Source organism: Schistocerca piceifrons, chromosome 1 (genome assembly GCF_021461385.2).
Source record: "Schistocerca piceifrons isolate TAMUIC-IGC-003096 chromosome 1, iqSchPice1.1, whole genome shotgun sequence".
NCBI classification, from domain to species: Eukaryota; Metazoa; Arthropoda; class Insecta; order Orthoptera; family Acrididae; genus Schistocerca; species Schistocerca piceifrons.
In genome coordinates, this window is record NC_060138.1 from 361063040 (window position 1) to 361639755 (window position 576716).

Sequence of the window (576716 nt, forward strand, 5' to 3'; positions counted from 1 at the left end):
CGGACGATTTACAACATCTGCTAGTGGCAATAGATGGATTATTGTTTGCACTGATTATCCGACACGCTATGCCATTACAAAAGCCGTGAAAACAGCTGAAGCATCCAGGGTTGACAAATTCATCGTGGAAGACATTGTATTAAAACATGGTGCCCCAAGGTCGTTAATTACTAATCGAGGGAAAGTTTTTCAATCGCATCTTGTGACAGAGATAAACCGTCGGTGCAACATTACTCATCACGTGACGACTGCCTACCATCTGCAAACTAATGGGCTTACTGAACGCCTTAAGATGACCTTGGACGACATGCTATGAATGTTCGTCAATGTTAAGCAGAGCAACTGGGATGAGGTGCTACCTCTCGTGACGTTTGCCTACAACACCGCCAAACAAGACACCACAGGATTTACGCCATTTTTCCTATTACATGGGCGTGAGGCGACTACGACGATGGACACTGTGTTTGTGTTACATCCTGATGACGTGGACGACGACTACATCAGCCAGGTGTTAACCAGAGCTGAGGAAGCTCAGCAGTTAGCTTGACTCCACTTTCTGCAGGCTCAAGAAAACGATCGCCGGAAGTATGACGCGAACCACCGCCCAGTTGTCTACCAGCCTGGTTCGGAAGGTTGGTCTCTCTGAGAAGCTACTCAGGCGCTACTTTGGATCTTATAAGGTTGTAAGACAGTTGTCTAAAGTTACTTATGAAGTTGAAGATTTCGACCCCCGACACAAGACGACGAAAGATCAGAGATACGGTTCATGTACTTTGAATGAAGCCCTACAGGTATCCTGCCACCCAGGGCAAATCCGAAGTTTCAGCGACAGGCAAGAAGCGGAAAGGTGACGAAGAGCATAGCGGCAAAAGAAGTTTTAAGAAGATTACCGCCAGGGCGAGCATCAGTCATCGTGAGTCGGAGTATGCAGGAGCGATGACTTGTTCCCGGACTAGGACGTTAACACCGAGACGCTGTTCTCTTAAGGAGGGAGCAGTGTCGCAGAAGAAGTTGAGTAGCTCCGTGGTGTAATGGTTATGATACTAAACAGTTGCATGGCGGGTCGTGAGTTCAAAACTCAGCTGGACTGTACAATTTTAATTTCTATATTTAGTTCGAGTACATTCTAGAAGTATCAACAAATGTCAAGAATCATAGGACTGGAATATTCTGTAGCTGTGTATGTACTGTATGTGTTCTGGCCGGAGGCAGTTTGCTCCGCACTCTTGCATGTGCAAGTGCTGAATAAAACTTCGTGAAGTGAAGTTAGTGTTCGTCATTCATCTAATTACACCTTCTTCTACGTGACAATATTAGTGCCACTTAAAATTCACCCAGAATGAGTACTTTCCAATGGGTTTCAATTATTCTTTCAAAATTTTCCTTTTAATTTTTGAAGAACAAATTTTTAATAGGATTTCCAATACATGTCACACTTCTAGACCCCCACCACTATTCAGTTCCAATCTGGGTTCCACTCCTTGAAAATTTCTAGAGCCCCTTTAACTGATGTACTGTTTTCTACTTGAATGAAGAGTATCCCAACTATTAAACAGGAAATATTAGCTTTCACTACTAAGAAGAATAACACAGGCCAACGAAAAGTTTTTTTTTAAAAACTTTTTTATTTTTATAGCTATTCTTTATAGATTTTTATGAGCTGAATCCATATCTAGCCTTAGTTTTTTTGCATCATCCATTGTTTTCGAGCAATATGCTTTTTATTATACAGTATAAAACTTCTACGCTATATGGTAAGTGGGGAAATTAATGAAAACTTTGTTACAACATAATCAATGTTTGTATTTACAGTAAGCTACTTAAAGCAATGATATGTGTTAATAGAAGTTTCACTTATCAGCTGGAATTGATTTGTTTTTTCTCTCTCTCTCTTTCGTCTTTGAAGCTTCTTGTGTAGCTTTTTCTATGATGAGTCACTTGCTGAACTTCTCAGTGAAGTGACCACCAGTAGTCCCCCATCATGTTGGTGTTCCACGGAATTGGTAGCGTTTTTCTATCAATTTAATGTCCTGGTGAAAACGCTCTCCTTGCTCCTCACTAACATCTCCCATATTGTGTAGAAAGTAATCAACGTGACTTCAAAAAATGAACTTTTAGGCTCATTAAACATCCTAAAGTTTTAAACTTCTCTAACATTGTAGCTGTAATAGAAACATATTCTGGGGCTTTTTCATGTCCTATGAACTGTGTAATGACTTGCTTGAATGATACCCATGCTTCTTTCTCATTTAAGATCATTGTGGATTCAAAGTTAACATCAAACATCAGTTTTCTAATGTCAGATCTGACAGACACCATCTTTCAGTTTACCTTCTGAAAGGTGTGGAAAGTTTTGGCAGAGATACTTGAATCGTGGTCCATCTTTAGGCAAAGCCTTTACAAACTCTTTCATTAGGTTGGTTGGTTTGGGGAAGGAGACCAGACAGCCTGGTCATCGGTCTCATCGGATTAGGGAAGGATTGGGAAAGAAGTCGGCCGTGCCCTTGCAGAGGAACCATCCCGGCATTTGCCTGGAGTGATTTAGGGAAATCACGGAAAACCTAAATCAGGATGGCCGGACGCGGGATTGAACCGTCGTCCTCCCGAATGCGAGTCCAGTGTTTAACCACTGCGCCACCACGCTCGGTGTTTCATTAGGCCTAACTTTATATGTGGAGGTGGTAGGAGTACGTTTTTTGGATCTATAAGGTTTTTGCATAGAATGTTCTTCTCACCAGGTTTTAAAGACTCCATTACAGGCCAGTTCTTTCTGCTCCAGTGTTGATCCCTAGGCCTACTATCCCACTCACACAAGAAACATGGAAATTTGGTAAATCCACCTTGCTGACCAAGGAGCATGCATGTTACTGTTAGATCGCCACATATCATCCAACCATAATCAGAATAGCCTATTTTATTTAGCACTGTTTCTAGGTTTCCATAGCTTTCATTCATATGTACAGAATTCCAATAGGTATAGTTGCATACATGTTACCATTTTGTAATAAAACAGCTTTTAAATTAGTTTTGGATGAACCAATAAATAGCCTCCAGTCTTCCTTTTTGTGTTCAACACCAAACTCATTCATCAGACCGTGAATGTGAGCAGTTCACTAAATCACCTTCTTGTTGAAAAAACTTGGAAAATTGCTGCTCTCTCTTTCTATACATGTACATACTGGTTCCAACTGCCAATAAGTTCTTCTCTTTTAATCTAGAGCCAAGCAATCCAGATTTTTCTTCCACTAAGCCCAGATCCCAAACCAAATTGTTAAACTCAGTCTGAGTAAACAATTTGGGCTCTAGACCTTCTGTATTACAATGGAATTCATCACCATCTGGTTCATCTAAATCACATTGTACATCAGAAAATACTTCCGCTGGACTAGAAATTTCAAGAACCAGCATATCTACACCATGCCCTACTGGTTGGATGGTGGATGGAAGGTTAGGGTAGCTTATTCCCTTCTTGTTTTTCGAATTATGACCAGTAATATCAATTCTGCAAAAGTAGCAATCATCAGGATGATTTCTTGGCTCCCTCCATATCACAGGAATGGCAACTCTAAAGGCTTTTTTCTCCTTTTGGACAATTTTCTCAGATCTTCAACACACACATAACATACCTTAAGCAACGCCCAACATTTATCTTTATCACTAAGTTTAGACCCAAAGTGTGATAGATAAACCTTTTTCACAAAGTTTTTAATGTTTCTTTGGTGTTTTTTAATCACAAATTCACCACAAATGTAACAAAAACTGTCATCAGGGTTTTTACTACCACGATTAGACATTGTACTGAGCACATGTACAGGAACACAAAAATAAAATCGACCTTTTTTGCCAGCAAATGCTTTTCAGCAGTGCTACCAATGTCAACATTCATTAGACCTTATTTTTAAATTATTTTAACTATATAAAAGCTGTTGAATTCTTTAAAAAAATCGCCTAATTTAAAGAATTTAACTGTAAAATGTGAAGAAATGGTGGGTGATACAGGTTTTTAAGTATCACATTTGAATTTCCCATCATAAAAAACACAAGAGTAAGGTATTTTCAGCAAAAACGTTTTTCCATTGTTGCCCTGTGTAATCGAATGTTGTATTTCATATATGCATCCATACTTCAAAAGTTCCATTTGCCACTTGTGCTGGTAAGAAAAGAGCATTGGCTGCACTTTTTCATGGTCATCTGAAAAAGTATGAAAAAATCTCTCATCCTTCAATTCCTTTTCCCACTCATTAATTTGATTCCTTAATGCAACTTGGCCAATAGATTAGATTAGATTAGATTTACTTTCATTCCAATTGATCCGTAGTGAGGAGGTCCTCCTGGATGTGGAACATGTCAGAAAAACAATAATACATGACAAATATTTACAACTAAAACAAATAAGCTAATGTACCATTCCACAGGTCCCAAGTGGAATGATCGTCATTTTTAATGAACACTAAGAGTCATTTTACAAATACTAATGCACTGAATTTAAAATAAAAAACGTTTTTTATTTATTTATAAGGTAATAAACATGTAATACAACTACTGTAATACTTATTTACAATGAACACATTACTGCACTGAAATGGTGCAGAAGTCAGATTATACTTACACACACACACAAATTTTCAATGAACACATCACTGCACTGAAATTGTACAGAAGTTATGTTGTACTTATATACAAATCAGTTGGTTTTACTAAGAAATTCATCAATGGAGTAGAAGGAGTTGGCCACCAATAAATCCTTTAGGCTTCTCTTAAACTGAATTTCATTGGTTGTTAAGCTTTTTATGGCTGCTGGCAAATTATTGAAAATGTGTGTTCCTGAATAATGCACACCTTTTTGTACAAGACTAAGTGACTTTAAATTCTTGTGAAGATTATTCTTATTTCTAGTATTGATTCCATGAATTGAGCTGTTGGTTTGAAAAAGTGATATATTTTTAATGACAAATTTCATTAAGGAATAAATATACTGGGAAGCTGTAGTTAGTATCCCTAGTTCCCTAAACAGGCTTCTGCAGGATGTTCTTGAGTTCACACCACATATAATTCTTACTGCACGTTTTTGTGCCCGGAAAACTTTAGCTTGGCTTGATGAATTACCCCAAAAAATAATCCCATATGACATTATGGAATGAAAGTAAGCATAGTATGCCAGCTTTTTCATTTTTATATCCCCTACGTCTGACAAAATTCGCATTGCAAACAGAGATTTGTTAAGACGCTTCAGCAGTTCTGTGGTGTGCTCCTCCCAATTGAATTTATTATCAAGCTGTAATCCCAAGAATTTAACACTGTCCACTTCTTCTATCTTCTTGTCATCATATGTTAGACATATACTCTTGGGACACCCCTTACAAGTTCTGAACTGCATGTAGTGTGTTTTTTCAAAGTTTAGTGACAAAGAATTGGCTAGGAACCAGTGATTAATGTCCACAAATATTTTATTGGCTGATCTTTCTAAGACTACACTTGATTTGCTATTTATTGCAATGTTTGTATCATCGGCAAACAAAACAAACTTGGCATCTGGTAATGTTACTGATGAAAGGTCATTGATATACACAAGAAAAAGTAAGGGCCCCAAAATGGAACCTTGTGGGACCCCACATGTAATTAGTTCCCAGTTGGATGATGCCTGATAGACATGTATCAAGCTCTTTCCTAATAACACCCTTTGTTTCCTGCCAGAGATATAAGATTTGAACCATTTTGCAGCATTTCCTGTTACACTATAATATTCTAGTTTACTTAAAAGGATATTGTGATTTACACAGTCAAATGCCTTTGATAGATCACAAAATATACCAGTTGCCTGCAATTTTTTGTCTAATGAATTAAGCACATTTTCACTGTAAGTGCAGATAGCCTTCTCAATATCAGAACCTTTTAGAAATCCAAACTGTGACTTTGACAGTATGTTATTTGAGATAAGATGGTTATAAAGACGACGGTACATTACTTTTTCGAAAATTTTTGAGAATGCTGGTAACAGTGAAATTGGACGGAAATTTGATGCTATTTCTTTATCTCCCTTCTTAAACAGTGGCTTAACTTCAGCATATTTCAGCCATTCAGGAAATATTCCACTGATAAACGACTGGTTACACAGATAGCTTAATATGTTACTTAGCTCAGAATCACATTCTTTAATTAACTTTGTTGATATTTCATCATACCCACTAGATGTTTTTGATTTTAAAGATTTTATGATGGACATTATTTCTGTTGGGGTAGTGAGGGTCAAATTCATATTATGGAAATTACTTGAAATGTCTGGTCTAAGGTAATCCATAGCAGCATCTACCGAACCTGACAACCCCATCTTTTCAGTAACAGTTATAAAATGTTTGTTAAAAAGTTCTTTAAATGGCTTTCTTTAACTCAAACAGTACAATTTATAATCATATGTATCAGGCTCTGTCAGTTGGGTAAAACATTTTCATCTGAGTTGGTCTGTTTTTCCAGCAACACTAAAGTGGACAAACCCTGAAAGTGTTAACCAACAAACTTTAGTTATGTTTTATTTGCAGCAAGTGTGTGTCTTTCTGTCTTGCATCCTGGTCAATCACGTACTTCCTTACAACAAATAAGCTCTGTACACATGGGTATAAGTTTTTAATCTGCATGCTAAAACAATATTTGAGAAAAGTTTTTTTCATTTAGAAAGCAGTATCAACTCAAAACACTTTAGTGCATTGCTCATTTAAGCTTTGCCATAACTTGTTGTGTACTCAGAATACACAAGCTGATTTTTATTATGCCCTATGGGAATGAATAAATTCAATTATGTAATTATCATTTCCTTTGGCGGTGAATCATATGAGCTAAATATGACATTAGAGGGATGAGCAATTTTGAAATTATCTTTGTCAACACACACTCTTATATGTGCATTTTTCCTTTAAGCTTAAACACAATCTATTGTTCAAAATGACTATAGTTACAGTGTTTTTAAAATGTTAATACTATTGTACATATCAGTGTATTTTAGATGTTTCGCATTTATATAAGCACACATGGACTATGCACGTGAATTGGATATGTAAATAAATTTCATTGTGTAATTCTTTTTTTTTTGAATGAAAACTAAACTTAATGTATTTCCTGTTATAGATAATAGCACATTGTTTTATCAATAATTAATTATGAATAATTTTCGTAATCTTTTGCAATTAACCACTGGAATCCACAGATATGAAAGTCGTTTGTTTGTGGCGCCTAAGTAATATAGGTAACCTAACAAATTTACAGCTTTTAGATTTGTTTACTTCCCAAGAGGATTAGAACTTTAAAAATGGCATATACACCTAGTAAGGAGTCTACTACAGGGGAATTTCTACAACTAGTATTTCTCTCCTGATTGTCATTTGCCCTTTCCTTCTGTATTTCTGGAGACTCTTGCCCACCTTACCATTCTTCCTTGGTACCACCATATGGGTACCAGGTAGACAGTAATCCAGTATGGAGTTTTCTGGGGAGAATAACTCAAGGCTTCTAATATTGAAGTTATTGGAAATGTTGGTAGCTCAGCAAACGTTGCTATTATTCAGTCAAATAATTTATGGTTGTTGTAAGTCTATAATAGGAGGTATGTTTCAAGTTGTAAATAATTTGTCCTGAGTATCACTGTAACAACAAAAAAATAATGGTTCTAAAATTTAGCTATTTTACTTTTGTAATTCACAATCTCTTGGATCCAATTTGCCAGTTTTTACAACAAATCACATGGTCTGTCTTGTTCAAGGATTGACTGAAAAGTAATGCCTCTACCTTCACAACTCTTCAACAGTTTTCAGCATTGGTATGCAGCCAGTAGTGGCTTGTTTTGTACCCTCTTCTCTACAGCTCCAGTTGGCAGGAAGCCTTAGTATTGAAAGGTTGTGTTGTGACGGGTTTCGGTATGAAACCCTGTGCAGATGGTTGGTCAATGCGATTTAAGCAACGTGCAGTCATTGACTCTTGACAGCAGAATGTGTCACCCCAAAGAAGATTCATTAGAGAATGAAAGCAGTTTATGGTAAGTTTAAAGATGTTGAGGCAGGAACTTCTGACCTGCATGACAGAGTTGGACGTCCTGTGACAGCAACCACAGATTTTCACAAGCAAAATGTTGACAGATTGATTCTTAGAGAGAAATTACAAGCACAATCAGCATTTCACAAGAATGTGTGAGTCACATTATTGCTTTGCTTGGCTATTGGAAGATCTGTGCATGATGGATACCCCGGATGCTGACTCCTGAACTGAAAGTGCACAGACTTGAAATTTGCCAGGAACTCCTCATGCATTATGAGAATGAAGATGACACCTTTCTCCATTCAACTGCGACGAGACGAAATGTGGGTACACCATTACAACGCGGAGACAAAACGTCAGTCTTTGGAATATTGACACAAAGACTCGCCCCAGAAAAATAAATTCGAGAAGCAGCCCTCAGCTGAAAAAATCATAGCCACAGTGCTCTGGGATGCAGATTGTGTTATCTATGGTGATTTCCTTGATTGTGGAGCAATGATAAACTCAGAGCGTTATATCACAATGCTGCAAACTCTGAAACGATGGCTAACAAGGGTCTGAACGGAAAAGGGAAATGTTTTCCTGCAGCATGACAATGTCAAACCACACACTTCACCTGCCACCTCAGCAGAACTTCAGAGACTGAATCTCACCACTGTACGGCATCCTCCGTACAGCCAAGATTTAGAATCGTCTGACTTCCATCGGTTCCTGATAATGAAGTGCCGACTTCTTCCGTGGTGGCTCCAGAAAACTTGTTCATTGTTGGCAGAAATGTATCCAATTGGCTGGTGATTACGTGGAAAAGTGAATATTAGTAATTACAGATCACATTTTAAGGATTATTTCTGCATTTTATTTACTAAAATACTCTCATCCAATCACAATTAACGACTGTGGAGGCTTTACTTCTAATTTAAAAAAATGGTTCAAATGGCTCTGAGCACTATGGGACTTAACTTCTGAGGTCATCAGTCCCCTAGAACTTAGAACTACTTCTCTCTGTACTGATAAGGTAATTACTGTACAGAATTTCTCAAGCTGTAGATATATTAAATTTTTTAAACGATGTAACACATTTGCAACTGTCTGGAAACTGAAGTTTGTTATGTTTTAGCTCACTGACTGGCATATTTGATTCCCAGGCACACAGTGCCTGATGCTAGGCCTCCAGTGGCTACACATTGTCAGGCATGTGGTTATGCTGTGGCTGCTGGGAGACAATGCATTCAAGAAATTAAAAAGTGTTTCTTATTGAAGTTGTTATAATGGAAAATCTCCTTTAAAATGTGTCCAGTATTTGATCTGGGCCATCCTCTTGCTGAAAAGCAGAACACAAACCTATTCATTGGGTGCTTGAGCTACACAATGGAGTGTGCAGACCACAATAATTTGCTGTGCTTCTTATAATACACCACAGGATGATACATGGACACAATCATGTAGCCCATTATTGTAGAACAAATGTGCAATTATTCTGTGCAAAGATGTATAGATGTACAAAAAATTAACAAATGACGGCACACTAACAATTTAAGGCCTCTACACAAGTTAAAATCGGTGATTACTGGTAAGAGCTGGCAGTTTATGAATCACCCATATATTTATACAGTACTTGCATGGTTAAAAAACGTACCTGCTTCACCTACTACTAAAAGAGAAGTAATCTTGTGGGAAGTTTTTAATGTACATTATTTAACTGAAAGAGCTAAGAAAGACCTTAGTTGTTCAGTGTTTTTGAAATTTAGAACCAGTTAGAGGTACAGTGAAAAAATCTGCAACCATAAATCCTAGCTTATGGCAGTCTCCTGTACATAGTACTGACAGCTTTAATATAAAACATGCATAAATGAATTTTCATCACAATTTCAAGAGGTATTTCCACACTCACCAAAAGTTTTCCATTGCCCATAAATGATGGATTAAGAAGGACTATTCTAGTATCTAAGATGACAAAATTATTTCGTACAAATTATATTGCAAGGATTAGTTTTTGAAAGGAAACTGATGTATGAAAAATTATGAAAACTTCTTTGGGAACAGAGCAGACAAGCCCAGCCCCATGAAATTCTGTCCTCTCCTACCCTGGCCCTTACTGTCTTGATCTGCACTCCTTCCTCCCTACCCTTCCGAAAAGTGTAGCTAGGAGCTTTGTCCATACTGGTTATTGGTTCCCTCGTCTCCTCCATGAATAAGCAAATATGGTCAAAGGATGAAGATAGAGTATTCTGTGCGCCCTGTGACGGTACAAACCTCCGTTACTAGATGGATGTTTCTAGTATGCAAAGATTGCTTTGTGGAGAGCGAGCGCGCTACACAGCGCGCGATTCGCGAAAGCGCGTGCCGCGCCCGCGCGTGATTGGCAACGGTCGTTCTCCCCGGTCAGGCAACCATGTCGCCTACAGCTTGGGGCGTTGTTTGGTTTTTCGCGCATTACGCGAAAACTATGTAGCTTACGGTCAAGAGCGATGCGGCAGTGGATTGTGGTCAGTAATATGCACCTTCTGAAAGATCGATCTTTATTTCAAGTCACGAGACGCAAAAGTTACAGTAACCTAAAAATCGGTTAATATCACGAATACTGAAAGATTAATGAAAATAGTAAATACCGACTTACAAGGATGAGCGGGCACTCATTAAAAACGTTTTGTCATAGCGGATCGAGTGCCGTAGTCATATGTTAAGATTCATTAATAATTAAGCCCGTAAAGAGCAATATACAAAGTTTGAGGGGAAATTGTTTATAATATTCAACAGAAAATTCATGACGTAAAGAACGGCACCATATAATATCTTGGGTGGCATTACACGTATTTTAAACTGTAAAAGTGTAGCTAGGCCACTATTAGAAATATTATCCTCGCAGCTGCAGCAGAAAGTACACGGAACTTTGCCACTGTTAAAATTAAGTGTTAACAACGTGCGTTATTAAGTATGAAGTAATACGTAATCTGAATACTGTAGGTTAAATTCGAAGCTTAATTTCTTGTGCTGTTCACTTAATAGAATAAGTCTACAGCCTTGTAATACAACAGAAAAAATATACGTAATGTGACAGATTCGTTTACTCCTATCCTGTATAAGATAGTCCTATTGGGGGAAGTGTGAGTACGCTAATCCAAGTTTTATATGAGATGTGAAAAACTGCTCGATTTCTACAGCTACAGCATGTGTATAGCATATGAAGACATGCAGATCGAAGAGGTTGACAGTGTGACATTTTTGGGACTAAACTCGATGATAAATTCAGTTGGGAAGGGCATACCAAAAATGGAGCAAAAGTTTTTAGCATGTAAAAGTGTGTAATAAAAATCGTTTTTGGTGTAAATTCAAGAACATCATGTAGGAACCTGTTTGAGGAACGTCGTATTCAAACCACTGCTTCCTAGTATATTTATTCCTTAATGAAATTTGTTGCAAGTATAGCTCAATACATAATATCAGTATTAGAAATATGAACAGCAATCTGCATAAAGACTAAAAATCACTTACCTTGGGCCAAAAAGGGATCCAATATTCAGGAACACGCATTTTCAATAAACTGCCAGCAAGTCAGCAACCATTAAAAACTTGGTTTTAGATATAGCACGGTTTACAGAGAGTTTGAAAGACTTTTTGATACAGAAGTGTGCGATTCCACCTATCTGCTGTGACCCATGAAGTCATCAATATGGCGGAAATGGCTATTCTAAGTGTCTCCTATGACGTCCCTACATACACACAGCAACAAACACGAAGATAGATATAAATGAGGCAATAACATCTCCCTCCAAAAACAAAAACTAACGGGACAACGGCGGGAAGTTTGGGGTTTCAGGGTGAGGATGAGCTAAATATAATAGTAAAAAAAACCAACACGATCCCAAAACACAAAATGATGAACAAAAAAAAAATTACAACATTCCGCTACACCAACAAAATCTGCAGGAATCTGACACTTCCCTTGAACTATACAGGTCAACCTTAGGTGATGATACCATAACACCAATACTTACAACTAAAACTACGAAAATTGGAAACAGACATTTCCCTTGACCTATATAGGACAACCACAGATGACAATACCAAAACACCAAAACCTAAAACTACGAAAATGGGAATCAGTCATTTCCGGTGACCAATATAGGTCCACCACAACTATTGATGCCAAAAAACCAACACCTACAACTGCAAAAAATAAAACCACAACCTCAAAAACCCACAAATCAAAAATCTCTACATAAATTAAAACACATTCAATACTCCATAAATACATAAAACATCCCAACTAGAAAAAAAAGGTTACTTACCACCAAGAAATTCCGGCGCTGCAAACTAGGTCAGCCAACCCAAACCCCCTCCCCCCTTCCCCATATACACACACACATTAAACGTCTTACCACACTACAAACAACAAATCAATAAGACCTAACGAAAATGTCAAACATATGAACAAAAAAACTTGATAATTCATTGAAAAAACTTCCAAATCTTACGTTTCGAATTACAAAAATTGCCGCCAACTACTTCACACATCCAACACCAAGGCTCAAGTAAACCCAATATAACACACAGACACACGGGTGGAATCGGACACTTCCATTGATCCCTCCTCCTACTCTGTAGATGAAGATCTTAACAGAGACTATTAGACCAGCTTAAGTAAAAATTCTGCTATATTTCAGTTTTGACATTACTTCACCTCAACAGTCAAGATCAGGTACTGTGTGTATGATGAATTTATTAAAAGTGCATAACTATGTTTCATTCTGACAGTGTATCAATTCTGTAAGTATTAGCAGTTACTGTAATATGTTCACATATTTTGACAATCTACTGACAAATGATGAGGATAATAATTATTATATTAAAATGTTTTATTTTATACTTTCTGACATGTTATTTGTGATTCGCGATGGCCAGCGGCTATTGCCGAATCAGTATGAAAATATTTGTTCAGGGTCTACTACCATTAACTGGAGTCGCTGAGTCAGGAACACAAACACACAGTTATTCCATTACCAACTTTCAGGTTACCTGATAACCACCAGAGAGCTACAACTGTGAGCCAATAACGATAACTGCCAGAGAAAAATACGGATCTCTGGCAGTTATTTCCATAGTCACTATAATTCCTTATGGTAACTCTCTTTGTGCTACCCGTCCAACCTAAACTGACATATAAGGCGGTGGCACAAAGGAACGACCGTACTTGTTAATGCCTGTATTGCAGCTCCTATCATCCACCACTCTGACATTAACTTTTTTAAATTGTTTGTGCTAAAAGTAACGAAGGCGCACGAAATAATACACAGTTCTTATCAACAGATGGCGTGCAGTCTCACAGTTATTCCCTTGACCTGTAGAATGACTTCCAAATGGTCTATCCCTCTCTCGTTCGTAGCCAGATCTCTGAGGAGTTGACGCAAAAGCGTAGTGTGATATTTGGTCAACAGATGGCGCGAGTCACTGTTGGCAGTATCAGATGAGCGATTATCACAGTAACTCTTACTTCCCAGTAACTGGTTATTTCTGTCAGTTACGTTATTTTTTGCCAACTCTTACGCTAAATAGTACACCCGAATGGCCGTGGCTGACTTAAGCTTTCATATCAACTCAATTTGTACTCTCCGAAGTATTATTATACGCAGTTACTTACCATCCATTGTCTGGAATATAAACTTTCCTTTCTCCTCTGTAACCATGTGCTTTTACAGCATGTGTTCTCAAATTTACCAAGACTATGAACGAAAGAAAAATAAAGTGTCTGGTAAATCTACAGAATTTTGTTCTTTGTCCCTACACTAAAGCCTAGTTTACAAGACAACACTAGGTTGCAGGCAACTGCGCATTCGTGCCACGTGTTTGCGCAACTCGTTGGTGAAATTAAACGCTTTCGGCGAGTTCCAACTTTGGCGACACTAGTTGCATGAGTTTTTGAGGTTATGTGTGTTCGTAGAGTGTAGACAAACTGAAATATGAAGTGGGGAACTGAGAATAATGTTCGCTTTTTGGATATCTAGGCTTTGCATAGGTGTTTGTGGGATTTGAGTGATGCTGATTACAAAAATAAGTAATATATTGCTGCTGCTGAGACCGCCATGTGCTATCATAACATAGATGGTTTGACAATATCTGAGTGCAGGACAAAATTCGTTGAGTTAGGAGCTCATATACAACTGAATTAAGAAAAATACAGGCAGTGTAATTGTAGCTGTGTCAATGCTTTCATCTACAAGACTGAAACCCCATCGTTCGATTTGCCCAACTCTTTATTAAGCAATATTATTGACAGGAGGGAAGGCTATACAAATTCAAGAATCTGCATTCTTTATTCAATATTCATCTATTTAAAACTTCGCTGCAGTGCTCCCCATTCACATATGTTAGATTTTTGAAATGTTGCCACTGTTCAGATCTAGCGTCAAGAGAGTACATTGCAAACCATTCTCTTCCTAATGCGGCCTGCTTCGAACAATTATTGCTGTTAATGTTAATAATTATTACTGTTAATGTTAATAAATTGTTGGTTTTAATGAAAAAGTATCATCACCAACTTAAACCGCACCTTATAGCATGCCAAGTGTTCTCGACTGTAAAGCCTAGTTTACTCGACGACATTGGGTTGAGCCACTCGTTGCGTGGAATCAGTTGCACACAAATGGTTTCATATTTGACTGTAGACACGGTGAAACCAGTATACACTTCAGTTTCGTTGTTTTGTGGGTTAGTGAGACGTGTCTGAAATGAAAGTTTTGGCAGCTGCACGTCGCATGAGTTGCGATGGAATTAAAGCTTGTTGCATTGAATCTCTGCATAAGAAAAAAATAAGAAACGTGTTTCGATTTGTGACTGGATGAAGAAAAGACGTCAGCTCGGATGCTCGGCATCCTTGCTGAAATAATTTATAATGGAAGGCCCAAGAAGTTCTTTTAATTATCTTCGAATGTCACCAGAACTGTTCACATTTCTTCTAAATAGAGTTAATTATGCAATAAGGAATAAAGAAACTCTAATGCATGAACCACTGCCACCAGAACTGAAATTACATATCACATTGCATGCATTACAATCGAGAACAATCGCATGCTATAAGATGTGAGTTTAGTTGCTGACGACGTTTTTTCATTAACACCAATAAGTATTAACATCAACAGTAATAATTATTAACATTGACAGCAATAACTATTCGTAGCAGGCCACAATAAGAAGAGAATGGCTTGCAAACTACTCTCTTGAAGATAGATCTGCTCAGTGGCAATATTTCAAAATTCAAACATATGTGAATGGGGAGCACTGCTGCAACGTTTTAAATAGATGAATATTAATAAAGAATGCAGCTTCTTGATTTCTGTAGCCTTCCCTCCTGTCAACAATATCCCTTAAAAAAATAAAGAGAGTCGGCCAACTCGAACGATGGGATTTTAGTCTTATAGACAAGCTAGAATTACATTTGCTTGTATTTTTCTTAATCAGTTGTATATGTGTGCTCCTAATTCAATAAATTTTGCCCTGCAGCTCAGATATTGTCAAACTATCTGTGTTCTGATCGCACGTGATGGTCTCAGGAGCAGCAGTATGTTGTCTATTTTTGTAATCAGCATCAGTGAAATCCCACAAACACCTACGCAAAGGATAGACCTCCAAAAAGCGAACATTATTCTCCGTTCTCCACTTCATATTTCAGTTTGTCTTCACTCTGTGATCACACATAACCTCAAAACTCATGCAACTAGTGTCACCACAGTCTGAACACGCCAAATGTGTTTAGTTTCACCGACGAGTTGCGCTAATGCGCGGCGCGCATGTGCAGTGACCGTTAGCGCAGTTGCCTGCAACCTAGTGTCGTCGTGTAAAATGGGCTTAATGCACGCAATATGATACGGAATTTCAGCTTTGACGACAGTGCTTCATGCATTACAGTACCTTTATTCCTTATTGCACAATTAACTCTATTTAGAAGAAACGTGAGCAGTTCTGGTGACATTCTAAGATAATTAAAAGAACTTCTTGGATCTTCCGTTATAAATTATTTCAGAAAGGATGCTGAGCAACCGAGCTGACGTCTTTTCTTCATCCAGCCACGAATCGAAATACGTTTCCTATTTTTTTCTTATGCAGCGATTCCATGCAACAAGCTTTAACTCCATCAAATCTCGTGCGACGTGCAGCTGCCAAAACTTTCATTTCAGACACGACTCAGGGACCCACAAAACGACGAAACTGAAGTGTATAGTGGTGTTGCCGTATCATATATGAAACCACTTGCGTGAAACACATTCCACGTAACAAGTGGCGCACCCCAATGTCGTCGTGGAAACCAGACTTAAGTTACGTTGCTAACCCTACACTGCATGAATTTTTTTTAGTGCCAAAATATATATATGGTAGAAAATGTTCACCAATGAAGGGGCAAAATATTGAAAAAATTATATAACTCATTTAACAATGTGAAAGTGATTATTTATTACTTGTTGCCATTTGGCAACACCATGCATTTAGACATAACACACTCTCCAGTTACCAAAACTTTTACAACAGCAAATCAAACAGGTAAATTCAGTAAGAAATACATTTTATGGAACAAACATTTTATGAGATATTTGATTTTGAATTTAAATTTCATATTATTGCAGTGGCATTTAAAGCAGGGTAGTTCTGTGAAATAAATGTGAAAACATTAAAATCACAGTACATGATATTTAGTGAAACAGTTACCTTTCTTCCCTTAAGACACAGCTCCACATTACATTTTTCGCATTTAATAATGGTATAACCTTTGCAATTTTCATTTTTCAACCTGTATTTTTTATCTAAATAAACAGGCCAGTGTCCCACCTGATAGAATCTGACATTTTTAGTGGGATGGTGTGAAGTTGTCTTCTTCTTCTTCTTTGCTTGTGGTTTTTCTACAAAACTTGGCCTCCCTCTCTTTGGTGTAGAACTGAAAGCAATTTTGAGCAAAGTTTCAGCCAGTTCAATCCTGAAATTTGCTAATTGGAGCTCCTTAGCTTCAGACACTGGGCTGGTGATGCTGTTAACTCTGCAGTACAAAATCCAGCTGTTGACTGTGGCTACATCAACAAGATGGTAAAATATTCGAAAGTACCACTTCTTACTCCGGATTATGATTCTATATCTGCCAATGAGACTTTTTAGAAGATCCACTTCTCCCATATGCTTGTTATAAATTTGAACAATTTTTAGACAAGATACAAAAGTATGTTCCTTCCTACGTCTGTCATATCTCTTTACATTGCTTACAGGGTCACTTCCTACAGATGTGGATAACAACATGACTGTCTTGTTGTCCTGCCAGACTACATTTGAGATCTCCGTTCCTTCATAATTTCCAATAAATTCAAGTATTTTACCCCTTTCCTCTTTACTCAGGGACTTGTCGTCTGGGAATTTCTTATTGTGAACTCTATTTGTGCTAACAGTTCCTAGAGATAAAATGCCTCTTCCCTTCAAATAATGCATTAGCGGTATTGATATGTAATAATTATCAAAGTAAATTTTGTCATTTACATTCTCTGATACATTCCAGCATAATCTAGCAACCACATTGCTGCTGGCACCAAGATCCAGCTCTGCATCATTCTTGTCCCATTCATGTTCATGTCCTGTACACATCTCCATTTTGTAAGCATACCCAGATACACCAAAAAGTAAAAACAGTTTATAGTCACATTTATGGGGTTTATCTGGCATGTACATTTTGAGATGGTGCCTGGCTTTGGTAGCACACATCTACAGTTAATCACTCCTCCATTGGAACTGAATCAAGTTTTTCATTCAGGTGCATAAAAATAGGTCTTATCTTTTGGAGCTTGTCTACTCCATTAGTATTTGCTAAATTGTCTTGAAAGTGTAAGAAGCACCTCACTTGCTCAAATTTATTGACAGTAATATTATCCTGTACAACTGATGGGCCTGCCCACAATGTTATTCCAATATATCCTCACATTCTTCAGTGGTACAACAGAAGAGTGGATACAAACACCTAAAAACTTTAGAATATCTTCTACAGTAACATTGCTGGGCTTCGACAAATTCATCTGGGTACTATAAAGCGTAGATTCACGTGAAATCAACTCCTAAATATTTTCATTGAAAAAAATACGAAAAGAATTCATATGGAGTTTCCTTTGCTAATAGCTCATATAGTAAAGCTTCTTTTCCAAGAAAAGGTTGCTCTACATACTTCATCTCTCCTTCCTTCAACAACACATCTCGCATTTCTTCATCTGTGATGTATTTTTCTTACCTTGCGCAGATATTGCAGCAGAACTGTCTCTCGTAATTGAAGGTGTAGTTCCAGCTGCAACTACCGAGGTGTCTGCATTGGTTGACTGCCCAGCTCAATCAGAATCATTTGAAGTCACATTAGATTCAATAAGGTTAACAGTTTCACTGTATGATTTCACGAATTTATCGCTGGTGTCACATATTTCATCTTCATCACCACTGTCATCTTCACTTTCACTCAGAACTGGTATTGAAAACCAACTTTCTCCTGTCAACTCCTTTAATCGTCCATGGTCATCCACAAAATAAACTTTTTCAGGATTCATGATACTCAATCTGATAAAAGAAAGAACATCAATTCACTGAAATTGCAGAAACTTCATGAGTGCTGCTGGCAAGCTTTCTAAGCAAGTACTCGACAAGGCTATGACTGAATGCATAGTGTTGCCAAGCGGCAACACGTAATTTCCTTTACACAGAAACTTACTTTTAAGGAAAAATTAGTGTTTAACATGTTCTCTCCTACTATCAGATCTCTGTAACATGATAAAATTTTTTTACTTGACAGAAGTTATGTCAGTTTATAATTACATTAGGCAATTTAATGAGTAACAGTGAGTAAAATTCACTGGAGCGCTGTTTGTTGCATTTCTCCTCAATTCAAGACCGTGCTGCCATGTGTGGAGGAAACGATCAACTAAATCCTTAGAAGTTGAGCATCCCTCATTTCACTAGCTTTAGACGCCTGTTAGAATAGACTCCCATGTATACAATATGCTTGGTGTTGCCATCTCGCAACAAGAAGTATGACCGAAAAACGAAACGAAAATTAGCATTGCCAAACAGCAATACCACACAGTGTAAGATGAAGTTTCTTTCAGTGCGTCTATGTGGGTTATTTGTGTTTACGGTGTATTCTCTTAAGAAATGGCTTCAGTATTTAAGTTGCAATCATCGGAACCTTTTGTTGGTCAGAAATTGTGTAGTAACTGTATTTTAACTTCAGTACCGCTCAAATATTAGGTTTCAGTAACATGTTCCTGCCCGTCATCTCCATACTAATAGTATAGAGATCACTGGTTCCTGCACACTTGAAAACGTTTGAATGTTCAAAATTACATCTGTGACCATAGTCAGTATTGTTTACATTATAGTTATGAATAGCAGTGAGAGAATCCGGATTTGTGAGTGGTGTATTCTGTTGTTGTAATTAATGTTTCAGTGTTTCTGAAGTGGAAGTCCAAAGAAGAGACGACTCTGTGAAGCAGCTTTTTGTGTGGTTTATGGTTTATAAGCCTACTGGAAAACTCGCCATGTAAGACAAACGAGTAATTTCTCAAGCATGGTACCTCTATGGTGATGTGGTAATCCGAGCATTGTTAATAAAGAAATTAAATTCAGAGTTTGTTTCTTTTGATTCGTTTATCATATTACCTATAGTTGACAAAATTTTAATTGAAATGTTGAGTTGATAATTTCAAAATAAATTGGACTTTGTGCATAGCTGTCTCTAATGGCTTTGCCGCTTTTCACAGGTAAAGTAAGAATATTCACCAGTCCTTCAGCACGCATGTTTACGAGTCAGTTGTGGCAACAGAAATTACTGACTCAAAGCATAATTTGCTTGGTACACATAATTGGAAATTGCCTGTTTAGTTATAATTTTACGATTTTAGATTATAGTATTGCCTCAGAGTTTATCTTGCTGCCTTTCTTGGCTGTAGTTTAGTCTATATTTAACAGTTGTTTACTGATATGGTTAGTGATGGAAGTTTCACCACCAGCTCAGGCATAGAGCATTAAGCGTGCTGTTTTGATGTCGCTGGTGGCAGCAGCATGGTAGTCAAAGAGGCAGGCATTTAGGGACTTCGAGCATGAAGTATATGCATCTATAAAAGTCTTGGCTAAAAAGATACAGCTAGAATGCTAATTACTGTTCGAGTGATTATCCTTTACACAGTTAAATTTATTATCTTAAATATGTATCTATAACAAAATTCATGAACAACTTCCTAGTCATTTAATTGTTTGGTTTTGTAAGACATTGAAATAAAAATACAGAAGACACAGAAATCGTCTGGAAGTGGTAAGGAACATCAGATATAAGTAAATATTTTTGCTGAGTAAGATTAAAGTGTAAAAAATGCTGATGTCTGGTTGTTAAGAGACCTCTACCGTGACCACCAGCACCTTCATGCCAGACAATGGTTAATACACAACAGGGCAGTGCAAGACTTGGTCCCTAGTTCTCCTTGATTGAAGGAAGTAAAATTAAATATCTGAGGTATGCTGGAACTGTGTTATCAGTATATTGCTCAGTATGATTTAAAATGTTTGCATTGAAATGGCACTGACAGAGTATAATATATTTTGCAAACTGAGAATGGATACTTAACAGTTAATGTGGGAATATATTTCAGGAACCTGATGATTGTATTGACACACAAATAAACCCATCTGAATGGCACACTGGATTACACAAGCATTAGCTGTAAGTATAGAATAGGTAATTTACTCAGAAAACTTTCCATACGAATTACATTGTAAAAGTTAAGGGAAAGATGCAGTGCATAAATGAGGTCAACTTGGGCAGACAAGAACTGGTTTTGCTCAGATACATGGAAAACGAACTGTAGTATTATATTGCATATTTGGTGCAGTTTCCTGTGATCCCAACATATCTGAGGTGCAAATTTGTGGAGAGGAGAGATTGCATTGAACATATCTTGTATGGTGCACTTTTTGTTGCACTGCTGGCATGATGTCATCCATATTTCAAAATTAGGGGCCTAGAAATGAAACTCTCATCAGTTTTAATATTTCAAAATAAACACACCTGAAAAAGGAATCTAAATTATCATTTTCAGATAAATTGCAAAAGTTTTCTTGTTTTGCACATTTACAGCGGCTGACACTTAAAAGCACAGGGTTAGTCGCTCATGTCGACATTTATAAGTGTCGGCCACAGCGAACATGTTGAAGGTTTTAAATAATGAAGTAATTGTTACCATTCTGATATTAATGGATAACAGTGGGAACTATAGCAACGAAATAATGTAAATTACTTAAACCAGGAATTAAACAAATGAACATACCGAGTGATCAAAAAGTCAGTATAAATTTGAAAACTTAATAAACCACGGAATAATGTAGATAGAGAGGTAAAATTTGACACACGTCTGGAATGACATGGGGTTTTATTAGAACCAAAAAAAACAAAGTTCAAAAAATGTCCGACAGATGGCGCTGGGCAGCAAAACGTCAGTGACTGCGCATGACAATCGTGTACAAAAGGAGCTGTAATGAGAGACAGAATCAGATGCGCCAGCCGTCGCAGCATGTTGACATTATCTGAAAAGGCGCTTTTAGTGAAGCTGTATTATCAGAATGGCTATCGCCATAGAAAGGGGATTCGACCGGGTAAAGGTCTGTTGACAAATGCAGCTGTGGCGAGAATGATTTCGAAGTTCGAAGACACGGGTTGTTTAGATGATAGACCCCGTAGTGGCCGACCGAACACGAGGCGCAATGCTACTGAGATAGTTCAAGAAGAAATGGAGACTGTAGCGGATTCGTCTATGCACGGGGAAGTCAGCGCTCGTGCAGTCACACGTCGCACCGACATTCCATACACTACTGTTTGGTTGGCGCTTAGGTGTACCCACCGATGCTATCCGTGCAATATCCATCAGCATCATGAACTATTACCTGGCGATTTAGTGAAGCGGAGGGCATTTGCAGTGTGGGCGTTTCAAAAGATGGCTGACAATGACGATCGGTTGAGTAACGTGTTGTGGACCGACGAAGCTCATTTCACGCTCCGAGGGTCTGTCAATGCCCACAACTTTAGAATTTGGGCTACCGAAAATCCTAGAACTGTCGTGGAAACTCCATTGCACGACGAGAAAGTCACGGTATGGGTTGGATTTACCACACTGCCATTATCGGGCCTTTTTTCTTAGAGGAAATGCATGATTCTGGTTTTGGAACTGCTACCACGACGGGTGCGAGTTACGCCGATATGTTACAGAATCGCATCTTCCCCAGGGTGGCTGATAAACACCTGCTGGAACGTACTATGTTTATGTAGGATGGCGCTCCACCCCATATTGCTACATGCGTGAAAGATCAACTGTGCGCGTGGTTTGGTGATGATCGTGTGCTCAGCTGTCACTTTCGTCATGGCTGGCCTCCCAGGTTCCCAGACCTCAGTCCGTGCAATTATTGGCTTTGGGGTTACCTGAAGTCGCAAGTGTATCATGATCGACCGACATCTCTAGAGATGTTGGAAGACAACATCCAACGCCAATGCCTCACCATAACTCCGGACATGCTTTACAGTGCTGTTCACAACATTATTCCTCGACTACAGCTATTGTTGAGGAATGATGGTGGACATATTGAGCATTTCCTGTAAGGAACATCATCTTTGCTTTGTCTTACTTTGTTATGCTAATTATTGCTATTCTGATCAGATGAAGCGCCATCTGTCGGACATTTTTTGAACTTTTATATTTTTTTGGTTCTAATAAAACCATATGTCATTCCAAGCATGTGTGTCAATTTGTACCTCTCTATCTACATTATACCGTGATTTATTCAGTTTTCAAATTTATACTGACTTTTTGATCACACGGTAGCTTTGAACACAGTCATTACACACACTTCTTAGTCACTGCATATTTGTGTGCTATAACTAATACAGTACAATTTTTGTTTCCTCACCTTTGATCTGGGACACATGTTACATCTTCCTTGTTTTGCTAGATCAACTCTAGGCTTACAGAAGCCACATTTCAGAATTCTGGTAATTGGCAATCCTACTTCCTGTGCGGAAAGTGTGGGTTGATAGCTGTCTCTTCAGATATGGTCTCATCAACTGCCATTTTACGAACTTGAAGCAAAAATGTGGTTCTTCAGTTTTCGGTCAGTGACGAATATATTGCTAATGTATTTACCACAGAAAAACTCATGACGTTATACAACAGGTCGAGGCCATCTTCTGGAACACCTGCTGGTGCACTTCACAGCCAGTGCATAAATTTCTTCTTATGTTGTATCACAGTACTCTACTGTGTCAGGCTTGTTTGTTGCATTGCTCAATGAAGTAGCATTATGCCTTGAAGACAGTAAACCTACAGCCTTCTTAAGTTTGGATGAAACATATAAGTAAGTAATATATCAAAAAAACAAATAAGCTTTATATTTAGCTGTCAGGAACTCCTTTGGAAATCTGTCTTTTTATTATTTTTTACATGTGTGGCCTTTTTGTGTCCTCTTCCCAGTTTGACAAGTACATATACAGTTTCAAGATTATCCTCCAAAACTTTACAATCCTAGGAAATAAGCACAATGATTTGGACTTCACAGCATATGTCAAGAAATCAGAAGTTTCGGTTATTACTGAGCACCGGTATACAAAAAAAGAATCTGCTCATCTTTCAGCAGGGAGTTCAAGCCTTATGGTGATGTTGCAAAAAGTGGCAATAACTAGTCCCCCAAAGATGTAAGTTCTTTAAGTGTTGAAGGTGTCACTGAACTTTCTGTGACAAGCTGTAGATGGGAAAGGAAACATATAACATTAGATATCGAAAGATCTCTATCTGCAAGTACAGATATTTTTTTAGCTAATCTCTATCAGTTGCTTGTAGAGACAGATAGTAAATCTCTGGGAAAATGGCTGGGTAATTATGTTGATAATTGTTCACTGTCTAATACTATCTTATCTAACAAAAATCAGTCTTTACTGTTAAGGATTGTGAGTGACACACACACATCTGTGTGCACTGATTTGTAATATTGGGTACCCAGTGCTTTGTACTGGACTGCCTTCTTCTGTTGATTTATGTAAATGACTAAATACTGCTCCCCAAATTCAAGAGTAGTTTTGTACACTGTTGCTACATCGACTGTGTGCAAACGCAAAGGTCATGAGCAACTACAAATACTATGAAACTATATTACAAATGAAATAATTCAGAATTACAATGAAAGTCATTTCATTGTCAGCACAAGATAACAGAAGTAATGGATTTTAATCGCACAAGACAGATTTTGAAATACAGTTGTCTCTGGAACTGATATTACCACCAAAGCAAAATACATAAAAACCCTGGGAATAACAATACTGGGATATATTCGTTCACTCTGGCGTAAATATATATTTGCTACAAAAATGTAGAGCAAATAATGAAACAATCCACCCATGTACTGCGGTTTGCTTATCATATGTCAATGTATTCTAGTATAAAGTACAGAAGAAAAGTATGGGACGCCAAACACGAGCAGATCTTCATAAGCTTTTAAAGTTACAGAAGAGGGCTGTAAGAATAATTTGTGGTGCAGAACGAAGAGACTCATGCTGAGTTCTATTCCCTAAAGTTGGGATATTAACTATTATAAATTTGAACACTGATCAGCCAGAACATTATGGTCACCTACCTAATACCCGGTATGTTCACCTTTGGCATGGTTAACAGCAGTGATAATATTTGATAAATATTTTATAAATAAAATTCACTAAAACATCTGATAACAAGCCACAATTAAACAAAGCATATACTGTAACAATAATATGATTGGGTGGTCTAGCATCACTTCATAATAATTACACATCAGAGGGCACTATAATGCATTGAAAAAGTGCAACCCATTGCGCTTATGGAAGTTAAATAAAGTCTCCCTGGTTATACGTTACTGCGTAACTATGAATGAATTGGATGAATTCTCTCTCTTTTTTTTTTTTCAATCGTTCCTTTTCACTATCTCATATTGAGGGGCTCTATTTCCCGAATGTTATCACATTGAGGAGTTAAACTGTACTTTCAAATAACTTACCAGACAGAATGGCTGCTTATGTAAGAAACACAAAATCAAAACAAAAAAGTCTTTCCGATATATAAAGTGTACAGACACACAAAAACTTAACACACAGCCTGTGTTGCTTGTGAGTGTTGCTACTAGACCGAATTTTTCATTGTTGTTTCATGTATTGTTGATTAGCTATTTGAAGCAATTAATTATTACAGTATTATTGAAAAAAGTATGGTCTAACAATGGAGGACAAACACCCTTCTGATTTTTTATGTTGAAAAGTATGGCATAGGAAACAAAAATTCAGATAGTGAAACTTGTGCTTCCACTGAAAAAAATCCTGAAATTTGTAAAAAAAATTTGGAGGGATATTACATTAACTACAAATTTTCAAAAGTTTGTTGCTAAGACACAGCACTTAAATAATTTTTATATCATAGTTCTATTCTTTTACTTTCCAATGACACCAAATTGAATAAAATTGATTCATAAATAAAAAAAGTTATAGTGGTTAAAAACTTACAAGGCACTTCATTTCTCAAAGCCAGTTGGTAGAAGAGTGCACAGTTCAAAATGGTCTCCTAATTACAATTTTGGTCAAAAAATTCCAGAAAAAATATTTTAACCCTAACTCATTATGATCATTCTTACACCAAATTTTCAGAAAAATCTGCGAATTAAGGGCAACGGCCACTGGGTGATTTCACATGAAATTACCCGCAGAGCTCTGTTTTATTTTGAGGCACCCCTTTTATAAAATCTGATAAAGAACTGACCTAATCTGGGTATTTTCTGCCATTCCCTAATTCATGCTTTAGAGCAGAATAAAACTTCCTGCTCCAATGTTTATGTATTAATAGTTTGGCAGTAGCTGTCCTTTTAGCAACCACATTAAGATGAGGGGCTTTAATTTTCTGGTTAAGTTCTTCACAGGTACAACATACACCTGCTTGGGGCCAACCAAATCTGTAGCCAAAACTCTTGTTAAAACCATTAAAGTATGTGTAGTATGAGACAGTTCTGAATTCAGGATATTTCGTTCTGAACAGTTTCCACATTGTTTTTATTGATAGCTGAGGGCTCAGGTGGCATATTTTTTCGTGAGAATAATTTGATTCATACAATGGGAAAGATGTAATATGATTGTGAATCGCCTCATGCATTTCAGGTGCAAGCCATCTGGTAATACCTCTATCTCTTTTATCTTCTGCATTTTTAAATCTCTGACTCTTCTGACTCGCTTTTCACTCACAGAAAAACTGAAAGAACAGCTTTCATGCACACCTTCATTCGATCACTTCCTAGAAAAATGTGGTAAGAGAAAGTAGCACTTTTCACTACCTTGGGATTAGTTCTACCCTCTGGTCTTCTATGTTTAACTTCAACTACATCAATTATGCTTTGTATATACAAATTCTGGGCATTCTTACTAAGAATATTGAAAAATATTGAAAACAAGTCCCACAGATTGTCCAAACACTTTCTTGTACATCTAACAAAAGAAGTAAAAAGAAATAAACAAATGAGTAATTGTAGCAGTAAACAAAACATGGTCATCCTGAAGAAGATGGAGTACTGTTTAAAACAACTTTGTTTACCTATCACTAATATTGTTATTGTTTCAATTACAAACATTAAGTATAGCTTTGAAACAATAAATGTACAGCTGAATCATTAACACAAAAACGGAACAAGTAATGGAAGCAAAGTGCTTTACCTGCAGGAAAATTCAGGTTTTTTAGCCTCAACAATGTTGCTTCAGTGGTTAACATAACCTTCACCCTTGAGTCGGGCTGCTTTTACTTTGTTTACCTTGTATAATGACGGATTTGAACCACGTTTTCTTTTGCGTGATTTGTCAGCCTAATAACCACTACACACGCTATCAATGTCACTCATTTTATCGTTTGATGTGAACTAATTGTCAACTGAACAGCAATGGAACAAAGGCTGTATATCACAGGTTAGAAAAAAGCGGCAAACTGAAACAGCTGTTTACAATGCTGCCAACACATTTTTTTTTAAAGAGGCGGAAGTCAGTGATATACGCCCATTTACAGAAAACTGCGATATTTGGTCTGGGATTCTCGGTCAATGTGAGACATTAGAAACGCCCTTTTAGAACTAATCGATAGGCATATCTATCGGGTTTCTGAAACAACAAAAAACTGAAAATTGGCGAAATGTTGAGTTGCGTCCCTTTAAAAAAACTCGATTCAATTGTGGGGATGTATCAGTGGCGAAGTACAGGATGCAACTAAAGTTTGTACAGAAAAAGCCAAAATTATACTCTTCGTCTATCCGTCAATATACAGGGTGGCGGACGAAATGTTTTACTAATTGTTTCTTTCACAATTTACGACGCACATTAAATAACCCGCTGGGATCTCTACAGCAGTACCAGCAGAGCTTGGAAAATCAAATGAGTTACGAAATGACATGAAATTCACGATACCGCCACTAGGAGACTACTAAGCAGCAATGGCTGACAATGGAAGGCTGACGACACAGCAACGATCGGCAGTTGCGTTACTTTTTCATGAAACGAAAAGCCTTGTTGTGATTCAGAGGCGTTTTCAACAACAGTTTAACACACGATGGGTCCCTTGAAAGAAGACCATCCACAGATTGTACGACAAATTTGTACAGGAAGGAACAGTATTGGAAGCGAAGCGACCTCGGCATAAGCCTGTTTGTTCGCCGGGAATACTGAAGCGGTACGAGTTGCCATACAGAGAAGTCCCGGGAAATCGTGTAGAAAGGCAGCAGTGCAACTGGGAATATCCAGACGCTCCGTTCAACGCATTCTTAAAAGTGACCTCCATATGTACCCATACAAGATGACCTGTGCACAGAAGCTCACTGAAGAACGCAAGCAGTAGAGACTACTATTTGCTTAGTGGGCGGAGTATAGGGAAGAAACTCTCAACAATGTTTGATTTTCAGATGAGGCGCATTTTCATTTAGACGGTGTGGTGAACAAACAAAATGTACGCTTTTGGGCCACTGAAAACCCACAAGTGCTCCATGAACGATAACATTATCCTCCGAGGATTATAGAGTGGGCAGCAATTTCCAGTCACGGACTTATTGGACCCTTTTTCTTTGAAGAAACTGTGAACAGCGAGCGTTATTTGAGCATGCTTCGCAATAGCTTCATTCCACAGCTTCTTGCTACTGTCTTGCCCTTCAACACACAGTGGTTCATGCAAGATGGAGCAAGGCCAAATACTGCAAACACTGTGTTGGAGTTTTTACACGAGAATTTCGACATGCGGATCATTTCACTCAGGTTTCCAGGTCGCTTCAATGACGGACAAAATTGGCCCCCCAATAGTTCAGACCTCAATGCATGTGGCTTTTTTCTTTGGGGGCACCCAAAGGAAAAAATTTTCCCGAAGCATCCACGTGATTTAATGGAGCTCAGAAGACTTATTCTTCAAGCTTGCAGTGAAATTACGGAAGACATGTGCCGTAGGGTAATCACTAACTTCAGTGTTCGTTTGAAGGAAGTTAGGAAACGAAATGGTGGACTTATTGAGCATGTGCTGAGTTAGAACAAGTTTCCATGGACGGCTCTTCATTGTAGTATATGTTCCTTTCAGATTGTATTGTCAATAGAGTTTATATCCAAAAACAAAATGGTAACACATTTCGTGCGCCACCCTGTATGTTCACTTGCAAAATATATCTACAGCAAAGCAGCGTGGGACAAACTAAAGCAAGTCTACGAAGATTCTGGTCTCTTCAGAAGTACAGGGTTATTAAAAACGTTACTGTCAACCAAGCTGGAGAATTGTTCGTCAGTAGAGGAATGCGTCAAAGATAATTTCCACATCACAGAAATTAAATGGATTGAATTTTGAAGACAAAGAAGAATGGATTGGGTGTATTCTGCTTGCAGGATTACCAGGCGAATATAAGCCTATGGTTGTGAGCTTAGAAAATTCAAACTTGCCGATCACAGAAGACTCCATAAAAAATAAATTACTGCAAGAAATAAACGATGAAGTTTGTAATATGCAATCAATTAGCGATGCTGCTCTGAGAGTCAACAAGAAAGAGAGCGATGTAATATTCAAAAAGGGTCCCAGATGCTGTAACTGCAAGTACGGGCATCTGGCTGAAAACTATCGCAACAAGAAGAAAAACGATGGAAAAACTTCGGCTAAGACAGGCAGCTACCACGTTTCTCACAACAGCAGCTGCAGGTAAAGATCACGGACAGAATGATATGTAGACTCAGGGGCATCAGCGCACATGTCCAAATAACCTTGTAATGAAAGTAGTGTTGAAGCATTGGCAGGCTCGCAACTTTTAATAGCAAAAAATGGAAACTTACCCGTAAAAGGTATAGGAACTTAATTTATAGATGGTCACACTGGCAACAAGAAAGCAAGAATCAAAGTACAGGGTATTCTGTATGTGCCTCAGCTAAGCACAAATCTTACTGTCTGTTGGTAAAATAGTAGAAAAAGGTCATTCAGTTTACTTTGACAAACAAGGTTGTAGTATTTACGACGCATGCAAAAATATGGTTGCTAGTGCGTAATTAGCAAACGGAATGTACCGACTAGACCAAACATATGATCGAAACTTTGAAGCGAATTTGCCAAATAAATTCTGGGCAGAAGCCGTCTCCACTGCAGTTTATTTAAGTAACAGGTCCCTGACTAATGCAATAAAGAACAAGACCACGGAGGAAGCTTGGCACAACGAGAAGCTGAATCTTAGAATATTTGGAAGTAAGGCATATGCTCACATTGCAAGAGCGAACAGACGCAAATGGAACAAAAAAAGTGTTGAGTGTATTTTGGTAGGATACTGCGAAGATTCAAAAGCGTACAGACATTTTGAATCTAACTGTTACAGAATCATAAAAACGAGAGATGTGATTTTTCATGAAACTTCGAAACAGTGTAAAGAGGGAACTGAGTCAAAGGAACCAAATAGACTATTTCTCCCACAGGCAGAGAAGAAGCAAGATGAAGTAACAACTGAATGAGAAGAAATTGAACTTGAACCTGAGAATGCAACATCAAGTAGTAGTTCAATGAATACTAGCAGCAATGACGAAACAAATCCAGACGATCCAGTTAATGATAATGAGCAACCACAGCAAATACGAAGGTCATTGAGAATTCCAATGCCAAAGAAACTGCATGGCTTTGTAACTTATCAGTCTAAACAGTCAACTGACTGATCCTTTGACATTAGAAGAAACGATGATGTCAGACAACGCTGAAAACTGGCTGAAGGCAATACAAGATGAGTTACAATCTCACAAAAAGAACCACACGTGGGAGTCTGCTGATTTACCTTCAGATAAAAGGCCATTAAAAGCAAAATGGGTATTTAAAACAAAGAAAGATATGAAAGGTCACAGTGTACACTATAAAGCACAGCGAATGATAAAAGGTTGTGCTCAGAAGCAAGGCTTGGACTATGATGAAACATATGCACCAGTCATAACTCATTAAGGTATTTATTTGCTATGGCTGCTAAATATGATCTTGATATTGATCACTTAGATGTTGTCACAGCTTTCTTACAAGGTGACTTACATGAAGAAATTTGTGTGAGAGTTCCAGAAGTAGGCCCAGTTACAAAGACAGTGAAAGATACTGGTGTAAAAAGACTGAAAAAGGCAGTATATGGATTGAAGCAAGGTGGTCGCTGCTGGAACTTGAAATTAGATGATACACTATTAAATCTCAACTTCAAAAGGTCAACAGCTGATCCTTGTGTCTATTATAAAAATCAAGTTTCAGACATTTTAATAGTTGCTGTTTATGTGGATGATATGATCATTTTTAGTTACAATTCACAAGACAGAGATGCTTATAAAAACAAACTCAAAGAAAGATTTAAGCTGAAAGGTCTTGGTGAAGTTACAAACTGTTTAGTCATCTGAATTACTAGGAACTGCAAAGAAGGTTATTTGTGGATGGAGCAGACATATTATGTGGAACTAAGTCTCAACAGATTTAATATGAAAGAGTGTAACCCAATATGTACACCACTGGACAATAATCAGATGCTTACTCATGATGTGTGTCCAAAAACAGAACAAGAGCAAGAAGCTATGAAGAACATACCCTATCATGAAGGAATAGGTAGTTTAATGTACGTTCAATTAGGAACAAGGCCGTACCTAGTCTTTCCGATAGGAATTGTTAGCCGTTTGTGTAATAATCCCGGCATACCGCACTGGAAAGCAGTCAAAAGAATCTTCAGATACCTAAAAGGTACTAAGGATATGAAACTTTTGTTTTCTAAATCAGAGGACTGCCAAGTAGTAGGCTACTGTGATGCAGATTGGGCCGGATATTCTGAAAACAGAAAGTCAACAACTGGATATCTCTTTAAGTCTCAAGGAGCAGTGATATCTTGGCAGAGTAAGAAACAGCCAACAGTGGCGTTATCTACAACTGAGACAGAATATATGGCTCTGACCTCAGCATGTCAGGAGGCTCCATAGCTTCAAAGGCTACGCAATGAAATACCAACAAACCCCAAAAAAGCCCCTATTAAATATTACGTAACAACAAGGCAGCAATTGACCTGTCTCAGACTAGCGGCTATAAGGGTCATACCAAACATATAGATACAAGACACCACTTGATAACGGAAAAAATAGAGTCAGCTCAAATTACTGTGGAGCACATACCTTCAGACCAAATGCTGGCAGATATGATGACAAAATCTCTGACGAAGGCGTGCCATCATCTGCTGCTGCAAGATTTTGGACTGGGAAAGCAGTTTTTTGTTGTGTATGTGTATCTTTTCTGCAGGCATAATTCTAGTGGCGGTGTGGGATTTTAGAATCTATGCCTCCCTGGTGTGTGAATATCTTTTGTGTTGCTATGGGCAACTACAAACGCTATGATTTGTTTTATTCCGTGTATTGAGCTCTTTATGTGTGTAATTTATGTAGCTTGTTTGATATATTAATAAATTCTTCCAATCAGAAACTGCCCGTAAATTACTTTGCTGACAAAACTTAACCACAAATGGCAACTGTTATTTCATTTCATTTATAATCATCCTTTTCATCATTTAATCATTTACATGATATAGGAATTGTCATAATACTGTCCAGAATATGCACAACAGAATATTACAAATTTCTATCAAACACACAAAATTAACATTATGTTGAAAATTAAAACATTGAATTAAAACACATAAAATTAACATTATATAATATGTAGAAAATTAAAACATTGAATTTATGTGTTCTTTTAACATGTACTATATGTGATAGATTTATTTATATTTAGTACATTTTGGAAAAAAAACATATTACACATAATTTTAGAGTTAAAGGAGCACAAATGAGACACAGAACTGACAATGACAACAACATGATATTGAGAATACAACTATCAGATAGTGATTTAAGGATTCAAATTATTCCTCTATGCTATAAAAAAATTTATTTATCATAACCTTTTTTAATTCTGGCTTAAATTTTCCTTCATCTTCTGTCCCCCTGATGTAGAGTGGCAGAGCATTATAAAGCTTTATTCCATAGTGGCTCACATGTTTTTGAGTTTTTGTTTTTCTTGTTCTTGTTCTTTCTACATGCAGATTCTTACAGATACATGTATTGTAGTCATGAAGATCTGAATTTACATGTAAACTACACAAGTGTGTTCTTGTATGCAGTATGCTTTTTAATATGTACAAAGATGGCACTGCAAGTATGTTTAGCTGCATGAACAAGGGCTTGCAGTGTGTTTGTGGGGAGCTGTGTGTTATAATTCTAATGGCCCTTTTATGTAATTTAAAAACCTCTCTCAGACGACATTTAGTTGCACCCCAGAATGTTATTCCATAGGATATAATAGAATCGAAACAAACCATATACACTAATCTTGTACACTCTTCACTGCAAGCACTAGAAATTATTCTCAGTGCAAAACATGCTGAATTGATTTTTTTTTGGATATGTGTGCTGATCAATGTACATGCCCGAAAATTTTGTAGACCAGACTTTCTCTATTTCATGGTCACTCAATGATAAATGGTGATCGTCCTTCTCGTTTACTTTACCATATTGTATGGCATTGGTTTTATTTAAATTGAGTGTTAACTTATTAAGGTAAAACCACTGTTGCACACTCTTCAGAAACTTTTCAGCTGTCGTGAATAAGGGTTTACTGTCATCACTTATAATTATGCTTGTATCATCTGTAAATAACACAATTTTTGATGATCTGTTGGGCCTTTCAATGTCATTTATATAGATTAGGAATAATAGGGGGGCCAAGAACACTACCATGAGGGACACCTACTGCCACTTTCTTAACATCAGAAACCCACTTTATTTTTTGCTTATTCTGAGATGAGGTGAGTTCCACAACCTGAGTTCTATCTTGGAGATAGGATTCAAACCATTTCCTCCCAATTCCTCTGATGGCTATTGCCTCCAGTTTGTAAAGGAGAATTTGATGATCTACTGTATGGAAGGCCTTGGAAAGATCTAGATTGATTCCTACCACACATTTGTTATTGTCTAAATTTTTAATAATTTCTTCCGTATAGGCCGGTATAGCTGTTTCTGTGCTGTAACCTGTACGAAAACCATGTTGATTACAATTTAGAAGACTGAAGGTGTCAAGGTAGCTTATGAGTCTAATTTTCATCAGTTTTTCAAACATTTTTGATAAAGATGGAAGGAGGGATATAAGTCTATAGTTTTCTACCTCATGTGCATCCCCATTTTTGAATAATGGTTTAACCTTAGAAATTTTCAGCCTTTGGGGGAACACACCTTCACTGAATGTTAATTTGGCAATATTTACCAGTGGTTCCACGATTTGTGTGGAGACTTTTTTTATTATTGTCACTGGCACTTCGTCCAGTCCTGGAGACATTTTGGGTTTCATACTGTTAATTACTTTCAGTATTTCATATTTATTAGTGGAACTTATTATCATGCTATTGATTACTTTTGGAGCTGTTGCTTTCTCTTCTTTGGTAAAGCTCTTGCTTAATTTATCAGGTACACTTAGAAAGTAGTTGTTAACGTAATTGGGCAAGACTTCCTTCTTTATTTCAATGTTATCACTAGATTTAAGTACAATATCCTGGTATTTAGAGCTTTTTCCTATTTCTCTTTTAAGAATTTCCCACGTGGTCTTTGATTTATTGTCTGACTTCCTTATTAGTCTATCATTACTTTATACTTTTGCTAGATTAACTACCTTTCCATATACTTATTTGTAGTTACTAACATTTTTTTTTTTAAATTAGGGTAAGTATTAGTTTTCATTTCAGAGTTTAGTCTTTTCATAGTCTTGGAAGAGTTTTTAACGCCAGATGTGATCCAAGAATTTGTGTGTCTATGGCTATGTGAGTTGATTTTAACTAATCTTTTTGGAAAGCACATTTCAAAATTTGTCATGAAAAGAGAGGAGAAAACATTGTATGCAGCATCTGTATCAGTTTGTGACAATACTTCTGTCCAAGATAGGTTAGTCAGTGCGATATCAAATTGGTTGCAGTTTTTGGGAGAGAAAATTCTCTTATACATATAATGTACTGTTTTTGTATGTATTAGAACTGTGAGCACCTTCATAAGTGCGTTATGATCAGATATTCCTAGGTCAATATTCAAAACTTCTGTATCTGGGCTGTTTGTTACCCTTGTAGGACTGTTCATATTAGAACGTAGGTTGAAACTGTGTGGAATATTGATGAATTTAATTTTAATGGACTATCTACCAACATATTGACATTAGAGTCCCTACATACAATTATTGATGACTTCTCATCATGTAAGATGCTCAGTAGTTCTTCCATCTTATTTTAAAAAATTGTCTGGGTCTCCACATGGTGATCTATACAATGACATGACTGTTATTTTCCTATTTTTTACATTAATTTGCACTGCTGTTGCCTCAAAATGTTTTTCTATGCTCAGGAGTTCAGATTCAGGCCTGTTTTTCACTTTTATATCTGATTTCACATAAATGCAGACACCCCCTTTCTTGGCTTCCTTCCTAGAAAAATGACAAACATATTAATGTTTTCTAATTCATAATTTTTGCACCAATGCTCTTGAATACAAATACAATTAACACTATATTCACTGGCCTCAATCTCGAGATCTAGAATTTTATTTTTGAGACACTGTATATTAAGGTTAAGTAATTTTAAGCAGTTGCAACTCGGTTGAGAGGAACTTTTTCTTGTATTGTCTGGTGCCAACGGTTTCTTCATGTTGAGGCTGGGTACCAAAAATCCTTTAGGGACACAGGTTTCCTACATCTTGTCTTTCCTTCTTCTGGATGTGCCTGTTGTACCTGATGGCTCGCTGTCCATAAGCACATTTCTTGCTAATGATGCCGCTGCATAGTCTGTAGCTGCTGCTGATACTGTTGAGGAGGCTTCATTTGCTTCAGCTACTTTTGTGGCAAGTGAAGATTCTACTGCTGGATCTGTTTCTGGTGAATCAGTTTCATTTTCATGTTGGAGAATTTCAATTGCTGTGATAGGTGGTGGTAGTGGTATGGTAGGGCAATTCTTGTCTTCAACCGCTAACACTCCATTAAGTATTTCTCAACTAATGAATGCTTTTCTAGGTTTATTTCTGTGTAGCCCATGCCCGGTAAAATGACATCATTCTGAAGATGGTGCATTCACGTATGTGGCATTCGGTAAGCTTCGGCATATTTTTTCAAATTTTCTATTAGTAACAGAGATTTCTTTGTTGACACAAGATTTTTCCATCAGATCATGTCTTTGTGGTATACTTGCAACATAGAAGTTCACATTTGTAATTTTCTGTAGTGTGCTTCTTAGCGCCCTTGTGGCGAGTTTACCCTCAATCCTATAAATGTCATTTGCACCCCCCGATTATTAAACAGTTTCTTCCAGGCTCCAAAAAAATGTTCACAGTTTTTTAGAATTTCACGCAAGGGTGGGCCTGGTTTCATTATTCCACTAAACTTAAATATAGTTTGCATGTTACACATGATACCAGCTAAGCCCTTTTCATGACTGCAAATATCTTCTTTGTTCTTCTTACTTGAGGTTGGCATATTCTCATGACATGTACGTTCCCTGCTAATTATAGTACCGGTATTTCCTTGCTTGTTATTACGAGACTTTGTACTTAGTGATTTTTAATTTCTGCATTTGGTGAAAGTACTTTGTTTCTTTCGCTATTTTTACATCTTTTAGGCTCATCACAGGTTAAAAGTTTTAAATTATTTGCTACTGGGAACCTGAAGTTGCTCTTGTTGTGGTTAACACGATTGAACTTTTATACCCTGTCCCATTTGTAATTACACAAATTCCTCATCCAGGATTATGTAGACTAGCGTACCCTATAAGTGGTAAGGACAAGGGCCTTTATCCACACAAGGATCTAAAGGAATTTGTACCCTGAATGGGTTTGACAAAAGGTTAAACCAACTCATGAACTTGTAACACTTAAGTACAGTGAAAATACGTCACTATAAATTATGAAAGATGTGCACTTAGTTTTAGGATAAATTTCTCTCCTATTATTATATGTTTGTAAATAGACATAATGTAAGTCATTAGGTTTTTTTTATCCACTGACAAAAGGATATTGTGAAACAAGTAACAAGCTGAATTTAATCGCCATGATGCGAATTCACTATTAAAGTATGTACATACACCTTCCAACTGCAAGTTGATACATGAGGTGGGGGAAAAAAATGATGTAGCATTACAACGAGAGGCAATGCGCAAGCGCGTTGCAGAACAGTGACCACAGTACATGCACGAAGACAGAGTCCAACACGCCAGGCGCTCAGCTAACGTTAGTATCTGTACACTGAGTATCAAGAATCAAGAATTTTGTTCACCGTAGATCATTTCACAATGATATTGGCTTCGTCATACAAGATGTACTAGTACATACAGAATAATAAAATTAACTTTTGTCAATACATTATAGAATACATTTGAAGCATGGCAGTGTACCAAATTACAAAGGATAGCGTTTAAAAGTTAACGCAACAAGCTATCTTATAATCTAATATAATATGGTATTTTATTGTTTATAGTATAAACTTTGTAAGTACACACGATTAACCACAGCACAAAATAATATGTTTAACTACAGACAACTTTTAAATGCTTATATTCTCCTCAGGCATCTCAAAGAATTCTTTAATGTCACAGAATGGATGATCTGACAGCCAGCTGTACCACTTAATTTTAAAAGAATTTGTATCCATAGACTGAACATGAACTGGCAGTTTATTGAACATTTTGAGTGGGTTAACTTTGTGGGAATTCCCTGTTTTCGCTAATCTGTGGTGCGGTATGTCTAAATTACCGTTAGCCCTGGTGCTGTGTTCGTGTATTTCCCTTCTGGCAATAAATTCTGAAATATTATTTTTAACATAGAGTACAGACATATAGATGTATAGATTTATAATTGTAAGTATTCTGAGTCTGGAAAAAAGGGGATGACAGTGCTCCCTATGACCTCTTTTACATATTACACATATGACTTTTTTTGTAATTTCAATACGTTTTTGATGTGAGGGGAGTGCCCCCATATAATCAGACCATATGAAATGTGTGACTGGAATAGCCCAAAGTATGTCACCCTGAGGTACTCCAAGCTCACTACCTCCCTTAGTTTCAAGAGAAGGTATGCCACCCCGAGATATTTTTTCACATACATGATTGACATGTTCCTCCCAATATAGTTTTGAGTCAATGTGAATACCTAAGAGTTTTACCGACTTACTGCCTACTTCATTTGATGTTCCCGTTAAAAGTAGTTGTGTTTTGTCAGGGTTGCATAGGAGCTTATTGGCTGCAAACCAGTCCAGGGCCTTATCCAGTGGTTCTTTTGTTAGGTTATTCAGATCTGAAGTGTTCTGATGTGTGGTAAGTAGTGTTGTATCGTCAGCATAACACACAACAGGGTGAGCTATATTTTTAGGTAAATCATTAATAGCGACAATGAAGAAAAAGGGTCCAAGGATAGACCCTTGTGGTACACCTGTGCTGATTTCCATGATGGAAGAATTTAAATTTCTGACTGAAACGAATTGTTTTTGGTTACTTAAATATGAATTTATCACAGATAAAGTGCTCCCTCTCACCCCATAAAACTCTAGTTTCCACAGTAGTATGTCAACAGGAATGCAATCGAAAGCTTTCCTTAGGTCACATAATACCAGTGATTCCATGCTATTATTTTCAAAAGCTACTAAGGTTTGGTCAATGATTTCCTAGATGGCCCCTGTTGTTTTCTTCCCCTTTTGAAAGCCAAACTGATTGTTACATAGGATATTGTGTTTTTCAAAGAAGTTGCTTATTTGTGTGTGTATCAGCACCTCAAATACCTTTGAGAATATTGGAACAATGGAGATTGGTCTGTAGCTTTGGGGGAGATGTTTGTCTCCTTTTTTAAAAACTGGGACAACTTTTGATACCTTGAGTGCATCCGGAAAAACTCCAAATTCTAAACATTTATTAAAAATATAAGCTAATGGTTTAGCGATTGAATGTATTGTCTTTTTAATTATGTTATTTGATAACCAATAACAGTCCATACTTTTAGAACTTGAAAATTTGGATACAGCTTTTATAACATCAGCAGGTGTGACAGCCCTCCATTGAAATGCCAGGTTAACAGGCAGTGGTGTTCCAACAAGGTTCATTGCAGATGAATTTGTTGGTTTGATACTGTTACTTATTTCTTTAACCGAGTTTAAAAAGTACTCATTTAATTCTTCAGGATCAAGCACAGCTGTTTCTGTGCGTTTCGGTGTATTCTCTTGTTTTATTATTTGCCAGGCTGCCTTGCATTTATTGGGAGCTCTTTCTATATAGTTCTCCACTGCTTGCTTTTTTGCCAGAAGTAGTTTAGCTTTATAGTATTTTTTGCATTTCAGATATGACCTATGAATGTTCACACTCTGTTCTGCCCCTTGGTCAGAGGCTTGTTTAGGCATCTGGTACAGAATATGCAAGTTTCCTCTAATTTCTACTAGCTCTCGTGTGAACCAGTTCAGACTTTTCTTTTTCATTTCATTTGGAATACACCGAATACTCTTTGCCTTTGAATATGTCTGCTTGTGTCTGTGTATGCGTGGATGGACATGTGTGTGTGTGCGCGCGGGGGTGTATACCCGTCCTTTTTTCCCCCTAAGGTGAGTCTTTCCGCTCCCGGGATTGGAAAGACTCCTTACCCTCTCCCTTAAAACCCACAGCCTTTCGTCTTTCCCTCTCCTTCCCTCTTTCCTGATGAAGCAACCGTTTGTTGCGAAAACTTGAATTTTTTGCGTATGTTTGTGTGTCTATCGACCTGCTAGCACTTTCGTTTGGTAAGTCACATCACCTAACGGGAAGAGAGGATATATTGAAGAGCAAGTTCCCATCTCCGGAGTTCGGATAGGTTGGTGTTAGTGGGAAGTATCCAGATAACCCGGACGGTGTAACACTGTGCCAAGATGTGCTGGCCGTGCACCAAGGCATGTTTAGCCACAGGGTGATCCTCATTACCAACAAACACTGTCTGCCTGTGTCCACTCATGCGAATGGACAGTTTGTTGCTGGTCATTCCCACATAGAATGCGTCACAGTGTAGGCAGGTCAGTTGGTAGATCACGTGGGTGCTTTCACACGTGGCTCTGCCTTTGATCGTGTACACCTTCCGGGTTACAGGACTGGAGTAGGTGGTGGTGGGAGGGTGCATGGGACAGGTTTTACACCGGGGGGGCGGTTACAAGGGTAGGAGCCAGAGGGTAGGGAAGGTGGTTTGGGGATTTCATAGGGATGAACTAAGAGGTTACGAAGGTTAGGTGGACGGCGGAAAGACACTCTTGGTGGAGTGGGGAGGATTTCATGAAGGATGGATCTCATTTCTGGGCAGGATTTGAGGAAGTCGTATCCCTGCTGGAGAGCCACATTCAGAATCTGATCCAGTCCCAGAAAGTATCCTGTCACAAGTGGGGCACTTTTGTGGTTCTTCTGTGGGAGGTTCTGGGTTTGAGAGGATGAGGAAGTGGCTCTGGTTATTTGCTTCTGTACCAGGTCGGGAGGGTAGTTGCGGGATGCGAAAGCTGTTGTCAGGGTGTTGGTGTAATGGTTCAGGGATTCCGGACTGGAGCAGATTCGTTTGCCACGAAGACCTATGCTGTAGGGAAGGGACCGTTTGATGTGGAATGGGTGGCAGCTGTCGTAATGGAGGTACTGTTGCTTGTTGGTGGGTTTGATGTAGACGGACGTCAGTTGGTAGATCACGTGGGTGCTTTCACACGTGGCTCTGCCTTTGATCGTGTACACCTTCCGGGTTACAGGACTGGAGTAGGTGGTGGTGGGAGGGTGCATGGGACAGTCTCCCACTTCCAGCTCGACTCCCTCCAAAACCTCAAAATTCCAAGCAACACAATCTGGCACCACAACACCCTAATTCAGTAGTTAACCTTTCCTCCAAACCTCTCTCCCAATCTGAAACCTCGGTCCTATCCAAAGGCCTCACCTTCAGCCCCACTCCCAGATTCAACCAAACAGCCCTCGTCAAAGATTTACTGTCCTACACTCGTACTCTCTGCTGGAAGTATCACTTTGCCATGAAGAAAAATGATCCTAATCCTACCCCTAATGATCCAACTCCCCAAAACACTATCCAAATTGAACCCTGCCTGGAACAGTTCCGTCCTCCGTCACAGCGGGACCCACCTCCTCTTCCTCAAAATCACCCTCTCCGAACCTTCCAGGAATTTCTGACTTCCAGCCTTGCCTCCCAATCCTTCTTAAAAAACCTTAATCCTACTCCCAACATCACCACTGCTGAAGCCCAGGCTATCCGTGATCTGAAGGCTGACCGGTCCATCATCATTCTTCCGGCGGACAAGGGTTCCACGACCGTGATACTTGATCGTCGGGAGTATGTGGCTGAGGGACTGCGTCAGCTTTCAGACAACACCACATACAAAGTTTGCCAAGGTAATCCCATTCCTGATGTCCAGTCGGAGCTTCAGGGAATCCTCAGAACCTTAGGCCCCCTACAAAACCTTTCACCTGACTCCATCAACCTCCTGACCCCACCGACACCCCGCACCCCTACCTTCTACCTTCTTCCTAAAATTCACGAACCCAATCATCCTGGCCGTCCCATTGTAGCTGGTTACCAAGCCCCCACAGAACGTATCTCTGCCTACGTAGATCAACACCTTCAACCCATTACGTGCAGTCTCCCATCCTTCATCAAAGACACCAACCACTTTCTCGAACGCCTGGAATCCTTACCCAATCCGTTACCCCCAGAAACCATCCTTGTAACCATTGCTGCCACTTCCTTATACACAAATATCCCACACGTCCAGGGCCTTGCTGCGATGGAGCACTTCCTTTCACGCCGATCACCTGCCACCCTACCAAAAACCTCTTTCCTCTTTACCTTAGCCAGCTTCATCCTGACCCACAACTTCTTCACTTTTGAAGGCCAGACATACCAACAATTAAAGGGAACAGCCATGGGTACCAGGATGGCCCCTTCGTACACCAACCTACTCATGGGTCGCTTAGAGGAAGCCTTTCTGGTTACCCAGGCCTGCCAACCCAAAGTTTGGTACAGATTTATTGATGACATCTTCATGATCTGGACTCACAGTGAAGAAGAACTCCAGAATTTCCTCTCCAACCTCAACTCCTTTGGTTCCATCAGATTCACCTGGTCCTACTCCAAATCCCATGCCACTTTCCTTGATGTTGACCTCCACCTGTCCAATGGCCAGCTTCACACGTCCGTCCACATCAAACCCACCAACAAGCAACAGTACCTCCATTACGACAGCTGCCACCCATTCCACATCAAACGGTCCCTTCCCTACAGCCTAGGTCTTCGTGGCAAACGAATCTGCTCCAGTCCGGAATCCCTGAAGCATTACACCAACAACCTGACAACAGCTTTCGCATCCCGCAACTACCCTCCCGACTTGGTACAGAAGCAAATAACCAGAGCCACTTCCTCATCCTCTCAAACCCAGAACCTCCCACAGAAGAACCACAAAAGTGCCCCACTTGTGACAGGATACTTTCCGGGACTGGATCAGATTCTGAATGTGGCTCTCCAGCAGGGATACGACTTCCTCAAATCCTGCCCAGAAATGGGATCCATCCTTCATGAAATCCTCCCCACTCCACCAAGAGTGTCTTTCCGCCGTCCACCTAACCTTCGTAACCTCTTAGTTCATCCCTATGAAATCCCCAAACCACCTTCCCTACCCTCTGGCTCCTACCCTTGTAACCGCCCCCGGTGTAAAACCTGTCCCATGCACCCTCCCACCACCACCTACTCCAGTCCTGTAACCCGGAAGGTGTACACGATCAAAGGCAGAGCCACGTGTGAAAGCACCCACGTGATCTACCAACTGACCTGCCTACACTGTGACGCATTCTATGTGGGAAAGACCAGCAACAAACTGTCCATTCGCATGAATGGACACAGGCAGACAGTGTTTGTTGGTAATGAGAATCACCCTGTGGCTAAACATGCCTTGGTGCACAGCCAGCACATCTTGGCACAGTGTTACACCGTCCGGGTTATCTGGATACTTCTCACCAACACCAACCTATCCAAACTCCGGAGATGGGAACTTGCCCTTCAGTATATCCTCTCTTCTCGTCATCTGCCAGGCCTCAATCTCCGCTAATTTCAAGTTGCCGCCACTCATACCTCACCTGTCTTTCAACAACTTCTTTGCCTCTACACTTCTGCCTCGACTGACATCTCTGCCCAAAGTCTTTGTCTTTAAATATGTCTGCTTGTGTCTGTATGTGTTGATGGATATGGGTGTGTTTGCGCGGATGTATACCTGTCCTTTTTCCCCCTAAGGTAAGTCTTTCCGCTCCCGGGATTGGAATGACTCCTTACCCTCTCCCTTAAAACCCACATCCTTTCATCTTTCCCCCTTTCCTGATGAGGCAACAGTTTGTTGCGAAAGCTTGAATTTTGTGTGTATGTTTGTGTTTGATTGTGTGTCTATCGACCTGCCAGCGCTTTCGTTCGGTAAGGAGTCATTCCAATTCCGGGAGCAGAAAGAATTACCTTAGGCGGAAAAAAGTCGTATACACTCGCGCGCACACACACACACACACACGCGCGCACACACACACACACACACACACACACACACACACACACACACACACACACACACACATATCCATCTGCACATACACAGACACAAGCAGACATTTGTAAAGGCAAAGAGTTTGGGCAGAGATGTCAGTCGAGGCGGAAGTACAGAGGCAAAGATGTTGTTGAAAGACAGGTGAGGTATGAGCGGTGGCAAATTGAAGTTAGCGGAGATTGAGGCCTGGCGGGTAACGAGAAGAGAGGATATACTGAAGGGCAAGTTCCCATCTCCGGAGTTCTGACAGGTTGGTGTTAGTGGGAAGTATCCAGATAACCCGGACGGTGTAACACTGTGCCAAGATGTGCTGGCCGTGCACCAAGGCATGTTTAGCCACAGGGTGATCCTCATTACCAACAAACACTGTCTGCCTGTGTCCATTCATGCGAATGGACAGTTTGTTGCTGGTCATTCCCACATAGAAAGCTTCACAGTGTAGGCAGGTCAGTTGGTAAATCACGTGGGTGCTTTCACACGTGGCTCTGCCTTTGATCATGTACACCTTCCGGGTTACAGAACTGGAGTAGGTGGTGGTGGGAGGGTGCGTGGGACAGGTTTTACAACGGGGGCGGTTACAAGGGTAGGAGCCAGAGGGTAGGGAAGGTGGTTTGGGGATTTCATAGGGATGAACTAAGAGGTTACGAAGGTTAGGTGGACGGCGGAAAGACACTCTTGATGAAGTGGGGAGGATTTCATGAAGGATGGATCTCATTTCAGGACAGGATTTGAGGAAGTCGTATCCCCGCTGGAGAGCCACATTCACAGTCCAGGAAAGTATCCTGTCACAAGTGGGGCACTTTTGGGGTTCTTCTGTGGGAGGTTCTGGGTTTGAGACCAGGTCGGGAGGGTAGTTGCGGGATGCGAAAGCTGTTGTCAGGTGGTTGGTGTAATGGTTCAGGGATTCCGGACTGGAGCAGATTCGTTTGCCACGAAGACCTAGGCTGTAGGGAAGGGACCGTTTGATGTGGAATGGGTGGCAGCTGTCATAATGGAGGTACTGTTGCTTGTTAGTGGGTTTGATGTGGACGGACGTGCGAAGCTGGCCATTGGACAGGTGGAGGTCAACGTCAAGGAAAGTGGCATGGGATTTGGAGTAGGACCAGGTAAATCTGATGGAACCAAAGGAGTTGAGGTTGGAGAGGAAATTCTGGAGTTCGTCACTGTGAGTCCAGATCATGAAGATGTCATCAATAAATCTGTACCAAACTTTGGGTTGGCAGGCCTGGGTGACCAAGAAGGCTTCCTCTAAGCGACCCATGAATAGGTTGGCGTACGAGGGGCCCATCCTGGTGCCCATGGCTGTTCCCTTTAATTGTTGGTATGTCTGGCCTTCAAAAGTGAAGAAGTTGTGGGTCAGGATGAAGCTGGCTAAGGTAAAGAGGAAAGAGGTTTTTGGTAGGGTGGCAGGTGATCGGCGTGAAAGGAAGTGCTCCATCGCAGCAAGGCCCTGGACGTGCGAATATTTGTGTATAAGGAAGTGGCATCAATGGTTACAAGGATGGTTTCTGGGGGTAACAGACTGGGTAGGGATTCCAGGCGTTCGAGAAAGTGGTTGGTGTCTTTGATGAACGATGGGAGACTGTATGTAATCGGTTGAAGGTGTTGATCTACGTAGGCAGAGATACTTTCTGTGGGGGCTTGGTAGCCAGCTACAATGAGACGGCCGGGATGATTGGGTTTGTGAATTCTAGGAAGAAGGTAGAAGGTAGGGGTGCGGGGTGTTGGTGGGGTCAGGAGGTTGATGGAGTCAGGTGAAAGGTTTTGTAGTGGGCCTAAGGTTCTGAGGATTCCTTGAAGCGTTGCCTGGACATCAGGAATGGGATTACCTTGGCAAACTTTGTATGTAGTGTTGTCTGAAAGCTGACGCAGTCCCTCAGCCACATACTCTCGACGATCAAGTACCACGGTTGTGGAACCCTTGTCCGCCGGTAAATGACAGTGGATCGGTCAGCCTTCAGATCATGGATAGCCTGGGCTTCAGCAGTGGTGATGTTGGGAGTAGGATTAAGGTTTTTTAAGAAGGATTGAGAGGCAAGGCTGGAAGTCAGAAATTCCTGGAAAGTTTGGAGAGGGTGATTTTGAGGAAGAGGAGGTGGGTCCCACTGTGACGGAGGACGGAACTGTTCCAGGCAGGGTTCAATTTGGATAGTGTCTTGGGGAGTTGGACCATCAGGAGTAATCCCATTCCTGATGTCCAGGCGGAGCTTCAAGGAATCCTCAGAACCTTAGGCCCGCTACAAAACCTTTCACCTGACTCCATCAACCGCCTGACCCCACCGACACCCCGCACCCCTGCCTTGTACCTTCTTCCTAAAATTCACAAACCCAATCATCCTGGCCGTCCCATTGTAGCTGGCTACCAAGCCCCCACAGAACGTATCTCTGCCTACGTAGATCAACACCTTCAACCCATTACATGCAGTCTCCCATCCTTCATCAAAGACACAACCCTTTCTCGGATGCCTGGAATCCCTACCCAGTGTGTTACTCCCGGAAACCATCCTTGTAACCATTGATGCCACTTCCTTATACACAAATATTCGCACGTCCAGGGCCTTGCTGCGATGGAGCACATCCTTTCACGCCGATCACCTGCCACCCTACCAAAAACCTCTTTCCTCTTTACCTTAGCCAGCTTCATCCTGACCCACAACTTCTTCACTTTTGAAGGCCAGACATACCAACAATTAAAGGGAACAGCCATGGGCACCAGGATGGCCCCCTCGTACGCCAACCTATTCATGGGTCGCTTAGGGGAAGCCTTCTTGGTTACCCAGGCCTGCCAACCCAAAGTTTGGTACAGATTTATTGATGACATCTTCATGATCTGGACTCACAGTGAAGAACTCCAGAATTTCCTCTCCAACCTCAACTCCTTTGGTTCCATCAGATTCACCTGGTCCTACTCCAAATCCCATGCCACTTTCCTTGACGTTGACCTCCACCTGTCCAATGGCCAGCTTCACACGTCCGTCCACATCAAACCCACTACCAAGCAACAGTACCTCCGTGACAGCTGCCACCCATTCCACATCAAACGGTCCCTTCCCTACAGCCTAGGTCTTCGTGGCAAACGAATCTGCTCCAGTCCGGAATCCCTGAACCATTACACCAACAACCTGACAACAGCTTTCGCATCCCGCAACTACCCTCCCGACCTGGTACAGAAGCAAATAACCAGAGCCACTTCCTGATCTCCTCAAACCCAGAACCTCCCACAGAAGAACCCCAAAAGTGCCCCACTTGTGACAGGATACTTTCCTGGACTGGATCAGACTCTGAATGTGGCTCTCCAGCAGGGATACAACTTTCTCAAATCCTGCCCTGAAATGAGATCCATCATTCAGGAAATCCTCCCCACCCCACCAAGAGTGTCTTTCCGCCGTCCACCTAACCTTCGTAACCTCTTAGTTCATCCCTATGAAATCCCCAAACCACCTTCCCTACCCTCTGGCTCCAACCCTTGTAACTGCCCCCATTGTAAAACCTGTCCCATGCACCCTCCCACCACCACCTACTCCAGTTCTGTAGCCCGGAAGGTGTACACGATCAAAGGCAGAGCCACGTGTGAAAGCACCCACGTGATTTACCAACTGACCTGCCTATGCTGTGAAGCTTTCTATGTGGGAATGACCAGCAACAAACTGTCCATTCACATGAATGGACACAGGCAGACAGTGTTTGTTGGTAATGAGGATCACCCTGTGGCTAAACACGCTTTGGTGCACGGCCAGCACATCTTGGCACAGTGTTACACCGTCCGGGTTATCTGGATACTTCCCACTAACACCAACCTGTCAGAACTCCGGAGATTGGAACTTGCCCTTCAGTATGTCCTCTCTTCTCGTTATCCGCCAGGCCTCAATCTCCGCTAATTTCAATTTGCCGCCGCTCATACCTCACCTGTCTTTCAACAACATCTTTGCCTCTGTACTTCCGCCTCGACTGACATCTCTGCCCAAACTCTTTGCCTTTACAAATGTGTGCTTGTGTCTGTATATGTGTGGATGGATATGTGTGTGTGTGCGATTGTGTACCCATTTTTCCCCCTAAGGTAAGTCTTTCCGCTCCCGGGATTGGAATGACTCCTTACCCTCTCCCTTAAAACCCACATCCTTTCATCTTTCCCTCTTTCCTGATGAGGCAACAGTTTGTTGCGAAAGCATGAATTTCATGTGTATGTTTGTGTTTGTTTGTGTGTCTATCGACCTGCCAGCACTTTCGTTCGGAAAGTCACATCATCTGTGTTTTTAGATATATCTTTCCCACGTGGATTGTTTCCCTCTATTGTATTCACATCTTTAGAGGGAAACGTTCCATGTGGGAAAAATATATCTAAAAATAAAGATGCTGTTACTTACCAAACAAGAGCGTTGGTATGTTGATAAGAGACAGTAAAAAACACACAAACAAATTTCAAGCTTTCGCAACCCAAGGTTGCTTTGTCAGGAAAGAGGGAAGGAGAGGGAAAGACAAAAGGATGTGGGTTTTAAGGGAGAGGGTAAGGAGTCATCCCAATCCCGGGAGCGGAAAGACTTATCTCAGGGGGGAAAAGGGACAGGTATACACTCGCGCGCACGCGCACACACACACACACACACACACACACACACACACACACACACACACACACACACACGCACGCGCACACACAGATACAAGCACAAGCAGACATTGTGTAAATGTCTGCTTGTGTATATATATATATATATATATATATATATATATATATATATGTGTGTGTGTGTGTGTGTGTGTGTGTGTGTGTGTGTGTGTGTGTGTGTGTATACGTGTCCCTTTTGGGTTGCAAAAGCTTGAAATTTGTGTGTGTGTTTGTGTGTTTTTTATTGTCTCCTATCAACACACCAACGCTTTCGTTTGGTAAGTAACAGCATCTTTATATACAGGACCTGTATCATGCAGTGAAAAGTATAAATTAAAAACACTGAAGTACAGTCATTACAAGTACTGTTAAGGAAATGACATTAATAAACATTTATGACATAATAATATTAGAATTTTATGTATGGTGCTGCAAAACACAAAGAAGCGTTCACAGAGAATTTGCTCAATTATTGTGTGATGTGTAGATGATTTATTTCAGCAGGAGGTGATAAATGCTTCTTTCCATTCCTTATCTTAGCTCCATGTAGATTTGTAGCTCACTTCCTGATAGAATTGATAGAGGTGTGGCTAAGTGTAGTTATGCTTGCTTGTGTTGGAAACATGAGGATGAAGATCTCTATTCCTTTCATTAGCAGTTTGGAATTACAAATGCTTGAGTTAAAAGTGATGATGGTAGTAGTTCATGCATATCATCAGACTACATATATGTCTATTGTCTTTTTTTTCAGACCTGACATGTAACATGTTTTGCTACTTATTAATGATGAGAATTAATACGAAATCACTTGTCACAGAAATGTTGTCTTATGAATTTTGAAGGTGGAAACGACTCCTTCAAATTATGAATTTAAATATTGGTTTGAAAAAATTGGAAATGATGTGAAAAATTCATGATAAACTTCTATGTAAGTAAAATGCATTAGACCTCATGTGTCAGCTAATATAAAAATGACATTTATGTGAAGTTATAAGGAGTAAATTTACGACATGTCTTAATTTCTTTGCGTAAGTTACGTAAAACTTTATGCACTTGTACAAAGACACATAAGGAAAAGCGCAAATGAAGGGATGTTTAATGAATGTGAAATGAAAAGACACTTCACGAAAAACTATCCACATATATATGTGTTGAATGAGGAATACACACTTGTGTGAAGAAGTGATCAAGCTTGGATGTTCCTACAATGACAAAAACATTTTAAGTGCCTTTTGTAGTGACACTGGATGCCAAACTTTACTATGGAGGAGGAATTAAAGCAATTAATTTATGAACTTACCTGAAATATGGTGAGCTCTCACCGTGATGTGGATGATACGGGATGACCTTTCGGACACTGAAATATGTGATGGATGATGTGGTCTGTATAATAATGGTCAGAACTTTATGGCTTCTATGTCGTGGCATCAAACTTTTCAACCAAACACACGTCAATGTTCACTTATCCTACAGAGCTAACCTCTGGACACTAAGACTTCTCGTCTACAAAGTTATAGACCTGAGGCTGAATTGTTCTCGGTAGTTGCATCGATGGTACCACAAGACATGCAAACAATGAACACCGCTTAACCTGTGGAGATGGGGCCACACAAACTATTGGTTGTGGTTATGCCTGCCTCAATCATGGAGCAAAAGACTCTTAATTCAAAATTGCCCTTTGTCAAGTCATGATCTCACATAAACTGAACTTCTGAAGCTTTGTAAATTTCTTAAGATATAAACTTGGCCACACGTAAAGGTATTTGATCCCCAGTCCAGCCAGAAAGTAGTTTAACTGGTACTTTCATACGAAATTTGATTATTTATTTAAGTATGTTTGTAAAATGCACTGCTACTGTATACTGTTGTCCAGTAATCATGGACAATGCTAGTATACAGTAGAAGGCAGTTGTCAGAGATCATATTTTGGTCAGTCATTAAGTGTGTTATTTTATAAGTATCAAAACACTGTGCGGGGCAAAGATACAATATAAACATGCTCGTGCCATAAAGAGATACATACGAAAGGAAAGAACAACATATATCTATGTTCTAATGTTTTCTTAAGCCAATATCAAATTTTTCATTCTTCAGATACCTGTCTCTTCCCATCTGTGGTTCTGGGTGGACGGGTTGCATGTGTGTTGGACAGCTGCATACATTTGTGTAAAAGTTTTTTTACAATATATCTTCTGCAAATGGAGGCAGTTTCTTTTGTTTCTAAATTACTCATCCTGAAAATGATACCTGGCAACATCGTAGTCTGCAATCTTCGGCTACAACAGTGACATTAGTTATGATTGTATTGTACTGCATTGTTTATCAAGGCAATGGACAGCGCTTCATTTTCTTCAAGAAGAGGTAAATATTAATCTGTCCAAAGGATAGTTAATATATCGATCAATTTAGACTGTTTCAGTGGTAATCATAGAGAGAGACTTAGGATGTGTGAACTTAGATGGGTGAATTGCTGCTGGTGAAGTATCCACCAGCCACACATCTTGAAATAAGCCTCATTACAAACATCTCCTTATGGCACCAGTACTTAAATACTAGTATATACAGCATCTTGAGTTGTTCCACTGCAGCATTAATCTGCCATGTGCACTGCAGCATTTATTAGTATTACAACCATGTCCTACAGTTTCAAAGGGTGCGTGATAAGAGCAAAGCCTTTCTTTACTGATGTTTGTGTGTGAACAGAAAGGTGAGGATTTTTGTAGTTTGCATACTCTTGTACAAACACACTTTTCCGTTGCAGAGATGGAGGTGGTAAGCAAGTCTAATTTGTACAGTTTTCTGTAGATGAACTGCTAAAGAGGCCCTTTCCCAGTAGATCTTTGGGGGAGAAAATGAGATTTAAAGAGTTAGATTTACATTTGGAGTTCATCTATCTAACAACAGGAGGGCATGGGTGAGGCTCACTGATGTAGCTCTAAGTTAATGTGAGTGGAAGCAGGTAGATGCCCCTTTCAAGTTCCTACAATATTTCAATTGTGTGGGCTTCAGGAAAAAGAAAACCACTTAAAAATGTATATATAGTGTATGCAGGATTTTTGAGCAGCAGTTCACGTATAGATGCAGTAGTCAGTGGTCAAGTGCACCAACTGGCACCTTAATGGCTCAGTTTCGATTCCCACTGATACCGTCACTTTTTAAAAAATATCTTTGATTATGTAAATCAGAATATCATTTAAAGTAAATTGGAATATTACACTGTAGCAGGAAGTGTTGCAAAATGGTTCAGATCATATGTCTCTGAAAGGAAGTTAAAGCAAATGAGTAGAAAAGTAATCCTGTAATGTTTGAACACAGTATAAGTGGTGTGGTTCTTGATGCAGATACAGCAATTAATTATCTAGGCATGACATGAAACGGAAGGAGCATGTAAGGTTGGTTGTAGGCGAGGCAAATGGTCGACTTCAATTTATTAGGAGAAGTCTAGGAAAGTGTAGCTCATTTATTAAGGAGACCCTGTACAGAACATTTGTAAGACCAATTGCTGAATATTGGTCAATGGCCTTGCCGCAGTGGTAACCCGGTTCCCATCAGATCGCTGAAGTTAAGCACTGTCTGGCTTGGCTTGCACTTAGATGGGTGACCATCCGGACTTGCCAAGCACTGTCAGCTAGCAGGGTGCACTCAGCCCTTGTGAGGAAAACTGAGAAGCTATTTGACAGAATTAGTGGCTTCGGTCACGAAAACTGACAACAGTAATATGCCTGAGGGTGATACGGTAGGCGATCAGTTCCAACGTTCTTCCAAGGCCTGTTCGAACCCAATTTATTGTTGAGTACTGTGCGGGTGTTTGGGACTCCCACCAGGTGGCATTAAAGAAAGACATTGAAGCAATAGAGATGTGGTGCTAGATTTGTTACCAGTAAGTCTGAACAACACAAGTGTTACACAAATACTCTGTGTACTCAAATGGGAATCCCTGGAGAGAAGAACACATTCTTTTTGGAAAACACTGTTGAGAAAGTATATAGAACCAGCGTTTGTGACAGACTGCAGAATGATTCTACTGCCACCAACATCATCTCACATAATAATCAAGAAGATAAGAGATATCAGGCTCATATGGAAGCATACGGGTTTTCCCCTTGTTCCATTTGAGAGAGTAACAGAAAATGGAATGACGAACAGTGGTGTAACATACCTTCCCTGAAGGCAGTTTGATGGCATGTGGAGTACGTATGTAGCTGTCGATGAAATAAAGGGTGCCTATAGGAATGTATTAGGCAGTTGGTCATCATCCAGTTGGGGCTAATTAGATGTGGTGTCCCACAAGATTCCGTCTAAGGGCACATACTTTTCTTCTGTATATTAATGACCTCCTGTCAGTAATGCAACCAGAGGCTGTGTTTGTTTTCTTTGTAGCTGATACAGATATTGCAATAAACAGCAAATCAAGTATACTATTCAAAATATCAGGCATTAAGAAGTGGATCCTACCCAATTCTTTGTCACCAAACTTTGACAAAGCATGCTATATGCAATTCAGAAGACGTTTCATCAGAGTATATGTCTAAAACACGAAGAGAAGCTGATAGAAGAGGCTGAACAGTATCAAGTTCTTGGGATTACAACTTTGGGATAAGCATACAACAGAATTGCTGGAAAAACCTAAACAAAATTTGCAATGTGAATGTTGTCTGATATACACAATACAAAAATTAATAAAAAGCTAGAATACTTCCCTTACATACCATACTGTCATACAGAGTCATTTTTCAAAATAACTCATCGAGCTGTGGTTTTCAGAGTAAAAAAAGTGTGTAATATGAATTATTTATGATGTGAACTCGAAGTCTTACAGAGGCCTGTACTAGAAAATGGAGATGCTAACTACTGCTTTTCTATGTATGAGGCATCTTCAGAAAGTAGGTGGTGGTAGTTAGTGTTTAACGTCCCGTCGACAACGAGGTCATTAGAGACGGAGCGCAAGCTCGGGTTAGGGAAGGATTGGGAAGGAAATCAGCCGTGCCCTTTCAAAGGAACCATCCCGGCATTTGCCTGAAACGATTTAGGGAAATCACGGAAAACCCAAATCAGGATGGCCGGAGACGGGATTGAACCATCGTCCTCCTGAATGCGAGTCCAGTGTGCTAACCACTGCGCCACCTCGCTCGGTTTCAGAAAGTAAATGTATTGTGGTCATAACAGGCTGTGGTTTCTTGGGAGTTCACAACACTGTGAGTGGTAGAGAGGGATCCCCTCACCAGAGCAAGCATTGCAGGAACACAGTAAGAGATAACATAATTATAATGTCCAATTGTGTGAAAGAACTCAGTAAGAAATCCCACCAAGTGCAAGCCATGTGCTGTGATCTACTTCTTACTCGAGGAAGGAATAACACCTACTGAAATTCTTTTGCGAATGAAAACAGTTTACAGTGAAGGTGTTATGAACAGAAAAAGTGTGTTTAAGTGGTGCAGGGAGTTTATTAAAAGCAGAAGGAATGTTCTCACCAGAATTCTCTTACAAGAGAGACTCACAGAATCACTGGTATACCAAAAACTGTGTCCACAGTGGGTCCCAAAATAGCTGACAGAGCAGCACAAAAAAACTGGGTCAGTAGCACCCACTAGTTTCTTTAGCAACTGGAATTGGAAGATGAGATTTTCTGAGCTCTGCTGTGACTGGAGATGAAACATGGATGGCCCATTACATGCCTGAGACAAAAAGGCAGTCATCACAATGGCATCACATCAATTCCCCACCTGCCAAATAATTCAAAGCTGCAATTTTGGGCACAAAAATGTTGGTCTCGGTGTTTTGGAACTGAAAATAAATCATTTTGGTCGAATTTCTGCCTCAGGTGTAGTGCACAACACTGCACATCCTCACACAGTGTTAGCCATTAATGTGTTCTTGGACTCTTCTATTTGGGATGCTTTGATACACCTCCCCCCAGTATCCCTTGACTTGGTGTCTTCAGATTATCACCATTTCACCACCATGAAGGCACATGACTGGAATTAAATTTGCAACTGACTAGCACTTGCAGAAAGATTCTGAAATGGGGAAGAAGCCAGCAGGAGAGTTCTTCGAGGAGGGCATAAAGGAGCTTGTGCGTCAGCTCACCACATGCATTGAATGCGATGTTAATTATGGGATGTGACTTACCGAACGAAAGTGCTGGCAGGTCGATAGACACACAAACAAACACACACACACACAAAATTCAAGCTTTCGCAACAAACTGTTGCCTCATCAGGAAAGAGGGAAGGAGAGGGAAAGACAAAAGGATGTGGGTTTTAAGGGAGAGGGTAAGGAGTCATTCCAATCCCGGGAGCGGAAAGACTTACCTTAGGGGGAAAAAAAGGACGGCTATATACACACACACACACACACACACACACACACACACACACACAGACACAAGCAGACATATTTAAAGACCTGGGGAGGGTGTAGGGTTGAGGGTAAGGACAGATTGAGGCCAGGAGAATTACACATAATTCAGAGAAGCTGGGGCGGGTCGGACGATCCAGATCTGTCATCCCAAATACGCCCAGTGTCTTTCTTACCATTGTGAAACCTTGCTTGGTGGGAAAGTAGGAGAGAGAGGTATTTGGCTCGCCAACACTTCCCTTCGAGAGGTAAAATTCTGAGTAAAGCCAAAAGAAATACCACAAAGTAGGAAAAGAACAATTTCTGCTTCTCAGATTTTTTACATTCCTTCCTGAGTGAGGAGAGACTGGATGCGGAAAATTGGAAAGGAAGGTCAGGCCACTCTGACCCAAGCTTAAAGGGAACCTGTCTATTGCAAAGACAAGGAGAATCGGTAAGTTATCTTTACAGTCTGTAATATCTTGTATGTTATTTCAACTGTCATCATATATGTCCCTTAAATTATTGCTAGCAGCAAAAATCTCAGAACAGTGATTCTACTTTTTCTAAGAAGCACAGCTGATTGGCAACTAAAGTATATTTCTCTTACATAGCTTGTGCCCCCTCAAACCAAAAAGAAAGGAAAGGATGAAGGTTTAGAGTTCAGTGTGCCGTGCTGCTTGACCGCACACAAAAATTCACTAATTCAGAACTTTTACAGTCACTGGTAGAATAGCAAGTGCGCAGTAATATCTCTCATAAACTGATTACTACAAACATCCCAGCCAAGATCTGCAATGCTGGAGAAACTGGATCTTCTGGAGAATGTTACTTGGGAAAAGTGAGGTAAAATTACTTTTCTGAATTATTTAAATGCAGTGGAATGTAAAGACTTGACTTCATACACCTTGGACAGAGTAGTTGTACTGCAGATTTTAATACACATTTCAGAAATCTTAGTAAAGAGAATGCAATAAAACTAAGTTTAATGTGGATTGTTCCCACTTGGTCCATATGAACAATAGGTGAGTATTACAACATATTTCCACGGTAAACACATTATGTGTTAGTGTAAAGAAAGGTGCCATGAGCACAGAAGACAGGGCCAAAAGCTACCCCTAAATCATAATACAACAGACACACGTCATACTAACACAAGTAAATCTACCTGATGGTGGAGGTGTAAATCCTTGAAACACACTGTAATTATAAATAAACAGTGGCTGGTAACTGTAAACTTGTTGTTTCATTCTTTTTACCCGAGTCAAGTTTTCATCCCAAAAGCTAAACTTGTACTGTTTGCACATAATTTGCTTATTGTGTTATGTGTTAAAGACAAAGACATACAAACATTAGCATCACAGTCAAGACACCACCAAGAGCTTTATTTTTGGAATACCCTTCCACAGACAGGTGTGCAGAATTTCTATCTGAGTAAATAGTAAATTTTCTACAAAAGTTTGCCACTAAGTCGTCTCTGGCTAGTACCTGGAGAGACAACAGCTGTTTCCTTGTACAGCATTGGAATTATGTACTCATCACAAAATTGGGCAAGGGTACACATTCTTTTTTACACATTTACATATGTAACACACAAGCCAATATATGGTGCATGGCAGAGGGTACTTTGTACCACTGCTAGTCATTACCTTTTGTGTTCCACTCATAAATGAAGCAAGGAAAAAATGACTGTCTGTATACTTCCATATGTGCCCAATTTCTTTTGGCTTGTCTTTGCTGTCTCTACATCAGACATGTATCATGAGACATGAATCATTCTGCAATAAGCTGCAAATGCCAATTCTCTAAACTTCCACAACAGTATTTTGCCAAAATAATCTCTCTTCCCTACAGAGATCCCCATTTGAGTGCACAGTGCATTTCCATACTGTTCACATATTGCTCAAACCTACCAGTGAGAAATCTAGCAACCTGCCTCTGAATTGCCCAAGCACTCAAGCAGCACTTAAGAATGGGTCATACAAGTTTTCTGTACACCCTCTCCTATATAGATTATCTACTTTTCTAGAATTCTTCCTATAAACTGAACATGACCACTTGCTTACCCTACAACTAACCTTATGTGCTCCTCCATTTCATGTCACTTTGCAATGTTGAGCCTGGATATATAATTGATATGACGGTCAACCAGCACATCAGTAATACTGTATCTGAACATTACAGGATTATTTGGCAGACTCAACTGCATTTTTCCAGATTTAGAGCAAACTGCCATTCATCACACCAAATAGAAATTTGGTCCAAGTTATCCTTTATTCTCCTACAGTTATTCCACAAATACACTTCCCCATATACAACAGTTCCAGATTGCTGCTCACCCCTTCCATTAGATCGTTTAGGTATATACATGGTGTTCTAGGATGAATGGTCAGTATTCAGGGTTATAACAGAAACGATCAGCTCTAAGAGATATGAGTACTACTTCATCTTCGGTGCTGAGAAACACATGTCTTCTACTGAACATGTGCTCACAACTCTTAAGGCATGCAATTTAGAACCCAAGTTTACTAGACTTCTTTGCTCTGAATGATCGTTCCTGTTGTATCAAATATTCCTCATCGGACACCCAGTAGAGAACAAGACTGGTTTTATCACATTTCTTTTACTCTCTTCTGTGCCATTGTCACATCAGACTATTTCATAAGTGACTTAATGGAAGGCTTCAACCTGCCTAGTGATTTTATGTAGGACCGGAATTTTCTTTGATTCGCAGCAATATCTTTCAATGTCATACGACAGTGGATGATGATGTACACTTCATGCATTAATCTCTTTACTTCTACTAACTCCCAAGTGTTAAAATTTATGCATTCTTTGCTGAATCAAGAGTGTAACAATATCTGTTCGCTCAGCATTTCTGAACTTTATTATTAAATCACGGTGGGTACTTTCAGCCCCTAATCCAGATGATGAAGAGATTGAAGAAATCTATGATGCAAAAAGAACTTATTCAGATAGTGAAGGGAAAACTTGAATAGTCATGGGGGACTGGAATTCAACAGTAGGAAAGGGAAGAGAAGTAAAAGAAGTAGGTGAATATGGAATGAGAGTAAGGAATGACAGAGGAAGCTGCCTGGTAGAATTTTGCACAGAGCATAACTTAATCATAGCTAACACTTGGTTTAAGAATCATGACAGAGGGTTGTATACATGGAAGAGTCCTGGAGACAGTGTAAGATTTCACATAGATTACACAATGGTTAGACAGAGATTTAGGAACCAGGTTTTAAATTGTAAGACATATCCAGGGGCAGATGTGGACTCTGACCACAATCTATTGGTTATGACCTGTAGATTAAAACTTAAGAAACTGCAAAAAGGTGGCATTTTAAAGAGATGGGATGTGAATAAACTGAAAGAACCAGAAGTTGTAGAGAATTTTAGAGAAAGCGTTAGGGAACGATTGACAAGAACAGAGGAAAGAAATACAGTAGAGGAAGAATGGTTAGCTTTGAGAGGTGAAATAGTGAAGGCAGGAGAGGATCAAGTAGGTAAAAAGATGAGAGCTGGTAGAAATTATTGTGTAACTGATGAGATATTGAATTTAACTGATTAAAGGAGAAAGTATAAAAATGCAGTAAATGAAGCAGGCACAAAGGAATACAAATGTCTCAAAAATGAGATCAACAGGAAGTGCAAAATGGCTAAGCAGGTATGGCTAAGAGGACAAATGTAAGGATGCGGAGGCATATATCACTTAGGGTAAGATAGATAAGCCTACAGGAAAATTAAAGAGACCTCTGGAGAAAAGAGCTCTTTTGGAAAACTGGTTCTGAGCAAAGAAGGGAAAGCAGAAAGGTGGAAGGAGTATATAGAGGGTCTATACAAGGGCGATGTACTTGAGGGTAATATTATGGAAATGGAAGAGGACATAGATGAAGATGAAATGGAAGATACGATACTGCGTGAAGAGTTTGACAGAGCACTGAAAGATCTAAGTCCAAACAAGGCCCCGGGAGTACACAACATTCCATTAGTACTGATAGCCTTGGAAGAGCCAACCATTCAAAAACTCTACCATCTGCTGAGCAGGATGTATGAGACAGACAAAATACCCTCAGACTTAAAGAAGAATATAATAATTCCAATCCCAAAGAAAGCTGGTGTTGACAGGTGTGAAAATAACTGAACTACCAGTTTAATAAGTCATGGCTGCAAAATACTGACACCAATTCTGTACAGACGAATGGAAAAACTGGTAGACGCCAACCTTGGGGAAGATCACTTTGTATTCCGTCAAAATGTTGGAACACGCGAGGCTATACTGACCCTATGACTTATCGTAGAAGATGGATTAAGGAAAGGCAAACCTACTTTTCTAGCAGTTTTAGACTTAGAGAAAGCTTTTGACAATGTTGACTGGAATACTCTCTCTCAAATTCTGAAGAGGGGTCAAATACAGGGAGCGAAAGGCTATTTACAATTTGTACAGAAACCAGATGGCAGTTATAAGAGTCGAGGGGCATGAAAGGGCAGCAGTGGTTGGGAAGGGAGTGAGACAGGGTTGTACCCTCTCCCCGATGTTATTCAATCTGTATATTGAGCAAGCAGTAAAGGAAACAAAAGAAAAATTCAGAGTAGGAATTAAAATCCATGGAGAAGAAATAAAAACTTTGAGGCTTGCTGATGACATTGTAATTCAATCAGAGACAGCAAAGGACCTGGAAGAGCAGTTGAACAGAATGGACAGTGTCATGAAAGGAGGATATAAGATGAACATAAACAAAATAAAAATCAGGATAATGTAATGTAGTCGAATTAAATGGGGTGATGCTGCGGGAATTAGATTAGGAAATGAGACGCTTAAAGTAGTAAAGGAGGTTTGCTATTTGGGGAGCAAAATATCTGATGGTGGTCGAAGTAGAGAGGATATAAAATGTAGACTGGCAATAGCAAGGAAAGCGTTTCTAAAGAAGAGAAATTTGTTAACATCGAGCATAGATTTAAGTGTCATGAAGTCATTTCTGAAAGTATTTATATGGAGTGTAGCCATGTATGGAAGTGAACCATGGATGATAAATAGACAAGAAGAGAATAGAAGCTTTCAAAATGTGGTGCTACAGAAGAATGCTGAAGATTAGATGGGTAGATGACATAACTAATGAGGAGGTACTGAACAGAATTGGGGAGAAGAGGACTTTGTGGCATAACTTGACTAGAAGAAGGGATCAGTTGGTAGGACATGTTCTGAGGCATTAAGGGATCACCAATTTAGTACTGAAGGGAAGCGTGGAGGGTAAAAATTGCAGAGGAAGACCAAGGTATGAATACACTAAACAGATTCAGAAGGATGTAGGTTGCAGTAGCTACTCAGAGATGAAGAACCTTGCACATGATAGGGTAGCATGGAGAGCTGCATCAAACCAGTCTCTGGACTGAAGACCATAACAACAACAACAACAACCCACTTACTCAACACTTTCTTCTCCAGAGTCCGATTTACAAAATATTTCCAGTATGCCTGGGTTACCAAACTATTCTCTCCCATCAGTTTTCAGAGAAAGCATCCAGAACTACTTCACGAGACTATCTCATCATACCATATGTAATGAATTCATAGACGTCCCAGTCTCTTTTCAGTAGGTTAAAGTCTCCTCCAAACTAATATTTCATGACAGGGGAACTTCCACGCTGCTGGTCATAGACTTTCTTTGGATGATTCTACAACTATTACAGATGAATTAAGTGACTAGTACAAACATACGGCGATTATTTGGAGTTCAGATAACTTCACGGTCAAGCTCGGTACCAACCTCAATATACAATACAGAGCTACCGTAAATGATTCATTCATTTTCGAAATTCTATAGTTTCCAAAGTACTACATGTACAATTATGATTGATGCATGAACAGAACTTTTAACTAAGCAAGTTTGGATTTTGCACTCTACAACAGCCTGTCAATGGTCATCACAGCAGCATTGATCTGTTCTCTAAACTGTCCTAGTGTTATTGGCAATGGGGGTACATAAACATGGTCCTTGATGCACTCCAAAAGCAAAATAGTTACAACGCATTAGGTCAGGTGACCTGGAGGCCCAATGGATTTTCACCACTACGCCCAGTCCAGTGACTCAGAAGTTCATTGTATAGATAGTGATGAACATTGATGCTCCAATTAGGGGGTACCCTGCCTTGTCGGAATGTAAAATTCTCGGAATAAGCAGTCAGTTATGGGAACAACCACAACTACATCATGTCAGGATAAGAGGTGCTGGTTATGGTCTACTCACAGAAGGAAAACGGCCCATACAATTTTGTCTGTGATACCACACAGAAAACACTAACCTTTGGTGTATCTTGTTCATGCTTCACACTTTCACATTGTGGCAATTAATCTTTCCAGATAAATGGAAGATCAATTTATCCCTGTATATCGTACCAAATACTCTTCTTCAAATGCTTCCTGCATTGTGATGCAAAACTGAAGGTGCCAGCCATAATCTTCTGGTTTTAATTATTGCACTAGCTGCAGATGGTATGGTCTGAAAGGGAACCGCCATCGCAAAATCTTCCCCACAGTTTGCTGCAGTAGTCCAAGTTCATAGCTTGAGCAGATCAATGATATTTTTGGAATTTGTACAAAGCTTTCCCTCACTCTTTCCACAGTTGCATTTGACACACTTCGTCGACTAGTACTTTTTTGTTTACAGAAACACCCAGTGTCCCTAAATTGTTAATACCAATGCACAGGGCTCTGTTTACATGGTAGTTCTTTTCCATATTTCTTTCTGAATGCACACTGCACTGTCATAACAGATAAAACATCTCACATATTCCAAAAAGCACAAACTATTTATTGCTTTGTCACCATTTTTTTCAAGGCACTGTACTCATAATGCTCACTTGTGGGCACAAATGCAAACTTCATGAGTCTAGGGTTCTATTCATGCAGTAATAATATTTGTACATGTAAAACTTCGGACAATAATAACTTTGAAAATAATGAATCCATTACAGTAGCCATGTATTTTTATCGACTGCAAGGAACATGGCTCTCCTATGTCGTCAAACCTGTCTTTTCGATATTGTAACTTCATGATTGCGGTGCAGCAGGCATCGTTAGACTACAGTACAACAGCTATGAGCTACAAAGATTGAAAACAAATATAAAATGAGACCTGTTGTCTGCAAAGGCATAGGTTTGCACTACCAAACTTCTTAAAGTCACAAACACAAATATGAACTACTACACTGTACGCTGACAGACATGGATTTCTTGTCAACTAATAAAACATGAACTTGTTAATACCCACTGTGGGGCGGCGAATAAGTTTGTAAAATAATAATTTGCTGCATATCCTTGTTTGAATGTTGTAACATTTCCCGGCCGATGCACCATATGTGGGGCGGCGAATAAGTTTGTAAAAATAATTTAATTAATTGCTGGATAAATGCTTGCATGTAGAATCAGTTTCTGGCTTTTAGAATGTTGTTAATGCTGTCTTTCGCCGTTCTCAACACTGGCTCTCTATTTACTTTTTTGGCACCCAGAAAGTGATTTAAGAAAACATGAAGCCAGTAATTAGAGATCCTAGTGCCCACTTCAATTGAGATACCATTATAGCTGCAGCTTATAGCTCTGAGGAATTAGGAGATTGTCCGGGATTTCTAATAAAAAACGGTTTTCCAAAATAGTTGAGTATATTCTGAAATTCACTGATAAAAAACACAAGTATCCCTACAACCTAACTAACAGAGCAGTTCAGAGTCTAATGCGCTGATGCAACTATAAATGTCCGAAATAAATGTTAAAAAGAATGCTCGCCATAATTTGATGAGAGTATTTCATCAAACGCCACGCTAAATATTTGGTAGAATGTCTGTCCCGCGACGGCACGTGAAAATACGACAATACGCAAACTGAAGCTAGATAATGAAAATCATTCCAGAATTAACACTTCACATGAAATGTTTTCATGGTTCCGCATATCTCTAGTAACTTAATACGGCACCCGAGGCTGTTTGCAGCAGTGACGCTGATGCGACGCGGCTCCCGACACAGATGGCGTGTCATTCAGCGTCTGGAGAGAACTGGGGCCTTTCTTCCTCGCGTAGCGTCCTTATATATAAAGCCGCGGTGCGGACGGCGAAGGGAACGCCTGATCTTTTCGGCTCTCTCGACTAGCCGCTGGGCTAGTAACGCACCACTTCAAGTTACATAATAATTTATAGCTTCTTTTGCTGATGGCCGAAGAAGCTCTAAATTTAAACGTGCATTCAGCACGCAGGTAAGTATTGATAATAAAATTTTGACGTGGCTAAGTTAAATACTTTGGGCGAGAGAATTAATTAAATTACACTGCACGCAGTAGATGAGCTCTGAACTGGCCCTTTCGAGATCCGCTATCGCTATAATTTTATAGGTATTCAAAAGAAACTTTTCACATCTTCATAGTCATAGCGGACCTCCAACCTATTTAAATCTAAACATCCTAGCCTTATTTATTAGCCTACTTAATCTATCTTGCTTCCTTCAGTTTTGAGACGAAAACCAGAAAATCATGAATTTCCACTAAAATCTTAATTTGTGAAATCCAAAGTACTGTTTTTATTAAATCATTATGAAAGATCAATCTAAATATAAATTTTGAAGTCTCTAGCTCTTTTCTGTTGCGCCAATGATTTTTTTTAGAAAAACGTCCAAATTTCGAAAATGGCTGAAGTTATCGAACTGATATTTAACACACATTAATTTAGTATTATTTCTGACATGCTAGAAAAGTTTTAGGTTCTTTGCTTGATTTTTAAAGTATTGCGCAACATTTATGACGTCAGAGCTAGTTACAGCAGACTGGCTGGCACACAATGGAAACTGATGTGAATTTACTACAGCGTGAGTAGGCTGCTTCCCTACACCACCACAATTAAATGAAAGGACAATTTTTTCCAAATTTGAATTGTGTCTCTTGAAAGGGTAATAAGTAGGATAATAAATAATCATCTGACATGATTTAGCCAATTCTACTTCACTATCATTGAAGTCCACCATTTAAAGATCTGCAATCATGTGAACAATTGGTTACCAAAGACAATAATAGCTGGCAACAGCACAAGAAGGGGCAGTACACTAATTACAATTGTGAACAACAGGTAGTGAAGAACACAGGAACTACATGGTATCACATTGCTGAATCACTATCGTGCACTCATGCAATGTACAAAAGCATGTAGGGTACTTACACAGCACAAGCCAGACTCGGGTGCCATCCTCCCTGAACAACTGACATGGCTTGAGTCTTTTCAGGCATTATTCAGAGTATGGTAATGGCATGTAAGCTAAAAATTTCCAGTGCATTTAAAAATATGTTACACCTTCCTATCAAAAAGAACAACTGAAGACAGTAAATGTTTACTGACTGTTTTGAAAACAGGTTTTTCCATCATTTAAGGTCTTCAGCATTGGGTAGGTCTACCCGTTCGTTCCAAAGGTCACACCGCCTCAGTTGTCTGTTGCCTGCTGATCTTTGTGTTTCAAGCATTCTTACTGTGTAGGATTCAGTTATTGAGCAGCTGTTCCACTCCTACCTGTAGTCTTTGCATTTACTGGTTGAGTCTTAATGCAGACACTCTGCAATAAATTCATTACTTATTTTCTCAGTCATCAATAAGATGAATTGAGGTCAAAAACGTGACTTCTTGAAAGTGATCTTTATTTCCAACCAATGTATTTTTTCACAAAAAATAGATCAAAATGTGATACTGACTGTTAAAATAATATACACTTTCAGACAAAAAGAAAGGGGCACACCACAATGGAATTGTCCAAATGAGATGGAAATCAAAGTATGTATTGTGCATGTTTACACAAACAGATGATTACAACTTCAGAATAATTAGCTAATGTATTCACGAGTAAGAGCTTCATAAATTGAGCAAGTCAGTTATGCCTTAGTCCACCTCTTGCTCTTACGGAAGCAGTTATTCAGGTTGGCATTAACTTAGAGTTGTCGGATGTCCTCTTGAGGGATACTCTGGCAAATGCTGTCCAATTGGTGAATTAGAGCATCAAAATCTTGAGATGGCTGGAGAGGCCTGGCAATAATGCTCCAAACATTCTCAGTTGGGGGTGGGATCTGGCAACCTTGACGGCCAAGGTACGATTTGGCGTTTGTAAAGACAAGCAGTAGAAACTCTCACAGTGTACAGGCAGGCAGTATCTTGGTGAAATGTAAGCAGCTCTAAGGGCAACAAAACAGAAAATAGAGTATTGTCAGCATACCACTGTGCTGTAAGGATGCTGTGGGTGGGAGCCAAAGGGGTCCTGCTATGAAAAGAAATGGTATCCCAGACCATCACTCTTGGTTGTCAGGCTGTACAGCAGGCAGTAGTCCGGTTAGTATCCCACCACTGTCAGGGGTGTCTCCAGACATGTCTTCGCTGATCATTGTGACTCAATTCAAAGTGGTTCTCATCACTGACAACAATGCTACTACAGTTAATGAGACCCCGGTTGAAGATGTGTCAGGTGACTGCCCAGACAGTACTGAGATACCAATGTAAATGTTGCCTGCTATATGGCATGATAACCAGGAGTGGTGGTCTTGGGTGCCATTTCATTTCATAGCAGGATCCCTTTGGTTGTCATCTGCAGCACCCTTACAACACAGTGGTACATAACGATATTCTGCACAATGTCTTGGGCTCACATTTCAGCAAGATAATGCCTCCCCATACACAGCAAGAGTTTCTACTCCTTGCCTTCACACTTGCCAAACCCTACCTTTTCCAGCAAGGTTGCCAGATCTCTCCCCAACTGAAAACATTTGGAGCATTATGGACAGGGCCCTCCCACCGTCTCAGGATATTGACCATGTAACGCATCAATTTGACAAAGTTTAGCATGATATCTCTCAGGAGGACGTCCAACAACTCTATCAATCAATGCAAAGCCAAACAATTGCTTGCATACAGGCCAAAGGTGAACCAACGCATTATTGATTTACTCAATTTGTGAAGTTCTTTCTGTTTGATAAATCATTCAATTTTCTGAAACTGTACATCACATCTGTTGATTTCCATACCATTCAGATAAATTATTTGTGATGCATTGTTTTTTTGTCTTGGAATGTATATAAAATATGTACTTAATAAAGGTGTCAGCAAACAAGACAAATTACTGTCTTTGAATAAACTTTACATCGCAGATATTGAGCACAGCTCAGCTCATAAAATGGGAAAAAGTATTCATTAAATGCTTGGTAACACCACTGCCACCAATATGGCCATGCAGATTTGCAACATGAGTCACAAGAGTGCCGCACACTTATTCTTTCACATACAGAAAGACGTCCACTGGGTCTGTGCAGTCATACTATGAGTCCATCTCTGTCAATCCCGTAGTCCAGAATTATGTAATCTAGGAAAGAGTACAGTATTTTGGTACAGTGAGAATGGGTACCATCTTGTTAAAAATGTTCTCCAAGCACAATTGTGGAAGAGTGTAATTCTCCAGCATCTGTAGCTACATGGTCCAAGTTATTGCAGGTACATGAAAGGAGAATCATTCAACAATGCCGATCTTCAGCAGACTGAACCACACATTCACCTTTGGGCTGTCACGCTTGCACGCAACCAAAAGTATGCAGTTTATCAGTCCCACACACCCAGAAACTGTACCTGCTCACTTTTCCACAAATGTGAAATGTGGCCTCACACAAAAAGTCAATAACTGGCTAATTGGTGTCATCCTTGGTAATTCCAGCATCAACTCTGCAAACTGATTCCAACAAGATTATCTGGCCAAAGAGCATGCAGAAAGTTTTAGTTTGTAACACAGTAGAGGCAAGCATTTATCTACATCATCGTGAACTGTCGATTTTGAAATGTTCAGTTTTTTATGTTTTTCCCGATTGTAATTTGACACTTTCTATCTGTCAAAATTACTGGTACCAGTGCAGGATACAGTTGCAAGAAAGAAGTTCTCAAAACTCTGTTACACACATATGACTTGTAACCTCCCCCTCACTTATCGACCTTAATGACAGTGAAAAATTAAACCTCGTGTACCTAATGGAAATTTGGGAAAAGCAATCGTCACCGAAGTTAATCTGTCGGTAAAGAGGGAGGAAAGGGTTACATGTAAATGAAAGGAAAAATGCAAATGAAACTGGTGGAAATTAATTTTGAAAAGGGGTAAAGTTAATAAAGAAAGTAAATGTGTGGCTGTTACGTTAACAATTAACTAGCGGTAATTAGATATTTGAGATTTGGGGGAAATTACGGTCACCAGTCCTATGGACAATTACAACAGTAACTGAAAAAGAAAGGTTATTACACATATAATTAGCACTAGAAGCGTGGCAACTGAAGGTTGACACGTGTAGTGTGAAAACTGAAAGTTTGTCAGAAGTAATAAATTTCGCTACACTCTGACTTAATTTAGCAAAAGAATTAATAAAACCAGAAAATTGAAAGTTAATTTAGTGACTGAAATTAACAGTGAGCTTTGTTTCTGAAGCACTACGAAATTCAGTAAAGTAATGTTAGTCTTGGGCTACCTCAACAATCATTTCAAAAGCTACTTGAATCTACGCAATTTAGAAATATGAGATTTAACTTTGAACTTGAATTAAATGATTCTGAACAATTAACAATAGTAAAATTTAGTACGTACCAAGCTGAGCTGCAGTCACAGGTAAGCTAAAATACGGTAACAAAACTCGCACTCTTAATTTGTGCTTGTGTAATCTAAATATTGTAGCCAGCTATGAATACCTTAACTGAACTTTGAAATTAAAGCAGTGGAATCGAATGATATTACTTTAATGCTGACGTTTGAATTTCAACAACACTCGGGTTCATTCCGGAAAAGGAAGGGACCCTGCTTGGTAATGCAATTGGGACAATGAGCAACAAAGGTTCATGCTACGTTGCTGTAATTTAGTGAGAAAAATTTAACAGTTTGAAAAACTGAGGTCTGCCATACAGTTCTAAAACTTTACGTGCTACCAGTCTTCCTTGTTGGTTGATTAAAGGTTTGAAGTCGTCGATCGAGGAGGTGGCGACAGTCACTCATTGTCGGCCGTCGCTGTTGCAGAAGCTGGATGTTGGCGTGTCTTCTTCTCGACACTGTCACCATACGAAACGGGCTCTTGGTGTGGGCCAGCTAATGCTTCCTGTCCGCGACACTGTGTCAGAAACTATCATAGCAAGTCGAGAGCAATTACATGCTGCCAAACCCCGAAAGCGCGGCAACTCGCGAGAGCGTCACACAACACACCTGCTCAACCGCACTACTCCAGCCAGACTCTCCTCTGCCCGCACTCCCCGCGACAGAGTTAACACCACCAAAGATCTTAAACACTTTGGTTCTCCATACGACCTATCGATGTAATCGTTTGATAGCTTAGTTTTCCCTAGGCCAGACCCAGCGTAAAAATACAAATAATATTCACAAAACAAACCAATTATACATTGACATAAATGCATATATATACAAATAGTAAAGCAATTACAATATACAAAGATACAGAAATGTTATATCTTCAGGTAACAAAATAAGGAAAAAAATTTGCAGTGCAATAGATGGAAATAGGAGGATATGCATTTCCGGCGTTACAGACTGACTACATTCCAACCAGCCATAAGATACACTAGGTTTCCGTTGCATGTGAAACATCCTCACACCCAATCGGATGCAACTCAATTGCCATAAAAAACTGCAGTCCAGTTTCCTTTGAAATTGCACAGCAGATATACTTCCTCAATCAAGATTCTGCACTATCTCTAATAACCTCATCACCAATACAACATTTAACCTTAATCTTCCTTCCTTCCTGCTTTCCCACTTTTGTAGAGGTTCTCGTGCAGATGTTGCGTAACTAGCATCCCTTCAAGAAGTGGTAAGACTGAGAATGCCTTGGCCACAGCCCAAGTGTTGTTTTCACTATAAATAGTGCCAGGTTGCTGATGAACCAGACGAATTTGGCCTGCATTTATACAGCCCCTATTGACAAATATTATTGCCCACAGCATGAACTGTAGGAGGATAACGACTCAAAACGTAAAATAGCACAATATTGCGCCTATGTTAAACTGCTTCGGTAGATTACATTGACTCTTACCATTAATGGTATGTGGTGGGTACTTCTTATGCAGGCCATCTGCTGTACTCTGTCTACAGATAAAACTGTCAAATCTATCATCTTTACTGATCAGCAAAGAAACGTTATTTTTGAAAAAAAAAAGAAAAAAGAAAAGAATAAAAAAGTGCTGCTTTTAGAATTATACTATTTAGGTAAAGCGCTTGATTTATTGCACACGTAAGTTATGTTTGCTTATTATTACAGTAGTTCAAGTGATTTATTTATGACAACTGTTTTCCAAAGACAACAGATTCTAAATATTCACATAATATATTGGCATGGTCAATAATGTAATTTAGTTTTATTGTTTAAAAAAATGCAACAGATAAATAACTTTTCATACCCTACATATAACTGATGAGTCCTGAAAATTTCTTTTAAATGTTACCTTGTGATTGTGTGTGTATTACAAACCATTTGAAATAGTGTCAGATTAACACACTGCATTCTATATGGCTGCAGATAATTATGGATGACTTGTCTTCTTGCTCTGATTTCTGAACACTTTGCATTCTTGGGAAGCAAGTTGTCACACATCTACACTTAAGACCACTCTAATCATGTTAGGTTCCTCGTGCTGTGACACACTAACTTCCATGCATTCTTTTTAGCTGCTGCTGGTACAGCTTCTGACAAATCACATTGCTGAGATAGTGTCTAATATTACCCATGCTGAAGTAAACACAAACACTAAACAGCACTGACTCCTGGAGGTCCAGTGCCCCTTATTATGTTTAAGTTCTTAATATATGTATTATTTACAATATGATGGTTCTTTTTTCAACTAATTTTTTTATTGCCAAAATGAAATATTCAGAGAAGCACAATAATGACAGTAACAATGAAATTATTTTTTAGTTGCTTAACAGTGGAAATTTTCATGTCTAAATAGCCCCTTTTAGTGCTCCGATGCACAGAATTACTGTAATTTTAAGAAGGAAAAACAGGTTAAGCCTATCACGAGTATACTCGTGATTTTAAACCAGGGGCTATTTAGACATGAAAATGTCCACTGTTCATCATCATTAAATAATGATGATGAACAGTGGACATTTTCATGTCTAAATGAAAATGTCCACTGTTCATCATTATTAAATGATGATGATGAACAGTGGACATTTTCATGTCTAAATAGCCCCTGGTTTAAAATCACGAGTATACTCGTGATAGGCTTAACCTGTTTTTCCTTCTTAAAATTACAGTAATTCTGTGCATCGAAGCACTAAAAGTGAACAGCAACACTAACCATTAAAATTTAGAGCCATTGTTTATATGTTTGTGACTGTGTGAAATACCCTGAAGCAAGGATCAATACACAAAGCTACACCACAGTCTTTACACATGTATCTTGATTCCCTCCGTGCCTTCTTCCCTCTGGCATCACGCACACTACTGCACATCCTACATGTTCTTGTTGGATTCTGCTTCTTCTCGGTCGGAGGAATCGTAGATGGAAAATGACGTCCAACAAGTTGCGTTGGGGTCGATTTTGCTGATGGATGGCCCGCTGCTTTGGGTGAACATTCCTCCACCTGATGTTTGGCAATGAGCTGTTCAGCAACAGCCATGTGAAAGTCAAGGGCAGTGAGCTTTCCTCCATGTTTTTTATATAGGACAAAGGCATTCAATTCTGCTAATTCCAATAGATGAAAAAAATATCTTCCTGTAATACTTTTTAGCCCTCTTGCATGGCAATGGATTGTTTGCAATGTGCTGATCAACTTTATCCACACCCCCCATTGTGTCATTATAAGCAAATACAGCCACTGGTTTGGCAATATATTTGTTTCTTACTTTCCTGTTTGTATTTCTGCATTGTGGATGGTGGACAGCATGCAGACATCTCTCTTATCTTTCCATTTCAGTGCAGTCAGTTTACCTCGCTGGAATGCAACCTCCCCTTTCTTCATTTTCTTGGTCCGGAAAGAAGGTGGCATTTCTTTTCTTGTAGGACGCACGGTGCCATACATATCTGTTCTTTTTGTTAGTAGAAGGTCAAGCAGTATCCCATATTTAGCAAGGGTTGCATTAGTGCCATTACAATTTGTGACGACATTGGCAGATCCTTGTATTCTTCCTCAAACGTAGTGCCCTTGCCAACGTAAATAATTAGGGACAAAACATATCCAGTCTGTGACTCGCACAACATGAATGTTTTTGTGCCAAACCTAGCTCTCTTGAGTGGCAAATACTGGATCCATCCCAGTCGCCCTTTATATAACAGCAGGCTTTCATCTATGGTGACATCTCTTTCTGGAACACAGTTGTTTTTAAATTTAGTCGACAGGTAGCTCACAGTAGGCCATACTTTATTCAGTTTGGGTTGTGGATGGCTTTCTGCGTTATAGGTTGCATTGTCCAAAAAATGTAAGTTGTTCTTCAAATTGACAAACCTCTTGAATGGCAGAACCTCTCTAAAAATTGGTGTGGCTAATGTAGCTCTTTTTGTCCAGTACATCTGATATGTGGGTTTTTTCACAATGCTTTGTAACAATATTACAGCAACAAATATGTACACCTCGTCAATTGTTGTTGGCTTCCATGCCGAGACGTTTGTTTGTGTTGCATATTTGTTGGTCTCGGTAACCAAAATTTGCATGTATCCGTCATCAATGAACTGTCTAAAATAATGCAAGACATTTTCAATAAGGGTTCACAATTAATCTGAGGTTTACCTGTAAAAGGAAAACGTGGTGGAGCAGGTGGTAGTGGCTTAGATGGATCTATCTCGTACCACACTCTGGTGCTCACAATGTTACACTCAGAAGAAACTGATTCATCACTTACTTCTTCCAAACTCTCTTCATAGCTATCTTCAGAACTCTCAGACCAACTAAATTCAATACCAAACTCATATTCACTCTCCATTTTCATAAAGTGCAAGAACAGATTGTAGAGTGACCACTATTACAATTGCCTGATTCAGAGACATCTCTTGCTAGAAATACACACTTCAGAGTAACACACCACAGAGTCATCTACCAAAAATATCAAGGAACTGCCAAAACACAAGAGAGAACGAGTAACTTCGGCCTTTTAAAACATGTGCCAGTCGGAAATGATGAGCCCGAGTATACTCAACGTTTTATGATTTCGTCAGAATTAAAAAAACGAGAATACTCGGGATTTTATGTTAAGCGGTTAACATACACATTTGTTAGTTAAACAGTTTTTGCTTCTTTCCATTTTACTACCACGCTGTTTTACTCAAAGCTCATATGCAAAAAATATGTGTAATGCCCTAATTACCACATCCATCTGCAGATTTTGGAAGGTGGTACTGTGGTTTGTTAATTTTTTCTTTTTTTCCAGTTTCTCAATTACATCTGATATCTTGAAGGAATACATTTTGCCATGATTGTTAGAAATTTTATTTTCCACAACTGGCCAATTTTGACAGAAATGCCATTATCAAGTGGCTACTGCAATGCAGTCAGTTTCATTAAAAGTACTGTTATCAATTGGCAACAGTTATGACAAAATGTATTCCTTCAAGAGGTTTGTGTGGCTGTTGCAACATGCAAAAGTAAATTATCTTTCGATACCTTTCACTTGATAGGAGCAGATCAGTGCATATTCTTGGTGACCTAAGAAATGCTGTCAAAACTAATCATCTTTATCTAATTACCATTTCTGTTTGCATTTAGCTTGTCTTGCTGAATACTCAATTGTGCAACTTCTCTTTTTTCATCAATGTTAAATATGAAGAGTTAAAGTCAAATGAGAGATAAATTATGCTATATTTTGGTACCTTTTACATCAAACCATTCACAAATGAATCTTTAACAGTTCTTAAATTTTGTTCGAGACCTCTTTACTCTTGAGTTTCCTCAAAGCCAGCCCCTCTTAAATTCAGGGTTACATCATAGACAAATACAATTTTACGCTCATTAAATTCCTTGTTTCCCTTAAAAGTGAAAAACTTTGATACTTGTGAAGTTTCTGTTCATTTTATACTTGTGGTACAAATGCAACTTATCCTAACCTCATTCTCTAGTAGTGCCATTTGCTAAATTACATCATAGATATCTTTTATGAAAATATGGTTATCAAGCAGATATTTAGCTAAATAAAATTCATAAGTATATGCATGGCACAAGCCAGTAAACAGTTGCATAATCATAATTTTAATTGAACAATATACCGTATTTACTCGAATCTAAGCCGCACCTGAAAAATGAGACTCGAAATCAAGGAGAAAATTTTTTCCCGAATCTAAGCTGCACCTGAAATTTGAGACTCGAAAATCAAGGGGAGAGAAAAGTTTTAGGTCGCACCTCCAAATCGAAACAAAGTTCGCCTAGTTGTAATATGAGACACAATTTAGGTCGAATGAATGACGATACAGCTGCAGTAGTTTGGTTCGAGTCGTAAGCTTAGCAGTTACGGTTTACCAGGTAGCCATTGCTACGCGTCATGCGCTCCGTCCGTATTTATACGGATATCCTTCCTTTTTCACGTGCTTCGTCTGGTTTGAATTGATTGCTTATTTTTCTTTGATCTGATAAGTGCCGTTCTCTTTGTTATAGGTGTTTACGTCACTCTAAGGTGAAAACGCATTACTGTACTGTGTCATGTATTGTTTGTCGCATTCTGATAGTGCGTGTTTACGGCCTGTCGCCGCTCGCGGCGTGGCTTGCTTTTGTGCGCGTTACCGCTGCTTACAAATAAAAAATAGAGAGGAGTCGTCTCATTAGCGAAACATTTGTTGTTACTTACACTACTTCTTTCTTTGATAATGATCAACAAGAACCAAATAATAGACTGCGTATGATAGACGATGTTCTGAACGAAATTTTAGCGAAAATTTTTCTCCGTGTGAAAATCTTTGCAGGCGCCTCTTTAGTTCATTACATTCTGCACAGAAATTAGTCATCTTAGATTTAAAAATCTAGTCAGCTGCCGTGCCTCATTTCTGACTATCACTATCAGGCATAAGAATAATACGAATATAAACATGACATGATTTGTATATTCTTCCGCGTTTGCTATTGTCTCACTCTAGTTTCGTAGTTTATTAGGCAGACAGGATTTAAATGAGATAGTAGTAAACACGAAACAATACATTGCAAAATGTTTATATTTGTATTAATCTTATGGCGAAGAGAATACTACATGGATTCACAATTCATAAAAGCTCCTATTAGCAACCATCTCTTCTCACAGGTAGGAAAAAATTCAGAACGTAGAGTTGGCCATATTGACAAACATCCCAAACAGTCTTGCCAGTTGGATTTTCGTAGTACATTGAAATGCTGCTACATTCAAAGATCAACAATACAGAATTTGTATTTACTTCGTTGGATAATGTACCAAAACACAGTGGTCAAAACTCTGAGCGGAGGAAAAAGGCTCGTCTTCCACTTTTTTTTTTTTTTTTTTTTAATTTATTTACTGATGCAGAGATTTTGGTACCAGTATTTATCTTTGTGCCTACAAAGCATGCCTGTGTGGCACTACATATATTCGACGGCAGAAGTTAGTTGTGGCGGCACCCACCAACATTTTTCAGAACTCCCGCTTGCTTTGCACTCGATTCTAAGCCGCAGGCGGTTTTTTGGATTACAAAAACTGGAAAAAAAGTGCAGCTTAGATTCAAGTAAATATGGTACCTTAAATCAGGGATGACCAAGATTTCAGCTAGTAGGCCATCCCCAGGCTCGAGTGACAAATCGCTCAGCCTCACTTCACATTTCCTCCACAGCCACGCCGTGCAGTCTGAGCGTAAAGGGGGGGAGACAGTGAAATCACAGCTGTACTGCATATGACTTGGTTTTGTATTTCTCATTTCTCAACAATTGTATAAAATGTAATAGTCAGCCAACCAGTTGCACACAACTTTTTTCAAAACACATTACCCACGTTTCGATAGCCCTAAGACTATCTTCTTCAGTATGGTAAAAGTTACATGAACTCACATGACAAGTTTTAAATTATGAGCAACAGTGCTATCATCAAATGACATGGTTTTGTTCGATGAGTCAAGAATATAAGTCATAATAAAAAAGATAGACAGTAATCGTAGAGCAATACAATCATAGTTGCAAGCGGTGGCACAAGTTAACTGCCAGCTGGCCTAGATTGCCACATACACCACACAAGAGGCATCCAACTATGCAACCTTAACTGTTCCAATGAATATAGTCTTAGAGCTATTGAAACCTGGTTAAGGTGTTTTTAAAAAAAGTTGTCTGAAACCGGTTGGCTGACTGTTACATTTTATATATTTGCACACATGGTTACTGAGTGCACAGCCAAAAAATGTTTAAAATTTCTCACAACATAGATCACAAATAAAACAAGTTTTTAGCATTAATTAATTACCTTTGGTGCCCTGAAGGAGATGAACTGTCAGCATACAGACAGATGCAGACAATTTCATAGAGTTTTGCACTCAAACTGTCTTGTAATTGTGACTTATATAGTTTCATAATGGAAAAACAGTCCTTCGCACAAATATGTCAATCGAAATATTGTAGCACTTTTGCAACCACATTATGGAGACTTGGAAAATCCACCTGAGAAAAGCAAGATGTCCTGAACAATTTTAACATAAAGAGATTTGTAATCAAAACTGGAATTATCTTTCAGGTCAATTAATTATATGTGCGCATGCACAGGAGTGCTCTCAACTGAAATGGCGACAGGTCTCGAAAATAGATGTAAGATTGAAAGTGTCCTCAAAACCTTTATAAAATTATTGCTGCAATTCTTGCAAGACTACAACAAATTATTCAGAACCCAGGTGCTTTCTTTAACACCGGTGAGCTTAGGCGACTGGATTATCGTTTTTACAATGTGCCCCTTCCACAACACGATTTTCGTTTTAGATACATCCCCATCAAATCAGACAGAAGTTACCTTGTGACGTCTTACTGTGGGCAGTGTGCAGTGAAATCCACTTACCATGTGAAGTCTGCAATCCATTACAGATGTTCTAATTTTTGTTCCTGCACTCTCTTTTTCTTTCATAAACTGAACAATAGTAAGATTTAAATTGAAAAATCATTTCAGGCATGCCCCTTGACTTAACCAGCTCACTTTACAGTAATATATTAAGCCACCACACTCTTCATCCACTTCCCTTGAAAACAGTTGCCACTAAATGGAATAATGGTTGTGACTTCAGAAATTCAGATCACCAATTTCTTCTTGATGTACAGACGTGTGACCCTGCCTGCCGATTGTTACAATTTTTTGCTCTTTCATTGTCATCTAAAAGTTTAAATTCTTTCTGCATGGTACTATAGTGTTGTTTCATAGAAAATAAACGATACACATCACTTATGCCAATTGAGAAGTCTCATTGTTATCTTCCGTCATTCTCATTCATTTTAAAAGATTGTGAAGACAGGTTGCCAGACTTCTCTTTCTATGCAAATAGCCACTGAACCTGTAAATGTCCTTCAAACCTCGAACAAATGGTGAAGAGTAAACAGCACTTATAGCACAATTCTGCCAAACTCAGAGTGTTGTGTCAACTGCAAAATGCCACATCACACTGCTGAATGAAATGTCATGCTGTTATGGGTACTTCCGAGTAGGACTAAGTGAAGCCAAGTGACAGGCCAAGCCTTGGCCCACCCACACAAGCTGCACACGTGAAGTTTAGCATGCTGTGGATGGCCCTACCTTAAATAATCTGTCTAGGCCAAATAAATATTGTCACAATGGACAATAACTGCAACTGTTACAGAGCAGTAACAAATGATCCACTGATTGAAACCAGTCTTAACTTTTTTCATTTAGGATGCTGTGAAAGAACCCATTTCAAAGGAGGTGAAGCTGGCCTTTGATGCTACAGTAGCTTTGCTTCTCACTCCAAAATTTTGGAGCAGCTGATTGTAAAACCAAAGTTGATCTGGCACTAGCACAAGCAGCTGACAGCTTCACTTGGCATCAGTAAGGTTAGGAATAGCGTTGATGACTGGACTGTAGCCAATCTTGCATAATGAGGAAAGAGGGGCAAGAGATTCTACAAGTGTGTTAGCTTTAGTCTACACTTATCTAACAAGATTCAGTGCTCTGGATTATGTTGATAAAAGTGAGCTGACACCCAAAGGAGTTTAAGAACAGTTGGATAAGACAGTGAAGAATGTGCAAGTCATGGCAAATAGTAATCAGAGGATTAAAAAGACTCACAAGGCCCTTCTTTTAGTAGTCTTCGGATAATAATGTCCAAATTAGTACACATCTCGCTGGGTAGCAAACACCAAGTAACCAGTATTTTTTAAGCAAAGTGCAGGACTTAGTGATGTCATCTGTGAATTAGGTTCTCTGGAGAAAGATCTTGGTAAAGAAGTCCGCCTGCTTAGCTGACTGGTAATGTGCTTGCCTCCCATGCAGCAGGCCTGGGTTCAATTGCCAGCCAGGTTGGAGATTTTCTCTGCTCATGGACTGGGTGTTGTATTGTTCTCATCATCATTTCATCCTCATCAAAGGCACACGAGTCGCGCAATGTGGCATTGACTGAAATAAGGCTTGCACTCAGTGGCCAAACTTACTCAGATGGGGCCTCCCAGCCAACAATGCCACATGATCATTTTGGTGAAGAAGCTGAAGTTGTGAGTACTGGGGATCTGATAACATTCTGGACCATAAACTCAACTACACAGTTCAATATGAAACCAGGTATATCACAGAGAAGTCTCCTCATATTTAATTGAAGACTGTCACATTTCTACCTCTACAGCTCCATCTACATGGAGACTCTGCAAATCACACTTATGAGCCTGGGAGAGGGTTCATTGAACCACCTTCACAATAATTCTCTATTATTCCACTTTTTAACAGTGTGTGGAAAAAGGGAACACCTACATCTTTCCGTGCAAGCCCTGATTTCCCTTATTTTATTATGATGATCATTTCTCCCTATGTAGGTTGGCACCAACAAAATATTTTTGCATTCAGAGGAGAAAGTTGTTGATTGAAATTTCGTGAGAAGATCAGCCGAAACGAAAAATGCCTTTGATTTAATGCTGTCCATCCCAAATCCTGTACCACGTCCGTGACACTTGCTCCTACTTCGCGATAATCCTATCTGGAAGCAATCCCAGTACAGCAGTACTTGAAAAGAGAACAGACAAGCCTAGAGTAGGCAGTCTCTTTAGTAGATCTGATACATTTTCTTTGTGTTCTGCCAATAAAACGCAGTCTTTGGTTTGCCTTCCCCACAACATTTTCTACATGTTCTTTCCAGTTTAAATAGTTCATAATTGCAATTCCCAGGTATTTAGTTGATTTTACAGCCTTTAGATTAGATTAATTTATTGTGTAAGCGAAGTTTAACGGATTCCTTTCAGCACTCATGGATGACCTCACACTTTTCATTATTTAGAGCCAACTGTCAATTTTTGCACCACACGCATATTTCTCACACTTTTCATTATTTAGTGCCAACTGCCAATTTTTGCACCACACACATATTTTATCTAAATCGATTTGCAATTTGTTTTGACCTCCTGATGACTTAACTATATGATAATTGACAGCATCATCTGCAAACAACCTACGATGGCTGCTCAGATTGTCTCCTAAATTGTTTACACAGATAAGGAACAGCAAAGGGCTTATAACACTACCTTGGGGGACACCAGAAATCACTCCTGTTTCACTTTACCTCAGTTACTATGCACTGTGAACTCTCTTACAGGAAATCATGAATTCAGTTACATAACTGAGATGATATTTCATAAGTACGCAATTTCACTATGAGTGTCTTGTGTGATACAGTGTCAAAAGCCTTTTAGAAATCTAGAAATACAGAATCAATTTGAAATCCCTTGTCAATAGCACGTCAGGTGGCTTGCGGAGTATGGATTTAGATGTAGATGTAACACTCTGAGTGTGTAAAGATCTAGTTGTGTTTCACAAGAATGATGTTTTATAAATCCATGTTGACTGTGTGTCGATGGAGCATTCTCTTCAAGGTAATTCATGCCTGTAATTGAGTGGATTACTCGTACTAGCTTTCTTAAACATTGGTGTGACCTGTGCAACTTTCCTATCTTTGGGTAAGGATCTTTTGTCAAGCGGGGCCACCTGACAAAAAAAAAGTGAAGCCCCTGGAAGGGAAGGAGGAAACAAAATGAAACTTCACAAGTGAGAAGGAATGTCATGTTGTTTCAGTGATTACAAAATCGAGTCAAATTTACAAAGACTTTGGCAGTATAAACTGACTTAGTATAACATTGCTCCCCCTCTGGTCTTTCTGCATGCACTGATTCAGTTTGGAAGGATGTCATAAAGCCATTGCATCCTCTCCCGAGGCAAACTGGTCCAAAACTGTCAAAATGGGTCTTTGGTACAATGGTACTGGGATTGTATTGGAATCTGAACTAGTGGCATATATTTCTATTGTGGACAGATCTGGGGACCTCACTGGCTATGGGAATACCGCAGCAGAATGCAGACAGTTAATGTACACACATGCCATGTGCGCACAATCATCATCCTGTTCAAAAATGGCATTACGATAGTGTCACATGTGAGACAACACATGAGGACATAGAATTTCTGTTATATACCATTGTGCCATTAGAGTTCTCTCAATCACTACCAGCTGTGACCTGAAATGATATTTGATGGCTCCTCACACCATTAACGCCAAGAGTAACACTGCTGCACCTTTCCAAAGCTTTAGAATAATGACATCTCTCCCTAGGCTGCCACCGTACTCACTAACGATAGGCATCCAGGGAAGCGCACAACTGTGATTCATCACTGTATGTAATGTGATACCATCCATCAGTAGTCCACGCTTCCCAGTCATGGCACCACACTAAACACAGCCATTTGTATTTTGTTAACAGCAGCCTGCACATGGGATGGTGCGTTACTTGTTCTCGGATGGTGGGCAGAGATGTGGAGGGGTTACAAAGTGCTTGATGCATAATATAGTGATCCTCCTGTGTGGTGGTTGAAGAGTATGGCTGCCCTCACATTCCATGCTGTCCACCGTTTGCGCCACTCACATCTGAACACCCCAAAAATCTGACTACAGCATGAAGCACGATCCGTCCAGCAAGCCAAACGAAGACTCACAATGAGACCCCTTCCAAACTCTTGTCAGGTGCTGATAATGCTGTCTCATACAAGTAAATGGCATCTTTGTGTTCTTCACAGTGATCATTCAACATCGAATGCTGTTCACACTCTTATACACACTACCAGAGCCTCTGTAACAACACTAAACACAAGTAAGCACTAATGAACTCTGGTGGACGTTCCACCTGTCACTGAGAATTGCAACTCTTATTAGTTATGTACACACCATCTTATTATAAATAGGAAATAGGTTAGCATAGAAAGATGCTGTGTGTGTGTGTGTGTGTGTGTGTGTGTGTGTGTGTGTGTGTGTTTCCACTGCTGCACCATGGCTTTGCTTGCAGAAGATGCAAGTAAGTTGTAGTGCAGATTTGGAGTCAGTCAGGTGTTGGTAAAGGAGGTAGTGCCCAACAGTGGTAAGACCTATGAGTATTGGGGATGGAAATTCTAGAAAATTAACAAGACATGATGTGTATATGTGTATGGAGTTACATTACATCTGACCACGTTTTCTGGGTGCTCCACCTTTTTCTCATGTAGTGTATATGCACAGCTTCAGGATTCACTCAATAGTATGATGTAGCTGATGCATCACATCTCATACAGTAGCATGACATACAATAAGGTGCACATCTGAGTGTTTCGAATAAGAGATTATTATTTGCACAGCAAATTCCCAAAAGCATTCAGGGTAACTAGAGTGCAGTGACCAACCCCTGTTATTTCCAGTATTTTTACTAGGCCCTTTTTGGGACAAACGTTTCCAAAAGACAAGAGCTGCCAAATAATGATACACACAGTAGCAGCAATTAATGGGAAATCAAAAACTTATATCTTGGATAGCATAAAAGGTAATAAACTTAATACCTTTGTACTTTTCTGTCAAAATATACGCAGCCTGTAAATTAATAAAGATGTGCTTCTCGGAAAATTGAAACTCCGCACGTGTTTGTACAGTTGTGCTATTTAATTAGTTATAATGTGCCCATTACTGTGGACATAATACATATATGCCTAGACAGACCCGCAACACAAACATGACCCTGTCCTCCAAAACCTCAGTCCCAGAATTATTAGGCCTTATCTTTTGGCACATATCCAAATTCAATCATGCTGGACTTGCTAAAGCCCTTGTCTCTTTCTCCTGGTCCTTACAGTGGAAACACATATTCACCACAATTCTACCAATCAGACTCAGTCCAAAACCAACACTGAACTCTGCCTGAATCAGTTTATTCCTCCATCTAGATGTGATTCACCCTCCACTGTCCCCAATGCCTATGGCCTTAAAGTTGTTGGGCATTGCTTCCTTTACTAACACCTGACTGACTTCAAATCTGCAGTGCAACCTAGTTCCTGGTCACTATGACCAATTATATATTCAAACACCATCACTTTGAAGGCATCATCTACAAACTAATCTATGGTGCAGAAGTGGGCATCCATGGCACCATCCTAAACTAGCCTCTTTAAGAGCCATCTAGAGAGATCCTTCCTAACCACCCAGAATCCCAAACTGCTCAACCAGTTCAGATTTATTGATGAACATCTTCACAAGGTGGACTGAGGATGAGGACGGTCTGTGTCCATTCCCAGAGAACCTCAGCACCTTCTCCCCATTCAATTCACCTGGTCAGACCAACAAGCCACCTTCCATGATAACGACCTCCACCTCAAGAATGGTTACCTCACTTCCTCCATCCACATCATACTTACTGTGGTCGTACCTTCTGTAGTAACAAGCAGTCTCTCTCCAAACTTGCCAAGTGTCTTACTGAGGCATTTGCAGACCAAAATTATCTTCTCCACAACATCTAGAAACAGATTTCCTGTGCCTTGTCTCCTCACTCACCTACCACTCCCCATATACCCATTGTACAGCTGCAAAGGAACACCTCTTTTATGACTCAGTGCCATACACGAGTGGAAAAAGTGAATCACATTCTCTGATAATGTTTCAATTACTACTCATATTGCCCTTAAATAAAAGATTTCCTCCCTCACACCTCCTATAACGATATTCGACCACCCACTGAACCTACACAATACCTTGTCCTTCTGTAGCCCACTGCTGCTCCAAACTCCTTTCCTCATAGCTCACATCCCTGTGATAGACCTAGATGCAAAATCAGCCCAATGGATCCTCCCACTACCACCTACTTCAGTCCTCTCACAGGCATCTCCCATCCCTTCAAAGGCCATCTGCAAAAGCAGTCATGGGATCTACCAACTTATGAGCAACCACAAAAGTGTAGCCAAAGAGACAGCTGAACCATCCAGTTGCTGAGCACGCCATCCAACACAATGTGCTTGATTTTAATGACTGTTTCTCAGACTGTACCATCTGGATTCTTCCCACCAACTCCAGATTTTCTAAATTGCACAGGTGGGAACCCGCCCCATAATATCTCCTTTTTTCTGCAACCCTCTGGTCCCAACTTGTTCCGGTCCCTGTTCTATCCCATTCCCTGCTCTCAGTCCAATACTACGCACACCTTCTATCCATCCAAATGCACCCTCATAATCCTTTTCGCTTTTCTATTTCTCTCTTTTTCCCCCCACCCCCACCCCCACCCCCTCGGCATACATCTACATCTACATGACTACTCTGCAATTCACATTTAACTGCTTGGCAGAGGGTTCATCGAACCACAATCATACTATCTCTTTACCATTCCACTTCCGAAAAGCGCGCGGGAAAAACGAACACCTAACCCTTTCTGTTCGAGCTCTGATTTCTCTTACTTTATTTTGATGATCATTCCTACCTATGTAGGTTGGGCTCAACAAAATATTTTCACATTCAGAAGAGAAAGTTGGTGACTGAAATTTCGTAAATAGATCTCGCCGCGACGAAAAAGGTCTTTGCTTTAATGACTTCCATCCCAACTCGCGTATCATATCTGCCACACTCTCTCCCCTATTACGTGATAATACAAAACGAGCTGCCCTTTTTTTGCACCCTTTCAATGTCCTCCGTCAATCCCACCTGGTAAGGATCCCACACCGCGCAGCAATATTCTAACAGAGGACGAACGAGTGTAGTGTAAGCTGTCTCTTTAGTGGATGCTGCCTGTAGCAGCCCTAGCTTGTCCTCATCACGTTTCTGCACGCTCCCAAAGCTCCCACAGGCTGCATTGGCAGCCTTTTATCCTTCCACCTCCACACTCAACACCTCATCTGCACCCCAAATACTTGCTCCAGCCAAGATTGCTGCTTGCCTCTGACAAAGTCACAGTTGCGTCTTAGTGCCCATGTGTGTGTGAATGTGTGTGTTTTCTATGTCTGACAGACTTAGTCTGCTGAATATTCTAGCATTCTTTTCATTTTGCCATCTGTGATTCAACATCTCCTCAACATGGTGAGCAACAACCTATTCCTTCCATACAGTTGTAATTCCATCCTGGGTTTTCCATTGTTATATTGTACGAGGTTGGATGGACAACATAAGCTTCTTCTGCAAGTACATTAAATAAGATAGAATACTCCAAATTTTTGGGTGTAAATACTGATGAAAAATAGAACCAGAAGAAGCATATTATTGAGCTTCTCAAACAATTACAGTCAGCTTCTTTTGCTCTTTGTGTAACTACCAGTCTGGGAAACAAATGAATCAACCTCTTACATATTTTTCATATTTCCACTCTGTAATGTCTTATGGAATAACTTTCCGGGGGTAAGTCATCAATTTGAAAGAATTTACTGAATAAAAGCAAGCAGTAAGAACAATATGTAGCATTCATCCGCAGCCTTCATGCAGCTCCACGCAGGTATCTCTTCAGGGAGTTGAGCATCTTAGCTGTACCATCACAATACATATATTTGCTAATGAGATTTATCATACATAATCCATCACATTTTGAGAAGAATACTTAAAAAGCTGCAACCAAAAATTTTTGACAGTTTTAAAAAAAGGCAAAGGGTTAGCTGCATTAATAGGACAAAAAAGTGTATACTAATGTCAACATGAAACATGTATACAAGTCCTATAAACTGACTTATTCCATGTCATTTCAATAAAAGACTCATTCAAATGATCTATGAAAAATGTAACTAACTGCTGACTGACATGTCGAGGACTTGGGTTCGATTCCCAGTACTGCCAGGGATTTTCCTATGTGGAAGGTCTGGTACAGAGTGCACTCGGCTAACTGAGGAGCAACTTGACTGATTAGTAGCATTCCCAAGGTCAAGAAACCTGACAAAGAGCGAGAAAGTGGTGTGATTACCACATGTCCCTCCATACTGCATTCAGTGTTGCTATTGACAGAGGATGACGCAACAGTCAGTGAGGCCCGACTGGCCCGTCTATGGAACTTTACCTACCTCACCTTAGATGTAACTAAGTGACAGGTTTCTGGTTGAGACTATCTCATTTCACAGTATGCTCTATCCAAGTCACACTCTTGATACAGCAACTGATGTGCAGTTGTGCATAACAAAGAAAGTACTTTGTTTCCGGATCATATATGCGCTACAAGTTTAGAACAAAAATAGCACAACTCAAATGAACATCACTGTGTAGTTACTAATTTATACATTATGTCCTGAATAACGTCCTTGATGTTCAAATTAGACTTTCTGTTAACGATTAAGATTATTCATGAATAAAGTGAAGCTGTGATTACTGTGGCATGAACAGACTATCACTACCGAATTTACTCGAATCTAAGCCGCACTTTTTTTCCGGTTTTTGTAATGCAAAAAACCGCTTGCGGCTTAGAATCGAGTGCAAAGTAATTGGAAGTTCTGAAAAATGCTGGTAGGTGCCGCCACAACTAACTTCTGCCGTCGAATATATGTAGCACTACACAGGCATGCTTTGCAGGCACAAAGATAAATACTGGCGCCAAAACCTCTGTGTCAGTATAAAAAAAAGGGGTGGAAGATGAGCTTTTTTTCTCCGCCTCAATTTTTGACCACTGCATTTTCATACATTATCCAACGAAGTAAATACAAATTCCGTATTGTTAATCTACGAATGTATCAGCATTTCAATGTACTACAAAAATCCGACTGGCAAGACTGTTTGGGACGTTTGTCAATGTGGCCAACTCTACTTTCTGAATTTTTTCCTACCTATGAGAAGATATGGTTGCTAATAGGAACTTTTATGAATTGTGAATCACGTACAGTATTCTCTTCACTATAAGTATAATGCGAATATAAACATTTTGCCATGTATTCTTTCGTATTTACTGCTATCTCATTTAAATCCTGTCTGCCTAATAAACTACGAGACAACAGTAAAGGCGGAAAAATATATATATCATGTCATGTTTATATTCCTATTATTCTTATGCCTGATAGTGATACAGTCAGAAATGTAGCACGACAATTGGCTAGATTTTTAAATCTAAGATGACTTATTTCTGTGCAGAATGTAATGTACTAAATAGACGTCTGCAAAGATTTTCAAACGGAGAAACATTTTTGCTAAACTCTCATTCAGAACATCATCTATCATACACAGTCTATTATTTGGTTCTTGTTCATCATTATCAAAGAAAGGAGCAGTGTAAGTAACAACAAATCTCTTGCCATTGTTTCGCTAATGAGACAATTCCTCTCTTTTTTTCAATTGTAAGCGGCGGTAGTGTGCACAAAAGCAAGCCATGCCGCGAGCGGCGACAGGCTGTAAACACTCATTATCAGAATGCGACAAACAATGCATGACACAGTACAGTAATGCATTTTCAGCTTAGAGTGATGTAAACACCTATAACAAAGAGGACGGCACTTATCAGATCAATGAAAAATAAGCAATCAATTCAAACCAGACAAAGCACGTGAAAAAGGAAGGATAGCCGTATAAATATGGACGGAGCGCCTGACGCATAGCAATGGCCACCTGGTAAAGCTTAACTGCTAAGCTTACGACTCAAACCAAACTACTGTAGCTGTATAGTCATTCATTCGACCTAAATTGTGTCTCATATTACAATGGACCAATTTTGTTTCGATTTGGAGGTGCGGCCTAAAACATTTCTCTCCCCTTGAATTTCGAGTCTCAAATTTCAGGTGCGGCTTAGATTCGGGAAATTTTTTTTTCCTTGATTTCGAGTCTCATTTTTCAGGTGCGGCTTAGATTCGAGGGCGACTTGGATTCGAGTAAATACGGTAATTGCTGGTTTGAAGTTGCTTATATTTGCTAGGTCCAAGTACTAATTTATTAATGTATTCATTTTAAGGTTAGAGCTACAAAATAAACGGTATGTTTCAGACAAGAGTCAGTCTGTCAAAGCTCTGTAGGATTCCACAGTGGTTAACTTAAAAATGAATTTTGTACAGTGAAAAAAATCACCTGTTTCTGAGCAGTACACTACTGGCTATTGTTTAACACACAATGAAGTAACAAAAGTCATGGGAAAGTGATATGCACATATACAGATAGTGCTAGTATTGTGTACAGAATGTATAAAAAGGCAGTGCATTGGCAAAGCTGCCATCTGTGCTCAGGTGATTCGTGTGAAAAGGCTTGGACTAGACACATGGGATATTCCATTTCAGAAATCATTAGGGATTCAATGTTCCACTACCCACAGTGTCAAGAGGGTGTTGAGAAAACCAAATTTCAGGCATTACCTCTCACCACGGACAACACAGTGACTGAATGCCTTCACTTGATGACAGAACCCAGTGGCATTTGCATAGTTGTTAGTGCTAGCAGACAAGCAACACTGCATGAAATCACTGTGGGACACTTTATGAACATACCTGTTGGGACAGTGCAGCAAAATTTTGTGTTAATGGGATATGGCAGCAAACTACCACTGCAAGTACCTTAGCTAATAGCACAACATTGCCTGCAGTGTCTGTTCTGGGTTTCTGACCATATCCGTTGGACACTAGGCAACTGGGAAATTGTGGTCTTGTCAGATGAGTTCTGATTTCAGTTGGTAAGAGCTGGTGGTAGGATTCGAGTGTGATGCAGATCCCACAAAGCCATGGACCCAGGATGTCAATAAGGCACTGTGTGAGATGGTGGTTGCTCCATAATGGTGGAGATTGTGTTTACATGGAGTGGACAGAATCCTTTGGTCCAGCTGAACCAATCACTGACAAAATGGTTGTGTTCAGCTAGTTGGAGACCACCTGCAACCATTCATGGACTTCATGTCTCCAAACAACTATGGAATTTTTATGAATGACAACGTGCCACAATTGTTTGTGATTGGTTTGGAGAACATTCTGGACAATTCAAGTGAATGATTTGGTCACCCAAATCATCCGACATGAATCCCATCAAACATTTATGGGACATAATCGAGAGGTCAGTTCGTGCACAAAATCTTGCACCAGCAACACTTTCACAATTATGGACGGCTTGGCTCAATATTTCTTCAGAGAATTCTAACAACTTGTTGAGTCGATACCATGTTGAGTTGTTGTATTACACGAGACAAAAGGAGGTCCAACATGATATTAGGAGGTATCCCATAACTTTTGTCTCTGTATGTTACAAAGTACCGAGACACTTGTTTCCATCAACTTAAATGATGTTAACATTTAGTAGCACAAACACTACTGATTGAACATTCATGATGAAGTAAAATAGTGTACTACACTAGTAAACAATCCTATTTCTTTGGTATTCGTCAATAAGTATCTACAAATACACCGTAAGATACAAAGCTTATCTTCCAGTACAGTCCCCTTACTTTTTTCAGATTACACTGAAATCCCTTGCATGCCTTCATTGGTATCTCATAATAAAGATAATGAGGAGAATATCTCCATTTTAGCCAAGGAATTCGAAGAAGAATCACACACTTTTCAGCAGCATATATACTTCCTAGCAAATTAGAACTGGTGCTGGACTAGGATTCACAATATCATTGAGGCACTGTCAGAATGAAGGTCTTAGTCTGTCAATGCGGTTTCCCGACATACTTCAGCAGCTTCTACGAGAGAAAAATATCTGTCTCTAGTCTTAGTCTGGCTCAAAATGTGATCCCAAAGGTTTACTGCAGTACACACTTCAAGAATGTGTGAGGTTTCTTAGTAGTTCTTGGATTAAAAATGTTTGATTAGTCCCATTAGTTTCACTGCCTTGGAGCAATTCAATCAACTCCAATGAAAGTGCTGAACATTCACTGTTTGGTCCCTTAGGGATTCACACACATTTGAACATCCACTGTGCATGCAACATCAGCACCTGGTGAGAAAATTTATTTGCTGCAAGAGTCAGCAGCCCAACAGTACATTAATCACCCTCTTAAGAGAAATAGACGATCTTCCGCATACAAGGTCTACATCAGAAATAAGGAACCATTATCATTGGATTCAGATTGCTACATAATCACATATATGGAATGCCATTCACTATTGCTATTTTATGAGAAATTACTTTGCCACAATTAATTCAAACTTATGTTAATCTTTATTGGCTGCACTCTGTTGATGTTATATTGATGGATCTTGATATCACGAAACTTCAATAGAAGGATGTGCTTTTCTTGTCCCCAAATTGAAACATTCCAAGTAATTTCATCTGTCCCCATACTGTACAATTTTCACTGCAGAAGAAATACTGATTTGAGAGGCTTTCAAATTTGGCCATCATGTAGTGCTCCCGACCTGCTGATGATGTCAAGACTCAAAAAGTGTATTGCAAGCTACTGAAATTCTGAATTGGAATTGTAAAATTATAAATAGGTATGAGAATCTCTTTTCCTTGGGTTCCAACTCATGCACGATTGGTCTACAGTAACAAGGTCAACCAGCTAGTGAAGTAGGCCATGTTTCTGGTACTGTAATGAACATCAGTCTACCATCTTCTCCGTTCAAGTTATGGATGTGGCAACTGGCTGAGGATTGACACCTTTCAGTCAGCCAAAAAGGTCAAAACTAGGCTCTGATCCAACCAGTAAGTAGAAGCACCCCCCACTTTCCAAAGTTTCAGGAGAGCAGGAAGCTAATAACTAGTTTGATATGAGTTCATTACCAATGATTGTTTAACACTTTCCCATGTATATTGCATAGGTATCAAGGATAATGCATTCAGCAATTGCCAAAAGAAAGATGATGTCAATCACTTGCTGTTTTCCTAGAATTTCTTCAAGCCACAGCAAAACTGCTTACTGCAAAATCTTGTGAAACTGAAAGTGACCCTTTCAAAAGTGCTCCTGTTTTATTATGTCATGAAGTTCTTCAAATATACACACCCCTTTTTTGTTTTCTATGAGACTACAATGTATGTATGTATGTATGTATGTATGTATGTAAAATTTTTGATTGCATAAACACTCTACTGAGTTCTCTTTTTTATATTCTATTTTGTTCATAATTGATACGTCAAGCTCTCTTAGTTATCAGTGTTTGAACTTACGTGGAAATTGTAATATAGTTTAAAATAATTTTTCAAACTATTTATATTGTGATACCTCTGTATACATAATTTTATATTTGTTTCAAGCTGTTCGCAGTATGGTTCAAAAAACCTATGTCAGTGATACGACAAAAGAAATGCATCTTTAAAAGAATAATATGAATATGCTAGTGAGAACAAGTGTAGTTACCACAGGCACATTTCACAATTTCTATTCTGGTGAATGTATTACTGCTTCACACATTATAAACTTACAAACATTATAAAATTTTTTAGTTTGTACAGAGATCAACAGTGTTAACATACAGATTAATTTTCATTCTTACTTTGCTTCTTCTTTAACTTCTGATCTTTGTTTCCCCTCTGACTGAGCACCTTTTCTTTCTTGCTCATTTGTTCCTGTACTGCCATTTTTGCTGTTCTCCTCATCTATTCTTTTATGTTCTTTGGCAACTAATTCTCTCAATTCATCCTGAAATATTAAGGAAAGAATTTGATATACATAATACACTTATATAAGATGGTAAAGAATGGAAGATAAATTATTTCGACAACTCAGTAACTGCATGCAGAATAAGTACTAATTACAGTTCTTGGTAATTTCAAATTATGAATGGTAATTACTTTATTTACATTTTAGTTACATCAAGTTTAAGTTATCTGACCTCCTACAATCAGACAAAAACATACTGTAGGACTTACACCCCATCCAAGCTTGTCTGCTAGCAACTGACATCCATAATCACAGTCACCTAGTAGAGCAACATCACGAGAATACTCGGATTTGAAATCAAGACCACCAAGTCCCATCATCACCATTAGAGAACTTCGTTCACCAGCCTTTTCTCTGTTCACAAGTAACCTAGGACAATTGCTTGGAACTCTGCAACAGAAAACACAATTTAAATACATAATTTCACCAATTTCAGGCCTGACTGTGATGATCAGCTATCGTGGTTGGGGTGTGCAGTACAGACAGCTTGCTATGGTCTCACACAGAATGCCACACAGTGTTTGCAGCTAAGTTGGTAGACCACAGGGTTGCTTCCACTGGTGGCCCAACTTTTAATGTGGTAAGAAATGCCACTACTTTTCCCTAAGCACAACAACTGACTCCAAACCTAAAATCACGATCCTGGCCACCATGACCAACTAGATCCTCAATCACAATTAGTTCATCTTTGACGTCATCACATATAAACAAATCTGTGGTTCAGCTGTGGGTATCCACGTCACCATCCCATGCCAACCTATTCATGGGCCCATCTAGTCACCCACAATCCTAAACCCTCACTGGGTTCAGATTATTTAATGAAATCTTGATCAATGGACTGAGGGTAAGAACACCCTAGCCCTACTCCTCCAGAGCCTCAACACCTTCTCCCTCATTCATTTCACCTGGTCATCCTGAGACCAACAAGCCACTTTCCTCAATGTATACTTCCACCTCAGGATGACCCCGTCAGTAGTTCCATCCACATCAGTCCTTGCAAACACCAACCTAATACTTCCATTTTGACAGAAACCACTAGTTCCACACCAAGAAATCCCTTTCATACAGCCTATCCACCTGTGGCCATTGCTTGCATCTTTAGTGATAAGCAGTATCTCTACATACACTATGTGATCAAAAGTATCTGGACACTTGGCTGAAAATGACTTACAAGATTGGGATGCTCTCTATCGGTAATGCTGGAATTAAATATGGTTTTGGTCCACCCTTAGTCTTGATGACAGCTTCCACTCTCACAGGCATATGTTCAATCAGGTGCTGGAAGGTTTCTTGAGGAATGGCAGCCCATTCTTCATGGAGTGCTGCATTGAGGAGAGGTATCAATGTCAGTCAGTGAGGCCTGGCACAAAGTCTGCGTTCCAAAACATCCCAAAGGTGTTTTATAGGATTCAGGTCAGGACTCTGTGCAGACCAGTCCATTACAGGGATGTTATTGTCGTGTAACCAGTCCACCACAGGCTGTGCATTATGAATGGATGCTCGATCGTGTTGAAAGATGCAACTGGTATCCCCGAATTGCTCTTCAACAGTGGGAAGCAAGAACATGCTTAAAACATCAATGTAGGTCTGCACTGTGATAGTGCCATGCACAACAAGGGATGCAAGCCACATCCATGAAAAACACGATCACACCATTACAACAGCCTCTGAATTTTACTGTTGGCACTACATACGCTGGTAAATGACATTCACCAGGCATTCACCATACCCCCACCCTGCTATTGGACCACCACATTGTGTACCATGATTCGTCATTTCCCACAACGTTTTTTTTACTACTCAATAGTCCAATGTTTACGCTCCTTACACCAAGTGAGGCGTAGTTTGGCATTTACTGGTGCGATGTGTGGCTTATGAGCAGCCGCTCAACCATGAAATCCAAGTTTTCTCACCTCCCGCCTAATTGTCATAATACTTGCTGTGGATCCTGATGCAGTTTGGAATTCCTGCGTGATGGTCTGGATAGATGTCTCCTATTACACATTATGATGCTCTTCAACTGTCGGTGGTCTCTGTCAGTCAACAGATGAGGTCGGCCTGTACACCTTTGTGCTGTATGTGTCCCTTCGTGTTTCCACTTCACTATCACATCGGAAACAGTGGACCTAGGGATGTTTAGGAGTGTGAAAATCTTGTGTACAGACGTCTGACACAAGTGACATCCAAGCACCTGACCACGTTCGAAGTCCGTGAGTTCCGCGGAGTGCCCCATTCTGCTCTTGCATGATGTCTAATAACTACTGAGGTTGCTGATATGGAGTACCTGGCAGTAGGTGGAAGCACAACGCACCTAATATGAAAAATTTATGTTTTTGGGGGTGTCCGATACTTTTGATCACATAGTGGTTATGTTGGGGATCTTGCTGAGAGCCTCACAGACCAAAATTACCCTACCCACGTTGTCCAGAAACAGATGTCCTATGCCTCGTCTTCCCGGTCATTTACCATTCCCCACATAACCACTGCTCAGTCACAAAGGAGAACTCTTCTCGTGACTCAGTAAGCTCCAGGACTGGAGAAACTGAATCTCATTCACACAGGGTTTTGACTACCTCTCATCTTGCACTGAAATGATAAATATTTTCCCCACCTCTCCCACAGTCATACTCTGCCACTCATCCAACCTGTTCTTGTCCATGTGTAATCCATGCCTGCTCCCAACCTCTTGCCTGATATCTCTTCAACAGAACAAGGTACAAAAAAACCGTCCCATAATCTTCCAACTACCACCTACTCCAATACTGTCACAGGCATCTCCCACCGCAACAAAGGCAGGGTCATGTGCAAAAGCAGCACTATGTCATACCAACTTAGCTGCAACCACTATTTGGTATTGTATGTGGGCAAGACAATTAACAAGCTGTTGTCCACATGAATGGTCACTGCCAAACTTTGGTCATGCGACAGCTAGACCATCCAATTGCACAAGTGTGCTGTGCAGTATAGTATACTTGACTTCAGTGACTGCTGCACAGCCTTTGCCATCTTGATACTTCCAACCACCACATAATTACTGTGCCTTTACTATTCATCCCAGCTGAGATCATTGCTCACCACAGTCATGCCTTAGGATCTGGAGATGACAGCATCCTTGTGTGTGTGGGGGGGGGGGGGGGGGGGAGGGGGAGGGGGGGCAAAAGTCATTCTCAGACAAAATGTTCTGCATATTGGCAGATAATCAATTTCTCCTCAAGAACGTGTGCAACAAAAATATGGGTAAGCATCAGCCACACTCAGATTGTGTGATGAAGCCTACTTACTATGTGAGGCAAGCTTTAAATGCAGTATTTCACACAATTTCAACACCACCTCTTTATTCATTGCCTTTATAGCAACAGTAAAGAAAATCCAATTAAAACGAGAAACAAATCTGCAAGTTTACCAAGGAATTATCACTACACTCAGGAAACATTTATTAAATATGACAGAAAAAAATCAAACAAAAACATTGACTACTCTTCAGAAATATTAAGAATTTCCATTACAGTAAAAACTGTTTGCTGGTGATGTGTACTGGTAGCTGAACAGTAGCTCAAACAGAATCAAGCAATGTTTTGATAATTTCTGCATTCACATGTTGTGTCAGGATGCTGCCCTGTCCTTCACACTTTGAAAATCTGTTCTTCCTCATGACTAGTTTTTTTCCCCATCAGTTGCTTCCCACTTTTGTACAAAATGACTTTTTTATTTTTTTTTATGAGGTCTCCTTCATGTGCCTCTTGGATGCTCCATGGCAGACTTAGTCTCGTATCATTCTTTTCTGTATCCTAGTCCCATTTTGCTCCAATTATTAGTTATATAAGTGATGCAAACTAAGAAGTGCCATGTCAGTTACATGGAAGAATAGTTTTTTTTTCCAGCAGATGGTCACCCATTTAAACAAATAAAATGATAACATCTGGTCCTGCCTATCACTCACAGCCCTACACAGACAGATTATATTTTACAACTGGCAATCATTTTGAGAGTATCTGCTGGTGTGCAGCTGGTACCTCTACAATTGTATTTAAAATATTACAGGGAAATTTAAGAAACATCTCATTAAATCTTCTATTTTCCAATCAACACATCTTGGGAATTCTGAGAAATAGTATTTACTTTTCTCAGTTTCTGGATGTAACTTATTTAGACATTCTCGTGTGATATGTTTTCAGATTTGAAACTACTTTGGCTAATCAAAAGATACTGTAATAATTATTCATGTGATTATAATGATCACTACACAACTTTTTTAACATGATTTCTGCTTCCTGCCTCCCTACCAAGATCTTGCCCTAACTGCCCATATTGAAGCAGGTTTTCAACGCCATCTGAAATCAACAGCTGTCTTCATCAACCTGACAGCCATGTATGACACTGTCTGGCGACAGGGACTGATCTACAAGCTACTGCAAGTTTTACCAAGTCGAGAAATTGTGGATCTAATATCCAGCATGCTTAGTGAAAGGCAATTTTAAGTGTTTCTAGGCAGCCCTAAAAGCCGCAAACGGAAACTAAATAATGGCCTACCACAGGGATCTGTTTTAGTCCCATCACTATTCAATTTATACATTAATGATTTACCAACCACAATATCAACTAAATTCATCTATGCTGATGACATCGCACTGGTAGCACAGAGCAGTAATTTTGAAGATGGTAAATGAATTCTTACGAAGGATCTGACGAAGATGTCAACTTTCTTTAAGACCTGGAGATTGATCCCAACCACATCAAAAACTGAAGTCTCTTGTTTCCATCTAACGAATCATGCTGTGAACTACAAACCAAGAGTTCTGCTCAATGGACAAATGTTGAGGTACAATCCTTTCCCAAAATATCTCAGAATCACTCTAGATAGAACCCTCAGCTACAAAGAGCACATCACCAAGTTCTCTCATAAAGTTGCTGCAAGGAACAACATACTACATAAGCTCAGTGGTACCACCTGGGGAACCTCTGCTGACTGTCTGTGTTTAACTGGCACCAGTCTTGTGTACTCTGCTGCCGAGTACTGTGCACCTGTCATGTTGGAAAGTGTACATGTGAAGAAAGTAGACACGAAACTTAACAACACAATGCGCTGCATTACCGGTTCCATCAAATCAACCCCATGCCACTGGTTACCTGTACTGAGTCACATCCCACCACCTCACTTAAAGTGGAAACAAGCTCTACTGAGGGAGGCTAAGAAACTCTCACCTTCTCTACCACTGCACCAGGAATTCTGTCATCCGCCACAGCAACAATTGCGATCAAGAAGACCAGCAAGTGTTACTGCAGGACAACTCATCGCAAATGGGTTTGATCTAAATGAAAGCTGGAAGCATGAATGGTCAACAAAAATATTGGGAACAAGAGCCCACCACCTTGATCCCACAAAGAAGCCAAAAGGTTTTGACCTACCGAGGAAACTTTGGTGCCGCCTCAACAGGTTAAGGACTGGACATGGTTGTTGTAGCGACTTCAGGTACAAATGGGGATGGATCAGTTCACCAATGTGTGAATGTAATCAAGAAGAGCAGACAATTGAACATTTAGTCCAACGCTGTCCACTTCATTCATACCCTGGAATTCCCGATGACTTGTTCACTCGCATACCCAGCTTAATTAACTGGTTGAAAAACACGGACTTTAAGGTTTAATCTTGTCTTATGTCATATGTATATTGTATAAAATCATTTGCCTTATATCAACTGTATATTGTATAAAATCACCATATGATTAAATAAATAAACCTCCATATCGTCAATCATTGACCAGTATTCACACTTATTTATAGGTACCATCCGTATTGTTCTCAGGGTTGCCACACGTTTCCCCAAGTAAAATGCCCTGATATTTCCATGATTTCCAGACAAGTTTTAGCATTTTTCCCTGACAAATTTTGAGATCTCAAGGGCAAGTAAAGACGTAAGTTGACAAAAAAATGTAAGGACTTACGTATTTCTAAATGTCTGAGCAAAAATGTCAAGCATTAACAGTAAAATCTTTTGTAATGAACTGTTTTTGGAAGGAGAAAGCAAGCCAACTGGTATTTACGTTTCATTAAGACCACAGATGTTATTTTATTTCAATAAAGTGAACCACATTTGATGACAAAAAATTGGGTTTTGTTGGAGTCACAATACAGGTTTAAAATATCTTCACTGCTTTCAGAAATAACAGAAAAAAGTGAGCCTCTTTAAAGAAACGTATAAGACGGGGAAGGGTTGTGCAAACCAACACTATAGGTGACCGCCAATAAAATGTTGCTTCTACTACGTTCATTATTGTCAGTTATTACCCAATGTGTTAGCTCTATTATTCTACAGGTATTGTGTGATTTTTCCTTCGAGAAATACATTAGTACATAGCATACAAACTGCCAGCAATGCCCCCATCTTCTTCTTCTTCTTCTTCTTCTTCTTCTCGTCCATACTTTATGATATATAAACTACTTTCCAAGTGCCAAAATGTACTAGAATAAATAAAATGTCTATAAAACACTGCACTGTACAATGTACTTGTGGTGAGACAGTTGCAATTCCTGAAATCCATCACCCATGGCCTCTGGCCTACTGAGGAGCACCACAGTTCTGTGTCCATGAATAAACCATGGAAATCCGCCACATTATGCCACACACACAGACAGACCTGGCCTGTGGGCAGATCGGTTAGACTAGATCCGACAGGCAGACCCCGCACATTGGTGGGAAACTCTGTGTTCACAGACACCATATTGATGAAATGAGACCACAGTGATCATCCACACAACAGATAACTTGCGCAAATACTTTGAAAATCAATACTAATGAGGATAGGAAGCAACTCACCATAAAGATGATCGCTGAGCTGCCGACAGGCACACAGAAAAGACAATCACACTCTCACAACTAAATTTTTGGCCACAGCCTTTGTCAGAAAAAGAGAGTGCACACACACACACACACACATTCACACAATCACACAGACACTACTCATGCAGAGTGGAAAAAAATCTGATAAGGTCAGAGCAGGGCGGATGAAGTACAATCCTGCAAAATTTTCCATGTGACAACAGGTTGAAAATGCACTGTTGTGGAGCTACAGCAATTAAACAACAACCAACTGGCAATGTGCATGCAGAACCAGGTGCATTTACACAAACATCCCCCCGTTAATACCTGGTACCCTAAAGAGTGGAGTTATTAATTTAACTACCTGAAGTTACAGCTGAACATTCAAAGCAAGGCAAACTTAAAAATTCCTATCTGTTGCTCGTTATGTTAGATGAAATTTTTCTGACACTTAACTATCAAATCAACAATGCTAAAAGTACTATAAGACCATTAATTTATTAAATTAATGAGCTTCATTGCTGTAAGATGGTCCACATCTGGTACTTTAAGGTGTAACATTGTTTATAATGAACTCTAAGGGCCATGTGTTTTAATTTTTGCTAATGTACAGGCAGCATGAATGAATTTTTTTCTCTAACATGCACAGTACATCAGTCAGTGTGAACTAAGACAATGGTGGAATCAAATTTTAAATATTCTTTTTCCCTTAAGTCACATATTTTGCAGGAAGTGCTTCAAATGCCTGCCTCCAACTTTGAAAAAATAATTGGTGCCCTTTCTTGAAAATTCCTGGCATGCTAAAAATTACAGTAATGGCCTCTAAAATTCTTGTGACCAACTCTTCATAGATGTTGACAAATGCCTGGTAAGAGCTATCTTTCATAAAATCTCAAACAAACAAAAAAAAGGTCATTAGTGTTAAATGGGGTGATCTGAGAAGCCACTCTCGCAGACCATCATGCCAAACTCACCTGCACCTACTTGGTCTGGCTGCCGAGGCCAGCCAGAGACAGTAGTGTGTGTGTGTGTGTGTGTGTGTGTGTGTGTGTGTGTGTGTTGTCTAATTCAGAAAAAGGCCTTTTGGCTAAAAGTTTACTTGTTAAGTCTTTTTGTTGTACCAAGCTGTAGCTCAACATCTCCGCTGTATGGTGATTTGCAATCTATCCTTTTCATAATAAAGGGAGGAATAACACTTTAAGAGGATAAATGTGAACATAATTCGGCTTTTATTAGACAAGTGCTAGCACAGCTACTCACATGAAATTTGGTAATCTCAGTCAAAAAAACTCTTTGCTGCATAAGTATAATTTCCCCCTTAGTGAATCTGCCAATGTTGATTCCAATAGGCTTCAAAGAATTTCTCCTTGGACTTGGGTAGCATACAGAGCTTTTATGGAGAAACTTTTCTAATTCCTTGAATCTTCCCTTCTATTTAGTACCTCTCACATGCAGGCAAACACAAAGCCACTACATTTAGATTGTCTCAACCAATAAAATTCGGTTTCATTAAAGCCTTTCATTCACAGCTGCATACTCAAATAATTTTGTTAGGGATCAACAAGTTATGGTATATGATTTTTGTTAAATAAAAACACTATTTAGTTAAGTCACTTACCTATCAATAAGAGAAGCAAACGGCTGTACAGCAAGGGATGATCCCATTATGATGAGAAGGTCACATTTTGGAAAATCTTTCTGCATCAAAGTAAAAAATCTTGTCGGCAAATTTTCTCCAAAAAAGACTATATCTGGTTTGACAATGCCGTTACAATCTTCACATGTTGGGACGGAATCAGCAAATATTTTCTCTAAATAAGGAGAAAAACATAGCATCAACAAGATAGTAAAAAAGTGTTCCAAATCTCAAAACACACAGTTGCACTCACCAACAGCACTTAATCAGCGACCCATGAAGATGTAAAAACAAAACTTGAATTAAAGATCCCCCTGACAGAGGGTTAGAAAGTAACAGCACATGAGAGTTGGGAATGATCATTACAGGACAGGGGAAAAAGTTGCACATAAACAGGCAAAGAGAGGCACAGCCCTCAAGTGGGCGTGCCTTTATTTAAAGAGTGCCACCCAACAAATAACCTTGACCTGTACCATTCCATTGTTGTTTTACAGTTGTGAGCCTGTATCTATTCCTTCATTATCGCTTGAGCTAACACTGTGATTATTTGTATAGTCATACGTCCAAGAGAGCAGCAATAATATAAAATAAACAGTCAGTTAGGTAAGAAAAAATTTACAATCAATGCAAGAAAACAACCCAGATTCTGAGCTTGCAGCACAATCTCAAGATTAGGCAGTTGTCTGCAATATAATTAGCAACTGAAGAAACAGCTGACTTGTATCTGAAGCAACTGCATTGTTTAATGTTTTGAGTGGGTCATTACTATGGGGAAACACTTGTGTATAGCAACAAAACGATAAAATGAAACTTTTGTTTATTATTGTTCAACTAAACAGTAATCTGGCTCATATAATGTAAGTATATTTTATCATTGTTGAATTATAATAAATTGAAACTGTGGTATTGCTCATACATGTTTACCTTGGTAACATAAAGATGGCTACTCTTGACATGTGTACAAAGCATGCCGGATGCCTGATCATGTTATAAAAAATGGCACACCCGCTTGAAGGTTAACTAAAATAACTACGGGAATCTGAGAGATATTTTTAGAAATGTAAATGGCTATTTGTGATGTTCTACATCTTTTGTAATCGACAGGGCTTACAGAAGTTACCTTCAGTGCTTAAGGGAAAAATAACCACTGGGTAGCTACTGAATGTGTTTATTTTGCATCCAATTTTGGGGCATCGTAGCTGTTTTCAATGAGGCAAAAGAAAGGTGTCAGTTATTGCATTCAGATGTGAGAAAGTTAAAAGATATAAAAAGTGACAGAGGTTAATATCTATTTACACAAGTTACATAATTCATTTGGGAAAAGTGGAGAACATACACCACATCAGGGCAATGTCCCATGGGCAATCATCATCAATTACAAGCAGGGACCACCACCTAAATTCCTTGGTCAAAGATTGCTTTTAATTTTATTGGGGATAATACGGTGCAGACAAAAGACTGGACCCTAGTGGTGGATGTGTAAGTGTATTTCCTTATGTGTATATGAAGTTGTGTTGATGACTTGCTGACCATACTTCATGTACTATGTTCTAGTGTAAAAAAAAACTATACTTACATACAAATGAAGTGTAATGCTAAAAATGAGGGTACCGTTTAAAACATGATGTTACAAACAAGTGCAAAGGTGACTTAATGAGGCAGTATAATAGATAATCAACTTAATGTAGAAACGCGCACACGCGTGTACACGCACACACACACACGCGCACGTGCGCGCGCGCACACACACACACACACACACACACACACACACACACACACACACACACACACAGGAAGTCATGTAGCTGCACGGTCAATTTTTTTCCTTATACAAAGAGAATTACTACTCAGTGAAGGTATTTGTTATTTATCAGGTGAAATATGATACTTGTACATCACCATACAATTGAAATAAGAAAATATGGAGTACCAAATTGTTGAAAAAATGAGATTATTCAAGGGAATATTGTAAAATGCTGCAGCGATATTGTATATTAAATTAGGAGCTGCAAACTTCCAGGAAACCCAAGAAATATATACAGCAAAGACATAATTTTTAGGAGAGATCTCCTATGTTCTTTACACCATAGCACTACAATCTGGCACAAAAGTCTTTCAGATTGTTCATGTCAGATTTAACTGTTGCTCAGGTACCCTACGAGTTGGATTTAAATGGATGCTCAATTGGTAAAATCTGCAGACATACAATTTAAAAAAATCAAACAATGGAAAATCCAGGATGGAATGTAACAATATTATGAGAAGGAAAGTTGCTACTTACCATATAGCAGAGATGCTGAGTCACAGATAGGCACATTAAAAAGACTCTCACAATTACAGCAGTCATGTGTGTGAGTTGCATTTGCGTGAGTGTGTGCATATGTCTGTCTATTGTTGACTAAGGCCTTAATGGCCAAAAGCCATAATTGTGAGAGTCTTTTGTTGTGCCTATCTGCAACTCAGTACCTCTGATATATGTTCAGTAGCAACTTTCCTTCTTATAAATTTAAAAAATCAGATTTTAAGTATTGTTGTTGTTGTGGTCTTCAGTCCTGAGACTGGTTTGATGCAGCTCTCCATGCTACTCTATCCTGTGCAAGCTTCTTCATCTCCCAGTACCTACTGCAACCTACATCCTTCTGAATCTGCTTAGTGTATTCATCTCTTGGTCTCCCTCTACGATTTTTACCCTCCATGCTGCCCTCCAATGCTAAATTTGTGATCCCTTGATGCCTCAAAACATGTCCTACCAACCGATCCCTTCTTCTAGTCAAGTTGTGCCACAAACTTCTCTTCTCCCCAATCCTATTCAATACCTCCTCATTAGTTACGTGATCTACCCACCTTATCTTCAGCATTCTTCTGTAGCACCACATTTCGAAAGCTTCTATTCTCTTCTTGTCCAAACTAGTTATCGTCCATCTTTCACTTCCATACATGGCTACACTCCATACAAATACTTTCAGAAACGACTTCCTGACACTTAAATCTATACTCGATGTTAACAAATTTCTCTTCTTCAGAAACGATTTCCTTGCCATTGCCAGTCTACATTTTATATCCTCTCTACTTCGATCATCATCAGTTATTTTACTCCCTACATAGCAAAACTCCTTTACTACTTTAAGTGTCTCATTTCCTAATCTAATTTCCTCAGCATCACCCAATTTAATTTGACTACATTCCATTATCCTCGTTTTGCTTTTGTTGATGTTCATCTTATATCCTCCTTTCAAGACGCTATCCATTCCGTTCAACTGCTCTTCCAAGTCCTTTGCTGTCTCTGACAGAATTACGATGTCATCAGCGAACCTCAAAGTTTTTACTTCTTCTCCATGAATTTTAATACCTACTCCGAATTTTTCTTTTGTTTCCTTTACTGCTTGCTCAATATACAGATTGAATAACATCGGGGACAGGCTACAACCCTGTCTCACTCCTTTCCCAACCACTGCTTCCCTTTCATGCCCCTCAACTCTTATAACTGCCATCTGATATCTGTACAAATTGTAAATAGCCTTTCGCTCCCTGTATTTTATACCTGCCACCTTCAGAATTTGAAAGAGAGTATTCCAGTTAACATTGTCAAAAGCTTTCTCTAAGTCTACAAATGCTAGAAACGTAGGTTTGCCTTTTCTTAATCTTTCTTCTAAGATAAGTCGTAAGGTTAGTATTGCCTCACGTGTTCCAACATTTCTACGGAATCCAAACTGATCTTCCCCGAGGTCCGCTTCTACCGGTTTTTCCATTCGTCTGTAAAGAATTCACGTTAGTATTTTGCAGCTGTGACTTATTAAACTGATAGTTCGGTAATTTTCACATCTGTCAACACCTGATTTCTTTGGGATTGGAATTATTATATTCTTCTTGAAGTCTGAGGGTATTTCGCCTGTCTCATACATCTTGCTCACCACATGGTACAGTTTTGTCATGACTGGCTCTCCCAAGGCCATCAGTAGTTCTAATGGAATGTTGTCTACTCCCGGGGACTTGTTTCGACTCAGATCTTTCAGTGCTCTGTCAAACTCTTCACGCAGTATCTTAACTCCCATTTCGTCTTCATCTACATCCTCTTTCATTTCCATAATATTGTCCTCAAGTACATCGCCCTTGTATAAACCCTCTATATACTCCTTCCACCTTTCTTCCTTCCCTTCTTTGCTTAGAACTGGGTTGCCATCTGAGCTCTTGATATTCATACAAGTGGTTCTCTTTTCTCCAAAGGTCTCTTTAATTTTGCTGTAGGCAGTATCTATCTTACCCCTAGTGAGACAAGCCTCTACATCCTTACATTTGTCCTCTAGCCATCCCTGCTTAGCCATTTTGCACTTCCTGTCGATCTCATTTTTGAGACGTTTGTATTCCTTTTTGCCTGCTTCATTTACTGCATTTTTATGTTTTCTCCTTTCATCAATTAAATTCAATATTTCTTCTGTTACCCAAGGATTTCTATTAGCCCTCGCCTTTTTACCTACTTGATCGTCTGCTGCCTTCACTACTTCATCTCTCAGAGCTACCCATTCTTCTTCTACTGTATTTCTTTCCCCCATTCCTGTCAATTGTTCCCTTATGCTCTCCCTGAAACTCTCTACAACCTCTGGTTCTTTCAGTTTATCCAGGTCCCATCTCCTTAGATTCCCACCTTTTTGCAGTTTCTTCAGTTTCAATCTGCAGTTCATAACCAATAGATTGTGGTCAGAATCCACATCTGCCCCTGGAAATGTCTTACAATTTAAAACCTGGTTCCTAAATCTCTGTCTTACTATTATATAATCTATCTGATACCTTTTAGTATCTCCAGGATTCTTTTAGGTATACAACCTTCTTTTATGATTCTTGAACCAAGTGTTAGCTATGATTAAGTTATGCTCTGTGCAAAATTCTACAAGGCGGCTTCCTCTTTCATTTCTTCCCCCCAATCCATATTCACCTACTATGTTCCCTTCTCTCCCTTTTCCTACTGACGAATTCCAGTCACCCATGACTATTAAATTTTCGTCTCCCTTCACTACCTGAATAATTTCTTTTATCTCGTCATACATTTCATCTATTTCTTCATCATCTGCAGAGCTAGTTGGCATATAAACTTGTACTACTGTAGTAGGCATGGGCTTTGTGTCTATCTTGGCCACAATAATGCGTTCACTATGCTGTTTGTAGTAGCTAACCCGCACTCCTATTTTTTTATTCATTATTAAACCTACTCCTGCATTACCCCTGTTTGATTTTGTATTTATAACCCTGTAATCACCTGACCAAAAGTCTTGTTCCTCCTGCCACCGAACTTCACTAATTCCCACTATATCTAACTTTAACATATCCATTCCCCTTTTTAAATTTTCTAACCTACCTGCCCGATTAAGGGATCTGACATTCCACGCTCCGATCCGTAGACCGCCAGTTTTCTTTCTTCTGATAACAACGTCCTCCTGAGTAGTCCCCGCCTGGAGATCCGAGTGGGGGACTATTTTACCTCCGGAATATTTTACCCAAGAGGACGCCATCATCATTTAATCATACAGTAAAACTGCATGTCCTCGGGAAAAATTACAGCTGTAGTTTCCCCTTGCTTTCAGCCGTTCGCAGTACCAGCACAGCGAGGCCGTTTTGGTTAATGTTACAAACCCAGATCAGTCAATCATCCAGACTGTTGCCCCTGCAACTACTGAAAAGGCTGCTGCCCCTCTTCAGGAACCACATGTTTGTCTGGCCTCTCAACAGATACCCCTCCGTTGTGGTTGCACCTATGGTACGGCCATCTGTATTGCTGAGGCACGCAAGCCTCCCCACCAACGGCAAGGTCCATGGTTCATGGGGGGGTTTTTAAGTATTATGAACAGAAATTTCAGAAATTCTGCACATGCCGTCTATGTGGATTCAGAATGGTGTTTTGGTGTGATAGGCTTCAAAACAGCCTAGTAAATGCAAAGAGAGAAAATTTTCTGCATTGCCAACCAGTTTTACTCAATTTTCCTCTGCTTCAGCCCAATGCATAACATTCTGTTTTGTGGGATTCTCCTTATTTTCAGATGATTTGTCAGAAAATGAGCCTAGTGCTTTGATCATAAACGCACAACATATTTCATCACCTTACAGTTGTAGACCGAGCCTGGAACATACCTTTAATCCATTCCATTGAGTAACCTGAGTGACAGTCTATGCAATGAGATGTGTGAAATGTTCCATGGGCTTCTACAATCTTCTCTCCAGGAATTCCAGCTACTCTTTCTAATGTGTCAATATTCTGTAAAAAATTGTGAATCAGCAAATGAGTAACGACTGCAACACGTTCCAAAACAGTCTTAGACAATGGGAAAAATAATCATAAAAGAAGCAGATAATAAATACTGGTACACTATACAGGGCGTTTCAAAAAGAAAGAGCAGATTTCAAACATTTATTTCTCAAAAACTACAAATGATAGAAACACAATTCCAACGGTCCTTCACTCAATATGAGTACCAAATGTTACACAACAAATATCAAAACTGTACCTCAATATGAGCACCATTTGTTACACGACAAATATCAAACCGGTATCTCATTTCTTGCCACACACGACGCAACTGGTCTTTAGTTACCGAATTCACGGCCGCAACAATTCGATGTCGTACCTCTTGAAGAGTAGCGGGCATAGGTGGGACATAAACACAGTCCTTTATGTACCCCCACAAATAAAAATCGCAGGGAGTAAGGTCTGGTGACCTGGGAGGCCACAGACGATGACATTGATCTTGTGCTCCTGCTCTTCCAATCCACCGTCCTGGAATGGTGTTATTTAGGTACCGTCGTACAGGTTCAGAGAAGTGTGGTGGGGCGCCATCTTGCATGAAGATGAAGTGATTTGAATCTTCCTGAAGTTGAGGAAATAGCCAGTTTTCTAACATGTCCAGGTAAATGGTTCCTGTGATAGTTTTCTCCATGAAAAAGAAAGGTCCATAAACTTTGTTTACCGAAATTGCACAAAAGACGTTAACCTTTGGTGAGTCTCTTTCATGTTGAATAACGTCCCTCGGAGTTTCACTCGCCCAAATTCGTACGTTATGCCGATTAACTTTACCAGAAATGTGAAACGTTGATTCATCTGAAAAAATTAATCGTTCGGCAAAATTGTCCTCTTCCATGTCCTGTAGAATTGCAGTTGAAAATTCGAACCTTTTGTTGTGGTCGTCAGGACGCAATGCTTGCAATAACTGCAGTTTGTACGGCTTCATGTGCAGACGGTTACTCAGAACGCGCCATACCGTTGTTTTAGACATGTTTAGTTCGTGACTTGCCCGTGCCGTGGATTTTCTAGGGCTCCTTTCGTAAGCTGCACGGACACGCTCGACATTTTCATCCGATGTGCGTGGACGACCCGTGCTTTTTCGCTTGCAGATGCAACCATCTTCTACGAATCTGTGATGCCACTCATAAATTTGCTTATGACGAGGCGGCTGTTTGTTGAATTGACGGCGGAATGCACGTTGCACACCAACAATGGACTCTAACTTTGCAAATTGCAGCACACAAAATGATCGTTCCTGTGGTGTCGTCGCCATTTTCCTACAAACAAACGCCAGCGCCACTGCGGATTTGCATGGAACTTCTGCGCGGACCATTGAAAAACTTTGAACCTTTCTCTGACAAGAAACGTTTGAATTGTGTTTCTATCATTTGTAGTTTTTGAGAAATAAATGTTTGAAATCTGCTCTTTCTTTTTGAAACGCCCTGTATTTAAGCTAACTGCACAAGACTGTCCACCTTTGGTATGACAACAGTTCAGATCCCTTTCAAACTATCTGCAGTTAAATTTTCGATTGTTTCTTTACAATACGTAAGGTAAATGCTGGGATGGTTCCTTTGGAAAGGACACTGCCAATTTCTTTCATTAATCTGAGCTTGCACTCACACACACGGACCGAAAGAGAGAGAAAAAGTAACAAATTCATATTCAGTGTCAAACTCTCTCCAGAACAAATGAATTCCGACAGATTTAGGAAACACAGCAACACAGTGCATACAATGTTTTGTGAAGCAAAAAGGCATTTCTAAAAAACGAAATTACACAAAGTATTTTAATATGTGTGTGCAGTGCCCTCAGAATCCTGTATACCACATTTAAAATCATCATACCTACAATGACAAAAATAATCAATTTGGCAATATAATGTAATGGGATAGATAAAAAAACTTACAAACTGGCAGCAGGCGAACATAAAAAAAAACGGTTTTACATATGAAAGCTTTAGAAGTTTAGCAGCCAGTGCCTCCTTCTTCCGACAGAGGAGCTGAAGGGGAAGGAAGAGGGTTGAAGGGGAAGGAACTGAACAGATTTAGGAAAAGCGGAAGAGTTTGGAAAGATCATCCAGAACCCTGGGTCATGTGAGATTTTTTGGATGAGATGAGAAGGAAAGACTGATTGTTAGTCCTTGTTCTTCTTATGCAATCCTCTTGTCAGTCTTTGTAGTCATCGATCTTCTTTAAACTGTTATCTGTTTTCTACCTTATGTGCTAGTCCATTTGTTTCCGGCCAGTAAGCACAGTGCCACCCCACAAGGGGCTATGGGCCCTAAAATCTCCCAACATTGGGAAAAGTTTAGGGAGTTGATGAATCAGTGCAGCCAACGCGTCCAGTGGTACTGCACCATCTGAAGGAAGATACATATTCCAGACAGTTATTTCCTTTGTCATCCTTATCCTGACAGCCACAGCTTCAAGAGCAGTTTGAAGGGGCACAGGTTCTCTACATACTGAGTTCAGGACATAGACGCAAACTGCACCTGACACACTATTATAGTCGCTACGGTTCTTGTAATATCCCCTATAGCCGTGAAGGGCAGGGGTCCGCATTGCCGGGAACCAGGTTTCCTGGAAGGCAATGCAGAAAGCATATGTAAAGCTTAACAGTAGCTGTAGCTCAGCCAGGTGGTGGAAAAACCACAGCAATTCCACTGGAGGATGACTTTATCGTGAGGCTGGGAATGCATGAAGCATGCAAGGAGGCAGGTTACCTGCTGCCACCGATTGAGTACTTGTATCTATTCCTATTGTGTATGATGCATCAGTGAGATCCAGGTCCTCAGGGGATGCTGTGATCTCCACCTCATCTGCAGGTGCAGAATTGGTAGGGAGTGGTGGTGTTGGGGCCACCGGAGGGTCCTTTTCCTTAGCAGACTTCCTTGTTTGCATGCCCTCTCACTTCTCTTTAGGGGCTTGCTGGGAGGACTTATCCAAAGTAGCTTCAGGCATAGAGTAAGACCATGAAGCTCTTTGTCCAGTAGCTTTTGGCTCCTTTAGCCACTGGAGAGTGTCCACTGTGGCATCAGTGGAGACCTTGGGAAAGAGCATCCCAACGGACCCCTTCCGCAGGAAAGGAGCCAGAGGAGGCTGTTGCTCCTCTGGCTGGGAGGAGGGGACTGTTGTCCCCTGCATTTGCAGGGCCTTGCTTCCGAAGTACGTACTTTGGGAGCAGCAAAAGGAGATTTTCCCCCTACCACCAAGGGGACGGAAGTCTTCTGGAGGCCCAGATGGCCCACTGTTTGTAGCACAGAGAGTGGTACAACTGGTACTTGTGGTGGCGATGGTAATGTAGCTGCAGCATGTGTGGACATCAACCCGACGAGGTGTAACCGTTCAAATTTATATTTACCTTCTTGGTAAGTCAGCCGGTCCAGGGTCTTGTACTCCATGATTTTCCGCTCCTTTTGGAGTACTGTGCAGCCTGGCGAGCAGGAGGAGTGCTGCTCTCCGTAGTTGATACAAGTGAGAGGAGGCACACAGGGAGTATCTGGATGTATTGGACATCCAGTCACATGTGGTGTTGGAAGTGAAGTGGGGAGACATGTGCCTGAACTTCCAGCACTTAAAGCACCACATACGGAGGGACTTACGGTTTAATGTCACAGCAATAAACCATCACCTTGACCTTTTCAGGCAATGAATCACCCTCAAAGGCCAAGATGAACGCACCGGTAGCAACCCTGTTTTCTTTGGGCAGAAAATATCTAGAGATATAATTGAGAAAGTGACCAAATACTCCTAATGTACATCACATATCTGCTAATTATTCTCTTTGGTAAGTGCTCTATTTATTAACTTAATTACCACTGATCATACTATATGTCTAGCATTATATTACTGATTTATGGAGGTCTAAGATCTACTTCAGTTTTACATTCAGACTTATTTCAAATGAAAGATGATGTGTCTGTTTCACATTTTGTTCCTGTGTAATGTGACACAATGTCGATCGCTTCATGCTGCAGTTTTTTTAATTGTGTCTTTCTTTCTCTGGCCCTATATTCTGGGACACAGTGTAGTCAATTAATTATACCATGAAAGCAATAAGTTTTGTTATGACGATTCATTAACCACTGTAAATTACATCTGGAATAATTCAAGGACCCTTGAAATACAATACACAATTCTGACCTGAGTATAGTGTCTTAGCAGTAGCCCCTTTTCCTGCAACAGCCGAATGAAGTAGTGGCACACAGTTGGCTTGAAAGAACCAGGATATAGCTCCTTTGCCAGTGTGAAAAAAGGTTTTGGATTCTCTCTAAAAAAACCTATTTCAAATATTGCCTGTGGATCGGGCAAGTTGTATTTCTCAAGATTGTGGTAAAGACCTGATCCTGGTGATCGAAAATCAGGAATTCCAGCAGCTGCAAAACAGGAAAGACATCACAACTAATGAACAATCATTTATGTTGCACATAAGACTTACAACATAAACACTTAGATTTTTGTGATGCAAAAAACTGCAAATGGAATTTACTGATAATAAGAAAATGTGTAATAGTGGAATTCAAACATACACATTGTGTTTCAGAGTGATGTTCATTCATTCATTCGTCCATCCATCCACAATGTATTCTGCAAATCTTGTCATGGAAGGATTAGTGAAACGAATCAAATTATATATTAATAGGCAGAAGCAGCTGTTGCTGATGGCTTCTGTAACATATACTAATAGTAAATTACAACTAGTGATATTCTGATGACTTTTAAAAGGAGCGGCCAACAAGATACTTTTTAACCGAGATAAAAATATTGACAGATTTACATGTACCAGCAGTTTTGGAAAAACACACCACAATAAGAATATTTTTAATTCTCTAATAATATTAAATGCACCAAATTTCTGGAATATTTCTCATTGTGGAACAGAAAAGATAGAACTAAGATGTATTTTTGTAAGGTGTCCAAGTTATAGGTAGAGTTAAGCACTTTTGAACACCAAGCAATCAAAACAAGAAATTCTGCAATTACTATGGTACGATAATCATTCAATTCTTGGACTTCATAAATGCCATAAGATCAAATCCATTAACTCAACAATTGAGTGAAGCTACTGGAAACACTAAAGATTTAGGGGACAAAATGTTGGCACCAAGGTTAACATGATGACCCAGTACCCAATTGTTCACAACAATGTGTGTACCGGAAACTGATTTCAACTGAAATGACTGTGTAATATTGCTTTGACGAGACAACTGCACTTCTCTAAACACATTGGAATATGGGAATTTTTAATAATTAAAATGCCAACTATTTCAGTTTTCTTCTTTTCTTTCTTGTCCCTCCAATCCTATTAGAAAACAACAAATATGAAACCACAAATGACATTCTTCGTTTGTCCATTACAACACAACAACATGGAACTTTACACAACAAGCTTTAATTTCATTAATGAATAACTCCACTAAAATTCAGTAGGTATATATACATTCAGTATGGTTAACTGTTCCCATATAAATCTGAGAACTGCTGATCCTATTTTGGTGGTACATAAAACTGGGCGTTAATGCCAATTTGGATAGGAGAAGTATGAACTATGCCATACAAAACTTAAATGCAGTACTGCAGCATGTTTACGTCTTTTATCACACTTGTGAACCAATCCCCCCCCCCCCCCCCCAAATCTAAAAGTAAATTCACTCAGACAAGAAAATAACAGATACCTGAATACAACAGAGTCCTCAACATCAACAGTAAATTAGAGGGGGACACATTCTGATAGTGGATGAAGCATGACACAAAAAATTATGTAAAATAGATTATAAAATAAAGCACGCATGGAAACATGTTCAGAAATATCTCTACTATAAGATATGTGGCACTCCTGGTGGTCTCTGATTCAGAGAATCCATTAGTGTTCAATGATAAAAGGAGAAGTTGCCCTCTCAACAACACACTACAAAGCACTTCATACTGATCTCCACCATGTCACCAGAAAAAATAAAGACCCAAACATTTGAGTGAAGGTGTCACTTTCTTGTAAGTCAATGTTAAGCAACACTTGAATTTGTATACCGCAGGAACTACTTCGTGAGTCTTAGCACTGGAAACCACTTGACTATCACATACATGGCCGTAACTTATCATCATGCGACTTACAACTTTATTGGCAAAGTGAAATTTGATACTGGAGGAAGGCAGATAGAGGTGTGAGGGAATGACTAATGTTATCAGTAATCAGTAGTCTTTTACAGATAAGTTACAAAAACTGGTGAGGAGTTGAACAAATGCCCGACTCTTTTCAAAATTAAAATTCCTCTAACTGGTATTAGAGAACACATTCTGTTTCTTTAAATAGCTCTCATAAAAGAACAAAAATTGTAGGAGCCTTTTGTAGGGAAGGAGATAGAGTTTGCTGTTTATGACAAGTGCACAGGTTAAGATTTACAATGAGGCCACATAGCTGGGTGTATTTTTAAGAATAAAGTAAGCTTGCATGAGTTAGCTACATAATAAAAAATTAATTTTGGCACCCTAATGAAAATTTTGAACTTGTAGGTTTCATGATGCAACTTAAGAATATCATGACTGCGGATTAGAAACAGAATGAGTCCTTCACACACCAAATACTAACATGTCGCAACACACAAATTCCTCCCACAGTTCTGAGAGATGTCACTGATGTTGGAACAAGCCAAGATTGTCCAAGAGATTTGTTGCACATGTTACTAATTTGACAAGGATTTACAACTGAGTAATGAGGGGAGTCGTGTTCAATGGCAAGGAAATAGCACAACTGTTGTGAGTGAGGTGCATTTCAGGTACATTTTGAAACTTCCTGGCAGATTAAAACTGTGTGCTGGACCGAGACTTGAGCTCGGGACCTTTGCCTTTCACGGACAAGTGCTCTACCAACTGAGCTACCCAAGCACGACTCACGCCCCGTCCCCACAACTTTACTTCTGGCAGTACCTTGTCTCCTACCTTCCAAACTTTACAGAAGCTCTCCTGCGAACCTTGCAGAACTAGCACTCCCGAAAGAAAAGATATTGTGGAGACATGCAAATTTCTCAACCAGAGGCTATGTCGATTCTGTGACAGGGATTAGTGATCATGACATCACAGCAACAATAATTACCAAAGTTAATAAATCCATCAAGAAAGTTAGGAGAATTTTCTGCAGCAAAGAGCAGATAAGCAGTTGTCAGCCTACTCCTTAAACAATGAATGGACATCATTTAGATTCAATACAACGAACATAGAGGAAGTATGGGCAAAGTTTAAACTGGCAGTCTTGTGAAGTACTTCTGAACTCTGGAGAATTATGTGGAAGTATGAGCATTAAGGATGGAAAATACACACAATAGTTTAACAACAAAATTTAAAAAATGCTGAGGAAGCACAGGCTCTTGCACTCTGTTCAAAAAAGACCACAGAAATGTCGATAAGCAAGAATCAGTAGAAATTTATGCATCTACTAAAAGATCAATTAGCAAAGCGTACGACGACTTCCACCATAATACCTTAGCAAAACATCTTGTTGAGAACCTGAGAAGATTCTGGTCATACATAAAATCATTAAGTGGTCTGAAGGTTTCTATCCAGTCAATTGCCAACTGTTCAGGTGTGGAAATAGAAGACAGCAAAAGTTTTAAATTTCACATTTAAAAAATCATTCTTACCTGAGGATCGTACATACATACCATCATTGGAATATCAAATAGAATCACATATGGAGGACACAGAAATAGGGATCCCTGGCACTGCCAAACAACTGACAGAGTTGAAAACAAATGCCATCAGTCCTGGCTGAAATCCCAGTTTGGTACACAGAGTACTCTTTGGCATTGGCCTCTTATACTTGGTTTGCAATAATCATGAATCTCTCGCCTTGTGCGAAGTACAAAGCAACTGGAAAAAAAGTGCAGCTGACTCCTATATATAAGAAGATAAAAAGAAAAGCCTCTGCAAAATTACAGACCACTTTGGATCACTGTAGAATTACTGAGCATATTCTGAATTCAAATACAATAAATTTCCTTGAGACATAAAAGCTTCTGTTTGCAAATCGGCATGAAATTTGAAAGCATTGCTCAAGAAAAACTCAGCTCTTGCCCTTCCTTATACAGTACCCTGTGAACCACAGATGAAGGGCAAGGGCAGATTCCATATTCCTAGATTTCCAGAAAATGTTTTATACAGTGCCCCACTGCAAACTTTGAACGAAGGTCCCAGCATAAGGAATACGTTCCCAAATACATGAGTGGCTCTACGGCGTCTTATGTAACAGAAGTGCATTGTTCTGGATGACAAGCGTTTATCAGAGATGAGGATACCTTCAGGAATGTCCCATGGAAGTGATAGGGCCATTCTTGTTCTCTATGTACATAAATAATCTGACAGGTAGGGTGAGCTGAAATCCGCGACTGCTTACTGATGATGCTGTAGTCTATGAGAAAGTGTTGTCAGCGACACCCAAACCTCCAAATGTCAGAACTCAGAACAGTACCGTAGTTGTGTGTCGATAGAGTATCAACCAAAGCTCCGATTTAGTTCTGTACTACGTGCTGTTGTCCAGCAGAATGGGCGTTCACGTTAATTAAAAGTAACACCAGAACTGTGGAGCACAGGAAAAGCGGAACTGTGTGTAACAAACACAATAGCTTCCATGGGGAATTGGTAGAGTGTTGGATTGACATACAAAGGATCATGGAGACATACCCCAATGACAACAATTTTTTTTTTTTATGCATGAAAGCGTTATATGGGACTATTAATACTTCCACATGTGTGATGCAATTGTTTCTTTATTCTACTGTTCCAGTTGTTTATGTTTATTTTGAGAATCCGCAAATGCACTAGCTGCTTCATCACGAGTGGTGTCTGTTCTGTCGCACATGTACGCAGAACACCAAATCTATCTATACAAATCTATTCTATAGGTTTGCTACTTTCACCTAATGAAGCAAAAGCAGAATGCCAAAAGAACACTGCTACAGACTTCGAAAAGATTGCTCCTTAAAAATATTTTCGTTCGAACATATCATGACTGAAGCGACCGGAGTTACAAACATTTTAATGAAAGTTTGGTGTTTCTAAATTAAATAGTTTGAGAGATACGAGCGTGTGAACTTTCTGGTCGCAGTAATAATTCCGTGTGGCATGTTTCGTGCTCTGTATGGAATATTTTAGCGAGCTCCTCTTACAAAGAAGACCACTGAAACAACCGAATGTTTAACTCATGAATAGAACGTGAAAATTAGTTGGATCTGACTTACTAAAATTCTGGCTGCTTTTCGAGTGAATATTTGTTATACAGACAGTGAACTTTGAATGATAATGTTTTACCATATTAAATACGGACTTGATAGCCATTTCATGTGTTTCAATATGAATAAAAAGCAGAGTTAATCTAATTTTAAACACTTTTCTGCAAGTATGCTGAAGATCCCAAACACCCGATTTTTTAACCATGAACTTTCAGGAGCTGACTTTCAACTAGAGTTACGCGGCCTCTGTGTGGTAGATATTAGATGGTGGTTTCATCAACGCTGCTTTACACTGCCTGGCACGTATCTGCTACCATAGAGTGAAGGGACAGCGGCAAGAATCCTATCGAGGTAGGTGGACTGAACAACAGCGTTAACAAAAAAGCAGACAACCAACCTACACCTCCAGGAAGTGACGGACAATGGTCCTTCCAGCACAAAATAATGCGACTGTCCATGTTGAACCCGAAAATTCAAACAAATGAAAATCAAATAAACATGGACTACTGCCCTTTTCATATTCCCCAATTCAGTTACACAACATACTGCAGTTTATGGAAAAATGATTAAAAATAAAAAGTATTTCTTTATTTAGCTCAGTTTTCCCAAATCATGCATAGTAATGAGATGCAGGAAACTGTAACTCACTTTTAGGGTGCCAAGTCAACACTCATTCTTGTACTCATTTAGTAGTGTGAAAATTTGTGTACATTTGTAGAAGTGAGCAGTACATTTCTTACAAAAATCTTTGTCAGCATCTACTGACCTATATGCCAATACCACACGGAAAAATTTACATTTTTTGTAGCCAGTTTTTTGAGGTAACACAGGAAAGATAATAAATGACAATCACAAAGTCTGAAAGGGTAAGATACATTTTAACCAATTTTTTGACCAACTGCCATCTCACTAGTGCTACCATTAGACACAGTGTGGGCATTTACTGTGCACAATGAGCGACAAATTACTGCAAACAATAATGCATCAAAAGTAACTCAAAACAGTATAATGATTGGAAGCGCATGACACGATTGTGCACAGATCCTGTCACCCTCGACAACTTGATGACTGGGCAAAAGCCAAAAGAAGCAAGTCATAAGTGTGACTAAAGTCTGTCTAAAATTACTTGTTAGTTAACATGTCATGCATCGGAAAACTGAATTGTTCCGACCAAAGCTCTCAATGTCACACGTCAATAGTCCACTGCCGCCAATGTGTCGCAACAGTGTCAGTCAAGTTGCAGTATTCAAGTTGTGTAGTGCATTCTCATTTACAGCCTCATTGCTGATTGCTGGTTACAACCTGTAATAATTTATTATTTGTTTATTGGCAGCTTGCTCCCTGTTTGACTGTACCTTGGCCAGAAGGCAGCTGACAACCAATGTGGCAATGTTTGACAGTATAATGTAACTGGATACATAAAAAATTCACTCACCAACCAGCGGCAGAACATGCACATAAAATAAGGTTGTAATTATGCAATGTTTTGGAGAGTGGAGAGGCTCTCCAGTCCTTTCCCTTCACCCCTGCTCCTTTCCTTTCAACCCTTCTGCCAGAAGAAGGGGCCACTGGCTCCAAAACATTGCATAATTACAATCTTCTTTTATAAGCTTTTCTGCCGCTGGCTTGGCGAGTAGATTTTATAATGTATCCAGTTACATTACATTGTCAAAAATGTGGCAGACATCAGCTAACAAGTAATTTCAGTTAGATTTTGGAACTCTAAATGGACAGAACTTATATTTGTATGTTTTCTTGGAGGAATGTTGGCAGCATTCAGCATAGTGGCAATCAAGTATAGACAACAACTCGTTTTGTTAGCTGAAAGAGAATATAAGTAAGATGATGTGTTTTGTAGCATTTAAATCTCTCATGGCCCAATCATAATTACTCTCTGAATGTGCAATTTATTAAAAAAAAATACAACCAGAATATATTGGCAAATAATTTAAACTAATCTTTTATTTTTCACTGTAACCATAACATCAAGATTGCAATGTGTAACACCACTGAGCCACTAGCTTTTGCATTAACATAAAACACAATCATTGTCGTAGCTGAAATTTAAAGAAATTTCACATTTTCTAACTTTACCACAAATGCAAGCTGTGCTATGTATTCGAACAAAATAGCACAACACTTGAAACAAACTTTTCACAATACCGGAAACTTCAATTTTAGTGCTAGAAATGTTTCATCACTTTTCTCTTTTCTTATTAGTTACCTAAAACTGTCCTCCACTGGGATGCAAAACTGTTGATGATAATTGTCGTTTTATATGGATTGGACTACTAGGTCATCAGTGTCTCTGTCCTAGGCGAAACCACTATTCATGATGGTGAGAGGAAGGATAAACACTGACTTCATTCAACATAAAATTTGTTTATGATGTGTTGCTGTCATCCTTTACTTGACTAAAGTAATACGAGCAGGAGAGGAATAACCAGATATCCACAAGGAAAACCTCTTCTGGAAGATACAAGATAAGTCATCGATTTACGAAAACTGAGACAGTGCCACGGTTTTGTGATGCAAGGGCGTACCCTGATGGAGGCCTCCTGGGGCTCCTACTCCGGCAAAAAACTCTCTCCCTGCATTCATCCCACCCATCAACTTCAAACTGGCAAGACTGTAGGAAAAGTTCTAACAACAATTACATCTAAAATTGAGAAATAAGGCACACTAGCATTGCTGGATCTAAAATGATTGAATGATTAAAAGACTAAAACAATTTATTGGTTGCATAGATCACAGCTAGTGGTCTCTCAGGACTCTTATTGCAGTGAAAGATTCTCTCTCCCTGTCCGCCCCAAACACTTGCATAAACCTAAGAAAAGGATAAAATTTTTTGGGGTTATGAATTTAGGACTTATAAACAGTTGTTCCACCACCTGAAAGTATGAGAGGTGGAGGGAGACTCGGCATGAAATCTCTCCTCAGGTTGACGCAGGTGGCACACACTCTCAATACATGGGCTGTTGAGTGGGGAGCCCCACACACAAAATGACCTGGGTTTTTCTTTTCACCACAAGATAAAATCTTTAGTGAGCCTAATGTACAAAATTTCTGCCTGCATAAAGTGATAGATCCTTTTAACGATGTTCAACAGAAAATCCTATATGCAGTAGTTGTTTCCGTAATCATTGTTAATTTGTTGGGAGTTGTGATAGTTTGCCACTAAATATCCTAAATCTTCAAGATTAGGTGCTTTTTGGCATCATCAGTTGATACCAAGTACTTCAGAAACTAGTAATTCACTTCTAGTTAATCTTAAGACAGTTGGTTAGTGAGCTTGTTTTCTGGCATACAAACACAGTTTAGTGGCTGGGTCGGGGATTTTCTCCGCTCAGGGACTGGGTATTGTGTTGTCTTCATCATCATTTCATCCCCATCCAGCACGCAGGTTTCCCAATGTGGTGTCAAATGTAATAAGACCTGCTACAAGGCGGCCGGACCTGCCTCGTAAGGGGCCTCCCAGCCAATGACGCCAAACGCTCATTTCCATTGATAAGATATTTCTGACATTTGATTCGTAGTGGTGGCGTGTCTGCTTCAGTCACAAGTGTCAAAGGGAATTGAGCAAAAAGCTTCAGTTGCCAGCATCATGCCAGTATGGTGGACAGGTTCTAGTAAACTTGATGTCAATGGTGCTGCAGATCCATAAGCCATACAGCTGTAACCTAAACTAGATTTCAGTTTGTTGGGAGAATTAGAGTCACAAAAGAAAGCCCACCAGGAAGTTCCATTCAGGGACTAAAGAGTGTTGAGTTTATTCATACAGTTAACGTTTAATAGGCATGAATGAGGTAACCTGTTAGCTTCTAGTCAAAATCAAGACCTAGGAACCAAAATTGTTCTACCACAACTAACATACTACATGATCAGAAGTATCCAGATGTCTATTAGTGGCTATTAATATGGGGTACATCCACCCTTCATCTTTATGTCAGCTCGAACTCTGCTGGGAACATTTTCAGTGAAGTGTGTGGATGTCTGTGGAGGAATGGCAGACCTTTCTTCCTCAAGAGCCAAAACCAGAGAAGATAGCGATGCTGGTCACAGGGGTGTGGAGTGAAGTCCATGTTCCAATTCCTTCCAAAAGATCTTAATGGGATAGTTTACTTATGATTATCTTGTAACCTACATAAGGTGTCATCGCTGGGTGACTGTAGCAGGATAAGAGATGACTTAGACAAAATTTCTATTTGTATGATGAATGGCAGCCAGCTTTAAATGTGCAAAAATGTAAGTTAATGCAGATGAGTACGAAAAACAAACTCATAATGTTCAAGTGCAGCATTAGTAGTGTGAAGTTTGATACAGTCACGTCAATTAAATATCTAGACGTAATGTTGCAAAGCAATATGAAATAGAATGAGCATGTAAGGATTGTAGTAGAGAAGGTGAATGGTTGACTTTGATTTGTTGGGAGAATTGTAGGAAAATGTCGTTCAGCTGTAAAGGAGACCACATATAGCACACTAGTGTGACTCATTGTTGAGTACAGTTCAAGAGTTTGGGATCCACACCAGGTTGGACATTAAAGCGATTCGGTGGCATACTGCTAGATTTATTACCAGTAGGTTCAAACAACATGTAAATCTTATGGAGATGCTTTGGAAACTCAAATGGGAATCACTAAAGGGAAGGCATTGTTCTTTTAGAGGAGCACTATTGAAAAAATTTAGATAACAGGCATTTGAGGCTGACTGCAGAACAATTCTACTGCTGCCAATGTACATTTTGCATAAGGACCACAGAGATAAGACTAGAGAGATTAGGACTTGCAGGGAGACAGACAGACAGTTGTTTTTTCCAACAGGAAAAGAAATGACTAGCAACAGTAGAGAGTACTCTCCACTACACACCATATGGTGTCTTGCAAAATATGTGTGCAACATCACCCACTGTTGACTTGGCCAGATTTGGAAGGGTTGAGATATCCGTAATGGAATTGTTACCTAAGTGTCATATAATGAATAGTCCACGTTTGAAGTCACTGAGATCTCCTGACTGACACATTCTGCTGTTACCACTTCTCTAATGATGATGCAATACTCCCCACTTTCTTTTATGCTGGTTGGTCCACCTCTTGTGACTTCGAGTGACCAACTCCCCATAACATCAGGATGCTCACACACATTTGATCAGATAGTGTACTTGATTACCTAGGTGAAGTCAGAAAAGTTCAAAATGCTGGGCCAGAGTTCCGAGTATACAGAAGTGCATGAAGTGCTTTTTTACAGAGGAGACCAGGATCTGTGTCACTTGGCTGCACCAACTGAAGAAAACAGAAGGTATCTAAATACAGCTTGGAGAAACTATATGGCTCATTGCAGACAATGATATTGGAGCAAAAAGGGTGATACTCATGTCTGATCCCTTCAAGACTCTTGTTCTCTTATGTTTATCAGTTGCTGATGGATACTCCAATTTAAACATGAAACAATCAGGGATATCAATAGTTTCACATGAATTATGGTAAACAACCTTGGAATCTCCGCATACGGAATTTACAAAGGAGGCGGTAACATCAAGTAATGTCATACGCTTTCTTCAAATTGAAGAATAGCTCATGAAAGGGTCAGAAACTGATACAATGACAACATAACACAGAAAGGAACAAGTGTCCCGGTGGTATTATCCCTAAATATAACTCTGGAAATACAATGGAATAAAACATAAAGTAGAAAGTTTTCAAAACTTATAAAATTTCATGATACACAGAGATATCTTGATACAGTACACAGTAGTACCTCAAAGTTATTGCTTTTCCCTTGGTCCAAAAACAAACACCATGCATATGAACTTGAACATCAACACAGTGTGATCAAAACTATTAGATTCATTTACAGTTTCTAATATCAGAAAAAGGAACACTAACTGAAACTTACATGTGGATATTCCAGCTCCAGCCATTGTAATTATATTCTTGCATTTGCTATCTTTAATGTATTTTATTATTCCATCTACAGAAGACTCTTCCAAAATCTGTAAAAGTTTATTTTGTTGTTATTAATTGATAACATCTGGAATAATTGAGAGAGAGAGAGGGGGGGGGGGGGGGGAGGACGGGTGCTGTGATAAGATGGGGCAGGAGGAGACAAGGGAGTGAGGGAGACAGGGGAGATAGAGAGAGACAGAGAGGGCCCAAGTCAAGGGAGATGGCGGGAGTTCAGGCAGAGGGGGATGGCGAGAGATCAGGCAGAGGGGGACGGCGAGAGGCCAGGCAGAGGGGGAGAGACGAGGAGACGGCGAGAGAGGAGGGAGATGGATACGGAACATACGGTTGCTGCAATGAGGGGGAGAGACGAGGAGCGGCATTACTTTATTTAGGTCACTCCATCTAGTTCTGTCCCTGATGAGTTACTTTTATTTGTGACTACTGCAACCACTTAACACATTGCAGTAATTCATAGAAAGTGTCTCGGAGGCATATAAACAAAAATATTCCCTGTAGTAGGTTGTTCCATATGCATACTGAACTCATTCCTGTATCACAGAAGCAATTTTATTAGTAGGTTTTCTTTTTCCCTGTTTGTGTTGAAGCAGGGATCCTGCAAAGGAGTGGCAGGGAGATGATAGGATGAGATGGGGAAGGAAAGTGAGAGAGTTGTTGAGGGACCTGTTTCTCAAGCAGGTTTAATATTCTACAGCATCTGCAATAGGATCATGAGGGTCAACAGAAACCTCCGATCTTACTCGTCGGCTTTGACCCGTGACGTAAGCGCGTTGTGGTGTGTGACGTCATTACGGCGCGGAGTTTGGTTTGTGATTGTGGCGTGTTTGTAGATGTCGTGGGGGTGTTTGTCGTGCCCTCTGGTGGTGTGTTCATGGTTTACGTTTTTTTGGTTTGTTAGGGTCAGTTTGCTGTTGCTCAGTGGTGAGTGCTGTGTTCGTGGTTTTGAAGCGGAATTTGTATTAGTGAGTTAACGGTTTTGTGTGATGGTTAATGTAATGGTAATTGCTGTACGTCGGGTGAGTTTGTTATTGAGTGTATTCGGTTGTGGTTTTTTGTTCAGGAATGGTTTGTGGTTTTTTTTTTATTTTTGTATTGGTGGATGGGATCGGGAGATTCTGTTGAGCTATATAGGTCAAGGGAAGTGTTCGATCCTAATTTATGGGATCGGGAGCTGTTGTAGATGTATGTAGGTTTAAGGGAAGTGTTTTTTGAGTTTTGTATCGGGGGATGTGATCGGGAGGTTCTGTTGAGCTATATAGGTCAAGGGAAGTGTTCGATCCTAATTTATGGGATCGGGAGTTACTGTAGATCTATGTAGGTCAAGGGAAGTGTCTGATTCTGGATAAGAATGTGTTTTTTGGTATTTGGTCAGTTTCGTGATGTTGATTTTTTTCGTCGTTTTGCGTGGTTTTGTATGGCGGTCGGTGGCTACATTTGTGTATATTTAGTTTCTCCCCACCCAAAAACCCCCAATTTCCCACGCTTGTCCCGTTAGAGTCATTAGGCTTTTTGTGAAACCTGTGTATTTCAGTGTTTATGATACGTATGCGATGTTTTTATATCCGCCATATTGGAATTGTCGTTTTTGGTCGTTTCCGCCATATTTGTGACGTCATGGGTCAAAGCCGACGGGTAAGATCGGACGCTTCTGTATTTCCGATCATGAGACGCGACAGACAAAATAAGTGTTACATAACATGAATCTTTTGTCCCATTTTTCCAAGCTTTTTTTAATTTTATATATCTTCACTGGTGTTGGTGAAATTTTGTATTTTGGGCATTTGCTATTTATTTTTGTTTGCCCACTAGGAAGATATGGCTACCTGTGTAGAAATGGCAGCTGCCATCCTTTTTAGCTTTTCTACCAGACCTAGGAGTATTTGAAGTAAGTGTACAATCATGCTGTCAGTTGCAAGGACAGGTGTTGCTCTTCTCATTATTCCCCTCGATCTGTGCAAAAATACCAGACCTCACTGTAGGTTTCCAAACAACAGCAGCAAATGAGGTAACATACAAAAGTGTATCACCTTATAGACCTTTTTTGCTGCAACATGTGAAGTATGTATATGAAGTATTCCCGGGCAGTTCATCTAGTGAAAGCGCTGCCCACAGAAGGCTAAGATCAGCATACTTGCATACTTATGTCATTCTCCACTACTTCCTGTCCAGGTTCCTCTCAGGCTCACAGAGTCAAATGAGAAGCAGTTTGATTAAATAAGCAGATACCAACATGCAAGGTTCTGCGGTAGAATACACCAAAGGAGCACTACACTGTTTAAAAAGTGACCATGCCGTGGACTATGGAAAAGGAAAGTTACCTTGACCATCCTCTTCACCTGGGACTCTGTTATTAAAAAATGACAAATGTGAGTTGAGCAGAACCTTGTAAACAGAATTGGTGGATTCCAGCTTAGCCATGGGAACCTACGTTTGGAAAACTGGTGGTACAAGTGAAGCAGAAGTGACCCCAGTGGCATCACAGCAGTAACAGTCTCCAGAGTACATCCCAATTTGGGTTAACTGAAGCCTTCAATATCGTTTCATCAACTTATAACCAAACTGATAGTTTCCAACTTGGCGTAGGCTTCAGGCTACACTAAAGATCAGTATGCCACCATAAAACACCTGTATTATTCAGTCAGCACAGAATTCTTCTGTACATTTTCCATTAATTTGCAGAATGGCAACAGTAATGTCAGCAGCCATAGTAGTTGTATGCAGAGTGATATGACAATGCTGAACAAAACAGAAGGTGTAGCCAAGTTCATTTCTGGTTGTTTGTTGCTCTGGTAGCTCTTTTGTAAACAACTAGCTGTCAATCACTTGGTTATACTGATCTGAGTATAAGTTTTCATATTCAGATTAACAGGCTTTGCCGACTCTCAGGCAAATTGCCATCTTTTAACCTAGACCTCAGACTGTTACAGATCTGTCTGTGACTACAACCAATATCTCAAAAAATTATACAAACACAAAAAAATTTGTTGGTGTTCCATTCTCTTCCTGTTTACTAATGTATGATCTCTCATGCCAAATCATCATTATGGTATGTGACAATGTGACGTCCAGTACCAGTAGCTTCAGCTGAACCTCACTAAACTGTCACCACAACATTTTGGGAAAAGAGGATCACATGAGAATACCAAAAATACTCTGTTGGACCCACACATCATAGCTCCCCAGTCATCTGAAGATGGCATCAAGTCTTGCTGCTGAAAATTTGGGGTCTAGTGCAGCAGGGGATACAACCCGTTGGCTTTGGACAATGACGTCACAAGTCGCCAGAGAGCAGTTTACCATTTTCGCTTTTGCTGTTATGTTTCAGTTTCGTTTTTTTACTGATTGCTTAATAAAGTGGATCTGTTTATTCTATCTCGTGAGATTTTTTTTTTTTAAGCCAAAAAACACTTATCAGCCACTGAAGGGAGCTACAACACTAAGAAGAATCGCTTCTCGATTGGCCACTTGTGACGTCATTGTCCAAAGCCGACGGGTTGTATCCCCTGCTACACTAGTCCCAAAATTTGTGCACCAATGATTCACCAGCAGATCACCCTTGAAAATTATGCAGACATCCACCCACTCAGGCAGGGATTTGATTCCCAATCACCTTGAAATACAAGTTTAATGTTTTAACCATTACATCAGCTCACTTGGTAATTTTAAACACCTTGAAACTGCTTCCTGGTAGCAAATGTTTGACCGGAATTTCAAACAGAAAAATCATGGACATTGTTTCACATGTGTGCACAAAGCTGCATAGCAAGTGAAATAGGCATTTCTTACAATTTTACAGACATCATTCAGTAATGAACCTAAATGCTAATAAATTGAAAGTACCACCATACTAGACCAAGAGAATTAACTGAAGACTATGGTTAATAATCCTATTAACATATATACTTTTAATATTGAAGCACAAGCATTTATTTAGGAAGGAAGACCAGACTTTAACACTGACAATGGAGTTAACAGAGATGAAACACAAGCTCAGATTGGGAAGAATATCAGTTGTATTTTCCTTAAACAAAACATCCCCAAATTTGGCTTAAACAATTCAGGAAAATCAAGGAAAACCTACATCTGGAAGGCAGGACATGGACTTGAAATGCCAAGTATAAGTACGCAGTCTTATACATCACTTGTTAAACGTTTTGTATTACTGAAGATGCTTAGGTTCAACAGATTGTAATAGATCTCTTATTGTTATAGCCTAATCTATTGCATCGAATAAGGCCTTGGTAAGGTAACAATTAGTGTATGATGTGGCAAAGCCAATGAATGTGGATGAGAGAGGAATACTGATTGATTTGTAGAATAGCCTGGTGTCTATGTTCGCACCACATTATAAATTTCGAAAATGAAAGGGGGGAAGGGAGCTCAGTAACTCTTATTGATGCAAATTAAATAAAGTTAAAGTCTGTAGTACTGAGTAGACCACTAAAAACACAGTAAAATAAATCAAATATTATCACCCACAGGAAACAATATCTAGATGATCCAGATTCTATACACGAAAATGACAGACTATGATAGAATATTAGTAGTGGATTAGATGATGGTTCAGATTGTACACCTGTCATAACTAATACCATAGTTTACCTTTTCTGTGGGTTCTTCTAGCTCATCCTCGTCCCTGCGGAAACCAAATTTTCTTGCAAAGTACTGTGTAATTCGTTCTATGTCCCATCTATCAGAAATATCAGTAGCTGATGCAGATGCTGTATTATCTTCTCCATCACTGCTTACTTTACCTGAATTAATTAGGATTTAATAGCACTCACGCGAATTTCACAACAGTGCGTCTACAAGGTAACGTAAATACACATTGTAAAATGTCACTACACAGAAGTATCATACTTGCCAGTAGGTTCTTCCTTCGATGCCATTTATTTTAAATTTTTCTGTCTTTATTTACCTGCGGTTACTCTAAGCCCAGTCTTACAAAACCAGTGTTCGACGTAAACTCACAAGAACTCCCTCAAATCTGGAGCAATTTCTGACAGAATATTTACAGCCGCAGCAGAAGATTAGCTGGTGGAATCGAATATGTATTACTTTCCAAAAACTGAACTGATATTTTCAACGTATTACATAGTTTTCCTCTGTTTTGTTTTGTTTTATTGTCTTGATGCGCAACTGCACCGATCAGCTGCGCACGATGACTATAGTCAACATATTACATCTCTGACAAATAGTGAAGTAGCGCTTTGTCAAGCGTGGAACAGCTTTGAAAACGTGCACATGTGAAAGGGCCATCCTCACGCAACGATCTGTCTGCGCAAATATTTGTGCCTGCTACAAATCTCTGTAAATGTGGTGTGTTCACACAACACATGTTCCAATCTGCTGTTTGGCTGCTATCTGTCGCTCTAGAAAGAAACTACAGCGGCTAGCGACTACACTCCCACAACCTCAATCTTTATTTCATTTATTCGGAAATTCATGATGCAGAAAATTCTATTGTGCTTTGTGTCCGCAATAGTGTTGAAAAAAAAAATATGCAAGAGGCAAAAAGACCGATTAAAAGGGTCTACACAGTGACCACTTAAGTGAAGACAGCTTCTGCAAACAAATACCGAAAATATGGCACATTAGTTAGCACACTGGACTCACATTCGGGAGGACGACTGTTCAAATCCGTGTCCGCGATATCTGATTTAGGTTGCCACTGATTTGCCTAAATCGCTCCAGCAAATGTTGGAGTGGTCCCTTTGTCCGAATTGCTTCCCCATCCTTGAAAATATTCCTACCTTGTGTTCAAGGCGAGTTCGAGAACATTTATTTAACACTCACTCCTATTTCTTTCGCTCATAGATTTTCACGCGTGTCAGTCTTCGCTGCTAGTTGTGATACGTGAATTATACAAATCTTGCACTTGGGTACTCCTCTCAGCTTTGCGCCTCAAATGGCACCTAGTGTTGCTTGGACTTCAAACTGGCGTTGCATGTGGTTAGGTTAGTGTTTTTTTAACGTCCCGTCGACAACGAGGTCATTAGAGACGGAGCACAAGCTCGGGTTAGGGAAGGATGGGGAAGGAAATCGGCCGTGCCCTTTCAAAGGAACCATCCCGGCATTTGCCTGAAACGATTTAGGGAAATCACGGAAAACTTAAATCAGGATGGCTGGAGACGGGATTGAACCGTCGTCCTCCCGAATGCGAGTCCAGTGTGCTAACCACTGCGCCACCTCGCTCAGTGCCGTTGCATGTGTTCCGTCTCTAATGACCTCGGTGTCGACGGGACGTTAAACCCTAATCTGCCTTTCTTTCACACTTAATTTTACTTCGCGAAATGCAGGTAGAACCGGACGACTGACGTAATAATTTCCAAATGGATGTGGAAATATATAATTACTTTTTTAAAGCTCATAACTCTTCGTATAATACATAGTTGAGGAGAGCAGTTTCTCCACGCGAGCAACTGGCGGTGACGCTAGCTTTCCTGGCAACTGGAAGAAGCTACAAGGACCTAGAATTTTCAGCTGTAATTTTGAAACAAGTATTGAGTGAAATCATACACAAAACATGTGATATTTCTGTATTTAACCTGTCCTGAAGGAGTATTGAGTGCAAGTAAAGTACCTGTATTCTGTAATATATCAACTGTGAAAGGGTACAGGTCATATTTTTAAAGTTTTTGGCATGATTGAAATCACAGTCTACCATAAAAATCGCAACACTCTATCTCATTTTTGTTACCCACTGCGCTTACAGTGCACCAAGTGCCAAGAAGTTATTCTGCTGAGTTTGGCGAGATCTTGTGGAATCGAAAGCGAATCGTAATTGTTTATATTGATCTACAGAGCAACACAAGAACAAGACACCATATTTGTCTTTTTTTAGGTTTCCAAACGATCCTAGAAGGTATGAACCGCTACATTACAGAATATTTTATTTACGATTTTCTTGTAATCTACACAAGTGGTGAAGTACCAGTGGTTACAAATGACAGAACAGCTATTTTTTGGGATAGGGAGGGCAGGAGCAAAAAATGTTCAGAGACAGGCTCAAAATGTCTTTCACATTGATAAAACAGGAAGCCAGAAAGCAAATTTGATGTACATAATTCATGCAAACAGTTGTAAATAAGCCAGTGCATAAAATCAGTTATCTTTCTTGTATCAGAATATCCGAGGACTAATGGTTAAGCTTAACAAGTTGCTTGTTTGCATTGTAGAATTAAAGTTGAGCAAACCAGTTAATACAATCTGCCTCTCTGGACATCAAGTGTTCATTGGTATTAAATATTACAGGATTCAGGTTAGCTTCTTACTTCCGTAGAGAAAATACAGAGAAAGGAGGAGTTGTCGCATTTATCAGAAACTATTTTGATTTCAAGAATACTGATACTAATAAATTTTGCTCAGATCAGCACCTAGAAGCTTGTGTAACAGAAGTCGTATTTGATAATGAGTCCTTTATAATAGGAAGTATGTACAGAGCATCATCAGGAAACTTTAAACTTCATAAAAAATTTGGAAGCTTTGTTGTTCCATCTCACAGTAAAAAATGAGGAAGTAGTGGTTCTGGTGATTATAATGTGGATTTATTGAGAAGCTCTGTCAGTGAACAATTATCACAATCAGTAATACCGTCATTCAGTTTAGTTCCTACTGTGAACTTTGGCAACTAGCATATGTAAATGCCCTGAGACTGCTACTGATAATATCTTTGTAGACAAATCTAGGAAAAATGACATATCACAAAATCAGTAGTAAATGGGCTATCTGATTATGACATGCAGCATCTTGCATTAAACATTGAAACTTGTTAGGATAAAAAAAATCTATTAAAAATGAGTACAGGAGGGTAATGAATCAGTCAAAAATAGAGAATTTCAGGAGATTGCTCAAAAAAATAAACTACACTCCTGGAAATTGAAATAAGAACACCGTGAATTCATTGTCCCAGGAAGGGGAAACTTTATTGACACATTCCTGGGGTCAGATACATCACATGATCACACTGGCAGAACCACAGGCACATAGACACAGGCAACAGAGCATGCACAATGTCGGCACTAGTACAGTGTATATCCACCTTTCGCAGCAATGCAGGCTGCTATTCTCCCATGGAGACGATCGTAGAGATGCTGGATGTAGTCCTGTGGAACGGCTTGTCATGCCAATTCCACCTAGCGCCTCAGTTGGACCAGCGTTCGTGCTGGACGTGCAGACCGCGTGAGACGACGCTTCATCCAGTCCCAAACATGCTCAATGGGGGACAGATCCGGAGATCTTGCTGGCCAGGGTAGTTGACTTACACCTTCTAGAGCACGTTGGGTGGCACGGGATACATGCGGACATGCATTGTCCTGCTGGAGCAGCAAGTTCCCTTGCCGGTCTAGGAATGGTAGAACGATGGGTTCGATGACGGTTTGGATGTACCGTGCACTATTCAGTGTCCCCTCGACGATCACCAGTGGTGTACGGCCAGTGTAGGAGATCGCTCCCCACACCATGATGCCGGGTGTTGGCCCTGTGTGCTTCGGTCGTATGCAGTCCTGATTGTGGCGCTCACCTGCACGGCGCCAAACACGCATACGACCATCATTGGCACCAAGGCAGAAGCGACTCTCATCGCTGAAGACGACACGTCTCCATTCGTCCCTCCATTCACGGCTGTCGCGACACCACTGGAGGCGGGCTGCACGATGTTGGGGTGTGAGCGGAAGACGGCCTAACGGTGTGCGGGACCGTAGCCCAGCTTCATGGAGACGGTTGCGAATGGTCCTCGCCGATACCCCAGGAGCAACAGTGTCCCTAATTTGCTGGGAAGTGGCGGTGCGGTCCCCTACGGCACTGCGTAGGATCCTACGGTCTTGGCGTGCATCCGTGCGTCGCTGCGGTCCGGTCCCAGGTCGACGGGCACGTGCACCTCCCGCCGACCACTGGCGACAACATCGATGTACTGTGGAGACCTCACGCCCCACGTGTTGAGCAATTCGGCGGTACGTCCACCCGGCCTCCCGCATGCCCACTATACGCCCTCGCTCAAAGTCCGTCAACTGCACATACGGTTCACGTCCACGCTGTCGCGGCATGCTACCAGTTTTAAAGACTGCGATGGAGCTCCGTATGCCACGGCAAACTGGCTGACACTGACGGCGGCGGTGCACAAATGCTGCGCAGCTAGCGCCATTCGACGGCGAACACCGCAGTTCCTGGTGTGTCCGCTGTGCCGTGCGTGTGATCATTGCTTGTACAGCCCTCTCGCAGTGTCCGGAGCAAGTATGGTGGGTCTGACACACCGGTGTCAATGTGTTCTTTTTTCCATTTCCAGGAGTGTAGATGTTTACAATACTTCTGACTGAAATGGAAAATACAAAGCCTTCATTAATAAAGTTAATTTCACTGTTGAAATTATTTTCCCCTAAACGAAACTCAAATCAAACAGAAGTCAAAAATAAACCATAGATTGCACAAGGAACAAAGATATCATGTGGGATGAAAAGGAACACTCTGATGTTAGCATTGCAATGTACTGCAAAGAATACTGCAAAATATTGAAGCAAGTAACCCAGGAATGGAAGCAGCTTTGCTATGGGAAATAGATAATTACAATATGTAACAAAATAAAAACTGTATGGGATATAGTGAATACAGAGACAGGTGGGGCCAGAAAGGAAGAGGGACAGATATCTGTAAGAAGAAATGAGACATTGGTGACAAGTGCATGTAGGTTGCAAACTTCTTAAACTTGTACTTTGGTTTTGTTACTGAAAACTTGGGGTTATCAGGTACAATGAACCGTGTAATGGAGTAACTGAGACCAGACTTTACAAATAACTTCAGTAAAATGGAAATGACAGGCATGTCTACCAGCGAAGTAGTATCCATCATAAACTGCGTAAAATCTAAGTATTCTAGAGGATATATTGACATATCAATGAAGTTAATCTATGAGTGTTCATGCAAGTTGAGTTCTCTCTTAAGTTATTTGTGTAACCAATCTCTTACCAGTTGTACAGGTACACGATGAAAGACACCCCCAGGATATCGTAAAGTTAATATTTATTAAAAAAACAAAAAATGAAACACTGACTGAACAGAGGAGTAGGAAAAGACATTAATTATGAATGCGCAGCAAGGTGCAGACAAACGAAATTCATTCAATTATTTGTACATGATTTTGTTTTTTATACACACTCACTCGTATGGAGGACGATGAAGGTGTGCGATTTTATATAACAAGTACTACGAGTTTTATGTATTATATATGTACATGGATAATAGTATATTGAACAACAGTATCAAGTATTTTTTTATTTATTAAAAGTGAAGTGCTGGTGTTCTTGGAGTCCGCTGCCTATAACTACAATTGAAATGTTAGTGAAGTCTGAGTAGCCAAGAAAAATTCAAATGAGGACAGAGCATTTGTAATAATGCAATCGTATTTTATCCTACAGAAATGTGTTTTCATATGCATATTCAATAATATTTAGTAATAATAATTTATTTTTTTTATTGTAACACAAATTACTACCTGTGTGCCAGGACTTCAGGGCACCAGTTGTGAGTATTGTTTGTTAAATATTGTTAGAGTAAGAAATTCCTATAACAATGTTATGAGTCATAAAAACTAATTGTCTGTACTTTCTGTCTGTATGAATGACCATGGAGAGCAAGTACTGCAAAAAGGCAAAAATTGAGGGGAAATTTTGGAAAGAAATGAGAATTGGACGCAGGTTATGTAAAAATTTTCAATTGTAAACTGTTTTGTTCAGGGCAGCAAAGGCAGGATGGCTATGCAAGTTTCTTGCATGGCTACACTTAGTAGCGCCTCTTTTGAAGTAGATTATTCCCTTCCTTGCATTTTATTTGGGAAAAATTTACAGAAATTTTTAGTGCATTGTAAGTAAACATAAAGAACTGTGACACTATAGTTTGCACGTCATAACTGACATAAAACCGGCTTTGACGTCTCGTTATTATAATAACAATTGATAAGAATTAAATAAATAATCAATCAATTAATAGGAAATATACTAAATGAAAAGCAAAATGAACATAAACATTTCACATGCACACACACATCACTTTCTTAGTCTCTATAATGAAAATTATTTTTTGTTCAAAAATGCACTCGATATTATCAAAAAATCACTTCACTCCTTAGTTAATACTGTTCCTTTTTTATCTTTTGTACTGTTTGAAGTGAAGGTCGGTAGACTCATTGCATGGCGAAAAACATTTAATTTGGGTTTCTATAATCTCAGCGAAATTACTGTCTTCTCGCCTCACGAGAAAATTCAGAATTGTTTAATTTAATTTCGTGGGTATCACATTGGTAGAGTAAGAAAAATGTAGTAAGGCAAAATGTGTAACATTTATAAATTGGGGATTGATGATCGTTACTACGAAATGAAATCAGAAATGGCAAATTAAACAATTATTATTTAACGAAAGAACATTTTTATACAAACATCTGACATCTTGTGCATTAATCTCACAGTTTTGAACATAACAAAGATTATAGTCCGGCGAAATACGTAAAACTTACGATAATCTTAACCCAACCCTGCAGCTAAAGAAAAATTATTCATAATAAAGTCATATCAATAATTGCGATTGGCAATAATAATGGCACAATTAAACAAATTGCTAATAGGAATACAATTTCAGTTCATTTTAACAAAATGGAAGAAAGTAAGAGTCTGATAGAGTGAGGTGCTGTCGGAATGGCGCCCGACTAAAGAAGAAGAGAGAAAAAATGACGAGTATGCATTGTTATGGAACAAAATACAGATGATAATGTTACACCGCTCTTGTTGTCCTGAGTAAATGTGAGAGTGTATGAGAAGCATACGTTAAATTTCAATATTTTATGTAATGCATTACGCAATCATAGCATGGGAAATATATTTGTACTCACATTGCTGATGACGTATGTCTAAGTGTACTTACTTTTGTAAGGAAGCAGCCAGAATATCGGTAGAAGGTAAAATCATGTTCTAAATTTATTTCAAGATTAATTTTCTTTTCTATTTGTTTTATTAAATCTTATATTAGTATTTGCATGTTGGAATGACGTAAATGCATCTGATAATGATTGGAGCAGGCCAGTTTTGGCACGAGAATGTTATCGAACAATTCTTGTGACTGGCCAGCCAAAATGATCGGCCAATCAGAGTTAAGCAGTTTCCGCACACTGCTAGATAGATATGCTGTGGTAGAAGCAGCATCTAGAGAGTCGCTAATCAGCTATTGGATGTGCAGGTCATGCTGAAAGTTTCAGCCTTCATTAGGTGTAAAATGAAGTAGTAACTGGTTTTTCAAATCCAGATTGTGTTGCCATGAAAGTAATTGCATTTACGGACAGATTGGTGATAGTTGGAAATTTTGGAACTGTTTTGTTGGAAATGTAATCACGTGTGAACTTTCGGCTTGTATGTAAACTCCGCGTGACATGTTTTGTATTTATATGTGGAATATTTGGCGAGCAGTTTCTGTTAAAGAAATCCACTCAGAAGGATCGAGAGTGAAACTCACTATTAGTAGCGGAACTGTAACTGTGAAATCGCGTAATTATCGGGTCACACTTATGTATATTTCTGGCTGCTTTGCATGTGATCTGGATTGCATGAACTGTTAACTGAGAACAGTGGTCTTGTTAGTTAAGTAGATTTGGACTTGATGGTAGGCTCTTTTTCATTTGACCTATAGGAAATAAAAAGACTTGTATTAGAATTTTGATATTTTACTAAAGGAATGAAACAACCACCTTCCACCCAAAAATTATTATAAGATATTTACAGGTTAGCTGGCTACTAGAGTTACACAGGCTCTGCAACGTAAGTATAGCCGTCGTTTTAACAACACTGCTTTTTCGATGTACTAATAGTACCTACATTTGCCTAGAAACGGGATAGTGAACTGACACCGTACTGAAGTAGGTGGAACTTTTGCAGTGAACAGTACGACGAAGAGGAAACATTTTAAACCCGCCCCGCCGCACACTGTCGTTAACAATGGAAATAAAGACTATGAAAATGCACCTCTAGCTGCAGAAGAGCTTACTTCAAGGGTAGTAACATTAGAAGTTGCCTGAGCATGTGCTAAGAAGGAGAGAGACAGGATCAATAAAAATCTATGTGATACCATTAGTTAAGATGAAACAGGTACGTTGGATAAGGGTAAAACCATTGCAGAGAAGTTAGTAACAAATTGTAAGTCATACACAGATGTAGTAGAAAAGCCTGTTCAGAAAAAAGAAAATGAAATCATGAACAAGGTAAACATTAACCTACAAGTGGCGGAAGATAGAATCCGCATCTTCTAGAAGAAAATATTACCAGATCTCGAAATAGGCATGTAAATAATACATAGGCTACAGTGAACAAACCATAACCTGTCGGTATTTGTCTACAATTGTCACGAGTCCCACAGCAGGTACCAGTGACAGTGTAGAGTCCCAAATGTAAACATACCCATAACTCCAATACCTGAACAATTACCAGCTGGAATTGCCCGTCAGCCGCGGTGGCCGTGCGGTTCTAGGCGCTCCAGTCCGGAGCCGCGCTGCTGCTACGGTCGCAGATTCGTATCCTGCCTCAGGCATGGGTGTGTGTGATGTCCTTAGGTTAGTTAGGTTTAAGTAGTTCTAAGTTCTAGGGGACTGATGACCACAGCAGTTGAGTCCCATAGTGCTCAGAGCCATTTGAACCATTTTTGGAATTGCTGGTAACTACAATACGACTGGAAATACCACGTGTCTATCAACTATTTTTTCAGACTAAGGCTTGTGGAGACATTGACAGTTTCCTACATTCACCACCACAGGTAAAAGTATGAATCCCGTAGTATTTATCAGTGCTTTTCGTCATGTATTTCCACGCAAATGGACGGAAGCACAGGAAATCAGATTTGTCATGAGATATACGCAAGGTGAATTTCTTTTATGGGCAACTGAAGTGGCTGAACATTGCAGCACTTACATCCAATTTGAACGAGTTTTCCTCGACAAACACTGGCCTGTAGCGGTGCAAGAAAGACGCAGACGGATGTTTTCAACCCCACACCGTTCAACAGCCAATACGGTAGCCTAGGTGGGTACTTTGAAAAATACCTGAACAAGACATGCTACTGTACGAACTCAATATCACAGGTAGACGTGTTAAGCATTTTGAAAAGCCGTTTACCATCGCACATTAGAGAAACATTAGCCACAATGCCAGAGCACGACACTGAATATTTTTTGTCAGTGCTTGATTCTATCGACTTAATCTATGAGGAAAGACCTGTACCCAAGAGAGCAACAGAAAATCAGGCACAACAACAACAACATAGTTATGTAAATCAGTCAGTAAAACGTGATCTAAACACACAGCAAGGATGGTACACAACAGCAAAGTAATATACCCAGAGGTAACGAGTACTGTAACGGGAATGAAAAAAAAAAACGATTTAAAAGAAATTTTCATAAAAAAGGGGTAATTTCAACACACGAACGAATTCAGCATCACAAGGCCCTATGCCGAACATGAATAGAAACAGTCAGCCACAGCATTGGCTGACATGTGGCAACAATTCCATGCCTTATGCTGTGCCGCAGCCGACCTTTGGACAGCAGAATAACTGCACAACAGCTAACGACACAAATTGGCGAAGTACACACACAGTGCAACTCACTGAAATTACTCCAAGTAATGAAATAAGTCACACTACGCCGTCAGAAAACACCAACCCATCGTAGTTAGGCCCCAGGCTATTGAACTCTCTGAGAATGGGCGCAAAGAAAAACTAAAAACATATTTCATAAGGTCTGACAACCAAGGTGACATCAAGGATGATTTGTATCAGCATGAGTTAGGTGCAATAGGTAATATCCTGGAAAAACGGGTACAAGCAATCATTAAGGTGAAAATATTTTAACATTGACACACAGTTAATTTTAGATACAGGTTCAACTACCAACCTAATGTCAAATGCATTTTTTTTGTGAATTGAAAAAGAGAGGCAAATTCCCAACATTTCCTTTATAAAATTGCAAGGTGTAAACTGCTACAGGCAGTAAGACTAAATAAGAATCAGGCTCTTATTTTATCACAAATTGAACATTTTACAGTAAAGTCCAACTTTCTTATAATTGACAAACTTATAGTTAATTGTCTTATTGGTACAGAGACATTTAGAATATACAAAACACACACTGACCCAGATAACTGGTAATGCCACTTTTTTGTAAAGAATCAGATCTTTTCTATTGATTTATTCTAAAATACCTGATGAAAGTAACAAAAACAAACCTGAGTCAAATGTAGTGGTACAGTATTCCTTTCAAGCTATATATTTCACAAACAAATTTGATACTGAACGAGAAGCAAACACTGAGGATAGTTACGAAACGGTAGAGCAGAAACTAAATGAATCACAGATACTAAATGAGATACAATGACAAGAACTTTCTAACTTATTATTTACATAAGCCAATGTTTTCAGTAAGGAGCCAAGTGTAAGAAAAGACTATGAATATAAATTTGAAGTCTATCCACACAAGATATGTTGTGTAATGTCATATCCTATTTCATGGGCAAAGCAAGAGGCATTAAGGTGAGAGATTAGTCATATGTTTAAACCAGATGGTTCTGTAAGATTAGTTTCCAATGCTAGATTTATCAATAACATTATAACACTAATACACATAAGACCAGACTACTTGGATGAACAGCTTCTGAAGTTTTAAAATACAAAATATTTCAGTATACTCGATCTCAAGATATCCTACAGGAAAATAAACCTCCACGATGAAAGTCGAAAATATACGGAATTTATTTGTGGTGGTAGAAGTTAAGAAATCCGTGTTCTACCTTTTGGACTGAACATTAGCACAGGAGTGTTTATATCTGCATTGGACAAGGTTTTAGAACCATAATTTCTTAGCAAAGTCACTGTTTATGTAGACGAAATGCTAATAGCTACACACACTTGATTACAACATATCAGGCTCATTGAACAGGTACTTCAATGATTTGCAGATTATGGAGTAACAGCCAATTTAAAAAAAGTCTAGTTTTGCTAAGGAGCAAGTCAAATTTTTAGGATATTTTGTGTCAGAATAAGGTACATTACCTGATCCAAAAAAACCTGATGCCATACACAATTGTCCAGCTCCAAGGAATAAAAAACATTTAAAAGGCTTTTTACGACTAGCTTCGTTTTTTCGTAAGTTCGTACCACAACCACTGATGAACAGTGCTGCATTCCTCAACTTATTACGAAAAAGTAAGCTTTGATTATGGGATGATAAGTGTCAAGAGGACTTTAATATCATTAAGCAGGCATTAATTAATTCAAACATTGTTAGCCACCCTGATATTTCCAAGGATTTTTGTCTATACACAGACACCTCAGCTCAAGGGCTGTGGGCATACATGTTCCAGATGCGAGAGGAAGAAGGTAAGGTCATCAGTTTTGTTAGATGTTACTCTGTGTCAGAATTGGAAAGTTTAGCTGTAGTATGGGCATTTAAAAAGTTTGAATATTGTTTTTGGAGCAAGTATACCAAAGTATACTGTGACCACCAGACAATGTCATTTATTTTAAAACTATTAAACCATCGATTACCTAGATGGTGTCTATATGTACAAGATTTCAATTTCGAGATCGTTTATATTTAAGGAAATCAGAATATTATTGTGGACGCCTCATCTAGATTACCACAAGGTTTACAAGAATTTGGTGAATTAACAGAGCAAGATGGAGAAATCAAAATGTTATTAATGCAAGGTACAACACAACAGTCTGATTACTATAAGTTTCTTAAGCAAACGAAAATTATACAACAGCAAGATCGTAAATGGAGGAAAGTCATGCAAAACCTTAAGCAGTATGAAGGTGGAAAGATAAGTAAATGGTGTAAGGAGTACAGCCGTGCTTTGTTTCATAGGAAAAATGAAAAATCTTATCAATGGTGTGTGTGTGTATTCCTGAAGATTATATCAATGAATTTATAACACACACACATGAAATATGGGGACATTATGTAGTAGGCAAATGTACTGAAGAAATAGCAAAACTTCCTTATTTTCCGAAGTTGAGAAGGTGTGTGCTACAGGTATTAAGAAAGCGTGCGATATGCCAAAAATCAAAACACTCCAATGTGTCAAAAAATACTGAGCTGTACCGAATACTCACACAAAACCCTCTAGATATAGTATCCCTGTCAATCTTTTATATGCTACAAAAATGTGTTTTCATATGCATATTGAACAATATTTAGTAAAAATAATATTTTTTTTAATTTTTCATTTTTATTATTACAACACAGAGAAGAACATTCCCACTCTGGCTAAAATATGCTGAAGTCAAGTCTCCTTACAAGAAGCTGGAAAAGGGATACCATCAAACTATCGACCAATTTCTCTTTTGGCAGCTTTTTCACAAATATTTGAGAAGGCTGTGCTCAAGCATCTCCTTTCCATCTGACTGCAAATAATACATTTTCCAAGCCACAGTTTGTTTTTCTTAAGGGTTCTGATTTACAGGACACAGCTTACACTTCCAGTAGCAATGTACTTAATTCATTAGATAATAAATTAGAAGCTACTGGGATTTTTTGATGATATGCCTTAGACTGTGTGAACCACAGCATTCTCTTATGTAAATCAGCATATTATGGCATCACTGGAAATGCTGCCAAATGCTTTGAGTCTCATCTAACTAACAGGAAACAAATAGCGTCATTGCAAAATACTTTTGCAGTAAGCTGTCAGTCTTCATCCGATTGGGAATTAATTACATGTGGTGTTCCTCAAGGTTCCATCTTGGGCCCCTTGCTTTTTCCTGTGTACATTAATGGTCTCTGGTCTGTTACATAGACTGGTGCTAAGTTTGTTTTGTTTGTAGATGACAAAACATTTCAATAAGTAACAGTCAAGTACAGATTTAGAAATAGCTGCTAATCAAATTTTCACTGACATTAATAAATGGTTTAAAGCTAACAATCATTAAACTTAGAAAAGACCCACTATACGCATTTCAGAACCTGTAAGATATTTCCTTCCAGCATGTGTATAACATATGAAGACATGCAGATCGAAGAGGTTGACAGTGTTAAATTTCTGGCATTACAACTCAATAATAAATTCAGTTGGGAAGTGCATTCCATAGAGTTGCTGAAGCGCCTAAACAGGGATGAATTTTCAGTGAGAATTATGTCAGATGTAGGAGATATAAATAAAAAAAAACTGCATACTTTTCTTACTTTAGTTCTATTATGTCATACAGGATCATAATCTGGAGGAACTCATCAAACCGAGCAAAAGTTTTTTGCATAGAAAAGTTGGTAACAAGAATCATTTGTGGTGTAAATTCAGGAACATCATGTTGAAACCTGTTCAACGAACTTTGTATTCTAACCACTGCTTCTCAATATATTTAGTCACTAATGAAGTTTGTTGCAAGTACTATATCTCCATTTCCAACCAATAGCTCAATACATAGTATCAGTACTAGGAATAAGAACAATCTATATAAATATCTAAAATCATTTATCTTGGCCCAAAAAGGGGTCTATACGCAGGAACACACATTTTCAATAAATTGCCAGCAACCATTGAAAACTTTTTCAGATAAAGCACTGTTTAAACAGAGTTTTTGATAGGCAGCTCCTTCTGCTCTATAAATGAATATCTTAACAGAGACTGTTAGACCAGCTTAATAATAAATGCCTGTCAGATCAGTTTTGATGGCGCTTTTGTCACAATAGTCAAGATTAGGTACACTCCTGGAAATGGAAAAAAGAACACATTGACACCGGTGTGTCAGACCCACCATACTTGCTCCGGACACTGCGAGAGGGCTGTACAAGCAATGATCACACGCACGGCACAGCGGACACACCAGGAACTGCGGTGTTGGCCGTCGAATGGCGCTAGCTGCTGAAAGGTGGCTACACTGAGCCACTGCGCCAGAGATTGCGCCAAAGAGTACTATTAAGCCGCCTCCACAGTGCTTGTTGAGAACTCGTAGAAGAGTGCTTGTTGAGAGCTCGTAGTAGTCAGTGCGTGGGCAGAGCTCGTAGAAGACAGTTCGTGTTGAGATGTGCTAGTGGGCAAGGCTTGTCGAGATGTTGTAGTAAGGAGTGTTTGTTCCATGTTTTATCCAGTTATTTGATGTGAGAGATAGCAGATGTTATTGTAATGATCAGAGTGCATTTCGTCAATATATATGAAGGTAAAAACCACAATGTTCTTTTATTATTTGTGTGTCTGAAATAATGCGTCATTACAGGTTCAGTCAACAAAGCATCTGGCTTGTGTTCTTGTATTAGAGTGAATTCTGGTTTTCTTGCGTAATTATAGTTTTTCTAATTTTCTTTTATCATGTCAGTATAATTGGTATTTAAATTTCTTGTCTTGTTGGAGAAGAACCGTGCCAGATGTGTACGTTGAGTCACACTCCCACATACAGAACAGTTACTCTTGTGCTTATTGGTTTTGTAGGTTTTATAGTTGCTGGGGACTTAATTAATTAACTGTGTTTACGAAAATTTTCTTTCATTGTTTGTTGCAGTCAGATTGCGTAATAATTCTAGTCAGGGCCAACCGTTTACGAGAATAGCGTAATCGGACATACAGCTACCAAAAACATAAAAAATATTTTCAATCATATTTAATTAAGCCCCATGCACGTGGCGACCGCTGCTTCGGATCGTCCCTTGGAATCTTCTGATGTAAAAATAGTATATGGTAGTATTGTTGTAGTAATTTGTAGTTAGTAATTGTAGTCTATTTTGCATGTGTAGATTTGGTAATTGGCATTCTTCTAATGGTATTTTTCAAAATTTAATTTTTATTGCCTTGTATACGCGTTTGACAATTTAGTGCAATTATTTCAATTGTTCGATTGATCGTGTTTGAAGGAAACATTTCATGTGAATGGTATTGTTGGAGATAAAGAGTCATTGTGTGTAATTTTCATATAGTGACGAGTTTTGTATATTTTGTAAATGGTTACGCGATCGATGAAAAAGGCAAAAATGATGAATAGTGAAAATGACGAAATTGTTAACATGGCGAACTCGCCAACACAGGAGAACAGTGTGATGAATAATGAAGTGGAAGACAATTTAATAAGTTGGGAAAATAGTCCGGAAACAGTTAAAAATTTTTCACAATCGAAAAATTCTCAGATTGCGTGGTTAACGACAGAAGAAATGGAGCAGTTGATGGGTGCAGTATTAAATTTGGGATCACAAATAGGAACAATTAAAACACAAATAGGAACAATTGAAACTGAGATGGGAACTTTGCGATCTGAATTTAAAACAGAGATAGGAACAATTAGATCTGAGATGAAAGCAATGACAACACGGTTATGCTTAAAAATAGGAACAATTGAAACAGAAATAGGAACAATTGAAACCGAGATGAAAGCAGTGGGATCACAGTTACGATCTGAATTAGAAACTGATATGGGAACAATGGAAAGACAGTTAGGCTCACGAACAGGGACATGTTTCAAATACATGAAAGACGAATCAAATAAAGAAATTAGAGAAGAAGTACAACCGATTTTGAAGGCTCACAATAATAGCTTAATTTCAACAGAAATCAGACAAGAGGAACAGGGCAGGGAACAGGAAGAAAAAGATCGCGTGATAGTACAGAAATTTTCAGAGTTAAATTTACAATGTGCACACGATAAGGAAGAAATACTTGAGAGAATCGAGGAGTCCATATCAAATGACAGAATAAATAACTTAACGCAACAGTACGAACAGTTCACTACTAAATGTGACAATACCGAAACCCGAGTTGCGACATTTACAGAAAACGTAAATAAACAGAAGGAACAATTAAGTGACTCATCGGAAAGAGTTGAGGAGATCTCAGATAAATTGACAAGTGTTAGTTTAGCAGAAGGGTTTGAGGAAAATAATTTGTTTCATTTACGTGATGCAACAAGAGAGCGCCAGGCGCGTGAATTTAACAATAAGCGTTATTGTGACTGGGACAGACGCGGTAGGTCTTTGTCGCCACGAGGCGCAAACATTGACTATAAACACTTCTTAACTGTACGGAAGATTGAGATCTTTCATAATTCTAAGAATGAGATACATCCATGTTCTTGGTTAGATCAATTTATGTACGCACTTCCGCCAAAGTTGCCACTAAGTCACAAACTGGAAATTATGTGCAGCTATTAATGTCCTCAGGGGATTCACTACTCTAAGTGAATATGTGCCGTAGCGAGCATAGGGCCCCGAGCTGTAGTGGTGCTATTTCCCTTTTAGTTTTCTGTACCGCTGCCTACTCTTTTACTATTCTTTGCATCTGTCAAAACAACTCTTCGACTATCAATCTATCTAGTGAGTAAGTAAACAATAACCGGATTTGACTAATTTACCCAAAAGAGATTTCGAAAATTACTGTTTGAACTTATTAATGTCCTCAGGGGATTCACTACTCTAAGTGAATATGTGCCGTAGCGAGCATAGGGCCCCGAGCTGTAGTGGTGCTATTTCTCTTTTAGTTTTCTGTACCGCTGCCTACTCTTTTACTATTCTTTGCATCTGTCAAACCAACTCTTCGACTATCAATCTATCCAGAGAGTAAGTAAACAATAACCGGATTTGACTAATTTACCCAAAAGTGATTTCAGAAATTACCATGTGGAGTTATTTACTGTACCTTCAGCAGCATTCATTCGTGGCTTAAACGAAATTTCACCTGTTTATCTTCGTGACAATATTATTTCATATGTTGAATATTCTTATTGCTAAACGTTCTTGGAGTGAGCACAACAAAATTTTGTATTCATTATTACGTATTTTTGCACGAGTTGGCATTACAGTGAACTTGGAAAAATCTGAATTTGGTCGTTCTCAGGTGAAATTTCTCGGTCACATTATTTCTACAGAAGGTATTCTTCCTGATCCAGAAAAATTAGACGCTGTTCGTAATTATGCTGTTCCTACCACAAAACGTGAGGTTCGTAGTTTCCAAAATTTTTGTGGAATGATATACTTTTGAAAAATTTTTGTGGAATGACATACTTTAGAGAAACCAACAGCTACATGTAAACATGCAGAGAATACAAGGATACCGCGCTGTGTTTTGGCGGCGGCACATACTCAAAGCAACAGTCAAATCTGCGCGCCGCACAAGGCAGTCGTTGACCGCGAACAATTGCTTCCTACGTCACGCGCCTACAGCTGATCGAGTGCTCAGTGCGAATGCACTGACAGCCATAAACAAATACACAGTCTAATTTCTCCGACTAAATTCAGTATAAAGCTATAGTGACTTGATGAATTATGTTATTAACATTCAGTATTTTTCAGGATACGGTTCTATAAAATATTTTAAAACTTCAGGTAAATTCTGTGTGTCTCCGACGTTAAGAGGACTTGCTATCGAGAAATTTTCAGAAAGAATGTAATTTCGAAGAAGAAACTAATAAACTAAAAAAAGGTAACTATTAATTGAGTTCATTTTTCAGGTAACATATTTCCACTTAGGTACGTACTTTAGACGTAATTTGCTGCTCGCGATTACGTGATTCATACTTTGTGCTAATCTCATGTTCTATGAATTTACTTGTGAAGCGACGTGCTTGCGTACGCTAACCGAATTTGACAATGATTATTAATGAACTGGATTGTTATTTGTATATATTATGCATCGCTTGGCTGCTATGCTTTTTCACTGATGTCATATTTTTTTAATTATGTGCCTGCTGTGCTTATTTATTTAAATTATAATTGTCACCTGATTTATTGTGCTGATGTGGTTAGGTATGTAAGTTATACTTTGTGATTCATCTGCTTGCGCCTTCATGCTTACTTATTAGGATGACATATGAACATTTATTTGCTTATGCTGATATGATGCTAATGACCTGTTTGCTGCTATGCGTATGGATTGCATATTTATACATATCTGTTGTTGTCATAACTACTCTTTAATTTGGTATATAGCAATGCTGATGTACAGTGTACAAACATAGAGTTTAGGTCACACTATTGGATTAATTATAGATTGTTTGCTTGGCAGAGCCTCGTTGTAAGGATTGTGCTGCATCCACTTTTTGACATTCTGTTCTCTACTGGTATATTTACTCGCTATTGCTTGTTTTGCTTACGCTCAGTGCCTTATATTTTTAAGATAAGAAAATGAACTGCTATAATTCGACGAACGACATTAGTACAAGAAACTTCATAGAAGTCACATGAGCTGAGGTTTTATGGAAGCTGTATAAATTTATGCTAATAGGAAGGAAGCTAACGACATGACATACCATTACTAGGTTTAGACCATTAACAGTTATTACACTGCATTTTTCGTGAGCAATTGAAATAGGAAGTGACACTTGATGCAAGAAATACTCCACATGTTTGCTTCTGCCATAATTCTTGAAGTGGTGTACACACTGTGAAATATTGTGATCATTCACATTCCGTAATCGTACTTAATTACTGAGAGTTATTCGAACTAAGTCTGTTAGAGGTCATGTATGCATTTCTTTTGTTTATAATTCATAATGAGTAGAAGATTTGGCTCAGATGGATTACACAGAGGTTGTGTGTTGACAATGTGTCTTCGGATTGTATGGGATGATGAGGTTTGCATTAGGATTTTATCTGTACTTGTTCGAGGAGACTGACTAGAGGAAAGAGTTGTGTTGGAAGTGAGATGATATTGGCAATAAGGTTCATATGTATCGATGTATTGAAGAGGTATTATTGAGGTATAGAGATTATATGAAGTTGATGATTATTGGAGTTTTTGTGGACAAGAGGTAAAGTAAATGATATTGATGATAAGGTTTATATGTATCGACGTATTGAAGAGGTATTATTGAGATTATGTGATGCTGATGATTATTGGAGTTTTGGTGTATAAGAAGTTAAGTAAGTGAGATGCATATTTTTTTTGTTGGTCTTATGGAACAAGGAGGATGAAGATAGCAGACTAGAACACTAAAGTAGAAGGAAGATAGTCTATACACACACTTTGTTAAATCACTAAGCAGTATATACTTTTTTTTGAAGAGAGGAAGTATTTGCATATCTTGGCTCACTGACAGTTGTTCAACAACAGTACATTTGATCTGGCTTGGCAAACATTGATCTTGACATGATGACTATGACGTTGACCTAACTATTATTGACTGTTATACATTGCTGCCACTACTACTTGATACACATGATGAACATCAGATTTTGACAGAATTACATTTACACAGTTAACACTATTCAATTACACAGTAGTACTTAATGCGGACGAAAGATGAATGAGTGTGTTTTGTGTGTTTTCCTTTCCTAATCCTACCCACCTATCTCGTAAATATTATTTTATTTGTTTGTAGTGGCTTGCACTGACACCCATAAATATTATAGGTTTACTGATATTTGAGTATTTGTAATAGTTAATATGAAAATTATCTGACATCATTTGTGTGTTTGTTATGATTTGTATGTTTAGTGTAAGAGCATTGTAAAAGCATTTGTATGTGTATTCAAACTATTGTTCATGCCTGAACTGTCTGATTAGTGATGGTAAATATTATGAACTGTTACCTGCACTTTTTCAACGTAATGTGTGACACTTAGGAATGATTAATTTCTGCTGATGAACTGTGTGATCAGTGATAGTGAATATCATGGACTGCTCTCTGGACCTGCTCATCATTGCTAGGTGCAACTGATGGACTACTTGTATGGAAATGAAGTCACTTGTTGCTGTCTGCACCTACTCAACATTGCTGGGTGCAACTGATGGACTGCTTCTACTGAAATGATGTCACTTCTTGGTGTCTGCACCTGCTCAACATTGCTAGGTGCAACTGATGGACTACTTGTATGGAAATGAAGTCAATTCTTGCTGTCTGCACCTGCTCAACTTTACTGGGTGCCACAGATGGAACTGCTTCTACTGAAATAATGTCACTTGTTGCTGTCTGCACCTACTCAACATTGCGGGGTGCCATTGATGGACTGCTTCTGCTGAGAAATGTGACTTGTTGCTGTGTGTACCTCTTCAACATTGCTAGGTGCCACTGATGAACTGCTTCTACTGAAATGATGTCACTTGTTGGTGTCTGCACCTACTCAACATTGCTGGGTGCAACTGATGGACTGCTTCTACTGAACTAATGTGACTTGTTGCTGTGTGTACCTCTTCAACATTGCTAGGTGCCACAGATGGAACTGCTTCTACTGAAATGAAGTCACTTGTCGGTGTCTGCACCTGCTCAACATTGCTGGGTGCAATTGATGGACTGCTTCTACTGAAATGATGTCACTTGTTGGTGTCTGCACCTGCTCAACATTGCTGGGTGCAACTGATGGACTGCTTCTACTGAAATCATGTCACTTGTTGGTGTCTGCACCTGCTCAACATTGCTGGGTGCAACTGATGGACTGCTTCTACTGAAATGATGTCACTTGCCGGTGTCTGCACCTACTCAACATTGCTGGGTGCAACTGATGAACTGCTTCTACTGAAATGATGTCACTTGTTGGTGTCTGCACCTGCTCAACATTGCTGGGTGCAACTGATGGAACTGCTTCTACTGAAATGATGTCACTTGTTGGTGTCTGCACCTGCTCAACATTGCTGGGTGCAACTGATGAACTGTTTCTACTGAAATGAAGTCACTTGTTGCTGTCTGCACCTACTCAACATTGCTGGGTGCCTCTGATGGATTGCTTCTACTGAACTAATGTGACTTGTTGCTGGGTGTACCTGCTAAACTTTACTGGGTGCCACTGATGGACTGCTTCTACTGAAAAGATGTCACATGTTGGTGTCTTTTTTTTTGTATAAACTAATCATTGAAAGCATTTTATGTGAACATTTGTATAAACTGATTTTTTGTGTATTGTGTGAACTATTATGTAAAGCCACATGTATGAAAAGAATTTGTATTGCCTACTGTATTTCATATATTAGGTTATTGAAAGGTCAGTGCAAAGCCAAAATTTTAACTAATTATGTGATATTTAGGTATTAATATTATCTTTTATTTTTGTCTGTATTTTTTCTGGACGAATTTGGTGGTATTTTCACCACCAATGCTGGCAAAAATACCATCAAATTCTGGCCTGTGGAGGAGGAGCATATGAAAGGTGGCTACACTGAGCCACTGCGCCAGAGATTGCGCCAAAGAGTACTATTAAGCCGCCTCCACAGTGCTTGTTGAGAGCTCGTAGAGTCAGTGCTTGTTAAGAACTCGTAGAAGTCAGTGCGTGGGCAGAGCTCGTAGAAGACAGTTCGTGTTGAGATGTGCTAGTGGGCAAGGCTTGTCGAGATGTTGTAGTAAGGAGTGTTTGTTCCATGTTTTATCCAGTTATTTGATGTGAGAGATAGCAGATGTTATTGTAATGATCAGAGTGCATTTCGTCAATATATATGAAGGTAAAAACCACAATGTTCTTTTATTATTTGTGTGTCTGAAATAATGCGTCATTACAGGTTCAGTCAACAAAGCATCTGGCTTGTGTTCTTGTATTAGAGTGAATTCTGGTTTTCTTGCGTAATTATAGTTTTTCTAATTTTCTTTTATCACGTCAGTATAATTGATATTTAAATTTCTTGTCTTGTTGGAGAAGAACCGTGCCAGATGTGTACGTTGAGTCACACTCCCACATACAGAACAGTTACTCTTGTGCTTATTGGTTTTGTAGGTTTTGTAGTTGCTGGGGACTTAATTAATTAACTGTGTTTACGAAAATTTTCTTTCATTGTTTGTTGCAGTCAGATTGCGTAATAATTCTAGTCAGGGCCAACCGTTTACGAGAATAGCGTAATCGGACATACAGCTACCAAAAACATAAAAAATATTTTCAATCATATTTAATTAAGCCCCCATGCACTGCACAGCATTTGTGCACCGCCGCCGTCAGTGTCAGCCAGTTTGCCGTGGCATACGGAGCTCCATCGCAGTCTTTAACACTGGTAGCATGCCGCGACAGCGTGGACGTGAACCGTATGTGCAGTTGACGGACTTTGAGCGAGGGTGTATAGTGGGCATGCGGGAGGCCGGGTGGACGTACCGCCGAATTGCTCAACACGTGGGGCGTGAGGTCTCCACAGTACATCGATGTTGTCGCCAGTGGTCGGCGGAAGGTGCACGTGCCCGTCGACCTGGGACCGGACCGCAGCGACGCACGGATGCACGCCAAGACCGTAGGGTCCTACGCAGTGCCGTAGGGGACCGCACCGCCACTTCCCAGCAAATTAGGGACACTGTTGCTCCTGGGGTATCGGCGAGGACCATTCGCAACCGTCTCCATGACGCTGGGCTACGGTCCCGCACACCGTTAGGCCGTCTTCCGCTCACGCCCCAGCATCGTGCAGCCCGCCTCCAGTGGTGTCGCGACAGGCGTGAATGGAGGGACGAATGGAGACGTGTCGTCTTCAGCGATGAGAGTCGCTTCTGCCTTGGTGCCAATGATGGTCGTATGCATGTCTGGCGCCGTGCAGGTGAGCGCCACAATCAGGACTGCATACGACTGAGGCACACAGGGCCAACACCCGGCATCATGGTGAGGGGAGCGATCTCCTACACTGGCCGTACACCACTGGTGATCGTCGAGGGGACACTGAATAGTGCACGGTACATTCAAACCGTCATCGAACCCATCGTTCTACCATTCCTAGACCGGCAAAGGAACTTGCTGTTCCAACAGGACAATGCACGTCCGCATGTATCCCGTGCCACCCAACGTGCTCTAGAAGGTGTAAGTCAACTACCCTGGCCAGCAAGATCTCCGGATCTGTCCCCCATTGAGCATGTTTGGGACTGGATGAAGCGTCGTCTCACGCGGTCTGCACGTCCAGCATGAACGCTGGTCCAACTGAGGCGCCAGGTGGAAATGGCATGGCAAGCCATTCCACAGGACTACATGCAGCATCTCTACAATCGTCTCCATGGGAGAATAGCAGCCTGCATTGCTGCGAAAGGTGGATATACACTGTACTAGTGCCGACATTGTGCATGCTCTGTTGCCTGTGTCTATGTGTCTGTGGTTCTGTCAGTGTGATCATGTGATGTATCTGACCCCAGGAATGTGTCAATAAAGTTTCCCCTTCCTGGGACAATGAATTCACGGTGTTCTTATTTCAATTTCCAGGAGTGTATTTTGTATATGATAAGTTTATTAAAAGTGCATAACAATGTTTAATGACAAATGATCAGGTAGTAAGTCTTATAGTCAAATGTTTTACGTTTTTTATCTTATGCTTTCTGACATGTACCACACCCATGAGAATCATGTCACTTTTTTGATCTATGGATCTAAAACTGAGTCCAATCTAATTTAATCTACAGATATTCCATAAAGAATGTCATGAACTTTAAGAACAAAAAAATTTATAGTAAACAGCAGAAAACCTAATCTTTTTCAGAAAAGTATCTTCTTCACTACACTTCCAGTCAAATCAGTGAATTTGGAACATAGGAAACGTGTGTGGAAAATAGCTACATAATTTAGTGCAATAGATGAGGTACCACAACTGTAGAAGAAGAAAAACCAAACCAACATGGTAAAATAAGAATGAAAGCAATAAAGCTGCTTTCTAACACCGAAGAAATCAATTCCACAAATGTTGTTGCATCTGAGCCACAAATGGCAAGAATCTTCAACATATTCACATTTGAAGCACAAGTCATTACATTACACCTCTCAGGGGGACACCACCTTGACGAAGCACTGTCAATGCGGGTGGAGAGACATGTATATCTGCGGGAAACTGAGAGCTATGCCAAAGGTAGAGGACCTACTGCCAGAAAGGCCTCAGCCGATGGATAAGACTAATGGCCAAGTGCACTAATCTCGATTAAGAGTTAACCGTAGTTAAATCGATATATAATCCCTTCAACGCAAAATTCTGGTGCACCAACATCGATCTAAGTTAAACGAGCGAATCGACCACAGTTATATTTAACTGGGGCTCTTTCCCGGTTTTTTCGACATAACAGCAGTTTTAGAAGCATACGCTATTAAGATGGCGGCGGTTATTGATGTTACGGATGGCACTGAGGAAGAATTGTTATACCTTGACCATTTAAATCGTGACCGAAACCGTGTTGCAGTTATTGTGGAAAGAGGAAACCCTTTTGAAGATTATGGTGACAGGAAGTTTGAAGGAGAGATTTCGTCTGTCAAAAGAAACAGTGTGGTGGTTATTAAACCAAATTAATGATAGGTTAGAATTTCCTACTGATCGGAATAACCCTATTTCGCCGATAAACAGATTTTTGATTACTTTAAGAGCATATGCGACAGGTGAATTCAACATTCTTACTGCTGACAACAGTAATGTACATCGTACAAGAGCACAACGAATCATCAATGATGTATCAGACATCATAGAATCAATGTCTCCTCACTTCATAAAATTTCCTACAAGAGAAGAAGTGCGCTCTGTGATGTATGGTTTTAGTCAGTTGTACCGATTTCCTGGCGTTCTTGGTACCTTGGATTGCACGCATATAAGAATTCAGTCTCCTGGAGGACATAATGCAGAACTTTCCTGCAATAGGAAATCATATTTATCCTTTAACTATCAAACCATTAGTGATCACAATTTGTTAATAAGAGATATTGTCGCTTGATGACCAGGCTCTGTGCACGACAGTACCATATTTCTCAACTGCGCTCACAGAGCTCAATTTGAAAACGGAGAAATACCACAAAGTCACTTATTGGGACACAGTGGTTATGCATGTAGCTCGTACTTGTTAACTGCTCTTTTAAATCCGCAAAATGAATCAGAGCATCGATATAACAGGTCTCATATTAAAACTAGAAACACTGTTGTGAGAAAATATGGTATGTGGAAGAGAAGATTTCCCATATTATCTGTAGGAATATGATGTAATCCACAGGAAGCAATGTCAGTAATTGCGGGTACGGCTGTCTTGCATAATACTGCGAGGAGTACAAGCAGTGAAGAACCACCACAGGATCCAGAAAACTCTCAACTTTTAAATCAGTTATGTGATGAGAGAGGCCCCGACATTGAAGATAACGAACCTGTGCTACCTGGACAGCAGATGTATCGCGATGATACATTACCTGGCAGAGCAGTTCGCTGTGCTATAATTAATGAACATTTCCGATAAGGTAAGATAAATTCAGACATTGTTCAGAATGAAAAATTACGATTATAGTTACAGGATTTCGCCGTATTTTTAATTGTCCCGATTATTTCGGCAGTAATCTATTTTTCTGCTATCTAGGGAACATAAAAGTACTCACTGAACTGGGTGTGTGATGAGAAATTTGAGGTTGTGGCGTGCCAGGGCAGGATGTGCTGCCTACAGACAGTTACCTAGCTGCTGCTTTTCTGAGATATTTTTTTGGTGTGGAACTGTTGATAATTCATTATTAAAGATATATTTCTCGTATCACATTGGTTGTGAAAGCAATGCAGTACTCTGTTATTTAATACAGGGTCAGTTTCTGGGTATGTACTTAAATTTGAGAACAAATGTCTCCATTACATTTAGAGAGTGTGAGAGTAAAAGTGAGTGGAATAAAATATAATGGATAGTTCTGTATTATGTTCACTATAGATCCTAAACATCTCTTAAATTTTCTACTGTAACAACAAATATGTGGATGTCCAACAGTTTTGCAATATTAAAAGAGCACATTGTTTATTGTAACTCTTCAGGCTTTTCCGGCAAGATCTTGACGTGTGGAATAATCAGGTCTACTGCCAGATGTTTGTGTCGTTCTGGCACAATATTTCGGTCACATAACTCGTTGCCTTCTTCAGGTGCTACATGAGACTGCCGTATTGGAGGATCTTGTCCAGTATCTATGCTCAGAGGGCGCTGGGCGCTCTGTTTGCTGTCCGCGCCCGCCTGGCGCTGCTTGTAAGATGTTGTCTCTTCCCCGGTGCTCCCTCGGACGTCCGCGCCCGGCTTGGTCGCCATCTGTGGCAGGTCTCTGAGGCCCGTCTTGTGTCGGGCGTTCCATTCGCGGTCCGCGCCCGCCTGGTGCTGCTCCTGAGGTTTTGGCCGTTCCCTGGTGCTCCCACGGACGTCCGCGCCCGGCTCGTCCACCATCTGTAGTCCGGGCAGCTGTCTGAGGCCGGACCCGCGTTGGGCGCTCCGTTCGCGGTCCGCGCCCGCCTGGCGCTGCTCCTGAGGTGTTGGCAGTTACCTGGTGCTCCGACAGTCGTCCGCGCCCGGCTCGTCCATCATCTGCGATCGTGGCGGCTGTCAGAGGCCCGTCCCGCGTCGGGAGTTGCGTACCCGGTCCGCGTACGCCTGGTGTTGCTCCTACGGTGTCACAACTTTTTGAGGAGTTTCTTGGTTCCTTTTGTTGGGCCCTGACAAGTTCCAGAGCTGGACTCCACACCGAGATCAGCTGGTAACTCCTGTCTGTGACCTTGATCTCGATGGCCTCCTTTATGACACTGTCCCAAAATCTTGGTGTCTGTGACACAATTTTGGTGTTGTTGTAGTCTATTGAGTGACCGAGCTCCAGACAGTGCCCCGCTATGGCAGATTTGGTTGCCTGTTCGAGTCTGGTGTGCCTCTGGTGTTCTTTGCACCTGACGTCCAACATCCTGGTTGTCTGGCCAATGTATGACTTTCTACACTGGCACAGGATGTTGTAAATGCCTAGTTTATGTAGCCGCAGGTCGTCCTCCAGACTCCCTAGCATTGTCCCAATTTTGGAGGGTAGACAGAAGATACTCTTTACATCATATTTTGAAATAATTCTGCCGATCTTTGCAAAAATAGGTCCAGCATATGGCAGGTATGCCACCTTCTTCGCATCCTCTGGCTCCTCTTCTGTACCCTGTAGTTGGCTGGTAGCACGAAATGCCCTTTGGATGTCTGTGGAGGAGTATCCATTTCTGCTGAACATCAGCTGTAGATGTTCTATCTCTGTGGCCAGACTTTCCGTATTCAACAGAGCCCGAGCCATGTGACTAGTGTTTTCAAGACTCCATTCTTCTGCACAGAGTCGTGATAGCTACTGGCTTGAAGGTATAAGCCAGTGTGGATGGGCTTCAATACACACTGGGCCCCGAGTGCCATCCGCCTTCCACTTGACCAGGACATCCAAGAATGGGAGCTGTCCATCCTTCTCTATCTCCATAGTAAATTTTATACTTGGATGGCAAGAATTTAGATGTTCCAAAAAGTCATCTAGCTTCTCCCTGCCATGGGGCCAAATGACAAATGTGTCATCGACATACCTAAGAAAGCACTTGTGTTGGTAAGAGACTGATGCATGTGCCTCCTCTTCGTACCATCCCATGAAAAAGGTTGGCTGCCACTGGTGATAAAGGGCTGCCCATTGCCACTCCTTCCGTTTGCTCATAAAATTGACCTCTGTAAAGAAAATATGTTGAGGTCAGTACATGCTTGATTAGGTATAGCAGGTCACCATCGGACTTCTCTCGAATGATATTGACTGAATCGGTGAGTGGCACTCGTGTGAAGTGCGACACCACATCGAAACTGAACATGATGTCAGAGTCCACAGTGCGTATCTGCCTTAGCCGTTGTAGGAAGTCCTCCCAGTCCTGAATGTGGTATGCATTTTTGCCCACATATGGTTCCGGTATCTTCTTCAGGTATTGTGGAATGAGGTATGTCGCTGCGCCGATGTTACTGAGAATAGGTCGAAGAGGGATCCCCTCCTTGTGGATCTTGGGGAGTCCATAGAGTCTGGGGGGTACAGGTGCTTTGGGATGAAGCTTCTTGATGACCTGTGGCACCCTCTCCTCGCTCGAGATGTAGGATTTGGGGGACTTTGTCCTGGCGAGTGCCCTGCAGGTCTCCCTGCAGATCTCTTCAGACATGCTGGAAGGTAGTGTGTTGACGACTTGCTCAACTGAACTGATGAAGGCTGCAACAGGTACGTTTCTGGGAGTCACTGCAAAATAGAGGCCCTTGTTGAGTGCTTTTGAGGTGGCCTTATCGATCTGCTTGTCACTCAGGTGGACCACTGTCTGTGTGTCCCCATCCTGTTATACCTTCTTGTTGAGGCCCTCAAACTTGGCTGGTTGACATGCTGTTGATTTCCTAATGGTGCATTCGGGCGCGGACGTCCGAGGGAGCACCAGGGAAGGGACAACACCTTACAAGCAGCGCCAGGTGGGCGCGGACCGCGAATGGACTGCCCGACGCGAGACGCTCCTCAGACAGCTGTCACAACTTCAGATGGTGGACGAGGCGGGTGCGGACGTCTGTCGGAGCACCAGGGAAGTACCAACACCTCAGGAGCAGCGCCAAGCGGGTGCTGACTGCGGACCGCTAAGGGGGGGTCCCTCTTCGAACTATTGTCAGTAACATCGGCGCAGCGACATACCTCACTCCACAGTACCTGAAGAAGATACTGGCACCGCGAAACGCTGGTCCGGCCCCAGACAGCTGCCAAGACCACAGATGCTGGACGAGCCGGGCGCGGACGTCCGTGGGAGCACCGGGGAAGGGCTTTGCTTCACTTGTACCTTACGAGCTTCCTTTGCTCGCATAGGGGCAGGGTAAACAATATTTTGTTGTTCGTGCTATACCTATGGCTTTTTGGTTGTAGTGCCTTACTTATTGATTTGGTCTATGGGGATGCAATTGCATCCTGCCTGCTGAGGGTTGTTAATCCCTCAGTAGGTCTGGCCAACGTGTGGTTGGCCTGCAGTGTATGTTTTGGCCCAGATCCTGTATAAGCCGGTTTTCTGAACCCTTGGCCTTGCTGTAGAATAGTCTTGCAGACTCTCTGAAACGGTCCCTCAGTTGCAGGATGCCGGTCTGTTCGTGTAGTAGAGCGGAGGAATATCGTCTTGGAAGGCGCAGGGCGAGCTTCAGAGCTCTGTCCTGTACCCTCTGCAGTGCGCCTATATGAGTGTTGGCTGCGATGCCCCACACCACAGATGCGTACTCTAGTACTGGTCGGACCAGCACTAGGTACAGGGTTATGCCAGCGTCGATGTGGGGTTAAGCAGGGGTTACAAGGTGTGAAGTCACCCTATAGCCCTGCTCCTTATGTCCTGGACGTGTGGTCTCCAGGTAAGCCTCTGGTCGAGTGTGACTCCGAGGTATTTTCCAGTTTTACTCCATGGCATGGGGCTTCCCGTGATAGTAACCGGCGGCAAATCGGGAGGCAGCAGTCTTCTAGTGAAGACTACTGCCTGGCTCTTTGCAGCGTTCTGCTTGAGCCACCACTTGGTTGACCACGCACCCAGGGTGTCGCAACCAATCTGGAGGAGGCGTCGCATTTCCCTCACGTTCATGCTCCACACGAATAGCGTGGAGTCGTCAGCGTAGAGTGCTAACTTCACCGGCGCCACTCGTGGGGCATCTGCCGTGAAAATGGAGTACAGCAGGGGGCCAAGGACGGACCCCTGTGGCATTCCTGCTCGTATCGGCCTGTGGGTCGAGGTTCCATCATCTAGTCAGACGTGTAAGGTCTGGTCGGTCAGGTAGGAGTGGATTAGGACCCCGTGTGATGTCGGTACCCCGAGCACAAAGAGTTTGTACACGAGGCCGTCGTGCCACACGGAGTCGAAGGCCCTGGAGACGTCAAGGAACACCGCCCCTGGTCTCCAGGGCGTGCATGGCCTCTTCCACCAGCCACAGAAGCTGGTGGATGGTGGAATGTCCGCTCCTGAAACCGAACTGTTCGTCTGGGATGATGTCCTCGACCGTCACATGTCGGAGCAGCCTCTTGGCGTACAGACGCTCGAACGCCTTGGAGAGGGATGGGAGAAGGCTGACTGGCCTGTAATTTTCGGCCTGCCAGGTGACCTTATTCACTTTGGGTATGGCTACCACCTCCGCGTGTTTCCACTCAGAGGGGTAGATCCCAGAGTGGAGTACCTGGCTGAAGATGCCTGTAAGGAGCTGGTAGGCCCATTCTGGCAGGTTCTTCAGCAGGTGATTGTTGACGTCGTCGGCACCTCCCGCCCTTTTGGTGTTGAGCGTTTGTATCCTGCCACTTCCTCCTCGGAGATGGGGTCAATCCTGTCCCCTTCTTCTCTCGCTGCTAGGAAGATGGGGAGCTCTTCCTCCACTCTACCAATGTGGGCCACATCGAGATTGTCATCCACCGGGGTGAACGACGACTCGAAGTGGTTGGCCAACAATCTTGCTTTCCCATCTGGACTGCAGACTACCATCTGCCCGGCCTGCAGCGGTGGGACTCGCTGCCACCGGCGCAGGAAGGACATGACGACTCGCCAAGCACTGCCGTCCTGTGGATTGAGGATGGCGACTAGGTCAGCCCAGTCATGGTTTTTGTGTTCCTCAACCGCCGCCTTGATCTCCCTCCTCATCCTGTTTAGGAGGCGTTTGGTGGCAGGTTGTCGCGTGAGTTGCCACTCACGGAACACTCTGTTCTTCTCCCGTATGGTCTCTCGTATATGCAACGGGAGGCTACGGGCGAAATCCTTTGGCTGGCGTCGGGGAGGAGGTTATGCTTCTTCAGCTGCGAGGAGCAGCTGGCTGTTGAAATACCGTAGTACATTGTCTGCCCCCACTTGCGTGGGGTCTGGTGCATCCTAGAGAAGTTCCAGAACGTTCTCCTGAAACCTCTCACTGTCCATTCGGTGGTAGTTCCTATGGCGGGGTGGGAGAGTGGCCCCCCTTACGTCGATGTCGTAGACCACTGGTAGGTGATCTGATGACAGTGCACACCGGGTGGTGGCAGTCATGTGGTTCCCGATGCCCTTAATAAGGGCGATATCAAGAACATCTGACTGCCCTCGGTGTGGATAGATGGTGTGGTCGTGGGGTCCGAGCGCGATGGCGCCGTTGTGGAGGGCGGCAGGGAGGAGTCGACGACCGCTGACGTTGGGAAGACGGGAGTTCCACAAGGAAGACCCGTCCCCCGATCGTCAGCAGCGTGTCTAAGTCTTCCTCCAGGAGATGACCGCGTGGCGCCCTGTAGGCGGCCACGAAGGTGATCTGTCCCACCATGGAGGAGACGTTGACCCCTGTGGCTTCAAGGGTAGCCAGGGCTGGGAGGTGGACCTGGTGGTGTCGTAGGGAGGACCTGATATAGATGGCAGTTCCTCCTCCGGCGGTTGGTCTGTCATGGCGGTAGCAGGCATAGTTGGTTACCTTAATGTGGGCTCCTGGTTTGAGGTGAGTCTCACACACTAGGCACAGGTCGACTGCCTCGTCTTGTATAAATTGGTGAAACTCACCTTGTTGTTTAACCAGTCCGTTTGCATTAAATACGCAGACTGAGAGGCCATGTATCTGCTGTCTATCCATGGTGGACTGGTGAGGGAATGGTGAGAGCCTGGAGGGCCTCTGTTACTGCCGTGACGAATACTGGCATTTGGGTTAGTAGTGCGTTGAGTGAGCGCAGTAGCTCACCCAAGCTGGTTGCATCTGTACCTAGAGGGGTGGCTTCAGTGTGGGCGGGTGCCGCGGTGGCGGCAGCGGTTTGTGGTTGCGACGCCGCTACCGGTCGCCGCATGGGGCGTTCCGCACTTTGCAGTGGGTTGTTGGTGGTGGGGGGCACTTGGGGGTGCCCATGCACTGTGCCAAAACCTCAGGAGCAGCACCAGGCGGGCGCGGGCCGCAAACGGAACGCCCGACACAGGACGGGCCTCAGAGACCAGCCACAGATGGCGACCAAGTCGGGCGCGGACGTCCGAGGGAGCACCGGGGAAGAGACAACACCTTACAAGCAGCGCCAGGCGGGCGCGGACGGCAAACAGAGCGCCTAGCGCCTTCTGGGCATAAATACTGGACAAGATCCTCCAATACGACAGTATCAGGTAGCACCTGAAGAAGGCAACGAGTTACATGGCCGAAATATTGTGCCAGAACGACACAAACATCCAGCAGTAGACCCGATGATTCCACATGTCAAGATGTCGCCCGGAAAGCCTGAAGAGCTACGTCAGAAGACTTTACAGGGAGGAGATGTACCTTAACATCAAGAAGCTGGATAAGCTTCGACAGAGCAAGGGGAGGATAGTGAGTTCTCTCAGTTTCCTTCTGAGATACCGAGAGGGGGATGTAGTTCCTGTCTTCACCAGGTTAAAGCATCATGTTAACACCAGAACGGTGAACAGAATCTAACACCGATCCAGCGTCGCGTTAGTAAGAGAAAGAGTGCATGACTTGCGCCACCGCCTAGATGTCACGTACAGGGATTTGCTGTATCTCCACCTTTCCATAGCAGCTACCCTGACTGGAGAAGACTGGGACCAGGTTGATGGTGCCTCCTGGTCCTTGGCTGATTGCACCATGAGGAAATCAACAGCATGTCAACAAACCAAGTTTGATCACCTTAACAAGAAGGTACAACAGGATGGGGACACACAGACAGTTGTCAACCTGAGTGACAAGCAGCTCGATGAGGCCACCTCAAAATCACTCAGCAAGGGCCTCTATTTTGCAGTGACTCCCAGAAGCGTACCTGTTGCAGCCTTCATCAGTTCAGTTGAGCAAGTCGTCAACATGCTACCTTCCAGCTTGTCTGAAGAGATCCGCAGGGAGACCTGCAGGGCACTCACCAGGACGAAACCCCCCAAATACAACATTTCGAGTGAGGAGAGGGTGGCACTCAGGCAGCTACGGGAGGATGACAGCATTGTAGTTCTGCCAGCTGATAAGGGTAACTCCACGGTAATCTTAAACAAGTTGGAGTATGATACGAAGGTGCAACAACTTCTGGAAGACACTGCTTACAAACCACTAGATGGCGACCCCACTGACAAGGTGGACAAGAAGACCCAAAAGTTGCTGAAAGAGACAGGTCTACCTGAACAGGTCATCAAGAAACTTCATCCCAAAGCACCTGTACCACCCAGACTCTATGAACTCCCCAAGGTCCACAATGAGGGGGCCCTCTTCGACCTATCGTTAGTAACATTGGCGCAGTGACATACCTCACTCTACAATACCTGAAGAAGATACTGGCACCATATGTGGGAAAATGTGCACACCACATTCGGAACTCGGAGGACTTCCTACTGTAGAGGACAAGGGGTTATTTTTAGGAAATACGGTGCGAAATTGTGATTTAGTGTGTTTCAGTGCATGATGCGCCAGCCTCACGACAAACGGCGGACGAAGGCCGGTCGGCGCGTTATGCAGGAGACACAGCTTTGCGACGAGCGTCGGTATGTGTGTACGTGCGCGGCAGCCGTCAGAACGCAGCATTAGCAGAATTACAGGGGCGCTGGCCACGTGTGGCGCGGTCTCTTTAGCCAACTCACCGAGAACCATCTAATAAACATGCATCCACGTAACCAGCGGATTCATCAGCGGCCTGCACTATTTAAGGGCATCAGAGGTGGGCGTCGGCATTCAGTTCGACCAACTGGGCGTTCGGTCGCTATCACTTCGTCGTCATCAGTTACGCTGTTCCCAAGGACCGGCCGGCAGGGGGCGTTGCCCGCTGTTACACCGGCGACTCACGGCGTCGTCATGAGCCGCCGCATCTGCGAGCTGGGCTGCGGCTCATGCTGCTAACCTCCTACCACCTGCTGACCGAGCACGGCGTTGCATTCCCCGGACTGCATGCATCAGCACGTCTCCACCACGACACGAGCGGTGGGGCTGAGCTACCGGAAAATGTATTGGAAGAACCAAAAATAAAGAGGAAGATTGCTAAAATCAGCCACCTTCTTCTACCGAGCCACGCCCTACAACCCCGACCATGTCACCCACTCCGGTCGTCCTATTATACTACAATGGCTAAGGCAGCTAAACACTGTGGATTCTGACATCATGCTCAGCTTCAATGTGGTGTCGCTTTTCACACAAGTGTCACTCACCGATTAACTCAATATCATTCGAGAGAAGTTCGATGGTGACCTGCTATACATAATCAAGCATGTACTGACCTCAACATATTTTCTTTACGGGGTCAATTTAATGAGCAAACAGAAGGAGTGGCAATGGGCAGCCCTTTGTCACCAGTGGTAGCCAACCTTTTCATGGGAAGGCACGAAGAGGAGGCACATGCATCAGTCTCTTACCAACCCAAGTGCTTTCTTAGATATGTCGATGACACATTTGTCATTTGGCCCCATGGCAGGGAGAAGCTAGATGACTTTTTGGAACATATAAATTCACGCCAGCCAAGTATAGAATTTACTATGGAGATAGAGAAGGATGGACAGCTCCCATTCTTGGATGTCCTGGTCAAGAGGAAAGCAGATGGCACTTGGGGCACAGTGTGTATCGTAAGCCCACCCACACTGACTTATACCTTCAAACCAGTAGCTACCACCACCCTGCACAGAAGAATGGAGTATTCAAACACTAGTTCACAGGGCTCGGGCTCTGTTGTATACGGAAAGTCTGGCCACAGAGATAGAACATCTACAGCTGGTGTTCAGCAGAAATGGATATTCCTCCAAAGACATCCAAAGGGCATTTCGTGCTACCAGCCAACCATAGGATACAGAAGAGGAGCCAGAGGATGCGAAGAAGGTGGCATACCTGCCATATGCTGGACCTATTTTTGCAAAGATCGGCAGAATTATTTCAAAATATGATATAAAGAGTATCTTCTGTCTACCCTTCAAAATTGGGACAATGCTAGGGAGTGTGGAGGACGACCTGCGGCTACGTAAACCAGGCATTTACAACATCCTGTGCCAGTGTGAAAAGTCATACATTGGCCAGACAACCAGGACGGTGGACGTCAGGTGCAAAGAACACCAGAGGCACACCAGACTCGGACAGGCAACCAAACCTGCCATAGCGGGGCACTGTCTGGAGTTCGGTCATTCAATAGACTACAACAACACCAAAATTGTGACACAGACGCCAAGATTTTGGGACAGTGTCATAAAGGAGGCCATCGAGATTAAGGTCACAGACAACCTAATAAACCGAGACAGCAGTTACCAGCTCAGCTCGGTGTGGAGTCCGGCTCTGCAGCTTATCAGGGCCCAACGAAAGGAACCAAGAAACTCCTGAAGAAGTTGTGACACCACAGGAGCAACGCCAGGCATACGCGGACTGGGTACGCAACTCCCGACGCGGGACAGGCCTCTGACAGCCGCCACGATCGCAGATGATGGACGAGCCTGGCGTAGACGACTGTCGGAGCACCAGAGAAGTGCCAAAACCTCAGGAGCAGCGCCAGGCGGGCGCGGACCGCGAACGGAGCGCCCAACGCGGGACGGGCCTCAGAGGGCTGCCACAGATGGCGACCAAGTCGGGTGCGGACGTCCGAGGGAGCACCAGGGAAATGCCAACGCCTTAGGGGCACAGCCAAGCGGGCGCAGACCGCGAACGGAACGCCAAACACGGGTCCGGCCTCAGACAGCTGCCACGACTACAGATGGTGGACGAGCCGGGCGCGGACGTCCGTGGGAGCACCAGGGAACGGCCAAAACCTCAGGAGCAGCACCAGGCGGGCGCGGACCGCGAATGGAACGCCCGACACAAGACGGGCCTCAGAGACCTGCCACAGATGGTGACCAAGTCGGGCGCGGACGTCCGAGGGAGCACCGGGGAAGAGACAACACCTTACAAGCAGCACCAATCGGGCGCGGACGGCAAACAGAGCGCCCAGCGCCCTCTGGACATAAATACTGGACAAGATCCTCCAATACGGCAGTCTCAGGTAGGACCTGAAGCAGGCAATGAGTTATGTAGCCGGAATATTGTGCCAGAACGACACAAACATCCGGTAGTAGACCCAATTATTCCACATGTCACATTGTTTATTATTAGAACCCTTCAGATTAGAGATCATTTTACTGTACTTCTACTCACTATTAATGCAGTCTTATCACCTAGATTAGCTTAAACTTGTGAATATGTAGTAAAAACATAGGCACAAAATAAATTATCATTTGTGTAATAACATAAAATATCAGGTTGGGATAGTTTATTTGTTAAATTGTTTCCATATTAATCACTACTCTTTGTTTACAATATGATTTGCTTTAAACATAAGTGTGTGCGGCTATAAGGTTGTCAAAGAATTGAATTACATTGTTAATTATAGCCAGTCATGCCTGTAGCAGCACTTTACACAATATTATATACAACTGTAAACTGTCAAAAGAAAGACATGAAATTGATGACAAATTTGTGGCTAGAAATTGCCACCAAAAATAAGTACTCATTGCTACAAAAGGCAATGGAATTTTTTCAGCAATGTCTAATACTTTGGGGGTCAGTGCAAGAGCAATAATTAGTTAAGGAGTGTGCTACTTAGGAAGATATGAAAACGCAACTGTAATGCTGTGGGTTGTCGGTAAGAAGTCTCATACTTTAAATTATTACTGATAAAATCTCCCTCCCTCACTATGTCACTGATATTGATGCAGTTTTTTCACGTATTTAATGGTCACCTTTACAGAAGGGAATTCCTTGTCATTGCATAGCGCCGCCGAAAACTGCCTCACTACAAATACAGTTGTGGCAGAAGTTATGGGTTGCCATCATGAACATTAGCAGGTGCAGAGTACTGCTAAGAAAGCCACACATGCTATGATTACTATAACAGAAAACAGTGCCCCACTGTAGGAATGCATTACTGAAAATATCTTGCTACAAATTCTGTTGTAATAAAAGTTATGGACTGACATTATAAACATTAACAGGTGCAGAGTATTGCTAGAAAAGCCACACAATGCTAATCTCGCTACTGCAGAAATTAGTGCTCATATTAGCAATGCATTACTCAATAATGCCTCTCTACAAATTCTGTTGTGATAAATGTTACATGTTTCCACCACACACATTACCAAGTGGTGTGGCTAGGAAAGCCACATATACTGTGCTTACTTTTGCAGAAAATGCAGCCCATCACAGCAATGTATTTCTGAGAATGCCTCACTTCAAATTGTATTGTCATAAAAGTTATAGGTTCCCATTATAAACATTACCATGTGCAGAGTATTGCTAGGAAAATGGCACACACAAAGTAATGATTTGGAGCACTTTCCATCATAATTTAATATGTTAGGATATTTCTGGTATAAATAATGCAAAACATGATTACACTGGGCCTCATGTATATAACTGTTACAGCACATGTATTCATTTCAAAGTTAGAGTAAAAAGGATGCTTTATTACTATTATTTTGTTTTATTAACAGTCATTTAAGTAGAAATTGGCACCTGACGTTACAGCTGCAGGCCTTCAACTGATATGTAGCTTACTTGTGTAAACTGCAGTGTTGCTAACCTGTTTTAATATATGAAGTAATTCTAAGTGATTGGATGAAACTTAGTCCAGACCAAATAAGCTGTAAGCAGATATTAGACCAACAACAACTAGAATAGTAGCAGTCGTCACTAACAGGACAAACACAGAGAAACAATTCTAACTGTGAGACAACTTTAATACATTAGATAGAATAGAACACAGCACAAAAAAATTACAAAAATTCACTGTCACAGGGAAAAAAATCACATGTTAGTGGCATTTTTCTTCTTCCAGTATTTTAGTTTTTCTTTCAGGGCCAGAATCTTTAAATTTTTAATCTTCAGCTCCTTCTTATGTTCTGCCTTCATCATGTGTAATTGGGCCTCCAGTGTCTCCACTCTCTTCTTGCACACATTTTCGATTACTGTTCCCGAACCTGATGGTTTTTCAGTCATCCTGCGACGATGCCATGTATTTTTCAGCGTGCAAATGTTTTCATTGGGTGGATCAGGAGACTGCGAAACAGACTGCAGCTGGGTGACATCTACCAGAACATTCTTTGATGTCTCTTTACTTTGTATTACGTCAGGTGTGTGGGAAGTGCTAGGTTCTGTGCACTCTGCTAACTCGACAACTGAAGCAGGTGGCATGTTCTCACTGCACTGCACTCCATGTTGACAACATCCACAATAATACTAAACTGTGCTTCGGAATTGTATGCATTTGTTAATGGTTTCATTGAGGAACCAACAATTTCTAACAGTTTAGCCCGATCATGGATCTTGGTTTTTTGGGTAGGCTTCCCCCCACCTGTTTTATACACTTCCATCTTTTCTTCAGCAAGGTCTTTACGAATTCTTCTTTTCATGTTTTCATAACAGGTTTTCAGCCTGTCACAGGATCTTTTTGTCAAACCTGAAATTACATAAATGTTGTAGTTTGTAGTACCATAAATTAATTCTTATATTATTTACATTCATAAGTCCATTTTGCATTCTGAGGCTCTTAACTTATAACTGCAATAAAAATCTAAGATCTATATATGGCTGTTGTTTACATACCAGTTCATTAAAAAGAAAGTGGTATAGGCATATATGAAGAATACAGCACAGGGTGAAGTGAGAAACGTATGTTCACAATTTTCAACAAGAAAGCTTTCATTAGTCACATAATATTAACTAGTTAACAGTACCACGGAATTGGATGTTAAATTTGTTGTTGTTGTTGTTTTCAGACCTGAGACTGGTTTGATGCAGCTCTCATGCTACTCTATCCTGTGCAAGCTTCTTCATCTCCCAGTACTTACTGCAACCTACATCCTTCTGAATATGCTTAGTGTATTCAAAAACTAACAAAATAATTCCAACTGCACATGCACATAGTCCTATCGCGTATTTCAGTGGTACACCAATAACACTTTAAAATTTCAAACTAAAAGCCAGAGTGTGCAGTATCATACACTTACGATGAACTTAGAAAAGTTTTTAATACCAGGAATAGAATTAAATTGCGCCTCCACATGGGACCACATTGCCTGTTTTTCTTTTAAGCAGCAGCCGTCGGTTTCTTATTTTCAAGAACAGATGCATTTGCACCCACCAGTTCAAGAAGTACAGTAGAGCGACGATTATCCGAAGTAATAGGGGGACATGGGTGTTCGGAAAACTGGTTTGTTCGGATAATCGAACTGTACATGTTTATTTGCCAAAAAGAAATACTGTACAGTAAATTTATTCATAAAAACAGGCATCTCTTTTAGTATTACAAAGTAACATACAAAGGCAACTTCAGTTGGAATATATAGTATGTGGCACAGTTTATTAAACAGAAATATATACATATTACATACGCATTTTGCATGAACAATACACACAGTATACAAAAATTAACGTTTAAAAAAATCCTTTATTTTGATCTGTCTAAGTAAGCCTACACGCTTAGGAGCAGCTAAGTCACGTACTTTTTTCATTACAGGTATCTGAAACTGGTCACTTTCATCTTGGGCTTCAAACCATCGCAAGGCAGTATCTAAAGAAGTGAACGCCTCAGAAGATTTTGGTATACTTTCATCTTCACTTTCTGGAGCACTGATTGATGAGATGCTGGCGGCGTCATCTTTATCAGTGACGACGTTTGCAATCTCGCTGTCCTGCATGATTTGGTGTCCTGGATCTGCATCATCGATATTCATCCATTCATGATCGTCTTCTTCATCACATTCGTGGCAATCTATTTCTTTTAGTATACCGAGAATTTCGGACATATCATTCTGTTCGTCGTTTTCAATCATACCTTGTGAATTTTCTTCTGTGTCCAAAATTTTATTCCAGGCTTTCTTCAAATTCTCTTCCTTTATACTATTCCATGTTCCGCTGATCATGTAGGACGCGTCTTTCAAGTCAATATTCTTATGATTTCTTAAGAGACTTTCTTCTCCATCCTCTTCTCTTTCTAACAATAACTTACGCAACAATTCTTACCTGTAATATCGTTTGAAAGTCTCAATAACGCCTTAATCCATGGGCTGTAATAAGGAGGTTACGTTAGGTGGAAGAAATATTACCTTTATGAACTCATCTTTTTCGTTTAAAATATCACATGACGGATGAATTGGTGCATTGTCAAGGAGAAGTAGTGTTTTCTCCCTCTTCCCTTTCTTTAGCTGATGGGCTTTTATAGAGGGTACGAAAACGTACAGAAACCACTTCATAAAAATCGTACTATCCATCAGGGCACTCTTGTGTGAGGTGTACACAACAGGAAAGGCTGACATATCAACGTGCTTGAAACAAGGCGGTTTTTTACTTTTACCAATGACGAACATAGGCAGTCGGTGACTTCCAGTAGCGTTAGTACAAGCCAAAGCTGTAATACGGTCCTCGCTTGTTTTAGGACCAGGTGCTGCTAATTCATGATGTGAAACAAGAGTTTTCTCGGTAAAGCTTTCCAGTTAAGTCCAGTTTCATCAGCATTGTAAACTTTGACTTTGAAAGAATCAGCTGCTGAAGAATCAGCCGGCAGTTTTTCTCCCTGTATTGTAAGCTCACGAATGCCGTGTCTTGACTTGAAGCGTTTTAACCAGCCCGTGCTCGCTTTAAAGTTCGAAGGCCCTCCAAGTTTTTCATTGAACTGCATTGCCTTCTCACACAGAATGGGACCTGAGATAGGTTCTCCTTATGATCTCTTTTGCGTAAACCACTTGTAAACAGCATCATCTAGATTTGTGTTAGTGGCGAGCTTCATAGTTTTTCGGCTTGTTGATCCATCAGTAGAATCAAGCATAGCTATAAAATTTGCTATGCTCGTCTTTTGTTTTTTCATATCTGTAATTGTGGACTTCCCCACCTTGTACCATACTCATTGGATAAAGTGGTTGTAGATTCACCTTCTTCTAACCTTTTAATAATCTCTTATTTGTCCCTCATAGAAAGGACAACAGGTTTACGTTTAAGCATTTTGTATCGTCAAGTTCATTTCTTCACGCAGCAGCACACAAGTGGTCGTAACAGAGAACAGAAGGTGACTGCACCGTGAGAAGCACTTCTTGGGGGCGCGCAATCCCTCAAACGTAGCAATCCCTCAACTCTAAGCTGGCGCAACTGTTGCTGTGAACAGCTTTGATACTGCCGCTACTTCTACTGCCAGTGCCAAGACGACAGAAGTGTGCTGATTGTTGAAACACAGCGACTGGCGGCTTGGTCTGTCAGCAGCGCCTTGTGAAGGTCCCATTAGAAGCAATGTTCCGCCAGCGGTGGCCCAGTGCGGCGACTACTGTGGGAAACTTCGTTTGGAAGTGAGGGGGATGATGGACGGTAGGGTGGGAGAGTAACAGGTGCGTGTGAGTACACAGTTCGGTTAAGCGGTCGTTCGGCTGACCGACGTTCGGATAATCGACGCTCTACTGTACATCTATTTCGTACTTCGAGAAATTCGGTGTTCTTCTTTTATTCTCCATAATTCTCCAAAGAAACGAATGGATCAGAAATAGGTACTGGGGTATGTATACACACGTCTGCTTGTCGACGGAAAAAACAGCAAAAAGAGAATGTGGCACCAGCAATTATCTGTGCAATTTCATATTTACTAACATAGTTGCGTCGCCAGGGCACGTTCCATTGCAATGTAGAGAGTTTGCCGCGGTCAAAATGCACGGTTGGCTGACGACGGTTTGCTGACCAACGATTAACGTTGGTGAACTGCAGAAACTTTTTAAACGCGATTTACTTTTAACCATGATCGCGGGACCTTGGTTATCATGCTTTTTGACCGGGTTGGTGCACTCGGCCATAAGAGTGTCTCACAATGTCCCATCTTCCCTATCCACTGCTTGTCCTACCCTATTCCCTGACCCAACCCAAGGTGTGATGCGATCCGTGCTGAGGGGTGCGTGGCGCATGGGAAGATGTGTCGCAAACAGAGCCTCAGGGATACCGGGCGACCTCCCTGAGTAATTAGCCTTGCACTGTGTGGGGTATTTGTGGTGTCGGCCTTCTAGATCCCCAAATCTCGTGGGACCAACATGGAGACGACTACAGAAAAAAACTGGTGGCCGAGCGGTTCTAGGCGCCACTAGCCTGGAACAGCGCGACCGCTATGATCACAAGTTCGAATCCTGCCTCGGGCATGGATGTGTGTGATGTCCTTAGGTTAGTTAGGTTTAAGTAGTTCTAAGCTCTAGGGGACTGATGACCTCAGCAGTTAAGTCCCATAGCGCTCAGAGCCATTTGAAGCGTTTTGAACAGAAAAAGAAATAGAAACTGAGGGGCAAATTGAGACCTCAGATACCCAAACATCAGGGACTGAACCGAGGAAAGCATTTCCACTACTGAATCAGGGTCTAGACCTGAGCCAGAAGTGGGAACTGTAACAGAGAAGCTAGACCAGATTAAGATCAACGGCTTGACTGGGGCCAAAGGAGGAAGCTACTCAGGGAACAGAGGAAAAAGGAAGAAAAAGAATGGCTTCCTAAACACCAGTGGAGGGAAGTAAAAGGACTACAACCCAAGACCCCCAGGAAAAAACTGTCTCAGGTTGAAGGGGACACGCAGACCCCAACAACGTCAAAGACAGGTAGTAAGCGGATAAGGGAGGAATCAAAGACTCCCTCATCCCTGGATAAGCGAGTCCAGAAAAGTGGAAGACACGACCGCACAAGCCAGGCAAGAAATAGGGAAACAGACCTATAGTACTGCAGTCTCGGTTTTTAGGATGGCAGTTATCCAGGTGGGTTATCCACTGGTGGCCAACACCTCGCAGCGGGAGGAACTAGTACAGATGGCCCTCTTTGAAAAGATTGGGGAGGGGGGGACGCTGCCCCAGGTCCCAACTTCAGGAGGATCTATCTAGATCGTGGTGCACTCATTTTTGTGTGTCAGGGGGTGCACACAGTAGAATGGCTCAAGGACAAGGTGCCCATGGTATCCCCATGGGAAGATGCGAAGCTGCTGGTCAAGACGGCAGCAGGGCTTCTTAAGACCGCAAAGATATCATTATGGGTACCCAAGATGCTTAAGGAAGTCTCTCCCAAGCCTCTGTTCGGGTAAATAGGGGCCCAGAACCCAAAAGTTCCGACAGAAGACTGGAGAGCGATTAACCAGAAGATTGCTCTGGAAGGACGAACCCTGGTGGTGGAGGTTGGTAAGAAGTCCCTGAAGGTGATGCGGGAGCAGGACCTGAAACTGTTTTTAGGATTCTTACAGGTCATCGTCAGGGTTCTCAAAGACCTCAAAGATGGCGGTAAGGCGCAGCCTGGAGATGCTGCAGATTAATCTGCAACACAGTAAAGGGGTCTCTGCTGCCCTGAGCCGCTGCTTGGGGAGACAGGAAGTGGATGTGGCCTGATACAAGAACCCTATTTATACAAAGGGGGTGTATCGGGCCTCGGAGGTACTGGAGGTAAGCTGATCTATGCTAGGAATCTAAGAAACTCCAGAACATGCATCTATGTTAGAAATGGCATTTCTTTCATGCCAATGATGGGATTTCTGCTCTAGGGACTTAGTGACCATCAGAATGCAGTAATGTGAGGAAGCTATCACGAGGGAAATTATTTTGGCCTCATCATACCTTCCTTACAAAGACAGTTCTCCCCCTCCCTTGGAGGTGAGGAGACTGGTAGAGACTTGCCATCGGCAAGGTGACCAACTGCTGGTGAGGTGCGACGCCAATGCCCACAATCTAGTGTGGGGCAGTGAGGACACCAACAGTAGAGGTGAGTACCTTGTTGAATTCCTCTTAGCTAACAACTTAGAGGTCCTGAATAGGGGCAATGAACTTACATTCAGGAATAGCAGAAGGGAAGAAGTAATTGACATAACATTTGGTTCCATGACGATGGGTAGCTATGTCAAGAAATGGCATGTGGTGCTGGAGCCATCCTCATTGGACCACATGTACATTAAATTCAAGGTTGAAATGGGTATCAGACAGACCATGGCTTATAGAAATCCCAGGAAAACGGACTGGGAGACATTTAGGATGGACCTTGACTTAGGCTTATCGGAAATTAAAACCACGATAAGGAAGCCAGTAGAATTTGAGGAAGTAGCAGAGGCTGTTACCTCTGCCATAGTGACCTCATATCAGGACAACTACGCAATCACCAGGAAATGCACAAATAGGAGTGTTCCTTGGTGGAATAACAAATTGGAAACGCAAAGAAAACAGGTACGGAGACTGTTTAATATTGCGAGACGTAAAGGATAATGAGCTAAATATCATGAGGTCCTTGTCAGTTACAATCTTGCAATAAGACAAGCAAAGGAGGCATCCGGGAAGGCGTTCTGTGAGGAAGTGGAAGGCATGACTGCACAAGCCAAACTTCACAAGATTCTCACTAGAGTACCAACTAATCCATGAGGTACGTTGAGGAAGGAGGATGGCGCATATACAAAGACAGCACATGAGACGTTGGAATTGCTCCTCAAAACTCACTTTCCTCAATATGCTCTGCCGGATAACACAGACCAGTATGTAATCCCAGAGAGACAACAGTTCTCAGGCACTCGAAGAGAGGACTGGGAATCTGCCAAGGAGTGTGTGAACTTCAACAAAATCCAGTGGGTGATGGAAGCATTCCAACTGTTCAAGTCACTTGGTCCAGATGGAATTTTTCCAGCTCTCCTGCAACAGACAGGAGGAAAGCTTATAAGAGTCCTATGCAGGCTATTCAGGGTTAGCTTAGCAGTAGGAATCATTCCCAATGTTTGGAGGGCAGTGAAGGTTGTCTTCATTCCAAAGCCAGGGAGAATTGATCATATCAAGGCCAAGGATATGAGACCAATCAGTCTGTCCTTCTTCATTCTAAAAACATTGGAAAAACTGGTTAATGTATATGTTGGGGAGAGGAGGCTAAGTAGGGTCCCTCTACACCTGAACCAACATGCATACCAACCAGGTAAATCATGTGAGACAGCTCTCCACCAACTCGTTGGGAAGGTGGAAAAAGCACTTCACTTCCACGAAATAGTCCTAACCATCTTCCTGGATATCGAGGGGGCCTTTAGTAACACGACCTTCGATTCCATGGTAAGGGCAGCAGAGGTGCATGACCTGGGGACCACTATATGTAGGTGGACCAGAGCCATGCTTAGTGGAAGGAAGGTAGAGGTTACCATGATGAATGAAAAGATGGTAATTAAGACCACTAGAGGCTGCCCACAAGGAGGAGTTTTGTCTCCTCTATTGTGGAATCAAGTGGTGAACGACCTCATTGAGGAACTAAATTACAGACAATGCTTCTGCCAAGGATACACAGATGACCTTGTCATAGTAATACTTGGCAAATTCACTGACACAGGACACAGTCAGGAAGATGGCACAAGGAGGGTTGGACATTGTGCAAAAATGGTGCATTAAACAGGATCCGAGAGTTAATCCTAAGAAAGAAGACTGTTGTGTTGAATCTAAAGCTCTTCGATGAAACTCTACCTGTGAAGAGGACAGTGAAATATCTAGCGGTAACCTTGGATGAGAAGCTAACTTGGACCCCTCATATTAAGATTATCTGCTCCAAGGCAAAAAGTACTTAGTGAGTACTAGGAGGGCTTGTGGCAAAAACTGGGGCCTAAGCCCCAGGGTATGCACTGGATATACACCGCAGTGGTTAGACCTAGGATTTCCTATGGGGCTGTAGGGTGGTGGGTTGCTGCTAAAGAGCTTGCTAAGGTGCAGAGATTGGCCTGCTTAGACATAACGGGCGGAATTAGCAGCACACCAAGTGCTGGAATGGAAGCCATGTTGGATATGGCTCCACTTCACCTTTGGGTTAAGATGGAGGAAGCAGCTGGGACATACAGACTTAAAACTGGCGAAAACTGGGTCTCATTTGGATATCCAGAATCACACACTGACATGGTGAGTGAGGTAAATATAGGTATGGCTGGGGAAGTGCCCGCTGACTATATAATAACTCCCAACTGCTTCGACAAGCCTTACAACATAATAATTGGAAGTAGGGAGCAGTGGGAGAAAACAGTTCGACACCGTAAGGGGGACATTGTTTAGTTCACCAACGGGTCGAAAACAGATCAAGGCTTTGGGGCAGGGTTGTACGGGGTTCAGCCAAGACTTGAGAGCAGCATCTCTCTAGGGAAACTGCCAAGCCGAAATTACTGCAATCAGGGCATGTGTGGAGGAGAATATGAATAGGTGCTACAATGACCATAGCATCTATATCTATTCAGACAGCCAGGCAGCCCTGAAATCATTGGCAGCTCCTGCAACAAGATCTAAGATTGTTGCAGATTGCCACAGGGCTCTGGTGGAGCTAGGGGGAAGCAATAGGGCGTACCTAGTGTGGCTCCCTGGCCACTCAGGGATTTGTGGTAATGAACAAGCCGATAGATTGGCTAGGATGGGGGCAACAACTCCATTTATTGGACTGGAACTTGTCTTGACATCACCAAGGCTATGATTAAATTAGAACTACGAACTGGCTTGGGAAACAGCACGTAGGATGTTGGACCAAGGTCCATAAACAAAAACATGGTAAGGTAATGATGCACAAGCCATGTTTTAAAAGAAGCTCTGTAATCCTGGAATTGAACAGGAAAGAGTTCAAACTCATGACTAGACTAACGACTGGCCATGGGAACTTCAAAAGACACCTACACACAATTGATATAATGAAAGGGGACCCTAAATGTAGGATCTGTGAAGAAGGTGAAAAAAGCTGCATCACACCTAATCCTTGAATGCCTGGCATTGGAGAGTAAAAGATACAGAATCTTCAGGACAACTAGACCTGAAGAAATTGTGTCTAACAAAAAACTGGTAGAGGGACTCCTTGCACTATTTAAGGGCACTGGTTGGCTTTACTAGATGTACAGAGAGCGATACCGCACAATAAACCTAGTTTCGGTGCGGGCAGTGGCGGGTCAGACCTAAGCTCTTTAAGCTCTTCTGTTAAAATCAATCAATCAATTACATTTATAAAAATATTTACGTATTTGAAAGTCGAGTGAAGTGTAAGACTCTGTGAAACATTAGGTTGCCTATAAAGTTGTTATATGCCAAGAAAAGTGCCTGTCATAATAAAAATAGACAACAATAAAAACATATTCTTCTCATTAATGAAATATATGTTTATATTCTCTTACTTTCAGAGGAGTACTCTGCAATTATACACACATTCAGAAGTATTTCTACATCATGAAGTTTTGGCTTATGTCACTGAATCAGGGGTATTCAGCTGTTTTTATATGTATTTCTCTTGATAGTTTACTACTGCTTGGAATGCGAAAGTCTAACAGCTATTTCGCTAATTAACTAGAAAAGTAATTAAAAACAAACTTTAATTTTACAGCTGCTTTCTCGTCACTTGGAATGCTAGTATCGCATCAGCTGTGAGTTGGTAACAACTTTCACAGCAATGAGTGTCACGACTTATGTGTTAGACTGTGATTGAAACCATGGAGGTAAAAAAAAAATAAAAAAAATAGCAAGGGAGGCGTCATTACGTCACAAACTTGAAGCCAGTGTCCATCATCTTAACTAGCCCAAAACATTAGGTTCACCACATTCAGACCTCCATGGTACACCACAGTGATATTTCTTCGTGATTTCGCACTGACACCCCTATGTCCAGTTTCGACGGTTTCACGTAGTTGTTTCATCAAAAACTCCAGATTGCGTTGTTTACGGGTGTACTAATCGATCTGATTCCAATCTAAAGTTTAAAGGAATCACATGTCATTCGTAAGTGGAGCAATTGAAGCATATTTTCTGTTGTACGAGTATACATGAATTATTGTTGGAGATTCCTTCTTATCTCGATCGCTGTATTCCTTGCCCTTTATTTTCCGAAAACAGGTGTGACTTCTATACATTTCAACAAATTTAGCAACGAACACTCTAAGGCATGGACGTGTATCTGCCATTACCAAATTCACTGTGAACCAAAAGGTAAGAAACACGAGAGAGAACAAACAGCCAATTCAAACACTCTTCGCACGCCAGATCTGCGGCGATCTCCTGCCCACAAGTTACGATTTGTCTCATTTTGTTTATACACATAGATAGAACGATTTTGCCCAACCTTCCAACTTCCAGGTTTGAGCACAACCCATATCTGTGTAAATTTCCTGTCCACATGGAGCGATTTGTCTGCACAAATAAGATCGTTGCATGTGGACAGGCCTTTTATGGTCTGGTTTACACCGAAGCGAATGGAAGGAAACACAAGCGAATGAGCATTCGCAGACAATTTTCATTACCATAGAGGAGGACATTTAGAGATTCAACATTTGTGGGAACAATGATCCACAATGATATAAGATCTGTGCTGACACCGTATTAATGTCTGGTGTCGGTTATCCTGCTTAATAGGCAATTGCATTAAGTAGTTGTGTTAACCGATGTGCTACCTGGACACAGTGTTTATCGCAAATGCACAGAGATTCCGATTTGGGCCCTGGCCCAGCATCCACTTTCATTCATCACCGCTGATTCCACATTAAGTCTCGATGCAGCTGACGTTATTGGTGAGTTCCTTTCCTTTACTCCTCTTTCTCACCCCTCCACCTTGAATTTACATAAGAAGTATCACAGCTGTGGTTTCTGAATGGTGTCTGTTCTTTTGGACATCTCCAGAAGGACAGACAGCACACGCCCATATATAACTGATTTGCCTTGATGAGCAATGAATTTACGTTCGACCTCCAGTGGGAATCTAAAATTAGCGAGCATGGAGGACATTGACAGGGACTGTGGACAGGTGGTGCTAAGTGGGAGTTGGAGTCCACTTGGGTGCATGCAAGGATAGTCCACACATTTGTCATAAACACTGTGTCTGGGTGGCAGCTGCCCAGTAAGCGGGAAATCTGGCGTTCGGATACCAACCCAGCATGCATTTTCACATGTCACCATTGATTCCACATGAAGTCCCAATACAACTGACATCATTCTCTCCTTCCCTTTCCTTTCCTTTCTCCCCCTCCTCCATTAATTTACATAACTTTATTATACTGATTGAAGACACGCACGTAACAGTCGAAAGCATACAACTTATACAAGGGAAAATACCCGAAGACAAGCCAGGAAACGAAATACTCCAAAATAAGTAAATCGGTCAAAGCAAAGACCTCCCACATTTTTGTCTTATTGGTCGACTTTTTGTGTCGCCACACAGTCCCGTCCTCTTTCCCCCACACCCGTGTAGTGCAGAGCTCCCGGGATGAATGGATGTTCGTGCAGGACGATTCTGGCAGCCCTGGTGTGTACTGAATGGAATGCTGGATGAGTAGAGTGAACGTCCTGTGAGTTTCTCTGTGTGGCGACGTTAAAGACTTATTATCTGTATCTGATGTTGAAGCCTGGAGACATAGGGATTCGCCTGGCAATTGTGAAGGTTGGTTGGATGGAGCATGCTGCATCGTAGGCGTCAGGCGACAATAGAGGAGGCCACACGAAACACTCTACCCCTGGAGCAGATAAACCAGCTTGACGTATTCAGCAGGAGCCTTGGTGGGTTTAGGGTTGGTTAAAATCGTCATTGTGTCAGAACTATAGGCTTGTATAAGGCGGATGCAAAGGAGTCATGGCAGAGTCTGTGCATAGCTTCACATGAGAGCATGTAGACAAGTCTTTGTAGATAAAAATGGGAGGGTCCGTGTGGCAGGACACAGTGGTTGGATGGAAATGGAAAACTCAGTTTTTGATATGTTGAATTTATAAGGGTGGATCTTGAGAAGAGTCGCTCCTTTGTTCACTGACAAATTTCGACGGTAGGCCGATGGTCTTGTTGCACACAAATTCTACCATTGACACACTGAGGTCAGGTTTGAACGCAGCACGTAAGCCAAGCAATATGAGGGGCAAGGCCCCAACCAAGAAGAACTATGACAAATTAGGACCGACCTGAAAGCCCAGTGTCAACATTCTACCAAGCTAATGATGGTTGTATGATGATGTGTAAAACCACGTAAATTCGCCTGTGCATGGAACGAGGTTGACTCAAACTGGAGGTCCTGTTCCATCAATACGATCATAGGGCAGCCAGTTCGCAAGACCCAAGGGTTTAGAAATGTTTGTGCGACTGTTTCTTCCTAGATGTCCATGATGGGTACAGCGTCGATCCATGGGGTGGATCTATCAATTACAGTGAAAATATATTTGAAGCGTTGTACGAGGGTGAGCGGTCCTATGAGGTCAAAAGGGACATGAGAAAAACGCTGCATAGGGTCCTTGAGTACACCAATTCGTTGGTAGACATGGCGTCCCACTTAAGCTCATTAACAAGCCAAACAAGATTCAACCAATAACTGACAATAATGCTGCATTCCTGGCCACACAAATCTGTGCATCACAATGCATATAGTGGCATCGGCTCCCATATGAGTGAGTCCATAATGCCACTAGAAACCTGTTTCGAATACTCCATGGAATGAAAGTGCTTGGTCGGATTTGAGAAATGTCACACAACACTGAGAAGTTGGCCATTGGTAACTTGTACAAATATATAGTCCTGTATTTGATTTCTTGATAAGTACCTGTAGCTGTGTGTTGGTGTCTTCAGTGATAGCCAGTTGTTTGAAGTCGACACACACGAAAATTGCATTTATTCGAAAGAAATAATTGGCCATAACATAATCAGCACTCTGCAAGTGATGAATGTCAGTGGTAAACAGACCGATGAATTGTATTTGATGGAACTGTCGTGGTAAGAAGGGCTCATGAGAGCAGGAGAAAGCCGAGAATACTGCTTTGCGATCATTAAAAATTGTGGAACAGCGTGACTCTACATCCTGTATGAAATACTTAATGGCTTCACAGACTGCCGACAGTTCCATCTTAGGCACTCCATTTTGTCTGGGCTCTGTCAATCACAGGAAAAGAACCTGAGTGGAAGCAAAAGTGTGTGCTAGGAGGAAGCGTAGTATCTCTGGATTTGACCTCTTCAAATGCAGACAACGTTGCTGGGCTCCATGTTATGGAGCATTGTCCTCATGAAATTTGGCTGGACAGTGCATCAGTGGATGGTGCTTGTATAGCAGCGATATGCAGAAGGTGGCACGTGTAGAAGTTCGCAATACCAAAAAAACTTTTGGAAATTCTCTGGGAGGGGAACTGACTGAATCAAGTCTAACTTAATTTGTAGAGGCTAAATGCCTGCGGACTCACAAAGGGCACTTCATGTTATTGAAGGTCACATTTACCCTTGTTGATGTTTAATCAGTAACAGCAAAATAATTTTCAGATATGTGTCATGCTCGGCGTCAGAGGCTGAGGAAAGCAACACATCATCAAGATACGTGAAGCAGAAAGCCAGACCACGAAGGACTTCATTAATGAATCACTGCCATGTTTGAGCCACGTTCTTTAGGCCAAATGAAATTCTGATATACTCAAAGACGCCGAAGGCATGATGCCATTAGAATCTGATGATATGCTATTTGAAAATCAATCACACCGAACAGTTAAGTGCCCTCTAATGCAATCGTAAAATCCTGGAGATAGGGAATAGGGCAGCAATGAGACGTAGTTCACATGTTTAAGGCGCGATAATCCCCACAAGCGCTCCAGGAACCATTTCTATGTTTTACTAAAAGGAGAGGAGAGACCTGAAAGCTGTCTGGACATCGAATAATCCCTGCACCTAGTAATTCTTCAAATTCCTTCTTTTCTATGGCGTATTTTTCAGACGCCAACTGCGGGCTTTGGAAGCAACTGGCTGTCCTGGTATAGCACCTGTGTGGTGTGTAGCATTATGCCATATTCCTGATAGTGACTCAGACTCTTATTCCACATCGTCCAAGATCGCTGTAGTTACGACGTCATCCCGCGGCCTCTTTATTTGGATCTGGGCTGTCGCTGGGCAGTGGTGTGGTCAGTAATTTTAGCATACAACACATTGTTGTCCCTAATTAAGCATACGTTTTATTTTTCCGTGGTTGTCACTTTCCCTAAGAGTTCACTATCAGTTTTCGTCATGATTAATAATGGTGACTATCACATGAACACATAGAACTTTCGTAAATTGTCTCTTCGTTCTTGTATGCACATGTCAGTATGGAAATAGAAAATCTGTCCCAAGAACAGGCTTGGTGACATCCACAGTCAGGAAGGTCCTTCGGAACTTTCTCATGAAACCCAAATTCACTATCTCACTACACTGTCCGAAAACAGGTATTTGAGAGTTGTTTGTTGCCATGAGCCGGAATATAACAGAAAATTGGTCTTTAAACTTCGCCAGGAGGACTCTAACGTCTAATACTGAGTCGATTGAATATTTTCGTGCACTGCACATATCCAATTCGAGGAAGAGATCAGCCTATTTGCGACTGAGAACTTGTTGCTGACATCGGGGTGTCTAAGGAGGAACGTTTTCTAGTGGTGTGTAGGTATTTTACTTTGGAGTGGTATGTCATGTCTAATTCCGATTGCTGTCCTCATTTGTGTAGCTACAAGGAGTAGATCAATTTCTAGCCAGCCATCCAGATTGGGGATGATATCTACACTGTTTGGGGTGCCGAGCGATGTCATGGTGAGCTCTAGAGCCTCCATGTTCCCCAACTCTGAGGATTCAGCAGTAGTATCTCGTGGGTGGTTAACCTAGTCATGCATCTTTTTACAGTACTTCTTGTAAAATGTTTTATATTGCATGTATAAAGTGTACCAAACAGTAGGTAAATTGTATAGAGGTATTTAGAATGCTCTTTTCATATGACAGAAAAATCGAAATGTGATATTATACGCCTATAGAAATGTAGGTTGGGAACTTGTGTGGTAGCCTGTAAATATTAAATGTCCAGTAAAACGGGGAAGAATGAGTATATGCGAGAGGGGAGCTCAAGCTCTTATGTCACAAGAGTATCTACAAGAGTATCTGAAGGGCAACATCACCATTTGTACAGCCAGAGAAGTACAGACCGACGTGCAGACATGTGAAGTGCAACTGGAAAACCAGAGGCAATGGTATGCCAAAACGAAGTATTGGCACCACAGCATCATTTTTAAGGTAGGAGCACATTGAATATACTCAATATTTGCGTTGGAAGCTGTAATCACGAACTGCTGTGAGAAAGAAAAGCCTCAGGGCATGGTAAAGTTCAAGTTGTAGCCTTTGGGTGTTGGTGTCTGTAGCTGTAGCAGATTAACAAAGAAGCAACACTATCATTGTTCCTTAGCAGATCATTCACCTGCAGATCTTCTATCTCTGGCGTCAGACTTCGCTCCTTAACAGCAGGTGTTTCATTACCTAGCAAAGAATTGATTTACAAAATGGTGGTAGGGTAAGTACAGACAATGCAAGTAGGGATAGTTTGGAGAACCATATATACAAAAATGAGCATATAAATGAGAGATAGCCCTGTTACAAGTTTCCATAAATTATCATTCTCAGAATGTAGGCGCTGGCGAGCAATAGACTTGTTGCGGGGCAAGTTGAAACTACAACCCGTCTTCGGAATAAAGGCCTGTCCGCAGAGAGAGCACGGAAATGAAATGATGGGAATCACTATAACAGAACAAACTAACCCGTGGGTCATACTTACGATAACAGTAACAGGAGTTGGCCTAAACAATTTAGCACGATACATGTCGATCTGTAGCGCCAGTATCTTGCGGCGCAGATGTAGCGGAAGTGCAGCCACAACCATTGTATCTGCGATATGCTTAATAACTCCAAGCATCACGAGTGGTTCGCGGATGACTAACCTAGTCTGTTCCAAAGATAATGGGAAGCACTAGCGATTAAATGGCGGTAACTGCCTACACTGATCCTCTCTATATTGAGACCTCTAGAAACTGCAAAGGAATGGGCTGGAGAGCTGCTCCCCCAGGTTATTTAAAGATTAAGTCAATGAACTACGGTGCTCCCCCACAGTACACGAAAAGTCTCTAGCCAACATAATGGAGGTGAGAGGTAGAACTGTTCCTGCTGTCCTGGCTGCCTGGAGTGGCTGACTCAGAAAGTGGAGAAGCTGTGTATGCTTCTGCCACCATGTGGCTTCAACGACGATTCGAAATAACGGCCAGAAAAACAAGCTATATTTCGCTAACTTGGACCTTTCCTATATTAATTAAATGGGGAATGTAAAACTTGTCCTGCCCACTCCAACCGATGGTGCTCTAGGTAGACAATACCCCGACAGCGTCTCTGGACTTATTTATTAATTTAGTAGTATCAGTTCTGTAATTAAGTTTGATGAATTGTTAATTAATTAATCGACCAGTCTAAGTTAGGTATCACTTTAATCGGATATTTATTTGGAGTTCGAATCTGTGCTCAGTTTTAAAGGATTAATTTTATTACACTCTCTTCTTTTGTGATGAGGTCTGATCTGGATAAATGTGGACTTGCCACATGCGTTTTGTGCTTGATAAAGACATTGCATTACAGCTATCCCCTCAAGGGTCCGATTTGGGAAACAGCTGTCCTGGAAGGAAACAGAGTCCTCCTCGACTCCAGTACATAAAAACAACAATAGACACATAAACAAAACGATTAAGATAATTAGTATATAGAGCCAAATTTTTTAATGAATGTAATCTAGATGGTTCCTGTGAAAGGTGATGACCAACTTCCTTCCCTATCCTTCCCTAATCTGTTGCGACCAATGACCTAGCTGTTTAATCCCCTCACCCGAATCAGCCTACCAACTTTATTAGCAGAGTAGACAGTACACGTCACACTCAAGTCAGAGGTACAGAGCGAACTGAAATCAGAGTCAAAGAAGTTATTGTTGTTTGCTACTTAGCACAGCGATATCGATATTGACAGTGATGGACGATAAATAGTCGCCAAGTCGCCGCAAAATCACTATCCCTGGACGAGGTTGCTAGATAAATTGTAGTCTCAATACAAGGCAGCTGCTTCCTTCACAGATCAATGTTTTCCATGGTTTTTTTTCTAGAATCGCTGACTGAACTGTTCATCGAGACCAACACAATCATATTGGCATCCTGCTTGTTCATCTCTGTTTATTCCTTTCTCTTAACTAATTTTGTTTGCAACATTAATCATTAGTCCTCTTACTATATGTTTGGTAAAATTAATGTAGTAGCATCAATTCAGTAATTAAGTTTGTTGAATTGATAATTAATTAACCAACATGTCTGAGTTACGTGTCATTTTACTCGGAATTTTATTTGGATTTCGAATTTGAATCAGAATTAAAGAATTATTTTTATTACTTTCTCTTCATCTGGAGTAAGGAGTGTTCTGGACAAATGCTATGGCCTTGCCACATGCGTTTTGCGCTTGAAAAAGTCGCTGCATTGCAGAATTATGTAATATTAGAATTTGGGGTGGAGGGGGGGGGGGGGGCTTATGGGCACTCCACGTCGAGGTTATCAGCTAGTAGTTTAGTGAGCAGCACCAGGGGTGATTGAAACTCCAGCTAATCCACTCTGCACTTTATTGGCCAAAGAAACCGTTGGAAATACTGCCAACGCGAAATATAGGCTAGCTTAACAACACCCGGAATCCTGATCTCGTACACTCTTTAGGTACAGTAATAGCATCTCAGATAGATGAAATTTCCATGGGACTAATGTTTCAGCATAGTCCGCACATCACCACAACTGACGCCAAAATGCAGCAACTGTAAGCATTATGACCAGCAGTCTTGCCATGTTTCTGGTAGCAATTTGCCTACTTTAATTTTGTCTCAGACAAGGAAGTATCCATTCGTCAAATCTATCAGCACATCATATCCTATTGTCCAATAGTTAGTTACTACTTGCAAAGATAAAAATATGAATAATATAGCATATAGGTGTAGAGAGAATTGCACTTTGCATCAAATGTGTTATGTGTGAAAATTCGGCACATATCTGTGAGGTAATTATAATAAGAAATTTGTCATGTCACTGTTTTGGGCATTTTGTGTAGCTATGTAGTTTTGTCATTAGAGACATGAAATGGGAAACCTGAAAGAAAAAACCTGTTGCACAGAGGTAAAGTTTTTGAGAAGCATAATTTGCCAGCAGCATTGCTTTTGTAAACACAGCAGAATAATTGCAAAATTTTTCTTGCAGGGAAGGATTAGGCAACAGCTAAAAGTGAATTATAAACTAAGTACACACGGCGTCATAGAGTGTATATAATTGGTAATTGCATTTTTTCTATGTAGCGGAACAATTTGACTCTTTGCAGCGGTTTAACATGGCGACTGTGACATCATGCGCCATGGCTTTGCTTTGTGTAGTAGTCTCTCGAGTTTAGTACTGTGCTCACAGTCCTTATGTTACCATACTCTATTGCACTCTGGCGAGACTTTTGCAAACTTACTCCAACATTGGCTAGAAAAGTCAATGGATAAACAAAAAACCTGTCTAAACACTGTCTAAAACAATAAGAGTAATTGTCGATGAAGAACTACCAAAGCATAATACAGGTATACTGAGACAGGGACTCGATAGCAAAGTTTCAGTAACTCTGTTCATTCCACTTAGACGTAAGCAGTAAAAGGTAAAAATTGTTTGCGGGTTGGTAGGACACACTTAGGCTAAAACACCCAGTGAGCTTAATTTAGTATTGAGCTCATTCGAAATACCAGAGCCTTCGAGGCGCCCGTAAGAGCTGCAAACCGAGGAAACCATGCACCAAACCATTGATACATGGAGCTAAGTAGTATCCCAAGGCCTTAATACTAGCTACTACCAGTTCGGAAAACACCGCTTGATTTCACATATCCACAATTCCAAAAACATTAACTGGCGTTATTTAAATCCATGTGTGAAATAGACGAAATGCATTCTGATAATAATTCTGCAGTTTTTTAGTGAGAAATTAATTTTAATATACATTTTGGGGTGGCTCCGCCTCAGAGACTTTAATTGCGCGCTGCGCCTCTCTGATTTTATCTTTATGAGAAAACACCACTGTCCTGCACTTTGACCTTTTTAACTACAGACACACCACTATGCAGTGGCATAGTTATTGACAACTGTCTGTTTACAGTACTATATATTAGGTTATACTGTTGTATTAATGTATTATATTTCAATGATTTACTCTACTTTGTCATGTGCTTACATTATTTATGTTATTGGATCAATGTTACTGTTATATAATAAATATTTAAAATTGTGTACTAAGTAAGCTATATCCCATATCAAATATTTGATGAGTGGATGCTTAGCAAATAGCTAAATAAATTGACAAATAAGATTCCTGTTGGCAATCCAGCAGCCTTTACTACGAAGGTTGACTGAAATGGTTTGCTTCACACATCTGTAGCGTTGATTAAAATAGTGCAGCATACAGAAAAATGCTTGTGTTCTATTCTAGTGACATTTACTTTAAACTAAAGCCATTTTTATGACAGGCTTGTTAATTCTGTATGTTGTTTCTTTGGTGAACAAGCCAATGTATTTGGAAAAGTGCATATACTAGTCTCTGCTACTGACCGTGAAGACATGCTTGAATCACAGTGAGTACAATGTTTGTTACTGTGTACTTTCAGATTAGATTAAAGTCATACACAAAAAAGCGTGAGGAAGTTAATGACATGTGTATATATATATATATATAGAATGAAGCAAAACAATAAAAAAATAAAATTTGATGTTTATATGTTAATAATTTACAATCGCCTTCCTATCCCAAAATTCTAGCCTATTAACTGTTAACATAACAACCTGTAAAGCCATTCTTATTAACATCAAAGATTTTTCCCCTGTTAGAAACTGAAGTTACCAACAAAACAATGGTTTAGGAGTTTTGTTGCCTAATGATGTGCCCACAATTTTTTTCATTAGGTGTAGATAGAAATGCACTTTCAGACATATCTGATAGGTAATTGTAATAAGAAATTGGTCATGTCAATGTTTTGTCATTTTGTATCGCTATACAGTTTCGTCATCAGGCAAATACAATGTGAAATGTGAGAGAAAAAACCTTTCACACAGAGGTACGTTTTTTGAGAAATATAATTTCTCAGCAGCCTTAGCGGCAGTGCGGAAATTACTTTTGTAAACGCAGCAGAATAATTGCAAAATTATATCTGTCTAAACACTGCCTAAAACAATAATATTAAATGTCGATTAATGACCTACCAAAGCATAATAGAGATATACTAAGACTGGGATTCGATAGTGCCGTAAGAGCCATAAACCGAGGAAGCCATGCAGCAAACCTCAAACCTCTGCTACATAGAGCTAAGTAGTATTCCAAGGCGCAGCCCTAAGACTAGCTACTACCAGTTCGCAAAACATCACTTTATATTGCATATCAACAATTTGGATAACATTGACTGGCGTTTTTTAAATCCATCTGGGAAATAGATGAAATGTATTCTGATAGTAATTCTGTAATTATTCATTGTGAAATTTATTTTAATAAACATTTTGGAGTTGCTCTGTCTCAGAGCCTTTAATTACGGGCTGCACCTCGCTTATTTCATCTTTAAGACATACCACCACTCTATTGCACTTTCACATTTTTAATGACAGACACAAAAATATCCAGTGGCATAGCTATTGACAATTGTCTAGTTCAAACAATAATGAAACACCCACTGTCTAAATTCAACATAATGAAGTGCTCGAGGAGTAGAGACAGCTCGGTGAACAGGTGGATAGTCCCAGTGCGACATAACTGTATATGGACAAACTAGGTGCCAAACATATTTCCTCATGCTTGACAATCTGCAGAATAGTGAATCTATATAACTGAGATCTAGGTAATCGAGTCTCCTCTGTACTGTGTTTTATGCCAGATTTACGTTGCGTGTGTAGATAATCTGCAGTTTCCCACATCTATTGCGTTTGCTAGTTATATTTCCTTGTTTCTTTTTTAGTACAGCATACTTTTGACTCAGTTGTTCCCCTGATTTGCGTGCATTTTTAATGAGATCGACAGAATGACAGATTTTTTTGTTTTATTTTGAACTTCTTAAGCAATTTGGCAGTATAAGCCCACCTATCAGAATGATGTTGCAACACTTCTGTCGTGGATGCATGCGCTGATTCAGTTGCAAGGTGTTTCATAAAGTCTCTGTATCCTCTCCAGAAGCAAGCTGGTCCTCTACTGTTGTATTTGGTTCTTAATATGCTGGATATTGGCACTGGAACGGAGTTCATGTCGAAGCTGGCTCCACACGTTTTATTGTGGAGAAATGTAGGGATCCTGCTGGCCATGGGAGTCTGTCAACATCATGCAGATAGTTAACAGAGACATGTGCATGTGCAGATGAGCATTGTCCTGTTGAAAAATGGCACCACTGTTCTGTCACATGCGAACTAGCACATGAGGATGTAGCGTGCCTATGATGTACCATTGTGCCATCAGCTACCTGTTGTGTCCTGGATTCATACCTGACAGTTCTCCTCACCATTTGCACTATTTTAGATATCAAACACAGCGGAAAAATAGGACTTCTTCCCAGGTTACTGCCATACTCGCTGACAGTGGTCGTCCTGTGTAGTCCAGAACCATGCTCCATCAGTGAACACAATGCAGTGCCATTCATCAGCAGTCCATGCTTCCCAGTTGTGGCACGACTCCCGATACAGCCGTTTGTTTTTTGAAGTTAACGGCAACTCACGTATGAGACGGTGAGTCCCTAAAATGGCTGCTGCTGTTGTCTGAGTAATGACATGGGATGATACAGAATGTTCCAGGGAGGTCATTACTTGTTTTTGGATGACAGGTGCAGACATGAATGGGCTATATTGTGTTTGATGCGCAATACAGTGAGCCTCTCTTGTGGAGATCAGATGTGTTCGACCAGAACCTTGACAGTGAGTATGTCTGCCCCTACATTCCCATGCAGTCCCACATCAATACAGTGTGACATCCAAATGCCCCACAGATCTGGATAGTGCACAATTCGATCACCTGACCAAACAGAAACCTACAATGAGGTATCTTTCAAATACAGTCAGATACTGATAGCGCTGCCACACATGAATACAGGGTGTTTCCTTGGCTTTACAATAGTGCTTCATTTGTAAAAATTGCTAATTCTGCCTTCTGTTTCAAATAATATGGTAGCAAGCCTCCAGAATGCCCTATGTGATTCTGTAATGTTTAAACATCCTTATATGATTTCTGCTCCTTAAATGTTAAATAGAATGTTATAACTGACAGAATCAAATGATAAGTCGCAGATGGCTACGTTTCATAACTCAAAAATTTTGTTATGTGTTCAGTGAAAGTATAAATGGCCACCTTAGTAAACGAGCCTTTTTGAAATGGAACCTTTGATTGCCTAAGTATCCCTTTACAGGACACATAACTGACAACTCTTGAATATATTACCTCCTCAAAACGTTTAAATATAATATACAGAAAGTGATTCACTGGCAATTGAGTATTACATTTACAAGGAGACTTGCACCCTTGATGTCCAACTATGGCTGCAAGCATACAAAGTAAGCCCAGCTTGGTTGAGAAATATGATTTCCACTTACTTTTGTGTGGCATGTAACATACTGTCAGCTTGATCTTTACAGCCACCAAAAACATAATATTATCATAGGAAGAATTTATAAACACATTTAAATTAAACACATTTGCAAAAGGAAGGTGTTTTATTATGCATATTTCATTACATTCTCTTTCTCTTCTGTTGACAGGACCTGATTCCAAAATTTTTCAATATGAAATGCTTATTCATACATATCACGGGTGATAAATCCACATTCGATCATTTTCACTATTTTATTTATAAGAAAAAGAGAAGATATAGTTTTAAGAAACAGAAAAAAACACAGTACTATGCTACAGAAAGCAAAACACACATTCCAGTTGTTGAAAAGAAACAGTTGTCTCTCTTGCATCACATTTCTCACTAAATTATATACTCAGCTTCTCTTCGTTCCAATTTAATTTTTATTTGTATACTTTTTCTATGTCTGGTGACTGATGATGAACAATACAATTTTCTCATGGGCTCTCCTATCTGTGAATGCCAACACTGTAAATCGATTCAGCCAAATCTGATATATCTATCTTAGGCCATATTTTACCTACTTCAATCTTTATTTCGCTAAACAACAATGGCTTTGCCTCTAGATCTGTTCTGCTCAGAATAAGAACAATAAAAGATCTTTTTCTCATTTTGCCAAGCAAAAAGATAAAAATTCATTCAAAACCATAACTGTTGGTTCCATCGATGAGAATACAGTCATTGTTATACTTTTTCAACATTTCATCTTGAATACCATCCATAATAAGGAGAACAAAGCCTTCTTTTCTCCATAGTGAATGTACTGGGCTACTTGCATCTTGTACTCTACAGGATTTATTGATACAAGAAATCACAATATTGTACAATTCATACAGATGATATTGGATAATGAAATGTACATTTTTACAAATAAATTTTTGCAATTTGGTTTGTTCCTTGAAAGCCTGTGGAACACTACAGGTATGTAACACACACCAAATTGCACTTTCAGCAATTCAATTGGTTATTACGTGTTTTTACAATAAATTCAAATACTATGTGACTCAATGGAACATGATGAAAGCAAACAGGACTACATACAGACCAATATATTATGTACATTAAGAAAACATCACTCCACATCATTTATCAGGTATAAGTGAACATTTATTAAGGGACTGGTTAAAATGTATAGACTTCTACAACAAAATAATTTACTGTGTAAAAGCTTTGATACAACAGAAATTAATTTATATGAGAAAATGTTCGGCATTTCTGTTCCTTTAGCTTCATCTGGTAATTATTATGTGTCCATACCCCAACATGTAGAACAGTTTCCTGGTAACAGTTTGTTCTGGACTGCATCATTGTCGGTCAGAGTGCTTCTAGGTTTCATAACAATGAATGAGTCCTGTTATTACCAATGTGATCTATGTTTATATTTATAGTTTCATTTTATGTTTTGCCCATATATCATACTTCATAAGCTGTCAGTTTTATATAGCATTAACACGTTTCTTACAAGTAACTTCGTATGCTTTCCCAGCATAATAAGTCTTGGAATTTTCTTCGGGTTTGCTGCCAGATCCTAAAATCAAGTCGATTCAATATTTCAGTGACCCAACTATTAGCCATCTTCAGCAGAATGCTGCTTCTCCTGCTGAGTACCACTGATAACTTCTTTTGAAATTTTGAATTTCCTCCCCACACTGGTATTCAGTACAACATGTGTGGGAAGGAAGAACCATAATACATTTTAGCAAGATTTCTGTGTCCACATTATAGCGCATTTTTTTCATTAAACATATTTGTACTTGTTATTGAACAGATCTTATATGTGTCGTTTCCCCCATGTCAGAAATCTGTCCACCTCTATTCCCAGAAGCCTATTACAGTCCACTTCTTCTAAGTCTACGTAACCAATTCTCAGAATAATGTTCAATGTGCTGCAGTTGTGGATTATGTTTGTATTAATGAATACACATGGTCTACAGCAAAATGCTGAACACGGCTGGTGAATTGAGTAGTATTGCGTATTTATGAAAGAGCTGTTTGTCACAATATGAAAATCTTGTTCCCATTTGTGTTAAAATATTATCCAATACCTCAATGAGCACCTGTTCATTTTTTTCATATCTGTGCATTGCCAATGTAATCGTCCATAATTTCAACTACATTAATGGAAGCTCCAGCTTGTGAATTAATCAACTGTTTCATGGAATTTAAAAAGCTGATCGACTTATCTTCATTTTTAAGGTTGTTCATGTAGGCTATGCATTCTGAGACAGCATTGCTGCCAAACTGTGCATCCTTAGGTTTTTTTCCTGAAGAATGTTGAAAAGCATTTCAATCTTTAAAAATATGTTTTGAAAAACTGAAAGAACAAAAAGAAAGTCAAATTGTAGAAGGCCATTCTTGAAAGTCCAGACTTCTCTTGTAGTTGTTCACTAGATTCTGGACTGTTAATTATTTCACCTAAAACTTCAATTAGCCCCAGATGGTTTTTGTGAATAGCAGATCTTATTCTGGCATTATAGTTACATCTCGTTTCACTATTAAAAGGAGTATGGTTGAGAACTGCTGTGTGTTTGGAAAACTGCTGGAAGAAAGCATGAATACTCTCAAACATGGAGAAAAAAACTCTTATTAATGTTGTAAAGTGAGAGCTCTGTTGCAAATTAAAATTTAAACGATGTGTGAAACAGTGAGTAACAAGAATTTTTGGGGACAATTTCACATACATTAGCTCACAGGCTATTAGAATAGAATAGAATAGAATAGAATCTTTATTTGCCTTTCAGTATGTTTTCCATACAATTGTCCTGCCAGAACAGAAGCACCATCATATGTTCGGGCCACCGGTTTGTTCTTCATCTCATAATTCTGAAACACGCCACTCACCATAGTGAATGTAGCAACAGTAGGTCTAGCTTGGCTAACATCATGAAAACCAAGCAAACGTTCTTGAGTGTACTGTTGGAGTCAATGAGTCTCACAAAAACAGAGCAAAGCGACTTGTCTGCAATGTCTTTTGCTTCATCCACAACGCACGCATAAAATGAGGTTCTATCCAAACATGAATGTGTATATTCACAAATCTCCTCATTTACACATTCAATCAATCCGTTCTGTTCAGTTTTTGAAAATCCCCAGAAACAGCCCATTTTCTGCCAGTGTGTTTTCAGATCTTCATTTCTGTTTAGCACAAGTTTAAAAATACCTCTAAAACTTCCAGGATTCAGGGAATATTCAGTCTTATTGTGACCTATGAAAGCTAGCTCCTGCTTACACAAAAGACTTGTAATATCAATTACAATTTTCATGTTGTCTCTGTTAGCTTTCCCTTCATTGTTGTGTCTGATTTCCATCAGTTTATGATGTTCATTAAGAAGCTCTGAAATACTAAACGCTTCTTTGGATAGGTCTTTATATGAAATAAAATTACTTAGGTGATCTCTAAAAGAAGCCTGCGATGCTAAACCTCTAGACACATTCTTCAGATTGTCAAAGCCCTCAGTGGATGATACAGCTTCTCTTGTGCTTAAGAGCAAACTTGGCCAGCAGAATAATTTTTCTTCCTTAAGGCTAGAACATACCCACTTGCACTGCTCAGACCATGAACTTTGGAATGTACATGATGCGCCGTTGTTGGACGTTCTTTCTTCAAACTTTCATGTCGTTCAGTGATATTACACCTCCTTGAAAGTGATAGGTCGTACAAGAAAGTAAAGATTTCCTCACCAGCAAGCATTACATCAGCAAAGTGTTTTACCTATTTGCTGATATTCACCCACACCACCTGTGTTACTGTTTTTTAGTGATCCAGTTATGTTTGAAACTACCAATTCATTTGTAGGGAGTAGGTATAATGAAACTTCCAATTCATTTATAGTGAGTAGATGTAAACTCTCAGCCATCCTTTTGGGACTTTCCATGCTCTTTCATACTTTGATGTGTGGAGTTTCTCCGCTATAGCTACATCTTACACACTTGTTGTGGATCTGTCACTTTCTCCCCTCACTTGCTAGCATCAATTTTTATCTTTTAAGACACGTGACTCTTTTCTGTGCTTATTCATATAATTCACGACTGTTTTAGAGATATTAGAAGAAGTTTATATTTCAAGTTTTTTGCTGGGTAGCCGCTGCTGCTCTTGTCGTCCTAATGTGTAATTTCTTTTAGTACCTGTAATTCTCAAGACTGTCCTGTCCTACATCTTTCTCGTAATTTTTTTTTAGATCCCAATGAGTTCATGTCCTGCTTTTTTCATATCTATTGTGTACCACTTTTTGTTTGGTTTACCCTTGATAGTTATGCATATTATACGACATGATGCATCTATATAATATCTGAATACATCACAAGAAGACTGCCTGTTCTTTACACTGGCCTGCAGGTAAACATCATGCCAGTTTCCAGCTTTTATCAAAATTTACAGCCTACTCAGATTTCCAAGTTTGTTGTTGTTGTGGTCTTCAGTCCAGAGACTGGTTTGATGCAGCTCTCCATGCTACTCTATCCTGTGCAAGCTTCTTCATCTCCCAGTACCTACTGTAACCTACATCCTTCTGAATCTGCTTAGTGTATTCAACTCTTGGCCTCCCTCTACGATTTTTACCACACTGCCCTCCAATACTAAATTGGTGATCCCTTCATCCCTCAGAACATGTCCTACCAACCGATCCCTTCTTCTAGTTAAGTTATGCCACAAATTTCTCTTCTCCTCAATTCTATTCAATACCTCCTTATTAGTTATGTGATCTACCAATCAAATCTTCAGCATTCTTCTGTAGCACCACATTTCGAATGCTTCTATTCTTTTCCTGTTCAAACTGTTTATCATCCATGTTTCACTTCCATACATGGCTACACTCCATGCAAATACTTTCAGAAACAACTTCCTGACACTTAAATCTATACCTGATGTTGACAAATTTCCCTTCTTCATAAATACTTTCCTTGCCAGTCTACATTTTGTATCCTCTCTACTTCGACCATCATCAGTTATTTTGCTCTCCAAATAACAAAACTCATTTACTGCTTTAAGTGTCTTATTTCCTAATCTAATTTCCTCAGTGTCACCCGACTTAATTCGACTACATTCCATTATCCTAGATTTGCTTTTGTTGATGTTCATCTTATATCCTCCTTTCAAGATACTGTCCATTCTGTTCGACTACTCTTCCAACATCTTTGCTGTCTCTGACAGAATTACAATGTCACTGGCGAACCTCAAAGTTTTTATTTCTTCTCCATGGATTTTAATACCTACTCCAAACTTTTCTTTTGTTTCCTTTACTGCTTGCTCAATATACAGATTGAATAATGTCGGGGATAGTCTACAACCCTGTCTCACTCCCTTCCCAAGCACTGATTCCCTTTCATGCCCCACAACTCTTATAACTGCCATCTGGTTTCTGTACAAATTGTAAACAGCCTTTCGCTCCCTGTATTTTACCGCTGCCACCTTCAGAATTTGAAAGAAAGTATTCCAGTCAACATTGTCAAAAGCTTTCTCTAAGTCTACAAATGCTAGAGACGTAGGTTTGTCTTTCCTTAATCTATCTTCTAAGATAAGTCGTAGGGTCGGTGTGCCTCACATGTTCCAATATTTCTATGGAATTCAAACTGATCTACCCTGAGGTCGGCTTCCATCAGTTTCTGCATTCATCTGTCAAGAATTCGCGTTAGTATTTTGTAGCCATGATTTATTAAACTGATTGTTCGGTAATTTTCACATCTGTCAACACCTGATATCTTTGGGATTGGAATTATTATATTCTTCTTGTAGTCTGAGGGTATTTCGTCTGTCTCATACATCTTGCTCACCAGATGGTAGAATTTTGTCAGGGCTGGCTCTCCCAAAGCTGTAGTAGTTCTAATGGAGTGTTGTCTACGCTTGGGTCCTTGTTTCGACTTAGTTCTTTCAGTGTTCTGTCAAATACTTCACACAGTATCATATCTCCCATTTCATCTCCATCTACATCCTCTTCCATTTCCATAGTATTGTCCTCAAGTACAACGCTCTTGTACAGACCCTCTATACACTCATTCCACCTTCCTGCTTTCCCTTCTTTGCTTAGAACTGGATTTCCATCTGAGCTCTTGATATTCATGCACATGGTTCTCTTTTCTCCAAAGGTCTCTTTAATTCTCCTGTACACAATATCTGTCTCACCCGTAGTGAGATATGCCTCTATATCCCCACATTTGTTCTATAGCCATCCCTGCTTAGCCATTTTGCGCTTCCTGTCGACCTAATTTTTAAGACTTTTTTATTCGTTTTAGCCTACTTCATTTACTGCTTTTTTGTATTTTCTCCTTTCATCAGTTAAATTCAATATTTCTTCTGTTACCCAAGGATTTCTACTAGCCCCCCAGACTGTTGCCTCTGTAACTACTGAAAAGCCTGCTGCCCCTCTTCAGGTACCACATGTTTGTCTGGCTTCTCAGCAGATACTCCTCTGTTGTCGTTGCACCTATGGTACGGCTATTTGTATCGCTGAGCCACGCAAGCCTCCCTGCAAACGGCAAGGTCCATGGCTCATAGGAGTTTACTTTGTCTAAATTCAGCCATCATGTTGTCCTTACTTTTCATGTCGCCTCACAGTTCTATTGCTTGTGCAAAATGCTCTGCAATAACAATATTTGCTATTGTCTGTATGCATGTATATCTGAGGGGACATGGCGTATTAATGTGCTTGATATTTGTGTACTTTGATGGATTATTTACATGAAACTGGTGATTGTAAGTGCTCATAATGTCATGAAAACTTTTTGTGTTGCCATTGTATTTCAGTATGTCTATATTTAAGTCACCTGATATTACTAAAAAAAATGTTTTTATTCATGACTTTGCACAGTAGCATATAAATTTCCAATAAAAAGTTTTCGATGCTTCAGAAATGTGATTAATATATTCCTGTTACAATTCATTTTCCCCATCAACTTTATTTATACTGTTGCTGGTTCAAAGGAAAAATCTGTGCAATTTTAGATCTTTTGTGGAGAACAGTTCCCTACTTTGCTGTCTACATATCTTGCTACTCCTCCACTTTTTTGATCAGTTTGCAGTATTATGATCTTATCAGACTGAAAAGCTTTAATTCGCTCTCCTTTAAACCACTCCCTGTCGTTATGGAAGTAATGGGTACATCAGCAGCTAATGACAGTTCTAATTCTTCTGATTTGTTAGCTGCATTTGCATATTTTGATGCACTATTTAAAACTTAACGTTTGTGAATCTACTGCTCTATTTATTATCTTGCTTTCTTCCCCACATAATAGGTGTCTCTTAATAAATAATATGATACTGTAAATGTGGACAGATAATAGAGTCAAAACGCCAAGTCTCCTGAAATGTTTCCTGCATGATTCATGTTGACTGAGACAGTAAATTATACAAATTACCTTTTTTGCATACTGTAGATATCTGGGGTAGGTTTCTGCAAAAAGGGAGAAAATCCCAATTGTAGCTGTAAGTAAATACTTCGAAAGATTTGAGCTACTTTTAAGAAAGATGTTAAAATCTGAAACAAACATGATCATCTGTGGTCATTTCAAGATCAAAATGGGTAACACTAGAGAAAATGTTACAAAAAAATTTTAACGTCTTAAAATCTCTGAATTTACATTTTACAAACTACAGCCCACATGGAATAATGCCTCCTTGGATAATAACATATTTAATTTTTCAAGAGTTGTGTATGATGTCAGACTTTCTGCCAAAGCTGTAGTCGATAGTGAACCAGTATTTCTAGCAGTCTGCTGTAAACAACTGTATACATAAGACACACAAATCAACAGCAATTCTAGCGTTACACGGATAAGAGGGTTGCAAGGTGAATGTATTTATATATTGTCAGGTTATCTGATGTTATCTGGTACTTTGTGAAAGGTTCTAATGAAACAATTATCAATGATTTTTTAAAAAAAACTAATTGAATCATGGTACTCCACCATTAATCAAAAGTAGACCTAAGCTTAACAAGAAAAAGACAGTGTTAAGCTTATATACAGATGATATGGCTCTCATTAGAGAGGAGATGCTTAGGCTGTACAATATACATACATTTTTTATGAACAAGGGCCTGAGCTAGATGAGACTATTAAAGTGCTTACCTAAAATGTAAGAAAAGCTGCAAAAACAAACTGACTCTGGCCAAAAAACTTAGTTATGAACGTTAGGCAGGACATGCTCCAGACAAAGGCAGAGCAGCATAGGGCATTATCAATCAAGACAACACCCAAATCCACATACGGGACACAGTGGTAGACCAGAAGAAGTAAACAATTACTTCCTAATCTCAGTTAGTGGGCTGAAAACCCAAATCAAGCAAAATGGTACATGTCCATTTCATCTTCTTGATGTTCGTTCTTGAACCATGTAAATGAGAAAACAATACATTATATCTATCTACCTCTTTCTTGCATTTTTAATAAATGTTTAGAATATGGAGTTTTCCCTGATGCACTCAGAATTGCTAAAATGATACCAATTTTTTTAAAAGGGGGTAAGCATTTGCCCAAAATTACCGAGCATTATCTATTGTCTCAGTTTTATACCGAGCGAAGTGGTGTAGTGGTTAGCACACTGGACTTGTATTCAGGAGGATGACAGTTGGTTGGTTGGTTGGTTGGTTTGGGGAAGGAGACCAGACAGCGTGGTCATCGGTCTCATCGGATTAGGGAAGGACGGGGAAGGAAGTCGGCCGTGCCCTTTCAGAGGAACCATCCCGGCATTTGCCTGGAGTGATTTAGGGAAATCACGGAAAACCTAAATCAGGATGGCCGGACGCGGGATTGAACCGTCGTCCTTCTGAATCGGATGACAGTTCAAACATACATCTGGTCACCCTGATTTAGGCTTTCCATGATTTCCTTAAATCACTTCAGGTAAATGTCAGGATGGTTCCTTTGAAAGGGCATGGCCAATTTTCTTACTCATACTTCCATAATACAACAGGGCTGATGACCTCACTGTTTGGTACCCTCCCAAACAACCCAGTTTTAACCGAAACCAACCAACGAAACAATTTTAAGCAAAGTTTTTAATGGTGTAATGTATAATCAGCTGAGTAATTATTTCGAAAGCATGATCTCATCTCCAACAGACAGTTTAGGTTCCAACGTGGCAAAAATACAACTACTGGTGTCACTGAAGTTGTTAACCAGATGTTAACTGCATTTGAAAATAAGGATTTGATATCAATTGTACTTTGTGATAATATTAAAACATAACTGCAAAACTGGCAAACATAATCTATCTTAACAGTAATCATGTCATATTTAAGCAAGAGGAGTCATTTTGTCTTAAGTAAAAATAGGTGGTCTTCGTTAAGGGAACTTCAGATCAGAGTTCTGCAGCGCTGGTACTTGTTCCATTTCTGTTCACCACTGCAATTACTCATTTACATTGCCATATAGGAGCAAATCCAATAGCGCATCATGCAGATGGTATGTCACTGCACAGTACACAGTTTGACACCATAGAATTGCATCAGGCAACACAAGAAAAATTATAGTTAGCAACGAACAGGTTTTCTTCTAATGAACTCCTTTTTAATCCTGATAAAACGCCAGAATTAATACTGTGATTAACTAAAGCTCTAGAACGTAAATCAATAAAATTTTTGGGCTTTCACAATGATTCCAGATAAAAAAGAGTGCACTACCTTAGGTGGAAACTGGCAGATGCAGTCACTGATGAGTATAGGAAGGTGGCCTCTTTCAGCCAGCATGAATCAACTGAGGAAACAGCAAATAATGTTTTTCAGAAAAGTATTAAGTGGTTCTCTACAAATGGACTCTCACTAAATGTTGAAAAAATACAGTTTATGCAATTCTGTACAGTAAATGGCATAAAACCATTGATAAATATAGACTATGAACGTATGTCTGTTGCTAAGGCAGAAAACTCAAAATTTCTGTGCTTGTGCATTGATGAGAAAGTGAATTGGAAGAAACAACATCGATAATCTGCTGAAACAGTTAGGTTCAGCTACTTATGCTATTAGGGTTATTGCATATTTTGGTGATGAGCATATCAGCAAATTAGCCTACTTTGCCTATTTTCATTCACTGCTTTCATATGGCATAATATTTTGGGGCAATTCGTCATCAAGAGAGAAAGTATTCATTTCACAAAAGCGTGTAATCAGAATAATAGCTAGAGCCTACACAAGATCACCCTCAAGACATTTATTTAAGCAACTCGGGATATTCACAGTACCTTCGCAATACATATATTCACTTATGAAATTTGGCATTAATAACCCATTCCAATACAAAAATAACAGCAAAGTGCATAGCTACAACACCAGAAGAAAGAATGATATTCACTATTCTGGATTGAATCTCACTTTGGCACAGAAAGGGGTGAATTATGCTGCCACAAAAATCTTTGGTCATTTGACAAATAGTATTAAAAGTCTGACAGATAGCCAACCAAAATTGAAAAGCAAATTAAAAGAATTTCTGAATGACAACTCGTTCTATGCAATAGGTGAATTCTTAGATATGAAATAGTAACTGTAAAAAAAAGAATTAATTAATTAGTTTATGTTAAGAAAACTTATGTTAAAGTGACACATTCCACATCATTACAAAATGTCATATTCATTCATGATCTGTGGAACAAGATGTATGTATGTGTGCATGTACTTGTATTTCCAATGACATACTATTATAAGTAAATTCTAGTTATGTTAGTGAAATTCTGAAAATTCCAAAAAGTAATCAAAACAGTGAGAAAGATGAAATATAAGGAACACTGCTGAACCCTTTTCATCAACTCAAGATGTTAACTGTTGTAAACCTATACATCTACGCAACATTGTTTTGTGTCAAACCATTTTAAATGAGTTCTACATCAGAGTGAATATACACCTTCATGACAAAGTGGACTTTGATATATCTAGACACGGACTGGAAAAGACTGCAGGCTTGCACATTTGTAAAATAACATGTTTAAAACTTTTGAATAAGCTTCTGTTATCTGTTCAGTTCTTGTCCTATGGTGTTTCCTAAGGTATCATTTATGAGGGGTTACTGAAATAGTCGTTTTACAAGACAGAAGAACCATTTGAAATAAAAATTATTTCAATTAATTTTTAACAGTATTTCTATAAGAAGTGGATTAAATTGCGAGAAATTCTCTGCAAAATTTGTTAAAATTATATATTTTTGTCTAAATCTATTCTACTATAGATGGGCAATCATGAACAAAGGATTAAATTAAATTTTGGGAGTCACACTGAGATTTCTTTTTATTCCAAATGGGAGATGTGTAAGAAATTTTCATTTCATTACATGCCTCTGGATTGTTTCTTCATTGTACTGTTTTGCTTTCTCTTCTGAGTTACTTGGAACAATTTTCTCTTGAGCTTTTAACAATTACTTTTTAAAAAAATATCTTCCTTTTCATTCCATCATCTTCTAAGGTGTCTTCACCATCTCTATTTTAGGAATATTCTACATTGATTATTTTTTAGTGGGTAATAAGTCAGTTACTGATACAATTAATTCCTAATAAAATCATTTGAATATTTTTAACAATTTTATCTTTCATAGTCAGACTTCCTGCATTGGCCCAATTTTTATTGGTTTACATTGATGCTATTATTTCAAGAGTCACATTTTTTTAAATAGTGCAAATTTATAATAAAATATATATAATATAATTAATTAAACAAATTGATTTTTTCGCACTTTTATCATTTTATTCCTTATAGATTTTTAAGTAATGCAATTTCACTTTTACCTTACGAAAATTCCTGTATTCGCTTTGCTGTTGAGATTTACACAAGTTGGGAAAATGGTTCTCCTTCTGCCATAATTAGTTCACATTCTTGACCATGTGTACAATATTGATTCCTAATTGGACTTCCTCTTCTGATGCAGGCAGCTACAGTGACATAACATTGGGATAATGCGCTGAAGAAAAGAAAACTTTCGTGGTTTTGGACAAAAACCAACTCTCAGACTTCATATTTTCATAAAATTATTATTCAGACAACATACTGTATCACAAAAAAATAATAATGGTTCAAATGGCTCTGAGCACTATGGGACTTAACATCTGGGGTCATCAGTCCCCTAGAACTTAGAACTACTTAAACCTTACTAACCTAAGGACATCACACACATCCATGCCCAAGGTAGGATTCGAACATGCAACTGTAGTGGTCCCACGGTTCCAGACTGAAGCGCCTAGGAACGCTCGGCCACACCAGCCGGCCTGTATCACAAAAAATACGTTTTCTCGCCACGAGAACTAACGACAGAGTCTCTAATAATTGTCAAAAAGACTGAAAAAAGTTTCCATCATTTGTATTTCGCCTTGTGGCGTAGCAAAATATCTCTTTGTCAATGCTTACAGTGGCCGCACTAGTGTTTATTGTCATTGGTAATAACTTTTATCTTAGCATGTTGGGGCATTTCCTTATGTACCTATACACTGCACTCAAAAGGGTTTTATGTATGAATCACACTTAGACAGTTCTTCAAAGGTTAATTATATAAGAGACTAAGTTCTGTAACAATGGTTTTAATTGTCTTTGAGATGATGTTAACATCCACTCTGTCAAAGGTAAAAAAATGTGATTGTAGTGTGATTTTTATTGCTCCTATAAATTAACTCTGGCTGTCTCTCTGTCTCTGTTCTTTCAGACATATCCGAAACAACAGACACCATATCCATATAAGTATACAGGGAGGTCCATTGATCGTGACTGGGCCAAATATCTCACGAAATAAGAGTCAAACGAAAAAACTACAAAGAACGAAACTTGTCTAGCTTGAAAGGGGAAACCAGATGGCGCTATGGTTGGTCCACTAGATGGTGCTTCCATTGGTCAAACGGATATCAACTGAATTTTTTTAAAAATAGGAACCCCCATTTTTATTACATATTCATGTAGTACGTAAAGAAATATGAATGTTTTAGTTGGACCACTTTTTTCGCTTTGTGATAGATGGTGCTGTAATAGTCACAAACATATGGCTCACAATTTCAGACAAAGAGTTGGTAACAGGTAGGTTTTTGAAATTAAAATACAGAACGTAGGTACATTTGAACATTTTATTTCGATTGTTCCAATGTGATACATGTACCTTTGTGAACTTATCATTTCTGAGAACCTGTGCGGCTGATCCTGGCGGAGGTTCAAGTCCTCCCTGGGGCATGGGTGTGTGTGTGTTTGTCCTTAGGATAATTTAGGTTAAGTAGTGTGTAAGCTTCGGGACTGATGACCTTAGCAGTTAAGTCTCATAAGATTTCACACACATTTGAACATTTCTGAGAACACATGCTGTTACAGCGCGTGATTACCTGCAAATACCACATTAATGCAATAAATGCTGAAAATGATGTCGTCAACCTCAATGCATTTGGCAATATGTGTAACGACATTCCTCTCAACAGCAAGTAGTTCGCCTTCTGTAATGTTCGCACATGCATTCAATGCATGTTGTCAGGCATTGTCGGTAGATCACGATAGCAAATATCCTTCAACTTTCCCCACAGAAAGAAATCCGGGGACGTCAGATCCGGTGAACGTGCTTCGATGACCAATCCTCCTGTCATGAAATATGCTATTCAATATCGCTTCAACCGCACGCGAGCTATGTGCCGGACTTCCATCATGTTCGAAGTACATCGCCATTCTGTCATGCAGTGAAACATCTTGTAGTAACATCGGTAGAACATTACATAGGAAATCAGGATACATTGCACCATTTAGATTGCCATCGATAAAATGGGGGCCAATTATCCTTCCTCCCATAATGCCGCACCATACATTAACCCGCCAAGGTCGCTGATGTTCCACTTGTCGCAGCCATCGTGGATTTTCCGTTGCCCAATTGTGCATTTTATGCCGGTTTACGTTACCGCTATTGGTGAATGACGCTTCGTCGCTAAATAGAATGCGTGAAAAAAATCTGTCATCATCCCGTAATTTCTCTTGTGCCCAATAGCAGAACTGTACACGATGTTCAAAGTCGTCGCCATGCAATTCCTGGTGCATTGAAATATGGGACGGGTGTAATCGATGTTAATGTAACATTCTCAACACCGACGTTTTTGAGATTCCCGATTCTCGCGCAATTTGTCTGCTACTGATGTGCGGATTAGTCGCGACAGCAGCTAAAACACCTACTTGAGCATCTTCATTTGTTGCAGATCGTGGTTGACGTTTCACATGTGGCTGAAAACTTCCTGCTTCCTTAAATAACGTAACTATCCGGCGAATGGTCCGGACACTTTGATGATGTCGTCCAGGATACCGAGCAGCATACATAGCACACGCCCGTTGGGCATTTTGACCACAATAGCCATACATCAACACGATATCGACCTTTTCCGCAATTGGTAAATGGTCCATTTTAATACGGGTAATGTATCACGAAGAAAAATACCGTCGCACTGGCGGAATGTTACGTGATACCATGTACTTACACGTCTGTGACTATTACAGCGCCATCTATTACAAAGCGAAAAAAGTGGTCCAACTAAAAGGTTCATATTTCTTTACATACTACACAAATATGTAATAAAAATGAGGGTTCATATTTAAAGAAAACGCAGTTTATATCCGTTTGACCTATGGCAGCGCCATCTAGCGGGCCAACCATACCGCCATCTGGTTTCCCCCTTCAAGCTAGACGAGTTTCGTTCTTTGTAGTTTTTTCGTTTGATGCTTATTTCGTGAGATATTTGGCCCGGTCACTATCAATGGACCTTCCTGTATAGTTCTGGCAACACCGGCCTTGACCTTCTTCTGTGCGGATGCACACATATTCCCCAAACTTTTACAGAACTTGGTAAGAATGTCTTCCACGAGTAATGAGTGTGTTGGGGTGGGACACTACGAATGTAGTGTGTGGACGTCCCTGCAGTCGTGTTATCCTCTGTGCCCTCGGTGGCTCAGATGAGTGGCGGCACAGTAACTCAGCATGTTCGGTCAGAGGGTTAGCAGCCCTGTGTAATAAAAAAACTGAGTTAATGGATCAACGACGAACTGAAACAGGTGTCTTGTGACGTCTGCCCCGAGCAGATATAATGAACGAAAATGAACAAAATGAGATTAAAAGAAAAAGAAAAGATGGATAGTGTCTGCCATGTAAGCAGGATGTCCTGGGTTCAAGTCCCAGTCAGGGCACAAATTTTCACCTGTCCCCGTTGATATATATCAACGCCCGTTAGCAGCTGAATGTATTAATGTAATTCTAATTTCGTTTATTTTTCGTGCTTGTTGTGAAAAGCGTTATGTTCTTAGCATTTCTTTACAGATTATCATTGATGTATACATTTTGTTTTATAATAATGAATAATTTACAATTTTCAATTAAAAAAATAGACGTATCTCAAACAGTACCCTAAAAAACAAAAAGCATGAATGTAAAATGCAAAATTACAATTTTAATCGTAAAACAAATATAAGTGAAATAAATATCTAAATCTTTTAATTAGGTATGTTGAAAATAATCCAACGACACACTGTGTACAGCTTATTTTCAAAAAATGGTATTTTAGGAACGGTCGTTATTACACATGGATGTGTGTATCTTGAAAGCTCCTTTAATTCATCTTCTAACAAAAGTTTTCATTTTTCAAAATTAATTAATGATGGTGGAGTATTCTGCAAAATTTCAGATTATTTCAAAGGTTCATCATACAGTTTTCAGGAACGTTAATTACGTATCAACTTTTATATGAAAAACATTTTTTGATGTAACATCAGTTATAAAGCTAGTATGCCTAATTTCCTTTCGCGGTGTGGTTAGTGAAACAAACAAAAAAATGTATTGCATTGCTTTTTGCCCTCTACACATCCGTCAAGTGTCATCAATATTATTTACTTACACTCAGAATATTCCCTTGTGAGATGCCTATATCTTTAATTAGTGACCTGCACCATAGCTGCATGTACGATTGCTAGATGTAAGGTGGAAAGTAGGTTATCTTACTTTCTAGTTATTGTAATCAAAATGTAAAACTACTAAATGCTTATATCCAGAAATGTACTGCGATTCCTACATGCTTATTAAACGGAGACAGAAAAATCACTTCTTACCACTATACCACAGTCTAACATAACAGCCGCGACACTTACTGCCTTAAAAGTTGTTGGCGTTTGACAGATGGAGCGACACTAGTGCTCCAAGCGGCAGGTAAGGTGAACGTCAGACGCGTCGTAAGCATAATGTTTGTTTGCATCCATTTCCTACGTAATTTCCGAATTATTCGAGTTATTTTCTTGCCTCCAAGAGTTTGTTTAGCATCAGAAGGCATATATGTTTCTATTAATGATTCTAAAATAAGCGCAAGTATGGACAAAAACCATCAATAGAGTGGCAAGCTACAACACATTCGTGAGGAAACACTTGTGACATCGGACAGAATTGCAGCTTACCACGTTGATATCAAAAGAATATAAACACACAGATTCACATGTAAGAAGCACAGACATGTACCTCTACATGCAAAAGCGATCGACAGCTCGTTTATCGTTCTGTAGCCCTACTGTGTGTGTCATTGTCGCCTGTTGCCACAAGTACGACCTTAATCTTTATATTATTCTAAGTGGGTCAAGCAACTGCCAAATAGTGGCAGAAATATGCTGAAAACATTATAATGAGCTGATTACATTACATTTCACGAAAAACCAAATATTTGAATAATTTTCAAACAATGTGTCTGTAGGCACTTTCCTTGTCCCGTAATAGTTCCGCTCGATCTGCACAATCTGACACTTCACACGCTTTTGTAAGACACGAACAGCTGCACTTAACCTAACCACTTTATCGTCAAAGCACGTCTGTGGTGACGATTCGCACCAATCTGGCACTGATACATGGAGAGCTGAACTGGCTGCTTCGGGTCTATTGCTTAATAAAGTAGGATCAGTTTATTCTATCTCGTGAAATTTTTGTTTAAAAAAGCCAAAAAACACTTATCAGCTACTGAAGGCAGCTACAACACTATGAAGAATCGCTTCTCGGCTTTTGACAAGATATTGCTTAATAAAGTAGGATCAGTTTATTCTATCTCGTGAGATTTTTTTTTAAAAAAAGACAAAAAAACACTATTGCTTAATAAAGTAGGATCAGTTTATTCTATCTCGTGAGATTTTTTTTTAAAAAGCCAAAAAACACTTATCAGCTACTGAAGGCAGCTACAACACTACGAAGAATCGCTTCTCGGCTTTTGACAAGATATTGCTTAATAAAGTAGGATCAGTTTATTCTATCTCGTGAGATTTTTTTTAAAAAAAGCCAAAAAACACTTATTAGCTACTGAAGGGAGCTACAACACTAAGAAGAATCGCTTCTCGGTTTTTGACAAGATATTGCTTAATAAAGTACGATCAGTTTATTCTATCTCGTGAGATTTTTTTTAAAAAAGCCAAAAAACACTTATTAGGTACTGAAGGGAGCTGCTTAATAAAGTAGGATCAGTTTATTCTATCTCGTGAGATTTTTTTTTTAAAGTCAAAAAACACTTATTACGTACTGAAGGGAGCTAGAACATTAAGAACAATCGCTTCTCGGCTTTTGACAAGATATTGCTTAATAAGTAGGACCAGTTTATTCTATCTCGTGAGATTTTTTTTTAAGTCAAAAAACACTTATGCTTTTGACAAGATCAATGTTTATCTCTCTCGCATTCCTTTGTTTCTCAACATTCTCCTCAGCTCTTTCATCTCTGTAATACATGCTCTCTGGCGACTTGTGACGTCATTGTTCAAAGCCGACGGGTTGTATCCCCTGCTGCACTAGTCCCGGCTGCTTCTGTGTCATACGATTGTTCTACAGCTTTAGATTGACTGTCGAATCTTTGTGGCAGTTTCCTCTTCATCGTCAGTAGAAGTGGCTTATTTGGGATGTCAAACAGTGTGGGTACTGCATTCCACACGAGTTTGTTATTGTCTGCGCTCATGAACTGGTTTACTTCGAAATGTAGCGGACAAAACCTAATATTATTATACAGGTAAACTGGGTCTTTCTTCATAAGGTCTTCTCGTCTGCTATTAACTAGCCATTTTCTGCTCCTAAAACGAAACATTTGTCATTTATACACACACAGTTTGCAAGTGAATCCTGACGATACAATTTAGTAACATGATGGTATATACCTCTCAGGATCCTTAGGAAACCTAAAAAGAGACAGCTGTGGTGTCTTTTTCCTGTTGTTGCTGCAATTTATTGCGGTACAAACGCTCTCGATGGTAAAAATCATTGTATAAATCAAAATAAACAATCACTATTTGCTTTCACGATCGCGCCGAACTCACAGTTCAACCTACCAGCCTCTTGGGGCGCTGCTCGCGCTGTAGGCAACAAAATCGAGGCGAAGTGTCGCGACTAGTGATGGGCTAAACTGGGATTTTCCGATATCAGTGATTTCTGTGAATGCTACTTTTCAGTATCTGTTATTCTTAACTGTGATTTGTCGCAGTTAAGAGTCGCAGTTAAGGAACATAGGTCGTGTATCCCTCCGCCACTGCGATTTCTGCTACTTCCGCGATTTCTGCTACTTCCGCGATTTCTGTGATTCCTGCGATTTCTGCGACTTACCACCGTATGAAAAAGTTACATCTGTCAACACAGAAAATGCATCTCAACAAAACTGCCATTGGCAAGTATATTTTACGTTTTTTCTTCCGTTAGCTGTAATTTTGTATTAAAGAAACAACTGTGAAAATATTAATAGTGTAATTAATATGTAAGTAGCCGTACAGTACCGGGGTCTAGTGCAGCAGGGGATACAACCCGTCGGCTTTGAACAATGACGTCATTCCTTAGTCATAGATCGTAATGTCTTCACTTCGAAGCATAGATAATAAAGCAGTTCTGTGTTCTAATAAGCTTTTGCTGTTAAGTTTCAATTTCGTTTTTTTACTGATTGCTTAATAAAGTAGGATCAGTTTATTCTATCTCGTGAGATTTTTTTTTTTTAAAGCCAAAAAAACACTATTGCTTAATAAAGTAGGATCAGTTTATTCTATCTCGTGAATTTTTTTTTTAAAAGCCAAAAAACACTTATCAGCTACTGAAGGCAGCTACAACACTACGAAGAATCGCTTCTCGGCTTTTGACAAGATATTGCTTAATAAAGTAGGATCAGTTTATTCTATCTCGTGAGATTTTTTTTTAAAAAAGCCAAAAAAACACTATTGCTTAATAAAGTAGGATCAGTTTATTCTATCTCGTGAGATTTTTGTTTTAAAAAGCCAAAAAACACTTATCAGCTACTGAAGGCAGCTACAACACTACGAAGAGTCGCTTCTCGGCTTTTGACAAGATATTGCTTAATAAAGTAGGATCAGTTTATTCTATCTCGTGAGATTTTTTTTAAAAAAAGCCAAAAAACACTATTGCTTAATAAAGTAGGATCAGTTTATTCTATCTCGTGAGTTTTTTTTAAAGCCAAAAAACACTTATTAGCTACTGAAGGGAGCTACAACACTAAGAAGAATCGCTTCTCGGTTTTTGACAAGATATTGCTTAATAAAGTAGGATCAGTTTATTCTATCTCGTGAGATTTTTTTTAAAAAAAGCCAAAAAACACTTATTAGGTACTGAAGGGAGCTGCTTAATAAAGTAGGATCAGTTTATTCTATCTCGTGAGATTTTTTTTTAAGTCAAAAAACACTTATTACGTACTGAAGGGAGCTAGAACATTAAGAACAATCGCTTCTCGGCTTTTGACAAGATATTGCTTAATAAAGTAGGATCAGTTTATTCTATCTCGTGAGATTTATTTTTTTAAAAAGTCAAAAAACACTTATGCTTTTGACAAGATCAATGTTTATCTCTCTCGCATTCCTTTGTTTCTCAACATTCTCCTCAGCTCTTTCATCTCTGTAATACATGCTCTCTGGCGACTTGTGACGTCATTGTTCAAAGCCGACGGGTTGTATCCCCTGCTGCACTAGTCCCCAGTACCGTAATAGTTCGTATTTAGAAAATGAATTCTAACATATTGTTATGTTCACAGGTACCTGAACTACATTTCAGTCACTCAGTAAAGTGATAACTCAAAATATCATTGTCAACAGATCTGAAGAAATTGCCACTGCGTCTTTAGACCGTTTTCGTCAGACGAGAGGTTAGTTTCTAAGCGTTTCGATGGACTTAATTACTTCAGTGAGATCGTTCTTGCAAATGTGATATTCATTATAGCTAATATTAGCAATCTACTCTGTCAATTATATTGCTAGTAATTAATGACAGCAAAAATTGTTTAATAATCCTTGTGTTTTTGCAGACACAGTTCTGACTCTGATTACTGGTTGCTGCACGTATCTATCCACATCAAGGCTGTTGAGAGAGACTCGTGATGATTCAAGACAGCTCTTAGAGGATTTGCAGTTTAAAAGTGAAATAATTGTGAAATAAGTGTGTGAATGATTAAACTATGTTTTATTGAAGTTGTGCGATTTTAAAGGAATAATAAATGTCAAATACAGTGAGTGAATAATAAAAATCTCATTTTCCACATGTTTAAACCGTCCTATACCCATAATTTTCCGCCACTTACTTATTGGTAAACACTTGTTGGAGAGTGACATGCCTCCCCCCCCCCCCCCCCCCCCTCCACTTTCTCCACAATCTTGGTGTGACACTGACCTGTAACATATCCCGAAGTCTACAATATGCATTTTGAGGCTGTTGATATGAAAGTGGGAAGTACAGATCTTCCAGTTAAATCAGGAATAGCTTAAATGCTTTACTTGAAAGTAACACAGGAAAAGCTTACTTATGTAGGTGGTAGTAGTGTCGGCAAAAAGTTCTTGTGTGTGAAGTTGCCATGTAGAACACCAGGTGTAAAACTTTTCTCCCGAGTCTTGAACTGTGTCGGAACAAAAGTGAGGCATTCATATGACTGTTTTCATTCTCTACACTTATACAGATGTCTGAGTTCTGCTGTGTTAACATTGCAAAGTCCTGTAGGCATGTGGAGTATTAACCAAAACTGTCATATTGGAAGCAGAATCAAACACATTTGTTACGTTACTTGATATTTTCAGGAGAAAAAGGCAATGCCGGCCGGTGTGGCCGTGCGGTTAAAGGCGCTTCAGTCTGGAACCGCGTGACCGCTACGGTCGCAGGTTCCAATCCTGCCTCGGGCATGGATGTGTGTGATGTCCTTAGGTTAGTTAGGTTTAATTAGTTCTAAGTTCTAGGCGACTGATGACCTCTGCAGTTAAGTCACATAGTGCTCAGAGCCATTTGATTTGGAAAAGGCAATGTTGCTTCTTATTAATATAATACATTCAGAGTCACAGCTGTGTTTGACCAACCATAACTGATGCTGAATGTGCATGTCGTCATATAATACGAAGGGCTTATTTCAATAGTGGTACAAGTCCATTACCTTCACTTTTCTGTCTATAATGCTTCTGAAATTAATGATCCAAACAAACATAAATAAAGGTTCATCTCTAGCAAGAAGCCATATGCTTGAATATTTCTGGTATCTCAACTGCAGATTTTTCAGCGCTCATTTAACTTTACGACTCTGTATCTCAAAATGAACAAAAATGGACTTGTACCACTATTGAAATAAGCCCTTCATATGCACACACGGCACATCGATCTCGTGAGGCACAAGGCTCTCATAACGAAGTACGTACGTGGGTCAACAGATGGCACTAGGAAAAGTATGTTAACTGCGCTTTTTAGTTGCTACTTGCGACTCTTAGTTGCGACTTGTCACGGAAATCGCAGTTGGACTCAATAGTGTATCGCAGAGATGGGCGTAGTACGAACTTTGACCCACAGATGGCACTGTTAACCGCGCTTTCTAGTTACTACTTGCGACTGTTAGTTGCGACTTGTCACGGAAATCGCAGTTAGACTCGATACCGTATCGCAGAGATGGACGTAGTACAAACTTTGGCCAACAGATGGCACTGTTAACCGCGCTTTCTAGTTGCTACTTGCGACTCTTAGTTGCGACTTGTCACTGAAATCGCAGAAAGCAGTGCTAAATTGGACCAATAGATGGCTCACGTCTTTGAATGTGAAACACTACTTGCGACTGCTAACTGTGACTAAAATCGCAGTTAGATTCTGTAAAGTTGCTACTGTGATATCTGTGACTTCTCAGTCACTGTGATTTCTAACAGATACGCGATTTCCTGCCCACCACTAGTCGCGACTGTTATGTCAGACTGTGACTATACTGAAGTGGGGGAGCCAAAGATATGCACCTTAGCAACGAAAGATTGTGTCTTGTTTATAAACACCTGTGTTATTGTTTGATAACAAATCGTTCTCAATATCCGAATGGCAGTGTGGCAGTTGTGGAGGGCGGTATGATCTCAGAAGTTTGACGTAATTGTCGGTAAGCCCTATCTCTGGTTAAAATTCTCAGTCTGGTTCACTGCATGGTAATACTCTCGGCGTGAGATCGTTAATATGTTGTTTAATAAATGTCATTCCTCAGTACCGTTTCGTCCCATAGCAATATGTATTATGTAATTAAAAATGTTTTTTAGCCGTGTCCAGTTCTGCTTTCCGTCTATTTCAACCATTTTTTCGTCTTACATTTATTTTCGTGTTTTGAATATGTAATATGTTGAACGTGCAATAGTATGGTGATGTTCACTTTAAAAATCACAATTTCGGTAGCAAACAAGTAAATGTTAAATTGATACATTTTTATTTACATTTTCTTCTGCTACTAGTATAATATGCAAGTACGCAGAAGTACAGTACTTCCGGAGGACGACGATTCAAACTCCGGTCTGGCCATCCAGATTTTGATTTTTCGGGAGTTCCAAAATTGCTCCACGCAGTTGTCGGGATGAATTTTTTGAAAAGGCACGGCTGATTTCCTTCTCCATCCTTGACACAATCCGAGCTTGTGCTCCGTCTCTAATCACCTATGTGTCGACGTGCCGTTAAACCTAATTTTCCTTCCTTTCCTGTTCTAGCATTAATCGAAACAGTGAATTTAAACAGAGCAGCAGATAACTAGTGATAATTTAAAAGTTAGAATTATGAAAAAGCTCATATAAGTAGGCCGTTAGGTATTTCTCAACAGAATGAAAATAGTGTTTCATGGATATCCTCAATTAAGTTATTTCTGTCGTGCACTAGCAGTCAGAATGGATTTCCATATTCTGGAGTTCGGTTAAGAGTTTTCTGTGATATTTAAGCCAGATGATTTATTCAGCAAGCCAGTGCCCAGTTGCTTTTGTTGTCCCATAGAAAAGTAAGCTAATGCCCAGGTATTTCCAACTAGAATGAACACAGTGTGTAAAGCACTAGTTTCATATGTACATTTATGTGTTTAGTTATCATGCTTCCTAACACTGAGGTTTATGTTGTAGCCACACATAATGCTCATTTCATGTGCTTAATAATTTCTCTCAGTAATTAACAATTGTTTGTGTTCTGTAACATGGCTGCAAATGCCTTTACATGTTGCAAATTTCAGCAGATTGATACATACAAACTCCACTGTTCTTCCAATCAGATGTTTGGTGTTACATTCCACAGCATCACCATTTGTCATGAAAGTTATATATGAAACTAACTTGGAACATAAATCAAGTAAACACATGTTATTTGCCAAGTAAAAATTAAGAATAATTCTCTGTAAACTAATCTCCAATCGATATTGACAAACTGTAATGTATGGCCCAGGCTTGTCACAATTTAAAATAAGTGGACCTTAGAACTTAAGTCGTCCAAGCCCAGACCAGAACCCACTCTCCATGACCAGTGCAGGTTCTAGGAGGTACATTTAATATGTATGTTTTTCTGTACACTTTCCTTAGTTGAATGAACCAAGGAACTCTCACAATGAAACATACAGTACTACAACGGCATAATACTTTTAGCAAAGACAAAGTAATATTAAGTATGTAGGAATAGCATTTGCCATTGTGCAATACCCAAAACACACACACACATGCACACGCACACAAAGTAATTTAGGCTACCTAACAAGAATTACAAAATTTTCAAATATATATTTGGATAGTGTTCTGATAATCCCTTAAGTTAATATCCACTAATTGGTAAAAAGAAGAAAAAAATTTAGAAAATCACACAGAGATGTGCTGAACGGAAAGCTTGTGGATTTTAAACCATAATGTGCACTGTGAAAGATAAATGTTTGGGTATAATGAAGTTGGAAATATAGATTAAAAAGTGGACCACTGTAATTGTGTGGACGTATTTCCTACAAGTGATTCATTTCTGTTAGTCTGCAAATTGAATCACTTACTCATGCTACCAAATGTTGTTTGTGGTATCAGTTTCATTGACTCCCGTAACTTCCTTATTGTTGTGCAGTTTTTTTTGCCCAGCAACATGAATTGGGTTACCATAGTCATTTGCAACATGCATCGATTTGACACTAGTTATTTTTTCCTGGTAAGCGCTCTAGGAAGATTCTGCAGTACAGCTTTAATTATCAGTTTTTTTCCAAGTACTTTCCATGACAGTCTGTGGACTTACACAGCCTTTGAAGCAACACAAAAGAGTTTCCAATGTCCCCTATCAAACAGGTTTGTGTAAGTCTTGAAATATTCATCTGTCTATGAGAATTGCCTCCTTTGTAACCTCTACATTACAATGTAGAGAAGCAATGTTAAATCACTTGGTGTAAATTATAAATGATAGCATACAGCAAAGCCTACTGTCTAGTCACATTTTATTAGTTTCTCGTGACAGTGGAGATTGTAATCTCAACAGAGGTATTATTTTTCTCAACAGAGGTATTATTTTTTGTCTTCATGGACTCTTTCTGGGCCTCATTGTGCATGTCAGTTGGAATTTTTCAATTCTTTTGGTTAGGAGTGTGTTCCATTTTAAAACTTCCTGGGAATTTGTCGCACAATGGAATACTTCGTGCCATCTGCTCAGCAGTTTATATGTTACATAGCTAAAAGGACCCCAGCTTTTTAAGCTGAAATTACCAACTGGGCTAGAACGAATATTCACATACTCTTCAATTTAGCTCCAGGGTAGCCTTGATTGTTCACTTGCATTAGTGCTCTACTATGTGATACACAAGGCTAACATAGACACTTTTCCTGTGCTGAATTTTATGATAATTTAAGACTGATGAATTTGATTGAAATGTGTACTTCAAGTGAATTAATTCATCAAAAACTTGTGACAGATTGCATGCAGAGGTAATTCATAATCAAGCAGAAAAAATTGTAAATGTTTCTCTCCTCCATAGCACAAAAATAAATGTCAGCTGAAGTTATTGCATCATCAACAGTCATTCAGATTACAGATGAATGTATTGAGCTTCTATATAAGATGCCTAAATGCTACGAAAAGGCCTGTTTCGTTTTATAGTCTTCTGGATTTAACCAGATACTTAATGATAATTCATGCAATGAACACATGGAGTGGCATGGTGTAGCAACTGCAGGAATCACATTTCTCATTTTCAAAAAGTAAAATGTTTTGATTTGCCACTGTAACTGATAATTCATATTTATGTTGGGCTAGCAATACAAATATTCATTCTTTGACCGTTTAACACAACAGTATTGGACATGTCAGATACATTGCCGATATTTATATCTAAAACATGTACAGACGTGGATTGGCTTATGCAAAGAAGATGGTCATAGCCTTTGCAGTGGAATCATCCAAGTATTCTCCTTAGCAACTATGGAAGATCCAAGTCAGGATAACTGGATGGAGGTTCAAACCTTGCTCCTCCCAAATGTGAGTCCACTGCTTTCAATCTGCATATCTGCAGGGTCCCAAAACTGTGCCACTACAATCAATGTCATAGTTGGACAGGATAGTGTCAATAAAATCTTAAGTATCTAGAGTGTGCAGTTAACCTTCCTCACTGAAATGCTGTACAAAGTGTGCATCATATTTTATGTAGAGAAGTGTAACAGGAGTTGAACAAAATAATGTGAACTTGCCCTCCAGCATAAAAACCAAGTGTAGGCATATCTTATATACTGATTTATTTGTGAAGCTACATTTCTGGGAGATGACCCCATTTTCTTTTCACTTGGGTGCCAGTGTGCAAATGACCCTTGTTTTGTTGTGTTGCGATAATTTAAGGGAAATTAGTGTACTTTGCACACTTCCAGCCATTAATTTCATATGGAATAATTTTCTGGGACAATCCCAGACATTGACACAAAGTATTCATTCGACAGAAACTTGCTGTAAGAACAATATCTGTTGTTCGTCCTTGATCTTCATGTAAGTATGAGTTGAAAAGATTTGGTATACTAACAGCAGCCTCTCACTTCATTTATTCTTAATACACAACACGATCAAAAAATTAAAAGAAATAAAAAAAGTTTGATCACCTCCCTAGCGACTGAGTTCTGCCATATAAGGCATTTTTTTTAAAAAAGTAAATCATTTCTGCTTGACAACTCTTTCTACTTCAAGCTGGAGAAGTAACAGCCTCCTCTGGCTCCTCTCGTGTGGTCCCTTGGGCCCCTCTCTTCCGAGATCTCCACTAATGCCATGGTGGACACTCGCCAGTGGCTCAAGGAGCCAAGAGCTGCTGGACGAAGAGCTTCACAGTCTTCCTCTGTGCCAGAAGCTGCTTCGGAGAAATCGTCCCAGCATGCCCCTAAAGAGAAGGGAAAGAGCAGGCAAACTAAGAAGTCTGCTGAAACAGGACCCTCTGGTGACTCTAACACCACCACTCCCTATCAATTCTGCATCTGAGGATGCGGTGGAAATCTTAGCGTCCCCTGCAGACCTAGATCTCACTGATGCCTCATCCACCATAGAAATGGCTACAAATACTCAGTTGGTGGCAGCAGGTGACCCTGAGGGATAACCTGCCTCTTTGAGCACTTAATGCCTTCCCAGCCTCACGATAACATCATCCTCCAGTGGAATTGCGGTGGTTTTTTCCACCACCTGGCTGAGCTACGGCTACTGTTATGCTTTACACCTGCTTTCTGCATTGCCCTCCAGGAAACCTGGTTCCCTGAAATGCAGACTCCTGCCCTTCGCAGCTATAAGGGATATTACGAGAAACATAGCGACCATAATAGAGTGTCAGGTGGAGTTTGCGTCTGTTCTGAACTCAGTATGTAGTGAACATGTGGCCTTTCAAACCCTTCTTGAAGCTGTGGCTGTCAGGATAAGGAGGACACAGGAAATAACTGTCTGGAACGTATATCTTCCTTTAGATGGTGCAGTACCCCAGAATGCATTGGCTGCACTGATTCATCAACTCCCTAAACCTTTCCTACTTTTGGGAGATTTTAATGCTCATAACCCCTTGTGGGGTAGCACCGAGCTTACTGGGCGAGGCAGAGATGTTGGAACCGTACTTTCTCAGTTCGACCTCTGCCTCTTAAATACAGGTGCCCCCACAAATTTCAGTGTGGCCCATGGCACAAATTCGGCCATTGATTTCTCAGTTTGCAGTCCTGGCCTTCTCCCATCTATCCACTGGAGAGCACATGATGACCTGTGAGGTAGTGACCACTTTCCCATCTTCCTGTCACTGCCCCGGCGTCAGGCCCATGTACGCCTGCCCAGATGGGTTTTAAACAAGGCAGACTGGGTTGCTTTCACCTCTGCTGTCACCGTTGAATCTCCACCACATGGTAACGTTGATGTGGTGGTTGAGCAGGTAACTACAACGATCGTTTCTGTGGCGGAAAACATGACCTCATGTTCTTTAGGGTGCCCCCACCGAAGGACAGTCCCTTGGTGGTCGCCGGAAGTCGCTGAGGCAATTAAGGACCATTGACGAGCTCTACAGCGGCATAAGCACCCTGGAACATCTCATAGCCTTTAAACGGCTCCGTGCCCGCGTTTACCAGATTATCAAAAGACAGAAACAGTAGTGTTGGGAGAGATATGTCTCTACCATTGGGTGCCATACGTCACCTTCCAAAGTCTGGGCAAACTTCAAACGAGTTTTAGGGTACCAGGTCCCAACAGGTGTTCCCGGTTTTAACATAAATGGCGTGTTATCTACCGACGCAAGCGCAATTGCTGAGCACTGTGCTCGAACCTCTGCATCAGAGAATTACCCCCCAGCCTTTCACACTCTCAAATGGTGGATGGAAGGGAAAGTCCCCTCGTTCACTACATGCCACAGTGAACCCTATAACACCCCATTTACAGAGTGGGAGCTCCTCAGTGCCCTTGCACATTGTCCCAACACAGCTCCTGGGCCAGACCGGATCCACAGTCAAATGATTAAACATCTCCCATGTGACTACAAGTGACATCTCCTCGTGATCTTCAACCGAATGTGATGCTATGGCGTCTTTCCAATCACACTGGCAGGAGAGCACCATCGTACCAGTGCTCAAACCTGACAAAAGCCCACTTCATGTGGATAGCTATCGGCCCATCAGCCTCACCAACGTTCTTTGTAAGGTGCTGGAACTTATGGTGTGTCAGCGGTTGGGTTTGGTCCTGGAGTGACGTGGCCTACTGGCTCCATTCCAGGACAGAATTACGCCTGGGTTGCTCTACAACTGATAATCTTGTGACCCTTGAGTCTGACATCCGAACAGCCTTTTCCAGACACCAACACCTTGTTGCCGTCTTTTTTGATTTTCGAAAAGCGTATGACACCACCTGATGTTATCATATCCTTGCCACATTACACACCTGGTGTCATCATATCGTTGCCACATTATACGAATAGGTTCTCTGACGCCCGCTCCCGATTTTTATCCACAATTTCCTGTCACTTCGTACTTTCCGTGTCCAAGTTGGTGCCTCCCATAGTTTCCCCCACATACAGGAGAATGGGATCCCACAGGGCTGTGTATTGAGTGTATCTCTATTTTTTTGTGGCCATTAGTGGTCTAGCAGCAGCTGCAGGGCCACCCGTCTCACCCTTTCTGTATGCAGACGACTTCTGTATTTCGTGCTGCTCCACCAGTACTGGTGTTTCTGAGCGGTACCTACAGGGAGTCATCCACAAGGCACAGTCATGGGCTCTAGCCCACAGATTCCAGTTTTCATCCGCGAGGTCATGTGTCGTGCACTTCTGTTGGTGTCGTACCATTCATGCGGAATCAGAACTTTACTTTAATGACGATCCACTCACAGTAGTGGAGACATATTGATTCTTAGGACTGGTTTTCGATTCCTGATTGATGTGGCTTCCTCATCTTCTTCAGCTGAAGCGGGAGTGCTGGCAGCACCTCAATGACCTTCGCTGTCTGAGCGACACTAACTGGGGTACAGATTGCTCTACACTGCTGCAGCTCTACAGAGCCCTTGTTCAATCCTGCCTTGACTATGGGAGTGTGGTTTATGGTTCGGCGGTGCCCTCAGCATTGTGTTTACTTGACCCAGTGCACCACTGTGGCGTTCAACCAACGACGGGAGCTTTTAGGATGAGTCCGGGGTGACCAGCATCTTGGCGGAGGCTGGAGTCCCTTCGTTGCAGGTCAGGCGTGCGCAACTGCTCACCAGTTAGATCGCACAGGTTTGTAGTCCTGCACATCTGAATTACTGTCTCCATTTCTCACCCATGGCGGTTCATCTCCCGCATCGGCGGCTCAGGTGAGGGCTTACAATTGCAGTTCGCTTCCGATCCCTTCTATCGGAACTGGAGTCTTTGCCTTTACCACCTAAACTTGAGGTCCATTTGCGTATACCTCCATGGTGTACACCTAGGCCGAGGCTTCACCTGGACCTTTCATGTGGCCCAAAGGACTCAGTTCACCCCGTGGCTCTCCGCTGTCACTTCCTCTTGATTCTTGACATGTACCGAGGCCATGAAGTGGTTCAACTGATGGCTCGATGGCTGATGGTCATGTCGGCTTCGCGTATGTCCATGGAGGACATATTGAATTGCTCGATGGCTTGTAGTGTTTTCACTGCAGAGCTGGTGGCTATATCTCATGCTCTTGAGCAGATCAGTTCATGCCCTAGGGACCGTTTCTTCTGTGTACTGACTACTTGAGCACCCTACAAGCTATCGACCAGTGCTACCCTCATCATCCTTTGCTACTGACCATCCAGAAGTCCATCTATGCCCTGGAATAGTCTGGTCATTCAGTGGTGTTTGTGTGGACCCCAGGACCCATCGGAATCCCAGGCAACGAACTTGCTGACAGGCTGGCGAAACAGGCTACACGAAAACTGCTCGTGGAGATTAGCTTACCAATAACTGACCTGCATTCGTTTTTACGCCGCTAGGCGCTAGGTTCTTCAGCTTTGGGAGACGGAATCGCACAACAAACCGTGTGCCATTAATGAGACTACGAGTGTATGACAGTCCTCCATGAGGACCTCTTGCAGGGACTCTGTGGTTCTCTGCCAGCTCCGCATTAGCCACTCTTGAACAACCCACAGCTACCTCCTGCACCGTGAAGACCCGCCTCAGTGTCAGTGCGGTGCCTGGTTGACAGTGGCCCATATTCTGGTGCACTGTCCCACTTTGACTGCCCTGCGACAAAATCTTGGTTTACCGCACTAATTGCCACAATTTTATCTGACAACACCTCATTTGCTGATTTAGTTTTACATTTTATTCATGTGGGTGGGTTTTATAATTTGATCTAAGTTTTAGCGCATGTCCTTTGTCCCTCTGTGTCTTCCACCTTAGTGATTTTAGGGTGGACGTTTTAATGTGTTGCAGAGTGGCTGGCTTCTCCTTTTTATTTTCAAGGTCAGCCAGTATGGTAATCTGTTTTGTCATTTTAATCTCTTCTACCTGTTTCTTGCGTTTCTGTGGTTTTCTTCTCCCCTTTTGCCCATTTAAGTGTTTGTTGTCCTTCTGTCGTTCTTGTGGTTTTTCCTTTCTCTCCGTTTTGTGTTGTCAGTCTCACTTGTTTTATTCCTACCCTTGTGGCATTGTTTTATTCAGAACAAGAGACCGATGACCTAGCAGTTTGGTCCCTTCCCCCCTGTTTTAAACCAACCAACTACCTCTTTGAAATTCTGAAGGTAGCAATGATAAACTACAGGGAACAGAATCAAACTGTAGTTATAATACAGGCCTATTCAAAAAGAAGGAACAAATTTCAAACTTTTATTGTTTCCAAACTACAAAAGATAGAAACACAGTTCTAACGTTCCTGGAAAGAGAAGTTCAAATTTTTATGTGTTCAATGTAAGCACCATGTATGACACGACAAATATCAAAATGGTGGCTCATTTCCTGCCATACATGAAGCAGCTGTTCTCTAGTTATCGGATTCACAGCTTCAACAACACGATGTTGCAGACTTTCAAGAGTGCCAGGCATAGGGTGATAAAAATGCAGACATTTATATAACCCCACATATAAGACACAAGATGAGGTCTGGAGATCTGGGAGGCCACCAGCAAAGAAAATCATCTTCTATTCCTCCTCTTCCAATCCAATATCCCAGACCTCACGCCTTGTGACTTTTATCTGTGTGGTTACTCAGTTATAGATTAAGCACAATAAAGCAAAATAAGGAGTAATTTGAAAAGTAAATTAAAGTTCAGGGATAAGAATATAGCAACTTTGAAGTTTGCCAATGATTTTGTAATTCTCTCAAAGATGGCAGAGGACTTGGAAGAGCAGTTGAGTGGATGGGTAGTGGATATTATAAGATGAACATCAACAAATCTAAAACAAGGGTAATGAAATACACTTGAATCACACATTTTTGTTCTCCCTATGCCTGACACTCTTGAAAGTCTGCAACATCACATTTTTGAAGCTGCAAATTTGAGAATGAGAGGCCAGCTGCTTCATGTGTGGCAGGAAATGAGCTTCCGTTTTGATATTTGTCATGTAACACATGGTGGTCACATTGAATGCGTAATTATTTCAGCTTTTCTCTTTCCAGGAACATTGCAATTGTGTTTCTGTCTTTTGTAGTTTGGAAACAATAGAAGTTTGAAAACTGGCCCTTCTTTTTGAATAGCCATGTAGTTGAACATCGTGGAAGGGAAATGGTAGCTGAGAAGGTAGTGAAAGAGGATTGTCTATCCCCAAAGATACTCATTTTTAGATTAAGCACTCTGTAAAGCAAAATAAGTAGTAATTTGGAAAAAAATTAAAATTCAGGGATAAAAATGTAACAACTTTGACGTCTGACAGTGACTTTGTAACTCATTCAGACATGGCAGAGGACTTGGAAGAGGAGTTGAGTGAATGGATAGTGGGTATTATAAGTGTAACATCAACAAATCTAAAGTAAGGGTAATGAAATGCACTTTAATTAAATCAGGTGATGCTGAGGGGATTAGATTAGGAAATAACAACTAAAAATTATTGATGGGTTTTACTATTCGGGCAGCAAAATAACTGATGATGGCCAAAGTAGAGTGGATATAAATTCAGACTGGAATAGCAGTAACATCACTTCTTTAAAAGAGAAGTTTGTTTGCTTTGAATTCAAATATTAACAAGTATATTCTGAAGGTATTTGTTTGGAACATAGTGTTGCACGAAAATGAAACGTGGATGATAAACAGTTTTACAAAAGAGAATAGAAGCTTTTGAAAGAAAGCTAAAGTTTAGATAAATATACCGGATGATCAAAAAGTCAGTATAAATTTGAAAACTTAATAAACCGCAGAATAATGTAGATAGAGAGGTAAAAATTGACACACATGCTTGGAATGACATGAGGTTTTATTAGGAGAAAAGAGAGAGAGAAAAAAAAAAGTTCACAAACTGTCTGACAGATGGCGCTGGACAGCAAAATGTCAGTGACTGCGCATGACAATCGTGTATAAAAGGAGCTGTAATGAGAGAGAGAATCAGATGCGCGAGCAGTCGCAGCATGTTGACGTTACCTGAAAAGGCGCTTTTAGTGAAGCTGTATTATTGCACGCGACGGTTGGTGTTGATCCTGTGCTCAGCCGCCACTTTCGTCATGCTTGGCCTCCCAGGTCCCCAGACCTCTGTCCGTGCGATTATTGTCTTTGGGACTACCTGAAGTCGCAAGTGTATCGTGATCAACTGACATCTCTAGGGATGCTGAAAGACAACATCCGACGCCAGTGCCTCACCATAACTCCGAACATGCTTTACAGTGCTGTTCACAACATTATTCCTCGACTACAGCTATTGTTGAGGAATGATGGTGGACATATTGAGCATTTCCTGTAAAGAACATCAACTTTGTTTTGTCTTACTTTGTTATGCTAATTATTGCTATTCTGATCAGATGAAGTGCCATCTGTTGGACATTTTTTGAACTTTTGTATGTTTTTTTGGTTCTAGTAAAACCCCGTGTCATTCCAAGCATGTGTGTCAATTTGTACCTCTCTATCTACATTATTCCATGATTTATTCAGTTTTCAAATTTATACTGACGTTTTGATCACCCGGTACATTATACAATGAGAAGATATTGAACTGAATTGGGAAAAGAATTATTGCACAACCTGATTAAAAGAAGAGATTAGATGATAGGATGCATACTGAAACATCAAAGAATTGTGTTTGGTAATGGAGGGAAATGTGGAGAATAGAAGTTGTTGGCTTGAATACTGTCAGCATGTTAAAACAGATGTAGGTTGCAGCAGTTACACAAGGATGAAGATAAACTATGTGATCAAAAGTATCCAGACACCCCCAAAAACATACATTTTTCATATTAGGTGCATTGTGCTGCTACCTACTGCCAGGTACTCCATATCAGTGACCTCAGTAATCATTAGACATCGTGAGAGAGCAGAATGGACCACTCTGCGGAACTCACGGATTTTGAACGTGGTCATGTGATTGGGTGTCATTTGTCTCATACGAGACTTGTGTCATGCGAGATTTCCAGATTCCTAAACATCCCTAGATGTATTGTTTCTGATGTGAAGTGGAAATGTGAAGGGACATGTACAGCACAAAAGCGTACTGGCCGGCCTCATGTGTTGACTGATAGACCACCGACAGTTGAAGAGGGTCGTAATGTGTAATAGGCAGACATCTATCCAGCCCATCACACTGGAATTCCAAATTGCATTAGGATCCAATACAGGTACTATGACAGTTAAGCGGGAGATGAGAAAGTTTGGATTTCATGGTTGAGCAGCTGCTCATAAGCCCTAAGTCACGTCGGTAAATGTCAAACGGCACCTCTCTTGGTGTAAGGAGCATAAACATTGGACGATTGAACAGTGGAAAAACATTGTGTGGGGTGACAAATCACAGTACACAATGTGGTGATCCCATGGCAGGGTGTGGGTCTAGCGAATGCCAGGTGAACATCATCTGCCAGTGTGTGTAGTGCCAACAGTAAAATTCAGAGGCAGTGGTGTTATGTATGGTGTGGTCGTGTTTTTCATGAAGGGGGCTTGCAACTCTTGTTGTTTTGTGTGGCACTATCACAGCAGAACCCTACATTGATGTTTTAGGCACTGTTGTGCTTCCCACTGTGGAAGAGCAGTTCGGGGATGGCGATTGCGTCTTTCAACACGATCAAGCACCTGTTCATAAAATCACAACGTATGGCGGACTGGTTACATGACAATAACATCCCTGTAATGGACTGGCCTGCACCGAGTCCTCAGGTGAATCCTATAGAACACCATTTTCGAATGCTGACTTTGTGCCGGGCCTCACCGACCGACATCGATACCTCACCTCAGTGCAGCACTCCATGAAGAATGGGCTGCCATACTGCAAGGTACCTTCCAGCACCTGGTTGAACATATTGCTGCAAGAGTGGAAGTTGTCATCAAGGCTAAGGATGGGCCAACACCATATTGAATTCCAGCATTACCGATGGAGGGAACCACGAACATGTAAGTCATTTTCAGCCAGGTGTCCGGATACTGTTGATCACATAGTGTGCTTGCAAAGGGTTGAACAACCTGGAGAGCTGCATCATACTTCTCTTCCATTGAAGACCACAGCAGGGACTGAAAGTATCTGCTCTCATCAGGAGCAGGTTTTCCAGTATCTTTCTCTAGACATCATTTGATAATGAGATTATTGAGCTTTGAAATTAAAGCATGGTCTTTCAGTAAATGGATGAATGAGCAGCAGTTGTGAAGCAGGAAATGTTGTTCCCTGGAAGAATGCTTTTCTTGCCATAGTGGATGACTGAATCAGTTTCCCACCTAGCAGTGAACAGCAGTGTGTGGTGATTTAAGCAGATTATGTTGATGTGTGTTTTTGATGTCAGTTATATTAGTTACTAATTTTACTAATTTCTGTATTCCGTTACCACATTTAGTAGAAATTAAACACTCCCAAGTGTGTCTGGGCACTTTGTTGCCATTCATTTGGAAGGTGCACTGTAGATCTGATATAATTCTGCCAAACACACTGTTGTTGCGTTTTGTGGCATTGTTGGGCAGACGGAATGGGGACTTGCCTGGTAGTAGTCTGCCTGGTTGGAAATTTTTAAATTTTATTCATGTAAATAATACATTTGGAGATACTTTTTTCTTTCTTTTGTTATTGATTTACTTGCATCTTTTATTAATGTTTTATTAATTTTCTGTGGCATACCTGACTCTGTGTATCTATTAATTATTTATTTTGGTTTGTTATTCACTATACATCAAGTGTCAAAGTATTTCTTCCAAACGCATTATAGTAGTTTTGCTAGTTCAGTTGTATAAAAAGGTTGTGTGTAAACTCTGTTTTCCAACAGAAGTAAGTCACTAGAAAGATAAGACTATTCCCAAATACCTTTTCTCTCTATCTGAAAATCTGTGATAAGAGGAGGCGGTTAATGAAGAGACTGCAGATGAGCTTTCAGCCTTACAAGTGCCAAACAGAGTATTCAATGATATACTGAGCCTCAAACTGCTTCTGCTAGTATGGACTGGTGATGAGAGATGCACCACTGGAAAGCAACTTGGGGTCAGGGAGATAAGTTGCTAATTGAAATATAAAACAAAACATGAAAGTATTTCAATGCAGTGTTATTATTTTCACTTGGGTAACACAAATTTTCAGACATAACTCTTCTGCACAGAAGTGCACTTGTGGTGCATTGGGACCTAACTGTTTTTATTTTTACAATTTTTCAACAGCGAAAGTACCGGACAAACTTTTGAATATAAGCCTTTTATGAGAAACTCTTTGAAACGAAATTCCAAACATTCAGTGGTGAATCTCAAGGACAGTTAACAAAATCTGTCATAAATGAGATAAAGATACAGAAAAAGGAAAAGATGAAACAAAAGGTGATGACAGTGAGAAGATGTGCAACACATTCATGGGTAGAAATGTTTATTTAATGTTTTTGTTGCATGATAAATCATTCACAGTCATTCAGATAGAAAAAAGAAATGTGCGGCACTTAAAAATCTTAGATTTACACATAAACGATACTATTCACCTTGAAACACGTAGTTTAGACCAACAATACTGTTTTACACTATTCTATAATGCAGTTTGTTTAGGAATGGTGAACCACTGAGAGAAGTGTACAATACGGACTGTCTTATTCCAGCTATGAGGTTTGGCAGCGGTTCTGTAATAGTTGTTAGGTAATAAAATCATAGTTTTTGCTTCCTATGCTCACACCGAAAGGAAAGTACATTGGTAACATCTATGAAATCATTTTAAGTGTTATGTTTCATTTGTTGCTGTAGACAGGGGCTTATATCTTAAAAAATATCTTCTCTCCCATGGACACAGCTGGTATTTTACAAGATCGGCTTCATGAACATGGGTGGGTAACATACCTTGTCTTCACAACAAGCATGCTTGAATATTATCAAGGCATTGTGGCATGTATTATAAAACCAACTAGGGGATTAGTGTTCTCCACAAGCATTTCTCAAAGAATTGGACATTTACTTTTTTCTTTTTTTGTGAGGAGTGACATAAAGTCCTATAAATCACCATCACTTTTTGCGTACGTCAATCCTGCGGAGAATTCGAGTTGTTTTAGATGCCATAGTTGACACTATACCATTTTAAGTTATTTTATTCATCAATAATATGACAAGTTCTGTTGTTAGTAGGTCTGTTATGAAGAACCTCATTTTCATGTAAATAATGAAGGCTATACGATGTCTGTCTAGAGTAGCTATTCTGACTTATTGCTTGCGAAGATAAGAAAAAAGGTAACTAAATTTGTTACAGTGTTTCACATAGGGCATGCCTATCATCAAAAACAACATCTCAATACAGCCATTCCAAAGCTCTAGAGGTATAATTTATTCAAGCACACTAGAAAGAAAATGGTTTAGGTAAAAGAAAGGTTGGAGCGATGCTCCATTATTGATAAAAATAAGGGGAAGCAGAGCTGAACAAATTCGCTAAAATTCTCCTATTTGAGTTGAGCATACATGATTTGAAAACTATTAATTTATAACATTCCAGTTATAGACAATCACTGATCAGTATTCCAAATATGAAGAATGCTGTATTTCACAGGAGGAGACATAAAAGCATACTCTGCAGAATATAAAATCCAGAGTGAATCTCTTAGTCTGCAGAGTAGAGTAATGTGTACCACTATAGAACTTCTACATCTACATCTACATCTACATTGATACTCCGCAAGCCACCCAACGGTGTGTGGCGGAGGGCACTTTACGTGCCACTGTCATTACCTCCCTTTCCTGTTCCAGTCGCGTATGGTTCGCGGGAAGAACGACTGTCTGAAGCCTCCGTGCGCGCTCTAATCTCTCTAATTTTACATTCGTGATCTCCTCGGGAAGTATAAGTAGGGGGAAGCAATATATTCGATACCTCATCCAGAAACGCACCCTCTCGAAACCTGGCGAGCAAGCTACACCGCGATGCAGAGCGCCTCTCTTGCAGAGTCTGCCACTTGAGTTTATTAAACATCTCCGTAACGCTATCACGGTTACCAAATAACCCAGTGACGAAACGCGCCGCTCTTCTTTGGATCTTCTCTATCTCCTCCGTCAACCCGACCTGGTACGGATCCCACACTGATGAGCAACACTCAAGTATAGGTCGAACGAGTGTTTTGTAAGCCACCTCCTTTGTTGATGGACTACATTTTCTAAGCACTCTCCCAATGAATCTCAACCTGGTACCCGCCTTACCAACAATTAGTTTTATATGATCATTCCACTTCAAATCGTTCCGTACGCATACTCCCAGATATTTTACAGAAGTAACTGCTACCAGTGTTTGTTCCGCTATCATATAATCATACAATAAAGGATCCTTCTTTCTATGTATTCGCAATATATTACATTTGTCTATGTTAAGGGTCAGTTGCCACTCCCTGCACCAAGTGCCTATCCGCTGCAGATCTTCCTGTATTTCGCTACAATTTTCTAATGCAGCAACTTCTCTGTATACTACAGCATCATCCGCGAAAAGCCGCATGGAACTTCCGACACTATCTACTAAGTCATTTATATATATTGTGAAAAGCAATGGTCCCATAACACTCCCCTGTGGCACGCCAGAGGTTACTTTAACGTCTGTAGACGTCTCTCCATTGATAACAACATGCTGTGTTCTGTTTGCTAAAAACTCTTCAATCCAGCCACACAGCTGGTCTGATATTCCGTAGGCTCTTACTTTGTTTATCAGGCGACAGTGCGGAACTGTATCGAACACCTTCCGGAAGTCAAGAAAAATAGCATCTACCTGGGAGCCTGTATCTAATATTTTCTGGGTCTCATGAACAAATAAAGCGAGTTGGGTCTCACACGATCGCTGTTTCCGGAATCCATGTTGATTCCTACATAGTAGATTCTGGGTTTCCAGAAATGACATGATACGCGAGCAAAAAACATGTTCTAAAATTCTACAAGAGATCGACGTAAGAGATATAGGTCTATAGTTTTGCGCATCTGCTCGACGACCCTTCTTGAAGACTGGGACTATCTGTGCTCTTTTCCAATCATTTGGAACCCTCCGTTCCTCTAGAGACTTGCGGTACACGGCTGTTAGAAGGGGGGCAAGTTCTTTCGCGTACTCTGTGTAGAATCGAATTGGTATCCCGTCAGGTCCAGTGGACTTTCCTCTATTGAGTGATTCCAGTTGCTTTTCTATTCCTTGGACACTTATTTCGATGTCAGCCATTTTTTCGTTTGTGCGAGGATTTAGAGAAGGAACTGCAGTGCGGTCTTCCTCTGTGAAACAGCTTTGGAAAAAGGTGTTTAGTATTTCAGCTTTACGCGTGTCATCCTCTGTTTCAATGCCATCATCATCCCGTAGTGTCTGGATATGCTGTTTCGAGCCACTTACTGATTTAACGTAAGACCAGAACTTCCTAGGATTTTCTGTCAAGTCGGTACATAGAATTTTACTTTCGAATTCAATGAACGCTTCACGCATAGCCCTCCTTACGCTAACTTTGACATCGTTTAGCTTCAGTTTGTCTGAGAGGTTTTGGCTGCGTTTAAACTTGGAGTGGAGCTCTCTTTGCTTTCGCAGTAGTTTCCTAACTTTGTTGTTGTACCACGGTGGGTTTTTCCCGTCCCTCACAGTTTTACTCGGCACGTACCTGTCTAAAACGCATTTTACGATTGCCTTGAACTTTTTCCATAAACACTCAACATTGTCAGTGTCGGAACAGAAATTTTCGTTTTGATCTGTTAGGTAGTCTGAAATCTGCCTTCTATTACTCTTGCTAAACAGATAAACCTTCCTCCCTTTTTTTATATTCCTATTAACTTCCATATTCAGGGATGCTGCAACGGCCTTATGATCACTGATTCCCTGTTCTGTACATACAGATTCGAAAAGTTCGGGTCTGTTTGTTATCAGTAGGTCCAAGATGTTATCTCCACGAGTCGGTTCTCTGTTTAATTGCTCGAGGTAATTTTCGGATAGTGCACTCAGTATAATGTCACTCGATGCTCTGTCCCTACCACCCGTCCTAAACATCTGAGTGTCCCAGTCTATATCTGGTAAATTGAAATCTCCACCTAAGACTATAACATGCTGAGAAAATTTATGTGAAATGTATTCCAAATTTTCTCTCAGTTGTTCTACCACTAATGCTGCTGAGTCGGGAGGTCGGTAAAAGGAGCCAATTATTAACCTAGTTCGGTTGTTTAGTGTAACCTCCACCCATAATAATTCACAGGAACTATCCACTTCTACTTCACTACAGGATAAACTACTACTAACTGCGGTGAACACTCCACCACCGGTTGCATGCAATCTATCCTTTCTAAACACCGTGTGTACCTTTGTAAAAATTTCGGCAGAATTTATCTCTGGCTTAAGCCAGCTTTCTGTACCTATAACGATTTCAGCTTCGGTGCTTTCTATCAGCGCTTGAAGTTCCGGTACTTTACCAACGCAGCTTCGACAGTTGACAATTACAATACCGATTGCTGCTTGGTCCCCGCATGTCCTGACTTTGCCCCGCACCCGTTGAGGCTGTTGCCCTTTCTGTACTTGCCCAAGGCCATCTAACCTAAAAAACCGCCCAGCCCACGCCACACAACCCCTGCTACCCGTGTAGCCGCTTGTTGTGTGTAGTGGACTCCTGACCTATCCAGCGGAACCCGAAACCCCACCACCCTATGGCGCAAGTCGAGGAATCTGCAGCCCACACGGTCACAGAACCGTCTCAGCCTCTGATTCAGACCCTCCACTCGGCTCTGTACCAAAGGTCCGCAGTCAGTCCTGTCGACGATGCTGCAGATGGTGAGCTCTGCTTTCATCCCGCTAGCGAGACTGGCAGTCTTCACCAAATCAGATAGCCGCCGGAAGCCAGAGAGGATTTCCTCCGATCCATAGCGACACACATCATTGGTGCCGACATGAGCGACCACCTGCAGATGGGTGCACCCTGTACTCTTCATGGCATCCGGAAGGACCCTTTCCACATCTGGAATGACTCCCCCCGGTATGCACACGGAGTGCACATTGGTTTTCTTCCCCTCTCTTGCTGCCATTTCCCTAAGGGGCCCCATTACGCGCCTGACGTTGGAGCTCCCAACTACCAGTAAGCCCACCCTCTGCGACTGCCCGGATCTTGCAGACTGAGGGGCAACCTCTGGAACAGGACAAGCAGCCATGTCAGGCCGAAGATCAGTATCAGCCTGAGACAGAGCCTGAAACCGGTTCGTCAGACAAACTGGAGAGGCTTTCCGTTCAGCCCTCCGGAATGTCTTTCGCCCCCTGCCACACCTTGAAACGACCTCCCACTCTACCACAGGTGAGGGATCAGCCTCAATGCGGGCAGTATCCCGAGCAACCACAGTCGTAGTCCGATCAGGGGATGCGTGGGACGAGCTGGCCGTCCCCGACAAACCCCCATCCCGACCCCACAGTGATGCCCATTGGCAACAGCCTCAAGCTGTGTGACCGAAGCCAACACTGCCTGAAGCTGGGAGCGAAGTGATGCCAACTCAGCCTGCATCCGAACACAGCAGTTGCAGTCCCTATCCATGCTAAAACTTACTGATAATCTAACTTTTTTCAAAATCAAGGCTCAAACCTGAACCTCACCTTTCTCTGGCAATACTCTTACCAACTGAGTTGTACAGCTACAACTTCAGATCAGATTTCAGTTTGCAATGTATTCGGTAATGAAACTGTCTCATTAGTCATGCCAAAATAGTTTAGTTGATTAGTGCATTCTCTGTAGAAGAGGCTTTGATCTTCTGTCAGGCATGCAGTTTTAATCTGCAAAAAGTTTGAAAATATAAAATAATTATAGTACAGGGTTATTACAAATGATTGAAGCGATTTCACAGCTCTACAATAACTTTATTACTTGAGATATTTTCACAATGCTTTGCACACACATACAAAAACTCAAAAAGTTTTTTTAGGCATTCACAAATGTTCGATATGTGCCCCTTTAGTGATTTGGCAGACATCAAGCTGATAATCAAGTTCCTCCCACACTCGGCGCAGCATGTCCCCATCAATGAGTTCGAAAGCATCGTTGATGCGAGCTCGCAGTTCTGGCACACTTCTTGGTAGAGGAGGTTTAAACACTGAATCTTTCACATAACCCCACAGAAAGAAATTGCATGGGGTTAAGTCGGGAGAGTGTGGAGGCCATGACATGAATTGCTGATCATGATCTCCACCACGACCGATCCATCGGTTTTCCAATCTCCTGTTTAAGAAATGCTGAACATCATGATGGAAGTGCGGTGGAGCACCATCCTGTTGAAAGATGAAGTCGGCGCTGTCGGTCTCCAGCTGTGGCATGAGCCAATTTTCCAGCATGTCCAGATACACTGTCCTGTAACGTTTTTTTCGCAGAAGAAAAAGGGGCCGTAAACTTTAAACTGTGAGATTGCACAAAACACGTTAACTTTTGGTGAATTGCAAATTTGCTGCACGAATGCGTGAGGATTCTCTACCGCCCAGATTCGCATTGTGTCTGTTCACTTCACCATTAAGAAAAAATGTTGCTTCATCACTGAAAACAAGTTTCGCACTAAACGCATCCTCTTCCATGAGCTGTTGCAACCGCGCCGAAAATTCAAAGCGTTTGACTTTGTCACCGGGTGTCAGGGCTTGTAGCAATTGTAAACAGTAAGGCTTCTGCTTTAGCCTTTTCCGTGAGATTTTCCAAACAGTTGGCTGTGGTACGCTTAGCTACCTGCTTGCTTTATTCGTCGACTTCTGCAGGCTACGCGTGAAACTTGCCTGCACGCGTTCAACCGTTTCTTCGCTCACTGCAGGCCAACCCGTTGATTTCCCCTTACAGAGGCATCCAGAAGCTTTAAACTGCGCATACCATCCCCGAATGGAGTTAGCAGTTGGCGGATCTTTGTTGAACTTCGTCCTGAAGTGTCGTTGCACTGTTATGACTGACTGATGTGACTGCATTTCAAGCACGACATACGCTTTCTCGGCTCCTGTCGCCATTTTGTCTCACTGCACTCTCGAGCGCTCTGGCGGCAGAAACCTGAAGTGTGGCTTCAGTCGAACAAAACTTTATGAGTTTTTCTACGTATCTGTAGTGTGTCGTGACCATATGTCAATGAATGGAGCTACAGTGAATTTATGAAATCGCTTCAATCATTTGTAATAGCCCTGTATTGATCCTAAAGCTTACAATTTAGGAATTGTTAATTTATGGTACTTATGATTTTAAGACACCATTAAATGTGTAGGGATTGGCCCAAAATGGAAAATACAGAAAAGTAAATTAAAAAACGATTATCTACAGAAAATACCAAACAGTGGGAAAATGCAGGAATGAATGTAATAATATTATTAAAAGGAAAGTTATTACTCACCATATTGCAGAGATGCTGAGTCACAGATGGCCACAACAAAAAGACTATCGCAAATAAACTTTCAGCCAGCAAGACCTTTGACAAAAATGGATGACACACACACACACACACACACACACACACGCGCACGCGCGCGCGCGCGCGCCGCACACATACACCTGACTTCAATCTCTGGCAACTGTAGCCCCACTTCAGTTGCCAGAGACTGCAGTCGTGTGTGTGTGTGTGTGTGTGTGTGTGTGTGTGTGTGTGTGTGTGTGTGTCGGACATCTATTTTTGACGAAGGCCTTGCTGGCCAAAAGCTTATTATTTGTGACAGTCTTTTTGTTGTGCCTATCTGCAACTCAGCATTTCCGCTATATTGAGTAGCAACTTTCCTTTTCATAGCAAAAATATCAGAACATAAAATATGAGATAGTCTCCATATAATCATAATGGATTCACTTACAAAATTGAAATCACACGCAAGGACTGTCAAGCATTAAATAAATACTCAGAAATCTAAAACAACTTTTTTGCTGAAAGACGTGGAAGAAATTTTTAATAATGTTAGTCTAAGTATTACCCAAGAATTTAACTTTTACCTTTGGAAGCCATGGGGAAGAACACACAAAATATAAAAACACATTCATTACACTAAATTAATACATGTGGTTTATTTTTCAGTTAGCTTGTTGTTGTTTGAATCTAGCAACAACATCTAATGAAAAATGTAATATTTTGTTTATCCTCTTTTTTTTCAGTCATGTGTTACACAGTGAAACAGTGAAGAAGACAATGAATGGAAATTTTTTGCCACATTCTGCAGGCAAGCGAAAGAAGCGTCATGACCATAAGCAATGTGTTTATCTGGAAGAATGGTTAGAGAAGTCTAGTCAACAAGTTCATACAGCGAGGCCACATTACGGGGGCAGAGATGATGCCAGTCCTTCAGGTTACTGGCCACCACCACCATCTTCTCGACGCCTATTTGCTGCTCTCTCAGATCCTGCCGTGTGTCGCTACTCTGCTGTCCCAATGGGCTATTCTCTGGAGCCTGTACTCTGTCAGGTTTACCAGCCACCACCTCCATACCACCCAATACAAGTGCAACACTGCAGCTACCCTGCCAGGTTAGTGTCTACTTTATGCCCAAAATTAAGGTTTCAAGTAAGTTAACTAAGTGGAATGTGTTCTTTGTCATTTGTTCTTCCTCCCTTTACTCAAAACACATTTCTTTTATTCTCACAAGATTTGGTGATATGATAACATACAGCAGTCCTTGTCATAAGTGGAAATGCATGTGCCGCCTCCTTTTTACGTAATTCATTTTCCTTTTATGGCCCTTTACTTCATCATATGGTAACAGTTGCACTACTCCAGTCGTTCATGGTTCCAAGTAAAATTCTGATTAAATTACCATATGTGACAACCAGTTATTATATTCTCATCTACTGATTGTTCTTATATTTATGGTGCAAACTTGAGGTTTGTGTTATGTTCATAAGGCAGTGGTTCTTATTGTGGTCTTTGTATGAAGACTTGTTTGATGGTGCTTTCCACATTAGTCTGTCCTGTGTAAGCTTCTTCATTTCTGCATAAATACTACAACGTATCAAATGGACCTGCTTGCTATAGTCAATTCTTGGTTTCCATTTACAGCTTTTGCCTCCACACACCTGCAGTTTCCAAATTAATGATTTCTTGATGCTTCAGGATGTTGTATCAGCAAGTCTCTTCTTTTAGTCTAATTGTACCAGACGTTTATTTTTCACCAATTCAGTACCTCCTCATTAGTTATCCACTCTACCCCCATAATCTTCCTCATTCTTCTGTAATGCTATGTTTCAAAAGCTTCTGTTGTCTTCTCATCTGAACTGTTTACCGTTCACTTTTTGCTTCCATACAAGGCAGCACTCCAGACAGATATCTTCAGAAAAAAACTTCCTAACACTTAAATTTTTATTCAATGTTAACAAATTTGCCATTTGCAAAAATGCTTTCCTTGGTATTTGCAAAGCTGCATTTTATATCCAGTCTACTTCAGCCATTGTCAGCTACTGTGCTGCTCCAATAGCAAAACTCATCTACTATTTTTAGTGGCACATTGCCTAATTTAATTCACTCAGCATCATCTGATTTAATTCGACTACATTCCATTACCCTTGTTTTATTTTTGTTTATATTCACCTTATAATTTCTTTTCAAGAAACGATCCATTCTGTTCAATTGATGTTTCCAGTCTTTTTCTATGTCTGACAAAATTATGATGTTTCTGCTAATCTCGAAGTTTCTATTGGAACTCCCCAAACTGTCCTCTGTTGCTTGCTCAGTATACAGATCAAAGAACGTTGAGTATTCACTCCTCTCTCAACTGCTGCGTCTCTTTCATGTCCTTTGACTATTACAATTGCAGTCTGGTTTTTGCACAAGTTGCGGATAACATTTTGCTTCTTGTATTTTATCACTGCTACCTTCAAAATTTTGAAGACTAGATTTCAGCCAGGATTGTCAAAAGGTTTCTGTAAATCTACAAATGCTATATACATATGTCCCCATAGGTTTCCATTGATATTTTGATTATTTTGTCAATAATTCATCTCAGTGTTTTGAAAGCATGACTTGCTGAACTGATTGTTTCATAATACTCACACCATTCAGCACCTGATTTCTTTAGAATCAAAGTTTTTACATCCTTCTTGAAGTCTAACGACGTTTTACCTGTCTCATATAATTTGCAAGTGAGATGGAATAGTTTTGTTGTTGCTTGCTCTCCCATGAATCTCAATAACTGTGAGGGGATGTTGTCTACTGCAGGTGAGCTGTTTCATCTAAAGTTTCTCAGTGCTGTGTCAAATTCTTCTCACAGAATCATATCCCCCATCTCAGCTTCACCTGCTTCCTCTTCCCTTTCCATAATATTGTCATAAAGTCCATTTCCTTTGTTTAGCCCTTCTGTATATTCCTTCCACCCTTCAGCCTTTCCTTCTTCACTTAGTAATGTGTTGGCAGCTGAGAGCTCTTAGTGTTTGTACAAATGCTTCTCTTTTCCCCGAAGGTCTCTTTAATGTTTCTGCTGGTGGCATCTGTATTTCCCTTATGCATGCTTCTGTAGCTTCCTATTTCTCCTCTAGTCATTCCTGTTTTGTGAATTAGCACTTTCTTTCAATTTAATTTTTTTATGTCTCTATTCCCCTTCTGCATGTTTCATTTTCTACATTTTTATATTTTCTCCTTGTGTTAAATTCTGTATGCATTATGTTATCCAATGATTTCTATTGGGCCTTGATTCTTGCTAGCATGATCATTTGCTGCCTTCTTTATTTCATCTCTCAAAACTATCCATTTGTATTCATTTCCTCCGTTTCAGGCAGTGCATCCTGTGAAACTCTTTACAATCTCTGTTTCTTTTAACTGACCCAGGAGCCATCTTCCTAACTCAAATCGGAAGAAATTTATTTATTTGTATATACACAATAGTCAGTGTTTGCGAGTCATTGTCAGTCTGCATACACATCTTGAAATTGTGTGTGGGACACTTAACTGATAGAAGAAAATGACTTATGACTTCTTTAATTATTAACTTAGGTATATAAGTTACAATATGAAGACCATTTACAATTTATTTTGGAAATTTGTGGTAAGTTCCTATGGGACCAAACTGCTGAGCTCATCAGTCTCTAAAACAATTCAATCAAATACAAATTACATCAGGCACTGCTGGCATGAGCTTTTCACAAAAAATTATGTTAATTGCCATTAATGCTACTATTTAGAAAATTATTTAAGTTGAACTGTGCATTGTTTTAGCCTTGATTCAACTTATGTATCTGGCCTTGCAGTTGTTCTGTGTTCTGGTAGGCTTTATTGAAAAAGGTTTTGCTGGTATATACAAAAATTATTTTTGATTTTGTGTAATCTAGACTGAGAAATCTATCTCAATTTTTCATTTCTAATTTTAAGTATGGACATAAGGCCTAATTTAATGCATGTATGCAATATGTGTGGAATTTTTTAATTCTTGAAGTGTATGTAGACTAGGGAAAATAAATGTGTGTTCAGTACAGCATATTTGACAAAAAATGTAGGTATTCAAAACAAAAGTACTTTTTGTGATGTTTTTTCGTTATATGACTCTTCATTTGATGCCAGAAAGATACCTCTAATGGGGAGAACATGGCAAGTGCCATAATCCAGTTTCGTGGAAGCTTTTCCCAGTGGAACAGGGTCAAAATAAGTGAACACCCATCTTATCCACAGATAATCTATTATTTCTGAGAAAATGATGGCCACAGATTTTGAGATAGTCTTATGTGCCTTTTAGCTCTTAACACATTCAACCAAAGTGATGGCGCAGTGAATAGTGTCAAAGGTTAACACTTCTGCACCCCCTGGTCGAAATCTCATTATTGTTTTTATTTTATTTATTTATTTATCTATCAGAGTGTTCCTTCACTATATGACTGGAATTTCATGGATAAAGATGGAATACCAACCTGTTCATTGAAAGTAATTCCTCCAAAGTGTACACTGCTTTGTCAGACCTGTGATGTATACTTTTACAGGCAAATAAAACGTTTCACCCAAAAACTGCAGAAATGCACAATAGAGCAAAGGGATATTGCAAGTAGACATGACAATAGAAATCCATGCATTGATTCGTTATCAATTGCAAGCACCAATTTTTGAAAAAATCATCGGTTATGTGTCATTTGCTGAGAAATTATTGCCAAAGCCTGAAATCTTCAGCAGTGTTAATGAAGTTTCGTTTCCGAGTGAGATGCATACAAAGAAGTGTGACTTTGACAAAACTGTCTTTTGCACGATGCACATGGCATTCAGGATTTCCATGTTTTGAATGTTTGTTTGATCTGTATCATCCAAGGGAAAGCACCAAATGTTCCTGAAGAATAAATACAGGGTCAGGCATTTAAAACTTTTTGTCAGAATATTTGGCAAAATACACATCTGATTAAAAAAAGTGGTAATAAGCATTGTTCAGCTTGAAGTGAAGACCTCCATTAACATAATGCATGACCTCCCTGCACCACCCCTGGGGGTGGGAGGGTGTGACTGAAATCTTAAACTGGAGCCTCTATTTTTAATGCAGATTTGGATTCTCCATGAAAAAATTGCAACTTCTGTATGAAACATTTCTTTCGTTTTGTGATAGATGGCACTGTAATCGGCTAACATGGAAATGAGGTGACAGTTATTGCAAAATGGTACTATCTCAAACAAATGCACATCCGATTAAGGCAATCGAAGTACTTTTTTGCTGTTATTGATAATTCTATCATGTGACGCCTCCCACAATCGAATGTAGCACAGATCGTGATCGTGTGCTTAGTCTGCAGTCAGATTGTGCATGTTACTTCAATAATTCAGACTGTACACATCTTGTTGCAATTGTACCATGATGTTAACAGTTGCAGAGAGAGCCAATATCATTGTCATGTACTTTGAGGCTTATAGAAATGTTTACAAAGTTTGTCAAAGGTATGCTACTCTGTTGCCTGGTAGGAATGTTCCGTCTGCAACAATGTTTTGCAATATTTGACCACCTGTTTACTGAAATGGGAAGTATTAAACCTAGAGAAAGAATCTGACCACTATTTGTGACAAACAAAATTAAGGCAGTGAATGTTTTAGCTGCATTGCTGCAAATCCTCATATTATTTCTCGACAAATTGTGAGCGGCACAGGAATTTTGCAAAAAAGTACTGTTGTTGTTGTTGTTGTGGTCTTCAGTCCCAAGACTGGTTTGATGCAGCTCTCCATGCTACTCTATCCTGTGCAAGCTCCTTCATCTCCCAGTACCTACTGCAACCTACATCCTTCTGAATCTGCTTAGTGTATTCATCTCTTGGTCTCCCTCTACGATTTTTACCCTCCACGCTGCCCTCCAATACTAAATTGGTGATCCCTTGATGCCTCAGAACATGTCCTACCAACCGATCCCTTCTTCTGGTCAAGTTGTGCCACAAACTTCTCTTCTCCCCAATCCTATTCAATACTTCCTCATTAGTTATGTGATCTACCCATCTAATCTTCAGCATTCTTCTGTAGCACCACATTTCGAAAGCTTCTATTCTCTTCTTGTCCAAACTATTTATCGTCCATGTTTCACTTCCATACATGGCTACACTCCATACAGATACTTTCAGAAATGACTTCCTGACACTTAAGTCTATACTCGATGTTAACAAATTTCTCTTCTTCAGAAACGCTTTCCTTGCCATTCCCAGTCTACATTTTATACCCTCTCTACTTCGACTATCATCAGTTATTTTGCTCCCCAAATAGCAAAACTCCTTTACTACTTTAAGTGTCTCATTTCCTAATCTAATTCCCTCACCATCACCCGACTTAATTCGACTACATTCCATTATCCTCGTTTTGCTTTTGTTGATGTTCATCTTATATCCTCCTTTCAAGACGCTATCCATTCCATTCAACTGCTCTTCCAAGTCCTTTGCTGTCTCTGACAGAATTACAATGTCATCAGCGAACCTCAAAGTTTTTATTTCTTCTCCATGGATTTTAATACCTACTCCGAATTTTTCATTTGTTTCCTTTACTGCTTGCTCAATATACAGATTGAATAACATCGGGGAGAGGCTACAACCCTGTCTACATGCACGCAAGTGGCATCCATTTCATTTATCCTGCATCAAGAACTGCAGGGTGATTATTTTCACAATTACCTGAATTTCAGCAACTGGAGACAGGAACAACTGGCAGTCAATGATAATTTCATTTCACACATACTTTTCTCTGATGAATCAAATTTTACAAACCGTGGTCAAGTGAATTGACATAATATGCATTAGGATTGGTCAGTGGTTAATCTCCTTTGGACAAGGCAAGTTGAACTTCAACGCCTATGGAGTGTCAACTTTTTGTGCGGTGTTTTAGGTATGCAGGTAATTGGCCCATACTTCAGAGGCCCACACATTCACCCGATTTGACTTCTGCTGTTTTTTTCTGTGGGGGTGGCTAAAAGAGAGAGTTTACATTGATGTATCAACAACCCCCAAAGATAAGCAGCAGCAAATTCACAATGAAAGTGCAAACATGAGCACAGAGACACTGATACATGGCAGATTATATTCAGACACACAGCTGCAATGTGCATTAGAAACAATGGACAACATTTCGAACATTTGGTGCACGAAACACTTGTGAGAGGCAAGGGACTCTCAGTAATCAAGATAGTGAGAGGCAAGGGGTCTCACGAACATAAAGCACCCTGAAGGGAACATGTTACTACTATGTGGACATCATCATCCAGGGTAATACAAAATATAATCTAAGAATGCATTGCGGGAGGTTATAAGAGTAGAAGGTGACACATGATAGCATTTTTCCCAAATATCAAATAATGTACGTTGATTTTCCCAATTGGATGTGTATTTTTGTGAGATATTACCATTTTGCAACAATTGTCACCCTCATATTCATGCATTCCGATTACAGTGCCATCCGTCATGAAATGAAAGAAATGTTTCATACAAAAGTTACATATTTTTTCACGGAGAGTAAAAATCTGCAATAAAAAATAGGAGTTCCTATTTAAGATTTCAAAGTCACCCTCCCCCTCCACCCCCCCCCCCCCCCTCCTCCCCCCTTCTCTCGTCCCCGGGGTGGTGCATGGGGTCGAGCGTTGTTTTAATGGATATCCCTCTTCGAGGTGAACAACGTTTATTACCACTTCTTTTTAATCTGATGTGTATTTCACCAAATATTCCGGCAAACTGTTTTAAATGCCTCACCCTGTATAAGAATAAAATATAAGCATTGATATAAGAATGAAATATAAGGCTGTGGGATTTTAAACCCTTGCTAATATCTTACGGACATATATTACATAGTAAATGTGTGACACTTATTGTGAAACCCAGTTGTAATCACACAATTAATATAATGCCCTGTATCCCCTAACTAGATAAGAAACATTTGGGTAGTAACCTTCTGCGGGTATACGTAGATTTTTTTATTTTTTTTTATTTTTTATTTATTTATTTATTTATTTTTTTTTAAAGGGGGGGCAGTTCAAACAAGGGCCACAAAAGTGTGAAAGTGCAAAGCTACTCACTGCACCACCACTTCGGTCAGCCTTATTGCATGCTAAAAGGTATCTAAATTGCATCAAAACATTGACCATCATTTTCTCAGAAACAGTGGAGTACCTACAGATAAGCAGAGACTTGTGTATGCTTATTTTGATCCCTCTTACACTGAGCAAAGTTTTTGGGAAACTGGGTTAGGGCACTTGCTATGTTCCCATTGTAAGCATGAAAACCCACATACAGTGCCATGAATTGGTGCTCTTCAGTGGTATTAATTTTTTTTAGTTTTCTTATGATGTATATTATCTGTGAAAATTTATGACTTATTTTCTCTCTCTGAATATACATTATAATTTGTGTTGTAATATTTGGCTAATAATTTCTCAGGGTTCTTCTTGAAACTTGTAAGTTCCTATTTAATATATCTTCATTTCTGCAGTCGGCTGATGTTAATACATCTTGTTAGAATTATTGAGCTGCCTTTTCATTATAATCATTCCTTTTACATGGCCACCTCCGTAGTGTTGCGGTAGCGTTTCCGCCTACCACGCAGTGGGCCCAGGTTTGATTCCCAGCAGGGGACTGGGTGTGGTGTGTCCTTCATCATCGTTTTCATCATCATTGACCCGCAAGTTGCTGAAGTGGCATCAACTAAAAAGGACTTGCAATATGGCAGCCGAACTCCCCCACATGGGGCTTCCCAGCCAACAATGCCATATGATGATTTCATTTCGTTTCATTTCATTCCTTTATCATAAAAGCTTTCTGCATATGGTATTGCATCATATTGCAAAGAAACCATCACTAAATGAAACTGATGTTTTTGAGACAGTTACAGTGGAGTTCCTTAATCCAGAAAACTTCTATGAGATTTGAATGATATTCACTTATGTCACCACTCTCTATGGTACACAGTTTTGCATATCACTCACACACACACAATCAAAAAACAATTTTTTTGTCTATTTGTCAGTTAAAATATCATTTATGATAAGAAATTTGTAGTATTGTATTGTTTTGAAATATTTATGGCTCCTGTTAAAATGAATATTTGTTGTAAATATTGCTAGTTAATTTCTCCAACTCAAAAAAAAATTGAAACAAACTAATAAAAAATTTCATTATGATGGTAGTTAATACAGGTAGACGTGATACTTGTTGAATTAACCAACACAGTATTAGCACATGGTCTGGTGACATTAATGTGACCTTTGCCTATGTTTGATGTCAACATGCAACCATTCACAGATGGCAGGTGGCAGCACTAGTAGTGGAGGATATATAAAGCATGTCTGGGGATGCAGAAAACAGTGCAGCCATTGTCGTAATGCCAAAACAGAGCGATTTATCCGATGTCCAAAAGGGCAGGAGCATATGCTTTTGGGCTATGATTGGAAGCATTTCCAAAATGGCCAAGTTTTTACACTGTTCATGTGCCACCGTGATTAAAGTACAGGGTGGAGAAAAATTATGTCATGAAATTTTAACCCTGGATAGCTGATGCCAGTGGGAACCAAAATTAGTAATGTTGTGTAGGTTGACAACGCACAATTTTTAAAATACAGAAAACTTGGTACCACACACTCTGATTGGCCATGGGATTGACCTGTTGCCGGATGCTCTGGACAATGCATGACCACGAATGCTTTGCCTGCCAGAGATCGCGATGTATCCATGGCGACCCGCCTGCTCGGTGGTAGCATGCCAGCCTTCCACTCTGGGGCCTGGGGGCAAATCCGCGGGGTCCCGACACATCCATTGTAGTTTTATGATAATGCATACTAGGAACAAACCTGTCAACAGATGTTAGTTCGCGTACAGAAAGTAATTGTGTTGGCTCTGAAAAGGGCCTTTTTTGTAGCTAGGGCATTGTTTACTGAAAGCAGGTGCTCAAAGTGGCGACCCTCTGATGCGGCACAAGCTTGGTAATGTCGACTGGTGTTTTGCTGAACTCTTTCAAAGATTCCCGGCTTTACCATGATGTGTTTGGTACCATTTTGAATGCGATCCATTAATTCCTCTTTGTTTCTAGGTGGTTGGCATCTGGATGGGTGAACTAGAACCTTGAAGAGTCCCCGTAGGAAAAAGTCCGGTGGCGTGAGGTCTGGTGATTGCAGGGGCCATGTCCTATGAGCCCTCTGCCAATTACCCAGCTGCCAAAGAGTTAATTTAAATATCTGCCCACAGTACAGCCGTTATGTGGGGGCACCCCATCATGATGCAACCACGTGCATAGCCATATGGCCTAGGGAACATCTTCCAGCAGGTCGGGTAGAGTTTCTTACAAAAAGTGAAGGTAATTTGCCCTGGTAAATTGGGGACTGGCCCAATCAGATGGTCACACACAATGCCTGCCCAGATGTTGAGCAAAAATTGTTCCTGGTATCCATGGACATACATGATGTGAGGATTTCCCCTTGCCCAATAATGAACGTTCTGAGTGTTGTAAAGGGAATCCCATGGCATGTGCACTCTTCGGTAAACAACACAATGGTGGGGAAGTCAGGATCTCGTGCAACACTTTGCAGAAAATACTGGCAAAACCCTAGCCTACTTGCATAGTCTGCCACATGATTTAGTTCTTGAACAGGGTGGATACTGAATGGATGCTGGCTGTCATCCCTCAAAGCCTCCCAGACTAACCGATGAGTGACCCCCATGTCATGTCCAACTGCTCGAGTAATTGTCGTAGGTGCTTCCTCGAAGCACTCGAAAACAATCTCTTCAAATGCAGCATCCCGCCGTGTTCGAGGTCTTCCAGCATCACCATGATATCCCACTAACGAGCCTATTTCACCAGGTCGCCAGTGAATTGCTGTAAACATTTGCTGGTGTGGATGGCGTCTTGCTGGGCACTATTCCTCATACAACCATGGAGCTTCGTGTGCATTACCATTTGCTAGTCCACAAACAAAAACCATATCTTGTTGTTCTTTAAACGAATACTGTGCTGCCATGCTTTCTGTAGGACTAAATCGCAGATGACCTGTTTGTGCTCTGAAGCAAAACTTACGTGTGAATACCTCTGACATGAGGTGGAGACAAACAGCAAGACCTATTCAACACGTGTGCGTACCACATTGGGGCAGTGACGGGGCCAGGGACGTTTGTATTTATGAACCAACAACCATAGTGCTGCCCATCAACTGACGAATGGCAAAAGGAGAGTCCCACACCCAATTGGAGCGCATGGTGCCAAGTTTCTGTTGTTTAAAAATGGTGCATTGTCGACCTAAACAATATTAGTAATTTTGGTTTCTACTAGCATCAGCTATCCAGGGTTAAAATTACACAATTTTTCTCCACCCTGTATACTGAGGATGAAAAAGTGGCATTATCCGAAACAAGCTCCAAGAAAGACAACTGTGGTACACCTTTGGCCATGAACCAAGGGGCTACCAACAGTGGCTGCTCAACAATCATTCAGCAAATATTGCTGTGTACGGGCCTCCACAGTACATGCCTGGTTCATGCGCTGCGCTGATTGCTGTTCATTGACAATGAAGGATGGAATTTGCACACCAATACCACAATTGGATGTTGTAATGGTACTTGAATTACGTAACCATTATGGTACCTCACCTGAACCTCTCGATACCAGTAATATTTTACTGTGTTTCTGTAAAGTGGTTAACATATTTCTGAGACAATATTCAGATTTGATTTCATTTGTGATACATCGATATGTTTATATTGCAATGATATTATTCTTATGTGTATTCTTTCTTTTGTCACTATGATCTTTGACTTACTTGTAACTCTGATTTTTGGGCGCGTAAGTGATAGTTAGTTAGTTGTTAAGTTGTTAGAGAGTCGGACCTTGAGAAAGTCAAGTCTTGGACATCATGTTGGAAAGATGCATATTATACTTGGCTTATAAAATCTGAGGAAGATGTTTTCAAGTATGTTTTGTATTGTGAAGTGATGTTTTGTGTGATACGTGATATTGCAATAAAAGCAGTTTAAAAGGAAGTGTAACTTAAATTCATCACCACTGTGCTAACTTTGAAAAGTTTAATCTCCAAGATTGGTTTGAGAAGCGCATCTACAAAACTTCTGAATATAGCAGAATAAAACCTAGGCCTCTTTGCATCCGAGCTTGGAATCATAACCACCTAGATTTTCAACGATTGAGCCATGATAATACGAGACCAGAGTGAGAAACACAAAAAGATGAGTGCCTAGTTTTTTCATTATTACATGAAATGACTATTAACTGTGCTCTAATGACACCTGCCACATAATATGACCGATGTTGCCCGAAAATGCAGTATTTAGCAGCGTGAGCAACACCACAATCGTTATTAAAATTTTGACGTTTGTTGTGGTAGGGTTGTTAGAATGTCCACTGAGTGGTAACTTGGTGGCCTTTTCAGATGAATCACATTTTATGCTCCATTGGGCGTGAAATGCCTGAAAGTAGACTCTCTCTAACAAATGGTTGGAAGGATCCAGTCTGGAGGGGGAGCATTATGGTTTGGGGATTTTTTTTTTTTTCCCCAGCACGAAGGCATCTGCTAGCATGACGTATGCAATATATCACAGAGCTTGCAGTGTGTGTACTTGATTCGAAGAACATGAGGATGAGTTTACTTTACTCCCCTGGTCACGAAAGTCCTTGGGTTTAAACTCAATCAAGATTTTGTGGGACTACGTTGATCGGGCTGTTCATTTCATTTATCTTCAACCAAGAAACCTAGTGCAGCTGGCCATGACACTGGAGTCAGCATGGCTCCACATCCCTGTGGGTATCTTGCAGAATTTCATTGATACTCTTGCTGTACTTCTTGCCACGGTCTGCAGCGCGAAAGATGACTATTCAGGCTTTTGGCAGGTGGTCACTTTAATGTAACTTGAGAGTATTAGCTTAACAAAACTCTATTATAAATGTGTATACATATTGAATTTTATGTTATAAGTCATCCATTTCTTTTCTTTAAGTCAATTGCATTATACTAGTAAACAGTCCAACAGCTATATACTCATAATAGTGAAGCATCCTTAAAAGAAGTGTGAACTACCCACATCATACATCATCACAGATTTTTTATTATTTTAAAAAAAAAAGGACTTTACTGAGTAGATTTCACAGCAATGGCAAAGTTTTCAAGAACAATTGTACATTAAATATATCACGGGAGAGCAGATAACTGAAAAGATTTATGATCATTTGCTTTTTAATCTCTAATGTAAGCCATGTTTGCTGACTAAGTTATGCTAACACAGATCTGATTATTATCAAAACAACCTTTTTTTTAAATGCCCAAACATGTTTTGACATATTTTTAGAATCATCTGCAGGTACATTTAGGGTCATTGCACGTTGCACTCAGTGCAGGCAGAGTGAAGAGGACCCTGCATTTGCAAAACAAATGGGCACCACATTAGGACCCATCAGAAGTTTATGGCAGGTAGCCAAGAAGGTTTTCGGTGTGAGCAACACAGTTTTCTCTTGCCTTTATCACACCTGTTGATTGCATTCATGGTTTGTGTCAGATGTTTTTGTCAGTCTGTTCTCTGCCAGTACTCTGATGTTTCACCAGCAGTGTGCATTTCAGCAGCTACAGTTCACTTTTGGTGTACAAACAAAAACATTTAATGATGGGCTAGATGATTATTCTAGTTCAGGGTAAACTAGCACTTTGTTATGCCAGCCATCCAGTCAATATGAGGAATAAGTTAAGGGAGGAAATATGGAAGATAGCTTAGGAAATGTTATGTAAATTAATTGTATTGGATCAATCATTCATAATTATCATTTTCATCTTCTTCGTCTTCTTCTTCTTACTAGTCATTCAGGGAAAATTTGACAATGCATATGTGAATAGCCCATCTGCATCTACTTTGTCCAGTCCATTAATTATGTGAGCTCAAACTGAGGAGGGAGGGGGGGGGGGGGGGATGGTGGTGTTGTTATAGTAGGCAGTGTAAGAGTGCTCACTAATCCTTATGGCCTCTGTGAATGGAACTGACTGTCTTACATGTGTTTCTGCCTGGGTTTCCCCAATTTGAAACAAGTGCTGCATGGGTGTCAGATTTCATTCAGGGAGTTCTCTGCCGCACTGGTCGAAATCACTGCATGTCATTCAGTGAGTCCATCGTGACACTCTGCAATGCATATAAGGCCAGTGCTGTTATGCTCAACGTGAATTTACAGCACATATAAAGTCAAAGCTGTTGTGTTGAACATGAATTTGTATAAAAACTTTACATTGTGTATGTTAAGCTGTGTGTCCACAAGTCAAAACACATGTGCGAGCAAGAAGCTAATCCTTTGTGGAAGAATGCTAAGCTGAAGTTCGCTGATAATTCCCTCAGTCAAGAGACGGAAAAACTTCGTATAGTATGGCTCAAAGGAAGGTACAAACAATGTTGTCTCTCATCTGCAAAATAAGAAAAGATTCAGTGCCATTTAATGTGTGTAATAATATACCAATAAAAGTTCAATTTTTTAGGGATTTGTCAAAATGGTTAACACTGTTTTCTTGGAGAATTTTTTGACTTCCTTCCCCACCCTTACCTAATCCATGTGTTTTAATCAGTGTTTACAACAAATAAAAAAATTTCATTTTTATGTATTTTTACTTGACTATGGGGTGAACTTCACTTGAGGGACGGGGTGGTGGGTCCTACCACATCTCACCAAGGGGGGAGGTGGGAGTTTTGGAGAAAACCCTTCACCCAATTAATGGATGACCCCTTTGGAATGTTATTGTACAGATATGCATTTGCACAAACTGCACCTCATTCGTGATTAAATATTGCAGATGTATACAGTTTCTTTGAATTCTTGAATTTACTTATGAAACTGCTTTAACTTATCTATACTAAAAATAAATCTGTAAAACCTTTGTGTCTGTCTGTTTGTCTTTAACACTCTAATCTCCAAAACTACTATATGAATTTTCATGAGGTTTTTGGAAGTAACTTGAATATAGCTTTGGGAACTGCATAGACTTTATTTCATCAAAATTGGATCACAGATAAAAAGAGATCCTGACATATAATAAAAATGTATGTATGTTCCACATCTCTGAAACCAATGGACGATTTCAACCTAACTTGGTACCCATATCACCTACTCTCTGGAAAGAATTGCTGTGAGGGCAAAAACCACCTACTTATCAAATGGGAAGGGGAATGGGGTGGGGGTGTTTGATGGGTAGAAGTGAAAAAGATGTATAGGCTATGAGGTACAAATACTCAGAATTTATTCTACCGGTATTTGAGAACGAGAGTACTTGGTGACCTGCAACGAACCTTACGTATAATTTCCAATCTTTACAACAAAACCTTTTCTCGCTGCTCCCCCCCCCTCCCACACACACACACAAAATTATTAAACCAATAAAGTTTACTGCTTACCACATTCTCGCATCAGGCATGATGTTTTAATTTAGTACTTCTTTATATATATATTAAGATGGTATCTGTTATTTCGGACATGTCTGAAAGAACAGATACCATCGGTGACCATGCAGCTCGTTAGAATGAAATTACAATGAAATGAACACCCTTAGCTGCTTACAGGCGTTGACATACATCAACGGGGACAGATGAAAATGTGTGCCCCGACCGGGACTCGAACCCGGGATCGCACAGAAGAAGAAGATGGTCAAGTGGCCGGTGAGCCTTAACTATATATATAAACTAAGATGGTATCTGTCCCCGTTGACGTATGTCAACGGCTGTAAGCAGCTAAGGGTGTTCATTTAATTGTAATTTCATTCTAACAAGCTGCATGGTCACCGATGGTATCTGTTCTTTCGAACATGTCCGAAAGAACAGATACCATCTTAGTGTGTGTATATAAGGTTCACCGGCCACTTGACCATCTTCTTCTTCTGTACGAATGCACAAACAGTGCCCGAACTCTTACGGGAATCGGCAACGCGCCGTGAGTAATGAGTAAAATGGGTGGGGCACTACGAATGTAGTGTGGGACAATACGTTGAGAATGTGGGTTTCGCGGGAGGCGTGCCAGAGATAAATCCCTGCAGTCGCGCTATCCTCTGTGTCCTCTGTGGCTCAATGGATAGAGCGTCTGCCATGTGAGCAGGAGATCCCGGGTTCGAGTCCCGGTCGGGGCACACATTTTCATCTGTCCCCGTTGATGTATGTCAATGCCTGCAAGCAGCTAAGGGTGTTCATTTCATTGTAATTTTATTCCTTCTTTACTACTAACTGGATTCGTGACACATTTTGCAGACAGTGTTCACATATTTCAATGAATGTACCTGGAAAATTATGTCATTTCACAACACATATTTCAGGGTATATGACATCACAAACACGCATGTGCAAAAGCCGACACATCATGCATGACATTTAAATTTACTATTACTAACCTGTTGAATAGATTGTGATGAAATGTAGTAAGGAGATAGCTTGATCCCTGAGGAAAAACATAGGCTACTCTAGAAATTCTATCATACAAGATACTTGCTGAGTGGCATATTATTACATGAATTAGTGTAAAATATATAGTCTCTGACTTTTGAACTTCATCATATTTGTGAAAATGCTTTTATTGGTTGAGATATGCTATGCGATATGTGTCACAATAATGAATACAATGCTTATGTAGTCTTCAGTGTGTATAATCCCTGCTTCCACACTATTTGTTGCATGATACACACCTTGTGTAATGTGTAGCTGCTATGTGTACTATTCAGTATTTGAGAATGAGAGCACTTAGTTATTTGCAACAAAATTTACGCATAATTTCAAACCTTTATGAAGCTTTTTCACACTTACATTTCTGCAAAATGAGTAAAAACAAAATGAAAATTATCACTTACTGCATTTTCGGTATTCATGCAGTATAATTACCTGACATTTTAATTGCTCACTTCTTTACTACTAACTGTGTTTCAGACGGATTTTGCAGATAGTATTCACGTATATCACTGAATATACCTGCAGAATTATATCATTTTACGCAGATAGCTCAGGATATATGATGATATGAACACTGACTTGCATGAAAAACTGCCAAATCATGCATCATGTTTGACCCGCTGAACTGCTTTTGTTGAAATTTAGTAAGAAGATCGTGGGTACCCCGAGGAAGGATATAAGAATTTATAGATTTACTAATTTTGCTTTGTGTATTAGAAACTTACGATCTTGCTTCATCTTCGGATAGCTCTCTTTTATATTCTTTTCTAGAAAAAAAATGAATTTATTCAGTTATGGTTTGTGATTTGGGTGCCTACTCATTACATTCTGATTTCACATTGTTTACAAATAAAAGTCCAAAGATAACAGTTGAGGTTTCTGAATACATCAGAACAGCTAAAAGACTGAGGACTATGCAGTCTCAAGAATCCATTGAAGATCTTGAAGTGAGACCTGCTGCAGTTAGGGAAGATCAGGCTTTAATTTGTGTTTTTGGTGAGCGATAACTCTGATTGAGAGCGTCATGCATTATCTTGCTCCTTGGAACTCTTCACTTGCAGAAAAAACTACTCATGTCCTTGGCATTTTCATAAAGCTGCTTCATGGTCTCTCAACCAACAGATATTATGACTGCGTACTGATCGTGAGCTTGTAATGGATCTGGGAGATGTGTTATTTTCTACCGGATTTGTCAATAACAAATTGTAAATGTTTTCTTATATTTTTGTCAGAATTTTTTTTATTGTAATTTGCCTTATTATATGCTAATTTACTTACATTTTTTAGAGTGAAAGCATATTGATTACTATTAGTAAATGTGACAAAGAATATCAAAGAGACTGGTTACAAGTGGAAGCTTGTGTGTTGTGTAAAATGTCTTTGACGCTGGAGTCGTCTTTGACTGTAGTCAGTCGGCAGTGAACTCTTGGTGTGTGTTGATGGTAGAACAATGTGCAGGTCGCCGTCATAAGTAATTTGTTAGTGAACATGAAAAAATGAATTATGTTACTACTTTTTTATATAAACTTTAAGAAGAAACCACATTCGAAGAAATGGTATTTGAAGCACCAAAAATGAGGCAAACGCATTGAACCAGGTCATTTCTGCAGGCGACGATACTGCATTGTGGAATCGTACTTCCATTAGACAACTGAAGCCAAGACAAATATTGCCTTGTAAACATTTTACGGAAAAGGTACTGTCGCGAAATATGCCAAATTTAAGTAAATAAAAGATAGTGAGCATATTTCAAGCTCCATTCATTATCTCACACCTCAGAAACATTTACTTAGCATAACAAGCACTTAAGCAATGAACAGGGTCATCACAATATTTAGAATTAGCAAGAGAGGACACACGTCGAGATCATGAGAATTTTACAATGAGTGAAAGGGAAAGAATAGATGGAATATGACAACCAGAAGAACAGCGCCAAGCTTGCCTAGATCTTGACTGACTTTGACATTAACTCATTTCATATGAAGATTCAGAAGAAACAAGAAATAGTTGCAGAGCCTGCTCAACTTCCTTGGGTGATAAAGAGAAAATTACAGTTACGTATAATCCTGTAATTGATTGTACCATATATGCTTCCGTGGTGGAATGGTCATAAATTGTGTATTTTGTGAGATTATGGAATAATGGAAAGAAGTGGCTGGGATGGGTTGTTTAAGTGGAGAAATGCATATTTAAATTTTTCAGAACCTCCCTCAGATTTTAAAATCTCTGTTGAATGGTGACTGTCCACAATCAAAATACTTTATGGATAGGGTCCATGCATACAATAATGCATTTCGAATTACATCCTTTGGCACAAAACAAATAATGGATGGACCATTCATGCCTACCTTTAAGGTTCAAGGCCAAGTTTACCACCTTCTCAGTACTTTGCTGCCTGAAATGTACCCAAGTTTCTTCAGGTATAGTTTGTTTCTAATTATGAAGAACAGGCAACTAGTAGATATGGAAACTTTCCACAACTTGACAGTGATCTGATTGCTCTGCTTCAAAACATGATTCATCAAGTGAATCTATATATTCATATTTTAAAGCTAGATTAGAATCAATTCTGCAGGTGCAAAATAATAAGTATAAATCTGTCATTAGCACAGACAAATGACCTGCTGCTGGATATGGTGGAGGTATAATGTCCCTAACACAAATGAAATTGCAGCTGTTTTGGTTCATCAGGAATGTGAACCATGTGTATAGTACTGCGCACTTGACTCAGTTGCCTTAAACACATTTAAGAGGCACATTGATCATACGACACCATACAGTACCCCTTAATTTACTGCCATGGAGAAGATGGGTACAATTTTGGGTTGTATCAAGTCAACTCCAACACAAAATTGTTCAACATAAACTAAAAGCTATCATCCCGACAATTTTATGCTCACCAGCTGCAAATAAGACAATATTGTCTTGTCTACTTGCAGAGATTTTATGAACTCTTCTGTCAGTTTGTTGTTGATATGTACACAAAAATGAGACAAAGCCCTTAGTGTATATGTGCCCCAACTAGATAACGTTATGTGCTGAAGACTATGTGCACTTAGGAGTCGCTGTGCAGCAGGATGATAGCACAGAAAACTTTAGGCCGAGTAGTGATTCTTCTGTCCAGTTTTACTGATGGCCCATGCAATAAGCATTTGTGTACTCAGGACACTTTCTGTTATGTACAAAACTATGGAAGACCTGATCTATTTATTACATTCACAACAAATCCAAAGTGAAATGAATTCATTCAAGAACTTCTTTCTTGACATGTCACATGATTGACATGATCTAAGAGCCAGGGTTTTCTAGTTGAAATTGAAGTTGCTGATCCACCTGATCACAAAAGAAAGCTTTTTCGGGTCATCTTTGTGCTTCATGTATAGTGTTGAGTGACAAAAGCATGGCCTACCTCATGCACACGTCCTCCTGTGGCTGGAAGACAAAATATGTCCCAACGATGTTGATAAGTTGTTAGAGTGCTGCATTTCTGGACCATGACACAGTTCCAACACTGTTTGACATTGTAGAGACACCCATGGTTCACAATCCTTGCAGGGCATAAACAGAAACATTCCTTGTATGCAGGATGGCAGGTGTTCTTGGAGAGATCCAAGAGCACTGGTAGAGCAAATGATAAGGGGAGAAGATGGATATCTATAGTTGATGTTCATCTGAGCAAGGTGGGTTTACAGCTACAATAAAGTCACATGACCAAGAAATTGTTTTCGACACTAGACATGCCCTATTATCCAATATTATCTAAAACATTTCAAGTTACATTAATGTTGAAATGTGCAATAATGTTGAATGTATGTAGCATATTTGCAAGTACGTGAACAAGGGCAGTGACTAGAGCCACACTTGCATTGAGAAATGAACACTATAAAGTCATGAGGTTTCAGTCGAGCTGATACATAAGCTTTTCAGAGGCAGTGTGGCAAATTTTGAGCTTCCTTATTCACAAGAGACACCTACCTGTGATTCATCTTGATGTACACCTTGCAGGAGAACAGCAAATATATTGTAACCCTGAAGATATTACAGGTTGGTTTGATAACTAAAGACAAACAATTTTTCTGGCATATTTTAGGCTTTCTGAAGCCAATGATTTTGCAAAAACATTGTTGTATGATGAAGTTTCGTTATACTATACTTACAACAAACAGATAGGTATTTTCAGTTGTAGAATGCGTGGCAGAGCTGTAGAAGGGGAGCCTGACGTATTTAAAGAACATGTTATTGGAAGAGCGTAACGGTTAATCCAAACAGTGCCACATATTTCTGCTTGAGCCTGCTTTTACATACACTGTAGGGACCTCCTTTCAGCACTCTGCAAATTGTTAGTGCTTGGTGGCTATACAAAACTTGGTTACATATATGGGAGGAAGTTCTGTCCATCAGTATAGCTTGTCAGTGGCATTATTAGAAGATGCATTCATCAACAGAGTGTACACAGTGGAAATAAACCATAATCCAACAGAACTTGCAGAAAAATTGTAGAACGGCATCCAAAATCTAGCAGAACAACAGTGCACAATATTCAGATGCATTTGTCAGAGTGTCAACAATAATATGGGAGAAATTCTGTTTTTTGAGGCACGTGATGGGATAGAAAAGCATTCCTCGCTAAAATCATGAGCCCAAGGAAAAATAGCTATTGCTGTGGCTTTACCACGAACAACAGCTACTTTTTACCCACTGATGAAGCTGCTCATACAGTATTTAAATTCCTGATAGATTTCGATATCAGTGAACACACAGTATATGGCACCTTGAAGATCAGTGACAAAGCCAAGATTCTACGCAATTGCTGTTTAATAACCAGTAGAGGTGGTTTATAAAACCCTTAAAGATGTTCGACAAAATGACCAACCCATGGGTGGCATTATTATTATTATTATTATTATTATTTTTTTTTTTTTTTTGGCTATTTTAGGCAGACATTACCTCTTGTACGACAGGAAACAAAAGTGGATGATACTGATGTGTCCACAAACAGAATGAGGTCACAAACAGAATGCAACACAAATGCACAGAAGCTTTCAGATTTGCTGTTAAAAATTAGTATGGGCACATATCTGGAAGAAGATAGTAAATTGTTTTGCCTGCTAATTTGTGTCCTACAGTACTTTCACTTCAAGACCTATAACTCATGAAAACTCTTGGTTTTGTGAAAGAGCTGTATTGACACCTTGAACCAATCAAGCTGCGAGAATTAATGTGAGCATACTTACTCTTGGTGAGGGAGAATTTGTAGAGTATACCTCCGTATGTTGTGGAGCGAGATGATTCTGCCACTGATCGAATTTTTAAATTCTTTTAGTGCCCTTGGCCATCCATCATGCAAAATTAATTGAAAAATGGCATCCTAATTATTGTGGTGCGAAATTTGAGCCCACCAAAGTAGTTTTATGGTATGAGGCTTAAAATTACTTCTCTTCTGCATAACATAATAAAAGTGATAATTTTGATGGCTAGTGGTGCATGTGAGAGAGTTTTTATACCCTGAATACCACTTATTCCTAATGATTTACTAGTTTGTTTTAAAAGTGTACAATTATAGGTGAGGTTATGTTATGCCATGACCATAAAAAATGCATAAGGTCAGATGCTATGAGTTGCAGACATGGACCTTCGTGCCAGTTGCTTTAGGCATGGCCAGCTCTACATGGCTCTCTCCCATGTTAGTGAAGCAAACAAGCTCTTCATTCATGTCCCCAATCATACTGCTTCAGATTTTGTATACCAATAAGCTTTATAATCTATATCTTCTGTATCTGTACTAATAATAAAAATGTAAAACTGTTATGTGTTTGTTTGAACATGCTTCTTCAAAACTACTAGACATATTTTCATGGGTTTTCACAGGTAACTAGAGGTTAGCATAAGTCATTGTATGGGCTTTATTTCTTCAGAATCAGATCACAGAAAAAATATTTGAATTGAAAGTTTCATCCATACTAATATCATAGACAAGAGTAACTCAGTCTGTTGCATTTCCATGACTAACCCACTGAACCAGTTTCGATGAAATTTGGCAATGATATAGCTCGAGCCCTGAGGAATAACATAGGCTATTGTAAAATGTGTGTGTTGTATGATACTTATTGATTTGAAGAATATTAAGTGAGTTGGGAAAAATATTTACTCTTTGGAAAAGCTATTAGCTCTTTGACTTTTGAATTTTATCATATTTGTGAAATTATTTTTTTGGCTGATATGTGCTTGATACAATTCAGAGTGATAAATAGAATGCATATACAATCTTCAGTGTGTTTAATTTATGCTTCCACACTATTTGTTGCATAATGTACGTGTTGTTAAATGTATAGCTGCTTCAAACAATGGAAATTTCAGGTTGGAATATTAACAATATAAGAAAAAGATAGATTGCTATACAACATAAATGTGGCACATTGAGATGGAGATAGGCATAACAAATAGACACTTGTACATTATCTTTTGGACAAAGCCTTCTTCAGAAAAGGGAGCAAGAACACATTCATTTACACAAGCAAGCTCGTGCCACGCACACATGATTCTCATTTCTGGCAGCTGGGTCTGAAATGTCACACTATTTAAGGTGCTGGATTCATATTCAGGAGAACCAGAGCTTTGTTTCTTATCTAGCCATTTAGAGTCGTGTTTTCCAAAATCAGTTGCAATAAATTGTGGGATGGTAGCTTTGTAAAGGAATTTGAGTAATTATTTCCCCATGCTTATCCAATCCCAGCTTGTGCTCCCTTTCTATTGCCTTCAGTTTCGTTCTGTTGGTACATTTTACCCAACAAGTCAAGTGTCAATTTGATTTGTGTGTCTATTCTTTGATTTGCATGGTTTAGTACCGTTAGAACTTCATTGAAAGTTGGTGAAAGTTTATAAAGTGTCTGTCCATTTCCAATGCTAAGAAAGGAGTGAACTTATACTACGTGATCAAAAAATTCGCATACCCGCATAAGTTTTTCATATTAAGTGCATTGTGCTGCCACCTACTGCAGGTACATCACATCAGCAACTTCAGTAGTCATTAGACATCGTGAGAGAGCAGAATGGGGCACTCTGCGGAACTCATGGGCTTCGAACGCGGTCAGGTGATTGGGTGTCACTTGCATCATACGTCTTCACGCGAGATTTCTACACTCCTAAACATCCCTATGTCCACTGTTCTGATGTAACAGTGAAGTGGAAACATGAAGGGACATGTACAGCACAAAATTGTACTGGCCGATCTCGTCTGTTGATTGATAGAGACCACTGACAGTTGAAGAGGGTTGTAATGTGTAATAGACAGACATGTATTCAAACCATCACACAGGAATTCCAAACTGCATCAAGATCCATTGCAGGTGCTGTGACAGTTAATAATAAAATACATATCAATGGGAAAAAATTTAAAGGATAATACAATTGCATTATTAGAAATGTTCCGGTTGTATGAATTCAGGCTATTCGGACTTCCTCTCTTACATTTCAATTGTAGATGCAAGGACACCAGTGTGTGTCAAAAAATGAAGAAAATCCTCCTTACTTGGCTCCACTTCACTTCAATAAAAATACTTAATACTGTTATTAAGTCTTCTCTTATTCATACACACGTGTAATACATAACACTCGTAATACTTCATACTTTAAGCAGTACATCTTAACCATCCTTCCACATACGAGAGAGAGAAAACAAAATCATGTACAAAGAAAAATGAGTGTTTTTTTTTTTTCATTTGTCTGCGCCTTACCATGCATTCATAATTAATGTCCTTGCCGACACTTATGGTTGAACGGTTTCATTTTTTTAAAATAAATTTTAATTTTACCACGTAAGTGAGGGGTCTTGAACCATGTACCTACACAGCGGAAGATGAGGAAACTTGGATTTCATAGGATGATTGAACAGTGGAAAAAAATTGTATGGGGTGACGAATCACGGTACACAATGTGGCAATCTGCCGACAGGGTGTGGGTATGGTGAATGCCCGGTGAACATTGTCTGCCAGCATGTGTAGTGCCAACACTAAAATTCGGATGTGGTGGTTTTATGATGTGGTCATGTTTTTCATGGAGGGGGCTTGCACCCCTTGTTGTTTTGTGTGACACTATCACAGCACAGACCTACATTGATGTTTGAAGCACCATTATTCCTCCCACTGTTGAAGAGCGATTCGGGGATGGCGATTGCATCTTTCAACATGATCGAGCACCTGTTTGTAATGCACGGTCTGTGGTGGAGTGGCTGCATGACAATAACATCCCTGTAATGGATTGGCCTGCACAGAGTCCTGACCTGAATCCTATAGAACACCTTTGGGATGTTTTGGAATGCCGACTTTGTGCCGGGCCTCACCGACTGACATTGATACTTCTTCTCAGTGCAGCACTCCAAGAAGAATGGGCTGCCATTCCCCAACAAACCTTCTAGCACCTGATTGAACATACTTCTGCGAGAGTGGAAGCTGTCATCAAGACTAATGGTGGGCCAACACCATATTGAATTCTAGTGTTACCAATGGAGGGTGTCACGAACTTGTTAGTCATTTTCAGCCAGGTGTCCGGATACTTTTGATCACATAGGGTGCATGTATTTTAGATGGTGTTAAGGATGACCCAAAACAACAGTTACCAAAGGAACCATTAGCAAAATGCACCATATGGTTTCGGGCAATAGGCAATGCAGGTTTACCAATTAGCTGACAACTTATTCACACACTGTGATACATTTTCTATGAAAAATTAATATATGAGGAAGTTTGTATGATATAGTGCACTGCATTTGTTGGAATCTGATTCAAAGCAAAAATAAAAATAAATTCCTTGGCACATTTAGATAGCATTACAAAAACTCCAACTAATTTCGTGAACTAATTTGTTACCGTGGGAGACTCATGGATACATCATACCTCATCAGAAACAGAAGAAAATCAAAGTAGTTTTATTTGTTTTTAAAAATAATGTCATAATAGAGAGACACATTCCACGTAGGAAAAATATATCTAAAAACAAAGATGATGTGACTTACCAAATGAAAGTGCTGGCAGGTCGACAGACACACAAACAAACACAAACATACACACAAAATTCAAGCTTTCGCAACAAACTGTTGCCTCATCAGGAAAGAGGGAAGGAGAGGGAAAGACGAAAGGATGTGGGCTTTAAGGGAGAGGGTAAGGAGTCATTCCAATCCCGGGAGCGGAAAGACTTACCTTAGGGGGAAAAAAGGACGGGTATACACTCGCGCGCACACACACACACCCATCCACACATATACAGACACAAGCAGACATATTTAAAGACAGTTTGGGCAGAGATGTCAGTCGAGGCAGAAGTGCAGAGGCAAAGATGTTGTTGAATGACAGGTGAGGTATGAGTGGCGGCAACTTGAAATTAGCGGAGATTGAGGCCTGGTGGACAACGGGAAGAGAGGATATATTGAAGAGCAAGTTCCCATCTCCGGAGTTCGGATAGGTTGGTGTTAGTGGGAAGTATCCAGATAACCCGGACGGTGTAACACTGTGCCAAGATGTGCTGGCCGTGCACCAAGGCATGTTTAGCCACAGGGTGATCCTCATTACCAACAAACACTGTCTGCCTGTGTCCATTCATGCGAATGGACAGTGTGTTGCTGGTCATTCCCACATAGAATGCGTCACAGTGTAGGCAGGTCAGTTGGTAGATCACGTGGGTGCTTTCACACGTGGCTCTGCCTTTGATCGTGTACACCTTCCGGGTTACAGGACTGGAGTAGGTGGTGGTGGGAGGGTGAATGGGACAGGTTTTACACTGGGGGCGGTTACAAGGGTAGGAGCCAGAGGGTAGGGAAGGTGGTTTGGGGATTTCATAGGGATGAACTAAGAGGTTACGAAGGTTAGGTGGACGGCGGAAAGACACTCTTGGTGGAGTGGGGAGGATTTCATGAAGGATGGATCTCATTTCAGGACAGGATTTGAGGAAGTCGTATCCCTGCTGGAGAGCCACATTCAGAATCTGATCCAGTCCCGGAAAGTATCCTGTCACAAGTGGGGCACTTTTGTGGTTCTTCTGTGGGAGGTTCTGGGTTTGAGAGGATGAGGAAGTGGCTCTGGTTATTTGATTCTGTACCAGGTCGGGAGGGTAGTTGCAGGATGCGAAAGCTGTTGTCAGGTTGTTGGTGTAATGCTTCGGGGGTTCCGGACTGGAGCAGATTCGTTTGCCACGAAGACCTAGGCTGTAGGGAAGGGACCGTTTGATGTGGAATGGGTGGCAGCTGTCGTAATGGAGGTACTGTTGCTTGTTGGTGGGTTTGATGTGGACGGACGTGTGAAGCTGGCCATTGGACAGGTGGAGGTCAACATCAAGGAAAGTGGCATGGGATTTGGAGTAGGACCAGGTGAATCTGATGGAACCAAAGGAGTTGAGGTTGGAGAGGAAATTCTGGAGTTCTTCTTCACTGTGAGTCCAGATCATGAAGATGTCATCAATAAATCTGTACCAAACTTTGGGTTGGCAGGCCTGGGTAACCAAGAAGCCTTCCTCTAAGCGACCCATGAATAGGTTGGCGTACGAAGGGGCCATCCTGGTACCCATGGCTGTTCCCTTTAATTGTTGGTATGTCTGGTCTTCAAAAGTGAAGAAGTTGTGGGCCAGGATGAAGCTGGCTAAGGTAATGAGGAAAGAGGTTTTAGGTAGGGTGGCAGGTGATCGGCGTGAAAGGAAGTGCTCCATCGCAGCAAGGCCCTGGACGTGCGGGATATTTGTGTATAAGGAAGTGGTATCAATGGTTACAAGGATGGTTTGTGGGGGTAACGGATTGGGTAAGGATTCCAGGCGTTCGAGAAAGTGGTTGGTGTCTTTGATGAAGGATGGGAGACTGCACATAATGGGTTGAAGGCGTTGATCTACGTAGGCAAAGATACGTTCTGTGGGGGCTTGGTAACCAGCTACAATGGGGCGGCTGGGATGATTGGGTTTGTGAATTTTAGGAAGAAGGTAGAAGGTAGGGGTGCGGGGTGTCGGTGGGGTCAGGAGGTTGATGGAGTCAGGTGAAAGGTTTTGTGGGGGGCCTAAGGTTCTGAGGATTCCTTGAAGCTCCGCCTGGACATCAGGAATGGGATTACCTTGGCAAACTTTGTATGTGGTGTTGTCTGAAAGCTGACGTAGTCCCTCAGCCACATACCCCCGACGATCAAGTACCACGGTCGTGGAACCCTTGTCCGCCGGAAGAATGATGATGGACTGGTCAGCCTTCAGATCACGGATAGCCTGGGCTTCAGGAGTGGTGATGTTGGGAGTAGGATTAAGGTTTTTTAAGAAGGATTGAGAGGCAAGGCTGGAAGTCACAAATTCCTGGAAGGTTTGGAGAGGGTGATTTTGAGGAAGAGGAGGTGGGTCCCGCTGTGACGGAGGACGGAACTGTTCCAGGCAGGGTTCAATTTGGATAGTGTCTTGGGGAGTTGGATCATTAGGGGTAGGATTAGGATCATTTTTCTTCGTGGCAAAGTGATACTTCCAGCAGAGAGTACGAGTGTAGGACAGTAAATCTTTGACGAGGGCTGTTTGGTTGAATCTGGGAGTGGGGCTGAAGGTGAGGCCTTTGGATAGGACAGAGGTTTCGGATTGGGAGAGAGGCTTGGAGGAAAGGTTAACTACTGAATTAGGGTGTTGTGGTGCCAGATTGTGTTGATTGGAATTTTGAGGTTTTGGAGGGAGTGGAGCTGGAAGTGGGAGACTGAGTAGATGGGAGAGACTGGGTTTGTGTGCAATGAGAGGTGGTTGAGGTTTGCTGGAAAGGTTGTGAAGGGTGAGTGAGTTGCCTTTCCGGAGGTGGGAAACCAGGAGATTGGATAGTTTTTTGAGGTGAAGGGTGGCATGCTGTTCTAATTTGCGGTTGGTCTGTAGGAGGATGCTCTGAATAGCCGGTGTGGATGTGGGAGAGGAAAGATTGAGGACTTTTATTAAGGATAGGAGTTGACGGGTGTGTTCGTTGGCTGAGTGGATGTGTAGGTGAAGGATTAGGTGGGTGAGGGCAATGGATTGTTCAGTTTGGAACTGGTATAGGGACTGATGGAAAGAAGGGTTGCAGCCAGAGATGGGAACTTTAAGTGTGAGGCCTTTGGGGGTTATGCTAAATGTCAGACAAGCCTGAGAAAATAAAATATGCGAGCGTAATCTGGCTAGGGTGAAGGCATGTTTGCGGAGGGAATGTAAATAAAACTTAATGGGGTCGTTGTGGGGGTGTTGTGAGGGTGACATGGTATTAGAAGGTGGAACATGAGGTTGAAATGAAAATGAAAGATAAAAATATATGGGGAGAGATAAGGGTGAACTAGAAAGTAACTGGAGATCTGGTATGAAAAAAGGCGAAAAAGTGTTGGTTAAGTTGATCCCGTGGTGAACTTGGGTTGGTAGACAGCGATGTGCATGAAGGTTAGGTGGTTGTGTTGCCGCTAAAACACGTTAACGGACGGAGAAATTCGGGAAAATTTCGAAAAAACGTGTAAATGTATTAAAAGGAGTGGTGTTGTGGTGAAAGATTACGAAAATGGGGCTAACAATTGTTAAGAAATAATGACGTTAAAACCTGTGGGAAGCGGCTAAAAATGATCAGTGATGTGCGAAAAACGGAAGTGGTAATAAAGTGAAAGTTATTAGAACTAGCCGAAATGGTTGTTTAATACGTGAAAGCAGCTGTTATTGAACTAGAAACGGTGGATTTTATAGCAGCGGTAATGTTGAAAGCGGAAAATAAAAAATTTTTTTGGTTATGGTTTGGACGTGGGTTACGTATTATTGAGTATATATAGGTGGGATAAAATTGTATTACGGTAAAAAGGGGAAGGTGAATACAAAGTGAGACTACTGGTAAAAACAGAAAGAGAAAATAAGATGACAGGAAAGATTTCGAAATGCAACAGCGACAATAACAAACGTAATTGTTGGGTTCAAATTAATGATATGGTTATAATAGAGAGAAACATTCCATGTAGGAAAAATATATCTAAAAACAAAGATGATGTGACTTACCAAATGAAAGTGCTGGCAGGTCGACAGACACACAAACAAACACAAACATACACACAAAATTCAAGCTTTCGCAACAAACTGTTGCCTCATCAGGAAAGAGGGAAGGAGAGAGAAAGGCGAAAGGATATGGGTTTTAAGGGAGAGGGTAAGGAGTCATTCCAATCCCGGGAGCGGAAAGACTTACCTTAGGGGGAAAAAAGGACGGGTATACACTCGCGCACACACACACATATCCATCCACACATATACAGACAAAAGCAGACATATTTAAAGACAGTTTGGGCAGAGATGTCAGTCGAGGCAGAAGTGCAGAGGCAAAGATGTTGTTGAATGACAGGTGAGGTATGAGTGGCGGTAACTTGAAATTAGCGGAGATTGAGACCTGGTGGACAACGGGAAGAGAGGATATATTGAAGAGCAAGTTCCCATCTCCGGAGTTCGGATAGGTTGGTGTTAGTGGGAAGTATCCAGATAACCCGGACGGTGTAACACTGTGCCAAGATGTGCTGGCCGTGCACCAAGGCATGTTTAGCCACAGGGTGATCCTCATTACCAACAAACACTGTCTGCCTGTGTCCATTCATGCGAATGGACAGTTTGTTGCTGGTCATTCCCACATAGAATGCGTCACAGTGTAGGCAGGTCAGTTGGTAGATCACGTGGGTGCTTTCACACGTGGCTCTGCCTTTGATCGTGTACACCTTCCGGGTTACAGGACTGGAGTAGGTGGTGGTGGGAGGGTGCATGGGACAGGTTTTACACTGGGGGCGGTTACAAGGGTAGGAGCCAGAGGGTAGGGAAGGTGGTTTGGGGATTTCATAGGGATGAACTAAGAGGTTACGAAGGTTAGGTGGACGGCGGAAAGACACTCTTGGTGGAGTGGGGAGGGTTTCATGAAGGATGGATCTCATTTCAGGACAGGATTTGAGGAAGTCGTATCCCTGCTGGAGAGCCACATTCAGAATCTGATCCAGTCCCGGAAAGTATCCTGTCACAAGTGGGGCACTTTTGTGGTTCTTCTGTGGGAGGTTCTGGGTTTGAGAGGATGAGGAAGTGGCTCTGGTTATTTGCTTCTGTACCAGGTCGGGAGGGTAGTTGCGGGATGCGATAGCTGTTGTCAGGTTGTTAGTGCAATGCTTCAGGGATTCCGGACTGGAGCAGATTCGTTTGCCACGAAGACCTAGGCTGTAGGGAAGGGACCGTTTGATGTGGAATGGGTGGCAGCTGTCGTAATGGAGGTACTGTTGCTTGTTGGTGGGTTTGATGTGGACGGACGTGTGAAGCTGGCCATTGGACAGGTGGAGGTCAACATCAAGGAAAGTGACATGGGATTTGGAGTAGGACCAGGTGAATCTGATGGAACCAAAGGAGTTGAGGTTGGAGAGGAAATTCTGGAGTTCTTCTTCACTGTGAGTCCAGATCATGAAGATGTCATCAATAAATCTGTACCAAACTTTGGGTTGGCAGGCCTGGGTAACCAAGAAGCCTTCCTCTAAGCGACCCACGAATAGGTTGGCGTACGAAGGGGCCATCCTGGTACCCATGGCTGTTCCCTTTAATTGTTGGTATGTCTGGCCTTCAAAAGTGAAGAAGTTGTGGGCCAGGATGAAGCTGGCTAAGGTAATGAGGAAAGAGGTTTTAGGTAGGGTGGCAGGTGATCGGCGTGAAAGGAAGTGCTCCATCGCAGCAAGGCCCTGGACGTGCGGGATATTTGTGTATAAGGCAGTGGCATCAATGGTTACAAGGATGGTTTCTGGGGGTAACGGATTGGGTAAGAATTCCAGGCGTTCGAGAAAGTGGTTGGTGTCTTTGATGAAGGATGGGAGACTGCACATAACGGGTTGAAGGCGTTGATCTACGTAGGCAAAGATACGTTCTGTGGGGGCTTGGTAACCAGCTACAATGGGGCGGCCGGGATGATTGGGTTTGTGAATTTTAGGAAGAAGGTAGAAGGAAGGGGTGTGGGGTGTCGGTGGGGTCAGGAGGTTGATGGAGTCAGGTAAAAGGTTTTGTAGAGGGCCTAAGGTTCTGAGGATTCCTTGAAGCTCCGCCTGGATATCAGGAATGGGATTACCTTGGCAAACTTTGTATGTGGTGTTGTCTGAAAGCTGACGTAGTCCCTCAGCCACATACTCCTGACGATCAAGTACCACGGTCGTGGAACCCTTGTCCGCCGGAAGAATGACGATGGACCGGTCAGCCTTCAGATCACGGATAGCTAGGGCTTCAGGAGTGGTGATGTTGGGAGTAGGATTAAGGTTTTTTAAGAAGGATTGAGAGGCAAGGCTGGAAGTCAGAAATTCCTGGAAGGTTTGGAGAGGGTGATTCTGAGGAAGAGGAGGTGGGTCCCGCTGTGACGGAGGACGGAACTGTTCCAGGCAGGGTTCAATTTGGATAGTGTCTTGGGTAGTGTCTTGGATAGTGTCTCTCCCAATCCGAAACCTCTGTCCTATCCAAAGGCCTCGCCTTCAGCCCCACTCCCAGATTCAACCAAACAGCCCTCGTCAAAGATTTACTGTCCTACACTCGTACTCTCTGCTGGAAGTATCACTTTGCCACGAAGAAAAATGATCCTAATCCTACCCCTAATGATCCAACCGCCCCCGGTGTAAAAGCTGTCCCATGCACCCTCCCACCACCACCTACTCCAGTCCTGTAACCCGGAAGGTGTACACGATCAAAGGCAGAGCCACGTGTGAAAGCACCCACGTGATCTACCAACTGACCTGCCTACACTGTGACGCATTCTATGTGGGAATGACCAGCAACACACTGTCCATTCGCATGAATGGACACAGGCAGACAGTGTTTGTTGGTAATGAGGATCACCCTGTGGCTAAACATGCCTTGGTGCACGGCCAGCACATCTTGGCACAGTGTTACACCGTCCGGGTTATCTGGATACTTCCCACTAACACCAACCTATCCGAACTCCGGAGATGGGAACTTGCTCTTCAATATATCCTCTCTTCCCGTTGTCCACCAGGCCTCAATCTCCGCTAATTTCAAGTTGCCGCCACTCATACCTCACCTGTCATTCAACAACATCTTTGCCTCTGCACTTCTGCCTCGACTGACATCTCTGCCCAAACTGTCTTTAAATATGTCTGCTTGTGTCTGTATATGTGTGGATATATGTGTGTGTGTGTGCGAGTGTATACCCGTCCTTTTTTCCCCCTAAGGTAAGTCTTTCCGCTCCCGGGATTGGAATGACTCCTTACCCTCTCCCTTAAAACCCACATCCTTTCGTCTTTCCCTCTCCTTCCCTCTTTCCTGATGAGGCAACAGTTTGTTGCGAAAGCTTGAATTTTGTGTGTATGTTTGTGTTTGTTTGTGTGTCTGTCGACCTGCCAGCACTTTCATTTGGTAAGTCACATCATCTTTGTTTTTAGATATAAAAATAATGTCATACCGAACAAAAACGCTGGCAGGTCGATAGACCACAAACAAACACAAACATACACACAAAATTCAAGCTTTCGCAACAAATTGTTGCCTCATCAGGAAAGAGGGAAGGAGAGGGGAAGACGAAAGGAAGTGGGTTTTAAAGGAGAGGGTAAGGAGTCATTCCAATCCCGGGAGCGGAAAGACTTACCTTAGGGGGAAAAAAGGACAGGTATACACTCGCACACACGCACATATCCATCCACACATACAGACACAAGCTTTTCCCACGTGGAATGTTTCCTTCCATTATATAAAAATAATGTCAATTAGATCTGCCTATATGATTATGAATAGTGTTTTCTGATTTGCAAATTGGGATGTTCATATTGATTACCTTGTGAAGGGTAAATCTGTAGTGATTAGTCGTGTAAAACTCTTCTATACAACTTGAATGAAAAAATATGTGGGAAGTGATATAGACTGTAAAAGAAAGTAAAAAGAAAAGCTCTTCAGGATAGTGCACATGCCCATAAAGGTTTGTAGGCCATTGGAACTTGGAGGTATTTGTAGTATTATTTTTTGGAACATCTGTGTCTGTTTGCCTTAGTTAACACACTCTGACTTCCACCTGTGCCCACATGTAAACAAATTTCTGATTGGAAACATTTTGAGTCAAATGAAAAAGTTATGGCAGCTATATATGGCTATTTTGTAGACCATCCAGAATCTCTCAACATGGACAGAATTTATTTAAGGAAAAAATGCTTAAAGGGTCCATTGATCTAAAAAGAGTCATTGTTAATTGATAACATCAGTTCTCCTCCAAAAATCATTCCTTATATGCTGTATTGATAAATGTTCTCCTTGGTGTTTTCACAGCATGATAATTCATTCATTAAATTTTGGGAGGCAACCACAAATTTTATTTCTTCTTTTTGTAATAATGTGGCTGTATATCTTCCAGCAGTATCAGAGTCACCCACATGAAGCTAGAGTACATTACAGTACTTGTTCCATTGTTTTAAACCACAAAAAGTGCGAGTGCTAGAGACATTGATGATGCTGATGTGTCATGATTAGCTACAGTGTAATGACACCTTTGTGAGTTTATTAAAGCAAGCAATGGGGTTCATTGTTTGTCTGGGTTTAAACTGCTGTCTCTGTTCGTTAAATTATTCATCAAAGAGACTTCAACGGCGTCTTTCACCACCGAGTCCAAAAAAATGAAGTTGTAACTAGAATTTTGAACTTCTCATACCATGAGTAGAATGACCTCTATCAATGCAGTGCCCTGTCACAGCTGCTTCCTTGGGCTGTAAGAGTCACATGTGCCTGCGGTGTTCAACACACCTTAACAGAAAGTGTAGTTTCATTGTAGACAAATCATGGAATCTGGTGCTTTCTTTAATAAATTCACAAAGACACTGCAGCTAATAACTACATGTTGATATCCCATCGTGGATTGACCACATAGCCAAAGATTCAATTTATGCATATTCTTTGTTGCCAATCAGTGTCTCTGGTGCTTGTGTTTTCTGTGGTTTAGAATGGAAGAACAAGTACTGTATTGTACTGCAATGTCAATTGGCTCTCTCTGAAGATGGCTGGAAGATATACTGCCAAAATATTAGAAAAAAAAAGAAATAACTTCTGAAAGATAAAATTTTTATCTTGCTTGCTTGCTCTTGTATGACATTAGGAACTGAGAGAGAGAGAGAGAGAGAGAGAGAGAGAGAGAGAGAATGAATAGAAGATTCACTATCAGATTTTTTCATACCACATAGTGGCAAGCACACCAATAAAAAGATGATGACAAACAATGTAACATCTAGAACAAGTTTCTTTTTATTGTTACTGTTAACAACTAAAACACACTAAGTTAAAATATTGTATATCAATATCCATGTTCCACATATTTCAAACACTAGTGGGTCTTCCAGCAATAGGTGAAAACCATGTGTTCACTGATAAAGGTCCCACACTCTTAGACTTGTAAGGGCAACTTCTACTAATTGTGATTGGAAGGATGTAAGATATAACCACACTGCATATTTAGAGAGAGCAGGATAAGATTTGGAGGGAAATTGCCAATGAAAATCCTGTAAGACGTGATATTTGGAACACTGAGGTGAGGCAGAGAGGGGATTGAGCAAGTTATGGAGAAAAGGATGACTAATTGGAACCACACGTATATTGAAAGAAAGGTGAGCAAGTTTGGAAGAACAAGAAACAAATGGCTGAAAATATGTTGTATGAAAGAAATGAGATCAGAAGTATGAACAAGAATAGAAGTTATCATAAGTCAAGAATAGTTGGATGTTGTTGAGCAAATTCTCTCTCATGTCATTGGGTGATATGATATGATGCAGTGGGTAAGACACTGTACTTGTATTCAGGAGACATGGGATTCAGATCCTCATCTGGCCGTTTTGGTACATGTCTCTTCTTGTTTGTCTAAATAACTTTCGGTGAAAGCTGTGATGTCCCATCAACTGGGAAACAGGCAGTTCTCAGGTACTCTGTCTCTTATGATGTCAAAATTGATAAACAAATGAGGCGGCACAATAGTTAAATCTCTGAACTTGCATTGGGAAGGAATGAAGTTCAAATCCACATTTGGTTGTTGCATCCTACTCCTATCTAAACTTATGGTCCATCTCTAATCTTCCTTCCTGTTCCTGCTATACATCAATAAGCCTTAAACTGTGCCTTTGCTTGCTCAAATTATACTCCCAAAGGGAAAGGCCTTAGACACAGCCAGCTGATATGGCTCATGTTTGGCAGATAGTTTATGTACCACCTGTCACCTATTTTGATTCTCTAAGCCCCTTTTTCGAGAAAACCACATGAAATGTTCATGACATGCAACTGACACAAAATTGAAGTTAGAGATCAATAGATATTGAAAACTGAGCTTTTTATCATGAAATGTGGGATCCGCAAACACACTCCCCAGCTAATGGGCTTGGTCATTGCAGCTTTTGTTGGAGGATGTTAACCTTTCAGATACATAACTGGCAGTTGTAAAAGTTTCTTTTCTTGATTTCTTGGAAAATATGAATTTGCAGGTCCCACAGATGATGAAAAATACTCAGTTTTCAATTATTTATCGAGCCCTTTGATTGAGTTGATTGCATGTCATGGGTTGCCGGGGTGATTTCCTCAAATTTGGGAGGGGGTGGGGATTGAGACAAAGTATCTTAGATTCCTCCATTTTAGAGGGTATGAAAGCACTTTGTCAAACATGAGCTGAATCAGTTGGCCATCTTGAATCCTTCATCATGTCAGTGAGGGATTCCTTTTTTATCATTATGTTGCCTTTCAGTAACTTAATTCTTCAGCGTGTTATTATGTGACAAAACCTTTTCTCACATAAGGTAGCATTTTTGTCAGTATTTAGTCAAGACTATTGGGCAAGGAGAGTTTTCTATTTGTTTTACTGTAGTTTCATTTTGGAGGTCTATTTTCTACAACTGAAATAGTTAGTCATTGCCATGATAGAAAAATTTATAATGGGGATGGTCTAGGTGAGGACTGTAGCATATGTTGTGGAGCAAATTCTCTCTCTTGCCATTTCTTCTGGGTCATGTATGGGAAGTAGGAAGGGGCATCTACTACTAGTGGCTATATTGCTGCCGTGGGCAGTGTGGCATAATCAGTGTGTATCCCCTACTGAGGATGCTCTGGTGTAGGTCAGAGGGAACACTGTTCTGGGGCTATCTGGCTCTGAAAGCAAGTATTAAGGCCTGGACTGTTCCCTTGATGTCTGCAATAGTGCCTGGCCAATATACATCGTGCCATGCCAATGCCTTCATCCTAGACGGCCTCATGGCCAGGGATGCTTCAGTAATGTCAATCAGAAAATATAGTGATGTTTGATGTGTGCTTCCTTTGATCTGGAAACACAGGGGCTCTTGTGCATAAAACTTGGTATCAGGAAGACAGGCAGGACAGCATGTTGTTATTGGCCTGCTGTGATGTAGGACCACAACTTACAAAGGGTATTTCTAAGTGAGGTCCATTAAAAAAAAGTAGAAGGAGCAAACAAAAATATTTTTTTTACTTCACTCTTTATACTTGAAGCTATTTTTCCACAAAGCTTCCTCCATTGTTTAAACATTTATTATAGCATTCTTCTAATTTATCTATACATGGTGATGTGAGCATCGGACATTAGCCTGGGATTATAACTTCTTCAAGTAGTAGAACAGATGGTAATTACTTGGTGGAAGGTCTAGGATGTGTGGTATAGTCTGTTTGCTCAAATGACTGATTAACTATTGAGTTCGAGAAGTGTAATGAGGCTGTGCATTGTCATTCAGCAAGAAAACTCTGGATGGCAGTAGGCCAAATCAGTTATTCTGTGTGGTGCACTGAAGCTTCCTCAAGGTCGAACAGTATGCAGGGAATTTATTGTTGTTCCCTACAGCAGAAAATTGACTAACAGAACAGTAAACCTCTCCCAAAACAGATTTGCCATAATCTCAATCTTGAGATTGTGTGTTTGGCTTTCACTTTGGTTGCAACAGCCATGTGTGATCATTCCATACTGACTTACACTTTGTTTATGAAGTCATACAAGACATCATTGTCTCGTTTCCTGTGGAAATATTCTCAAGAAACTCATCACCTTCCTCATCATATTGGTTTAGAAATTTCGAAGTCCACACCCACCCACCCACCCACCACCCACCCACACACACACACACACACACACACACACACACACACACACACACACACACACACACACACCTATATCTACACCAACATACTTTGAAATTAATTATACATTTTTGTTTACTTTAAGGTGCCAAAGAGAACGTCCACGGAAGCAGAATATTGCAAGTCAAGCTAAAATGCCAGCCACAGCTTCGCCAGCCGATCCAGGACAAGAATTTGCCAGTCTTCCACCGGCTGCACAATCCATGAATGTTCCAGAGGCAACACAGCGGAGGTATTGTGGAGTTTTTTTTTTCTTTCTATGATTTTTTATGCTTTTTTATGTCATGACTTATGAAGTTAATTCAATAGATTGGTGAAATTAAATGCTGAATGGGTGAAATTCCATTTCTGTAGGAAGATGTTGCATTTTAAATTCAGTATTGCATTCCGTATTTTGGAAAGATGCAATTGTTAAGTTCGAAAACTGTTCAAAAACTGAGGGTTACTCAGTAAACAGTAAAGAGATGCATGTTAAGAATTAATAGAAGAGACAGAAAAACAAATAAGTGAATCAAGGATAATGTAATTGAAATGAAACTGGGGGTGGGGGTGGGGGGTTGGGACATCTAGAGGAACAGATGTTAGATGAGCCAGTCGAGTTCGTGCTTGATTCAGAGAGATGAGAAAAGATGGAGAGAATAAGCTAATGTACTGTGTGTAGATGACATTAGAAATCATGCAATAGCAACAAGGAAAAGTCTAGGGGGAGGGGGGGAGGTGTCTTTATCTAGCAGTAGGTGTCAGATGGATGTTGTTGTTGTTGTTGATGACGGTGATGATGACAACAACAAAGCATCAGTTTTGTCTGTTGTGGCTACCTTGCTTCAACAAGGTATGTCTGAGAGGACAGTAATTTTCTGTGGAAAAAGAGCTTTCACATGCTGGGATGATTAATGTCTCTAGCTGCCAGATGAGTTTTTAAAGATGATCATTTTTTAAGGACAAACAGCTGCATTGAGTGTAGAGCGAAGTATTATGGGAAAGTAAAATAAATAGCACAGTGTTACAAAGTTTCTTTAGTGGTATTCGCACTGTGGCTTTTGCTATACAGAATATTATTATGTGTTGCTAGTGGTTTTTGCGAAAAACGTACCAGACAAAAGTAAGTAAGAAATAATTTGTTAAGTGCATGGAAGGGAGTGAATAATGAAACTTCTTATCTCATGAGAGAAACAGCTCTTTCGTAATAAATGGTTAGTGTTATACTGATTGAGCAGTTCTTACCAGCATGGCAGTTCATAAAACATGCGTGCTACATTGACAACTCACATCTTATAAAAATAATTAAGTACAGTATATGTTTTGTATTAAAGATATGTGAAAATTTAAAAATCTGCAGGTGAATGTAACTTCGGCATTGAGCCAGTTGTCTGTGGTCAGTGTTTTTGTGGTGTGTGTGTGTGTGTGTGTGTGTGTGTGTGTGTGTGTGTGTGTGTGTGTGTTTGTGTGTGTGTGTGTGTGTTTTGCACGTGGAAAGATTTTAAAATTGAGGGTAAATTCCGAGTGACAAACATTATCAGAGGGAACAGTGAGCATTTCAGCTGAGGTAATGAGCTGTGATTGCTACACATAGTCAAAACACTGCAAATAATGCAAAGAATAAAGGAACTTCTACATCTGCTCTGCAAGCCACCATATGATGATGCATGGTGAAGAGTACCTTGTATAACTGCAAGTCATTCCTTTCCTGTTCCATTGGCAAATGAAGAAAGGGAAAAACTACTGTCTGAATGCCTCTGTATGACCCCTGATATCTCTTGACTTGTCTTCAAAGTCCTCACATGAAATGTACGTTGGTGGCTGTAGAATCAGTCTGCAGTCGGCAACAAATGCTGGTTCTCTAAATTTTCTTATTAGTGTTTCTCAGTAGTTTTTGTAATTTGAGTTGACAGAACATTTCCATAATACTCATGTTGAGCAGACCTACTAGTAATGAATTTAGCGGCAGGTCTCCAAATTGTTTTGATGTCTTCCTCTAACCTCAACTGGTGGGGATCCCAAACACTTCAGCAATACTCAAGAATGAGTTGCCTTACTGTTCTGTTTACAGTCTCCTTTATGAATGAGCTACTCTTTTATAAATGTCTCCCAATGAACAAAAATTGACCATTCGCCTTCCCTCTTACTGTTCTTACATGCTCGTTTCATTTCATACCACTTTATAATATTACACCTAGATATTTCATTAATGTGACTATGTCCAACTGCATGCCACTAATACTGTATTCAAACATCACAGGATTGCTTTTACTGCACATCTGCATTAACTTAAATTTTTATACATTTAGAGCCATTTACCACACCAAATTTAAATTCTTGACAGTATAATGAAACTGGATAGATGAGAAATCTACTCATCATATGGCAGTAGGAGAACACATGCACAGAAAGGTTTTAACTTTTACAAGCTTTCAGAGCTAGTGGCTCCTTCTTCTGGCAGAAGAGTTGAAGGGGAAGGAAGAGGGATGAAGGGAAAGGAAACCTCTCCAGTGACAGTGGGTGCTGTGGGAAGAACATCAGGGTCTAATTTCAATGCTTTACATAAGAAAGTTATAACTGTGACATTTAAGGCCTTGGTGGTAGGGAGGATCATTCTGACTATTTTGGAAGTGGGAGCTGTATTTTCAGACTGGAGAAGAGATACTCCCACGGGGATTTATTTTTGGAGAAGATCTTTGTGCAGTGTCAGGGAAGAAATCTTGGGAGAGGTTGCTGGTATAAGTATTGAGGAATTTAATGTTAGGAGTACATACATTTGAAAGAGATGCCTGGGCTGTAGAAGAGTAGTGTTTGAGGTGGAGGAGGTTGCAGCTGTCAAAGTGGAGATAATGCTGCTTAGTGATTGATTTTATGTGGAGTGAAGTTCGGATGTGAGCTTTGATAAGGTGGAGGTCAACACCAACAAAAGTGGTTTTGGATTTGGAAAAAAGTGAATTGGAGCTGGAAAAAGGTGTTAAGCTGTTTTGGGAAATGGAAGTTTTTCTTGATTGTTTTTTGGGTCAGGATGGTTGACTAGGTTGTGGGCTTGTAGAACCAGTTCCTTGGCCACCATGGAATCATAAATGCATTGGTAACAGCAGCATATTTATTCAGCAGAATTCATACAGCTGAAGCAGAAAGTGTCCCATTGGCTTGTGCTGATCCTAGGTGGCATTGTTGGTGGAGATCAGCAAGCGGCAGCAGGAGGAAACCACTGGCGCAAGGACACCCGACTGAAAGGCGGCCACAGTGAAGAACCAGTGTCAGCACCTCAACCGGTGCATGACTATGTATGGCCTGCAAACATAAGGTTTGCAGGTAGACTGGCAACACTCTTACACTTGAGTGCAGTGGCCAGCCAACAGCTTACTGGGGGTCAGGCCCAGTCAGCACCCCACTGTGGTCTGTGTACCAAAGATGCCAGTTTAGACGTAGTGGCATCAGTTCTTTGTGTGAATCAAGGCCAGTGGCTAGCAAAGTCAACGATTAGTTGTAGATGAGACTTGATTATTTGCATGGGCATGGCCTATCGTTATTAGGAAAAGATGCTAGTTCGTCATGTATGGAGCCGACGCAGCAAGCATCAGGGCCTGGCATTTGGTAACCACTCTTGCTATAGTACCAGAATGCAGGCTTTTGCCATGCCAGCTCAGTGCTTTTCTGCCGCCCCCCCCCCCCCCCCCCCCACACACACACACACACACACACACACACACACACACACACACACACACACATCAGAATTTTTCATTTGCCCATGGTTTATAAAGTTCGCTAGGAAGGTGTTGGTACAATGGTACAACACTCCTCCTCCTCCTCCTCCTTTCAGAAGATCTGGTCCACCAGTTTGCAGACTGTTATTAACTTTGCAAATTACTTAAACATTACGTTGTAAATTTTTCTCTTTTTACATGTATGTACACTTTTTGTGCCAATAGATCAGATACTAATCCAATTCAATCACTATGTCTGATGCCTCATATGCTTAAAGATTAATTACTTTCTAAGGGTGACACACTTGCTCAGTAGTATATGGTGGACAGAGAGTTCAGGACAGTGGGCAGCTTTCTGCTGTAAATAGAGGTAGGCTGCATAAACCAAAATCAGAAACAAGATGATACGTGAAGTGGAACTGCCTGCACTGTGATTTTGTGCTGGTACTTGGTGTCATACTGCTGTGTGTGTAGAAATGTTTGTGCCGTACTAATGCTCCCCTCTTGCACTGCTGTAGACTTGTTCAGAAAACTGAGAAGGCTGGGATCCACGGTATTGTTTAGAAAGTTCAGATTTTTAGCGGGTAGTATCCCCAGACATTTGTCAGGAAACTACAGTAGAGGCCATGCCAGTTCAGAATTGCAGCCCCATTAGGGTAGGTATTAGCCAAAAACTGGGCCCTGAAATGTCGCACGCTGACCTCATTATTACTTTTTAGCTCTAACTATTCTGCTCCTGTACGCCGCCCTTGCTTGTAACAATTTGTGATAACCATCACTAGGTCATATATGGAATATTCAGAGTGTGAACCTAACTCCTGGAAGTAGGGTTGTGGTGCAGGGATTTTCCGGAAGCTCCTTCCCACCTCTCTCTGTGCACGTACTAATGTTTGTTGAGCCTCTGGACGTCATCAGTGCCTGGTGTGCCAAGTACCGTTTTTGACAGTCTACCTCCTGCATCTATTCATTTCTGCTTCTGTCTCTTTAATGTGCACGGTACCAAGTCCACAGCTTTCTGCAGTTGGTCCTAGAGGTGTTTGTATGACAAACACAGTACCTGGTACTCCTCTTGTATGTCGCTTAACGCTCTGTTCTTCCCAGCTTCCAGGTAGTAAATCCAAGAAAGCTTCATTCAGCCTTCACACCTAGTTTCTTACTCTCCAACAAGCATTATAAGTTAATCTCAATGTCCACTGGTGATCATTTAAAACAATGTCCTGCTAGCTGGTGAAAAGCACCTCATCTTTCAGTGGCCGTTTCTGCAAGGTGCTTACCCCCTTACAGGTGTAGAGGTTAGCACTGCTAGTAGTGTGGTGCACCATGTGTTCACTCTTGCTGGTGGTGTCACCCTGCTCATATGCTTAAAGATTAATTACTTTCTAAGGGTGACACACTTGCTCAGTAGTATATGGTGGACAGAGAGTTCAGGACAGTGGGCAGCTTTCTGCTGTAAATAGAGGTAGGCTGCATAAACCAAAATCAGAAACAAGATGATACGTGAAGTGGAACTGCCTGCACTGTGATTTTGTGCTGGTACTTGGTGTCATACTGCTGTGTGTGTAGAAATGTTTGTGCCGTACTAATGCTCCCCTCTTGCACTGCTGTAGACTTGTTCAGAAAACTGAGAAGGCTGGGATCCACGGTATTGTTTAGAAAGTTCAGATTTTTAGCGGGTAGTATCCCCAGACATTTGTCAGGAAACTACAGTAGAGGCCATGCCAGTTCAGAACTGCAGCCCCATTAGGGTAGGTATTAGCCAAAAACTGGGCCCTGAAATGTCGCACGCTGACCTCATTATTACTTTTTAGCTCTAACTATTCTGCTCCTGTACGCCGCCCTTGCTTGTAACAATTTGTGATAACCATCACTAGGTCATATATGGAATATTCAGAGTGTGAACCTAACTCCTGGAAGTAGGGTTGTGGTGCAGGGAGTTTCCGGAAGCTCCTTCCCACCTCTCTCTGTGCACGTACTAATGTTTGTTGAGCCTCTGGACGTCATCAGTGCCTGGTGTGCCAAGTACCGTTTTTGACAGTCTACCTCCTGCATCTATTCATTTCTGCTTCTGTCTCTTTAATGTGCACGGTACCAAGTCCACAGCTTTCTGCAGTTGGTCCTAGAGGTGTTTGTATGACAAACACAGTACCTGGTACTCCTCTTGTATGTCGCTTAACGCTCTGTTCTTCCCAGCTTCCAGGTAGTAAATCCAAGAAAGCTTCATTCAGCCTTCACACCTAGTTTCTTACTCTCCAACAAGCATTATAAGTTAATCTCAATGTCCACTGGTGATCATTTAAAACAATGTCCTGCTAGCTGGTGAAAAGCACCTCATCCTTCAGTGGCCGTTTCTGCAAGGTGCTTACCCCCTTACAGGTGTAGAGGTTAGCACTGCTAGTAGTGTGGTGCACCATGTGTTCACTCTTGCTGGTGGTGTCACCCTGCTGTACTGATGACATGGCATGCAAACCCACGATGTTGTTCTATGTCACTGGTCACTTATGACACCAGTTATCACAGGTTGTGATAGGTGACTAGACAGCAGGCATGAAGACCCAGTCCTACAGCTGTTGTGGAATCATGAATGCAGTGGTAACAACACAAATTTATTCAGCAGAATTCATACAGCTGAAGCAGACAGTGTTCCAGTGTGTGTGTGTGTGTGTTGACCCTGGGTGGCAGTATATGTCCAGCTCAGCACGTCACAGTGTGAGACATCTGTCAGTGCCAGGTCGCTGAGCCAGAAAGGTGGCTGCAGCAAAGGAGAGGTGTCAGCACCTTGGCAGGCGTGCAGCCTTGTCAGGCCAGCAGACTTCAGGCACACGGGGCAGCAGTCTTGCAAGCAGATTGGCCACGTCGGTAGGTGTTAAGGCAGCAACAAGCCTGCAGCCTGCAGTGGGCTAGGCACAGAGGGCACCTCAGCACCGCCTGCATACCAGAGACCCCTTGAAGATGCCCAGGAGTTGGTTGATGTCAGACAGTAACAGATCCCAACTGGAATGTGCCAATTCAGATGCCAGTAGCATCAGTTTTAGGTGCAGCCCATAGACCAGTGGATAGTGTAGATGAGACTGGGTGACCTGCAGTGGGTTGATGGCTGGTGTGGAGGGATTCTCGGTGTAAGCTGCAGTTGACAACAGCCACTGCAAGGCCAGTGTGGCCTTTATTTATATGGGCTCTACCCTGTGTTTCTCATCATGTATGGAGCCTCGACAGCAAGTGTTAGGGCCCTGTGTATGGTAACCACGGTTGCTATAGAGCCATAGCGGAGGCTTTTGCTGTGCTAACTCAGCACTTTTGTGCTCTCATGTACCTGAATTACACAGGCAGCAAGCTGGCCCGTCAGCCCACGGTTTGTGAGGTCTGCTAGGAAGGTGTTGATGTACCAGTTGAGTATCTAGAGGATCCATAACAGAGAATGGAACATCCGGGATGGAATGCAACAATATTATGAAAAGGAAAGTAGCTACTCACCATACAGCGGAGATGCTGAATCACCGATAGGCACGACAAAAAGACTGTCATAAATGACACAACTCAGACATATGGCTGCAGTCTCAGGCAACTGAAACCACACTGCAAGCAGCAGCACCAGTGCATTATGGAAGTGGCAACTGGGTGGGGGTAAGGAGGAGGCTGGGGGGGGGGGGGGGGGCGGAGGAGGGAGGGGGAGATAGTAGGGTAGGGGTGGCAGACAGTGAAGTGCTGCAGGTTAGACGGAGGGGAGGGAGGGGGTAGTGGGAAATTAGAGAAGAAAAAAGACTGGGTGTGATGTTGGAATGAGGGTCATGTAGTGCTGGAATGGGAACAGGCAAGGGGCTGGTTGGATGAGGACAGTGACTAATGAAGGTTGAGGGCAGGTGGGTTATGGGAATGTAGGAGGTATTGCAGGGAAAGTTCCCACTTGTGTGGTTCAGAAAAGCTGCTGTTGATGGGAAGGAGCCATATGGCACAGACTGTGAAGCAGTCATTGAAATGAAGGCTTTCATGTTTGGCAGCGTGCTCAGCAACAGGGTGGTCCACTTGTTTCTTGACCACAGTTTGTTGGTGGTCATTCATGCGGACAGACAGCTTGTTGGCTCCATAACAGAGTAATATATGGGTGATAGAATGAAAGGATTTTCAACACGCAAAGTATTATGAAATAGTTCAGCAACAAAGCAGTTTCTGTGTTATTACTTTTTGTATGTGGATTAACAAAAAAATCTTCCAGTTTTTGCGCAGCTCTGTTTTCTCAGTTCAGTGAACTATTGCAAATGTTAGATATGTGATGAACATTGGCATATGAAGGATAAATGACTTGAGGGAAAACCAGAATGGCCAGTCAAACATAAATGCTGTATGTTGCCTTTGTTATTGTTAATATAACAGACAGCCAAAGAAGATCATGATTTACTATCCATTGCGAAGAAGGCAAAGAGGAAGACCAAAGGTAGCCTGATTAGATGGAATAAAGGGAGCAATGAGAAAAAGAGAATTAGAAGAAGACTAGGAAGCATGGAAAGATAGAAACCGATGGCAACAGGTATGTGGGATGCGGCAACAGCTGTAGAACTCCACAGGAGGGGGAGAGAGAGAGAGAGAGAGAGAGAGAGAGAGAGAGAGAGAGAGAGAGAGAGAGGTGCTTCCTTGTCTCCTTCTAATTCTCTTTTCCTCATGGTCTCCTTTATTCCACCTAACCAGGCTACCTTTGGTTTTCCTCTCCTCCTTCTTCCATGAGGATGGTACATTGAGATCTTCTTTGGGTGTCTGTCATTTGTCATTTGCATTGTATGTCAGTACCAGGTGAGCTGCCGTTCTTCTATTCTATATGTGATGTTTTTTTGAGTCTGGGTTATATCCCTAATCATTGTATTTCTTATGTGATCTTGTCAAAATATTCTACATGATCTTCTGAGATAGTCCATTTCTACAATTCTCAATGCGTTTTTATTTTCTTCCAGTAAACTCCCAGTGTTCCCATCATGCATAGTATGTTATAGGCTCTACAATACTCCTGCAGAGCACCTTCTTTCTTTTCCAACTTAGAAGACCACAACAGAGGGTTTAGCTTCTGGATTGCTGCTATCCCATGGGCTACATGTTGCTGTATTTCCCAATTACTTACTCCATCTTCCCATTTGATGTTACCCAAATATTTAAATTTTTTGTTTGCCTTCATGCACTGGCTCTCTACCAATACGAATCCAAAATTTTTCCACTGCGTAGATATAGTCTTTTGAAAATTTACTATCACATTGTATTTCATATTCTTCTAATAATTTTCTTAGCATAAAGCAGATACAATCTTCTTCCTCTACCTGATCATTTGCAAAGAACAATGTGCACAAACATTGATTCCTTGTTTTCTGAATACCTGTTCCTGCTCATTTCCTGCTCCACAGGTCTGTGGTTTTTTGGGAGTATATTTGGTGAGATAGATTATAGTTAGTGTTCATAGATCTTGATAAGGTGTTTGGCACAGTGCCCATGAAGAAACTGCTTGAAGTGCTAAGGAGGAGTGAACATGATGAGACATATGTTATAGAAGTTGCAGAGTATGTAGTCAAAGTGGGGAAAATTTCATGACAACCCTTCAGAATTAAAAAGGATTTAAACAGGGATGCTGCTTGCCTCCTACATTGTTTAGAATACGTATGTCTGTCTGCCTTAGGTTTTGCATCACTCTGTCAGAGTTGATCGGTTTCGGTACTTTAGCGCTTGTGACTTATTATGCTTAGATAGGTTTTATGTGATATGGAACTATTGACAAAATTGGTCATTGCGTATTACGTATTACTGAGGTATTCAATGGTCGTTGATCTTTCTCATCATACTGTGCAGTTTTACTCTTCATACAAAGTCAGTGCAATACTTTATTTCAGCTATGAAAAATTTATATTTTAACATGCAGTGACTTGCACTTTAGCTATTTTTCAATGCTATTTCCTACTTATGTATATTAAAAATCTATGTACTTCTTGTTCAGTTATATTTACTGTCAGTTACTGGACACAACTGTAATGGAAGTATTTCTTTTCTTAATATGTGAATTTGATGCTGTCTATACGGGTTGTTAAAAAAAAGCATTGAATACTTTGAGAAGTGATAGTACCCATCGAAACAAGAAAAATAAGTCCAATGTCGTGGGCCTGGAAACACATACTTTCCGAGATAAACATATGTTTATAGGGAGGACTGCACGACACCTAGTTGTGGATATTAGCACAGGTGTTGCATTGATGCTCTATCAAATATGTTGGCAGGATATTATGGTGTCATACTCAGAGTGGCCTGCCTACCATTAGGCGGTCAGTAGGTACGAGGATGGTTTGAAAAGTTCTTGGAACGGAAAAAAGTACTTACAGCACTGAAACTTCTTTTATTTTTAGTGTAGTCTCCTTGTAGGTTAATGCACTTGGTGCAATGATGTTCCAGTGTCTTGATCCCATCACGAAAATGAGTTTCCTCCAGTCCTGCAAAATAATTGTCAACTCCGGCTATCAATTCTTTGTTTGAAGTGAATCTTCGTACACCAAGAAAAAATTTCAGTTTTGGGAAGAGATGGAAGTCTGACGGAGCCATATCAGGTGAATAAGGTGGGTATGGCAACAATTCATGTCTTAGTTTGTGTAATTTTGCACTGGTGACAGCACATGTGTGCGGGTGTGCATTGTCTTGATGGTAGATGACTTTCTTCCCTGCTAAACCTAGCCTTTTTTCGCATATCTTTTGTTGCAATTTGTCCAGGAGGTTAGCATAGTATTCTCCAGTAGTTATTTGCCTATTGGGTAGATAATCTACAAATAGAATTCCCTTGGCATCCCAGAACACTGATGCCATGACCTTTCCCACTGAAGGAATTATCTGTGCTTTCTTTGGTGGCAGAGAATCAGCATGTTTCCACTGCTTTGACTTTTGTTTTGTCTCTGGGGTATAGTAGTGCACCCAAGTTTCATCTGTGTTCATTTCTCCTAAAGTGGGCCAAGCATTGTTCCGATATGTCCATTCTCATGCATTTTTGATCCGGCGTCAAGAGTTGTGGCACCCATCTTGCAGATAGTTTTTTCATTTCTAATTCTTCAGTTAAACTGTGATATACACTTTCAGATGACATCTGACAAGCGTGAGCAATTTCAGGCACTTTCAATCAGCGATCCTCCGTGACCATTTTGTGCACTTTTGCAACAATTTCTGGAGTAGTGACACATCGTGGCTGACCACTGCACGGATTATCATCTAAACTCTCCCGGCCAAATTTAAATTCATTTGTCCACTTGGCAACAGTTGAATATGAAGGAGCAGAGTCCCCCAGTGTATTCTGGGAATCAGCATGAATGTCTTCTGCTTTCATACCTTTCTTTATGAAGTACTTAATCGCTCCTTGAATCTCGATTTTTTTTTTTTTTTTTTTTTTTCCATCTTTGGAAATCACTACACGGGAACAACAACAGAGCCACTTCACCACCACAGTTTTCTTCCAAGAGCGCTGACATGGCACATATTCACAGGCAACAGTCCAGTGAGTATCATGTGAACAACTCATTGTGCTAGCACAGACCTCTCGTGGTGACTCCGAGAACTTTTCAAATCATCCTCATAGTTGTGTGGTTAGAGTTGTGTTGTAGGCTACATTAGTTTTTTTCATGTTTGTGTGTCTTATGGGACAGTACTATCAACCCTGGGTACATATCATGGTGTTTTACCTTCTTCCAAATGCGGATTCATGTTTGTGTTTACTGTCTGGATGTACGGATGGTGTAGTATGTTTACATGTTTTCTTTTTGACCACTTCTTAGCAATGTAAGCCTACTATTTGACAAGTGAAATGGTGGATATAATATTCTGCTATGGTTTAGCAAATAGATGTAGCCTGAGAGCCTGTGCCCTCTACGCTGAAAAATATCCACAGCACAGAGTGCCCTCTGATGAGCTCTTTGGCAGACTTTTCCAGCGTCTGGGGGGCACAGGTACCCTTGAACCATGCAGAAGGTGTGCCTCACTCTTTTGTCAGGAGGGGGGGGGGGCATGATGACACTTCATGAACAATTGCTGCAAAAGAAGAAAAGAAGAATCATGATGGCAGACGGTGGTTCTGTCAATGGCTGTTGCAGAAGTGTGCCCCAGATGCACAGTTCACATCCAAGATTTTATTTACCAATGAGGCAGGGTTCACAAGAGATGGTGTTGTGAATTTCCATAACCAGAACACGTGGGCAGATGTAAATTCCCAAGCAGCGCAGGAAAGAGGGCATTAATACCATTTTTCAATCTACGTATGGGTAGGTATACTTGGTGATAGATTAATTGGGCCATACTTGCTACCACAAAGGTTAACTGGGGCATATTATCTAGACTTTCTCATTAATGTATTGCCTACCTTTATTAAGGCTGTGCCATTGCAGCAATGAATATAAATTGGTTCATGCATGATGGCGCACCATCACAATTTTGCCACAATGTGCGCGAACATTTGATGCAGACACACTGACACCACTGAATTGGTTGGGGGGAGGGGCACACCTACCATGCCTATCAATGATGTGCAGACACTACAGGGTCATAGCTTTAATGTGTGCCAGCATGTACAACAACAACAGGGTATACTTCAAAGTGTGTGTCATTCCTTATGCCAGAGGACAGAGGGGTGCATTGTCACGAATGGATGTCATGTTGAAGATCTCCTGTATATGCTTTTTTATCGCAGAAAGTATGCATTTCCAGACCAATGTTTATTCGACTTGTCTCAAAAGTCTGCATTTTCGGACTCATGTTTATTGCACTTATTTTTCTTGTTTCAGTGGGTACTACCACCTCTCAAAATATTCAACACTTTTTTTCAGTGCCCTGTGGGACTGTAAAGTTCTCTGTATTAATATTAACTTTGCATTAGTTGGATGATAACGCTTGTCGCTGTGGAGGTGAAATATGTTATGTCTTTTCTACAGAACAGAGTAAATTTCGGGAAGACTGAAACACTTGACAAAGGAAACACATGTGATCTATACTTAGAATCTTACTAGCTCTTCAAATGCAATCTCAAAAACATCTTACTTTTGCAGAATTAAATTAATTGCAAGCTGCTTGGAATGTCTTTCTCGTCTCAGACAGGAACAGTTATTCACAGAGATGATTAGTGTTCCATTTTTCTTTTGTTTTTCTTACTCACTCCTATTACTACTTATATCATTGGAAATAAAGAGCAATCATTCAGGAGATGAAGCTAACTGGCTTTTGGTTTGATCTAATGAAATCATTCCCCTTGTAGGTATCTAGCAGATGTCACATTTCACCTAAAGAACTCTTCTTTTATGTGTAGAACAACAAGATAAAAAACTACTATCATATACACTATTACATCCCACTGATTACTTCACATAATGTGTGTCTGACAATCACACACAGTCAGGTGCATGCTGGCTGCTAGAAAGTGTGGTCTTCCTGGCATTGGCCATTCATGATGTTGCCAAAGGATAGATATGGAGTGAATTGCGAGTTGAAGCCACACCGCCACAAGGAGAATAAAAGAATTTTTTAACACTAAGTTGAGCTGTAAGATGTCTGCTGGATTCAAACAGAATTTCACTTTTCATCTGTCTGATAGTGTTGGGTTGTGACCGCTGCACCTAGGTGTTTGATTTCCAGGCAGGAGTCACTGTTCTGCATGATGTTGTGGTGCTGGCAGCTGCGGCCTGGTAGGAGTTCTGTGTCCAATAGTGGCTTGCATTTTGGTGGTGTCTTCTGCCCTTACGTAGGCTGACTTGCACCGGTTAATGACCGCTACTGTATCCGCCCCGTTGATGTGAAGAATTCGTTCCATAAGTGTGTTTGGGCCTTGGTAGCACTGCTCCAGTGATTTGTGTAGTGGGACACATCAGAGGAAAATGTGTTTATCATTGCCATGTTTTTGAAAATAGAAATAGTCAGTTTTCCATGCTGTTTATTTACACCCAGATGCATAGTCTCCATTTTCCTCTTGAGCTCCGCAAGGAAATCTTGAGTTTATTGGAAGAGGGTGGGATATGGTTTGAAAAACTTTCCTGGTAGATGCAGAGGTTTGCCTTACAGCAACTCAGCTGCAGGCATTTTTTTAATACATGGTGCAATCCTAACAGCACTCCTGGGAGGGTATCAATCCACCAATCTGTCATACGGCACGTTATAGTGGCTTTCAAGGAATTGTATAGGTGCTCCACATTGTTGTCATCTGACTGCATGATGTGGTGAAGTCTTTGTCATGTGTATCCCTTACAGGCAATCCATTGCACAAAATATTTCTGTCTTTGACCGCTGACCCTGATTGGAAGTTGTTTACTGGGGACAGCCAAATGGAAAATCCAACTGCAGGTGAACACTGGTGCCACATTTTTGGTTTTTCCAGTGGAAATACCTCCAGCCATGTTGTATATGTATTGATAACTGTGAGGCAATACCAGTAGTTAGGAGCGACCAAGAGTGGACCTACCAAGTCCAGATGGATGTATGAGAATCATGCCTATTGGTTATCAAAACTTCTGAGCAGAGCTTGTGCGTACCGAGTTACTTTGCACTTCTGGTAGAGAATGCAGATTTGAGATCATATACAGCAGTCATTCTGTATATCAGTTCACATGAAACTCTGCATTACTAGCACTGTCATAGTGCAGGTTCTCGGTAGCTGACTTTGTGTATAGTTGAAAACCCACTATTGTTGAAGGACATGGACATATGGCTTCTGTCAGCGTATTGACTAGTCGTAGTATAGGTATCAGTATCTCAGTGCCTGGCACTGGCATGTGACACAAATGCAGGGCTCTCTTGCCTTTCAGCAGATCCTTTAATTTGTCATCCTTATTTTGTACTTTCATCAGCTTGGTGAACGTGTATGACAACCACACACTCTCCGGTGTTTGCATTGTAGTAGGGATGATCTACTGGCTGCTGGAGAGCACTCTGGCATTGGTTGTTTTCAGTGTTACCTATGGGTAGATGTTGATTCACTTGTTGAGGTTCGCATTTGGGAGGATGACGGTTCAATCCCGCGTCCGGCCATCCTGATTTAGGTTTTCTGTGATTTCCCTAAATCGCTCCAGGCAAATGCCGGGATGGTTCCTTTCAAAGGGCATGGCCGACTTCCTTCCCCATCCTTCCCTAATCCGATGAGACCGATGACCTCGCTGTCTGGTCTCCTTCCCCAAACAACCCCCCCCCCCCCCCCCCCCCCAACTTGTTGAGGTCGATACAGCCCTTACTATTATTGTTTACTTAATGCCCCATAGTTCCTTTACTGTTATCATCATTTACTACAGGCTGGTTATTGCAGTGACATATTACCCCAAAACAACTCAGGATTTTCAGTTTCTTCATTTCATGTGTTTCACACGTGTTTGTCGGTCACACTTAGTTTGTGTACATATTGCATATAAATCAATTTAATACCTTAGGCCTGCACTGAAAATATATGCAGAAAAATGGGCATTATTATTAAAATAAAAATGTATTTATTAGACTCGTAGCACTTCAGTGGTGTTATCACTCCCCTCTTTATTACTGTAGATTCATGTTCATGTTGGCATCAAAACTGTCACTTGAAAAGCTTGTGTAGCTGGTGGCATTAAGGAAGTGTTTATTATAGAAGAACAGGTGAAGAAATGTAGTGCATGCCTCTCAGGTGTAATGAGCTGCAATATCTGTTTCTTTAGGTTCAGTGACCCTGGCCTTGGCCCTGCAGTTGCAAGCAGTGAAGATGAGAGTGGCAGTGAAGATGCTGGTGCTTATGCTGTTATTGGCCCCAGTGTTCCTGAGCAGATTGCTTCTCTTCATAACATGATGAAGACTATGTCACGAGAGTTGCAGGAGCTACGCACAGAACTTGAAACTTTAAAGTTGCAGACTGCTACGTGGAGGAATGTATCTCGAAGTTATGAACCAGGGATGCTTTCAGGTAACATTATTTGCAGAAGTGGAATTTTGAGTGTACAAACAGGAAATGAGAAATGATTTCTGTGAATAGGACCAACCAGAGCAGATCCCCAAGTTACCTGCAGGTGTTCATACCATGCAGCTTTATGTACCTTATCGGTACCCAGATGTATGGGTCACTTCCTAGGGAACCAATTTGATGGGCTGCCCATTAAATTGCTCTGCAGACAACGAAATTAACCAGTGTCTGCAGTACTCTATATTTAAGTGCACCTTCAATCTACAAAGCAGACAGGCTGACAGCTAACAGCACTGACAGTACTTCACATTATCAATAAATGAACTGGTTGTGTTGATCCCAGACTCCAAGATTAGAAACATTCAGGCCTGTGCTGAGACTGCTTTGCTCACACCTGTGCTTACATTCCGCATGTTTCACATGTCTTGCCATACTATTCAGGCTCAAGGAGGTCAGCATAACACGGATAAGGTTGTCAGATCCCCCTACTTCTATGAGTGAATTTGTAGAAAATCGGTGTTCTGATCGACATGGTAGTAGACTGAGGAAATTTGGGCAAAGACTTCTGCATTCAAACATTGTTTCACAAGCGTACATAAACATCTACATTGTACATCTAATTTTGATTAAGATGGTAGAATAAGTTTCCTAATTTCTGAACTAAAAATAGCTATTCACAGACTAGGCATACTGCCTAAAGTGAATACAGTGACTTTTTTGTAATGAAGTTAGAAGAGTTGGAACAGGAGTTCAGTCACATCCAATGATGTTATCAATGGTATCACTTATTTGACATCCATTCCTGGATAAAGGCTTCCTCTAGATTTCTCTGTGCATTACAGTCCTCAACAGTACACGTCCTTCACGTCCTTGCTGCTTCTGCATCATTTCTAATGTCATCTACCTGTCAACCATTAGGTTGTCATTTTGGTCTTTTATTGTCTCTTGTAATCCAGGAAAGAACTTCTTGATCTCTTTATTTCATGCTTTCCATTTCATTTTTTAAAATTATAATTACACCTTCCACTCCAATCTTTTTCCTGTGAACCATTTGTTTTCTTGCCTCCTTTAGTTAATCAACACTGAGTATCTTTCCATTTGTCCTGAGCAACATTTGGTTTTTGAAAGCTTTCACATTAAAAGTTGATATCTTTCTGCCATAAGTCAAAACTGATAATATGCACTACCAGTGGTTGTAAACTTCTTTCTTTTCAGATCTCTTGGAAGCTTAGGTTTGAAGACTTATTTAGGTCTACCCAAAGCATACCAATCCAGTTTGTACTATTCTGTGTATTTCTTTCACTGTCCATCAAGTAGTCTTCAGCTAACATGTACACAACATCCCAAACATCCCATCAGCGGACGTTAAACACTAATCATCACCATCATCATCATCATCCCATCAGCAGTTTTATGATTTCATTATTAATTTTATGTATTTACTTTCTAATGTGTTAATTATATACTATGTAATCTTACCTATATTAATTTTTCACACTTATTTCCCAACTTGCTCTGTTAAGTTCTTCCATTAGTTTTTGAAATCTGTTGAAATGATCCTGCAGCATTATTGGCCAAGGTTGTTCAGCTGCCTGGTGCAAATCATTCTGTTGGGTGCCACATCAGCAACTTGCATGTTGATGAGTGTGAAATGTAGTTATTAGGACAACACAAGGAAGCTGCAATGTCTCTGTGTATTTGTGTCTCTCTCTCTCTCTCTCTCTCTCTCTCTCTCTCTCTCTCTCTCTCTCTCTGTGTGTGCATGTGTGTGTGTGTGTGTGTGTGTGTGTGTGTGTTAGGGCTATAGTTTTTCAAGTCTTGTCTTTTCTATTTCTTGTGAAGTAGAAAAGTTCATAGGAATTTTACAGTTGTGTGGAATTGTCTTTCTCTGCAGACATTCTGTATCATGAATAATTTTGCAAGTTCCTTTTGTTTTAATTTTCTTCAGCTTTAATCATCTTCTGGCACCTTTCCTTTCTCCATACCTGAATTACACCCTCTCTAACATTACTTACAGATTATCATTATTTCTGTTATCATCCATCTGTGTTTCTGATTCAGGTCCTGAACTGTATAAACTTTTATACAAATTTTAAATGCTTGTACAGTTTTCTGTCTGTTGCTAGTTGCTGTGACATTTTCAATCTCAATTATTGAAATATGGTGTGTCTAGCAAACATAGCTTGTTTTCTTTATAGTCTCTTCATTTTCAGACATTTCTCTTATCTTTTCTTTGTATTGTTTGACATTCTCTTGTAGACATTTTTGTACACTGAGCAAGGTGGCGCAGTAGTTAGCACACTGGACTTACATTTGGGAGGACGACGGTTCAATCGCGTGTCCGGCCATCCTGATTTATGTTTTCTGTGATTTCCCTAAATCACTTCAGGCAAATACTGGGATGATTCCTTTGAAAGGGCACGGCCAACTTCCTTCCCCATCCCTCCCTAATCTGATGAGACCGATAACATCACTGTTTGGTCTCTTCCACCAAATTAACCCCCAACATTTTTGTACAATATTGTGCATTTGAGGATATTTTATCATATTTCTCATATTATATGTTTGAAACTCTCACCTTCTTTCTGATAGCTGTCCGTTCATTTTTGGATTTCCCATTCCTTCGCTTTCTTTGTACCTGTAGTATTTTGTGCTGTTTGCTTATGAACTTTTGTTAAAGAATAGTCCCATTCATCTGTGTATGAATAGCATTAATTTTTTAAGACCCTGGACATGTTTAATTTAATCAATCAAACCTTCATATTAAATTCCACGTTTTGTGTGTGATGAGTTCTTTTTTTAGTCTTGTATCTATTTTTTACTAAGCATATGTCTCGTATCATACATTTAGCATTTGATAACAGCACAGGAGACATGTCAGAAATTTGTAGTATAACTTCACTGAAATAAAACAGCATTTAATTAATGAGAGACACATTGTTGTAACATGAATAGAGAATTTTACTGTGTATAAATTGCAGTAAGATTAATGATAGATGACATCCTTTTTAAAAAATTAACTTGTCCTTCATGAACCCTTCCACTGGGTAGTAATGTGTTTGTAGTGGAGTATTGTTACCCTTTTTTCTCCATTGACCATGGCTTTGGGTTCAGAATGTCTTTCAGTTTTAATTGCATATTTTCATTCCCAGGTAATCGGGAGTCTTAAGTGTATAATTTAAATAGATAAATAAGAGGCGTGAAGTTATCTTTATTTCTTGTATTATATGAGTGGACAAAATAATTTTCCTTGATTATTTCTTTTTTGATGTTTTAAAATATAATTTCACACTTACAGAATGGGAGAGGTACATTAAAAGTACAAAGGCACTTAAATAGTTGAAGATTTAATTCCCTCGGATGCACAGAATTTTTTTTTCCTGGAATTTGTTGCTTGGAGCTCCCTTAAAATAGAATACCCTACTTGTTAACAAATTGAAAATAACTGTAATGTGTTATTTCCCATGTGTCCCTGCCAGTGGCACTGGATAATGCTTGCATTTCAAAGTTAAAACTACATAATTTATGTTCACTGTGTTTTTCTTCTTCTTCTTTTTTCTGGAATTATTTTAATTTCTCTTCCTTTTGTCTGGGTCTGACAGCACCAAAGTTAGCTAATTTACCAGGAACAATGTAGACTACCAAGTGTACTAGTGTCTAAGTCAGGGATTTCATTATGGTTTACAATTTTTGATTAATGCAGCCAACAGAAACAATATTATATTTATGTTAAGGTAGAGACTGGGTATGTCCTAGAGGGGAGAGTGAAGGATGCCATGTGTTATTTTCCACATGGAAGAATGATTTACAGTGTTAGGTGAGACATTTACTTTTTGTTTTCTGTTGTGTAAAAATGCAGTCAGCAATTTATGTCCACTGATGTCTGAGAATGTATCTTCAACTTCATTGGTTTTTGCTTGTGATGTGCTAGTCTTGGTAAGAAGAAATCTATAGGCCATTCCATAAGCCATTTTTCCCTCATTGTAAATCAAATTAGTTTGACAAAAAAATTACATATTTTACAGTATAATTCTCTGATAAGATAACAACTGCTTTTTATGGTTCATTAATACAGTTCAGTTATATAGTGATTATACAAAGGATTGTTATAATTCATTTCATCATTGTTTTTATTCCATCCTGGATTTTTTGTTTTACGTTATAGCGCATGATAGATATAATTTTAAGTATGATTTTGGTTGGAAAGTATGTAGATATAGTTTTTTTATAATCTGATATGAATGTCACCACTGGTTTTTGTTAGTTTCTCTTATATGTGATGTTTAGACAAGTATCACTGAACATATTACTAATCATTTTGGAGCCTAAACCGTTTGAAGACAAATCATCCTTCCCAGACGTTTATTAATTATAACCTTTTTATAATCTGTGTGTGCTGCTCCAAATTTATTACAGTGATCACTAGTTTTTGAATTAATTCGCTATATATATTTTTCTCTTACTGATCTTCTGCATTATGTCATTGATTATAACCCAGAAATTGTGTAGAGGTCTCTAACACTTCAAATTATATTTCTTGTTTCATTGACAAGTTATTCCTCACTGTTGCTTTGGAGAGAATTTATTCCATAAACACAAAAACAACTTAACAATCCTTGCTGGATTCATGTTATGCCCCTTCTTTGTGCATGATATGTTGTTGAGTTGTTTATTCATTTGACGATTGCTAAACTAATATCGATTTTTGAAGTTGGTTTTAACTTAGAGTCACTTATAGTGAGAAATTAGTCTTTTCCATTATCAGTTTCAGTACTGCCTCACCTTTATTTTCGATTTTATTGATATTTTACCCTTGATCATTAATATTTATTCACTGATTTAGAGTCTGACAATTATTCTACCTTGGCAGATTCTACAGATTCATTTGGGAAGAAATAAAAACCTGAACGTATTACTTAACAGATTTTTTCACTTAAGTTTTTCTGTATATGATTCATGATTTTGTTGTTATATTTTGGAGTTTTGTGCAAACAGCATTTTTATCACTGTTACTGTCACTTTGTAGGCACTTTTAATAACTATGTCTCGTGACTTCATTACCGGTGCTAAAGTAATGTTTTCTTCATGTAGACAGACAATTCTTGGCCACTGATAAATTTCACACAACTTTTCACACACCTCTCATGCAAATTTAACACATGGAATACTTTACCACACTTTTTAAAACTCTTCCTCATTGGATCTGTTGTTTATTCTACTTAAATTTTAGAGCATTATGTCATTACACTGTTCTATAAGTGCCACATTAGACAAACGTGGCTAGGGATGAGGTGTTAAAGGAAACCATGATATAGATTGAGAGATGTTAGCCTACACAATTGTAGGAAGACTAACAGCAGAATCAAGAAATTAATACCCATTGTTGCATACAGTTTAAACCTTTCAAATGTAGGTAGTACACAGGACTTTGTGTAATACTGTCTTGACTTTATATTTTGATACTGACAATGTTTTACTTCATTTTTAATTTGGTAATAACACAGGTTGTTTTTCACCTTCTGCAGAACTGGTTCGTGAGGTGCGTGATGCTGCTAGAATGCGAGAAGATGCACTGATGGCTAGAGTTTGTAACATGCTGAGTGCCTCTGACAAACTGAAATGGAGCAACTCTACTCCACAGCTCTCTGATCCAGTGGTAATGTTCAATTATTATTCATCTTATGTAAAACATGAGAATGAAGCAATTATGATTGTGATAGCATTAATTTTTTTTTTCTGAGACGTACTAGAACCTGACTTCATGAGAAAGCTATAGGAAATGTGATATGTAGTGGGGCAAACTACGAGGGTAATCCCAAAAGCAAGGTCTCCTATTTTTTTGTAAGTACAGACCTCTTTTTGTGTGGCACTGTTATGAAGAATGATTCACGCGCTGTGTGTAAACATGCGCACGCCGTGCTGAGGCACTGTCTTGGCTTGGCAGCCATTGAGAATGGAGCTTCTGTTGGATGTTACCGCCAAGTGCGAATTGCACGCAGTTATTCAGGTTTTGGATGCAAAGGGCACTGCGCCGATTGAAATCTGCTTGACGGAAGTGTATGGTGAGTCATGCATGGATGTCAAAAATGTTTGTAAGTGGTGTAGAGAGTTTGCAGCTGGTCGGACCGAAATTCATGACGAACAAGGGAGCGGGAGATCATCAATTTCTGAGGAGACAGTGTTGAAGGTTGAGCAAAGCATGCGTGAAGATCGGTGGATCACCCTGGATGATCTCTGCATGTTGGGTCCTGAGGTTTCCCAAAGCACACCGCTCACAGAATTTTAATGGAAACATTGAACTACCAGAAGGTGTGTGCAAGATGGGTGCCACGCATGCTGACTGACAACCACGTGCGGCAATGAGTTGATGCTTCCCGCGCATTTCTTCACCACCTTGCAGCCGAGCAGGCCAACTTTCTGGACTCAGTTGTCATGGGTGACGAAACCTGGTCATACCACTTTACACCTGAGGCCAAGAAACGATCACGCAAGTTTCTGAACAGCATGGCGGCGAGCTGGTATGACATCGGCATACAAAAAGTGCCACAGAATCTACAAAAATGCATCAACAGAAATGGTGATTATGTTGAAAAATAGTAAATGTTCAAGCTTTAAACTGATGTAAACCATTGTAGAAATAAACAGGTCTATGTACTTACAAAAAAAAAATAGGAGACCTTACTTTTGGGATTGCCCTTGTAAATGAAAGAGGTGAGATATAAAATGATTTTTTCATGTAATCATAATTGGATTAGTAATTCAGAGTTTGTGCTGCTTTTGAGTGTAACCACCTTCCCTATAAAACCAATTTGGTTTTCAGAGGCACATTTAGTTCCCCTACTGCTCTCAGTAAAGGATAATGAATAATCAATCTCACCGCAGGTATGTGCATTTGTGTGTCTGTGTAGTTGTTTGTCTGAAAATGTGTACTCGTGTGCTAGAGAAAAGTCAAGAGCTAGAAAGCTAGAGTGAATACTGTTTTCCATTGCGCGTTTCTCTCAGTCAGCTATAGGTGAGTGGTTGTCTTTCCTGTATTTAGTGTATTATTCCATTCATAACTTTCCTTTGTTGCCAAATTCTGCAGTAAGACAGGCCATGAAAAATTGTTTCCAGTAATACCTTACCCAGTAACCAAGATGTGATGGTGGCCTGTGCTCCTACTTCAATTGATACTACTGATCCTGTGAAAATGTTTCAAAAGCACATTTACAGAAGGGGAGGACAAGAACATAGAAAAACTGCACCCCATGGCTTAAAATCACCAGTCACGCATTATATTGCTAGTATTTGCAATGTTGGCAGAATCAAATCAGCTGTAAGAGCTCATCAGAAAGCTCTCTAAATATCAGTAAAAACTTAACTGTTGATAAAATCAAAATCAGAAATGTTTTTTGTCATCATCAAATGATTCTCCAAGTATGAGAGGTAACCAAACCATCGTTATTAAACTACTATTTGCCTCTACTTTGGACATATCAACAAACAATGCAAGAACTAGACAAGGTGTTCTAAATATGGTGGTTGCCATGTAGTTAAGCCTTTTGCATTAAATGTTTTAACTGCAATTATAAGCATTTGTCACAAAGAGATGTTGCCTATACTATCATTGAATGAGGCTAACTGAGGAATTAAGTGTTATTCAGAAACTCTCTTTTCATGAAGATCTCACTATGGCAGATTCTTGTTCACACACTAATGCAATTAGAAGCAGTGGCGTTACTCACTTTGACTATCATGAGAATTAACAAAATGTCAATGATGCTATACATGCAATGCCCACAATTCTTCAGCAAAGTTTGGAGTGTGTTAGGGACAATACTGTGGCTCAAAATAACACTGAAGGTCTGATTCATGACTTATGCTAGTTTGTTTTAGAATTAATACATCAAACTGGCTAAGACAGACTGTATCTGGACATCATGCCACTGAGTGAAGGAAGAATCAAAATATTTTAAGGTTATGAATGGGACTTAAAATCTTTCACTGGAACACAAGATCAGTGATCTGTAACAGCGAAATCCTGCTCCCTGAAATGGATACCTTTCATCCTCCAATTATAGCAATCACAGAGACATGGTTTTAATCTACTCACAGATTAGATTCTAAAACATAATTCAAGAAAAGCATATATACAATTAACAGTATGTCGTACACTTCAGTCAGCACTTCAGTTCTTGGCAGCATATATAGAACTACCAGTTGGCTCATTTACAATCATGCCACTTTACTGCTCACTGAGATTGATCATATTAAATGATGTATTGCAGTAAATTTTTGCCCAGCTGTGTGTGACTTCCATTCTCACAGTAAGGCAAGGAACTGTGAGATAACATTCCAAATTGTGTGGCTATTTGTTCACTAATAGAAGACCAAATGTATTGTTATATAACTTCTCTCCTACAATTATGAAACTATAACTCAGCTGTTGATACCTCTGCATGTCCTACCGAGCGAGGTGGCGTAGTGGTTAGCAGACTGGACTCGCATTCGGGAGGATGACGGTTCAAAGCCGCATTCGACCATCCTGATTTAGGTTTTCCGTGATTTCCCTACATCACTTCAGACAAATGCAGGATGATTCCTTTGAAAGGGCACGGCCGATTTCCTTCCCCCATCCTTCCCTAATCCGATGGACCGATGACCTTGCTGTTTGGTCTCCTCCCCAAAATCAACCAACCAACGTGCATGTCCTCCATCTGATACTCTGATATGTGTTTGGAAAATCTTGAATGGCCAAATGGAATTGGATAATTACCACATTCTGATCACTTTACAGCAATCGCTCCTCATCTGCTCCATATATCTAGGAGAGGCAAGTGGAACAGTGACAAATTTGACTTGTATTCTTGGATGAGTTGGAGGAAGCAGCTTCTAGAATGATACCAAAGAAAATTGTTCAAACACCCCCCCCCCCCCCCCCCCCAATAAGCAGCCTGCTATAGAGTTGAATCCATAATGCTCTCAAACTATTGCTTTAATATTAGCATTATAAAAATTTAGACAGCAACCAACAGAGGAAATGTACCCAAATTACAAATGTGTTGATGCCATAGTGAACCTATTCCTTAAACATTGCAAAATAAGACTTGAAAATTGTTCTATGAATTTCTGATGTGCTGTACTAATATGGTGGAACATATTGTGGGAAGTTAAGGTGTGTATTCACAGATTTGCTAGAAGACTTTTGCAGACACAATTACCTCACTTTCTATGTTGTCTTTAATCAGTTTCATTTTATGTTATGGTAAATGCAACCTCATTACTGTTGTAGAGTGTTGGTGGGTTACTTCAAGTGCCAACCAAGCAAACTTATAATGCTGGTATGGTGTTGTCAACGTCTGTTACCCAATGATCACACATTTGCCATCACAGGCATTACATCTACTTCCCATCATAAAAAAAATATGACCAACATAATCATTCCCCATGAGAGCACAAACCATTTTGCATGTACTGAAGTAAGAAAAAGAACTCAGTCATGTCAGTTCTTATAGACCAATTGCGCCAAGCTCTGACATCAGCAAAATTCTGTAACAAATTGTTGAAACATGAGTGGAATTTTAGCTGGAACATAAATACTTACTATGAAGCACTGAATATGCCTTCAGATAAGAAAGGGGGACATAGGAAAATCAAGTACTATTAGTTACTTATTGCTTGGTATCTTGGTGCAGCTTCCTCGTCGCTGTCTTCTTCCATATCTCAGCTGCTTATGCAGGGTGTATACGACCCGGGACAACCGTGAAATCTGGGAAAAACCTGGGAACTTTTTCATCTGGGAGAAACCCGGGAAAAACCTGGGAATTTTTCAAAATCCCTGGAATTTTTCTTCGTTTTAGCTTTCAGTTAAATTTTTGTAATTTTGACTTTTAAGAATTGATTCTCTAGCAAAGAATGTTACTGTGTCCTGCTACTGGAGAATGACACTGCAACAATAAAATGTGAACGAGAGGAAAAAAAAATAAAACTTTAGTGGCAAAGGAAATGCGCAATTTCCAACAACAAAACACCGTGCAATTTGCAAATAGCAAAAATATGTCAAAGGCCGTAGGGCGAAGACTATGTAATTCTTCCTAACAATAAACTGCTTGCTATGAGCATGACGTCACAACTGTTCACATTAGGTTCGTTTGACCAGTTCCCAGCGGGCTGTTGGCCATGCGCAGTTGACTCGCATATAAGCAGTACCTTCTCCCGCTTCCCGCTACTTGAAGTTTGGCTGTTAGCTGTATCGGCAGTAGCAGTAAGCAGCCAGATGTAAACGGGAAAAATTTTTCTCGTGCGCCCTAGCTGCCAGATTCGCGCATGCACAGAGTTGGCTGGTTTGTAGTGGGGAGGGGGTTAGTCTCCACGTGACGCGAGTTTACGTTAAGTGACTTCGCTGCTTCTCTTTGTGTACAGCTCCCACGTCAAATGAAAACAAAACGGATTTCTGTGACCGGGAGCTATCAAGTAAATTAAAATACATTCACATAATTGCGGAGGGCAAAAATATATTATTAGTTTCAGTTTTCTGATTTTATTTTATTTCCAAGTTAGTAGCAGTCAAGCATTAATTGCTTTGCAGAACAATGAAGCTATTTTTGCAAGTTTGCTAATGAAATTTGGCTTTATTAATCTTTCCACTGAGGCAATCATTTTATTTGAAACGAAGTGTTTCACTCTACAGTATTGGCTAGTTCCAACTCTTCACTGAATTTCAAGTGCACGTTATCATCTTCTGCCATGTATGGCATTATGCCATAATAAAGAACCAAAAATGAGTTCATAGAGTACTGGTACTCCAAGAAAATTTACATCCCAAAAACCATACTGAAAAGCTTAATATCAGATGGGAGTTACTTCATAGTGAATCTGGAAAAAGCCAATTTGCACTTCAAGCCGAATTATGCATTTTAGTATGGTTAATGAAATTCCGATGGTCTTTGGAGTAACCTCTTATGCCCTGTTTCTTTTATGGTGTAATGTAAGGTCTCTTAGTGCTTTATACACATGAACATGCGGGCTTCCTACACCACTGCAGTTGCACACGCACAATAATGCCTGTTTTCTGGTGCTCTCTGGCAACTGGTAAATGGAACCTATTTCTAACAGTCTCCAGGTAGTATTGCGAACAGTGGTTCGAAAAGCGTTACTTTCAAAGTAAATTTCTTTTTAGGCAAGATGAATTATGTTACGTGTGAGAAAGTGGGATGGATTTCTAAATAACAGAGTGTTCAAAATTGAATAGTTTGAGGACCAGCCACTTACAAAAATTCCGAGCGGAGACATTTATGTCATAATTTTAAATTTACTGGCACATTTGTGTGATGTATCTCAAAGTATAACAAACGCAAAAAAAGATCAATATTACACGTGAAAGCTTAGCTTCTATTGTAGCGTGTTAATCTTAGAGACCAATATTATATGTGAAAGCTTAGCTTTTCTTGTAGATATACGGTACTGTGTACATTAATGTAAACCGTTAACTTTTTCTCTTGTGTGTTCACGCTACGTAACCATTAATCTTGCTATTGGCTGACTATAACACGTGTCCTATGCTCTGAATAGCTGCTGTAATTGGCTGGCGAGATCACGTGGCTTGAGATATGACTGGCTTACAAAATGACATCACAACCTCGGTTTCAACGCTCTGGAAACTAACGTGCTGTGTTTGGTGCAATTCGAATTTATACTTTCGTAATACGAAAATATGCAGCGTATATGTTGCTGCAAATGAAAAGTCTTTCCAAAACTTCTCTTATTTTTTTTATTAAAAGTCTCTCCAAAACTCCCCCCCCCCCCCTTCCCGTCTTTGATAAGTTTTACAGTTCCGACGAAAAATCTACAGAAAACCTACTGTCACTTAGCACAGAAAAAGTGTATTTTCGCCCGGGAAAAAGCATATTTTTTAAATGGGATATCCGAGAGAAATCCGGAAATGATCCGGGAATTTTTTTTCCTTGGCCCCGTATACACCCTGTTATGGTAATTTACAGATTGCATCTTACAGGCATACATTCAGATTATAAGTAAGATGACAAACTCATGCAGAACATAGCAGGATCTCCCTCGAGAGAGAGTCCTCAGCGAAATATTATTCATGGTACATACTGTTGATACTGAAAAATCTCTGCCCCAAACTGCTAGACAATTACAACATGCAGACGTTACGTGCCTGTACTTAGTAGTCAAATCTCAACAGGATACTTGCTGTAAACTTGATCTTACTGTCATATTACTTGTCAGTTGACTGATAAAAAATGAAAATAGGCTTGTAGCTTGAGCTTGCAAACCATAGGTAGTGTTGTGTACTCTCAAATTTTTGGAGCATCTTGCCCTAGAGATGAAGTTAGCAGACCATGTGGCATTGGTAACCTTGACTGCTTGATTCCTGGGACTCATCTGTGGCTCCTGTCTTACATGACATGCCTACATCAGACATCTGTCAAGGCTAGGACAAATTATAAATGTTCTTTGTGCATGCTGCCATTGTAGTTACTGTGCTGATGCCACTTATGTGCAAGAATAAAATCAGTTTCCAAACTTTTTGGATGGAGGTGTATGTAACAAATGGGATCAAGACATTCATGAATAAAATGAGATATTTGTGTAAATACAAACTTAACAAGGTTAGATAAAACTTCCTGTATCGCTCCTACTCATCTAATAAACTGAGATTCATTTCCCTTCAATAAATCGACACTAATCTGATAAGTCTTTTATGTAAATCGAACGTGTGCAACGAACTTATGCAATAAACCAAAATTTTATCAGAAATACAGACAACTTAAAACAAAACTTAATGTGTAATATAGTTGAAGCACACTATTTCACTCATTTGTATCTGATAGAGAATAAAATTAATAGAGATCAGATGATTAAAAAAGAAGAGCATCAAGATAGTCCAAGTGTAAAAATGACTGCCTTTCATTTGCCTCCCTAAGCTCCACAAGGAAGGGGTTCCTCTTCATCTGATTCTGAGTAACATTGGTGCTCTGACATGTGTAGTAAAACACCTTGTCACTCTATTGAGCCCTATAGTAGGTCAGTGTGAACACCATATTAAGAGCTCGGTGGATTTTTAAAGTGGATTAGAGGGAATACATTTGAATGATTCTGATATTCTAGAAAGTTTTGATGTGGTCTGTCTCATCACTCATATTCCTCTGCCTGTTTCATTACGGTTGATTCAGGTTAGGTTTGGTGCTGAGTTAACAAACCTATTTCAATGTGTGTTGAGTTCCACTTACTTTTTCTTCAATGACCAGTAATATGAGCAGACAGATGGAGTTGTGATGAGATGCTGTTTAGATGATACTTTTGTTGTTTGGTCTCAAGGCAGTGAGAATATGGACGTCTTTTTAGAACTCCTTACGTCAGTCCACCTACGTGTTTGTTTCACAATGGAGATGGAGAAGGATGACGGTCTTTGCCTCCTCAGTATGTTGGTGAGGAGGAGGGTGGATGGTACATTGGGGCAAGCCTTTATAGGAAACCTATTCACACTGACTTATTTCTGCAGACTGGTAATTGCCACCATTTAGCTCAACCTGAAGGGATACTTCGCACCGTGGTTCTCAGGGCCATGTCATCTTGGACCCTGAGAGTTTGTCAGCTGGGTTTGCCCACCTCAAAGTCACCTTTTGTCAGAATGGTTATAATGAAAGACAGATTAGATGTGCGTTGCGTGCTGTTGGCCAACTGTGCACTGGGTGAGTGATGATAATACCGAGGTGGCACCAAAGTCTATGGCCTTTCTGCCATATGCAGAGAGCATTTTGAATGTGATTGCTCATATTTTGTGGAAGTATAATGTGAAATGTGTTTTTTGACCACTGTCTGAGATAAAGGTCCTTGAGGTTCCATGAAGGATGATCTTGGTTTGTGTAAGGTGGATGCCTTCTTTGTCCATGCAGTGCATATATTGGTCATAATATCGGGACTGTGGAGGACCAGTGTATGGAACATAAGTGGCACACATGTTAACAAGAGATGAGCAAATCAGCCATTGGTGAACATTGTCTTGACACTGGTCATCCTGTGGAATACAACATAGAGATTTTGCCATACACTTCCAGCTATTGGATAGTGTTATTATGGAAGCTGTTGAAATTAAATTAGCACATAACTTTGTACGTAGAAATGCTGGTTGTTGTTTCAGTTTTGCATGGAATCTTCTCTCTCCCTTGTCAACAAACTAGAGGGACAGAGTTTACGCTACTCACCAATTGATTATTAATTTCACTATCGATAACTCCTGATGTCAGTCATCTTTGATAGCACTAGTGTTCACAATGTGTGTGTGTGTGTGTGTGTGTGTGTGTGTGTGTGTGTGTGTGTGTTATATCTTTCCAGAGTTCATCTGAAAACCAAGTTTTTAAATTCCTTGTACAGTGCTTATTTGCTGCAGTTCTGCCTTGAAAATGGCAGGGTGTGCTCCTCTTCAAAATATCGGAAGTTGTCGATAACATCACCCAGCTGCATTCCCATAAGTTATTTGAACATTATATACACCTGGAGCAACTCAGGTCTCACATTGTAATCTAGAGTGCTGTACTCAGTCTTGTAAACACAGGGTATTGTTGGATAATAAGGGCAATGTGGATTGTTTAACAAACATTCTTTAAAAGAATCAAAGAGTATATAAATATTAGTAACAAAAGAACATTAAATTGCTGAAAACAAATGTAAAACTGTGGGAAATTATGCCATTATTTCAGAACTGGTCATGTTACTAAAAATAGAAAGTCATTGATTCCAGGTAATTGTGCACACATTTGCAAAAGAGGAAGGATCCGGGGGTAACAGAGACATCAGCTTGGATACAGCGCAGTTTAAAAGTAAATTTGGAAAGGAGAGCCTGTGATGGAAAGTGAATCACATAAGTCATTGATGATTAACAGCAAATTGGATTGCAGACAACTTAAATAAAGATAGAATACAAGAAAATAGTTTATTGATAAATGAACTTGTGAAGGTGCAGGTATGAAATTCTCATTGGCTAAGTAAACACATGTGAGTTGATTCTGTAGGTGACATAAGGATGTACTAAAGACTCAAATTATTAAATCTAAAGGAGAAATTATAGTTATGATGACAGAAAAATCGTGTTGGACATACAGTAAAAATACAGTTATAATCTTCACATTAGCAAAGGAATAGAAAGAAACTGATACAGGTGGAAAAAATTAGATAGCATCTTCTGGAGGATGATTTTGACAGACGCTGACTAGTTTTTATTCTGACAAGGCAGAAGATTATGTTGAAATATCTTCAGGATTACAGATACATTTGCATTACACAATATACTCTTGAAAATTTGTGTATTATTATGATTCTAGGTAAATATTACCTTTATACTTCTATTAATTTGACATCTCATCCATCTGTGTAATTGACAAATATTTTTTTGAAGGTAGATGCTAATGATAAAATTTATAAATACTTTGTACAGTAAACATTCTTACTAATTTTGAATTTATAAAGGACTCTTATCTGAACAGGATATATTTGCCTTTATTGAAAACATACTAAAGCCAGTGTATCAGAAATTGTTACCGGTAATATTTTGTGACTTAGATAGGCTTCTGAATCTGTGAAACATGATATGCTTATGCAAAAGTTAAAATATATAGAGTAGTAGACACTGTAGGTTTATGGTTGTTATCTTATCTGCATGGCAGAAAGCAGTTAGATGGATCAGTCAGATGTTGTGTATCACAGAATTCTGTTTTGGGTTCCTGTTGTTTGTGATATAAGTGAATGATCTTCTACTTGCATTATCAGGAGATGCAAATTTTAGTTTTTCTAATGTTACCATCTGCACCAGACTCAGATCAGTTCAGTGGAAGATAAATGGCCAAGGCTGGTACACCGGCCAGCCTGAGTGTGGTTTTTGGGCAGTTTCCCATGCTCATTTAGGCAAATGCTGGGCTGTCCCCTGCTGTTTGCCTTAGAAGATACAATACACTAACAGTTAAAATATGATCACACTCAGAAAAAGTTTACACCATTTACAGTCAGATGGTGCACATGGCTTCCCTCCCTTATATAACCGATGACTGCACTGACTGGAAGGACATCCAAGTAGAAAGTTAAGTAAAATAACTTGGTTAAAAACTTGAGTGCAGTGGAGCCCATCCTACGCTGGGTAAATGTTAATGAGGAGGAGGAGGAGGAGGAGGAGACGAAGACCGTTATTGAAGTGGATTATGGTTAAATTTTGACGAGGCCGCCAGCAAATATGGGCTAAACATAAACAAAGCCAAGACAGAGTACCTCATTACGACGCGTGGTCATTGTCAGACTGCTGATCATCTACAATCACTGCAGGTTGGGGACCAGTCCTACAAGAGAGTGCAAGAATTCAAATACCTAGGGGCACTTTTCACTGAGAACTCGTCATGTGAAGCAGATATCAATGCCAGAATACAAGCAGGAAACCGATCTTACCACAGCCTTGCACAACTGCTTCGGTCCAGATATCTCTCCAGGCAGTTCAAGATTCGACTGTGCAAAACCCTGATCCAGCCTGTCGTTCTATATGGCTGTGAGACATGGAGTATCCAGAAACAGGACTCCCATAAGCTCCTTGTTTTTGAGAGAAAAGTGCTTCAGAAGATCTTCGATCCGGTTCTGGATGCAGATACAGAGGAATGGAGGATCAGATACAACCAAGAGCTTGAGGAACTATACCAGCAGCCCAACATAGCAGGAACTGTCAAAGCCAAACGAATGCAGTGGGCCGGCCATGTGGCCCGGATGGAGGATCACAGATGGCCTCAGAAGCTCCTGGATTTCACACCTACAGGAAAGAGACCACCAGGGAGACCCAAGAAGCGTTGGAGCGATGGACTCCATGAAGAGTTAAACCAAGTGTCAATAGATGTGAATGGATGGCGGATAGCAGCAATGGACAGAATACTGTGGAGGAGGAAACTTGTAGATGCATGTGGTCTACTGGGTCTGATCATCTGATCATGTAGTAGTAGTAGTAGTAGTAGTAGTAGTAGTAGTCGCAGTAGTTGCAGTTGCAGTTGTAGTTGTAGTTAGTCTATATGATTCAGTTCTTCTGAAAACTCCACAAGCTATAAAACTAGTCTGTTCAAGCAAGAGATACAATAAGTGTAGCGAGTGTTCAGTTGTGTGACTGTAAATAGATTACGATCTTGATTGGAAAACCCATACCATAAATTAACAAAGTACCTTCACTCCGTTACATTTGCTGTATGTATGGTTACAGCTACTGGTAATGTAAAAACGAAGAGAAATATTCAGGAGACCAATGAATTGCAAAACGACAGTCAGTCTGCTACACATAAGGCATCATCAGTGTTTCCCATAGATGTTGGTCGGCTTCCAATGAAATGGCTGAGAGGGTGAGATGACGTGATGTGTTTAGCAGATGTATACTTTTGCTTGGATTTCACAGTCCAGCAGTGGTTTAAGAAAAATGAAGAGGAGCTAAAAGCTGAGGCAAATTACAGACAGAACTGTGGAAAATGTTTGATGATAACCAGCAGCAAGTGCGGATGGCGGAAGAACAATTGAAGAACAGGGCCCAGTGCAGGGGAAACATCACAGTTCATATACAGAATTCCCACATTGTGAATTATAAAATGATAAAAGCCGTCAAAATGTGACTGTTGATGAAAGGAGTCACAGAAGAAATGTACAAGGCTCTTTAGGTAAGGAGATAACAGTGACAAAGGAATTTGTCAGGTGTTGCCAACAAATCAAGGAGACACAACAAAAAAACAGTCTGATGAAAGAGCTTTGAATGACTGTTGAATGTGATCCCTATAGCAGCTGTGAAAAAGCACCTGCGTCATATGGCATATACTAAGAGAAGAGATACAGCAGTATACAGCAGCCAGAAATTTCAGACCAAGTACACAAGAAATAGCAGCCTTTGCAGCTTATGGTGGCCAGAAATTTTGGACAGGGTACACCAGATATAGCAGTCTTGAATGTTGACACAGGCCAGGAGGTAATGGAGAATGTTGAAGAAGAGGCATATTGAGCTTTAGCGCTAATCTCAGCCACCAGACAAACATGCTAGGGAAAATGGACTTGACCGACTTGGACTTATGCCAGAGCTGTTGAAAGGCAACCTAGCATCCAACCAATGCAGGTACAACCCACTCCCACACCAAGCAGAATGCCCCACAGAAGAACAGACATATGGAGGACAGAGGAGAACATGCTAGTGTGTTTTCACTGTGGACATCCTGGACACACGGTACGCTACTGCAGTGAAAGAAGGCAAGTTTCAGACATCATCCATCACAGCAGCTCTCTTCATGCCAGTCAGTTGCAGACAATTATAGTCGAAGCCCATCACTGTACCCTGGACGAGATCACTTCCCAACATGCTGTAGCCATTCACCGCCACTCTACCAACTGCTTGCTTAGTCACCAACTTTAGGAAAATTGAGCTAGGCGACCATCTGTGGAGGTGAGGCTGCCATGGTTGAAAATACTACTTGGACGCCAGTCACCAAGAGGCCAGGAAATCTCACTGACATTGTCACTGACGGCCAACCTGTCCAAGCTCTAGCTGACTTAGGGGGCTTTCTCTGATATATTATGAGATGGTTAATGTCGCCAGCTATAGAAGACTACATTCTGTAATACAAAAGCAATTAACTGAAATGTAGCTAATGGGCTACATGTATTGCCAGAATAACTGTTCATGGCTGAAAACAGCCCACTGAATTTGTTGTTTTAATAGAATGTTATTTATAAATTTATTCTTCGATGAGATTTCATGCAGACTTCACAAGTAGTCATAGACTGTGTGGAAGATCAGAGCTCTAGATTGACGAAGCTTTTCCAACAAGCGCACACAATAGTGGTTGTTCTGGACAGTTGTTTGACGTTGAAGACATTGTTATCTCACTGTTATCAAATAAATGAGTTAAAGTCACTGATCGAGATGTTCATTTGAACTCTGAAGCTTCTGTTGATTGCAAATAGCTACTCAGGTTCACAAGCAAAAATGTAGTGACCTGTGATGATTATAAGCATTACCAGTAGTCAAGGAGAACTATGGATCACTGTCACGAGCAGCTGCAAATCGTCCCTAAAAATATATGCTTATGAACACCCGAACCAATCCAAGATGGACAGCTCAGTTCCTACAACAAAGAATTGTGCTCCACTGCCACTGCACAATGGAGGAAGCTCCTATTAAACTGCCAATAGGATCTGGCCTGACTGATGAACACCTTTGGTGAGTGTAAGCTGTTATGTGACAGTTTTCGATTTCTATCAAATCTGGAGTGGAGAAAAGACAGACAAAGTGGCCTTTAGTAAAACACCGTATTAACACTAGGGATCTGCTGCAGATCAACCAGCGCTCACTTATAGGGTATCACTGACCGGACAATGCGTAATTCAGGAGAAGATGATGCAGGATGACATCACTGAACTTTCAGAGAGTCTTTGATCCCTGCCTGAGGTTCTTGCGAACAAGTAGGATAGCACATGGCATTTCTGTGTCAACTTCTGATGACTAAACAAAATCATGAAAGTCCATTGCTGTACATTGGTGACACTAGACTGTTTGCGAGGACCAAAATATTTCTCAACTATTGACATAAAGACAGGCTACTGACAAAATGAAGTTGACCAGTTGACTGGAAAAAGACTGCCTTTGGAACTTCTGACTGCATCTGTGGATTTAAAATTATGCCATTTTGACTGTGTAATGCTCCAGCTATCTTCAGACATATGGTGAACAACCTGCTTACACTTTAATCACGGTTGTGTAACTGGTGGCCTGTGGGCCAGATTTGGCCTGCGATTGATTTCATTCTGGCCCATGGAAAAAATGTGACAGAGAGAGTCAGGCACTTGCATTGAACTCTGCCCAGGGTGCATTTTCGGATATTTATACTGGTGCTGGGTTCGCTACATGAGTACTGCTTTCGTATTTGCCGTACAGTCTGTAAAAACCGACATAAGATGAATGCTTATCATCTACAGCGGTAGAAATGTCACACAGAAGTTAATGGGCCTTCACACGTCCAATATTATTGTCAATACATCAATACAATAACTGTCTGAGGGTGAGTATTGTCATATTGTTGATACTACTAGAACTATTGATAAACATATTGATGCTGACCAGAATATTCTCAGTATTACCAACATGTAGTGTGCATGTGAAGGTGAGTGTTATTGGTTTGACAATTCGTCATTCTGTTGTTCACTTTTTCCAGTTTGGCCTCTGTATAATACAGTAAATATATGCTAAGTTAAAGCAGTTGAGACTTTTAAACCTTTCAAAATGAACAAATAAATGATGGCTTCATTTATTTAGTGTTAAAGAAACAGCCCATGTTTATGTGATCAGTCATCAAAATATTTTTGGACAAATATTTAAGAAATGCTTGCTAATAGTGTTTTTGGATATTAATAAACTAAATTTCAAACACTTGAATGACCTGCCTGTGGCCAAAAATCACAAAGTTGCTCCTAATTGCTTATTGACTGGGATTGCCTGTCTCATTTCCATATTCTGTTTTTCTGTTTTCTCTTGTATGAATATTAGTAAATGATTCTTGCCCATTCTGAATGTATTAGAGCACTGTAACTGTTGAAACTGAAGATAATTTATAACACATTAGCTGCAACCATTTGCTTTTATAAGCATTTATTTTTCCATGATGATGTTTCAGGATAAGTGGCATTCCACCTTCAGTTTTTCACATTTATTTGCATGTCATGAACATTGTTTCTTTGTTAACAGCATAGCAGAAATCTGCAATGAAAGTTTTTAAGACAGCTACTGTAAAACATCATAAGTAAAAAGACAATGTGCACAACATGTAAATAAATATGAAATATCTGAAGTTGGGGCAAATATAAAATGGGCATACTCTAAAAAGCTTGTGTTTTGAGGCCTAATTTATTGGCATGGCATGTCTAAACAAGGGGTGCCATTCATACAGGTGCATTACCCCATAAACATTGATGTTACAGGTGCTATAGTTTTGTTTTTATGCACTAGGAGTGCTGCTGTCATGTGATGAAGCGGTTCATAACCTTCAGTAAGTACATGAATCAGGCCTGCAGGTCACCAAACATTGCCTGTGCCTGCCTTAAATGGATGACTTGTCTTTGCTATCTGACAGTCAGGTTTTCATAGACATTTGAGGAACATCTACGCCGCCGAATGACTGTGTTGTGTTCAGGCTGCAAGCCTCTGCCTGAATCTGAAAAAGTGCCTCTTCATCACCCTGTGTGGTGCATGTAGTCAATCACATTGGAGTCTGTCCTGATCCAGAGAAAATAACAGCAGCCATGGATTTTCCTACTCCTCGATTCATCTGTGATGTGAGAAGCTTCCTTGGAATATGCTCTTCCCCTACAACAAATGCTACAGGAAGACACCAAATTTTCCTTGAATCAGGTGTAAGAAAGATCGTTCTTTGTCCTTCAGGAGATGGTAACATCTTCTCCAGTCCTAGCATTGAATGAGAAAAAAAGTGAGATAGAACTTCAAACCCAAGCCAGCAGTTTCGGGCAGGGGAAGTTCTAGTGCAGGATCGGGAAGGTGCTGAAGAAGTGGTAGCTGTGCTTTCAGAATGCCACCCGCTTTCAGAATGCCACCCAAGTCTGAGAAGAGCTACTGTACAACTGAGAAAGAGCCATCAAGATGATCCAGCCATATTTATTTGGCAAATCATTCACCATTGTGATAGATCACAGATCTCTATGCTGGCTGACTAGTCTGAGGGATCCATCAGATCGACCGGCAAGACGGGCACTGTGGCTTAAGGAGTATGTCATCACAATGGTACACAAAAGTGCACTCCAACACGAGGATGCTGACTGCCTTTCAAGGAATCCTTTGGCGGAACACAGCAATGTGGATTAAATCTTAGTCACTGTTGCATTAAATGACATTGCAGCAGGATGGGGGGAAGCTCCAGCACTGCTGAAAACCATAGAAGCCTTCAAGAAGGGGGCGGGGGGGGGGGGGGGGGGGGGGAGGGGGTTGATGAAATGTGAATTCCAGAACTTAAATAAATGGAGCACTATATAAGAAGAACTATGATCTGATTGGGCGGAAATGATTGCTTGTCATCCTAGCTCATACCAACTATCCTGAAGTATTTACATGATGTATTGATATCTGCTCAGCTGGGATTTGTGAAGACTCTAGGCAGAATCAGACATAATGTGTCACTGGCCAAGTCTTTACTGATCTATTAGAAACTGTGAGCCACCACAAGGAATGCCAAAGATGGAAGTGTGTGTCGCAGTTACCATTGAGGGATCTGGTACCAATTCCCGCCTGCAACAGTGCCCTTTTATTGAATTGGAATCACCCTTCTGGGTAGGATCATGAAACCAATAAATGGTAATTAATGGATAATAGTTTGTGCTAATTATCTCGCCTGCTACACTCTCACCAAAGCTGTGTCAATTGCTGAAGCTCTGGAAATTATAAAGTTGCTCCTAGAAGGAGCACCCCATGTGTTGATCTCTGATTGTGGAAAAGTTTTCCAGTAAAGACCAAAGTCAGAGGTAATTTCACATTGCAACATCATCCACAGGAGGATAACTACCTACCATCCACAGGTGAATAGCCTCACAGAATTCTTTAATAAAGAATGCTCTCCACATTAATTGATATCAAACAAAAAGATTGGGATACAAGGCTGCCCATGACATTCTCTTACAAAAGTGTAGTGAGGTACTACAGGCTTCACACAATTCTCTGCACTCCACAGTCACAAAGCCAAAACAACAATGGATACACTGTTCTCATTTTAACCAAAAGATACACAAGATGACTACATGAAACACGTCATCACCAGGACTGAAGAAACAAGGCAGCTCGCTCTCATGTGGGTGGTAAACACCCAGGAGAAAGACTGAGAATGCTATAATGTAAAGTGTTCGCCAGTGAGATACAGTCCAGGAGACTTCGAATGGATTTTTATGACTGTGCAGAAAGTGGGACTACTGGAAAAGTTTCTGAAGCATATTTTGGGTGGTATTGTACCCTTTGCTGTATTTTGGGCTGTATTGTATCCTTCAGCAATTGTTGGGCATCACATATGGAGTTGAGGATCATTACCCTTCATCAAGAAGACAAAAGCTCGGAGACATTGTCCATGTCCTCCATATGAAGCAGACAGATGATTCCTTCTTTTTGGGCTGTACGTTGGTATTAGTAATAAATGTGCTTTCCATACAGTGTTTAACTTCATTGACAACCCTGCCTAGGCTGGATTGTGGTGTAGATATGACAATATAATACCAGGACCATGTTCACAGGCAATGTGTTAGATGCCTTGTGGCTAATGTAATGAAGGCTAAGATAGAGTTAAAGAGCTATTTGTTGGATGATTCCTATGCTATTGAAGATTATCTTCAAAGAAACTCATGAATTTAATTTATTTTATTCTAATGTAAGTAATATTAAGACAAATTAGTTGTCAGTTGCCCAGCCTTTTCAGATGACCTCAAACTATTAGCATCTGGTGTAGAAGAAGCTACACTCCTGGAAATTGAAATAAGAACACCGTGAATTCATTGTCCCAGGAAGGGGAAACTTTATTGACACATTCCTGGGGTCAGATACATCACATGATCACACTGACAGAACCACAGGCACATAGACACAGGCAACAGAGCATGCAAAATGTCGGCACTAGTTCAGTGTATATCCACCTTTCGCAGCAATGCAGGCTGCTATTCTCCCATGGAGACGATCGTAGAGATGCTGGATGTAGTCCTGTGGAACGGCTTGCCATGCCATTTCCACCTGGCGCCTCAGTTGGACCAGCGTTCGTGCTGGACGTGCAGACCGCGTGAGACGACGCTTCATCCAGTCCCAAACATGCTCAATGGGGGACAGATCCAGAGATCTTGCTGGCCAGGGTAGTTGACTTACACCTTCTAGAGCACGTTGGGTGGCACGGGATACATGCGGACGTGCATTGTCCTGTTGGAACAGCAAGTTCCCTTGCCGGTCTACGAATGGTAGAACGATGGGTTCGATGACGGTTTGGATGTACCGTGCACTATTCAGTGTCCCCTCGACGATCACCAGTGGTGTACGGCCAGTGTAGGAGATCGCTCCCCACACCATGATGCCGGGTGTTGGCCCTGTGTGCCTCAGTCGTATGCAGTCCTGATTGTGGCGCTCACCTGCACGGCGCCAAACACGCATACGACCATCATTGGCACCAAGGCAGAAGCGACTCTCATCGCAGAAGACGACACGTCTCCATTCGTCCCTCCATTCACGCCTGTCGCGACACCACTGGAGGCGGGCTGCACGATGTTGGGGCGTGAGCGGAAGACGGCCTAACGGTGTGCGGGACCGTAGCCCAGCTTCATGGAGACGGTTGCGAATGGTCCTCGCCGATACCCCAGGAGCAACAGTGTCCCTAATTTGCTGGGAAGTGGCGGTGCGGTCCCCTACGGCACTGCGTAGGATCCTACGGTCTTGGCGTGCATCCGTGCGTCGCTGCGGTCCGGTCCCAGGTCGACGGGCACGTGCACCTTCCGCCGACCACTGGCGACAACATCGATGTACTGTGGAGACCTCACGCCCCATGTGTTGAGCAATTCCGCGGTACGTCCACCCGGCCTCCCGCATGCCCACTATACGCCCTCGCTCAAAGTCCGTCAACTGCACATACGGTTCACGTCCACGCTGTCGCGGCATGCTACCAGTGTTAAAGACTGCGATGGAGCTCCGTATGCCACGGCAAACTGGCTGACACTGACGGCGGCGGTGCACAAATGCTGCGCAGCTAGCGCCATTCGACGGCCAACACCGCGGTTCCTGGTGTGTCCGCTGTGCCGTGCGTGTGATCATTGCTTGTACAGCCCTCTCGCAGTGTCCAGAGCAAGTATGGTGGGTCTGACACACCGGTGTCAATGTGTTCTTATTTCCATTTCCAGGAGTGTATTTACCAACTCTCTTCCTTGAACCTAAGTAATTAGTTAAGGCATAATCTTCTGGAACAAATGAGATTTTAATAAAATGAGAAAATTAAAATCAAGTGTAGTAATGTCCTGCAAATATGTGAATGTAAAGTATTGTGAAAACTGTTTGCTATTTGAGAAGAAAAATTATTCAAGAGGAAGAATTATTTCTTGATTTATATAAGTCGTGGCTCTATATTTCCACTGATGTAATAATCAAAACAGCTGCCTCTGTTAAATATTTGCTTAAGAAAGGACACTGAATCTTTAGTGTGTGATAAGCTGTAAATAATTTCTTCATCAGAAGAGGAGATGAGGAATATGAAATTTGTGATGTTTTAAAGAGAGAATAAATTAAAAGTTCCAAAAGTCCAATTCAGCATCCATTATTCCATTTGTGTATCTATGATGCTTATAGTAATTTTTGTAGTTTTAGCAACCTGTAAGTAGGCAGTTGTCTAGTTTTGATATTGATTGCTAGCTCTGTGTCTCATTCAAACCAAGGCTGTAAGTAATCATCTTTCTTCCAAAAATCCTTTTTCCAACTGGGGCTGTACCGTATTTACTTGAATCTAAGCCGCACTCGAATTTAAGCCGCACCTGAAAAATGAGACTCGAAATCAAGGAAAAAAATTTTTTTTGAATCTAAGCCGCACCTGAAATTTGAGAATTGAAATTCAATGGGAGAGAAAAGTTTTAGGCCGCACCTCCAAATCTAAAGAAAATTGGCCCATTGTAATATGAGAAACAATTTAGCTCGAATGAATGACAATAAAGCTACAGTAGTTTGGTTCGAGTCGTAAGCTTAGCAGTTAAGCTTTTCCAGGTAGCCATTGCTATGCGTCAGGCGCTCCATCCATATTTATTCGGGTACCCTTCCTTTTTCACGTGCTTCGTCTGGTTTGAATTGATTGCTTATTTTTCTTTGATCTGATAAGCGCCGTTCTCTTCCTTATAGGTGTTTACGTCACTCTAAGCTGAAAGTGCATTACTGTACTGTGTCATGCATTGTTTGTCGCATTCTGGTAATGAGTGTCTACGGCCTGTCGTCGCTCATGGCATGGCTTGCTTTTGTGCACGCTACCGCTGCTTATAATTAAAAAGAGAGAGACAGAGAGAGAGAGAGAGAGAGAGAGAGAGAGAGAGAGAGAGGAATTGTCTCATTAGCGAGACAATGGCAAGAGACTGCTATTTGTTGTTACTTACACTGCTGCTTTCTTTGATAATGATCAACAAGAACCAAATAATAGACTGCGTATGATAGATGATTTCTGAACGAGAGTTTAGCGAAAATTTTTCTCCGTTTGAAAATCTTTGTAGATGCCTCTTTAGTACATTACATTCTGCACAGAAATTAGAGTCATCTTAGATTTAAAAATCTAGTCAATTGCCGTGCTTCATTTCTGACTGTATCACTATTAGGCATAAGAATAATACAAATATAAACATGACATAATTCCGCATTTGCTGTTGTCTCACTCTAGTTTCGTAGTTTATTAAGCAGACAGGATTTAAACGAGATAGCAGCAAACACGAAATAATACATGGAAAAATGTTTATATTTGTATTATTCTTATGGTGAAGAGAATACTGCATGTGATTCACACTTCATAAAAGTTCCTATTAGCAACCATCTCTTCTCACAGGTAGGAAAAAATTCAGAACGTAGAGTTGGCCATATTGACAAACACCCCAAATAGTCTTGCCAGTCGTAGTACATTGAAATGCTGCTACATTCGAAGATGAACAATACGGCATTTGTATTTATTTCATTGGATAATGTATGAAAATGCAGTGGTCGAAACTCAGGGCGGAGAAAAAAAGCTCGTCTTCCACCTTTTTTTTTTTTTTTATTTACTGACGCAGAGATTTTGGCGCCAGTATTTATCTTTGTGCCTGCAAAGCATGCCTGTGTAGCGCTACATATATTCGACGGCAGAAGTTAGTTGTGGCGGCACCTACCAACATTTTTCAGAACTTCTGCTTACTTTGCACTTGATTCTAAGCCGCAGGCGGTTTTTTGGATTACAAAAGCCGGAAAAAAAGTGCGGCTTAGATTCGAGTAAATGCGGTAATTCGTAAATACTAAAGGAAGACATTACAGATGGAAAGAAGGGAACTAGTGAAAGTGAGAGAATACATCCATAATCCTTTTGCTTTGTGTATTTGGTTCTTATCTTGATCTTTTTCATTGCTTATGTGCACTCAGATTTAAATTTTTACACACACAAGAAAATAATCAATTATTGGTAATATACTGTATTGATAGAAAATCTGCTCATCAGGTTTAGGGATAGTGGTACAATTCAGAAAAGTCACCCAGAACTCCAGATCAGGGGAGACTTACCGGATGGTATGAGAAGGAAAGACTGATTGTTGGGGAATGCACTGTACAAGATTTGAAAACCTGAGAGCTTAAAGGTGGAATACAGGGTATTGTGCAAGACAGAGATTACTGCTAAAACATCATGTTCAAGTTAATAAGAATAAAAACTAAGAGCATTGTATGTAACAGAGGTGGGAGGGGGATGGCAAAAAATAGAAAAATAGACAAGTCAAAAAAGGAACAATGTAGAAAACTAAAATGGAGTGAAGAAAGGAGTAGTTATCGTGAAGAAATGCTGAAGCATAAAGAATTAACATGAATTAAGGCCAGGTGGGTAGCGAGAACCAAGGACATGTTGTAGTGCTAGTCCCCACCTGTGGAGTTCTGAGAAACTGGTGTCTGTGGGAAGAATCCAGATGCTACGTGTGGTAAAACATGCTCTGAAACAGGATATTGTGTGTTACCTGTATATACCCTCTGCCTATGCCCATTCATCATAACTGATTACTGGGTGATAGTCATGCCAATGTAAAAGGTCAAAGAGTATTTACATAATAGCTGGTATGTGACATGCGTCGTTTCACATTTGGCTCTCCCTTTGATAGTATATGTTTTGCCAGTTACGGGGCAGGTGGTAGGAGGGTGCATAGGGCAAGTCTTGCATTGGGTATGGCCACAGGTGTATGAGCCATAGGGTAGGGAGATGGGTGCACTAGGAGCATAAGGTCTGGAGATGGTTGCAGAAGGAGCATAGGGTCTGACAAGGATATTGCGAAGATTGGGAGGATGATGAAAAACTATTCTAGGTGTGGTGAGCAAAATCTCAGACAGGACGGAACTCAGTTCAGGACAGATTTTAGGAAGTCATGGCTGTGTTGAAGAAGCTGGTTAATACATTCAAGGGCAGCATGATACTGGGTGACAAGTGGTGTGTTCATTCCAAAGTTGTTTTTTTGAAGGGTTAGCTGTACCAGGATTGGATGTGATGGCACAGGAAATCTACTTTTGAACTGGGCTGTTGGGATATTTTGTCCAGTGAAGGCTGAAGTGGGAGTGGTGATGTATTGCTGTAAAGAGTCTGCATCCGAACAAATATGTTTGCCTCAATACCAAGGCTGTATGGGAGGGAACGTTAGACATGGTAAGGATGTAAGTTCTGTTGTTTGTTGGTTTGATGTGGACGGAAGTGTGTAGCTGGCCTTCGGTGAGGATGTGATCAACATTGAAACATTGAAAGTACCTATTTCTGGATGTAATCCTACTCTACACCAGCTTCTTGTACAGTTTCAAATACAACAATCTCTTGCACTTACCTGACTAATCTGTGACGTATATGCCTCATCTGCCAGTTTCCACTCTACCAGATTTCTCTCTTCCTGCAGTTAACTGCTCCTCGTGTGTCCTTCGTTGGTATCATCCGAGAAACGAACTACAGACTGCAACAAAATGCCAGACTTCACCTAAAAAAACTATCCTACCTTCTCCTAAACTGCCTTAGCAGTGGTATTTCCCTTCCTGTCCCTCTGGAGCTCCCCAAACAGCCATACCGTCAACCCCACTCCTCTCCTACAAACCAAGGTTGGCCAACCTTCCTAATAACCCATAGCTTCCCAGACCAGTCACAACAGTAAAGTGTTCTCAACCTCTCGTCCAAAGCAGCCCTGGTGAAGGACCCACTTTCATTCACACATAATGTCAAATGGAAATACTGCTTTGCAGCCCAATCCCAAAACCTTTACAACAGCAAACCTGACATTGAACCCTGCCTTGAACAGTTCCGGCCATTATCCCAACTTGATTCACCACCAATACCTCAGAATCATCCCTTACAAGCCTTCTAAGAATTCCTGACATCCAGCATTGCTTCACAACCTTTGCTCAGGTCCCTACAACATGACCCTAACTGGTCCTCTGCAGAACTCCAGGCTCTTCGTTCCTTAAAATGATCATTGTCCTTCCAGCAGACAAAGGATCTACCATTATGGTACTTGACTGACAGGAGTATGTTATTGAAGGTCTACACCAGCTTTCTGACAGCTCTACATACAGCATATGCCATCAAGATCCCATCCCTGTGATTCAAAATGACCTACAGTCCTTCGTAAAAACCTCAGTCCCCTCACAAGGACTTACAGCTGAATCCATAGTACTTCTTGCTTCACCCAAACCACTCACCCCTACCTTTTACCTTCCTCCTGAAATCCACAAACTCAATCATCCTGGATGTCCTACAGTTGAAAGCACCCACCAAACGTGTATCTGTGTTAGTTGATCAACACCTGCAACCCATAAAACAAAGACTTCCCTCCTATATTAAAGATACCAACCATTTCCTAGATCATCTGAAATCTGTGCCCTTCCCACTCCTACCACACACCTCGCTTGTCACCATTGATGCCATCTCCCTCTATAGCAATGTTCCCCACATACATGGTCTGTCTGCTGCTGAACATTTTCTTGGTCATTTTCCACCTAATTCCAAACTCATGACATCCTTCTTACTCACCTAAATCAACTTCATATTTACCAACAATTACTTTCACTTTGAGAGGCAGAAATACAAACAGATCAGCAGTATGACCATGGGAATCGGGATGGCTCCTTCCTATGCCAACCTTTTCATGAGTCACTTGGAGGGGTTTTCCTGGGATCCATAAGCCTTCAGCCCCTGATTTGGTTTAGATACATTGATGACATCTTTGCCATATGGACCGGTGGTTAGTCCGACTTGTTAAAATTGTTGGAATCTCTAAATAACGTCTCCCAATTAAATTTTGCAAGGTCCTGTTCCAAATCCCAAGTCACTTTCCTTGAGATTGATCTCATCCTCACTGAAGGCCAGGTACACACTTCAGTCCACGTCAGACCTACTAACAAACAACAATACTTACATTTTGACAGTTGCCATTCTTTCCATGTCAAACGTTCCCTCCGATACAGCCTTGGCATTCGAGGCAAACATATTTGCTCGGATGCAGCCTCTTTAGAGCAGTACACCGCCACTCTCACTTCAGCCTTCACTGGACTGATTATCCCAGCAGCGTAGTTCAAAAGCAGATTTCCCGGGCCATCACATCTAATCCTGGTACTGCTGATCCCTCCAAAAAACAACTTTGGAGCACACCATTTGTCACCCAGTATTATGCTGGCCTTGACTGTATTAATCAGCTTCTTCGACACGGCCATGACTTCCTAAAATCGTACCCTGAAATGAGATCCATCCTGTCTGAGATTTTGGCCACCACACCTAGACTAGCTTTTCATTGTCCTTCCAATCTCTGCAATATCCTTGTCAGACCCTACGCTCCTTCTGCACCCATCTCCCTACCCTATGGCTCCTACCCCTTGTGACAACCCCCACTGTAGACTTGCCCTATGCACCCTCCTACCTCCACTGATTCCAGCCCTGTAACTGGCAAAACATATACTATCAAAGGGAGAGCCACCTGTGAAATGACACATCGTATACCAGCTGTTATCTAAACACTTTCAGCCTTTTACATTGGCATGACTATCACCCAGTAATCAGTCAGGATGATTGGGCATAAGCAGAAGGTATATACAGGCAACACATAATATCCTGTTGCAGAGCAAGCTGTACAGCGTGATAGTCATGATTTTGGTGCGTGTTTCACCACACACGCCATCTGGAGTCTTCTTCCAGACAACAGTTTCTCAGAACTCCACAGGTGGGGGACTAACACTACAACATGTCCTTGGTTCTCACCACCCACCTGGCCTTAATTTACTTTAATTCCTTCCGTCTCAGCATTTCTTCACAGTAGCGACTCCTTTCTTAACTCTATTTTACTTTTATGCATATTTCATTTTATGACTAGCCTATTTTTCTGTTTTTCGCTGTGCCCCTCCAACCTCTGTTACAATGCATTTAGCTTTTTGCTTTTATTAACTCATGCACAATGTTTTAGTAGTAATCTATGTCTTGCATATTACCCATCCACCTTTTAGCTCTCATATTTTCAAATCTTGTTCAGTGCGGTCCCCAACAATCAGTCTTTCCTTCTTATCCTTTTTGGAAAGTCTCCCCTGTCCCAGGGCTCTGGGCAACTTTTCTGAACTGTACCCCTTTCCCTAAACCTCTGGAGTCATTTTCCTTCACCCCTCTTCCTTCCCCTTCAACTCTTCTGCCAGAAGAAGGAGCCACTGGCTCTGAAAGCTTGTAAAAGTTAAAACTTTTTGTGTGTGTGTGTTTCCCTGCTGCTGTGTGATGTAGACTTGAAGTCCTAAAGTCATTCAAGGACTTGAGTTTTTCAGTGACCGCCACGTAACTAGAAGACTTTAATGTTATTATTTTAAGTAAAGTTGAAGTGTGCTGAAAGTTTTTAATTTTATTCTCTGTAAGTTTTGTGGTTTTCTTCCATTGCACTTTCCTTGTATTGTTTTAAGCGAATGATGAAAACTACCACAAAAAATTCGGGATATAAAACACTCTTAATTTCTGTTATATGTGTGCCATATACACTGAGAAGACAAAAGTTATGGGATACCTCCTAATATTGTGCCGGACCTCTTTTTGCTCAGGTGCAGCAACACAACTTGGCATGGCCTCAAGTCATTGGAAGCCCCCTGCAGAAATTTTGAGCCACACTGCCTCTGTAGCTGTCCATAATTGTGAAAGTGTTGCCGATGCAGAATTTTGTGTATGAACTGACCTCTCAATTATGTCCCTTAAATGTTTGATGGGTGGCTAAATCATTCGATGGAATTGTTCAGAATATTCTCCAAGCCAATCGCAAAAACTTGCAGCCCACTGACATGGTACATTGTCACCCATAAAAATTGCATTGTTGTCTGGGAGCACAAAGTCCATGAATAGCTCCAAATTGTATCCAAGTACCTGAACATAACCATTTCCAGTCAGTGATCGGTTTAATGGGACTAGAGGACCCAGTCCATTCCATATAAACATAGCCTGTATAATTATAGAGCCACACACCTTGCACAGTGCCTTATTGACAACTTGGGTCCGTGGAGTTGCGTGGTCTGCACTACACTTGAACCCTACCATCAGCTTTTACCAGCTGAAATTGGAACTCATCCTACCAGGCCACAGTTTTCCAGTCATCTAGGCTCCAAAAATGTGCCCATGAGCCCAGGAGAGGCACTGCAGGTAATGTTGTGCTGTTAGCAGAGGCACTTCCATCAGTTATCTCCTGCCATATCTTATCAACACCAAATTTTGCCACACCATCCTAACAGAGACATACGTCATACATTCCACAGACATCACCACTCTCGGTCATTAACTGATGGCTGCCAGCCTCTGCATTGTCTGTGTGAGAGGTGATGATGAAATTTGAACTTCTCGAACTCATGACATGGTGAATCTTAGAATATTGAATTCCCTAATGATTTCCAAAATGGAATGTCCCAAATGTGTAGCTCTAACTACCATTCTGCATTCAAAGCCTGTTAATTCCCATCATGCACCCATAATCATGTTGAAATCTTTTCACATGTATCACCTGAGTACAAATGACAGCTCCACCATCTCACTGCCCTTTTATAGCTTGTGTATGTGCATATTGATAAACCCATAATGTAACATTAACCAGTTGTAGGCATCCAGAAACCAGATTCTTTAATCTCATGACATCAGTAAATATTTTTAAAATGTTTCTTGAACTTATTTCCTTCTCATTTATGAGACTAGTTTCCTCCTCAAGTTGGTCATGGTACACTACTGGCCATTAAAATTGCTACACCACGAAGATGACGTGCAACAGATGCAAAATTTAACCGACAGGAAGAACATGCTGTGATATACAAGTGATTAGCTTTTCAGAGCATTCACGCAAAGTTGGCGCCGGTGGCGACACCTACAACGTGCTGACATGAGGAAAGTTTCCAACCGATTTCTCATACACAAACAGCAGTTGACCGGCGTTGCCTGGTGAAACGTTGTTGTGATGCCTCGTGTAAGGAGGAGAAATGCGTAACATCACATTTCCGACATTGATAAAGATCGGATTGTAACCTATCGTGATTGCGGTTTATCGTATCGCGACATTGCTGCTCGCGTTGTTTGTGATCCAATGACTGTTAGCAGAACGGCCTTGTATCACTAGCAGTCGAGATGACAGGCATCTTATCCGCATGGCTGTAACGGATCGTGCAGCCACGCCTCAATCCCTGAGTCAACAGATGGGGACGTTTGCAAGACAACAACCATCTGCATGAACAGTTCGATGATGTTTGCAGCAGCATGGACTATCAGCTCGGAGACCATGGCTGTGGTTACCCTTGACCCTGTATCACAGACAGGAGCGCCTGTGATGGTGTACTCAATGACGAACCTGGGTGCACGAATGGTAAAACGTCATTTTTTCAGATGAGTCCAGGTTCTGTTTACAGCATCATGATGGTCGCATCCGTGTTTGGCGACATCGCGGTGAACGCACATTGGAAGCATGTATCCGTCATCGCCATACTGACGTATCAACCGGCGTGATGGTATGGGATGCTATTGGTTACACGTCTCGGTCACCTCTTGTTCACATTGACGGCACTTTGAACAATGGACATTACATTTCAGATGTGTTACGACCCGTGGCTCTACCCTTCATTCAATCCCTGCGAAACCCTACATTTCAGCAGGATAATGCACGACCGCACGTTGCAGGTCCTGTATGGGCCTTTCTGGATACAGTAAATGTTCGACTGCTGTCCTGGCCAGCACATTCTCCAGATCTCTCACCAATTGAAAATGTCTGGTCAATAGTGGACGAGCAACTGGCTCGTCACAATACGCCAGTCACTACTCTTGATGAACTGTGGTATCGTGTTGAAGCTGCTTGGGCAGCTGTACCTGTACACGCCATCCATGCTCTGTTTGACTCAATGCCCAGGTGTATCAAGGCCCTTATTACGGCCAGAGGTGGTTGTTCTGGGTACTGATTTCTCAGGTTCAATGCACCCAAATTGCATGAAAATGTAATCACATGTCAGTTCTAGTATAATATATTTGTCCAATGAATACCTGTTTATCTTCTGCATTTCTTCTTGGTGTAGCAATTTTAACGGCCAGTGGCATGGAATTGTGGACTCGTCAGATGTGTATTGTGAGATTGATGTCTTATGCGTATATTGTGATATATTATTGTCAATCGCTTATTGAAATGATTACATAACTGATTACTAAAACTTCTTTCTGTTGGAATTTAGAATGGCCCATCTGCACCTTCATCAATGTCAGCTTGTTTAGGAATTTCACAAGGTTCAAGGGAAATTGAGGAACTGAAGGTATGTTGAGCTTTAAATCATTGTAGTAACATTTATGTAATCTCATGTTTTCTAAATTCTTCCCACATTTATTTGTACTAAATAATTCTCCTAGTTCTTTTGCGTGCATAGTTACCCTATGTATGTTCTGAATCATATTAAATGTAAATAAAATTGTGAGAAAAACAGAAAACCAATCGTCTTAAAGATGGTATTGAATAAAGAATACAAAACCCAGAAGGTGGTGAGGAAACTTCCTTACTTTCTGCTGCTGCAGAGGAGTCAGCATACACATCTTGCTTCTCTCATTATCTAAGTAGCATTTTTTATTTGAAATTTAAGGAACTATGGGCTCTTAAATATATTATTTATCATAACATTAAATGTATTTTTGGACTGTAATGCTGCCAGCATTCTACACTGTGCCTACATCAGCAAAAGGCTTAAACAGTTCTATTGCGCTGTGAAATCATTATGTGCGTCATTATATATTTTTCAAGTAATGAATTTATTGGTTCTTTTGAATTCTATTACACAAAGGATTACAGGAAAATATAATAGGAAATTAAAAGGTTAGTGTGATGTTTATTTTGGATAGACAGTGACTTGACTTGCACAGAATGTGCCCTGTGGTTTAAAGAGAATGTGAACAGTTGCACTTCTTGACTGAAGTAGTGGGCACACCTTAGTTTCAGGATTTATCATCAACAACATTAATGAAATACTTTGATTTATTCGTCTTTGCCACCTGTCTCGTTTTGGTTTTCCCCATCTCTTTTTTCTCCTAGTTCTTAATCATTTTTTCCTCTCAACACATCTTTGCTTCTCACCCTGTCTTTCCATCATTCTGGCCTGAAGTTGGGACACTGCTCAACCGACCTATTCTTTGACACCACCCCTTCATTTTTGTCTCCCCTCATCCTCACACCAACTGGTCCCTTTCACCATGGGATCTGAGTGACCTACATGCTCTTTCATTTTAACTTTCACTGACACAACCCTTTTTCCTAATACAGTAGTTATGGAATCTAGGAGGGTTTCTTTACTTTTACTGCGTTTATGGACATCACTAAAAATGTTGTCTCCTGAAGGTAAGTACTGGACAGCCACACTGTCTTGTAATTTTATAAAAATAATTTCCTGTTTAATGACTAACCCAGCAGCAATATGTGGGAACAAGACATGTAACTTGCCTACCAATAATCAATCAAGTATAAATAACCAGTCGACAGTTGATGGTTAGAGTGCTGACACATGAGTTTTAGATTATCTGTGAATCCAGTAAGGCTGGCAACTGATGGGTTATGCATGAGGATCGTATCCACCTGTACCGCGTCAAAATAGCCTGAAGATGATGCAGTGAAGCGTCGAAACTGGTAGCGACAAAATAAAATGAAATCATAAGGACGGCTGTAGGTGTTTTTATTTTTTGTCAAAATTACTTGTAAGTTTTTGTCCTACTATTTTTGCACTGAAAAGCCCTGTTGTGATCTTGCTGTGGGATCTGCTGTCATCTTTCCATTTCTGTAACTCTGTGTAGAAGTCTTCTAGCCGGCCGGAGTGGCCGAGCGGTTCTAGCTGCTACAGTCTGGAACCACACGACCGCTACGGTTGCAGGTTCGAATCCTGCCGTGGGCATGGATGTGTGTGATGTCCTTAGGTTAGTTAGGTTTAAGTAGTTCTAAGTCCTAGGGGGGCTGAATTATGCTCATGACATTATCAGAGCAGTCAGCCTGACCAGTTGATATGTCAATGATGTGCATGAAGAGTCTTCAAGTCTTCATTCATTATTGTCATTCAGGATTTAGTCAGTTGTTGTATGACTCATTATGCAGTCTAGGCCAGTCTGTAGGTTTGCAGCTATGCTGTCTGCACCTTGATGAGCAGCTGACTCAACTTGTTTTCAACAAGATGGTTGTCTTGTATGTTCTAACAGTGTTCTTGGTAGTCACTTTTTGTAGCATAGAAACAATGGTCTAATACACAAATTGGGGAAAAGGGATTTTTTTGCATTATTATAACATCTTCCTACCTGTCACAACTATCAGGTGACAGAGCTATAAGTCTGCACAGCAGGGCAGCATGTGGCAGCTGCAAGTGTTTTCCTTGGTGACAAGACAGTAGAATTGGTGTTTACATCTAAAGTGGCGGCCCCTGTGAGACAGTCTATCAGAACAATTGAGCAGAGATATCAGGAACACACCCGATTAAAACAACGAAGTAAATCAGCTGTTGCCGAGCACTGCCTTGAGTATGATCATGAAATGAAATATGTGAGACAAGTGTCTTGGTGCAAATGCGAAGTTTTTGGGAATGCATAATTAAGGAGTTTATTGAAATAAGGATGTCAGAAAATCTAATAAACAGTGACAGAGGTTTCAATTTCAATAATGCTTGGAGTCTGACATTCAGTTAATTAAAATCTCGTTGACCATCTCATCCATCAGAGCTTGAAAACACTAAGAGAATTTGCATTTCAAGGAATATCTGTTCGAGCTCTGAAAAACAATAGAGCATCAAAGTGCATGATGAATGTTGGGACTTGAACTTGGCTGTAAATAATGGCGTGAGACCAACAATAGTTCACAGTGTGGGTGCCACCCAGGTGGCGAGTACATGAAATGACAAAGTTCGTAGCACCTGAAGAAGATGACTGGGTCAGTTGTGAAATATTGTGCAACTTACCAGAACATCCAAAAGCTGACCATTGATCACTCACGTTGAGTAAACATGAGAGATCACAAGTATGATGTCAACTGATTGTGACTGGATGCTATGCTTGCTACAAGCTGTCACGGAGGGCATCTCCATCGCAACCCTGCTGCTGCCACTAATTTTTCTGTGTGAAACGTGCTAGTGAAAACCAGTGTTATGAACTAGAGCAGAAAGGAAGCATTCTCACAACTGCATCGTAACCCTCAACTACCTTCAGAGTTACCACTTATACCTGAATTTTTATTATGAGTTTCGTCACATAGAATGAATTAAAAGATATTTGGCAATTGCACATGTTTGCAATAGCTGGATTTATATTTTGATCTGAGAGCAACAAGAGAAGATGTGGAAATAAGTGAGTGGCTGAAAGCCCAGTGATTGGTGTTTGATTTCAACAGAATGTAAGTATGCTAGACTCATCACATTGTATGTTGGAATATAGACTTACCTGGCATATGTTGCTGATGGAGAAACTCATAAGTTTCCAGCTGAGTGGCAGTGTTGCAAAAGAATGTGGTTTGCAACAATGTCACTCTGCTGGAAACTCACAAGCTTTTTATCAAAATACTGTATGTTTCTGAAAGAATTTTAAGTTCCAGTGAACAGAGAAAATCCCGTATTTTTGCTAGGGAACTGAATGAGTAAAAAAAGGTAATCTTGTGTAACTATCACAGTACATCCTGCTCATTCACCATAGACTACCGAATTCTGTGAACTGTTGAAAATATCCCTCACCCACTTTCCTTTTTTCAATAATGATGATGTCACATTGGTATGCAATGCGAAGAAAGAAGCGAAGTTTCCATTTCTTTAAAGTGTTCAAATTGTAAATCATATTGTAACTACCATTTCATGCCATCACCTGTAACTACACATTTTCATTAAATATCAGACTCCACATTTAAACAATAGAAAACACTACAAGAACATGTCATGCTGTAAGTCTCACAATATGGCATCTTCACATAATAGACTACGTGATCTGTACATATTTCTCACATGATCAGTAATGCTGTGACCAAAAAGGGTGTTTACTTCTTAAGAATTGTTGTAATAAAGTATTTGTGTTTTGATGCTTCTTAAGGTATATGTTCAGTTACATATTCTATGAAAAAGACATATTTCTTCTTGTTTGGCAGCAAGGTAGGGAACCAGTGTGCTTATTGTGTGTTTTTCCAACATAAATGTGTGAGTGAATCGAGTAACAAGATTATTTTGAGTGCTGGTGTTTTTTAAGGAGCCCACCAACCTCACTAATGACTATTATTTCTGTGTGGTTTTCCTCATAAACAAAACATTTTCCATAAAGGAAAATAAATCACGAGCTGTATTCCATGATATGTTGTTGTTGTTGTGGTCTTCAGTCCTGAGACTGGTTTGATGCAGCTCTCCATGCTACTCTATCCTGTGCAAGCTTTTTCATCTCCCAGTACCTACTGCAACCTACATCCTTCTGAATCTGCTTAGTGTATTCCTCTCTTGGTCTCCCTCTACGATTTTTACCCTCCACGCTGCCCTCCAATACTAAATTGGTGATCCCTTGATGCCTCAGAACATGTCCTACCAACCGATCCCTTCTTCTGGTCAAGTTGTGCCACAAACTTTTCTTCTCCCCAATCCTATTCAATACTTCCTCATTAGTTATGTGATCTACCCATCTAATCTTCAGCATTCTTCTGTAGCACCACATTTCGAAAGGTTCTATTCTCTTCTTGTCCAAACTATTTATCGTCCATGTTTCACTTCCATACATGGCTACACTCCATACGAATATTTTCAGAAATGACTTCCTGACACTTAAATCAATACTGGATGTTAACAAATTTCTCTTCTTCAGAAACGCTTTCCTTGCCATTGTCAGCCTACATTTTATATCCTCTCTACTTCGACCATCATCAGTTATTTTGCTCCCCAAATAGCAAAACTCCTTTACTACTTTAAGTGCCTCATTTCCTAATCTAATTCCCTCAGCATCACCCAACTTAATTAGACTACATTCCATTATCCTTGTTTTGCTTTTGTTGATGTTCATCTTATATCCTCCTTTCAAGACACTGTCCACTCCATTCAACTGCTCTTCCAAGTCCTTTGCTGTCTCTGACAGAATTACAATGTCATCGGCGAACCTCAAAGTTTTTATTTCTTCTCCATGAATTTTAATACCTACTCCGAATTTTTCTTTTGTTTCCTTTACTGCTTGCTCAATATACAGATTGAACAACATCGGGGAGAGGCTACAACCCTGTCTTACTCCCTTCCCAACCACTGCTTCCCTTTCATGTCCCTCGACTCTTATAACTGCCATCTGGTTTCTGTACAAATTGTAAATAGCCTTTCGCTCCCTGTATTTTACCCCTGCCACCTTTAGAATTTGAAAGATAGTATTCCAGTCAACATTGTCAAAAGCTTTCTCTAAGTCTACAAATGCTAGAAACGTAGGTTTGCCTTTCCTTAATCTTTCTTCTAAGATAAGTCGTAAGGTCAGTATTGCCTCACGTGTTCCAGTGTTTCTACGGAATCCAAACTGATCTTCCCCGAGGTTGGCTTCTACTAGTTTTTCCATTCGTCTGTAAAGAATTCGTGTTAGTATTTTGCAGCTGTGACTTATTAAGCTGATAGTTCGGTAATTTTCACATCTGTCAACACCTGCTTTCTTTGGGATTGGAATTATTATATTCTTCTTGAAGTCTGAGGGTATTTCGCCTGTCTCATACACCTTCCTCACCAGATGGTAGAGTTTTGTCAGGACTGGCTCTCCCACGGCCGTCAGTAGTTCCAATGGAATATTGTCTACTCCGGGGGCTTTGTTTCGACTCAGGTCTTTCAGTGCTCTGTCAAACTCTTCACGCAGTGTCATATCTCCCATTTCATCTTCATCTACATCCTCTTCCATTTCCATAATATTGTCCTCAAGTACATCGCCCTTGTATAGACCCTCTATATACTCCTTCCACCTTTCTGCTTTTCCTTCTTTGCTTAGAACTGGGTTTCCATCTGAGCTCTTGATATTCATACAAGTCGTTCTCTTATCTCCAAAGGTCTCTTTAATTTTCCTGTAGGCGGTATCTATCTTACCTCTAGTGAGATAGGCCTCTACATCCTTACATTTGTCCTCTAGCCATCCCTGCTTAGCCATTTTGCACTTCCTGTCGATCTCATTTTTGAGACGTTTGTATTCCTTTTTGCCTGTTTCACTTACTGCATTTTTATATTTTCTCCTTTCATCAATTAAATTCAATATTTCTTCTGTTACCCAAGGATTTCTACTAGCCCTCGTCTTTTTACCTACTTGATCCTCTGCTACCTTCACTACTTCATCCCTCAAAGCTACCCATTCTTCTTCTACTGTATTTATTTCCCCCATTCCTGTCAATTGCTCCCTTATGCTCTCCCTGAATCTCTGTACAACCTCTGGTTCTTTTAGTTTATCCAGGTCCCATCTCCTTAAATTCCCACATTTTTGCAGTTTCTTCAGTTTTAATCTACAGGTCATAACCAATAGATTGTGGTCAGAGTCCACATCTGCCCCTGGAAATGTCTTCCATGATATATATTCTGCAATTTACCGTGTTCCAATGACAAAAAACTTCCTGCCCTTGAACCTTCAGGAAAGGATATTGTTAACTGTAATTACACTACTGGCCATTAAAATTGCTACACCAAGAAGAAATGCAGATGATAAATGGGTATTCATTGGACAAAAATATATAATACTAGAACTGACATGTGATTACATTTTCACGCAATTTGAGTGCATAGATCCTGAGAAATCACTACCCAGAACAACCACCTTGATACGCCTGGGCACTGAGTCGAACATAGCTTGGATGGCGGGTACAGGTACAGTTGCCCATGCAGCTTCAACACGATACCACAGTTCATCGAGAGTTGTGACTGTCGTATTGTGATGAGCCAGTTGCTCGTCCACCATTGACCAGACATTTTCAATTGGAGAGAGATGTGGAAATTGCGCTGGCCAGGGCAGCAGTCGAACATTTTCTGTACCCAGAAAGGCCCATACAGAACGTGCAACGTGCGGTCGTGCATTATCCTGCTGAAATGTAGGGTTTCGCAGGGACTGAATGAAGGGTAGAGCCACGGGTCGTAACACATCTGAAATGTAATGTCCACTGTTCAAAGTGCCGTCAATGCGAACAAGAGGTGACCGAGATGTGTAACCAATGGCACCCCATACCATCACGCCGGGTGATACGCCAATATGGCGATGACGAATACATGCTTCCAATGTGCGTTCACCGCGATGTCGCCAAACATGGATGCGACCATCATGATGCTGTAAACACAAGCTGGATTCATCCGAAAAAATGACGTTTTGCCATTCGTGCACCCAGGTTCGTCGTTGAGTACAACATCGCAGACGCTCCTGTCTGTGATGCAGCGTCAAGGGTAACCGCAATCATGGTCTCTGAGCTGATAGTCCATGCTGCTGCAAACATCGTCGAACTGTTCGTGCAGATGGTTGTTATCTTGCAAACGTCCCTATCTGTTGACTCACGGATTGAGATTTGGCTGCACGATCTGTTACAGCCATGCGAATAAGATGCCTATCATCTCGACTGCTAGTGATACGAGGCCATTGGGATCCAGCACGGCGTTCGGTATTACCCTCCTGAACCCACCGATTCCAATTCTGCTAACAGTCATTGGATCTCGACCAACACGAGCAGCAATGTCGCGATATGATAAACCGCAATCGCAATAGGCTTCAATCCGATCTTTATCAAAGTCAGAAATGTGATGGTACGCATTTCTCCTCCTTACATGAGGCATCACAACAACGTTTCACCAGGCAACGCCGGTCAACTATTGTTTGTGTATGAGAAATCGGTTGGAAACTTTCTTCATGTCAGCACGTTGTAGGTGTCACCACCGGTGCCAACCTTGTGTGAATGCTGTGAAAAGCTAATCATTTGCATATCACAGCATCTTCTTCCTGTCTGTTAAATTTCGTGTCTGTAGCACGTCATCTTCGTGGTGTAGCAATTTTAATGGCCAGTAGTGTAGTTGTCCATGCACGACAATGTACGATACCAATACTTTACAAAAAGCCGTGCACAAAAATTCGATTTTTCAGGGGGTCATATCTTAGGTTCTATTAACCAGAGAGAGGTCAAGTATTCAGTAAAATATTTTTGATTTTTATTCTTTTAAAACACAACTCTTAAGTCAAGTGCTTTCGATGAATTGTAGTCGTGCATACTGATTTGTTGTTTATACGTGTGAAAGTATATAGATGGCAAAATTGTGAGAGAGATGGATTGCTACTCATAATGGTGATGTTGAGTCGCAGACAGTCACAGCAAACAGACTACTAAACATATGAGCTTTTGGTCAGAATGCCTTCTCCTGAATTAGATAATGCACACACACACACACACACACACACACACACACACACACATGACCACTGTCTCTGGCCACCGAGGCAAGTTTTGTGTGTGTGTGTGTGTGTGTGTGTGTGTGTGTGTGTGTGTGTGTGTGTGTGTGTGTGTGTGTGTGTGTCATTAAAAGAAAGCCTTCTGGCCAAAAGCTCCCATGTTTAGCAGTCTTTTTCTGTTGTGCTTGTCTGCAACTCAGCATTTCCACTATATGGTGCGTAGCAATCTACACTTTTCATAATATTGTTATTATTCCAATTTAATTAATTGTCTTGAAGTATGTAAGTAAACTGTCAAAACTTAACTGTCCTATAGAATTTGTTTTATTTAAGCTTCACACCCTGCCGGAACAGCAAAAAGAAGGGAACCAGTTGAATAATTCGCTTCTGTCAGAGCACAAAAAAGACGAACATGTTCCTCTTTAAAAGACTGACAGGAAAGTGAGGAACAAGCTGCCTCAATCCTTATTCAGCCTTTCTCACCAAAAATATTGGCAGGCAAACATATTCACACTTTTGTGTGCTGAAAGAGAGTAGTGGAGAGACAGTTATGGTGGAAAAGAGGAGACAGTGCCAGTGAGAAAATGAGGACACAGTGATGGTGGATGAGAGAAAGTGGCAGAAGGAGAGATGGATGAAGAAAATAGCAGTGGGAGCCAAAGAGAGGAGACATTGATGATCGGTGAGAGGCAGTGGCAGTAAAAGGAAAAGCGAGATGGATGGAAATAATAGTAGTAGGAGCAAAAGAGAGAGGAGACATTGGAAATGAAAATGATTGATGAGTGGAGAACATACATTGTTGTGTTGATGCTGGAGAGGGATTAAAGACTGGGATGTGTTGGTAGCTAGGAGAGTACATCATTTGGAAATGAGGAAATAGAGGAGGATAGAACCGATGCCAAGAAGAGTCACAAAGAATGTGTGGAGAAAAAATAACAAGTGACTCTGCTTCTGGTAATCCCTCAGTTAAGGACTATGGATCAATTGCTCTTTTCAGTATATAGAATGTTATTGAATGGGCTGTAGGTATTGATGGCTTGCTGTTTCTTTACATGTTGCTTGGTGTTCTCTAGCAACCATGAGCATGTCAACTGCACAGCATTTTCATCGGACACTGTTTCCATCCTGCCTATCTTGATGCTAACAATCTCCAGCTCCCTGCTACCAAGTGAGCCCAGGGTCAAGGCACTGCACTTGAATTGAGAGGAGTGAGGTTCAAATCCCTGCCTGCCTTTTTCGATTTATTTTTTCAGTGGTTTCGCTAAATCACTTTAGATTATTGCAGATGGTTCCTTTTATTCTGTCTCAAAAAAGCTAGTTCTCACCTTAATCTCCCCCCCCCCCCCCCGACACACACACACACACACACACACACACACACACACACACACACACAAACACACACACTCCCTCTCTCCTTCCCCTCCTCCCCTCTCTCATTGATTCAACAGAAAGCTAGTACTTCCTTAAGTACTTAAAGTACATATTATGGTGGAATGAGGCCCAAATCCTCGGCCACCACCACCACCACCACCACCACCACCACCACCACCTGCTTGGGAGAAAGGATATAGTGTGCAATGTAGCAAGGTGTAATAAACCTACTTGCTTAAATGCCACTCCCCTAAGCTATAGCCTGCTCACAGCAACAGTGTAATTCACAAAGAAACATTTTCTATAATGAAATATAAAACTACATGCAATTCAAAATTTATCCCCATTAGCAGTTATATTTGTTCTATAATTGACATACCTTACCTGAAAGATATCAGTCTCTGCTTCCTAAAATAATGCATTTAAAAAGATATGTCTATTCAAAATTGTTGTTTTCCAGTGTGTTCAAATCTTTGAATGTAACCCTTTAAAAATCCAGTGTCACTGCCTTGTAGCCCTGATTTTTATGCTCCCAAAAATGTGTAATTTTACTAGAATAATAATTTAGTTAGTGACAGATTTCAACTATAAAAGTTACAGTTCCCAGAAATTTTGTGCTGGGTTTTTATAAACTTCAGGGATAAAAGTGCATACCCAAACATCTGCTGCATGAAATAAAATTTATCGTGTATATCATTTGAAGATTAAACAGTCCACCATAAACAAAATAACTTCATTCTCTAAAGTATGTATATCTTCTCTACTTTTCCTTTCTATTATTTCAGTTTTGAAATAACTGTATAGGTACCAGGCACAAATCCAGAGTCAGTCTGCACTAAACAGCCATCGAGCAGTGTTCATATGGTCACTGAGCCCAGAATCACCACTGAGCTAGGTCATGTACAGTAACTTCACTATGTAGAGTTTCAGTCTGCATCCAGCTACAGTAGAATGCAGTCAATGTGTATTTTAGCCTTTAAGTATGATCTATTATAGCAATGGTTTTCAACCTTTTTGAGTTTGTGGCTCCCCTGTAAGATACCTTGTAAAAAAATAATTAATAAAAAAGTTATGGATAAAATACTACTCATCTCGGTGTGACATTTGAGCTTCCTTTTTGTTACACAACTTGCCAGATCTTGTCACCAAGTGAGATACAGTTATCTTCATTTTCTTCTCCACATAAAGTCTTCATCTGGACTTGGTTGCAGTGACAGCCACTGCTGAAAGTCCACTCGTGCAAAGCAATTAATATCTTCAATGCCTTCGTGCTTAGTCTTCAAACCTCTTTTCTTAGTGAAAACCCAAATTTTAGTAGTGCCATTGATGAAAACTTCTCTTTTAGTCAAGAATCTGATGAAAGTTCTATCAACTCTTCCACTTCTGCAGTACTAAACTCAGAAGTAGAATTGTTACTGAAGGGATTTTGAACCTACTGAAACCTATCACGGTTTTCAGGAAAGTATTTTTCAAAGTGAACATACAGTTCAGATAAATGTCTTTCAATTATAGAAAAAAGTAGCTGAATACCTAGTATTGCCTGGGTACGTATTTATTCCAATTTTCTATTAGTCAATCTCCTGCTTCCACCTCTCGCTGTCCATCTCCTCCTTCCGTCTCTCTCTGTTCACATTCTCACCCCCACTCCCTGTCCATCTGCTCCTGCCACTGCCTCTGTCATCCCCTCCTCTCCCTCTGTCCATCTCCTCCTCCCTCTCTCTCTGACCATCCCCCCCCCCCCATCCCTGACCATCCCCCCCCCCCCCCCAATCCCCCGGTCTCTGTATGTCCATCTCCTACCCGTTTCCCTCTCCAAGTTACTACCCACCCCAGTAGGAAGTTGCTGGTTCTTACCTCCACAGCACTTCTTTCCAGGCAGTAAGTAATACATGTGCCATATTTGATTGAAATGGATCCAAGAGTTTAGGAGGACCTTTTTATCTATGGCTTTGTGTGCATACGTAAATGTTACATGTATTTCACACATGCTTGTAAACATATTTCACCTGAGAGACTTTATGTAATGAAAACCAAATTGCTGCTATAGGATCTATTTTGGATAAATTGCAATCTTCAGACAATGTCCATATATCAGTAGTGGTCACTGTCACTTTGAAACCTATTACAACATGTTGTAGATTTAGGACGCCAATCTGTCAAATCTGATGATAAAATGTCAAATTATAAAAATTATGAGAAAGAATGATTAAAAACAGCAGCAAACCACCTGTCAGCTTATAATATAAGTGTTCTATATCTACACCATGTTGTTACAGAATATGAGTGACAATGACAACTGCTGATATATAGACTTGGTCAGAAGATAGCAATATAGCCGAAATGGCTCCATCATAATGAAACACTAAACTCCTATAGCAGCAATTTGGATTTCCAAGGCTGTGTTCACATTGGCAATGACAAAAGTCATCAGATGCTGCCGCCAGAGATTTCCCCGTAACATCAGTCGACAGCTTGATCACTGTGCACCCAATCTCATTTGTCAGTTTGTGGCAGGGTCGAGGAGGTTACGCGAGAGGTTAGATTAGGGTAGAATCTGTCCTGTGTATGAAGTTGGCTACATTTTAACTTACAAGGATGGTGTGGATACCACAGTTCCTTTTTGTTTGGAGATGAGTGCTACAATTTGGCGTTTGCTATTAGGTCAGTCAAAATGAAGTGATCCAATAAAAATTAAGTTGGTTGCTTGACCACTTTTAAATATTTTAATTTTTTATATGTGATTACCCTATAATTGAGAAGTTCAAAACAGTTTTTTTTAAAAAAAATTTACCTTTCACCTTTACTGAATGGGGGCCATTTTCGTTTGTAAGCATGCGACGATGTTTCAGTTTAGAGATGTTAGCAAAAATATGAATATCTCTGCACTGGGTCAAGTTACAACATTGCAATTGACATGATTTTTTTTAGAAAAGTGTCCTCTACAACATTGTGTATTATACAAAATACCCTAAATTCAAAAATAACCAGTCAAAATGACTCCAGTTTGGTACCCAAATTTTCAAAAATCCACTTTTTAGGCCCAAAAATAACAAACAAGGAGTGATTCATGACAGTCTATTTTTGTCCTATAGTTAGATATCATACACTACTAGCCTCATATAGAGCAAGAACACTTACAAATGTTTCCTTAATTTTTTATGAATTTTTGAAATTTGAAAATTTTTATTTTTTGTTAAGTTTGGGGCTAGTTATCTCAGGTGGGACTGACTATAAAAATATGATTTTTGCACAGTTTGTACACCTATATGATAGCAACGTACTGTAAACATTTCAACATTGATATCTGACTGTGAACACAGATATGAATTTTTGAAAATGAGATAATTCACATTACTCTACAACTGATCTTGTGGCTGTTGCCTATTTATGTGTGATATTGGCGGGATATAATGAATTATTATTGAAGCAGGGTACTGAATTATATACAAAAAGTGGAAACATCACTGAAATTAACATTTATATTATTTTGACATACTTAAAATAAATGTTTTCAATTAACATAGTTTGAGACATAGTTTGAGATGTGACTGTTCCTAAACCTGGTGGTGAATGTTAAGAACACTTATTTCTTAAGATAGCTTCTGTGATATAGAATAAGACTTCCCAGTTGCTGTGGTAAGTTCAAGCACTGAAAGTTTCCTTAAAACATGTTTCATTGGTATCCAAACTTTGTCACTAGCAGATTTCTTGAATGACGTTCTCAGACCAGCAGGGTGGTAAAAATGCACAAAAATATCATTGTTTTCCAAACTTATTCTTTCAACCTCTGCAAGCCACCACTGTCCATCATACACACGTGGCACTATGCCATTCAACGTTAAAGACAGAGATTTAATTTTACTGACACAATGATCCCCATAAATTTCGGTTACTGATGTTACATAGCATTGAACTAAGTTTTCTGCAATGCCAAGGAATTTGTGGAAATTCCTTGTTCCTTTTATTGCTATACAGTTCTCAAATCTGGTTTGAAGTGTTGTTTTCATATGCAGAACCACTTCCTCTTTCTTGATCAGAAAACAGGTAATGCCTTTAATATTATCCTTGCAAAAGACATACATGTCCTGCACTGTGACAATCTGGTCTGTGGTCGGTCTTTGTAGACTGGCTTTACTTACTTCACGTTTTGTTGTACCTCCTACTCCATCACATGCATTTTTACCATGGCAGGATGCAAAAAAATGCCATTCAGCCTCCAACCCAAAGTGTACTTCGTGGTTGCACAGATTTGAAAAATTCTTTTTGTTCTTATACTGACTACCACTTCCACTGTAAAGTATTTCAGCTTCTCAACCTTGGGAAAATTTTCTTTTATTTAATTTATTACGTACTTTTGAAACACGTGTACAGACAAAGTGTTGTGCTCCAAGTAGTCTCTTAGAATGCAAATTGAAGAACTGCAGACTTCATCTTTCTTATTTTTAAAGTAGAGAATAAATGGATGCACTTTTGCCTGGTCATTGACCCAGGTGGTACCCTTGTATTTCATTCTGAATCACAAATGTAATTTTTTCTGCAAAATCTGCTAGCACTATGCATTCAGTTTCTTGAAGTTGTGGTATTTTGCCCTTCAAAAACTTACTTTGGATTTTAGAAACATAGTGGTGACTTTTGAGTTTTTGTAAGTTATCAATGAAAGATCCCACTTCCTGAGATTTAACCACTGTTATAATTGTGACCCACTGTTTGAAGGTAATACTGTCTGGCTTTCCTCATCATATTCATGAAATAATTCAATAACTGGTTTCCTTACCAGGGCATTTATTATGCAAACTTATCATGCAGTCATAACTGTTAGTGTCACAGACGATTCAATCTAGTTACTCTTTGTAGTTAAGATCAATGAGTTTTGCATCCGCAATCATCAGTTTGACATTTTGATTATTTAAACAAACACATACGGAGTGTGTCCCTGAGGATCCAGTCAAAATATCTGTATGGTGTGAAAAGTGGCAGTTGACCCTGAATGAAGAAAAGTGTGAAGTTATTCACATGAGTCCTAAAAGAAATCGGCTAAATTTCGATTACGCGATAAGTCACACAAATCTGAAGGCTGTAAATTCAACTAAATACTTAGGGATTACAATTACAAATAACATAAATTGGAACGATCACATAGATAATATTGTGGGTAGAGCAAACCAAAGACTGCGATTCATTGGCAGAACACTTAGAAGGTGCAACAGGTCTACCAAAGAGACTGCTCACACCACGTTTGTCCGCCCTATTCTGGAGTATTGCTGTGCAGTGTGGGATCCGCATCAGGTGGGACTGACGGATGACATCGAAAAAGTACAAAGAAGGGCAGCTCGTTTTGTATTATCGCGAAATAGGGGAGATAGTGTCACAGACATGATACGTGAATTGGAGTGGCAATCATTAAAACAAAGGCATTTTTTGTTGCGATGGGATCTTCTCATGAAATTTCTATCACCAGTTGTCTCCTCAGATTGAGAAAACATTCTGTTGGCACCCACCTACATAGGGAGAAATGATCATCACAATAAAGCAAGAGAAATCAGGGCTCCCATAGAAAAATTTAAGTGCTCTTTTTTCCCGCGTGCCGTTCGAGAGTGGAACGGTAGAGAGACAGCTTGAAGGTGGTTCATTGAACCCTCTGCCAGGCACTTTATTGTGAGTAGCAGAGTAATCAAGTTGATGTAGATGTAGATGAAAATACACCACTTAGGGTGGAGGTCACAAAATTTTTACCTTCCAGTTTTGCATTCAGGATGAGAATTTTTGAAAGCTATGAAAGTTTATTTAAATTTCACAGCACTAGTCATTTCTGCTTTGTTACTTTAAGTCCATTTATAACAACTCTTTTGCTATCTTTGCAACCTGGGCACATTCTACTGTTTTCATCATCTTCAAAAAACTGCTGGATCTTTTTAATTGTTTCTTCACTTATAGCTATTCCTTTCTTCTTTCCTAAAACTGGAAGAATGCCTTGCTCTTTCACTAATTTTCGGGTTAGTTTAACCAAACGATGAGAGACATTGAATTCATGAACTATTTTTTCTCTTGACAATGAGTCAGGGAGCGAACTTAAAATTTTAATTTTTTGCGCTTTAGATGTCACTGAAGATTTAATTTTTAATTTCTCTATTAAGCTCAAATATTCAGTGTCAGATGATGCTGGTGGTAGGTTTTCTTCTTCTTTAGAAATAAGGTTGATATCTGTATTATTAAAGCATGATTCCAAGTCTCTTATTAATTTGTCTTAAATTTGTTGTACCTTATTTTCAATAGCTGCTTTTCTTTTTCTGCTACTTAATTTTATTATTTTCGAAGCAGGAGATATGTCTAACCTAGAACAAGCAATACCCAATATGCTAACACCTACCTCATTAGGAATATAAATGTCATTAACAAGGTTACATGATTCTGGTTCTGGATTCACAACAAATACTTTTGAGTAACAATTTGGGCACAGGGAATGTCAAGGAATCACGTTATGTTTCACTTGGGAAGCTGTTTCACTCTCAAATAATAATGACAAATGTTCAAGTTTTATTTCCCTCAAACCTTTAGTAACTGGCTTTTTATGAACTTTAAGTGGATCACAGTACTTTCTTCCAAAAATGTGGTTGTACTTCAGAATATATTTCTTCTCATGATACTCACACACTGATGTTGTAGAAGAACTTACTCGAAATTTGAACAAAGTATGTCTAACTTCATCAAAGTCATTGACATTTTTTACGTTTTTTGAAACTGAACCGTAGGCTGTTTTGTGACACTCTTCACTTGCTATCTGTCCGACAGAGCACTGTTCATCCATGTTATTGCATTCCAGTTAATCTCTCAAAATTAATTACAAATTACACACGGAACAAAGCACATATCACATTCTACACTTCTCGATGAAGTATGTACATCCACTCTAACAGAGGTTTCAGAACAGACTGACTACAACAATGCCACACCCAGCAATAACGTACTTCTTTATTGACAATAAACCTAACCATTAATGGGCATTTTTATTACCATAGAACAAAAGTGAAAGCTCCTATTGCTTAATATTGCATTATTAAAAATAAATATACTAAATGAATATTGGGTGATAGTGTTAACTAAATATATGTCACAATTAATGCATGAAATTACAATGAAACACTAAACCATTTAAATAGGAAACAGCCATAAGATCGGTTGTAGAGTAATGTGAATTATTTCCACATTTTCAAAAATTCATGTCTTTGTTCACAATCAGATATCAGTGTTGAAATTTTTACAGTGTGTTGCTATCATGTAGGTGTACAAACTGTGCAAAAATCATACTTTTATATTCAGTCCCACCTGAGATAACTAACCCCAAACTTAACAAAAAATAAAAATTTTCAAATTTCAAAAATTCATAAAAAATTAAGGAAACAATTGTAAGTGTTCTTACTGCATATGAGGCTAGCAGTGTATGGTATCTAACTATAGGAAAAAAAATAGACTGTCATGAATCACTCCTTGTTTGATATTTTTGGACCTAAAAAGTGGATTTTTGAAAATTTGGGTACCAAACTGGAGTCATTTTGACTGGTTATTTTTGAATTTAGGGTATTTTGTATAATAGACAATGTTGTAGAGGACACTTTTCTAAAAACAATCATGTGAATTGCAATGTTGTAACTTAACCCATTGCAGAGATATTCAAATTTTCGCTAATGTCTCCAAACTGAAAAATCATTGCTCACCTACAAGTAAAAATGGCCGCCATCCAGGTGCAAGGTAAATTATTTTAATAAACTGCTTTGAACTTCTCAAATGTAGGACAACCACATATAAAAAAATTATAATTAAAAATGGTCAAGCAACTATCACTGGACCACTTCATATGGATTGACCCTATTAAAAAGATGCTGAATCCATGTAAATGAGTATATTTGTCTCGAAAAGAACTTGGCGAGTACTGTACACTCTGTCTTCAGTTATTGGAATTACCAGACAAGTTTTACAAATATATAAGATGAAGGGAAAAATGCCATGCCACAAAAGTTAAAAACCCTTTAACTTTGTGATGCCACTTTCCTTCTCTCACCGCCGATTAGTGTCAGAAGCGATCAGTACCATTGAAGCTGTACACTGTAACTGATGTTTTACATATTTATCCACATATATTACGAAAATATGTAGTGTCAGTGATATACTGCACTAAGGCTCTCTCCAAAACACGCTGTTCAGAGAATGGTTTATTATGCTACAATGGAAGGATTTGCGACTTAGATGTGTAAAGGTCTACCAGTGAAGTTATAAGCACATAATCATTTATTTATGTGATGAAAGTTTGTATTATATGATGCATTGATAAAAATTCGTGTGTGAATAAACAAGTATTATATAATTAATGAAAGCTAAATTTGTGGTTTCACAGCAGTTCACTTTATTCTAGAAATGGTGAAAATTAATGCAGTACTGGCAGTATATTCAGATAATGAGATTCTAGTACACTTCAGTGCTTTTTAAACAATTGCCCCGAGGATTTGAGGAAGGAAGTAACAAGATATCGGTGACAGTATTACTTCAGATTGAGTGTAGATTTTAATAAAGAAAATCGACAATATGACCGATTTCAGTCCAATAGATACCAGACTATATCCCGATTATGATATTTTTTATGCTCAGGATTTCACAAACTCCACCTTTGACTAAACTTATCAGTTTCTCACTGCCCATGATATCAGTTTCTCACTGCCCATGATTTGTGTCATGTCAAACCTTATGATCGAAAAAAGAAACAGATTTGAAATTTGACAATGACATTGGCTACATTGTGACTGCACTCATAGTGGGCTACTGGGTGGAAAAGAGTGGCCGCCTTTGGCAAATGTCAACAGAATCTGTCAATATCGGTGCCACTGTGGCCGCAGCCTAAGAGATAATTATCTTCAGTGCTGCGGGCGCATTGGATTGAAAATATTTCACCTGTATCTGTACCAAAATTAGCCCTGCAGTTTGTTTCATTTTCATGCAACTTGATGTTTGTTTATGATGTCATATACCGTGAACTATGTGTCATACAGTGATATAATTTTGTAGGTACATTCAGACACATGTGGAAATTGTCTGTGATATGTGTAGCGAATGGATTTGGTAGCAAAGAAGTAATAAATTTAAACGTCAGGCAAGCTGCAGGTTTCCACACAGCTCAGTGTTTATGACGTATCTCCTGAACTATGTGTCATATGATGATATAATTCTGCTGGTATATTCTGTGGTATTTGTGAAATATATGTGAATGCTGTGTCGCGAGCAAAGTTAGTACTAAAAAAATGAAACGGCATGTCTGATGCCACAGTTTTACTGCGTGATCAGCCGAATGTAGTAAGCAATAAACATTTTTCTTTTGTCGTTTTGTTGGGGTTGTCAGTAGTTTCTTAAAGATGTGAAATTATATGTAAAGTTTGTTACAGGTCACTAAGTGCTCTCTTTCTCAAATACTGGATGAACATAGTCTGTCTATTGCGTGACGTGAGCTACGTTGCTTTCATCACCCACACCCCCCTTCCCTTTCATAGGTAGGTGGTTCTTACCACTACAGCGATTCCTTCCAGACAGTAAGTGATATGTGTACCAAGTTCGGCTGAAGTCGGATCTGTGGTTTAGGAGGAGATGTGGAACATACATACGTACATCCATGGACAGTTCTTGATTTGTAAAAGAGGAGGTTCCGGTGCTGTGACGTTCAGGGTGGAGGTGGGAGATTTGTTAATGCTTTCCTGAGCATTTTAAGAGTCAGAATTTGTAGTGCCAAAAAGTATATGTCCCATGTGCACCAAGAACTTTTTATTACATGTTGGTTAATTTTTTTTTAATACAAAAAAGAAATTACATTAAGGTGAACCCACGTAAATTTGATCAGTAAGATACTGAGAAAGGGGAAAAACTTTAATGTTTTAACATTCAGTTTATAGAACTGTCCAAAGCTTTGAAAGGTTTTCATTGTGTGTCCCCTGTCTCTGTTTCTTTTGTGTTCGTGTCCATAGCGAGGTGGTGTCCATGAAGCAGCCAAAATTCCACGTAAACTGAAGCACAAGAGAAACTGGTAAGAGGTATGCATATTCAGAGATATGTAAACAGGCAAAATATGGCACTGCAGTCGGCAACACCTATATGTGTCTGCTGCAGTTTGTAGATCAGTTACTGCTCTTACAGTGGCAGGTTATCATGATTTAAGTGAGTTTAAACGTGGTGTTATAGTCGGCGCACGAGTGATGGGACACAGAATCTCCGAGGTAGTGATGAATTGGGGAGTTTCCCCTATGACCATTTGACGAGTGTACTGTGAATATCAGGAATCCGGTTAAACATCAAATCTCCAACATCACTGCAGCCGGAAAAAGATTCTGCAAAAATGGGACTAACGACAACTGAAGAGTTCACCGTGAAAGTTGTGCAATCCTTCTCCAAAGTGTTGCAGATTTCAGTGCTGGGCCATCAACAAGTACCAGTGTGCGAACCATTCAATGAAACATCATCGATACGGGCTTTTGGAGCCGAAGGCCCACTCGTGTATCCTTGATGACTGCACACCTCGCCTGGGCCCGTCAACACCGACATTGGACTGTTGATGACTGGAAACATATTGCCTTGTTGGACGAGTCTCATTTCAAATTGTATTGAGTGGATGGATGTGTACGGGTGTGGAGACAACCTCATGAATCCATGGACCATGTCAGCAGGGAACTGTTCAAGTTGATGGAGGCTCTGTAATAGTATGTGATGAGTGCAGTTGGAGTGACATGTGACGTCTGACATGTCTAGATACAACTCTGACGGATGACACATATGTAAGCATCCTGTCCGATCACCTGCATCCATTCATGTCGATTGTGTATTCCGATGGACTTGGGCAGTTCCAGCAGGACAACGCGACACCCCACATGTCCAGAATTGCTACAGAGTGGCTCCAGGAGCACTCTTCTGAGTTTAAACACCTCCGCTGGCCTCCAAACTCCCCAACATGAACATTATTGAACATATCCTGGGATGCCTTGCAATGTGTTTTTCAGAAGAGATCTCCACCCCCTCATACTCTTACAGATTTCTGGACAAAGCTGCAGGATTCATGGTGTCAATTCCCTCCAGCACTACTTCAGACATTAGTCGAGTCTATGACACATAATGTTGTGGCAGTTCAACATGCTTGCAGGGAGGCCCTACATGATGTTAGGCAGGTTTACCAATTTCTTTGGTTCTTTAGTGTATATTGAAGGGTCAAAAGGAATTATCAGTGGGCCATTCAATTTCAGGAAAAGTATTGTAGAAACAGTTTTTGTCAGCAGGAAGGCTCTACTGTCAGTAATGATCAAATTCATTTGGGAAAACCCTCTTCCAGATTCATTAGATGATACTGTAATTGTCTTGCTGGTAGTTGTCAACTGAAGTGAATTAGTGGTATAATTTGTTTTATTTTTGCAGTTTCCACCAAAGTTCCCACAATTGTCAAAAACGTATTCACAAAATCATATTGTATCTAGTTCAACTGCAAGAAAACTGAATGTGACACAAATCTTTTTCCCCAATAGTTCTGTCGCACATCATCTCAGAATCTGAGTTTCTGATTTTTTGTCAGAGGCACTGGTACGTCACATATCAAGCATTGCAGGATGGGTGTTTGCAGTAAGGCCTATCTCAATGTTGTTTATAAAATGCTGCAAACATGGAAAGTAATCCACTTCTTCTTCGTTGTCCATTTTTCATGTCCAAAGAAGCATAATCTTTTTGAAGGCCGAAACTTTGACAGTAAGCTGAATGAAATAATTTTCACTTCCATTACAGAGACTCATTCACAGAGACTTATTTGGTGAGTTAACTTCTCGAATGCAATAAGTATGCCTAGGGAGCACTGATATGATTCTGTCCTTTCATTAGGGAACAGACTTGTCGCTCGAGTTCAAAAATGCCCAATAATACATTTCCCCTGGCAAGCGTATGAATGATGGTATAAAATGTTGTTATGTTCAGACCCATATTGTGACACACGTGCCTAAAAAGGATCTAGCTTTCTGAGGACGAGTTTTAATAAAGTTCACCACATTTATGACAGTACTTGATTCAGATCAACACACAGATGTTACAAAGAAAGTACTTCTCAATTAATGATCCAATGGCTCCACATAATATACCACATAATACAAGGAACTTTGCCGCAGATAAGTGCTTGTAGACCAATGTAATACCCCGAATACCATTAGTACACACACACACACACACACACACAAAAAATCTCTTCCTCCAATTTTTCTGTAATTTGTACAGGAAGATCCTCTCCAAAGTCTTGGATTCGACATAGTAGATTAAATGAACATCTCCATAGCTATCAACGGTATTGTCAAGCTGCAAACAAAAATCTCTCCCTCCAATTTTTCTGTAATTTGTACATCAAGATCCTCTCCAAAGTCTTGGATTCGACGATTAATTGCAGTGTCAGACAAAGGCACAGGCAAAAGCTGTTTTGTCATGGACTCCACAACCATAATGGACACCAGGTCAGTAGCACACGGTAGAATAGGTCTTCAGCAGTTGTATAGGCTTTCCAACATTTTGCTTCTTGGTAACCTACATTACTCAATATTTTCACTTGTTTAGAAAAAGGATGTTTTCTTTTTTTTTTTTTTTTTTTTTGTTTTTTTTTATTTGACTCAGTTGTCCAGAAAAATATTCTCCTGGTTTGACCACATCATTCTTCAGAACATTTTCTAAATGGCACTGTAATTTGCTAGATAGCTTATATCCAACAGCAAGGACTTTCAAACTCAAAACACACTGTGGATGCTATTCATTGTTGACAAATGTGCAAGTGAAACCAAAATCTAAAGTAGTTATCATCATGTTTCCTATACTTTCATTACCACTGCCGCCCGCAAGTTTCATGTTTTACTTCCACTTCACAAATTTTAAAACCTTTCTGTAGTTTATTTCCTTAGTCAACTTTATAACAAAGTCACTGTATAACAGAAACTGTTTTGAATCACTACTGGTGCTAAGGGTAATGCGTAATTGTTCAGCTTCAAGATTATGATTTCTTACACAGGTTGGCCAGCATCTAAATTGCAGTTCCTCTGAAGCCATACAGGTTGACACTAGAAATGAAACTTTCCACGACTGTCTTCCCTGTAACTAACTACGAAAGAAATCCACGGTGCCCCTATCACTGCATTATACATTGAGGTGACAAAGTCATGGGATAGTGATGTTCTCATGTACAGATGTCTGTAGTATTGCGTACACAAGGTATAAAAGGGCACTGAATTGGTGGAGCTTATTTTTTACTTAGGTGATATATGTGAAAAAGTTTCCGACATGATTACGGCAGCACGACGGGAATTTAACAGCCTTTGAACGCTGAACGGTAGTTGGAGCTAGACGCATGGGACATTACATCTGAGAAATCATGAGAGAAATCGATATTTTGAGATCCACAGTGTCGGGCTTGTGCTGAGAATACCAAATTTCAGACATCACTTCTCACCATAGACAATGTAGTGTCAGACGGCCTTCGCTTAACAACTGAGAGCAGCGGCATTTGCATAAAATTGCCAGTGCTAACAGACAAGCAACACTGCGTGAAGCAATCCCAGGAAGGAATATGGGACGTACGACGAACGTATTTGTTAGCATAGTTCAGCGAAATTCGATGTTAATGGGCTATGGCAGCAGACTACCAACGCAAGTTTGGTTTGGTAACACAACATTACCTGCAGCACCTCTCCTGGGCTCGTGACCATATCGGTTGGACTCTAGATGACTGGAAAGTCGTGGCCTGGTCAGATGAGTCGCGATTTCAGTTGTTAAGAGCTGATGGTAAGGTTCAAGTGTTGCGCAGACCCCATGTAGCATGGACCCAAGTTGTCAACAAGGCACTGTGTAAGCTGGTGGTAGTTCCATAATGGTGTGGGCTGTGTTTGCGTGGAATGTCCTGGGTGATCTGGTCCAACTGAATGGCAGGGAATGATTATGTTCGACTACTTGGAGACCATTTGCAGCTATCCATGGATTTCATGTTCCCAGAAAACGAGGGAATTTTTATGGATGACAGTGCATGTCACTGGACCACAGTTGTTTGTGATTGGTTTGAAGAACATTCTGGACAGTTTGAGTGAATGATTTGGCCACTCAGATCGCCTGACATGAATCTCCTCGAACATTTAGGGGACATGGTTGAGAGTTCAGTTGGTGCAAAAAATCCTACAGTGGAAACACTTTCGCAATATGGACGGCTGTAGAACAGCATGGATCAATAGCTGCATGACTCCAGGCAAAAGGAGGTTCAACACAATATTGTGAAGTATCTCATGACTTTTGTGATTTCATTGTAGGATTATGTACGGTTTTGTAAATTTCCAAGTGAACTGTTATTAAGTACGGAGTAAAATAAAAGCTGAGCACCATCAACAAGAACAGTGAAAATAAATAATAGTAAAATCTAGTTCATTAAGGATGCCCAGAAATTGAAAAGTGGACTTTAGGAGAAGAGGGAGAGTTATGAGGCAGCCATTCACTCAAGTCAGTAAACTTATAAGTGGAGTGGTGAACTTAACCACATCCCTAAGTGTATTGTTACTGGAAATTGGAAGGCACGTAGAGATAAAGGGGCAAACTGAAGTATCGATACTGTTAGATAAGAGATGCGCACAGATTAATCAAGGGGAAGTAAGGATATCCCGTGGACAACAAAGAATCGGTCGCGCCCTTTCGAAGGAACCATTCCGGCATTTGCCTGAACCGATTTAGGGAAATCACGGGAAACCTAAATAAATCTGGATGGCTGAACGCGGATTTGAACTGTCGTCGCATAGAGTGCGAGTCCATCGTGCCACCTCGCTCGGTACAGATTAATCACGTGGGAAGCCAAAGGCACATGTTGGAGAAACTGTCACACACCATTTTACAATATTAAATGGTCACGAATGTCCATAACTACAAATATTTGAGGCAGCAGTGAAATCTCGCGCAGATGTTGGTAGGCGAACTTCAGTGTTCGGGAGGGGCAGCACTCAGTATTGCCGCGTTGGCTCCTTAGCTCTGCCGTCAACTATCGCTGCCAAATATTGGAGCAAGAAACTGTGTAAATTTAGTTTTCTCCGGGCGCTTGCGGAGCACTTGTTGGCCGAGCAGCTGAGGGTGAGGAGTGGGAAGGGGGATTGGGAGGCAGTCCAAGTACTCTGCTCGCTTGCCGCAGGCGCTTTCGCCTTCAGGCCGGGATGAATGCAGAGTAAATTTGTTCAGGCGATAACTCGTAACGTGTGCTCGAGCCGGCGCCATCGACCTTGTGGAAATGTTTGTGCGCCGTGTTTAATGTGGCAGAGCCCCATATAACGCCGGCGTCTGTGGCCAGCTCGCCACTAGTGGCCGCGCACTGCTGCCGGGCAGTCGGCTCCGCTCCACTGCGCCGCACAGCCGTCGACTTGTCGGCTCCTTCACTCTTGACATGGAATAACCAACGTGACGAACAGCTGCCCACAGCACCGAATGTGAAATCGGATCGTAATTCGTAGAAGACTGTTACCAGAGGCGGCTCCGATCTAGTGGAGTTGTTTGTGTTGGGTGTTATGGTATTCCTGCTGCTCGGTCGTCGTGTGAAAAATATGGCGACATCAACACTCAAGCAACTTGTGTCTAGGTCGGTGTTTGGAATGAGATTAGGTATCATCTCGTTTGAGTCCCAGTTATAAAATTTATATCGTGGCAACTACATTTGGTGGATATTGTGCACTGGGGTGGCTTGGTGGTTGCCCTGTTTATTTGGCTGTGGAGTTTACTACGATGATGGTGGTGGTCGTGGTAGCTGTTGCGCTCAGCTACGTTTATTGGACAGTGGATTTTGCTGGTTTATGAACTTTTTAGCCACAGCAGTGACAGACTTTTTGTTGACGATGTGGGAACCAAAGAAACGAGACTTTTGCGGATACCGATTACTCGAGTGTTTTACCGGAAACGATTATTTACTGTATTTGCAAAATATGCTACGTGCCGCATTTAAATACCCACAGCATGGCTTACGCATTAACCGCCGGTCCCTGACATGTAAAAAAATTACACATAAAACACAGTGAATGTATTTTGTATCAGTTGCTTTAAGTTCACATTTGGTAAATCTGTTTTTTTACGTTTTTCCTGACGACGGGTCTCAGTTTCCGGACAGTCGGAACCATACAGACAGAAACATTTCAGTGGCTCAGTGTCCGCGAAAGCTGGTTCCTCGATCGCCTCGCCTTCGCCCTCGTGCTCTACCGGACACACACTTATCGCTATATTCCATTCACTTAGCTTCTCAGATCCCGGTTCGTAGATATCGTTACTTAAACACTCACTGATGTTTCGCCATCAGCGTCTTCACAGTTACAAATTTCGTACACAAAATCGGTTTCACGAACAGCGGTATCGCATTCCTCTCCACTACAATTTATAAAGCCACTTTCGGCGGTGAAACATTAGTCATGTGCATAATCGTATTCTGAACGAAAATATTTATTCTAGTTACAATACTTCATGAACTTTTTTTTTTCAAAAATCGTTGAACTATGCACGGATAAACCTCAAGTGGGATGATCCGCACTCTAACAATCGGCAGCTTAGATGTATTCAGGGTTCTGCTCGTACGTATGGGCTTCAGATTACCAAGTTTCGCTGGCTTTGATAATCAGCGTTGTCAAAGGATACACCACTGTTAGCTTCTACGTAATATTTTCACGTTACTAATGGAAGCTCACCGACACTTGACAGCGTTTATCATTAGACGCGACGTTAAGCGATCTGTAGCACACGTACAGGCATCGAAACAGAGGAACAGTATTATCCTGTGCGTAAAAGTTGATAATAGAAGTTGACTCGAGGCTTCGTGATTGGAGCGTGTTCCGTTATCGCGCCTACCTTGACACGACCGTCAAGCTCTTCGTTTTTCTGCTTACAAGTTTTAAGCCTCGTTTCAGTCCCAACTACTACCCCTCCCTTCCCCCCCCCCCCCCCCGCCCCCCTCTCACTCTCTCTCTCTCTCTCTCTCTTTCCCTCTTTCCTTCTCTTTACACAGTGCAAATGACTGTGTATTGCTGATATAAATGTTGGATCTGACGACTGTAGCTTACAGTTCCACCTTCAGCATAAAACAACCTCTTTTTATCAACATAGTCCGTTGCGCCATCATGAAATTGCAGCCTGCTGCTAATACCACCTATCCAAAATGTGTCTTTTGTAAAGCAGCTACAATTTCATAGCGTTCCGCATACAAATTACTTGCCTTGTGAAGATTTGGGCAGTTTTTTAGTGACCAGCGTTTCTGATCGATCTGTCCCGTTAGGACCACAGATTGACAGAGCAGATTGTGTTGTCGAATTACTACAACTTTTTCCTCTTCCTGAAATTTATCTTAAATTTGCGCAGCTGCCGGCCGCTGTGGTTGAGCAGTTCTAGGCGCTTGTCCGGAACCGCGCTGCTGCCACGGTCGCAGGTTCGAATCCTCCCTCGGGCATGGATGTGTGTGATGTCCTTAGGTTAGTCAGGTTTAAGTAGTTCTAAGTCTAAGGGACTGATGACCTCAGATGTTAAGTCCCATAGTACTCAGAGCCATTTTTCGCGCAGCTGTGCACGAATTTTCGTCTAATTATTCCTCCATTGTATTTGCTTATTAGTCTAATCGTCTTATGAAATTGCGAGCATCTTAGCTATTATAGCACTTTTTATTTTTTGTAAAGCAGTCAGCTGCTGAGCATTATTGTTGTAGATGTTTTTCATTCTTAGTATTAATGTCAGTCATCTCGCAGAAGTTTCATATTTCACATACTGGCTTCTGAACATTCCATTCAGCATTGTTACTAGGACGTTGTTATCTTGCATTGTTTCAAGGACGGTTGTGTCTAGGTTTTTCACCAGTTTGTTGTAACGGTGAAAATGAAGTGACGACTCTGGCCGACTTTACTTTTACCAACTTAACAACAAAATCACTTTGTAAATAGTTTTGAGGAAAAATGAATATTTTTTAAAATTTAGTGGTATGCTTGTTAGAATACCATTTTTACATTTTGTGTTCCTTGCTGTACGAGGGCATTCCCCCGTCATTCATGGTGCGCTATTTGATTCACAATTACGGTTGCAAGTATGCAGTACTTCCAGTACTTCTGTGTAACCGCAGATGGCAGGACAATCACTAGAAATGTAATCCCTGCACTGTACAGCCCAATGTCCCAACTGGTGTCATGTGAGCGGACAGCCTGGAGCGTGATCATCACGGGCAGCCCTGGCCGACGTGTTTTTCTTTGGATAGAGGGTGTAAAACCTGCCGATATTCACAGGCGATTGGTGGCAGTACGCGGAAAGTGCACCGTCACGAGAAGTGTTCTTGGAACACGGCGCTCGTCAGCATATGGGTCGGAGAACCACGGGTGCCATCGTATTCACCTGACTTGTTCAGGGCTGCGAACAAATCCCTGCGTGGAAATCATCGCTCAAACTCCAGGGAACTGCGAACTGCTGTCCTGCGTTTGGTACGATTAACCAAAGAAAAGTAGTTCTAGGAAGGCGTACAGAAATGGAGGGGCCCGGGGGGGGGGGGGGGCGTACAGAAATTAAAGGGGCCAAGGTAGGTGAATATGGTGGATGTGGCAGCGCCTGGAACCTCATTTCATCGATGGTAGCCGTGGTTTTCCGACCCGGATGGGAACAAACGTTATCGTGTTGCAAGAGCACTACTCGCGGCGGTGCACTCTCTCTACGTACTGCCTACTAATTCCCGTATCGTGCAGCGGATTGCTTCAAGAATAATTAAAGAGGGAGTCTACGAAGGAAAACACCCGCACATCCTATCCTTCATTTTTTGTCAAGGGTGTGGGAACCGCGGGTACTAAGCTAGGTGTAGAAGTGGTTGATCCCATTTAACGTGGATTTGGCATTTTTCACGTTAAGAAATCGTTAGAACAGGTGAAAGAAGCAATAAATTAAAAAAGTCATAACACCAGCGTGAGAATTCATGCCTGACCTTTAGATTAGTTGTCCAGCGACTCTCCCAGAAGAAGTAGAGCACTTGCCCGCGAAAGGCAAAGGTCCCGAGTTCGAGTCTCGGTCCGGAACACAGTTTTAATCTGCCAGGAAGTTTCAGTTGCTGGTTGCTTGCCTTACGTCTTCCAGGGGTAACAAAAATTTGGTTTCCAGTACTTTGCGTAGTAATTGATCGAATTTAAAAATTTAAACTGATCTCATAATGCGCTCATTAACAGGGATACTTTTATGTTAGAAGTTTAAAGAATAAGACAGGTACTATATTTAGAAATTGTGTGTTTGCCTTGAGGAAGCGTAACTGATAGCGCGCAAATACTTGGTCTTTATTCGAGCAGTATTTGAGAATGTGAGACTTCTTTCGTGCAGTATTTGAGAATGCGATACCACAAGATAATGAAAGGAAAATAATTTACCGCGTACAACATTTAGTTTATCGATAACTTAATTTTCGCTGTTCATGTAATAAAACATCAGCATCATACATGACGTTTTAATTTATGTATTACTTCTTTAATGCCGACTGTATTCGCAACACAGTTTGCAGACAGTATCCACATATACCACTAAATGTACCTGCAAAATTGTCATTGTACGATGCGTAGTTCAGAACATACATCATAAACATTGAGATGCCTGAAAAACTAGCCTTTACTTAAGTAAAGCACAAGTGGAGCACAAATTACCCGACTATATTCATCCAATGCTTTATAGTGAGAACACTTAGCGACTTCCAACAAAGTTTGAATACAGTTTTAAACTGTTTGTAAACATTTTCACGCTTACATGTTTAACGTCAAGTATTTAACACATTGATTCATTTGTAAAGTAATCAGGAGTTTATACAAGGGAGTGAGATTCCGAAAAGAGTCGGGAGTATACTGACTGAGGCACCGAATTCGACAAGCACTTTTAGTTTAACATATGTATACAATGTTTTATTGGTGGAGAATTTATTTCGGTCTGTAAAACTAATGCGAATTGCAAGAATGAAGTCGGCAAGTCCTTAGCTTCAAAGTAAGAACAGGTAGCAATAACTTACAAAATTGCAATGAAAGTACCGCAATACCCTTACCACAGAGAATAATTATATTGGTTCGTGCTTAACGGCAAAGAATCCTTATTTATTACTTAGTGTACAGTAAGTTGGCAACTAGCAGACCCAATGCTGCTCTGCCTCGAAGGGCAGGTGCAGAAGCTTCCCTCACATTCTGTAAGTCCTGATGCTCCGCACTGAACGAGAGAACTACACCGCACGCCAAACACATCGCCGATCTTCTCTAATTTCTTTTTCTCAGGTAATACACTGTCTGATCGTAAGTATCTCGACACCCCTATGTAATGCGGATGTCATGAGAGGCGGAACCGCCAGTTTAAAAGTTGGCGGCAACTACTGCGTTGTCAATAGAGAAGCAGAAACAACAGCGTGGGTCGGTTATGGGAGCTCACTGACTTGGAACGTGTACTAATTGCTGCAGTCAGTGCTACGCGGTGCTTGAGGTGGGGCAAGGAGCGACGGCACTGGACGATGGATGACTGGAGGATGATTTGGAATGATGAATAACACCATACCGTGTGCAGTCCGAAGGCTTGTGTCGGCGAACGTTGGAAAACGGTCAACTTCCCTTCAGAACCTGGTGTCCAACATCACTACTTCTCTGGTTGCGGCTTTTGGCGAATAATAGGCTGCCATCCCTCCACCGACATTCAGGCACTTCACTGAAAATGTCCTCAGCAGAGCTCAAGCCTCATAAAGGTGAAGCGGGGACCCAACCCATATTAAGGTCCTCTAATAGGTGTCCGGAGACTTTTGGACAGATAGTGTATGATGTTCACACAAGGTTATTGCCCATATCGAGCAACACTGAACTGATGTCCAAAAATGCAACGTTTGTCCGTCTCAGGTTTTATCTCCGAACACTCCTGGTAGAAATTGATTCCGAGCGCCCCCCCCTCACATAGACAGCGTCCTGCCTCACAGTAGATCGTCAATCGTCCCACATGACTCTGCGGCGACGTCACGTCCGTTCGTCAAAAATTAGCGGCCGTCCTGCGCGGCGGTAACATTGTCTGTTGACGAAGAAAACTCGAATTCCTGTTTAACTTCCGATATGCTGTCTGGAACCCATCCGTCTTGCACCGATTATCATCCCACGTTCGGTTACACCGCCACTTGTACACTTACTACATATGGTTTGCAATAGACTACTAAGATATAGTGCCTACACTCGACAACATATGTTGCATCTAGCGTCAGCGTTGGGGCGTCATACACAACTCATGTGCAAATAGGACAACACTTCCTGTGACTTTTCGCCACTCATTTTATAACAAGACATTTATTCACAGCAGGTAACCTGTTGACTGGGAAGCAGTGGTAACAAGCTGATATTGAATTACACATTTGTAAAAGTTTATACCGTAACAAAGTTGCAAGGCCGTATTGAACTGTAGACGATTTCATAGTACCAAATAGTGCTTCCATTAATAACAATAATAGTGTTGAGTTGAGCGTGTAACACTGGATTCGCATTCGGGAGGATGACGATTCAGACCCCCGTCCTGCCATCCAGGTTTAGATTTTCCGTTATTCCCTTAAAGCGTTACAAATAACCTAAATTGGAACGATCACATAGCTAATATTGTGGGTAGAACAAACCAAAGACTGCGATTCATTGGCAGAACACTTAGAAGGTGCAACAGGTCAACTAAAGAGACTGCTTACACCACGCTTGTCCGCCCTGTTTTGGAGTATTGCTGTGCTGTATGGGGGATCCGCATCAGGTGGGACTGACGGATGACGTCGAAAAAGTACAAAGAAGGACAGCTCGTTTTGTATTATCGCGAAATAGGGGAGATAGTGTCACAGACATGATACGTGACTTGGAGTGTCAATCATTAAAACAAAGGCGTTTTCGTTGCGACGCGATCTTCTCATGAAATTTCAATCGCCAGTTTTCTCCTCCGATTGCGAAAACATTCTGTTGGCATCTACCTACATAGGGAGAAATGATCATCACGATAAAATAAGAGAAATCGGGGCTCGCACAAAAAAATTTAAGTGCTCGTTTTCCCGCGTGCCGTTCGAGAGAGACAGCTTGAAGGTGGTTCATTGAACCCTCTGTCAGGCACTTTATTGTGAATAGCAGAGTAATCAAGTAGATGTAGGTAAGTCCGGGGATGGTCCCTTGAACGTGCCTGTTTCATTCCCTGTTCTTTCCTAATACGAGCTTGTGCTCCGTCTCTGATGACCTCGTCGTCGACGGGACGTTAAAATCTTAATCTTCCTTCCAACATGTAACGGAGCTGACATTTTTATTTCATCTTAGCAACGTGACAAATTATGTCTAGCGTCTGTCGCAGTGGGATGCATGATAACTTCGCAAAAATCATGAAAAAAAGAGAACCTCTACCTTATTTGCAATAAATAAATAAATAAATAAATAAATAAATAAATAGGTCGATGCCTGGCTTCTATAAGTCGCCCAGGCCTATATAAATTAGACAACGGATTATAAAATAAAATAAAAAACACGATATTTCCCTTCAGGATCTCGATGCATATGTACTCTCCTCCAACTTCAATAATCTCTGTTGTTTCAGCAGGGTATGTAGTGCCCTCCTGCAAAAGAGAGATGTATCAGGAGTGAGGACTCGTGTACCCAGAGCAGAATTTTTTTTCCGCAAAATGCTTTGCTTCTCCTGATCCCATAACTTAGTGACTGCATAGGTTTGCCCATATAGCACTCCGCAGGCTTTGAATGTCCACACATCGCTAGTACAAACAGATCTCGTTCAAAAGTAAAGTGTATTTTACATATACATCTCATTATCACCTAAACAATTTACATCTTGGCTTATTGCGAAGCAGATCCATATCACATGAATGTCTTTGAAAATGTGCCGAAAAAGATGGAATTTTTGGGCTTGACTCACAGAAAATTAGTGATTCGTACCACGTGCTTCTCCATTACTCTTCTCGATAGTCCTTTACTCACTCTTAACTTCTTTATGGGCAATCACTATAATATTCAACATTTCATCGTTTTTATTTGGGAATTTTATCTAGAATTGTCAACTACGTTACCGAATAAATGTTGTTGTTGTGGTCTTCAGTCCTGAGACTGGTTTGATGCAGCTCTCCATGCTACTCTATTCTGTGCAAGCTTCTTCATCTCCCAGTACCTACTGCAACCTACATCCTTCTGAATCTGCTTAGTGTATTCATCTCTTGGTCTCCCTCTACGATTTTTACCCTCCACGCTACCCTCCAATACTAAATTGGTGATCCCTTGATGCCTCAGAACATGTCGTACCAACCGATCCCTTCTTCTGGTCAAGTTGTGCCACAAACTTTTCTTCTCCCCAATCCTATTCAATACTTCCTCATTAGTTATGTGATCTACCCATCTAATCTTCAGCATTCTTCTGTAGCACCACATTTCGAAAGGTTCTATTCTCTTCTTGTCCAAACTATTTATCGTCCATGTTTCACTTCCATACATGGCTACACTCCATACAAATACTTTCAGAAACGACTTCCTGACACTTAAATATATACTCGATGTTAACAAATTTCTCTTCTTCATAAACGCTTTCCTTGCCATTGCCAGTCTCCATTTTATATCCTCTCTACTTCGACCATCATCAGTTATTTTGCTCCCCAAATAGCAAAACTCCTTTACTACTTTAAGTGTCTCATTTCCTAATCTAATTCCCTCACCATCACCCGACTTAATTCGACTACATTCCATTATCCTCGTTTTGCTTTTGTTGATGTTCATCTTATATCCTCCTTTCAAGACTCTGTCCATTCCATTCAACCGAATAAATATCAAGTGAATAAATTTAAAGAATTGAATAAAAATGTAACAAAGCCCGCTAACATTAAGAAACGAACGTCTTTCGTTCTCCTGTGCAGCACACTTACATACAAATAATGTTTAGACGAATAAATTTGTGGTTCCCAAAATTTATTTTAGTCCAGCAGTGGCATCAGTTAAGTGAAAGATCAAAGTGACAGCAGCAGGGGAGAGTGAACAGAGTGACAGCCCTGAAAGATGTGGATGACATTTTGTGTATCTACGTTTTATGCGCGGTTATCAGTTGATGAAGAAAAATAGACCAAAGCTTCTAAAACTATCGCACTGTATGTGTGCTCTTCTCTCTCTCTCTCTCTCTCTCTCTCTCTCGCTCACTCACACACACACACACACACACACACACACACACACACAAAATCGCAGTCACTGTACCCCTGCGCTCTCTCTCTCTCTCTCTCTCTCTCTCTCTCTCTCTCTCTTACTCACACACACACACACACACACACACACACACAAAATCGCAGTCACTGTACCCCTGCGCCTCCAACATTGTCCCTAACAAAAGAAAAATGTGTTACGTGTTGTGAGCATACACTGAAATATTTTTAGGGACGAAATTCTTTCTTTTGATTTCCTGGCATGAAAATTTGTTCTTTGCCCATACTTACTGAAACAAAATAGTCATCCTCCACATCATAGGTACTACTAGGGTAGCTTGCTATTGTGATTACTTTGAAATGAAAACAACGGCTTGGAACTCTGCTTAAAAGGGAGCAAATGAGTCATATTGTCGTATATATAATTTAACTTCAGATGAACACCGCTCGAAATGTGTAGGCCTATACATTCAAGGGATTGATTGATAGCATACTATTACACGATAGCATACTATCGCACAGCTGAATTTATCTGTCACTTGTCTCGTTAAGTACGTGGTCATACGATCACAGAAATTCACCCTGCCATACTAAGCCTTCACTGCCCTACGTCTCGTTATTTCTGAACATATAAAGCACCTCTTTGTAATGTGAGTACCATAATTAGACCTTTGTGATGATTTTCTGTGAAACATAACTATTCCTCATTTTGCGCATTACTCCTTCCATTGCAGTAATAGTTCACTGTTGCAGTTAAAACATATCAAATGAGTAAAATAGAGCAAATATATAGAACATTAAAGTTTCGGTCTTTGCGTAAGTTATAAACTAACAGCTCTGTCGGAAGGTCATATTTATGTTGGGAATATACACAGTATGCTACACTCCAGAGTTACACGGTCCAGTCACATTAATGTGACTAACCGCGTATGTTCGGCGTCAACGTACAATAACCACTCAGAGAGGGCAGGTGGCAGTAATAATCATGGAGGGTATATGAGGCGTTCTTGGGGTGCGGAAAACAATGCAGTCGTTGTCGTAAGGCAGAAACGGAGCGATTCATCTGACGTCTAAGGGGCACGATAATTAACTTTCAGGCCAAGAGTAGAAACATTCCCGAAAAGGCAAAGTTTGTAAACCGTTCGCTTGCCGCTGTGGTTAAAGTATACCCTGCTTGGCAAATGGCGCTATCCAAAAGTGGCATCAAGGCAACTGTGGGACGCCACGGGCCGTAGGTAAAAGGGGTGAACGACGGCTGCGGAGATGTGTAAGGGCGAATGACGTGCAACTGTTGAGCAACTGACAAGCCAGATGGACCAAGGGACTACCAACAATGTGTCTCCCCAACGACCGTTCAGCGAACATTGCTGCGCAGCAGGCGCCTGGTTCACTCACCCATGCTGTCTGCCGCCCGTCGGTTGACTGGAAGTTGCACGCCAATACAGCAATTGGACATCCACTGAGTGGCTACAGGTGGCCTTTTCAAATGAATCACGTTTTATACTCCATCTCACAGATGGCTGTTGGCGTGTAAGGCGTGAAACGTCTGAAAGCTAACACGCTTAAACAATCTTCGGAAGAGTTCACGGCGGAGGGGGTTAATGTTTTCGTGGCATTTCCTCGGTGATCACGTCATTCTGGAAGGCACAGTGGAAATACAATATGCATATCCACGTCCGCACCTTTATGCAGTTTGATTTTCCTCGGCACCACGGCATCTACCAGCAGGCCAGTGCTACGCGCCACACAGCTCGCAGTGTACGAGCTGGTTCGAACAGCTCCAGGATGAGTTTACCATACTCCGCTAGCCACCAAACTCCCCAGATTTAGACCACCTGTGGCACCACCTCCTGTTCGCCCAGAGAAACATAGCGCAGTTGGCCTTGGCATTAGAGTCAGCATAGCTCCGCGCCGCTGTAAGTACCTTCTAGAACGTCAGTGACACTCTTCCTGCTCGTCTCGCTGCGGTCTGCGCTGCAAAAGCTGCTTATGACGGGTGGACACATTAATGTGACTCGACAGTGTATTTTTGTTCTATGACGTGACATCTGCCCATGCCTTATTATACACGTGTGTGCCTTTCGACGAAAGGAACCTATTCTTTGCAGTAAATATATTTTGCGTGATATTCAGTCTTCTTCAGTAGTTAGAAATATATAAAGTTTGAAAAAAAAAAAAAAAAAACCAGAAGTGTTAGATGTGTCGTTTTAAGTACATCTTTCTGTGTTACGTAGTTCCATGTCGAGATGAAAATGAATACGTATACTGAAGCAGTAACGGAACGGTCGGCCCGCAGAGCTCTTTGAGCGTTACTAGTGAGGCCGGCCGGGGGGCCGAGCGGTTCTTGGCGCTGCAGATTGGAACTGCGCGACCGCTACGGTCGCAGGTTCGAATCCTGCCTCGGGCATGGATGTGTGTGATGTCCTTAGGTTAGTTAGGTTTAAGTAGTTCTAAGTTCTAGGGGACTGATGACCTCAGAAGTTAAGTCCCATAGTGCTCAGAGCCATTTGAACCATTTTGTTACTAGTGATCTTTTGTCACGAACATAAGCTCACCGGATAAAATATTAGACATCTACTTAAACGGGCACACTGTTCACTTTGGAGCGCTGTAGAGGGCGTAGAATTGGCTCAGGCAGTCAAGAGACTACATTGCTGGCGTTTATGGAAGGTGCGTAATAAGATGGGTCGACAGGGGTATGTGAAATAATGGCAGTGGCAACTTTGCTTATGAACACACCGTATTGAAATTTCCCTGTTTTGATGATGTGTCAACACTGACTGTCCAGTGTGTCTACAGGGAATGGTGGATCACTCTGTCGTGTAGCACAGCATGAGAAACGTGGTCGTACATATATCCTAAGCGACACTGACCGGAGACGTGCCTCCCCACGTCAGTATCGGTGGTTTCAAACCAGATAGGAATTCGTGATGTCAGTGAATGCCAGTCCATCTCAGTTTCCGAGCGAATATTGCAAAGGGAACTGCATGTAATCGACATTTGGAGGCTGGTATTCCGCAAAAGGCCATTTCTCACCAAGGCAGACGAAGTTTCGTACACAGAAACTGGTCAGTAGCTGACTGGAGGCATGTAGTGTCGTGTGATGAGTCGCTATTTTGACTTTTTTTCCCCAAAGATGCAGGCCGGCGATTGCACAGTGGCCTAATGAGGAGTTTTACCTACAATTTGTGAAGGATGCTTCATACAGTGAATTGGCCCACTCGTTACCATGAACATACACCAGTACGTTTATACTGAGGTGACAAAACTCATGTAAGAACCTCATGAGGTACCTACACGAGTTTTGTCACCTCCTTTTTCCCGGAGTAGTGCAGCGGTTCGAAGTAGCATGGACTCAACGAGTCGTTGGAAGTCCCTTGCAGAAGTATTGAGCCATTCTGCTTCTGTAGTCGTCCATAATTGCGAAAATGTTGCCGATGCAGGATTTTATGCACGGACTGACATGTCGATTATGTACCACAAATGTTCGGTTCACGCCTGACGATCTGGGTGGTCAAATCATTCGCCGTAATTGTGCAGTCTTCTTTAAACTAATCATGAGCTATTGTGGCCCTGTGACATAGTGCATTGTCATCCATAAAAATTCTATCGTTGTTCGAGAACATGAAGTCCGTGAAAGGCTGCCAATAAGCGTTTCCGGTCAATGATCAATTCAGTTGCACCACAAGACCCAGTCTATTACATGTAAACATAGCCTTTACCATTATGGAACCACACCAGCTAGCACAGTGCCTTGTTGAGAACTTGTGGTCCATGACTTCGTGGGGTCTGCGCAATACTGGAGCCCTACCGTCAGCTCTTACAAACTGAAATCGGGGCTCATCTGACCAGGCCACGATTTTTCAGTCGCCTAGGGTCCACCAATATGGCCAGAGCCCAGGAGAGGCGATGGAGACGATGTTGTGCTCTTGGCGAAGGTTCTCGCGTCAGTCGCCTGCTACCATAATGCATTAACGCCAAATTTCACCGCCCTGTCCTAACGAATACGTTCATCGTACCTCCCATATTGCTTCCTGGGATAATTTGACGCAGTGTTGCTTGTCTCTCAGCACTGACAACTTACGCAAACGGCCTGCTCTCTCTCGCGAAGTGAAGGCCGTCGACCACAGTGTTGTCCGTGGTGGGTGGTAATGTCCGAAATTTGGTATTCTCGGCACATTTTTGACATTGTGGATCTCGGAATACTGAATTCCATACCGATTTGCGAAAGTGATGTCCCATGCGTGTATCTCGTATTACCATTCCGCGTGCGGTCATAATCACGTATGAAACGTTTTCACATGAATCATTTGAGTACAAATGACAGCTCCACCAAAGCATTGCCCTTTTTTGCCTTGTGTATGCAATAGTACTGCCATCTGTATGTGAGCATATCGCTGTCCCATGACTTTTGTCACCCCAGTGTAATTCAGCGTTCTTGGTGACTGACGTTTCGCGTTCTTCCAACATCTTCATGATGAGTATGCTCACGCTCGGACACTCCCGTCTTCGAAGGTGACAACCATCGCGCTTACAGGAGTGCACACTTACATTACTGATTTGACGAACATTGCCTCATTAAATCACCCAGTCACAATCCCACAGAAAAAATCTTGAGTATATTTGAGACAGTGGGTGAAGCGTAGCATTCAGCATCTCGGCAGTATGGTAGCTATACGGGATGTGATCATCAGATCACCCAGTCACAATCCCACAGAAAAAATCTTGAGTATATTTGAGACAGTGGGTGAAGCGTAGCATTCAGCATCTCGGCAGTATGGTAGCTATACGGCATGTGATCATCAGTGAGTGGCTTCAGCTGGGTACGGGGTACCCGAAGAAACTCGTGGACACACTGCCTCGCCAAGTTGAGGCCATTGTCAAGGCTAGAGACGGTGTGACACGGTATTAGCTTGATGTCTCCCCAGATTAACTTTTTAGCCATTATGTTTATTTCCTAATTAGAAATTTATTACGAAGTCACTCACCCCTTAGGTTATCTTTCTCAGTTAGAGGAGTAAAATAGTTTTTTTTCTGTCTGTATAGTAATGACATCACCATTGTGCGTAGCCACCTTCAGAAACAAGCTAGTTTAAGCTCATGTAAGTACAGTGTAGGAATAATAAAGAAGTATAATAAAGAAATTAAAAAATACGCTACGGCATTAAATTAACAGAAAACTTGATTATAAATAAACTTTTTTCCACTCCTGCAGCAAGAATAAATTTTGAGGAAAATAAAAATGGTTGTGCAGTGGATGCAACTTACCTGGAGTGGTTGTAAGACCGTTATCACAGCTTTGAAATTTTCAGAGGTGACGGAGAATATCCGCACTGTGCAGAAGACTTGTAGTTCATAGTTGCCAAAGCAGGAGAACAGGGCAGATGGGCCAAATCTCCCAACAGAAGACCATTAATTAGCGATGTGCGATGACAGCAGCACGTGGTCTGGCGTTATCGACGTGGTTGACAAAGGAGCCTTTGTAGATTGACGTAGCTTGTCCACATCGAATGCAGTGCTGTTTGCTGTCTTCCAAATTATTGCCGTATACTGTGGTATTAGTGGCATCTCATTTTCCAGGCCATTCCCCCAAACACTCAGCATTTCCCTCTTCAACCGACCGACTACGAGGATGGTTAAGAAACACGATACACATTTTTTTCGTCGTTTTTCGTTGCAGTAACTACCAACTCCCAATCTTTTGTGGTGGTGCTTGCGAGGTAGTCCAGGGTGCAATTCGCTCTTCTGGCAGGGCTGCGCTCAGCAGTTTTGAGCTTGACAATCGAAGGTTGTAAAACAGCGCTTGCTTCAAGTCGTCATCGATCAACTACCTTGTACGTCCAGAACATTTCCTCTAATTCTGCAGTTGCTCGGTTCAAGTTGTTTCTACTGGCTTCTTTATGATAATGTTTTGAGCACGCTGATGGATTGTGACTGAGCGTGACAATTTGCGCCCCTCTCTGCATTTCGAATCCATCGCTGACGTGCCTCTGGCAGCGTCTCCTGCCTTCTGCCACAGCGTTGCGGCGTCGGGGTCGGGTACGCGGCTTAGCTGCTCTTATCGAACTCAAATAGTAAACTGTACGGTAGATTAGGTATCGGTCTCCATTCCAGCGATACGATATCTAGCCCGCTTGTAGTCTGCTAAGTCAACATTCACTGTCAGTTACTATTAAAACGTCGCAAGCTCTCCTTTGTGCAATAATCTGCCGCGTAACATGATGGACGTAACTCATTTTCCCAGTTTAAAAAACGTGCTATAGTTCATAGCTTGGAATACTATAGCGCAATTTTCCTTTTCGAATGATTGTATAGCACAGTCTGTAGTCTGGAGATTGTTATGCAAGGTCTCGGATACATTGTTAACGCCTTCCTCCTTTTTTTTTAAATTTTTGCCTGGTCATTGTAAGTTCGATATTGTGCTGTAATTATATAATATACATAAAGCGATAATGTACGGGGGCGTGCTGGGAAGTAATGCTTCCTAATCTTTAAAGTGAAAACTCTTAAAGCGTTTAAAATAAAACTAACGTTTTTAACATGCTACACCTTCATTCTTCATGTCTACATATTTATTTCTCAACATAGTGAGCTGTTTGTCTCTTGTTGTGGGTTGACTTTAAATGATCGATATTTTACGAGGTGCCAAGTCTTTACTCGTTCCCATATAGTAACAGTTAACGTCTTCTCCAATTTACCTGGTCGCCGTCTTGTTTTCTGGTTGTCGTCCTGCTATTCAGTACCATGTATTTAACCGCTGACTTCGTTTCCGATTGCAGAGGGGCGAGTGCTATAACAGAGCTTGTACTCACTACGAAATCTCGAAATACTGTTTCCTAAATTCTTCTGTTTTCAAATAAATTATCAACTAGCAACAACTGATAATTAGCAAAGTTTTTCAGACGTGTTCATACATGATGGTTCACTGCTTCACCAAAACCGTAAGTTCGTACTTAACTCCAGATAGCCAGGCATGTACTCTATACAACAACATTCATTTTTCTTTAGTGCTTGACCACTGTTGTCATGCTCCTTTCTTAGAGTCCACAGCACCCCGATAGCACGACTGTAAAGTGCAAGCGACCACGCATTGACCAGTCCAAATTACACATCCGTCGTTGCCTTCTGCGCTGTGCCCGCGTATTTCTGTTTCGTGTCTGCACATAAATCCAACGAACATTGCCACAATAGATGATCTGTACTTTGCTGCTAATTAAAGTCATGTTTTTCACACGCACATGTTTCATCGGTCTCGTAAAAGAAAGTGAAACTTGTTGGTATGTATGTTTTATAGGAACATGGACCATTACAGTAAGCCCCCTAGCGACGAACACATTTCTCTCAACGAGAAATCAGTTTATTCATACCGTCACTGTAGAATGGTTGACTTTATGGACGGAGCCACATCTCACCTCCGCTTGCAACACTTCATCACTATCAAAGTGAAGTCCTCGAAGGCGTTATTTAAGTTTTGGAAACATGAAAATCAGATGGGGCCAAGTCTGGACAGTATTGAGGATGATCGATGACAGCAATAACCCTGCGACTTAGAAGAAAGACTGAAGAAAGGCAAACATACGTTTGCAGCATTTGTTAATTTAGAGAATGGTTTTGACAATGCTGAATGGAATACACTCTTTTGAACTTCTGAAGCTAGCGGAAATAAATGGACCGAAAGGTTATCTGCATCTTTGCAGTGAGCAAACGGTAAACGAAGCCAAGAAGAAATTTGAAAATATGGAGAAATTAGAACTTTCAGGCTTGCCGATAGCATTGTGGTTCTGTCGGAGACGGCAGAGCACTTGAAAGATCAGTCGAAACGAACGTTTAGTGCCTTGAAAAGAGATAATAAGATGAACATAAACAAAAGTAAAACATTGTTAGTGGCGTGTAGTCTAATTCAGTTAGGCTTTGCTGAGGGAAGCAGATTAGGAAATGAGCAGCAAAGTAATTAATGATTGTCGAGGTACAAAGGATATAAATTGTAGATTTAAAACTGTAAGAAGAGCATTCCTGAAAAAGAAAAATTTGCTAGCGTCAAACATAAATTTTGAGTCTTAGGAAATATTTTATGGAAGTGTTTGTCTGGACTGAAGTCTTGTACGGATGTGAAACGTTGCTAAGAAGAGAACAGACCCTTTCGAAATGCGGCGCTGCGGAAGTTTGCTTAAATTATAGAAGGTAGACCGGATAACTGACGATGAGGTACTGAATTAAATTGGGGGGGGGGGGGGGGGAAGAAATTTGTAGGACAACGTAATTAGAGGAAGGGATCGGGGTATAGGACACATCCTGAGTCAGCCAGTTTGATAACGGTGTGAAGTGTGGTGGTGGTAGGAGGTAAAAATTGTGGAGGGAACCCAGGCTTAAATACAGTAAGCAGTTTCAACTGGATTTAGGTTACAGTAGCTATAAAGAGAGGAAAAGGCTTACACAGGATAGACCAGCTTGGAGAGCTGCATCAAACCTGGTTTCGAGATGGACACGTTTACGTTGTTTTAATGTGTCCGATCTTATCCACCAGAAGTGGCGAACACTGTAATCTGGCAAGGGTGAAAAATAACCTCATAGAGACGATTACACGGAATGCCTGTTTGGTGGGGATGTGGGTGGAGATAAGTGAAACCCTAGCTCTGGAACACAGGGAACAATCCCAGCCAAATGTAGCTAAAGATACTTTTTGAATCATTTTTGGTGAGGTGCGAGTTTGAAGAGATGATATGTAAAAATAATAAAAAAATGGCAGTTAATAGTGTCGAATGCATAGTTTTAGTGATTGGTAAGAGTCTCCGTGAAATTTCACCACTAAGAGAGTGAATAGGGGTGAAAAGGGAATGTTATGTAAAAAGAAGCAAAAACGAACTGTAATTAGTGTCAATTCCGTAATGTTGCAATCGTTAGACTGTAGATAGCACTTCCGATGACATTTCATCCATATGGCATAGGAAAGGGGACGGGATTAAAAAAAAAGAGTGTGAACTTGAAGCTTAATTTTTGCCTCCGTGTTTGCTTTCAAATGAATGTGTTTTGGAAGACGGTTCTGCCTTGAGCAAATAATTTATTTCGTTATTTATGTATAGACGTAGCTACATGAACGACAGTTTTAACTGTTAAGCAAATAAATGGAACCCACTGATGATGATGAAACTTTACTGAAACATACGATGATGAACCAAAGCATTATAATCAACTGCTAAATACGATATCTTTGGCAGGTAGTGCCACAGCTTTCCTGCATGGCATGGATTCGAAAAGTCTTTGGTACCTATCAGGAGATAGGTGGCATCAGATGTCTACACACAGGTCATGCAGTACTCATGAATTTTGGGTCAGTGGTTTGTGGGTGTGGGTGGAACTAGCACGCGATAGCCTCCCAATGTGACCCATCGGGTTTAGAAAAAGAATTTGGTGACCAGGACATCAACGTGAGTTCGATATCATGCTTCTCAAACCAGTGAGCACTGTGATACGGACAGTTACCTTGCTGGAAGATGCCACCGTAGTGTGTGTGTGTGTGTGGGGGGGGGGGGGGGGGGGAAGACATCAAAGCAAGAAGAGATGCGGGAGGCCCGCCATAATGTTCACTTTCCCCATTGCTGTCACTGGCTCAGCGTGGGTACACGAGGGGTTGTCTGAACCATGTTGAACATTGTGCGCTGAATGATGTCCTCCGTAACACTTGTGCTTGCACTTGCATTGTACTCTGTCGTCAGATCTACTTCAGATCACTGCTTATCTTGCTTTACAAAGCGGGTTAGCCGTATGGTTACAAGTTCTGTGATGAGACGTGGACGTCCGATAGCTTGTCGGCTACTCATGGATTCACAGTCCTTCCTCCACATTCACTAAATGCTCACGACTGTAGCACGCAAACAGCCGACCAGCTTCGCAGTTTCCGAGAGGCTCGTTCACAGGCTCCAGGCCATAACAACCCGAGCCATGTCACAGCCACTTACGTTAGTTGGTTTCCCATTTGGCGCGCGTATCGTCGCGTATTAGTCTCTGCTCCGCTTATATACACTGAGGCGCCAAAGAAACTGATATAGGCATGCGTATTCAAACACAGAGATACGTAAACGGACAGAATACGGCGCTGCGATCGGCAACGCCTATATAAGACAGCAAGTATCTGGCGCAGTTGTCAGATCGGTTACTGATGCTACATTGACAGGTTATCAAGGTTTCAGTTAGTTTGAACGTGGTGTTGTAGTCGGTGCACGAGCGATACACAGCATCTCGAGGTAGCGATGAAATGGGGATTTTCCCGCATGAGCATTTCACGGACGTGTCGTGAATATCAGTAATCCGGTAAAACATAATGTCCGACTTCGCTGCGGCCGGAAAAAGATCCTGCAAGAACGGTACCAACGACGAATGAAGAGAATCGTTCAGTGCGACAGAAGTGCAACCCATCCGCGAATTGCTGCAGATTTCTGTGCTGGGCCATCAACAAGTGTCAGCGAAACATCACCGATATGATGTATCCTTGATGACTGCGCGACACAAAGCCTTACGTCTACACCGACTTTGAACTGTTGATGGCCGGCCGGTGTGGCCTAGCTGTTCTAGGCGCTTCAGTCTGGAACCGCGCGACCGCTACGGTCGCAGGTTGAATCATGCCTCGGGCATGGATGTGTGTGATGTCCTTAGGTTAGTTAGGTTTAAGTAGTTCAACGTTCTAGGGGACTGATGACCTCAGATGTTAAGTCCCATTGTACTCAGATCCATTTTTGAACTGTTGATGACTGGAAACATGTTGCCTGGTCGGACGAGTCTCGTTTAAAATTGTATCGAGCGGATGGACGTGCACGGGTATGGAGACAACCTCATGAATCCATGGACCCTGCGTGTCAGTAGGGGACTATTCAAGCTGCTGGGGGCACTGTAATGGTGTGGGACATGTGCTGTTGGAGTGATATAGGATGCCTGATACGTCTAGATACGACACTGACAGGCAACACGTACGTAAACACCCTGTCTGATCACTTGCATCCTTTCATGTCTATTGTGCATTCCAATGGACTTGGCCAATTCCAGCAAGACCACGTGACACCCCATACGTCCAGAATTGCCACAGAGTGGCTCCAGGAGCACTCTTCTGAGTTAAAACACTTCCGCTGGCCACCAAACTCCCCAGACATGAACATTGTTGAGCATATCTGGGATGCCTTGCAATGTGCTGGTCAGATGAGATCTCCACCCCACGCACTGTTACGGATTTATGGACGGCCCAGCAGGATTCACGGTGTCGATTCCCTCCAGCACTACCTCAGACATTAGTCGAGTCCATGCCACGTCGTGTTGCGGTACGTCTGCGTGCTCGCGGGGACCCTACACGATATTAGGTAGGTGTACCAGTTTTTTTGCCTCTTCATTGTACTATGGCTTACCATATCACGTACCTGCAGTACCACCAGGTGGCATTTAATTTGTGTGTGCTAAAAGTGTGAGGGTCAAAAAACAAGGTACGAAAGAACACCGTGGGTATAACTGAAGTCTTTATTCAAAAGTAATCACCAGAGGCGTAACTCTCCCCCTGTTACACGAGCCGAAGGCTTCGCTGTTCCCAGCATTCCTGTGACTGTAACAGGAGCCAGTCCTCCACTGTGTTCCTCAGTTCGTCGTCCGCGTTGAAGGGCTTCCCTTTGAGATGTTTCTGTAGCGGACCAAACACATGGAAGTCCGAGCTGTAGGGCGGATGTTCTAGTTGTTCCCGGTAGAACTTGACCATTACAATATGTGTGATGTTCGTGTGGACGCGCGTTATCGTGGAGCAGAACCGGTCCTTCCGCGAGCAACCCGGACCCTTTGCTCTCGATGGACTCTTGTAGGCTACGGAGTCCTTCACATTACACACCACTGTTTTTCCGTGCTCGAGGAATTTGATGAGTGTCGGACCTCGGACGTTGAAAAAGGCGGTGAACATAACCTTGTCTGCTGAGGGCACAGCTTTGAAATTTTTTATGGGGAGGTAACGGCGCAGCTTCGATTCCTTGCATGGCTCACTACGTTATCCGCACGCGGGTTATGCAAATTTCAACCGGTTTGGTTGTTACGAGTTTCGTACCTTTTGATTTGAACACTTCTTATAGAATCCTTTCCAGTACATATTCTTAGCATTCTGGGTTGTTAAGCTGGTTGGTGGCAGCCCTGATGAAAACTTGAAAATTGACCGATAGGGACCAATGTGGCTGTGAGAGGTAACCGGTGGGTGCGGGAACGTGAAAGGGGGGGGGGGGGCAGTTAACATGTAAAGCATAATCGTGGAATGCAGCACCTTCAGTCAAATTATACACATATCAATGTCTGGCACTGGGTCTAAAACATGTGAAACTCCCATAGACATGAGATGTCGATGCAAAGTTGTTGACATGGAAAAATAATCGAAAACGGCTGATATTAGTGTCATACCCATGGGCTTCGGAGTCATTGGTTAACTGGTGACTATTCCGATGACGTTCCAGCCTTTGCTGGCGTGTTGTGGGAGGCGGAGCATGACCTATAAAAATAATTGAAATGTACCGAATATTAAGGAAAAATGGTTCAAATGGCTCTAAGCACTATGAGACTTAACATCTGAGGTCATCAGTCCCCCAGACTTAGAACTACTTAAACCTAACTAACCTAAGGACATCACACACACCCATGCCCGAGGCAGGATTTGAACCTGCGACCGTAGCAGTCCCGCGGTTCCGGACTGCAGCGCCAGAACCGCACGGCCACCGCGGCCGGCAATAACAAAAATTTGGATTCATGTTCCATACAGACTGCAATCTGCAGGCTACCAAGCTAATGCGTCCGGCTTCAGGCTATGCCTGAGTCACGAACAGACTCCCTTTTTTCCATTGGACGTGTTGTGTTACATATTACCTGCCAGCCGTTACCTGACTATTCTGAATTCTATTCTGTGCAGTTGCTTTGCAGAAATACCGAATATTAAGGAAAAATGGTTCAAATGGCTCTAAGCACTATGAGACTTAACATCTGAGGTCATCAGTCCCCCAGACTTAGAACTACTTAAACCTAACTAACCTAAGGACATCACACACACCCATGCCCGAGGCAGGATTTGAACCTGCGACCGTAGCAGTCCCGCGGTTCCGGACTGCAGCGCCAGAACCGCACGGCCACCGCGGCCGGCAATAACAAAAATTTGGATTCATGTTCCATACAGACTGCAATCTGCAGGCTACCAAGCTAATGCGTCCGGCTTCAGGCTATGCCTGAGTCACGAACAGACTCCCTTTTTTCCATTGGACGTGTTGTGTTACATATTACCTGCCAGCCGTTACCTGACTATTCTGAATTCTATTCTGTGCAGTTGCTTTGCAGAAATAGAAAAAATTGTTATAAGAAAAAGGCGTCTAATACAAAGGGTACTTAGAAAGTTTGCAATACAGCTTTATTTATTTAATTCTTTCAAAGTAATTTCTGCCTCATTGAATACATCTTTCCATCCTCCGAAACCAATCCATAAACCAGTTCTTCCGTTTCTGTAGGGAGTGAGGCACATTCATTGCCCCAAGCCCTCAGGAGGTCCTCATCACTTGAAAACAGCACAGCTTTCAGCTTCATTTTCACATGTGGGAACATTCCAAAGTCACAAGAAGCAAGGTCTGGACTGTAAGGAGGGTGCTCAAGAGTTGCGTTGATTTGGTGGAAGAGATCAAACATCGAGGTCATCGGTCTCATGGGGTTAGGGAAGGATGGGGAAGAAAGTCTGCTGTGCCCTTTCAAAGGGAGCTTCCCGGCATTTGTCTGAAGCGATTTAGGGAAATCACGGGAAACCTAAATCAGGATGGCCGGACGCAGGATTGAACCTTCGTCCTCCCCAATGCGAGTCCAGTGTGCTAACCATTGCGCCACCTCCATCGGAGTTCAAGAAGTTTCACTATCAGTCCTGTACCCCGCAAATATTCGGTGCATGCTTTGACGCCGCTAGCTGGAGCTTATCGGTCGCTGGTTCTTCAAAGACTGGATAACTTTGGCCAGGCGCTGCTCACTGTGCCACTTATCTATGCTTGTGCCTGTCTTCTGTGTGTCTAAAACAACACCTTGCACAATTCCACTCGATTTAGAAAAAAAAGAACAGTTACCATTTTCTTCTTTACTGATCGGGATTTTCTGACAGCTACGGGTGTGCCGTCATCTTCAAAGACGCAAACTTTGTTTTGAGTTTCAGTCGGCACGTCATGATAGTACGGCCAAGTCTCGTCACCTGTCATTCTGTCATTTACATTCTGAACTTGTTCGTTAGAAAACTTCTTTAACATCTCCTGGCACCAAGTCTCACGTCGTGTCACCTGCTCTTTCGCCAGTCTATGCAGCACCCAGAGACAACAAAGTTTCTTTACTTGTAAATGGTCATGCAGAATCGAACGAATTGTGGGTGCATTTAGCCCTAAGGTACCCTTTATCTGCTTCTAGGTCACTCGCCCCTTCGTCTAGCATTTTCCTCACAGCATCAATGTTTTCCTTTGTAACTAATGATCGTGGCCTTCCCGTCATCTTAGCGTCCTCCTGAGTGAAACTTCCTCTTTGGAATTTTCTGTACCATCTGAATATAGTTGTACGATGCGGACACCAATCACCGAGTGCAAGAGTCATTTCTTCTAAGTACTGATCTATGTTTAAACCACGCGCGAAGCCGTACAGCAGAACTGCCCGAATCTCACTTCGTGACCACGATACCAAAGCAAGCACTTCAAACTAATCCTGCTAGTGAACGACTTCGCAAATAGGCTACAATTCAGGTATAAAGTATGCTCAGAACACATTAACAATCAGCCTCCTGTGACTTGTTGCGTCGTATTGCAATACTTTCCCAGTACCCTTTGATTAGTTTACTGGAAAACATCTTTCGAAGATCCGAAAAAACTGGAATAGTCGTGGACTGGGAGATATCTGGTGAAAATCTGAACAGAACTGATCTACACTAGAGAGATAAAAGACCGAAACTCAGTTAATTAAGTGAAAGTACAGAAATACTCATGGCCTTTACGAAGAGACTGTCCCAGGTCTCCTTGATACCTATTATGGCAGTTGTAACAAAAACAGCGAGCATATAAAGATAAAAGGAATAAGAATTAAATTTGTCGACGATATTGCAGTTTTAATAAAATTAGATTTTCTGTTGATGTAGCAGTATTTTGCAGAGTCGGAAAGAAAACATGAACTATATGTTACGAAGTTTGACGAATGTTCTTTACCAACCATAAAGTAATGATAAATCAGTTAAAGTACAATACGGAAGTGACGTAAGATCCGTGAAACCGTTTAAATGACACAACCTGAGACATCAGTTGCTGTGCTACGAACTTCTTATTTTTCACACTGAGCATGTTTCGGCCGTAATCCATTTTTTAAAGTCGCGCTGCCCGTAACAAATTAGGTAACAAAAATTAGGAAATTCTATTAATGGAAAGACTAGTGCGGTAATTATACCCGTTATTAATACGATCTTCAAAATAAATTGGAAGAAATCCACTAATGATTTCACAGTAGTTTTGGTGACGAAAGCAAGTAGTGGATTGCATACGGCTGACGCCACAAAACAGATGTACAGGATGAGACAGGCCACCCCAACCATCAACGGGATCAACCAAAGGAATGTTGCACGAATGCTACAGATGTGGACATTAGTATAGAGGCCGAGTTCCTACAAATGTAACATACAATGTCTGAAGCATACATGTATCGAATTTATTTTAAAAGTAGATGATCATGACGGAATTACGTAGTTTCTTTCGTAACGATTAACAAAATAATATACGGCCTCAACTTGCCGTCTATTGCGATAAACACGCCTTGCCATTATTCCACAAAATTTTTCCACAGGGTTCAAATACAGGCTAATTGCAGGCTAGGGTAAAACAATATCTTCAAACCACTTATTTATTGTGCATAATCTTGTTGAAACATTAGACTTTCGCCCCATAGATCACCATACATTCTAATCCATTCTGTCCCTAGCATTTCTGTACACATATGTGAGTTCATTCTAGTGTTCATCCAAGCAATGCGTGTTTTACCTTTAGCGCAGAAGGCTGCCCAAATTACTCGTATAACACTTCCGCCACCAAAATTGCCGCTCATTCTTACTTGCTGCTCTGTTCTCAGATCATGCCAAACACACTGAAATCCATCCGGATCATCTAAATTAAACTTCTTATCACTTTATCCCATTCTCAATTCCACGACATATATTTAGCAAACTCCAATCAAGCCATTTTATGTTTGAGTGTTAGAGTAAGTTTTCTGCAGTAGTTTGCTGAATACAAGATGTTTTCATTTGACAACGTTTGCCATTCATGTCTGGCAGTTTCTGGCAGCAGTAAATCAGAAACAAGTAGAGAAGAATAACGGTTTTGTGGCCCTTGCTTTGCGCAAAGTAACCGTTTCGATGCCTCAAATAATTTTCTCATATGCCCACAATTTCCATTTTGTTCCTTCTATGCACCAAATTTTACTTTTTCATCACATGATAAATGTTTTCCATGTGGCTATGTCACAATCGTGGTAGATGTACATAATACGCACTGTCACTAATGGTTTCTGTTACCTATCAGGATAGGCACGTACACACACACTGACACCGCACAGAGCCGGCTGCCTTTACACCGAGTTCGACCCTCTACCACCCGAATCGGTGGTGAGTTGTTATATACTGTACTACCAATATCAAATGCGATACCATTTGTGACTGTATTTGTCAATTTACTGGATCTCATACTATTGCATTTATACTGTGCGCAACTATTCAGACCGAAGTGGTAGTTTTCCTACAGATATCCATGCCATTATACTGATTTCCACTGCTGTACATTCCAACGCAATTATTAGTTTACATGTTACACTATATCAACAGCATAATGGCAACGACCTTCAAAATCGGTTACAATTCTCCGAATGGTGCAACAAAAAGTACTAAGCGTTGAGGCGTTTTATGCAAGTTTTTGTTTTCGGATGAAGCATCCCTTACAAACCACAGGCAAATTAATCTTCGCCTTATGCAGTACTGGTTAGCTGAAAATCCACACTGGTAGACAGAAACGGTTGTTCGACGACCTTGGTGTGTCAGCATGTGGTGCAGTCTTTTCAGCAATTTCATCAGTGGTAGCTGCTTTATAGACGGGGCCTAAAAGCGCCACAGGTATTTACTGTTCCTAGTAGATATCTTGCCGGAGTTTCCGGAAGACACCGCCCTGAACATAAGGCAGACCATGCCGACACGACTAATGCCCTTCCGCACTAGTAATTACAGACGTTCGTAACAGAACATTTGCAGATGTTTAGATCGGTCGCTCGGGGAACACAAAATGGCCTGCGCGCTTACGACACGTTACACCTCTGGACATTCAACTGTACGGAAAACTAAAACAAGAGCTCTACAAGGAAACACCGACGACTTCGAAGACGCGAAAAGCCGTGTAACACAGATCTACGCTGCGATAAGGCCAGATGAAATTCATCGTGTAGTACTGTCTCCGGAATAACTTTACAATGTTATCAATGCTGAATACCAACTTTTTGAACACTTGACATAACAACCATTGTAAGATACAGACGAACCGTGTGTGGTTGCATTTTTGCTTTAATCTGGTACATTTGGGCAGGAGTTTGTTGTACCACTTCTCCTGGCGGCGGGACGGTGGTTTGCGGCGCAAAACAAAATCGGAGTCTCAGTTCAGCAACAATACTCCTTAAAAATTACGTACGGACGCCAGAAAATGCACCAAATATTCCGCTTGTTAGCGAAAATTTCCCCTGATTATATTTACTTTTGGTGGATATATTTTGGTTTGCTTGACTTAGCTGCTTCACACTGTGTAACCTTAAACAACGTAGGCAAGAAGAAATTTCAAAATATCAACGTTTATTTTTCCTAACAAATACAATTTTATGAATACAAACACTTGAAAGACAGAACATGGTGCATTTTTACATTTTCCCTTGGGTTTTGTTTTCGTTCTATTTATATAGGTTGAAGCGAACTCGGGCTGGCGCGACACCTCACACACCAGCGATAAAAAAAGGTCTCTCACAAAATTTTGTCCGGCAAGTACATCCGGCAGAAAAAGGGCGTCATCTTAATCGTCAACAGAGATTGCAGTGGGTTCTCGAGAAAACATTTGCACTTATATACAATCTTGTCAGCTTTGAAAGAAGCTCTTTCCACGTCGTGGTCGTGAATTTATACGCAACGCTTCATCTACTAGATACGAAACCTCTTTTCATTGTACCCTCCTCCAATAGTCCCATAGATTAGTACCAACTATTCAAAAAATGTTCAAATTTGTGTGCAATCTTATGGGAGTTAACTGCTAAGGTCATCAGTCCCTAAGCGTACACACTACTTAACCTAAATTACCATAAGGACAAACACACACACACACACACACACACACACACACACACACACACACGAACCCATGCCCGAGGGAGGACTCGAACCTCCGCCGGGAGCAGCAGTACCAACTATTATTCTTGCCTTGTTCAGGTCAATTACATTTCGTTAGGGCCTTACGTTACCGATAGGACTAGCAACGTGCTTTGCGAATAATGCCCAATCATAGTTACTATTTGTATGTGTTACAACCATAGTCCTGCATTGAGTCTGGTAACCGCACACTGTTTAGTACGTATCTCAATGCATTATAATAATAATAATAGTAATAATAATAATAATAATAATAATAATAATTATTATTATTATTATTATTATTATTATTCTATCGACGGGATTGTGGAAACATCATGTCTGTTACGTTAGGGAAACAGTGCAATTCGAAACCGAACATTTCGCAATTAGTGGTGTTGGGATGAATCATACAGAACAGTATTTGTCAGAGGGGTAATGCGTGTTAGATGGAACAGCACACAGGACTGACGGCGTGTTTATACTGTATGCGCTGTCTACCAGAGAGGGACTAGTTGCGAGTGGAGAGATGCGCCCGTGACGGACTTCAATGTACTCGTACATGCGTAAACGTCTAGAATTTTCTCATCGTAAACCTCTAAACCAGTGTGGAAGGCGAGTGGCATACACAAATGATGAATATGTGGATATCCTTCTGGTCCTTGGTGCATCTGATAACCAGGCTGATGTTGCCACTCGTGAATATGCTGCTAGATATTCTCGTCGACGCCATCCAGATAAAAATGTGTTTCGTCATCTGGAGCTGCACCTTCGGGAGTCAGATTCTCTCCTTCCACCATCGCGTGACAGAGGTCATCCACGGACTCGCCGTACTCCAGCTACTGAGGAAGTTATTCTGGAGGTCATACACCCTCAGCGAAGTACATGTTGGGTTGCAAGGCAGCTGCGTGTCTCGCAACGCACGGTCGTTAAAGAGCTGCACAAGTATGGGCTGCACCCCTATCATTCTGCTTTCACGCAACACCTGCTTCCTGCAGATCGCCATCAGTGGATGCAATTCTGTGAATGGTTCCAACAACAACAGGAAGCCAACGATGACTTCGTGAACACTTTAATGTGGTCGGATGAAGCATTCACTCGTGAAAAAGAGTGTTTTCAATATGCACAATGCCCACCATTAGCGTGAGGTTAACCTGCCGTCATCCACGACCGTGGATATCAAGTTCGCTTTGGTATCAACACCTCGGCCGGAATATTGAGCAACAATTGTATGGGCCCCTACATGTTGCCTGGCCGGTTGACTGCACGAAGGTGTGATGCATTCCTCTCAAACCATCTACGTGATGCGCTGGGAGATGTTCCACTACACGTTCGGCAGAGGATATGGTTCCAACATGATGGTGCACCTCCACACTCTGGAATTAATGTGCGACAGTATTTGGACAGAACATTTCCAGGGAAATTGCTCAAATGTTAAGGTCCAGTTGTATGGCCACGGCGTGCACCTCACCTAAATCTCCTGGATTTCTTCCTCTGAGAACACCTGAAGGAGCACGTGTACTCTACTCTGCCGACGAATGGAGAATAGGTAGCGTGTGTTCATGTTGCTCTTGTTACTGTGGGCGCAGAGGGTCCAGAGTTATATGATCCGGCGGGTTGCGCAATGCTTGGACGTGCAGGGAGCATCTGCTGTTCTGAGAATAACGTATTCTGTTGTGAAGGTCATGCGGTCATTAATATGGACATTATTATTGTCACTAGTTGCTAATGTGCGACATCTGAGCGCTCATATTACATGTAGTATAAATGACAAGTAGATGTTGTGTTATTGTACTGTGCTATCCTCTTTAGCATCTCGAAATTGATATTGTTTTTGTAGTTAGATCATTTGTTTCAACTGTCAATTTCTTATTTGCTTAACCACGTATTTGTTATGTTCAGTATTACAAAATGTTGTAAATTTAGGATACATGTGACCTAAGAAACGATGTATATTACAGTAACAAACGTCAGAATGAATTTAGCAAATAAAACAAATGCGTCGCAATCCAGGATCGAACCCTCCACCTCCTGCATGCTAACCCAAAACTTTGTCCACAGCACCAACTGTACAGCACAACTAATAAGTGCGAGCAAAGGTAGTTACCATACATGTGGTTACAGTGTTGCCAGATTGCCGCTCTTTAACGTCCTTTTTCTGCCGGATGTACTCGCTGAACGAAATTTTGTGAGACATTTTTTTTGTCGCTGCCATGTGAGGAGTCGCGCTGCGAAGGCAGAGTGTGCGAATGTCGCTTCACCCTGTATAATATGAGAGAGAGAGAGAGAGAGAGAGAGAGAGAGAGAGAGAGAGAGATGAATATTTTATCGTTGAAACAATTATCATTAAAAAAAAACATTTTTCGTGGTTTATGCTCTTACGAACAGTTGAAAATTTTCTTTACTCAGATATTACTTTCAGATATTCGGTCTCTTTCTTCCGGAAACAATCGTAAGAAAAAAAGTCCTCATGCAGCCTTCGCAGACAACGTTGCCACACCACTCCATTTCAAAACTTTTTTCGCAAGAATCTTGGCGCTGATCTCAGTTCCGATCCATTGATGATGTCTCGTTGTGTGACGTCCAGTGTGCACCGATTTTAAGAAGAGAGTACCTCGACCGAATCAACTGAGATATTCAGTTTAGTTTTTTGCATTTTCTGTGGATCACAATGCGACGACTGACGATGACGTGGAACGTGTCAGTAAGTTTACAAAGAAGATACAGTTTCTGTATGAAAACACGGCTACACACTGGCTATTTACCTATCTGAATTTTTTAAAAAAGTTAATCGACAGCAAGATTTGGCACATGTAACTCATCCACATCTATACTACCTACTCAGAAATACAACTAGCACAAAAATTTTTCAAGCAGAAATGATTTCAGTTTGTTACATTTTCAGTGTCTCCCAGCACCTATAAATCAAATTTTTCTGACCGAGATACCTTGTGCCTCCATGCTTTGTTTCTTTTTGTGGAAGAGTAACGTCAAGTTATACATCGTGGAAGTGTTTTCGTTCCTAGTTTGATATTTATAAATGCTATTATTATGTTGCTGAACTCAAGCATTTGCGAACAATTATAGTTTATGATATCCAATTCAAGTTCTGACCGTTCAGTCTGTTTTATACAAGGTGTACAGAAAGTACAGGAACACTTTCAATTATTTATTGCGCAAGAACTAAACATTGTACAGACTTCATACATATTGCATTTTTAAGAGAAACTGGAAGTTTTTTTATAAACATTCGTATGCGAACCATGAGTGACCCGTCAGACGTCAGTACGGTAATCAAATTCTTGCCATACCCGTCCCAGCATGGCATCGTCGACTGTGGCAGTCGCTTCCCGTATCCTCTCCCAGACCTCTGCTACATCACGTGGTAGAGGTGGTACATACACCAGATCTTTAATGTGGCCCCACAGAAAAAAAAACCACACGGAGTGAGATCTGGTGACCGGGGAGGCCATTTCATGAACCCCAACACACAGAAAGCTCGCTCCGCACCCGAACTCGCCATGTTTGCGACTAGCGCTGACTATCGGCAAATTACAACTACGCTGTGGCGGTATACATGGAAAAAAAAACTTTCAAGGTTTATCTTCAAAATGACATATACATATGTCATTGTACATATATGTACAATGTTTGATTCTTGTGCAGTAAATAATTGAACGTGTTCCCGGACTTTATGTACATCCTGTATATTTCCTTTCTTCAATGCTGTGTTCTTATTGATGATCGTGTATTTTACCGCGTACAGATTTTAATTGCAATGCTTTCTGCAACCACCGATCATGTGAAACCCAGCTCGCCCTATGTTCGTCCAGTGATGTAGAAGTCAGTAGATACTGGCGCCCAGGTTGATGGAGAATTCCTTAGCTTCTGGCAGGCGTTCTATCTGTCACCTAATAAATGCAATACACGCGTGCTGGATGTCAGATCAGCTTTGTAATGGGATGGAATAGCTCCTAGAAACTAGCGCGTCGTTCTTAAGGGAGTGAAATCTTCAGAAGTAGAAATAACTTCTACGTACCCCAAGGGTGTATTACAGAACCGTTACTATTCACTACATAAATGAGTATATACGTAGTGGATAACTTTGGCAGCTCCTTGAGGCTGTTTACGAATGATGATGTTGCATACCAGTCCGGCTCAAAAATTCCGGAACATTCGTAATTTCGCTCCAATGGTGTGTTGGAGCGAAATGCGGTTAGCATCCCTGCACATACCTATGTTTAGTGTGTAGCTGCCAGAAGTTAATTTCGAGATGGAAGAGTTAGAGGAGCGACGCGTCTGCATTAAATTTTGCGCGAAACCCAACAAATCTTTACAGAGACACGCCAAACGATGCAGTAAGCCTACGGTGATGAGTACTTAAGCCGTGCTCGGTGTTACGAATGTTTCACATGGTTTAAAAATGGCCGGACGGAAGTTAAAGATGACCCTCCTTCATGACGCCTCTCGACATCTATCGACGACGCTTATGTCAGGAACGTCAACGAAATTGTGCGTGTCAATCGAAGACTGGCTATCTGAGAGACTGCAGATAAATGTAACATTTCAGTTGGATCTTATGATGAAATCTTGACACATCATCTTGGAATGCCCCTTGTTGCCGCCTGATTCGGCCCACGATTCATGAGTCAATACCATAACAACTATGCTTGTACAAAGATATGGCAGTTTTCTGTGTGTGTCTGCTAGTGGGCGTAATTATGTACACTATTGTATTGTTTTTGTGGCGCGTACGCACAGAAGTACGACGTATACCTGTCCGCATGCACCAGCGATGTGTTACATTGCGAAATGAAGATCGAAGCGTAAGATAAGTAAGTAACTTGGGTTACAAAGAATATGTATAAGCGACAGCTTGTAGACAATTGACGCACGAACCAGTGCCACCATTTCTAAATGTATTACAGATGCTTGAAAATAACCCACGGTAGAAATTGGCCAATTTAACTGCTAATAAAAAGAATACAAACTATTTGCACCATGTTTTCATCCTAAAAAACATGTCGAGGCTGCGGACCCTCACAAAAATAAAATTTTAAAACAAACAGATGTAATTGTATTACGCAAAATAGGAAGAAAGACAAGTGGTTGTATGATTACACGATCGCAGAACAATATTACTGGATGCAGTCTTATCCATACAATACCTGGAGTACGCGAACGGTGCGGTTTGAAATGGAATGACCACACAAAACTAAGGGCCAGCAAGGTAGGTGGCAGACTGAGTATCATTGGAAGAATCTTCGGGAAAAGTAGTCTATCCACAAAGGAGGAAGCCTACAAAACCGTCGTTCGGCCAATACTTGATTACTGATTGTCAGTCTGGGAGGGCATACACGGGAGTGATAGAAGAAATAGAAAGAGACACAAAAGACAGCAGTGCGTTTCGTTACGGCTTCGTTTAGGGAGCGCAGAAGTTTCGCGGAGTTGCTCAGCCAACTTGAGAGGCGGTTCTGCAAGAGAGGCATCCTGCACCGCGGTGGGGGCTACTGCGTACAGGGTATGCGTTCCTAGAAGAGACCGCCAGTATGTTACTTCCATTGACCTATAACTTGCAAAAGACCATGAAGGTAAAATTTGAGAGATTTGAGCTCACATGTAAGGTTAGCAGCAGTCGTTCTTCACGAGAATCATTTGTGACTGAAACGTGAAAAGGGGGAAGTGGCACTGGTACACAAAGTACCCTCTACTACACACCGTAAGGTGGCTTGCGGAGTGTAGATGTTGATAGATAGAGATGCGAAGCTGGGAAGTCAAAGGTTGTTTGTTTGCGTTCTGCTATCTCCAAATACTATTTTTGTTCACCTTCGCCTTTTGTAAAAGATTCCGCGGCTTTCTTATCAATTTAATTGAAGTATGTTTTCTGATATTAGTTGTTGTTATATATAATTCAGTCTCTCTGATGAATGAGTTTGTTAGATTCTGTGATCGTGCCATGGAACATGGACCAATAAATTTCAGTATTGCTTTTGCGTCATTGCGTAAGTCGATTGCAATTCAATATTTATTTATTTATTCATTCATTCATTCATTCATTCATTCATTCATTCATCCAAAATACTTTCCAGATTGTGGGACACAGAGTCCCTTTATAAATATTGTCTACATTTCACATATTCTGGAAAGGCGCTACCGAATAGAAGCAATGATGTAATGAGAATGCCGTAAGGGTTTTACTGAAATAAAACAATAAACTGGTAGCCAAGATCGCAGGAATTCTTTTTATTCCATGATTACCGCTTTCGGCAGAACTAAAGCCGCCATCATCGGATCTTAGGACACATACAGGTTACAACATCAAGGCAAACAATGGTGATATTAATAGTTGCGTATAACACGCAGGCCTTACAAAATTGTCGTAAGTAGCACGTAGGCGTCCAAGAGAGATGACGTTATAAATGTACCTAGCTTGCGCTTGTATGTGATGGAGACACTTGACATTTATAACGTCATCTCTCTTGGACGCCTATGTGCTACTTACGACAATTTTGTAAGGCCTGCATGTTATAGGCAACTATTAATATCAGCATTGTTTGCCTTGATGTTGTAACCTGTATGTGTCCTAAGATCCGATGATGGCGGCTTTAGTTTTGCCGAAACCGGTAATCATGGAATATAAAGAATTCCTGCGATCTTAACTACCAGTTTATAGTTTTACAAGCATCTAGATCGCTCCCACGTGAGCACAATGTGCTCCCTACAAAATTTTTCTGAAATGTCAAATTGATGAAATAATTTTTATCTGATGTGGAAGACCATCGTAAATTTGTATCGTACGATCTCTAACGGAAGTTTTGAAGGATGATGTCATTACTGACTGGACATGGAATTTTCCATTTGCCTTATATCATATTCCTGGATATTGATGTTTTTATTTATTTTTTTATTACAGATAGAACGACAAGCTAGCATACGGACAAGAAACCAAATGTGCGTTTAATAGAGCTAAAGTAGCAATTTAATGCGTGCCCATTTTCGTAAACAAACTCTGTAAGTCGCGAGCTAAGATGCATTCGACAACTGCCGTTGGAAAGCGCTTCGGTCGCATATCACCTTGAGGAGCACGTTCCGTGTGATGCACCACCTTGTTTCTAAGCGTACAACAAACCACAATGGAAACCACGTCCGGCGTGCTTGACGGAGAGAAACACGTCCGGTGTGAGGACGGCGTTACAGATGAAGAGGCTGCGTTAAGTTTAGTCTAGAGCGGACGCAGTGCTGTGTGGTGGCGCGGCCGAGGAAGGTGACGTGCCCGGTGGCTGGTGTGGCAGCCCCCCTGCGCCGCGTCCTCTACCTGGCCGTGGCCGGCGCGTGGTTTTTTTGTTTTTGCGGGCCGGCGGAGCACCGTGCCGCCATGCTGGCGCGGCCGGCGGCAGCCAATGGGAGGGCGGGCGCGGGCCCGAGATTCGGCGCGGTGTTTGGTTACCCCACAGACCCACTCCCTCAGTCAATATTAGCCCATGTAAGTGGATGGATTCATCAGCAGTATGGCGGGCCCGGCCCCCGGCCGGCGATCGGGTTTCGGCCCGATCCATCTCGATAGCTCTCCATTAGCCCCATTCCGGGCGCGCTCCTTGTTTGTCAGCAGGCAGCTGCATTCTTCCCGCGCTGCATTAAGTGGTCATCCATCAGCAGGCGCCTCCGCCCCCGCCTTCATTACCAGATTAATTTCGACCGAATGAAGCGCGATGGCGTCCGGCGCGCTCGCCGATTAGTTTCGCGTATTAGCCTCGCCGTTTCTGGCACTCGCGTCTCGGCACACGCTGTTGCAAACCTGGCCGTACCCGAAGATGGGGCGCCGCGGTTCAGACGTTGCTCTCGTGTCCCCACCGTGTTCGTTTGAAATCACCGACTGGAAAAAATATTGTATGCTGCTTCATCTAAAGGCGCGTATACACAAGGCCAACGAAGGCCGACGAACGACGCAGACTGAATTCGGCGGAAAGTTAGTCGCCAGTTCGTTGGCGTTCGGCTTATCATCCAAACCCATGTGGAATCGCAATTTGCTCTTAATAACTTGCCGGCGTTGCTCCGTTTTGTTATTGTTATAAAGTAGCGTTTTAATAGGGTATTTGATTGTTATCTGCAAATCGTTTTAAATGGTTAATTATGTCATTTTATGCTCATAACATGTTTTTTTTCACCCGCATTTCAGTATTATTTTTAAAAAAACTGAAATGAATATCAAATAATTTGAAAGCCCGCTAAACTCCATGTGACTCGTCATATCTATGACGTCACTTGCTAGCTCGCTGCTCCTGCTGTCGTAAAGTTCACTCACAGTATGAAATGAAACGATCGTACGGCAGTTTTGGCCGGGAGACCGCATGCGGGCCGCCGACATTGCAAGTCCTTTTTAGCTGACGCCACTTCGGCGGCTTGCGAGTCAATGATGATGAAACGATGATGAAAGACACAACACCCAGTCATCACGAGGCAGAGAAAATCACTGACCACGCCGGGAATCGAACCCAGGACCCAGCGAGAACGCTACCGCAAGACCACGGGCTGCGAACTCACTCACAGTGATATCTTGTATTGGAATCCACGTACCTTTCGGAAAATGGGTTACAAATGGTGTGTAGTACCACATTGTACAAATACACCTGTAAAAACTCCTGAAATTTTCGTTTTGAGTGTTCCGAAGAATGACAAGTTTCATAAAACGTGGTTGCACTGTACCAGCAAAATGCCACGACATCGAACCATAAGAGCATAAGAATGACTTGCACTCTGAAGTTAACATTAATTTACCGCCGAAATAAGCTTTTCCATTGTTGCAAAGGAGGACAACGTCATTCAACGAAATTAAACCCGCAGTAACAATTGGGAGAACTGACTGTCTTTGTATCCAGTGTATCACGGTTGCTTCGGTAGCTCAGTTGGTGGAACTGTGGGTTGTAGTAAACAGTTATGTATAAGTCGCTAGTTCAGATCCGGTCTCAAGGAAAATTTTAACTTATTTGTAAACGACTCAACAGTCCTCTCATATGAAAACCAAATCGCATTTACAAAACTTCACAACACTAATCAGAAACATAGTATTGTTGAGTTTTCCGTGCCATTTATTTGCGCTTACATTTACAGTCAAATTGTTTGACGTTTCATCACCTTACATAAAGATGAAGTAAGTACGCGTCGGACATTGACGTTAGTTTCCACTCACAGACATTCTACTCCATACATTTGTCTTACCTGCATGTTGTAAATATCTTTCCACACACGAAACCTCATCCTCCTATACCTCGTTGTGTTGCGGGCATGTGGTGATACCTTCACCACTAACGGTGCTTTTCAAAAAAGTGAACTGAATGAATTTATCCTCAATCGACCATTTCTCCAACTAAAATTAATGCGAAATTGTACACTGGTAACCCAAAACATTATGACCACTACCCAATGCGACATTGGATGCCACCTGTGGCGTTGCGGTCACGTAACGCAGTAACGAAAGGATGTAAGTGGAGCGCATCACCCTAGTGAAGATATGGGCTCCAAATGGGGAACTCCATGGAGATAAGTGACTTTGACAAAGGGTAGATTATTATTACACAGAGTCTGTGAACGAGAATCTAAAACCGGCGGAGCTGGTCGAATGTTTACGTGGCACTGTCGTGAGCAACTACGGAAAGAGGCGGAAGGACAGTGAAACTAGCACTACGCGCTAAATGGTTGGACGTCCACGACTCTTCATAGAACGTGGGGTTCGGAGGTTCAAATGGTTAAATAGCTCTGATCACTATGGAACTTAACATCTGATGTCATCAGTCCCCTAGACTCAGAACTACTTAAACCTAACTGACCTAAGGACATCGCATAAATCCATGCCCGAGGCAGGATTCGAACCTGCGACCGTAGCAGCAGCGCGGTTCCGAACTGAAGCGCCTAGAACCGCGCGGCCGCAGCGGCCGGCGGGGTTCGGAGGCTTGTCTGCTCTGTAAAGTAGGATAGATGGTGATCTGTGGCATATATGCCGAAAGAGCACAATGCTGGTGCACGCACAACTGTTTTGAAGCACACCGCTCATCGTGCATTGTCGAACATAGAGCTACGCAGCAGACCACCTCTACATGTTACCATGTCGACCGAACGACATCGTCAGTTACAATTGCAGTGCGCGCCGGACCATCGGCATTCGAACAACGATAAGTGAAAACGTATCGGCTCTTCGGTTGAATCACATATTTGCTACCCTAGGCCGATGGTCGTCTCCACAAACGCCGTCATCGAGGTGAACGACGGCTCGAAAAGTGCAGCACGCCACAAACCCAGGATGGTGGGAGCAGAGTAATGCTATGGGAGACATTCCCCTGTGCTTGCATGGGACCTTTGGTGGTAATAGAAGACATGCTGACAGCTGCAAACTACCGGCTCCCTTCATGCTTGATGTCTTCCCCTACGGCGATGTCATCTTTCAGCAGTATAATTGTCCGTGTCTCGGAGCCAGAGTCGAACTACAGTTATTTGAGGACCTTTATAGTGAACTCATGTTGAGTTCTCGACGACCAAATTCGCCTGATGTAAATCCTATGGAATCCTATTATGATTTCATAGGTCGATATTAAGAGGGAAGAAAAGGATTTAGCAGTCGTCGCAAGTGCGCCATCGGGCGCCATCAAAGTGCACGTAAATCGGCGGCCCATTATTTATGCAAATTACGCGAGCTGTGCGTGAACATTTAATGCCACATATCTACACAAACCTACCAACAAACTGCAGATTCCTGATACGCAGAATCAGTGATGTATTTCGTTCCAAAGACGGTCAAACAAGCTATTACGCAGACGGCCGTAATGTTTTGATTCATCAGTGTATGTAATACATCCTGCTAACGAACAAGAGAGTTCTTGTCGACGCTGTTGTGGTATTTTCGTGTACCACTTTTAAAAATTTTGCGACCTTGCCACGATTCGAACTTTAAAAAAACTTACGACGTTGTCTGGATTCGAATCTTGCATCTTTTGATTTGTAGTCAGCAGCGTTATCCTTTGCACCACAAAACTGCTCCGCGTTCCGGTATTTCTGTCGATTGTCCTGTAGACGAGGAAATCAACATTCAGGTTTACCAAGAATTTTGCTGTGATTTTGGTCGTAGTTCATCACTGCAGTGACACGGAACGAAGGTATATTTTACAGATTTAAAGACGCTGCAGAGAGGGAGCAGGGAAAAGAATTACCAGTCTTGTAAACACTGTATTACAGCACTAAATGGGCGGAGCGTAAATGCATCAGCTTTTGGGAAGTTTCCATCAGCGTTCACAAAATTCCTCTTCATTGTTATTTAAAGTGTAAATGTTTTTTCCATCGCTAAATAGCTAAACTGCTTGCAGAAAAAGTACGGAAAAATCTAGTAACTTTGGATAACTCTCCTCTATGACACCTATAGCCTTCGACCTACTCCTAGCCTATAACGGCACCAGAGCTTCAGTTTATAACAGAGCATTTTCGATCACTTGATCAAATCTTAACATGTAATGCTTTTTAAGCTTTAATTACATAAAATAAAACAATTCTGGTCTATAATCTGTTACTGGTTTTAATGTACCACATGACGTATTTGTTACTACAGTACTATTGTTTTATTTGATAGACCGATTGCACAGGAATAACTCGAAAAATAAGCTTGAAACGAAAAATCTGTAGAATCCAAAGTTGATTATTTTCGAGGGGGACATCTGCTGGTGCTAAATTTAGCCCACCACCCCCCAGCCCCCTGGGGGCGGGACGGGAGACAACTTTAAAATTTCGAATGGGAACCCCCATTTTTTTATTGCAGAATCAGATTCTACATAAAAAAAAACATTTTGTCTTAAACATTTGTTTTGATTCTCGGTTGCTGGCGCTGTAATTCAAGAAAATCCATGTTCTCATTTTTGCGTGGAAAATGGTTACGGCCGGCCGAAGTGGCCGTGCGGTTAAAGGCGCTGCAGTCTGGAACCGCAAGACCGCTACGGTCGCAGGTTCGAATCCTGCCTCGGGCATGGATGTTTGTGATGTCCTTAGGTTAGTTAGGTTTAACTAGTTCTAAGTTCTAGGGGACTAATGACCTCTGCAGTTGAGTCCCATAGCGCTCAGAGCCATTTGAACCAAAATGGTTACGGATAAATAAAAAATACTTATTTACTTCGTCAATTTTGATTCCCTAAAACTAAAACTCTCCCTCTCTCCCCATAGGGCGGGGCTTGAGAGAGAGGAGTTAGAGTTTTACAAATGTTGACCCAAATATTAATTTTTTCCGCGGATTCGGATAAGTTTTGTTTGTTTCGCGGTCATGAGGCCACTCAACTTTTAATTATTAAACAAATCATCTGACTAACTAACTAACTAACTAACTAACTAACCAACCAAACATTCTACTTACTAACAAGTGAACTCAATAACTAAAAAACTAACTGAGTCACGAACCTAATTTTTTATTAGATTCGGAGTAATTACTCTTGTTTGACGAGAAGTCTCACAACTGTTTGATTCTTTTAGTTTCGGGTGGTAAAACGTAGAAAACGACATTCATAAATTTATTGACTTAAATCACATTGTTCACATCTTTATTTTATTTCGGAATATCGCGGCTGTTACGTCGTTTACATTTTTAGAAATATGTACGATAATCGATATCCCACTCAGCCCTGATCGGTAATCGATGGCCTTATCCAGCCCTTACTGATGAGAGGCGTAATGTTTCGGAGTGCCGCCGATAAGTAGCGCAGGGACGAGAAATTAGCCCTTTCTCGTAATAAGACAGGGCTTTAGAAATTATAAGTATTAATGTAATAAACGCACTGTATCTTTTACCGGTCTGAGCATTCAGACAGCAATACATCGTTTATAACGATTGTCTTTTGGGTGACTTATGTTTGATTACCTTGTGTGACTGCGTTCGCGGCTTTTGCTCGCTACCAGCCGCGTTTGACGCGGAGTTAGTATTGCTAGGCGGAATGAACGTCGAGCGGGCCGCTTCTCGCACATAGAAACTCTAACCCTGCGCCTTTCTGAACGCCCCTTATCTTTCATCACTTGAGATTAATAGGTGACGTATGTCATTATGAATTACCTTTCTGTGGAAGAAAAAATTGAGATGGTGTACATTTATGGTGAAAGTGGGAGAAATTTTGATGATGCAGTCACACTTTATGCACAGCGTTTTTCTGGCCAACTACGATCACGGTCCTCTTTTGTTTGAGTTATTAAACAATTTACTGCGAAGGTAGTGTGAACCAGAAAAAAAAGAACTTGTGCAGCTAGTGTTTGTGGAGAAAACAATGAAGTGGCAGTTCTAGCTGCTGTGGCTCATAATCCTCATGCGAGCACAAGAGAAATACCAAGGCTATCATGAATTTCACACATGAGTGTTTGGAAAATCCTGAAGCTCCACAGATTTCATCCATAACATGAATCCATGCATCTGGAACTACATGGCGACGACTTCTAAAACCGTCTAACCTTTTGTCACTGGGAAATTCAGCGGATGCGAACAAACCAAAACTTTTTTGCCAGAGTACTTTTCTCCGACAGGCAACATTCACAAACACAAACCACTGCGAAGTTAATCGCCACAACATACATTACTGGAGTGAACAGAACCCACACTGGATTCGAGAAGTCAACCATCAGCAATCTTGGTCAGTTTATGTTTGGTGTGGTATAATTGGCGATAAACTGATCGGTCCATATTTAATCGACGGTAATTTGAATAGCAACAAATATCGCATCCTACTTGAAAATGAACTGCCTTGAAGACCTGAGCATCGAACTTTGACAAAACTTGTGGTTTCAACATGATGGTTGTCCAGCGTATTATTCATTAGTAGCGCGCGATGTACGAGATCGACTTTACCATGGTCGCTGGATCGGCAGGGCAGGTCCTGTGAATTGGCCAGCCAGATCGCTGACCTTACCTCGCCAGATTTTTCTTATGGGGTTATCTAAAAGATATCATTTATCAGGAAACGCCTACCACTCGCGAAAGCGTGATGCAAAGAATAAGAGATGCTTGCACTGCAATTACACCAGATATGTTATCAAGATGTGTGCAGGGATTTACAGCACGAGTCAATAAATGTATCAAAATTGGCAGTCATCACTTTGAACATTTGATTTCATAAAACGGTGAGATGCAAGGGATTTACGGACAACAAGCAGGCCGAAAGTGAGAGGCGAGGGGACTCACTGGAAACAAACACCCCGACATTAATTTACTTGCAAGTAATCAACAATAAAACGAAACCAATCGTTCCTTTTCAAGACCACCAAATCTTAAATGGGAGTACGTTCATCTTTAGTTAGCGAGTGGGTTAGTCTTTTTCTCAGTTAGTCTTTTACTTTGTTTACCCCGTGAGTTAAAGAGTTCACTCGTTAGTAAGTAGGATGTTTGGTTGGTTAGTTAGTCAGATGATTTGTTTGATGATTAAAAGTTGTGTGGCCACGAAACAAACAAAACTTATCCGAATCCGCGGAAAAAGTTAATATTTGGGTCAACACTTGTAAAATTCCTAATTCCTCTCTCTCAAACTCCACCCTATAGGGAGAGAGGGCGGGTTTTATTTTTAACGAATCAAAATTTACGAAGTAAAAAAGTATTTTTTATTTATCCGTAACCATTTTCCACGCAAAAATGAGAACATAGATTTTCTTGAATTACAGCGCCAGCTATCGAGAATCAAAACAAATGTTTAAGACAAAATGTACGTAGTTCTTATGTAGAATGTGGTTCTGCTATAAAAAATGGGGTTCCCATTCGAAATTTTAAAGTTGTCTCCGCCCCACCTCCGGGGGGCTGGGGTGGCGGGCTAATTTTAACACCAACAGATGTTCCCCTCGTAAATAATCAACTTTGGATTGCACACACTTTTTCGTGTGAAACTTATTTTTCCAGTTATTCTGGTTTGTCAGCTTAAAATTTACACCCTGTAGATAGAGGTTTGCCCGGTTAAGGAAAATGTCATCCGCACAGCACACCCAAGTTTTTTATCAGCATACGTATTGTTTTAACCACATACGCGGATATTAAAGTTTAATAAATCACTTTAATCAGTTCGGTAGATCGCTAGGGTCGATAGGCTTGCACTCGGCCTGAATTTTCGTCTGAAGTGGATCTCGAAATTTACGTTCCGTTGACTAAGAACGTACAGGTCGATAGTGTACACATTTTAATACAACACTCTCCCTAAGGAAAGGACCTGTTGACAACATAACTGGCACAGATTCAGAAAACGACGTTATTGTCAAACACAATTGGCTTTATATTCACACGAAGTAATGAATACTGTCGACAAGCGATCACAAACTGGTTACATGTTTTTCTAAATCTCCAGACGGATATAGACACCGTTCCTTACAAGCGACTTCTTATCGGATTTAGTGCTCATGAAGTATTGTCAGTTGTGCGACTGGATTCGTAATTTTCTGTTTTAAGTGTCCCAGTGTGGAGATATTGACAGGAAATCATGTAATGAAACCAAAGCAATTTCTGGAGTTCCACAAGGATGTGTTATAGGCCCGCAGCTGTTCTTAATCTATATAAACGATTTAGGAGACAACCTGAGAAGACCTCCTGGATTGTTTGCAGGTGATGCTGTCGTTCACCGTTTAGTAAAGTCGTAAGAAGAACAAGTGGAAGTATAAAATAATTTAGGCAAGATATATGCATGGTTAGAAAATAGGCAACTGACCTTAAGCAATTATAAGTGTGGTGTCCTCCACATCAGTCCAAAAAAATTCCGTTAAATTTCAGTTACACGGTAACTAACACAATTTTAAAGTTTGTTGACTAAACAACAGGGATTAATATTTCAAACAACATAAATTGAAACCAAAAGATAGTGAATGTCGTGGAGAATGTGAAGACTGTATTTTATTGCTGAACACTTAGAAGGTGCAACAGATCTACTAGAGAAACTGCTTGCTCTACGCTTGTCCGTCCTCTTATGGAGTTCTGCTGCACGGTGTGGGACTCTTACCGGATGGGATTGACGGAGGACTTGGATAACATTTAAAAACGGGCAGTTCGTTTTATACCACCGTAAAATAGGAGACAGACTCACAAAAAATATGATAGGTGAGTTGGGGCGGTAATCATTAAAACAAAGACTTTTTCAGTGCGGCTAGATCTTCTCACGAAATTTCAATAACCGACTTCCTCTCCCGAATATGAAAATATTTCGTTGACTCCCACGTACACCTGATGATCAGAAACAGTCTGAAAAGCTTGTAAGCGTTTTGCACGGCAGGTTGTGGTGAGAAATTATTGTTAAAAAAAATTCAATGCGTTGCACCGTTTCCCAGTTAATTAGCCCTGAAGTCAGCTAATAAGGCCGTTGCGCGCGAGCAAATTCAAGCGGCCCGCCAAAACCAAACGAGAGAGCGATAGAAACATTGGACATGGGACGGTAGCAAGGATCGAAACCGAGCCAAATGCTGAGCAGTGTCGTACGCTGTCATCTACGCTATGAGTAGTGGCGCGGGGCCGCGCGCATTGCCTCCCGCCAGTCAGCGTGCACGCTATTCGTTCGTTTCTTTCGACAGTCTACTTGACTGAATTGAGTTATCGAATAGTTGTACTTTCCTATGTAGCAAACGCGTCCGCGTCACCGTATTTTATACGTTTCTGCCTGGCACATAGATAGCTAACACATACCTACGAGAAAAGTCGCGGCCATTCTAGTGATCTCGATACATTATTCTATCTGGCATTTGTTCGAGAAAAGTCGCGAATATTCTGTTGTTTTCTTGTACAGAGAACCTACCGTACGTAGCGTTATACTACATTGAGTGTCGTTTTGACGATGTAGTTACCAATTTGCCAAGAAGAATAGGCGCCTAGAAATCATCATTTAAGGAAGAGAACCACAATTGTAACATTTTTATCTCATAAGATGGCATTGTCTTATATATGTGTATAATCAGTTTTATTTTTTATTGCTGTAAAGGTAAAGGTAGCTCAAGATATATTTAGCGCCCACTCCTTGGGGTTTTTCTGTATCCGCCACTGGCTATGAGTACAACTGATACTTAATAGCATCTGGTGGGCCGCTTGAATTTGCGCGCACAACGGCTTGATTGGCTGCCTTCATTGCTAATAAACTGGGAAACGGTGCAAAGTGTCGAAATTTTTTCTTAACAGGTATTTCTCAGCACAACGTACCCTGAAACACCCTTCAACACTTTTCAGACTGTTTCTAACCATCCTGTACAGGGCGAAATTACAATCTAAAAAAAGTAAGAGAAATTAGCGATCGCATGGAATTCCCCATACACAAATCGAGAGTGTAGCGGTACAGAATTAGTCTGAAAGCGGTACTGTGAACCATTTGCCAAGCTATCAAAGGTGAATTGCACAGTAGTGATGTAGATGGAGAACAACAGAAGGACCAATAAATGCAATATTCAGGGATGTTTCGAACAGGACCATGGCCCCATTCGTTCGTACTTTTTCACTCAACTATCTGTAACACCACATAAGGTAGTGTTGTGATAAAAACGATGGACTACTGCTGTCGATCTCCGCTGGTTGCGAGGTCGAGATCTGTCTTCGCGGGAATTCCTTTTTTCCGTTCTTATGAGGATGTTCTCAAACGTTGCAGATGAAGCATTCTAGATATTTTCCCTTCGTGGTGGTCTCTGGTGCCGATCTGTGAAGAAAAAGAAATATTGTTCCATGAAATTTCGGTAGAACTGCCGAGTGTCAGTAATTTCCTGCCACGATATGTCTTCTTCTATTAATTTGCTGGAAGAAATACATTAAGCGATTTCGGGTAACCGCCGAATACCCGAATATCGAAGGAAAGATGGGTGTTTGAACCACCGTTAAGGATCAAGACGTGCGAGCGAAATCAATGTTTTTAATATATTTCCTAGGAAAAAGAAACGGGAATGTGTATTACAGGGAACTGAAAGTACAAGGTAATTGTATAACAAGCTTTTGAGGATGATGTTAATGTACTAATGTTTATTAGTATCAGTAAATATTTACGAATACTCAGTGAGGCGCTTAGCACTTTTGTCTAGAGGACCACAGGCTCGTAAACTAAACATTAACTCATTTTATAACTGTGTAATTCAAGGAGATACAGGTATCGACTTTTTTTAGTGAAATTGGAACTTCGCTATATTCGGCACTAGAACGCCAAATCTCAAAGGATCAATTCAGTGACCTAACTTCTTGTTGTTTTTTTGGTAGGTGAATGGAAAATTGTGGCCTACTAGTAGTGGAAACCGAATCTGGTGCTTGTTGCGTGCAGTCACCGTAACAAATTAGGCCATCCGATCATCCCTCCAGGGCCGAACCAAACATTCCGTGTCGTTTATGTTACCAGCATGTTTCTTTATTGTACAGAGGCCTCACAAGAGCTGAAGTAGAAAAAGTGCATTGATTGTTAGGACTTTGTTGCTGTTCTTGCGACAATTTGTATTGCTCTATCTGAAAGCTGCGGTAGTGTCCACGGCACTTGTGCCGCCGAAGCAAGTTGCAGCTGACATTTACGCCACTGCCGGCGGAAACGTGCACCACTAAGAGAAGAGAGACGTTGTTAGTTGCGTGTTGCGCCGGCCGTGGTGGCCGAGCGGTTCTGGGCGCCACAGTCTGGAACCGCGCGACCGCTACGGTCGCAGGTTCGAATCCTGCCTCGGGCATGGATGTGTGTGATGTCCTTAGGTTAGTTAGGTTTAAATAGTTCTAAGCCCTAGGGGACTGACGACCTCAGAAGTTAAGTCCCATTGTGCTCAGAGCCATTCGAACCATTTTTTAGTTGCGTGCTGACCGAAGGACTTGCGTGAAGTGCAGCGGAACCACACTCATTCTGGTACACTTTTGTCGTTGAGTGATGCCGCATCTCGTTCTGGTAAAAGTGAACGTCACATGTCCAGTGACTCGGCAGTGCAAGTTTTCAGAGTTTGGACTGAGCTTCCAGGTGGTCCATCAAACAACAGCCGCAAGATCGGCATATATACACCCATATTGCATTTATTTGTACTCCGTAGTTTCTTGCTAGGCAAAAAAATAAAAAAAAATTGTTTCCACAGAGCTCTACTGTAATTGCGCTGAAGTTCAGTTTAGGAAAACTAACTGACGTGTGAATCTCGATTAAAGTCGCCGTGATCTGTATTGCTTGAGGTCCTTCCACTGTCGCTTGCTGATAACAGATAGCAAAATGTATTTAATGACTCTAAGACCTCGTATATGAGGTGATATCGTTAGGAGTAAGCATAGCATAGGAATATGTAAGGAGGGAGCATTCAGTTGCAGAGAATGGAAATTCCGCCGCCTATTTACATCGATTCAGAATTCCCGTGGCTGTGGTGCCGCGTAACTTTTAACAGTAGGCGCTCTGCAGGTTATACACGACGTTACATCGCTACACAGAAATATACCATTTAAATATACATGTCTTTCGGAAGTATAATAATAATTTGTATTCTTTGTTTTGAATGAACTTGGCTTTAAACTTTAAAAAGATAAATGCAAGGGTATTCCGCTTGTGTGCGACAAGTGTCACGATTTGTATTGCGTTATTTTTTTCAATAGAAAAAGAAAGGATAGCCTCTACTGTTCTCAGGTTTTGTACTGAACGAAAACGTTCAATAGAGAATGCTGCGAGGGCATCGCGTAATGGTTTCATAGTGCAACAACAAATTTGGAACTACAACATGCGCCAAATATGATATTTATTACGCTTTGAAACATTTTAGGGATGAAATTATTCAGTGTTTAGTTTCTAGTAGCATTTTTTAATCTGCATCGTGCTGAAGGTAACTATAACATTAATCGCACATAATAATTTTCTACATAGTAGGTGCTGGTAGCATACTTCCTATTGTGATTACTTTAAAATGAGCACAATATTTTGAAAATGAGTAAAATCCAGGGGAAATTATCTAGACTGCATTAGTCGAAATGCGAATTCGCTTCCACACTACCGAATCAATGTTATCTCATAAAACGAGTATGATAACTGCAATTAGACCTTAGTGATACTTATCAATAAAAAGTAGCTTTCCCTCCTGTGACTAGTTTGGTTGGTTTGTTTAGGGGTAGAGACCAAACTGCGCGGTCATCGGTCTCATCGGATTAGGGAAGGACGGGGAAGGAAGTCGGCCATGCCCTTTCAAAGAAACCATCCCGGCATTTGCCTGGAGCGATTTAGGGAAGTCACGGAAAACCTAAATCAGGATGGCCGGACGCGGGATTGAACCGTCGTCCTCCCGAATGCGAGTCCAGTGTGCTAACCACTGCGCCACCTCGTTCGGTATGACTAGTTTCAATTTGCATTTGAACCAGCAACAATTCAGCACCATCATTGTAACTAATAAACAAAATATGCGAAAAAGAAGTAAACACGTTTAATATTAAAGTTTGTCTTAACAGAAAGTGTAAAAAACGTCATACCACCGCCAAGTGACTATTTCGGTTTGCTGTACGCTGAGCGCACTCCAAAGGTACTCTTACTCCGTGGGAAGAAAATCTCCGTCTCCAATATACTTTGCCCCTCACTTTCTTTCTAATTTAGTAATAAAGGTGAAAATATCCCTCCACCCTATGAACGATGATTACTTCCTTGATCAAATTTCCGAAAAAATATTTTCAGGACGTCCACTTACGTAATTGCTGAAGCGCAGTGTCCAAATTTTTGTTATCCATCATCATCATCATCATCATCATCATCATCATCATTTAAGACTGATTATGCCTTTCAGCGTTCAGTCTGGAGCATAGCCCCCCTTATAAAATTCCTCCATGATCCCCTATTCAGTGCTAACATTTGTGCCTCTTCTGATGTTAAACCTATTACTTCAAAATCATTCTTAACCGAATCCAGGTACCTTCTCCTTGGTCTGCCCCGACTCCTCCTACCCTCTACTGCTGAACCCATGAGTCTCTTGGGTAACCTTGCTTCTCCCATGCGTGTAACATGACCCCACCATCTAAGCCTGTTCGCCCTGACTGCTACATCTATAGAGTTCATTCCCAGTTTTTCTTTGATTTCCTCATTGTGGACACGCTCCTGCCATTGTTCCCATCTACTAGTACCTGCAATCATCCTAGCTACTTTCATATCCGTAACCTCAACCTTATTGATAAGGTAACCTGAATCCACCCAGCTTTCGCTCCCATACAACAAAGTTGGTCGAAAGATTGAACGGTGCACAGATAGCTTAGTCTTGGTACTGACTTCCTTCTTGCAGAAGAGAGTAGATCGTAGCTGAGCGCTCACTGCATTAGCCTTGCTACACCTCGCTTCCAGTTCTTTCACTATGTTGCCATCCTGTGAGAATATGCATCCTAAGTACTTGAAACCGTCCATCTGTTTTAACTTTGTTCCTCCTATTTGGCACTCAATCCGTTTATATTTCTTTCCCACTGACATTACTTTCGTTTTGGAGATGCTAATCTTCATACCATAGTCCTTACATTTCCGATCTAGCTCTGAAATATTACTCTGCAAACTTTCAATCGAATCTGCCATCACAACTAAGTCATCCGCATATGCAAGACTGCTTATTTTGTGTTCACATATCTTAATCTCACCCAGCCAGTCTATTGTTTTCAACATATGATCCATAAATAATATGAACAACAGTGGAGACAGGTTGCAGCCTTGTCTTACCCCTGAAACTACTCTGAACCATGAACTCAGTTTACCGTCAACTCTAACTGCTGCCTGACTATCCATGTAAAGACCTTTAATTGCTTGCAAAAGTTTGCCTCCTATTCCATAATCTCGTAGAACAGACAATAACTTCCTCCTAGGAACCCGGTCATATGCCTTTTCTAGATCTATAAAGCATAGATACAATTCCCTGTTCCACTCATAACACTTCTCCATTATTTGTCGTAAGCTAAAGATCTGGTCCTGACAACCTCTAAGAGGCCTAAACCCACACTGATTTTCATCCAATTGCTCCTCAACTAATACTCGCACTTTCCTTTCAACAATACCTGAGAAGATTTTACCCACAACGCTGATTAAAGAGATACCTCTGTAGTTGTTACAATCTTTTCTGTTTCCATGTTTAAAGATTGGTGTGATTACTGCTTTTGTCCAGTCTGATGGAACCTGTCCCGACTCCCAGGCCATTTCAATTATCCTGTGTAGCCATTTAAGACCTGACATTCCACTGTACTTGATGAGTTCCGACTTAATTTCATCCACCCCAGCTGCTTTATTGCACTGCAATCTATTGACCATTTTCTCCACTTCCTCAAACGTGATCCTATTTCCATCATCATTCCTATCCCATTCTACCTCGAAATCTGAAACATTACTGATCGTATTTTCACCTACATTGAGCAACTCTTCAAAATATTCCCTCCATCTGCCCAAGGCATCCACAGGATTCACCAGCAGTTTTCCTGACCTGTCCAAAATACTTGTCATTTCCTTCTTACCTCCCTTTCGAAGACTGCTAATTACACTCCAGAATGGTTTTCCAGCAGCTTGACCCAATGTCTCCAACCTGTTTCCAAAGTCTTCCCTAGATTTCTTCTTGGATGCTGCAATTATCTGTTTGGCTTTGTTTCTTTCTTCAACATAACTTTCTCTGTCTACCTGAGTTCTAGTATGTAGCCATTTTTTATACGCCTTCTTTTTCCTTTTACAGGCTGCCTTGACTGTGTCATTCCACCAAGCTGTTTGCTTCATCCTACTTTTACACACTACTGTTCCAAGACATTCTTTAGCCACTTCTAGTACTGTGTCCCTGTACCTTGTCCATTCCTTTTCCAATGACTGTAATTGACTACATTCAACTAACTGGTACCTTTCTGAGATTGCTGTTATGTACTTGTGCCTGATTTCCTTATCCTGAAGTTTCTCCACTCTTATCCTCCTACAAATGGACCTGACCTCCTGCACTTTCGGCCTCGCAATCCCAATTTCACTGCAGATTAAATAATGATCAGTGTCATCAAAGAATCCCCTGAATACACGTGTGTCCCTCGCAGCCTTCCTGAATTCCTGATCTGTTATTATATAGTCAATAACAGATCTGGTTGCCCTGCTTTCCCAAGTATACCGGTGAATGTTCTTATGTTTAAAAAAGGAGTTTGTGATTACTAAGCCCATACTGGCACAGAAATCCAAGAGTTGCTGCCCGTTCCCGTTGGTCTCCATATCCTCTCCAAATTTACCCATAACCTTTTCGTACCCTTCTGTTCGATTTCCAATCCTGGCGTTAAAATCACCCATGAGCAGAACACTGTCCTTGTTCTTTACTCTAACAACTACATCACTGAGTGCCTCATAAAAACTATCCATCTTATCTTGATCAGTCCCTTCACAATGCGAATATACTGACACAATCCTAATTTTCTTGCTAGACACTGTCAAATCTATCCACATCAGTCGTTCGTTTACATACCTTATTGCAACTACGCTGGGTTCCATTTCTTTCCTGATGTAAAGCCCGACACCCCATTGTGCTATTCCTGCTTTGACTCCTGACAAGTAGACCTTGTATTCTCCCACTTCTTCTTCTTTCTCACCCCTTACCCGAATGTCACTAACAGCTAAAACGTCCAGCCCCATCTTACTTGCAGCCTCTGCCAGCTCTACCTTCTTCCAAGAGTAGCCCCCATTGATATTAATAGCTCCCCATCTCATTACCATTTGTTTGCCAAGTCGTATCTTAGGAGTCCCTGGTTTGTCAGTTAGAGGTGGGACTCCGTCACCTCCAAAGGTCCGAGGCCTTTTGCTCTGATTGTTGCCAGCATCATATTTAAAGTACCAGGGAAGCAGGTTGCTAGCCTTACTTGCCCCGAGTCCCATTGGGTTTTACCCCTAACGGCTGAGGGACTAACCGGTGGATTTGGTAGTCTTTGCCATATGAGCACAAAGGTGACCACGACTCAGAATATGTCCGAGATGCCCAGCCTTATTCCAAAGTAACTGGTATCCCGACTGCCGGGACCACTTACTTGGCCACTCATACGTTGCCCGTGGTTCATGAACTAGGACATGACTCCAGGAACCCACACCATGAACCACGTGTTGCAAAAATCTAAATGATATTACTCTTTCACACGTTATGACTCATTCGATAGAGAAAGATATAAACTCGTATAGTTATTGCAATCTTTCACGAGACACAGAAGCAATAAAGTACTACAAGCAATAGAAGGATAAAATCCACGAACGTAAGTAAGCGTGGCGAGAAGAGATTGAAGATTAAACCGTGACAGAGAGCCGTGCTGTTGTGACTCAGATGGTCGTTTGCGTCACTGTCCACCAGTGTCACCCAGAGATCCGTTGACGTGACGCTGACGCCGATGCGTACCGTCGACGGTTGCTGTGATGGGAAATACATTGTGTGGAAATTTTGACGTGATGTGACGTCCAGTGTTTTCGGATGGAGACGGGTTAATGTCCCGGTCCTTTCACAGTGATTTATTTATTCAGTGGTTTCCCAAAACCACTGCCGTTGCATTCGACAGCGATTTTTTAAAAGAGCAGCACAGGCCCTTTCCTCTTCAGCTGGGTGAGAGCTGTTTGTAATGAGTTTGACGTCGACGAGACGCTACAGTGCGACCCCCTCCCTCCATCTCTTTCTTTTGTCTGTCACGACTTTGTTGTATACAGAAAGTAAAATAGTAGCTCTCTTGATATGCATTCTACAAGTTGTCTCCCTTCCAGTATCTTAAGAAAACGAAATACACTCTTCAGATTCTTCATGTAAGGGCTCACAGCCTCAATGGAACTTCTAAATGATGAAAGCAAATTTAAAAGCAACCGTAGGCTGTCAGAGTTTTACTAACAAGGGAACCTCCCCATCGCACCCCCCTCAGATTTAGTTATAAGTTGCACAGTGGATAGGCCTTGAAAAACTGAACACAGATCAATCGAGAAAACAGGAAGAAGTTGTGTGGAACTATGAAAAAATAAGCAAAATATACAAACTGTGTAGTCCATGCGCAATATAGGCAACATCAAGGAGGGTGTGAGCGCAGGAGCGCCGTGGTCCTGTGGTTAGCGTGAGCAGCTCTGAAACGAGAGGTCCTTGGTTCAAGTCTGCCTTCGGGTGGAAAGCTTAATTTTTTATTTTCAGACAATTATTATCTGTCCCTACGTTATGTTTTCAACTCTTTTTTGGGAGTGATTATCACATCCACAAGAAAACCTAAATCGGGCAAGGTAGAAGAATCTTTTTACCTATTCGCCATTCGACAACATATTCCTGTCATGTGACGCACAAGCCGTCACCAGGGTCGTATAGAATATATCAGACATGTTTTCCTGTGGAGGAATCGGTTGACCTATGACCTTGCAGTCAAATGTTTTCGGTTCCCATTGGAGAGACACGTCCTTTCGTCTACTAATCGCACGGTTTTGCGGTGCGGTCGCAACAGACACTAAACTTACTACAGTGAACAGAGACGTCAATGAACGAACGGACAGATCATAACTTTGCGAAAATAAAGAAAGTAATGTTATCACTCAAGAGAATACTTGAACGAAGGACGTCTTGTTTCGCAGGTGCTCACGCTAACCACGCTCCTGAGCTCGCGCTATCCTTAATGTTGCCTATCTTGCGCATGGACTTCTCAGTTTGTATATTTTGCTTATTTTTTTCATAGTTCTACACAACTTCTTCCTGTTTTCTTGTTTGATCTGTGTTCCGCTTTTCAAGGTATATCCACTGTGCCAACTTATAACTAAATCTGAGAGGGGTGCGATGGGGAGGTTCCTTTGTAAGCAAGATGCCTTTATTGCTACTCATCACCTGACAGGCCAGTTTCGGCCTTTGGCCACTTGAAATGCCTGCAAATACAATATCAAAAGAACCATAAACAGGTAAGACACATTGGTGAACATGTATGCATATTACAATTTATTGTTGTTAAATTACCTACACAGCGTAGGTAATGTGGCGTCACATTTAAAACCTGTTTCGTGCTATATGGGGACAGACACTTGTTCCCAAAAACACACACACACACACACACACACACACACACACACACACACACACACACATATATATATATATATATATATATATATATATAAAAGCAAAGATTAAATATTATAATTCAGTTATTAGGACACAAGCAACATATGGATCAGAGTGCCTAACATTGAATAAGAAAGGCGAATTAAGAGACCTAGAAAAAAGAGAGAGAAAAATATTAAGAAAAATTCTAGGTCCTGAGAAAAACAAGGAAAATAGGTGGATTAAAAGGAGAAATGAAGACCTATACAAAAATACAGAAAAGATCACAGATACAATGAGGAAGAGACGGCTAAAATTTTATGGACATTTAAAAAGAATGGAAGAAACACGGATTACAAAGAAAATTTTTAATTACGTTAGTAAGCTGAAAAACACTGTAGGATGGATAGAAGCAGTAAAGAAAGACGCCAACAAAATAGGTGTTACAGAAGAAATAATACGTGACAGGAATAACTTTAGGCTATTTATAGAAAACGCAAACTACGAAGAAGATGCGCCAAAACCTCGACCCAAGAGAGTGTGGACAGATGAGCAGAGACGAGCAGTTGGCGAGAAAATGGAGAAGTACTGGGAAGAACGGAAGAAAAAGAAACACCATAAGTCTTAAGTTGTATGCGGTCCATAGCTGGCCAAATTCATAACAATATATATATATATATATATATATATATATATATATATATATATATATATATATATATATATATAATGTGTGTGTGTGTGTGTGTGTGTCTTACACATCGCAACCTAGTTCCTAGCACACATTACACAACGCATCATGTAAGTAAAAATACTACTATCAGCTAGCTTCCTGGTCCTTGCAACTTCATTTACAGGCTCAACGTGCCCTTTTGCTTCCATACGTGTACATATCAGTTACAAAAACTGGGGAAACATGTATCATCCAAAGAATATGCTTACACTTGCCATTTTGCACCGAGTCAAAGCTTATCGACACTGGGGAAAAAAAAAACCAATTCCACACAAATCTGTGAACTGTTCAAATTGTTTACGCTACTATCGACTCGTAAAATAATTCACATTCGTTATTGTAAAAATAAATGAACAGTTTGGTAAGACTCTTCTGACGGACTGTCTTTTACTACAGTGGCGAGAGCCAGTGATATTGTACCACTTAATGGTTTTTGTTGTGGAAACGAGTTTAGAAACCATTTTTAAAAATAACAAAAAAGTCATTTAATGACAAAATAATATATGATTCTGAGACTAAAAGCAAAGCAGTCTGGGATGTTATAAAAAAGGAAACGGGGTGAGGCAAACAAACGCAGAATAACATACTGCTAAGGGAGGGCGTAAGGTAAAAAATGATCCACAACACTCTGCAAACTATGTAAACGAGCATTTTTGGAGTATTACGGAGAAGTTACAGCAACAATTCCCCAAAACGAATATTAGACCTGTAAATAATGTTGCAGTAAATACAATTATGTTACTTCCAACCACAGAGAATGAAGTCCATAAAACTGTTCAAAAACTAAAAAATAAAAAGTCAGTAGGCTTAGATGAAGTACCAGAGTGTGTACTGATACAATGCATAGGGATTATACAGGGCCCCTTAAAAAATATAATAAATGAATCCTTCACCATCAGGGACATTTCCAGAGCAGTTAAAACAGGCAAGAGTTGTACCTTTGCTTAACAGAGGTAATGCAGAAGATATAGAGGATTACCAGCCCATTTCCGTACTGTCACCGTTCTCAAAAATAATAGAGGCAATTATGAAAGATGGACTTGTGAATTACCTGAATAAATACAATCTTTTCAGCGAATCGCAGTTTGGTTTCCGACGTGGCAAAAATACGGAGTCAGCCATAGTAGAATTCACAAAAGTTGTATTTGATGCTGCTGGCAGGAGTGGCCGAGCGGTTGTAGGCGCTACAGTTTGGAACCGCGCGGCCGCTACGGTCGCAGGTTCGAATCCTGCCTCGGGCATGGATGTGTGTGATGTCCTTAGGTTAGATAAGTTTAAGTTGTTCTAAGTTCTAGGGGACTGATGACCTCAGAAGTTAAGTCCCATAGTGCTCAGAGCCATTTGAACCATTTTGTATTTGATGCTCTTGATAAAGATGAGTGTGTCAGAGGCATAGTTTTGGTTCTTTCCAAGGTGTTTGATACAGTCGACCCCAAGATTCTGTTAAATAAATTAGAAGCATTAGGAATAAGAGGGGTAGCTAATGACTGGTTTCTATCACACCTAGCAGATAGGGTACAAAGAGTAGAGATAACACAAACTTCAAATAGATGTAAACATTTAGTGAAACAGTTATCAGAACCAAAATACATTAATATAGGGGTTCCGCGAGGTAGCAAATTAGGACCAATACTATTCCTGATATACATCAATGACTTTCCCAGTAGTGTTGCTCATGGTTGAAAAATTGTCTTCGCTGATGACAGCAATATCATAGTCATTGAGAAAACAAGAGAACTCCTTACAGAGAAAGGAAATGAAACTTTCAATGAAGTTTATGGTTGGTCAATAAGCAATAAATTGACATTGAACATAAAGAAAACTAGTGCCATGAATTTCAGTTTGAATAGGAAAAATGACAATGTTAAATTAAATGTAGATGGCACCTCTATAGACTGTGTAAAAAATGCAAAATTTCTGGGAGTGAACATTGATTCTCAGTTGAAGTGGTGTGAACACACAAAGGTACTCGCAAACAGAATGTCATCAGCATGTTATGCCCTTAGAATCCTATCATCAGTGTGTACCATGCAGTGTCTTTTAGTTGCATATTATTCATATGTACACTCAATTCTTAGCTATGGCATTCTTTTTTGGGGAAAAAACGCACAAAATATGAACACAATTTTGAAACTCCAGAAAAGAGCCGTAAGAATAATAACAAAAAAAATACTAGACGAGCTTATTGTAAAGATCTGTTCAAAACACTGCGGATTTTAACTGCTCCATGTGAATACATTTACCAGTCAGTTGTACACATCAAAAATAACATTGGTAATTACTGCACAAACAGTTCTGTCCATGACCATGCAACAAGAGAGAGAATACATTTACCGGTCAGTTGTACACATCAAAATAACATTGGTAATTACTGCACAAACAGTTCTGTCCATGACCATGCAACAAGAGATAGACTCAGCTTACATTTACCAAGAAAAAATAAACATAAAACTCTAAACAGCATTTTCTACCAAGGAATAAAACTGTACAATAAATTACCAAAAGAGATTAAAGAAATTGCAAAAATACACTTATTTAAAAAGCCAGCTAAAAAGTACCTGTTATGCAATACATTTTATACATTGAAGGATTACTTAGATAAAACAGAATAGGGATGTGATGAAAAATGTTATACAAATAAATAATGATAATGATTATAAAACATCCAGCATTCCACATAACACCTTCACTTTGTTTTTTTTTCCTTTCTAGAAATACTTACCCCCAAGCTATGCATAGCACAATACTAACATCTCATCCTCTTTCTGAGCTCAACATCTCTCTCATTATGGAGGGATGCTGACTCAGTTTTTCAGGATAACAAATGGGAAGTTGCGGTACAGAAAATGGCCCAGAAATCACCATAGAGAGAGAGAGAGAGAGAGAGAGAGAGAGAGAGAGAGAGAGTGTGTGTGTGTGTGTGTGTGTGTGTTTGTTTGTTTGTTTGTTTGTTTGTTTGTTTGCTTGTTTGTGTGTACTGAGTGAAGTGTTATGAAACAATGAGTGTATAGTGTGTGCAGTGACTGATAGTGAGATACGAGTGAATAGGGTGGCATTACATTATTTAATAAGTTATTTGTAATGGAAGTATTGTATACCAGGAGTAAACCAATGATTGTCTCTAACTAGAAGTCTGTAAATGTATGTGTATTCGAATTAGCTTATTTTAAATTGGTCTAAACTTGTAAATACTTTGACATGTCCTACATCCTAGTGAAACTACTGCTACTACTACTAATACTACTACTACTACTACTACCACCACCACATGTAACAACAGCTAAAATTAAAAAAAGAAAAGATTTAATAAGATCTGGAAGCATATATGTAACAGTAACGAATGCTTATACGACTAATGGTTAAGGATTAACGGCAAGTATGCAATGCTGTGTTTGCAAGATTGCAACTCCCTCTGTCGATTAACTTTGACTCGCTGCAAAATGACATGTCTAAATACAGCCTATAAATGATACACGTTTTTTCGAGTTTTGTGACAGATATTTTTAAATATGAGGAAGCAAAAGGACATGTTGTGCCGTTGAATGAAGTCGAAAGGACCAGTAAGTCAGTTGACGTATTGTATAACGTGTGCTTGGAAGCAGGTTGTGGTGCGCAAGACTATAGGGCCTATATGTAAATATTCGTTGGTGTGTATTGGAACAATTGTCTGTCCCCATATAGCACGAATCAGATAAAATGTGACACTACGTCACCGACGGTGTGTAGGGAATGTAACAACAATAAATTGTAATACGCAAGCATAATGATGTTCACAAATGGCTTTTACTTGTTTACGGTTCTTTTGATACTGTATTCGCAGACATTTTCAAACAGGCCAGTAGTGGGGTATATATACTTGTTGCAATAAAGACATCTTGCTTAGTACCACTGACAGCCTACGGCGGTTTTTAAAATGGTTTCATAATTTAGCAACTTTTTCTCTCGGAAGTGACTTACATAACGGTATTACAGTAAATGTATGAAATTGAGAATATGCCTTGAAACCTGAGACAAAACCGCCCATCATTGGGATCCTCAAGTTTAAATTATGAAATCTGTATTAGTCAGAACTGAAATGGATGCTACTGAGCTTATATGGGTCCATAGCTACTATTTACAAACTCATACCAAATAAAAGAAATAAAGTCTTAGATATCGTAGGTCATTACTGTCCGAGGTCGTTAAACAGCGCAAAACTACACGTCCTCTTGACGGAATGATAAAGACTTTTTCCAAATGTCGGTTGCTATTGTAATGGAGCAGGAATGCCGGTCATCAGTGGAAGAAGACACCGAGTGTACAATGTGACATGGAATACTGAAGTTTTATCACGTACCTAATCAACGGACATCTTTGTCTCACCACAGATGTGGTAATTACCAGAGGCACGATACATTATAATCAGTCTTTCGCCCAGCGGACGAGCTAGAGTGGAACATATTGTTCAACGTGCGTTTTCCCGTAGCGCGCGGAAATGGTGCATCTTCGTGCATCGGTTTCTATTCACTTTATCCTCCCGGCGCCCTCTATACGCCGTAGGAGTTTGTTAGGCGACTTCAGAGACGGGCTGCATACCTAGGAGACGGCGTAAGCGTTGCACACGTCTTTGGGGACAGAAAGCACTGTCGGGTTATCCTGGTGCAGGTATCCACAAATCACTTGCAGCGAATGCTGGAATGGCTTGTTCGATATTTTCCATCCTTGTTAGAGTTTAACTTTGTCTGTGCTACGCTGGCTTCCAGGATGGCCTCCAAGAAAGCTTTGATTTGGTAGACCGGAAGTTAAGTGATGCAGTGCACACTATTGCAGATTTGCTCCATAAGATGAAGAGCGATGCCTGGAAAAATTTCCGCTCGCTCCTACAGTCTGCACTTTAGACGGAACACATGCAAAATTCGTCCAGTGCAAGAAAAAGGTAATAATTTACAATTATGTTCGACTATATAATGTCAGTATGTAAGAAATGGCGAAGCTGCAAGTCCTCTGTTATACTTGTGAGCTCTCGTTCTCGCTTTTCTTTCTACACTGATATATTCCTCTTGTACCAGACAGCAGACACGAGTGACAAATTTTCCGTTAAATGGGTAGCGGCGGAGATGAGCGAGTGGAGCCCTGAGCACATGGGGACAGCGAGTAATATAGACCGCAGTGGCGAGTTTAGAGCGAGAGCACAGATCCCATTTCTGATCTCTAGTTCACGTAAGTAGAAACGCTAGTAACGGCAGGATCACAAGGGTCAGGGGAACAGTTTTGTAGGCGACAAAGTGATTTATATCTGTTTTGGCGAAAAATAAACGTCTCAGCATAATTCTGGAATAGCCACTTAGTGATGAGCAGAACCGCGACAGCTCAGTTCTCAAGAACCAGGAGGAATCCATTATACCTCCGAGATTAATTTATCCACATCAATTGTGGGTGAGCTCTATGTCTGTGAATTGAGTTACTCGAAGGAATACGACAACGAGAAACTTTTTGTATAGCTTTATTTACACCAAGAAACGTGCATCTTCAAATGGTGTCATACATTTATCTCTTCATCAATACAGCGCTTCTGCCGACTGCATTGTGAGCATTTCAGCTGCCTAGTTTAAAATAAGAATTTGTTTTGTCCAGAGTGTGCAGTGTTCACAAAATCGAGTTGACGAAATTTGTTAGTGAAGATATAAATGTATTGCGCCAACTGAAGATGGTTGAAAGCCCGAAACATGTCGTGGCAGAAATAAAACTGCATAACAAGTGGCTGTATTTCGTCAAGTTACTCGCATACCTTCGATTCAGAGATGCGAAGTAGTTATTGCGTACGGCCTAACTGGGAGGGGCACCCACTGTACGTGCCAGCTACGCTGCCCGGGTGTTCTCTAGTCGTTACCGGTTCTCGGAAGTGTTCCTATAGTGCCTGCGTCCATAATATCAGATTCAATGTCATCTGCTGCACCTCTAAGGAAAATAGCTTCATGTAAATGAAGTAAAGCTACATTTACTCCTAATGTTTGTTTTTGGATAAAATTTCACTTAAGAAAAAGAAATGTTTCTGAATTTGCGATTTTTCTTTGCGATGCAGCGTTTCGCTTGCGATTCTAAGTCAATTATTCGGTACAATAAGGGTTTCCTTCGATTATTATAGCCTCACACTACCGCTGACTATCTTTTTGTTATTGGTCATAGTTATTACGATGCAATTAATGAAACAATTCCTAGTGAAATTCAGTGGTGCCATGTTAACGCAAATATATAGTATACATAAACCAATATTGATTTTGTAAGTAGTTATTTCAGTGCACAGTCCTTTTTTTGTATAAAAAGTGAACAAGTGAAAGCTGTTGTCACGGTTGTCCGTATTAAGACGCAACTGGAGTCCAATGGAAACGAATACATGCATGAGAACCGAGGAGTTTAGTGAGAACTGCCTACAACTGTTCTCATTCTGATTCCGAGAGCTGCTTACACTAGCGGAGCCGCATCGTAAAACAAGAGGTCTTGGAAAACGCTGGTAAGACGTTCGAATCGAGAACTTTTTTGCTAACGTTTCGCGGCTTACTCAACACAAAAGCCACGCATCACAGGTCGCTGCTAAGGGTGACTGACCATCAGGCAGGTCCGTTACAACACAGGTAACATAAAAAACACGCAGGACCGAGTTTACTTGACACACGGAGACCTGGTCAAGCGTCATTTGTTAAACGCGCACAAAGGTTTATACACAGGATGTTTATTTTAACTGAAAGACATTGAAATATCTCGGAAACTACAAATCGCATCAAAAAATGTTATAATTCCAAATTGATTGTCTCGGAGGACATCATCCAACGCCCTGCGGATTACGCAATTGAAGCATGGGAGGTATTAGATCGTATTTACACTGGTCGGTGTATCGACAGAGGTGGTCCTGTTAATTGGCCCGCGAGGTCGCCCATTTCTTCCTGTGCGGTTATTTAAAAGATAAGATGTACCAGCAAGTGCCAAAAAGCCGTGAAGACTGGTCGACCGCATCAGAAACGCCTGTGCTGACATTCTCGCATATATGTTTCTGTACTGCATACGGTCGTTGGAAAATATGATCACTAAGTGTATTGAAGTTGGCGATACTACGTTTGAACACTTACTCTTAACTGAAAAGGTAGAGTAGCGTCACCTCGAGCCACGGCTACAGAGGCACGTCGAGTAGTACCGTATTCGATATGTCGGAGGAATACAACGTTGCGAATGAGGTTTCCAATTAGGAGTTACGAAATACTGGCCTGACTCCCCTCGCAGCATGGAGGTGGGGTCCCACGTGCCATTGGACATTCAAGGGCCATTGAGAAGCATGTCGTAAATTACGATTGTGTACCCATTTCTGTTCCTCCGATTGCAGCGCTATTTATGGCGAAACGAAGAAAATTCTTTAGACAAAACGTGCATAGATTCTGCGTATAATAGTTATCTGAAATAAAAAACCGGAGTTCCCACCGAAGATTTTAAAGTTGCCCTCCACCACAGCGGGGAGGGGCCGGAGGGGGGGGGGGATAGAGTTAGGTGTCATTGGATGTCCCCTCCGAGACACAAATTCGAATTATAACGGTATTTGATCCGATGTATAGTTTTCGAGATATTTCAATGTCTTCAGTTAAAATGGGCATCCCGTATAACAGTTTGGGGTTGAGCATTGCTTTGCCTCATTACGACCTGCTTAACAACCCGGAAATGAATTGGTAACTAATTGTCAGACGTCCTTCTCGTCAGATGATGCAGTGCGAACTGTGGATGAGGGGTAACAGGCAGATTCCATATTTCTAGATTTCAGAAGAGTATTTGACACGGTGCCCCACGCAGACTGTTAACGAAGGTAAGAACGTATGGAAAATGTTACAGGGTATGGGAGTGGGTCGAAGACACAGTACGTTGTTGTCGACTGCAAGTGTTCATCACAGGCAAGTTTATCGTTAGGTGCCCTCCGCCACGCACTGTACGGTGGCTTGCGGAATATATATAGATTTTCAGCTGTGCTGTTTGCTGCTATTAAATCTAGCTAATTTTAACCAGAGATAATTGTAAACATTGTATCTGTTTGCTATTTTAAGTATTTTAAAATTATTAGCTATTCCTTTAAAACAATGCTGACGAAATGAAAACAACGAATGAAGCACTGGGAAGGAAGAACCCACACGTACAGAGGATAAATCGAGAGAAGGGGCAGTGTTAGCGCAAGGTGTATGATAGCAATAGAGTGAGTGGATCGGTATATGAGGGATGAGTACGGGGCCTGTCCAAAAAGTATCCGATCTTTGGCCAGAAAAAATATTTCGAATTCCTGACTGAGTTGGGACCCTAATCCCCCTCAAAGCAGACCCCTTGTGCTTACACACACTTAGCCCAAGATCCTTACACTGCCGGGAACACCTCTGGAAGGCTTCTTTTGGAATGGTGTTCAGGTCCGTCGTCGTGTTCCGCATTATCTCTTCTCTACTGTCAAAGCGAGATCCTTTCAGTGGCGTCTTCAATTTTGGAAACAACCAGAAGTCGCAAGGAGCCATGTCTGGAGAGGAGGGAGGTTTGCGAACGGCTGTAATTCCATGTTTGCTCAAGAAATTTAGGATCAAGTGAGATGAATGTGCGGGGGCGTTGTCGTGATGAAGTTGCCAGTTTTTCGCCGTCCACATGTCTAGTCTTTTGCGCCGAACTGCGTCACGGAGCCACCGGAGAACCTCTTGATAGTACTCCTTTGTCATTGTTTGTCCTTCCGGTGCGTATTCGTGATGCACAAATCCACGGACATCAAAGAAGACAGTCAGCATCACCTTGATTTAGCTTCGCATCTGCCGCACTTTCTTCGGCCTTGGAGACTCGGGATGCTTCCATTGCGACGACTGTCTTTTTGTTTCCGGGTCGTACCCGTACACCCATGAATAATGTGCAGTTATCACTATGTTCAGAAACCCAGGATCAGTGTTGGTGGTGTCCATAAGGGTCTGTGCAACGCCAAAACGTAGGTCTTTTTTCCGGCGACAACGACGTCGCCACAAATTTCGCAGCCACTTGGTGCATGTTCAAATCATCACGCAAAATTGCATGTGCAGAATCTTTATTCAGTCCAACCTCTTGGGCAATCTCCTTCACGGTCAAACAGCGATCTGCCATCACCAAATTTTGCATCCTCTCAAAAAGAGCTGCACTCCGAGCAGTTTGGGGCCTGCCAGAACGGTGATCACTCTCGGCTGATGTGCGGCCATTTTTGAATTAGTTGAACCACTCCTTAATTTGCGTTACACCCATAGCATCTTCTCCAAACACCTGCTGAATCTTACGAATTGTTTCGCTTTGAGAATTACCAAGGTTTTGACAATTTGATGCAGTATCTTTGCTCAACATGTTCAGTCATCTTGAGAGAATCGATAGTCCGACGAACACATTGTGCAGCGCCTCACTCAGCGACCGACATGCAGCGACTGACGCGCTGGAAGGCGGGGACAAAATTCACGCATGCGCATAAAGGTCTCTTCCTTTACTGTGTGTACAGTGGCACCGCACTGTCGTCTCTATTTTGCGCGGGAAAATCAAAGGTCGGATAGTTGTTAGACAGACCTCGTATAGTACAGTAAAGTAGTGGATAGGAAAACAGGTTATTATTTGGGGTATGTGTGATTAGAATGGAGGTCAAGCCAGTATTGTAAAGATGAAAGAAGGGAAGAGGCACAGAAGAGTTAATGTGAGAATGGATGAAGAGGAGCGGGTTATATCTGATATGAACGAAACATGTGCAGTAGGTACCATTTTCAGAGATTACGAATGTGTTGAAGCTACATTAGGAGACGTAGCTGTAACGTGTGCAGATGTTCGAGTAACGATCCATTGAAGAGTCAGGGACGTTGCAGTAGAGATCAGAAACGGAGCGGGTAGGAGACCATTGTTGAGGGTTGCTTACATTAAAAATCCAGGCGCCGCTGTTACGTCAGTGTTACGGTAGCCCCTTCACTCCCATTAAAGTTTGACGAGTATGGCGAGTATTGACAACAGCGGCGCTGCGGTCCCTTCCTACACGTTGACTCGTCTCTCGTACTGAAGCGCACAGGAGTGGTAGCCGTGACAGAATTTGGGAGCACTGTCTTGTTGTTGTAATGTACCATTGACAGTGTGAAAATGACTGATTCTCGAGATCAAATGCCTTCTAACGAGGCTGCGGCTTTGGAGAGTATATGACGCTAATTAAGTGTTGTTGTGTTCACAGTTACAAATTTACTTCATTAGAGGCAGAGTGAGATCTGAAATAAGTTTGATGCTGTAATACACGCTTCAGTCGAGAAATATACAAAGTTCGTCCCAACGTAAACAAAATGCTAGTATACGATTATATTCCACTCCACTAAGAGGAAACCAATGTGCTCCATCAACCAAAACCAGGATACAGAGCAACGGTACATTTATGCCCCGGGACCAAAAGGCACTAATACTTCTGGTTATGGTAACTTGTGTTTATGGACTAACAGCAAGTTGCATAGCTTATCATTCATTTCTGTAATTTTTTCGAAGACTGCTGTAAATTTATTTTGATATATAATCATGATTTAAAGAATACACTTCAATGCCATATCCTGTTTTCTCTTTCTGTCATCACAGACTCGGTTACTTGTCGGAAGTATGTGTATGTCATATTGTAATTGTTAAATATTTTCAGAAACTGAAGTAGGTTTAGCGCAGTCTTAGAAAAAAATTTACACACACACACACACACACACACACACACACACACACACACACACAAAAAATACAGAACAATATTCACCGCTAACCGATCAGTCGTTATACTTGTGTATAATAATCGTCATGCCCAACGGTTGCATATGTGCCAGCAGTGCCGCGAACCCTTTGTTACACTTCCGTAACATGCATCCTCTTTCTCCTCTACGCTTTACAGCACACTTGTACCCCAGAACAGACCAAGCGACGAGTTTTCAATTAAACGGGCGAGTCGCCTCACTAAAAGCACGGAGACAGCGAGCTCAGGGATGACATCGTAGGACCCACAGACGGGTTTAAAGCAAGTATACAGAACTCATTCATGATCTCCACTTTGCAGCTTAATACCAGACAAGCTGATAGCGGAGCGAAGGGAGTCACGATTCGGAACATTTGGGAGAATAGTACCAGTTTCAGCATTTGCTGTTGGAAACGTTGGCCTGGACCGGCGAAAGGGCGTGGCGAGGGGGGGGGGGGGAGATAAGAACTGTTTTTAATTTATTTCTGGGACGATAAGTACTAGACAAAAAATATCAAAGCCTAGTGTAATTATAAATTCATATGTTTATGAGTCTACTGCGTGCGATGACTTGCTCGAGATGTACAATGTACTAATGTCACATGCAATTTCCCCCCCCCCCCCACCTCTCCCTCTCGTTCTTGAAAGGAGAGAGTGGACTGATGAGAGAGCTTATGATAATTTCAGCCCTAGCTTAGGTTTTTCTGTTTGGGCTCCATTTATTTGTGGATGGGGAGAATATGTTTAAGACTCTGGGGGAGGGGGGATAGCGAGAGAGAGAGAGAGAGAGAGAGAGAGAGAGAGAGAGAAAATGAATTTTATTTTTGTGGGAATTTTAGTTTTTGTCTCCCTTGGAGGCTTAGCCCTCTCGGATTTTCCTTCAGACGTTGCCGTGGATACTATATTCCGTTCCTCATAAGAATAAACCTCATGTAAACATTACGGCATGTATTCTTCCGCGTTTGCTGGAACCTCATTGTCTTTCGTTTCACGCGGAGCGAAAGCCAAGCTGTCTCGAGTACAGTCAAATACAATAATGAGGATACGTTTTATGCTGTGCGTTACGCGTACATCGACTCCGCGATAATACGGGACAACAGCTTTACCGGCGTATTTAACTTTGATAACACTGGCCACCCACCTGGTCCAACTAACCTGCAGTGATGTGAACAGTTGCAATGAAGACATAAAAAGAGACGAGCAGACAATACAGCTTTCAATATCATTTAATTTTAGACAGAACCAAATAATATAAGCAAAATCCAGGCGATACATTTCGGAGGTTACCTGTCGGAAAACATGACATGCTCTCGATATTAGCTAACGTAGTATTGTAGGGTAATTTTTCTGCACGAGCTAGGTGCGGCGTAAAAGCTCACTGCTGGGATTTCAAATGTAATTGAATATTGAAGGCACTGAGTGCATTATGGTCAGTTGTCCGGTAATCTACACTCCTGGAAATTGAAATAAGAACACCGTGAATTCATTGTCCCAGGAAGGGGAAACTTTATTGACACATTCCTGGGGTCAGATACATCACATGATCACACTGACAGAACCACAGGCACATAGACACAGGCAACAGAGCATGCACAATGTCGGCAATAGTACAGTGTATATCCACCTTTCGCAGCAATGCAGGCTGCTATTCTCCCATGGAGACGATCGTAGAGATGCTGGATGTAGTCCTGTGGAACTGCTTGCCATGCCATTTCCACCTGGCGCCTCAGTTGGACCAGCGTTCGTGCTGGACGTGCAGACCGCGTGAGACGACGCTTCATCCAGTCCCAAACATGCTCAATGGGGGACAGATCCGGAGATCTTGCTGGCCAGGGTAGTTGACGTACACCTTCTAGAGCACGTTGGGTGGCACGGGATACATGCGGACGTGCATTGTCCTGTTGGAACAGCAAGTTCCCTTGCCGGTCTAGGAATGGTAGAACGAAGGGTTCGATGACGGTTTGGATGTACCGTGCACTATTCAGTGTCCCCTCGACGATCACCAGTGGTGTACGGCCAGTGTAGGAGATCGCTCCCCACACCATGATGCCGGGTGTTGGCCCTGTGTGCCTCGGTCATATGCAGTCCTGATTGTGGCGCTCACCTGCACGGCGCCAAACACGCATACGACCATCATTGGCACCAAGGCAGAAGCGACTCTCATCGCTGAAGACGACACGTCTCCATTCGTCCCTCCATTCACGCCTGTCGCGACACCACTGGAGGCGGGCTGCACGATGTTGGGGCGTGAGCGGAAGACGGCCTAACGGTGTGCGGGACCGTAGCCCAGCTTCATGGAGACGGTTGCGAATGGTCCTCGCCGATACCCCAGGAGCAACAGTGTCCCTAATTTGCTGGGAAGTGGCGGTGCGGTCCCCTACGGCACTGCGTAGGATCCTACGGTCTTGGCGTGCATCCGTGCGTCGCTGCGGTCCGGTCCCTGGTCGACGGGCACGTGCCCCTTCCGCCGACCACTGGCGACAACATCGATGTACTGTGGAGACCTCACGCCCCACGTGTTGAGCAATTCAGCGGCACGTCCACCCGGCCTCCCACATGCCCACTATACGCCCTCGCTCAAAGTCCGTCAACTGCACATACGGTTCACGTCCACGCTGTCGCGGAATGCTACCAGTGTTAAAGACTGCGATGGAGCTCCGTATGCCACGGCAAACTGGCTGACACTGACGGCGGCGGTGAACAAATGCTGCGCAGCTAGCGCCATTCGACGGCCAACACCGCGGTTCCTGGTGTGTCCGCTGTGCCGTGCGTGTGATCATTGCTTGTACAGCCCTCTCGCAGTGTCCGGAGCAAGTATGGTGGGTCTGACACACCGGTGTCAATGTGTTCTTTTTTCCATTTCCAGGAGTGTATGAACTCTTCCAGATTGGACCCGAGGAATACATTTCAGTACTGCTAACGAGACGATCATCAACAGAATCCCAAGCCACCAAAAAGTTCACATTTCCTCCTCCCCTTTCACGACGTGCTGTGCTGCATTTCGCCATCGTTCGACAGTGACTTGTCGCAAAGCTTCGTGCATTACTTATTTCCCGCAACTAATCCCTTAACTTGGCTCCATATAAATTGTGTTGGGTTCAGATTGCAGTATTAAGGTGACAACTATAAAAGTGCAGCATTTTTCAGTGTGCTCGGCGCCGCGAAAATTATCGTATTCCATGTTTCTCCGACGCTTATCACTCCGGCTCGTGTGAGGTCACATCTGTCATACAAAACAATGGATATATCGACGGCCCCAAGTGTTAACGTTGTAACTCAAAATTGTCAATTTTACAGGAGAAGCAAAAGAAAGTTTAAGTAAACAGTGTAAATCAGAATTTATTTAAATTTTAATGAAACTTCACAGGTAAACAGCTATAAATGAAGAGATTTAAATATACTATACTAATGTGCTCCACCCTTTTTAAAAGTATAGTTTTCGGACTTACGAGGTTTTTCTCTGGAAAAATATACAGAATATTTCTATCTAAGTTGCGTTACAATTGCTTTATGATAACAGAAACTGACTAAATAAGGTATTAAAATTTTTTTGAGCACTTTTGACAATAGCTCATCATTCATCTGCACTTGACACATCATTGTCGTGTTGTTCTGGCGTACCAGTTTGTGATGAAACCAGGCTTTGATAAAATGGATGATAAACACATGGAATGCACTTGCTGTCACATAAGGACAAGAGATCCTTCAACTCCAGTTCACTCATCGGTAAGATTCCGTGATGTGCCTGTCCAAGGATGTCGCAGGATGATATCTGTCGTCCTCTAGAACGCTTCTGGACAAAGATACACTTTGCTTCTTTCTGGTAAGTGTACTTAAAGTACACTTCGTATGGTCGGCCTTCAAAGACAGCAATTTCCCGTACTTTACTCCACATCACCTTATTTTGATTAGTGTCATACATCCACTGTTGCTACTGCACTACTTTCTTGAAGTCGTAAATTAAGTCCTGACTCATTTCATTAACTGTGTATGGCTTTCCAGTGACCTTACTCATTCTAATTAAAGTGACTTATTGAGGGGGGCCGGCCGAAGTGGCCGTGCGGTTAAAGGCGCTGCAGCCTGGAACCACAAGACCGCTACGGTCGCAGGTTCGAATCCTGCCTCGGGCATGGATGTTTGTGATGTCCTTAGGTTAGTTAGGTTTAACTAGTTCTAAGTTCTAGGGGACTAATGACCTCAGCAGTTGAGTCCCATTGTGGTCAGAGCCATTTGAACCATTTGAACCTTATTGAGGGGGATCCGGAACGTACACCGATTGATTCTTCTTTCGATCAGAGCGTGCATTGAGTCACTTCATTGTGGGAGTGACCCCGTTCTAGAAAGCGATGTGTGATTGAAATTCCAAACTTAACAGAAAGCAATGACGAACATACAAAATAGGAATCCGTTCCTATTTTGGCCTCCACAGCTATCGGAGTACAGGTTGAATGTTTTTCCACTTTTGCAAGCTTTCGTCTGCAAGAAATGGTAAAGACAGCTAGCTATTTCATTTGGACCACGGCGGGCAATGGCCTCATGCCAAACATAGCAATGCCCTTCCTTGTTTCCCGTGTCGTATACTGTAACATTGCAGGTGGAATATTTCCGTTTGTAGTAGTAAAGGCTCACATCAGACTGAGGAGCAGCCAACACTTTCTGCAGATCGAAACATGCACTAATAATGGACTTGTCCGAAATTGAACTCATTTTGTCTTTTTCTTTCAGATCCTTGACAATAGTTTTATTGGCAATGTGAGACATGTATTTGTCTTCCAACTTTGCTTTCTCCTCTCCAGAGGAACTATCGTAAAGCTCACATAGTTCACACTTATCCTTTTTAGGCCGAAAGAATGACAAATTATATTCTTGGTTGAGTATATCAGTGTATTGCCTTAATGTGGCAGGATATATGGTGGCATATTTTCTTTCCTTGATCCGTTCCTGGTACATTCTGTGCATTTTTGCAATGCTCAGTTTTGCATCAAGGTATTTTCTGCTTGTTTCTTTTCTTGTGTAATGTGACTCTACACAAGGAAAGCTGTTTATATGCTCTCACCCTGAATCCTTTATTTGTGGCCCTATTGTATTTCGCCTTCTGGAATGCTTTCCTCTCATTTCAAGTGACAGAATTCCATCTGTTCTCAGTTTTTGCATGGCAGTTCTCACCCACATATCTGTAATTGAGAGAGTGTGCAGAAACAGTTTCTGACACATCTTAATGATATTCACATCGACTGTTAGAGAATACTTGAAAATTTTCTTCTTGATTCTGCCACATTTCGAATCTGTTTCCTGCTTACATTTCTCACATGTCGACAGACGAACTCTCGTTGTCTACTATGATCCCCCATCTACCAGAACTGTTCAAAAATATCCCGCCTGATTTTTTGAGTTAACTTGTTATGACATTTTAGTCGGCATAAGTTAGGATCGCATCCAGGCTTCATTACTCTTGCTTTTATTTCAGCACCTTTTCGACCAGTGTATGCAAAATCTCTGTTGAGGGATTCTTTTGCTCTATTTACTATCATTGAGGCTGAGTTCCTACTCCTTTTACGGGTCTTTTTATCCTTTTTTCGCATCGTCGTGTGCGGACAGTGTTTGGTGAGGATATAGTTGTATTACGTTCCGCTGTGGATATGGGTGGAGAAAGATTTAAGCGCTGCCCAGTAGTTTGTAAGAAGATCTCTCCTGCAATAAAAATGCGTAATTTTAAAATAAAATGCCTATATTATATTGTTTTGCGAAATGTACTATGCTACAGAAACCTTTATTGTTTACCTTGGTCTTTGTTATGTTTCCCTTTGAACTTTTTTTCTCTTTTGTTCCTTCTCGTCACTGCTGCTTGATGAATCATCAGCTGTTGTGGCAACGAAGTCAGGATCAGCAACAGAGTCATCACAATTATCCAAACACGATGTATCAATTAATTTTGAACTATTTCCTGTTGTCATCACTTCAGCTGTGCCATTATTGGGACGAACATTACAAAACCACGAACTAGAGCACCCAGCATCAGTGAGAAGTGGTTCCCTTTCATTTGCACTTCCGTCTCCTGTTGAAAGACGCGAATGGCGTCTAACAATAATTATTGTTGCGACAACAAAAATTATTTGTAGCGCTAAATAGAACTGCAGCCAAAAATTTACGAAAAATATTCTTAATTTGTATATAAAACGAGAAATCGTAATAATTTTTGTTGTCTATAGAATTTCGGGGATTTTTCAGGTTTTCAATTGTATATACGAAATTACGTTCTTTATGATTGTTACAATAAAAGAAAATGAGTACTTACGTTCATCATCTTTCGTTAGGTTGAGAACCATGTCCATTACTTTTAATGCTCTACTTGAGTACATAATTATCCAAAAACGTAATAAATGATACTAATTACAAAAGCAGCACACTCGGAACCCGTTCACACAGATGTTTATCAATCAATGTGCTAAGCGAAATAACTGGTTATACTCGTACTGATGACCACATCTACAATGAACATACTTATTGTTGGCTACAAACAAGCTGGGACGACAGTGCTACCAACTTAATGAGCGAGTGAAAAACATCGCATGCATCTACACAGTAAAATTTTCCTGTACAAACATCGTAATTACACTTACGATATTTGTTCCACTACAATTCTCCCAGGAAAAACATCGTAACATAACTTGCGATCATTATCATTGGTGAAAGAGCCCCTTAGCTGACTTACGATATTCTGAAGATTGCTATTGCTGCTTAAGTTGCGGCGCTAGAGATACGATACTTATACAGGGGAAAAGTATGGAGGCAATAATTCTGCCGACCATCGTAACTCAGATAAGCCATTTTTGGGCTTAATGATGTTAATACTTGGAAACGTCGATATTCAAACAAAGAGTATTTGATTTTTCTTTTTTCTTCAAAAAGTTTAATTGTACACTACTGACCATTAAAATTGCTACACCACGAAGTTGACGTGCAACAGACGCGAAATTTGACCGACAGGAAGAAGATGCTGTGACATGCAAATGATTAGCTTTTCAGAGCATTCACACAAGGCTGGCTCCGGTGGCGACACCTACAACGTGCTGACATGAGGAAAGTTTCCAACAGATTTCTCATACACAAACAGCAATTGACCGGCGTCGCCTGGTGAAACGTTGTTGTGATGCCTCGTGTAAGGGGGAGAAATGCGTACCATCACGTTTCCGACTTTGATAAAGGTCGGATTGTAGCCTATCGCCATTGCGGTTTATCGAATCGCAACATTGCTGCTCGCGTTGGTCGAGATCCAATGACTGTTAGCAGAATATAGAATCGGTGGGTGCAGTAGGGTAATACGGAACGCCGTGCTAGATCCCAACGGCCTCGTATCACTAGCAGTCGAGATGACAGGCATCTTATCCGCATGGCTATAACGGATAGTGCAGCCACGTCTCGATCCCTGAGGCAACAGATGGGGACGTTTGCAAGACAACAACCATCTGCACGAACAGTTCGACGATGTTTGCAGCGGCATGGACTATCAGCTCGGAGACCACGCTGCATCACAGACAGGAACGCCTGCGATGGTGTACTCAACGACGAACCTGGGTGCACGAATGTCAAAACGTCATTTTTTCGGATGAATCCAGGTTCTGTTCACAGCATCATGATGGTCGCATCCGTGTTTGGCGACATCGCGGTGAGCGCACATTGGAAGCGTGTATTCGTCATCGCCATATTGGCGTATCTCCCGGCGTGATGGTATGGGGTGCCATTGGTTACACGTCTCGGTCACCTCTTGTTCGCATTGACGGCACTTTGAACAGTGGACATTACATTTCAGATGTGTTACGAACCGTGGCTCCACCCTTCATTCGATCCCTGCGAAACCGTACATTTCAGCAGGATAATGCACGACCGCATGTTGCAGGTCCTGTATGGGCCTTTCTGGATACAGAAAATGTTCGACTGCTACCCAGGCCAGCACATTCTCCAGATCTCTAACCAATTTAAAACGTCTGGTCAATGGTGGCCGAGCAACTGGCTCGTCACAATACGCCAGTCACTACTCTTGATGAACTGTGGTATTGTGTTGAAGCTGCATGGGCAGCTGTACCTATACACGCCATCCAAGCTCTGTTTGACTCAATGCCCAGGCGCATCAAGGCCGTTATTACGGCCAGAGGTGGTTGTTCTGGGTACTGATTTCTCAGGATCTATGCACCCAAACTGCGTGAAAATGTAATCACATTTCAGTTCTAGTATAATATATTTGTCCAATGAAAAACCGTTTATCATCTGCATTTCTTCTTGTTGTAGCAATTTTAATGGCCAGTAGTGTATAATGTTTTCTTAACTTCGACAATCTTTTATAAAATATCGATGATTAAGAATGTGTATTAGAATGAAAACCAGAATTTGACATATGAATGTAATTAGAAACCAGTAGATGGGCATTTTTCTTGAAAAAAATGATGCTTATGTATGAGTTAATTGCCATATATTTAATGAATTCTTATTTAAATGATTTAGGTGTTCAAACCTAACAAAAGAAATTGTAGACTACAACGGGTTTGGAATAGCCACCCGCTATTACACTCCATTATCTATCTGTGACGCTATCTATTACGCCACATATACGGGGTGTACATAAAGTCCGGGAACACTCAATTATTTATTTCACAAGAATCAAACATATGTCATTTTGAAGAGAAACCGTGGAAGTCCTTTTTTCTTTCATGTATAACGCCACAGCGTAGTTTGGTAATTTGCCGATAGTCATCGCTAGTCGCAAACATGGGAATTCAGGTGCGGAGTGAGATTTCTGTGTGTTGGAGTTCGACAAAAACAAGTGTGCTGCAGCAGTGTTGCAGCAATGTCTGATGCCTCAAATGGAATCGGACTATCCGTTCATCTTTCAGCAGGATGGGGCTCCAGCCCATTTTCATCTTGAAGTTCGTGGGTACCTGAACACGGAGCTGCCGCATCGATGTATCGGCCGTGCTACAGAGGGGGACAGCTGTTTCATGGTATGGCCTACCCGATCGCCAGATCTCACTCCGTGTGACTTTTTCTGTGGGGCCACATTAAAGATCTGGTGCATGTATCGCCTCTAACACGTGATGTAGCAGAGCTCCGGGAGAGAATGCGGGAAGCGAATGCCACAGTCGACGATGCCATGCTGGGACGGGTATGGCAAGAATTCGATTACCGTATTGACGTCTGCCGGAACATGGTTCGCATATAGAATGTTTGTAAAAAAAACATTCAGAGTTTCTCTTCAAAATGCAGTATGTATGACATCTGTACAAAATTTAGTTCTTGTGCAATAAATAATTGAAAGTGTTCCCGGACTTTATGTATACCCTGTTTAATGAAAATACCCACCCTTATATTTAGGACATAGTGTTTCTCAAACAACGTCAAAGCTGATTTTTCTCTGTGGTATTGTGAAAAACATTAAGAACAACTTGTTTCTTGCCATTAACGATGTTCCGCGCGTTGATTTCTCTACGAAGTGGGAAGCTGTATCACCCATTTTCACGGTACGTATGAACAGCGAGACAATCCGAGCACAAGTAGCGTTTACGGAATCTGTGATTGTACACGATTTTTGAAATAAATATTACGTAGCTAAAGTATGATCAAGAAAAACGTTGATGGCTATTAATACAACAGACTGTCTCAAAGTTTTATTTACATTGACATAGTAATAAGATATCTAATACATAAGTTGGACCTACTTCCAAGAGCGGAACAACACCTGTCTACGAGAGCTACGGCTGCCTACTAGTTATCGTGTTTGCGTTTGTTTACATATGGTTTATTCTTATGGTGAACGAAGTATATAATATGGCTTTCCTCTTGACGGTCGATTCTGGTATTGATCAGCAATACACGAAAAATGTTCGTTAATACGCTGGAAGGAACAATATTATTCCGGCAGTAGGTGTGGGTGTGGCAGCCAGTGTCGTGACGCTGAACTCTTGTTGCCAAGGTTGGTTTTCATCGAAGTGATCGACCATGCGTTTAAACTTCTCTCGGAGGTGAGGTATTCCGTCTAGCTGATTATGAGTTCCGCCTTTAGGAAATCGTGAGGGAAATTTAATGCAAGTTGGACAGCTGGACTTTGTATCCGCAGTAGGCAAACGATCATGTTTTCACCGACAAATGCCGCATACTCTAAAACTAGAAGCAGCAGCCTCTTGTACGGAAAGCATCCAACATCCGGTAGGAGTCTTGTCTTCGGGTGTAGCCGCGGGTAGAATTGGCGATGCCTTCTCGTCACTTTGGCCGTCCATTCTTCGACAGATGGACCCCAAGTTAGTCGGCACACGATTTGCCTGGCGAGACGGGCGGCGATCATCCACATACATACCTGCATCGCAAATTCGCGCCACGAGATGGACCTCACGGGCTAGGAGCCGCAATCGTCAGATCTGGAAAGTAGTCGTAATAATGTAGTCCGACAGTTCGGTAGTTACGAGAAATTTGTAGCGTTTGAGTATTGACCAACGACAAACCTGCCAACCCACTGGGCTCACGTTTGTACTGTGGGAGCAGAATGGCTCGGCAGCTGATGAGACTTTGATGTCGATGCGCCGGCCGTATTGACTGGTCAGTTTGGACGCGTGAGGCGGTCTCGTAACGAGAAGCGGCCGCGTCTGGCCCGACGCGGCGGTCATCGCAGTAACGAGCCGAGGCGGGACACTCGGCGCGCGGTTAGCGCAATCAGGGCCCAGTTTGCGCGCAAACACCACGCAATTGTTCGCTAACCGGATCGGCCGGCTCCTGCGGACGGCGCGACGGCCGAATAACTCGCCGGAAAACGCTGTTAGCCGGCGCGCGTAATTGTTGCAAACAGATAGGGCGCCGTGCCCTGCTCCTGCCGCCGCCGCTGCCACTGTTTGCTCGCGACGCTTCACCTCTTAGCGACGCGCCGGCCGCAGGTTACAGCCACGGTTAACCCCCGTTCTACGAGAGTTAAGAGTCTTTCCATAAGCAGTGCGTAGGTTGACAACAATGCTGATTAGATGATTAAACGACACTGAAGGCTTAGCGAGTACAAGAGGAAATGCGCTACCAGGGATAGGTAGTGTGTAACGTAACTAGTTTATTAAGTCAGGGCTGCAAAATACTGACACGAATTATTTGCAGAAGAATGGAAAAACGTACAAGCGACTTGGGGGGGGGGGGGGCGATCAGTTTGCGTTCTAGAGAAAAGTAGGAAGACCAGAGGTCTTAGAATGTGGACTGAAGAGAGCAAAACTTACGAGGGTCGAGCAGTAAGTAATGCAACACATTTTTTTTCTGAAACCAGGTTGGTTATTCAGCATTCCGATACACCATAATTTTCCCCACTCGTTTGGATACAAAATCCTATTTTTCAACGTATTCGCCGATCCATGCGACTGACTTACGCCACCATTATGAGAGGGCCTGTGCGCCTGCATGGTACCAATCTACCAGTCTACTAGTTGACGCCGGTGCATCAGCGACCTCCCCACATCGACGTACTGCTTCTCGCGGAGTGTGCATCCTTCATTGGGCCAAACGGATGGAAGGCGTAAGGTGCGAGATCTGGGATGTAGGGTGGGTGAGGAAGAACAGTTCAAAATGGTTCAAATGGCTCAAATGGCTCTGAGCAATATGGGATTTAACATTTGAGGTCATCACTCCCCTAGAACTTAGAACTACTTAAACCTAACTAACCTAAGGACATCACACACATCCATGCCCGAGGCAGGATTCGAACCTGCGACCGTAGCAGCCGCGTGGTTCCTGACTGAAGCGCCTAGAACCGCTCGACCAGGATGTGACTCAAAGGAGGTGTATTGTTAAACTGACAACCTTTACCTCTAAGGATGGAAGACAGTTTTCTCAACGGAGAGTCAACCATAAGCACGGAAGAAATTTCAGATGTGACTCAAAAAATGGTTCAAATGGCTCTAAGCACTATGGGACTTAACATCTGAGCTCATCAGTCCCCTAGAACTTAGAACTACGTAAACCAAATCTCATCAGTCCCCTAGAACTTAGAACTACGTAAACCTAAATAACCTTAGGACATCACACACATCCATGCCCGAGGCAGGATTCGAACCTGCGACCATAGCGGTTGCGTGGTTCCAGACTGAAGCGCCTAGAACCGCTCGGTCACACAGGCCGGCAGGAAGAACAGTCCAGTGAAGTTTTGTGAGCTTCTCTCGATCGGATAGCGCTGCGCGACCTTATTGCAATAATGACTCACCGTGCTTTTGTTAATTGTCAGATCTCCGTAGACATTGTGCAAGCGCCTATGAATATCCGCCATGCTCTGGATTTCCTCCAAAAAAAACTCAGTGACAGCTGTGTGTTTGGGACGCACCACCGTTACAGACGCCATTTTGAAGGCTATTATAGCGTCGCCACCTATCGGAAATCACGAACTTATAGGGGTGAAGCGAAAACATTCCACAATGCTTCACAAAAAATTCCGCATTTTGTCAACCGAAACAGGCTGAGAAAAAAATGTGTTGATTGGTTACTAAACGCCCCTCGTACGTTTATAGCGTTTGTAGGCTTGTAGATTTAGAAAGCTTTGGACGAAGTTGATTTCAATACACTCTGAAATTTTAAAGCGCGCAGTCCGGAACCGCGCGACTGCTACGGTCGCAGGTTCGAATCCTGCCTCGGGCATAGATGTGTGTGATGTCTTTAGGTTAGTTAGGTGTAAGTAGTTCTAAGTTCTAGGGGACTGATGACGACAGTAGTTAAGTCCCATGGTGCTCAGAGCCATTTGAACCATTGTTTTGAAATTTTAAAGGTTGCAGGGATAAAGTGCAGGAAATGAAAGGTTATCTACAACTTGTACAGAAACGAAACTGCAATTACAAGAGTCGAAAGTTATGAAAGGGAAGCAGCTGTTGAGAATGAAGTGAGACGGGGTTGTACACTAACCCCATGTCATTCAGTCTGCATATTAAGAAATCAGTAACGGAAACCAAGGACAAATTTAGAAATGAAGTTCAAGGAGAAGAAATAAAAACTTTGAAGTTTACGGATGATAATGATTCATAAAACCTTTGACCAACTGCCGAAAATAGTTTTCCACGGCGACTCTTTCTACATATATAAGAACATAGAATATCACTTTTGAGCAGGATGTGAACAGTGTCTGTCCTGCAGCACAACCATAAACTCTAGTGAATGCAATGAAGGAGTCTGGCATATCAGAATTTTTACTGTAAAGCCACGAAAATTTAGAACACATTTTCATCTTGAATATAGCGTCATCCAACCTCTCAGATGATAAACAAAGCAGTCGTTTTATAAGCTGTTTTTGACGTTCTCCGACATATTTTTTTCTCAATTTGTTTGTGGATGTGTGGAAATATCAGTGTTAATTAATGAGCTGCGTTAAAAAACACCGCTTTCGCAATTTAGTCTGGCCTATTGTTTTCTTCTTAATGACTTTTCTTTTTCGTTTGTATCTCTGCTGACGCTTCCTTTTGCATAATGTCTGGGATGGGTATTTTGGTAAACCGGTGATAAATGAGGAATAGCTCCTACTTTGAAGCACCATTTTTTCTATAGAATCGTAACTTCTGTATCATTTGTGATAAATAGTCCTACGTGTACAAGCTCCTCTGAAGAACGACAGTCGCAGACATAACAGTTGTGCTAGAAATTTCTGTCTTTTCGAGGAATTTTCCGTTCGTTCATAGGCAGTGACGCATTTAAAAATTGGAACGAATATAGTGGCGTTGACCATTGTTCTACTTATCTTGTGAGTTTTGGTAATACCGGGTCCTGATACAATTAGTCACTTGCGACACCGTAAGCAGGAATCACAAAATAAGATAACTATAACAATCACCGCCCAACAAAGCACAGTCGCAGGTAAAGGACCACTATCGACAGTCCTGCTATTACCAGTCTACACAGAAGGTGTTCCACCTGATCTGTCAAGCAACAGGCTAACATCAGTCATTCGTTTACTGGCTAAAGTGAGGAAATCTGTAATGAAAAATCAACTTCTCAATGGAACCTTACTGGCAGATAAATCTGCCAGTAAGTTTCATATGAGCAGACAATTCGCTGCAGAGTGAAAATTTCATTCTGAAAACATCCTTCAGGCTGTGGCTAAGCCATGTTTCCGCAATATCCTTTCTTCCAGGAGTGCTAGTTCTGCAAGTTTCGCAGGAGAGTTTCTGTGAAGTTTGGAAGGTAGGAGACTGGCAGAATTGAAGCTGTGAGGACGGGCCGTGAGTCGTGCTTGGGTAGCTCAGTTGGTACAGCACTTGCCCGCGAAAGGCAAAGGTCCAGAGTTCGAGTTTCGGCCCGGCTCACAGTTTTAATCTGGCAGTAAATATCGGTTCATTGTACACTACACTGTAGAGTGAAAATTTCATTCAGTTACTTTGAAAGTAACAGCCTATTCCATGGTGCGCAGTATGAATTTTGGAACATATACTGTACTCGAACATTATGAATTTCCTCGAAGAAAACGACTTATTGCCAAGCAGCCAACACGGATTCAGAAGACATCGTTCTTGTGAACACAACTAGCACTTTATTCTTATGAAGCAGGCGCTGAAGACCGCGCAGTTGAGCGCCCCACGTCACTTTATTATCACGAAGCAATGAGTGCTATCGGTTGGGGGTATCAGATTGATTCCATATTTTTGGATTTTCGGGTGGCTCTTGACACCGTTCCTGACAAGCGACTTCTAATCAAACTGCGTGTCTATAGAGCAGCGTCCCTGTTGTGATTTCCTGGTTGAAAGGTCATAGTTGTTCGTAGTAATTCATGGAAAGTCGTCGTGTAAACTAGAAGTGATATCTGGCGTTCCACGAGTAAGTGTTACAGGCCCTCTGCTGTTCCTGATCTACATAAACAATTTAGGAGACAATCCGGGCAGCCACTTAGATTGTTTGCAAATGATGGTGTCATTTAAAATCTTGTAAAGCCATCAGGTAATCAAAACCAATTGCAAAATGATTTAGACAAGATATCTGTGTGGTGCGAAATGTGGCAGTGGGCTCTAAATAATGGAAACTGTGAAGTCATTCACTTGAGTACTAAAGGAAATCCTCTAAATTTCGGTTACACGATAAATCACGCAAATCTAAAGGCTGTCGATGTAGCTAAATACTGGAGGATTACACTTACGAAAACCTTAATTGAAACGATCACATAGATAATGTTGTGGGGAAAGCGAAACAAAGACTTCGATGTATCGGTAGAACACTTGAGAAATGCACCAGGTTTACTGAAGACATGGCTAGCACCACGTTTGTCTGCCCTCTTCTGGTGTAGTGCTGTGCCGTGTGGGATCCACATTGACAGAGGACACCGAAAAAGTACAAAGAACGGGAGCTCGTTTGTATTATCGCGAAATAGGGGAGAGAGTGCTTCGGATATGATACGCGAATTGGGGTGGCTATCATTAAAAGAGAGCGGTTTCTCGTTGCGGTAGGATCTTCTCACGAAATTTCGATGACCAATTTTTTCCTCAGAGTGCGAAAATATTTTGTTAGCACCCACCTACTCAGGGAGATATGATCATCATAATAAAATAAGAGAAATCGGAGTTCGCTGGAAAGATTTAAATGTTCGTTTCTCTAGCGCGCCATTCTAGAGCGGGACGTTAGAGAAAAAGCTTGAAGGTGCCATGCACTTGATTGTGAACTGCAGAGTAATCATATAGACATAGGTGTAGAAGGAATGTCCGTTGCTACAGAAGTGACTGTTCTTGTCAGAAAGACAGTGAAGGCATATGAAAAGAAATTCATTCCGTTAATACTGACATATTATGAAAGCAGTAGGCTGCATATCACACAAAGCTCTGCTGAGCAAGCTGGAGTCCTCAAAAGTGGTGCCCACTCAAGAGCAATGTCATTTGAACAGAAACTAGAATGTGGGATGCCTCAGAGATCTTTGTTTGGGCCTCTCTTAATAGTTGTAAATGACTAGGGGTTAAAAGTTCAGTTCGCAGACGATACAACTTTGTTATGTACTCTTAAGGCCTCAATCTGTCAATTCAAGAAGTAGATTTTATAATAATTATGGCTAAAGAGTGGTTCACAATAAACAGGATAAAAATAAATGAAGAAGAACACAATTGCTACTATGTAGTGTTGATGACACCACGTTCTTGAATACTGTAGGCGCTTGAAACTTCTTGATTTTGTAATTGACAGCAAGCTTACATGGCTAGGACACATGCGCATGCATGTTGAAGCTTTCGCGAGTTGTATACCTCTTAAGAAAATTAAGACATATCATAACAACACAGTATCTTTTAACAAAGTACTGTGCACTCTTTCACATCCAAATTAGTTGTGGATTATAGCTGTAGCGCCATTCAGCAGACTGTAAGAGCACCTTCAGAAGACAGTAGCTAGAATTGTAACATCCAGTAAGAAACTAGACCATTACAGACCTGTCTTCACCTAGTTTGCAGTAAACACAAGTAGTGGGCAAGGCCGGCGTCACCCCACTCTTCATTGTTGCCAAATTTATTCAACATGGCGACGATAGATATGGAAACATCGCAATGACGTCATGGTGATAAGTTCATAATGTGGTGGGAAAGTAGATCAATTAGACTACCTCCACTAACTAACCCCATCCCACCCCCCCCCCCCTCCCCCCCAAAAAAGTTCAAATTGTGGCAGAAAAAAGGTTACTTGGGCTATCTCCAATAACCTAAGAAAATGGTGGGCAAAAGCGTCACTTGGGCTACCTTCACTAATGTAAGTCATCCGACCACCACCTCTTCCTAGGAATTGGCGGGAAAAGGACTTAGTCTGTGCTGGGCCGCTGGATAGGATGGACATAAGTCATTATTTTGCAGGCAGTCTTTATTTAAACAATTTGAGGCAGTAGCTCCATCCAGTTTGTCCACCATGAGGTCCGGAGTCCAACTGCCCTAGTACACCAGAGGGTGCTATCATTCCATGGTGGTCTGGGCAGAAATGGTGGGAGGAGGACTCAGCCTGTCATGGGCTGCTGCAGAGAGGAAGGAGTGTACTTTATTTATTTTGGAACAATTTATGTAAGGACGGATTTCACATAGTTCATTTATTACACTGATACAAAACACTCACTGTGACGTGCTTGGGGTCACAATACACAGCCTACAGAACTGCAAACTACTTGTAAATTATCTAAATAATGCAGCACACAGCGCACACACACCTACAAACTACTCGTAAATCACCGAAATATTGGAGTACACTAATACGCAGACACGAAAACTACTCGTAAATTATCAAAATAACGCATGTAAAAGGTTCTGCAAACACGCTCAATGTCGAAATAATGCAGTGCATAGCCTACAGACCTGTTCACAAAGTAATGCAACAGACACGTCCACTATGTGTAAAATTAGTAAAATAATGTATGTAAAAGGCTCTGCAAACACGCTCACAATGTTAAACAGCCGAAAATAATGCAGTGTACAAACACTCAGTGCACATAAAAAGCGTTTTCGAGCTATTGTTAACCGCGACGTATCAGCAAACTGTTCCAATGCGCGCACATGCTGACGCCGCCGACGCAGCACAGGCGCTTTGCATGGCGGGCCGGACACAAGCCACTGCCGGAGAGACGAACGCAGGGGTGCGAGCCATTGCTCTCAGGCCGCTACCGCCCACACCCAGTAAGTGAAAGTCGCGTCTATTTTCAGGTATACAGTTAGAGTTCTTTGATTGTTACACTGACGTCACATATCTATGTAAAGAAGAGCCAAGTCACCCTCTGGACGCGCGTGTGTTCACCTAACCACTGTGGCTGAAGCGTACCTGCCGGGCCAGAGCCGAGAGAAATGTTTGCATAGCGACTCACCCTCGCAGACGCAGCTAAAAGGTTCTCGATGTTATACCGACGTCACAGGTGTATGTAAATAACAGCCAAGCCCCTCCTCTGAATGCGCTATAGAGAAATGTGTTGCAATGCTTCCCAGAATAGCACAGGGTGCATTGTTCCTAGCGTTCCTAACGGGACACGCGAGACGCATCGGCCACGCGCAAGTGTTTACCTGCCCAGGGAGGCTGATGCATCGCCATGAGATGTGTGCGTAGCATGGCTGGAATTTCCGGTGTCCTACAGGTACTCGTCTGGAGATGCCCTAATACCACAATATTGGATGAGGGACAGCATCACTCCAGAGAAGGGTGGTCTGCTTCAACTTGTCTTTGAACATGTGAACAAAGAATACATCACCTTACACTCAGAACTTTCTGTAGATAACTTGCCTCCATCTTGATCGAACCAGTCTGTAGAGGCTCCTATATCCCAGCAAAAACGATGTCTTGTGAATGAGTGGAGCATTCTAATTGGCTCTTACTGAATTTACCCGCCAAATTACTGATGCTGCTGGTGAGGAATCACTGTATCCCTCTTTTTTTGCAGACGAGACTTTCAGCAACAAAACTATTTTGTACAGATCGCCATATTGCACTGACCGCTAAACCCTGCAAAAGAGGTCTTCAGATCGCCAAATACATCCCAGTACTCACCGTGCCGCTGTGCAGCGCCGATAGAGGAAACTGCCGCCATAAATGCAGGCCGTCACCACAGCTTTGGAAGAGCATGTCAACCAGAGAGAGATCAGCCGGTCATGGACGACCCCACATCCCAAGAGGACCTGAGTGGTAGGAGTTCGAACACTATCAATACTCCCAGCGCAAACATTCCTTTTATTGAATCTTCTCAAATTTCCATGGAGTATACACACGACACATGTGGTCTCCAAGATGACTCAATGTAAACTGGTTATTAGTTCACTATTCGTCCGACAAGGGGAGCCACGAGCCAAGACATTTTTAGCCAGAGTCTTTCTCAGAGTCTGTGAACTGGTGTACAAAGGAAGGGCAAGCCCCATCTCGGAACGAAGGAGGCCGCTGAGATGCTGTTTCCGGCCCCAACCTGCTTGCTTGCTGTTGTGCATTCTATGGCAATCTCCTGACTCACAAGAATATTGGGCACCAGACACATATTTGTCAGTGTAACTACAGTTAAATATTAGGATTGCTGCCGCAGTCTGACACAGAGCAATGTACTGGATATGTCTCCTCTTTACCACTGTCATTCTGGAACGAATCTCAGTATCTATAGTGCACATAATTTTCACGCAAAAAAAACAACTTTCATTCCCTTTACAACTATCGATGTGCTGAATCTATACCTCCATCATGATAGGACACGCAGTAGCGACCACCAAACATCCGTACATATACCGCGAAGACTGTGGTGCAAAGGATGGGTCGGTTCTCCTTGGCACAAAGGCATCACTGTTTCTGGCCCCAACCTATTTGCTTCCTTGCTTGTTTTCTACACCCATCTCCAGACTCCGGGATTACAAGAGCACATGTATTTTCACATGGCTTGCCAGAATATTATACCATTTACGCGATACTTCTCGATATCAAGCACACAGCTGTATCACTTGCATAGCAGTATGGCTTATGCAGTGTAATTCCGAAGATATGGACTCGAAATTATTTCTCTAGAAACTCGAAACTTTAGCGAGGTGGAGCGTGCTGTAAACCACTGAGTAACTAGAAACTTATCCCGTCACCATCTCTCGATGTCACGTCGGAGGTTCTATGATACATCCGCTGAGTTATAGGCAATGGTTGACTGAAAACGATCACTAACAATAGATGGTGTGCTGATTGAGGTCGTAAGAAATGTACACTAGCTTTCCAGATCTCTAGTGCTGCGCTTTGCAGCAGATATGATGTCTATGAGTTGGAATCAAGTCTTTCCATTCAACCACATACCTGTGTTGTATCTGATGGAGAAGTCGTTTAATGATTACAGCCACGAGTGAATCATATTTCTGCCACTCTCATATCTCGAAATGAGTCACCTTTCTCGAACCTGTCTGCTATAGCAATATTTTAGATATGCCTCTTGCAACCGCTGCCATTTCTGCAGCTTTGTGCATGTGATCATTCCAGTTTAAGTCAGAACTGAGTAGAAGTCGGAGAGAACTGTATCTACCACCTTCTGCAACCCATGTAGAAACAGAGTGACCTGAGTTAGTGTGACAGGACTGTGTTTTGATCATTCGGTGGAAATGGGAACATGTTGTCATAGCTCCGTGTACAATCTGTAGGGTCAGCGCCAAATGGAGCCCACTCCCGCAACACAAGGTAGTGTAAAAGACAGTACTGGAACTGGAAGAAGGATGAGGATTTTGCTACTGCATTGTGGTGCATCCCCAAACTACATAGAGGAACTGCTGTCTGAAGCAGATCTGCGTCCCTCAGGACCCATTCACGTCTCTCACACCAACATGCTATCATTGTTATGCTGTACCATCCAACAGAGAAAAATTACGAACTATTAAAGCTCCACCAACTTCATCCGATAGAGAACTCGATAAGATTTTTACCCCATCTCTCCCTTCCCATGCATCGAAAACAAATACCGTATGCTTGCTGGCACCGAGCACACGTGACAGTCCTATTAAATATACAGGTATTGATCTGCTGCACAGATCAGTTTAAAGTTGCATCACATGTACTGTAGGAGGATGACCGTATCCCACACACCATACTGTAAGTCTCAAGAGACGGTCCCTCTGGCCCTCTGTCGTTGTTTGAAACATTGCTTTTTTTCCCTTCTGTAACACGCTTTGTGCCCTGCCATACATTTTGTCTTTCCACCATGACTTCGAGGTCCGTGTTGGGTTCTAAACTGACATTAACACATTCTGATCCACTGCCTCTTGCAGAAAACTAGAGGTTGCATGGTGTAAATAGCGTTGTTACTGCTGCTACCATAACACACCACACACACTGGGTGGTTTTAAATAAAAGACAGTTACAACATAAGGAAACTGGAAGAGTTTGGCAGCATCATGGAGCGTTTCCAAACTGCAGTCCAAAGGTGATTGATGAGCTCTACATTTAAAGTCATCTGTCACAGTGCGGAATAGCTGATGGCCCTGCATTCCATTTTGCCTGATTCCTCATATTGCAATCATGTACGCGATCACTGTTTCGGTGCTAGCCGTCCCCAGAAGCTGTTGCCCCTCCACCAAAACTCTTTCTCCATCTCAAACAAACGATGTCAGTCAATCATTATGCGGTAACCAACAGTGTGCCAGTGGACGGATGGGATAGAACAATACGCATTTCAGTTGATAGTGTGAACAATTTTAGCAATTTTACAGTAATTTCAACACTGACCAATGATGCGACAGCATGTTTCCCAGTTTCAGTATCATCGCTAAACTGCCCATTCTCTACTTTGCGAGTACCCTTAAAAATGTAGATAGATGACTTTGCAGTACATCCATTCATTGTTAATACTCGAACATATACATAATCAAAGTATACCAGACAGCGCTCTGCATATTTCTAACACCTCGACCATGGATAGATGACTGTGCAGTATGTCCATTCATTCTTAGTTCTCGAACATATACGTCATTAAAGTATACCAGACAGCGCTTTACATATTTCTAGCACCTCGAGCATAGTACAGAATTTATGATGTATCTCTGTGCAGAAGGGAGTCACAGAGCAGTCTCGCAGTCGTAGGATAACATTAAAGACTGGAAGATCCCCTTGCACTATCTTTGACCAACCCACACTGCAGCACCGTTACTGATTTATCTGCAGCTGACCATAAGTAGGCCGCTACATTCCGCATCTCGTGAATGAATGGAACTTGCCGAGACCTCGCCCAAGTGCACAAGATTTCTCCAGATACGCCCATGTGGATGAGGTTAACACACCTTATCAGAGTAAATAGATCTGAAAGTGTTTTAATAGCGGACGATTAAGAAGAACAAGAAATGGGTGGTTTTTGTGCTTGATGGAGCTCCAGATGGATGGAGTTCGAAGCATTTTACTTAAATCGACTACACTATCAATTTTAAAGTATTGTTCTAGTGTCTGGGATCAGTTCCAGGAGGGTATTGTTAAGAGCCTACACGGTTCTGCACTTAAAACAGGCTATAATGTTAGATCCCTTCAGTTTCCGACCTATCAGTTGTGTGGAATGCAGCGCTGTTAATATCCCAGTGTAAGAAATATATTTCCAGCGCATGACATACATCCTTCTTGCAGGTTTCTCTACTATAAACCATGGTAACAAACTGTGAAATGAAAAAAAAACTACTTTCTTAAAACATCTACTCTGTGTGGTACATGCGCATTATAGCTTTCCAGAGATATATAGCATCCGCTGTTCACACCCGATAATGGTTCAGAAATTATACTATGCCCGCATCAGCCCTATATAAAATGATCATTAGTAATGGGGAATACACCCTACAAGGAAACAGATAAATGCATTGTAGTGCCGTCCAACGTGTGAAATTACATGTCATGCCACCACTACATCTGTAAACAGCACATCTGTCAAGCAGATGTATATACGAGAACTGCAGTGTCTCACAAACACCTATCGCTAACTTAGAATCATCTTAATTATGAAACTGAAGTCTCGATTTTATACCCAAGATACGACACAGACACAGAGAAAACAGAGCAAATGCACTGCAAATGTGGAATATGGCGGTGGAGGCTACTTTATGCCATCGAGTACAGTGCTATACTACGCATCCCGATCAGAAAAACAGTGCATTTTGCCAGATGTTGGCAGCTGTACTACATTTACAAGGAATTTTAGAAGATGGAATGAGATGTTATGTCGTGATTGCTTGGGTAGAAGTGACATAAAAAAGTCGATAGAATTGCGAAAAATAGCAGGAAATACGTATTAATTGAGGCAAAATACGCTAAATGTGGGGAAATTGAGGAAGTAATTGCGTGTCTTCTGGTTGGCGCAGAACAATTCTTGTACATGGGGACAAGTATGCGATGGCAAGAGAATCCGAGAGAACATCGACATGGAAGCGGAGGGAACCAGGGAAACAGTCACTTTTTTTCCATCGAGGCAGCATTCTAGTGTATCTCTATTGAGATAAAAGTGATACATGCGAGTTGACTACTGTGTTTGACGCTTTTCAGGAAAACAGAGAACCATCTACCTCTAAACTTACATGCATCTGAGTTAAAGGATAACAGAGAGTGGACGGGGTGATTGATTGAGATGGAGCTGTAGGGAGGTATGATTCAGTGGCAGACTGGTGATGCATTCTAGAGAGGGATATGTTGCTGCAGATCATTTGACCATTTTTTCTGCTGGTATGTCAGGATGCAATCACGTTTTGTATTGTCGTGTACGCAGTCAGTGCGTACACGACTTTCCCAATAGAGCGCGCCCCGCTAAGCACAACAGCGCAGGCACAGCGCTCGTCCGTCTCCGCACTACGAGATGGCGCTGTCTTAGAGACGGACCAAATTCTGCTTCCGCCGATCCGCGTATTAATATGTAACGCAGCCAATGAGATTGCTGCTAACGTAGAACCTTTTCTCCTCGCGGATCACACTCGCGCAGTGATACCTGAACGGGCGAGGTATTATAACGAGTGTACAGACCTTCGATTAAAGTGCGCGTCATTTTTGTTGGCGGCCGAGTTTAGGTTCGTTCTGCGCATCTGATGTCACAAAACACAGTCAGCCAATGAAAAGAGAACGACGTTGCCACATCTCGACTGCAGTGCAGAGCATGGACGAGTGTCTTCAGTTTTAGAAACGTTCAGTCATAAAGTAATAGAACAAAAGCAATGTCTTGATAGCAGACATTCTTTTATAGAAAGTTTGGAAAAAGCATTCTTTATACCAATTGCTTCATATTCTATTAATTAATTAAACCAAACAAACAATAAGACTCCTAATTCAGGCGATAGCAAGGAAAGGTGTTTGTATCACTCTCACGAACCGCTTTTTCGCAATAAAGAACAGCAGTAATTGTTTATTTCCTATTGTACTTCGACGAAGCGTGAGTAATTCATAGTCATACCAACAGTGTTTGTCAGTATTTTGCGTCACGTCTTATACTCCTCATGGCATCATGTATTCAGACGAGGTGCGTTATCGTAACGGTTAAGGTGTTGGGCTGCTGCGCGAAAGGTTATGAGTTCAAGCCTTGAGCGGTGTTTAATATTTTCATTATTTAAAAACAATATCGAAGTGCCTTACTTCACGAATTATATTCGTTTGAATGCAATTCTTTGTAATTTCTAGTGCTTTGTCTCTCCATTAACCCTTTCACTGCTGCAAACACGTGCTCCCCGCATTCCGCGCTGTGCGCGATTTTGTCATCACTGCACTGCTCGCCTGTGCAGACACATGGTGTTCCCACTGCTTTGACGCACTTATCATTCGATTTCACAAAAACTATTTGGCCCAAAAATTTGATTTTTACACGTCTTCTTGACTGATACCTTCCCCCCATAAATGACTTAATTTTGTTTCGATGTTCAACGCAGTTATTATGCAGCATTAAATGTAGTAAACCATTGCACGAAAAGATCGAAAATCATTTTATAATGATACATGCTGTGTGTGTGTGTGTGTGTGTGTGTGTGTGTGTGTGTGTGTGAGAGAGAGAGAGAGAGAGAGAGAGAGAGAGAGAGAGAGAGAGTGTGTGAGTTTGAAGGGGGGGGTGTCACTTTATGCACGCATATGTTGTTTCGGTTTTACGAATATGTCGATGTTTGGTGAAATTCCGGCAAAGAGGAGATAGTTTAAAACTTCCTACATGGTTTCGCACAACTTCCGATGTACGATCTAACGTTGCCATATAGAATAAGTCGTCCAGCGTTGAGCAACTGAGATCTAGCACGTTGAGCATAGTGCATCATTTACACTCTCTCTCTAAGCGGGTGGGAGTCGCAGTCTTAGGATAAAATTAGTGACTGAAAGATCCCCTTGTACTGTCTTTGACCAACCCGCCCTGCAGCACCGTTACCAATTTAATCTGCAGTTGACCAGAAGTAGACCACTACATTTCGCATCTCGTGCCCTGTCCTCACCCAAGTGCACAACATTTCTCGGGATAGGCCCATGTGGATGAGGTTAACACACTTTATCCGCATACAGTAACAGATCTGAAAGTGTTTTAATAGCAGACGATTAAGAAGAACAAGGAACGGGTGGTTTTTGTGTTTGATGGAGCTTCATACGGATGGAGTTCGAAGTATTTTGCTTAAATCGACTACGCTATCAATTTTAAAGTATTTTTCTAGTGTCTGGGATCAGTTCCAGGAGGGTATTGTTAAGAGAGAAACATGAAAACATGCACTCCTAAGGCTACACGGTTCTGCACTTAGAACAGGCTATAATGTTAGATCCCTTCAGTTTCTGACCTATCAGTTGTGTGGAGTGCAGCGCTGTTAATATCCCAATGTAAGAAATATATTTCCAACGCATGATATACATCCTTCTTGCAGGTTTCTCTACGATAAACTATGGTAACAAACTGTAAAATAAGAAAACTACTTCCTTAAAACATCGGCTCTGTGTGATACATGAGCAATATAGCTTTCCAGATATGTATAGCGTCCACTGTACACCTCCGATAATGGTTCACAAACTATACTATGCCCGTATCGGTCCTATGTAAAATGATCGTTAGTAACGGTATGTCCGTTATCGGAGGTGTACAGTGGACGCTATACATATCTGCATTTGGATGCACGAATTTATCATCAGTTATTTAGCCTGCTTCCACAACGCTAGCTAGATACTACTTTTGTAGCGTCCTGTAGCCTTTACAAATGAAACACGATGTAAAAAATTAAACTAACTATTTTGCCTCCATCCCAGTCCGCGGTTGATGCTGTGATGCTGGCGACACGGACATAAATTCCGAGTTGTTAACATTAGTTAAATTCTGAGTTGTTAACATTAGTAAACATTCCAAACTAATTCGTGTCTACTGCAGGAAACTTCGTGCTTACGCTGACATCAATCTGTTGTAGAATTTTGGTGCACATTTAACCTCGCGTGTTACAGCCTTTCTGAAGACTGAAAAATCTCCTCAGTAGGAATCTACATGGATTCCGCTATCAACTGTTTTGTGAAACCCACTTTACTACGTACGTCCACAAGATTCGGAAGGCAGCAGATCCTGTTGCACAAGTTGAAGCCTTGTTCCCTCGACTTGCGTAAGACTTTCGATAGTGTTGCATAGTAAACAAAATACGAATGTGCAGAGTATCAGACTGGCTTCGTGACTGGAAAAATGTACAGGTGACACAGGTTGCTAGCAAATAGAACACTAAACGTCGTTTTTCACGGTGAGAAAGCTTCAGACATAAACAGAGGTTTGGGCATACCTCAGGGGAATATTATACGATCGTTAGTATGCACAAAATGACCAAATGGTAAAAACATGAGGCTATTCATGGATGCTGTTGTGTATAGAGAAGTTGCATCACTATAAAATTGTGGGAAAACGGGCAAGGATTGGCAGATCCGAAGAAGAAGAATAGTGCATTTCTCCACGGGTATGTTAAGTAAGCGTGGAAACGTCACGGAGGTGCATGTCCGACTCCAGGCGCTTCAAGAGAGACGTTATGCATAGATACAGAGGTAGACGGCTTCCCCAGCCACCTTATCCTGTTATGTAACGATATTCTACTGGTGTCCAGGCGTATCAGATTGGCCAGAGGAGTGCCAAACCAGGAACCTGCTGACCCCATCGGTCTCAGTTCTGGCAGTCATCCTGTCACTGATGGAAAAACTGCCTCCTGAAGGTGGTGTGCTTTATGCCATCCACAATGCTTGTCTTGGGTCCTGCAAAATGTCATAGTATCGTAGTTCATCACCATTGCATACTTCACCCACAACAAGAAAAAGTTCATACCATCCACATCAGAAAGGTGAGACATATGGCCTGAAACATTAATCTGTTGTTTTTTGGTTGGTTGGTTGGTTGGTTTGGGGAAGGAGACCAGACAGCGAGGTCATCGGTCTTGTAGTTTTTTCTTTGAGGGCATAAGCACAGGGCACAGCCATACTCAGAAGAAAGAAAATATCAGTTATTGAACATTTTTGAGCTGTATTGCTATATCGGCAAATGTCGTTAAAGAATCATTGCAAAAGAAATTTCAAACACCCATCAAATATCCAAATCCCTCTCCGACTTTCCAACATCGGAAAAAGAGATGTTCCACTATGAGAACAAGACGGGTGGAAAAAATCAATGACCGATACACCAATGAAAGCAGGCATTGGCACCTAAGACATAAGTAAATAAATAAAATTTCTTGGCGATCTTAATGTTGGAATTACTGTTCTTTGTGGAAAAGAAAAGTAGTTTGCGTCTATCTTCAAGCGTTTGCCATTTGAGTTCCTTCAGTATCTCTGTGGCACTCTCCCACAGGTCAGACAAACCTGTGACCATTTGTACTAACCTTCTCTGTGTAAGTCCAGTACCCTGTGTTAGTCCTATTTGATACTGGTCCCACACACATGAGCAGTATTCATGAATAACTTGTAATCAGTTTCCCGTGTAGACTGATAGCATTCTCCTACTAAGCTACCAATAAATTGAAGTCAGCCCCCTGCTTTACCTATGACTGAGGCTGTATGATCATCCTATTTCATATCCCTACAAATACCCAGATATTTCTACATTTGACTGGTTCCAATTGTGGCTCCTTGATACTGTAGTCGCAGGATATTACATTTTTCATTTTGCAAAGTGCACAATTTTACATTTCTGAACATTTAAGCAAGTTGCCGAAGTTTGCCCCACTTTGAAAGCTTGTCAAGATCTGACTGAATATTTGTGCAGCTTTTTTCAGAGGGTACATCATTATGTGTAGTGCACACTTGATCAATTTATGACACAATCCCAGAAAGTCACAGCCGAGCTTCTCACAGAGCCTTCAAAGTATTGGTCTCATCCCTCAACTCAACCCTGGGCCAGGGATCACGATCAGCTCTGAGAACGATGCTGAAAATTGTGATCTCTGTTGACACTGCGTGTGCCAGGCTGATCTTCTCAACTTTCTCTGCCAATCAGTGGAGTGATTCAAGCATGACTTTGGAATCCATTGTGCACTGCAGACTGATGTTGGTTGCACTGTCTTCCCTCTTCAGCATGTTGAATGAAGCATCCAGGCATACACATGTGAGTGCACCTGGTGTTCCTTCCCATCCCTTCCTGCTATATTCCTAAGGGTTACCTCTGTTCGCTATATGTTTGAACTGCCAACAGTTACTATATCCCTACCTCTTTGTGTTTGTCTCCTTTTGACACAGTACATAACAGCTTTTCCAACAGGTGAAGTGAGTCTCACTGGCTCAGTGAAAGACAGCATTTGTAACTTGTTGGTTAGAGTGATGCTCCCTGTCTCCTTTGTATAGGATGCCTAATCCAGCCACTGACATGCTGCTCACAGTCAAGAAATAAAGTAGTGCTAGGTGCTGTACTTCCTGTAGAGGAGACAGGATCCACAGTGTGATATCTCTAACAACACTAGGAAGCTTGCCCTATACAAACATGTGCACCAACTTCCAATTGTTGGACATTAGTCAGTGTTATTTCCAGTTGCTTGCGTATGCCAACTAACTCACCCTCTATCCTGGAACAACAGTCATAGTGGGGCTGAATTGTGTCGTTCGAAGTGGCCATGATGGCAGCATTTATACACAAATGAGGAGTTGTAGATCATTAGAGCTGGGCGAGGAAGTCTTTTGTATGGTGACACATGAGGAAAACTAGTACACAGTATGACAAATATGGTAAAATATTCTGGCACTTTTGTCAAGAATTTATCTCGAGGACTAACTAACGGCTGCAATAAGTGGTCATTTGTAAGCATGCATGATTTTATTGTGCAATGTATTGTACATTGAAAAAAGAAGCATTTATAATTAATTTTGGTTGTTTTATAAGTCAGAGAGCTACTCTCCACCTCACAATAACACCGGCATTGGCAGTACACCGTGAAAGCCAACATCTGGGCATGGCCTCCAAAAGCCAAAGTATCTTCTGATACCTTGACAACAGTTTTGTTGTATTCCTCAGTGGAAGAGATATGCTGATAATTTACCTTAAATACTGTAGACCAAGATATATATTGTACACTGAAGGCAGAGAAAAATGAGGTACTTTCCTTCTACAGCATCCTCACTCGCCCTATGCCTAGTGATGACTTAGGATTCAGCATATACACTAAAAAATCGATGTAGACCACTATCTAGATTCTTGGTGCTAAGAGCAAATTCCATCACAGTGTGGCTTTTTTAAAAAGAAGAAACAGTTTCTGGATACCTTCTTATTTCGCAAACATATTCATCTACAAGTAACAATAGGATAAACAGAATTATGTATTTCTCTGATTTGTCAAATATGGGGAAGGTAAGCCATCAAGTGAAGAAGATTATGATTTGAAGTCTTACTTTCTACTACCACCAAATATTGACAGCTCTTTTTCTGGTAGGTGGCACTATTTGTAAGTACTAGACTCAGTTTATGGAGGAATAATGTTCAAAACATCATTTGTTGAACATAATTTAGGTTACGCTGAACCAGTTAAAAGGCATTATGATTCTTCCGTTGAAGTCTTATTTCACTCAAATTTTATTTGTTCAGAGACACAGCAGATACAACTGGGAAATCATTGTAGTAATGATACAGGTGGCAAATGGGGAAATCGATTGGTATGAATGACTTTGACAAAGGCAGATTGTTATGGCCTGACATCTGGGAATGGGAATCTTGGAAATGCTGAAACTGCATAGCTACACACATACTACTGTCCTGAGCATATCTGGAAAGTGGTTGAAAGATGATGAATCTGTGAATAGGTGACTAAGTATTGGATGTGTGTGTCACATCATCATAGATTGCAGAGGTTGAAGACTTGCCTGCTGTGTAAGGCAGGATAGAGGCAGATGTGATGACAGAGTACAGTGCTGATGCAGGGATAAGTGTTTCAGAGTTCACCATTCAGTGCACATTGTTGAACATGGGGCTCTGCTGCAGATGAACCATATATGTTGCCATATTGACCCAGAACATCATCAAGTATGATTGCAATTGTCGTGGGATCATTGATACTGGGCTGTAGATCAATAAAAACTTATCTTGTGGTTGAATGAATGACCTATCTTATTAAACCAATCAGTGGTCCTGTCCAAATTGACCGGATAAATAATTATCCAGGTGAATGGTGACCTGGAACATTCAGTTTGCCACGTATACAAGCCCATGGAGGACATTCACCTAGGATTCCATGGATGTGTGATAGTAATCCAAGGCTTAATAACAGCTGTGGCCTGTGTGAACATTATTATAGACCACTTGCATCCTTTCATACTTGATATTTTCCTTAGTGGTCATATCATTATCCAGAAGGATAATCGGTCATGTCAAAGGCCAGAATAGTGCTACAGTGGTTTGAGGAGCGTGATAGTGAACTCATGTGAATGCCATGGCCACCAAATTCACCTTATGTGAACCAAATGTGTTGGACACCAGCTCCGTATTCACAACTGGCCACTTGCAATTCTACCAGTGTATCTTAAGACTGTTATCCTCCTCCTTTATGATGACTTGATTGGGAGATGTTCCAGTGTCAGTGGTTGCAAACGTTGAGTTGGCCAGTGACTGAACCTCAAATCATTACATGTAACTAAGTTCTCAGTAGATATTCTTGTAACCTCTTGATGTGAATAAGCTTTCCCATATTGAGTGAAAGAAATGTTTGTCCATAATCTTTGTTACAGTTGTTGTAATCAGAACAAAATGAGAGATTTTCCAGATCTTTGCAGCCGTTATACAAGGTGTCTTTTTGATATTTATCTAAAAGCAAATGACGTACAGATAACACTGAAAGGAATCAAAAAGTTGCATGCCATTCTTCATGCAAACCAATATTTATGGAGCTGTTGGAAGAATATAAAACTAACCACTTTTTAGATAAAATGACCACCATTTAAAGAGCACTTTGGTCAGAAAATGCTGAAGTTTCAGTACTGAACACCTCAGAAAAGAGTTACAACATAAGAAACACCATACTGTTTCTGGGCTTGCTACTTGGTGATTGCTGTCAAGTGAATGTGGCCTAGTATCCCTTATACACATCTGGTGCCTATCTTATACAAGAACTAGTAAGTTTCCCATGTGCTCTTGTTCCAACATCCACGTGCAGCTGCCTGTTGAGGCTCCAGGAGGTGTCCAAATATCATTCTTATAAAGAACTTACATAAAAAACTGACATGATTATTCACTTAATTGTTGGTGAAAAAAATTGAAGAGGAATTTTCCCAAATTATTTGTACTTTCTGCTGGTGACTTTTGCACATAGATTGAAAAGTTATCCCACATATGTATGATATATTGTGAATTTTATTATTATAGACATTATTGAACTTATATATTTTATACCTATGTTTTAGGCTCAACTAAAGGAAGCTCTTGTGGATAAAAAACACACAGAAGAAAGACTGTTGAAGGTTGAAGCTCAATTACAAAACTTGCGGCTGAAAGATAAGTAAGTTTGTCTTTTAAAGATATACCCTTTCTAGATGTCAAGTTTGTCTTTTAAAGATATACCCCTTCCAGATATCTAAAGATATTACATTTGAATTTGTTCGATCATTATTTTAAATTAATTAGCATTCTTTGGTGATAATGAAGCCTGGTTGTCTCGATGTAAGAAAAGTTGCACAGTAAAATCAGAAGTTGCACTTCTTAAATACAGTGATGGCAAGGAATTCCAAAGTCAGTAGGAACATAAACAATCATGAGACAATTTTTAATTACATTTCTTGAATTTTGTATCTTGTTTGTTCTTTTGACATCATACTCTCTGTGACCCCTCACATTTTAACTTTGTCAGTCCTCACTACAGGTAGGTACCCTCAACCTGTGGTCTCAAGGACCTGCCACTCCTATCCAACCATAACAAACCTATTCCTCTTTTCTCCCTGAGAAGGGAACTAATGATTATGAAATTTAGGAATAGTTTTTTTGTTTTAAATGTGTCATCAGTTCTGGAATTTTTGCCTCCTTCAGGTAAGTACTGCCCAGCTATTCTGCCCCTCCTGATTTTGCAACGGACTGATAGTACTGTAGAAGGTGGAGGAATGTATGTTAGATAGCAAATTTTAAATGTGATTTCATGTATGACTTTCTCTCAATAAGACAGATACCACCTCTGTTAGAACTGAAGTAGATGAGTAACATGTTGCCCCATAGGAGAAGATTACAGCTACAAAATTGTCATACTTGTAGGCTGTGGAAATTACTGCTGAGACATATTTCATACAGATCAATAAAAGCCACAAGTTTGCCACATTAACGAAGTATTGATAGGTACTGACAAGAGAACTGGGTACTCCCAGTATACGTTTAACTATCCTAATGCTGATTGTATTTTAAATTATTGTTGGTGTAGTGTAGAAGGTATGGTATGTAAGACAGCAAATCATGTGTAGTTATGATTCCTACCAGTGACACAGGTTTTACATCTGTTCGAACTGAGGTAGCTGCCTAGTGTGTTGTTGCACTGGAGAAGTTTGTATGTGGAGAATTGAGATTGTTATATGTTTTACACAGTGTTGCCGTAGTAGATTATTCACTGTAGAATAAAAGCAGTACATTTGCTGCATTATTAAAGTCATTATGGAAACAGCTAGATACAACCACCTGAGGGCATGAAGACATTAGCAATAAAAGTGTCTTTTTACCATTCAGTGTTTTTCAGTAATTACTCATAAGGTTAAAACATTTATCACCTCGTAGGATAATAAAATAAAAATAAGCCCTCCCAGGGTTCAGAAAAATGGTCATTGTATGACTCGGATCTTTCAGTAATTCTTACATAGTTTTGACATTCACTCAGATTGGCTATTGGATAAGTCCAGAATATCTCCATGGAAATCAGGGACATTGTACACATAGAATTATGAGGTATGTGTCTTGCAAGCTTATTGATTTTTAAAGTAATGCCTAAGATTATTGTTACAGTTTCAAACATCTGGGAAGTTTTGTAAAAGTGAGTTACACGCAAACTAGTGGGGACCCACACAGGCAAGAAATATATACAGAAAGCTTCTCAAAAACAGTGTGAGCTACTTAAGTCTGTATTCCAAAGTGAAGTCCAGTCCACACTGCATCAAAATTCCACCTATGTCAAATGACAGAGTCCGTGTGATATCAGTACCTGAGCCAAACCATTAGCACACTCGCTGTGCATTCCAGATTGCGTCACATCTGACTCTTTCCATGGGAAAAGATGCAACTGGTGCATGGTCTGGAGCAGCCACTACCAAGAAAGATGGTGGGTCAAGTTCCACTGGTGTTGCTGCAGAAGGTTGATCATTGGTGAAAGTTTTGTGAATCCACATGGGGACAAATAGTCTGCCACAGGCACAAAAACCAGTGGCTGCTGACCAGGCTGGCAAAAATGAAGTTGATTTTGTCAGCACCTCCGATCTCTGTGGACAGAGGCCACAGTATACATCATGGGGTAATGGTGGGTAAAGATCATCCCACCAATCCAAATTAGATTGTTTGACCTTGTGGCCTAGGCTGATGCCGGGTTGCTCACTCGATAAGGAGAAGCATCAGTGATGACATGCACAGTCACAGTTGCAGCATGTTGGACAAGGTGCATTGATGTGTGGTTGTGAAGCCACTGCATCGGGCTTCAGCCTTCAGTCAGTTTCTAGAAAAGTGCACAAGGCATTAAGTGCAGTGTCAGAGAACATTTATTTACACATTATGGCACTGACATAGTTCTTCATTGTTGCAAGTTAATTTGACAAAGGTGTCAGTGATAAATATGTCAAGAATTATTGCATGAAAAAACACTTGTTCATTTATATTTGAGTCCTTTCTTTGCCAACTTCTATAGCAAAAGCTCAAGATTGTGAAGTTCCTCCTTTTGAGTCAAAGCTGGTAACCAAGATATCAGCAAGGTATGCAGCACAGTTTGGAATACCATAGGCAATAAAAACTCTGGAGTATGGAAAGGGCTGAAGAGGTTTTGAAGGCAACCAATTATAACAGTAGAGGCTATATGTTGTATTGAGCACTAGTTAAGCTTGTGATGGTGCATCCAAAGAAATGTGAAAGTATACCTCTACAAGTTCATTTGATTTTAGTAACTGAGGCTCTGTGGCCTACTTTTACATAGTTCATTGGGGATCAGTTGAGGAAAAGTATCCACTTCAGGTTGTGTGTTTATCCCACACTTTGAAGTCAAATGACACTACAGTGTTTAATGGTGCCATTGGGTTTGTGTACTGTACCAGTGGAATGGCTCATTGATTATGGAAAACAGGCTTTAACACATCTTCATTAGGGAGCATTTCCAGTTCTATTTTAGGATCTTACTTTTAGAGCCCGGTCACCAGGCAGTCTTTAAGAAATGTGGGGCAGCAGCCATTTAAAAGTGATGTGAGTTTCAAAATCAGCTGCCTACCCCAATCCTGAACAGATGATTTGAGCATATCTATTAAAGAGAGTCTTAAAAGTGGTTTAAGGCCCTTCAGATTGCACGGGGTGCCCTGTTTCATGAACCTTAAATCCAAAGGTGGAGAAAGAGTCCATTCTAAAAACATTGTCTAACCTAAGGTGAGTTACCACAAGAAGTCTTACTGGGTGATTGATTTGCTTGTAAGTCAGTAAAACTGGAAGTTTTTATCAGCGTATCTGGTTATGCCCATAGGGCAAAGGATTTGTTGTGGCTGCCTACAGAGGCAGCGACCCTAGTAGATTATTTAGGAGGGACACAGAACCACAGGGTTCAAGATTCACTCATAGTGTGTTTGCCAGTGAACACACAAGTACATTTGCTGGATTGCGTCCAGAGAAATCTTCACTTCGGTAGATTTATCACTCACTTGGTATTCTTCTACCATATCCTCCGTCATATCTGTATCGTAACTGTTAGAACAAATCTCTTGAATGGGCCCCTTTTTGCTGCATGTATGGTGAAGGAAACAGTGTTTACAGCTGGATAATGACACTGCCATTGCCGTTACCTGTGGCTACAAGTGTGGTTATTTAATACATTGCTGGGCCATGGAGCAGGTGAGGACCCTCGCTGTAGGTGGCATGACATTCCTCATGATCAGTGACAGGGAGCTGACTGCTGTGATGTCTTCTATGTGGGCAGTTTCAAAGGCTTGAGCTATTCGCATTACTTCCATCAGAGATAGATTTGATAACCTCATTGTGTAGTTCTTTACTTCTGAGCTGGTATTAAGACACACTATAATTCCCCTTATTGGTGTCCACATAATTCTGTCCACAAAACATTTGAAATTGCATTTTGTACTTAATCCATGTAGATTGATAGCCCAACATCCATCAGATTGATTGGGTCCCTTTTTCTGCTCACAAACTTCTAACCTGGTTACAGTAACATGTTTCTTCATTGAAAAATGTTCTTGCAATAAAGACAATAGTGTCTAGTTTCTGTATTAGATGTCACATTCCCTGACAAGAACATGACCTTTTCAATATTGAAATATGGCAAGTTGTAAAATACAGTATAATTATAAAGCCCATGAAACATTAAAAAAGATACATTTACTGTAAGTGGCCTAAAAGGACATAATAAATGATAAAATATGTGAAAGATAAACTCTCAAAGTTTTACAATGTTTATAAACATGCTATGTGTCCACACTTCATCATGTGGCACATGTCAGTCAGTAGTACGCTTCAAACCATAACAGGCTCATTATGTGAGGAGTGACAATCAGAAAAGCTGCTGTGATGCAGTGTCACAAGTCTTTGGGGTTCTGTGGTGGAGCTGAAACCTAAATGCTATCATTGATGCGATTCTGCAAGAAAAAATCGTGAGGTGTCGATTGATACTATGGTAGTGACCACCTAAGTAGTCAGGTCAGTGGCCATGACACAGCCTAGCCGTGAAATGGCAATGTCTCATTTAGGTAAGCTTGTACACAATTGTCAGAAGTAATGGTAGGTCTCTGGCCTTGTTGAAAGATGAAATCCTTGCTTTGAGTTTCAAGTTGCAGCATTTTGAGGTAGCTGAGACCATTGATACTTCTCTCGGCAAAGATGATGAGTCCAGAGAATGTCTTGTTGGACACAGCCCACAACAAATTAACTTTCTCAAAATCCGAGGTGTGTGTGACAACTGCAGGTGAATTCTCTCTCTCTCCCATATGCATGTGCATTGTCATTTGACCTTTCCTGAAAGATGAAAAGATACTTCAGCACTGAAGATTAATTTTCTTATATAGTTGTCATTTCCATGATGATTCTGCATATCAGTGCTGAACTGTTGACTGTATAATTCATCATCATGGCCTGTGGCATGCAGAAACTGCAATTTTTATGGTGTCACATTCAATGGCTTACAAAAGATTTTCCACACAGTTAGCAGAGGGATTTTCAGTTTTGCACTAGCTCAATAAATAGACTTTGCAATGTCATCTCCCTTGCACAGTCCTCTGTCTCTTCTGATATCTCTGGTCAGCTCAAACATTGTGCTTTACACAAACAATTGTTACTGGCGGTGTCTTGTGAAGCTTGCCACAGAAAGCTCTTTGCATCTGATTGGCAATGGCCAAAATCTAGCCCACAGACTGCTTTCTCTGCTTGATTCACTGTCATTTTTAAAAGCTACAATTGGTGCTGGCCCTGTCGTGGTTTTCCAACTAACTTGTCAGCACTGTGCTAAAAAAACTTTGAGAGCTTGTCTTTCACATACTGTATTACTTGTTACAATATGTTTAGCCATTTATCTGTACTGTTTTTTTTTTTTTTTTAAATGTTGCATGTACTGTATACTCACCCCGTATAACTGCAGTTGGTAGTGGTAAGTGTCCTATTCTTCAATTTGTTTGTTAAATTGTTTAAAAGCTGTAAATATGAGTGGTGCGGGAGATGTTCCTGCTACGTTCACTAACACTTGCACTATTCATAGTATAGCTGTGCACAATATAGCCTGCACAGTTTGTGTTAGTATTTGTTATAAATGTTTCATATGTGAAAGACCACACTCTTTCTAATTACAAAAACATCCAAAATGTTATTTTCATGCATTATAGGTCCTGAGTCATCACTATTTTTGTAAAAGTGAATTACAAATGAGCTAGTGGGGACAAACTTTGGTTTATTTACAACAAGAGATATGTACAGATTGATCCTCAGAAACAGTGCAAGCTAACTTAAGTCTATATTCCAAATAAAAATCCAGTCCACACAGTATCAAAATTCCAGCTTTGAGAAAGTCCAGACTTTTAGGGTAACTGAAAGAAATACACAATGATATGAACAGAAATGACACTTTTATTCAGAAAGAATAATTACATGGAAGTTGCCACTATTTATGATGGTGCCTTGGACATTACAAAAGATGGGACATGGTTCTTAATACAATGTGTGACCACCATGGACAGCAGTGTATGCTCTGCAAAGTGGTCCCATGCTGATCACAGGGTTAATAAGGAGTTCTTGTGAAAGGATATTCCGTTGCTCACCAGCGCAGTTGACAATTGCTGGATGATAATTGGTGTATGGGTGTAAGTGGATGTGCTGGAATATGTCTCTGCACCACAACACGCATTTGCTCGATGGGATTTAAATAGGGGGGAAGTGAGCAGGCTAGTCCATTTGCTGAAGCTCCTCTACCAGTACTGTTTGACATGAGCATGCATTGCCATCCAAAAATGAAGTCTCGCGTGAATGAACCCATGAAAAAATGCACATTGGGAAGGATTGCAGTGTCACAATAATGTTGACCAATGACTATGTGTACAAAGATTTGGAGGTCATTACACCTATGCAACATTATACTTCCTTACACTGTAACAGCCGGACCACAAAAATGATCATATTTGAAAATTTTCCTGGTGCATTGCATATTCCCACCTCTCCCCATAGGAAGATGTAGTGGTACTGGAAGTACGAAAACATGTTGGTGGTACAGTGGCAATGGTGTAATGTGTACAGGAGCTCAGCCACCAACATTTACAACAGTTGATTGTATTTGAGATAATGCTGAGTTGCAACATTTTACTAGGCCACCTCAGAAATCTGCAAAGCAGGATGCACGTGAAAGCAGGGTAAACCAATTTTGTGTACGATGAATTCTGAAGGCTAGAAAGTGGAATGTGTACATTCCAGGATTGCTGCAAACTAGGAACCTGGATAGAAGAGTGGAGTACTGTGAGTGGTTTCTTAAGCATGCTTTGTGAGGAGGAACAGTTTGCAGGAATGTTGATCTAGTGTGACAAGGCGCAATTCACACTGAACGGTACTGTAAACTGCCGCACTTGTGTGTACTGGTCGCCTGAAAATCCCCATATTCTCCTGGACAAACATGTTAAGCTGCCAGTTGTTAATGTGTGGTGTTGTCTGTCATTGCGTAGTTTGATTGGCCTGCTCTTCTTTGAAGGTACCATAACTGGTGAGGTGTATCTTCATATGCTACAAAGATCAATTTTACCTGCCAACTGAGAGATGTTTGGGAATGGAAGATTGTAGCTACAACAAGGTGGCGCTCCACCATACCACCACAAAGGTGTCAGAGCCTATTTGGATGAAAATCTACCTGGACAATGGATAGGTCGAAGAGGAGCCGTTGAATATGCACCATGGTCCCCAGACCCTACACATCTTGACTTCTACCTATGGGGGATCTTGAAAAATCAAGTTCATCAACAGAAGCCAGCTACACTGAATGAGCTGTGAGAAACCATCGAGGCGTCATGTGCAGCTATCAAAACCGCAACACTGACAGCCGTAGTTCGGTCAACAGTTCTGCGGCATTGATATTGTTTGGGTGCTAATGGAAGTCACCTAAAATAACCTTCTCCCTGTGCAAGAATTGTAATGATATGTCATTTTCTTCCACTAATATTGACTATCAAAGGGTGTGTGCATTTTTCTGGACCCATCTGTATACCACACCCTTACAGTCACTGTGCCGCTGTGAAGCGTGAGATTGCGTGCCTTGCTGTTCCGTTAAATATTGTTGCACTTGTACTCACTGTTTGCCCTGGCTTCCTTCTCGCCTGTTGCACAATGCAGTAATCATCTGCTGCTTTAGCGGGGCCTTGGTAGGCTACATGTTCTTGCTCAGGCAGCAGTGCCTGTGGTTTGGAATGCTCCCCATACACATCGGATAATGTTGTGAGGAATACCAAACTCCTGGGTTGCACTTTCTTAATGGTTCTTTCCCATGTCAGGCCAGCTAAATGTTGTCTCTGGGGCATGCTGTAATGATGAACACCACCAAAATGCACTGTAACTGCTCACTGATTGACACACACTGCATTTTCCCATTATTTCAACTGCCTCATGTTGTGGGACCAGCCCCATTTGGCACTTTAGTCACACTGATCTCGTGCTGTGTAATGTCCAGCTTTCTGTAGATGACCGGGAGATATCTGACAATATGCTCCTGCATTTTCATTATTTTCCACTAAGATATTAATATGTCATGCTACTTAATATATCAAGTCCTTAGAGCAATGCGTTATTTTCTTTTACTAGTTTTAAGTTGTAGAAAGCAGCTGCTGTTCTTGCTAGAAAATTAAAGAAATTTATCTTCATTTCAGTTGAAACTAATTGTCAGAGCCAGTTTGGGAACATTTCTCACACACAAGTGACTTATTGTGTACACTCACTGTCCTCCTTTTCTGTCATATTGTTTCATACGTGTCAGTTTTCACTACTGTGTTATGCATCGTATACAAATCTTTCACATGAGTGGCCCTCTAAGCTTGGCACCCCAATAAGCCGGTAATAATTGTGATATGTCCTGTATTGAAATCTTACAGCTGTGGCGGCTCTGGTGTCCCTTTCTAATTGGTGCTCCAAGCGGCAACTGTGTTGCTTTCGGCCTTAAAATGGCCTTGCTAATAGTGTTATATTGTTTTAGTCATATTCATCCATTTCTAGACCAATGCTTTGTGGTTAGTCCTCAATCATTCAGTAGTCAGTCATTTTCATGAACCTGTGAGCAGTTTTTTTGAGAACATGAGCTACACTAGAAATAGTTAACAAACTGTTGTCATTGAAAATGGGGTCAGGATAGATTCATCAGACTACTACATTACTAAATAATAAGGGCATCAGAGTGAAGAGGATAAGGAGAAAGAGAAAGAAATTTAAAGAAGAAAAAGGTGTCTAATAGTGTTTGTCAGTATAAGGAACATCTCTGTAATGTAAAAAATGAAATTCAAGAATGAGAATAATTATTTTGTGAGAAAATATAGTAACAGAAACCAAGCCTGCGATAAATAATTGAATTATTTAGTTTGAGATGTATTTAAGTTTCAACTATTGCATTTCATCAGTTTGATTCTCCATTTTACACTGTTCTTATTCAGAACAGCTGATAATAGATTATTCCCAATTCCAGCTCGATAATAGATTATTCCCAATTCTAGCTTGATAATAGATTATTCCCAATTCTAACTCATTTTTGATGTTCTGGAAATCTAGCTCCTATATTTACATTTCTTTCATTATATTAATCTTTTGCCATTCCTATATTTGCTATGTGTGACCATTTAATGTGTATTGCACACTGTTTAGATGACTGACAATTTAATGAGTTAAGCATGTAGGGAGGAGCTATTGTCCAGGATTTGATCTTCGTTGAATCGCAAATGCGTGCTTTTTGCATATGCTGTAAAGAAATGTATTTGGCCTTATTAGTGTATGTGGACCATGTGTAAACACTGCTTCCCCACATTCAAAGTTGTCAGCATTTTAGGTGTTTTAATTTAACTATAATATTCTTTTGTTTTACACATATGGGTTACTTTAACTGAACAAAAAAGTTCTTTTGATTTCCACTTTTTTTCTATTATCTTGTTAGGTCATTGTATGATTATGACAGTAATTTTCAATTTTCAGTGTTTGTGACGAAACCCAAGTTGTCCTGGAAGGGAACACTGGAATGGGTAAGTTCTCTTTGGTGCTAATGTGACTAGTATTTGTCTCTTTGGAGATTGTATGATGAATAATAGAATTTATTGTGCATATGCAAGCATAGTTGTATGTTACAGGTGATAGTGGACGTGATAGGGTACTTAGGCAAGAACTACAGCAACTCAAATGTGATAAATTCAAATTAACATGTGAACTTGAAGAAGCTTTGGCTACACGTAAAACTGCAGAAGAAAACGCTGAAAAGTAAGTAAAATATTGTGCTGAAACTCACTTATCAGTTATGAGAAAGCAATCACTGGAATTTGTTTCCATTAAATCCAGAGGAGGAAGATACTTCAGAAATCAGTAACATCACAGTGATACACACTGACATCACACAGTGTTTCATATATGTGCAGTGGGATTTGGGTACTACTGCCACTACTTTGCTGCATTTGTTGACTATTTGAAGTACTAATTCAGATTCATATTGTCAGTATTTAAGTATTTTACAAGTGACTCTTAATAAGAGTAAACAAAAATCTCTGATACAGCTATTCAGTTCCAAAAAAGTAATTAATCTCCTGCACATACATTCCAAACTGGTAATCACAAGAAAGCATTAAAATTAAATGGGAAGTCTCACTTTCTTACTTCATACTGTGAGTGTAGACTTAAGGGAGTTTTTTTTAAAAAAAAAAAACAATGTATATTAAAAATGGTGCACCATCTTGTAAAATATTTGACGGTTACAAAATATATTGAAGACGTTAGCAGTATTTGATTTCAGCCTGATGTTTACCAGTGATATCTTTAGTAATGGCCTCAGCAAATATTCGGCAATAATAACAAATGATTGAAAGTTCGGTACACATTCAGTAAAATGTGAAACACAATATTTTAGCTGCTTTTAGTTGCACTATATAGTGGTCAGTTTTTCTAGTTGCTTACAAATGGTTAAAAAGATACTGATGCCCAAGTATTTTTACTTTGTTAAAAAGTATTTCAACACTACCTCATTAAAAATGTTGGAATTAATCTTAGTTCCTTTGGGCAATGAGTGAAACTCTTTTTTTGTAGTTTTTTAAAATCTGTGTATTTTCCTTTGATGAGCTAGAGTAAAACACACACACACACACACACACACACACACACATACACACACACACAAATCCATGAGTGTGCGCCTATGCCTATGCCCTATGTGATGCTGATTGGACGAACAGCGCCAATCAATTTTTTGGCGGGCAGACTGGTAGTGGTGAGAGTAGTGCCAGGTGGGTTGAGTTGAGGGAGAGGGAGGCATAAGATAGGGAGAGGGGCTAGGGTCAGGTGGCTCGGAGGGAACCTGACCCTGGTCCCTCTTCCTCGATTTGTCAGCTAGGAATGCGGGAGGGAGGAGTGGCACACATATGGACAGGCATGATTGTAGTGATTGGTGGGAAGTGACGCAAGTTGAAGTTGACATGAATTGGGGGGGGGGGGGGGGACTGGACAGAGGAAGGGGAAACTGCTGGGTGGAGATTAGGGGGACACTGAGTTACCTGAGATTGAAGCCAGAACAACTATAGGAGTGGAGTATGTGTTGTAAGGATAACTCCCATCTGCTTGGTGCAGAGAAGCTGGTGGTGGAGGGGAGGATCCAGATGGTGTGGGTCATGAAGCAGCCGTTGAAATTGAGCACATTATACTCGGCTGCTGGTTGTACCACAGGGTGGTCACCTTTGTTCTTGGCTACAGTTTAATGGTGATTCAGTGGTGACCATTCATCCTGGTGGACAGTTGGTTGCTAGTTGCAGTCTTTGCAGCAGGGTTGGTATATGACACGGCTGCTTTTGCAGGTTGCCTGGCCTCGGATGGGGTAGGATAAGCCTGTGACAGGACTGGAGTAGGTGGTGCTGGGTGAGTGGATTGGGCATGCCTTGCTTCTTGGTCTGCCACATGGATATGTGGCAAGCACCTGGGAGTGGGAGCGGCATACGGATGGAGTAGGAAGTTGTGTAGGTTGGGTGGGAAGGATCTTGTATAGGATGTCCCTCATTTCAGGGCAGGATGAGAGATAATCCAAGCTCTGGTGAAGGACATGGTTCATTTTTTCCAGTCTAGGATGCTATTGGGTGGTGATGGGAGCACTCCTTTGTAATTGATTATTGCGGAATTGTGAGGACATGGCATGGGAAATCTAAAAATATCCCTGTACATAGGTCAATAAGACCTAGAAACAAGTGTAATTTTGTGCTTTGCTTGAATAATAAGTTTGTCCTAAAATTGGAACATTCTTTTTAAAAGATACTCATTTTGACTGATTGCAACATCATCAGGTGATAATTAAAAAAAAAAAAATTCAAAAAGTTTTACTTTGCTGTAAGTGTAAAATATGTTGTTAAAAGTCTTTTCGAATTTTCAAAGATAGTTTGCATTTCCCCAATAAAGCCACTAGAGAAAAGTGGGATTACGAGAGGAAGAATTAATAAACAACATAAAAAGTCAAACTGTTACTATAATGTTGTTTATGAAGTGATGTTTTATAATGTTACCCAAAATTTTTCCGATTATTCATGTGGTTTGGTTCTAATAGGTAGCACTGCACTTGTGTCAGAAAGATAAGCATAATCAAGAAATGAGAACAGTGTATCCTGATGGTTATAGTCAAGGTAAACTTCAACCACAGCACAAGTGATGTACAATACTTTCAAAAACGTATATTTATATTGAGACCTCTGTTATGGGGCCATGGTTACATCTAACTATTGCATGTGCTTGCCTGTAACTAGCTATAATCTCCAAAAAGTGTCTCAAGAAACTATTGGCATTGAAGTTCCTGAGAAGAGGAAGTTCTGTCCAACTGTGCTACTGGAAAGTCACATATGGTTGCAATATTTCAGTTCTTGATGTTGTGGTGATAGCAGTATTTCTCCAAGCAACAATGATGATGTAGAGCTCTGTGTGCCAAGGTGTTACCATTCATCTTTCTAAGTTGACCAAATCTTCTTTGCCCGGAACTTTACTCCAATTGTTGTCATTTCTGTTAATGTAACACCATAATATTTTCCCACAGAAATGCTGTCCCATAAGAACTGTACATTTCTATGTACAAGCTTTCCATGCAATTTAAAGTATTCAGTATTAAATGTCAGAATGGGGCCATAAAGAATTATCAAGGACATCATTCCAGAAATATTTTTGTGGAAAAGTTTGTCATCTATAATGGTTGACTATACAGAGATAGGAGACTTGGTGTGGTGTATTGAAATAAGATCAACTTTTAGGCTTTAATTTGATACAAAAGATTAGTTTATGTGGTATATACACTGAAGAGCCAAAGAAACAGGTACACCTGCCTAATATTGTGTATGTCCCCCACAAGCACGGAGCAGTTCTGCAACATGACATGCCATGGACTTGACTGATGTCTGAAGTAGTGCTGAAGGGAATTGACACCATGAATTCTACAGGGCTGCCCATAAATCCATAAAAGTACGTGGGGGTGGAGATCTCTTCTGAACAGTGTGTTGCATTGCATCCCAGATATGCTCAATAATGTTAATGTCTGGGGAGTTTGGTGGTCAGCGGAAGTGATTAATCTCAGAAGTGTGTTCCTGGAATCACTCTGTAGCAGTTCTATATGTGTGGGGTGTTGCATTATCCTGCTGGAATTGCCCAGGTCCATCAGAATGCACAATGGACATGAATGGATGCAGGTGATCAGACAGTATGCTTATGTACATGTCACCTGTTCACCTGTCAGTCATATCTAGACATATCAGGGGTCCCACATTGCTCCAACTGCACACACACAACACCATTATAGAGCCTCCACCAGCTTGAACAGTCTCCTGCTGAGATGCAGGATCCATGCATTCATGAGGCTGTCTTCATATCGATACACATCCATCTGCTCGATACAATTTGAAACAAGACTTGTCCGACCAGGCAACATGTTTCCTGTCATCAATAATCTAATGTTGGTGTTGATGGGACGAGGCGAGGCGAGGCGAGGCGTAAAGCTTTGTGTTGTGCAGTTATCAAGGGTACATGAGTGGGCCTTCAACTCCAAAACCCCATATCGATGACGTTTCATTGAACGGTTCATGTGCTGACACTTGTTGATGGCCCAGCACTGAAATCTTCAGCAATTTGCAGAAGGGTTGAACTTCTGTCACACTGAACGATTCTGTTCAGTTGTTGTTGGTCCCATTCTTGCAGGATTTTTTTCCAGCTGCAGTGATTTCGGAGATTTCATGTTTTACCGGATTCCTGATATTCATGGTACATCCGTGAAATGGTCATACAGGAAAATCCCCACTTCATCGCCACCTCAGAGATGCTATGTCCCATCGCTCATGTGCTGACTATAACACCACATTCAAACTCACTTAAATCTTGATAACCTGCCATTGTAGCAGCAGTAACCGTTCTAACAACTGCACCAGACACTTGTTGTTTATGTAGGCAATGCCGACCACAGTGCCGTATGCTGCATATTTACATATTTCTGTATTTGATTATGCATGCCAATACCAGATTCTTTGGTGCTTCAGTGTGTGGTTTTGTGTGTGTGTGTGTGTGTGTGTGTGTGTGTGTGTGTGTGTGTATCTTGTTACAATATACCACATCCAAGTTTCCTATACTGTACAGCCGACAGTTTATTAGTGGCTATTTCTGTAATGATCTCTTTGTTGATTCTTTATGGCATCATTCTGACATTTAACACTGAATTTCATGGACTCCTTGAACCCAGTAATGTACAGTTCTAATAACAGTGCATCTGTGTGGGCAGAAATGGTTCAAATAAGTGACTTGGCATCCAGGAGATTTAGTTGCTACCAGTTGTCAAGGATAACGCATTCCTACATGTTTGTATTTACATGTATTATTCAAAACATGCATGAATACCATTGGATCTCACAAAGTTAATGTGGAACTACATAAATAAATATATTCACAAACTTTTTTAAATTTTTACTCTTGATTGTAATGCAAATTTCACATTGATCATTGATCAGTGGAAGAACCATTTGTGAGAAGTGCCCTGAAAGGCTTGCCTCACAACTATGCCCAGTCTGCATGGTGTTTCCCAATGCTAAGACTACACTACCAGCAAACTTGCCTCATTAAAAGATGTTCACATGGATATAATGGAAATTACTTTATTGCCATGTGACTGTGCAAGGAAAAGCATGCTGTGATATCAAGTAGGATGTTGCTGAATCTGCAGTAAATGAGTTCATCGCTGTACTGTCGTGAGTGGGCTATGCCCTTCCGAATGCCTGCTATATAAACCAACTGCTCTGGCGCTCTCGTGCACATTTTATTAGCAAACTGCAACTTGTGAGGCAACTCTAAGCTTTGCTAAAAGTAGTCTTGCAGATATTGTTGAAATTCATTGTTCATTTATCGACAGATATTGGCCCTATGATTGAATAGTTACTCTGAATCTTGTACTGACATAAAGTGAACATTTTGTTATGTTGAAGCCATAGACAAAGTCTTCAAATGATGTTTTGTGTCACATTCAACACTACTGAGAATGTGTTTCATTTTGTTCCCCCCTTCAATGCATCCTAGTATTCTGGCTTATGAAACATTGTCCAAATATAATGTTTATGGTATTACCCCAATTATTGCATTTTGCAAACATGAGTCGGAGATCGACTCCAATATAATTCTTTGTGTTACCTGTGATCACATGCCTATTGGAAAGAAGGAGTACTTGTTTCTTGTACATATAACAGCAATCAGCTTTGTGAGTAAATCTTAATTGTATTTTCCAGTGACTGCTGTCCATTCTGTTTCCATTTTCTCTTTCTGGATTACATTTAAATTTGGACACAGCTTATACACAAATTTTATCCTCCCCTGTGACACTGTTGGAAAGGTGTGTGTGTGTGTGTGTGTGTGTGTGTGTGTGTGTGTGTGTGTGTGTGTGTGTACACTTCGAGATTTTATTTTTAGTGAATGCACATTTATGATTTAAAACTGTCTCACTCCTAACAGAATGGAACGACTTGTTGATGTTCTTCGAAAGAAGATAAACGGTGTAGTTCAAGAAGAGAAACAGCAACAAATCTTGCAAGAAGTGACCCTAATGGAACAGAGTCCAAGTTCCTTGGAGAATACCAGTGAGTCACTTGTTAGTGTTGGAAGTAGCTCAACTGGTCGTTCTTCTTCTCTACAGTCACCACAGGTGACGATGTCAGGTCCAGTAACTGATCTGTAGCAAGAGAGTGCCTCCTTGCCATTCCTAATTTGGGGAATCGTAGTACTCCTTCAGCTTGAGTCTCCAAGATGTTGAAATGTGGAATTTGTTTAGCCATACCATGACTACATCAATATTTTATATAAGCATCAGACATCTTAACAAGAAGGATGAAGATATCTCAGGCTATGTATTACCTTTTTGCAGAAAATCAGTGTACATCCACCTCAAATTTACAGGAGAGTGAAATAAGAAATCAGTATTTTTGCTAATTTGGAACATGACATCACATTCTTAGATATTGACATGATTTACACAAGGTATTATATTTTGATATGATTTAGCAAAGACAGTGTTATGAGCAGCAATAAATACTCATAATTTACATCATACAAGCCTAAATGAATACTAGAAAGTTTTTTGGTACATACAGAGTGACACATTTTGTGACTGTGTTATATATTTATATGACTGTTTTATAGAGACAATAATTCATATATTAAATAATAGAGAGAAACAGAATTCAGATAAAACATTTTATAAAGCCATGTGAGCATGAAATGTGTACATATTCGTGTAATTTGTCCCCCTCTGCTATTTCATTACTGGGTGTGCTATGTACTCAAACACAAAATACTCTTTTCCTTTTCTGAAACTAATACATATTTTGAAGTCATTATGTCGTAGCACTCATCAGATTTTAGTTCATATCAAATAGCAAACTGAAGTTGGACAAAGAGAAAAATTGTTTTGTACAAACATTTCACATTGCATATTGACTCTACATTATTACATTTTCTTCTATGGGTTACACATAGCCATTTTATTTGGTTTTGTTCATAATTCAGGTACCCATAGCAAAAATTAGTGTCTACTTCAAGTACACAATGAACAGTTCACTGATTACCATACAGATAAGAAGAGCTTACAAATCCCATTATATGTGTGTGCATGGACTTCAAAGGTTTTCTCTTTCTTTTACTGTATCTGTAGTTATTAAGTGTTAACTTTGTGCCAATTAGAGAGATTTTTCTGCAATTTATATAGGTGAAAACAGATTTTGTTCATCATTGTATTTAATTAATATATTATTTCATAGTTAAATTTTGTGCTCATGATGCTGTATTATAACATATAAATTGAGTTATTTTGCATATAAGTAATATTATCTCCCCCCTCTATCTCCACTAGTCTACCCCTCTCTTCCCCACAAAAAACACATGTACAAGTACTTTATTTTAATTAAACAATACCGCTGCAGTCCCACAACAGTGAACGTTGAATGAGATGGTTCTGAATATGAAGCTTCTGCATACAGATATTTTTCCAACAATTTAAGTTAAATGTTTAATGCCATATAAAGTAATGAAATACTTCCTATTTGAAACCAAGATGTTTATTTCCTGTTGTTGCCCAATGTTTGACATTTCTTTTTTGCTTCAATGGTAAAGAATGGAATTGTGTGTCAAGAACATTGTACTATTATTGCAGCTGTGATTTTTGCCCTGTTATTATGCTGAGCTATCCTTGAAGGAAATTTGCAGCATCATTGCTGCTAATAATGCCACATTAACTATAGGTGATATTTATGTATGGTAATTAATTGATTATAAATTTGAACTTATAATTTTGCAGGTCTTAATTGTTGTTTATAAATTTTTTGTCATTGTGCCATCATACTAATTGAGTACATTTTGAATTTTCACAAATGTAAATACTTACTACACTGTAGACTGAAATGTATGTTGCTATTCTTCATTTTAGGGACTGTAGTTTGAAGCACTATTTTCGGTAATATTGAAAAAATTAGCACAGGATCAAAATATATGTTTGTTATGTGTAGTACATAGTAAGTATAAACACAGAAATTACCGCACTTACACATATGTGGTTTGAAGTGTAGGTTATGTATTTGAAATTATATTGGAATTCTATTATTTTATATTAATGATTTTTTGCTAAGCACAGTTAATGCCATAGCAAGTTAAGTTGCAAGCTAAGGATTATTTGAGAAAATGCCACTAATTTTGAAATCTTTTGGTTGTATGTTTATGTATCAAAAATATTTTCAAAGTTACAAGTGCCTTATTACTTTAGAGATCCATCCAGCAGAACTTGATGGCTCTAGTTACATATCAAGGAAAGCAATAGTTGGAATTTTTATGTTTAGTAAATTTATGTAATGTTTATATTATTATAAAATGTAGATTTTGTGATAAATCTCTATTGATAAATGGGCTCTAGTTTGTTGTTATGGAAAGGCCACATAGCTATTTATACTGATAGTATGTTTACAACCTGTTATACTGCCCAGAGCAATCAATGTTTTCACATGACTGAATTATTTACATACATTTCATAATGAGTCTTTGATCCTTTGATCAGCTTTTAATATAACTGCAAGATTGTGATAAGAGAAAGCTGTTCTCCCAAAAAACTGTTTGCTTTCCACTTGTGAGAATATGTGTGTTGAGTCAAGTGTAATATGATAGAGAAATAAATGTTTTACAGAGCTTACACAGTTTCAGGTAGGACAGATTACCAGTAGTCTTGATGAGGTGAACAGAAGACATGGAGGAAATGACAGTGTGCGTAATGACATCAGAATTCAGCACAGCATAGGAAAAACCTTTGATGAAATGTTTCCGTAGTTTAAGAACAATTCCTCTTGGATGTAATACAATACTGGTACACCCTTTCTTTCTGTACTACAAATTAGTAGCACATTCTGAATTTTGAAATAATATCCATAGTTACAGAAGGAATATGTTTAAATAAATGTTTGCCAAAAATACTATTTTCATATTATATTGAAAGAGAATCTAGAAAATAATACCATTAATAAGAGATTATAAGGATTTTCTATAAGCTAGACATTATGATGTATTGTCTGTGTAATTTAAAATAATGTACACACAATTATTTTAATAATAAAAATAACTCATCATGTGCATGTTATTTAAGAATACAACACTTACCTATCATGACAGGACTACACCGTGATTTATTAATCCTTTCTCACTAATTAATTTAAGCATTAATTGAGACTGCAGTTACATGCCTAGTGTCACATTTAAGTTGATTTAAGTTAATGCCAGTAATGCTGCCTTATTGGCAAAGTTTAATTTATACAAACAATTTAACTACTGGTAATTTGTCTTGCCATCCACATACACATGCCATCAAATAAATTATGTTGAAAAATGTGATGGGAATGAGTTACGTTTTTTGGGAATATTATTTATTACTGTTATTGTTGACAGGTACTGTCCTAGGAATTATGTTAATGTTTTATGCTACTGAGACATGATGGAGATATTTTCAGCATTTTTCTTGAAAATTGGCCTGGCACAAATATTTGCACAGTTTATGTAGAATGTTACCGAGTAAGCAAATGAGGATTGAATTGTAAAGAACATTCTTTTTTATTCGAATACCTTAATTTGTTGATAGCCAATGACACTGAAACCCGATTTCAACTTGGAATGGAGCCTTAATTGTGAGTGGTTCCTTGTGTGTGCATTATGTAAGAATCTGTTTGGTTTGATCTTTTAATTTGTGTAATTGCTGTAGTTGGAAAGGAGCTGGAGATAGCTCACATCAGCATTAGAAGGCAATTGTACTTCAGAGTGTTATGTTAGTGTTCCTAAAATAACATTTGTAAGTAGGAAATGAATGGTATTGTCATTAAAACATGGACAATTTTCAGCAAAAGCGTTATGTTGTCTTTATAGGCATTAAAAAAGGAGTGTAGCACAGATAATAGAAAACATATTCCGTCCACTTAAAGTTACTAGTTTCTATCCATGTCAGAGTGTGATTGCTATGTGTGCTTTAATGTAAATTTCCAAAAAGTAAAGTTACGTACAGATTTGAAATATGTTTGTTACAGACTACAGTATAAGAAATATATGGAAATATAAAGTGTTGTGGCAGATGATACTTATCCTCTGATGGATGTTAGTTTTCTTGTAGGCTGTGTAAATGCCATTTTGTGTGTCACATTTTGCCTTACTACAACAGTCCGTAAAATTTTCTTTGAGGCTTTTCATAATTTATGTTAGCCTTCATTTTAACACAGCATTTTTTATTAATGTTGGGTTGTTCAAATTTTTCTCTGCATCTTGCTTGAATTTTCTAAAATGTTGTCATTTCACATCAACTATTTGTTGTAGATAAGCTGTTACATTCGACATTGATATACAGTGATTTTGGTATTGAATGAGAAAATTGGAACTGAATGCTTTGTAGATGAGATCTGGAAGTCCAATTTGCTTAAATGACCTCATATAGTAAATGTTGAAAAATAGCAAGAGGATGCCTTACAATTGTTAGATCAACTAAGTGCAAACATTTGCTTCTTTGTATGCAACATTTACATTCCTTATCAAATAATGGTACAGGAAACACAGTGTGTGAGAAGTGAAGGGGAGGAGTCAAGACATTAGATAATGACTTAGTAATTAGTGCATGGAAACAGACTAATGCATGGAATACATGCACTCTTGCCAATGAAATAAAATTGCAGTGGACAAATCCAGAATGAAGAACAGACATCTAATATAGATAATGTAGAGCTCACCGAGGAGGATGCAGAGCCATGTTAGAAAGATCTCTCCAGTGTAAGTCATTTGTATTTCATAACATTTACTGCAGTTGTTATAGAAATATGGTAAATAACTAGAGTTTTTTGCAGCATGTAACGTGAGGCTTCAAGTGAAGCAGCATTGTATTTAAGACATATGGTCTTTTAGAAGATTTTGTAAGGTTTGCAGGGTGAATGTTAAGTGAGGTACCCCAACTAATTTTGATCAATTTTTTTTAAAAGTAATGGACAGCTACTACAGAAATTGAACTTGTTTTATTGATAACAAGACTTAAATATGCTGTAGTAGTAGAATTTCTGAATGGAGAAACACCTCATAAGTAGGTTGAAACATTATGGAAGGTACTGAAAAGGTAGAATCTAAAAAATAAGAAATTATATGTTTGTATACTGTAGTGACTATATGAAGGTCAAATAATTTGAGAAAAGAAGAGTAGAGAAGCACGAGTTGTTATGATTTACAACTGTAGGAAAACATCTATAACCCAAGTTCAAATACTTTCTGAAACAGTGCAAGCTTCAGGCATAAACCAGCAGTTAGCTTTTCTGAAGTACTGTTGAATTAAATTACATGAGAAATGTTGGGAATTCAGTTGGATTTGTGTGATGAACTGAAATTTAGTTTTGGTGAAAATAAAATTTATCTTTGAGGTGGGAAAAGTCTATGAATGGATAATATTTGTGTTACAGGTTATTCAGAGAGCATAAAATAACACAGTAGATGCCTCTGATACTAGTGAATGCTTTAGTGACAAACTTAATTTGCTGGTTTGTAATCTCTGATAATGATCTAATTTGTGATATCAAAATTGTTTGTGAATGAAGTGTGTCAATAGGTCATTTCATATCATAGAAATCATAAATAAGAGTGCTTTGTACATATAATATTTGAGGTAAGATACGTGGTCATAGTTCATTCAGTAATTTCACCATTGTTTATCATTACTTAAATATTTGTAGCACATAACTGATCAGTACCACTTTCTTTATACATGTTTCACCCAGTGTTCATTATGTTGCAACATTGGTAATAAAAACAAAACTTCCACTGTGTTGTTAACATTGTAAGTGTTGATGGTATACGTTGTTGTGCCAATAATACTAAGCATATCAGACCTACAATGTACAGTTGAATGCTGTTCAGTAACACTTTGAACAAAATATGTAGCATATCAGTTTCGGAATTGCATAACAATTCCGTCCATGGAATTATACTATGAAACACAAATAAAAGATGTTTGTAAACATTATGTATGCTTAGGGAGTACAATTCTTGTTTTTATGCTCAAAATTGTGGTAGTGTCACATTTAAGTTGCACGAAATGAATTAAATTTGAAAAATAATTGTAGATTTTTTCTTTGTATTATATGACTAATGTGACATCAATCAGAGCTGTTTGTGGTATGTGCAGAGGGAAAAAATACAATAAATTTTTATCTCTCCACGATGTGTGTGAGTATATCATACAAACTACACTCATTCTCTCCATATATTGCATTCAGAAACATTAGAAATCATCAGTAATCTGTCATTGGATAAAATTTAGCCTTAGTTAAGTGCCTGAATTATTGCACATGTAGTAGAGATTTATAATGTATATTTCAGCATTCTATTAACTGTTAATAAAGTGACAAAAAACACAGAACAAATATTATTACTGAATTATTATTACTGAATTCCTATCATGTTTGCTTCAAGTTTTGGGTAAACCCTGGAGACAATATGCTTACATAATAGAAACTCTACAATAAAATATATTATGAAGACAAATTTGTAAATCTGTTAAAACATAATAACATTTCTTTAATTTATCCATGATACTGGTGGCTAAACTCCATTGCTGTGTATCAAATTACTTAAAGAAATATAGCTACCGAGTGGCTGCTTGTGTCTGTATACGTGTGGATGGATATGTGTGTGTGTGCGAGTGTATACCCGTCCTTTTTTCCCCCTAAGGTAAGTCTTTCCGCTCCCGGGATTGGAATGACTCCTTACCCTCTCCCTTAAAACCCATATCCTTTTGTCTTTCCTTCTCCTTCCCTCTTTCCTGACGAGGCAACCATTGGTTGCGAAAGCTAGAATTTTGTGTGTATGTTTGTGTTTGTTTGTGTGTCTATCGACCTGCCAGCGCTTTTGTTTGGTAAGTTTCATCATCTTTCTTTTTATATATATATATATATATATATATATACAGCTGCATGTGTTTGTTGTAATGTTGAAAATGCCTGCCTATTAGGTATTAACACTGAAAATGGTACCAGAATTTCACCATACAACCAAAAAGATCATGGTAACAAATGTATATAAGCATACACAAGTTCAGAGTTCAACTGAAGTTTCACCATCAATCCCTCACCCAGATATGTGTGAAGGGGCTTTTAACAACTACCATGCAATGTGGAATTTATAACCTGTGATCAGGAGGTACTGCAGTCGTGGAATGGGATGAAGAAAACAGTGTAAGCGTCAGTTTTGATGCAAAAGACAGCGGTACATTCATGTCTGCAGGATGGAACAAAGATTATAAACCATCTCTCTGCTTGTCTTCACAAAATTCTAAAAACAAAGTTCTAAATAAATCCACAATAGTTCTAACTGTCTTTGCAAATAGAAAAAGCTGATGTGTCATGTATGAAGTAGGGTACCAGTTATTCGACCCATTCCTACACCAAGATAGAACTTTGAAAAGGACGAGTTGGAAAACATTTACTGATGAACTCATTAAAATATTTAGATGAATACCAGCATCACCTCCCAATCTAGCCCATGAACTGATGGGAAAACTGAATCACTCATGAAGAGAGAAATGGATCAAAACAACAACCAAATTGGATTTTAAGAAATCAAATAATCAGTTCTAGAGCGTGCTGAAGTTGAGTAGAGGCAGCCCATCAATCTGGGTAGTTTACGCTGACACCAGAGCAAATAGCAAACAAAATTTTTTCAGTCTCAAAAGCCCCACAAGAAAAAAAAAAAAAACCACACTCAAAAAATAAACAAAAGGAGCTTAGTAACATATAGAAAAGATACCTTCTGATACACAGTTCTCTCTGGACTTCACATTGGAGGAGCTAGGAACACCTCTACAGGATGTACGGACAAGCAAGGCTGCTGGTTTTGATGGGATACAAGAGGGGGACTAGGGTAAAGGCTGATCAATTTTTTACGCCACTCCTAAAATCGGGATGTGTACCAAAAGCTTTCAGAAGTACTGAAGTCATTACTGTCCTGAAAGTAAAGAAATATTCAGGTAAAGTAGAAAATTATTGCCCAATTGTACTTCCCAGCTGTCGCTACAAATTTTTTGGGGAGAGTGCTTTTAAATAGCATAGACACAAGAATCCTTTGAGGAAGAAGAAGAAAGATTATGGTTCAATGTCCCGTCAACATCGAGGCCATTAAGTCGGGTTCTCACATGTAACTAATGTGATGCCACAGCTCATGGCATTCTGTAGTGGCACCAGGAGCTACAATTCACACAGTTGCCTCAAACTCTATGTAGTTGCACAGGTTTCAATGTGGCATCTACTGAAATTTTATGGGTGATTTGTAGTGTTACAATCCATTCCTTGAATGAGAGGTATCACGTCCTTCAATACATACATCAGAGAAAAGATGTTTGTGACTGAGAGTAATCGATAAGTGGTGAGCTTCCCACTGTTGGGAGGTGTTTTAAACTGTAGGTGCTGATACCAGAGCTAGCAATCGAGTGATTGTACAGAAGTGGGTAGCAGTCAGATGACAATACCTGCTGTGGTGGAGATAGGAGTGCCATGGAGTGGGTGGTACGAAAGAAAGGGTGCCATGAAATCTAAGAACATGAAATGTCAAAGATAATAAATGTATCAGTATAATTATTAATTATCAAGATAAACATCAGATCTGTCATGTACGTAGTACAGGGAGGCGGTATATTAGTTGGTAGGTGTCCTCATTTATCATGTATTGACTCATAATTTTGAAGATAATATAAAAAAGTGAATTGAATCTCACACCTTATGTATGTGGTGGAGTGAATGAGAATGAGAAGTTAATTTTCAGCAGCTTTATCTGCATCCTATAAGGAGGCGAAGACTGAGCCAAGTTGGAGGAAGAACTCACACTGATTCAGGGCACAATAATGCAAATGAACTTATCTTCTCCATGAAAATGCAAGGCCTCATGCAAGTCTGCGCACCCAAGAGGATCTTATGAAACTTCATTGGACTGTTTTTCCTCGTCCAAGCTACAGCCTAGATCTCACGCCTTCTGACTTCTGTCTGTTCAGTGCAATGAAGGATGCACTCCTTGGGAAGCAGTATGTGAATAATGGTGGAGGTTCTTAATGCAGCAAGATGTTGGCTCTGACGTCAATCAGTAGAGTGGCACCTTGTGGGCATACAAGGTGTCTCAGTAAGATGGCATAAAACTGCCTTATTGAATGCCCCCTGTAAATAAGATACTCAGCACAACAGAACCATGAGACTCATCACTGGGTGCATAAGAACTACAACACTGTATTAGTTACCAACACTCAGCCACATAGCGCCACCTCAGTTAATAAGGCAAGAAGCCCTTTTGAAAGAATATTGCAACATCCATATATTATCAAAATGGATGTGTATGTTCCATGTCCTCCCCTAAACCACTGGACTGATTTCAACCAAACTTGGTACACACATCCCTTACTGTCAGGCAACAGTTGTTGTATGGGCAAGAACTAGCTACCTATCATGATTCAGTGGATATTACATGATTAACAATGAGATGTGTGAAAAAGTACTGCATCATGCACCACATTTAAATTTGCTGCTGCTTTACTACTAACTCTATTTGTACACATTTTGCATACTTTATCCACATATGCGGATGAGTATACTTACAAGATTATGTCATTATATATCTCATAGATCAAGAGATACAATGGCATAAACTCTGAGATGCAGGAAAAACAGCTGCATTATGCCACAATGAATTATTCAAACTTTGAACTTTCATTAACGCCAGTGAGATTAGGAAAATGGTTTGACTTTGTCAGAATGTGTCTTTTTTGACAATGTGATTACCTTTTTAAATGCATCTTTGTCAAATCAGAAATAAGTTACCTTGCAATGTCTTGGTGTGGGCAGTGTGCAGTCAAGTCCACTAATTTCGAAGTCTACAATTCACTCCAGATCCTCTAACTTTCGTTCCTTCACGCCTTTTTCCTTAATAAATTCAACAATAGTGAGATTTAAATAGAAAAATCCTTCCAGGCATGCCCCTTGATATAACCAACTCATTTTGCAGTAACGTGTGAAGTCTCCATACTCTTCGTTCATTTTCATTGAAAACTGTTGCCGCTAAAAACGGAAGAATAGTTGTGACTTCAGAAATTTTGCTATTCATACCTCTAATTTTTCAAGTGTTCATTGCCTGCAAATTTAGCACAAAGTGCTTGATGTACATACAGTGTATCCTGTCTGTTGATCATTGTATTTTTTTGCTGTTTCATTGTCATCTAAAAGTTTAAATTCTTTCTGCATGGTACTATAATGTCATTCTGTAGCAAATAAGCATACCCATCACTTACGCGAATTGAAAATTTTCATCCCTCTCTTCAGCCGTTCCTACTCATTTTAAAGGATTGTGAAAATAGATCACTAGACTGCCTCCTTTGTGCAACCAGCCTCTGGACCTGTGAACGTCCTTCATACCATGAACAAATAGGAAAGAGTAAACAGTGCTGACACCATGATTCTGCTGAACTCAGAGAGTTGAAGCGACTGTGAAATGCCACACCACAATGCTAGATGAAATGTCGCGCTGTTCTGGTTACTTCTTAGAAGGATTGAGCAAAGCCACGCGATAGCCTAGGCCTTGGCCTGCCTGTGGCCTGGACATGCTGCATGCGTGAAATTTGGCTCCAACAGTGCTGGACTGCTGCGGCATGAATGGAAGAAAGCAAACTGCATGTAAGCAAGACACAGGGTGTGCGCATACAACCTGCGCAAACAGGGTTACCAGTTCAGCACAAACTGTGATTATGGAGCACCAAATCCGACTATCCTCTACATCTCCATCTACACTTTGGGAACCACTGTGAAGTGCATGGCAGTGTGTACATCTCATTGTACCAGTTACAGGGTTTCTTCCTGTTGTATTCACGCACGGAGCACAGGAAGAATGGTAGTAGTATATAAATGAGAGTTCTGGCTCAAATAGCACATTGATTCAAAATTCCAGGATATAAACCATGATTTCAATTTCGCCAAACCTTGAATCAAAAATTTATCTAAACCCATAAAACGAAAATATCACTTAATTAGAAAATTAATTGTTAAATTAAAATTTAATACTCAAAAATTAAATTAAAAATCTAAAATTCATTCAAATTCAATTTCATGATTGAGACGATCTTTATTTTGTTGTTTACCTTGATAAACTAAATGTAATCCGAATATTTTCTCTAATTTATCATTGTCTGGTGAAAAGATTTTAATATAATGATCCAGAAGAGTAATTTCAAATTTATCATGTAAAGGCAATAATACTTTTTCACTATATTTAGTTGGTAAAATTTCAGCTTTTGAAATGTTGTAGGGTTTATGTTCCTGAGATCTGATAATTTAGTGAATGCTTCTGCACAACCATTACTAAAATTGTTATGTTCAGTTAATACATTTTTCAGTGCTACAATTCATGTTCATTTTGTTTTGGTTTTATTTATATAGAAAAAGTTTATTTTCAAAAATTAAAATGGAAAACCTTTTACTTTTCGAATATTTACAGTTTTCTATTTTACCTTATATATATTTTTGAAAATATTTCAAAAGGAAGTGAAAACATGAAGTCAAAAATTCTTTAATTTTTCTAATTTTGTACTCATTTATGATATAAAAAATTTTCAATTATCATTTTATATTGTGAATGATAAGTCAAATTTCTTTCACCATACACAATTACATATGCAATTGTATCATTTGGTAAATTTTCATTAAAAACACACATAATTTCATAGTTTTTTTACTGGTTACAACATTCATTCTTCTAGACATATTTACTACATAGGATAGTTTTGAATAAAATTGAATGGACTTACATTTACATCGCTACTTGATGGGGTTATTCTTTCAAACTCTCTAAAAGGATCTAAGCTTTTAAAAAGTTATTAGGTGGATCAAATGTCTGAGGAAAAAATTCATTTTTTCCATTTTTCATGCAGTTATTTTGTAATTTTCTGTGGTCCAATAAAGAAGAATCATTTAACTGATTATTTGTTGGATTTGTCTGGAAAACAATGAAAGTAAGTTGTTGTTGTTGTGGTCTTCAGTCCTGAGACTGGTTTGATGCAGCTCTCCATGCTACTCTATCCTGTGCAAGCTTCTTCATCTCCCAGTACCTACTGCAACCTACATCCTTCTGAATCTGCTTAGTGTATTCATCTCTTGGTCTCCCTCTACGATTTCTACCCTCCATGCTGCCTTCCAATACTAAATTGTTGATCCCTTGATGCCTCAACACATGTCCTACCAACTGGTCCCTTCTTCTAGTCAAGTTGTGCCACAAACTTCTCTTCTCCCCAATCCTGTTCAATACTTCCTCATTAGTTATGTGATCTACCCATCTAATCTTCAGCATTCTTCAGCACCACATTTCAAAAGCTTCGATTCTCTTCTTGTCCAAACTATTTATTGTCCATGTTTCACTTCCATACATGGCTACACTCCATACAAATACTTTCAGAAACGACTTCCTGATACTTAAATCTATACTCGATGTTAACAAAATTCTCTTCTTCAGAAACGCTTTCCTTGCCATTGTCGGTCTACATTTTATATCCTCTCTACTTCGACCATCATCAGTTATTTTGCTCCCCAAATAGCAAAATTCCTTTACTACTTTAAGTGTCTCATTTCCTAATCTAATTCCCTCAGCATCACCCGACTTAATTTGACTACATTCCATTATCCTCGTTTTGCTTTTGTTGATGTTCATATTATACCCCCCTTTCAAGACACTATCCATTCCGTTCAACTGCTCTTCCAAGTCCTTTGCTGTCTCTGACAGAATTACAATGTCATCGGCGAACCTCAAAGTTTTTACTTCTTCTCCATGAATTGTAATACCTACTCCAAATTTTTCTTTTGTTTCCTTTACTGCTTGCTCAATATACAGATTGAATAACATCGGGGAGAGGCTACAACCCTGTCTCACTCCCTTCCCAACCATTGCTTCCCTTTCATGCCCCTCGACTCTTATAACCGCCATCTGGTTTCTGTACACATTGTAAATAGCCTTTCAGTCCCTGTATTTTATCCCTTCCACCTTCAGAATTTGAAAGAGTGTATTCCAGTCAACATTGTCAGAAACTTTCTCTAAGTCTACAAATGCTAGATACATAGGTTTGCCTTTCCTTAATCTAGCTTCTAAGATAAGTCATAGGGTCAGTATTGCCTGACGTGTTCCAGCATTTCTACGGAATCCAAACTGATCTTCCCCGAGGTCAGGTTCTACTAGTTTTTCCATTCGTCTGTAAAGAATGTGCATTAGGATTTTGCAGCTGTGACTTATTAAACTGATAGTTCGGTAATTTTCACATTTGTCAACGCCTGCTTTCTTTGGGATTGGAATTATTATATTCTTCCTGAAGTCTGAGGGTATTTCACCTGTTTCATACATCTTGCTCACCAGATGGTAGAGTTTTGTCAGGACTGGCTCTCCCAAGGCCGTCAGTAGTTCTAATGGAATGTTGTCTACTCCCGGGGCCTTGTTTTGACTCAGGTTGTTCAGTGCTCTGTCAAACTCTTCACACAGTATTATATCTCCCATTTCATCTTCATCTACATCCTCTTCCATGGCATAACAAATTGGGTAGAATTATAATAACTAGTATTATCTAGTTCAAAATGTCTTTTTTCGTGTAGTCCAGCAAATTAAATTGTATGCAGATTTTGGATATTTCAATTTTTCTTGTTCAAGTGAATATTCTGGTTCATATTTAACCAAAGGACCACGAATATCCAAACTTTTTCAACAGTTTTAACTTCTTTTGGAAGTGTAATATCATTATAAGTAGTCCAATCGAGAATAGAATCTTCTTGATCTTTTCTCATACTCCAAGTAAAAATTACAGTTAAATCACCCTCTACATAATTTCTTTATAGTTTTAAAAATCTTCCAGATAATTCTAATGGATAAAGTACTTCATTTTGTTTGGTTTTAATTTTACTATTGTTAAGAACATGTCCTTCCATATTTAATTCATTTGATAGGAAAGAAGTTAAATGAAAGTTGATGAAGAAATAAAAGGATACACTATTCTACATAAAATATTGTTTCCTTTTACAATTGTTGTTACAGCAAACATATTAATACTTAATTGTCAACTACTTTAATGTTCGAGTTACCATCATATGTTGAGAAATTTGTTCCATCTGTATGAATGACATCAAAAGCCATATAAAGTTGTGAATTATTAGGATGAATCCAACAATCACTAATGATAGTGCTAATATCTGTTTCCTTGCTAGGAAGATTTAAATTATTTTTTGTTTTCTCATTCACGGGAAATCAGTAAAATTGACAACTCTTGACATTGTGTGTGGTGTACTATGGGAAAAATTTATTAATTCATTTTTTAAATTAATGTTACATAAGCACCACTGAAGTCAATCAAATCATCTTTTCATCAGCTATAATTATTTCTAAATTCTGAGTAGTATATAAAATTGGAATATTTATAGTGCGATTAAATTTATAAATTATTCTTACTCCAAAAATCAGCATTTGGTTCAAATGAAGATGTAATATTAGTCTCTCTATGATAATGATCATTATGTTTGAGGAACATTCCATGGGCTAGATTGAAATTTATATTAATTATTTCAAATGGAATAATTTTAGGAATATCTGTAGCAATAATCTTTTCATTAGCTTCGACAACTGGCCACTAAATCCTGTTATACACTCCTGGAAATGGAAAAAAGAACACATTGACACCGGTGTGTCAGACCCACCATACTTGCTCCGGACACTGCGAGAGGGCTGTACAAGCAATGATCACACGCACGGCACAGCGGACACACCAGGAACCGCGGTGTTGGCCGTCGAACGGCGCTAGCTGCGCAGCATTTGTGCACCGCCGCCGTCAGTGTCAGCCAGTTTGCCGTGGCATACGGAGCTCCATCGCAGTCTTTAACACTGGTAGCATGCCGCGACAGCGTGGACGTGAACCGTATGTGCAGTTGACGGACTTTGAGCGAGGGCATACAGTGGGCATGCGGGAGGCCGGGTGGACGTACCGCCGAATTGCTCAACACGTGAGGCGTGAGGTCTCCACAGTACATCGATGTTGTCGCCAGTGGTCGGCAGAAGGTGCACATGCCCGTCGACCTGGGACCGGACCGCAGCGATGCACGGATGCACGCCAAGACCGTAGGATCCTACGCAGTGCCGTAGGGGACCGCACCGCCACTTCCCAGCAAATTAGGGACACTGTTGCTCCTGGGGTATCGGCGAGGACCATTCGCAACCGTCTCCATGAAGCTGGGCTACGGTCCCGCACACCGTTAGGCCGTCTTCCGCTGACGCTCCAACATCGTGCAGCCCGCCTCCAGTGGTGTCGCGACAGGCGTGAATGGAGGGACGAATGGAGACGTGTCGTCTTCAGCGATGAGAGTCGCTTCTGCCTTGGTGCCAATGATGGTCGTATGCGTGTTTGGCGCCGTGCAGGTGAGCGCCACAATCAGGACTGCATACGACTGAGGCACACAGGGCGAACACCCGGCATCGTGGTGTGGGGAGCGATCTCCTACACTGGCCGTACGCCACTGGTGATCGTCGAGGGGACACTGAATAGTGCACGGTACATCCAAACCATCATCGAACCCATCGTTCTACCATTCCTAGACCGGCAAGGGAACTTGCTGTTCCAACAGGACAATGCACGTCCGCATGGAAATAAAAATTGTCATAATGAAGATGTAGGAATAACTCAAATGTTAAATAATCCTTTTAGTGATTTTAATATTAATGATCCAAAAGGAATTAGTTATTTAATTATACTCCTGAATAATTTACTACACACATTGTGGAAAAGTGAAAACACTATAATTAATAAATTACCATTAGACATGCACCTTCCAGGCTTAGCTAGAGGAGATCAAGGAATTATCCTTTACATATTATCAGCTCTGGAAAAACATATTGTATGCTTGGGGTCTTTTTTGCCCCAAAGTGATTCAAGCAACTTTATGGCAATTAAATTTGACATATGTCCACAAAAGTAATTACAATTTCTTGAAAAACATATAAACAATGTTGATGTTACAACTCCATAGTATCTTAATATAATTAAGCCACATATAGTTTGTATTATTTGCTACATTCGTTCGATATATGAAAACATATTTTGTTTAGTTTGTGTAGTTCCAAAATTATTTTAACACAAAATATTCATAGCTCACACACTATGTAACAATACCGTAATTTATTAGTATTATGTGTAATATCACTTACATGGAATTTTATTAGACATACACACCCAATCGCTCTCTGTGACATGATCAACAATCATTACACAGCACAATTGTCCCAGCATTTTCTTTACAGACAAATTTGTGAGCCACATCATACTGTTGGTTCACTTTCTTGTCATTTGATCTTGGTCAGAAATCACACCATTTTCTATCTAGATTTTTAACATCAGATTCCTGGCTATCGGGTTGTTTTCCTTTAGAAGATCCTTGAAGCCTGAATATATTATTGCTGAATGAATGTGTTGTATTCTGCACTGGGGTGGCAGGATTCATCGTTCAATGTGAGGTTTGACTAATTCTTTTCCTTGTTCCTATAGGAATTCTCTTCTGCATTTTTACTTCTCTTACCCTGTTAAAAATTACAATACAGAATGTAAGTTTTGAGACGCTATCTTCTTGTTTCACGTTTCACTGAATAATGTCTAGCCATCTTATCAACTGTATCAAGTCCTGACTTTGTTGAGTTGAAGAATATTATTATTTTAGGATTTTTTGTGCTCATGCTCAGTTATATCAAATGTGTGGTGTAGAGTAGATGACAAAATGACTGATCTATTTTGTGTAAGAATATATCAAGCTAAAACAGTATTCTGTGCATACCAAACAGTGGCTGATAATGGACTCCTCTTTTTTGATGGCAACATTTCCTTTGGTATCTCTTTTTGGTTGGCCTGAAGAGTTCCCACGAGTATCAGTTTATTAGCAAGAAGTTTGTGTCCCAAATGAAAACTTGTAAAAATTTATCAGTGGTAATGTTCCTTCCACTTCTCTTCAGGTGATCAACTAAATCATGTACCACTCGTTTCCATTGATTTATTTCCCTTCCTTCAGCAGATTTCCTCATGATTGGTCTCACAATCGACAGCAGCCCACACGTCTATCCCATACTTTCCAGGTTTCAAAGGAATGTACACCTTGAATGGACACTGTCCCCTGAAAGTACACACATGCTTATCAACTGTAGTAGAAGGTCCAGGGACATAAGACGAAATGCATGTATCAACGAACATTTCAAACGCAGCACTTATAGGTTCAGCTTTCGATCTAGAAGCAGCTTTACTTTCTTTCCTTGGCTGTTTATCATCGAACCAGAGGCTCATCAAAATGTCACGAAATCTTGAAAAGCTCATTGTGGCCCAAAAAATAGGTAAGCCATACTCTTATGATCAAAATTCACTCAAAGGCTTCCCACGTGCCTTATACAAGCCAGCTATTATTAGCAGACCAAAGAATGCCTTCAGAATCAAATTTAATCCAGCGTTCAAGAGTGGGCTACAGAAACAATCTGCTCTTGTCTGCAATTGTGGTCTAAGGTCACGTGGAGTATGCACAGTTTCACATATTACATTCCTTGAAACCTGCTTGCACACATCAGATCGTACTGTGTTCTATGCTAGCTGTTCACTTCTAGACACAAAAGTAGATACACTCCTTTTTTGAATAAAGTTATCATCTTCTTGACAGGCACTCATATCCTCTTATTCTCCAATTTATGTATCTTACTTTGTCATAAATCTACCAGCATCACAGTCATCTGCATTTCCAAAAACTGATTCATTATCACGATCACTCTTCTGTAAATCTGCCAAAGACTGCTCGAGACTGCAGCCCCTTGCAAAACATATATCACCATTCATGATGAATAAACTAAAGCTCCATGTCTTCCTTCAACTAAACGTAATTCCAAACTGGGATTTGTCATAATAATGCACATCAAGGTATTTTCTGTTCATTGCTTACAATGATGTACAAATGAATGCTGGTTTATAAGGTGCATTGTTGCCAAGATTTATTTTCGTAACAAAACATATATATATATATATATATATATATATATATATATATATATATATATATATATGTATAGAACACTGAAAATCACATGTTGTATACATGGGATATTTTATGATATACCTGCAAATTATTTATTAATTTTTAATCTATTTTAAAAATAAAGCAAAAGGATTTAAAATTGAAGCAAAGAATAATCAACTATACAGTATTGGTCAATTTTTAACTGAGACTCAAAAAAGAAAGACATAATAAGAAAACTAATGGAAATTTACTCACAACATTAGCCATAATTGATCACCTTATGAAAAAGAAAGAAAAACACATGAAGGTGGATTTTTACCATTGTTATTGGCAGCTTACTCATATTTAACTGCTATTGATTCAATTGAAGAATTACTTAAACACTTAATGAATTACCTGATAAACCATAATACTTAGTATAAGGAATAGTAAATTTTGATACTTCTGATCACATTGGTACTCACTGGATTTGTTATTGTAAAAATAAAGATATAAAATTTGATTTGATTCAATTGGACGAAATGTACCAAGGCAAGTAGTTAACTATTTGGGAAAAAATGATTTATATTATAACATCGAAAAAGTACAAAATTTTGATGAAGTAATATGTGGTCATTTGTGTCTATTTGTTCTAAAACTATCATATGCATTATAAATATAATGATATTTTAAAATAAATCAGTGAACATTTTTGTTAGTAAGTTCTATGCTAAACTCAATACCGATTTATAAAAAGTAAAAAAAAAAAAAAAATTGAATCATTGGAACTGAAAGTTAAAGAATGAGATTGGCTTTTCACTGGCCTTTCAAAATTTGAAAATTTTCAATCAAAAATATTGAATCATCAGTAGACTCAATTACTGTGATCAAACAATCTCAGAAAGAATTAAATGGCATTTTTATAGTAACTTATATTGGTTTTAAAGGTAGAAAAATTACGAATAAAAATGATCCAATAGATGTATTGAACAAACAATATTTAGAGAATGGGTTATCAAATCTTGTTATAAAACCTGTATATAGCAAGTTTCTCATAGATTTAAAGCAAAGAACTGGTATTTGCAATGGTGTCATCGAACATCATAATAAAGAACTAAATAATATGTAAACAAGTCATTATTGTGCATTAGATTAAATAGATTTAGTAGAAAGTGAACTTAAGTCATTAGATCCACACATTAATGTGTGGTGGAAGTTGGTAAAGATTTAGAAGTACTGAAGTCTTTAGAATCAAACAATGAAAAGTAAATTAATTAACAAATATATGTTCTGTATAAATGGAGAATCATCATGTTGACTCTTTGAAGTGTATAAAGCTTACGGAAAACACATACTCCTCACAGAGTAACGACAGAAAATGGAAGACAAAGAACTTAAGATCCTTGCAAAGTAATCAAACATGGATAGACTAAAGTTGTGTGAAGGTCTAAATATTCGTCACTAAATTATTAATAAATTGCATAAACCAGTGAGAAAAATTTTTAAAACAAAAAATGTAATTTCATCCATGATGGATTATTTTGACAACTGATTTATTGAAATGGAATCTGTAAAATTAAAATGACTTTAAAAAGTAAATACAGTGCACAAATATTTATTCTGTTATATAGATGTTTTTTCAAAATATGCTTAGACTATTCGAATTAAAGATAAAGGAATTAAAAATATAGTTAATTCTTACAAAATAAAATTTTATATAGATCATAAAAAATTGACAAATAGATAACTGTAAAGAATTTATAATAAAGAATTTAAGGAGTTAATGAAAAATTTAATATTAATTATTATTCAACATTTAGTGAATTAAGAGCATCTGTTAAATTTACAAATGTTTAATATAATTTCTAAATTAATTGATGATTATAACAAAACAAAACATTACCTATAAAAATGGAGTTGAAATATGTAAACAAAGAAAAGTAAAAATCTTATTGAAAACATTTTATGTAACAAATTTCTTAGACACAAATGCTATGTATAAAATTGCTGATAAAGTGAGAATACGGAAATTTTTGAAAAATGATATACATCCAGCTGGTCAACAGAAATTTTTGCAATTGAAGATGCTATTCATTCTATTCCAAACACATATAAATTGAAAGAATTAAATGGCAAAGAAATGGAAGGAAATTTTTATGAAAAAAATACTACGAGAAACGAATTTTCCTGATGTTAAAAAGTTTTAAATAAGAAAAGCAATCAGTATATGTTAAATGTTTACACTTCAATAATTCACACAATATTTTGGTTAATAAAAGTACTGTGATTTTTTAAAATGTTAATAAAATGTTCATATATAAGTTGAGTTAGTTATTGAAAATTTAAAAATATTTGATACTGAATTTAATATAAATTATGCTCATTATCTCATTAAAGAGAAGAGAGTATATTCTGATAATGAAATAAGTGATTTAATGTCGGAATCATTTGAATATTATAAATTTGATTCATTGGATTCAGATGGTTTTGATTAATATTGTTTATTAGATGTATATAAAAATCGTTATGAATGCTAATGAGTTGTATCATTACACAACTGTTCTTCTGAATATTTATCCGAAGTATTGAAGTACTTTTAGTGGTAAATAATTCTTAAATTTTATTTGATTCAGTGACAAATTTACTGAATTTGGTACTAATTAATTCTTAAAACTTATGCAACATTTTGATGTCTTTTTTGATTAATACCCATTAGGTTTTTTGAATTTTACAAATTGTGTTTTAATAACATAATGTTTATAATTAAAATAACAGAATCTTAAATTTCGATCAATTGTTTGAGGAACAAGATTTGATAATAAACAATTTTTCATTCTTTTCTTTCATGTAAAATTTCTACAGTTCTATCATATATTTCATCTAATGTTTTTATATAATTTCATTAATTTTATTCAGATATTTCAAATGATTTGTTTTACTTTATAAAGACGTTTTTCATATATCTTTATTTTATATTCGCCATGTTTTTAGATGGATGGTAATACTTTTTCATAAATCTTGAAAATTTTTTTCTCTTTCATTTTTGATTTTAATATTAAATAATATAAGCCAGAATCGTTTATAAATAATGTATCTGGATGTAGATTTTGCAAGGGCTGTGAAATAAAACTCTTCAATTTTTCAAATGGCTGTATACATTTTTGTTTTATATTTTTATTAGATGCATCTAGCATTTTTATATTCAAGAATAATACAGATAGTTTTATCCTTGAAGCAAAGATTATTTCTCATCAATAATTATTAAAACTTGTTTGTTGTTGTTATATATGTTTGTTATTTTTTAGATCCATATGTGACATTCTTTACATGTTTAATATTTACTATATTTTTATTTTTTATTCCAATAAATTGTTTCATTAGAAATCGAAAGTGAAAATAAAATAATTTTGTCCATTGCGCAATCAAGATAAAGAAATTCATAAAGAAGTAAGAATAACAAAACAGAATGTACCTTCAACAATTGGTTGAATTTTTTGTATATAAAAGAAAGAAAAAGAATATATAGAAATAAATATGATCATATAAAAAAATTGTTAATAAATGAGATAAAATACATTAATTTGTGAAAATATGAAAAGGAAATTAGAAATCTACTAAATATATTCATAACTGTGATCAATCCAAAAATGCGAAATGGCTTTAAATTATCAAAAACATAAAGAAAGAGATAAAAAAAGTTCTTGTTTTGTGGAAAATTTGTATATAAAACATCAAAAATTACTATACCATGATAAATATTAACGACTGATTATGTTTTTATTATATTCTATGTAATTGTTTACTTCCCATAAGAAATTATTGCTACCATCTATTATTTTATTTTGGTGCAATTTAAAATTACCATATGGTAATGTACCAATTTCCTCTTGTAATTTAACATGTTTATATTATCAGAACTGAAAACTATTTTATTAAATTGAGCTGTATACATATCGTGGGTAAGCCATCTAATGAAATTCATTTTCCTATATTCTTTTATTTTGTCAGTTACACGTTTTTTAGAATCATCAAAATTAATTTCTTTTTTAGAACAAATTTTTTGTCTCTTAGATTTTTTCTCGTCTTTATCACCTACTTAATAAACATAATTGTTCCACAATTTTTGACCATATTTCCTAAAACTTTTTATTTACTTTTAAAAATCCATAAATATTGCATTTTGAATAATCACATTTATCAAATTCGCTTATCATTGATTTCATCTTTTTACAAAAATCATTGGTTCTTATAACTTAAAGAAACAGTATCTATATCATATAGATCAATATTTTTGTCATTTTTGGTGTTATAACATTATAATGAAAATTCTACATTTTTATTTTCGAAATATGCAGAACACTCATTCCAATATACATTAATGTGTATAATATTACTTTAATTTATTTCATATGAACTACAATTAGATTTTCTGAAAATGCAGTAGCATGTTGGCAAATTGGTTTTGAAATATAGTTCTTTATTTTCTTGGATGTGTTATCATTTTAATATTGTATCTATTTCTTATATTTTCCATTGTTTTTTTCAATTACTGATTTATTCATTAACTTGTAGAAATCTCTTTCAAAATCGTTAACTGCCGTATTTCTCATTTCCATATTTAAGTTAATGTGTTTCTTCAACCAATCTAATTGTTCAAATGGTAAGGTTCTATGAATTTTCTCTACTTTTAATCCAAGATTTAATCATTGTTTCAGATTTCTAGACCATAAAACATTTTTCTTTATTATTTAATGTTGTTAATAGTTTATTTCCTCCTTCTTGCGATAATGGTAAATCTTGAATTAAATCATGTATTGTTTTTGGATATTCTAATTCGACTTCTAAAATATACAACTATTATTATTTTCTGACAGTTTAAGTATATTTCCAGAATTTAAACACTTTTGGTCTAACCTACAGAATTTTTAAATGGTAGAAACAGAGACATTGCTCAAACAAATAAATTATCTGCTTTTAATTATGGAATATTATTTGATTGGTTTTAAGTTAGAAATTTTTCATCTATTTATTATTTGATTTTGCTTATCTCTTAATACTTTGAGAAATTCTACCTTGAATTCCTTTCTTGAGAAATAAAACCATGTGATAATAGTATAATAAAGCTATCTGAATTTTTGTCATTTTTAACATGGAATCCAAAATAATCCTGGAGCAGTAAACCACAAAGCTGAATCGAGTTTATAAGTTAATACATGTATCTCTAAAATTTTCAGAAATATGTGGTGGTATCAAAACGTCAGATTTATTATGTAATCTTGTTTATTCATCTAAATTTTCAATATCAAACCTATTCCATACAATTTGTGCTCAGTTATAATCTACATTAGAGATATTATCATTAAGTCTTGGAAATATCATTCCTTTTTAGGTACTTTAGTTTCTTGTAATTTTTCTTCAGAATACATATATTCATAAGCATAAACTCCTTTTTAATTATGAAATATAATTTTGCACCTTTAGAATATTTTTCTGTTTCTCTAACTTGTACTTTTGTAAGATTGGAAGATAATTTATTGATACTTGAGGCCATAAATTTAAACACATACAAAAAGCTTAATTTTAATCTACCTCCAACATGTTTACTAAGAGAAATAAATTTTTGTTTATAATTTGGAGTAGCATTAATATCTATTGTCAATTGCTAATTCTTTGGCAAACAAATTGTAAAGTGGCATAATCTCCCGACCTTCATTTCTTACATATTTGGTTCTCACAATCGTATTCTGCACATCAAGATGCTTCATTCGAACCCTAACTTGATAAGGTAGAGTCAATTGTGTATGAATTCATGTAAGAGATACACAAATCTAATAGGTAAATCGCAAGTGCACACCGAGGTTGAAAAAGTCCAGGCTGGGATATACAACATGATGGCCACAGGAATTTTCGTTCTAGGGAGGCAGCCGGCCCACTGGGAGGCCCATACATTCAGAGGGGTGGGTCAGCGCAAAACTACTTCAGTTGGAACGACCGCCCAGAGAGAGGACAGCTTTTGCCAGAGTGAAAGGATAACAACCCCTTGTTCGACTTAAAAGCAAATTCCGCTACATTGTGTGGGAGCACCCAGAAGACGCATTTTTTGACAGACCAACTGCGTAGTTACAGAGTTCTCACAGAAGGACAGTATACGCCTAACGGAGATGCTACATCTTTCTACATTGGTCGACTTAAACAGAACGTCATTCTCCCGTTTAAAAGAGCAACGCTGATTGGCGGAATTTTTCTGAGGCAAGGAGCCAGAGGAGTGAGGGAAGACAACGAATGATATACCCTTGCAACTTATCCAGAAAAAGGGTCCGTTCCGTTGTCGCTCTTGGAGTGAGAACACGTAACAAGAGCGAGTGCGCTCGTATGTGTACGCAAAGAGGGAGGAGCAAAGTTTCTTCTCAGTACTTCACCGGAAGAGCACCTCAGTCGTTAGCGAATCGGAGTGATAGTCTATATTGAGTCACTCGCGATTAAGCATTGTTCACTGTGTTGGCTGCCACACTTATCGTGCAGTGTTAACATGGACAGAGTACTAGTTAAACGCCTGTGAGCGAATATTGAGTGGCATCACGGTGGACTGGTTATCTGAACGATGTACCACGCCAATAATTATACTAGGGGTGGATAAGAGTCCTTGACTTCATCAAGGTGTAGGGAGAGTTTGATTGGCGAAGGTCAATCCAGATAGAAAGAGATAGTTGTGTTATTTGTCAGCAGCGAGGCACGCAGGCAGCAATTGTCACAGCTCACAGTATTGGGCGCTACAGCATATGCGATCCCTATCTGTCCTCCATAACTATACACTCCATTACATTTCTCATGTGACAGCCTTGACCGTACCTAGAAAAAGTTATTCAAGTTGTGTAGGCGCGGCTCTCAGCCATTCTGTCGAGTAAATAAAATTCTTAAATAAAAGGGAGGAAAGAACCTTTCCATACTTTGTAAATTAATATCATTCCTATCCATAAGAGACAATCTACTGTTCCAAAAAGAACCTGGAAATTTATTAATTTATAAGAAAAAGATCTTGATGTGTCAGAATTTTTTTGCAATAAATCATATTTTTCCTTCGTTTAAAGTTTTACTTACACTTACTAGATATACTCCAGTACCCAAGTCTGACTAGTTACGTAAGAACAGAATATTTTTTTGTCTTTTCCTTACAGTGGACGACTCCAGAAGATATTTGTTGCTGAATGTTTTTCAAGCAGTTCTTGTTCGTACATTAGGAGTGTCTGCCTGACTTATGTAGTAGTGTGAGGTGGAGATTATTTCTTGCAGGAGCCAAAGGGTACTTGTTGAATCAGTCCATTGCGCAACTTGACAAAATAAAACCCAAACACTCACAAAATGAAAATTGTAATTTGTTAAATTATCAGTATAAATTGAAATGAATTTAGTATTTTGATAACTAAATTACAATCTTGATGAACAGCTACTTGATATTTTCTGTTAAATGACAATGATCTCTTACTGTTTTACCATTCAGTAAATTTCTTTTGATAAATATAACAAGTTTTTGAATTTATAAAATTTATTTCAGCTTCATTTGTCAGTATCACTGGAATATTTCGTCCATATATTTTGGCAATTTCTCTAGATCATTCTTTAAACATTTCAACAATTTTTTTGCTCCATCATTATCAGTATACACAACAGAATTTTTGTAATCACCATCTGAATATTAAACAAAATAACTGACTGAAATTGGGTAAATGTTTTTGGTTTTTATTAGTAGAAGATTTTCCAGGAATGGTTGGCAAGAGTTAATATTTTGTAGTAAACATTCGAAAACTCATAAATTACAAAAAGTACCATTAATGAACGATTATAAATTTCAGATTCAGTTTTTTTCCCTTTAAAGAATATATCTTTTTTACTTTTTTATGTTTTTTGCAATCAGTCTCGTGACTGCTTAATTTTCTTTGTAAATGAAAATATCTTTAACATCTATCAAAAACGTAATTTTTCCATTATGTTCGCTTGTTTATGAACTAATAATTCTAGACTGATTTTTGATCCAACAATAATGAGAATTATTTTCTTCTCAAATTAAAAGAAGATTAACATGCGTTTCTTGTTTATTTTTTGTGTGGTAAAGATGATAGATAATAATTCCTTCTCCTTCTCATTGCTTTCAAATGTATATACAGTAATTGAAAAATTTGATTTTTCGAAATCTGTTAACTGAATAGGAAAATTAATTTTCTCTTTATCCAAAATTTCATCTAATTTTAATCAAATATTTTTATAATTGTTATCTTTTTCTGATTTTTTATCTACAGTAAACAATGTGGATTTTTTAAAGCCTTCGTTAACAATTGTGACTTTGTTTCTTACATTAATTACAGTTTTTCATCATTAGTTGCTCCTGGTAAATTGATAAATGAAGAACCAAAAATTGCATTCTTTCTATTAACGCTTAATTCTAAACTATCTATATAAAATAAAGACGAACCAGATATTTTCCTTTGCATTTCTTCAATTTCAGTTAATAGTGTATTCGTGGTTTTTTGATAATAATGTTCTAAATCAGTTGTACTTATTAAAAGTTGATTAGTTGTTTTAAAATTAATTTCTTGTATTTTAATTGTATCTTTTAAAATGACAATAAAATTTCATGTTAACTTTAATTGCTCTTTTTTGTTTTAAAGTATTCTTTAAGTTGATGATTATTTATTATTTAATTTGATTAAAATAGTCTTGACATTCAACAATATTGTCATTATTATTAATTACATAAGTTTCTATTCTTGATTTATAAGCAGAAGCTTTTCTATAAATTCGTTCTGGTGATTTTTAAAAATCTTCATCATCTAGAAATTTGAAGCCTGGTAAAGTTTTCTGATAATTTTTTCTTTCACTTCTTGATATTTATCTGCTAGAAGTTTTTAAAAATGGTACTCATTATCATTATTATTAATATTCTACTCAGATATATTGATAAGGTCATTTAATTGTTTTTATTAAGATTTATTAAAGTAAGACTAGAAAGCAAAACGAGGATAATGGAATGTAATCAAATTACGTCGGGTGATGTAGTATTCTTCTGTAGCACCACATTTCGAAAGCTTCTATTCTCTTCTTGTCCAAACTAGTTATCGTCCATGTTTCACTTCCATACATGGCTACGCTCCATACAAATACTTTCAGAAACGACTTCCTGACACTGAAATCTATACTCGATATTAACAAATTTCTCTTCTTCAGAAACGTTTTCCTTGCCATTGCCAGTCTTCATTTTATATCCTCTCTACTTCGACCATCATCAGTTATTTTGCTCCCCAGATAGCAAAATTCCTTTACTACTTTAAGTGTCTCATTTCCTAATCTAATTCCCTCAGCATAACCCGACTTAATTCGATTACATTCCATTATCCTTGTTTTGCTTTTGTTGATGTTCATCTTATATCCTCCTTTCAAGACACTGTCCAATCCGTTCAACTGATCTTCCAAGTCCTTTGCTGTCTCTGACAGAATTACAATGTCATCGGCAAACCTCAAAGTTTTTATTTCTTCTCCATGGATTTTAGTACCTACTCCGAATTTTTCTTTTGTTTCCTTCACTGCTTGCTCAATATACAGATTGAATAACATCGGGGAGAGGCTACAACCCTGTCTCACTCCCTTTCCAACCACTGCTTCCCTTTCATGTCCCTCGACTCTTATAACTGCCATCTGGTTTCTGTACAAATTGTAAACAGCCTTTTGTTCCCTGTATGTTACCCCTGCCAACTTCAGAATTTGAAAGAGAGTAATCCAATCAACACTGTCAAAAGCTTTCTCTATGTCTACAAATGCTAGAAACGTAGGTTTGCCTTTCCTTAATCTAGCTTCTAAGATAAGTCGTTCGGTCAGTATTGCCTCATGTGTTCCAATATTTCTACGGAATCCAAACTGATCTTCCCCGAGGTCGGCTTCTACCAGTTTTTCCATTCGTCTGTAAACAATTCGCCTTAGTATTTTGCATCCGTGACTTATTAAACTGATTGTTCGGTAATTTTCACATCTGTCAGCACCTGCTTTCTTTGGGATTGGAATTATTATTTTCTTCTTGACGTCTGAGGGTATTTCGCCTGTCTCATACATCTTGCTCACCAGATGGTAGAGTTTTGTCAGGACTGGCTCTCCCAGTGCCGTCAGTAGTTCTAATGGAATGTTGTCTACTCCCAGGGCCTTGTTTCGACTTAGGTCTTCCAGTGCTCTGTCAAACTGTCCACGCAGTATCATATCTCCCATTTCATCTTCATCTACATCCTCTTCCATTTCCATAATATTGTCCTCAAGTACATCGCCCTTGTATAGACCCTCTATATACTCCTTCCATCTTTCTGCTTTCCCTTCTTTGCTTAAAACTGGGTTTCCATCTGAGCTCTTGATATTCATACAAGTGGTTCTCTTTTCTCCAAAGGTCTCTCTAATTTTCCTGTAGGCAGTATCTACCTTACCCATAGTGAGATAAGCCTGTACATCCTTACATTTGTCCTCTAGCCATCCCTGCTGAGCCGTTTTGCACTTCCTGTTCATCTCATTTTTGAGACGTTTGTATTCCTTTTTGCCTGCTTCATTTACTGCATTTTTATATTTTCTCCTTTCATCAATTAAATTCAATATTTCTTCTGTTACCCAAGGATTTCTACTAGCCCTGGTCTTTTTCCCTACTAGATCCTCTGATGCCTTCACTACTTGGTCTCTCAAAGCTACCCATTCTTCTTCTATTGTATTTCTTTCCCCCATTGCTGTCAGTTGTTCCCATATTCTCTCCCTGAAACTCTCTACAACCTCTGGTTTAGTCAGTTTATCCAGGGCCCATCTCCTTAAATTCTCACCTTTTTGCAGTTTCTTCAGTTTTAATCTACAGTTCATAACCAATAGATTGTGGACAGAGTCCACATCTGCCCCTGGAAATGTCTTACAATTTAAAAGCTGGTTCCTAAATCTCTGTCTTAACATTATAGAATCTATCTGAATCCTGTCAGTATCTCCAGGCTTCTTCCATGTATACAACCTTCTTTTATGATTCTTGAACCAAATATTAGCTATGATTAAGATGTGCTGTGTGCAAAATTCTATCGGGCGGCTTCCTCTTTCATTTCTTAGCCCCAATCCATATTCACCTACTACGTTTCCTTCTCTCCCTTTTCGTACTACCGAATTCCAGTCACCCATGACTATTAAATTTTCGTCTCCCTTCACTATCTGAATAATTTCTTTTATTTCATCGTACATTTCTTCAATTTCTTCGTCATCTGCAGAGCTAGTTGGCATATAAACTTGTACTACTGTATTAGGAGTGGGCTTCGTTTCTATCTTGGCCAAAATAATGCGTTCACTATGCTGTTTGTAGTAGCTTACCCGCACTCCTATTTTTTATTCATTATTAAACCTACTCCTTCATTACACCTATTTGATTTTGTATTTATAACCCTGTATTCGCGTGACCAAAAGTCTTGTTCCTCCTGCCAGCGAACTTCACTAATTCCTACTATATCTAACTTTAACCTTTCCATTTCTTTTTTTACATTTTCTACCCTACCTGCTCGATTAAGGGATCTGACATTCCACGCTCCGATCCGTAGAATGCCAGTTTTCTTTCTGCTGATAACGTCCTCCTGCATAGTCCCCGCCGGGAGACCCGAATGGGGGACTATTTTACCTCTGGAATCTTTTACTCAAGAGGACGCCATCATCATTTAACCATACAGTAAAGCTGCATGCCCTCGGGAAAAATTATGGCCGTAGTTTCCCCTTGCTTTCAGCCGTTCGCAGTACCAGCACAACAAGGCCGTTTTGGTTAGTGTTACAAGGCCAGATCAGTCAATCATCTAGACTGTTGCCCCTGCAACTACTGAAAAGGCTGCTGCCCATCTTCAGGAACCATACGTTTGTCTGGCCTCTCAACAGATACCCCTCCATTGTGGTTGCATCTACGGTGCAGCTATCTGTCTCGCTGAGGCACGCAAGCCTCCCCACCAACGGCAAGGTCCATGGTTCTTGGGGAGGGGGGGGGGGTGTTTGACAGTAGTCATGGCTATTTCCTGTTGCTTGCGAGTGTCAACCAACTCATCCCACCCAAGGACAGCTGTTGCAGTGGGACTGCATCGGGGCTGATGCAATGCTTTGGAGCTCAGTAAACAAGTAACTTTAAACTGAGCCTGCTAATTTAAAAATATTGCTAATTCCCTTTAAGAACTGAAATAGAACACAAAACAATATTTCTGTTATGGCTACAGAGAAACCCACGGTAAATATGACTAGTTTCCTAAAACATTTCGAGGTGATAGTAGCTAACAAACTAGAAAATAGTGTTGATTACGATGAAAGTATACAATATACACTCCTCTTGATAGGAAAAACTAGATGTAACATATGTTAGTTATAATTTGTGCTACAGTAACTAGATCACAAACGCCGATTTACTATGAAAAAGTTTATGCATGCAACAGGTGCAACTTCTGAATATTTTCAAAAATGTTCGTTTATTCACATTGATATATACCAGACCTAGGGTGAAACATTCTTTGACAGTAACTGTCATCAGAAACGTTGACTTGCTACAAAACCAGTTACTCACAATGCTTGTAACTGACGGAAATTTTCGAAGATATACTTTGGTAAGTACCCAGCACATTGTGAAGGAGTGTAAACTGTGAGCGTAGCTCGATGATCTAAACGAATTCTTCATGGCTACACCATCGAGTCTCGCCTTGATAGGAGACTTGACATTAGCAAGCAACTGTTTGTTGGCTTAACATATCATTTTATTTTTTCTTGCTCATATTTTTGACTGTATGTCACGTGCTATATGATAAATAAATAAAACATGAAAGTAATGCCTATTAAAATTTCACTTCACTAACTTAAACAGTAACAGATGATACACAGCTTGATTTTTGAGTCATTATATGACCAACATAATAAACATTATTCAGGAGAGTCACACTTGAATTTCACTAACTCCTTCTGGAAAGCAAGGAAAACTACTGTTTAAGAATAATAACACCCTCCATCATCAAACTAAAATAAAAGTTTTGGGCACTATCTACTTGCATCATGTATACACTGAAACTAACGAAATAAGCTGGGTGCTTATACTCTTGCTTTCACTGAGTTGATCACTGTTCCATGTTTGTGAATGGTAATAATTTACAATCAATTTCGATAAGTCTATACAATCTGGCAACTACATCAGGCAACTGTCAGCAGTGTAGTTGCTGACTTGTACAAACGCTCTCGAAATTGGTTGTAAATTAATACAGTTCACAAGAAAGTGAGATGTGTCATATCATAAATTTACAGTTTAGATTTCTGTGTAGAACGAAATTTTATAGTAGACTTCATATGACTAAGCTATAGAGTATGGTAGCTACATAATGGCCAGGAAAGCCTGTCTGTGTTGTGCAACACCACATTACGAGATTTGGCAGGAGAGATTTAGTGCCACTAGTAAGTAGTAGCTTAAAAACAGGGCATTTTTCCAGATAGACTGAAATATGAAATTGCTAAACCAAAGTATAAAAAGAGGGGTAGGTCTGATACTAACAACTACCACCCAATTTCGCTTCTGAGCGTTATCCAAAGTTCTTGAAAAGTAATGTATTCAAGAGCAGCTCCATATATTTGTAAAAATGAAGTAGTAACAAAATGTCAGCTTGGTTTTCAGAAAAGCTTTTCAATAGAAATGGCTATATATGCTTTCATTGATCAAATAATAAATGCTCTGAATAACTGAACATCACCCACTGGCATTTTTTGTGATCTCTCAAAGGCTTTTGATTGTGTGAATCATGAAATTGTTCTAGAGAAGCCTAAGTATTGTGGTATGAGCGGGACAGTGCACAGATGGTTTAATTCACACTCAACAGGAAGATTGTAGAAGGTTGAAATTAACAGTGCAGATAGTCTGCAAAAATCAGCAGAATCCTCTAGCTGGGGAGGCGTCAAGAATGGTGTCCCACAGGGATCAGTCTTTGGTCCATTTTTTTTTAATATACAGAATGGTCCATTGATAGTGACTGGGCCAAATATCTCACGAAATAAGAATCAAACGAAAAAACTACAAAGAACGAAACTCGTCTAGCTTGGAGTGGGAAACCAAATGGGCGATGGCGCTATGGTTGGCCCGCTAGATGGCGCTGCCATTGGTCAAACGGATATCAACTGCGTTTTTTTTAAATAGGAACCCCCATTTTTTATTACATATTCGTGTACTACGTAAAGAAATATGAATGTTTTAGTTGGATCACTTTTTTCGCTTTGTGATAGATGGCGCTGTAATAGTCACAAACGTATAAATACGTGGTGTCACGTAACATTCCGCCAGTGCGGACGGTATTTGCTTCGTGATACATTACCCGAGTTAAAATGAACCGTTTACCAATTGCGGAAAAGGTCGATGTCGTGTTGATGTATGGCTATTGTGATCAAAATGCCCAATGGGCGTGTGCTATGTATGCTGCTCATTATCCTGGGCGACATCATCCAAGTGTCCGGAACCTTCGCCGGATAGTTACGTTATTTAAGGAAACAGAAAGTGTTCAGCCACATGTGAAACATCAACCACGACCTGCAACAAATGATGATACCCAAGTAGGTGTTTTAGCTGCTGTCGCGGCTAATCCGCACATCAGTAGGAGACAAACTGCGCGAGAATCGGGAATCTCAAAAACATCGGTGTTGAGAATGCTAATATTTCTATGCACCAGGAGTTGCATGGTGACGACTTTGAACGTCGTGTACAGTTCTGCCACTGGGCACAAGAGAAATTATGGGACGATGACAGATTTTTTGTACGCGTTCTATTTATCGACGAAGCGTCATTCACCAACAGCGGTAACGTAAATCGGCATAATATGCACTATTGGGCAGCGGAAAATCCACGATGGCTGCGACAAGTGGAACATCAGCGACCTTGGTGGGTTAATGTATGGTGCGGCATTATGGGAGGAAGGATAATTGGCCCCCATTTTATCGATGGCAATCTAAATGGTGTAATGTATGCCGGTTTCCTACGTAACGTTCTACCGATGTTACTACAACATGTTTCAATGCATGACAGAATGGCGACGTACTTCCAACATGATGGATATCCGGCACATAACTCGCGTGCGGTTCAAGTGGTATTGAATAGCATATTTCATGACAGGTGGATTGGTCGTCGAAGCACCATACCATGGCCCGCACGTTCACCGGATCTAACGTCCCCGGATTTCTTTCTGTGGGGAAAGTTGAAGAATATTTGCTATCGTGATCCACCGACAACGCCTGACAACACGCATCAGCGCATTGTCAATGCAAGTGCGAACATTACGGAAGGCGAACTACTCGCTTCTGAGAGAAATGTCGTTACACGTATTGCCAAATGCATTGAGGTTGACGGACATCATTTTGAGCTTTTATTGCGTTAATATGGTATTTAAAGGTAATCACGCTGTAACAGCATGTGTTCTCAGAAATGATAAGTTCACAAAGGTACATGTATCACATTGGAACAACCGAAATAAAATGTTCAAACGTACCTACGTTCTGTATTTTAATTTAAAGACCCTACCTGTTACCAACTGTTAGTCTAAAATTGTGAGCCAAATGTTTGTGACTATACAGCGTCATCTATCACAAAGCAAAAAAAGTGGTCCAACTAAAACATTCATATTTCTTTGCGTACTACACGAATATGTAATAAAAAATGGAGGTTCCTTTTTTAAAAAAACGCAGTTGATATCCGTTTGCCCTATGGCAGCGCCATCTAGCGGGCTAACCATAGCGCCATCTGGTTTGCCCCTTCAAGCTAGACAAGTTTCGTTCTTTGCATTTTTTTCGCTTGAGGCTTATTTCGTGAGATATTTGGCCCAGTCACGATCTATGGACCACCCTGTATATTAATAACTTGTCGCCATATATTCATGAACATGAAAAGCTAGTTCTTTTCGCTGATGATACAAGTATAGTAACCACACCCAAAAAACAAGAATTAGCTGAGGAAACTCGCAAATAATGTCTTTCAGAAGATTATTAAGTAGTTCCCTGCATACGAACTCTCACTAAATTTAGAGAACATGGCATATAGAGTTCTGTAGAGTAATTCGCATAACACCATTGATAAACACAGACTTTGGACAGAAGTCTTTTGCTAAGGCAGAATACTGAAAATTTATGGGTGTGTGCACTGATGAAAAATTGAATTGGGGGAAACAATTTCATGATCTGCTGAAACTTTTAGTTTCAGCTATTTATACTATTAGGGTTATTGAAAATTTTGATGATAAACATATCATAAATTAGCCTACTGGCCTATTTTCATTCACTGCTTTCACATGGCATCATATTTTGGAGTAATCCATCATTAAGAAGAAAGGTATTCATTGCACAGAATCAGAATAATTACTGGAACCCACCCAAGATCACCTTACATACATTTACCTAAAGAATTTGGGATATTCACATTACCTTCACAATACATATATTCAATTATTAAAACTGTCATTAATAACCCATCCCATTTCAAAAATAATAGCAGAGTGCATAGCTACAAAACTAGAAGAAAGGATGATCTTCACTGTTCTGCGCTAAATCTGACTTCGACACAGAAAGTGATGAATTATACTGCCACAAAAATCTTTGGTTATTTGCCATAGGATTAAAAGTCTGACATATAGCCAACCACCATTTAAAACAAATTAAAATCATTTCTGAATGACAACTCCTTCTACTCACTAGATTAATTTTTAGATACGAAAAAAAATACATGAACTTTAAGATACAAAGCAGTAATTGAAAAGAAAACATCATATCGTGTAAAGAAAACTTACTCGTATGTTAAACTGACACATTCCATATCATTACAAAACGTTGTATTCATTATCTATGGATCAATATTAATGTAATGTACAAATGGATTGAATCTACTTCTATTTGTTGTCTGAACCACCTGATGATGTGTGTTGGAGGGTATCACGTGTATCACTGTCACTTTCTCTCTTTCCTGTCCCAATCACGAAGAACAATGGTTGGCAAATTTTTTGTGAACCTGAATCTTCTTAATTTAACCTTTATGTTCTTTTTGCAAGGCATGTGGAAGAGGAAGCAAATATATTAGTTGACTTTTCCAGAGACATACACTCTCGGTAGACCACACTGCGAAGCACAACGCCTCCTTTTTAGCGTCTGTCACTGGAGTTGCATGAGTATCTCTATGACGCTGTTACACTTGTGAAACGAACCTGCGATGAATCGTACTGTGTTTTTTGTCTTCTCTGTTTTCTTTGCCAGTCCTATGTAGTACAGACCCTAGACTGACAAGCAATCCCCAAGATATAAAGGAAGTGGATTACATTTCCTGAGGATGCTTCTAATGAATGTTAGTCTGCAATTTGCCTTTCTTGTGATAAGTTTTATGTGACTATTTCACTTTCAGTTGCTCCATATGCATACGACCAGATAATTAATGGGCATGACTACTTCCAATGATTGACAGTCACTTCTACATTAACGAGATTTTCATCCCATTTATGGATGATAAATTACATTTGTATTTGTGCTGACGCTGCACCAAGGGTCGGTCCTCTGAAGGTCTTCCGGCACCTGGTTACAATTTTTTAACGTTGCTTCTTCTCTATATACGGTAGCGCCATCCGCTAGCAACTTCATGGAGCTTCCAACATTGTCCACTGAGTTATTTACATATATTGTAAACAGCCGTTATCCTGTAGCACTCCATTGGCGTATGCCCGACGCTACTCTTGCGTCTGAAGATTTGTCTCCGTTAACAATGGCATGCTGTATTCTGTGTCTTAGTAAATCCTCAATTTAATCAAAAAGCTGGTCTGATACTCCATAAACACCCATTTTTTCACCAGGCAACAGTACGTAACTGTATCGATTTCCTTCTGGAAGTCAAGGAAGACAGAATCTGGTATCTACTGTCTCCTAGTATCTATTTGCGGAGTCTAAGTTAGTGCCAACAGAGATTTTCGGTCTCTAGAATTGTCATAATATCTAAGCATGAAAGTAATTGTAAAATTCCACATCAGGCTGAAGATAGAGGTAGCGGCGTAAAGTTTCGTGTGCGAGTTCAGCGATCTCTGTAAGTTATCTCAACAAAAATAAAATCATTGTTATTATTCATTAAAAGTTATGTTTACTGGCAGTGTAAGCTATCTGTAAGCTTACCTAAACTTTTAACATAGGAATCTGTAAACTTTGAACGTAAGAACTCGACTGCAAAAATGTGTCCCCAAATCTGACTACGAGAAATTAACTTGAAAGTGCCTGTCTGGTTCCCTGTCTGTTTAAACATTCGTAATGGCAAGAATACTTTCTGAATTGAACACTGCGAATCATTACACTTTTAAACTGATGAACTGACTCTGGAAGAACTCAGTGCTCCCTTTTTTATCATTTTATTTTGGGTTGCCTGTTGCACAACGGAAACACTGTGACACTGCTCGTCTTGAAAGAGCGTCGCATTTGCTGAATTACAACTAATTACTGAATTGCGCTTGGTAAAATGCGCTCTCTTTTTTTAAAAAAGCAAAACATACTTGGGTCATAACAAGTCTGTATAAGTAAAAATAATAACTCATTTTTGATATGGATTTTGGATGTCGACAATGATTTTGGAGAAATTATAACATAATATGTAACTAGTTTTCTCATTAGGAAAGTTCTATATTCAAAAATTATCTCTCTCTTTGCTTTACAAACTTAATATACAAAAAATTACAGTTCTTGAGTGGACAAACGTAACTAGTCTTTAACACCAAATGAGATTTTTCAAAAATGCGACTCGAAAAAACGATATTAAATGTTCAACAGTTACTCCTAATCCCAAATTGAAATTGAAAATTATGTACCACTGTTTATCTTCCCTATACTCAAGTCTCTGGATGTCTGAAGCGAGAATGCGTAACTAAAAGCTGCTAAATCTAAAATCAAATACCTTAAATTAAATCCTCCTCCAATACTCACCAAAATAGTCATAATAAAATATTGTTCTCAAAATACTTCAATCTCTTTCCTCATTTCAAATGATTAATCAGTAAATCAACGTGTTCGACTTCCTCAGAATATAACTGTAACCGTACCACTAGGCCTATGTGGGACTACTGCACCACTGTCAAGTACTGGGTCTCATAATCTCACGATTAACAGTGCGCCTTATCTCCTGCGCATGCTGTAAACTAGAGATGTTCCAAGCAAGCCTCCATGCGACACAGCACCTCTTATGACACTTCGAGCTTATAATGTCAAACAGTACAAAGGCGTTTACTGGTTAAGGACACCCAAATACTAGAGAATTGCCCATGAAATTATCTACAGTCTTCTATCATGTTGTTGATAATGGGGATGACCAGCGTATTTTTCCAATCAGTGGGAACGCTTTGGTCCTTCTGTGATTTGCAGTGGAGTGCTGCTAGAAGAAGATCAAGTTCTTTTACACGCTCTGTGTAGAATCATATCGATATCCCGCCAGGCGCAGTGATCTTTCCGCTGTTAAACGATGTCGGTTGCTTTTCTGTCCCACGGACACTTATTTCGTTATCTGTCATTTTCACTTTGGTGCGATGATTTAAAGGAGGAACTGTTGTACAGTTTTCCTTAATGAAACAATTTTGGAAGAAAATGACTCGGTAATTACACCTTCTCTGTGTCACCGACCGTTCACTGAGTGTCTGGACAGATGGTTTTGATTCACTTACTGATTTCAGCTAAGACTAAAAATACTTTGGACTTTCTCTCAGATCGGTAGACAGAATTTGTTGAAAGTTTCGCGCATTGCTTTTCTTACAATGATTTTGACTTCGTTCAGTTTTTGTTTTTCTGCGTGACTTTGGCTACGTTTCACTCTGCGGTGAAGCTCTCTTTGTGTCTGATACAGCCTCTAAATGGTTGCAGAACCACAGTGGCTCTTTTCCATGCTTCACAACTTTGCTCGACAGGTCTAAGCTGTATAATATTCTTGAACTTTGTCCATTTATACCCAGTATTTTCGATCTCAGAGATGAACGTTCTTGTTGACTGCTCAGGTGATTAGTAATCTATTTCTACTCTCAGTAAGCAGAAATCTCTTCGAATCATTGTTTACATTCCTACAACAACCATAGTTGGCTCATGATCACAGCTCCCTGCTCTGTTAGTAAACAGGAGACATAAGTTGTTACACACAACAGCTGGTAGTCTGATTAACTGCTCAAGGTAATTTATGGATAAAGCAATTCACACGATCTGTTTCACACAGTTATCGGTCCCTACTACTCAACCACTTGAGTCTCTCGTTCTGTAGCTGTTAAGTTATATTACAAAGTGATCAGGAAATTTAGAGAAACCTACACCACGTTTTCTCTGAAATATTCCACCACTATTGTTCCTGAGGCAGGGAGTGTACAAAAGCATTCGATTATCATGTTCCACCCGCCTTTAACAGTCATAATCACCCAAATTATTTCGGATTCTGCACTAACTTCACTGGATATTATCGTGTTGCGTACGGCTATAAACACGTCCCCAATACCGGCATCCACCATATCTTTGCAATGTGCATATGAATCGGAATTTAGATTTTATTGCTGTATGTATCTGGTTTGAGCAAATATTCTGTCCCAAGTACTATGTAGGCACTATAACCTTCTACGAGTGAGACTAATTCTAGGGCATTTCCAACGATACTTCTGCAGTTAATTAATATTATATTAACATTTTCTTTCTCCATTTTGCCCCGACAACTGCTGCTCTTTGTAATTAACATGGTTGTTATTATTTCCTTGCTGAAACCGTAATGTAACTCAATGTAGGTTTTAGAGGGCTTTTTCTGTCCTAAAATCTCGCATGGGTACTCACCACATCTACTTTGCTATCCTTGGGGCCGTTGACTGTGTGTAGTGCACGCCCGACATTTCTCCACCAGATTGCAGCCGTCACAGATTCGTTAGAGTCTCTGTATGTCCATCTTTTTTTAGAGATGGTTCGGGACTCGGCTGTTCGATAGAGGACATTATATTAAACGCCTTTCACTAGTCAAATTTCAACCTTACATACTTGGCAACCAGTTTCAGCGTTTTACTACTCCATCCTCAGGCACCTGACCGATGTGTAAGAAGAATCTACCTCGGTTGTGACCAAAACAGGGGCCAGCAATGCTGGTATTAGTAGAGGTCAGCAGGTGAATTTGAAGTGATATGGAAATGCTATGTGGCTAGAGCCTCCCGTCGGGTAGACCGTTTGCCTGGTGCAAGTCTTCCGAGTTGACGCCACTTCGGCGACTTGCGTGTCGATGGGGATAAAATGATGATGATTAGGACAACACAACACCCAGTACCTGAGCGGAGAAAATCTCCGACCCAACCGGGAATCGAACCCGGGGCGTTAGGTTTGACATTCCGTCGCGCTGACCACTCAGCTACCAGGGGCGGGAGTTGTAGTGATCTCTGTAACAAATACCTACTAATAGCAGTGTTGCTGGCCCCTGTTTTTATCACAACCAATGTAGATTCTTCCTGCACGTCGGTCAGGGGCCAGAAGATGGTGTAGTATAACGCTGAAACTGGTTGCCAAGCAAATAAGGCCGAAATTTGACGGCTGAAAGGTGTTTAATCTGACATCCCCTGATTCGTTGGAGCCTCTGGTTTAAGCCTTCTACTCGGTTGCAAACTCGAGGACAACGATAGGTTCTGGGAACGATGCCACAAAATGCTAACTTGGCTTCCATTGCACATGTGAAGCTGTCTGTCTCTACCACTGCAGCCAGCCGTCCGTAGGAACTACGGATAGGCACCATAGCCCAAGGCAGCAACCTGAAGCCTGTCTGAACCCAGGCAGCAAGCGTCGATGGTGTCAACATGAGCCAAGATTTGCAGCTGGCTGCAAGAATCATCGCCGGCGAAGCCTCCTCCAAATATCGAACGAGACTGTCCTGGCAAGCATAAAGGACGAACACTGGCCTTCCTGTCCAGCCTGCCTGCTGTTTCCCTAAGGGGCTTCAGTAACCGTCGAAAGTTGAACATCCCATTCAGCAGCATAGCCACCATCTGCACTCGTTCGACCACTGAGGAAGATTGGCCCCAGTCCCACCAAACGAGGCGTCCCTTGCTGGCACAGATGTGATTTCAGCCGTGGGCAGATGTTTTAAAAGTGTAATCAGATAGTTGTGCATCGAAAATCTACTTTCACCCAACGTCCGTAGATTTATGGCTTGATCGTTCTTCACCATTCATAATTGGGCGAATGTGAACCAGACAGGTCGAGCGTATCGGTAGCCACATTGACGTCAGTCCTCAGGCGACGCTAAAGACACCAGAGGTAGCACAGCTTTCGCTCAAGTGCCTCAGTCCCACCATAGCCCAAGGCAGCAGCCTGAAGCCTGTCGACAGTGGGCAGCTGTTCTGGACAGTGGTCAGTTCCTTCTACATGTGTACACAACAGGTGCAGCCCCTCTTCTCAGGCTACATTCGTCTATACATGAAGACATTCACACAACCAGTCGCTTACGAATTAAAGTATCCATAAAAACTTTACAGATACACTGCAGCATTTTAAACAAACATAAGAGATTACATTGTGGATGAACTTAAAATTAGTGAAAGGACTGTAAAAGAGGGTCTCAGAAATAGTACTAAGTGAGCTACTTAATCTATGACCTCAACTCAAAAGAAAAGCTGCCATACTTTGGGAGCGTTTTACACTAATGAAAAAAAAAATGCTACATCCTCAAGGACTGCGTTCAGAGGCACAAGGTTATAATACGTCCATAATGAGGGAATGTAGTCTCAATGGTTCATTTGCCACGGTCATCAGCCATCAGATGCCACGCAGGAGGCCAATCTGTGCAATCTCTATTTCTCTTCTGCAGGCAGTAACTGCGCTGAGTTTAGAGGTGAACAGAGTTTGCAACGTTCATTCCAGGGTGCAACCATGCCCCTCCGAAAGGTACATACTGCTGGTGAACAGCCTGTGCCATTAGGAACAGGATCGCGTTGTAGGCCGGCAGGATGCTGGATGGACATCGATGGATTGTTGCACATGTTGGGCGTAATGTATCGGCTGTGCGAGGCTGCTTTCAGTGATGGTTCGTCGAACATTCCCGCATTCGTAGACAAGATTCTGGACGAAACTTCCTAGCAGATTAATATTGTGTGTCAGACCGAGACTCGAAGTCGGGACCTTTGCCTTTCACAGGCAAGTGCTCTACCATCTGAGCTACCCAAGCACGACTCACGCCCCGTCCCCATAGCTTTACTTCTGCCAGTACCCCATCTCCTACCTTCCAAACTTCTAGAAGCTCTCCCGCTCAGATGGTAGAGCACTTGCCCGCGAAAGGCAAAGGCTCCGGGTTCGAGTCTCGGTCTGGCACACACTTTTAATCTGTCAGTAAGTTTCATATCAGCGCACACTCCTCTGCAGAGTGAAAATCTCATTCTTGAAGGTTCGTGATGTCCACCTAGTACAGACGCAAGTTAAGATCTACGCGTTGTGCGAGCAGCGGTAGCTGACCAAACGTCGTCCACGGAAGAAATCCGGGCACAGATTGCACCTGCTGCGCTAAGGACCATAGGGAACCATCTGTTCGCAACAGGACTAAGAACATGAGTGAATCTGGTCATGCTATCACTGACACCATGACACCACCAAGCATGGCTACTCTGGTATAGCGAAAGGGTCGACTGGAAAGTGGACTAGCTTGTGTCTGTATGCCAGTGATAGACTTACAAGTGTTCGGCGTATACATGGTGAGCATTTGCCCACGACATACAGGCCTCACCCCAGGCTTCATGATGTGGGGGCCATCAGTTACAATTCGTGGTAACATATGGTGTTTCTGCTGGGTAACGTACCCCGTGCCCGCTGCATTACACAGGTTGGTGTCTCCATGCTACTGCCCTTTTTTTCGACAGGAAGGTGATGTGCTTTTTTAGCAGGACAATGAACGTCCACATACTGCTGCTGTGGTACAACCTGCTTTTTGTGGTGCGCAACAACTACTCTGACTAACAAGATCACCAGATCTCTCGCCAACTGAACACATACGGGACATGATGAAGTGGGAATTATCTCGTTTACAGAGCCTGCAAAAACTTAACAGAACTGCAACAAAAGGTGGAAGGCGCTTGGGGAATCTACTGCGGGATCCCATTCGGCACCTTTGCCATCGTTTGCATGCGAAAATACATGCCAACGTTGCCACCTGAGTAGGTACACAGTGTATTGAGGCACCTGTTCGGTCATTCTTTCCGTGACGCATGTGTTTCATTTGGTCTGAATTTATTAACATATAGTCTTGCAATGATGAAATACCTGTCAGATCACTTATCAATAAAATGACAATGTCCTTGACGGAGTTGCATTTTTCCCGGGCAGCGTTGTTTTAGTTAGCAGCCCTTTCGTTTGATGTGAGGGCGTGAGGTATATGCAAAAGATATTTAGCGAAGCTTTGTGAACAATGTAAAGCGAACAATCGCTGAAACTAATCGGGTGTAATAGGATCCTAATAATGCACAATAAAACAAAATGGAAGATAACATGTGAATAAAACTGTTTTGACAATTTGCAACAAATGAAATGTGGTTTAAAACAGAAGAGTAACGACGAATATATTCTTCAAACATTTGAAAATGCACACGTCAGTGATGTATTAGTTTCAGTGTTTTAGAAATAGTGCACTAGTATGTGCACATAATCCTAAACCTTATTATTATTTTCAATTCGAAACTAACAGTTAATTTTCCCCCAGAACACTGGTCAGTGCGGCTGTGGAGCTTCTGATAGTGTTGCGCCTGTATTACATGTGCCATGCGGATGAACTGGTTGTGGTCCTCATCTGTATCACTAGAAGACTATCCTGAAAACTGGAGCTTGGCACCCACAGCCAATTGCAGGTTGCCTGTCTAACGGCTCCAAGAAGCAACAAAAATTTGATTTTCAGTATTTCAATATTGACTGATTTTAAAAATTTAAAATGCTCTCATAATGTACTAATTAAGATGTATAATCTTAGGTTAAAAATTTAACACAATAAGTCAAGTACCACAGTTCGCATAGAGGTAACACACCCTAACTGACGGCCGCAAATGCCGGAATTTTTTACATCCTGTATTTAAGATTGAGAGCATTTAAGAAGGACTTTCAATAAACTTTAAACATAATTTCAAACCTTTTCGAAACTTTTTGTCACTTACACTTCCCACAAGTGATGAAAGGAAAAAAAGTTTCCTGTTTACTACATCTCCGCTGTTCACGCAAAAATGGCAGCATTAGGCATCACATTTTAATTTATTACTTCTTCACTGCTAACTCTACAGGCAACACATTTTGTAGACTATGTTTACATAGATCACTAAATTTATCTACAAAATTATACCATTGTACGACTCATAATTCAAGAGACATGACGTCATAAACATTTATATGCGTGAAAAACTAGCTTTTCTTTAAAATATTCGCAATACACTTTGCATACAGTATTTACACATGCCGCGGACTGTGCCTGCAAAATTATATCGTTGTACGATATAATTAACTGTTAGTTTCGAATTGAAAATAATAATAAGGTTTAGGATTATGTGCACATACAAGAGCACTATTTCTAAAACACTGAAACTAATACATCACAGACATTTGCGTATTTTCAAATGTTTGAAGAATATATTCGTCGTTACTCTTTTGTATTAAACCACATTCCATTTGTTGCAAATTGGCAAATGAGTTTTATTCACATGTTATCTTCCATTTTGGTATATTGTGCGTTATTAGCCAACGATAAATACAGGCCTGAGCTGACGTATGTGAATCGCCAGCAAAGTAGCGTTCGTGGCCAACGATAAATACTTACGAAAGCCCTTAGGTAAAATCATTGACAGTGTTTGTAGGGCAGCTTTTGGCAAAGATCTTTGATAAAAGGTAGAGCGAGGGCAATTCTTTACATGTTGCCTCGCTTGCTTTAGTGCATTTAAGCTATAAAATAACGGAGTGTATTGGATGCGGGACTACCAGCACAGTGATCTTTACAAAGTATGAAGACTAAGAAGTTCTTCATAACACAAAGCACGTTGACTACCATAAACGTAATAAGCAATTGGAATCTTACAATGAAATATCTGCAGCAATCAGATGATGTTAACTGTGGATGATGTTAACCTTACATTTAGAAAGAAAGGACGTGGAAGGAGATAACAAAAGCCAAGTCAGAGTGCACATAAATGAAATAGATGTATTTATTTGTAGTGTAAATAACCTAACTTAATCTTCATAAACTCCTCTTTAGGTACATTATTTATGGGTTCATAAGTTTCTGGAATAGTACGTAAAACTGTACATAGTGGGATTCGAGTACCACATTGCAAGCTGGAATATTTCCGCCCGTTGCGAAATACCTTAACTTAGCCATGAGCTGATCTTCAGCAGAAATAGCATTCTTGATTTAAGTAATGGAACACTGCACCAGTTAGTATTTTTGCACGATGCTTTGCAGGAACTTATTCTCATGATCAAGTACAAATATTTATATAGATATTGTTTGTGACGTTTCGGAAAATCGGGCAAAAGAAATTTGTCCGATTATACACACATCAAAAAAGTATTGCATCACCCCGGTTCCCAAAACTCCTGAAGATAGACGTTGACTGTAGATATTATATCACAGACACAGTCCATTTGACTATTCAGATACTAGTTGACACGGCGAACTCTGATCCGCCTTAAAGCCAATAATCTATTGTTGGAGCGTTAAATGTGCGTTCGTGTGTTCCAGATGGTCGTTTATCTGCTCTGATCACGACTTTGTAGTTATCATTTGGCATGCACTCTAAAGCACTCTTGAACAGCCTGACCAACGCATGATGTTCATGAAGTAGTTGCTGCAAATCTTGAAGAGTTGCTCTTTTCATTGCTGTATTGATCTCTTGACGTCGATCAAGTTGTTCTTCCATGTTTCCCATGAAGTATATTTGTAAAAATTTATGCTGTGCGTCTTCGAGAGGTAGCAGTGATCCAATTCGATGGTGAATCTGTCCTTGTATCTACAAAATAAAATATTACTGAATTATAAACACTTTTTTTAGAATTAGCAAACATAATACGTACGAATAAGTATAGTAAGTTATTCTTCTACTATGTTGTGTGTAAGTACAAAAATAAATAAATAAATGCCTTGAATGTCGGATTAAATCCTCGTTCTTCGATACTGTCTGCCCCAAATGAGGTCATTTGGAAACAACTATTGTATTTTTGGGTGTTTGCAAGAAAATGACGTGATTCGGATGTTTCGCCACAAAGCAATGAATGCAATGGCTCAGGTGGCGGAATCAATAATGGCAATTTCACTTTCCCACTAAGGCAGCACAATCCGTGCGTTTCTCCTGAAAACGTCAATGCGCCACAATACTTGCAAACAACGTCCATCGGTCCAATGCAAACGCAAGGATGCAAGCAGTAATCGGTGCTGCAATCGTATCTAAACGCTGCTCGATTCAAATCATCACGTGATAAATCTCTTCTTGTGAGCCGAAAATTATCTACATGTTGATCTCTGTTGTTCGCTCGACGATTTCGCATTGCCAACTGAGCCGTTTCACGGGCTGCCTCACTTTGCTCTCGTGACTGAGAAGCACGAAGTCGAGCCATACTAACGCGGCGCTCTTCACGGGCAATTTGTTGTTCTTCTTCAGTCCTTTCATTTGCAATGTTTTGTATCCTTCTTGCATTACGGCTTTGTCGAGAAATATTCGATCGTCTTGGTCGCGGCATTGTCAATGATCATTCAAAGAAAATACAAATTATTTCTTTAAATTTTTAATTAATGATGTATACTGATACTTAACCATAGACGTTTAGCTGTCATTTGCGTTTTGTTATTCCAAGTCAGATGCGTTTTTGCTATACCACGTTTTATAGCGGTCGAATGGGATAAATGTTTCAAATGGCTCTGAGCACTATGGGACTTAACACCTGTGGTAATCAGTCCCCTAGAACTTAGAACTACTTAAACCTAACTAACCTAAGGACATCACACACATCCATGCCCGAGGCAGGATTCGAACCTGCGACCGTAGCAGTCGCGCGGTTCGAGACTGAGCGCCTAGAACCGCGAGACCACCGCGGCCGGCCCGAACGGGATAAAGAGTATCCTATGTCCGTCTCCTGGTTCTAAGCTACCTCTCCACCAATTTTTAGCCAAATCGGTCCAGCCGTGCTTGAGTTAGAAATAGTGTAACTAACACGACTCTCTTTTATATATATAGAAGATGTCACTAACCCCGCCCATAGACGTAAACAACCTGCATGAGCAGCTTCTATTAGACAGACCCGATAGCCGACCAGTTCCAGTCATCCCACCAGGAAGGAGGTACACGGCTCGTGTTGTCTGTAGTTCAACCATGCCTAGACGGCCAGTACCGCCGGTCGATCGCGTCCGCATTGTTACTGTTTGCCAGGAAGGGCTCTCAACAAGGGAAGTGTCCAGGCGTCTCGGAGCGAACCAAAGCGATGTTGTTCGGACATGGAGGAGATACAGAGAGACAGGAACTGTCGATGACATGCCTCGCTCAGGCCGCCCAAGGGCTACTACTGCAGTGGATGACCGCTACCTACGGATTATGGCATTTTCAAGTGATTGAGTTTATGTAATTAAACTTGTCCTGCAATATATGTTAATGACATAAACTCAATCACTTGAAAATGGTATAAAAGAGCGAAACCTAGCTAGTAATTAAATAAACAACAATACAGTCAAATGGCGGTGTGTTCGTTTAAAAGTTATTGTACGATTGTTGTTCAGCAACATCAAAAACTGTTTAGAGAGTCGGATTAGTTTTGGCTGTCAAAGGCGGAACTCGCTGCTCACAGAAAACTAGTAAGCTTTTTTGCACTAGGAATGTTTCTTTGTTCAAGAACCAATAGTCATGCAAGATAAGAGGACCTTCATTTCTTGTTATAAGTGGCTTCATTATTTTGAAAATATTGGCGCTGGGTTGAGATTCGAGCTCCGATTCCAATTTTTCTCTGGATTTGAAACCTTTGAAATGATACTGTCCCACCATTTTGTTGTTACCTCACGATGACAGACTCCTCCAGGTCTCTGCGAATGGCGCGATCCTAATTTCTTGTGAAAGAAGAATTTGATAGTTGGCACCTGTTCGTGTGTGGTCAACAACAACGATATGCGTGGGGTTGGAGTCACAGGCAGCACAGAATTATTCGCTGCGTTACATCAAACCGATCATGTGCACATCTCGTCAATGGAGAAGAAACAATAAATATTTAGCGTCTATTTGGAGCTATAAGACAAGGCAATAGTGAAAAGTGCCGAATTCGAATCGCTGCGAGGCAAAAATAATTTGTATCGTCCTTTCAGGTTCAAGTATCACGCTACTGAGGAACGTTTTTAACATCTGACATCTGATTGTTCTTAGTTAACAAATCATATAGGTATTGGATTCTACTCCCCATCTATCACCACAACTTTACTTCATATCGTTTCATACTTTTGCGTTGCAGTTTGTTACATACGTTTTGTGGTTACTTCTCAGGGGCAATATAAGCCTCATGGTTTCTCCGGTGCAGTGCTAAACGTACCGTCATTTGTTTCCAGATTCGGACATATGGCCTTGTAAACTGATACTGGAGAACACTTCGATATTTTACGTCTCCTTGTGCCTAGTCGAATCTCGATTAAACATGGATGTCTGGTTAACGGTGGGTTCAAATTCGGATCACGAACAACTACTCGTTGTGCCATTTAATGAGTGTGGTACGACTTCTCCAGTGTCACTTATATAAATGAAGTTAAATTTACAAGTGTTAATGACTATATCATCTCTAATACGTGTTTTCAAATATTTCTTGTATGATGGTATTGCTTTACATGTGGACTAACTGCCATAAAGAGCAGTTTTCTCTAGTAGCGTCTTGTGATACACACTGTGTATAGTCAAAGGACTGTACTGCACAGGGCTTCAGCTTTTAGAGGACGTGCGACACAGCTACGTTATGTTGGTTGTATTCAACAGTGACCTACTTTTTTAGTGTCAAGTGTAGATTATGGCAGTCGAAATGTTCTGCAGTCAGCTGCAAATTTTGGTTCTTTACATTTTCCCAATAGTGTTTCTCATTTTGGACTTAATTTAGGAATTATTCACATCGTACTTTTTTTTAAAAAAATTGAAATTTATACTGTAAGGAACAACCGGCCGCCGTGTCATCCTCAGCCCATAAGCGTCACTGGTTGGGGATATGGAGGGGCATGTGATATGGACGCCGCTCTCCCGGCCGCTTTCTCGGTCTCTGAGACCGGAATTTCAATAGATAACCTCATTTTTCGTCAGAACAAAGAGATCATTTAGTTATGCAAGAGATCTGACAAAAATAACATCAGAAAGCAGAAACTAAGCACAGAAACAATCGACTGCGCCACCGCAAGTTACATCCTGTTTCCAAGGTGGTGTTGACTTTACCAACTGACAGAGAATCTGTAGCAGTAGTAGCGTACATCTTTTCAGTATATACACAGTGAAGAGAATGCTGCACTTCGCAGTGGGCATGTGATTCCTTATCCAAACTAAAGACAACAGCGTATATAGCAAACCCTTGTTCCGCCAACTGATTTAATAGAAATGTTATTTAAAAAAAGGAGGCTCTGGTAACGCTATAATTGCGTACAGAGTGACCAAGAAAAGGTAGCATGTTCCCCACTGTCCCACTACCTCAGTGAGACGAGGCAGTGCCGTGGGGAACAGATATGCAGACTCACCGAGTTCAAGCTGAGGTTTTGCCAAACTTTTTTCGCAGTTATAGCATAAAATTGTGTGCAATTTACACCTTCACAATGCGGTACCTCGTATATTTCTTTCTGTTGCTGTTACATTTATTTAAACATTAAGACATAACACGAACTTCGTACAGATGTAAACGACCACTTTATTTCGTCCACAACACAAATAAAGCGAATAGAAAATAATAGTGGAGTAACATCGCCTGTATTTAGTGGGGTACAAAAACCACAATAGAGAGGGTACACTAGACTGCACGTTATTCTATGCACAATATTTCCATTCTGTACGTCTGACGTCCATGCTTATCTTCGCAGAACCAGTACACACATACGAAAGAGCAATGTTCACTTACAGAAGATATTCAAAGCGACCAAACTGCATTTGCAAACACTTCATCGCTCACTGGATCGTTCTTTGTTGGACCCTACGCACCACACCTGAATCCACCATTGCCAAAGCGGCGTGCACGTGTTCTATTAGGTCGTGTACATCCGAGAGTGGATTACTACTGTATAAACTTTTTCCTTTAGGTGTCCCCACTAATAAAAATCTAGTGGATTAAGGTCCAGGGAACGTAAAGGCTAGGATATTGTACTTCCACTGCCAGTCCATTTCCCTGCAAATGTTTCATTTAAATAGTTACACGCATTCGTTCCAAAGTGTGGTGGTGCACCATCGTGCTGAAGCCAAAGCTATCGCAGAATACAATGTGGATGTTTTCTGATACACCAGGTAAAGTATTGCAAAGAAACGTACGATACTGGGGAGCATTCAACTTGTCCAGCAATAGGTAAGGAGGCCGCAAAGCACTCGTACCACGATGACAGCCCCCAGGTTTATGCCAAAGAATGCCTAGAAGACACGTTGACAGGTGACATGAGGGATGTGTTCCGACCAATAGTATCTGTTGTGTAGGTTCAAAATACCTTCATTAGTGAAGCTAGATTCGTCACTGGAGATCACATTATTTATAAAATGTTCATTATCTTCCACTTGATGCAAAAGCCATCCACAAAACGGTACTCGTCGAATGCGGTCTTCTGATCACTGATGTTGAGTTAATGTGATGATATGGATGCAGTTCTTCATGTTGCAGCACTTCAACAACCAGTCTTTGAGGTATTTGAACTGTGTTGCAGTGTCACGAGTACTTCGCCGAGGCGACTGTGGAACGGTTTCAAGAATCGCGTCCTTTGTTTCTGGAGTACGTCTAGTCCTTGCACGGCCTCTATTCATTACTTGTGGACCAAGATTACTGGTTTCCTGAAGTGCTTGCTTCAGGCGATGAAAAACATTCTTATCAGCGGGCATGTGTCTTTGAGGGTACTTAACAACATACGCACGAGCAGCAGTAGCAGCAGCAGCTTGGATATCGGATGCACCCAGCATCAAAAGTGTGTCGACGTATTCATCATTCGAGTACACCATCGGGTAGCCACCCTACATGAACTTTACGGGATCAGTTACGGTTGTGCATTGCACAGTTAGTAGACAAATGCATGCAGTTTAATGAATTCCAAAAGAAAGTTTCGACCAGCAGTTCCATGGTGGATACTGATTTGATGTCCCAGTAGCCTATTCAGTGAGCAACGACGGCTGGTACGGTAATGTACGGTGATACAAGTTCCTCTGTGCCTTCCAATGCGCAGTCATGGGATAGCGATATGCACATATACAGATGGCGGCAGTGTCGCGTACACAGGACATAAAAGGACACTGCATTGGTGGAGCTGCGGTTTATACTCAAGTGATTCATGTGGAGAGGTTTCCGACGTGATAATGGCCGCATAATGGGAATTAATAGACTTTGAAAGCGGAGTGATATATGGAGCTAGAGGCATTGGACATTCCGTTTCGGAAATAGTTAGGGATTTAATATTCCGAGATCTACAGTGTTAAGAGTGTGCCGAGAATATCAGATTTCAGCCATTGCCTCTCACCACGCACAATGTAGTGGCCGACGGTCTTTACTTACCGACCGAGAGCACCAGCGTTTGTGTAGAGCTCTCAGTGCCAACAACAAGTGACACTGCATGAAATAACTGCAGAAACGAGTGTGAGACGTACGACGAATGTATCCGTTAGGACAGCGCGACGACATTTGGCGTTAATGTGCTACGGGAGCAGACGACCGACGCTAGTTGCCATTGCTAACAGCACGACATTGCACGCGGTGCCTCTCCTGGGCTCGTGACCATATGATTGAACTCTAGACGACTGGAAAACCGTGGCCTGGTCAGATGAGTCCCAGTTTCAGTTGGTAAGATCTGATAGGATTCGAGCGTGGCACAGACGCCAGGAAGCCATGGATCCAAGTTGTCAAGAAGGCACTTTGCAAAAATGGTTCAAATGGCTCTGAGCCCTATCGGACTCAACATCTGAGGTCATCAGCCCCCTAGAACTTATAATTATTTAAACCTGACTAACCTAAGGACATCACACACATCCATGCCCGAGGCAGGATTCGAACCTGCGACCGTAGCAGTCGCGCGGTTCCAGACTGAAGCGCCTAGAACCGCTTGGCCACAACCACTTTGCAATGTGGTAGTGACTCCATAATGGAATGGTGTATGTTTTAGTGGAATGCACTGGGTCCTCTGTTATGTTCGGCTAGTTGGAGACCGTTTGTAGCCATTCATGGAGTTTATGTTCCCAAACAACAGTGGAATTTTTATGGGTGACAATTTGCCATGTCACTGGGCAACAATTTTTGCAACTCGTTTGATGAATATTCTGGACAATCCGAGCGAATGATTTGGCCAGCCATATGGCCCGAATTGAATCCCACCGAACATTTATGCGATATAATCGACAGATCAGTTAGTGCTCAAAATTCTACATCTACATCTACATACATACTCCGCAATCCTCCATACGGTGCGTGGCGGAGGGTACCAAATTCTTGCTGGCAACACTCGCAATTATGCACAGCTACAGAGGCAGCATGGCTCAGTATTTCTGCAGAGGACTTCTGACGACGTGCTTGGTCCATGCCGCGTCGAGTTGCTGCACTACGTCGGGCAAACGGTAATCCGACACGATATTAGGTGCTGTCCCATGACTTTTGTCACCTCGGTGTAATAGGGATCTGTTGTTCTCTAAACTGTGTGTGACGGACGGCAAGTTATGTGTGTGTGTGTGTGTGTGTGTGTGTGTGTGTGTGTGTGTGTCGAAGCCTACCGCGTGTGTTAAAAGTCAAAGTCAGCGTTGATTACGAACACGAATGTTCCTTTGTTCTTACAGGAATTATAGAGCGATGGCACATTTGAAAACGAACAGCAATTCCAGAGGAGGGTCTAGAACAGGGCTTCAAGCAAACATGGTCTGCGAGCGGGCAGTTAGCGCAGGTCTGCGACCATCGAAACGGGGGAAAGGTGGGAAACCGCATTAAGGAATAAGTCGATCCTGAGGATAATGCTTGAATAGGTCTACACTGTCTTTATGTTCCCTATCGCATTACAGGTCGATTATTTCAAGCTGCAGATCAGCACGAACCAGATACTGGATGCTTATCAATTTTCCATTCAGTTGCGTTACAAATCCTGATTCCCCCCTCCCTAACTCTCCCTCCCCCGTTCCCTCTCCCCCTCCCACCTGCCCCCCTGTCTCCCACGCAGCATGACTGACGTTCGATCTGTAGACATACAAACAAATAAAGTCTATGACATACCCACGTTTACTACACTTTCTTCAATGCTGTTATGAATGCCACATCCAACTGTGTGCCCCCGATATTTACGCTTGCATAGAGCGCTAAGGAATATGGAACGAACTCTTACAAAGATGTTCAACTGCAGCTATCAAGTATTCTTTAACTAAATCATCAGGTCTGAAAGAGCGCAAGGGCTTTGGTAAAAGCAGTGCAATTTAGGAACTCATCTGAGTGGCATAAACACTTCGTTTTTCTTCTTCTTTTTCTTTCTTTTTGGAGACATTGTTCTAAGTTTTAAAAAAATGTATTCTTTAACGTGGTAATACATGTAGTGCCTTTATAAATCGAACTTCCAGGAAGTATTCAGCATCTTACGATATACTAAACATTTTTCGATCCCATCTTTTCGCGTAAAACGATGAGATTCCCACTCGGATTGAAGTGCGAAGACATTGCCGATGTTACAGAATATCGACTCATCATTGTTGCTGTTAGATGGCACCGTTGTCAAAACTTACCCCTCCCCCCCCCCCCTTCGCCCCATTTCACAGTTGGCTCTTCTCCTGTGTTGTCTCGACCACGTGATGCACGCGCGTGTCCATCACGCCCCACCACGCCGCAATTGCTCTGCTTGCGAACAAATGCGTGAGCTCACGCTGAAGATCAGTGAATTGTTAACCTGCGACTTCTGCATTTGGAGGCAGTGAAGTTGCCTCATCACCTAGGAAACGAGCTAGTGAAAAAAGTGTGCGTGGCTGCTTGCTGGCGAACCGCGCGCTTCAGAAAAGCGCTTTGAATAAGAGACGAAAGGGAAGTGATCGCGCGGGATTTTTGCTGTGTGCTCAACAATTACTCACGTGTGTCGTTTAGGCGGCGCGCTGTAATGACGAGCCCGTGATGTTATTCGGTGGAGGAGCGCGCAGCGGGCGCGATCTGAAACGTCAACATTATTCATGTGACTGGCCGGCTGGAGTGTTGCGGCAAACAGGGCAGGGCAGGGCAAGGGCAGGGCAGCCAGGCGGCGGTTTTTCCGTGGGCCGCCGGGCCCGCCACTCGGAATTGTTTTGCCATTAGGCTGCGTGTTTCCTGACCAAACACGGGCCAGGAAAAGGACTCGGCAAACAGCGCAAACAGATTGCTATTATGCGGAGGAGCCTCGCGGCGGGCAAATATTGACGGTGGCGCGTAATGCGCCGGCCGGCCTGTGCTTAAGGCTGCGCCGGACGGCAATTACCCTGCTCTGCTACTCCTGCTGCTCCTGCCTTGGCCTTGTGTCGCCACAGGAGTGCCTTCTCCGCCGGATCTCCCTTTGCCGCCACACTTTTCTCATCCCTGCAGACTACCGCTAACTACTGTTGTTCACAACTTCGTACACGACTGTAAGGAGAGGTCGGCTACAGAGTGGTGCAGGAAACTTGGACAGGAGCAGAAATGATTAGCGAACGTGTAAATGCAGTAAACAGAAGAATTATGTAATATCTATCTTTCGTCAAGCGTAGCAAAGAAACTTTACAAAAGAACAAACAGCAATGAAGTCCAGCTATTACAAGAAGCAAAAAAGCAAGAACCAAGAGTGTTGTGTAGTGTGACACTCCCGCTACTAATGCGAGGGCGAGCTGTCGAAGGCTCACTGACAAGGTTTTTTGAAACCATCTATACGGTGATGTAGGCTAAGATCTCAGGTATCACTCAATAGCAGTTCAGTGTAGTGGCTGGTTTTCTGGCTCTGCAGGCACGGTAGCTCAGTGCGTTCGGTCAGAGGGCTAGCTGCCCTCTGTAATAAAAATACTGAGTTAATCGATCAACAACGAACTGAAACGGGTGTCTTTCGACGTCCGTCCAGAGCAGATACAACGAACGAAAACGAACAAAATGAGATTTTTTTTAAAAAAAGAGGGTTAGCTGTCCTCTGCAATAAAATCACCGAGTGAAGGGATCGTCGATGAGTTTGAACGGGTGTCATGGAACGTCTGCCCCGAACAAACGCAACAAACAGTATCCAACAAAATGAAATTTAAGAAAACGAAAAGTATGCCGAGGCGTTCATGTGCAGTAGGTATTGAATCCCAATCTGGTGAGGTACTCTAACTTTTTTATTTTTAAATTTTTGTGGAAATGACTTTGATCATTATTTTTTTGTCACATCATTTTAATCAGCATATTAACTTCTTCATTTGCTCTCATTTTCCTTGCTGTCTTCCTTTTCCGCTTGAAATCTTTGTTCCTGTGATTTTAATTAACTTGATTTCGATGTAATTTCTTTCATTCAATCATTCTGTGTTTTCGTACATGTTATTGCATTCGTTGTATCTATTCCTCAATTTGCTTTTATTTCACTTTACTTACCAGCTCCTCTTTCGCTTAAATTTTCATCTGCGTAATTTTATCCACAGTGAAATCGAAATTTAGGGTTTCGTAGGACGATTACCATCCAAAAGAATGCGCGTGTCGTAGCGAAAAATACAGTTTTGACACCACTGCAGAGTCAATATAAAAAGATTATTTCGAATTTTATTTTTTTAACTAATACATTGCTATTTTCAAATATTTAAATATTTTGGAGAATATAATTAAATTCACATTCACAAAAATTCCAAGTGGGAAAGAATGGTGTAAAGAAATAATGAAAACAAATGAAAAAGTTCATGTGATCATTAAAAACGAAGTGACAAAGGAATAGAAATAAAAAATTACATTCAAACCTTAATTAAAAATAATGATCAAAGTCTGTTCAAAAAAGACTTGGAAATTTAAAAAAAATTGTTAAAGTACCTGCATGTGAAGGCTCTACCCTACCATTACACCACATAATTATTCTATAACGTGCCACATTTTTATTGCTATTGAGTGTCACATAAAATCTGATTTTTTATTCGTCGATTACTCGCAAAAGAAATCCCACCAGGGTCAATGGCTGCAGGGTGTGATACCTGGGACCTTAACCTACATCACCTTATAGGTGGTTTCAGAAAGTCGATCTCACCACACGGGATCTTTCCTTGAAACACCGAAGACTTCACGTTTGCTACTGAGACTGGGCAGTGTAGCTGCCTCCGGCCGACCTGTATCGCGGCGGCAGAAGGCGCTCGCAGTCGGAGCTACAAGGCGTGCCACAGCGGGCGCGCATCAGTGGATCCGCCAGTTGCCCGCGCGACAGGTGTTGGGGTCTGTCTGACCACAGCTGCCACGCCTGATCGTATATCAAGATACTCTAGTCGAGGCTCTCGAGAAAGACAGGTAGGTCTTACGAGTGCCAGCAGACGTCTCCGGAAGGGAGGGAGTAACTATTTCACACGAGTTTAATAATTCTTGAATGCACATTTAAACGAATGCAAGCTCTCGATAGCACACGACAAGGGTAAGACGTTTAGAGAATACCTTTTCAATTACATACTGATTTCCTGAAGGCCCTGCACGGAGCTGAGCGTTCGCGACGTGTGGCGGACTGGCTGATTCGTGTGACGTCACAAGTTCGTTGCGTAGCCCGAATTTCTAGTGGTCCCCAACTCTAGTGCAGGCATGGGCAGTCTTTGCTGACCCGGCGGCCCGACTGACATACAGTACTTAAGCTGACAGATCGCCCTGTCACGTGATGTGATAGCAGCGTTCCTAGCGCATAAAGTCGAAACTATGGCATTCGTAACATTAATGTTTGTGGGGTAACATACCGATAGCAATGGGCCATATGAATAAAACTGAAGCACAAGCTTGGAGCAAAAGGTAGATGTAAGAGCATTCACTTGGAAGCAAAAAGGTAAAAGCAGAAGCATTAGCTTCTGATTGTAAGAATAACTTTTTGCTTTTCCTCTCTACCTTTTACTTCTAACACAGTGGCAAAAGCTCCTAGCCGCCTACTTGGTACGCATTGTCAGCAACTATTGTTGAGCAAGAGCAGGCTTCATCAGTTTCCTTTGCCATGTGACTGCGTTTCGCTTCATTTATTTTCAGTGAGCACTGTCACTTATCGACTGAAGATGTCCTCGTCCGATTCAGATGAAAGCTCGGTATTTGCAGAAAGTACGATGTTGGTTTTAATCACTGCTTTAGAAAATCATCCTGAGTTATTAGAGAAATTACAACTTCCAGAAGCAAAAAGAAAGAAAGAAAATGCAATCCTAAATGTTATACATTCATTTGAAACTAATATCGGCATTAAAATTGACAGGAAACAAATGCTAAAGAAAGTTAGTAACGTGAAAATGAGACTAAAAAGGAAAACGGATAAGAAGAGAACGGGAAATAAACCGATTGTTTTAAATGTTTTGGAGAAAAAGTTTTACAGCTTGCTACAAGAAGATGGGAATCCTGCAATGAACCAGATACCAGGTAAGATAAATTATAAGCTCGTGTGATGTTAATATTTATTTATTTTCATTCAGTTAAAAAAATTACACACAGTCTGTAAATGTTAAAATGACGTTTTTTTTCACAAATTGTTAACTTTCCGGGGCAGTGACATTAGAGGTTGCACCGTCCATATCTATACTATCGCCAATAGAGCCAGTAGAGAACTCGAAGTCATCTAGTAAGATTCAGTTCTAGTTTTTGTTAGTCAAACAAATTTAATTACTGCTACTTATAAAGATACTAGCGGAAATTTGTTTTTCGCGAGAGTAGTGAACTATTCTTATTACTGTATCGTAAGTACTACTACTACTATTACTATTATTAGTGGTGCTAGCAGTAATATGATTTGTAAGAGCCATGTTTGCTATTCAGTTTCATTAAGTGCCATGGCTAGAGTTAACTTGGGCCGCCAACATTTCGAAACCCTTTGCGAAGGAAAGTCTCCGCTGTTATCTTTGTAAAGTAATTCTTCATAAAAATGCAAACACTCGTTAAGTTCTACCATTGTATACATATCTGCCATACAAATGTGTTTCTAGGAACAGATGTTACACCTCGTGCTGGCCCATCATTCTCTTCGTCTAGAGCAAGTCCATATGCCAGGCCACCACCCTTGAAGAAATGAGCATTGCTGGAAACAGACGAGACGAAGATGCTCAGTTCCACAGAATTACATAGGCTGGTGCTGCTGGAGCAACTGAAACTCACTCGACTGCAAATGTAAAAAGAGGCTTTGTTAATGAACTTTCTTAATATAAAGATGAATAACGTAAACAATTTGCAACAGGAGGAAAAGGAAAATAGTTTTAATGTATATACCGTTCTGTAGACTATGTTACCCCTTTTGTTGTAGACGATCAGTAGTTTTGTATCTTTTCATAAATAAAAAATTCAAAATCCTGCATTTTGTATTAGAGCTGCAATTTCTTGTCTTCTTTGACGTCCTCTCCGAAGAATATCCGCTTCAGTTAAAGGCTCCTCCTCCTCATTATTACCATCTTCATGTAAATCCTGTGCCGTGTCTTCAAAATCTTCATCGTGTAGATGTTTCGCAACATTATGCAGTATAAAGCAGCAAGCTATTATTGTTGGAACATTTGGTAAGGCAACTCTACACATATACTGCAAAACAGGAAACCGCCTCTTCAGCTCACGAAAGCAACTTGTAACTGTCCTCAGTTGGATTACGAAAGGGGGTCATCAGCCAGGGCTCTAGGCCATACCCTTCCTCACCCAAAAGAACAGTGTTCTTACATTTACTCAGCACTTTCCAGACATTTGAATTTCTCCACATTCGATTGTCATGTACTGACCCGGGCCAGCTAGCATCAACACTAGTGAACTATTCCTTCACATTGCATGTAGCCTGCACATTTATACTAGCAAAACCCTTTCTATTGATATAATCGTCGCCAGATTGCACCGGTTTTGGAATTCGCACATATGTACAGTCAATTACACTAACAGCACTTGGAAATTTACATTTTTGTAGCCACTCATTTTTCGCCACAGTAATATCATATTTCGATGATGGAAACTTGATCCACAAATCAGCTTCTTCCATTATCTTTTCAGAAACACTACTCACGGTTTTACTCACTGTAGTTTGATGAATTCCCATTTCTTCTGCTATTCCAGACTGGAATCCTGGATCAGCTACATACCGAAGGAAAATCTTCATCTTCTGTTCCGACCATAGTGCTCCACCTCTTCTTTCCCCTGCCTCTGTCAGAAAATACTTTGCAATCCACTTAACATTTTCTTCGTTGAAACGATACAGAGTTTTATAATGCTCTCCAGGTGGACATCGACGCGGTCTGTAGCATTTTTCGCGGCGTAAACGTGCTGGTATTTGAGCCATATCTGCACTCTGCAAACGTGAGCCTGTTACTGACCAGCCTTCAAGTTTTACGAGGAATTGCTTCCAGAATGAAGTCAGAGCTTCTCTTTATTCTTACAGTTCATCTAATACTGAAGCAAGAGCTCAAGGGGAAAGCAAAAGCTTTCATTGTTCTTTTTGTTCCCACAAGCAAGAGCTCTTGCTTCACATTTTATCCATAAATTCCGAAGTTTTAGCTTCGAAATTCGAAGGAAAAGCATTTGCTTCACTTTATTCTTACGGCCCAATGTCACCCCTTTCCCGACACGCCACTCCAGCAAACTGTGCCTCAAAATACACCATTTTGACAGTGCAATCATTCTGTGTTCTCCTCATCTTCAGATGTTTACATTTATTTGCGCGTCGTGAGCGTTGTTTCTTTACCTACGACGTTCTACAATAGCTGTATTACAAAGCTACGTTGCAAAATTCTGCAACGCCGTTAGTAAAGAAACAATGCTCACGACACGTAAATACGCGTAAACATCTGTAAATGGGATACAATACCTTCAGTTTCAAATGGTTCAAATGGCTCTGAGCACTATGGGACTTAACTTCTTAGGTCCCCTAGAACTTAGAACTACTTAAGCCTAACTAACATCACACACATCCATGCCCGAGGCAGGATTCGAACCTGCGACCGTAGCGGTCGCGCGGCTCCAGACTGAAGCGCCTAGAACCGCTCGGCCATTCCGGCCGGCACCTTCAGTTTCAATAGTTACAGTGTTCTAATACGTCCACATCGTACAACAATTATTTATGAACGTTAATAAGAGAAAGAGAAAGAACACAAAAACAAAATACGGCAATGAGATAAGGAACGCCATAATAACGGAAACGGTGTTCCTCGGAGTGGACTTGTTATATCTACAGCACGTCAGGAAAGATTGGGCGGACACGCTGCGGAAGCGTCGATGGGCGATTACACGCTTGGACAAGAGGTGGCGTAAGTGAGCCGTTACATCGATTTTTAATTATTCTTTGAAATACAAAATTGTAATCGCAAGATAAATACATACACAAATACAAATTCACTAGATACATAAATACAAATTACAATTCTGTATTTCAAAGAATATCTAATAATCGATGTAATGGCTCACTTACGCCACCTGTTCAAGCGCGTAACCGCCCATCGACGATTGCGCAGCGTGCCCGCTTGGTCTTTCCGCATGTTCCTCTCCCTCCTCGTTTATTACCTTGTGAGACCACCGAATTTTGAACAGTCTTCTACGACACCACAGGAATGGCTACATTGCCTGCGCTAGTCTGCCTTGTATGTCCTTGCTTCATCCATCGTACGTTATTTTACTTCCAAGGAAGCAGAATTCCTTCATCTACTTCGTGGTTCTAAATTTTGTCGATAAGTTTATCAGTAACATTTATTTGCCAGGATAAGTTTAGAGAGTTATTTAGCTGTCTCAGCGCATCGTACGCCGGCCAGTCACAGCAGCGGTGTCAGTCTGTTATGGGGTCAGTTGGAAGGTTGTAGGAATGTGTTAAAAATGTGTGAAATCTTATGGGACTCAACTGCTAAGGTCATCAGTCCCTAAGCTTACACACTACTTAACCTAAATTATCCTAAGGACAAACACACACACCCATGCCCGAGGGAGGACTCGAACCTCCGCCAGGACCAGCCGCACAGTCCATGACTGCAGCGCCCGAGACCGCTCGGCTAATCCCGCTCGGCGTAGGAATGTGTTGCTACTTCAGAAGAAAGCAGAGAGGATCATTACTTCTAGCAGAAAAATATCTTGTATACTGCTGTTGGAGTCATGAACGATGGCAGTCGAGGTTAGGCTTGTTCTGTGTACATAAAAAAAGCATTGCCGCACTGCCAATGAGCGTTCTGTTGTGTTATGAGCGCTCTGCTTTGAATGTCGTAGCGAATGTAAGCATTTAATGTGATCTAGCGAGTTATTTACTGACTTTTTATTCCTTTTGCTGGGAGTTGTCATCGCTGATGTTGACAGCAAGCGACAAATTCTACATAAGCAAGTTAGAGACGTAATTTTCAGGATACACGCTTTATTTAAGTGAAAAGCACACGTATGCGTGTGCCAAAACGGTTGCTCGGAACCGGCAACACTGCAGTCCCCGTCCGTGCCTCGATCTGCGCGTACCATCACTGTTTGTGGATTGTACTATAGAAATTATGAATATTCACAGTAACACAAACAGCAAGAAGCATCAAATTCATCGTGACAACACCCGGAATCAGGACTATCTAGAAACTCGCCAAGACACAGCACGCGTGGTATTCGAGAAGTCTCCGTACATCCTCTTAGCTTTGTAAAACTGAGGAAATAAATAGTTATTTTATTGGCATCCCAGCTTTGAATGTTACGAAAAGCATTGTTGTCAGTATTCTATTGATTTGTTTCAGTATTGCACTGATTCAGTTGTGCGAGGAGCAGTTACTGCCAAATGAGTAGGTGCGTGAACGTTCACATAGATAACGAGACCGTTTAACAAGGTACAGCCCGCTCAGCAATCCTGCTTTATTCGGAGAAAAGTGCTTTTGTTTCTGGTAGCGTCAAAGACAGTGTGTACAGTGGAAGTAAGAAAGTTCAAGAGGAAACGCGTGCCACTGTCGGTCAGTCAACTGAGCATTCTCCAAGGAAATATATTCGTGAAAGAGTATCTGAACTTCAAGCAGAGCAGTCGAGAGTACATGACCACATTAAAACAGATCTGAACGTGAGAGGAACTAGCTTGATGTTTGTGTATGAATTATCTGATAACGACGTGTATCAGCCTGCTGTGGTTTGTTGGCACAATTTGCAAATACTGTGTCTCGCTCAAGAACTTTATTTTCTTATGAATATGCGATGTATCGCAGTTGACACACGGATCATGTGGTATCTGGTGGTAAAATCTCCATTATGTGCCGTAGTTGGAATGGAACCTGTCTCATGTTATGATACGGGCTGGGATGTCATCATGATACCTATTTGGGCTAAATTTTTGGAAGGGTATGTGATAAAAAATTTTTAACATGTTGCAAACGCGGTTAATACCTCCACTTTAAGACATGGAAATCATCGATCTTGTGTCGTCACAGCAGGCAGAGTAGCAGCACACAGGTGCTTGAGTTGAACACTTTCGAGGCTATTTGAGTAAATGTGGCTGAAGAATATCTCCACTCCATTGAAGTGGCCATCTCGAAACCCGGCACCTATCATATCAAATGGTTCAAATGGCTCTGAGCACTATGGGACTTAACATCTGTGGTCATCAGTCCCCTAGAACTTAGAACTACTTAATCCTAACTAACCTAAGGACATCACACACATCCATGCCCGAGGCAGGATTCGAACCTGCGACCGTAGCAGTAGCCCTGTTCCGGACTCAGCGCCTAGAACCGCACGGGCACCGGGCCGGCTGCAGGGTTGTTTAAGGAGATCTCAACAGTTGGGAGATCTCGATACTTTTAAGAAATCGCGCTACTGTTAACAGGCCACCTGGAGGAAAGAAGCACCACTACACGATAAGACAGTTCAACGTGAAAGAAGTTTATAGAACACTGAAAGATACTATTCAGAATTTGCAGCTACATTAGCCCCTCTTTTAACTGTAGTATGCCATAGATCCCTGAACCCAATGGTTGAAAGAAATCAAAGGTATCACCTGTCTACAGAAGCGCTGCAAAAATGACTCTCAAAACTCCTGTCCAATATCACTGACACGAATCTGTTGTAGAATCTTAGAAAATATTCTGAGCTCGAACGTAATGAGGTACCTCGAACAAAATGACCTCTTCCATGCCAGTCAGCAAGTATTTAAGAAATATTGGCTATGTGAATCTTATTCCCACTCGTCTCACATGACATCTAAAAAACGACGATTAAGTTAGAATGCCAGATGAGCAGTACCACAACAACGCTTATTTACGAAAGTGCTATTACGAGACAAAACGAAAATTTGGTTGGATTGAGGGTTTAATGATAGGGAGAAGGCAGTATGTTACTTTGGATGGAGACTTATCGACAGACGTGTAAGTTACTTCAGGCATGTCCAGGGATGTGTGTTGCGTCCTTTCTGTTTGTGGTGTTTATTAATGACCTTGCAACGTAAAATACACACATCAAAAAAGGTTTTGAATCACCTCGGTTCCGGGAGTTCCAGAACCTGCACAGAAAACTGGAATAGAGATCAACATAAACATCATTTCCGCCCTGTTTATCGCTCATAAAAACCACCCATTGCATGTTGTATCAGCATACAGCGAGAACTTCAGAGGTGGTGGTCCAGATTGCTGTACACACTGTACCTCTAATACCCAGTAGCACGTCCTCTTCCATTGATGCACGCCTGTATTCGTCATGGCATACTATCCACAAGGTCCAGATTGTCCCACTCCTCAACGGCGATTCGGCGTAGATCCCTCAGAGTGGTTGGTGGGCCACGTCGTCCATAAACAGCCCTTTTCAATCTATCCCAGGTATGTTCGATAGGGTTCACGTCTGGAGAACATGCTGGCCACTAGTCGAGCGATGCCGCCATCCTAAAGCATGTCATTCACAAGATGTGCACGATGGGGGCGCGAATTGTCGTCCATGATGACGAATGCTTCGCCAATATGCTGCCTATATGGCTGCACTATCGGTCGTAGGATGGCATTCACGTATCGTACAGTCGTTACGGCGCCTTCCATGACCACCAGCGGCGTACGTCAGCCCCACATAATGCCACCCCAAAAAAGCAGGGAAACTCCATCTTCCTGCACTCGCTGGACATGTGTCTAAGGCGTTCAGCCTGACCGGGTTGCCTCCAAACACGTCTCTGGTTGAATGCACATGCGACACTCATCGGTGAAGAGAACGTCGGGAGTGAAGTTGCGCATCATGCAGCCTATTGCGCACGATTTGAGACGTAACACGACGTCCTGTGGCTGCGCGAAAAGCATTATTCAACATGGTGGCGTTGCTATCAGGTTTCCTCCAAGCCATAATCCGTTGGTAGCGGCCATCCATTGCAGTAGTAGCCCTTGGGCGGCCTGAACGAGGCATGTCATCGACTGTTCCTGTCTCTCTATATCTCCTCCATGTCCGAACAACATCGCTGTGGTTCACTACGAGACGCCTGGACACAATTGAACCGCGTACATTAGCATTAAGGCTTAATTTACATGAGTGTGTGTCTAGTGGCACTGGGAAGTCGCTTTGGGTAAGTGTGGAGTCAAATCTACCTGTAGGTACAGTATGTGTTATGGAACCATTGCAGAATAATGAAGTTTTGGGTCTATTTGGTTGTTTTGTGAAACGTAGTGTCGTACTCGTACAGGTGGGGAACGAAGGGCGAGTAGTTCCTGTGAACGTGGATAATTTTAGCGCTGTAGACGCGAATTTGAGAAAAGGAGTTTTAGTAGCAAATTTGGATGTGCCAGATGACGAAGACCGGTGTTCGAGAGGTAGGCGAAGCGATCAACCACTAACTGCCGATAGAACTGCGTTGCGTGACAAAATGAAGCATTTGAAAGGAGGAGAAAGAGAGCATATGGAAGAATTATTGTGGGAATTTAAGGATTTGTTTTTTCCACAAGGGCCGTTACGAGCAACTCCATTAGTTCAACACAGGATACCAACAGGAAATGAAGCACCTGTTTACCGTAAACCATACAGAATACCGAGGTATTTGCAGCCGATTGTGGAGAATTTCATTGATCAGTAGCTTGCGGACGGTATCATAGAGCATAGAAATAGTTGCTGGGGAGCGGGCATTGTCGTTGTGCCTAAAAAATCTATGGATGGAACTAAGAAATACAGGTTCTGTTGTGACTACCGATACCTCAATAATAAGACAGTAACGGACACATACCCCATTCCAAACATATCGGAGACTCTGGATCACTTAGGACAGAGCCAGTACTTTTCTACGATGGATTTGTCAAGTTGTTATCATCAGTTAGAGGTGGTTCCAGAGGATCGTCCATAAACTGCTTTCTCTACTCCTGGAGGCTATCACCAATACATTAGAATGCCATTCGGGCTGAAAAACCCTCCGGCAACGTTTCAGAGGTTGCTACACAGTGTCTTGAGGGGTTTGAAACCACGGCAGTGTCTTGTCTATTTGGATGACATTATAGTGTTTTCAAGTGGTATGGAGCAACATAGACAGCGGTTAAGGGAAGTCTTTATGAGGTTAAGAGCAGCTTGTTTGACGTTGAGCCTGGAGAAGTGTCATTTTGCATTAGAGGAAGTAAAATATTTGGGTCATGTTATCACTAAGGACGGAGTGCGAACAGATCCGAGGTTGGTACAGGCTGTAAGGGGTTTTCGGGAACCGAAAACAGCTAAGGAAGTGCAGTCATTCATCGGAATTTGCAGTTTCTATCGAAAGTTCGTGAAGGGTTTTGCAGATTTAGCACAGCCGTTGACGCGATTGTTACGGAAGGGTGTGAAATTTGAGTGGACAGAAGAGTGCCAGAAAGCGTTTGACAAACTGAAAGAAGTGTTAATATCAAGTCCGGTTCTTGTGTTTCCAGATTTTGAAAAGGAGTTTATACTAGCATGCGATGCATCGAATCAAGCACTAGCGTGTGTTCTTAGTCAGGAAATTGATGGGAAAGAACGTCCTGTAGCCTATGCGTCTAGGCAGTTGAATGCAGCAGAGGGGAATTACTCAACAACAGAGAGGGAGATGCTTAGCGTAATGTATGGAATCACATATTTTAAATGTTATTTATATGGGAGAAGATTTTGAGTAGTGGCAGATCATGCTGCATTGAAGTGGTTGCTGGGGTTGAAGGATCCGTCCACTAGACTCGCTAGATGGGCTGTGAGGCTTAGTGAATTCGACTACGAGGTGGTGCACAAGCCTGGGAAAAAGCAAGGTAATACGGATGCACTAAATAGGAAGGTGGCAAAAACAGAAGTCGTAGATGGTGACCTAGCAGTATGGCAAGAATTACAGGACGTGGACAACGATTGTAAATTTTATCAGATACAGCCACAATGTAATATGCGCGACGGTCTTCTGTGCAGGGCAATGAAGTTAGGGCCAAGGGTGAAGTTGAGGGATGAGGTTTTAAAGGAAGCACATGATCACGTGTTATCTGGTCATGGAGGGTGTAAAGTGGCGATTAGGAGAGTGGCGGAGAGGTCTTGGTGGAGAGGTTGGAAAGCAGGTGTGGATCAGTATGTTAAGAATTGTATACCATGTGCGCAGGAGCAGATTTGAGTAGGGAACAGATACAGCTACAACAATTACTGGAAACAACATGTCCATTTTCTTTGCTGGGGATTGATGTCTTAGGACCTTTTAGGCGAACACCATCTAGGAACAGATTCGTTCTGACAATAATAGACCATTTTTCGAAGTATGTGGAGATGGTGGCTATACCAAATCAACAGGCAGCAATGGTCGCGCAATTGTTAGTAAACAACTGGATTTTGAAGTTTGTTGTACCGGAGACAATAATTACTGACCAAGGGACCCACTTCATGTCGGATTTAATGAAGAAACTGTCTAAATTGTTGAACGTAAAGAATTCGAGGACTAGCGCGTTGCATCCACAGGCCAACGGAAGGACAGAACGAGTACACAGAACAATCAGGAAGATACTGAGTTTTTATGTGGATTCTCATCACCATCAGTGGGACGAGTATTTGAAGCATATCGTATGCACATATAATGCAAAAATCCATACAAATACCGGTTTGTCTCCATAAGAGGTAGTGTAGGGCGAAAAATGCCGTTTGATTAAGTGAAGCTACAGAAAGGAAGGACCGGTGAATCGGTACGTCAGTTCGTGAGAACAATTCGGGATGTTAATGAAATGGATACAAAAGGTGAATATGAAGGCTTTGGAAAGGCAAGAAGATGCAGTGAAGCAGAAAGGAAGTTTACAACAGTGTAGAGTGGGGCAATGGGTAATGCTGTCCAGCTCCTATACGCAAAAAGGGAAAACGAGAACTTCCTCACGAAGTATCAAGGGCCATACCAAGTTGTTGAAACCACATCCCCCGTTAATGTTAAGCTTCAGCTGCCAACTAGAGCAACGACAGTACACATTTGGCGGTTACGGCCATTTAAGGGTTGCCCGGATGTGATTCCAGGCGTGTCACAGGAAGGAAAGAGGAAGAAAGAGAGAGTGAATAGAGGTGCTAAGCACAGAGATAACCAGGAAGATAGAGTACAGCATGAAGTACCGTATGCTTTGCGATCCAGAAAGTAGTAGAGTATTTGTAGTTTTTTTTTTGTTTTTTTGTTTTTTTGTTATGTATCATTGGGTTTGCGTAGATTACTTAGGCACGGTATTTCCATATTTTGTGTGTATTTTCGAGTATTGAGAGCCTGCTACGGACAGCAGTCCTTTTGTAGAGGGAGAAAGGGTGATGGTGATCCCTGTCCTCAGGTCATTGAAAAGGGAAGTGTAGCGTCTGAAGTATGTGGAGTGTTGTTGGAGGAGAAATCAAACGCAGTTCTGGAGAAATAAATGCGTCGGAGTAAATTTTGCGGCAAAGCCGTAATAAATATGTGTTGAACGATGTCAGAGTCGTACGATTTCTGTTGTGTTGGCAGAAGAGCCAACACGGTGTTACTAGAGGAGGCCGAAATGCACACGTTTTAGCTCACGCAGGCTGGCGTGAGGAGGGAAGAACTATACTGACGTGAGGTCTGGAACATGACAAGGAATTAGAATTCAGAAAGCGAACGTAATTAGTTTGATACTTAATTTTAATCCGTTAATGATGAACGTCGCTCTTGACGGTACATGATTCACAATATTATCAGTAATTATAGCAACTGAATATGGCGCCTTGCTAGGTCGTAGCAAATGACGTAGCTGAAGGCTATGCTAAACTGTCGTCCCGGCAAATGAGAGCGTATATAGACAGTGAATCATCGCTATATAGCAAAGTCGGCTGCACAACTGGGGCGAGTGCTAGGGAGTGTCTCTAGACTAGACCTGCCGTGTGGCGGCGCTCGGTCTGCAATCACTGATAGTGGCGACACGCGGGTCCGACGTATACTAACTGACCGCGGCCGATTTAAAGGCTACCGTCTAGCAAGTGTGGTGTCTGGCGGTGACACCACAATCTCCTGTTTAAATTTTTTGTTATCGACAGTGCTGGGTCAGGAAAGTCGTGTTTATTGCACCAGTTTATATAATGTAATTTAAGGACGAAAGTAGTCACACAATCGGTGTTGAGTTTGAATAAAAAATAGTGAATGTTGGAGGAAAAATTGTGAAGCTACAAATATGGGACACGTGCACGGTGCAGTTATTTTTAGCCGGGGGGAAGGAATAGACTGTCCAAGGGACATCGTGGAGCCGAAATTGAGCTTGCAACGGGTCGGGATGCATTGGATCTTCTCCATCTACGAGAATTTGATAGTAGTAGAAAGTTGTTTTTAGCGGGGAGTATTTGCAGAAGCGAAACTTATCGAGCTCGAGGGGAGCGGAATTTTAATCAATGGAACTGCGTGTAACATAATAGGACCAACTTTCCACCTGCCAGCGTCAATTTCAGGAGTCATGCAATTGAATGTTACGCAGCCACAGCTGTACTGGCCAGACGCCACTTAAGAGTTTTTGCCAAGGCAGAATCTGACCTCGTTAAATCAAACTCTGGAGCCAGGTCTGTTGAGATCCGTAAACTAGCTCATTTTAGAGCAAGAGGGGCACATATCAGCCGAACAGCTTGTGCAACATGTCGCTCAGTATAGGCAACGGCAATAACAATCATTTTGAGCACCTCTGTGCCAAGTGTCATCGCAGCCTTAACTTTGTTATGTGGTGTTTTCTTTCTGATCAGATGGAGAGCTAATTCCAAGAGGGAACCAAGGGTAGTCTAAGTCCCAGTGGATTGGATACCGAGGGCGTGAGACGAGTAGGTAAGAGGTTGATCGAGCAGTGGTCGTCCAGTAAGGAATTTTTACGTTTTGTTTCATGTCATGGTTTTAAGGGGAACTAGACCACATTTAAGTTAAACACTCAAAAGATTCGAATTGATATCACATAAAAAAATAAACAAGGTGAGGACATCTCTCTTACGTTGACAACTGTTCTTTGCAGCGTTTCTATTCAGCTTTGAATATCTTTCTTTTGCGTGCCTCATTTGGAGGAAGTTCTGACACATTGATTTCCATTTTCAAGAGGGGAAATCAGTTCGAAATTGAACAAAAATACAATGATAAATAGCGCTAAAACACACACGCACACACAGAACAAGATAGGTGCCAAGTACCGAGTCCTGTGTTATGACTGGCTACTGATGGAGTTTCCACTTTCGAAACAACACCGGCTTGGAATTGGCCTTCTTTGAAGCAAAGCCACACATTTATATAGCCTTTTAAACCATTTTCGTCCGTTTCCGAGACTCAGTGAGGCTACTATCCGTTTCAGTGCGGAAAATACTATAAGAAAACATCGATATCAGGAATTCGAAGAAACGGACTTGGCCGTCTTTGGTACTAGGCTCCTGTAGCACTACCAACTTGCGCGAATGTTATTTTCCACTTTACTCCGCTGTTCCAAATACCCCAGAATAACGACTAAGATCAGGCGATTAATGGGAAAGTCAGGGTGTGGTAGAGTGCGTAAGTGTTTCTCAAAGCAGGAGAGTGTGGATGCAGCTGTGTGAATAATACTATTGCCATCTTGGAAGACGGAAGTGACCACAGCGTACTCACCGTGAAGATATTGAAGAAAACACCACACTTGGCCAACGAGTATGTAGAAATAAAGATTGTGTTTCACACTCACTGTAGCCTGAACGAGTGCCCCAAGTCATGCCACGAAAAACATCATCAAAACGTTACAGAACTCACTACACGTTTATCACCTCTCGATGCACTCGATGCGTCGCATGATTTGAAAAGGCACAAAGCCACGACTAGCGTCTCCAGGCATGTACTCTCTGGTTTCTGTGTTTGACGCACTGACGATGAGCAGCATTATTTGCCGCTGTGAGGTACCCGAGTCCTGATGTGCGCTGCATGCAATTCCCTTTGCAGTGTTCACTGGTTCACTAGGAAATTGATTGAGATATGCCTGCATTTACTTACAGCGGCAATTCTTGCCGAGTTTGAAATGATTGTCTGAGAAGGCGTGACACTCCTCTCTCCGCAATATCCTTTCTTTCAGGAGTGCTAGTTCTGCATGGTTCGCAGGAGAGCTTCAGTAAAGTTTGGAAGGTAGGAGAGGAGGTACTGGCAGAAGTAAACCTGTGAGGACGGGGCGTGAGTCATGCCTGGGTAGCTCAATGGTAGAGCACTTGCCCGCGAAAGGCAAAGGTCCCGAGTTCGAGTCTCGGTCCGGCACACACTTTTTATCTGCCAGGAAGTTTTCTCCTGTGTCTGTTGGTTAGGATCGTTTTGCCACCAATGTTGTTACGCTGCCTTACATGGCCGCATTCTTTGTATACTATGGTGACAAAAGTCATGTCATACCTCCTAATATCGTGTCGGGCCTCATTTTTTCCGGGGTAGTGTAGCAACTCGACGTGGCATCGACTCAACTAGGCGTTGGAAGTACGATACAGAAATATTGAGTCACGCTGCCTCAGTAGCCGTCCAATATTGCGAAAGTGTTGCCCGTGCTGGATTTTGTGCACGATCAGATCTCTCAGGCCGGCCGGTGTGGCCTTGCGGTTCTAGTCGCTTCAGTCTGGAACCGCGTGACCGCTACGGCCACAGGTTCGAATCCTGCCTCGGGCATGGATGTGTGTGATGTCCTTAGGTTAGTTATGTTTACGTAGTTCTAAGTTCTAGGGGACTGATGACCACAGATGTTAAGTCCCATAGTGCTCAGAGCCATTTGAACCATTTTTTGACTGACACATACACACCAGTTCGTTGCATGACTTAAGTCATCGGTGGAGCACCACTTGACCGCCTGGTAAGAGTTTTACAGCGACCAGCGTAAAACACTTGCCCGGCGGGCTTGGAAGTGGAGCTGTCGACCTGCAACAGTTTCTGACACTGTATTGCTGGAGACTTACGGTCGGTATGACTGATTCATTCGTCGTCTCTGGGCTGAGACGGTGTCGCCGGCGCGCGGCCGTTCGCACAAAGGAACCGAGCAGTGAGCGGTGGGCGGCGGGCGGCGGGCGGCGGGCGGCGAGGCAGCGGGCAGCGGCGGCGAGCAGGTAGGGCGTGTTTGCCGGCGCCACGGGTCAACAGCGCAGCGCCAAAGGCCGCGGCCGTAATTGCAGCTTCATTATGCAGCACAAAGCGCCGCCCGCCGCGGGCTTCGATCTGTGTGCCGCCGCCGCCGCAGCCCGGGACCCACACCCGGACCCGGACCCGGACCCAGCTGCCGGGCACCCGCCAAACACGTCCTGTCGCGCGGCGCGGCGCGGCGCGGTCCTGCCTGGAAACGACGGCGCTCCCACCGTGTCAGCGGGCCGGGACTGCGTGACGTTACTGGAATACTTGTGGCCACTAGAGCTGCGTAGTCTTAGTACGCTACATAAATGACGAAATAAACTGTAGGATTAACCTAGTAGTCTACTAGTAGCAAGGTGTGGAAACAGTGTGTAAGAGAGAGAGAGACTGCGATCCGACAACTTCTCTTTGTTTTGTTTGTCTGTTTGGTAGTCTCTTTTCCATATAATTAAAACCGCACATCATTCAGTGTTAGTGCATTGTGTATTTTATACCCATACATAATTTAAATTGCATTTTATAAGTAATAAAAATTAGATGATCACGTAACTTCTGCGGCCTTTACGTAACCAAAGAAATCACTTTTGATGCAAATACGATTTACATGAACAAACAAACACACAGACAGACAGATACACACATACACGACAGCTTCCACTCTCCTTGCTGCCATACGTTCAATCGGGTGCTGAAAGGTTTCTTGGTGAATGACAGCCCGTACTTCACGGAGTGCTGCACTGAGAGGTACTGATGGCGGTCGATGAGGCCTGGCACGAAGTCATCGTTCCAAAACATCCCAAAGGTGTTCTGTAGGATTCAGGTCAGTAGATTACAGGGATGTTATTGTCGTCTAACAACTCCGCCACACGCCATGCATTATGAACAGGTTCTCGATCGTGCTGAAAGATGCAGTCGCCATCCCCCAATTGCTCTTCAAAAGTGGTGAGCAAGAAGGTGCTCAAAACATCAATGTAGGTCTGTGCTTTGATAGTGCTACGCAAAATAACGAGGGGTGCAAGCCCCTTCCATGGAAAACACAACCACACCATAACACCACCGCTTCCGACTTTTACTGATGGCACTACACATGCTGGTAGATGACTTTCACCGAGCATTCGCCATACCCACACCCTACCATCGGATCGCCACACTGTGTACCGTGATTTGTCACTCCACACAATGTTTATGTTCAATCGTCCAATGTTTACGATCCTTACACCAAGCGAGGGGTCGTTTGGCATCTACTGGCGTGATGTGTGGCTTATGAGCAGTCGCTGGACCATGAAAGCCAAACTTTTTCACCTCCCGCCTAACTGTCGCAGTACTTGCCGTGGATCCTGATGCAGTTTGGAATTCGTGTGTGATGGTCTGGATAGATGTCTGCCTATTACACATTACGACCTTCTTCAACTGTTGGCGGTCTCTGTCAGTCATCAGACGAGGTCGGTCTGTACGCTTTTGTGCTGTACGTGTCCCTTCATGTTTCCATTTCACTATCACATCGGAAACAGTGGACCTAGGGATGTTTAGGAATGTGGAAATCTCGCGTACAGACGCATGACACGACACCCAATCACCTGATCACATCTGAAGTCCGTGAATTCCACGGAGCGCCTCATTCTGCTCTCTCACGATGTCTAATGACTACTGAGGTCGCTGATACGGACTACCTGGAAATAGGTGGCAGTACGATCCACCTAATATGAAAAACGTATTGTTTTGGGGCTGTCCGGATACTTTTGATCACAAAGTATATATTTATACACACAACAGCGGTGGTAACACCGGTTCCCGTCAGATCACCGAAGTTAAGCGCTGTCGGGCTGGGCTAGCAATTGGTCTGCCAAGCGCTGTTGGCAAGTGGGGTGCACTCAGCCGTTCAAAGGCAAGCTGAGGAGCTACTTGATTGAGAAGTAGCGGCTCCGGTCTTGTAATCTGACTAACTGACATGCGGCTGGGAGCGCGGTGTGCTGACCACATGTCCCTCCATATCTACATCTACATCTACATCATACTCCCCAAGCCACCTAATGGTGTGTGGCAGAGAGTATTTTCTGTACCACTAGCTGATCCCTCCAACCCTGTTCCATTCGCGAGTAGTGCGTGGGAAGAATGATTATCGGTAAACCTCTGTATGGGCTCTAATTTCTCGAATTTTCTCCTCATGATCAATACGCGAGATGTATGTGGGAGGAAGTAATATGTTGTCCATCTACTCCTGAAAAGTGCTGTCCCGAAATTTCTATAGTAAATCTCTGCGTGATGTACAACGCCTCTCTTGTAACGTCTGCCAGTGGAATTTATTTAGCATCTCCGTAACGCTCTCTTGCCAGTTAAATGATACCGTTACGAAACGCGCCGCTCTTCGTTGGATCTTCTCTATCTCCTCTATCAGTACTACCTGACAGGGATCCCAGATAGATGAATAATACTCAAGAATCGGGCGAACAAGCGCCTTATAAACCAATTCTTTCGTGGTTATCCGCATCCAATGACGCCTGTGGGCTGAGGATGACACGGCGGCCTTTCAAGGCCTGTTCGGACGGAGTTTAGTTTATATACATACATACCTACAATGACAATATACATACATACACAGGTATATACAAGGTGAGTCAGGAGGAAAGGTACATCTTTGAGAGGCGATAGTATTAGTGTTTCTGAACAAAAAACTTCATATGAACGTATGCCCTATGGCGAATGGTTTCCGAGATAGAACACGTTTAATATCATTTTTGTATGTTTTTCTTTAATAACTCGAAAACCGCACTCTCCAACGAAAAAGTGTCTCAGTACACAATTACACTTAGTTAATTTTGCTATAAAAATGGCCTATTTATTTCTCGTCTATGACTAACAGTTTGCGCGAAGAGATAACGAGAATATTGAAAATCTCGCGCAAAGCGCGTGCGCTGCAGCTTAGGTACGTTTTGTAGGCCAGTTTGACGTAGTTTTCCGACTTGATAGATCACAAGCGTCCTGTATCAAAATGTTCGTTTCAATCTTTTCTATATTACTGTGGTACATTGTAAACACTGACAATGAATAATACAGAAAATAAATAGAAATATACATTAAAAGTGTTCCTCTTGACTCACTATATATATATATATATATATATATATATATATATATATATATATATATATATGTGTGTGTGTGTGTGTGTTGGGTGTGTATACAGGCAAGTGTTTTTCGTTATTATTGATAAATGCGGAAGCTGTTTGTGAATAACGGAAGCATGTTTTATATGAATTCGACGAAGTATTGAAGGGCTGTTTGATATACTTTCGTTTTGCATTTTTTTTAAATTTTACCTTTTTGCTAAGAAAATTGCGTTTTCTAACCCTATATGATAAATCTGTATAGTCTTTCTTTTTTACTACAACATCCTTCTGTTTCGCGTTTCAAATCAACAATTTTCATACAAAATCCGACATAAACATTGTTTACTGTTAAGTAACAGACAGGAAAATAACTCTCTAGAACAAAAATGGTCCATAGGTTACCTGGCCCTATATATATATCCTCTCTCAGTTTCTAGATGATTCGCCGCTTCAGGTTTCTTGGAGAATCTGGTAAGACACTGATCGCTTACGTAAAGTAGGCCATCGTTATGTGGTAGCGCCCAATAGGTATGCTACACACCAAAACAGGTAACGTGGATACGACCTTAGCTGACCACAGCTACTAGCAAAACTACCACAGCCTATAATTGCTTATAATAGTCTACGGTCGCCTACGGTAGTTTTACAACTCTACTTACGGCCGTTAGAGAGCGATTAATATATCATGATAATTGAAAATTTGTGCTGTACCGGGACTCCAGCTCACATTTAACTGATTATTACGAGCAGTCGCCCCAATTACTACGCTGTCAGGGCACATCTTCAGGTGTGACACATTTTCATGTACCCCATCTACTCCACTAATTGCAACTGAGTGAATTTGATCCAGTTTAAGAGCTGACCAGTGTTACTAGCCGCTTTTGAACGCTGTATACGGTGCAGTACTGGTACAAAGCGGTCATGTGATCCCCCACCACTATGTAGACATATCGCAATGGAAGAAAGTTATCTTGCTTCGACGTATATATGACCATACCGTCGATTAAGGTGCCTGATTTGTTGATGTATCAACTCGGACTCTCTAAAGCCTCTGTCTGGACTGATGTACCACTGGAAGCCATGTAACACGGTGTAAGAATAATGATCGTAAAAAGACCTTAACTGTAGGGAATGAAGATTACTTTCTTAACTTGTTAATGAAAATTCAAACCTGACAGAAATTATTGACATCAAATGCAGGTCCATCTCAACTAATTACTTTTTCTGGATTTTAGTCGTGTTGGATAGGCGTGAGTTCCAAAGAGCTGTTGCTTGCTTCTTCTTTGCGTTCCACAATGGATATCTGGCGTCACTTACTTGCAAAATGCTCAAAGTGATGCATAAAAATGCACATCTTCGCTGGTCCAAATAAGACAGAGACTTGAAGGCGTGCAGTGTGGTCCGATGACACTCGATTTTCTGGCAAGGCGTATAGCGTACCGCCATGGTTGGAGGGATATAGTTCAACCTGAAATGGTTCAGTGATGTTATGGTGATGTTCTTCGTAGCACGACTGGGGCCCATTCATTCAAGCTACCTTGTCCAAGTCCAAAAAAAACATAATATAGTAGAAACTACAATCTAATATTAATTATAGAGAGTTTCACACTTTATGAGTCCAATGTTCAGCGACCAGAATGGCATTGCCATTCGCTGCAAACATGTCTTTCATGTCACAGGGTTCGGTCAGCTTACTGCAGACCAAAAACTGTTCAGAGACCTGCATTGTTCCACATTCGCAAAATTCATCAGCAATGGTTCCTCGCTTCTTGAAAGTAGATTTGCACCTTGTCACTCCTGTTCTCAACCTGTTGAAGGTCTTCCAGGTCCGTACTGGAGCTGACAACCTCATGATTGCTTCTATTTTGCCGCCCATAATCCTCCAGGAGACTTCGTTCTCCGCAGCTCAGCTCGGAAGGCTTCTGTTGAACTTGAAATTGGTCCTGTTGTAAGTAGAAAGCTTTTTCTGGATTTTAGTCGTGTTGGATAGGCGTGAGTTCCAAAGAGCTGTTGCTTGCTTCTTCTTTGAGTTCTCTGCTGCTAGCTGTCTCCTGGAGGTGCTATTCCCATAAGTGGAGTGATCTTGTTAGTCGGTTGTCTTAGGCTCCCATCATGAAGAGCAACGTCAACCTGATTACCACGTGCAGAGTTCCTCTAGACTAGTGAGGTGTACTCCGCAGCAGAGAAACACACAGCTAGTGCGGATGTGAGGAGGACGCCGGGCTATGCTACCTCTGTCGTGTTTTCAGCTTGCGGATAGTATTGTACCTGGTGCACCTAAAAACGTGAACAGGAACCAGGATGTTTATTTGTACATATTCAGCGTCCAAGTATGGCCCTTTCTTCTGCAATAGTGGAAATCTGTATAAATGCAGAGTTCCTACGAAACTAACAGTACACTGTCAAAAGAAAACCTGTATCGATTTTTCTGTGAAAGTGGTAGATGCATATAAGATATAAACAATCTTGACGGAATTATACAGTTTCTTTCATAACTCGAGTTATAAAATTAGACGTTTCCTGGACGGAAATCAGTATAAAGGCACTCACTGTTCTATCGTGGTATTGCATTATTAGTACTTTGGTCAACATCTGTTCTTCCCAATTACACTAAAAATTCCCTGGGGCATTGAGTTTATTCTTGCAGTGAAATTGTCGCTCCCTCTCCTCGTATCGATCTTTTTAGCTCACATACGGCCTCAAATTGCATTCCATTGCGACAGACACCCCTTGCAAATATGACCCAAAGGTTTTCCATGGGGTTCAAATCTGGGCTACGTGCAGGTCAGGACAAGATATCGATATCTTTATCTTTACACCACTTTTTTGTTGCAGTTAAAAGAACATACACATGTGCCTCTCCTATTTAAAAGCTCTCGTTACTGATCAACAAGGAAAGTACCGAAACCTTACAGTCTATACTGTCAGAAAGTAATATGCCCATTAATAGCTAGCAGCAATAGCACTTAAAGGACACATTGCAAGTGGGGTCAGTTTGAAACTGCCAACCAACAGTCGACAACTAATCGAGGCTTACATTAGATAAGACCTGAGACGCATTTTCCATCATGAAAGGTCAATTTTTAATTAGTGAGGGCACAGATAATGCCACAGTACTATAACGCGCCATAGTCATAGGATAAAATGAAAAACATGCAACTTTTATTAAGAGAGGACGATTTTACAGCTATGTAAAATGAACTGGTTGGACCTTGCGGACCTCACTATAGGAAGCAGCCATATTCCGTACATACGTTAAGCCTATTGAAGACCACAAAAATAATGGTTAAAAAACACTGACTCGATTAAGAAGTATACATGTATGGCGTACAGTAATCAGGGACCAGAAAGAGATGGAAATGAGGCTGGACTCTGCTTCAAAAAAGATAAGTTATCCAGCAGGACTGAGTGCTTAAGCGCAGTTTGCTCGCTCAAAATGCCAGACGGATCACGGCAAATACTGCGGATAGTTTCTATTCTAAAATGTTTAAAACCGAGCCCTTACGTTGAATATGTAGAATGCTGAGATTTGTGTTTATATTTGAAATGGAATGGTTATAATCCTTCAGGTGGTTAGTGAGAGTGGATTGGAATTGCTAAGACCTTGATGCTCTCTGAACGTATGTTAAAGGAGCGGCCAGATTCGCCTACGTATGCGGAAGGGGACTCACCACACTGGAGCCGCGCGGGATTAGCCGAGTCCATGAGATTTCACACACCACACTGGATCCGACAGACGCCCGATTATGCATAGCGATTGTCTTATCTGCTTTCGTGGTGCTTCAATAGGTGCCCGACCTTATGCGGTGTGTAGAAGGTGGCTATAGCCCCCTCTTTCCTAAGCCGTTTACCAGTCCTGTCAGATATAACACCCACATATGGGATCCTACAAAAATAATTTTTAGAGTTATCATTATTAGTAGATGCCAGGGTAATCCCGTACACTTCATTGGAAGCGCCTTTCGATTGCATTTGCTGATGAAGAACACCAACAACATTTGGTTGGTAGCCATTAGCATGTGCTATGAATTTAATGGTATACAACTCGCACTGGTAATTTTCTTTTGAGAGAGGGACTCTGGCCGCGCAGTATAGCATAGGACGAAGAGCTGCCATTTTTTGCTGCTTTGGGTGTACTGAAGAGCAATGAATAATAGAACTAGTCGTAGTTGGTTTTCTAAATATGTTGAAGTGAACATTACTGTTCTGTAACGAAATTTCCAGATCTAAAAATGGGAGTGTAAAGCCAGAGTGGTATTCTATGGTACACTGAATCTTGGGGTGCATTTTGTTAAAGTCGTGCTGAAAAAGTTGCAGCTGCGCGTCGGTCCTGTTATATAAAAGTATGATGTCATCGACATATCTTTTGTAGCATACTACTCTTTGAAGATGTTGGGGGTGGGTTGAAAAAAACTGATGTTCAATCCGTCCATATAGTGCACCTAGTGTAACGAAATCACTATACTTGAACAGTTCAATTTGAACATGATAACTGTTTTCTGCATGGCACTGTCACAGTTGTGCTTTAAGTACACAACACGCAATATGGTTAATGGCTTCTGTTTGCTATCTGCAATGAAGGCACGTACGCACACACTAACACCGCACACAGCCGACTGTCTTTGTACAAAGTTCCACCCTCTACCACAAGACTCGTTGATGTCTTGTTATATACCGTACTGCTGACATCAAATTTATTTATTTATTTATTTTTAATTATTGTTCCGTGGGACCAAATCAAGGAGAAGTCTTCATGGTCATGGAACGAGTCAATACATGAAATTATAACACGATAGTAGAAACAGATAAAATGAAGTACAAGAAACGTATTCAGGCGACAATTCGTAAGTTTAAATAAAGAAAATCAACAATGTAACACTGGAATTTGCTTAATTTTTCAGCTCTTTCAGGAGCTCCTCGACAGAATAGAAGGAGTGAGCCATGAGAAAACTCTTCAGTTTAGACTTAAAAGCGTTTGGGCTACTGCTAAGATTTTTGAGTTCTTCTGGTAGCTTATTGAAAATGGATGCAGAAGAATAGTGCACTCCTTTCTGCACAAGTGTCAAGGAAGTGCATTCCACATGCAGATTTGATTTCTGCCTAGTATCAACTGACAAGGGAATGGTCAGACTTGTCATGTCGAAACCTGTGTTGCTTTTTTTACCACTGTGAGTTAACATTACAAGAAGTCTGTATGCAGAATTTTAGCTGCTGACATGACCTGGAAGCCTGTAAACAATTTTATGAAGTAAGACATTATTGTCGCATGGTTTCCGCGCTTGTAACTGCCTCTTGTACAACCCTGACCTCTCTCGCTACGTTATACCAACGCCATGTAGGGAAAGGTGGCGTCAGCTACGCGCCGCTCTCTTGCCACAGCAGTGAGAGAGCTGTTTCCCCCAGTGAAAGCGATCGTATGATAATTAAACATTCGTTGACTAATACGGCTGAAATGTTATCTACAACATTCTTTCCAAATAGCTATGAAATAGACACAAATAAATATACGGTTTAGAACACGTCCAAATTTTATTTCTTGTAATTACCGCAAAAATGCGAAATTTTGATACAAAGTTCAGAACATAGGTTTTTTGATGCACCAAGAACATACAAGCAAAGACGACATATGACAGCCCTGCGAATCACAGACGTTGTTAGATGTCCGTAGACAAAACTGGGCTGGTGTTAGGAATGAATCAGGCCTAGTATCAGTATATTTCGAGGAGAGCCACGCATATTTAATCAAATTCTGAAACCGTGGGGAGGAAAATTGATAATGTACTATTGATTGCAGCTTGAGAACATTGTCACGGTGATAGACAGGAAATTGCAGTGATCTGCACACAATAATTATCTCTGTTAGTTTTCTGTAAAATGCCTTCCACTGACGGAAAAAATCTCTGTCTAAAGGTTGAATTACGTTCGTCGTGCCGGGTGGAATCTGAAGTATCTCTACTTCTTTGTCAGAGTGGGCTCGAAATACAGCTTTTAATGAATCAGACCTTTTATGACCTGACCACGAATCTAGAAGGAGAAGACATTTCTTCCCGCAGAACGGAAGAAAAGGATAACGCATGAAAAGTGTAACGTTTTCATTTCCCATTTTTCCAGACTTCGATGCGTCTACCACAAGATTGTTTGCGTAGAACACTGTTCTTTTGACACGTGGTCCAAAACGTCCAGTTGGTTCTTGAAGACACACATATAGTTTAGGCAGCAATGAACCATCCTGACTAATTATGGGCATTATAGTGTATGAATGGGTGAGTGCAGTCGTGGACTGCGCAATCGCCTCAATATGTTTTTCCCCTTTGAATGACAGTGTTCTCTTCACACGCATTTCTTTTTGAAAACCTGACTGATCTGCATTGTACACGTACGATTCACCAAAACTAGCGATCTTATTTTTTGCATTCGTAAGAAAAGCTTATATCATTTCGATTTGTCTCACTTCATTTTCCGATCTGTTTGTCTATACAAATTTTGTTATTTTTCTTGCCACAATTTTATGTGATCTTTTGAAGCGACTAATCCACCTTTGAGAAGCTGTAAATTCTTTAGCGCCTATCACGTTGGCTATCTGTAACGTCCAATCACGCAAAGTTGTATCGCTGACACTAAATGATTGTTGTCTGGCGTCGGTAAATAGCTCAAAAAGTCGCGCATTTATCTCCGTCGCAAATTCCAATCGACTCTTACGTCGTCCAGCGGCTTCCTTTTTCCATCTATACAATTCACGTTCAGAACGGACAATGCAATACTTATTTTCAAACAATGCGTCACCGCTTTTTCTTTGCCTGATAAGGTAATTGTAGTTGCTGGTGTTACTTTCGGAGATAATTGATGATGGTACGTGGCACTATCACTCGAAGAGTTTTCATGAGTACAACTTTCGTCGGTGTCTTCGCCGTCTGTAGATTCACAGTCTGCAATATCGAGTGTTTCAGTTATTTGTAGCCACATGTCTGCGCCATTTACATGCTCATCTTCAAGTTTAACAACCATGTCGCACAACACATAGTCTTCACGCGTGTTTTCTGTTGATTGCTTCATTTGGCGTCTGTGGTATATCTCCATGGCAAGCAGCAAACCATTTACAGGGTTCGCCATCACCTGTGAGGGGAGATTGAATGTTCACCGTAAAGTGGGTTGAGGAGTATAGATGAACATGTACAGAACATCTTCCACATCTCTAACTAGTTTCAGGACGGTATGTTCCGAAATACGTGCCAGAAATTAAAAGGACGTGCATGCTACAGAAACGAATATTCGTTTCCCCTTTCCACCAAAACCGTGCAGCGATATTCCTCTTTAGTGAACGCCGCGATAAGACGGCCGCACTTCTCGACCATGCGCACAACGCTCGCGACTCCCCATTTCCAGGGGTAGCCAGCCGTCACTGCAAGCGCCAAGCATAGTCATGTTCGTGATTTTTTTAGGTGACTTCCAGTTCATGTCAACAGCTAAAATTTTGCATACGGACCTTTTGCACAGTTAAATAACAGTGCTATAAAAGCAGCACATGTTTCGGCATGACAAGTCTGACCATTCCCTTGTGAGTGAAAGCTGCTAACTCTTGGGAATAAGCTAATATTGCTAACAACTAACGACATTAAAGAAAATATATACTGTGAGGGCAATGTCAAAATTCCCAGACTATTGAATAGGGGTCGACAAGAGGTTCTCGAGCTTACACCACATATAGCTCGACCAGCCCGTTTTTGAGCCAAAAATACCCTTTTTGAATCAGAAGAATTACCCCAAAAAATAATACCATATGACATAAGCGTATGAAAATATGCGAAGTAGACTGATTTTCGTATTGAACTGCCACTTATTTCAGATACTGTTCTAATGGTAAATAAAGCAGCATTTAGTTTCTGAACAAGATCCTGAACATGGGCTTTCCACAACAGCTTACTATCTATCCGAACGCCTAGGAACTTGAACTGTTCCGTCTCGCTTATAATATGCCCATTCTGTCTGATCAAAATATCAGTTCTTGTTGAATTGTGAGTTTGAAACTGTAAAAACTGAGTCTTACTGTGATTTAGCATCAAATTATTTTCCACAAGCCACGAACTTATTTCATGAACTACATTATTTGATAATGTTTCAATATTACACACAAGATCCTTCACTACCAAGCTGGTGTCATCAGCAAACAGAGGCCGGCCGGAGTGACCGAGCGGTTCTAGGCGCTACAGTCTGGAACCGCGCGACCGCTGCGGTCGCAGGTTCGAATCCTGCTTCGGGCATGGATGTGTGTGATGTCCTTAGGTTAGTTAGGTTTAAGTAGTTCTAAGTTCTAGGGGACTTATGACCTCAGCAGTTGAGTCCCATAGGGCTCAGAGCCATCATCAGCAAACAGAAATATTTTTGAATCACCTGTAATACTAGAAGGCATATCATTTATATAAACAAGAAACAGCAGTGACCCCAGCACTGACCCTTGGGGAACGCCCCACTTAACAGTGCCCCATTGGGACTGAACATCACTAGCACTCTCAATATTGCAGAGAATTACCTTCTGCTTTCTGTTCTTAAAGTAAGAGGCAAACCAATTGTAAGCTACTCCCCTTACTCCATAATGGTCCAACTTGACTGTTTCAGCAGATTTCTGTAGTAGTTTCTTGAATGGAAGATGTTTATCATTTGGCAAAATTTGTCGTACACGTCCGGAAGTTACTGGCAACTGTAAATCAGCACAGAGAGATGCGGTACTTAGGTGTCATCCTCGAAGGCAGGAGGAACTTAGGGTCTTAGAAGTGCTCTATAATTTTACAGGTATTGGGTACAATAGATTTCATCAAACTTTCTCGCAATAATATACTGACAGCCATTGTGGGTGATGGTTCGGGAGTCTGGGCACACAGGCTCACGAGGGATGGGCCTGCCATGGCCGTGAGAATGGTGCAAAGGAATATGTTGTTACATTCAGTGGGGCCTATAGGACACCACCAGGAGTGGCTTTGCTGGTGATAATGGGGCTTTGTTCTGGGTTAAAAAGGGGGAAGATGTAAGGGCAAGGGAGATTATGGGTGTTCAAGTAGGGGACAAGAAATCAGTTAAAAGGAGGGGGATGGCAAGAACCATGCGAGGGTGAAGATACTGAAAGAAGAACGTTTCAGCACCTGCTAGATGTTAGGGAACGGTTAACTATGAGGACCTTCAAATCAACAAGGGGATTATTTCATGTTCTCACTGACCATGGACCGTATCCGGCGTATTTATGCCGCTCTGGGAGAAGGGTTACACATTCGTGTGACTGCGGAGCGCATGAAGCAACCCCCGATAGCATGGTTTTGAGTGCCCTCTGCACGATAATGAGGCAGCTGCATTACGACAGCAAACACCCAATCATGACATTTTCAAATTATTGCGGCAAGAGGGTACATTTTAAATCTTAAATAAACTAGCCAACGAGATATCTGGCAAGGTTCTTCAGGAATACTTGAGGAAGATTAGAGAGGCTATGGATATAGCCAAGCGACCCGACAATATGAATAGAGAAGACGGGTACCGACTTCCAGCGTCTTGGCTGCCAGCTGTGACAGCTTTGCGGCAGGACAGCTCTCGCAGAACAACAGGCGCGCGGTGGGCCACAGCAGTGGAGGGTACACAGAGCGCTGACGTGGCCTAGTCGATACTAGGCAGTTAGTAAACAACGCACAGTAGCCACTCAGTCTCCTGTTCGCCGATTTCCACCAATGGCAAGCAGTAAAGGAAACTCCAATGGAAAACGCCCATTTCCGCCAATGACAACACGCAATGCAAAGACCAATAAAATGAACTCCTTATACCCTTCCTCCTCACCCTCACATCCAATGACAGCACTCCTCCATAGTACAGGGTTATTACAAATGATTGAAGCGATTTCACAGCTCTACAATAACTTTATTATTTGAGATATTTTCACAATGCTTTGCACACACATACAAAAACTCAAAAAGTTTTTTTAGGCATTCACAAATGTTCGATATATGCCCCTTTAGTGATTCGGCAGACATCAAGCCGATAATCAAGTTCCTCCCACACTCGGCGCAGCATGTCCCCGTCAATGAGTTCGAAAGCATCGTTGATGCGAGCTCGCAGTTCTGGCACGTTTCTTGGTAGAGGAGGTTTAAACACTGAATCTTTCACATAACCCCACAGAAAGAAATCGCTTGGGGTTAAGTCGGGAGAGCGTGGAGGCCATGACATGAATTGCTGATCATGATCTCCACCACGACCGATCCATCGGTTTTCCAATCTCCTGTTTAAGAAATGCCGAACATCATGATGGAAGTGCGGTGGAGCACCATCCTGTTGAAAGATGAAGTCGGCGCTGTCGGTCTCCAGTTGTGGCATGAGACAATTTTCCAGCATATCCAGATACACGAGTCCTGTAACGTTTTTTTCGCAGAAGAAAAAGGGGCCGTAAACTTTAAACCGTGAGATTGCACAAAACACGTTAACTTTTGGTGAATTGCGAATTTGCTGCACGAATGCGTGAGGATTGTCTACCGCCCAGATTCACACATTGTGTCTGTTCACTTCACCATTAAGAAAAAATGTTGCTTCATCACTGAAAACAAGTTTCGCACTGAACGCATCCTCTTCCATGAGCTGTTGCAACCGCGCCGAAAATTCAAAGCGTTTGACTTTGTCATCGGGTGTCAGGGCTTGTAGCAATTGTAAACGGTAAGGCTTCTGCTTTAGCCTTTTCCGTAAGATTTTCCAAACCATCGGCTGTGGTACGTTTAGCTCCCTGCTTGCTTTATTCGTCGACTTCCGCTGGCTACGCGTGAAACTTGCCCGCACGCATTCAACCGTTTCTTCGCTCACTGCAGGCCGACCCGTTGATTTCCCCTTACAGAGGCATCCAGAAGCTTTAAACTGCGCATACCATCGCCGTATGGAGTTAGCAGTTGGTGGATCTTTGTTGAACTTCGTCCTGAAGTGTCGTTGCACTGTTATGACTGACTGATGTGAGTGCATTTCAAGCACGACATACGCTTTCTCGGCTCCTGTCGCCATTTTGTCTCACTGCGCTCTCGAGCGCTCTGGCGGCAGAAACCTAAGTGCGGCTTCAGCCAAACAAAACTTTATGAGTTTTTCTACGTATCTGTAGTGTGTCGTCACCATATGTCAATGAATTTATGAAATCGCTTCAATCATTTGTAATAGCCCTGTATATAAGTATCCAAACTAGTGCTCATTCAGCAGTTAGCAATACACCCTGAGGAAGGCGCCTTGCAACAGTTGCCGAAACGTCGGAATTTTACAGATGACAATGCGTCCTCAAACCAAGAAGAACTTTATTGACTGTGAAAACGGCCGCCGAAGCCTAAGTTTACATGGAGAGTACTGGTTTATCAAGTATAATAATAAAGATAGAATAAAGAAATTTTTTTCAGTTATCCGACACCTGGAGGCTAAAATACCTAAACAGACAGCCTTATTCGTATATCAGATCTAACACAGCGAGTGGTTATACCGCATACACGTACAACAACAACTGGCAAACAAATTGAATGCGCCAGAATTTTGTCGCACAGCCTTTTCAGATCTATCTGCATATCATGTTACATTGCTCATACATTACAAAAAATCCACAGTATTTCGGGATTAGTGCAGTTTAATTGCAGTTTACTTGACGATTCGGAATTAGAATTCTAAATGATAAAGACATGGAACGGATTGATAGTACGGACAGAGGAAAACATACCTGAGGGTGTGCCATTCGATGCAGTGTAGATGTCAGGCGTGTCCTGATGCATCTGTACCAAAGTTTGAGCATCTCCTGTACTGGGTGGCCTTTTGTAGCATTTGACTAAATAGCTACAACGCCATTTAATAGCCCCAGATGGCCTTCAAGACACTTAGTTCCTAGGTAATTTCTGTTTCTTGTTATATGCCCAATGTGCCACATCAGTTTGTAAACGTTTCTTTAATCACCCTCTATGGTTTAGTACTTCATACTAAAAATTTTGCACGAGCATCATGTTTGATAAAAAGGTATACACTGATCAGCCAGAACATTATGACCACTCACCTACTATCCATATAAACATATCGAGGCGATAGCAGCGTCGTCTGGCGAGGAATGACCCACAGTCACACACACGCATGGTGCATTTACATTAGTGAGCGTGCTGTCTGTGTGTAGAACTGGGATAGCACACGATCTATCTGAGTTTGACCGAAAAGAGATCTCGATGGTCTGGAGGCTCGGAAAGATCATTTCTAAAACTGCACGACTTGTCAGGTGTTCAAAGAGTGCTGTGATCAGTGTCTTCATCACAAGACAAAGCCGCGGTGAAACCATGTCCAGATGCCGTGGGGTTGGACGGCCACCCCTCATTACCGATATCAGAAGTCATAAATTGAGCAGTCTGGTAAAGACTACACAGAATACGGTGGCTGCTGACCAGTTTCCATACAGAGTGCTACGCAAGTTGATTCGTTTGTTCAGAAGGGAGGCCAACATTGTTTGCCCAATTTCGTCCGGCTGTCAATGCGCTGCAACTACAGAGTCGCGATGCACGCCCTGCACTCTTTCTCAAACGATATTACGGAAACAACTTGGAAAAAATTTCACTTCTGCGTTGCTTATAGCTGTAGATTTCAGCTTCAAGATGACGCCCCCACCATTTCGTTAATGGCTGTATTTATTCTGATATTTTTTTTAAGTGAGACACTTGTGTGAAATTCGAAAAAGTTTGCAATGAAAAATAGGGTTCGCTAGGATTTTGCGTTTGGTGCACATAACATTTTCCTGTGTATGAAATTTAGCTAAGATACTGAATTTTTCATTAGATTTGGGTGGAGGTCTCTGTCTGTCACCAATTTTGAGAAATTTGATTTGATGTAGCGCACGCCAGTGATACAGCCAGAATGAAATATTCACAACATACCTCATATTTAATAAGCTGTTTGAATTACCAAAATGAGATTTTGACAAATGATAGCATGTAAGGAGGAGAGTATTTTGCTACATGGCTATTAAGTAAAACGTCGTTATCTGCCATGTTATTCCACTAACTACAGACTTTTTCCATGAAAGAATGAGCCTTAGATAGCTGGTAAAACGAGAAATGCTATAGGTTTTGGAACAACATAAGTGAAGACATTACAGATTTATTTCTGTATCAAGGATATGCTTTTTCATGAGCTATTGGCCTTACTTTTCCTCAATTCCGACTTAACAAACTCAATAAAGCACAGTTTCAGAATTCCCTCGCAATAGCATCAACACAACATTTTAGTGAGGTGGCGTTGTGTAATTTACGCTGTTTTAGCAAAAGAAGCAAATTTTAGCATGGAATTAAGAGAAAAATTGCTTTCACTCAAAATTCACCACTCATGGCCCTTCTGTGAAACTTACAAATGGTTAAAAAGTCAGGCGAAAATATAACTAAATTGCTCCTTTTGTTGCGTTTTCAGCGGAATTCTTTCTAGATACTAACCAAAGAAGAGATGACACAAGACATCATTGAATGGACACCATGCAAGTGTGGGCATGGAGGGACGACTAAAATGGGCACTTGACCATCCAAACTGGGTATAGGCCCAGCGGCTGAGCATTGAATGGTCTAATGAATACCGAAGCCTTCTTCATCGTGCTTATGGAAGGGCGCAAAACCGTCGTGTTCCAGGGCAACACCTCCCTGACAGATCAGCTGTGGGGTGAAGACAAGCTGGTGGTAGCTGCAGTGAAGGTCGTGCAAGGCACCATGACAGCCAAGTAGTGCCGTACATTGGCTGCAGATCATGTGCACACCTTCATGACGATGATGTTTCCTCACAGGAGTAGACAATACGCCATGTCACAGGAGTGTGATGGAGGGGTTCGAGGAACATTGTGGCGAGTTCCATTTGACATGTTGGCCCTCAACTCGCCAGATCTGAACCCGATCAAACACAACTGGGATGTGATTGAATGTGGCGTCAGAGCTCATTGCTCGCCTCCCCGAAATTTTCGAAAATTAGGTGACTTGTGTGTGCAGATGTGGTGCCATCTGCCTCCAGTGACCTACCAACACCACGTTGCTTCCATGCCATGACAAGTCAGCGCTATTATCCGTGCCAAAGGTGGACATACTGGCTGCTAGATAGGTGGTCATAATGTCTTGGCTGATCAGTGAAGATGCCATCTCTAAATGTACCGACGGCTGGGACTGGCGGTCGGCACGCCCCACGCTTTATCCGTTGCTCCCACCTGTTTACTTCTGGCTGTGCACTTACGATCAGCTTTGCTGCACAGCCTTGGTTACAGTGAATGAGATTTACAAGAGTCATTTGAAACGTTCTGCACACTGTGCGTGCGCAGTCGTTGTGGTAGCGTGACCAAGTCGAAATGCATGTCAGTCGTGAGCAAGACTTTATGCGTGATGGTCATGTACGTGTTTGCTGGTTCGTGTGGTTGGTTCGTGTGTACTTCAATTTTAAAATGGAATCTGAAACCGAATCAGGTAGAATTACACGATGTGACCAGCATTCTTACATTAAAATCGAATCCCTACATGTAAAAAAACCCAACGGAAATTCTTAACGCTTTGAAAGAGATATGTGGGAATAGTGTAATTGATTGTTGCACAGTATCACGGTGGTCTGATTGTTTCTGTGAAGGCCGGTTACACACTGACAACAACCAAAGCAATTTAGAAACCATCAACTACAAGAGGCTTCAATTCCCACATTATTGTTAATGACATGTAAGTCACAATGGAGAAGTTGCAGTTGTCCAACCCCCAAAAATTCTGCTGACAAGAATCAAAGATGAAATTTTTAATGATCTTAATATATAGTGTGAATGGAGTAATAACTATAGGTAGAATGTCTGTAACAGACATGTACTGCAAGCTGTTTCTGCAAAAATTCGCTAAAGAAGGCCTGAAATGCTTGCAGCTAGTGTCCTCATTTTGCATGATAGTGCAAGACTTCATATTGCCCTACCAGCAAGAGAAATGCCTGATAAATTTGAATGGGAAATATTTTCCCAGTAGTATATGTATGAGAATTCTGCACCAAAGAATATATTTTTAAAAAATTCCCTGATATAAAACCCAGAATTAAGTTCTGCTGTATCTCCCAATCAAAAATTTATCTATACCAACAAATCAAATTTTCATTTACCTAAAAAATAAAAATCTAACATACTTTTTCTTTATAAATAAGTTCTCCAAGACTGTGTTTATATCCACAAACGAAATTCTTGCATATTTAAAAATATAAAAAAATATAAAAATTTTTTTCTTTATGAATAACATTGTCATCACTACAAATGTTTAATATTTTCATTTTAAAACTCAGAGATATATCACAAGTGTAATATATGTTTTATTTTTAAAAATATAAACGTTTCTCTTTATAAATAAAAAGTTAAAAAGTGACAGCTATTTCACAGTAGAAAATCTTTGCCAAAAAAAGTTTCTATATATTTTATCGATTTATAAATTTCTTGTACAGAAGAAGGTTATTCAAATGTAACTAGACAAGATATATTGGACTTCATTGACTATTTTCATATAAAACATACAAATAAGAGAAAACTAAGATAAAAAAATATTTGTAAAACAAAAATTAAACAATAGCTCCAAACTTAAGAAAGAAAATTATTCGATCTTCTTCTGAATCCTTTTTTTCTTCGATTCTAATTGAATGAAATTACTTCCCACCACTACATTATTTCATACCTCTATATATAATATTTACACATCCATTATTAACATTATTTGAAACCTTTTCATTAAATCATTGTACATATCTGTAGGTAAAATAACTTTAAATTTTCTATTTCTAATAATATACAATTACCAGTTTGTGTTTCTATTACTTTAGCTTGTTTTATCAAATGTGTTTTGTCTATTCCATGTTCATATATTTATATAACTTATTATTTTTCTGTTTAGTATACTGTTTCTTCCATTATTGTATGTATAGTAAAAATATAAAAAAATTAAAACGAAATTTGTCTTTATAATATTTATATTTGTCTATTTCATTTTCATCGTTAGAAGTTGAATTGTTTTCTCCAAATAAAATTTGTTAATTGCTTCCAGAAATTTTGTTATATATTTGTTTCTACTACATTTATTTAAATCTTTTACATCTACAAAAGATCATTTACTTTATCGTAAATAGTATTTTCTATACAACCATTTTTAAATAATATAAAATCCAAACATTGTAATTGGCATTCATAATGTAATAAACTATTTATTTTTTATCTTATTAATGCTTTCTATTCTTATAAGATATAGCTAAAATTCTAGTATTTTTATGTTCTTCCATTAATAACTACTATTTTTTTAAATATAATAATGTTTAATTTAAATAAATAGATAAACTAATTATTCCTAAAGATATTGTTAGTTCAGCTAATTCTATCTTATGAGGAATAACATCAATATTTTATACCTCTCTTGTAATTTTTCATCTCTATTAGTAATTTGTTTAGTACTGTTAATTTATTGTGTATTCATGTTTAATAATATGGAATTTTTTATTTAACTCCATGGCCTGCTAAATTAAATTTAGAAATCTAGATCTTGAAAAACTGTTAAACTTCCACATGACACCTTTTTTTAGAAACCATTTATTTTTTTCATTTCTCTTTCACATTCTATAAAATCTGTTATGTGAACAACAACAATATTATTGCAAAAATGTAGTAGGGTTTAATTATTGTAATTATTGTTCGCCATTTATATATCTATATTATGTCCAATATTAGTAACAAGAGTATTATTATTTAAATTTTCTGTGAGTAACCATAATCCAAATCTTTCATTTGCTGGTTTTACATTATTTCCCAAATGTTCTTTTATAGAATATTTCTTTTTAAGAAAAAAGTCATTTTATTTTCAACTTCCATTACTAAAGGAAATAAATTATATTTGTTTAAAATAGTAGTTAGAATTATACAAGTAAAAATTATTCTTGAAAGGCAAAATTTAATTGTTTTCAAAGAGTAACTGAAACTGGATAGCTGAAAGTATGTTTTCTTGTTTATTGTTTGTATCATAAAGAGGATATACAATAAAATTTTCATCATGAGCATAAGCATTAATGGAAATATTTGATTTTTTCAAATTTTGGACTATCTGTTAATTGTGCAGTAAATTTAAGTTTTTCTTTTTCAAAAATTTCCTCCAATTCTAATCCAGTATTTTTATAATTGTTAACCCTTTACACATGAACAGTTTTTGGATGTAAAGCTGATTTAATTGAATAAAGAAAATCTGATCTTCATTTTGAACTTTAATTACAGCCCTTTTATATTTAATTTCTTCTGGTTAATAGGTATAAGATGAAGCAGAAATTCGTATTGTGTTATCTAACAGTTACTTGTAAAATATTTATATAAAATAAATCAGATTTTTTCCTTTGCATCTCTTCTATTTCAGTTATTAGTTCGTTTGTTGATTTTTTATAATAATCTTCTAAATTAGGTGTTCTTAAAATACTTCAGTATTTGTTTTAAAATTAAATTCTTGTATTTCGTCTTGTCTTTTGCAATTACATTAAAATTAAAATCTTGTAGTTCGTCTTGTCTTTTAAAATTACAGTAAAATGTCACGTTAGTTTTAATTGCTCTTTTTTGTATCAAAATATTGGTAAATTTGGTGAATACTTCTTCTTTAATTTGATTAAAAATTTTCATTGTTCCTCAATATTATCGTTACATTTAGTTTCATAAGTTATTATATGGATTTCAAATGCAGGAGCTTTTCTATAAATTTGTTTAGGTGAGTTAAAAAAAGTTATCATCTAGAAAATTGTAAACTGAGAAAATGTTTGTTTAATTTTTGTTTAATTTCTTGAGATTTATCTACTAGAAGCTTTTGAAAATAATTCTCATTATCGGAATTATTAATATTACCTTGGGATCTCTTGATAAGATCAGTTAATTTTTGATTATTAAATTTAGAATAATTTTTTAATACTTTCGTTTTACAGGTTTTCTGAAGATCTTCTAAAGATTTTTTATTCAATTCGTTACCTTTGTTGTCAACATTGTTCTCTGATATTTTGGTAAACTCGATTAATATTTGTTTACTAAGTTAAGAATAATTTTTCGTTTTTTCGTTTTAGATATTTCATGTAGTTCTTTTGAGGATTTCTTATTCTATTTATTATCGTTATTATTAATATTGCCAACAGGATTTAGAATAGAATTGAGTAATATTTCTTTATTAAGTTTGGATCATGTGTTTAAATTTTTTGTTTCACAAATTGATCAAAGCTCTTTTATATATTTATATCTTAGTTTTCTCTTCTTTGTTTGTGTCATATTGAAATAATCAAAAATTCCAATATATCTTGTCTAGTTACATTTGAATAACCATTTTCTTTACAATAATTTTCTAAATCTATAAAACTATATCGACATCTTACTTTGCAATAATGTTCTAATTTTGGAAATAGCTCACTTTTCGATCACGTTTTTTTAACTTTTTATTTATATAGAGAAAAGTTAAGATTTTAAAAATATGAAATGTTTACACTTGAAATACACCTTTGAGTGTTTAAATGAAACTATCAAATGTTAGTATAGACAGATGAGGTTTGGCAGAATTTATTTATTTAGAGAAAAATTTACTAGATTTTTATATTTTTAAATGAATGAGATTTTCGTTTGTGGATATAAACACAATATTGGAGAACTTATTTATAAAGAAATTATTAGACTTTTATTTTTTAAATTAAATGTAAATATCGTTTGAAGGTATAGGTAAACATGCTCTGGGAGAACTTATTTATAAACAAAAAGCTATTAGATTTTTGTTTTTTAATTAAATTAAAATTTTTATTTGTTGCCATAGATAAATTTTTGTCTGTTGGAAAACTGAAATCTTGGTTTTGTATCAGGGAATTTTTTAAAAAATTACGCTATCTGGTCCAGAACCAGGACATGTATATACTGCTTCTCCCACACCCCTCCTTACATTCCTGATATGAGTCCACCAGACTCTGTTTCCAAAATTGTAGGAACAACTTTGTGGCAAGCGTTTTGTTACAACTGAAGCTCCAAGTAAGGGGACCCAAGTAATCAGACAGCTCAAGAATAAAGGTGTCTGTTTGGAACACAGAGTTTGCCTAAATATTGAGAAGATGTGAAAACTGAATGGGGATTCCATGCAGACCTTTAAAGGTATTTTCTAAAATAAATTATCTTCTGCAGTCCTATCTTACAGTATGCAGAACTTTTGAAATGACCCTCATATGATTCATTTCAAAAGACACCAAGGCACAAATCTGACAGTCCCTAACGTTTGCTGATAGAACTTTACAGAAAACCCTGTGATTTACTAGGGAGGGGGCATGAATATAATAAATTGCAATGAAATCCTGCACGGTATTTTAACACCAGCAGAATTCATGGTTGCTTTAATGGTGCTGATAATAATGAAAAATCAAAATTACTGCAACCAATAATATGCGACCGACTGCTTTAACCATTGCTGATTATAAAATATTGGCTAGGCTCATTGGCAGCTGATTGTAAAACTGAACTGCCTAGTCTTCTTGCACTAATAAAAATCATGTTATCAGACTACAGAAACCGTGTCCATCTTACTCAGGAAGTGCAGGTAAATCCATTTATTGCATTTCTTGGTTTCCAAAAAGTGTACAATAGTGTAGAATTCGACTATTTTGCAAGTCAAAATTTGGATTTGATAGGAAATTCTTCGAAAATATTAATGTATGTGTACAAAATGCATCGATCTGAATCAAGGTCAAAGATAATCTGTTGGAAGAGATACAGCTGCAAAAGGCCCTCTGTCAGAGTAATCCATCATCTGTTTCTCTCTATGTAATAGCAACAGAAACTCTTCCCAGAATATTACTAGGATCGCTGAGCGGATGTTGTACATAATGCATACATGGATGACCTCACTCTAATTTCAAGGATGAACTAGATGAGATCAGTGCAGCTGACGTAATGTATATCAAATATCCAGTAGAGCAAGAATAAACATGAATAAATCAGTTTGTGTTGACCTCGAACCAATATCTTTGTATTGAGTGCACCCATGATTGCTACCAGTTGATCAAAAATACCATTGGGCATAATCATCACAGTGAATATCACGAACATCATAGAATTCAATTGGCAGAAGTTCATGCAATCAATCAAAACGACATTAAGGAGCGAAAACCTTCGAAATCTAGAGCCAGTAAACACAGATTATTACATCGATCTTTGTGTATTGTCCAAGATCAGTAATGTGCCTCAGTCCTCCTTATAAATGAGACAAGTATTTTCCATGTAGCATGACAGATTTGGAGATGAAATTTGTTCAAACTGCCTTAATTAAGGCCACCAATTTATATTGATCCAGAATGCAAAATTTATGCAAATGTCTGCATCTATTAGGTGCAAAAAATCTAAACTGGCCCCTCAGTCTTATGCAAAGTGTGAAATGTGGAAGCAAACATGGAATGCGTATATCTATGCAAGAAAATGACTAGCATTTCGAATTGAATGTGAATCACATTATCTGTCATGAGAACCACAATGATAAACATCGGCCAAGGTTGGTGACCAGATTGATAAATGTTTCCCTGGCGCTAAACACAGTGTGTTTGCTTGACTTGTTGGACATTTGACTTTTTTTTTTGGCCGAAATCAGAAGCTGTTTATCGACTACTTGTTGTTGCAACGTTATAGTCTTAATCTCACCTAGGGAACACATATGGACTATCAGTGCACAATCATCTGTGTGTGATTCTCAAGAGTGGTTAAGAAAGGAAGCTGATGGTGAAAAGTATGTGTTAATTGGTAACATAATCGCCTGAGTAATCAGGGCATTTGGAAAACTCATGTTAAGTTGCATAGAAAATAGACTTAAACGATTGTTTAGAGACCACGCAACACAGATGACTCATTGTTTGGTGTAAATTCCTTTTTATATTAGTTGTATTATTGTAATTTTAAGTTAAGAGAAGGAAATATGTTCTACATTTCATGTACAAATTCATATGCATGCAGTTTAATTAACAAAAATTGGACAGATAATTTACATCTACAGAAAACTGGAACAAATCGTTCATGCCATTAACATCAATATTGTTTATTCATTTTCTTGTAATACATACAAGATTTTTATTTTAAGAAAAACCTAAATCCTGTAGCAACTGTTGAAACACTTATTTTTAATTTCTCTAATTGCCATCCAAAAGTAGTTCAAACAATATGTAGCATTGCATAAAAAATGTCATGTGGGAACATTTAAAATAATACTTTTTTGTATAAAAACTCAGGTATGTTCCTGTGGGTATTACTTGTTCACTGCTATCATCACCCTTATTGTTATTATTATTATTCATCAAAGTGGCATGCAGTTGAGATACTTGTGCCAGATTTGTGTTATGTAAATAATTGGAATGAAATACTGAAAATGGTTACACTATGCATCAATATTTCTAAAGCTTGTGTGTATTTTAGAACAAAATAAAGGATAGCTTAGTCAGTAGAGTAAGGCAAAGGTCCACTTGTCCCTGGTCTGACACACAGTTTTTATCTCCCAGAAAGTTTCGCAAATAAAGTATATTAGCTCATTTATTTTCTTTCTCCCCAAGTTTTGTAGTGGTGTTAAAAGTAAGGGTGGCCGAAATGAATTGGGCAAAAAGCTCCAAAATGTTGATCGTTGATGCTTCTTGATTTGCAAAATTTATGATACTAGATTTTCTTTTTTCTTTTGTGCAAGTGTGGAGCATTTGCAGGAATCCAATTAATAACTCTTTCAAACACATTATTAAAGATTTCCTTTATTGCAGCTCACCTTTCAGGATTGATTGCAACTCTGCAGAACTCCATTACTGATCTTAATCCAGTCGAAAAATTTAAATATGTTGTAACAGTTGATTCTATAGGACTGTAATTTTTCCTATCAATAGGTTTTATTTACATGATCCAATTCATTGTACAGATTACACAAAAATACCAGCTAGTTCAATTTTGTTACTGAGTGATTATAGTGTAGTATAATGTAAGTATTGAGCGCGTTACACATGTCTTTTAATCAACTTGAAAACCAAATTGTGATTTACAGAGCACTTCAGTATTCTAAAGTACCCAATTTCTCAAAATTTTCGATATAATGTTAGCAATGAATAGACTGAAGATTGTTAACAAAACCATCATCTATCCTAGAAACTGGTTTAATTATTGTATATCTTAATCCTTCAAGAAAATGTCACAGATATGTGTTGCATTAGATATTTCTGGATCTGAGGCACTTACATTATAAGAACAGCTTTAATATTGTGTTGGAAGTAGTGTCAACTCCGTAGGACCTATTATTTAAAAAAACTGAGTTCCTTAATTTCAGAACAAGAAGCTGGTTAGAGCTTCTGATGAGTTTTCTTTTGATCTCCTTGCCAATATTGTCTTGCTACAGATTTGAAATAATTATAATAATGTTCCATTAAGTTTCGGGTGTGCAGCCGCAAGAAATCTCCTTCTTCTTCTAATATTTCGGCTGTAAAACGTTAAGCCATCTTCAGAGTGAGCCGCAAGACTGCCGCTCCAGTGCTTGCTTCATCCCTTTATACTGTTGTACCGCGCGACTGCGCATGCGGCCACAGATGCAAATGCGCCAGAGACGTTGGTTGGCGGCAGAGACGTGCATAATGCGCGAGTTGTGTCTATGACTCCGCAGTTGATCTTTGTTGGCATATCGATATATCATTGTGAGCTGCACTGTGACGACGTCTTTGCGAATTTATTACAGCAAGTGCCGGATTCCAGGATTTATCAAGGTTGAAACCACTGTCTCTATTAATTAAGTTCGTCGTCAAGTGAATTTCAATTGCCTCCTTTACTATCGAGTCCCAAAATGACGATGTAGTTGCCAAAATTTCGACGTTGTCATACAACATACTGTGACAATTATCAATACAGTGCTCTGCCACGGCCGACTTGTTAGGTTGTAAAAGTCGTGTGTACCTCTGGTGTTCTGTACATCTTTCTTGGACAGTACGAGTTGTTTGTCCGATGTAAGAAAGGGCACATTCACAGTGAATTTTGTAAACTCCAGATTTTCGGAGCAGTAAATCATCTTTGACAGAGCCCACAAGTGAAGCTGTCTTAGGTGGAGGACGAAAAATCACTTTTATTTTGTGTCTGTCGAGAATGCGTCCTATTTTTGATGAGAGGCTACCCACATATGGCAGGAAGGCCATCGATTTAAAGGTTTTTTCATCTTCTTCTGCTTCCTTTGTGGCCTCTTTCGGTTTCATTTTCAGTGCCCTCTGTATTTGTTGTGGAGAGTACCCATTGTCTTCAAACACTCTTTGTAAGTGGGAAAGTTCATCTTGCAGACTGCTTTCGTCAGAAATAATATGCACTCTGTGACTCAAAGTTCGGAGATCAGCAAGGATCCCACTAATCGAGTGGCAAAGACAACTGTTTCGCTTCTGAATGATTCTCCCTTTCCACCAGAAGTTGTTCGGAGATTGAAACCAAGTGGTCCGGTGCCTCCTAGACTTTATGGTCCACCAAAGGTCCACAAGAAAGATGTTCCTCTATGCCCCACAGTGAGTAACATAGGCTCTCCGACCTATGATGTTGCCAAACATCTGGCTTCATTGTTGAGGCCTCTTGTGGGAAAAATGTACTCACCACATAAGAAACTCGTCTGACTTCATTAGTAAACTGAAATCATTGAAAATGAACCTGTATGATATATTAGTTAGTTTTGATGTGGTGGCTTTATTTACAAAGGTTCCCCTTCCAGAATCTCTACAACTTATTGAAAGAAGTTTTGACAAAGAGATTTCAGCTTTATTTAAACATGTTCTGATCTTCACATATTTCTTATTTAACAACAAATTTTTTGAACAGACGGACGGAGTCGCCATGGGTAGTCCCTTATCCCCTCTGGTGGCCAATTTATTTATGGAAGACTTTGAGGAGAAGGCGCTTGAATCTTCTGACTTGAAACCCACGGTATTCTGGAGGTATGTTGATGACACCTTTGTAGTTTGGCCCCATGGTGAAGACAACTTGCAAGACTTTTTAAGACATCTGAACTCCCTCTACGATCAAATAAAGTTCACAATGGAAATTGAAAAGGAGGGATGCCTTCCATTCTTGGATGTTCTGGTTTGCCGCAGAGAGGATGGCACTTTGGGACATGAAGTGTATAGGAAACCGACACACACCGATCTGTATTTATGTGCAAATAGCTGCCACCATCCTGCCCAGACAATGAGTGTTCTCCGAACTTTGACTCACAGAGCGCATATTATTTCTGACGAAAGCAGTCTGCAAGATGAACTTTCCCACTTACAAAGAGTGTTTGAAGACAATGGGTACTCTCCACAACAAATACAGAAGGCACTGAAAATGAAACCGAAAGAGGCCACAAAGGAAGCAGAAGAAGATGAAGAAACCTTTAAATCGATGGCCTTCCTGCCATATGTGGGTAGCCCCTCATCAAAAATAGGACGCATTCTCGGCAGACACAAAATAAAAGTGATTTTTCGTCCTCCACCTAAGACAGCTGCACTCGTGGGCTCCGTCAAAGATGATTTGCTGCTCCGAAAATCTGGAGTTTACAAAATTCACTGTGAATGTGGGCTTTCTTACATCAGACAAACAACTCGTACTGTCCAAGAAAGATGTACAGAACACCAGAGGTACACACGACTTTTACAACCTAACAAGTCGGCCGTGGCAGAGCACTGTATTGATAATTGTCACAGTATGTTGTATTACAACGTCGAAATTTTGGCAATTACATCGTCATTTTGGGACCCGATAGTAAAGGAGGCAATTGAAATTCGCTTGACGACGAACTTAATTAATAGAGACAGTGGTTTCAACCTTGATAAATCCTGGAATCCGGCACTTGCTGTAATAAATTCGCAAAGACGTCGTCACAGTGCAGCTCACAATGATATATCGATATGCCAACAAAGATCAACTGCGGAGTCATAGATACAACTCGCGCATTATGCACGTCTCTGCCGCTGACCAACGTCTCTGGTGCATTTGCATCTGTGGCCGCATGCGCAGTCACGCGGTACAACAGTATAAAGGGACGAAGCAAGCACTGGAGCGGCAGTCTTGCGGCGCACTCTGAAGGTGGCTTAACGTTTTACAGCCGAAATATTAGAAGAAGAAGGAGATTTCTTGCGGCTGCACACCCGAAACTTAATGGAACAATCTTTGCGCTGCCAAAACCTGAAGATTCACAATTATAATAATATTTGAAATTTGTTAATGTTTATGGCATTTCTATCCCAGTCAATCTCGATGTTATCTTGTTCTATGATCTGTTGTCTGGCAGTTTTATTTGTTTTTCCATATGTTGGTTGGTTAATTAAGTTCTGAAATAATGTTTATTATTCTAAATTTTTTAGTAACTCTTCATGATAAATTCAAGTAATTGTTGTGTAATGTTACTAAAAGAGGATCATTACTTATTATTACTCACTTACAAATTTTGCTTTTCTGTTTACTACATGTTCTAATCACACAAGCAGCCAATGGTTTATTCAATGTAGTTTTTGATGTCCTATTTCATAAGTTTATTGAGACTGTTGTTTAGAAATGAGAAACAAAAATTTGTCAGGGACTACATTACATTTCAATATTGATCATTTTCACCTATAAATGATTTTCTGGTCCATCTCTTCTATATGATTTTCAAAATATTGTATTGTTCTGTGAGTATTTATAGTACCTTCTCCTAGTGGTGTCTCCATAGTATTGGCAATAACATGTTTGTTGTAGCTCGTTATGTAAAGTGATCTGAGTGTGCATTCATTGCTGTGAAAAAATTTGGTAGTAAATAATTAAAAGTTTCCTACAGACACTTTGTATACTGTTAGAGTTAAAAGTGAAGTATTTTTTTGTTTTGTCAGAATGTGATTCGCCCCAATCTCCCTAAAATTTAATTGTTGCAGTTTTTTAAAAGTATTTCAGTTTCTATTTATAGAAGCGTCAATTTCTCTTTTGTCTACTTACTATGAATTAGGAAGATGCTTTGGTATACTTAACTGTGTTTATATGATGTGTAAAGGCACTAGATATTTATGACTTCATAACTTAGTGAATGTTGCAAACAATCATAAATTTAATCTCTTGATTCTTGCTCTGCTGTTGTGATGAAACAAGATATAGTTAGTTGTTAATTACTTCCTATGAAATCTAAAGAAGCCTCTATTAATGCAATTTCTTTTTTAAATATCCCTGGCCGAATCCTAACTCTATGGGCAATAATAATAGGCATGTTGAATGACAACTGGAGAGAATATTTGATACTATTTCCACCTGTTGTTGCATTTGACCAACAGATATTGCTGGTGACATAGAATTGACTGGACACCATTTCATCTTGTTCCACATTTATACTATGGGAGACATGTCCAGTCAGTGATCCTACTACCATGGGAAGTTGGAAAAATATCTTCCAGAGCATATTGGCAAAAATGAGCTTGGTCTTTGCCCTGATGGAAGAGAACGTTTCTCCAATGTTGTAGGAATAGCAACAGAGTAGGATGGTTGATGTTCTCGCAGTTTTGTGTTCAGTGTTCGTTCAAACAACACCATAAGTGATCTTCATCGCAGTGTATGGCTTCATGCATCATGGTGGACCTAGCTACAATATTCTGTGACTCTGTCTGATAAACTCGGATGATTGGCATTCTGTTGGTCAATGGTGTGGTCACAAATGACCATAACTGATGCTGAGGCAGGAAATTCTCTCATCACTACATACAGCAATGTGACCTTCTGACCTCCTGTTGTATTTATCACTGCATCATTGAAGATGGTCTGCACATGAGGACAATATTTGAGAAGGATGCCTGGCAAACCATACTCGTGTTCATTGTGCATCGTTCAGCTATGGTTATGATTGTCTCTGAGGATGCCCTGAATTCAGTATCGACTCTAGTTCTTAGAGTGGCAGTAAAGGCTGTTCTTGTAATGTGCCACACCCACCTGGTACCAATACTGAATCTCAAGCGAAAAGTCACATCCAATGTATTGGAAAATGTTTATTAAGGTGTATCAAGCATCAATGCATTGTGGATGCCGACTGTTTCGAAAGTGAATCCTTGTACAAGGACAGTGTTATAGGTGTGGATTTGCAGAAAAATCCATGTGATATCGCATCATAATCAGAGGTAGACATCAGTAAAATGTTATTATGTGGCATGCCATATCATAGCATGTGGCTTATCATGACAGTACAACACTTATGGTACTGTTAAATAGTATTAATATTCAATGTAACCATGAACAATGGGACAGTTTCTAAGATATTAATCTGGGACCTATGGACTGTAAACGATTATTATACTAAGATATTTATCTGGGATGCTGTAACTGTAAACGATTGTTATACTTGTATTGGACATGAATAGGTGCCTGCCATAGCGTTTATTGTTGCTTGTCATTACATAGCTGTTAAATTTTGTACTACTCAGTGTAGTATCGTAGGTTCATGTGATTAGTAATTTTTGCATTCTTTTTTTTCTGTGACGAGGAAGACTTAACTCTTCTTGTTAGAGAAGTGGACATCTCTCCTGCTAAGGATAGAAGACACCGCTGGTTGCAGCGGATGCTGGAGTCGAGTAACAGTACTAAATGGTACCACTGGCATAGTCAGGAATATACTAAAAGATAGGTAGTGACCAGGACCAGAGAATATTACAAAAGTGATCATTATTTTATGTAAATAGTAACAATTATTACAGTGGCATATTATAGACTTTTCTTTTCGCGATACAGCAGCCAATTATTAGCTGTTGTCAAGGCAGGCGGAGAAGTGCGCCTTGTACTTGATGCATGACCTGTCAACAAAACAATTATTCTGGTAAGAACCAGGCCAGAAGTTTTATTATCGCCAAAAGGATATGAAGGAATATGTTCAGTAATAATGTTTGCCCAGAGGTCAAAGTACTTTGTCTTTTACATTAATTTATTTATCACTCTGTATTGTGAATGTATACACTTTTTGAAGCTTAATGTTGAACCTGTCGTACTATGAAGGTCTGCTGCACAATGAAGAATGTGTACTAGTGTACCAAGCAATAATGATATTTTAGCTTTAAGTATTTGCTGAATTTAAGCAGTAGTTAGGAAGTTTTTCTATGTGTCTTAATGAAAGTATGTTTATGTGTCAAAAGAGATACTATTTAATGAGAATGTATGTCACTACAGCACGAGAACTCTGAAATATGAAAATGAGAACTGAGTACTTTGTCAGTGAAAAGATTGTTTTCTGTATTGGTTACATGAAGTCTAGAAGTTTGGCAAGTTTATTATGGAAGGTATTTCTGTGTAGATCATTTAAAGTATAGGGTAAGGGAAAGTGGTGAACAAAAGCCAAATCAGAACTAAAGTTATGTTTTTATAATTTGTTGCCTGGTACAAATATAAACAGATGAACTGTTACATGCAACTAAGTATGTATGGAGCAAGAGACAGTAGTATCAAGTGTAACTAGTTACCTTGTGGAAAGCATTGTTTTTCAAGTTTAATTCCTATGGAATAAATATCTAATACACTTATACATTGAATATTACCAAGTAAAGGACAATCAGATAAACCTACTAGTGAGCTGTACGCAGACAGAGTGTATTCTCTGCTCACACTTGTGCTCTATAGAGTGACACTACATTGAGCTGACCATTTATTGAAAGGAAGATGTACAGGACATGCAATAAACATAATCAAACTCAAAATATCAGTATGTAAGCAGCATGAAAGATAGAATTTCTAGCTGATAAGTCAAATAGAAGCTACTACCAGGTGCTATTGGACTGATATTTCATTTTGTATATGAATATTTATGTCTGTGCTAGTCTCTTATTTATCTATTCCATGTGAGTTTATATGAATTCTATTCTGATTTAGATAATTGCTGTGCAAAGGTATACTGACACAATTCCATCAGCATCATCCATTATATGTTAAATGATGTGAGACCATGAATTATGAGTGTTTATGCAGAGCAGGAGTTTAGATTTTTGCCATATGCGATTCCGGAGGTATGTTTTAATTTCGTGATTGTGGTCTGTGTTGTTTGAATTTTGTTTGTCCATTGCTCTTTGCCGATCCGTATCTAGAATAGCATTATTTCATAGGTACATGGTAACATGACGATAAAATATGTACTGGTACTCAATCTGTGAAATATCAAAAGAGGCAAGTAAAGAATTTTGTCAACATCTGACTACGAGCAAAGGATTGTAACAAACACGGCTAACGTACCAAAAACAAACAAGTGACACATTGTTCATGTAAAATACGCCACTTGCAAGAAAGACAAACATAAAAACTATGTCAGTTAATTTGTACAAGAAGTAAATGCGATCCAGGGAACGGACAGACTTATGTGGATAGGAAAGGGGGACTTAGTTATAAGTGTTTTTATAACTGAGGATTGCAACGTCAACTGGTGAACAATGGTCGCAATGGAACACTTGAGCGAGTGACGTTGTGAATCCAAAATGTATAAATTAATAAGTGCTACGTGAAGTGAACAGCTTATATGCCGAACTCACCATTGCGGGCTGCACACCAGCCAACGCAGTGAGAAGTCCTGTGCACATGGCTTCTCTTCGACGTGTACACACACATTGACACATGTATCCACACTCAAAAGTGTGCACTGGCGAGGTAGTGGACAAGAAAATACAGCCTCATAAATAAATAAACGTCGTGTGACAATGTGACTAAATGTCGCTGCACACAAACTTTGGAATTATAAACCAGTGAAATTTGTTTATGAAACAATTGTAAGCAGCGACTCTGCAGAGACGTTCTTGCAATACCTGTGGTGAACACTTAAAAGCGTAAACGAGTACTGTTTGTTGATAGACTCAGCAGACAAGAACTCGACTCACTTGTTTGAAAATACGCCATGATCTGTAGACAGTGGTGCCAACCACAAACTAGTGAGAAATAAAGTTCCCTGAAGATAGACCTGGATCACAAGAACAATACACATGCGAGACAATAATGAAAGTGAAACCTATTGCACTAATCAGCCGCGCGGGATTAGCGGAGCGATCTAAGGCGCTGCAGTCATGGACTGTGCGGCTGGTCCCGGCGGAGGATCGAGTCCTCCCTCGGGTATGGGCGTGTGTGTTTGTCCTTAGGATAATTTAGGTTAAGTAGTGTGTAAGCATAGGGACTGATGACCTTAGCAGTTAAGTCCCATAAGATTTTACACACATTTGAACATTTTGTACTAATCAGTTTATTCCCTAGGGCAGCTCTGCGATATTGAAATAATTTTTGTAGAGCTGTTACTGCTTTGCATTAAATTTCATGTATCAACGGATGCAGCCAGTCGTCACATGTATGGAGTAAGCTGGAGGGGGTGCGTGCCCAGCTGCCAAAGCCGTTCGCACGCTTCCAGCTATGATGGACGATCAGCTGGCCAGTGAGTTACCTGGAATCGCCGCCAGAGGTCACCGCGCGAGCCGACGTCCGGCCTCCTCAACAGAGCGCACCAAATTGAGAAAGCGTTGTGATGTGTCAACCGGTCGCGCCGCGCTTGTTTCGCAGTTACAGACAAGTGCGTCAAGATTCTTGTTGAAACAAAAGTCAGTAATAAAAAGAAAAGGAGATAACATTCTCAGAAAGAACTTATATCTGTCATATTGTAGTTCTGTATATTAGTATAAGAGTTTATGAACATTATCTAAAAGACAAATGTATTTGAATAAACGTTAAGAAACAGGTACAAAAATACAGCAAACTGTAGGTACTGAACATTTTCTCTAAAAGAACTGCCAAGTGGACAGTGTATTTCTTAATGATTATATTGGAATACGAAATTTATTTATTCCTCTGTAACACCATGTATACTAATCTTACCATAGTTGAACCATTTGTGGCGAAACAAGCGCTTGGTGATCCCTTGATGCCTCGGAACATGTCCTACCAACCGATCCCTTCTTCTAGTCAAGTTGTGCCACAAACCTATCTTCTCCCCAATTCTATTCAATACTCCTCATTAGTTATGTGATCTCCCCATCTAACTTAAAGTAGAAAAGGAGTTTTGCTATTTGGGGAGCAAAATAACTGACGATGGTCGAAGTAGAGAGGATATAAAATGTAGACTGGCAATGGTAAGGAAAGCGTTCCTTAAGAAGAAAAATTTGTTAACATCGAGTATAGAGTTAAATGTCAGGAAGTCGTTTTTGAAAGTATTTGTATGGAGTGTAGCCATGCATGGAAGTGAAACGTGGACGATAAATAGTTTAGACAAGAAGAAAATAGAAGCTTTCGAAATGTGGTGCTACAGAAGAATGATGAAGATTAGATGGGTAGATCACATAACTAATGAGGAGGTGCTGAATAGAATTGGGGAGAAGAGAAATTTGTGGCACAACTTGACTAGAAGAAGAGATCGGTTGGTAGGGCATATTCTGAGGCATAAAGGGATCACCAATTTAGTATTGGAAGGCAGCGTGGAGGGCAAAAATCATAGAGGGAGACCAAGAGATGAATACAATAAGCAGATTCAGAAGGATGTAGGTTGCAGTAGGTACTGGGAGATGAAGAAGCTTGCACAGGATAGAGCAGCATAGAGAGCTGCATCAAACCAGTCTCAGGACTGAAGACAACAGCAACAACAACAACCAATCTAATCTTCAGCATTCTCCTGTAACACCACATTTCGAAAGCTTCTATTCTCTTCTTATCCGAACTATTTACCGTCCATGTTTCACTTCCATACATGGCTACGCTCCATACAAATACATTCAGAAACGACTTCCTGACACTTAAATCTATACTCGATGTTAACAAATTCCTCTTCTTCAGAAACGCTTTCCTTGCCATTGCCAGTCTACATTTTATATCATCTTTGCTTCGAGCATCATGCCTTTACTACTTTAAGTGTTTCATTTCTTAATCTAATTCCCTCAGCATCACCCGAGTTAACTCGACTACATTCCATTATCCTCGTTTTGATTTTGTTGATGTTCATCTTATACCCTCCTTTCAAGACACTGTCCATTCCGTTCAACTGCTCTTCCAAGTCCTTTGCTGTCTCTGACAGAATTACAATGTCATCGGCGAACCTCAATCTTTTTATTTCTTCTCAATGGATTTTAATACCTACTCCGAACTTTTCTTTTGTTTCCTTTACTGCTTGCTCAATATACAGTTGAATAGCATCGGGGACAGGCTACAACCCTGTCTCACTCCCTTCCCAGCCACTGCACCCCTTTCATGTCCCTCGACTCTTATAACTGCCATCTGGTTTCAGTACAAATTGTAAATAGCCTTCCGCTCCCTGTATTTTACCCCTGCCACCTTTAGAATTTGAAAGAGAGTATTCCAGTCAACATTGTCAAAAGCTTTCTCTAAGTCTACAAATGCTAGAAACGTAGGTTTGTCTTTCCTTAATCTTTCTTCTAAGATACGTCGTAGGGTCAGTATTTCCTCACGTGTTCCAACGTTTCTACGGAATCCAAACTGATCTTCCTTGAGATCGGCTTCTACCAGTTTTTCCATTCGTCTGTAAAAAATTCGTGTTAGTATTTTGCAGCTGTGACTTATTAAACTGATGGTTCGGTAATTTTCACATCTGTCAACACCTGCTTTCTTTGGGCTTGGAATTATTATATTCTTCTTGAAGTCTGATGGTATTTCGCATGTCTCATACATCTTACTCACCAGATGGTAGAGTTTCGTCAGGACTGGCTCTCCCAAGGCCGTCAGTAGTTCTAATGGAATGTTGTCTACTCCCGGGGCCTTGTTTCCACTCAGATCTTTCAGTGCTGTGTCAAACTCTTCACGCAGTATCATATCTCCCATTTCATCTTCATCTACATCCTCTTCCATTTCCATAATATTGTCCTGAAGAACATCGCCCCTGTATAAACCCTCTATATACTCCTCCACCTTTCTACTTTCCCTTCTTTGCTTACAACTGGGTTTCCATCTGAGCTCTTGATATTCATACAAGTGGTTCTCTTTTCTCCAAAGGTCTCTTTAATTTTCCTGTAGGCAGTATCTATCTTACCCCTAGTGAGATAAGCCTCTACATCCTTACATTTGTCCTCTAGCCATCCCTGCTTAGCCATTTTGCACTTCCTGTCGATTTCATTTTTGAGACGTTTGTATTCCTTTTTGCCTGCTTCACTTACTGCATTTTTGTATTTTCTCCTTTCATCAACTAAATTCAATATTTCTTCTGTTACCCAAGGATTTCTACTAGCCCTCGTCTTTTTACCTACTAGATCCTCTGATGCCTTCACTACTTTGTCTCTCAAAGCTACCCATTCTTCTTCTATTGTATTTCTTTCCCCCATTGCTGTCAGTTGTTCCCATATTCTCTCCCTGAAACTCTCTACAACCTCTTGTTTAGTCAGCTTATCCAGGTCCCATCTCCTTAAATTCCCAACTTTTTGCAGTTTCTTCATTTTGAATCTACAGTTCATAACCAATAGACTGTGGTCAGCGTCCAAATCTGCCCCTGGAAATGTCTTACAATATGAAACCTGGTTCGTAAATCTCTGTCTTACCATTATATAATCTATCTGAAACTTTCTAGTATCTCCAGGGTTCTTCCATGTATACAACCTTCTTTCATGATTCTTGAGCCAAGTGTTAGCTATGATTAAGCTATGCTCTGTGCAAAATTCTACCAGGCGGCTTCCTCTTTCATTTCTTAGTCCCAATCCATACTCACCTACTACGTTTCCTTCCCTTCCTTTTCCTACTGTCGAATTTTAGTCACCCATGACTATTAAATTTTCGTCTCCGTTCACTACCTTAGTAATTTCTTTTATCTCATCATACATTTCATCAATTTCGTGCGTAGCGTTGCTTTTTCAAACTTTGTAAACATATGATTTAGTGTAATAATGTTTAAACTGTCAAGTATCAAGTAGATTAGGTCAATATTTTACCTAAGTACATCGTTTTAAGAAAAAAATAAGTGGCGCTAAATAATAGACCTAGGAAGCCAGAAATTGTTCATAATGTGCAGATGTATGTCAAAATTAACTGCTTTGAGTATCAACGTGATTAAAGCAATATTTTGGTCAGAATCTACATTTTTAAGAAAAACCGAAGGCGCTAAATATTAGACGCAGAAATGTGAAAATTTGTATGACGCTTCAGTTCAACATAAAAATAGTAACTACGTGACCCTATTAAGCTACCTCTAATAGTTTCCGAGTAATTTGCCGAAAACTAAATTTGGAATGAAAATGTCCTTATTTATAGTAGATTAAGTACCTATTGTATTAATGATACAAAGTTTTTGTTACATCACGTGGTGAAATCTATTAAATAATACAGCTATAATAAGTTTTTGGACCTTGATGTTAATAACAACCAATACAAAGTCTCTTAAAGCTGTAGTTCAGAGGTCATGTTCTACTGGCAGTTCCGTTCTAAAAATTGTAGAAGGCAAAATTTTAATGCAGACGAGCTAAACCTTTTTCTGTTGTTTTTACCAACTTACCTAGATTCAGACAAAAATTACGAAGATTCTATACTGATTCATAACATTGTTCGACATTGTTTAGAGGCTGCTATCGGATGCATAGCGCGGATGACAGCAAGTGTTTCCTTGGCCGTCCGCTGCGCCACATATATAAATATAGCCCGAGAGGCAAGAATAGGCTTCACTTCGCACTCAGCCACTGTAAGATCCGCGTCAGTCAAACGCCGGAGTGCGCGCTACCTCCGATGACGTCAGAGACAGGCTTTTACAAAACGCTTATTTTCGGTAATAATAGATAGCGAACTCGCGAGGACTGTACACTGTCCTGGATAACTTAGATTTTGCAAAAGTAACTGTTAGTGTGTTTCCCGTAATATTAATAAATCCACATGGCAAGTGGTGACAATTATTTTCAACGTTTGTGGCGAGTATTTGTTTTGATTATCAGTAGTCAGAGATAGAGAAAGTATATGCGGATATTGAAAGGGTAATACAGTACGTAAAGGGAGATGAAAATCTAATGGTCATGGGGGACTGGATTGCAGTTGTAGGGAAGGAGCAGAAGAAGGGTTACAGGACAATATGAGCTTGGTGTTCCAAATATACTTTATTTCTGTAGTTATATTTACCTCTTCACGACTATCAGTACGTCGTACTGAGTAATTAATTATCTCCTCTGCGAAAACTGCAGTCAACCTAAAAAAAATGGCGAGTTTAGTACGTACAGACATCGTAGCTGATGATAATGGACTCGCAGGAAACCCACGTGCAAAGCATGTGCGATATATTCTGCTATAATACTCAAGCGAATTCTTAAGTGTTTGCAGCTTTCACAATGCCACTTACCCTGAGCACCGACATCCGCTGAGAGCTGTTGATGGCTTGGACTACCCTTCACGACACTTTCTGTGGAGGTGTGGAAACTGCCGGATCTGTTACAAATATATTGCCAGAACACAAAATGCGCCTATTCTATATTTTCGCGCTCCAAATCCTTTTCGTCAATACGTAGGTAATCTATATTAATTAACAGGAAATGCAGGTTTTATACAGAGCGTATTATTAAGCCAAAGGCAAACATGGCCGCGACGGGATCCAGTTTTAATCGCGCGACCGTGCAATTGGATTTCACGTTGGGCTCTCATTTTTATTTCCCAGTCGACCTAGCGGAATGGCCGTTGCGAACGGGAAGCAGAGTGTTTGCGGTTCCGTTCAAATTATAGCGACGCAATAAGTGGCCTTACCTGGCCGGCTTCGCCAAACAGCCGACGTATGCACGCGAGCAAATATTTTCTTACTCTCATTCGCCCGTTGTGCGCGGGAGATGCGCGGCCGGAAGCTTGGGGCCGGGTGTCGGAGGGGCCGGCGGTAATTCAACTAACTGGCGAGCGCGGCCGCCGCTATGTTAATGTAATATTTCTATTACCCTGATTCGCAGCGCTGATGGGCGGATCCATCCTTTTTGTTTTCCCTTCCTTTCTCTCCCTCCACAACCATCTGCGCTGGCGAGCGGGATATTAACAAACGCGACCGGAGCAGCGAGGAAGAAGAACGCCGAAAGTGGTGGAGAAGGGGTGTGGAGGAGAGGGGAGGGACAGGTGGAGGGGAGGTAACTCGCGGATGCCGTTGCTGCCGGATCCTGGCCGGCAGTTCCGCTCGTCAATAATCGATTTGTTCCGGCACTTTCGAGTGTCGCTACGACAGTCGTCACCGCTTTTCTTTCGGTGTTTCGGTATTGCGCAAACGCTCTCGCTGCTGCTAGTAGCGGTAGGGAGGGAGTGAGGAAGAGGGGGCAGGTGGGCGGGTGAAGTGGAGGGGGGGAGGGGAGGCGAACAATGGCAGGTGGGTGACGAAGGAGCGGCGAGGAGGAGAGGGGGAAAAGGGTAGCGGGCGCAGCCGCAGCAAGACCGAAAACACGTGCGTGCGCCCACGCGCCGAGCCACCAGATCGCGACTTGATTCGTTGCCGATATTGACCGAACGGCGGTCAGAGCAAGCTGATTAAAATGGGAGCTAATTCGTTTGCATAAGCAGCGTGCAAATTGGAAGCGTGGCAATCAGCGGCCGGCGGAGACGCGCAAGGTAAACAGGCGCAGCGGGCGGGCCGATGCAGGCGACCCAGGGCCCACCAGGCGGCGGGCGTGCTCTGCTGCGCGCCGTTACTCGCTGGGTGGGGTGCTCTTCCTACTAAAGGCTGATTCACACCACGCCACGGCTTTAGTCAAGTACCGTCTTACTTACTGAATTAGGTGCCCTGTGTCATAGTGGCCACGCGATTAATAAACAGGAAGGACATCAGTTATGAACTAGAGAAATTTACTGAGCGATATTGGCCACACGATGCTTGTATCTAAACGCATTGCACTGAAACAGAAGAGGAAATGGGGTACTCTTTCTTGAGCCCTTGTAACAGCACATGTCAAACGATTACCTTGAACGAAAGCAATAATGACACGAATCCTCAAAGAGTTTTGTAGAAATTACAAAACACAAAATTCGACAAGCAGGCTAACAGATATATTTTGGATATGTTGGGACCTTCTTGAGAGACATCTTTAGTGATTTCAAATCTACGATCAAGAAAGCTGCTTACGATGACTGGAACCGTGAATGACTTTTATCTCAGCAACGTAAGAGCAGACAGCTGGAGGCCACACAACCGGATAGCTCTCCTCGCTTGTGGTTCGACTATGTGGGGGCGAGTAAACGTCGTGTGACGTCCGTCATTCGAATGAATCTGGGGCACGGGTATTATTTTGCACATATACAACTATTAAAAATTCTAGTCTCTAGAAGCTATGATCAGTTTCAAACTAACGAGATCGACCAGGATCATCTAATACTGATATGCACGAAGTTCAGGGAAGAACAGAAAATACTTTAGCGGATACTTGTTGCGAAGGTTTTCTGCTACCTACAAGTTTTGCCTCTTTACTGTACAGACTCCACAGAAAAAGTAAATTAGGTTGCTTCGAAATGCTCACACACTTGATACTGCGCTGGCGGCCATGATCCTTGTGACTCGGCCGGCGCTGACCAGCGTCATACGCAGGGCAGCAGGATGGAGGTGGGGTAGCATGGAGGAGGGGTGGCATTGCGCTCTGAATTCTGGAAATACGTAGGAGCTGTTGGTTGACGATGGCTGTCCAGCAGACGCTGGAAGCCATCTAATTATGACCGCTGGCTTGAACATGCCCGGTGGCTTCGTCATGTGTAAATAACACTCAGCGACTGTTTGTTTCACTTTTGCTGGCAGCTAGAGCATTCACAGCCAACTGATGCAATTCTGTAGCTAGGAGTTACTACATGTTGACATACGGTTTGGAGATTATTAAGTTGTTTTTCAGGTGTCTTTGTGATAGTAAGTGGATCTCTGTGTCCCGTAATTCCTTGGCATCATGGTATTCCATCCACACTGTAACAAAAGTATATCATAGAGCCAGGGTCTGTGCAAATGCCCGTTGCTGTAATTGCACTGCTTATTGTAATTAGCTTGCACAACATTTCCCCACAGCAACTTTCTCAACACACTGCCATAACACTTGGTCAACGACCAATGGTATTGCTGAAAACCGTGGATCTTTGATGGCATTGCTGCGTGACACATGGTGTGTTTGCTCATAGACAAGCCAGTCTTGGTGTGTATAAATACTGGCCATCCAGGCAGCAAGTGGCGTGGAATCAACAATTGCTGTAGAGTGGGCCACCGCTGTGAGACTGTCGTCGCTCATCCTTTTTCACTGGAGCAGCTATCTTCATTCACCATCCGACCGTATCCCTACACTCAGGGGAGCACTGAAGGGCCCAGGGTCGAACGGAGGCCTTTCCAGTAGCTGATCCACCGAGCATGCATTGGCCTGAAGTCAAGGATGGGTTTCAAACCCCTAATGTCTACACTTTCGCACTCGGCACAGTTGGGCAGGTCTCCCATTCATCTTGCAAGCAGCACAGGAAGGCCAGACCACCACGCCAGTATCTGATGCAGCCCCACCTCGTGACCTGTAATGTCCACAATACAAAGTCGCTCTGCTCCTGAACCAGCTATAATCTTTGAATGGGCTTGTATGGTTATTTGTTTCTTTTCCTCCCTTTGAACTTGGTAATATTGTATGTGTATTTGGTTTCGGGTTCTGGTAACGCAGATGGCGTGCAAGATGGCATCCTGTGAGGGGCTATTTAGTACTCGCATGGCCACATCATTCAAATGTGAGTGTGCAGTTTTAGAGTTACACAGGGAACTAGAGAGGTTATGGGACGAGAGAAGAGAACAGTCCCCTACTAGGTGCTAGCACCACCGCATTAGTGTTTCCTTTTTCAGGTAAATCGGGGAGCATGTTTTGACTTCTGTGGATAGTCTACTTACAGCCGCGTGGATAGCTTCAGTGGTGAGAGGATGTCGCGTCACATGTCAAAGAGATTCAGCAAGTTGGCAAAGATTAAACAACATGTCAATAGTTCGTTGCCCATTATTTTAGAGCAGGCGAAAATATTAGTCATACGATTTGTGGGCAAGGGTACGGGAATGAAGTGAATCAGAGTGGCATGTCGCCCGACTGTGTCTTGTACGATATGGGGGAACGCCGCAGTTGCCATCCATCCTACTGGACGAAAGCCTACGTAAAAATAGATATTCCTGAGAAAAAAGTGTACATCGTGTCATATTAATCAAGGCTTTTAAAAATTTATAGCTCAGGTTATGGACTGACGGACTGACAAACAAAGAATACAATATATTACAGGTTTTGTACAAGGGAAGCCGCCCTATGGGCCACTGAGACAGCTGAGAATTACCAAGATTATACTCAACTTGAGCGGTCATTTTTTTATTTAAGGGAATGTAGGTCTGAGTCTGTGCGGAAAAGACTTATGGAGGAGATATTTAATCCAGAGCCCCTTAACAGCCAACACGATTGCCTCCAGAAGTATTTCGGATAATATATAAACTAGACTAGATATCGGGACGAGCCTATTTCTAACCGGGATGTTCTCAGAATTTTAAAGGCCAGTTTGTCATTGCATCTCTGGGATGGATTAGTGCAAGTAACGGAAACTGACCATGATGTCGGTCTTGAATCCTCTTGATCTCGTACAACAGGCTTTCGATGGTACTGAGCCACAATTATACAGCATTTTTTGAAAGAATACACCGCCATTTGTATATTTCTGCATTTTTCTTGTGTACAATCTAGATGTCGGCTTTCACACCATTATCGAGTAAAGTGCTAAAAGCAAGAATACGCAAATAGTAAGACACATAGAAAGAAATTGAAGATTTTTTTTTTTTAAATAGACATTAAATGGAAGTTGATATACAGTTACGAGAGATGCGCTTATTTTTTAGACGATTAATATCATTTTGTGGTGTACTAAGTAGGATCTCAAATACACATCATATCCGGGAAAGTCATCCCAAAGCACATAAACGCAGGAGTAGCACATGCCTTTAAGACGTAACTATAACAGCGATCCCAAAGACTGTAGATCCTAGAAAACCTGACACAGTAGAATGTTGACGTATCATAAATATAAACTTACTACTGTAAGGTCATCTGACCGTATGTGACTACCTTTGGAGGCGGCATTGTGAATCATCGTATTTGCATTTACATACAAACATCAGATCATTAATAATATGCAGTGAACATACGTCATGTAGCATGAAGAAATCCATGTCTGTAAGGAACAAGCAAAATAAATTACAGAAGCCATTGAACCGCATTTAACGAAGTAGTAAGCACCAGTAATAAAACAAAAATGTGCTAAATAAAACAATAGCAGTGAAAAACTGGTGGGGGAAGGGAAGGGGAGGGTGTGGTGGGGGTGGGGGAAGGAATAAGAGATGGGAGAAAATAATATTACGTTGAGATCGTGTAAGATTAAGAAAAAAAAAGAAGGTGAAGAATGTAATTGTAAGGTCGAGAGGGGGAGGAGAGGAGGGAATTGGAAGGGAAGGGGTGACCCAAATAGCTGTTGATATCCTTTTTCTATCCTGATTACTCGAATCCCTTCTTCGTGGTTCTTAAGCGAAATGTATGTTGGTGGCAGTAGGATTGTTCCGCACTCAGCTTCAGGTGCCGGTTCTCTAAATTTACTCAATAGTGTTTCTCGAAAAGAACATCGCCTTCCGTCCAGGGATTCACATCTAAATTCCCGAAGATTCTCCTTAACGCCTGCGTGTTATTCGAACCAACCGGTAATAAATCTAGCATCCCGCCTCTGAATTGCTTCTATGTCTTCCTACAATCGGGAGGGGGGGGGGGGAGGGAGGGAGTATCGTTTAAAGTCGGCACTATTCGGAATACTTATTGTTGACTGTGGCCTATTTCAGATTGCTGACAACATCAACGATCTAACAGTTGTGACCCTATAGTTGCGGGGTGAAGTATTGTTGCTCTTATTATATATGTGAATGATGTTAACAACACTAACAACTCATATCCTTCAAGGCACCGTCTATACATCTTTCCTATAAACGTAGGTACCCACACAGCAAATAGTTTTCCATCTACACTGACTTAAGTAGCGAAAGTTTAATTGTAGCCACCCTATATTACAACTGCTTAATTAATTTAATGCCATTGGAACGAATAAGTATCGCATTTGAAAATGACCGTCTGTGTAATGCGCACTCACGAATCCATGTTACTTCCGTGTCAAAATTTATATCGCAGCAGCTGAACCGTACGAGTCGCTCAAGCCCTTGAGTTGTTAATACTGTTAGCCAAACAGTAAAACATCCCCCATCTCACATCCTCTGACCCGGCAGTATCCGTGTGACTTATCCGTCTGCCCCTGATGTAAGCGAACAACTTTACTTAGCCCACGGCCCAATTCAGTAACGTTAATTAATATTAAGTAAACTTAACATATTACTGTCTCTATAAGAACCGAACAGAAAAAGTACACCCTTAAAAAGTCCTTAACGTTAGCTGACTTTCTCGACTCGGCTATTAGTGCACCTGCGGGCCGCACGAACACTTGATTCGGGCGCTCTTTGGTAATCACTACGTAAGAGTATTCCCTGTAAAATGATTGAGATTCTTTCCGGACCTGGCGATTTTTTTGTTTTACGTTCTTTCAGTTTTTTTCTCGACGCCAGAAATAACTACTGCTAAGGCCCCGCTAGTAAACAACATTTTATTAGAATTACTGACAGCCTTGGGAGAGCCAGCCCTGACAAAACTCTACCATCTTGTGAGCAAGATGTATGAGACAGGTGAAATACCCCCAGACTTCAGGAAGAGTATAATAATTCCAATCCCAAAGAAAGCAGGTGTTGACAGATGTGGAAATTACCGAACTATCAGATTAATAAGTGACGGCTGCAAAATACTAACACGAATTCTTTACAGACGAATGGAAAAACTGGTAGAAGCCGACCTCGGGGAGGATCAGTTTGGATTCCGTAGAAATATCGGAACACGTGAGGCAATACTGACCTTACGACTTATCTTAGAAAATAGATTAAGGAAAGGCAAAGCTACGTTTCTAGCATTTGTAGACTTAGAGAAAGCTTTTGACAATGTTGACTGGAATACTCTGTTTCCAATTCTAAAGGTGGCAGGGGTAAAATACAGGGAGCGGAAGGCTATTTACAATTTGTACAGAAACCAGATGGCAGTTATAAGAGGCGAGGGACATGAAAGGGAAGCAGCGGTTGGGAAGGGAGTGAGACAGGGTTGTAGCCTCACCCCGATGTTATTTAATCTGTATATTGAGCAAGAAGTAAAGGCATCAAAAGAAAAATTCGGAGTAGGTATTAAAGTCCATGGAGAAGAAATAAAAACTTTGAGGTTCGCCGATGACATGGTAATTCTGTCAGAGACAGCAAAGGACCTGGATGAGCAGCTAAACAGAATGGACAGTGTCTTGATATAATATGAACATCAAAAGAAGCAAAACGAGGATAATGGAATGAAGTCGGGTGATGCGGAGGGAATTAGACTAGGAAATGAGACGCTTAAAGTAGTAAATGAGTTTTGCTATTTGGGGAGCAAAATAACTGACGATGGTCGAAGCAGAGAGGATATAAAATGTAGACTGGCAATGGCAAGGAAAGCGTTTCTTAACAAGAAAAATTTGCTAACATCGAGTATAGATTTAAATGTCAGGAAGTCGTTTCTGAAAGTATTTGTATGGAGTGTAGCCATGCATGGAAGTGAAACGTGGACGATAAATAGTTTAGACAAGAAGAAAATAGAAGCTATCGAAATGTGGTGCTACAGAAGAATGATGAAGATTAGATGGGTAGATCACATAACTAATGAGGAGGTGCTGAATAGAATTGGGGAGAAGAGAAATTTGTGGCACAACTTGACTAGAAGAAGGGATCGGATGGTAAGACAAGTTCTGAGGCATCAATTTAGTATTGGACGGCAGCGTGGAGAGTAAAAATCGTAGAGGGAGACCAAGAGATGAATATACTAAGCAGATTCAGAAGGATGTATGTTGCAGTAGGTACTGGGAGATAAAGAAGCTTTCTCAGGATAGAGTAGCATGGAGAGCTGCATCAAACCAGTCTCAGGACTGAAGACCACAAAATAACAACATGTGCTGCATACTGTAGTCTGGACGTATCGACACTGACAACAAACGTCTTTGCAAAGTAACAAATACCAGTACACGAATTACTGAGGGCATTGAAAAAATTGGAAGTGCCGTTTAACAGGCAACTTTCAATTTTAATGCTTATTAAACTCGTAGTGAATGTTTATTATGTTCCCTAGCATATTTCGATATTTCCTATACCGACAGTTTTATACCCATTCCGATACTGTGAAATTATCAAATGCTTCGTTATCGACACCGCTGTCACATGAATCGAAACAAAATCGCCAACAGTTTACAGCAGTGACGCGGGAATGCAGAACGCATGCACTGCTGTAGACAGCGTCGCGTACAACCGCCGCCCGCTCGGCCTGCTGACGTGCTGGCGTTCCTCCTCCTCCTCCTCCAGTTCCAGGGCGGCTGGAGAGGCCTGGAGTGGCGGCTCCGGCGTGGAGCACCCTCTGCCCCGCGCAGCTGCCGGCCACGTCACGGCCGCCGATCTGTCGCGCACTCTTTTGTCTCCTCCCATCACACGAGGCTCTGCTCTCGGCGCTGGCGAACGTATTGTGAAAGCGCTACGCCCGTCACACACCTGGAACGCATCCTACGAACAGCGTACCGTTGACACGCTACTATCAATAACGACGGAGCAGCACGGATCTGCAGAACCTACATCGTGTGAAACCCTCGTTCGCTCTTCTGGTTACGCGACTGGAAAACTTCTTCTCGGTGTTGAAACGTCGTCAGAAGTGAAATAGCGTGAGGCGCACAGCGAAAAAGAGTAACAGCAAACTTAAAGCTCGCTGCGGAGTCCGCCTCCGTAGCTGAGTAGTCAGCACGTCTGAATGGTATGCGGAGGATTCGGGTTCAGTTCCCGGTGCTGCCAGGGAATCATTGGTGGAAGGAATGGCACGGGGGTCCACTCAGCCATGTAGATTAGAGATTAGATTAGATTAGTACTTGTTCAGATTAGTACTTGTTCCATAGATCATGAATACGACACTTCGTAATGATGTGGAACGTGTAAGGTTAATAAAAGGTGTCTGTACAAGATATTACATTACACAAAATATTACATGACACTCAATATTTTTAATTTTTTTTGGGCGTTGGGAAAATTACCCACTTACTATATCCAAAAATTCATCTAATGAGTAGAAGGAGTCGCCATTAAGAAATTCTTTTAATTTCCTTTTAAATGCTATATTGCTATCCGTCAGACTTTTGATGCTATTAGGTAAGTGACCAAAGACTTTTGTGGCAGCATAATTTACCCCCTTCTGAGCCTAAGTTAGATTTAATCTTGAGTAGTGAAGATCATCCTTTCTCCTAGTGTTGTAACCATGTACACTGCTATTATTTTTGAATTCGTTCGGATTGTTAATAACAAATTTCATAAGTGAATATATATATTGTGAGGCTACAGTGAAGATCTCTAGCCCTTTAAATAAGTGTCTGCAGGATGATCTGGGATGAGCTCCAGCCATTATTCTGATTACACGCTTTTGTGCAATGAACACTCTTTTACTCAACGATGAGTTACCCCAGAATATGATGTCATACGAAAGCAGAGAATGAAAATAGGCGTGGTAAGCTAATTTACTGAGATGTATATCGCCAAAATTGGCAATGACGCTAATAGCATAAGTAGCTGAACTCAAACGTTTCAGCTGATCTTCAGTGTGTTTTTTCCAGTTCAACCCCTCATCAATGCATACACCTATAAATTTTGAATATTCTACCTTAGCTACCGATTTCTGATCGAAGTCTATATTTATTAATGGTGTCATTTCATTTACTGCGTGAAACTGTATGTACTGTGTTTTGTCAAAGTTTAATGAGAGCCCATTTGCAGAGAACCACTTAATGATTTTCTGAAAAACATCGTTTACAATTTCACCAGTTAATTCTTGTCTGTTGGATGTGATAGCTATACTTGTATCATCGGCAAAAAGTACCACCTATGCATCTTCGTGAATATAGAATGGTAAGTCATTAATATATATTAAGAACAGCAGAGGACCCAAGACCGAACCTTGCGGCACCCCATTCTTGATTATTCCCCAGTTTGAGAAATCACCAGTTTTTTTGCATATTATGTGAACTGCTTATTTCAATTTTCTGCACTCTTCCAGTTAGATATGATTTAAACCATTTGAGCGCTGTCCCATTCATACAACAGTACTTGAGCTTATCTAGAAGTATTCCATGATTTATACAGTCAATGTAATGCCAACTGAACGAGAAGTAGCGGCTCCGAAGTCTGGAAAGCCGACAACGGTGGGAAGAGCTTGTCTGTGCTGCTGTGGATTATTCCTGAGCGATATGGGAGCCTTTCCAGATAGGGCTGCCGTCTGTACTTTGATTAAAATAACTTTGTATCTGACGTTTCAACGAGCCAAATGGCAGGGATTAAGCGCCAGCCAACCGTAGTTCTTTCTCGAGGGCTGAATGCTTGCGGTGTTGCCTATTTTGTAGGGACACGCAGAGCATTATTAAGCGAGGTTGGCTGCACGCCGACAACCCTTCTTCCTGCTATGATTGCCATCTGTCAGTCACAAACTTATTTTATGCCAGGTATAGCTCGAAGTTGGGCACTTTTGTCGCGAAACGGCAATGTGACAAGTCCGAGGCGCTTGATTGCGTTGGAACAGGCTTGGATGCGAATTCATGGGATACGGTCGTTTTATATTAGAGGTCTGGAATAAGTATTTTCATAATGATTTAGTATTCGGTGAAAGTTTGTATTAAGTTGACTTAGTGTACACATATTCGGGCTACCAGAAATGATTGAGAACAGTCAGAGTTTCAGTGGATTTAACTGGAACTTCTCATCGATGGGCACACGTTTATAACGGCTGTAGAAAATATTTAAATTTTAAATATAAAGTCTTGCGATCGTGAGTGAGCAAAACTCACTTTGAATTAACATTGGGAGGATAATAATCTGGTGACAGTCCCGATTAACAGACTATTGTGGCAGGACTGTGTCGTATGCAAGGTGAACCAAAATTACACCGACAAATTTTCGGAGGTGGTAGTGTCGACCAAAATGAGAAAAAAAATTAAGTAAACATGAGCTCTAAAAGTGCATAGCGTAAGAGCTATGAGCACTTGTTCACCTTCACTACTGTTAAACACATTTTTCTACTGACCAAGTACTCATAGTTCTTATGGTATGCCTTTCAAGTCCATGTTCACTGGATTTTTTTCCGTGTTTTGGTTCATATTACCTCCTCCCAAAATTTGCAAAAGAAAGAGCTTGCAGTAGATGAGCTTTGTTTCACGATATCAAAGATGAAAAAGTGCACTTGGCTCTTAAGTTATGCTTTCTAGAACCTATGTTTACTGGACTGTTTTCCTTGTTTTAGTCCATATTACCACCTATGAAAGACTATCGGTGGAGTTATGGTTCATCATGTAGATTGGATGTGTGCGACTTTGATCGTATATAAATTATTTATCTATTGGAAAATAAAATCAGACAATAGTGTTAAAATTGTTGTCATTTCAATATTTCTTTTCATTAATATTACATAATTCACAAGGAATGTAACCACGACCGTATTTGTTAAGGTTCAGTCCGATGTATGGACGTTAGCGCGATTCTCGTCAATCAGCCCAAAAGTATTAACAAAAAATACTAATGAAAGTGGGTAGGAATATTACGTGTGATTTGTCTTGCAGCAATATCGTCAAGAAAAACTCGTATCTTCACTATGCACCTTTTTCGGTGAAATGTTGAATTTGGCAAAATTTCTCTTGCAACTTCCCTCTGAAAAAACAGTTAATTTGCCAGTTGTGGTAGACCATGCGTCCTGTTAACCATTTTCTGTAATTCCTAAAATTACAATATCGCGCACAGCTGTGCGCAGTGTATTGTTGCTTGTGGCATTAACACTTGCAGTATGCCAAGAGGTGACCTTCATTTGACGCATTTCAAATTTGGAGCGTTCCTTGATTTATGCAAAACTGAGCGTTTGGTAAGCATTCTAGTTTTTAAAATAATTACGGTTTCCCAAATTTGCAGTAATTGTCAAAACGATGAAGAGAAAATTCATGATCGTCTTTCCCTGTCTATTTTGAACTTGATTCACTACGAATACGGAATATCGCCTGAAATTATACATTTTAAACAATAATAAAATTATTTACAAATGTTACAGTAAAAAGAACCCAGAGGATCGTTATAAAAATATGTAGTTTCATTATTAAATTGCACACAAACACAAAACAATATACAGTCCAGATATTGTACAGATGTAGAAATACAATGACTTGTAAATTAAAGAGCGTTACAGGTTACATTGCAAATTAAAAATACTGACAAAGCGTTTGAATCCGGTACAGATGACTGCTTTAATTTATAGTTCATCATAAGCAGTCAAACGTGGAGGACATAAAAATACTTCGCTGCTATCAATGAAGAAGATGAAGGTACTTTAAGATGGTATCATTTACGATTTGCAGTGATAAACTTACAAATGGCTCTGAGCACTATGGGACTCAACTGCTGAGGGATAAACTTACAACTAGTGGCCTATGACGGATTATACGAATGGCAGGTTGAAACTTTTGGACTTACAAACTGAGTAGATGATGTAGACGCAGGTCCTCCATACACGGTCATTTTCGTGAATTAACGTATTTGTCGTCTTACCCTTTTTGTAATCTTAGGATAGGCTCACATGTCCTAATTTTCGGTCGACCTACCTTACTCAGGCGATAATGGAAAAAGGTATACAGCGAAAATTTCTAAATCGGGAGATAACTTTTCGCGCGCGTGAGAGATTTACGTATCTCTAGGATGCAAAACATGGACAACGAAGAAGACAGAAATAAAACATTCAGAAAGTTTTCAAATATGGTCTCGCAGCACACCGTGAAAGACCAGATAGATTTATCGAATAAAGAACGAGGACATCTTACAAGAAGTTAACGAGAAGAAAAACTGTGTATTTGCTAAAAATAAAATAGAACTGTAAAACCGTCGTGTCTGTCTGTTTGTCTGTTTAAACACGCTTAACTTCAAAACTACTACACAAATTTACATGTTGATTTCACAGGTAACGTGAAGAAGCTTGGAGCAACACATAGGCTTTATTTATTCAAAATCGGGTCTTGAAAATGAATATTAGTAATTTAAAGTTTTAGATTGTGTCTCTCTGTTTGAACACGTTGATCTTCAAAACGACTGGGCGAATTTTTGTCGGGTTTTTACAGGTATCTTGAGCGTAGCTTTGGGAAACATATAAAGGCCTTATTTAATCAAAATAGGAACACTAAAATAAAGATATTGTAATTTAAAGCTTCATCCTAAACTTTCTGTTCAGCTTAGTAGTTCGAATGTTTAATCATTACGATGTAGTACACCAAAGAAGCAATAGATGAAGCTGTTGGGTTTTCGTAACTCAGTGACAGATGTATTTTTGGATGTTTACGTCAGTGACAGAATTATTGAAATCTTATCCTTACGGATACAAACTAACAACGAATTTATTTGGCCTGGGATATACGGATTTACTGTTTTCGCTTTGTGTATCAAAGACTAAACGACATTGCTTTGCTTCCTGTGACACGTTTTGTTTATATTGTTTGCTAGAAAAAACGGGTTTATTAACTCAGCTTTGTGATTTGAAAGACTGCTCATTACATTTTGATTTCGTTTTGTTTATGAATCAAAGTGGCTAGAAAACATTCGAGCCTTTCTGAATATATCAGAATGGCTAAAAGATTGTGGACTATGCAGTCTCAAGAATCCAGTGAAGGTCGTGAGGCGGGACTTGCTGCGGCTCGAGAACATCAGGCTTTGAATCACTCTTTGGAATCTACTTCCAAAAGTGAAGCGTGGCGTGACTCTGATCGAGAGCATTATGCATATCTCACTCCTCAGATCCCTTCACTCGCAGAGGCTTAAAGTTACTTCTCTCCTACATAACATCATAGAGGTGGATATTTTGTCGGGAAGTAGCACAGGCGAGAGAGAGTTTATACCACAAATCCTTCTTATTCCTAACAGTACCGTTTCGGTTTAAACGTGTAAAATTCCCGATGAGCGTATACTATTCCACGTACCCAGCCATACTACTTCAGACGTTGTACACATGGAAACTTTATAACTCAAAATAAATTTCACGCATACGAAGCCTTGAACACATCTATAAATAAATACTCATGCAACGCTGGGTTTCTCTGCTACTGTCTAATAAAGAACATAATGACACGAATAGGCGAAATAGCTAGGGACATATTGCAAAAAAATGGTTCAAATGGCTCTGAGCACTATGGGAATTAACATCTATGGTCATCAGTCCCCTAGAACTTAGAACTACTTAAACCTAACTAACCTAAGGACATCACACAACAGCCAGCCATCACGAGGCAGAGAAAATCCCCGACCCCGCCGGGAATCGAACCCGGGAACCCGGGCGTGGGAAGCGAGAACGCTACCGCACGACCACGAGATGCGGGCTGACATATTGCAACATCCGTCAATGAAATCAGTATCTAATGGGGTAGTAGAGAAAATAACTGTAAGGGCATGTGTAGACGTGGGTAAAGAAGACAGATTAATTATTGATGATGCGTGATGCAGCAATTACACCCAAATGACGAGGATGGAGCCCAGGCTACGGGCATGAAGAGCTGCTTTAAATCAACATCAGGTTTGATGACCAAAACACCTACAATATTTCAAGCAAAAATGAATTTACATTCAGCATCAGGTGCAGAAGAAGTGAAAGGTCTGCTCAATAGTTATTATGAAGAACTGAAATCGTACTCACAGAAATTTTGGAACGATGTCAGAATGTGGTACAACGGCTTGGAGAGGCTACTTACAATTGTCTAAAGTCCTGTTAGCGCATCACGTCATTCGCAACAGTACTTAAAGTGCTAAAAGACTTCTAGTTATATTAATACACTTAGATGCATAGGATAAAACGTATTGTTCATTTTAGAATATTAGATTTTGCTTATCTGAAACATAAGTCGACAACGTCAATACATCATTGCTCCCTTGCATTGTTTAAACAAAGTGTGGAAATTGTTAAAAACCAATACATGCATAGCCAAAGAGGCATAATTGTATACGTGATCCTCGAATGATCACCATCGGCCATTAATTTTGTGTCGTGCTACAGATTTTATGATCATCTGATTTTTCGATCGTCCATGCACGTACCTTTATAATGCATCGTAGTTGCAACAAAACGGTTATGTGATCGGCCGACTGGCCGACTGAAAAATAGTCGTGCCCACCTAGCCTTACCCGACTTTCCCCTGGATCTAATTATTTATTATTTATTTATTTGCGGCTTGAATTTTGACGTACTGCGTTGGTACTATAGCTAGTCGTGTTACATCTGTTATCACAAGCTTTAAACTCACTGCAGATATACACTATTCTACAGTACAAGGACACTGTTCGCCTACACTACGTGATCAAAAGTACTCGGACACCTTGCAGAAAATGATTTACAACTTCGTGGCGCCCTCCATCTTTAATGCTGGGATTCATTATGGTGTTGGCCCACCCCTTAGCCTTGATGACAGCTTCCACTCTCGCAGGCATACGTTCAATTAGGTGCTGGAAGGTTTCTTGGGGAATCGCAGCCCAGTCTGCACGGATTGCTGCACTGAGGAGAGGTATAGATGTCGGTCGGCGAGGCCTGGCACGAAGTCGGCGTTCCAAAGCATCCCAAAGCTGTTCTGTAAGATTCAGGTCAGGACTCTGTGCAGGCCAGTCCATTACAGGAACGTTATTGTCGTGTAAACACTACGTCACAGGTCGTGCGCTTTGAACAGGTGCTCGATCGTGTTGAAAGATGCGATCGCCATCCCCGAATTTCTCTTCAATAGTGGGAAGCAAGAAGATGCTTAAAACATCAATGTAGGCCTGTGCTGTGACAGTGCCACGCAAAACAACAAGGGGTGCAAGCCCCCTTCATGAAAAACATGACCACACCATAACACCACCGCCTCTGAATTTCACTGGTGGCACTACACACGCTGAGAGATGACGTTGACCGGGCATTCGCCATACTCACACCCTGCCATCATATCGCCACATTTTGTACGTGATTCGTCACTCCACACAGCGTTTTTCCGCTGTTCAATTGTCCGATGTTTACTCTCCTTACACCAAGCGAGGCGTCGTTTGGCATTTACCGGCATGATGTGTGGATTATGAGCAGCCGCTCGACCATGAAATCCAAGTTTTTTCACCTCCTGCCTAACTGTCATAGTACTTGCAATGGACCCTGATGCAGTTTTGAATTCCTGTGTGATGGTCTGGATCGATGTCTGCATATTACACATTACGACCCTCTTCAACTGTCGGCGGTCTCTGTCAGTCAAGAGACGAGGTCGGCCTGTACGCCTCTGTGCTGTACGTGTCCCTTCACTTTTCCACTTTATTATCACATCGGAAACAGTGGACCTGGGGATGTTTAGGAGCGTGGAGACCTCGCGTGCAGACGTATGACACAAGTGACACCCAATCACCTGACCACATTCGAAGCCCGTGAGTTCCGCGGAGTGCCCCATTCTGCTCTCTCACGACGTCAAATGACTACTGAGGTCGCTGATACGGACTACCTGGAAATAGGTGGCAGCACAAGGCACCTAATATGAAAAACGTGTGCTTTTGGGGATGTCCAGATACTTTTGCTCACATAGTGTATGTTATTTTAATGTGCCAGTAAATTACAACCAAGTTTCATATGGTAAAGCGCTTTGTGTTAGTATATCTATACGTATGAAGACCTCGGCTGTAAGTTATGGTCCCAGCCAGTTCGGTTATTCTGAGAAATTGCACAGCAGAGTTTCAATAAGTTCTCAACAATGCTACGTTTTAAGTATGTCCGTTGTGATTTTTTTATTCAGATAAGTCATTGTTTTAAAATATTTGTAGAGT

At 40.6% G+C, this 576716-nt stretch overlaps 2 protein-coding genes and 1 long non-coding RNA gene across 4 annotated transcripts; 2 read left to right on the forward strand and 1 right to left on the reverse strand.

The window, feature by feature from the left end:
• Window positions 1-17100: 17100 nt before the first annotated feature.
• On the forward strand, window positions 17101-19654 carry LOC124796556. Of its 2 annotated transcripts, none has more exons than XR_007016782.1 (2): window positions 17101-19384; window positions 19475-19654. It is a non-coding gene; the product is annotated as an uncharacterized LOC124796556 (long non-coding RNA). The 2 variants fall into 2 exon arrangements; XR_007016784.1 differs by having other exon boundaries at window positions 17101-19112.
• A 69181-nt stretch (window positions 19655-88835) lies between these two features.
• Window positions 88836-124235, reverse strand: LOC124789831 (NAD-dependent protein deacetylase sirtuin-2). Its single transcript, XM_047257327.1, has 8 exons — window positions 123903-124235; window positions 123641-123792; window positions 118971-119067; window positions 107999-108231; window positions 103706-103829; window positions 97565-97757; window positions 89338-89518; window positions 88836-89107 (listed from the first exon to the last, which is right to left on the reverse strand). The coding sequence occupies exons 1-8, from the start codon at window positions 123925-123927 to the stop codon at window positions 88958-88960; spliced, it is 1155 nt and encodes a 384-aa protein (XP_047113283.1). The 5' UTR covers window positions 123928-124235; the 3' UTR covers window positions 88836-88957.
• An 81897-nt stretch (window positions 124236-206132) lies between these two features.
• On the forward strand, window positions 206133-451524 carry LOC124794720. Its single transcript, XM_047258311.1, has 10 exons — window positions 206133-206288; window positions 227728-228096; window positions 264623-264769; window positions 279887-280128; window positions 285651-285781; window positions 314576-314653; window positions 435388-435482; window positions 444845-444891; window positions 444997-445123; window positions 450857-451524. The coding sequence occupies exons 2-10, from the start codon at window positions 227762-227764 to the stop codon at window positions 451077-451079; spliced, it is 1425 nt and encodes a 474-aa protein (XP_047114267.1). The 5' UTR covers window positions 206133-206288; window positions 227728-227761; the 3' UTR covers window positions 451080-451524.
• The last annotated feature ends 125192 nt before the right edge of the window (window positions 451525-576716 follow it).

Coding starts and splice junctions, on each gene's coding strand:
- LOC124789831 (XM_047257327.1), bottom strand. CDS start 123,927: ATGGCATCGAAGGAAGAACCTACTG. Junction 123,793..123,902: donor ATCGAAGGAAGAACCTACTG/GCAAGTATGATA, acceptor TAATTAATTCAG/GTAAAGTAAGCAGTGATGGA. Junction 97,758..103,705: donor CTCAATGGAATGGATTAAAG/GTATGTTCCAGG, acceptor CTCCTTATTTAG/AGAAAATATTTGCTGATTCC.
- LOC124794720 (XM_047258311.1), top strand. CDS start 227,762: ATGAATGGAAATTTTTTGCCACATTCTGCAGGCAAGCGAAAGAAGCGT. Junction 285,782..314,575: donor CACAGCTCTCTGATCCAGTG/GTAATGTTCAAT, acceptor GTTGGAATTTAG/AATGGCCCATCTGCACCTTC. Junction 314,654..435,387: donor GGGAAATTGAGGAACTGAAG/GTATGTTGAGCT, acceptor CCTATGTTTTAG/GCTCAACTAAAGGAAGCTCT.